The sequence below is a fragment of the Passer montanus genome, unplaced genomic scaffold, assembly GCF_014805655.1.
Source record: "Passer montanus isolate IOZ18808 unplaced genomic scaffold, ASM1480565v1 scaffold31, whole genome shotgun sequence".
In the NCBI taxonomy this organism is placed as follows: domain Eukaryota; kingdom Metazoa; phylum Chordata; class Aves; order Passeriformes; family Passeridae; genus Passer; species Passer montanus.
Window position 1 is genome coordinate 6603789 of NW_024367819.1, and position 566360 is coordinate 7170148.

Here is a 566360-nt window from a genome sequence, read left to right on the forward strand (position 1 = left end):
TTCCCTTGTCTTTCTGTGAGATGCAGCAGAAGAGCTCTGCACTTGACTTCACCACAGCTCAGTGTGCTGGTTCCCCTGCTCACCAGTGATAGGAGAACTCTTGGCTTTCAGCAGCTGCTGGGAAACCCAAACATGACATGGCACAACATCACGCAGCCCTCTGAAATTTGTAAACACAAGACGGCCACCTGAGCTGGTACTGGACCTGGAGGCACTTCCATCTCCATTGCTGAACCCTAGAGCCAACTTCTCACTTTCTTCCTGCTTTCTCTCTATGAAGCAGATTAAGGTTACAGAGACAATGTCCCCAACCTCCAGCTGCATGCAGTCACTTTTGTTCTGCTGTAACAGGTTGTCCTAAGATCTCATCTGCTACCTGGAAGAAAAATCACCCTTTTCAGAACAATTATTATTATTCTTGTTATTGGCAATATATTCTTGTTGCTGACAACTTAGTGCTGCAGCAGGATAGGTGGGGGCAGGAGAGATGCTGTCCTGGGCAGGAGCTTGTTGGTTACTTAGTGGTTCAACAGGTAACATTTTCTTTCTGAAGACTAGTAAAGGGAACAGCATCAATACAATCTATTTTCTGGATTTTGGAAGCATGAAATGCACTGTGAGTGCAGAATTGCCTCCTAGTGCCTGGGCTTGGTCACAGAAAATCAGCTTCCTGGAGAAGAAGAATCCCTATTACAAAATCTGTGATGGACCTTGCTTTTTAACAATTCTTTTAAAATCAAATACTTTTTACTTGGAATAACAGTCCATATTAAGATTTATTTTTATTTAGAAGTCAACATGCAAAGGCTCAGCTGTTTCTCCTTCATGCTGAAAGATGTTACTGTCAAAAGAAGCAACATACAGCCTATTCATGGACACTTTCCTTTTTCTTTTCTTTTTTCTTTTCTTTTCTTTTCTTTTCTTTTCTTTTCTTTTCTTTTCTTTTCTTTTCTTTTCTTTTCTTTTCTTTTCTTTTCTTTTCTTTTCTTTTTCTTTTTCTTTTTCTTTTTCTTTTTTCTTTTTTTTTTGTGTCAAGTGTCAATCCCTGGCTTTGCGACAGTGACTAAATATTTATGTTTCACTGCCAAAAGTGCATAGCAGCAAACCAAAGCTAGCGTTTTAAGACTTGTGTGCTATGAGTGACTCACTGGGATTAAAGATGTGAGCACCCCCTTCCCTGGGGTTCTCCTCTGAAGCAGGAGGAGCAGCTGCTTTTTGCCAATCCCTAAGAACCACTGCAGCCACCAGTGATGGCTTGTTTTGTACTGGAACAGCAAAAAAGGGGCACTGAGGGGAAGAAAGGAGCTCATTCTTTTCAGAGGAAGGAGTCACTCCAACCAAAAACATTGAATGCCAACAGTGAAAAGAGCAAACTTTTTTCAGATGGAGACTTGAAGCAGAAAATAAAATAACGTAAAAAGCATGTAAAAACTAAGACAAAGCAGTAGCCTGTAAAAATAGGAACAACAATGGAAAAGTCATGGAGAGAAAAGGGCTTGAGCATACACATGCTCTCCTTCATAAAGCAGCTTATTGATCTAAATGCTTTTTTATTAACAGCAAAAGCAACAGAAGATGTTCCTTTCTGAAAGACACTTTGTGCAGCTGGTTGCTTATTCAGAATTACAAAGATAAACATCCTAGTTATATTTGTCATATTCTTTTCCCCATCCCCCAACAATCCCCATCCATGCTGACAGCTAAAACTAATATATGTACTTCTTCATTTATCAGAAAAACAACCTACTGTTAACCTAATATAGGCTGTACTTAACTATGTATTTCACAAAACAGAAGGAAGGATGGCATAAATTTCTTTTAATTAGTATACAGGACAGGAATTCAGAGGATGAACATCTATTTTTGCAGTTGCCAGAATCTTACATATCTTCAGCAAATCCTTTTACCACCTGTTAAAAAGGGGGAAGGGAACTAAAAATCTTTCTCCATCTGTAAAGTGAAGCTTGATGATTAAAATTGAGAGCTGCTGAAAATACCATGGTGATGGAGACTCTTCAGCTGAATATACAGCCCCCGCTGTGATAACAAGCAGCACTCTCATCTCCCTCTGCAGTCAGTGACAATAAAGACAGAATTCTACTTGCAAAGGATGTCGGTACCTTCCTGACAAAGGATTCAATGATTTCTCTTTCTGTAATTTTTTTTATGGATCTTACCCTTTTTGACATTTTGCTATTTAGACAGTGACTATTAGGATTTCACTTTTCTGGCAAATAAACGATATATATTTTCTTTTAAAAACTCCCTGTGTTGAGAATGTAACAATGAAATTTCCTGACTGTTCCCATATGGCTTCTTCTCAAATGTATATGTACATGCAAATTTCCCTGGACCTACCTTCCACCACATAAATTTTGTCTCAGTAAAGTTTGCCTCTACATGCTTGTAGGATATCTCTAGAGCCCAGGGCCCTGCAGGAATTGCTCCCTCATCATGTCAGGCATGCAGAGAGATCCCAGATGCCACCCATGGGTGTGCACGGAGTGGAGAGCACAGCGTAGTTCAGGAGGCTGGATACATGCTTGGCATGTTGGAATCCAAGCGTGATCCATGCAGGTGAGAGGAGTCAGGAGTTGGTGCTTCATTTCAGCTTCTTGCATCCATTTACACAAGGAAGATGGGGGTTTTGAGTAGTTCCAGGAGAACAAAGCAGAGGTTTTTCTCCTATGATTAGGAGAACTGTGTCTTGGATTCTGCTTTCATTTCCTCAAAATTACTTCTAGATTTAATCATCTCTTATGAACAATCTGGATTTACATTACAGCAGAAAAATGCTACTTTCTGTGGCAATTCAGGATGACAGTTTGAAGACTCTCGAAGCTTCCAGTAAATTTTTATAGGGAGTTTTACATTTAAAAGGATCATTAACTATACAATATTATAATTGGATCCTTATGTTACAGGTTTTGTTTGAAAGCTCAAATGGTGTCTACGTATGTTAATAAACTTATTTTAGCACTGAGAGCACAAATGTGTGACAAATTGCCTTGGAGGAGAAATGAAAAGGAGATCATCTAAACTTTCATTTTTGTGAGGGAAGGAATCTGACATGTTGGGGGCACAGCAGGAAACCAATGAGGAACAGAATGTACAGCCATGGCTGCTGTTAATTATAGATCCTCAGTTCTGAGGCAGTGCAGAGCCTTGCTCTTAGGGTCTTTTCAGCTAACAGGTGTCTCATGTCCTCAAAACACCTCATATTCAGGACAAAAATTGAATCAGATGAGGGTATTATGCCTTCTTTTTCATCTTCTGTAAGTTGTTCTGGGAAGTGTTGGAACACTTTTCTACAGGAGATACAAGCATAATGTTGCTGGATTTTTTTTTAAGTTTTTTTTGTTTTGTTTTTTTTTTTTAATTAGGTCTAATGTAACTGTGAAATGGCTCCAGTCTGCCATCAATTGTGTATTACATGTGTAAAACTCCCAAGGAGACGATTCTTTGTGTTTTGCTCCATTTGGTTTTTTCCAAGTGAGCGTAGGAACAGTCCTTCCTCCACTGACCTTCAGGTACTACTCTAACACGGAATGTATTAGCATGAGTCAAATAGTGTGACTACAACAGCACCATGGTAAGGTAAATACCATATAGTTATACTTCCTTCCTCTGGCAATATCTCCAGGAGACAGGCTTCATAAAGAGCTACACCCAGTAGTAAAATAATTTGTGCTGAATAAACAAATGCGGAGAGATGTTATAAAGTCCAACACGGAGCTCAGCCAGAGCTGAGCCACTACTTTTAAGTGGCAATATGTCAGCTGCAAATGAGCAATATGAGAGGAGCCGAGATATTTGTATAGCCAAACTAGTAGGAGCCTAAAATGCCAAGGTTAGGGGAGAACTGGTGGTAGTAGTAGGTTTTGCAAACTGAACACACTGGGTCTCCATGCATGGACCTACAGCTTCTGGCTCCTTCCCCTCCCCCTCCCTATGCCTAAATGTAACATTAGATTTGCCATATTTAGGGAATAAATCAAAACATTTTAGAAAAGCAGCCTAAGTGTGCCTGAGGGAATGGCAAGTACATGCTAGACAGGTGCCATACCTTGTATTTTCCTCATCAGAACCAAAGATGGAACTTCACAGTGTAGCCCAAGCAAAGATCTCTGATACCACCCTCCCTCCACTGCCTGACTGCTGTGACAGGTTTGCTCTGCCAAGCACCATTGTCACAAACACCTGAAGCAGTTTTGACTTTTACATAGGACCATAGGGTCAGCTGTCTTGTTGGAAACAGGAAGGTGAGGTGTGTCTGTCACAGTGATGACAGATTTAGGATGAAACTCCTGCTCCTCAAAGGGAGCCCAGGACATACAGTCTGCATCAAAACACTGCAAGGCAACAACTTTGGTACATACAAATTTTTATAGATAACTTAAGTGCTTGATCTCTCATATGTATCTGCATAGATTCTTCCCAACAAAACCCTTTTACACCTGAGCTCTTTGTTTCTAGGACAGAGTACTTTGGGCATAAATCTGTGTCTCCCTGGCATGAGTTTCCATGTGTCCCTCTGGGCCATACACCCCCTCCTGTCTGCTGGATGTTCACCACCATAACTGTGGATAACAAGTCAGCATAAGAGCAGGAATTCCCACACAGCTGTCATGATTTGCCATTTGTAACTCTTCCTTTTTCCCTCTGACACAAGCATTTCTACGCCCCATCTGCCAAGAGCAGCTCAGAAAGACATTTTTAACTGACCCATAATTAACAAAGAGCCCTTTCACCTTCCCTCTCACAAAGTGCTGGATTTAGGAAATCTGTAAGTATGGACAGAAGGGAAGAAGCTGAAGAAGTACAAGACAGCTTGGGAGAGCAGGTTGAGCAGAGCTCCCTAGAGTGGTACAAAGTTCTGGAAATTGTGTTCTCCTGCAGAAACATTAGACCAGCAGCTCCTGATAAAGGTAATATCTTTCAATGTAACACTTCTCTACAATGAAATAACATCATTTTCACTTCCAGTGGCTGGAGAAATGCAGACATGTACAGGAAAAATCCCAAGCCACCTTGTTGACAAGAAATAGCTGCAATAAGGCAGGATGGCAGATGCCATTAAGAATAAAAGAGAAGTACAGCAGTTGTTGTGCATGACAACGGGACTACAAAAGAATAAAAGAGAAGTACAGCAGTTGTTGATAATTAAGACAATCCACCTTTTACTACTTTGTTGTAGATGACCTCCAATATTTGCACAGAGAAGTATTCTTCATCAAATGCCCTTGTATCCAATGGGAAAGCTTTTCCCTTGCACCCCTAAAACACAACAGAGGGGGAGGCTCAAGTAACATGGTAGAAGTTGGTATTCCTCTGACTTGGGCATAAAGTCAGTGTTTGACACCAAGCAAATTTAACCATGGGAAATAAAACCCTGCTTTACACGGGACAGTAATACCAGGGATCTGAAAAACTTTACAACTTTAGCTGCAGCTTCCACACTGTTAGACTCCACAGTATATACATGCAGTTTCAATGCCATTTTTTTTATCACAATGGTTACTTGCTAATATATAGCAACGGATGTGGGATAGAGATTATAAACTACACAAGTGAGATTGTTAGAAAAAAAAATACTCAAGTTATATTTGGGAATAGATTTATGAAGCAGATAAGGAGCTTGTATGGAGCACTTGAGTACAGAAACAATTGACATTTGAACTAATGGAAAAGAGCGTTGCCTCATAATCTTTTTTCAAATCAGCAGATGGAGTTTAGGCCTTGTAAAATGTTACTCTTCTCAACCCTTGCAACTGACTAACAGAGAAAAGTAGATTTCCTGATTATTTGTCAAACCAAACATTACCAACGCAGAGGAAGATTCAACTTTGATCAAGTACTTGCACTACTCACCTAAACACGCAGGACTGGAAAAGTGACAGCATGCAAACAGAAACAGATGTTGGCTTTCACAAACAAACACCATCCTTACCCAGGCATAAATCCTTCGGAGGATGAAAGGGAATTATAGGCTTATCAACCATGTACTGCCTATCCCAAAACATTCTTACTCAAATATACTTATAGTATCTCTATTAAATGCCAAATAAAGATATTTTCCTCTCTCTGAACTTTATCTCTACAGTCTCTTTGGGATAGTATCTTCCAAGACAAGCAGCAGATACTTCTAGGGAAATGATTTTAACTTGCAGCATGTTTTGAAGGGATACCATCTATTTTCAGTAAACTCTTATCTCTCCTCCACTAGAACCATTAGCTTATCAGAAATAACTAGAAATACTTTTTAAGAGTAAAAATATTGATTACTATTTTGCATAATTGAGCAGGTTTCCAAGACAATTCTCTTCTTTCCTATCTCCAGGGATTACCATCCTCTTCAGCATTTCTCCCATCCTGCTCCAAAGATGTTGAAAGTTGTCTGCAATGCAATACGTGTGGCTGAGCTGCTGGACAGTACTGCACTCTCTAAGGGCAGTGGTGACCTTGTAACAAATAACTTACAGCCAGTACAAAGAAGTAGCAAACAGCACTGTGTCGGTGCAGAGAAAAAGACAGTAAGCAAATTAGATATTTACTGCAAAGTTCCATATCAAAAAGCAGACAATGTGCAGGCAGCCATGCCATGATTTCTGTAGGTGCACCGTTCTTCCCCTGGCCAGATTCTGAGGCAGCGGCAGAGAGCAAATGCACAGTTAACATCCAGTGTTGTCCATGCCTACTCCTACTCGTGTACTCACCTCCTTTCTATGTTTGCCTGCTGTCTTTCACTTATTTCTCCCCAGTCTCCATCTGTCTTGGCCTTCTTGAGCACTTTCTGAATTGCCAGATGTTGTGAATTTGAGGTAGCACCCTTGGCTTCTCCAAGGGACCATGCAGAAGCAGCTCATGCTGTTCCCATGTCTTGCTGTTATCACGACTAACTCAGATTGCAGAAAAGCTTTTAATTTCTTTCCCATGAAACACCACATAATTCAACTCTGAGGCAGATCCTAAGAAATAAGGATTTCTTTGTGCTTATAAATAACCACCTATGCCTCTCTTAATCACTGCTATGTATCTACTTACAGAGAAAGCAAAGGAAGGGAAAATTGAATTTTATGCGTGACATTACTTTGCAACCCCTGTGATTCAGAAAAAAGAATCACCAAGAACTGTATGTGCAGTCAACATATCTGGAAGAAATCCTTCTACTTTTCCACATGTATATATCTTTTTAAAGTCTTTGCAGCATGCATGCACTCCACTGCAGCCGCCACCCTTTCTTACACCACATCATTATCCACATGTGCCAAAGTATTTTGGCACTGTGGCCATTACATCCTTTCTTATCTCACATATGGTGATTTGTCAGATGGAGGATGGCTGGAGAAACAGCCACAGATGGTGGACACCTCTCAAAGTGTGAGAGTGAATGACCAGTTTTCTTTTCTCCTGTGGGTGCCCCCATACCTGTCCCACGCTGCGTGACACATCCAGGCAGCACCACACACATTCAGAGAGTAACTCAGAGTGTATCTTGGACTTCTACTGAGCAGCAGCAGACCCATCAGACATGGAAACCAAGGAACACAGCAGTGCCTTTGTGCAAACGCTGCTCCCCAAAGGTGACTTTGCAAATCACGAGCACAAGGACATGTTTCACTGCTGTTGCCTGAGCTGCAGCAAAGAATGCTCTCAGCAAAGGCTGTGCATCTACCTTGGCAATCTTGCTGCAAGGCGTGAAACCACCAGATAACCAGTGAGACTACTTCCCCAGGGTCATGCTATCAGATCATTTAGTTTTGGCAATCACCACGTATCAAGACTGCCCTGAAAGGTTTGATTTTCAGCATAATAACATTTTGTGTGAGTTATGAAGCAAGCCCTCGGCCACAGAAATGTGCTGGATGGAAAACAATTACAGTAATTTCTTGAGTCTTGGCAGACAGAATACACAGCACTGTCCAAACTTAAGCTCTTAAAACCCCCCTGATAAATTACCTGGAAGAAGAAAACATTAGAAGGGACAGTTAATAGACTGGAAGCTCTCTTGCATTCTTTGAAGAAAAAATGTTTGAGAAAAGGTGAAGCTGTTAGAGGTGATGGCCTCATCCATATGATGACTACCAGTGCAATAGGAACTCAGCTAGGATTTTCATACTTAAAAAAATTCCCCAGAGAGTGTGATGAGAGAAAACAGAGCCTCTTACCAGAAGCAGATTACTTCCCCAGTAGAGATGCTGACCCCTACATTGCAACCGTGTACTCTATCACGTATCAAATTACTTATCCTATACCCAGACTTCATTAGAGAATATCATATTTACATTTTAAAAAATAATAGACTACTAAACAGGTAGAGGTCTTGAAAAGGAAATGGATGGCTGGATATTAAATGAAAAATCAGGTCTCCTTACAAAAATCAGAATTTAATGCAAAAAGACAAATAACAGTTAGACTCACTTTAGTCTGGAGAACCATTACCCACCTGAGCTGAGGGATGAAGTGTAGTAACAAGCTTCATGTTCTTTGCAAGCAGGTCTGAAAAGCAATGCACAATTCTGAGCTGTCACTCACAATCAGCAGCCAGGGTAAAGGCAGCAACCACATTTACACCTTGCCTTTCTTTGTGAAGGTTCCTTGGAAGAAAAGAGTTTCAGCCTCCATGAAACTCCATGAGCAATGAGAAATTTTGACATTCAGGCACTTTTGGTGGCAATCAAGTTACCTTCAGGATGCCCCATCCTAAAAGCTTCCCCCTAATGTTTCATGATATATCATGACTTTTTTTTTTTTTTTTTCCATGCAGGAATGAGCCAGGGATGTCCACTAAAACATCTAAAAAACTCCCAACAGCAGCAACAAAATCAGAACACCAATGGCTGCATTAAATGCACTAACTGGGACTAGTACAGATTCCTAGATTTGAGTTTTCCTGGCAAGCAGAGAGTCCAGAATCTGGCAAGGTTCAGGAGAACACTCCATCACCAAAGAAGGAAGCACTCTTTCACCATCAGTCTTGAGAGATGGCAAATTAAATGACATCACTCTGCAAATACTCAGTGGATCTTGGCATCACTGAAGGGAAAGTCTGAGGGCTTGAGGAACCATCCATCTCAAGGGATCACAGGTCTTCAGCGACACACAGGCAAGACATGCAAAAACAGACAGGATACGTCATGAAAATTGACCAGTGATTAGACAGATTCCCAGTGGTACAACAAGGCAAGCTTTCAGCTGCTGCCAGCTCTTCCTCAGCCTTGGGAACAACCCTTGGGAATAATCCCTTGTGAGGGATTGCAAGCCCTCACAGAGACTGAGTTCAGGGTGTGCCAAGTGAATTCCTGGGGCTGACTACTGCTAGTGGAGTCTTCAGGAAACTTAATGTGAAATTTCTGCAAGTAATATTTGTAGATACTCCTGATGTGTGAGTTCACTGGAGAAACAAGCCTCCTGCTTGAGACCCAAATGAATACTTCTGTTGAATTGAGGTGCTAGTGTCACTAAAATCAGTGTTTGACATTTAATGGGAAAGGGGCAGAGTTTCAGACTAATCAAGTCCAAGTCAGGTTGCATTTCCATCTCTCAGGACAAGAAAAAATGGCTTCAGGAGCTGGCAAGAAAAGTCCTGCAAAAGTACTTGGAAAAAGTCAGGGGAGCTAGGTTGGCTATCTGAGTAGTAAAAAGAAAGCTGGCAGTAGTCAGCTCCTATTTGTTTAATATACTCAGTTCCATCAGAACAACGGCTCCCCAAGGCAACTGTAATGCCTCAGCTTTGTCTAGGAAATAAAGTGGCTCAACAAAAGAAAATTACTATTCATGGGGGATGTGCTGAAGGGGTAATTCAAGATTTACACATATGGTCATGGACTCTAAATGAACCATTGAAGCTCAACTTGGCAACATGAACTCAGGATTTATTATTCTACAAAGTATCAGCTCAAAAGAAGTCAAACACTTGGAATTTTTAGAAAAGGAATGGAGAACAAAATGCCATTTTCCAGCTGTGTAAGTTAAGATGCACCGGTATCATAAATATTGTACAAGGTTTGCCTCCTCCCATCATAGAAAATATACAGCTTGGAATTAGGGAAGGTTCAGAAAAGGGCAATTAAGATGAGAAACATATTCCCATGAGGAGTAAACAGACTGGTACTTTTCAGCTTGGTAAACAGATGATCAAATGAAAAGTAGCAGACATAAAAGCAAAGGTAGGACACAAAAGCTGGGAGGATGAACTGTCCATTAAAAGCTTCAGAGATATCAAAGGAAGATGTCAGTGAGTTCTTGGCACAATATATAGCTCAACTTCATAACCTGTTGCTACACAAATTTGTGGCTACCACTGGTTTACTGCTATTCTAAACCAACAATTACGTGTTACGTAAATCTCAGTGGACTTTTCTTCCATGAGATACAAAGTCGTAATTTTGTAGGAAGACCATTGAGTATGACAGATGAGAATACACTGGGGTGGTAATGGACAGAATGTCTTTTGGGAGCTGAAAACTCAGGCTGCAGATACTGAAGTGTTGCTCTGGTGTTAAGATTTCATCCTTTCTATAGCTATGTGTCCTCTTTGGATAGCAGATATTTTCCTTTGGAGAATGTGAACCTTGTGAACCAATATATTACCACAGGCATAATGATGGAATTTGAAGCTTCAGCAGCAGCAGCAGCAAGTGATGCAGTCTGAAGTATCTCATTTTCACATGTCCTTGAGCAACAAAGACAAAAAGTCCCTCCAGCAGTCAAGAAAATGCATATATTAAGATTAAAACTCATTTAAAATGCAGCATTAAGATTACTGCTCATGACAATTAGACAATGAAAGGATCTTTCCAGTACAGAGCTCAAAGAATCTATGTATTAAACCTCAAATGTATCTCTAGCCTGTTTCATCATTTTAACCTACAACCAGTGAAGAAAACTGGAAGCTTGTGCTCCCCTCTCATACTAGAGTTGGTTGATATTGACTTTGTTGTTTATTGGAAGGCACAGATTGGCTGGTGGGAGTTTAGGATTAGCAGTCCTGGTGCTGGCTCTCCTGACATTACCTAGGGGGAGAGCAGACTGCTCTCCTCAATATCCCAAACTGCCCCTCCACACCCATTCCCCCAGACTTCTGGGTAGGGCTAAGGGCAGTGACTTTAGAGGAGATGAGAAGCATTCCTGTTTTGAGGACAACATAATGAGAGAAGTATATTCTCCTGCTCCTAACTTCAGGCTCCCAGTCCCTGTGGCAGGTCACTCAAATGAGAGATGCCATTCCCATGCTGATGCTCAGTGTTACGGTGTGGCACTGAGGATCACTGAGTGCAGTTACCTGGGAAACGCTGAGGTGACCACCAGGCATGTGAAGCAGGGTGTTGGGTATGTACTTGCCAGGAAGGAGATAGAACACAGAGATCATCATGGTCCTGCATTATAATGCACACTGAAAGAGCCTTTTGTCTTTTGCCAGCATGAGGAGATACGAATGTGCAAAAAGGACTGGAAGTAGAAATTCTACACATGGAACACCTGTCTGTTACTCTCCAGTATAACCTTCATCAAAATTTAATTTTAGGAAAGGAAAAAATTCAGAAGTTGTTTGTCTGAGGGATAAAGCAGTGGTTCTGACAAAAGCACCACAATACCTGGAGCTCATTTAAACAAATACAGAAACTCTGTCTTTTGTTTTTCCTACCTCCACCTGCACCTGAATGCCTATAGCAGAGACACTGGTAACAGCTCCACACTGAGTCTGTTCATACATGGAAAAGGTACATGAAGTTTAACTCATTGTCTGGACTGGAGCTGACATGGTAGCACTCCCTACACTAATCCCTAGTGCATGGATACACTGCTGTAGCAGCAAAGATTGCCTGAACAAATACTTCACCAAATACCAACTACTCCAACACTTTACTACCTGCAGCTGGCAGTTCAGTATATTCCTGTCTTTATTTCTCTTAGTATCTTTGGGAACCATGGAGCTTAACCTCAAGCCAGGCATCCTTGGTAACATTCATTTCATACTCCCTTTGAAGTGGAGTCCTACACTGACTCCCTCTGTGGTGGGGTTTTAAAGCTTCCTAGCAACGTCATGCAGTGTGTTACATGCAAAGAACATCCCATTATGTTTTCAGGCATCTTCTACCAGTCAGGTTTGCATGGTTTCTGAAGTATTTTCAAGAAGCCAGATGCTTTTGGTGTGTCATTCTGGAGGATCTCTGTTGCACCCTGGCCTGACCATACTTTTGGATTTGGAGTAAGAAGAAATCAATTATTTTTTCTTCTATCCATCAACACATTAATAGTCCCATGTGAGAATGACTTACAGTCAACAGCAGCATAGGCAGGTGTGTGATAGGCCTTCTCCATTAGGAAGACAATGTAGGTTGCTTCCCTGATCATGCAAATATTATCTAGTCAGGCTTTATGCTTAGCAGTTGCACAATGGCCTTCAAGTTAATCAGTGTTCATCACACATGCAAGAAGAATGGGGCTCCTGAAACTCAACTTTAAAAGTACTATCTCATGCGCTGACTTTAAAGTCTGCCAACCTCTTCTCTTCCTAAATGATCAGTAAGAAGTGATTGGGGTATGTTATGAAGAAGATCTACATGAAACAAGTTTTATTTCCACTTTTTTTATTTTTTTCTTAATTTTGTACACATGTATTTTAAACTACTGGCTAGAATGTCTATTACATTAGAATTTTACTGTTTCAGTCAAAAATTGGTTAATGCCAAACAAAGCATGGCTAATTCCTTATTTGGAGGTCATTTAGAATGGGAACCATGGAGCTTAACCTCAAGCCAGGCATCCTTGGTAACATTCATTTCATACTCACAGCCCCCTTTGGAGTCCTACACTGACTCCCTCTGTGGTGGGGTTTCAAAGCTTCCTAGCAACGTCATGCAGTGTGTTACATGCAAAGAACATCCCATTATGTTTTCAGGCATCTTCTACCAGTCAGGTTTGCATGGTTTCTGAAGTATTTTCAAGAAGCCAGATGCTTTTGGTGTGTCATTCTGGAGGATCTCTGTTGCACCCTGGCCTGACCATACTTTTGGATTTGGAGTAAGAAGAAATCAATTATTTTTTCTTCTATCCATCAACACATTAACAGTCTCATGTGAGAATGACTTACAGTCAACAGCAGCACAGGCAGGTGTGTGATAGGCCTCTCCATTAGGAAGACAATGTAGGTTGCTTCCCTGATCATGCAAATATTATCTAGTCAGGCTTTATGCTTAGCAGTTGCACAATGGCCTTCAAGTTAATCAGTGTTCATCACACATGCAAGAAGAATGGGGCTCCTGAAACTCAACTTTAAAAGTACTATCTCATGCACTGACTTTAAAGCCCGCCAACCTCTTCTCTTCCTAAACGATCAGTAAGAAGTGATTGGGGTATATTATGAAGAAGAAACACTGAAGAGTCTTCTCTTGAATCTCCCTGGCTATTTCACTTCCTTTCAGCTGTGACACTGACTGCCATTCCCTATGTTCTACAATATTCCCACTTCAGGGCCTCACACCAGCTGCTCTGACCCATGTTTTTGGTCTCTGCTCTCTATCAGCCTGCAGTGCTGCTTTGTGGTGTGCAGGACAGTCAACAACAACTGTGCCCAAACAAGTCCACGTGGCATTTGCAGCCTCAACTACACAATCTGGCAAAACAGAAGGACCTTATATTTTCTCTTCCAAGCATTTAAATTCATTAACAAGTATAAGATCTGAAGCTCAAGATCATTCAAGCTTTGTGCAGCTGGAAGCTCTTGCACCAAACTGCAGGTTTTTGTGCAAAACTCCACTCTGTTGAAAGATGTTGGCTGTCTCAAGTAAGGGGCTCATGGAGAAGACCGGAAAGAGCACACTCCTGTTTACATGGGAGCCAAAGAATCCATCCCTGCTACCTGAAACACCTATGAGTGCATTATTCGTCTGTAAAGCACTTGGGTAACTTATCCCTAACTTAGTACATATTCAGACAAGAATCATTCCACAAAGCCATCTTCATCCATGACTTCCCTGTCCTGGAAAAGGTTTCCAGTGGCTCATCCTTGTGAACAGGTCCTTCCTGAATATCCTCTGTCTTTCTATACATAAAACATCTCTCTCAGTTGTCTCTCCCAGTAAGTAATAAAGGGACTGTTTTATCACCTGACAGGGATAGGAAAGGAGCAGGGAAAAAATAATTCTGTATACAATGCAGCCACAAACACAAACACTCTGTATTCTTCCCTGACCTTTAACTTAATTTTGAATTGTAAACGGTTACTGATAGCAGAAAAGGGAGGAAGATAAATATACACAATAAGAAACTTTTCTGCTTTATGAGTTTAGCTGCAAATCCCAAATCTTTATGCTTGAAAGTAACTTTTCGTCATAATGAATCTGGAATGCCTAAAAGTTGTGGGAAATCTGTTCTTCTGAAATACCGTCCTGTGGTCTTTAACTGGGAACATCTGGTAGAAAACTCTACTGGTCAAAATGTACTAGCTAATAAAGACCAGAATACATTTCCACAGTTAGGGAGTTATGCATGTTTTATATAAAAGCATTCATGACATTACAAAGCAATCAACACTTAAAGCAAAGGCAAATATTATTTTGTAAGGCATGAAGGAAAGATACATCATTGCAATTTAAAATGAATTTTATGGCAATAAAATAACATACTTTTTTAAAAAATAACAGAGCCAAATTAAAATATAGCCAAACCTAAACTGTCAAACTTCTTAAAGCAAGAGATCAGACAATTATGTCAAATATGTTTAATTTTTTTCAAAATAACTGATGGCAAAATAAAATATTTACATCATGTCATACTGTGTAAACATGTAACATCACTGTACAAAGAAATATACATGCAAAATAAAGCAAAAAATTTAACTAAAACAATAAAGGAAAATAATACACAAACATAATGATATGAGGTTGGTACGAATAACGAATACACATCCAGTTTCGAAGTCAGTTGTTTTCTTTTAAAAAGTTTCTGTACAACTTTACAAAAAAACCCAAACAAAACAAAACAAAACAAAAAAAAGAATAAATAGGATTCAGTGGAACTCACAAAGCTCAAAACTAACCCAAGCTAGGTTATGGCTTAACACCCATATATCTAACTCTTGTGGGATGTCGGCTTGGTTTCCTTAAACATGGCATTTCACACAAACAAAGATGACAACACACCCACATGAACTCAGTGATGCACAGAAAACCATCTCTGTCTTTTTAAATATCTCACGCTAATATTACTTCAACCTTAAAAACAGTTACTAAGACAATTACATTACATGTCCAATTCTCCTCATCTGACTGCTACTTGCCAAATATATTCTTCACCAAAGACCACAAGATTAATTTGTTCATTTCACAGAAAGAAGTAAAAAAACAGATTTGAAAATTCTAAAAAGTAGTTAAGTGTTGAGACTGATTTGGGGAAAGTCAGACTTTGGCATTTTAAATATAATAGTAATAATTTTAAAAAGTGTCACTCTACTTCTTAACCAGTTTGACATTTGGGATACTAATCTCTCTCTCTCTCTCTCTCTTAATTTTTTTTCTTTTTAACAATCCTTAAAACTGACTAGTCTTGACTAAATTCCATGCTAATCCTCATCTTAAACTAATAATGACAGTGTGGTACAACACACCCGCCCATGCCCACCCAGAACCCCCAATCACACAAACAAAACCATAAAGCTCGCCGTACTATGTGCTTTTTCTATATATTTATTACAGTTACAACAGAGGTCCTCATAAATAGTTGCATAAAATGTTAAAGCCACAACATTGCACATGATATGAAAGAAAACAAAATCCCAAATGAGTGCATTTACAGTATTTCATCCTGCTGTATACTGCTTGACAATTGGGTCAGCAAGCTGGGCACCAACCCAAAGTTCTTTTCTAGGGGGACAGTGACTACTGACCCAAACTGAAGACCCGCACAGTGGTATACCACCATTTAGGAAGGAGGGGGGAAAAAAGGATGAGAAGAGGGAAAAAAAATTACAGACCGAAGGCAGGTAACAGTCTATATACAAGTAAGGCCTACATTTTATCAGAGCAAAACAATTCATTCTATTTGTATGCAAAATCTTTTGAGGTTGGATGCACTTAAAAGCAGAGTCTGATCTCAGTGCACTGCTACGTGAGATACATACAGGCGAGGCAACTGGAAAGCTCTAGGACCAAGTGAAAACCAGATGTTATAAATGGAGGCCGTACCAATGGGCAGCCATTTTAGTGAGTCTTCTCCAGGCATGATCTGATTTTTGTTTAACACCAGTGCTTTAAACATAGGCATTTCTTCCTTGAATAAATCTTGAAAACGGTAGCTAAGTTCACTTGCAAAATTCAACTCTTGTTTATTAAAAAAACTATTTTTTTTGCAGAAACCTGAATAAAATACTGTTGCTGTATCGCTTGTGACTGCTTTTTGCAGAGTACAGTGCTATTGTCCTCCACCCCCGTGAAGTCTGCATCTCCAGTCCCCCGCGCCGCCCTGCGCGGGTCCCTGTGGAATGCATTTGCACACGAACATTCACTAGCAGCTGGTTGGCTTGGGGTTTGCTTTCCTCAAAATTCAAGTCAACAGCTGATTGGCAGGAGGAGTCTATCTCCAGTCTGATTGATTGGCAGGAGGAGTCCATCTCCAGTCTGATTGATTGGCAGGTGAAAGAGAATGAGAGAGAACTTCAAGCAAGGTCAAACTCTTGGCAAGAGCCTGCTCTGTAAGAAGTTTTTAATGCTACGGATGGGTCGAACATCATTCTGGTGTTTTCGCCGCTCAATGAACGAAGTCAGTCTGGATATATCAATGCTGTCAGCACTTTTGCTATTCCCCAGCTGCAGCCATTGCTCCTGGAGGGCCAGTGCAGCCGAGGGACGCTTAGCTGGGTCATCCTGAAGTAGGAAGCATACAAAATCTTTGGCCTTCTGGCTAACTCCTTTGAAGTAGTCATCTGGGAAACTAAAGTCTAAGCGGCAAATATTCAGGCAAGTTTCCTCTACGCTTTCATCCAGGAAAGGAGAGACGCCACTAAGAAGGACATAAGTGAGCACTCCAATGCTCCAAACATCTGAAGTGAGTGAAACAGGATTTCCAAGAATAATTTCAGGAGCTGCAAACTCTGGGTTTCCAAGTAACTGGTGGATATAATACGTGGTATTGAGCTGGACTGCATCTCCAAAGTCAGCCAGTTTTATTGTTGGCTTAGTGGAACTCTGGTCCACCAAAATATTTTCAGGCTAGAAAACATAAAAGCAAAAGTTAAAATGTCTTTTTTCAAGTCAGTCTCACACACATTTAACTGCTTCCCAGCAAGTGTGGTCAGCCCTAGAACATAAACAGCTGCACTCTATAGGGATCACTGCAGAAGGCCAGCTCTGCAAAGCTAAGGCAGTCTTAACAAGGCTTCCCCAGACCAACCAGCAGGTGGACTCTTGCCTATTGCAACATGTAATGAATGTGCTTTAGCTCTTGTAGCTGCTGGCACTATATTTTTTGCAGGAAATATAGCTCTGCCAGTTAATACTTCAGTTGTTCATGACAGCAGCTTTGCAAAGCTTCACAGGAACTGCGTTTCAAAACTTAAGCTTAAGGAACAACAATTATGAATAAAGCAACTGCTCCATTTGTTTTACAACAGAGACAACAAAACCCTTGCATTTAAAGACTGGAAGACTTTGTAAATATTTGCATGATGCTTTCAACAGAATCCAGCTTTATTTAGCAACTCTTTCATGTAATGCAGCTGTACAGATGGAAGACAAACCCTGTTAGGAGACTATGGCAGCAGAAGATTCTGTTGGATGCATATGACTTCAAGAGAACTGTCCCATTATTGGTGAGCTGAAAGTGCACTTATTTCTACAGTTTTATTTCTAAAGCTACTGCTGCTGTAGCTGTAATCTCTGCAAAGTAAGAGCAACTTACCTGCAACTACTTTTTAATTAGTTCATTTGTATGTGAGACTAGAAAAAGTACTGGTGAACTCTCTATAGCACATTAGAAAAAAATTAATGGCATGAAGACCCAAAACTGGTTCTGCTTGGAAAACAGAAGTACATGGAAGAAACAGACTCGGACTTTTTGCTTCTTCTCACCATGACCCCATTTGGCTAAGGAGACCCTGCCTACAAAGATGACTTGTCAATGCTAAAATTATTATTCATATACAGGTGAAAAAAAAGTAAGGAGTAAGTTTTTTAATTAATATTTACATTGAGACCTTCTCACATAGTTTTTTAAACCAGAATGCATAAAACACTTGTGGCTCAAGTAACACCAAAGGGAAGAACAAAGGCCCAAAGAGGCACCATTAATTTAGGTATTACAGCCCTCAAAGTGCAAAGATGAGAAACACTTTTGCATCAAAAAAGGAAAAGCAGTCTCTTTCACAATAAACTCTAGGCTTCTTGAGAAAGAAATAGTCTTCTGGTGCAAATTTATCAGAAATTAAATAAATAAATGAACAAATAAATAAATAATAAAGCAAAACTTCCAGTTAGCAATTATTTCCAGCACAAAGGGCCACACAAGGCAAGCGAGCTATAAGGAGAAAGCATAGGGAATTGAAAATTTCTGCTTTGCTGCCTGTGTTACCTAAAGTATTTAGGAATGGAGCCCGAAGCCATTGGGGAGTCCTTTATGACTCTCAAAGCATTCCACAGCTCTCTGTTCCCAGCTGCAAGTTTTCTTGAAGAGGGAGATTTTTGTGCCCAGAATGATGCACACTGCCCAGAATCCCATTAACACCTCACCTTTAGGTCCAAGTGTGCTATTCTGCAGTTATGAAGATACTGCACAGCTTCCAGAATCTCTCCCAGGTAGAGTCTGATCTTCCCTTCTGTGAGGTTTCCCCATCGCACGACATAGTCCAGAAGGCGACCCTGGTCAGCCCTGTTAGAATTACAAGGATTGTATTTTGGATTAATCCATGCATCAGAACTGAAAAAAAACCTCAAGAGGCTACAGGCTACAGCAGTAACTGTAGCCTGCACAGCTTACAACACAGAGGACTGGGGTATGAAGAGGAGATATCACATCCAGCTACCAGATCTCAATATTCCTAATTCACTTTTGTGGCCATTTGATACAAAAATACTGTTGAACCTTCAGACTAAGATAATCATTCACATGTAAATTTAATATCACTATTTTCTCTCTTCTACTCAACATTTTAGTAACAGCATTAGACAACTGCAGTATTTTACTTAGGTACGTTCAAACTGCTACAAAATTTTAGAGCTCCTTATTAATTAACCACCATAGATACCCCAGAAAGTCATCTGTAGAATTGCATTTTACAGAGAATTTAGAGTCCACACACATTTCTAACACTAGTATGTAGTTGGTGGAGGTCTCAAAGGTATCGAGAAGGCCAATGAGCTGGGGATGCTGGAGATTCTGCATGACTCCAAGTTCATGGGTAACCTGGTCTCGCTTCATCAACTTCTTATTCACAAACTTAGTGGCTACTGCTCGCTTGGTTCCCTTCTGGTCACACCTCTTAACGACAGAAAATCTGCCCCTGGAACACAACAATGAAAAGAAAGATTTCACCAAGAGATGCAATAAGGATATACTGTTACTTGAAAGATATACTCCAAGAGATCTGATTTTAATCTCTAATAAGTTACCCTTACAGAGAAGGTTCTGGGCATGAGAATTTTCAGTGCGTGCATCTACTACAAATTGTGTCTGTAGAAACTTGACAGATATCTGTTATATCATACTTGCAGACAGCCTGTCAGAGTAATAACCAGCTTTCAAAGGTCATCATTAAGTTGGCCCGCTGTATATTCTACAGGAGTTATTTTGCCCATTTTCAGACTACTTCTGTCTGTAGTTTTCATTCCCTAAATAAGAAGGTTGAGGAGAACTTCACTACAGAAGCAGTGTGAGTCACTGTAAGGGATGCTCAAAAAAGATATCCCTTCAGATAAATCCCTACAATACCACTTCAGCCTAATTGCATTCTGTTTCTGTACTGCCATCTAGTGCTGGTAGAAGTTTTGCTTCCTCACTTCTATTAAATCCACACATTAAGTATTTATCAAGGAGAATTTAATTTTCGAAAGAGAAGTCAGTATTTTGACACAGACAGCTTTGGAGATCAGCATACAGAACTCACCTGCCAAGCTCAGCCACTTCACTATAGTGGGAATCAAAGTTGTCTTTCCAGATTACCATGATCCCATCACTTCCAGGACCTAAACAAACAAACAAAAAAGAGAATGACAGTATGTCCAAGATTTAATACACTCAGATCCCTTGGCTATGGGGGGAATCACCCCATCTTATTAAACCCCATATGAGACACAGGGTAACAGCAGGACAAACTGGGTTATACACCAAGGCAGCCCAGCCAATGCAGTGAAACCAATTCTATAGTGGAAACAACTCAGGTTACAGTGGCAACTGTCTGTACAGGAATGAGTAACCTTAGCAAGCTGAGGGAAACAGTAAAAAGAAAAGACATCTTACATTATACCTCATCATCCATAATACACCTGCCACTGGAAAAAGAAGTAGCCAGGCAGTGTAGCAGCTACTTTAGAGAGCAACTCTTATTTTTCAGGAAACACTAGTATAAAAACCAAAATTTCCCTTTCCCTTTCTCTTTTATATATTGCAACACATTCATCCAAGGGCTTAGCTACTGTCTGTCTTGGGTCAGTGAGCAGGAAGTGCCTGAAATAATCACCACCTCAATATCTAGTCAGTAAAGCACTTATTGTGGCTACCAACAGGTAGAGCTCAAAGTGGCACCACTGAATATAAACACCCAAAAATTTCAGATGAGATTTGGAAGGGACACATCTTTCACGGTCTGGTTTAAAATTCCAGGAAAGCAGCAAAGCTCTTTGAAAAAAAAGGGAAGAAAGACTACATTTTGAAGAGGTTTAGGACAAGTCCCCATATTAGCTGAGACACTTCATGTCTTGGGGTGTTTTATGTGAGTCAGTTTGAGACAGAGCCATTGTGCTAAAATCTATTAATTAATTCTCACCAGTGGAAAAATATATAGGCCTCACAACAGACTAAAGCACCCAGATGGCATCAATTGTTATGAGCTGTCTTGTAAGAAAATTTGTGATCCTGCTGGCTATATTTTCCCTGTTTCTAAAAATGGAGAATTATGAACACTGAGGACAACAATAATTGAGTGTACAAACACACCCCAAAACTTACCACTATGTCATCAAACACACAAAAAAAGATCTTTTTTGCCCTTTACTCTCTGCCTGCAGAACACAGGCATTTTTTTATCTTTGCACGTTTCCTTTTCATTCCTCACAAACATTCAGGTTGCCTTACTTCATGTACTGAAATAGTTCAACTGTAGACCAATGATGCAAAGACAAGAACTAGTTGTATATTCTCCTAAAAATTGTGGCTTTACAGTTCAAGCAAAGGAGAAAAATAAATTACAATGTAATGCTACTCTTTTCTTATCTGTACACTTTAGAAATTATGTGAGCACCATAACATTCACTGAGACTAAACTAAGAATGCTGATGATAAAATATGGTTTTATCAGTGTATTTTAACTAGTACTGGTGATATGAATCCATGTTGACAGTACTGTGGAATGTATGCATGAACCTCTAATCCGTTATATCCTAAAACTGCACCTACTCCTGCTGAAACAGGCACTATATTACAGGTAAAAAGGATTGTTGTCAATACTCCTTTAACAAAGGGGTGCCCAGGAGCTGAGCTTTTCTTTTTACTCTTCTGTGGGTACCAGGCACTTCAACTGTACCTGGGCTCTAGAAGGAGGCAGACAGGCCTACCTAAAACTCGTAGACTGGCGGAGGATGAAACCGAACCCATGTCGTTTGCAGCTATGCACGTGTAGATACCATCGTCTTCCGCAGTGACGCCAACGATCTTCAGCGACGCCTCTCCCAAGTCACTGCAAAACACAAGGGCAGCTGTTAACTTTACAGTAACTGCACAGACCTTAAGCTATGAAAATCAGACAAAGTTAGGTTGATATTCTTTATGCTTCTTATTCTCCAGTTCTTATCTCTCTCTGGATAAACACAGTAAAACCCTGCCCTGCCATATCAGAAGTGTCCACCAGAACCCGAGCACTTTGTGTTCATCCAGTATCTTGGAAAGTCCTACAAATCACTAGAAAAACATCCCGACTGACACTCTGTCTCACCATATCTCAGGCTTTACTGTTGGAAAAATCAAGTGCTTCCCCTGTTTCTTCCTGCTTCCTTTACCAAGTTTTTGGAAGCCATATCGAGACAAATATCCATCCTTGCTCTTTCTGAAAGCTTCATTTCCATCCATGACTCCCAGGAGGTGTCAGCTCATCAGTCATTTGTGCTTTCAGAGCATTCAACCCTTTTAAGGGGAGGCTTGCCCTTCAACACAAAAGGCACACTTCACCACAACTCTGGAGACCTCAGAATCTGGGAGAAGGAGGATGGAAAGAAACTAGAGAGGACTTAAGTTTACTCTCTGCTCCAGGGCAGCAACAGCATTAAGCTAGGTAATACCAGAGCAGAAAGGTTACGGAAGAGCCTGCAGAGTCTTTCTCACTGTTCAACCACCCTTTTTGTTTGATTCTTTTGTCTTTAGAGTCTGCTTAAAGTTTCCTCTGTGCAATAAATTTCTAGTAGTCTTTTTACTATCTGCCATGGACATGAACAAGAGATAATTTAATTTGCAAGTCTCTTAAAAATGTGAATACTTGGCAAGTCCTCCCTACACCTTTCACCTCTAGGCTCAAACCAATCCTAACATTGTGTTGTTTTTTCACAATATAATGCATATTTTCAACATCTTTTATCAGACTTTCCTTTGGATTCATCTCAGCTGCTACAAGTCATTTTACTGACTGACCTAGAACCTATTTGCAATGGTCTTTACCACACAAACTCAGGGGGAAAAAAAGGAAGGTAAATTTTAGGAACATAGGAAGATGACGCCCTTCCCCAACTCAAAGAACATTTCAGGATTATTTTTAAATATCTGTTAGCCACAGCCAAGATTATTCACTGCATATAATTCTGTAATGAGTAACAGTGAATTAAACCTAGCAAATTTAACTCTTACACATCTCACAACAGCCCTGGATGCAGTAGTAAAGCTGGCACATTGCCTCTGTCTTCCCATTAAAAACAAACAAAAAACCCAAAGAAAAGGCAGGAGCAGCAAGAAGTAAAGAAGAGTGAAAACATGCCATCAAGTTTGCACAAAAAAGCCCTTCATTCTGAATTAAGAGTGTAATTCATAAATACGACACTTCTTCACACTGAAGTTACTCATTAAACTACATTTTCTGTATGTAAAAGATGCTTTTTCAGAAAAAAATAAATTTAACCTGCAGCTTACTATTCCAAAACAACAAGTTCTCCTGAAAATTTCTCCTGGTGTTTGAGTTACCAGTTATTCTGTTATGTTCTATCATAGTAAAGCTAAAACCAGAGAGAAGTGTTACTATCCACGCTTCAACAATGAAGCGTGATGTTATCACATCAATAGGAAGCAGAGGCTTCTTTGCAAAACACAGTGGTGTGATGTGAAAGTCACTAATGGAAATAAGGGACTGGCAGAGTCTGTCACAGAACTGGCATGTCACAACACACTGGTCTGTTTCAAGGACCAGGTCAGTGTGACAGACCACAATGGTTTCTGCAACAGCTAATGAGAAAGAGCAGATTAATTTTATTTTGTTTTTAAAACAAAAATTGTTTTAAATTTTTGTTACCCTAGCCGTATGCAGAAGTTACACAACATTTCTGGAAAAATCTCAGTGATGACATATTTCTGTCTGAGAGCAACCCTATCCTCATGCCTCAAAGCCAAACGCTGTCCCGCACCAGGGGTGCAAATTAAAAACGTAACAGTTTCAGGAGTTCCTGTTGAGCATGGCACAAATTACCTGTAGGAAATGCTGTGATGACCGTCATTGCTCAGTGTATTATGATCAGGACCTTTCCAAGTAACTGAAGCCTTGGGGCGACCACAGACTTTACACCTAAGCACGATGGTCTCTCCTGTCTCACATGTTACCTCACTCAATGGAATTATAAACTCTGGGGGAACTGGAAAAAGAGAATTAATGGCATTAGGTAAAATGAAGCAAATGCATTTAATTTCTATTCCTTGCACTGTTTTCTATTAGAAGAAGTAGTACTTTAGATTCCCAAGGTGTATATATCCTGTGCCCTTGGAGCACATTCATGGTTAGGCCCCTTGCTGGGACTACAGGGCTACTGAATTTTTCTCCACATGAACTCGGACACAACACTACTGCTGTGCCCCAGATAACTCTGAAGCCTACCATGGTGAACAAAACAACCAGTTTACGGTAAGTGAGAAAAGTCTACACTGAAAAGTATTTAAAGATGTGCTCAGCTAGGCTATCCTTATATCCAGCCAAGTTTGCAAAAACCACTTCATCCACTGAAGACCATAGTGCTTCCCCTTTTCCACAGACTCAAAAACTCAAAACTTTTGTTTCTGTCTATTAAACTAAACCCCAGTTTGGCTCTGACCCCAATGGACCACCATCTTTGTCCTGATCTGCCTCAGCACTGGAGAGGTCCTGAATATTCCCTAGGGTGGAAGATTGAGAATAAAGCAGCTCCAAATCCTGGCCTTGTTACTTTGCAAATTCAGCAAGGTCACACTTCCATACAGAACACATCATATGGTCCTTGTGTTTTATGTTGTTTTGAACTTGTGAACAAAAAAGTGTTTCTTGCATCTTAAAAAAGAAATATGCTGTATTTCATTCTACCTTATCTATAAAGAGCCCATATATATTTTGGTAGAAAGCACTCAGTTCCTGACATAATTCATATCAAGCAAATAATGTTTTAATCAAACTTATTGACTGAAACTTTTAAAAATTAAAGCAACTTACCATCATAAATGTAATTAGGGTTGAGAAGCTGGAAAAGAGAAATTAAAGAATTAATGTCCTGATAATCTAATAATAACTTAAAAAATGGTAGAAAACCAAGCACAGAGATGGATCAAAGTTAGGTGTACCCACAAAATCCAAGAAACACCTGAATACCACAATTCCTGCACCACTCTATTCTTTTTGTGGTATCTTTTTTTTTTTTTTTTTTTTTTTTTTGTATGATGCTTTCAGGTTTGAAGGTTCTCACTTTCTGTTTTCAGATTTGGCAGAAACTGTTCGCTAAAGTCACTGCTGCCTTTGACTCCCTCCTGTGAAGTTCTGACTGAAGCTCCTTTTAAAGAAATCCCAACCCAACTTCTTTTGGAAACGACATCTTTGAACACTTACTTTTACAGAAACCTTGTTGGCAAGTCCTTCTCGGGATTTGCGATAACCATTTTCTAGCTTGCCTTCCCTTTTGCCGTCTTTATCTTTTTTCTCAGATTTCTTCCTTAATCGGAGTGCTGTGTGCCAAGACGTTGACTTCCTGAACACAGAACATGCAACTCTGATCAATTCTTTTCAACTCCCTGTTATGTCCTATATTATCCAGTTTCACATGGCATTGGAAAAGCATGTCAAAATGTTATTTCTATGTATTATAGTACAGTAAAATGAAATGCATTAAGTATTCCATAAAGGATGCCATCCTTGTCTAAAACTGTGAACAAGCTAGTGATGTACTCTGAAGTTCAGTATTCCTTGAAATCATTGCTTGAATGGTAAAACGTGAATACTATAGTTTCTATATGAAAATGCAAACTGTCAATCAAACCGAGCAACAAACAGTATGAAACCCATACCAAGTGCAGCCTTACAAAAGCTTTACACAAAATTCAAACTGAACTTTGATATAATTTCTTCCATCACAGAGACGAGAGAGCTGTTCCTAGCATAGAGTAATTTTAATAGGTCTGCGGCTTAAAGCACATATCTAGGAACTCTGAAATCTTGTTTTATTTGAACAAACATTCCCTGTTTTCCTAGACAAAGATGTCTAGACTGGCAACTCATTCTATTAAATAAACAAGTTAAAATAAATGATTTCTGCTCTTAGATAAGGCATTGTTTTCCCAGAAGACTAGGCTACTGAAACTCTTTAATAAAGAATATGTGCTTCTGGGATCTTTTTCACTAGCTTTATTTTGACGGTTGCTAAGGGACCTCTCTAGTACTTGTTCTGCTTGTTGTTCATTTATTTCTCCATGATCACATCAACTTTTGGCCTTAAAGGTTCAAAGTCTTCTCTAAATTGGAAGTTTTCTTCCTTCCTCCCCTTCTACACACACCCAGGCACTCACTTGATGGTTCCATCAGGGTTGTCAATGATGATTGCACTGGTATGCCCCAAGACATAGCCGGGAATCCAGCCCTCGGCTGCGGGGCACTGATCGGTGGCGGCTCTGAACACCAAAAACATGTTCTGTTGGTTGCTGGCTAGAATCTGCACGACCTCTCCTTGGTAGACATTTATCTCATCCTCCTTCACTGCCGTGTAATCGTGTGTCACCAGCATGGTGGAGATATTGCTACTGCTGCTACTTTCACTCTGCAAGCGTCAATCAGAAGCAGAGAGCAGGAGGAAAAAAAAAGAGAATCAAGTTTAAAACTCATGAAGAAGACAGGCTGTTCTTGGCCTGCTACATTACCTACCTAATCCACTTGGTTTAAACTGTAGTCAAAGAAAAGAGCAATGTTTTCTCTTTTACAGCTGCCTGTGTTGGTTTATCTTGTGCATTAGTCTGATATTTGAACATCTTTATGTAGTGCTGCTGCACAAATTTATACCCAATACAGTTACTCAGTATAATTTCCATTAACTACGAGTCAGTTTATTAATAAATCTCAACTTGTCTTCCTTTCAAGCTCAGACACTGAACCGTACATCTTTATCAGGCATCAAAACTATAGTACAAGCATGTAAGACAGTTTTTCATGGTCTTTTAAGTTCAGTTTCCAAATCATAGTCATTAGATAATAATAACTGGAAACTCCAACAATGAAAAATACATGTAGTCTTTCCTAGCACTACCTGTCAGAACTCAGACACTGCCCTTGTGCACACAAAACGTGACAAACTACAAAAGAACAAAACAGGGTTTTGAGAGCATCTCTCGAAACCACAAGACTTATCTCTGGTTGCATCTGTATGATCAGATTTATTATTTCAAATGCAGAGGATGAAGTAAATTACTGAAATAAGAAATTATTAATTTGACTGTCAAAATAGACCCACTAAACTGTAAGAATCCCTTCTAATTGATCAGTGACTAAGACAGCTGAATGTTTTTACCTGTTTATCATATACTTTCAACTACTCTTCATGATTTTGTTCATTTCCCCAGCAAGCATTTGTGAAAGCTAATTATGGCTGAGAAAGTGTACATTCAAAATCATATCACTTGCAGAACAAAAAGCCTACTCCTGATAACAAACCTATTGGAAATTATTTTTTAAAAGTAAGGCTTACTTTGTCCATTTGCATCTATTCCTTATATATGAGGTTTAATAAATGGAAGTGTGAAAACCATTATCAGATTACACAATCTACTCCCTTAGCAATTATTTATTTCTTGAAACATGTTAAAACCAAGGTGAATGGCCTACTAATGATGTGGCACAAAGTGTGTGTGTGTCTCTGTTTTGTCTCTGTTCTTACTTCAAATTGTTTCAGGTCACTCAGTGCCAGTGAGGGCTCAATGTGGCTCAGCAGAAGCTGAGCTGAAAGAAGGAAATGAGTATCCATGTCCTGAGTACTCCTACTGCTTATAGAGCAGAACCCCCTTAGTACCATCATGTGCTAGTAGCCTGTGGAAAACTCGGCATACAGGATTAAAACAGCAGCATTTTTCTTCCCCTCAAAACTGTCAAATATTTCTCAAATATTGAGGAGATGCAGAGGGGTTCAGTTAACAGCATGGTGCCCTGGGAGCCCTAAACACTGTGTTCTCTTGCAATCTGCTAAAGGCCTCAAACAAGTCACTCCATCCCTCTGTGCCTGTGCTTTCCTGAGGACTCTGGCTGAGAAACCAAGACATTTGGAATGGAACACTCTCAGATTACTAATTTCATAGCATGTTTAACACCCTGATGCTTGGAGTGCCAGTGACTCTGTACATTTTATTCTAGCTGGACTGTTATATTCAAATGAGTGACTCAAATCTTCTTTTTTTGCCACATTAGAATGATTAAACATATGCTACCTCAGTGAGAACGATCTCATTGTGGATTTTAACTCTACTAAAGGATATTTACATTAGTTTAAGATGCTGTCTTTCCAGTGGGAGAACTAATTTTTTCTCATTTAGAGGATGGTCTGCATGGCCTTTTGTATTAGTAAGACCTTTCTATGAGTCAGGCAAACTGGGAACAGCTGAATCAAAGAAATTAAGTCTCATTTTCAGTCATTATTTAAATTAGGATGACAACTTGCTACATTCTTTTACCTAGATGGAAAACTACTCTATTCAAAAAAGCAGCTTTTGTTGACTCATCCTGTTAGACTTACAGGGAAAGATGAAGGAAAGTTGCAATATCAACCTAAGCCTCAAACCTTACCCCACACACTATTCCTGAACACCCTGTTTCTTAGGATGCAGCAGAATTTGTGTAACTGCAAGACTGACCTTTCTATAACATAATGTTTCTTTCTGACATTTAAGTCTTGAAGGATCAAAATAAACTCTGAATATTTCTTATGTTAAACGGGGACAGTTAAATCTGTTAAATAAACAACTGTCTGGTAACTACTAAGTGACAAATGTTCCTGAGAATGTGTTTATACCAGAATTCATTCTCACCACAGAGAATTAGCCTTTCCTTTTGCCTTCCAAGGAAGTAATTATTCTTGCACAGTAATGTTTTCTTACTGAAAGTACTTCTGGTCATCACTGACCTCAACTATGGATTAGAGGAGGATCTACAAACAAAATATAAAAAGTTCCTCCCATATTCCTCAACTAGCAAAACTTACTCTTTTTGTTCTTAGAAGTAATTTTTCCTTAAGTAATCGACCATAGCCATATGTGCATGTGTATATACATACAAAAATAGTTAAATCAAAATAAACCTTCACAACCCATCTTCTCCAACTTGTTCAATGTGGTGTGGAATCCTGATGATTGGTCTAGAAATGAGGTTATAAATGAGGACTTATGGCCCATCTCAATTACCAAATAAAAGAGTTATATAGCTGTAAACACAGAGCTGTGAAGCAGAACACATGCATTCCAACATTATATTTTACAGTGAGATAAAAACAAGCAATGGTGTCTTTGCTGAGATAGTATCAAAATCCAAATGTTTTGGAAACTCAGTGCCATCCCATCTTTCTCCTCTTTTCTTTATGCAGCAACCTGAATTAGTATTGTGCAAGTACCATCATCTTAATTCATATACTATGCAGTAAATGCAAAATACTCAAATTACCCTAGATTTTGCATTACATTACATCACATCACATTTTGCTAGACTGAAGATAAACACAAGACAGCTAAATAAAAAAAAAGCTGAAGGAAGATCAGGATAAAATTACAAAACATGCAAAGCATTAATTTTTTTTTATTCTGAAGCTATTATAAAAGTAAGTATAAGAACTAAGAAATCAAGAAAGCTTTGTGTGTTAAACAGTTCTATAAGGAAACACATGCATTTAAAAAAGGTCCAGCAAGTTAGGTGATTTGCAAAACTGGTATTGTATACCATTTATGAGAGAGTAGAAAAACAAACATTCATGAACACAATGCTTAGTGAGAGAAAAATCAAATGTGAGTTTGAAAAGAAAGGCACCATAACCTGCCTACTGCCTCCATGGCAAATGCCTCAACAGTTCTGCTTTATATGTGCACGTGCCCCAGTGCTGGCTGTGTTGCTTTCCTGGTGGATGTTATTAGGGATAACGTAGATTCTGTTGACAGCCTGGATTTCTGCACAAACACACCAAGTGCACACTAAGAGGCTGAATCTCCAGAAAACCAAAACCAGTTCTTCTTGCAAAGGAGAAAAGACAAGTGGAGCGGGTAATCGTTTCGGTTGTAGTAGAAGTAGGATTATTGTTGCTAGATTTTGTTGGCCTATTTTGAGTGGATTGCAGAAAGGTTCCTTGATCAAACACAGGATTTTAAAAAAGATTGATGTATAACAACTAAGGCTGAAAGGAGGTGGGTGGGGGGGAATACATTAATAAAAAAATAAAACTCAAGCAGCCCAAGGAACGTAGATGTCTCCACGAAGTTAAAACTCAACAGGACAATGGTGGGAAATCTGTGTGTGGAAGGGAAAAAAGCCCCAAGGCAATCTGCCAAAATCCTTAAGTCAGATTTAAGTGCTGGCACAATGCATACCCCAAGGTGCTCTGGCTGCCACGCTTCAGCATGTTAATAATGTGCCTTCAAATTAGAGACGAAAAAAGCAAGGACAGCAAGTTAGTAGGTATCAGCCTAGTGATCTATGTTTTCAGCAGAGGCAGAAATCGCATCTAATGTTAGCAGCTGCTTTTGTGTCTGTATACATAGCTATGTCTGCATGTATACACACACACAGGTAGACACTCTTGGATTTTTAATGCGCAGAAGATACCGGAACAGTTGATTATTTCAGAGCAGTGCAGCACCGGAGAGCCAGAAGTTAGTACGGAGAATGATGGCAACGCACAGAAAAGGAGCATGGAAGGTTTTAGAAGAGCTCGCAGGACAGAGGTGCTCCGCTCTTACCCCATTACTCTGGGTGGAGTGAACTGACTGCTCGCTGGTCGAGGAGCATGTGCTCATGCGGTCTGTGTCCTTGCTGTGTGAAGAGTGGCGGTGGACCTGCCGCTGCAGGGAGTCACTGTCCCCAGGGAAAGTGAAGGAGCCAGGGCGGCTGGCAGGGGATGCTGGGATGGAACTCCAAAAGGAGCCCTTCTGCAGGGGGCTGCTGGGTGGAAAGGTTTCCTTGCCAAAAGGAGAAGGGAAAGTCGTGGACAGAGGAGAGTTCATTGGAGAGATGGCTCCTGGCCTTGGCTTCCCAAGCGTCAGTGATCCTATGCTGTTTCTTGTTCGACTGTCCTCTGAGATTCCACGTGAGTCTTTCTGGGCTCCATCAGCTGAGCCAGAAATGTTTCCTGCTGTCTTCCTGGGACTTTCAATAACTTTCATCTTGGGAATCTGTTCAGCTTCTCTCTGAGGACCATCCAGCTCTGCACTGGGAGGGTGCCTGTCTGGCTGGCTCAGGCCAGCTTCTAAAGAGGTGTTGTAGTGTGGCAGGGAGTGATTGTGAATGGACATACCTGACATCTTGTCTGCCTCTGCTTGGGCCGAGGCTGCAGAGGAGACCAGGACTGGGGAATGGTGTCTGACAGGCTGGGGGATCCGGGATGGCCGGCTACGGCTGGAGCTGGGGATGCCACTACAGCTGCTGGGGCCGCCGCTGTTACCGCTGCTGCTCCCGCCGCCGCCTCCACCACTGCTGTGGTTCCTCTGGTACTCGATCGGGGACGTCAAGGCTGCAGCGGGGGCGAGGGGGGAGGCGGTCAGGGGAAAGGGGGCAGGAAAGGGAACAGGAACAGTTTAAAACAGATATGTCTACTGGCAAAAAGGGGAGTGCTGTTCAAATAAATTTCCTTAGCAGTGGAAAGATGCCACAGACTTCAAGTCACTTTTCTGTATCTAACCTTCATGATCTGCTGCATCTACCTATATTAAAGACTAAAAATCTGAAACTAAGAAGATGTTTTCCTCTAGGATCACACTGTCAGCCAGCAGCCAAGTTGGGGAAAAACAGGTGTCACTCCACATTCTCTGCTTGTTGTTACTCATTACAACCGTTTAAAAAAATCTAGGCTGGGACAACAACTGATGGTTATAAAAATAGAGCAAGAATCTTTTAGTGTCACAGAGGACAATACCACCTTCTACTTTTCTCCTGCAGAATCTGAATGTTGCTGCCACAATAAGATGCAACAACAATGGCCACCAAAATAACAGAAGCAAAACATATTCTGAATAGATGGTTAAAATTCCACTTGGGTTTAGCCTTTAAAGGCTTGCAGTTGCTTAAAAGGGGTACACAAGCTCTCAATGGATGGCACCTATCTTGATTCACTCCTACAAAACATTTGGAAAATTTCACCAAGAGAACACCATGTAAATTCAGACTACCACTCTTATAATAAATGCAAGCATCTGTTCTGAAGCAGAAATGAGGCACATATCACCCAACTGTTCTGTATTAGCTCAGGAGAAAGGCAACTTGCAAAACATTTCAAAGCCAAGAAAAAAGAGATGAGAGAAAAGTCATCCAATTACGAACTTCCAGTAAAAGAAAATAATTTACCATTTAAAAAGTTGCGCTGGTTTTCCAAAATTTGGTTAATTTCATGGATCCATAACTGGCGGACTCCCGGACTGGCAGAATGCAAAATAAAGGTCTCCGTGACATCGCCCGTTCTTGATGTTAGTGCAAATTTACATGGATCGCTGTCCACATTTTCCTCCAGAGAAAGGCAACTCACCTTCATGAAAAAAAACAACATGTATTTTATGGGAAACATATCTTTAAAATCTCTTTCTTAGGAGTTCAGAGTCAGATCTTCAAATGACAACTACACGTTCCTGTAGTAAGATAATACCATAAAATGAAGTTATTTAATTCCAGTAAACAAAGAATTAGTGTACAGCTAACTAACACACTATGCTGGAACAATCTCCAGCAGGTCAGCATGGTCCAATGTTCTCCATCCCTCACTTTCCTTTCAGATTAGTTAAAATGCTGAGCCTGCTATGGAGCTCTCTCTACCACTGGCCCCCAGTAAAGGCTTCAGCTGCACATACAGCAATGCCTTGTACCTGTATATATATATATATATATACACCTGTATATATATATATTACAGCTCTTCAGCCAGGGCTATAAACAGGTTCAGGTGGCAGGCAGAGCACCAAGGTGAATTAGGGGAAGCAGAGTCCACCCAAAACACTTCATGAGTGCTGCTGAGTTCTAATATTATTAGTTTTTTTTCAGGAAAATCTTGAAGTGGGGAAACACTTATTTTGTTTGAGGAATACCTACAAAGGTCACACTACTTGCAAATATTATCTATATATTTGGGTATCAGAAAGGATACAAAAAGAGTTATTATCTCTACTTGCAATGACTTTGCAATGTGGTGTACACACAGCACAGAGCTGAAAACTCTGTGAATACCTGTTCAGCACTTTGTTCAGAAGTCCTGCTTTGATATGCTTCATGCAGGAGGCATCAGAGTACTGGGATCCAAAGATCTCCACTTAACATTGAAGTGAGCACAAATTTGGTAGGAAGTAATTTCAGGAAATGACTGACACCTCATTGTGCTCTATGGCTGCACACCTAGCTGTCACTGGTGACTGCCCACAGAATGAGAAACTGTTACCTTAGCAGAGTTTGTGCAGGGGACACAAAAGACTCACACACAACAGTTACCTTGATACTGTTTTTAAACAAGAATCCGGGCATGGAGAAACCTTTCTTTTTATCTAGCAGCTCACTGAAAATGACAATCTGCTCAAACAGGAAGACCCGTCTTTCCTTGCAGCGTGGCAGAAGTCCTGCATCCTGGTCTGTAACCAAGAATGTGTCCTGGAGCAGGAGCTTACCCTGGGCTACAATTTTACCCTAAACAGAGAGGCAAGAAAAAACACATTTAGTGAAGTTCTTTGTTTCTTTCCCCAATCAACCTTTTTGAGCACATGTTCATGACAAATAGCTTTGTGTATTTCCCACCTTCCAACTGTTATTGACCACTATATATTCACTTCTCCTCCTATACACAAGATATTCTTGTGCTCTTTCTCAAAAAACCACAAACATCAAAAACAAAACAGAACCACACACACAAAAAAAAAAAAAGCCCAAACCAAATCAAAACCAACCAACCAAAAAACCCCCAAACCAACCAAAACAAAAAACCCCAGACCAAATCCCAAAAATCCACACCACCCTTCTCAATTCATCCTGCATTTTGAGGCTTGGAACAGTAAGGCTTTCATTTCTCTATTCTGAATAACTCCAACAATTACTCATATAATCTTCCAGGGTGCTGAGTAGGGGCAGATTTTGAGTTCATGTCTGCATCACAGAATATAAAAATTTTGCAAGTAGAACATGTGACTGTGGCCTGACTGATGCATCCCACTTCAGCATCCAATTTCCATCCCTTCTAGACTTAGCAAAACAAGGAGGGCTACAGCTGCCTCAAGTACATGATGGACCTTATTGTCTCCTCCTTTGTCTGCACTACTGAAGTCAGGTCTGCTCACCTGCTGATAACTAATTATTTCAGTGTGTTGCAATCGTTTAGCTAACAAGGGAACTGTAGTAAGACTGGCCCTTTCTTGATTTTGCAGTTTATCTGGTGTGACTGATACAGCAGGTAATGTTTCCCAGGAAAAAGTCCTTGGCAGGGCTAAGACTTGATTTTTCATTTACTGCATTTTGCACCAGTTAACCATACAGTGAAGAAGCACTGTACACATTTCTCCCCACAATATTAATGATTAATTTCTAGAGAACCTGACAAAATCTCTAAGCAAAACTCCAGCCAACTTACATCAAATCCTTGCAGGCGGCCAACATTCATCATGTCATTACACCGTTTTGGTACTATACACATGACCTCTACAGCTTTCTGTTCAAGACAAATAAAAAGTCAAAGCTTTATTTTCCAAATGAGTTAGCAGCATAAAATTTTATTTAATACGGTTGCTTTAGAACAGAAATGCAAGAAGTAAACACTTATAATCACTTTCTCAGGAAGATCAGAAACGGAAAATGACTCTGCCGGAACAAAAGAAGTTCTGAGTTAAAAGAATTCCTATCACTAAGAGAAAATGTCTCAAGTACCTCTAGTTCTGTTGTGTCAAGATTAGCCTTTTTAGAATACTTGAGGAAGTCCTGAAAAAGAAAAAAAAAATCAAGTAATATTTTTTTTCTCATTAATCATCAACAAGAAATCTTAGAAAATCTGAATTTGATATTCTCTGTCAAAATATGACAGACTGCAGAAGAACCATTTGGATGTAACTCATACAAAAACATATGCTAAGGCAATGACCTCTGTGCTACACAGGGTTGCTCTTCAGTGAACACTTATGTGATATTAAAATGATTGCAGGTGTAGCTGGAAAAGCTGTGATGAGTCCCAACAACTTGTATCACATTTACATCTGAAAACAGTTCAGAGTTCCTTCTCCCATTCCTATGACACTGGTACAAATTTTAAACATTTCCATGGCCTAAACATTTGGTCTTTAACTGTTAAAAGAAAAAAAAACAAATTTCTGCCCAAGCCATCTACTGCAATTTCTGTAACTACCTGAATGTGCTCAGAAAACAATCACATGACATTGCTTACAAAGCTGGGTTCTGTTAGGGAAAGGGGTGGGAAAAACATCAGCATTAAAATTTTCTTAAAAAAGAAAACCTATCTGTTAACACATCTATAACATATCTATTAACACAACTCATTCATCTCAACATCGCTTTACCTTTAGTAACAGCTGGTATTTCATAATTCTCTGCACAGGTTTTATTAGCAAGTCTGTGAGCTGAAGTCTGTGGCCCAGGCGTTGCTTTAGATCCTGAAAGTTGTAAAACAAACATTTTTGTTTGGTTGGTTAGAAAGACCTTTGTTTTGTTGAGTTAGAAACACAGCATATGTATCAATATATGGAGATAAATATATATCTTAGAAACCAAGGTTATATCAGAATTGTTATCACATCAGAAATTGGCAAAAGTCAGAAAATAATCTCATTTCAGTTAGCAAAAGCTAATGACTTTTGCTCCTAAGCTAATCTCTTTTTTGCTTCACCTAATCACTGTTGCTCCCAAGGTATTCCCTTCTGCAAGCATCTTTCACTTCTTTCTTGACAAGGCTTCAGAGTGAACTGTAATTTTTCAGTCACAGGCTGTATACAGCCCATTTTCAAAAGTGATCTCTGCTTATCCAGAACTGCTATTTATTGCTATAAAAAATGCACTGGTAACTGCCTGGGCTAAGGCTACTAAGGCTAAGACTCTACCGATTAATCACTATCTTATACCAAATCTTTAGTTTTCATCTCTAGGCGTCTGTATCCGATTTGAGAAATCAGAACAGAAATGGCAAAAAATTGCAATTTAAAACATTAACAACAATATCTGCTGCATTTTTTTGGTTTTTTTTTTTCTGGTTTGACCAACAGATTTGATAATCCTTCACCTCACATATCCCCTCTCACGAACTTACCTCAAAAAATGTATCAATGTATTCTGAGACAATGTGCTCAGACTTTGGTTTGTTTTGGCAGTAAACTATGTACATGTGCAACCTTCTCTCCTAGAGGAACAAAGACACAAAATGATACATCAATATCAAGAAAAACACATGCCAGATTAAAATGGAGTATTATTTTAAGAAGTATGGCAGTTCATATGTATGCACTTAAAAAGACCCCTTAAAGGAAAAGAAGCAGTTACATATGCAGAAATTACAGACCTGAAAACACATTTATTTGGGAACATCGTTATGATTTCAGAAAGGCAACACAAGTGAAAAAAAATTCCCACAGCTATAAATCCTCCTGAATGATAGGTGTTCAGAGATGATAACTCAGCAGGTCCCACAATAAAGTTAAGCATGAAAATAGTTCTATTTTTCTTTCACCAAGAGCCATGGAAAGTTCGACAAGATGACCCCACAGTGATCCCTTCCAACCTTACCCATTCCATCATTCTGTAATGGAGCCTTTGAAAGACAGTATTTTTTATTCTCTTTTAATAATGTGATTTTTATTGAAATTTATTAGAATAATTACCTCCTCCTGTTTACATGTACAGAACAGTTAGGAGAAAACTTTCATGTCTTTTATTTATTATTGGCTGTCCTACTGGAGTTTGGATGGGGATGTAGGTGATGAAGCCTGGATATGGAGGCACTGGCATTTTTTAACTCTGATCCTTTATCTTGTGCATGTGCTTTTAACACCAAAGCAACAGCAAAAGAGAGAGGAAATAACCTATGCCTTTAAGATTTATTCTTGATTACTGACATCTCTGTTTAAGAAATACAGACATACCTACTCCAAAATCTTTCCTATCATGTTGCTAGGATTTGTTTGGGGTTAGAGGCTTTGCTTCCCAGAGACTTACAGAGTACTGACCAGCGAAGATAAATGGCAAGAAAGAAATGAAAAAATAAGATGGAGATTGGAAAGGACACAGGACACAGATTAAGAACAGGAACTGAATCATTGTGTTCTAGCTGATAGGGTTTTGCTAGAGGATGCTGGAATAGCATCACAGCTTGCCTTTCCATCTGTAGTGGTAAAGGTGCCTTTTAAAGACAACTCAATTACAAATAATACCAGGAGAAAGTAAAACAGCAATCAGAAACAGGGAGAGCTACTTCCTACAGGTTTCTCACTTTGCCAGCAACAAATTCTCAGAAGGGGAAAGGATACAGAACTAGAACACACTCAAACCGGAAGAAGAATGAGGCTCTTTCCTATTTTTATTTCTCATATTCCATGCTATTGCATGGATACCTGGGATTAGAAGGCTGGTGTCATATGAAATGATGATTCCTTTGCACTGAAGTGTAACTGAATAGAGAAAAGGGGCCCACATTCATGTTCCCTCTCCACAGGAAGGTACTGGGGACAAAGACTAGCACATTTACTTCTTTTATTTATCGGCTCTTAAAAGTTATCTCTCCACCTCTTACAAGTGAAGAACATTGTACAGCACTTTCTTAACTGTGCTGTACTTAACAGTCAATCATGTTGGTCAACAGCAGCAATAGTTTGCCAAAAAAGACATTTGTACTTACATGTTTAACAAACAGGGATCCCAGCTTTTCTGGATCTTCAAGGCACTTCTCCAACTCTCCTAAAAAGAAGCTGAACATAAACAGAATAAACAGTGTTTTTTCTGACATCACACATTATAGAAACAGGTCTTACTGCAAGGCAAGACACTTTTGTGTCCCCTATCAGCAGCATTGGATATTAATGTATGTCCAAACTGACAAAGGTAACAGTGTAACATTTCAACACAGCTTTTTAAAAGGACATGCTGAATCCATGCCAAGATGAATAAAAACACCTGGCATTCACTAATACAATTATTAAATTTCATATATATTGATTGAAAACTTTCCCCTTCCTAATCTGAATGCTTGAGATGCTAACGTTGCCCTGCTAACCACACCTAACAAATTCTTATGACTGTATTGTTAAAGAGAAAGCAATGCATAAAGTTCTGTCAATATTAGAGATCCTCAGCTGAAGTACTTGCTATATATATATAAAAAATATATATACACAGGCATCTTTCTTTAAAGCAAATCTTCACACCAACATTTGTAAGCCGAAGTTACATTTTCTACAACTCAAAGCACAAAACCAACTGCATTTGCCTTGTATCTGAATATCTGAGGAAATAATTCCTAAACTCGATCTAATATTTTTAAGGTACAATACGTACTCTCTGTGCCAGTCATAAATCTGGTGAATGTTTCCAAATACAATCTTGTCTTTGCCTTTCATATCATCAGGTACACCATCTTCCTTCATAAGTGCCATATAACCCTGCAACAGTCCAAGTGAAATTCATTGTGAACATTCTTACTTAAAAAAAAGTCAGTTGTCTTCTAGTCCCCCTTTTCCCAGACGATATCCAATGGCAACAACTGTTTGGGACACAAATTCAAACCAGAAAGCACAACATAAAGCACAGACAGAAAGTATCACAAATTGAGGTGAGGCTGTCTACACAACAGTGCTAGAAAAATTAATTCACTGTCTAATTTAGCCCTTGTGAACAGGATCAGAGCATGAAGGAGGGAAACTTCCACAGCCTTTCTCCTTACTGCCTGAAGTGTAAGAGCCACTGAAGTGGCTTCTGTGCTGCTTTGCTTTGTGTCTCTTATTTCACTAACCCCACACCAAACTGCACTGAGGAGGAAACTGCCCATGGGAATGCACTCCATGCACTACTGCTAGCAGTATGAGCAAACCAAACACAAAAAAATTAAAAATAAACTCTGTTAGCAAGCTTTCTTGCTGCAATAAAGTTCCTTTTACATTTTCCCATAGTCCCATCTTAGTTTTGGTGTCTACACAGCTGTCTCACTGAGCAATTCTACCATATAGTTAAATTGGGATTGTTTTCAATTTTGTAATATTCATGTAACTCTATTTCTACTTCTCCCCCCCCCCAGTAGTTCTATTCCTCAATAGCCAGGCCTGGATTTGGTTTGCCAAGTGTATGTTTTGATGTCCAGCATCTTCACCAGAAATTATGTTGTTATTATTTACAAAAGCACATCTATTCAGACTCCTAATGCACCCTTTAAATACTGTAAAAACACTATCACAATGCTGATTGTTCTTTCCCTCCCTGCCTCCAAAATAGAGTTTAAGAATTAAACTTTATTAGGCTAAAATTCATTGTCATGCTCATTCTTTCTACTCTTCCAAATGCATTTTGTTGGTAGCTGAAGACTGAGGGGAGATCTGTGATGTCATCTCATTTTACAGCAGGGGAAGCTAGGAAGTCTAAGAGAAGCCTAGTGGTAGGAGAGGAAGGAGGACCTTCCAAGTCTTGATAGCTGCTCCGTACCTCTGCTGAGGTACATTTTTTTTTTTTTTAATTTATATGTGCTAAATAAACCCACAAGTATTGATAGCCGCTCTGTATGCTGAGGTACAATTTTTGTTTTTAAATTTATATGTGCTAAATAAAGCCACTGTCTACTAGCACAACATCAGGCCAGAGGTAATAAACCCACTGTCTACTAGCACAACATCAGGCCAGAGGTAGGAATTAAAAAAAAAAAAAAGACAAAGAACTACACTCCTTAAAAGAACAAGGTGAACACAGTAACAGAAAAAAGGAGTAAAATGTGATATAGCATTTTTATACATTAAAAGCTTACAGAAGGGAAAACTCAGAATGTAACCTTTCACGTTTTTAGTCTCTTCCTGTGTATCATTTTGAAAAACATAGTGAGGCTCAAGCTACATAGCTGGTTAGTAATACATTTAAAAAAAAATAAGAAATGAAGAGAATTAAAAGCATCATACCTCAACTACGTAGCCCAGATCTCGCACATAATCTCGCTCTGTCTCCACTAATTCCTGTAAGACATAGCTACAGTGGAAGGAAGGTGAACAAATATTAAAAAATGAAACAGATTTTTCAAGAGGATTAATGGCATATGATTTTTTTGACATTTGCAGTCACATATGTTTGATAGAACTGAAATGGAAGAATTAATGTACACTGGTTGTTAGCAAGATACTGCTTTGACTTTGAAACTGGACAAGGCTTGCTTCTGTTTATCCAAAATCAGATGTTTTCTTAAACATGACATTAAAATTAAACATTTAACTATTGTTTAAAATAAAATGCTATTATGTCTCTGGTCTGGAGACTCTTAGCTATACGGACAGTTATTTCCACACACAAGTTTAAAAAATTTGAAACCAGGCATGTTTTTATTCTACCATGGTAACAGTTTACTACTACATAGAGAAATGAAGCATGGGTTGGAATAGAATGAGGGGAATGACCACTTTTTTCAAGCCTAATAGACCTTTGGACATTTAAAGATCAGAATCTTCCCAAATAAATGACAGTGAAATGCAGCACAAGTCAAACACAGGTATGACTAGAATTAAAAATCACAGATTGAATGTCATGGAGAAATGTGACCACATGCTTGACATCTAATACAAGTCCTCCCATTTTCAGACTAACAGCTTCTGCTGCCAGGTCAAAATAAGCTTGTTAAAAAAAAAAAAATAAAGGAAATTGTAATGCCAGTTCAAAATAAGCCTGTTAAAAAAAAAAGGAAATTGTAAAAAACGGGTCTTACTGTCGTCTTTTTAAGGAGCTGGATTTCCTTTCCTCCAAAACTGGTCTTACTGTCGTCTTTTTAAGGAGCTGGATTTCCTTTCCTCCATCTCATCTATGGGTGACGAGGAGGATAGAAGGGAATTATCTGAAGGGTTGAAGGATGGACTGCTGCTGTCACCTTGATCTACCAACAAGGAACTTGGACGGTCCTCCAGAGCCTGAGAAGGTATTCAAGACAGTCAGCAACAATGGTTTATTTCACCTTTATTCACATTCACAGAGACATTATAAGCTGCTGTACAGCAATCTATGGGAGATCAATTACTTTTATGTATCGTGGCAAAGCAAGTCACAAGCCTCCAGGAAACCAGGCAACAACATGGCTTTCCATGACAACTGAGCCTTTGAAGCACATTGGAGAAGCACATTTGAGATGACAGTCTTTCCTTCACAGGAAAATAAAGGAGCTGAACTGGTTTGAGCAGCAGTGGCTAAAAGTTGGACTCTCCTGTTCAGGACGCAAGCACTTCTATGGTGGGAGCGGCACAAATGTGTCCGCATGGCCAGGGATTAAATTATATTTGTCATATTTGACTTCTGGCATATACAAGTTACTTTCAACAATAAATACGACATCTTTAAAGGATATTTTTATGATGTTACATTTTTAACTCAAGAGAAGTGGTGTTCTCTGTCAGACGTTTTGGTTATCTTAATAAAAAGCCAAAGTAGCATCTCAGTGAAGGAAATAATGACTTCTACACTGACAATGTTGTTTATGAGCTTGTTCAGATCGTAGAAAAAAGTCCCTGTATCCTCTTCTAGATACACTATCTCCCTTGCATGGACTCCACAGTGTTCTGTTTGTATAAAAGATGAAGAAGCAATAGGAGGAAATAATATGAATATCTTCTATAAAGTATTCATTGGATTTCTTTAATTCAAGCCCATCATCTTGGATCAAGCCACAGCTATGTTTCACATTTTCCCTGCATGTGATACAGCCTTATTGAAAGACACATTTACTTCACCAGGGTGGGGTTCAGCTATAATCTATTTTCTTTCCTCACAAAAAGTAAAAACCAATAATGATATGACTAGCCCAAAACCCAGGGGAAGCTGAACTTTGGCTAAAACTGTGAAATGAGAACATCTCCCACATGGACTTCATGCATGGATCATTAAGTTATATCCACTGCTAGGCAGCCTGAAAGACACACGGACTACCAAACTTTCCATTTACAAAAGACTGTTGAATTTTGCCACAGATTACTTTGTATTCACCCTGCTGGTGTAAGAGAAGTAGAAAGCAAAGTTAATACCCAAGAGAGTACAGAAATTATTTTTTGCAATAATGCAATTTTCTCTGAATGAGAGAGCACAAAATATAATTTCTAGTTGTGAAAGTTAAAGCTGCTTCAATTTAGAATGAACCTGGAAAATATCAACCTCTGATAACATGGGGCTGCCATGCTTTGCATTGCTTTGCATTGCTTTGCATTTTTCACAAAGGCACTTCCTATTGAGCCCAAGAAGGGCTATGCTGCAAAAGATGTATTTTAAGGTTTTGAGGAAATCCAGAATTGCTGAGGAACCTCTTGAGACTATATAGTCCAATCTCAAACAGGGTCAGCCAGAGAAGTTTTTTCCCAAACTGGGTCAAGCTGGATTTTGAATACAAAGGCCTTCCTGGAATCATGCATATAATGAGAATCTTCAGAAACATAGAAACTTTAAAACATGTCAATGACAATCTTCAGAAACATGGAAAATTTAAAACATAGAAAACTAAAAAAAGTTTACACAAATTCTTCCTACTTAATTTGTTAGCAAGGATGGAGGCACTGACATGCAAAATGCTCCCTTTACTCTCTTACTTATTTCATACCATGTTGCCTAAAGAGCAACCAGATAACATAAATATTTCTGTTTTACTGCTTATTAGGGACACCTGCTTTACTGCTACCCTCATAAGATTTGCAATAAATTTAGTTCCAGGGATTCTTCACATAAAGGTCTACTAGTCTAAGACCCTGGGTCTTTGCATTCTTTTTACTAACAGGACATTTTCTTTTGACTAACAGGACATAGTAAATTTTCTACCATCTCCTCTCTTCCTCCTGTTTATTGCTTTTTTTCTCCTCTACATTGCCATTTACCTATTCAGCAAATGCTTTTTTACAAAATATGACCCTATACATCGACCCACAAAGTGACTTCTGAAACACACAGCAAATTTTACAAGTCAGCGTGAAACATGCAGGTTTTCTCTGAATAGCAAGCTGGGACTTGAAGACACAAGTTCTTCAGACACGTGCCCCTGCTGGTCAGTCTCACCATTTTACTTTTGACGAGCTCCTCAATGGCACTGACGAGTTCTGCAGCACTGGGCGTCTCGGAGCTTGTCGGCCGCACCAACAATCGAGAAGAGGTCTGTGCAAGGACACAAAGAAGGAGAGTCGCAGAGTTAGCCCAGTTCTTGCTCAAGATCAAGAGACTCCCTTCACTTCTCTGTCAGACAAAGGTACCTGACATGTACTCTCAGTGTCATATAACACTAAGATCATCCCTTCCAAACTGAGCAGCTGGAGTTGGAAGTTTCAAGTAAACCCCACAGAAGTTAAATGCTGGGATAAAAATTCCTGTTCCTACATGCAATAGAAGTCGAGGAAATATAATTGCTGATAATTCCTGGCAAATAGCTACGAAAATTGCCTGAGCTGACCCAATGGACAACAGTTTGTTAACCTATTTTATTGCTGCTTAAACAAAGCAACAACTGAGCTGAAGAACACAAAGAGAAATAAAGAAGATATAAAGGAGGAAGCACTATTATGTTAAGAAAATATACACCAATAACTCAGGGGCATTTACTTTTCTAAAAGAGCTGGAGTATATTGCCCAGATTCAGATGGGAAATTGAGCTCACCATTCCTTGTGCCATCCATTTTTCCCAATGGTATGTGTAGAGCACAGAAGATCTCTGGCCTCATAAGCTATAAAATGCCAGTTTATAGATACAACTGAAGGTAAAAGGTGTTCACAGTAAAGGATTCTGGGAGAAGGTCATTAAATTCAGCCTCAGTAATTTGCAAACAGAGTTGTTTGCATATTACATTTATCATTTAGTAACTGTAAAGTGGAAACAGGGTGTAATATGAACTGTACTTCATATTACGAACAGCACAGTGAGCATCATGCAGCACAGGGCAAGCTGTCCTGCAAACGTTTCCAACCAACCAGACAAAGAAACAGCACAAATAATGACTCAACACAAGAGGTTCTGCTCAAACCAAGCATGGGTGTAGCAAGACTCCCCATAAGTAAACACAAAAAAAAAAAAAAAGAATACACAGATTTTAGGTAGTTTGCCTTGTATTTGCCTTATTTGGAAAGGAAAGTAGGGGCTGGGTAAGCAAAGGAAATACAGATAATTTTAAACGGAAAGATACGGGAACTGAGCCAAAGCAGAGACAGAACACAAGTCAACATAATGCTGCATCAGAATTTACAAAAAGAGAAAACAAAAAGCAAAAATAATTAGTTTCATATTAACACAGCTGATCTTGAAACTTTTAATACTGCTTATCCAAAAATTAAATGCAAACAACTTTTAAACTGCCACCAAATGCAAATCCATGACGTGCGCAATGATTCTGCTGAATGAAGGAATGCATATAGTGTGCAGATGAGCTCTTAGGGGAGAAAATGGTTGTGTTATTTAGTGCTATTAGACAAATCAGCATGGTCTAACACATGATGTTTGCATGCACACCAAAAACTGAGCAATCCCACAAGCTGGCCTGTCATTTAGGCAATTTACATGCTCCTGACATCTGACTGTTGACCAGGTTTTCCACAGCTTGTGCCTGCATGTGGGTTTTCACTTTGGGTGCAGAGCTCAGGATAGTCTTAAAAAACACTGTCAGTGTTGAAATCAGGTTCTGGTTATTGCCTCTTTTATTGCTCTGTTGGGGTATGTGCAATGTTAAGTAAAACTTCAGAACTGTGATTTCCAGTGCCTGTGCTTATAGCACGTATAATCTGAAAAAGAAGGAACTGCATAGATAAAAATCCTTGCTGACATTCCTGATGATGCACTCTGGGAACAGAGCACATCCCTTGCACAGAAAAGAAGGAAAAGCTGGAGGGAGCAACTGAGCTCAAGCATGTGTGAGATGCTGCTAAGGACCCACAGCAGGCTGGGAAGGGAAGGAGAAACCCAGCAAACAGGGAGTTTCCAGCACTGAGCAGGAGCTCTGGAGAGGAAGAAATGCTTGCAGGGAGGCAGAGATGAATGCCAAGTTTCTGAGGTCACAGAAAGGAGGAGACATTCCTTGAGATCCGGAGTAGCTGAGCAACCCAAGAAACCACCCAGCATGGCAGGAATGTGAAGAAGGACTCCACCCAGAAGGCAGACAACTGGGAACTTGTTTGCAAGCCTTTATTGATCAGTAACTCTATCAAGAGAGCCAACTACCTTCTCCTGGGTAAAACTTGGCTCTGGCTTCTCACTTCTCACTGCTCCAATAAAGCATTTACTTAAGGTGATAGAAGTTAGTGGTGTGTGGACTTCAGAGAGGCACACACAACCTCCCAGGATGCCCCCATGAGGGGACCTTTTGCCTCCCACCATGAAGGATAAATATTGCATAATAACACATTGCAGAAGAATCACTGCTTACACGCTTTGAAAAATTATGGTATAATATTAACTTTACCAAGTTTTAACTTTTCTGAAGTCTTCTCTAAATGTAGTTTCATCTACTTTAAAGACTGCCCCACCATGCATTTACTGATGTGGGTGCATGTTAGCCTTTTAAGAAGCTGTGCTGGTTTTGGCTGGGGTAGACTTAATTTTCTACATTTTAAGAAGTTGTGCTGGTTTTGGCTGGAGAAACTTAATTTTCTTCACAGTGGCTGGTATGGGGCAGCATTTTGGATTGGTGCTAATAAAAGTGTTGATAACATGGAGATGTTTTTGTTATTGCTGAGCAGGGCTCACACAGAGCCAAGGCCTTTCTTGCTTCTTTGTACTGCCCTGTTGGTGAGGAAGCTGGGGGTGCTTGGGAGGAGACACCAAGGGGTCTCACCAGGCCCGGTGACCCCAACTGAGCAAAGGGACATTCCAGACTATGTGACATCATGCTCAGTGTATAAAGTGGGAGGAAGGAGAAGGAAGGGGAGGACATTTGGAGTGATGGCATTTGTCTTCCCAAGTCACCATTATACCTGATGGAGGCCCTGCTCTCCTGGAGATACCTGAACACCTGCCTGCCCATGGGAAGCAGTGAATTAATTCCTTGTTTAGCTGTGCTTGTGTATATGGCTTTTGCTTAATCTCAATTCACATGTTTTCTGTCTTTTACTTGATCCATTCTCTCCCTGATCCCACTGGCAGGGGAGTAAGCAAGCAGCTGGGTGGTAGTTGGTGGCTGGATGGGTTTAAACCACAACAGTAGTGAAAATAAAATTTACTGGAGATGAAAAGCTACTTAAAGAGTCTTTCTCTACTGTGGTACAGGTCTGACTTTGCACCAGAAATACAGAAGTAAGCAGACACTAGCTGACAAGCATATCCCTTTCTGCAAGTGTTCTTGGTATGTAAAGAAGTCTATAATGAAATAAATCTTTCTGTGGAAAACTTTTTAGAATATTTGTAATCAGTTGTTTTCTGTCAGTGATGAAACACTGAAAAATATGGCAGCTCATCAGCAAGAGCTTAAATATATTTTCACCAACATTATTTTCATCTTATTTCAAAATCTAAAACTGAGATTGTTCTAGTAAGAAAACATTCTCTCAGCTCTGAAGGCTGGCCTATTTTTGCTTGTTTTGTTTCAGGAATATTTCCCAATATATTAACTCTTCAACTCATATATTATACTTTGTCAGTTCAGAAGGCACGTAGGAATTGAATGCACACAGTTCATAAGAATCGGCCATTTTGACCCTACAAACAACAGCTTCAGGAAGGAGTGAGATTCCCACTGAAAGGCAGTGTTTTTAAAAGGAAAAAAAAAAGGAAAAATAAATAAGATCCACTAAAGTTATGAATAACATCTGCACCACTGAGAACAGACAGCAAGCAATCACAAAATTCACTAACAATATTCAGTGCTGTAGATTACAATTCTACAAAATTAAAAATTTTAAGGAGCAAAATGGCAAGAAAACAATGTGCATATTTGCTGCACAAGTCCAGATTATTTCCATTTTAAAACCCCTCTATTTCCAGACTTGATACTTGTCCCTTAAATGTCTGATCCAGGTTCAAAATTGTATTGAAATAAACTCTCTCAATGTCTGATCATCATTAACATTAAAGAAAACCAGATCACATGCAAGTAAGATTTCCATCATGCAGTCACTACCTACATCCAAAGTTTTATTACCGGTGTGAAATTTTTACCATCAATTTTAATGTGCCTTTGTTTGTGAAAAACAGATGGATGATGTGCTGGTTTTGGCTGGGACACTTAAATTTCTTCACAGTAGCTGGTATGGAGCCATGTTTTGGATTTGTGCTGGAAGCAGTGTTGATATCTCATCAGGGTTGTTTCAGCTATTGCTGAGCAGAGCTCACACAGCACCAAGGTGCCTTTTTTGTCTCTCACCCCACCAGCAATGAGAACGGAGGGCACAAAGAGCTGGGAGGGGACACAGACAGGACACCTGACCCCAGCTGAGCACAGGGATATTCCAGACCATATGGCATCATCCTCAGCATATAAAGCTGGGGGGAAGAAAAAGGAAGGGGGGGAGATTTGGAACAATGGTGTTTATCTTCCCCAGTCCCCGCTACACGTGATGGAGCCCTGCTCTCCTGGGGATGGCTGAACACCTGCCTGTCTATGGGAACTGGTGAATGAACTCCTTATTCTGCCTTGCTTGTGTACATGGCTTTTGTTTTACCTATTAAACTATCTTTATTTCAACCCAAGAGTTTTTTCACTCTTCCCCTTCTGATTCTCCCAGGGACAGTGGAACAGTGACTGTGTGGGGCTTAGATGCTGGCTGGAGTTAAACCATGACAATTACTACCCTTATTTGGTAATTCCTTTCTTTTAGGCATCCCCCAAAAAAACCCCAACAAAAACCAAGAAAAACAAAAGGTATGATTATAAAACAATTAGACTCTAATCACTAAATATGGCATCACCCAAAGTGATGTAAATCATCCTGTGAGCACACAAAGCAGTTCATTTCCACATCTAAAGTGCTAGCAGAAAAATTTCTACACTTGTGCTTTTAAAATAGAGAAGGATTTAATTCATGCTCTCAACATAGAACACCCTTTTAAAATTGTCTAGAGGGCAAAAGTGATTACTTCTGTCTACCATGAAGCTGTATTATGTACATTTTTGAGACCTTTGGAAGCAGAAGAAAAAAAACTGTGCAAACAGAAGTTATCTCATCATGTGAAGCCTCCTCCACGTCCTGCTCCTACCTTGTCATCCTGCGAGTCGGGCTGGAGAAGACTGTGTTGCTGAATTGCCATGGGAGGAGGGAGCGGCACAGCATCTGCTCCCTCTTCGCCCTCCTCCTCTCCGCAGCTCTGCATGCCTGAAGAGGATGACTTGGAGAGAGTGCCACTGCTCAGCCCCTCGTTCCGACCTCTCTGTAAGTAACATCAAGATGTTCAAGCTCTGTTATCTCGGAGCATGAAGTTACCAGCATGAAGCTTGTTATCACATGCTCGTTTTAAGACTATCCTGTAGTTTCAGCCCTCTCCCAACAATTCAAGATGCTCCTACAAACACTCCTTAACAGAGGGGAAAAATGCAGATGCCAAAGACAGTTTTCAATGTCTGGTAAAAGCAAAAGAATTCAAATACTAAAAAAAAGACATTCAGCTGAAATTTACTACAGGAAAGTGTTATGAAAGTCATGCTTTCTTTCCAAGTTTGCTTCTGCAAAGAGAAATCTGTATCTCTCTGAAATATGTATCTTGCTCTGTATCACAGCAAGGCTTTTGGAGGACATAAAAAACCCCTATTACAACATGAAGCAGTTAATCAATTATCCTTTCTGTCCCAAACAAGGAACTCTGATTTCAAGTATCCGAAGTTTAATGCACTGATCTCACAGAATAATTTATCTACCTTTACAGGAAGATAGCATAGATGGTTACTTTTTTTTCCTGACTTTAAGGCACTGGCCTTAAATTTTTCCCTTCGCTCACAGAACTGCAGAATAACAGATACTGCCAAAATGATGTTACAACTGCAGCACAGAGGGTCTCTTTCTACAGCCTGACATTCAAGGTCAGAGGCCAGTATTCATTCCTAACCAACATCTCTCAATTCATCATGCTGCCAAGTCTTCCATCTTCCCTTTCCCTAGACGTACTGTGGATCTTCACTAGTGTTCCAAGCATGTAGAAAAATATGTTGGGAAGAAGAAAAAAAAAAGCAGCAATAAATAAAATATTGGGCAACTGAGACCGCTTTTCTGGATGGTTAAGTACCAAAACCAATAGTCAGAGTCAATCTAATAAAAGGGAATAACATACACCCAGCTGTGCCCTTGGAAGCAGTAACATCACATTCATTTCAGCCTGAACTGTAGGCTTGTAACAGAGAATTTGGCTCTTCTCTGCACCTAACTGGAGGCCAGCTTTGTTCATACAAGAGTCCCAGACTTTGAAGGAGAGGGAGATGTTTGTGGGAAGGAGGGGAGCCCTCAGTAGGCATCCTTGGTGGTAAGATTTGGAACATTTCACAATTTCCTTCTCTCCGATGAAAACTTACAGGCATATTATTTGACTGGTGGTAACTGGCCTGCATCGTAGACCCCATAATTTTTCTGTGCTCTGACTCTTATGCAAGGTGCAATTAGAGCTTTAAGCAGTTAAGCAGCTCTCCCTACACTTTCCCTGATCCATCAACAAAAACGCAAAGGAAATACAAAATTACCTGATTATTCCCAGACCTTGAAGTGCCTTTACTCATTAAACCACTTTCCTAATTAGCATAAGAGAGTAATCCAAAGGACAACTTTTTATTCTCCAGTTTCTCTTTTTAAATTATAAGCACTTCACAGAGCTTCACTAACACTCTTAGAGGGCACAAACTGTCCCTGGTGCAGAGTACAGGGATCCAGGATGAGCACTTGGCTCACTAGCACTTTGCTCCTGACTGCTGGACAGTCAGGTGAGGAGACAACCTTCACCTGACAACATACAGTTCCTTGAAAAACAATACACTCTAGTCTTGGGAAGCTGCATTGAGCACTTACCTCTTCAACAGTTTCATCTTGTGGGGTTGCTGCACTGTCGTCGGAGTCCTTCTGAGAGCCTGCATCGGCACTCTTACGCACCTCTCTGCTCTTCTTATGCTTGTGGGCCAGTTTTTTGACGTGCCCATCTGCTTTGCCACTGCTCAGGCGCCTCACAGGACTGGTGAGCCATTTCCTCAAGGTGTTGCCAGGGCGCTTGGGGCCCGGGGAGCTTTGAGCACCGATCATGTGGGGCTGAAGTGACGTTACGGAAGCGGGAGGACTGGCATCATTGCTGGAGACTGAAAGGGAGTCTGGAAAAAAGAACAAGGGGAGCACTTTAAAGCTGAAGCAAGGGAGAAACAAGGCAAATGGATGTATGTAATAATGGAGATGGAATTGAATTTATGGACAAATCAATAGGATTTTTTAGAGGTAACCTGGCCTTTAATGACACCGCAGCTATCAGTGCTCATGCTGCACATGGCCATCCATGTATAAGCACCATTGATGTGTTTAGAACAGTCAAGCTTCATTGAGTTATTCTTGCCTCAACTATAATTCCTACTTCCTACTGCTGATACTTATTTGATAGTGAATTATACTTTCCATATGTCATGTAACTTTATGGAAGGATATGCTTGTTTTATCTTTTAATGTTTATTGCTTTGAGCAAAGATGAAGGGTAACAATAATTGCCTCAGTGAGATAAGCAAATCATTTTTCAAACACCAAATTTAATTACGAATGCTCCAATTACTTCTGTTATTTATATATTTCCCCTACCCTTGGGATGGAGGGAAGAAGAAAACAGAAGACAGTTAAATGTTTTGTCTTTTGCTTAAATTTTCTCTGAGTTTTGTCTTTGTTTTGTTTGTTTCTTAGAAAGGCACAAAGCAATGTTTAAAAGCCCACTTGCTGAAATCTCAGGATCAGCAGTAGTTCTCAGCATGACACGCTTGAAGTTCTGTAATGAAACAAAGGATACACTTTTCTCAAGCCGTAGTTAAATGTGCATGAGGTCAAAAACACTTTCCCACCAAGGTTCCTGTCACTTTACTGGGACTGTATGCTTATGATGAACACCCACTGGTTAGCTGTTGTGAGACTAGATTGCTTTTCTTCCCCATGCAGCACAATGTTGTTTCCCCCAGCAATTCTTTTTTCCTAAAAGTACTCTTTCTTGCGGGGGGTGAAGTGGGGGCCTGGAAATATTCTTGCAACACCACTCTTAGAAATATTGCCTACCACTCATATATTAGCAAGGCTATCCTAGGTTGTTAAATATGGGGTTCTTTTCCTCCCTGTGTATGCACTTTTGCAGACAAATAGTTTAGATAAGGATGACATAAATAATGTTTTGTTGAATGTTTCTACTGCTGGAGTTAAAGGCAGTGCTTGTGCTCCTTCTTGAAGCTTGACACAGATGTTCAGGTCACCTCTTCTGGCAGCTTTTCCCTAAAGGTGTATTGCCAGTCTGACCAGAGATAGTTTGAATTTTGGGGAATAACACGGTCACATTGATGTAGCAATACACTTAATCATAAACATCCAAATGCTTGGATCCACACACAAATATGTGAGGCTGTTCCATTTCCATGGAGCACTAAGAGTAAATGATGGTTTTGAATAGCAATGGGGAAAGAGACATAAAACGTGGCTATAAAAAGATGGGACTTGTTATTTTTCCTTCATGTTCAAGCTGTTTCACAAAGGGCATCCTTTCCTAGGAATCCAAAATGTGATCTATCATGCTGTTTATGAAAATGTTTCCCTGTTCCAATAAAATCCATGGCATGTCACCATTAAGATACATCAGCTCTGGTGCCAAGAACATTTGTAGCTTATACTGTATGAACACACACATAATAATTGCTGTTAACCACCACCTTCTTCATGTTTCCACAAAGCTGAAGATAAACTTTATAGAGCATACTTTCAGCCTAACAAGCTAGCTGCTAACTCTTTAAACCAAGTCATTCCTGCAGAATTATCTTCCAGCACAAGCTGTAGCTGTTGTGAGCATAGGTAAGGAGAGTTCACATGGTGCCATTAACCTGGCTTCAAGGCTTTAAGTAATGGGTATCAGAAAAAAAGCAGATGAAAAGCAACATTAGTTGTCTTTGTCTCTAAATCTTGGGACAGCAGTGCTGAGAACTGCTACATTATTTTCTTGCTGAAGTGGAAAGCATAAGGAAGAAATTAATTATCTATAGCAATGGTTTTCAACTTTCAATCTGAGTATCCCTCAAGACACTGGGATTACTGCTTAAGGGTTCTCAGCATATATGCAAGAAAAGTAAGCCTACTAGCCATCAGCATGCACATCATGACAGATTTTTTACTTCATTAAAAAAACGCAGATCTGCTTATTAAAAAAATTCCAAACAAAACTTGCAACCATCTGCAATCTCTCCACAGGAATCCAAACAATCTCCTATAAAACCTCTGTAAAAATTTAGTTTGACTGCTCTTTCATCAAACTTATCTTTACCTTGACTGCATCATGCATTTTAATCATTATTAATTGCCTTATTTCAGAAATCACAGCAAACATCAGCTGATGAGTATTTCAATAAATAACCTTCTGCTACTCTGCTAGTGGACTACAGAAGATGAGAAAACAGTAAGTTTCTTAAAGCACCAAGTAAATGCCTTGTTTCCAAAGGCATTTACAACAAGCTTGAAGATGTTATAACTACTCAGCCAAATTTTTCTTTCATTTGTATATAATTTTCCTCTCAATAACAGTTCACACAAGGTTCCTTCCCCGCAAATAAAATAGAGAACATTCACTCGTTTACATAAGAAGAAAAAATTAAGCCTTTGCAGAAGTCGACCATGTACTGTTTTGTATTTTTCTATCTGTTGCATTTCTTTCCTTTGCAATTACTTCTTTCTAACAAAAAGGCAGCATGGTGGTGCAGTAACTGATTACATACAATTGACTTTTACATAAATGTGCCTATTCCTAAGCATGCAACATGCCTCCAGTTAATAAACCCCTTCTTTTTATAAAGTGTGTTCCACCTCCTCAAATTTTCACACATCTTTTTGACAAGCTACACTTAGCAACTACTGAATTTCTTGTAAAACCAAGCAGTACAGGACAGAGGCCCTGAAATTGCTGAAGGCAAGTATTTTTGTCTGACTGTACTTCTGTTGTACCACTCCTAACTCTTAACCCAAGTCAGCCACGAGTTTTTGGGCAGGAGGAGGGAAAAGAGCACAGAGAAGTAAGTACACTGTGCTCAAGCAGACAGGATCTAAGAGACAAAACAATGTAAGCCAGACATGTTCTGCAGCACATACTTCAGCCATATCCTCCCACACAACATTAGTTTTCATTTGGCGTGCAGCATGTAACTGCTTCTTATCTTCGCTTCTGCATGACTTAATATGAAATCCTTACTGAAGTATTATTAGGGCTTCAGGGAATCACAACAGTGGACATCTCGTAAGTAGTACACTGAAATGATAGCACTGTTCCACTTTGCTCTTTACAGCTTGAAATCACTCAGAGAGAAGGAAAATCACAAAGGTTGGGGACCTTTGGAGATCAGCTAGACCATGCCCACTGCAGAGTTTACAGGGTTGCCTCCAGGCAGGTTTTAAGTATCTCCTGAGAAGGAGACTCTACAACCTTTCAAGGCAAACTGTTTCAGTGTTCTGCCAGCCTCAAAGTAAAGCAGCTCTTTCTTATATTCAGATGGACCTTTCTATGTGTCAGTTTGTGCCCAATGCCCCCTGTCCTGTCACTGGACACTGAAAAGTGCTTGGGCACATCTTCCTGAAATCTACCCTTAAGATACCTGTATGCATTGAAAACACCTCTTTTGAAAATAAATAAAAATACTTCATTGCTATAAAAGCATCAGCCCAAAGATCAAATTTTATTAAATAGGTCATTAAAAAATAGAGATTTAAAATCATCAGCGTTAACCTGAAAAGAATACCAGCCCACTAGGTCTCTTCAGTGATCAGATCTGACTTTTTGCCCTTCCTTAAATTTGCAGAAAACATCTCTAAAACCTCATAGCTAACACTCACTAGAAATATTCCATGCCAGTGTCTTCCCAGTGAGACCCTATACCATCTATTTTCCCATCCCAGCCAAGAGGCATCCAGATTTTCCACTCATTGGTTCCCATCTGTTTCCTCAGGACCCCAGTAGCAATACTAAAGCACAGTCATGTACAAAACCTGGGTGCCCATGTTCATGTATTTATGTGGAGGCATTGCCAGATTGAAACATTAGGGAATATCAATATCCAGTACAAGAGCACAGAAAGACCTTTCACCTTCATTGTGAGAAGAGCCCCATGGGAGTGTATCATTTCTCCCTGTCCCATCACTATAAACTACTTCTATATAATTAGGGATATAAACTTGGTTTGATTGATTGCCATGCTTGGGATTGTTTACACTAAATCAGCTTTGTTTCCTTTATGACTACATAGAAAATTGTTTTTCTAGCATTGCTCAAGAATATTTTATCTCTAAGATACTTCCTCTCTAAGAGGAAAAAAGGAGTATTCAAAATTGAACTGAGAACAACATGGAATTTTAAAACCAAAACAGATGGAATAAATTTGGGGTATGCTAACCCCAAATGTGTTTCAAGTACAGTAAACTTTCTAGTGAGAATCAGACTCCCTTTTAGAAAAAGATAAAGGAAACAGATGGACATCTTGGAGAGATGAAAAACCCAACACACTATATATAGCAATCACACACAGCAACACCAACCCAACAAGAAACCATCAAATTTAATAAAACCACTACTTGTTCAAGTAGAGAAAGTTCTGCAATTCAATAAAGTCCAATAAAGTAAAGCCCTAATGGATGGGCTTTGCTTTATAATTCATAGCCACAATAAGAAAAGAAGGCATTTAACTGCCATTTCCCTGAAAGTAAAAACCACATATGTTGCTCTGGTAGTGAGGTCAGAGGGTTCACTCAGAGTCCATAAATATATTTTTGAAGCTAAAGGGCAGGCAGCATGGGTTCCTACCCCCTCAAACTAGAAGATAAAGTTACCTCCAACAAACAGGCAAATTTTTGAAACGGGAAGGGAAATGGGAATTCTCATTCTAGTCCCAGCTTTCTTAACACTAGAAACATGCACATCTGTGATTAATAAACTGCTTTTTTCCCTAAAAAATAAATCAGCCATGTTAAGCTAGTTGATGACTTGAAAGACTCTGCTTCATATTAACTATTTCCATATTGCTGGTTTTTTGAGTTTTACTGCAGGGGGCTACAGAACCTGTGGCTCCTTTACCTATGGAATCAAACTAAATCTGCTTGATGCTCTGCACCTCTAAACACAAAACGTTGCAAAATTAAAAATAAGAACATTTCACAGTCTCTGGACTCTAAAACATTGATGGGCAAGGACTGAAAATTGGAGTAAAGCAAACCCAGTAACCCTGACTGGTATGTCATTCTGCCACTGCAGATCTGCCATACACCATGGACTTTAGGGAACAAAATCTCCAACCAACCAATCAGCTGATCAATAATAAGATCTGCTGCAGGTACATTATGTGTGTTTGGGGAAAAGGGCTGTTTGTTGGTAAAAAACACAGAGGGCACAAAACTACGGTGATGCACTTTAAGGTTTAATATGCAAGGTGGAATTGACAAGCATCTAATGACAAAAGCTCATAAAAGCCTGCCTGCATATACAGTGATCACTTGTTATTAGATGAGATGAGGGAGGTGTGGAGAAAAAGAGTGCAAGGATTATTTTAGTCATGGGCACAAGTGCAGTTTCTGCCTGCGAAACTGCTTTTGAATAGGAGGTTACCAATCTGCCATGTACAAGACCATTCAGATAATTTTGTATGGGTCAGGAATTTCACTTCTCTCCTTGCTGGGAATCCTCTTAAAAATATCCTTGCTGCCTATTTTTTGCCAACCAGTAGTGAAATGTACATCAAAAGGCATTAGATGTGTTTCAACTTTTAAAAAGCCCTCATAGCAGCAGTTACCATTTAAAGACAATGCAGCCTTGCAAATAGGGCATTCCCACCATGCCCTTTGGGAAACACAGATATGTCTTGCGAGGTAGACTGATAAAATTTGCATAAAACTAGTTTCTTAAAAAGATAATTTAAAAAAAAATCACAAAATGCAGAAAACTAGTACTCAATACACAGAAGAAAATACATCAATCATAGTTGTGTCTGGAGTGGAACAAACAGAGCCTTCATTTCTGGTCAGCAAACCTTTCTTGTCATTTATTTCAAGTTATGCACTATGCTGAAATACCAGTTAGTAATCTTTTAAGTATCTGAATAGACAAAGAGTTCAACTCCTTAGCACATCTTCCCTGATTAATAAATTACCTATATTAATTTTGACTGACACAGGCACTAGTCTGGAGCACTTTGATTTACATGTATGCAATAATTAAGTCTTCCGCGTCACCAAAAGCTGATTATCTTGACATCAAATAGATGGGAATTCTAAGCTTGAGGCTAGATAGTCTTCAGCTTCTCTTAATGAGATACTAAACTGCCCAACAAGCAATTAAAAAAAACCCAACCCTGCCCCTAAGACTGTCATCTTAATGACTTCCAAAAGCCTTTCTAATATTGAGAAAAGTCAGTCAGCAGACATATTTGCAACTGCTCTACAGAAAAGAATCAAGAAAACCTTTGATTAAGAGCAAAAAGAGCACTGTTCATTTGAATTTAAAAATTAGTGGCATATGCCTCAAAGCTTTAACACACTTATATTATTGTCATGTTATTATTTTTTTCTTAGTATCTTCTCCTGCCTTCCTACCCCACACATTTAAAACCAAGTTTTTGTAAACCAAGGTTTTACATTCAAGCTTTTAACTAGTTTCACATGCATTACAAAGTGTACACAGAGAGAGCTGCAAATACAACTGCTATCTGTGAGCTAAACACCACCAAAAATCAGATGGGAAAAAACCTCCTCTTAGAACTGCTGGACAACTTTGCATCCCACACTTGTGTTGTTGTTTTTTGGGGTTTTTAGGCAGGAAGAAGGCATGATAGTGTGCCAGAAAAAAGCCCTCCCAGGTTAACAAAAGTAGTTCTGTTTGTGCTTCCTGGAATTCAGACTACAGAGAAATAAAACCTCTAATCTAAATCTTGTATACTGCTACAAGCACAAGGCAGCACTACAGAAAGGGAGAGTGGACTTTGTGGGGCATTTCATTCCTTGCAGTAAGTTGCTATTCTCCCCTATATCTGGAGAGAAATACATTTTGTGTCACAAGTAGGAAGTATTAAGATTTAGACTGCTGAAGTTTAGTTTCACTGTTTATGAAAACCACAAGCTTTTAATAGATTAAATCTCAACTTTCCTCTATCCAGCTTATATTTTAATAGGAAGTGTCTGGATTTCAACTCTACTTTTTTGGCCACCTGTTTGTTCAGATTTAAAGACAGCTACATCCATGTGCCTGGCAGGACATGCCACGGACAGATTTATGTAATTTAGCATAAAAATTTCTCAGTCAAGTTCTCACTCTATGTCTGTGTACTGAGCCATCCTCTTTACAGATCAAAGCAAGCAGCCTGATTATTTTAATATGACTGTCTCCCAATAGAAGGGAGGGTGCATTTCCCCTAAACACTAACTGCACAGGCACTTGCATGCTTTTATGTAAGAGCTAATGAACAGAAACATGTTCTAATTTTCAGGCAAAGGTCTCTCCTTTTCATGCACCTCCAGCAAGTTCCCTCAGACCAACTGGGGCCATCATCCAGTTACTGATCTCTTGCACTTGACCTGTGCCTCCCCTTATAGGACATCATTTTACATCAGTGTGAAGGAGCACAGAAGATTATTTGCTCTGCAGACCTATAACAGGCAAGATTTTTGGTGACAGATTTAAGTTAACTCCCTCATAGGCACTGACACATACCACATAATGTAAGAAAATTAAGGTGACACCCTTCTTTGATTAAATAGTTGAGAAAGCTGTTCAGAGTAAACAGTGAAAGAAAATCAGAGAAATACCGATTTTCTATATTAGCAAGCAGGTTTTCCCACAGTACCAATGCATTTTCCCTATTTTGCTTTAAACACAGTAGCTTGTAAGATCAAATTTGTCTAAGTTTCACAAAGACTACTACATTACGCTTTTCCAAAACATAAGCATTTTTGAGCTTTACTACTGAGACTCAAATATTTTAAACTGTCTGCATATGCTATTTGAGCTAGATGCCAGTATCAGGTATATATCCAGCTATTACAGGACGACCAATGTAGAAGATCCAGTGAAGGCAAGGCCCAACCACCCCTCCCTCCAGAAGAATGGATGCACAGGAATGACTGTCCCAGGCCCAGGGCTGCTGCCTCCTCAGTACCCTGAGCTGAAGGAGCTGTGCACAGCTGCTCCCCAGCACTGCTGCTGCTGGAGAGCTGAAGATCTCAGCACAGGAAGCTGTGGAGGGCACAAGGCAGCTACTGAAGCACTGGGAGCTGGCAGCGCTCGCTCCCCTCCAACTGCTCCATGGCACAGAACTGCCCGCCTTTGACAAAAACAAGCAGCCACCCAGTGTGGAGAAATGACATCTGAAGCAAAGAATGGAAAAGAAGGAAGCAGAAACTTTGGGCCTGGGCCTCACAGGCTTAAGACAATAGATAGAGTTTAGCTGGCTGCTGACAATCCATTGGCCTCGTGCTCGCCACGTGCAACCCACCTCCCAAGAGCCATGCTAAGGAATGCCAGCAGCAAAGCTGCAGCTCAGCTCGTGGCAGAGAGCTGTATGTCACACACTACGAATGGGAACCACTCCTGACAAGATTCGTGATGAGCAGTTTCACATTTTAATTGGGGCAACTGCACAATTAATTCTGCTCATCTGTTACTGAGCTGTAGGGGTTTTATCATCTGCTACTCTTATTTTTGCTGTAAATTTTTGCTCAGAAATGGATAAAAATAAACTCCAGTCCTAGAAATACAGCTCTGAAGCAGCAGAGCAGCTCATCTGATATGCCTTGTGCATCAGTCCAGAAGAGGAAGATTATGAACAGACATGAAACAAAAATGTCCATATAACAGAATGTCCATATAACAAAAATGTCCAGATAACAGAACAGCCAACCAAAAGCGGGTGGAAAAGGATGCGTTCAGCAAACCCTCAGCGCTGCTGAAAGCAGAGAAAGCTGTAGAGGAAGGGAGGGAGAGAAGCAAGTCTGCAGAAATTGCATGAGGAAGAATAATGATCTCAGATGTTATTTAAAGCAACACATGCCATGCTTTCCTGTGCAAAAGCTCAGCAATGCAGGGCTTCCCAATGGAAGGAATTTATCCTACGCAGATTTTAAAACAGCCCCCACTACGTCGAGTGAAAGGCTGTATACTGCTAGGATATTGCTAAAGCAAGTTTCAGCAAGTCTGATTTCCAAAGGAAATAGTGAGACACAATTCTGCTGTACTACTGAAATTGAGAATGTCCACACAGATAGGGAGGAAATTAGCTTCCACTGCTTTACGTAGTCAATAGAAACAAGTCCCACAATTATGAAGGCAAAAACTAAGTCCACACAAAATCTGCATAAATTCTGAGCCAAAAGTATTTTTTCCTTTTGTCCAGAAGTTTGAAAAAAATTGGAGCAAGTATAACATCTGCCATGTATTTACAAATGCGTGACCTCTAGAAAATGAAAGTAAATGCATTTTATTCTCTCTTGAAATGCCTTAAAAAATTCCAACACATGAGAAAACCTCCAAAAATTCTCTAGTAAAACTGACAGAATATATGATGAGTCAGCAAACACTTTAAAACACAAAGGGTAGATACTATTAACAATTGCTAAGCATACCTTTGAGTGTACTTGTAAAGTTTATAAAGAGACGGTACACAGTGTTAGTATTAAGTTACAAAAACAAATGAACTTAAAGAAAAATGTCTTTATCAAATTTCATTTGTTTTAAACCCCTAAGTTTAAACTACTTGTACTAAAAAAATACTTGTTTCCTGTTCACCTACTGCAGTTACACATTAACCTAAATACACATAATAATCCAACAGCAATTTTAACAGTCTTTTTTTCTTTTCCTCCCATCCTCTTGATTCAAAGCAGAAGAGCTCATTAGAACAACTAGCAATTGTTTGGAGCCACAGCTTTAGCAACAGCTGTACAAACACATCAATCTCAAGTTAGGAACTCTGCCATAAGCTCAATAATAATAATATACTCATACTGTTTAGCTTTGGGGCTATTACAGTAACTTCGGTCATTTTCTCTTTCCAAATGTTATTCTGTTGTAGCCCACAAAAAACACATTCAGAAAGAAATTTAGGGAACTGGGAGCCAAGATGGAACTGCTAAAATAGTGATAAAAATGGGTCCTCTAAAATTCCTATACATAAAAAATTATGTTTTCTCCTAATCCAATTAAAAATATATTGGTGATAGAGATTCATTATACAATGATGTTTGCTCCTTACCCAATTAATTGATATTAGTGATAGAAATTAATTGTACAAACATTACTTTGCATTGTAAAATGTTGACCTTTTTGGTGCACACACTGAAGCCCTTGTGGCCATGCCACTGCTTTCAGCCTCCCCACTGTGTAATGAGATGACTGTAGGTGATGACAGACAACTTCCTCCCAGCGCAATCCCACCTCAATACCCACATTACCAAGAGCAGACTTAGATGACAGTGATTAGAAACTGAACTGGTTTTATATTTTTTCTCTCAGGTGGGAATGTAACCTGAACAATACAATGAGAGCACATGTGATTTTAATAAAGGTCAGTCACACTGGAAATACAAGGGGTTTTTTTAAACAGACTCACCATCAAGGTTGACTAGCAGAGAGCTGCTGAAAGTCATTATGCCTATCTGCTGCAGAGATGCCTTTTCAGGATGAAGTGTTTTAAGGGATGAGGAAAGGGGAAGATACTGCTTGACAAATTAATCAATTTTGAATACAGACTGAGTTAAAAGGGGAAAGATAGCTCCTTGATATACAGTATTTTAAAACTACATATATAGTTATAAAGTATATAAAAATATATTGTGTATATATAGTATAAAGTATATTATAAAGTATTTTAAAACTATAAATTAATGGAAGATGTGACATTTTATCTCAGTGTGCAATTCAAATACATGGAATATGGAATGAAACACTGAATACCGAAAACAGAATCATTGCCATGTTTGTTAACTTGATTACAGTCTCTTCAAGAATTTCATATGCACTGCTGAATTTTCTTTGGCACGATCAAGCCCATATCACGCACATACAAAAAGCTACATTTTGTCATGCAAATTTTCCATTGTTTTTGTTTCCTTGAATTTTCCCAATAAAGCCTCAGGACGAAGGTGATGCTGTGAACTGCCTTGTTCACCAAGTCATCTAAATTCCAATTCCTCACGTCATTCCCCAGCTCCCATCCATCTAATATTACTTAAGTGGCCACAGGAAAATTATGTGATAAGATCATGGGAGAGCTGTCCAAAATTGGTTTGGATGTAGGAAACAAAAGAAAAAAAAAAGGTTAAAAAAATTTTAAACTTATTTTGAAAGCCAATTAAACGGCAATAAACCAGAACTCTTATTACTTGCTTTAATTAGATACGAAGCAGAGGAAGGGAAGGAAATCTGTAATAATTTCTATAAAACAATAATTACTGCTTTTCTAAGTCATAGACTCAACTGTAAGCCTAAATTTTCGGGGAAAATAAGTTATCTGGTAGAAATTATGAAATTTAATTAGTTTCTATTAATTTTTCTATTGAAAAAAACCACTTCTTTTCATCAAGTCCCCAGCATTTCCTACAGTGCCTCTAGACAGCTGATCTCTATGAAAGTCTTCTTAGGGCAAACTACTCCACATAATCTATAAGTTGGAAGGTGTCTTTTTGTAACCACTCACTCCAGAAGATTGACTGGAGGCGTCCACTCCCATGTCCAAATGCAAGGAAACAAAAAACTAGGTTAAGTGGTTTAGCAAGCATACTTAACTATTCTCTGTGAGGAAAACCAACCTTCACAGGGGAGGACTGTTAATGTTATTGATGTTGTCTTATCAAAGCACGATGGATACACTTTTATCACCCAAATTCTGTTCCTCTCATTATCTCCCCTAAAGGAGAGTCAGTGCAAGCCTAGATGAGGAAATTCAATGGATTGTTACAGCTGCTTGTAGCTCTGCTCAAAAGCAGATTATGAACATATTGCTCATTACTAGTCTTGCAATGAGCACCTAGAGGAAACTTTCATTATGTGAGGTGACAGACCATTCTTATGCTGCTGCTTCACTGAAGTAATTTGTTTGAAAGAGAGCTGTAACACAGCAAGAGGGAAATTAAGCTGAACTACAAGTTGGAACATTTGTTCTTTGCTCAGTTTAAGCCCATCAATTCAATACAGACTTTTGACCATGATCCAAAACCATATGCATCAGATGCTTAGATACAGGTATTCTCTCAGACAGCTGAAAGGAGGTAAAGATGCAAATATATTTCTGGTATGAAATTAAACTCCACTCTTCTTTCCAAAGTTTTCTTAATATTCCTTCTGGTCTCTCTCTGGGAAATACTAAATCTCTTGGTATTGACTGGTCATAGGATGTTCCATCATACTTTTGAAGAAAAATCTAGAAGTTCTTCACTAAGTATTTTGATTATGCTTCAGTAGCAATACACAGGAATACAGACATCTTAGCAAAATAAAAAAAATACTTCTATATAAACATTTTCTTCCTAATACAAAAATGGAGTTAGAAGTCCTTATTACATGAAGATTGTATTTTAAACCTAAAGCATACATTTTCCTTTTATATCTTTAAAATAAAGTTAAAACTCAGAACTGAGTAGCTGGTTTGAGAATGAACTGGGCTAAAAAAACCATTTTAAATTACTCTGTTTTCATGAAGTACTTATACAAAGTCTGAGTGGAAAGTGCAGTGGAGGGAGCAGACTTTTAAGGATTAGAGGCAGAAGGCTGCCTGGGGTTAACTCCATACACAGCTCTGATCCACACTGCTGCTCAGTCTTGGCTTATTTCAAAGAGCAAGTAACCTACCTAAGAGCTACAAAAATGGCCTTTTCAACAGACTGAAAAGTCTGGTCCAATATAGCCAAATTAAAGGAGAAAAAAGTCAGGTGTAGCTGAGACAAAAACGTGGATAGATGTGGATCTTATCTGCTCACTCAGAGCAAAAAACCCGAGTCTCAAATCTTTAGGTTTACAAGCAGAAATGGCAATGATGAAAGGACATCAGTACTTTTCTTGCATGAACTCCTATCCCTCATAACATTTTGCTGTTGTTGTCATTGGTTTTGTTGTTTGTGGTTTTTCAAGGGGAATACTGGAGTGTAGGAGGAGGGAAGGGTGTAGCATTTTCTGCAAGATCTACTCCCAGGTCTGGCTGTCTGTGTGGCTGCTGGTGTCGATGCACAAGAAGCAGCTGGATCATATGTGCAAGCACAAGGTAAATAAACTAGCACTACCTGACATGTAGCTCATTTTTTACTAACCATGAAACAGCACCTCCAGCTAACTCTCTGGCAAGTCCCGCAGCTTAATGATTCGGAAAAGCCAAGAACAAGTGAGTAAGGACACAGAGGTCAGGAGAGCAGCACCTTTGCATGTGTAACTTTATAGCTGCTACATGAGCTCATTTTAAGGAGGATTTTTGTTGCATGCTCTTTGTGGAGATAGAAAGGCACACACAGCACATATTTAACGGCTTCCATCTGTATTCTAAAAGAATAGACTTTCAAAGTGTGTATGTGAATCTATGCCAAGAATTACACCAACCCATTAGTAATAACTGGACTCTCCCACTGCATCCTCTTGAGTTCAGTCCTCAGAGATTCTTATCCTCTCTTGGACACCATTTGCTAACAATTACTTTACAGTAAAAGCATCCTGTTTTATGGATGAATTATTTCTGAGGCTTGATATATCATAAAATGTTATGAAAGAGGAAAAAAGATAGTTTGACTCACATACATTCTTTTAAGCAATCTACTGTACATATATTAAACCTATTTCTTCAAAGCTAATTCTCTATTCTTTCTCTACTCCTACAACCACCTTTCCTCCTTCAAAACCCAGCTCCCAGATGGTTAATAACTTCAGGATAAATTTGGGGGTTGTACATTTATTTCCTGGATTTTATCCATGAGATTTGCCTCTCAAATTTCCCAAGTGAAATATAGACTCACATGATCCACTTAGGGACTAAAACACATACATGCTATTGTTTCTTCCAGCTCATAAGGTAACTGAAAAAATATGTTATTTTCAATATTCAGTTCCAGATTGAAACAATCTCTCCGGCTAGATAACCATAAACAACTTTAGTATTTATCTTGTCTCTCTGGTCTCATATGCAAAGCATTTTTAAGTTACAGAAATGGGTGGAATTACCATGAGAATTGGTTTCCTCCAACAAACACCACTGCTTTCTCCAACTGATGTCAGATAAAGGCAAAAATACAATACTTACACATTAGTTTTAGTAGTTTCTTGCCAATTCATTACTCAAAGCCCTATTTTCTTTCTCCCTATATCTGAACGAGTTTTTCTTCCTTCAGACTTGATGCATAAGTGGGGCAAAACCTCATTTAATTATGCAGGAATACATAATTCTTAATTGTACACGTATTCTAACATTTTAATGAAAAAGGTACCAAACTTTGTAAAACCTTAAAAAAATCTTTAAGCAATGTCAAAGTCTTCTACAAATAAAAACATGCACTAGAGTACATTTGGAATATTAAGCCTAAATCCCACATTACCCGTTTTAAGTTTCAGTGCCCAGTGATACTACAGATACAATTTTCACACAATATTCCAGTTTAAGAGATGGCATAGCTACAGTTATGCTGGAATGCAAGTAAGCTTTGTTCCCCTGTTATGAAAGGCTATTGAGCCTCCTTACGGCATGGTCTGTGTGCATGGACATCTGTTTTTAAGACACAGAAAGGGAACAATGAAGAATGTTTGTGAAACCATGTATGTTTGCCAAGCAAGACTTCATATGTGTCTATGATCTTAATTTATGGTCATAATGGAAAGCATCTCACTGATAGGAACAGACTACACCCAGCACTTTATAAAATGTGTTTTGTAAAAATTATTTGGAAGTAAACTAACCACTGCAACACCAAGAGTTTAAAAGTGAAGCAAGGGAGCTACAGCAAAGACAGGAGAATGCAAATCACCATGAAGGCGAGAAGACTGCTGCTGTGCCATGAACAGACCTCCAGCAGACTAGGCAGTCACAGCTCTGGGTGAGCACTTGCTCTAAAATATTTTGCTGCAGAACATTCTGCCTATCAACTACTATTTATAATTGACTCCTTTCACTCCCACCTTCATGCAAGAAGTACTGTAAACCTGTACTTGCTTACTTCTAAAAACTGGAGTAATTGCTGTTTAAGGAAGCGATTGTGCAGCACTTGGGGGCTACAGAGCAGCCTTCTGAGAACACAGCTCTATTGCTGGATCAGAGATGACAGCCTGTTAACATTAACTCCCACTGGCTGGAACTCCAACACCCCGTTACCTTTTGAGGATCTGCTGAGAGGTACGACCATCCACTGACACACGACCCTATTTCAGAGGTCTCTGATAAAATTAATTCCCATTACATCCTTAATTTCATGCTTGCAATCTTTCTACCAACCTCCTTTTCCTCTCATCCATCCATAACTGCAGTTTGGATATTATCAAACAACACTGATTATAACTTGCCTTTTGCTGCTTTTTTTGAGTTTATGCACACAGCATACAGCAAGAGGTATGTAAGAAGGCATCTCAACAGGTGCATCAGGTTAGCACTGTTTTGTCCTGGAGATATTTGCAATGTTTTAACGTGTATCATACAAACTTGTTCAGAAGCAACAGTGCAAATGCCAAGCAGAAATATTGTTTCCTGTTAAAAATTAAAAAGGAGGAATGGGAGAAGACCCAACAAGAATGAGTTTAACATGAACATCCTTACCCTTACCTCTGTGCTCCTCCAGTCGAGACTGAAAGAGCACAGCTTACCTCCATGTTACATTTCAGAATCAATGCTGTCTCTAAATAAATTTCACAGACCGATTTATTTCCCAAATGCCCTCTCTTTTCAAGCTATACTTCCCCAAAAGCATTACTTCTCAACAACAATTTAACAGAAGTGACACATATTGAATAATCTATGATTTCTTTGGTTTAGCAGCAACATTCTAAGAAAATTTCTGCTCATCTCTTAAAATACTACCATTAATAACATTTCACAGAGTAAGAGTTACCATTTCTCATTTCCCTAGACCAACTAAAAAAAACCCCATAAAGTAGCACATGCCTCTTAAAAGCTTTTTCTGAAAGAGTTTACTGTACAGCATCTCAGTAGTTTACAGAGAAGATTAATTCCAACACTGCTCCCTTTCCCTTATAGGTCCTTTCTGTAATACTCTGCGTTTTCTGGCTGGGTTAGATCAGAAGGAGGGGAGAGTAGAGAAGAAGGAAAAAAGAAAGCATCCTACTAAACTCCCACAATTTGAAAACATCCCACAACCAACCAACCAACCTACCTCCCCCTCCCCACTGTATCTGTATTGTGCATATTTGTACCTAAATCCAGGATCCAGTATTTACAGCCACTGGGCTGCCCGTTGCCGCAGCAGGTAGGATTTACTGAGTGAAGAGATCCCAGAGTATCAATCTGTTTAATCCTGTTCGGCATGGTGAGGAGTCAGCTGCTCCGATACCCACAGCTTCCAAAGAACCTACTCGCCTGCAGCCCGAGATGGGTTACAGCCTCTCCTGAAGTGTTCACCCAGATAACGTTACAGGCAATGCCATCAGCATGAGGATGTCACTCTTATCTTCTCAGGCTGGTTTAGACCCCTGCCTGCCGTCAGAGCAGCTCCTCTCTCCTCAGAGCAGGGATGCTCTCCTCTGACTCACTGAACACAATTCCAGTCTTTAAATTCACATGTGGGAATAGCCAGATGCAGCAGATTACACTCTACCGTAACTACCCTAATTGAGGCTCAGGGTGATCTTACAAAATACGGCAAGCCAGCAATTTCTCCTCTCAGCCTTCAGAAAAGATGCAGTCTAGTACCCCTACAAAGCTCTATAGTAACCAGAATGCACAAAATGAACCTTTAACATCTCTTTTTATTTTACACTGAATAGTTTGTTTTTAATGCTTTAGCTAAAGGCATAAACAGAAAAATAGACGGACATTTTCCGGTCAGCTAAACCGTGCAGTGCTTTCCCTGGAACTTCCAATTTTACTTGACAAACAACAGATTCTGTTCTCACCTTCACCTTCTCTTGAGCTTTGTTTGCGATAATCAGTCAATCAATCAACTAAACCCCACAGTACTGGAAAATCCACACTATTTGATAAATTAAAGATCTTGCTCTGATTTAAACTACATTGCAGATCTGTTTCACCTCTGAGCTCTTACTCTGCAAGATATATTTCTAGCTCATTAAGCTGTCTTCCTGTTCAGTAAACTGAGAGTGCATGTATTTTAGGTTTTGTACATGCATTCTTCACCTAACATGCCACAAAAGCATTTGTCTAGAAATATTAAATTATGGGTTTGTTTGTTTGTTTGTTTTTTTTTCTATGCATACCTAGAGGAGATGTTTGGTTTCTTCTCCTGAACACAGTATCAGCTAATTTTAAAGGAGCTACATAAAGCTACATTCACTAGATAAACAGCCAAAGCCAGCATTTAAATTTTGTAAACACAGAAAGGAAATTATTTCTAATACTATATGATCATTGGAAAAAAAAGCCCCAACATGGGATTGAACAAACAATAAAATATAATATACAAACATCTAGAGAGGGTAAGAAGACAATAAAGCAGTGAAGAGGTGGCCAATGACATTAGCACAAACAAATGCATGTAATGCAAGGATTAATTGGAATTTTATGTGGAACTGACAGTCTATAGGGTCCCAGAGTCAAAGCAAGCTTATCAGTAGCATGTAACACAAGTTGGGTACACACACCTTATTCTGTCTACAGTGTTGAAGAGTTGTGGTCACCCTGCACCTGAGAATAATCTGCTTTTTAAGAACAGCTAATCTAAATTCTGAATCAGTTTTTCCTTCATAGACTCCTGCACTGAAACCATTAATTCTCATTCTTGATCAATTTTCTTTTGACCCAAAGCAACTTTCAAATGACACTGAATTCCTAAGGTGGGGGTGTTGCGAGGGGGGCAGGCAAGGCAGAGGAAAAAAACCTCTCTTTCTCTAGGGTAAGTGATCCTTCTAGTTTACCACCTACAATGAGACTTTCACTAAGGCTAGTTTACTCATCATGAAATTGTGGAATATCTGAAAATCATTCTAGTTTCTACTTGAGTAAGAAAAAATAAATTAAACAATCAATTTCTATTACTCTGCAACCGCTCCCATGCACATTGAGCACTCTCAAGAACATCCAGCCTCTCCTGTTGTGGTAAAAAAGTCTCACACCTTTAACCAACATCTGGTTAGATAGGCTATCAATACAGCTTTGAAGTAGTGATTTCCATATGTAAGAAAACTTCTGACCAAAAGAGAGCTACATTTATACATAAAACTGTTTTTAGATTGGTTTTATTTTGTTTTTAACTGCATGAATACTGCCCTTATAAAACTGATAATATATGCAGGAAGATATTATAAATGCTCTGGGAACCGCATCATTTGCAGCTTGCTATTGCAACAAGTTCTTCCGCTCCTACTGAAAGCAAACACTGTTATTTTTAGGTTTTGCTTTGACCCTTTCTCAGAGAAAAATGTGACAAGCAAATCAAGGTGGTGAAGGAGAGAGAATGACCACATGGACTGTCTCAGAGTCATATTTCACAGGTTAAATGGTTAAGAAGAAAGTATCATGGATACGCAGTTTTCTTGGATGACCTAGTTTTTGTAAAACGCAATTGCTTCCCAGCAACACTGGAGTGGAGACAACAGACTCCACGTGAATGTGGTGCAGAGCCACTGGGCACATTAGGTAAGAATTTGGTTGAAAAACATCTCAATGCATATACTGAAACAATAGCTACAACTTATGGTCCAAGGCAGAAAGCTCAGACTTGTAAATTCTCCTGAATGCAAGCAAAAGGCAGATGGCTTCTATATCACAAACCCAACATTTCTTAATTTAACAGGCAGGAACCATTATGCAGTACCACTGTCACCTGAGATCACACTTAAAACACCTCAAGATGTATCAGAAGTCTCAGTTTCTGAGACAGGGACCTGTATCAATACATGTAATTTTATGCCCAAACAGGCAGCCTATTAATTCTTTCCATGGTTTACTTCAGGCTCTACCACAAAGCTCTCTTTGTCTTTTAGCTCCATCCGGTTTTCTGTATTCCAGTGCCATATCCTGCATTAGCTACCCCTGTCTGCTAGACGGCTCTTCCTGCAATTCCTTGCATCAGCAATTTTTTGTAGCAAAATCTTATCCTTGGTAATAACAAACCAGTCAGGTAATCTTAATTCCTCAGGCAGGAATATGTCTACATGGAAAACATCTTTAGGAAAAACCCAGCTGGGTACAGAGCACAAGCTCAGCACAGAAGAGGTTGGACTGCACGGGGTGCTGCAGAGCGGCAGTGAGTTGCCCCTGCTTCATTTGCTGCTCAGTATTTGAGACCACAGGCCATCAGGAAAACAAACTCTGATGAAATTACTGATGAAAAAAGCTCATATATTGATCTGTGCCAGTTGACAAAAAGTGGAATAGCTGTGGCTTTTTTAAGTAAAATTAACTTTTCATTTTCATCATGTTTCATTTTTTGCCTTACCTGTGTAAATCCAAAATGAGTTTTCTTGGTTATACACTTTATATAATATTCTTTAAAAGAAATCAATAGCTATCTTAATTTCTGAAAGAAATATTTCACAGTTACATAAAATAGGGACAAAATAAATGTCCAGGTGAAAAAGTTGTATATTGAAGACTTTAAAATTCCCAGCCAAAGAGCCCACTCATTTTGTAAGACAGCATTTTGTAAGAAAGACTGCATCACAGTGATTAAACAAAGAAACTAAAAAGAAAAAAAACAGCTAGCAAAGCACTCAGTACACATCCCAAGTAGATCAGGTAGCACATACTTTTTATGATAGACGCCAATGAAGCATCAGATGCCTGTATCTATTACTACAGTGAAGGAACGGGATCAACTTTCTGCAGTTAATCTCAGAGACCACTGATGGACAAAGTCAGCCCCTCAAAACCATTTTAAGGTATTAACATTTTGCCAGCTCACCCCAGCACAGATGCAACAGCTCACCAGTCTCTGCCATTGACAGTCAAGAAATTAGCTCATTACAGCTCCAGCTTCTCACAGGTCCCAGCTCTTCACTGCAGCATCTGCACCCACCATTGCCACTGCATTAACTTCCTTATGGAAGTGCTACCTCGTGCGAGGCTTCTATTAATAGTCTTGCATGTAAGAATGGAAACATTCACCCCTTCTTTCATTTAACAACTGGAGTTAAGCTGACTGCATTTCTCATACTCCTAAGATATTTGCATGGCAATAGAAATATATAATAGAATTATATTCAAACATAGATAAACAGCATTCCAACTTAATCTTTATAAGGCCGCATTACATTTTGCAACATCTTAGTGAAAACAAGCAGAACAAGAGAGGGAAGCTAATAAAATGCAGAAATTCCAAATTTAAATACCTATTCTGAGTTGCCTGACAGCAAGAAGCTAAAGAGCCAACCTTTCTTCCTTAATATCTGTCTTGGCAGGGTGGGGAGGTGTCTGTGTTTGAAAGATTATAGCATGAGAAAACACAGCTTCAATATTGTTCTCAAGCAAAACTAAATCTGTCCTCTCTGGAATCTTGCTCCTCATATTCCTGACATTCCATTTAAAAAAGTAACTAATAGATTTTGGAATGAGTTCTACAAAGTTACTTAAAAAATTCCTGTTCATCTTAGGAGGGGAGAAACTTATACAAGATAACTGAAATTAATAGAAGTAAATTCTTTATTCAGTTTTGCCAGGAGCTAAATGTCCCAACTTCAAAACAATTTTTTGAAGTGATCTATGAGACAAATGCTTCCACAATTTAGTATTGCAGAGTTCTTACGATTTTGGGTCATGTTTCTGCATATGGGAGAGAAAAGATTCAGACTTCTAAAACGGTGCTAGACCACCCAGACCTAGAAGCCAAAGTCAGACATAAATCCATAACTATTAAAATTCTTGAACTAAATAACATTGCACAAATCAATAGGAATTTTATTTACAATATGCATTTTACATTTAAAAAAATAAATCAGGTTGACTTTCCATACAAACCCTATCTTTGGCAGCTTAGGCACTCTGCCCCACACCAGAATACTCTAACACAATCAAGAAATTGGAGACAGCAAAACCACATCAATAAATAAACCTGAGGTTGAAACTTCAAAGGTGAGCTCCCACACTACCATGAAAATTCTGAAAGGAGCCTAACTTTGCCTTTTCCTCAGTGTACAATGTGTGCACAGTTTAACTGCTTGGGGTACAGCTGCACCACTAGGATCTGGTTTCTTTAGCCCCACACACAAAGATCATCCTGTTCCCGAAAAATAGCCTCGCTGCTCCTCAGTCTCTCAGATAAACAACACTGCCAGTCTGCAAGGAGCGGAATCATTACAGCAGCGGCTCTTTGGACTTAACATTCAGAGGGTTGCTTCCTGTTCTTTACTACCCCTGCTGCCAGCTGCCAGAGGCACTTTAAACTCAATCAGTCAGAAATTGTATTGTGCAATGAATTGTGTGAACATTCTTAATTTGAAATTTCCAAGAACTCCCTTCAAAATACTGGTATTTTTCAACAACAAAAAAACCTCAAACAAACAAACAAAAACCCCCAAAAACTTGCAACCAATAGCCACCTCCAACAAAACACACTAGCTATCCCACCAGCTGGCAAACCTGAGAAAAGTATTTTCTGATTGAGGGTGAAGAGATATTTTCATTGGGTGATTTATAGCCTTCCATTCTACATCTTGGGTGAAGCAACTGATAGCAGGACACTGAAGTACTCAGGCTTTAATTAAAAATATTGGGAAATGAATCATGTATCCAACTATTCAGTCATCCAGGCTAGGATCTAAACAAGTCCTTCCTGTCTCCAGCTTTGCAGAACATGCCCTAGCTGTTGCTCCTGACTACAGTAAGAAAGAATACCAAAAAACATATGACACAGTAAATTCTCTTCCATCTTAATGATTTGGCTATTATTTACTTGAATTTTTTAACTCTATTCTGTGCTGTAGCAAAGGTTTGGAGCCTATATACCACTTGCAAGAATGAAGAAGCCTTTCAAAGAAATGGTTAGATGTTCAGTGTCCCTGGTCTTCTGTTTATCTGGAAAAGCTTTGGGAAAATTCTGACTCCTCAACACAGTCACCACTGCAGCATGCCAAACCAGCTTGAAAAATCCCAGCCACTGTCAGCAAAACCACAACAAACCAGCTTTAGATAATTCAAACAAAATCTTTTGGATGAGTGTAAGGAATTTTGTTTCACATACATTCAGTACTTAGCAAGGGGTGGGAGGGGGAGAAGGAATAGGCCATGTGTCGTCTGTACTTTGGAGAAAATACAAGAAGTGTTCCAAGCAAGAAATATTTGCTGTCCTAATGAGACATATTGAAGAAACACTCATTTTTTTCATATTAATTTTATTATACAAGTCACCCTTCATCATTCACTTTTTTCTTTATTTCCACAAGGGGAAACAGTTGCTTGGTGTGAAAAAGAAATCTGGTCAGAACAAGGTTTAATTTTCCAAACCAGTTTTAGCTGCACATGTGGGTTTGGATTCTTTTTAGCATAAATTTCTTAGGTAATTATCTTAACTAAAAATGCATGCAGTGAAAGACAAAAGAATATATTCATCAGAAGTGCTCAGAATATTGAATTGCTCTTGACTTAAAATTAATTTCTTTTAAGTCACTTGAAAGGAGAATGAACAGTTCTACCAGGTCAAACCAGGTCATTAAAAACCCAAAACAACAAAAGCAAAGCTTTTAAAATGGGACACGTACTCCCCGTATGAAGTTCTGATGCTGAAGTTCCACACAATGCATCTGACAAATTACTTCTTTCTGCTGCTTGGTATTATTCACCAAAACACTTTTCTTATTCTACTTCTCCTGAGTTCAAATTGTAAAAATGCTGTTTGGTTTGTTACAAAGATTTACTTCGCTGCCATCTCTCCTCCTCTTGCCTCTGCTCAGTACTGCCTACCACAGGTCCCCCTAAGAGAGCAGGTCAAATCACATGGCCCTCCTAGGTGTGGCAGATGGAGCACAGCCACAATCCAATACCCTGCTGCTTCAGAAAGCAGGAAAAGCACATGGGCTCTGAAAGCACCTGAGTGGATTTCAAAGACAAGCATTTAACACAAAAAACCCTTACACACATTCACAGCTTCCTTTATTATATTAAAAGATACTTGAGCAAAATTAAGCAACCTCCTCAGTTCCTCTGCACTGCATCCAACAGGAAAGCAAAGCCAGAAATGGGTATTTTCTCTCTTGCTCTAAGCCTGGATTTCACATGCCCTGGTTTTGTAAATTATAAACACAGATTCGTTACTAAGTATGTTTAAGTACATTTGGAGGCTAGATTTACCATAGGCACAACAGAAAAGAGGAGCAAAAAAATCCACAGGACTGGGACTTATTACACTTTGCCAATCAGAAGATAAAACACAGAAATACTTGAAATTGTACAGTGTTAAACAATTCCACAAATGTGAGAGTTTCTGGATTGTAATTAACAGGGGTTTTTTTTATATCTACTCTGATTTATAAATGCAGCAAAATTCAGTCCTGAAAAAGGTAAAACATTTCTATTTTGGTTATACAGAACATGTTTTGTACCCATTAGAAAGAAAATTAGCTCTGAACCAAAGAAATTAATGTGATCACACCATTGACAAAATGGAAAAGTGCAAACTTCCTGCAAATTACATCATCACCCCTTAGCAGAACTGTGAATATGCAGTTATGAAACAGCCACTCAAATCCATACTTTAGATATTTCAGTAAGTTACTACACTCAGTTAAGACAACAATGCTCCTTTAGGACAGCAACTAAATTTCAGGTGCCAGAAAACTTTCATTTTCATTTGACACAATTTTTTTCCACATTCTCTTTTTCTAGTTAGTTCCTCTTGAATAAAGCATGCCATCATGGTAGAAGTTTTAGATTGCAAATAATGTTAACAATAACAGAGCAAAGCTTTGTTATTCCACAAACAGCAAAAGACAGTCAAATGCTGCTACTTCTAATTTACTCCAGTTCTGAGGACTGTAACTTCACATGGTCTTATAAAAGTGATGTGAATGTGCACCGGATCCCACTGCCTGGGCTTTTGCTTAAGCAAGCAACCAGGACACAAAGAGAACACACCACACAGCTCCAGGGTACCACCTGCTGTAAACACCAGCTCTTCAGATGTTACTCTGAGACTGTAAACAGAGCTCTGAGCCAGTGCCTTCCAAACTGATTCTGGCATGACTACATGTAGTCCTGCCACATCTTTAGGATGAAAGGATGAACACACCTAAGCCTGTTCTACCATATCAACCAGCATTTAAAATACATGTATTTTGTTACTCCTGAGACAATGAGAGAAGTCAGCATAAAATGCATCAGAACCGGCCAACAACTAAGTCAGGCCATGACAAATAAACTACCTAAAATAGACTGGCTACTGATAAAAAAAGTTTTAAGACGTGGTTAAAATTTGGTGGTTTTCACCACCCATGTTTTTCCTGTTTAATACCGCCTAAAGAATACTTCAATCTAGTCAATCAGTGCCCACCTGTTATGCTGCAGACCAGGGTGCAATTCACCAATGGGGAGGTGATTCTTCCTTCAAGGGATGTGGTTAGTGGTGCACTTGGCAGTGCTGGGTTAACAGGTAGGCTTGATGATCTTAAACCCTAGCAGCTTTCCTACCTTCAGCATATCTGTAGGTTCTTATATGCAGCTAGATTTCCCTGGACTCCATGCTTAAAGCATCTCTGCATCACCAATACTTTGAAGTTTATATTAAAAAATGAACAGAAACCTATTTAGGTTATGACCACACCCAGCATGGTGCAACAAGCACAACTGGAGTTTTTCACAAGGAGAAATACTTTTTTTATTCCTTTCCATTTCTTACATGGAATAAACATATTTGGGGGCAAAAATTTTCAGCATTTCTGATAGGCCCAAAGGCACTAAGAGGAGTCCAAGACTCCAGGAAATACTTAGAACATACCAAGTTTCTGCTAGCAGTTCTAACTTTTAGCATAGGGTCACAGGGTAACTCAAGTTCCAAATGGCCTCAAAAACCCATGAAATCTTCTGCTCAAATGGGATGGGTCAGTTATGACATCAGACCAGCATACCTGGGGTGTTGTCCAGTCTGCTCTTGAAAACCTGACACACTTTTAAGCTCTTCTTGTAACGGAGACTATTTCTGCTGCACTGTACATGGTTAATGAACAGCAGAGGTTGGCCACAGTTGGTTACAACCACAGGAAAAAATTACAAGATTCTGGTTATCAAGAATAATTTGATATCAAGTTTACCTAAGATGATCTTTACTATTTATGCCTGCATGTCAGTTATTCAAATGTCTTCTGTTGCTATAGGGGTTAACCATTATATATGCATCCTAAAAAATGCAGACTGAAAATTTACCTGAAAAGCATTATCAGTATATTTTCCTGGGATCATTAAATGTTTTTATTAACTTAACAGCCTCTTTTACAGAGTTTGCTCTAAGAATTCAGTTTCTTTTTTGCTTCCTTGTTGGACAATAATGAATTTAGTTTCACTAGTTGTTTCAGATAGAGGAAAACATATTACTGTTTGTACTCAGCTCAAAACTAGGTGAAAACACCAGCATGTCGTGCATTGTAATTATACCTATGTCAGTGAATATGCACTCAAAATAGAAGTGTAACATTGCATAATAATGCCATCAATTTAAGACATGTCAAGGGCATCATCAGTAAAAAAATTTCTGATAGTTAGATTAAAACTGGTGTAACATTTCTAGTTTAGCATGCTATTTTACTATTTCCAGGAAAAGCGAAATGAAGTCAATGGAACAAATTCAGCAGCCTCCTCAAGAAAAACCAGAATTGGAGGAAGTCAGTGGAACCCTAAATCCTGCTGGTTCCACCTGCAGGCAGTGATGATGACAGATGATGTGATGTAATGTAATGTGAGGATGTCCCAAAAGGTGCACAAGCTCTAGCCTGCTCCTTAAAAAAAGGAGCAGCAAACAAACTATGGGTAACAAAGGCACCCTCACAAAGTAATTCTCAACACTTCAACATATTTTAGAAGTTTGTTAGAACTGAAGAGGGACAAGTTAAGAAAGGAAACATTACACTTCAGGATGGTTTTCTTCAATTGCAAGACAGAAACAACATTTGCGGGATATGATTTGAGTTTGTACTCTATTCTAACCTTGGTTAGAAAAAGAAACTGCTGTCAAAGGAAGGCTAATTGCAAGCAAAGTAACAACTCTCCTGGGAAACCTAAAGCCATCAGAATTGCTGGTTTATATCCACCCTCTACCTCCCAAAGATCAGCTGTGCAAATACATCTGTTCTAAGCAGATACTTTTTATGCCCCAACTTCCTTTCCAACTACAATATATAAAAGAAATATATTTGGCAGTTCCCTGGGACCAAAAGTAGATTCATGTCAGAATTATAAAAATTTCTTTTTCTCAACTGTAATACTGAGCTCCCAAACAGGGCAAAATCCTTTCATTAGCTGTGTACAAAAACTCCAGAGAGAAATTAACCACATATTTATGCTCACAAATAGAGTCAGCATGGGAAATACTGCCATATCTCACAAGTCTTCCTGGGCTGCATCATAATAAAAGAATAATGCAGGAGTTAGAGGCAGATTTATTCAGAAATCAATCCTATAAGGTTTCAGAGTACATGTGAACTTGATAGCGAGAACTCATCTAGAAATTCAAATTGTGAGATTCACTGAACCTCCCTGTCTAGTTTAAGATTGCACAATGCCAAGGAAGCAAGTCGCAGAGATGTGACTATTTATCAAGGCTCAATTAGAATTTAGCTATTAACTTGACTATCTGGCACAATTTGGCTATAAAACTCAATGCAAAGATTATTATCTAATGGACCACAGTCAATTGATGACATTTTACTTAAGGTTACTTATGCTCAGATGATGTTTTTAACTGCAAACGCAACTAAAACCACAAGGTGGGAAAGTCAGGACAGAGAATTCTTGTTTTACTTTATACTTCAGCTACTTTATTTACCTCGACTAAGGCATGAGAACATGTTTGAAAAATCACACACGTACAACCTAAATTCAAACCATCTTTGCCACTATTAGACTAGCAGTGCTTTTGGGAAAAATATCTGTGACTAAATGAAAATTTATGATTTATTATACTTTCAAAACAAATAGTAATTGTGAAGTTGAACTTCAGCTATTAAAATGCATGCATCTCTGTTCAAGCTCAAGTCTGGCTGATAAATAAGCTGAACTGACACTGCAGCACAGCCTTTACAATTCTTTTCGTAATCAAAACATGTGGACTGTCAAAATCGACTGACTGCTCAGCTTTGCCTCTCATGGACTCCTTGAAAGGCTTTCTATCAGCTGGCTATCTGGACGGGCAACCTGTTACTTGGAAGTTTTATGGGGAAGTAATTGATTCATCAAGCAACAGGATTTTTAGATTAAGGTTTGGGTCTTGTACAACTCCAACACATTCCTCTGTATCACTTTCTGCATGCGATCACATCCGTCTGTGTAGCAGCAGCAGATCCCTCTTGGTTTGGTGCCCTGGAAACTACAGTCCCCACCTTCTGCCACCTGGCCCCCAGGCAGCACAGCAAAGCACGTACCCCACCAGCTCATTGTTAGGAGTTACTTTCCCCTCTGGCCTGGGCTGGAACTCATTTCCTGCAGCTGCAAGCGCTGTCAGGCAGTCTCACAGGCAGCGCTTTGGCTCTGAGCCACGGGTGGGGATCCTTTTTCCTTGCACATGGCCTATGCTTCACTTGCTTGCAGTCTCAAAACAGCAAATCCTCCCTTTCCACAGCCTCCCTCTGCTCCTAAGCAAACAATTGCTGCTGCCCAGTCATCCTTCTTTTCTTCCACTACAAACCAGGAGTTCTTCTTCAGTTATTCAAACTGGATGCCCATTTTGCTGGATCAAATTCTCTTGCTGATACACAGTGCTTCCTCTTGCTGTATTGAACAGTATTTAGACTCAACATGAAACACTCCCTTTGTCAAGCACAGTCTTCATAGATCTCAGTCACACATGAGACTTTTACCTTTACTCTCTCCCTTCTCCTTTCACTGAAAACTGGTATTCTGAACAGGATCCAGTTGTGTGACAGCAATCTTACTTAATGTAACAAATTCAAGACTGTTTTAGCCCATTCTGTGGCCTCAGTCATAAAATATCTCTCTCTTCTTGGGAAATATCTCTAGGTGACCCACACAATTTCTGTCTTCCTTAATTCTTGAACAGAGGGTCCCTAGAGCAATTCAAGAAGAGCTCTGACACCTGCCCTACATCAGTCCTTCCCATCTTGCAGATATAGAAAATGGCTTATTACACAGCTATTTGAACAAACTTGTCAACCTTTGTCTTGCAAAGGCATTTGATCTGCCTTATTATGTTAAGATTCTTTGAGAGACACTACACTTCTGTGTTTATGGCTGCAGTCAGGACAGTATCTTCAGAGTAAAATCAGTATTCAGTATGTAAGTGGTGTGTGGTTTGGCACCGTGTTACTAACACATCACCTACCTCTCAGGTTTGAACAAACTTACACAGATTCCTGGATTATGTGATGGTGTAAAACAGGCAAACACTGTACCTTCAGGTAAACAAGACTTCTGTGGCCAAGTTTTGACACAAACACATAGGAATGTGCATTGGCAATTAGACCTGGTCCCCCCCAAAAATCTTGTCACTTAAAGGAGACATAAATGTAAGCCTCATAAGCAATGGCTTGTTGCAGCCTTTGTATCTCTCCAAACAGTAGCTCCTACAGAATGGATATGATGGACTAGCACAAGTTCTTCAGAAGTAGTCACAGATTCAGAAAAGACAGTAAACTTGTGAGCTAAACAGGCAAGAATTCATAAACAATTTTAAATAGCTGCCAATTTTTCTGAGCTTGCATGTTCATTTTCATTACACTGAACCCTGTCCCCTGCCCTTAACCCAAAGCTCTGTGGTAGTGTAAATGTCCTGCAAAGAAAAGAAAGAGGACTGCACTTATGAAAGAGGATGTACCCTAGAAGGAAAAGAAACCCATGTTAAAAAACAGAGAAGCACCAAATAAAACAACAGGAACAATCTTTCTCCCCCACACCCAAAAACATGTGGGAAATCATTACAAAAAAAAAATGTTGCCTTATGCATTACTTGTGAAAAACATGTTCTTCCAGAGCTAGTGATTTATTTTTGTAGAGTGCACCAACTGTTATTCAGCCTCTTCACTACTCCCTTGTTTCTCTTTTCCCCCTATTATAAAAGGGATTTAAATTTTTTTAAAATGTATTCATCTGTGTACTGCACATCAAATTGACTGAATGACCCAAATAACTTGCAAAAATAGATTTGATGTCCAGCAGAGCAAGCAAGAGGTCAGAAACCCGCAATCAACTCTCCCCCTGAGTTACTATTCCTGTAGTGAACATCTTTTCTGTGCAATGCTTTCCTCATATTCTTAACAAAGTGTTTATTACCTTAACTACCACAAAATTTTACAGATGGAAGATATTATAAATGTACTTTTAATCAATTCATTAAATGATTTGATGCTTTAGATAATACACATTCTTACAGGAGAAGCAATACTTACACTTGTAGGCAATTGATGAGGGTCATTTTTGAGGCAGTCTTTTAACATGAGAATAAAACAACATTACCTTTCATGGTTGACAGATAATGTGTGGACAGACAAGGAATGACCAAGATCAACTGTTAGAACTAGGCTTCACTGAACATATTTGCTTTTTAAATAATCATGTATGTTTTCCTACTTTGGATAATAATTTGCGATTATTTAAGGCATTCAGTATCACCCAACATTTCTGTACTCGGTGATGAAATGTGGTTTGACACACCATAAGAACCAGCTGTCAATTACAAGAAGTTTGCCATTTCAAAACTTTAAAGCTCATTTCACCTCTGATACGCTGCAGCTTTCCTTTTTTTCCCCTTTATTTTTCTTTTCTGTTTTGTTGGCAAAGTGGTGCTACTGATAAACACTGTTGAGAAGATCAAAATTGTAGGGTCCATAGATACTGAAAGGAGTACAAAACTCTTCAGCAAGCCATCTGTATAAGCTAAGCACTCTACACCCAAGTTATCAGCCCACCACTTCTGATGGTGATCACCTCCTCCTTTCCCCTGCAATACATAAACCCTCTCTTTTCCTTCAGCCGCTCCCAAGAGCCTGTCACGAGACATGCAAAAATTCCAGACTCATGTCTTAGTTCATGAACTATACAGAATTACTCAATCCTGATGCTCACACACTGTGAGCCTCACACAGGATGTGTATTTTCAGACCAAAAAATCCTAATTTTTTTACTCTCTCAAAAACTCTGAAAGTTTCACTGAATTAATGTCAAAAAAGGAAAAGAAAATCTCTATTGTAAAGACTGAAGGTACTTTATTAAGTACTAGAAATCTAGGGAGTACATGAAAAATTATCCACCCAAGAACATGGACTGAATTAAAATTATGTTAGTCACTCACTTGTTCTTTGTTAGAGGATTAGTAGTGTTTTTTAGGAATTCATACCTCAATCAATACCCACAATGAACAATTCTGAGATCTTCTAATTGTTTTTCTATTCTTCTGATTAGCATATTCCCTAATGCTTTATTTAATCAAATGCAGCACTTGAGAATGAATAATTGGTTTGTGGGATTGTCTGAGGTACTTTTCACTGAGGGGGGAAATAAAATCAAAGCACTCCACTGGTTTTGCTTAATTTTTATAATCCCTCAGTGAAATGAAGACTATCAACCTCTTTTAAGCAACAGAAAGATGAAGTAGGGACCAAAGTGAAACAAATCCAGTGGTTTCAAGTGCCTTGTCTACCCTTTCTCTTCCCTGTCCAGACTACTTAACATTATATATCAGCTTGCATGTTCAAGGCAGTTCACACTCACTTCAGTCACAGGCAGGGGAAACTTTACAGATGAAACATCCATCTCCTAAAGCTTGACACCCAGCAATGTGGGAATAAACAATTAGCAGCTGCTTCTTATCAGTTGGGATTAGGATGGCATACCATAACATCCCGCAGGAAGCCTGTGGCAGGGACAGAAGGCACTTCTGAGGCTGCATTCAACCCTGCAAATTATGCTCATTCTAGCAATGGCTTTCTCTTCTTCTTCAGTGTGCGTGATTAATATAATTAATGAATGCTCTTTACTTCAAAGCACCATGTTAAACAAAGTAAAGTATCCTTGAAATGCTCTGCCTCATTTTCCCTAAACAAACTCTAAAGAAAAAAAAGCAACACAGGTCATGTCCACTGGTTTGATTAAAGAAGTTACTTTCGTAACTTCTCAAACACAAAACCAGCTCAGTCTGTCCCTCGGGATTCTGACAGGCTCAGGGTATTTCATATTATGTAAATATACATAGATATAGTCCACTACAATTTGCCTCTCCTAATAAAATTCGCTACATTCAAAGGTGAAGTCCCTAAGCTCCAAAGGAAACTGGATTTATCAGGTCTCGTGAGTGTTGTTAAAAAAATAAATCCAGATTTCACCCCCTAGTTCAAGAAGAAAAAAAGTTTTAGTGTTACTCAACTATATTTTCCAATTTTATCTTCAGAACATCTGCAAGCTTTCCCTATCCAAATTATTGTAGGACACAAAATGACAGATGACTACTACAACTATACAGCTCAATCCTTCAAACTCTCCCCCCAGCCCCTAATTGCCCTGCATTCAGGAAGTTCCTGCTGTGCCTGCCCCTAATGTAAGAAACACAGACTCACCCCTGTTTTAGTCAAGCATATTTATAATGACTTCTAAAAAAATGGGGGAAAAAATGTAATAGCTGGAATGGACTGAATAATTCAAAAAATTGTGGTTACATTTATGAAAAACTTTCCAAAAACTAGAATTTTGTGTTTTGGTAGACAAATTTTCCACAATGTCACTTGTCTGCCAACCTTATTACCTGCAATAACAAACTCTTTGAAATGCATCTTTTCCCATAGCATGTGACAAAATGCCTTCTACTACACTATTTTTCTGGTTTTTTCCCCTCCTCCTTTTTTTAAGTTCACATTTCTCTCTTTTCACAGCCTACAAACTCAAGTAGCTGCAAATGAGGCAAGCAGGCATTTTCTCTAATAATAATCTACTATTTGAGCCTGGATAGTTTACAGAGGCAAAAGATTAGAGCACACTAAAATCCTAAAACCTTTCAAAAAATCATCAGATTTTTCTTGCACCCTTCAGGGGAATATTCTTTCACGCATCTGAAAAAAACTCAAAAAACAGAGATGCTCTGGGAAAAAGTGTGCCAGTGCTACTCTGAAAAGCTCAGTTAAGTAAAACACAGAAGTCCAAATGAACAATTCCTGTGCCAGGGCATATGAAGGAGTGTATTTACCTTTTCCATTGCTGAACCTTCATGACTTCTTACTACAGGGTTTCTCAGGAAACATTGATAATCCATGCCAGAGATTTTCTTCCCTCCCCACTTTCAGCACACTTCTCAGGTACAGATTTTCCTATCACTACAGCTTGATCTAATACGATATATAACTCTTCACCAAGATATAATTTGCTTAAACCTCTTCCCTATCTCCAGCCACATTTTCCCTCAATGCTGAGAACTGCCAACTGCTTTTTCTTGGGAAAGACAGAGTGGCTGCTGAAAACAAGGCGGTGCAGAACACCGAAGCTGCCATATGCACGGTACTCTCCACTGCCCAAAACCCAGGCTGCTGCTGTCTAGACTTTGTGCCCATCACTCCTTACCTTTGTGGTTAAAAATGCCCTCCATCTCCATGCTGCTGCGAGAGTGGGCGATGCAGAGGGAGCCGCAGGGGACCAGGCCTTCCGCAGCTGGGGAGCGATCCGTGGTTCGCACCAGACACCAGTCGGGCTTGTCATGGGGCCTCTCCAGGACCTCCACGGTCTGCCCACGGCGGATTGTCAGCTCGTTGCTGTTGCAGGCGGTGAAGTCATGGATCACCACAGTCAGCTCGCACCCACCAGACAACTGCGAGGGGACAAAACAAGGAGAAGCCAGATGAATGCTTGTTATCAAACCATCCGTCACGCACCGGTACCTATTTAGGGCTCCTGGCAGGATTTGTATTTTAGATGAGGTAGCAGGCTTCTGGGACTTTCCACATCAAGAACAGAACATTTCAAAATCAGGCAGTTCTGGCGTTTTAGAACAGATTTCTAACTCTGCTTGTCTCTGCCTATTGTTCAAAGCACACTGGTTGTGACAGTGCTGGGCGGAGGATTTAAGCAGCTTTTCTTGCTAGACTGCTCTGTATCCCAAAAGCTGAAGTAGCAGCTGCTTCTGAATATATTTTATGTGTGATAATTAGCAAAGAAAAGGATGAGATATTACTAAATACAGTCACCCATGTTATCTTTCAAATTCAAGAGAGAAAGAGGTAGTTTTTTCAAATGAACTTGCTGCCTTATTCCCACCCTACTCACAGTTTACACTCACAGGTCACAAAATCATCCAAGACACATCATAGACAATTGTAAAAATCAGCATAAAGTTCTTCACAAAACATTCCCAAATACTCAACTGTTTAATAGAAAATTCACACAGGCTTACAACTTTCACAATTTTGTTGGTTTCCCCAAATAAAACTGCATAAACTTGAATTAAAATCATGCAAGCTTAGGGTTTTCCTCCCCCTCTTCAAAATACTTAATTAGAATAACTTTGCCTAAGCCTTAGTTTCCTCTCTTTGATTGTTTCATCTGCTTTGATGTGAAATGAAAATTATTATCAGAACTTTGCAAAGTTCCCAAGATTGCTCAGTGCCAAAGCACCCATCCAACTTAAGCAAGCAGTCCTAGAATTCCTTCTTCCTTACGGCAACATTAGCATTCCAAGCTACTTCAGTTTTTCATGTGTGAGCATTTCTATAGCTCTGGCTGCTTCAGTGCAACATTCATACCAGATCTCAGCTGGTATTCAACTTCTGTAAATTCAGTGATTTTGAATCAAGCCAGTGAACTCCTTCAGCTCAGTGAGGTAACCTTGCAATGCTCTACACTGACAAAGGAGGACCAATACCCTGTGAGAGTTCCAGCTGCATCACATCTAGAAGCAAGTGCCACACCAACACACTGCACAGATCCTGCCACATTGCTTTTGACTATTTCATGGCTTTTGACTGTTTCATGGCTGCCAGCTACATCCCATGAGCTTCAGAAACAGGAGATAAGAGACTGCATTGTTTCTTATTTATTAGTGTTTGTTACAAGCCTGGAATGGAAACTGTACTGGACAAACTTTTCTAGGAAAATGCTATTTGTTATCAAGCAAGAATTTCAGAGCAAATGACAAAACCAGCAAAATCCCAGTAAGAATCAAAGGACAATTCCAACCTTCTCTTCCTCAAGTCTGCAACAAATGACAGAACATAACTCCTAGCAGATGGGCTGCAGTAACTCCAGAGCTTTCCCATGGTATCAGCCTGCTAACCTCACTGGCTAGCATTGCTTGTGTGTGCTTACAAAGGAGCAGAAGTTTTCTTGAGGGAATGCTGGGGCCAAGAAGGGCAGAAAACCTTCATACATCTAGTGTTTAAGGAAGATAAATCAGGTTGTACCCGTTTAGATACAGGCTAAAAATTGCTTCTACGCTCTCTCTTCGGACAGCCCCAATACACAAATTACAGGGGGGGTACACCTTCAAAACATGTAACCTCCTCCCTCTTTAAAATGTTTCCTGTTCCCTTACACTCCCTTTTTTAGTCCATGCAAAGCTATGCAAAGAGGAAAAAGTAAAGAGCTTTCCCTTGTTTTCTGGTATTGATTTATGTTACAGCCTTTGTCAGACCAACTCAGAAAGAATTGAAACCATCTGTACGCCTGATGGGAACTAACAAAAAGCTGATGAAGTATGACTTCACAAGGTGTCCAGGGCAGACCAAATTTTTCTCAGGAGTCCATATCCCATCCAGTGCAAGCACAGTAACAAGCTGACACTTTGCAGAAACTGCATCTTGTCCTTATATTTCCTCCTAAATACCTCCAGGAGCATATCTTTGGTGCTCTGTTTGCTCTCCTGACCTTTCACTTCCAACAAATAGAGATTAAGGCGTATTTTTTGTGACTGGTGCAATGGCCACATATTTTGGTAATACAGTTCTTTCTTTTCTTTCCCCTAATAAAACAAAAAGTAGGATCTCAGATTTTATGTTTTCTAAGTATTTTATAACATTAATTAATATTATATTAATAATAAATGTTAATATAACGTTAGGCTAAAGGAAAAAGCAAATGAAGGTTGTCAGTGGCCATGTTAGATGGCCAAAGTACACCAAATTCCTAGTTTTTCAGATAATGTCATAATCAGATGCCCTAGCTGGCCAGTATTCCACTGAAATTCAATACTCATTCACACTTCAGTATGGTGTGTAAGACACTTCTTGCCCAGGGCTGTTAGGTCCACACCACCCTCAAACATGCACCTATGCTGTTATATGCAACTTAGTGCAGAACTTTTCCACTACTGCTAGGACACCACAAACAATGATTTCTGTACCCAGCAAACACATGCGACACTTGGGAGAGCTAAGCAAAAAAAAAGCATTTACCAATTTTCCCTTCCTTTGGGTTAACTTCCCTTCTTTCTGCCCACAACAGTAGTGGTTAGGAAACACTTCTTTCCTATTTGTTTTATTGCTCAATCTCTCTCCATAGCACACTTTCTGAAAGCAGTTTCATCTTTCACACTGATTAAATGCAGTTGGACAGCAGGGAGTGTCTGTGATTAAGAGCGTTGCTCAACAGCTGTTGTTGGACAGCTTTGGCAAGGCTCTCCAGGCTAGCTGCAGGGAAGAGTGAGAGGCACAGCACAAACTGGGAGACTGACTTGCACTGAAGGGAAAAGAGTTGCAAACCATCAAAATCCAAATTCAGGCTGAACAAAGGCTTTATATACTTTATCCATCCTTCTCAAGAAAGCTTTTATGTAAACTAAATTAATCATGCATGATAAAAATAAATGATGCTATGTCTGAAACACGGAAACTGGAGAGACAGACGAGATGAGACACAAAAGCCAGACAGAAACAGAACTGCAGATTACAAAAAGGCACAAGGTTTAATTAAACAGCTTATCATGGGACATAGTGCCTTGCAGTTGCTGAAATTAATGTTAACCATCTATGTTCACCTCTCTGGGGCCTTTTACTCACTGCTTCTTGTAGAGAGAAAGAAAAAACCAAATGACACAAACACGTGAACACTGAATGAGTATTCTTAGCATAGGTTTGCTTAAGTCAGAGACACCACACTAAGTCCATCTGCCACCACTACCTGCAAACACCATGAATGTCCAGATATTCAAGAGCCTTTACATCAGGCCATAGAACACCCTCTCAGGACTGCAAATGAAATTTAATTCTCCATGCTAATTTTAGATTAAGATGAAAGGAGAGCTAAGAGAAGCTAACAAGATTTCTCAATTATTTCAAGCATAAAAATCTTTAATCCCTGTTTAAAATGGAAACAAGTGCACTTCGGCAGAAAATAAATGGGACAGTACAAAAGTTCTGCCTCAAATAAAGAGCGATTTGGTTTGACCAGGTAGCTGTGCAGACTTGGTTTCTGACTCTGAAAAGAGGTGTGTACTCAGAGCCATGTCTGTTTTTTTTATTGTCTTTTTTTTTTTTCTACTGATTGGAGCCTTTTCTCTTCCGGAGACTCAGCTGGCAGAACTAAATACTTGGTTGTCTCCTGCTGCTTCAGTCCTTTTTCTGTCTTTCAAAGAACTACACACAAGCTTAAAGAAGCATGACAATTAAATACAACTTCACATAGACAGTAATACAAAGTGTTACCAGCTGGGCACAAAAGACAATTTCTTAACAACAAAATATTGCTCTACTGACCACCCACAGCAGCTAGCATGATTCCTACTATTTAGGACAGCAGTCTACAACAGCTCTTCTTCTGAAAGCCTCTCATGTTCTTAGATACTAGTTTGGATTATTTTATGTTTCTACCAGATCACTGAATAGAAGCATGAAAAAACCTATCAGACCTCCACCGTTTCCTTCAGCCTCCCTATTTAATTTCCTGTGTGCTGGATCAAGTTCAAAAGACAATGTTAAAAATGAGACAAGGCTGAGGAAAGGCCAAATGAGTGGTCCCAAGAATCTCTTTTATCCGTTAGCCACCTAAAATGCTGGCTACACACCTACAGAATGTGAATGGAAGGAATGCTGTGAAAGGTGAAGGGCAAAATATTTACTGAGAAGGGCACAATGAGAGCACTCATGCAGAAAACTGAGATGCTTTGATAGAGTAGAAATCTCTCTCTCAAAAATTCTGTATTTCACGCTGGATTTCATATACCTTCCAATGCTTCAGGATGGGTCAGTGCTATTGATGTAAATATTTAGCATGTCTTGTAATATGAAGATACACCCCATGATAATAAAAAAAGGCCAGAAAGGGATCTTAAATTACCTAGTCCCCTTCATTCCCTTCCTCTAGAGCGTGATCAACCACATCTGTGTGAATCTTTAACATTTATCCAAACTGTTCTCACAGAATTCCAGTTACGGAGATTTCCCAGCCTTCACAATTACTCTGCTCTAGGTTTTCACATTTTCATACCCATAAAAAGTATTATTGCAATATTTTTTAAAAATAAGTAACATTATTTCATCCCATCCACTTAAAATATAGGTAAAAGCCTGTTACTAAATCTGTGCAGTAGCCTTTTTCACCACTTGAAGACGTAAAGTTCTTCCTCCTGCCTTTTTTTTTCCCTTTAGACTTGTTAGCCCCAATTCTTTACCTTGCCCTGTAAGTTAGGTTTAGTAGAATTCTAATCAGTCTTTTTCTTCTTTCCCTCAGAATTCTTCCAATGCACAACTGATTTCCCAAAATTCTGTACTCATACTGGATGCAGTATCTAATGTAAGCCTTATGAGTTCTGAGTAAAGAATGAGAACTTAGTGTCCTCAGCATGCCATTGCTACAAGCCAATATGCTGCAGCTTCCCTTGCCCTCCCAGATGTATCACACAGCTAAATAATAAACATCTTGTGAGACTCTGTTGCTTCTCAATCATCCTCTCAAAAACTGTTTTAGATTCTTGCTGTTTTCATTTGTTAACTATTTCTACCTATTCATATAAGCTCAAATGTGTTCCTATTAAATTGCACAGAATTTTGCCAGTTAATTTTTTCCATTGCCAAGATTATTCTGAATTCTAATTCTGCCTTCCAACACTGTTTTCAGATGACATGAGGCTGGGAAGGATGACAATGTCAGCTTTATAAACATATGGTCTATTGCATCATCCCAGTCATTACTGAAAAGCAGCATTGCAACAATCAAAAGTTGAAATTCTAGCCTAAGAAGCAAGGGTGGAGAAGAAAAACGCTAATCATGAAGTTATTCTCTGTTGTTATGGCAATTACAATTATGTCAGAAAAAGGATGCAAGGAATAAAGTTCATCTGGACAATATTCAACCACTTACTATCAAGGTTAAGGATTTTCAGCGCTTTCAAAGTATATCTCTGAGGAGGTGAGAAAGAATACTGACATTTGGATAAAGGACTTCATTCTTGATATACTCCCTGTATAACAGTTTAGCACTTCTAACCAAAACATTTATTTTACAAGAACGAACTGTCTGAACGTATAATTGGAGGAAGTAAAAGAATGGTTTTACTTGGCTGTTGATTAATATAACGTGTTTGGTATTTTTTGTCTTTTCTCAACTCAATAACGGATACATGTGAACAGAAAAATGTTCAGCAAGAGCTTAATAACTAACATAGCACTAAACACTTCGACTATTTAATTATTACTGGTTTTAATTGCTTGATATTTTTAATGTTTCTTGGTTTGGAATCCCATCTCAGTTAAGTACATGCTCCAAATTTGACCAAGGAGATCCACTGCTTCCTCTGGCTAACCACATCAACAGCACTTTAAATCTGTACAACTGTTTTACTCCATTTCTGTAAGACATTCACACACACTTCAAGCTTCTAGGCTAATAAAGCAGAGTTGATTTTAAACCCCAAATCGACTGCAGCTAATGAATTTTCAACATCCAAAGTGAGAGATTACCTCAGACTCGGTAATGGTGTTAAAACACCCTGCAGATTTCACTGGCCACTTTCCTGTCACTGTTCCTTAATAATTTTTATTTTGTATTTTTAAACAGATTAAAGATTTTCTCAATGTATTCAGCAAACCAAAGCATACAACAGAAACATCAAACAAAGCTACACCGCTAATTCACACACTTTTCAGAAGTGTATAATAGTAAATTCCTTCCTTGGACATACAACACACAGAACAAGTAACTGCCAGATAGTCATCTGCTTGTTTTTCTTGGCAAAGGAAAGTCTAACAAAAATTTTATGCAAAAATGTAAGACAACACTACAGTCACTAATCACACCTAAAACCTGTCAGGAAAATACTGAAAAGTGTTCTCCATTTCTTTTTCCTTCCATTCCTCCTCCTGTTGAACAGGTTGTTGGTAAGAATCCTCCTCATGTCAGACTGGAAAACAATCCTGAGGGCATTCTGCTTGGCCACCTTTCTCAGCAATTCTCACACCATGCATGAAATATGCCTGTGAGGGGCATCAGGAGACAACTGTGCTATGCACTCTAGTGAACAGTGCACAAACAGAAGGGTGTTGGCTCTGCACGGCAGGGGTGGACTGCATCACCTCCAGCCTGCATGTACTCAGCCTGGTGTCTCAGCCAACAACCAGGGGAATCACAGACAGCATGTCTTGCTTCTGGATGTCACAGGTTAACTACACTCTTCTCTTAAGAACTGTTTGCTAGCATACAAAACTCAATGTTTTTAAATCCCTAAATAATGAAGTTAGAATGCTAACAATAAGAGCAAAACAAAAGTCATCAAGAGTTCTTCCTCTAACCAACTGTTCTTCTCACAGGTATCTTTAGAAGAAGCTACTACCAAAACTACAGACCAAGCTCAGTACAAATGCAAAAAGTCAAAACATAGGCTGTTCTTGAAAAATACAAGAGCAACCTAAGCATGTAATATTTCCCTCATCCTGTCTGCTTCTCTATGGAAAAATCAAACCATAGAGTTTGAGCAACATGCGAAAATAGAGAAAACTCACTGAGTTTAGGTGATGATGGGAATGGTCAAAATACTATTCTGAGAACCTATTCATTTATCTACCTTGAAGAATACTGGTTATTTATCTGCATAGTTTGAATGGCTCATCAGAACAATTTTATACAAGGAGGTAATAGACCAGAAATCCCTAACCAAATTTTAAAGTAATTTGCTAGGCATCTTCAGTGTTTTAATTCATTCTTCTGTTTGATAAACTTTTATTATCCATCTCCACCTCCCTCCAGGGTCCTAACACTTCTCACTTGCCAAAAATCTTGTTTCAATTCCAAGTAACACACACATTTCAGAAAAATTTTTATTCTTTTGACAGTTATCTAACTTCCACCCAGGGGAAACTCTGGCTGTGTATCCTTATGGTATAACCCAGCCAGAATCTACAGGGAAAGATGGAGGAAAGGAAACACCAGCACTAGTACAAAATGACAGTTTGGTGGGTTACTTCTGGACAATTCCATCAGCTTTCATGCAGAAAGTGAACACCTACTCCCTAACCCATAAACATTGGAGAGTACTTTTCCTTTACAACAGTAACTCTGTGGTGATCACCAGTCTGAAGCCAGCATGAAAAGCAGATGGTATGCTTTCAGGAAGGCTGAGATGAATATGAAGAAAAATTCTGTGCATCACTATCAAATTTTATGGAAAATAAAACTTTCATTTTAAACTGGGTCAAATCTTTGAGCAAACTCCAGAATAGAGGGGATCAAAATGGTTTCAACTTGTCACAAACAATCTCTTCATGACCTATTTGATTTAAACAATCACTCCTGCTCTCCCATGGTATCAAGATATTTTCTCTATTGCAGACAGCTATTTTTAAGAGACTGAGTATTTCCATGCCTCTTCTCTGACGGTACTAACGATTAATCTTGGGTGCTAACTCACACTAAGGGACAAATCATCTGCTCTCAGCATAAAGCAATGTCTGGGAAACTTACCTTATCACTGTCTAGCGTGTTCTGGGAGGTTCGTGAGGCAATTGAAATAGTATCAGGCTGGCTGCTGCCATCTCCCTGACTGTCCAGGTCCTCGCCATCTCTGCAAAGAATTCAGTTCTCATTACAAGAGTGGCACTGTGTTTGTAACATGCTAGTAAAGGAAGTGAGACACTCCCAGTGTGGCAACAGACACCAAATTCACTGATGCAAGAATCAAATACTCAGTACTTAATACTCTTTTCTCAACTGTAAGAGAAGAGATTAATTTGCAAGGTATACATCATGTAGAATTAAGGCAACAACCAGTGAGCAAGAAATATGCCAACAAACTTGCCCAGTCACTTAGTCAAAGCTAGCAAGGAGGACACTTGGTGACACATTTCAAGCGTCAAAAAATGAAAACAAAGGACCTGTGTAACACATGGAGAACTACAAAATCTAAAATGTACAGCTATTCTGTACTGTAGTTTGAAATCCCTTCTGTAATGCCTCATTTACACAAGCCAGGGACTGTTCAGAGCAGATTCTTTTCTCAACTGTAAGAGATTAATTTGCAAGGTATACATCACGTAGAATTAAGGCAACACCAGTGAGCAAGAAATATGCCAACAAACTTGCCCAGTCACTTAGTCAAAGCTAGCAAGGAGGACACTTGGTGACACATTTCAAGCGTCAAAAAATGAAAACAAAGGACCTGTGTAACACATGGAGAACTACAAAATCTAAAATGTACAGCTATTCTGTACTGTAGTTTGAAATCCCTTCTGTAATGCCTCATTTACACAAGCCAGGGACTGTTCAGAGCAGAAATCTCAACAAATTCAGCACTGCAGGAAACTTTAAATTAATGATAAGATAAAAGTGGACAAAATGACTCTTGCTTTTGTCCAATTCACTTAAAAGCATACAAAATTCAACACTCCAGAGGAAAGAGCACTATTGTACACTTAGAGATCTCTGATTATTTGAAATACTACTTACCTTCTTCCTTTCTGTTTTGTTGTTGGTGCAGTTTTGGGAATGTGGATGGGCTCTTTCAATGCTCCCTTCAGATGAATAGTCCTTTCTTGTATCACTTCCCGGATGTGTTTGATCCAGTCCTGTTTATTCTCTATACTGGATGCCTTTGATATGCAAAAGAAACAAAACCCCCACAAAGGACCGTTGTGACTGAGTAGATCCACACATACAGTCAGCTAATAAACACAAAGAGGAATGCATAAAGAATGACTTTGTGAAAAATTTCTGAAAACCTGAACAGATAAAAGGAAATTCTAGCTGACTGTCTTATTTTGAATTGCCAACACTGCTTTACAACATTATTAATATTAGTAATTTAAAAAAAAACATTTTAACCTTAATTCAGAGTTTACTTTTTTTAACTTGATGACTAAAGCCCTGTACGCATCTCATGAAAATGAGATGAATTCCAGTAATAACTTTGAGAATTCCAGTAATAACACCTTGAATACTGGTATTTTAAACTCACCCTACATTTTAGGTCAATTCTAACTTGAAAGAATAATAATCTGCTATTACTGGCAAAAGAAGTTAACTTTTACTGCAACATATTTCATGTATTACTCTTCCCACATTTTGATACATACCTCCAGGCACAAAGCTAATTTAGGGATTGTATTCTAATTACTGCCTGCAACATATCTATTTTTTTAATACTCCAGAAATTACTTGATATCCACCTGCCCAACTTATAATCTGATTGCTTAGCCCAATTTAACCCTGCACCTGAAATGCTACTAAATATAAATATTATTGCAGATCTGAAGAAATTATTATATATAGTTTCCTTAATTATATACTACTTCTCTTAATTGTTGTCTCCTGAAATAACTTGCTTCAAATATATTATAAATATTTAATACATTATAAATATATAATAACCAGGAATTCTAAAGGGATGAAGAAAATTGTAGGAACACATGGACAGGTAGGAAAAAGAATTTTGTTTTCTTTTACAAACAAAAACATTTAGGAAAAGAAGCTAAACATGAACTTTAAAAAAATCTTTTATTTAGTTTTTCATGGAATTTACTTCTACTATTAATGAGGTAAGGAAGTGCTTGTTTCCAGCCTTCAAAACCAAAGAAACAAACACAGTCCACAAAATTGTGAAAGAGCTTGATGTATCATGGAAGTCTTTAAAATATCCTATGCAATAAGTAAAGTACAGAACAGAAACACCTTAAAGCAATCTTATGTGGAGAACCCTTAATTAAAACCTTTTATTCTGCTCTGCCCTGGGAGGATCATTTCAGGCTGCAAAGCATTGTCTGTGAAATTATGGGAACATTAAAAACTGAAAGAAAATCTAGTATGCATTAATGTTACATTTAATTTCCTTGCATTCCTTGACTGCTGCCAAAAAGCTAATGTAAGCTTTTGTTAGCTTGTAATTCACAAGGAAGAATGTGACATGTGAATTGAAGAGGCCATTTTTAAATGACATTATTCACTATTCACTATGAATATATGTGAAATCACAAACAAGTTTAATAGTAGGTGCATTAATCTATAAATGGGAATATGTACTTTGTTTCAGTTCAACAGAGCTCCTCAAAACATGCCAGATTACCCATTAGCTGCTTATGGTATTATAAAACAGGTTCTTCAGTAGAAGGAGTCCTAGGTTACACACCATAATCACAGAAAACACTGATTTAGTCATTCTTCTAGCTAGGCAAACAGCACTACTGACACCTGTAACTTGCCCAGACACAAAATTTATATACATTACATGCACTTTCTTCTAAAGGCAAGTAGCTTCAGAGAAACTTGCAGCCCACAGAAAGACATAAAAATCTTTTGCAATGTTTGTTTGCTGCATAAAAATATGGGTAATGAAAACCAGCATTGCCAACAAGCAGCGATGACTTGACTGTCAAAGGTAACACTGATGCCATCATTTCTTTGTGACACCAGTTCCCTGCAAGCTAATTGCTGAAGTCTTCAAGCTTAGGGAAGTCCATGGGATCAAACGTCTCCCTACTATGATTTGTGAAAGCAGGTTTGTCTACTTCTTCAGTAGGCTGCAAAGATTCCCCTCTGCTCTCTGGCCACATGAGTTAGATATATATACACCACCACCTCTGCAATCCCAAAGAAAATTATTTGTCAGCAGCTGTCCTTCTCAAAGCAGGTAATCATTCCTTGCTTTCCCAACAAATAACTACAAGACTTGCTATAGAGACTAAAAGCACATCTGCTAAAATTACCTTGAGAACAATTTTGTTGTCTGAAGTTGGCGTCCTTCCAACCCACAGAGCAAACTTGCAGGGGTCTCCTTCTACATGTTCTGTGACACCCAATTCAGAAGTCTGGAATGAAGAAAAAATTGTTAGGACCACACAGCATTTTTTCTCAGAAGCCAACAAAGGCATGCTAATAATCTACAAAATTGAGCACTACTATTTAAAGAGATTTTCAGAAGCTTAAAGCTAGCTCATATGCTAGAGAGAATCCTTTATTCTGGTGGGCAGTATGAGGTCTCTTCAAAAAAAGAAGAACTGCAAGCTTAACAGTCTTTTCTTTAAAGTGACAATAAACAGTAACACTCACAATCTGAATACTGAATTGCTTATTTTAGTTTTTGGACTTGACAGTAAAAGCCTTATTGCTCTAAAGAAGATGCTTGGCAAAAAGTAAGTTTTGGCTTCTCTCCCTGTTAATTTCCATTGGAGAACACTCATTATTTACTGATTTTTATGCTCTCTCACAGATAAGATATGCTTAAGAATTCTCTTGATATCTTCTAAAACTCTGGTTTCTTTTCAGTCAAATGAGACTTTCCTAGTGTGTTTCCTTCCTTCTAAAACAGATGAAATAATTCAGAAATGCAGTTTCCCTGGAGAATTTTGTGAGACAACTACATGAACAATCAGTCTTTGGGAATGTTCTAATGTCAGACCTTAATAGCTAATTATCATCCAAAATGTTTTCACTTTCTGACTGGAACATCTCATTCATGTGAACTGGCTTCCACTTTAAACAATTCATAGAGGCTCTGTTCCAAAAAAATTTACAAAGAAATAGAGCTCAAACTAAAAGAGCCCTCACTCCCCAACAGCTGCCAAGTATTCTCACATGATTAGAAGCTGTATTTTTCCATCATGCATCATCATTAGCATATACACACCTCTACACATGGGATGCTGGATATCCAATACCTGAGTAAAAGTACTTTTTTTCTTGTCTCACTTGGATGCCAACTTGGCTTTTATTTTCTGTGTGTGTGGGTGAAAGCTTTTTAGTTATTTTTTTTCTTCTAAAGTAATCCCATCCCAACATCTAACCTTCCACACACAACTGTCTTTACCCAATAGGCAGTAGAGGAACACGGCTCTCTGCAAAGGACGCCGAGTCTGCATGTGGCTCTCCAGGACAGGCTCACAGAGCAGAAATCATTGTGGGTTACTGGACTGAGGTGAGGAAACTCCCAAACATCCAGTTACTGGTGTGTGTGTATATGTATATGTATCATGCCATTGAGTATCCTTTGCTGGGAAAACCCTGACGGTCATCATGCCCAAAGCAAAGAGAAGGACCTAATTTTTGTAAAGCCACCTTCCAGAAGTCACAGGATAGCATACAAAAAGGATCTTTAGCTCAAATCAACATGCATGCTTTCAACACATGCCTTTTCTAAAGATCAAATTGTAAGAGCTACTATAATAGTAAGCTACACTATAGGATATTTAGCCAGATAGAATATGACAACAAAAAGAATCCTTATATTTCAAAAACTGAGGTACAATGAGAGTCTTCAAGATTTCCAGCAGCTTCTCTAAGACCTAAGGCTACTCCTAAATTCCTGTTGGAGGAACTGATATGACAATTTAACAGGACTGACTTTCCAGTTTTGTCGCCTCTCCCACATAATCCCTTGGCAGCTATTAATATTCTCCAATACACCAGCATTTTTTTTATTTTGGGTTCTTAAGAGCAGCAAAGAAAGGTGTGATCAACAAACAGCTGCAGCTGTGTTACCTGCTAGCTATTTAGTATCAGGAAGGAAAGCAAGTGTTGGAAATGGAGTGACAGAATATGCAAAGAAAGATATGGAAAAAAAGAGTTGGTTTTTTTTTCACCAACCTGTTTTACCAGTTTAGACACAGAAGTGGGAAGTGGGAATGAATGAGGGAAAAACAACAGAAGCACAGAGAAAAGACTCAGTATTTATACCATCTAGACTTAGTCATATATTCCAATAGGATCAATACAAGAATACTGTTTTCTAGAGTGTAGTTCTGAGATGGGAAGTAATTTCAACTACTTGCTCTGAACTATTTGGTATAAATGCTAATCTTGCCTTCAACAGATGCAGAGCAAACCATCGGAGACTGTCTTGCCACTTGGCTACCTAAATTTACAGAGTGTGAATATTGCTCTCACCCAAGTCATCCGAGGATAGGAAGGTAAGGATATGAATTCCAGAGTCACATTTTGTAAAGCATGCATGCTAGAGATAAGGAAAGCAAGAGTGGAAGTTTCGGGGTTGGTTTGGGTTTTGTTTGTTTGGTTTTTTTGTTTGTTTGTTTTAAAAGATGGAAAAAAATGGGGTTGGTTTGGGTTTTGTTTGTTCGGTTTTTTTGTTTGTTTGTTTTAAAAGATGGAAAAAAAATACATTTCCACCTTTACATCCTTTCAGTAGACCATAAGTACTACAATTCTATATGCAAAAGATGGCAAAAAAATACATTTCCACCTTTACATCCTTTCAGTAGACCATAAGTACTACAATTCTATATGCAGAACTTTATTGTAAGACTACTGGTCTCAGCAAACATTCTGGAATGAACTTTTCCAAAACAAAGTTCTTGCCTTCCCCAATCAGTGGGTGTAGAATATCCACTAAAACAAATCCTTAACCCAATAGTGAACAAGAAAGTTGAAGGCAGCTCATCAACTCCTTCCATCCTTCTGCTTTATACATATAAGTGTTAAAGAATCTGCAATCAACACACAATTAAGATAAAACGAGTCTAGCCCAATATTGATTTTCATTTGACCTGACACACCAAGACTGAAATGTACCCTTCAGCAGTTGCTTTGAGCCTATCCTTTCTACTCAAAAGCAAGACAAAGCACCAAATTTTAAAGGTTCGGTCTATACATTCCAAGGCTGTTCTTTCAGTGCTCTGTAACAGTTGTTCAGGTTTTTCAGACACACTTAAATCACCTGAGCTCAGCTGAAGACTAATCTAGACAGTTTTGTAAATATGATCAGTTGTTCTCCCATACTTACAAACAGTTTGCTCTTGTAAATGTACTTGCTCCTTCCGCTCGAGTCCTTCACTTCTTTACTGAAAACCAAGGACATCTCAAAAAGGAAAAGGTGCCTCTCTCTTCCCTTTCGAATCAGAGTTTTTGGGTCCCACACTTGGAAGGATTCTTGAAGGATGAGCTCTCCCTGAGATTCTATATTTTCATCAAAGCCTAAAAACAGAGTGAAAGGAAAGATTCACCATGAAAAGTTGGTAATGCAAGTAGCATAAAAAGTACAGCTTCTGTTCATTAACCTATATGATTTTTTTCTCCCTGACAATTTCCAAAAGATTCCAAGAAAACAATACTAAAAACAAGACTTGATTTTAATGCTGCAATATACTAAATGTAGCTGCAGCTCAAGTGCACTTCCAAATTTGGACACCCAACTGTTAAGAACTTAATCAACTCTTCTGGCACTATTTTACCAACAAATGACAAATCTGTCAGATTCTGGTAACCTCTTCTGTGATGAAAATGATTTCTCTTATGAGCTTTCTGCCACTGTAGAAAGTAAGCAATTTGCAAAGACACAGAGCACATCAGGTTCTTCTGAGAGAGGCAAGCTCCGAAATGCCACCTTTTCTGGAGGTACACCTTGTCTACCATGTGGGCAATGAGCACAGAAATGTGTTCCAACTGGGGATGGAGAAACATGGCAGCTTGGAGCTGTTGGCATACAATCAGCCCGCCATTGGTCATGCCAGAATTGATCCACAGTAAAGTAATTACCAGCTGGACCACTAGTATTGAGACATAATGAAAAAAAAATGAAGATGGAAAACACCAACAATTTTGCTTCCATTATAATGGTACCATGCTCACCCAGTTTAATATACAGCTTTAGAGCTGGAGGATAACAAAAATTGTCTACTATACTCTTTTGAGTGGTATCAAAATGTATTTTAAATAGATACTGCTTGCCAGTTCTCATATTCTGAACAGAGCAAGAGTATGGAGAGGATCAGAGGCAAGTTCCGCCAGGATGTTCATTCAAATTCCTCTGGAGACATAAAGAGGAAATGTGCTCACTCACTATATTTGTCCAACATGGGATGACTCAACAATGCACGCACTATTTGTTGTAAAACCAACTTAGGTAAAAGATTAGGATATTCTCCAGAGTCACATTCCCAGTGTTAAAAGATTATTACCAAAGCTGGTCAGCCTTTATACCAAGACCACCTCCAAGACAAGCATTTGGAAGTGATCCTGTAAACTGACCAACATCCTTACTGCTTAAAATCAAGAAACAGAGGTGATTTGGGGCATTTATACGATCAAGGATCACGTCATACCAAGGCAAATTTTACACTACCTAGTACAATATTGGAAGTTCCACAACAAGCTGCATGCTACTACCAGAAGGCAGAGAGGAAGAAAAGGTGTATTGACTAGAAAAAGCATTTATTCAGCAACTATTGGCTAAGAGGGCCCTGCTTTTTTCTCAAAAAATTTAAACACGCAAGAAAAACATTTTTATCACTAAATGTATGACTGCACCATTATAAATGATAATGTGCCAATTGCAAAACAGATTTTGGCACAAAGTTGTTCTAAGCACATAGATGCATTACATCCAACCTCCACTGTCTGCCATGAACATGATTATACTGGCTTAAGCTTGGGCTAAATTGGCTTATGCTGACATTTGACTGCCAGAAGATAAATTTCAACCAGAAGTCTGTTGTGGAACAGGCAGCAAACAGATGTGAAAAGGACAAACTTCTTGAAGACAATTATTTGATACATAAATCATCAAAATCACCAATAATACACTTATGAACCTCATACAAAGAAGCTAAGGTTGGAGAATGCAGCCAAAGCCAGCATATCTGACCAGTCACCTATTGCATTTTGGCTAAGTAGTGGACTACTTTCATTAGCCTACACATTTTTCACATCTGCAGTGGCACAACTACAGATCAAGGTGAAAGAACAAGTCAAGAATTACTAAAACTCCAGCAGCTGAGTGTAACAATTTATTTTCCTAAATAAATTTTCATCTCCTATAGCCCTGCCAAAATGGTATGAAAAATACAAACCCTGATAAAAGAACATGTTCACAAAACAAAGTTAATCTGCAGCACAAAATGAATTGGAAAGGCAGCTTGAATCCTACCTTCCAGCATGCTGAGATGCATGGCATCATTGGCTCGCTTTGGCACACTAAGCATCACCTCCAGGCCATCCTTAATCTCACCTTTACCTTCTTCACAGCACGTGAGCAGCTCCTGCAAAAGACAAGCCAACAAAATGACTCTCTATCATTTGTTTTTACACTAATAAGACAGACAACCAAAGAGTAGTTATAACAAACCAAAAATCATTTTTGACACATGAAATATTTTTGAACTTCTTACTCTGCCAATGACATGACTGTGTACTTTGTTTCTATCATGATCATCAGTTCTTCAAGGAGCAGCCCAAGCTATCAGCTAATGACTTCTAATTTAAAGATTTCTTATTAAGCAGATAAACCTGTTTAAAAGTTATGTTAAGAACAGAACTTTTTTTGATAAGCACAGAGTTATCAGATGCTGTGCTACATCAAGGCCCAGAACAATGCAGATGCCAAGTCATGAAAATGGGGGAAAGCAGGGCAGCACAAAAGGACCTTCCCACCTCCCTTGTCAGTCATCACTCCACTGCACTAAAAACCTGCTCTGTACAACTGCTGATAAAGAGAATTTATATTGCTTTATTGTAAGTATTCCATTAATGACTATTCTGTGTTCACAAAGTTAAAAGCAACCTACTGACAAAATTTTTCAGTACAAACTAGCATCAACTAATGGACAGAAGTTAGAGAATTTAACATGCTGAAGTGTTGTAGCAGAATTTAGGGCATACAGTTCTCTGTCCATTCAACATCCCACAGATTTAATGGAACAGTGTCTGAGCTGATATTCAAATTTCCCGGCAGCTTTCAACATTTGAACAGTATCAAGATAAAATGTAGGTTACATAACCAAAAGGGCATATTATGTTCCTTCTGTTATTCAAAAAGCCCACTTAATTCATTCCCTCAGGTTAAATTCCTTTTCCCCTTTTTAAAGAGAAAGCCATGTGACTTCTGTTATGATCATTACAATATTTTTATTCAACTGCCAGTACCACCATTACAGCAAAACACTACATGATCCCACCTAAATTTTGCATGACAACTCCACAGAACAGTGAGAGTAACTAAGTATCTCTCAGAGGCACAGAAGAGGAGCAGCTTCAATACCATTTGGAAAAACAAATGAAACTTCCAGAACTGTAAAATGTTTCATTTATCATTCAAGTTTTAGGCTCTTAATCCTATTATGCTATACATCTCTCTCCTATTACAGAAAAAAATAAGAAAAAAAAAAAAGGAAAGACAACCCAAAAACCCAGCAACCACCAGACAAATCCATTTTACTACACAGCAAAGACATCTGGCTCTGCAAACACTGGTAAAACCAATGTATCCCACCACTTCCATAAAGTTGCAGGCTAAAGCATATTAATATTAAAAATAATAATAATTGTTGGAATTAATTCCTCAGAATTTCTGAAACAGCACAGCCCAGACTATTTCTGTAATAATAACTTGACTAAGTTGCAACTCCTTGCAAGTGGAAAACAGACACTAAACTTCAGTCAAAAATGACAGACTTGTTTCCACCCAACGCGACCTGAAATAGCCTCTAATATTTTGCAGAAATGTCAAAAGCAATCACACATGGCTGTTCTCAAGTAAAAAGGGGAGACACAGATCAGTTTCAGTGCTTTTGTAGGCTGCTATAACAAAACAAGCATTGCCACCTAACAGCGACCCAGCACAGTCCAAGAACACTGCTGCTCACTCGAGAAGACATCTGTCCACTGAGTGAAAGTTCTAACTACAAGGTTCCAAAAGCTGTGCTTATTTCGCAGCTACTATTTACCTGACATTTCCAGGCAACATAACAAATAAAAACTCTTTGTGCAACAGCTCTACAGGTACAGTCCCTATGTGTAAATATTTACCGATACACACAGACATTTAAACGCCTTATAGATATTTTGTATAACAATTTTATATATAAATATCTATTTTACAGTATTTAATACCATCAGCATAGCTAATGCCTTGCCAAAATTTGGTGTAGAAACCATTATAAAAATGGTTTTATAGCCATATAGCCATGAATTACTTTTTTACCCTGGAAATGCAAATTATATTTTCTAAGTAAACATCAGTAGACAGGTAATCTTTTTTTGGTTTACAGAAATCTGGACAAAAAGCTGCTTGTTTATGCCTTCTTTCATTTTCAGTTGAAATTTTGCAGCAGTATTTGTGGCTGCCCAGGATGCTGGAGTCTCAGAGAGTAGAGTAGAACAACCCCCCTGATTTTAGCAAGAGCTTTGCCTTCTTATAACAAGCAGAATCAGATGAAGCACTCTGAATTAATACTGACCTTTAAAAGAAGCTGGTATTTTGTTATCCTTTGGACAGGTTTGATAAGGTAAGAGGAGATAGAGTTGGCCAGTCCATGTCGTTGTTGTATCTCCTACATGGAAAAAACAAACATTTGAGGACTGTGAGCACCAACACTCAGATATAAACTGTTTTGAGGGATATGAAATATTCCAGGCACAATAAATCATTATGCTGTGCATCTCACTTGGTACAAACAGACAATTACCTCTGAGAGTACCTGTGAAACCTTTCAACAAACCAAAATACCAAGAGCAATGATTAGGGACACGGAATGTGTGGTAACACCATTTTTAAAAAACATTAAGATCCGTACTTCTTTTGCTACTTGCAAGAGAGGAAAACCCTTCACATTTCAGTGTTTCTGGGAAGAGGCACGAGTACCAGGAAGGCAGAGGTAGAGGTTTCTCAGCACACCCTGCTATTTCAGTGCCAACAGCCACAGACGGCCTCATCCCCCACCAGAGGGAGCAGCAAGTAACAGTTTCTGAGGTTACCAAGCACTTGAAAACAAAACAGCCACTTACAAATAGAAAAAGGAACGACATCCACAAAGCTAAAGGTGGAAAACGGAATTATCTGATAGCTAAATGGGATGGTTACAGACTTCGGGTACTGATTGCGGCTGAACCGCACTGATAGTGTCTGCCATTTATCACAGCATTGGATCTATTTAAATCAAGCAATTTCAAACAGCAAGTTATGCCCCACAGTCTATGTGCCATCAAACCATGATTACAGTATCAGAAATTCCCAAAATGGGATACACACAATATTTTCACATGAAACGGTGTTGTCATCAGTGGAAGCGCTCAAGTTATCTGTGCACAGAATTAAGCCTTCACACTTCTAATATACTTTAGGTGGATTAGGGGATGGAGAACTCTGGATATAGTGGTAAAACAAACGGATCAAAGGAAGTGGTGACAAAAATTTATTTCTAATAGTTTTATCAGAGCCCTGTATTATTTTTTAAATGGTATTTACTAAATTTTTCTTGGTTACATCTACCTGATTTTCTGTAACTCACCTGCTTTTCTTCAAACACTGAAAACTTAACAGAGGCTTCACAGAAAAGCTTTGCCTTACAATGTTCAGAAACCTCATTTCCTCAGTGATTAGATTTTTGACATTAACCTCAAGGGCTTCAGGGATTTCCTCTACTTCCCTCTACTTGTACAAACAATTTAAAAAAATTGTGGTGTCATTACACAGCTAGTGGCTCAGCTGGGAAAAAAAAAATGGAAAAAGACAGCACTCTAATTGAATAATCTATTAATACAAGATACCAAAACTCAGTCACCATGGCCAATATTCTCCCTAAAACTTCTAACACACCTACATTTTTGCTGCTTTTTTATGCAGAATATTACATGTGTAGACCATGCAACCATGGGACTGACTAAGGAGGTTCAGCCCTTCTGAATGACAGCAGTGAAATGAATTACCACTACATGGAATTACAGTTTAAAAGCGCTCCAAAAATTCAACCAACATTTCTATCTCTATTACATACAATGCAAAGTAAGCACATCAAAATGCTAAGATTTGCAGGATGTGCTTGTGTGAGCTGAAGATTCATGTCTCGGTTGTTGTTGCCAGAACCTGCTTCCAGTTCTGAACTGCTCTGATATTTGACAGCGACTTTTCACATCTGATTTGACAGCTCTGTAACACCAACTGAGCAATGGAAGTTAACCATGTGAGATACAGGATTGATTTTCTTGAGCTGACAGCTTAATAAATTGCAGTGTTATTAACAGGAAACTTGCATTTTCTTAAAAAATTAGGCACTCAGCAGAACCACAAATATGAGTCAAACAGCCAAGGTGTTTTAGCTTTTAAGACGGACACGAGGTACTTACATCAAAGTATGCTCCCGCATGTTCTAATATCAGCTGAGTGGAATCTGGCTTATTTTTACAGTAGGTAACGTACATCTGGAATTTGTCTGCCTGCAGAACAAAACGCAAATTTTCAAAGGTTATCAGAGAGCATCATTCCTGTCTCAAAGTTTTTAGGCCATTATCAGAGAGCTTATCTTCCCTATCAAGAAACTGAGCTGTACAGCATTATATTTCCACTCAAACTGGCAGTGTAAAAATACACATCAGGCAAGCAAGACTGAAAACAACAGCAATGTATATAAAACCAGGTTATTCAAAGCTAAGACAAACCAAATCTGCACACAGGTTTAGACAACTTGCATACACTTCAAGAGCAGCTAAGGACTGGCATCTGACAGGAGTGCCCTATTATTGTTTTCTCAGTTAAAGATACACGTTTTACTTAAATTTGCAGGATGAGGTACTTTTACAAATCAAAAAGGGATCTGAGAGCAAGAATTCCTCCCACCATGCATCCTATCCCCCTCTTCTACTTCTAAACATAAGTCTGACTTCATTACCCAAGTAACGAAGCAATGTCCAACATCTTCTGGTAACTGTTCATATTTTTCCAACTCCTTGAGAAATATACTGTGGGTAGAAAAGAAACAAGCAGAACAAGGCATATGAAACATGTTCATTACAGCAACTTGTTTGGATCTATTGTCTGTGGAGAAAGACCATTAGAAAACTTTCTGTAATACCAAATGTATGAGCTAAGGAAATAAAGATAATGAATAGATAAAAATGTGTAATAAAAGTACTAACACAAAACATAATTCAATAAAAATTCTGATGAGAAGATCAGAAATTGAACCAGTGGACATGTAGTTAATATATAAGAATACACAAAAATGTAGTAATTGCTGTTGTTCTCTATCAAGAAGGTTTCCTACTGTTTTCAGTCTCAAGAAAAACCTTAATCTCAATTTAAAAAAAACAAACACAAACCTTACTTTTTGGATACTCAAGTTTTCAAGTTAACACAAAGTATACAAAGAACTGTAAAATCGGGGTCTGAGATATGCGAGGTATATTTTATTATTTCAAAGAATCATAACCCAATACAAATGTGGACACAACCAGGAAATAACAAAGAAGGAAGATTCAGAGCAAGACTTCTGTACACAGATCCCCCCAGGAACCACTTCATTCAGAAGAAAAGGAGTGGACAAGTCTCTTTTATGCTCTGTACTCCAGTAAATGTAAAGATGCTGGAGCATCTCCACACAAGCTAAGAAGAACCAAGAAGAGCTGGGAGCCCTACTCTTTCCCACTAACAGCTGCACTAATGTTTGTGCTATGTTTGTATTTTATTGAGTTCGATAGTTTTCATCTCTTTTGAACAACTGATAAACCTACAACAAAATTTTGGTGTATCCAAAAAAATCTCTTATATGCTGAAATATGCCTGGACTGAAATATATAATTTCTAAGGTGTACATATCTCTCTGCAAAAAGCAACAGCTGAAATAATTTAGCAATGCAAGAGGAAAATCTTGCATTTTTTTTCTAATGGGAAAGCATTTATTATTGAAATACACAGTATTTTCACTAGGAAATCCCGCAGGTCATCATTTGGATTTAGCAGTAGTATGGAAATGGAAGATAAGTCACTCACTTATTGTGGAACTCATAAATTTCCTGCATGTTTCCGAAGATAATGTGTTCTTTGTTTACAATACCAGGTGGGATCTCCTCAACTCCACTTGTCATTTCCCATAGATATGTCTGCCCAGAAAAAAAAAAAAGATGTGTGAAAAGTGATGATAGACTCCCAACAGATGCAGCCAGGTACCTGTAAGTATGCATTCCTGGAGAGAAACCAGGCAAAAATCACACAGCAGCATCATCTCCAATTGTGACAGTGCCTCTTGTGTCAAATATACCTTGTGATTTTGACAGTGAAATACAAGGTCTAAAACTGACAATTTAACATAGTCCCTGAGACTTCATAATTTAAAATGCATAGTGTTCTTGACAACCTCTAATGCTTCAGGATATTCCTTATCAAGGTCATGTCTGCAGTCTAGAAGTTCATGCTTTGTGCAACAGCTACCATTGAACATTAGTTGCTTCAGCATAACAATTACTGGGCACTTTTCCATGGAATCTCACTGAATTTCTATTCAGTGTCAGCTAGTAGCAGAACATGTGATACAGATAATAAGAGAATTAGCACAAGCTCTCCCCTATTGCTAGCAAAGCAAATAAAGTAAACCCCTCCTTTTTCCCTCCTCTCTCTAAAACAAAAGCCCCACACACAATTATGAATTGGAAAAGAAACAAATACTGAAACTCAGTACCAACAAAAGTGAAACATATAGGGTGAATTCTGAAATGGCAGTTATCAGACGTAATTCTACATTTCTTCTTAACAGCAGTAAGATTACTTAAGTTGATCTTGTGATTCCAAACCAATCATGCTCAGCTGTTAAAAGCAGAAAAAAACCACAAAGCAACAGATTGAATCCTGCCTTCAAAGATTAGTGAAAAAAAGAAAACTCACATCCATGCATTCCCGGAGGTCTCTTACGTAAGCCTTTTCTGTCTGAATTAGCTCAGCCATAATGAACCTTAGGTGACAACAGAAAGAATAATCAAATCTCAGTCTGTTAGATCACTGTGAATGCATAATAACCAGAATACATCGTTCTCCTCATCAGCTTTTGCTTTTCCACTGCAGCAAGAAAAATCTAAGAAGTGAAATGTGAAGAGAGACAACAGAGGAAGGAAACATACGAGGTAACATCCCTCCGTTACTAACTAGGACAAAAAGAAATGGGGAAGGAGATGGAATTTTTTCTCTAACACTTTTCACTGCTATAGTCATTTAACTTTTGTCTTGCTTAGCCATTTATTCCACATTATTTCTAAGAACAAAAAAAGCATGATAAAAGAAAAAGAACAGTTTTGAAAGTTTAAGATTCTGTCATGCTGGAATTATCTACGAGAACAAGCATGTGAATAAATGGCAATAAGAGATACTGAGTACTATCATTCTCTTTTTACCATTTATATGATTTCTAAGCTGCCAGACAAGCCATGGCAGTTTTTTCATTATCAGGACTGATTTATGCATTCTCATTGATTAAAAAGAAATAAATATATTACTCTTTCCTGCGGGCAGACTTTCGTTTTTCTTCGTTAAGCTCATGAGCAGCATCACGCAGTTTCACCTCTGACCCAGGGACACTGGCTGGGATTATATCCAGCTGCAAGCTTTTGCTCTTTATTAAAGAAAGGAAGAATTGATTAAGGAAGGAGACAGGAGAAAAAGGTAGCTAAATCAAATGCAAGTAAAGCTTGTTCGTCTGTCATCACACTCAAATTTCTCTTACCGATTTATTGGAATCTGAGGAAATACCCAGAGCTTTCTCTAAAGAGGTCCTGTATTTCTCCATGCGCAGGGAAAAGTCTCTGTACCTCTTATCCACTGCTGTGACACATTTTTTAATCTCTGTTGCATGAGCATGCCCTTTTTCACAAAAGCCATCAGCCAGCTGTATCAACAACTTCACCCTCTCTTTGGTTTGCTATGAAAACAGGAAAATATCAAACAGTTACAAGCTCTACCTGTCATGCAGAGGTTCATTTTGCTTAACTGCTACTAAGTGCAATTGGAGAAGGAATTGAAGAAGCTGCCTTCTTCCCCTCTCTTCCCAGAACGCCTTTAAACAGTCACCTTTTACTTATTAAAAATAGCACAAGATTAATGTAGGTTTCCTTGGGCTTTATTATTACATGACTAGAAGCAGATTATTTTTCTTTGAAAAATGTGCTTCATATCTAACCCAGAGATTAAATTCTGCTAGGTAAGCCTTTCAGCATGGGTACCGTTGCATCAATACAGAGGCATTTTGATGCCAAAGAGGGTACTTTGTTCATTACTACTGAAGCACTGGTATTAGACCTGGTCCCCAGTCTCAAGAATCTACCTCCTTTAGACACCACAGAAATGCTGAGATAGAAATAAGTCTTGTTATATGCTTTACTCTTTAATGGATGAAGACTGAATTCTTTAAATCTCTTCTATATTATGCTTTGTTGGCACAGAGCTGTTTGAGAGAAACTAAGAGAAACAAGTAGTTACCACCAAATCTCTAAATACTTTTCCCAAATGACAAGCTGCCTAAGACTATGCACTTTATTTCATGTAAATCATAAATCATCCACAACAGATGAGTTTATACATCCACCTCTCTCTCTGTCATGAGTGAAGTGTACTGTCAGGGCCCTTGCTAGCAGGGAGTTAAGAAAAAGAGTCAATAAAAACTTGACTCTTACATTATTGAAAAAATCAAGTTTGTCCTATCTTAATTCTTTTTGCTCCCTAATGGTCCCTCATCCAACCATTTCTATTCAGTATGGAATTAGCAAGGGCTAACATATCCTCCCAACAGGTAGCAAAATGCCAAGGGAGTGACACAAATATATCCTTTCAAAAAGGGCACCAATGTCATCTGCAGGCTGAAAAGGAAATAAGGAGGAATAGTGGTGCTCTGCATACTGGAAGGGATCCATGAAATCAAAGTCTGAAGCAAAGATGAAACAGAAGAAAATCCAGCTTTGAACATCAAAAGTGATCTCTGTTCTTTCTGGATTTTCTTTTCTCCCTTCCCACACTCTCTTGGCCACCTCCACCTCCAAGTCTCTTCTGAGGTGATCCTTCAGACAAATGAACACTTGCTTACTTTCCTGGGCTTGATTATTTCTCTGTGAAGGTTGGAGAGCCAGAGGGAGAAATGGGTGACAGTTTGAACAGGTGGCAAAACAAAACAGAGACAGACAAGGCTACAAATTCAGGTAGTTCAGTCATGCAATGGCTGTCAGTCTTTCACATGCGAAAACTGGAAAGCCTCAGGAGCGACAACTTTACAGCCTCAGGCCTGTAAAGGCCTCCAGAGATGCAGAAAAACATTCTGCTGCCTGACTCAAAAAGATTTACAGGAGAAGAACAGAATACCGTAATAAAATGAGTTACCTAACACACAGAGCTTTAATTTTTCTAATATCTTCTAATTAATAATCAGAATAATAATATAGCTTCTTTTATTTTATATCCTAAATGAACATTCAGTAATCCACAGTCATGAAGATATGAAAGTAGAAATCAAAGGCTCTGAAACGTTTGTAGGTATTGAAAACATTTTTAAGCTACCTCACTATGATTTTGTCAGGAGAAGTCAACAGCACATAGGGCTCATGGAGCTCTAGTAACAATGAATATCTGCTCACTATCTTCTGGTTTATTCTATTCTCAGCAGAAATACAGACAGAAAGCCACTGCAAGTAAACAGATCTTGATGGACACATCCTTGGGGGATCTTCTGATGGGCAAAGGGAATTCAGTTGTTTTATTTTGTTTGAAATCTCACATAATTCAACTTGTACTCAACTTGTTTATCGACAGCCTGGAGAAGGAACAGAATGCACCCTCAGCAAGTTTGTTGATGATGTGAAACTGGGGGGACCAGCTGTGCTGCCTCAGTGGGAGCTCAATAGGCCAGGGAGTTGGGCAGAGCAATCCAATGAAGTTCAACAAGGGCTAAGGCAGGGTACTGCAACTTGGGGAAAATAATCCCAGTACCAGCACAGGTTGTTGTTAGGTAACAGCTGTTATTAGGTAACAGCTCTGTGGAGAAGGAGGTGGGAGCCTTGGTGGCCCCAGTACCAGCACAGGTTGTTGGCTGATCTATTAGGTAACAGCTCTGTGGAGAAGGAGCTGGGAGCCTTGGTGGATGAGCATGAGCCTGCAGTGCCCTCGTGGCCAGGAGGGCCAACAGTATCCTGGGATCCATCAGGTGTGGCCACAGGTCAAGGGAGGTGACCCTGACACTCTACTTGACCCTAGTGAGGCCACATCTGGAGTACTGTGTTCAATTCTGGTTTCCACAGTGCAGGAAAGACAAGGAGCTAATGGAGAGGGTCCAGCAGAGCAACACAAAGATGGTTTGGGGTCTGTAGTCTAATGAGGACAGACTGAGGGAGCTGGGCCAGTTTAGTCTGGAGAAGAGCGAGAGGGAATCTCACCAAAATATAAAATACCTCACTGTCAGGGGATGGTGCCAGACTCTTCAGTGATGCCTAATGACAGAACAAGGACTAATGGCCATGAACTACAACACAAGAAGTTCCATCTCAACATGAGGAAGAACTTCTTTACACTGAGGGTGGCAGGGCACTGAACAGGCTGCCCAGGGATGTCATGGAGGCTCCCTCTGTGAAGACATTCAAAACCCACCTGAACATATTCCAGTGAAACCTGCTGTTGGGGACCCTGCCATGGCAGGGCGATTGGACTAACTGATCTCCAGGGGTTCCTTCCAAATCTAAGTACTTTGTGAAAATTTTTAAATTTTATTTTACCTTTGCTGTGATCTGAAACTCCTCATGTTCTTTCAACAACTCTTGAGTGTGCTGGATACTGGAACCAGTGGAAGTATGTGTGGATAAATAAAACTCTCCATTGTCATGAATCCATTCCAGAGCCTAAATAAAGCATTAGTGAAGAAAAGTAAGAGAAAGACAATATATTTTTGCCAACAGAAACTATCTGTAATCAGAATTTCACAGGCACAGTTTGGCCACAGGTGAATTTCACTCTATGTCACTTGTGGCAAACATGTAATACCTCTACAGTACCAAAAAGCTCATAGCTCTCAAATAATTCACATAGACGATGAAGCAATGCTTAGAGAATTAAAAATGACATATGAATCCAAACACTTCAGGGAAGTCCACTACTGCAGGACTACAGCAGTCCACTATTGAAAGGTTCTAACTAGTTGTGTTCACAGTTTTGATAGTATACTCCCCAGCTGAGGAAAAAGAAAAAAAAAGTCACTTCTTTGCTGCCACATGGGACAGCGATACTTAGAAATATGCATGTTCCAATTTGTAAAAATGTATATAAGACTGCCAAGTGTGCAGGCTAAACTTTCCAAGCACGTAAGATTTAACTATCACTTCACTGTTTTGCTGACATGTATTCCAGCCTCACAAAGTGTGGTGGTCTGTGCTCCTAGAAACAAAACCTGCAGCAGAGAAGGAACAGTGTGATGTCTCAGTTAAACCAATTTATGTACGTGTAAGTAGAAAGAAAACAAGAACGAAGAACTGCAAACTAAGATTGTTTCCCTTCCACATCCTGACACTTTATTGGCTCACTATTATGAAAAATGCTGATCTTTTCAATTGTCTGTGCTTTACCTGCTGCCCTTTTAAGCATAACTCAGTGGTCGTGAGGAATCTCTGGCTCCTGGAAAAAGCAAGAGTTGTCTCCAACTGCATAACAGTGAAAATCTAACTGACATCTGTTCTGCAGCTCTCAATACAGGCTTCCTACCGCAGCAGGCAGAGGGATGGAAGCTTAGAAACTTCTCGTTTCTGAAAAAGCCAATAGCAGATGTTCACAGGGTTTTACACAGCTTGCTTAGAACCACCTTATTACTAAATGTGTAGCTTCTGTCTCTTCAGTAAATACACAGAACACTAGACAAAAATGTAATACTCCAAGAGAAAAAGTAGATTGCTGGTGGGTGCTCACTCTTCCCTTGAAAGGATAAACTGAAATTATGAACATTATCTATCCACACTAGCAAGACCAGGAAAATATTTATCTTGGTGGACAGTAGATATGTATGTTTCACACACATCACCTTACAATGAATCACAAAAGGCACTCTCTGTATTATAATTTCACCAATGATTTCAGCTCATCAAAGCTGTGATGCAATAGCGCTGATTCCCTTACTTCCACTTCAAATGCTTTTCCTTCTTGGTGCAAAACCAGAAATGAGTAGAAAGCCTTCAAAATTCAACACTGAATGTGAATGCCAGGATGCCATTTTCTAAGTCACATACTAGTGCAGGTGCAAGCCTGATAAGATGGACCTATACTTTTAGAAGTTGCTGATGGAACAACTGTTGGACTTCTGTCAAAAAGTAACATTTCAACCAACCACCTCTATGTGTGTCCACCACACATGTTATTCTAATGTCAGTCTTTGCAAGTGAAGACTGACATGGACAGGCACAGCATGGCTACCTATTACCAAGAACATTTAATCTCTGCCTTTTTTTAGTGGGTTTATTACATAATGCTGGAATGAATGATAAACAAAAAGCTGCCCAAATCACAGAATGGTTTTGATTGGAAGAGAACTTAAAGATCATGTAGTTCCAACCCCCCACCATGAGAATGAAATGTTGTCTTCTCATAACTTGCTGGCAGCTCTCTAGAGGCACAGTATGAGAGAAAGTTTGACTTGATCTTAATTCCTATGGTTTACATCAGCTTTCATTTCACCTGAGGTATCACTACAAGAACTGGAGGAATCACTTTAGGGATCAGGTAAGCCCTTAACTCTGAAAGGATTTGAGAATCTAACACTGTTCTTACAAACTGGTATGGTATCTTTTCCATCACAAGGGCATCATGTTCTGAAAGCACAAAGAACACGTTCTTCCAAATTCCAGAAAGACATCTAAATAAAGACAGCAACACTTCCATTTTTTTGGCTAATCACTGTGGAGTCCCATATATGGTTTGGTCCGCTTTGCTTTTTGATGACTGAGCTGGTGATTGCTGAAAAATGGGATTTACAGTGAAAATGCTGACAGATCTTTATCTCCAGTGTTTGACTGTTGGTTAGTAATCTCTATACAAAAACAAGTAGATCATGTGCTTGTCAGAGGTTTAAATTAAGGTTATTCAAAAGTAGGGTGGGGAGGCGAGGGCAGGGAAGGAATGGTGGTGTTGTATCAGACTTCAAATTCACTCCAAGATGCATCTTGCATTAATTTCTTTGTGAAAGCATGACAAGCAGACTTGAGAATTCTTTCAAGAGAGCAAACCAGACCAATAGTATTTAAACTTTTGTCTGAATTAGCTGTCAGAAAGAAATAAAAGATTAGGTTTTTGAGCCCTTTAAAGAGGATCTGACTATATTTTACACTATGGGCATTTTCCACAGAACAGGAACAGAGAGCTTCCTTTCTCTGTCTTATAACCAGTTTAAAAAAAGAAAACAAAAAACAAAACAGCAACTAAAAAACTACCACAGATCAATCTACTTACCACTTCTGCCTTGAACCCGGTACTTATTTTTAAGGCATGTGTTTTGATTAGTGAAGGACTTTTTTATTTTTTTGCGTGTCTGGTAGTTACTTAATAGTTCTTTTCAGACTGATAAACTCAACAAAATACCAAGAGGTGGATGTATCATGCAGGAAGCCATGAAACCAAACACAAAGAATTGAAAAACCAAAGTAATTCAGTTATTATTGTTTAATGAGTTATCCAACTTGTCAGATTTCTAGAACTGCCAATCAACTTAATTAGATATTTTTCCTCCAACATCTGAGAAAAATGCTGCTGCCTGTAATTTCCCCAGACAAATTAGGTGTGTGTGTAAAAGTAACAAGCATAACAATTTGTCAAACACAAGCTTGCAGAAATTAGATTTGCCAGTACCAGATGAAGCTGGCAGAAGCAAAACATCATCTTTAAGTTACACAGTTACAGACACACTGCATCACCGAATTTAGTTGTTCTGTATTAAAGGGAAGGCAAAGAATTCAATTTGCTACTTCTATCCTTCTGATGTTTTAACCATTTGAAATACTGAAGTGAATGGCAAATTTGTTACTGTGAGAAGACAGTGTATGTCAAGCCCCGACTACACCAAAGAGGATTTTCATATGAAACCCTCACCTGTTTGGCACTTCTTTCAAACACCACATACTGCTGGCACTGATCAAGACGCCTTTTACGCATGGTCCAATAATGCAGCACACGGTTCTCCCTCTGGAAGAGTTCATTCAAGATATCTGAAGAAATTAAACAGAGCTTTTGACAACCAAATTCAAAATATCACACCAAAATCATGGGAATAAAGTACTTGACATTGTAAAATTTATTGTACACTTACTCTTTCTGTTAGTCCTTGCTTTGCTTTTTTTCCTGATATTAATGAAACACAGAGTGTTCCTTTTTCATCACTTACAGAACTACTGGTTAAAGAAACTAGAGATGCAATTAAAACTTACTACTGATGTGTTTTTTTCCTCTCAAATATTTTTCACAAGAGGACTGCCACTGCTTATAGCATGACTGAAAATGTAGGCTGATACAGATGGCACTTGATGGGGTTTCCTCAGAGAGAATAAGCATGCAAAAGTAATCACAACATGTTTAACATATTATATTTAAGTAAAAATGGGAATTTTTAATATATCCGTCTCCTATAAAGTATTTTAACAATTTAATACAGATAAACAAATATACAACCTCAGGTCACCACAAGATCAAATGCAGCATAAGTAAGCTGACTTGTTAAATATGAATGAGAGTAAGCTGACTTGTTAAATATGAATGTTCACTGAACCTTGACAGAACTTCCAGGTAATCAAATAATTAACTCCACAGTTTGTTATTCCTGAGTGTCAGAAAACTCACATCCAAATCCCACACGTCCAACCTTTTAAATTCTTCCTAGCAAAGACCTTGTGCTTACACTATGCAGAAGACTTTATCTGAATTCTGCTTCTTTAATGGTTATGGTTTTTCCACCAAAAAAAGAAATTCTAGCAGTTTCCTGTGAAGCTCACTTTAACCTCTGCTGCTTCCAGAGCAGCAGCCCTACTTGACTTTGTAGCTATTGCAAACCTGGAGGGCAAGCTGTGCACAGGGGAATGGGGACACGCAATGTCTCCACCAGGTGATTCTGTTGCAATTGCACAGAGCCAAAAGAGAGGTCCAGCAGAAACAGAAGAGACCACAAAAAAGTCTTACTCTCTACACCAACACTACTTGCTTTTCTACTTACACCCAGAGCTGTCTATTTTCCATAATCCATAATTATGAGTGAAGGCTATCAGGTCCTAGGTGTCTTAAGGTCTCTGCATTCTGCTCTCCCACTGTGCAGGTCCACCATGCTTTACATCCCAAAAGCTAACAACTCCAAGAAACAGTATGACAAGAGAAGCTCAAATAACAGGAAGCCTGAAGGGAAATGCATCTTTGTCTACCTCATCAGGGATGTGGGATCAAACACAACCACTTGTCACAGCCTCCGTGAGGATTATGAAACCTGTCTGCATCACTGCCAACATCCTTCTGCTTACAAGCACCATATTCCCACTTGCCACAGGGTGCTGAGAACACCCAGAATTTGCTTTTGGTTGGAATGTGGTCACTGTGGCCAAGGTTTTATTTTTTTCTGGTCAGGCTCCCCTCATATGCCAAGCTATGAGCTGATCTGCTGTGAGCCTCCCCTGCTTTCTCAGTTTAATTTCTGCCTTCTGTCACCTCCAAAACACTTGCTCAGAGTATTTGCCAGATTTCAGGAGGCAGGGAGGTCGAGTGGGTGGGACACAATTATCATTATACAACGCAACACACCCAACTGGACACACCATATAAGAAGAGACATCTTGATAATGACGCAAGCAAAGCAGTTCTGACAAAGAGCAAGCGAGGTGAATTTAGCAAATTGGAACAGCATTTGTTCTGTCAGGACATGATACAGATGGCAAGGCAGTGAGAGATATTTGGCTGGGCACTGTTAGTGTTAGTGCCATTAATTTCTTGGACTGATGAAGAGGAGAAAAAATATTCTATAAACTACTCTAAGGAAGTTATAAAACATCAATATTTAATACTAGGTTTGGAAAAGCATCTCTGTATCTCAAGCCATCTGAACTACAGTCCCTGTTGCTGTCATTTACTTTGATTCCAACATTTGTTAGTATTGTTCCCTATACTTTCAGTTTCTTCTCGAAGCTCAAAGAGCTCTCAGCTGTCTCTATGCAGTCTTCTATCAACCTACCTAAAACTACAAGCACCACTGGACAAGTTCCAGCCAGTACAGCAGAGACAGGTAGCACAGATGCACACAGACTTAGCAGCCAAAACAAAGACAAAGATGCTCTCATTTCTGAGCTTACAGGAATTGTCACCAACTCAATCCACCTGCCACAGCACAGTTTTAGGCCACAGTTCCTTCCTAACTGAGACAATGATTGGGTACCCTTAACTGCATATCGCAGAAATTATTTACACTCGTTTGCAGGGACATAAGGACACCTTCAGAGTTCCTGTTCCCCATGAAGCATATGCTTAGCTAAACTTTGCCGAGATTAAGACACCACTTTTCCAGATAACTTAATCTGCATCTGGGAATAAGGATCAAGTATGCCACTGAATGAGGTTTTTGAAAAATGTTCAGCAGTTCTGCATGAACTCAAGGGTTACTTAAGTTTTTAAGGCATTAATTTATAAACTATATTCTGACTGCAGTCTGCCAGTCTGAAGCATACACTTGAGTTGTAATGCTCTATTAGAACACTCTCACTATTGTAACCTCTCTTTCACTAAAATAAACACTCCATTCTTTTCTTGATTTAGAAAAGAGGTGAAAGGAGATCTCTTTGTTTCTTGACACACATATTTGAACAGGAAGAAGAGAGCAAACTTTTTTATCATTTGGTCAGCTACCACCATACCACTGAGACCTAACAGGAAGGAGTCCCCACTAGATCTATCTTAACTCATGTTTAATTCTCAGAAGTATATACTACATGGTTTATGAAGAGAACAGCTTATTTGTTTCTACTTGGGGTTTTTTGTTGGTTTTTTGTTGCTTTTCAAACATGTATCACTCATCCAGAATTTTAAATGTATGCAGAACATGCATAACACTATGGTTCTGATATGTAATTATTACTCTTAAGGACATTAGTAGAGATCTTTCTATTTTTTCTATTCTTTCCTCATATAAGCACATTTACCTTTCTCAGAATGACTGTTCCTATACATATTTCAAAACTGAATTTAAAAAAATGTCTAATATTCAGTAAGTGTGGTAGCTACAACTTCCTGCTTTCTTCTGCTCTTTGTTTTCTTTGTTTCTTACTGAAAGAAGAACTAAGTGACAAATGCCAGCTTCAGTTACTGATACATTTGTGTTGAGATTTTGTTTTGTACAGTTCTATAAATGTTGGGGACAGAGGAAAAACAATGAGCTGTTTAGCCCTTGTAGTTCAAGTGAACCAGTGAACATGTCCTTTTCTAATAGAATCATCAAGTAAATTAGTGCGGAAGTGACCTCTGCAGGCCATCTGTTTCAATCTCCTCCTCAAAGCACCACTAACTTCAAAGTTTTCCAGAGGCTTGTTCAACTAAGTTAAAAAAATTCGTACAAGTACAGATCCTACTACCTCTCTGGGCTACCTGTTCTAATCCATCTTGCTGTAACACTTTCTCCCATTCAGAATTTTCCTTGCTGCAACTTTTTCTCTGGATTTACCGCCATGTTCCTCTTGAATCTGGCTACATCATATGCATAACTCCCCTCTGGGTAGGAGCAAACAGCATTTAATTAGAAATTAGACTTCACTGATTTTGAGACTGTAGTGTGGCCAGAGTGTTCAGTCACAGCTTCAAAATGCACAGAGCAGAATATGACTGGCAATTAAATTATTAAAATACAATATTTACTTCTGAATCTGATCTCTGTTCTGCTACCACATCCAGCAGTTATGCACACCCTATTAATTTTTGAACTTTTGTCCCTCAAAGCCCTACAGGTCTCTCTCTCTCCATTCCCTAGAGTGCTTATTACCCCTTAAAGCTGTACTACGTATTATTAATCTTAGCAAGAGCCAAGCCTCACCTAGTAGCTCTTTACAGCTTCACCTCAGCTACTACCTGTCTACACATGCAGTTTAAACATGATGTAAGTTACCCCATACTTCATGAAGTTCCTCAACACTGATTCAAACTATCTGAAGAGCTCAAGGGCATTGTACAAGCAATAACCTCATATCACTCTGGCACTCCCAGGGAACTTGCAGAATGCCTGACACCAACACATTGAATAAGCTTACACTGATCAGCTCCCATTTGGCTTCAGACCAAACATTATCATGTGGAAGTTTACTACCTCATTGACTCAATAAAAGCAACACACTTGGGTCTCAAATAGAAAGAAGATTAGGTGTAAGTAGCAGATAAAAGAATTCCAAGCAACTTCATTTGAGTATAAGAGACTTTGAAGACTGTCAGCGCCTTCAAAGTGTGCAGGCAGTTTGTTTCCCGTTAAGCCTGACAGAACTCTTTCCACTTGGGCAGGCTTCACTACCCCATCACCAAACATACCACAGCACATGATGATCACATTCTTGTGAGAAGAAAGAGAACAAGAAGTCCCTTACTTTTTACTTGCTGTTCAGGTGCTTTGATGTGTGTCACCATCCCTGGCATGTTGACACTGTTCCTGTGCAGGTATTTCAGGAACACATCAGCATTCCTCCGAGCCAGTGTGCAGGCCTAAAGAGTCAGAGGTACAATTTTATTTGAAGATGCAAAAATAAACATGCAGAAGAAATTAAAGGTCTTCCTAACTCTCTTTTGTACATTTGTCACCCTCTTCAGTTTTGGAAAGCACTGCATGTTAAATCTTTTCTACAAGTAAGCCAAGCCAACCCAACTATTAAAATAGATATTCCACCAAATAGCAGTTACACCTTACCTGGCAGAGAAAAAACAAAGCAGATAAACAAATACAAATAAAATAAATTAATAAAATGCTATTTCTCTTTTCTGAAGAACCTGAAAAGCAGTTGTATGTTCTATGGCTTTCAGCATGACTCAGAGCTCACAGAGAAGTTTGTTTAGTGTATGTGCCATGTGCCACCTGAAGCTGCTTACTGTGTAAACAGTGCACATTCTTATGTACCCACCTGCATATATCAAAACATCCATTAGTAAAGCGAACGTTTTGCTGAAGTGAAACTGAAAGTGCTAAAATAGTAATACCTGCTCTTCAAATATGAAGGCAAGGCCTTGAGAGCTTTCAGTTGTTGCCATTATATTGCAAGCACTCAGCTCAGTTGTCATCTTCATCTTAAATATCAAATACTACATATTGGTTTTCTGCTTCATTTTTAACATGCAAGTTATAGAATGCTACTTTAAAAGGTTAGATGAAGGTAGAATGGTTTGATACAGTAATGAAGATACTAAATCATTTCTCATACCATTTTAAAACAAAGATTAATAATTCATGCCAGCTGCAGAAGGATCTATTAGGCTGTGTACTTTGAGTTCTGTTAATATGTTTTTGAGTGTTGTAATCCATGTAATGAGAATAAGTTTCTAACAAAAAAATTTTATTCTCTTAGTAGTCTTTCATGGTGATGCTCAAAAATGCCTTTGATAACAAAGTTAGTTATAACTGCTCTGCAAGCACATGCTGCACATTTCATTCAGTATGATCAATAAACTTCTTCAGTAGGACATTAGCTGGAACAAAAATCTTTCATTTATCTGAAGACTATTACACAAAACCCAACTACTTCCAGATGGCTGTCTTGCCATTTCGTCCTGTATTCCTCTGTCGTCCCAGTACATTTGAGAGCTGCTCTGATGCACAGAGCAATGGCACTGTGAGCCTTTCACTTTTCTTCCAAAGCAGCAGCCATTAAGCATTCTTTAGAGTGACAGTTGCTCAAAGCAGTGACTTCCAATTCCTCTTCAGGCACACTGGGAGATCTGACATCTACTCAAGTTCAACAGGAAATGTATTTATAAAACTGGCTACAATTTTATGCACTTGGCAGTATTCTCTTAATCACTGTCAGAAGCAGTTAACATGCCACTTCCCACATCTTTGCAGTTGGGGACATACGTGTAGTTTGGAATGGGCACTGCTGCTTTCCACAGCCACGTCAGCACTGTAAGAGCTGTTTGCCTGCTCTCATGCTTCCCAAGACACAGGAGACCACAAAAAAATCCCCAACCTTACCTTCAGAAACGCTTCCTTCTGCTCCAGGTGTTTGCTTATCATGGGAGTAACGTGATCTGTTTCAGAGTTGGGGCCCAGTTTGTCTGCTCCCCCACACCAATCTTCTTCTCGCTTATATTCTTGTTCCAGGCTTTCCAGCACACTGCACACCTTTCAGGAAAAAGTAGGACAATTCAGTAAGGCAAAAAATCAAAATTCAGGCCTCAAAAAAAGAAAACTCATCTGCCCCTTATATGTACCCCTTAGCTTCTGACACGTTTTGACTGGGACTTAAGGCAACAAACTCTGGCTGTAGGTTTGCAAGCACTGGCCTGCTTATGCGGAAGCACTCAGAGGCTGTCCCTAAAATTGTTCATCTTTCTCTGCCTCTCTGACTGCATAGTTCTGGATGGGCTTAAGTTATGACTACAGAGGAGGCAACCTTGACAACCTCCCCCCCAAACTTTTCTGTGGACAAGCAGATTAAGCTGATTTTTTCTGACTCCCACACAAAAACCAGAACTAGCCATCAAATGAGTAAAAATAACCAAACCTCATCAACCATTTCTTCAAGTAATGCTGTTTTATGCCACACTGAGGAATTAACCAAGGCAGACCTTCTGCATTTCTGTACCTGTTCAGAAGTTTTATAGAAGGCAACAGAGGCATTCACAAGCTTGAGACGATCCTCCATCTTCAGCATCAGCTGTTGCCAGTGCGAAGCGACCTTCTCTGCACACTCCCGGATCATGTCCATATCATAGTGATTGGCCTGCAGCATTGCCTCTGCCTTCTGCTGAACCTGCAGGGCACTTTGATGTGTTTTCTGGCAAAAGGTGAAAAATCAGGAGTTCAGTGGAGCACTTCAGTTCATTTACTCGGAGACCTCAGAGGCTCACACTTCCACTGTGTCGATGACACTTCCATATGTGCACCAACACTCATCAACTAAAAATGACTGTCTAATACTGCGTGACTTCTTCATGCAAATACAAAGGAAATAAATCCTGTAGAGATTTATCATCAAATCAACACTAAATAGCAATACTTAACAAATAGCAACTGTTTGGCATTAAGTTACATGTGATGTATCTATGCTGCATTACATCTTGTTGCAATTATGAATTTCAGTTTGATTTTCTTTCCCTTCACAGTGAAAAAAAGAAGATGACAGAAATCTATCTTATTCTGGCAATTTCTACAGCTTTAACTTCAGTCTTTTGCACATCAGTAGTGAGTAAAGAAAGGTGCAGGTGTGCAGACCAATAAAAAAGACACCTGTCTATTGATTGTAAGCTAATTTTTTTAACCATATTTCTCTGTGCAGAGAAACATTTGCCTAATATAAAAATATTAAGGGGTTAACTACTACTAATTATTATTATATCTGAGTAAAGAATGTGGCCTAGGACACACAGATTTTTAAGCGTCCCCATAATTTATTCTTAAACTGACAAACACCTAGAGGTCTCATAACTTTTATACTTGGGAGTTACCAAAGCTGCTCAAAATGAGGGTGCATATAGTGCAAACTTTAATTTAAAAAAAAAAAGAGAGGGGAAGCATAAAATTCTACCAAACAGGAAAAGAACATTAAAGAGTTACTGCAAGGCAGAATACTTCTGAAAATAGTCTACCAAAACAATCATAATATTGCTAATATTATCACTAAGTTACTCAGTAGTGCATGTAAGTAAATAATACTGTACTTCAATCAATCTTAAGAACCCTGCCTATTTTTTTGCAGCAATATGACCAATCAGATAAGTTTAGCTTGAAGCCATGGCAAGGAGATGGACACACCACAACACAGAAGTTTCACTGAAGCCTACTCTCAATCAAAAATGGAAATATTAAAGGATGACCTCAGAATTCACAAAACCGCTGCTTCCTGGTCCATTTATTCTTGATTTTTTTACATTTAGAATTACAGGTTATGTTCTAGGAAAGGAATAACAAATGAAAACACTATTTTCAGCAAAATTGGTTGAACAGCTACCACTTTAAAAAGATGGAAAAAGGCACTAAGAAGATGTTCCACCTGGAACTGCAGCTTGAAAATAAATAAGAACAAAAACCACCTTCTCAGTAAGTACTTTTGTCTCTTTGCCATAACAGCTTTTCCTAAACTGAAAATACTATAGCATGAATACAAGAGTGGTATTTACAGAGTTGTAAATACAAGGCCATGGTCACTAAAATGGTGCTTTTACCTCTATTGCATGTTGAAACTGCTCATGCTCCCTCTGTAACTGTTCTGCCTCCTGCAAAGAGCTAGCAGTGATGAGCCCAGCATTTAACATTGACTCTCCATTTCGAATCCAGCCCAAAACCTGTAACAAAAGAGAAGACCATGAAACACACAATTCCACTGTCAACCAGCAAGAAAACACCACTGTAGGGGCAAACACATTTAAGGTCACATCAGCACTGGAACGGATAACTAAATAATTTGTTAATTACATACTACAGTGAATTTGGTATTGAGTAAGCACAGTGAGTGCTTACATTCAGTACAATTTCAGTGAGCTAACAACTCACAGCTTGCAGTCAACCACTACATGTCTGTGGCTTCAGTTCATACTCTTAAAAATGGTTGTGCTTCTGAATACTGTTTCTGTCACCTGAAAAGCTGGAACAAGTTAAAAGTAATAGTTGCCTGAAAGCCAGTGTCAGTAATGCAAATGAAAGATATACAGCTTAATAAAAAGTATGCACACAATTTTGAACAGTAATGTTGAGAAAAATGTGGTCATTGAGTGTCCTTCTAACTGCTTGAAGATTTTAATTTTTCAGTATGTGCCTTCTTTGATATGCCCAGTGAAACTGAAAGAATCCATGTCTGGGCAGAAGCCTCAGGAGGCCACCTTATATGTTCCTTATCAATAGCAGGAACGTGCAACTTTTTAGACCCCTCCCAAAAAAAGAAAGAGAAAAAAAAGGACATTTTCTCTCTCTATCAGCTTTGTTTTTTCCTCTCCTTTTCCCATCAGGAACATTATCTGATTCCCTCCTTTAGACTCCTCTTATCTTGTTGACCACAGTCTCTTCAATCTCTTCCATGTGAAGTCAGACACTTTATTTTTCTAGAACACTGCTCTTTTATGAGCTCTCTCCAGTTGATAACCATGACTTGGTCATAATTTTTCAAATGCTGAGTAAAATGGGACATAATTCAGGTTATTCACTGTCATCTGTACAACTCTTCTATGGAACTGCTGCCCAACCAGTAATTATCCCTGTATTTATTCAGCTGATTATTCTTTCTAGTACATCATGCTCCGTATTTTTCACTATTTGAACTTATATCCTTCTTAAAGCATAGTTCTCCCATCAAGATAATTTCAACTGTAATCCACTGTGTTCTGATGAACTCAAACCCCTTTTCCAGCTGCTCCTGCTTTTAACTTCAAATTTAATAGTATAATTGCTAACACGTAGATTATCTGACTAAGAACATGAACTGGTAGTATCCAAATACAGACAATTTTTTTTTTTTTTCATTTTTAAATCTGTTTTCCAATCCACTGAGTCTCTTAGCTTTTGTTACTATGTTTTTTCAACAAGTTATCATTTTTGGTAATTTAGTCTCATATAACATTCTCATCGAGTCTCTTAGCTTTTGTTACTGAGTATGTTTTTTCAACAAGTTATCATTTTTGGTAATTTAGTCTCATATAACATTCTCATAATAAGTTAGGGCCAGGCAGACTGAGTTAAACTATTTTAAAAGCTTTGACACTGCTTTTCCACCCCTCCCAGAAGAGCTGTTGCTTTGTCAGATAAAAAAGGGGGGTTTATCAATGGAAAGCTATGATTAATTGATCTGTGTTAGCCTTTTCTCCATTTGTCACTGTTCAAGTTTAATGATCTACTTGTTTCAATATTTTTCCTGGGGACTGTGTTAAACTAGCTAACCTCCAATCCTCCTTCAGCTAGTCCTTTTCCACTTTTGAGATGTAGATGTCGAATTTCAGGCCTCCAGAATCTCATCTAATCTCCTGATGTTTGGAAACAATGGCAGTTTTCTAAGTATTCCAGAGTGAATTTCTTTAGGCCCAGATGATTTGAACTTCACCAGTTTTTCTAACTTTTTCCTACTAATTGATCTAGACATTTAACCACTGCTAATAAATATATTAACTACCAAATCAGTTAGTTCTTAATACTAAATATTCTCATCTAGGGATCTGCACATGACACTATCAATTATAGCACTAATGCACTAAGTAATCAGGATAATATGACTGCGCTTGCAGACTGGGAACATGGGCAGAACCCAAGAAAATGACCTATTAAAAACACAGTTCCTCACAACCTAAAAGGCACATATGAGTCTACAACCAAAGTACACTCTAACATATCTGACAGCTTGAAGCAACTGAGGTCTAGCCATCCTGACACAACATCCATTCCCTCAAATCTGTACCACAACCTCACCCTCTGACTTACACTTATCCAGATTGTGACATTGTTGTGTTATTAATGCAGGTTTTGCCATTTCTGTCTGCACAATGAATAGCTAACAAGTTTGGGGTTTTTTTCCCATCCTGATAGCATGTATTCGAATTCTCCTGTATAAATTCTGGATGTCTGTAGAAAAGAGTAAGTCTACAATGTGGAAGGGAGGGCATGCCAGATGCGTGACTGGGTGCACATTCTGGTCTCCTGGGGAGAAAGCACTGGGTCAGGTGCAGCCTTGCAAGCAAGGGGAAGACGGCTCCAGCTTTGGAATGATCTCTCCTACTGCAAAGGTGGCACCTGCAGATCACAGCCTGTGGGCACACAAAAGGGACTATGAAAGAAACTGGGAGTTCCTAAGTTGCTAAGGCACCAGGGGATTTTGAACACTCAGAGAGAAAGCCAGGGTAAGCCTCAGGAGCAGGAAAAACAGCAGCTTCTGAGGGAAGCAGATGGGTCCAACAGACTGTAGATAGAAACGTCTCCATATACATGGACAAATATGGACTATATTTGTCCATATACATGGACAAAGAAATTGTCTGCAAGAAAATAGAGGCAGATTATTTTTTAATTCCTTTTTTATTTTTATTTTGTCTTATGCAAGTTATTCTAGGTTCCTTCTCTACCTTAAAAAGTAATTCTTCCAGGTATGGCATAACCAAACACACCTTTTTAGGGTTCTTATACATCTAGCCTTCTTCAGAGAATTTTAATGAAGGAGGTTGCTCAGGCAGCACCAATTGAAAGCTTCTCTTGACTTGGCATCCCATTATTTACAGCAGCAACAGCTAGAACAGAACATGCCATTTCAAACACAAAGACTTGTCCTCCTGCTTGGTGCAGGTCAGGGTGCAAGTACACAAGCTGGTGAAACTCACAGGAGGAAATTTGCCAACAGTACTCTCTCCCCTTCCTTCTGCTCTGACTCAAGGGAAAATATAAGCATTAGGAAATAGGGAGCCTGTTCTCCTTCCAGGGGTGCTGCCTTCAGGGTTTGTTGGCATGTTCATGTTCCCACCACCTCCCTGTCTGAGTGGATCACAACCCCCATCTTTCCCCTCGCAGCCTTCAACAGGCTAGAAAAGCATCAGCAAAGCATCAGCAAAGGCGTGGAAAAGAGACAGAATTCAGGTCACTTGGGACACTTGAAAAGGTCAGATAGGTAGATCTGTAGGTAAATGCTTGATGTAGGACTAGTTTCTTGAACAGATTTTTGACTGTAACTAAACATGATCACAAGACAACCTGCTTCAGTCTGCTGTCTTAGCTATGTTTTCATATCCATATGGCACTACATGGAGTGCCAGGATACCCTTCCTGAGTAGTATTTTGGGATAGTCAGAGCTCAAGCATCAAGCTAAAAGATTTGCCAGTGAAAACACAAAGCAGCTTAAGGTACTCTTGAGGGCTGAGGTATCTGTACACCACTGTACATATATTCATACAGTTATATATCCAAGAATATACACCATGATCAGAACAGCAGAAAACATTGCACTCAAAAGGCTTAATGAGCATACTGAAACCAACTGGATTGGGTTTGAAGCTTGGTAGGGATTTTGACCTTAAACACAGTAAAGCATTCACTCCACACAGTGTAGAGTAGCAGTAAGTAATCCAACAGCTGTATGTTAGGTGATTAATAAAGAAGGTTTGTCTGGCAAACATGCAGCTGGAGTTCTGCATGAGACATACATTCTCATAAATATTACTCTGCCTCCACCTACTCATATGTCCCTGCCCTGTAAGAAAGTGGTCACATTTTCCTTTCCATGTTACTTTCCCCACATAAAGATGTCTCTTTTATTTCAGTCAGCGTTCTCTTCCCGCTGTCTTCCATGTTTTTTCTACACTGTAATTTGCTATCTGCTTCTGCCCGTTCTGCACATATTACACATCAAGTTGACAAGCAAATTATTTGCAGGTTTTATTTAAACCTCTGTTTGTCTTCTGGCTCTTCTGCTTCCTCCTAGTCCTGAGGCTTGAGATACAAAACTTCAATGCCACAAAGCAGAACTGGCACAACAGTTAAGGAAGAAGCAATACTGGGTGGTTTTGTCTACTCCCTGTGCTTATTTGATAAAAATTCATTAAGCACAAGGTTTCACTACCTAGTGAAAGCTATGGAAGAGAATCCTTGCAAATTTTTGTCTTAATTCCTGCAGTGTTCCAGTCTAACTGCTTCACATGACTACAAGCTACATATTTTTATGTATTTTATGTAAATATATAAGTGTGTGTGTGTGCACATGTGTACGCGTGTGAAAATACAACAGCAGTAATGTTGCTTCGGCATGAAGGATTTAAATGGAAATACTGTCAGAATTCCTACTATGGAGGCAGGATCCCCCCTACATAATAAATATGCTTACACCCAGTTCATCAGCAATAAATCTAATAGAAAATCACAGTAACTGAACAGGAAAACCGTATGTTCACTGCTTCAGGCCACAAAACACAAATAAAACAGTCTGAAGATGAGGTTTACCACTTTATTTTACCCTCAAGTAAACCTACTGTGACCTGCTGACCTATGAACTTTTTCCTAGTGCAGAAGAGACATGAGAAGATCATGCTTCCTTAATCATATTTAATAAAAATAAATCAGATGCGGTTCTCTGAAAAGGCAACTGAAATCTCAAAACTAAGAGTTACTAGCCTCAAAGCATTGCAAAGGGCCCAAAAGAAATCCTACGAGACAATGTATTAACATTCAGATTGAGTTCCATTCAATTTTCAGGCCTCAGGCTGGGCAAGTATTGCAGGCAAATCTGTAAAAGTAGAATCTGTAAAAGTAATATAGGAACCTTCTGTCAGCTACATGTTCATGTATGATTGCCTGAAAGTTCACATATATTATGGCATTTAATTCAACATAAAATCCCACTTGATAAAAGGTGTGTTCTAGAAATATGAAACAGAATATGGTTCTTTCTTCCAAATCCCAGTCTACCAAGAAAAGACAGCTGGGTATGTTAATGTACTCCCTATACCTTAATTATAAGACAAATTTTCCAGTACTTTCTTAAGAACCTAAATTTTAGCTTCAGTTTCATTCAGGGATAGTAGTGGTTCAAAAATTAGAAATTTCTTAAAGAGTCATCTACAAAGCACATACAAAATGCACTAAGGGTATTCCACTAAAATCCATGATGTTCATCATCTGCTTGTTTCTGCCAAAATAACACGTGTCATTTTTGTAACATTTAACTTGCACACAAACAAAGTTAGTGGACCAAAGTACTCACTTTATTGTGTAAGCATGCAGTATAAATAACTATTTAGTGTCTTTTAATATATTAAATAACACCAAACTGCTATATTCTGTTCTTTTACTGAATACTATTTCACCATTTCACCATCATGGAAATTAACAATTTTTTTTCCTTACTAACTCATTCCACCCAAACCCACTGACATACCATAAAGGGATGAGAGTGCCTCAGCTGGCATTATTTATTTTAGCTTTTTTCCTTCCTTTGCACATGTCCACTGTCTTCCTTCATCTTTGAGATAAAATGCAACTGAGTACAGAAACTATCCTGATCTGCAACAATTTTATCTCAACCATTACTCATGCGGAAGGAGAAATTTGCAATCTGCACTTACCAACATGTGTAAGTGCTAAGGCAGATAGAGCACAGTTCAGTAGAGTATGCAAAGCCTTGAAATAGAACATCAAGTATTTGATTGACACCTAATGTTGCACTGACAGCAGACAACTATCAGTTTTGTGCATTCCTTTAATTCAAGACCACACAGAAGCTTTGCATCTGTTACTGTAGAGCAACCAACCACTGCCTGAAAATACTTCAGGAACCTTCTGTACACTTCTCCTACTCCTAACTGGACCCCTTTCATATTACTTTGCAATGTGGAGTTGTCATTCAGTCTCATTATGGGCCACAGTAATACAACAGACTATAGCAAACTTCTGTGATGCTGCCAAGTGTGAGCAAGATAAAAAACTCTCAGCTTTTTTAGTGTCTTGTTTCTTTTTTAAACTTTCACCTACTTCAGTGCTTATCACTATTTGTAGATGTTTCAAACAACAGACCCAGAAAGTATCAGGTCAGTGTGCAGGGACTATGACTGAGCATTGTTGTTCATCGCCGTACAGATGGTAAAAGCATACGTTTAACATTAGCTCAAATCACTCTATACTTCAAATACTTGACTTGTATCTACAGAATATCAGAATAACTTGGGTTGGAAAAAACCTCTACAACCACCATGTCTGTTAACCTAGCACTGCCAAGTTCACCACTAAAGCATGTGTCTCATATCATGTGTCTCAGTGTCTCATCTACATGTCTTTTAAATATTTTCAGAGATGGTGCTTCCATCAATCCTGTTCCAGGGCTTAAAAACCCCTTCAGTGAGGAAATGTTTCTTAGTATCTAATCTAAACCTCCTCTGGCACAACTTGAGGACTTTCCTTTTTGTCCTATCACCTGTTACCTGGGTAAATAATCCAGCTCCTACTTTGATACACTCTCCCATCAGGTAGTTGCAGGAGTGATAAGGTCCCCCCTGAGATTCCTTCATTCCAGGCTAAACATCCCCAGCTCTCTCAGCTGCTCCCATAGGATCTGCTCTAGATCTGCGCAGCAAGATCGGTGACGCAAGTTAAAAACATGCACTTAACGTTAACAGAAGATGAAGTTTCTCAGGTGATCACAGTCCTCCCCTGCTCCCAAGGCACGACGGAGGTGCTTTCCCGCGCGTGTTTTCGGGAGCAGAGCCCTCGGCAGGGCACGTACCTGCTTGACCTCTGCCTGCAGGTGGCGCAGCTGCACGCACTGCTCCAGGTGCTTGCGGTGCTGCTCCGCCGCCACGTCCAGCTCCTGCTGCTTCTCGTGCAGGAACTCCAGCAGGTCCTGCACGCGGGTGGCCATGTCCACGTCCCTGTCGCAAAGCAGCTCCACACCTGCAGTCGGGATGGTCGGACAGGAATGACTCGCAAAGCTTCCGAGACAAACTGCCCGCTTCCACTGTTCTACGCTTAATTTCCTACTTCCTTCTCCAAGTTCAACCTAATTCTTGGAGGATTTGCTTACATGAGTATAGGGGTTTGCACTCTTTAAGAAGTGCAATATGGGGGTTCTTTTAAAGTCTGACACTTACCCTATGCGATCATATACAGTGAAAAATATCAAATGAAGGGGAACACGGAACAAAAAAGGAAGATGTTTACTTGAAAGCTGAAAATCTCTGCTTGACTGCGTTGATCTGACTACCTATAAAACTAACATTCCCTTATCTACTCTAATTTTACAGACTTCCTGAGTGAAATCCCTTTCTCTAAAAACTAAACACCTTCAGGTGTTACCAACTGATGACATTTATGTGCCAGCATGTTCTTATGAACACCACTGAATGATTTGAGTATAAAGGAGCCCACATCTCCCCAGTTTACAGTTGACCAGCATCCCTGTTATTTTCACGCATCCCATGAGGAGACAGCTGGATAATTCTTAGAAAGCCACTGCCTGGAATAGCACAAAGGAGCCATCTTACCAGATGCCTGCACTTCATTGACATACTGCAGCAGATCCTGCCCTTGGTGGATGACATCAAAGGTCAAGTTATTCATGGTCAGGGCTTTGTCTGCATGATGCTGGAGCCTCTGCTCTGCTATTGTAAGATCTTCAGTGTCAAAGTCATTCATCTGCTGAGAGAGCTCATCATTCCAAGACTCAAGGTCTGAAATAATCTGGGGGAAAAAGGAAGGAGACCATGTTCAATTACCCATTACACAAAAGAAAACAGCTTCTTTCCAGTGTCGCACTGATGATTGAGGTAGGGAACTCAGTGAATCCAGCAAAATCAAAAAGCATAGTTTATTACAACATTACTGCAATGTCAGAACTAAATTTGCTTGCTGATATTCTTCAGCTACACTTCAGTTTTCACATTTTAATTCTGGATTTTATTATTATTATCTGCAGAATGTCCTAAGAAGTGTATCTAAAAAAGTTTTTGGGGTTTTTAGCACACGTATAAGTAAGTTCTCCTTGTCTGTCCACACAAGCGTATTTTCCAAATCATACTGCAAAGCCTATCTGAAATATAAAATATTCCTTTTAATTACGGTACAAAACTGGTTTTAAGGCTAACATGTAGTGCTTGCAATCCTCATTATCAAAGTGGGCTGAGTTTGTACACATTTGATGCATCAGTTACTTCAGAAAAGTCTAACACACTTATCCCTCAAGCAAATAATCAAAATTTTTCCAGAATTTTCAGCAGTTTTAGCACCAACTACTGCAGTTCATTGGGAAAGCAAAATTATAGGTATCAAGAAACAAGTATGGGTTAGTTCCAGTGTTGTACGATTTCAGGAGTAGGGCAAACCCATGTGAATGGTGCTAAATGAGAAGAAAGTACCTATTTATGCAGCAAGACACAACAAAAAGAGGACCTGACTTAATGGGTATTAGCAATCAAGTATCTAAGTGCATAAATATTTAACCAAAGTCATTTGTTGTCAGCAAAAGAAAGATGTCACTACCCCTTTTCAAGTGGCTGTAATAGTTCCAAAGTTAGTGAGACAGTTAAATGACAAGAAAAATTCCAGGAAAATAGGGCTTCTTGATAAAAAGCAGAACTGAGGAGATTAGAAAAGTTAAATCATTTATATAAAGTTTCTGTAGTTTGCTACAATCTCTCATGAAGGCATTTTTCCATTCCACTCACATGATGCCATAAAAAAATGGACACATCAAGCAATTAATATTGAAATTGTGGCACCAGTGAGTTACTTCCTGTTTTAAAGGTATTCTGCAAAAAAATTCCACTTGAATCACTAGGTATTTGAGTTTTACATCACGTCATGATGGGAGATACCAAACAATTAAGGTAGCTATTTGCAATCCTTAAATCTGCTCCGCTACCTCTGCTGAAGTGAAAACATGCAGAAACTCAAGTGCCAGGGGTAGCACTGAAAACAGAAAAGCTAATGACCAAAGTATTCAGGAAGATAGACAGGACAAGGCTTTTAGCCATTGCTTGAAGCTCCTTTCATCTTCCAGGTGCTCTAAATCAAACAGTCTCTATTTAGGCCTTGTGAGTGGTTTTCTCTCTAAACACACAAAAACAGACCTCCTGTCATACAAAATCCTAAACAAGTTCCCTTAATTTCCTTTTTACTTAGTCCATGCCCAAAATGTCTTATCACCTTCCTCTGCTCTTCCCTTTCTTTTAAGTGATCTGAAATTCTAAAGAAACTTTAGGTTTTCCTGACAGTCCAGCCAGAGAAATTCCTTACTTTCAGCTACCTCTCTTTTCTGCTCTTGTGCATCTCAGCTCTGCTCTTCACATCTTCTCTCTGAAATTCTGTGTTCATTTGTTATTAGAAGCAGTGGAGGTCATCTAATGTTTGTTTCTTCATTCACTGCACTAGGGAAGTTCTAAGAAAATAGATTTATCATCTTATTTTCATCCAGGTCAGTTAACAACATTCAAAAGTTACCCTGAAGAAATAAATATCTGTAGTTGGACTTCGTCAAACAGAAATCTGAGCGTTAAAAAAGGTTGTGAAACTCCACTATTAAAACACCATCTTTCTAAACACCATCGCATGAACCATTAAGATTCAACAAGGCACATTTTATAACACTGTTTTAAAAAGAAAGCCAGTTCATCTCCCTTCAGAACAGATGATAAGCCTTATCTCTTTTACTGGGAATTTAAGTGGGAATAAAGTAAAAACACACCAAGCTCACAGTATGCCACTGCTGTGGCTGTGTCAGTATTGTTATAATAATGAAATAGACTGTAGTCACTAGCTCCTAAGATTCCCTCTACTTGATAGGAAAAACAACTGGTTTCAAAGGGTCATAACTGTGTCTTGCCTCGGCTAAGAGGTTTCACTGATAGTGCCTCCAAAGAACAGCCACAAACAGCCAGTAAGAATTATAGCTTTTCCCATGCTATTTCATACAACCAACCCCATGCTACAGATCATGGCACACATACTGTTTAAAGCAGTTTAAAACACTCTGAACAAGACCAACATATTTCCTTTCCTCTTCAAAAGATCAGGATGCCCATGATTCCAATAAATAACGCCAGCATGTTTTCACACTGATTCAAAAGCTAAGTAGTCAATGACCATCATAGAGAAGTTTCCTAACAACGGCAGTAATCCTCCTATTTTATCATCAGTAATTAGGTGTTGCAGGGTGATCTATTTCAGCCATTGCACCCACTGTGCAAATCTGAAGACAGAGTTAATACAGAAATATAGCATTCACTAAGCCCTCTCTGCCCACACTCATCAGTGCTTCATCTAAAGTTCTGCTTTACAGACAACACTTTCAAAGCAAGCAGGCTCCCATTTTGGTTGTAAAGTTTTGTCAGGACAATCAGCATTAAACAAACAGAACAAATCACCAATAGAATTCTAAAGTAACTGAATCACAAATTCATACTGCTCTCAGGAAATGGACAACCCAGCATAAACACAGGCTAACAATTTACCATAGCATGTGTTCAAGAAGTTCCTGGTGCAGATTCTGAGCTGCCTGACATCACTGCATTCTCTTAAATGTAAAGGAAACATTGACAGGAAACAAAACAGGGTATAATATGGAAGGGATGCTTTCACACCGAGTGGGAAAGAAATAAAGAACCACAGGTCTCTTCTCAGAAGTATCCACCATACATGGTACTAACTGAGTGCTCATCAAGACCCAGTAAATATTGTGTGCTTAGTAGAAAAAAAAATAAGGGAAAATGGGAATGAGAGAGGAGTTAGGTCTCTGTGATACCCCAGCATTTTACATCCTCGTCTTTTCAGCAGTGTGATTTAACAGGCATCTTGTAAGTATGGTCTAAAAATAGAGTTGAGATAAAGCTGGAGCTGAAAAGTGTGTGGTATGCTCTGTGTAGAGCCCCGGCACAGGCCTCAAGGCATGGAAGTTACAGACAGGCAAAAACGCTCAGACACAGATGAAACAAACACATTTTGGACTGTGTACTTTGCCAGCAGTGTTACCATCCCACTGGGCTCACACACACCTTCCTCATGCTTCTAATCACACTAGCAAGGGAATCTTCACCTACATTATTTTGTTCATTCTTGCCTTTAGTTGATACAGGCATTTAAAAGGAGTCCTTCAAACAACTCACCAACGATGGCACTAAGAATCATGCTGAAGATAGAAAAGGTAAAGTTTATATGCCAAGAGCAAGGGGCAAAATAGAGGCAGTACTGCAGTTATACCCATTTCAGAAAAGCATGAGTATCTGAAAAGTTGTAGGAAAAAAATAAAATGAAGCATTTTATCAGCAAATTATAAGGGAAGAGTAAAGAGAAGAAGGGAATTAACCCTGCCTGCAAATCTCACCAGTGTCCCCAGAAGAACAGCTGCATGGCTATAACCCTGCAGTGCTAGGGAGTCCTTTGTCCCATTTTAGCCTGTGTAATTTTGCAATCAGTAAGAGAAGCTAGAAACACTACTTGCCTTCAAGAAAAGCTGTCCTCACAGGATGCTCCCCTGAATTAACTGCCCCTACAGTCAAGTCTTAACTGACTGGACCAGTCACACAAAATTCTGGAGGAAGGAGAAGGTCAAAACAAGGTCTGCAAATTCCTAGCTGGCATCTGGCTCCTCCTCATTATCAAGTTACTTCAGCTGAGCTTCTGCTTTCAAACAACTGACCTGGAACTAGTCCCCACATTTTCTTCCTGGAAGTTTCCGAACAGATGTCTGCCTTCAGGGAGAGGGAAAAGAGAAGCGTATTTTGCTGAGGAAGCAGAGAAGACATGGCACAAAGACAGCAAAACAATCAACATTTTGCTGAAGTCATTGCAGCCAGGGCCATTTTCTTCCTTGAAGGACTCTCCATCAATCAAAAATAGGCATGATTTCCAAGCCATATAGACAAACTCTTTCAACAAGCTAACTGGTGCTTTGCTTTACAATGTATGTAGCAAAATGTGAAGCATGCCAAGTGTCAGGTTTAGAAAAAGCAAGACCTGTCAAGTGTGTGCAGTTTTGGGCACTACAATATAAAAAAGACTAATCTATCAGAGAGAATCCTGAGGAGGGCTACGAAGATGGTGAAGGGTTTGGAGGGGAAGCCATATGAGGAGCAGGTGAGGTCACTTGGTCTGTTCAGCCTGGAGGAGACTGAGGGGAGAGCTCCCTCAGTGGAAGGGCAGGTACCAATGTCTTCACTCTCATGACCAGTGACCAGACTCAAGGAAACATGAAGCAGAGCGAGAGGAGGTTTACGTTGAATATCTGGAAAAGCTTCTTCTCCCAGAGGGTGGTTGGGCACTGGAACAGGCTCTCCAGGGAGTGGTCACAGCACTAAGCCTGACAGAGTTCATGAAGCGTTTGTGCAACACTTCCAGGCACATGGTCTGACTCTTGGGATGTCCTGTGCAGGGTCAGGAGTTCGACTTGATGACCCTTGTGGGTCCCTTCCAGCTCAGTATATTCTCTTCTATGATTCTATGAAGTTAGGATTTGAAGTCTTCTGATGCAAAATCCTATGGGCACCACCAAGTAGCAGTACCGGAAGTACTCCTACCTATACAGGTGCTGTCCTAACTGAAGCACTAGAACAATCTGCAAAGCAGGGCTCCTGCAACCAGCCTTTTGCTACTGAAGAATCCTGGCTTACGTAACTTATAACAGAGAGCAATCAACTTAAAAACAAACTTCACTCAAACCTTTATTCTAATTCCTCCATTAATTTTCCTGGTATGCACTGTCCCACACAGCTGCCATTCCTTCAAAAAAAGTGTTCTGAGAACATCTCACAGACATCAAGCACTGTTGATCACTCCTGCAAAGACTGTAAGCATTGAGATAGCTACTCTCAAGATCAAAGCAGAAAAGCCACTTGCACATAGTCAAAATAGAAAACTCTCTGCAGACTAGTGTGAATTGCAAAATTGGAAAAAAAACCCCCTTCTTTGTCTTCCTTTACAACAGAGTTGTTATTACTGTGGAGCACACACTCTCACTTCCTCTGTGAGTAAGGATCAAGGAACTGTGTCTGCCTATTTCTGCACTGCCCCTAACAGTGTGCTTAGCTAAACCAGACTTCAGCCATGAAGTCAAATCAAATCCTAATTTTCCGAAGGGGAAGAAACACCCAAACCAAAACATTAAAAACCTGGGACGCTATCAGTAAAAACCTGAGAAGCTTTCTGCTGACTGTCTCTTTTACCTTTACATTCATAACCAACAGTGGCAGCTTTTACTACACACAAGCAATGGGGCAAACTTCTCATTTTAACTCATGGTTTTCAGAATTTTGAGGTAAGTCATTATACACTCAAACAAGAACATTTACCAATAAATAACCCTGAACCTCACAAGGCACCAACTTGTCTCAGTCACTGTGTACAGCATTAGTAGTTTCATGAAATCATAGGAACTTAAAGTTTTTAAGTGCAACTCTGCTAACCTAAGTTCCTTGTTGAGTTTCATGTCTGTTTGTGTACACGTTCCTGCACACAAACAGAAACTTTTCAACTGATAAACTGATATGTAACTCCCTTCGAAGTTTGGACAGGCTCAAAACTTCTTGAAGTTTTGCAGGGGTGAAGCACTACAACAGCTATTGAATTATTTGTGGAGGTGGAAAAGAATTTTATTTTTATAAAAATAACAGCCCATAGAACATTCTCAGTGATCAAGACAGAATTTCAAGTACCACTTGCAGCTGCCAATTGAAAACTGCTGATTTGGTAAAGGAAAAGAAGAGGGTTGTTACTACAAAGCATCAGTTTAGAAGGTTTGTATGAAACCATCTTGCAAGTCCTATACAATCAACTTCAGGCATGCTAGTTGTACCAAGGTAGTCTGATATTCAAGCTAAACTTAGCACATGAAGTAACTGATGCACTATAATTTTACCTAACATTTGCTTAAAGATGCACCAAGAGCAAATCAAAAAGCTCAGCTCTGCTGAGCACTGAGCTCTTTGGACACTTTCACACACAGGACAAAAGCCTTAGTTCAGGTAAGAATTAAGTCTACCAGCCATGTGAGGCATTGTAGTTTGCCAATGCAACTACACAATCTCAGCGTAAACATTCCTACACTAGAGGAGAAATGCATGCAGTGCAAGTCTGAGAGCAAACACTCACATCTATTGCATCTCTTTCAAATATGCGGAGCTGCAGAAACAGCTCAAGCTTGATCTTGCGCTCTTGGAAAAGCTCCTCCATCTGAGACTGGGCCTCATCCAGCTGCTGCAGGACCGTCTCTATGTGGTTGATCGAGCTGTTATGGGGGGTCTTGTTACTAGAAATGGCAGAATCCCTATTCAAAGCAGAGAGAGGGGAGGGGGAAGAAAAAAGAGCATTATAGAAAAAAAACCCCATACGATTTGGATGCTATATATATGACCACAAGATATAAGCCTGCTTCGGATAACATTGTTGCAAAACATATTGCACAAAATTAAAGTCTGTACATCTTTGTAAATAAAAAGTCCAACTACGTTCAAGAACTCGGAAAAAAATTAGGAAATTAATTACCTTCATTTTTTTCCCAATTCAACATGTAAAGACATTCTGTTTACAGGAAGGATAAAATTTAAAACCAGAGACAAATGCTGCCACTGTGAAAAGGAAGTAGCATACGATAACTATTTACTTTCCTGAATCTTCCTGGCAAGGAAAGAAAATCAAAATTAGTTCATTAAAAAAATTACCTGATCTTTTATGTGAGTATAAAACCTGCAAATTCAGATTTGTTAATCTCCTATATGAAAGGAGACCAGCTGGGAACGAAATTTATTTATTTGATAATTTTTTTAATGAAATGGACCACAAATTTGGCTTTTACTACAATGAAGTTACTTGTCAGTATGCAAAACAAATTCAAGTGTCTCTTTATAAAAAGGCTGCTATTCAGAATTCAAAATGCAGTGGAGCCCTGCATGTCAGACTACAAAAACACATAACTGCTTCTATCAAAAAGGTAGCTTATGTCAACAAAATCTCCTTCTTGTGGCAGCAGTGTTTATAAGCTGAGCTTCCTGTAAACAGAGGTTTAGAGACCATCAGTACAGCATGAGAGATCCCAGTAGTCCTAATATTTACAAGTTTTATTTATAGGTCATATCTTGTACTCATCATCTCTACCCCCAAAATAGAAATAACCTCACAGAACATCAGGAGAGATTTAAATAAAAATATGTTTTACCTTAGTTGCTGTATGAGATCTTCACCTTCTTTTATGACATTGACTGTAACCTGCAGAGTGGTCTGTTGTTGTTGACCAAAACGTTTAATCAGGTCTTGGACAGCCTCCACAGACTCAGCATAGACATCATCAAGCAGTTCTTTCTGTAGCTCTTCAAGCCACGTCCACAGCTAAAGGAAAGGGGAAAAAGCAAGAAATGTAAGCCCGAGGATCAGGCAGTCAACTATTCTGAATCCATCTCCCTGGACAAGAGAAAACAGACTGAGGTGGCAGGAAGAAAGAGGATTTGTTTTTCTTGATAGAAAAATCCCATCCTCATATTAATGAAGTCAAGCCTTCGTTTCAAAAAAGGTTTTCGCTTCTTGGAAATACCAGGAAAGCTTTATCCGTGTTGCTAAGTCACCCTTTCTTCCCCATTTTGCTTCTACAGAACTGAGCGTATCCGATTGAGCAGCACAGAGTTCATAGTGAGAATCCCATCTGCAGCTCTGCGCGAGAGTCCCTGGGAGAGAAATGCTATGGTAACACTCTCTGAGAGAAGGGAGGAAGGAAGGAAGGAAGGAAGGGAGATGTATTGTAGCCACCATCAAATTTGCACTGCCAGGCTGACACTGCACACAGACAACATAACACGTTTCAGTGGCCTTCAAAAAAAGGAAAAAGAAAGAGCATTTCAGAAAACAAAATACAGAGACAAATCAGATATAAGATGTTATTGTTCTAGCATGATGGTGTTTGCCCTTCTGATTTCAGTTTCACACTATTACAGCAAAAATCATCATAAGCAATTCTACCAGTTAATTTGAAATTCATCCTCCCTGCTTCCCATGTGCACATATCCCTGCTCAAGAACGGCCATGCACCACGGCTTACATAAAAATCCCTAGGTATATGCTGGACAGGTATCACTGCTGGTCACGCGAAGAACCCTACAGTGTTCTTTTCCACAATTTCATGATGGAAACTCTTGCCATTAGCAAACCATTAGCCATCTACTGTGGAACTGAAAAAAAGCAGCAGGAGCATGGCTGTATCCTGCAACACTCCCATGAGCAGCACCAACATCACACTGGAACAGCTGCTCTTACAGGAAGCATTCAAACACCCGGTCTCTCCTGTCTATTCTACTATCCCATCCCAAATGCTGCTATTCCAAGAACAGGAGTTTGCTTTTTATCCCAAAAGAATAACTCTGAACCCATCAAAAGTATTAAGGTCTTTTGAGAACATTTTAATCTCTGCCTTTGAAAATTTTAGAGACATTTGAACCTAATTAAAATGTTAACAGTGTTAAAATACAAAACTAAGCAATCAAAACTGGCTGAAATTCAAAAGAGAGAAACTTGACTGTTTTCTTTATTTCTTCGCTAAACATTTTCTACAGAAATAGCCACTTCATGCTGCTGTTTGTATATGTATGTTTTGATCATAAAGGTTTCCTAACTAATACATTAAAATAGAACTCAGTGAATGATTCCAGGTGTTGATTAATTAGTTCCTTTGAAACTTTGTTTTAAAATCAAATGCCAGTTTTGGTATCTCATAGCTTTATATGCCTCCTGTAGATTTTGAGTAAACCAAGCTATAGGCTAAGTTTTCACAATTGGGATGAACTAATGAGATTTAACCAGACTCTTGTCTACAAATCTCCTACCCCCTCCTCCCCAAACCAGCACTGTCTGTTCATACACAGTGTTATTCTGACTACTCATATGCTTCAAAGACAATGCTTGTCACAAATCTGAATGCAACTCCACAGTTGTAAGCACCACAGCACAGCAGTCTTTCTTACTAAAAGGACCACAAATCAATAGAACTTTACAAGTGGGTCAGAAGCACTCGTCAACATTCATTCCAGCATAACCCAATGCAGCATCCAATTTTGTTTTCCAAATGCATATTTCAGAATGCAACTTTAACTGGGAAACAAATGAAATTTAAGAGCAAGAAGTTAGAAAATACAACCTGAAAATTTTACTCAGTGCCCAGAGCACATACATTCATTCCTCTCTTAGCTTGTGAAGTTTATGCCTGACCCATAAAAATAGGGCATCGAGTCAGAGACCTTCCAAATGAGCTGTACAGTACAGCTTGCAACTGTGCAGATACAGACATTTGAGAGCAATACTTTGTTGTTTTCTGCAATGTGCTTGGTGCTGGCTAGACGACATTGCTGGCTCTACATGCTTACATACACTCCATGCTTACTGTACTGCCTACAAAAGGCCAAATTCACACAGATATTTACTACAGAGAAACTGGGATTAAATATATTTTATTTCTCAGACTGTATCAAGTTTGCCACCTGGGTCCCTTAGAAGTACCTGTACTGCAGTTCGAGACAGGTCTGAGAGCCACTTCACTTCTTAACAACATGCCTTTTGCAGCTGAGCAGTGTCAGTCCTCTACAAAGAACACACCTCACCTCTTCATTTCTTATTCACATACACTTCAGCCACTTCTATAACTGGATGGAGATCTGGCAGAAGCAACAAAACCTGCAAGTGCTGAACTGGTGAGGTATTGTGCATGTGAATAATTCCCTCAGAGCTCAGCCTGGATGCTGGAGACTAAGCCAACAGAGGACATGCAGACCTTTCCCTCTGCACAGCCAGCTCAAGGCAACACCACCTGACTTGAGCAGAAGGACATGGGCACCAGCACAACCAAGTGTGACGCTGACTGGCTAAGTGCCTGGTCAGCACGGCATCACTACAAACATGGTATCTGGCCCCCAAGGTACCAAAGGGCTCAAAAATACATTTGCCTAGCCCATGAGCTGAATTGTACACAGCTTGGGAAGCAAAAACATCTTATGAAGAGTGCAGAAAGAGAAGGAGAGTAATTAGTATGCATTACTTGCCTAGCTGTGATTCATACGCTGTTGAAAGTGGAACAAGTTAAGCCATTTAAGTGACTAAACAGCTCTGTGACACTGCCATAGCAGAAGTTACTCTAATACATTGCCAAATAAACGTTTTACATTTATGCATCAAGTAAGTTGCTGACAAAAATCTTCCCCTCAAAATAATCTAGGTGTTTATAAACAGAAGTTATGATAAAGCCACCACAGATGAATAAAACTGTCAGATTACTAAAGCTGGATAGAAATTCATGTAGAGCATTGAGAGAAGCTTAATTCTTAATGGGTGGCAGTAGCCAGCTGGCTTCTCTGCAGCTTTCAAACCAGAATGAACCCTGGATATACTGGAAATTACATAAATTACCTTGTTTTCAGATACAAAATTAAGGTTGAAGACTGTACAAGGTTGCACAGCAAAGCCAAAAGAAAGCAAACAGTTTACAGCAGGGGGTGAACAGAGACTAGAGCTTACCCATACATGTTCAGCAGTGCAGAATTACAGATTTTACAGTGCAATGACTTTCTGAAGTAACACATTATTCCATAAAAGAGAGCTTGGCAACAAAAATCCAGTGGGGGAAAAAACCACAAACTCATCATTAAAAAACTATTAACTTTCTCTCGGTGTGAACTTTTGAGCAACTTCCAGTCATGTTTTTTTCTATTCTTTGTAGAGAAGTAGCATGAAGATCCCTAAACAAACATCAAATCCTCTGATCTCAGTAAGAACTTTATCCAGCAGCAAGACAGCTCTAACACATGGTGAGAAAAACTGCATACAAAACTCAATCCAGTCACAGAAGGAGGTTCTTCGCCTCTTTTCATCTGCTCTTTGTATCTTATCAGAATTAAAATTAGAGAGGGAAATAAAATTCTGAATCCCTGACAGGCAAATGTTTCACTCAGCAGATTTTTTTCTTGATCTAAATATAGCACAGACTAAGAAACATCTGCTTGAATGAGCCTGCATCCTGTAGTACCTCTTTCCTAAGTTCTTGGGAGCATGCCATTAGTCACTGAGATGGTATTACTTCAATTGTCTGCAACATCCTGGAAGTTTCAGTGTTTCCATCATGGGCCTCTATCCATTTAAGTCCCATCTCTGCAATCTCCTGAAACACTGCAGTTAAATAAGACCCTACTATATTTTGCTGAATTTAAACAGAGAACAATTGTTTCTGAGTAAATACTTCACCCAAGAGCACAGAGTTATTTATTAGGGTAAAATATCCATCATACTCTTTCACAAGTTATTTTTTCATTTTTATAATACTGGCTTTTGGATTTGCAGTCTGCCTTTTCAGTAGGCTCAGGCAAAGAAAGGCACATGGTTTCTGCATGTAAAAACTGCAAATTCCTCTTTCTGCCCCCGTCCCCCAGCACAGTGTTGCAGTATGTGCATTACCACAGGCACAGTTGTTGAAGGACCTATTATTTGTACAGGGTCAAATGTTGTAATGGTGTTCTCTAATAAGTATGTCCAGGCACAGGAAGGGGCTGGTGTGTGTGTGTGTCTGCCTGTAAGCTTTGGCTTTGAGGATATGCAGTGCACAAAAAATGTGACTTTTTAAAAACAAAAACCTTAAGATGTTAAACACCACGGGGTTTGTCTTCCAGGGCCTTTCAGAGGCATTTAAGATGTTAAATGCTTGCATTTTTTTTCATTAGATATAATTATCTTTAAAAGCTTCAAATACCCCTATCTATCCTATGGTTATAAAGGAATTAATTTCTGATTCAGAATAAATTCATCCTTGCAGCAAAACCAAGTTTCCCACATGTTCATAGAATTACATCAACTACTACTACCCTGTTAACATTTGCCCTATTTCTTAACTGAACAAGAGAAAAATGTCTATACATAGCTTAATAGAGCATAAAGGCCTACTTCTGCCTCACTTTTGTCAAGCACTCTGTGCTATTTCAGTTACACTGAGACTTTAATTTCATCCTTTTTCCAAGCAAAGAAGCGACCAGTATTAAAAAACTCAAGAGAGAAGAAAAGCTGTGCTGGCAAACTGAATTCCAGTCCTACCAGCAGTAAGCCACTACACATTTGAGCGTACAGCCACTGAGAGTAATTCTTATTTCTGATTTAAAAGTGTCCTCCACAACTCTCACAAGATGAGCAGTGTATCAAAATACTGACCAGAATGCGCTTCGTATCTTTTACCAGACCTGTTACATTGACCATGGCTGTGCTATAATGACACAATGAAAGTATTAGAGATGCATGAGCCAAATCGATAAAAAGCCTTTACATGTAGATGGGGGCATCCAAGAGATTCTCTGCTGCTGGAAACAGCATGCAGAGGAGAAAGCAGCCTTTTCTGTGACATCCAAATTTAACCTGTACACTGCCAGCACAGAAAGATCAAATACCCAGGAGGGGCATGCAACCAAAGGAGCAGAGCTGTCATCTCAGGGTCTACCTCGAGACAACATTAATGCAAAGCTGTGCTATGGACACCTTCACATACTGGGCAACACAGAGCAAAGTGTATTTCCAGGAGTGAGTTGTAAGACAAAGCAAGACTATTATCAACAAGCTTTTTTGAATCAAAGGCACATGCCTCATAGGCGTGAATGAATGGGCAGCAAAGCAAGGCCTCCCCAGCCCTCCCTTGCACTGGCACCCTCAAAATGATGCCACCTTCCCTCCAATGCTTGCACAGACCACTGTTCCATTACTTTGGTAATGATGGCTTCGTGTCTGAAAACCCAGCCAATTCCACTTCCCTTCTCTTTGTTTCAACCCCAGTCTATTCTGGAGCAAAGTTTAGTTTAAGACAAAAAAAGTAGAGTCATGCCTTCTAGTAACACCATTAAGCATTCTGTGTTTACATGAAAAGCGCTCTGAGCTATTTTATAATCAACTTGTCAGAATACCCACAAAAGGTTATATGCAAAAAAACAACAGGCTCTTAAGAGATCATTCCCTTCCACATACAGTCAGCCTGATCTGCATTCCCACACTTGACTCCAGTTAGGAAAATATCTGTTGCTCTTCTTTGGCACTACAACAAACACCTGGCTTGGACAGGATTTCAGTCTTCCCACTCACAGATGCTGAGGGAGCCATTTTGGAGAGAGTGTGTGTGCACATGTGTATGAATGTGTATGGAAGAATTTGAACTCACACCAAAATGCTGTTCATCTCTAGTCTGTGACACACTTCATAGCAGAGACTATTGAGACTCCTGCTCCTGTGTTCTGCACACAACCTTTTATGATAACATTTGAAGATAACAGGAACAGATAAGCAGTTATCTTTTACCAGGGCAATTTTTTCTCACCTCGTCCCTTGCCATCTTATTAAATGTCCAAAGGCACAAAAGCCATAAGGGTTCCACTGTCTCACAATGGTCTGTGTCAGATGTTCAGCTGTTGTATGCTACCCATCCTCAGGCCAGGAATCTGTCAAGACACTGTACTTCCAATGCAAAGATCCTGACAGGGATATTTATGATCCAAAACATTTCTAAAGCTTGTCGGTGCACAGCTTAACTTCAGTACATCACTTCACTGAAGAGTCTGGCTTACAGATTGAAATTTCGCACTGTAGGCATGGGAGGTAAAAATCAATATTCACAACCTCACAATTTTAAAACTGGTAATAAGATAGCAGTATGTAATCACAATTTACAAAGAGCAGGCAACTGATTTTCTCAGATCACTGCTAAGCAAAATGAGTTATACCATTACATGACACTGTATTTCTGTCATTTCTGAATAGCTCCTTTTTCTCCCCAGTGAAAAATGCTGTCTGTTGAAGTCAGTCTGTGAGGAGTCTGAGAACTTATATGCTGGTTTTTTGGTATTTGTAAGCCACAGGGAGCTCTACCAGCTTGTAACAACCTCACTACAAAACTTCTGGAAAGGCTAAGGACAGACAGTATTTTCCATGTGCATCATAACAGGCTGCTGCACACACAGCACACAGCTGCTCTGTGCATACAAAGAGCAAAAGTCTGTTAGTTTCAGGAAGAGCTTTTCATGGCAAGCACACTGTTGACAGCAAAAACTGCTGATTTACTCAGCATGAACAGAGTGAGAGTACTGGGCAGTCACTGAAGGGCTGCTGCTTCCTAGACAAGCGGAGAAAACATGCAGGCAAATTCTGCATCAGGTATAAAGGTTATGTAAATCTACGGGGGAGAAGTGGTAACAGAATACTCTCATCCAAATGTGAAGCATTCATTCAACATGAAGTATTTCTGGAGGAAAAGAATAAAACATACCTCAGAGAAATCAAGGGATTGGAAGGATTTGGAGCCAGATTTCAAAACCTCAAACAGCCAACAACTCAGACAAACAGCTTTTCTAAGGTCTGCAGCTCCCTCCAAACTCACATACAAACAGGAATTTAAGTCTTCATGTCTATTTTTTTTAACCAGGAAAATACAAAAAACAGATACTAGAGATAGAATTTGCCCTGAATACTTCAAGGGCAAAATGCATTGGTGCGGTTTTGCTTTGTTTGGTTTTTTTGTGTTTTGGGGGTTGACTGGTTGGTGGGTTGGGCTTTTTGGTGCTCTTTTTAAGGTTTTTTTTTTTTTATTTTACAACTACGGCACCTCCTTCTGCTTCAACAACTAACCTATTATCCTACTGCCAGAACTGCTCTCTTCATTTTTTTTAAGGTATTATTTTACAGGTATTTTTTAAGGTATTATTTATAAGGTATTATTTTACAACTACGGCACGTCCTTCTGCTTCAACAACTAACCTATTATCCTACTGCCAGAACTGCTCTCTTCACTAGCTACGTGTGCATGTTAATTTCTTCACAATACAGCAGAAAGGTTATGTTGCTTACAGGTATGCACTAATTTATTCAGCGACTTCCCACATCCTGCAGGAGGAACACAGTTCTCCTGCCAATAAGCACGGATGTCTTTCAGGTTAGGGCATTTTTATCTTCCATCTGCTTTGTGATGCCTTCTCAGCACTCCATACGTATGTTTGATAACAAACAACATGCTCTTGAAAATAGATCAGAATACAGAAAGTACAGGAGAGCTCTGAGCTTGCTGTTTCTTTGCACCTGAACCAAGGACTAGTCTACTAAATATGAACCACCCACCTCACTCCCTCATCTGTATTTTTAAGTAGATTGCAAACATATAAAAATATATTCTTCACAAACAGGTAGTATTAATTTTTTTCTGTGCATTGCTAGGTATAAAGGCCATTCATATCACAAAACAAAATTAAAAAATCAACATCAACCACTATAGTACTTTCCCCCCAAAGTCTGGACTGCAAAGAGGCTTCCATACTAACAGCTGTGTGTGCTTACAGACTCAAAATAATAGCCGTTTTCCCAAAGAAATAAATCAAAATACAGAATATCTATTTTTTTTCTTTTCAATAAAACATTATTATCTAGGGGAGCACTGGCAATGGGCCAGCACATCTGGATCAGCCTCCCAGAATTATTCAACAGTGACTCACATATCAGTCTGCCCTTCAGGGTTTTTTTTCATTTTTGAAAGCAAATCCTTTTACACTCTTGGTCTTTCACCACCACAAACAAGTGTATTTTATTTAAATACCATTCCAGCTGTTGTTTTTAATGCTAAGAGAAACAGGCAATGAAGAAATATAGATGAAGAAAAATGAACACATTTCAGCAGCTGACTGCTCCTGCGCTTCATAACAGATAAGGACCAGTACTATTTGCTTGACAAAGTGAAACAAAAAAGCTGCCCCCTAAGAACAGTTTATGAAACAGCATTTATATTTTGTTTGAACAAGCAGTGTCCTGTGAGAGTATTGGCAAGGAACCATCTAGCAGAAAACTGATGGGGGAGCTATGTACTCATGTCTAAAGCTAAAAAGTAATTCAGTCCTGACCTCCTTCAAAGACCAACTGCCTTGTGCTTTTGTTTCAAGTGTAAAGCAGATGTTTCACTTACAAAAAACTCCCACTCTTATCCTCTAGGAGGTTTTGCTGAAGAAGCTACTTTGAATACTATGCAAAATGGTCTGTTCAGTGGCAAAGCAATGTACAGTGTCAGGAAGGAAGGCACACTGGAACATGCTGTGATCCAGAAGCTTTTCATATTTTCACTGAGTTTGAACAGTGAGGAGACTTAACACGAGCTTAAAACAGAACCCAAGTAACATAAGACTGTCAAAAACCAAAACACCTTGCTGAAGTCCTTATTCTTGTGGTAGCCTGTTCCACCTTCTCCCATGAGCTTATAAATTCACATTCTGTGTTTTGAATTGGAGCAAAAAGCTAATCTTACTGAAAATTAGTATGGCTGAATTTTCTTTTTCCTGGTGACCTTGGAAGAAGACTAAAAATTGCAAACATGAGGCAAACCACTGCCATTATCAGATAAGATCTTTAGGTTGCAAAGAACTGTCAATATACCAGATAAAAATGTGATGTGCAAAACAGAGAAATAAAAAAAGTCTCTCTGGGTGACAAGGTTGCCTTCAGTAGCCTTGCACTTCTGCCATACATTTCATTATCCTGAACCATGTCTGTCCAACCATGGGTCTGGTATGTCAGACAACAGGAGAGCTAGTTGGATAAAAAAACCAAAAGTGCACAGTATCTCCCTGCACAATGCTGACTTTTAGCTATACCAGATCCCTGATACGACCCTTCTCCCTCCCCTGTGACTGAACAAGCATGTGGACTTGTGCAACGAAGGAGGTAAAAGCTGCTTCTGAAAGTAAAAAAATCAAAATAAAATAAAATTTTAAAAATCCTTAAGCAGAACCACACACAGTGGTTCTGCTTAAGGACCACAGCCCACAATCCACAGTGAATTACAAACCAACAATCATCATACAACAGAGGTTTCATGGTGGCCTATGGCAAGGTTCTAACAATGAAAGTAACACTGGATAATACTGGGTTTAGGACTTGAAGTTATCATCACAATTAGTAGAAGTTTTACCTCTTTAACATGAGTGTGAAAGGACACAGACATGTCCAGCAGGATCTTGCGCTGCTCCACACGCCTGACAAAATCCTGTATCCGGTCTTCGAGCTGATGGGCAGCTTGATAAATCTCCTCCGGGTCACACTCCCCAGTCTGAGCAAGCTGCTCTGCTGCTTCTAGGAGCTTATCTGCATTCGTATATGTGTTCTGGAGAGAAATAAGTTAGTTTCACAGTATTAAATGAAAGAAAAGTCAGTCAGTACATTTTAAAGCCACGTCACTAATAAAAACAAAATTACAAAAAGGCCCTTGGAATGTACTTGTCTTTCTTCTTTTCTTAAAGGCAACACAATATAATCTTACTAAAGATTTTGTTACATTTCTATATGATTTTTCACTTAACTGTGAATAAATTCCTTAGCTCCTTATTTATGCCTATTCAAAGGTTTCCTCAACACAAAACATGAACTTAGTATTTTATATACACATCTAGAGTAAAGATCACCCAAAATGCCTAATTCACTACATGAAAACTGGCCTATTTCAATACTGGAAAAATCACTACAGGCAGAGACAGAGGACTTTTCAAATGTGTACTACTAGAGCTAAAGAAATTCTAACTGCTGGTAGAGACACCTAATCAAGGAAGGTGGTAGAGACACTTCCAGCAGGAAGGTGGAAAGTGACCAAGCACAGAAAGAGAACATTTCTCTCCATCCTTAAAGAAGTCAGAGATCCAAAATTCATGCACCAAATGTATCATCATTTGTGAAACAGCAGCAGCATAGGAAGATTTAGAAGTGAGCTATGGCCGAGTATCCTAGTGGAACAGTGTCCCAGTACATCCCAGGATTAAGAAATGCAGATCAGAAGGCATGTAAGAGACTTGAGACTAAGCAGAAAACAATGGAAAAAGTCTGGTCTCTGATGTGCTAGGAGTGCTACGGTGCAGAGAAGAGACAGGTGTTTAACAACTCTTAAAGCTCTGCATTGCAGCCTGCCTCAGTATCTTTCTGTTAATTTGAAACAGGACTGAGTGCAAACCTTTGTTACTCTTTGGGTGCCCTTTTTGACCCTAACCTTGGGTTTTCATGTTTTAGAATGGTTCTCAAAACTCTCATCAAGGAAGGTTAAAAGGATGTTAACCACTGAAGTAAAAAACTGAAGCCAAGTCTAGCCTGATAGGTTGGCATCACAGACTAAGACAAGAAGAAAGCATTCTTGACAATACAAACTACACCTTTTGCTTCTCCTTTCTGCCCTTCTATGTTCTCCCGACCTCTTTTACACCAGGTAAAAACAATCCCTGATAGGGGATGAAGCCTATGCAAATGTGCTCTTCTTTGACATAAATATAGTATCATACATCTAATTAACATTATAATATCCACAAAAATTAAATCCAAGTCCAGCCCTAAAACTGAACTAAGGGGCAGGAAATAAGAGCTCTCCCCCAGGGTATCAAGGTAAATTACCAGACAAGCCCAGGACAGATTACATGACTCAGTGAAGCTTTCACATATTTGGGGGAGCTCCCCCTTAATTTATTATGATCTATTTATGCATGGAATTAAATCCATGCTGTTCCTTGACTTTGACTCTCAAGCTCTTCCTTAACTTTCAGCTTTTTAGTTGTACAAAGAGATAGATGGTTTCCCTGGGAAGCATGCAGAGACAACACGAACTTATGCTATTCAGGGGGGAGCAGGCTACTCCACGCCCCAGACCACTGTCTCAGGCCATGCTGGCCCTGAACACACTCTGAGCTGTGCTTGGGTGTCCTGCCTTCCATGCCTGCAGCTCACATGTGTTCAGGAGCCAAGGACAGAGAGCCTCAAGGCACTCCTCAAACAACAACTACTTCATCAGTCCAGAGCACCACACCCAGCTGCAGATGGCTGAAACAGAAGTTTCCCATTTTAATGAAAACTTTATCTCACATGTGAAGCATTGTTTACGAATTCCAGGAGTATCTTCCGCATTACACAGGCCCAGGCACATCTGACTTCTCTTTTCTGTAAAGGGGATGGTGAGCTGCCTGTATTTAGAAAAGAGCACAGCCTGGATGCTGCTTCAAAAGGGGTTGCAATTCTCAAACCTGGCAGCAGGCACATGCCTCCTTGCTCAAATTTCACTTCCAAGTAGAGCTGGAGTATAATATAAACTGCCCCTTGGATAGAAATCACATTAACTAGGTGTTCAGTACCACCTACTGCCTCCCCCAGCTCGCTGCTTGCTTCTAAACAATGCTCAAAGGGAAAAAAGCAGTAATGTGAAGATTTTTGAAAATGCTTGTCCCAAGGGGCAGCCTCTAGCTGAAAGTCAGGCAAAAAGAGCAAGAGTTCTTCCTTAATGGTGCTTATGCCAATTTCCTAAATTCAAGGAAAGGCAAGGAGCCTTCAGGGTGACAAACTTCTTCAGGATCTCTTCACTGGCACACTCTCCCCAGATCCCAGGGGAAAAGGAGTCCTGTAAGAACTTCAAGATCACCTGTAGTCCATCCTTCTGTGCCCCAAGGTGCAAGTCTTTAATAGGCATTCTTCTCCAAAATGATGAAAAATTCTCCATAATGGAATTTACTACCTCCTCCAACTACAACGTCCATAATTTTTCCCATCTTTCTGTTAAATAATGTTTTCTCAACATTCTTCATAAAGAACAAACACCATATTTTTAGAAAGCATATGAAGTGACGCATCACAGAAAACCCAAAGATTAAATTTCAGACACTAGTGCAGATATGACTACTACTGACAATAAATACAGAAACAGAAGTAAGTGGAGATATGGACTGCACTTCAAACAATCTGGAGTTTACTGTGGTCTGGAAAGGGAAGAGCGACACATGGATGGCCACAGACCAGCAGAGGTATCCAAATCATTAAAGGTATAGAAAACAAGATAGAAGACTCATTAAGTACATAGTGAACACTATCACATTTAAGCATCAGACAATACATTTAAAATGAAAAAGCAAAGTACTTTTCATCTGAGGAGCAATTAAATTGCATAACTCATTGCCACAGGGTCTGGCACACATTCCAAGATCATAAAGGGGTTCAAAAAGTAGCCTAATTAAAGAAAGAAAAGTCCATCAGTGACTGGTTCAGATACATCCTTCAGTTCCAACATCAAACTCAAATAACTGGGAGGGTGAAGGTAACTTTTTAAGCATACAGTCCCTTTTCTTTATGCATCCAGTGAAAACCACAAGTCAGTGTAAGACATGGACCTTTAATTTGATGTATTGCAACCATTTCATGGGTAAAGTTCAGAACCAGTCCGAATTCATAACCCATTTTTATGGGAACATGGGAACAGGTGTTGGTAGTGAAATGAAAGGTGTATTCAGACAAGGTCTGCAATAATCTTTCTTGCACATCTCTTGCGCCAAGAAAACTTACCTGTGGGAAAAAATCCCACTAATTAATTGCTGCCATACACCTTTTGTGTTTCTTGAGCATAGACTACTGTCAAATAGCGGATACAGATTCCATTTGAAACCCAAAATCTGATTTAGAATTTCAGACAAAAATGCACACAGAAGTACAACTATAATATTGACCTGTATCCAGTGTTGTAAGCTGAAAATTCATGCCCATAAGTGAATCAATTATGTCAAAATTTGGACACTTGACACTTTAACCAAACAGTCTGATGGACACAGAGATGAACATGGAGAGAGGGTCAAAAAAGAAAGAAAAATATGGGTGAGTAGAAATGTAACTGGACAGGCTTCACATGAAAAGAAAAACACAATTTTACAATAGTGGGTGCAAGCCAAAGTATGTAATGTGTAGAATTAATTTGTAATCAGAATTTAGGGAGGATTATTAGCTGAGTTTCGACCATCTAGCTTTTGTAGTGGTAAGAAAAAGTGTTAAATAAAGAAAAACAAACCTTCATTTCACATTAATTCAGAAGTGACTAATTTGTGAGACTACAGCCCATTGACTGGAATGTCTATTCCATTTGACACACAGCTTATTTTAACATCTCTTTGTATGCTGTTGAGGAAATGGCACCTCATTCACGTTAGAAAAAGAATGTGGGAAGAAGCAGAAAGGAAGAAAAAAGAAAATACAATTTTCACTCCTCTCACAATCAGGAGTTAGCCTTTGACCAGAAACATGTCAACATAACTGTTGGCTCCCTGGATGTGCCAGAACATTGCCATGCCAGTGACACTTCATTTAGCATTACTTTCAACTTCTGGCTGGAACTGACTGAAGACCCCTAATAAAGCCCAGAGTCCTACTAAAAACAAACAAAACCAAAATCACAACAGAAAGAGCAACAACAACAAAAAAAGCCCAAAATAAAAACCACAACAAAGACGTGGACCAACCAGAAATGTAGGCAGAAAATAAGTCAGCCAAAAGTTACTGGTGCTTTAACAAGGCCTGCAGAATGCTGTTTTATACTCGAACATAATCTTCCTTGTAACAGCAACAACAGGAATGCCTTTTGGGCTGCTTATGTTCATTTTTACAGCAAGTAACAGGAACAACTCAGAGGGTGTGCCTCTCTTGGCAGTAACTTGCTACACATTCAAGAGTTAGAGATGAAAAAAATACTTATTAGATCATTTTGTCCATCCTTCTGTCAGTGGAAGATAGTCCCCTGTAGTATATTTAAGTTCTTTGACCAATCTAAGTTTTCAGTATCTCCAAAAATAGAACTTACACCCATTCCCTGAAGAGAGAATTTCAAACTCCAGTAACATTCAGTCTAAGGAAGTTTTTAGTAAACATTTGCTTTAAAATTTTCTGCTTTAAAGTCTAATGCAAATTAACAAGATGCTTTTTTTAACATCCAAGTAACATTTCTATACATTTCATCCACTTTTGGCTACTCAAAGATTTTCTTCTTCTTTGCCCAAATAATACAGTATTAAGTATGAGATCATTCAGGCTTTGTTAAGTATCTTACAGAAATAGACTCCTGCTTGTCTGACCCAAAAAAATAAGTATTTCCACATGGAAAATACTACTTTTTACTAAAAAATTAAGTAATAGACATGCATATAGGAAATCCAGCATGTATCTACAGAAAAGTAACAAAACTTATTCTTTTCGAAAATTTTACAGGAAATCAATATTGAGAAAGTTTTCTCACGCTATTTCAAGTCCTCAGCCACTGGAGTGCTCTAAGACTGTATTTACAATAAAATTTTACCAAGAGCTAATCCTCCACTAGACAGGCAAACTGTAAACAACGCTTCTGATGCATTCCCCATAGCAGGTGTCACTGCCAAGTTCCTGCATACAATGCCACAATTATCTAATAACTTTGCCTTCTGTTTGAATGAAGCACCCCTATATAAACCTCACCTTCAGAGATTTTTCTTCGTTAACCTTGGAAATAATGTTTTCTCTTACCAATCATTAAGACTGGACAGACAGTGCATGTTACCAATGGGGAGGATTCTAGCATTCAGCTTCCATCACAGGGTTTTTCTTCACCTCACATCCCCTTTTAGAGGCTAACACAGCTACACCAGCTTCTTGTTAACTTTCCTGCATTCCTTTGTATCTCTGTTTTGATTTTTTTCACAGAAGAATGTGTTCTGAAGTTGTAACATCACTTAAGGCTAAACTAAGAGTTATTCAGAAGAGGAGAACATGTACAAACTCAATTGTATTCAAAGAAAAAAAACTCAACCCAGGTTGGCCAGTTTGCTGGCTCACTTGGCTTCTTAGGAGTCCCCTTTCCTCTCCATGAGACTGCAGTGAGAATCTGGGAGCTCCCCAAGCTCAAAGTCAGCAAGCTCCATCCTCTCTTACAGGCTGCAGAAAAGTTTAAATCCTATAATCCCATGGAACTAAGTTACTTTGAAATGAGAGCTTTCATTCTTCTGTAAATCAATATTTGTAAGTATGATTTTGAAGAAACAACAACAACAATAATAATAATAATAGTACTGTATCAATCATGCCAGAGCAGTTCTATTGTACTTTAAGGCTCACACTCTCTAGGACTGTGGAAGTTTTTCTTTTTCATCTCAAAGCTGGAGCATAAAGGAAAAATGAAATAAAAACTTGCAACAGAAACAAAACAGTCCCTTTCTGGAATGGAATGTTTTGTAGTGGAGCTCCCTCTGCACAGCCCTTAAGTGCAAAAGCAGGAATTTTTCACTTATTTCCATGAGGAGCGTACAGTCCTTCAGGTGATTGCTTTTACCTGTGCAACCTCTTCGAAGTCTTCATGGCGTTTCTGCAAAGCTCTGGCCCGATGCAGGGATTTTCCCACTCCAGTGTGTTTGCTAAGAAAAGCTTCTCCATGGTTTTCAATCCAATCCAACACCTGTGGTACAGAAGAGAGACACAAAGAAATCCTGAGTGGCTGTATTGAATGTTACAACAAAAAGACAATTATTCAAGCAATTGAGAAACTGTAAAGGCACTGCTTAAAAAGAACTGAACTGCTGGATTAAAACACAATGTTGCCATTGAAGGACATTAATTACATCTCATTTAACTTTTCTCGAGGCGGTAATTAGCTCAAACTAGCAAAATAGTATGATTCAAGATTATACCTGTATTTTGATGCCTACCAAGGACAACCCCATTCCTCCATATTCATCAATTTGACAGTAATCTGATCCAAGGGTTGAGACCCCTTGTGATGGTCTCTCTAATCTGTTTATGCCTTCAGCTGACAGAAGAAATGCCTTGCATTTTTCTGCAAGGTAACACTAATTTAGCTTGCACATTGCTGGTGAATAACACAGTGAAGTTCTACTTTAGATGATAACTCACTTCACCTTCTACTTTAAGGTATATGATTAAGTCAAGAAGTAAGATTCAATAGTAACTAACTTCAATTAACACAAGAAGAATTAGTTGAAATCATTATGAGATAAATGTCTATATTCAGAGCATATGAAGGAATATGCTCCAGTTCTTAAGAGGCATCTGTCACCTCAAAACATCAGACATAATTGTTTATTGTGAATTTTATAGCTGAAAAAGTGGCGAACAAAACACATTTTAAGGACCTTAATGCTTCTACCACGTCTGGGGTGACAGCTTTACAAATAGTAAAAACTATACATGTAATTAGTTCCTGTCAGTTAACACAAAATATTTCTGCACATATACCAAAATTCTGATGAGTAAATGAAGAAAAACATCTAACCTCTCTTCAAACTAATACTTCCTACACATAACTTAATCTATTAGTTCAGTATGCATATGGCATTCACTTTTTTGGAAGATACTCAAAAGGTTCAAGAATGACATTCAGAATTAAAAACAACAGCATATAAGCAATTTTCTTAAGTCAGCTAACCATATCTACACAGCACTTATGTAGTGGTGCAGAATACCTTACCTAACATTCACCTCCAGTGTTCTTTTTTCTTTAAAACATGAATATTTTAGTTGGTTTTGAAAATAACTTCCAAAAGCCTGTCCTGTGCCTCTTCTTATCTAGTATTGTCCTTTACTCTGATTCCTAAAGTTGGGTGAGGTTTTCTTGACAGTTTTCTTTTACTGAAAGTGTAACTGAGTATAACTAAAGAGACTTTTTTTTTTTCTTCCACATAGATTTGAGAACCATTCCTGCAACACCACTCCCGATCACATTCAATACACATGTAATCCCACACACCATTCCCATGAAAAACATCCATGCTTTCTTTAGCAAAAGAATGAAAACATGGTTTTCTCATTTATCTTGACCGTGCAAATATTGTTCCATTTGCAAGCTCTCTACTACTGGACATCTTCAAAACAACAAACAAATCCCTAATAGCACAAAATACAGCTACTTCAAATCACCAACACTTCATTAAATCTCCATTTTTAACTTCTGCAATACTTGCTTTCCCAGTAAGTATTGCCAAAAGAATATTATTGTGTTTTAGGTCAGCGCAAGTTTTCATTGTTTTCTCTCAAGGTAAAGTATCGATCAGAGAAAGGAGAGTGAGGAGCTAAACATAGCCTCAGTTATTATTACCAATGTTTTTGACTAGTTTCAGGAGACTACTTTTCCCATTATAAAAAGAGCTGAAAAGAGATATGTTTGGATGAAATAATTAGACTGGACTCTGGAGACTACTAACAGTTACAAGCTAACAAATGAAATCAACAGCAAAATCAGCCCCAGAAAGCATGGGATGAAATGCAGAAAGCAGCCCAGGGAGAATGATTTTTGCTCTGAATAATGCTGAATAACTTCTCAGGGGAAGAAATTGTCATAGAAATCCAGTACACAGATCATGACATAAACCACTCAACTAGAGAAACATTACTGCCTCTAAGTGAAATCAGTATGAATACACATCTCATTACTGTACACCCTTCATACCTTGATTCTTAACAAAACTGAGGAAGGACTCTTGGGAATTTTACAGCATGAAGAGGCAGAGTCAAGTTAGGCTCTTCCCATCAGTAAGAGCTTTGCATACCACCTCAATCAAAGGACAATACCACTAGTTGGCACTGATATTAGCCTTTTAGCCACTTACACATTTTCTTCCTCTTCCTCGGAGAAGTAAGAGTTACAGAAATCACCATACTGAGAACACTAAAGGGATCTTCTACCAATACTGAAATCAAATGGAATTCAGTCTGGTACTTAAGGATACATAGGAGTCTAAGAGGTTCAACACCTTTCAGTGAAAGGGTGAATAGTATCACCCTCCACTGCAGCAAGTTGCTTTAATGATGCAATTAAGTTCTATTGCAGTATCAGCAAAACCATCCTTATACCCAATACAGGATCTAGAAAAATGCTTACTTTCCAACTCCCAAAAGAATATACGTCAGAAGAAACTACTATGGAAAAACAGCTTCATTTTAAAAAGTATTGCTCATGGCTGTAAAATATGTGGTATATGCTGCTTGTAGAAGTAAACCTGATCTTTTGCAGATTCATTGTGCTCATTTGCACCAGTCTTTCCCACATTATTATCCACTCCTCAACCCCCCCACCCCTTTACCTACTTTGCATACATTCACTTTTCTGATCTCCACTTACTTGCTGCTGACATAGCATTCAGAAGGGGAAGATGGAAGTATCTGCATTTCTGATCTTCGGACAGTTAAAATGTGGAAATACTCACTCAAAAAAGTCCCATTTTGCACTGGAACCGCCTTCAAAAGCCACATGGGAATCACACAGTGAAATCATGTTGATGCTAGCAAGTAGCAAGCATTCACGGCCCGCCCATCATTAGTCAAGGCTGAAACTAGTGTCTGTAACCTGTCTTGAGGCAGGCAGATCAAGCAAGAAGCAGCACATTTAATCCAAAATGGACAGAGAAGACACCGACTATGATCAAATAAATGTATTTCTGGGGGGGGGAAACCAAGCCAAACCAAATCAAAACACCCCCCCTCCAAACAAGAACAACAAAAATAACTAATCCCCCTCCCACCCCCAAAAAAAACCCTCAAAACATCTCCTACCAGCATGTTTTACTAATTTCTGGCTTGCAAGCTATCAGGAGAGTTTTTCAGGCACCAAAACTCTGATCACATAAGTGTCAGCGGTATCACTCTACCAGAAGCATTATCTTTATGCTCAATTTTGACCTGTCATGGCCTAGAAGAGCAGAACATTTTGCAAGTCTGCTTTATTGCTTCATATCAGAATCAGTCAGCTTCGTTCCTTAGGTGAAAGGCTGACTCTTATTTACTTGTAAGCTTATTAAGTCTTAAAACACAAAATCATACTTTCACTAGCATGCAGAATGACTACACAGACAACTGAGTGCCAGTGGCCAGACTTTGTTAATATACAAAACTAACTGGGAACTAGATCTCCCAGACTGAATTCCATTTCCTTTCAGTATTGGTAGAAGAGCCCTTTAGTGTCTCAGTATGGTGATTTCTGTAACTGAAGTCAAACCTAAAGTCAAACCTTTGACTTTAGGTTTCTGCTACCTAAAGTCAAACTCAGAATTCCATTCAGTTTAAGACTGTCATATGTTTTCACATTTCAAATTTCAGATTTTCTGTAATTCACTTATTATCTACTATTTCCACTATTTCATACACTACTTTCCTTACTACTCGTTTCAAAAGATCAGCTGATGATTCTTGATGTACTCAAGGTATCACCACAATGTTTCTGTTGATTTGGAAGGCTCCACTACAAACACCTTCCCAGTATACAAGAACATGCAAGACAGAAGAAGAAATCCAAAGAGCTTTCTGAGGTGGAAGTAACACAAAGTGTTACCAGCTCAACACGGCCAATTCCTTCCCCCACCTCAGCTCTGTCACTCACTTAACACTTCCATGAACTGAGTTATTTCATTAACCCAGCAGAGGGAGGAGGAGGAAATCAGAGACTCATGCTAAAGGACAGTTATGGATTCACTTACAATGCTCTTGGTTGCTTGCCACTATGTACAAACTAACTATAAACAGTGGAAGAGAGCCACACTTAACTTATTGTGAAATAAATAAAATAAACAAAACACCACATTTAACTTTACTGACAATAATTAAAAGATGCTTTCATATTAATTTCTCAATCAATCCTAACTGAATTTTTTAACATTTGAACAAAGAAAGAATGTACAAACAAAAATGAAAGTATTTTAGAAAGAAAGTTGCTTTGGAGCTCTACATAACCATTCCAGAACCATCTTGGATTTAAATTTAACTAATACCTCAAACTAGAGTAATTTCATGAACTGAATGGTATTAATGATTATTCAAATGAAAAACTACCGTTTCTCACATTAATTAGGATGATCTGATGAAGTTGTTTTGATTTTGTTTTGCAAGAAAAAGGAGTATTTTTATTGAAGATCACTTTTTTCCCCCAGATAAATTTTCAAAGCCAAGGGAGCTACAAACTCTAAGACATCTGCTGTGACTATTAGATTATCTCTCTGGTACGGATGTTGAATGGTCATTGTCTTACAGACTGACCTGCACTGAAATCTTAGTATGAAAAGCTGTCTTATAAAAGGGAACAGTGACCAAAATTCACACTGTGATTCATAATGCAGTGCCAAAAATACCTAATATCTGTAAAGTTAAGTTAAAGCAACATAAGGAGCTATACTTCCACATGCAACATTTCAGTAATTAACAGTCTTTAATAGAGATAAACCAAAGGACAACTCAATCTCTAACAGTGGTAATTACTGGACACTAAGGGAAGGGCTTAGGAATACAGCAAGCAAGGGCTGCTCCTGTAGATCTAGCTTAAAATTTCATGTGGTTGATAAAGATGTGCATTAGCACACAAGGCTGCAGCTTCAAATTTTCAAGAGGATCTCTTGCTATCTTAATTCAGTGTCTGTCTTGCAAAGCATAAAAAGAAACCACAGGCATAAACAGGATGAAAGGAATTTCTCCAACCAGTAGGTAAGCCATGTGCTGAATAATAAGTCAATGTGGACCACCATTCTCGAGACAACTGGTTCATACTGAAAACTTCTGGTGAACTCACAATCCACATCCATGATTTGGGTAGCACATTCCTGATACTGGAAGTTATAAAAATATGTAAATCTGTTCTTTTTTTTTTTTTAAACCTGTGACTACTTCATCTTAAATGCAGCAGTTCCAAAGGCTGATGAGTCTAATACAGAGAAGGAAAATCCAGCATCTTGCTGAAAAACCTGGTGGTGACTGCACAATGCCTTGAGTCTAATGATGGGTTATTTGGCAACTTCAAAGAACAAAGCAGTCTGAGAGCTAACTCCTCCACACCAAGAGCCATGACTTAGGATGGAGCAGAAAATGAAAATTTCCTATAAGCATTTTAGGACTCCCAAGATATTAAGGGCAAAGAGTAGGAGCAATACAGTAAGACTCTCTGCAGAATTTAATGAACACCTTCCCTCAGGAAATGAACTGCTTAAAGCCTGGCCTACAGGCCTGAAACTTGAATTATGCACCAGGCAAATTACCTCAGGAGACCCCTTGGCCTAGATCATCTAAGTAGGTCCTACTTGAAACTGAATTCAAATTAGAGGAGGAAGTTACACCATCCAATCCATACTTGTTGGCACCAGACTGTTGAGAGGAGCTACATTTTTTCCCTGAGAATCAAACTACTGTGTTAAATTCCAGTTTCTGAAGATTCCTTATGAAGCCTTTTCAATTTAAGATGTGATTCATTTGTGTGCTGTGCCTCATCACAGTATCACAGCATATTTTGAGTTGGCCCTTCACTGACTACTCATGCAAGTACCAGCACTGGACCCTCCCCACTAGCAACTACTTGCGTTGTAATCTTCATGGAGAGCCTCAAGGATTTATACAACGGTATAATGAGTCTTGTGTTCTCTGTGCCCTTGCTGACCATTCATAACATTCCCTATGCTTGCTTTTCCCTTTTTTTGTCAGCTAATATTTTTCATACATTTCTACATCCTTTGTCACATCTCAGCATTGACAATCTGGATAACAGCCTATCTTTCAATATATGCTTCTTTTTAGATATTAAAAAAAACCAAAACCAAACCAACAAGTAATAAATAATTTACTGCCTAAGTATTTAAGTTATTTTCTTTAATTACATGAAGAGATAGTCACCAGATGTCAAAGGAAGTTCAGTTATCAAGATTGCTCAGTCTCCCCACCATCTGACTAAATTATCTTTTTCAACCACTGTAAATGACGAAAATTGGTTATTTCCCTCCCAACTGCTCATATCCAGTATCTTCTTCAAACAGAAAAGTACAAGAAATTTAGCTTGAAGTGCAACTAATTCTGATGAAAAAAAGATTAGTTTAACCAGAGATATGGCTATCTATCTAAAAACCCCATTCAGAAGTTGTGATTTCTGGAAACTATTACACTGAAATGAAAGACCATGATCAGCAAATACTGGCCATCTTTACTTTTTTATGAAGATGAGCTCTTAAAGTATAAATTACTAATGTCTCTGTTAACTGAAGTCCAAAGCCAACATTTTATGCTCATTAAAAATCCATCAACCAAGGAATTTTATGTTGTTTAACTTCCAAAACATAAAGCTGTGTCAGAGATACTAATGCTTGTATGTAACTACTAACTTTTACAGATATTGTCATAATAATAAAAAAGAGCAGATAATAACAATTAATTCAAGAACAGTGTTATTATAAGAAAGTCATCTAATCAGTAATTTTTATAATTATAATTATTACAAATTTTAAAAAATTATAATTTTGGTCATTTTTATGATAATAACTACTCTCAGGTTTTAAAGAAACACTATTAAGTCAATTAAGTATGACTGAGGATTTAAAGCCAAAAATTTTACAGAATAATGCTATTAATTTTTTGCATGTTACAACAAGAAGCCTTTTTGACACTTCAAGTCCAGAATTTTACCTAGAATGTGAATGTCAGCTTCCAGCACAAACTGAGAACAGCTGTCCATATTAAAAATCTTTTTATCATATATGACTTAAAGTAAATATTTAATTTAAAACCAGAAAAATATGAAGTACAACTAACTTCCAACTATAATTGTTATCCATAACAGCCAATACCCCAGTTCTAATAATACCCAGAACATGGTATCACTCAGTCAATCTCATGCAACTATTCACTTGTTGTACAAAAAAATATGGGAATTAGTAGTGAAAACTCACCTGTCAGGGCAATCAGGCTGACAGAATAGAAAGGCATTCAGACAAAATGAAACAAAACCCACCTGTTGAACATCCTGCTGAAAAACGCAGAGCTGAAGCCGCTGGTGCAAGCGGACCTTTCGATGCTGCCAGATATTTTCCAGTTGGCGCTGGTGATGTAATACTTCATGGATGACATCCAGGACATGATGAACTGCTTTTGAGTAGTTGGCAGATGCAGTGAGGGAATCAGAACTCCCAGGAGTCAAAGGTCTCTGAAGTTTATCAAGGAGTGATTTCCCATCTTGGCTCACCTGACCACCAGAAAGGATGAAGAATTACATGTCTTGCCAAAAGCTTGTTGGGCTACTACTTTGTACCCCACCCCTTCTCCTAGTTCTAAATGTCTTCAAGAACTCAGGCAGCAATGATAAAGACTCATTTTATTGCAGGAACGATTACCTACATGCAGTTATTACAGGAAAGAAAAAAAATATATATTCTCTTTAGCACTCTTCTCAATAACAGCCTGTCTTTCCATTTCTTCATTACTTTAAGAATGACTTTCCTTCAAAGTGTTGGGATTTTTTGTTTGGTTTGAGTTTTTTGTTGTTGTTGTGAGCTTTTTTTAAAAAAAACTAGTAGAATCTAACTTTGAATCAATATTCTTCATCTCTTTCCCTAGTCAACAAAACACCTAAAATTTGTCCAGAATTATCCTTCCTAAACAATCTCTCTCTTCATTTGCTGTAAAGGTGAACAGGGAGGTTACTTTCTGTAGGTTAATATTTGACAAATACATTTAAACAAACAGATATAAAACTTAGTACATGACTCAATCTGACACGATTTACAATATCTAAATTATTACTGCTACTGGTAAGCCAAGGGAAAACTGCTGTTAGGGCAAACTTAATTCTGATTAAATCACATAAAACTTTTCCATGTAGCACAGTAAGGTACTGTTTTCCAAAATGTGTTTAACTACTGATACTGACAGAAAACATTTGTCATTTCTAACTGTTGTCTTCTCTGATTTATATCACAGCAGAAATATTCAGATTTACCTTGCATGCTAATTAAAAAGCAATAATCCTCTCTTATCTGGTCACTATCAACATTTAGTGTTGAAAACACTTTTCATTGCTGTTTACTCTGTCACTTTTAGCATGAAGCTCAGAGAGCTGTTACAATTCAGTATCGTTATGCTACCTGCAAAGAATTTTTCTAACAGCTCATTTAGCAGGCAGGAACAAACATCATCTGAAACCGAAAGACACAAGTATAAACAATAGCCTGAATCCATCAAATCCACACCATGTCAGAAACAGCACATTTGCCAAGGCCTTCCCCCAGTGGGTCTTTTCAACAATTTTTACTAAGTCTAGGCACATTTTAAATTTGTTATTCAGTAGTCAAATAGATCCAAATGAAAATTGTTTTCTGATAATTAGGTTACAAGGGAGTTTATTTCTCAGTTTCAGTTCAAGCTCTTTCATTTTAGCAATGAGTATCAACACAGAGAATGATGCTCACTTCTGAAATTAGCTCTAGTAAAGTCAGGTCAGCAGAAAAATGAATAGGCAATAGCATAGTTACAATGATATCTTTTTTCTTTTCTGTATCCAGAAGAATTATCTAATAAGTCCTTCAAGTATTTCAACATAATGGACTTCAATTATCCATTCTGAGTCCATAAAATCTAGGTGAAAAAAAGTAATTGTGACAGCCCCTTGATCCAATTAGTTTATTAGCTTTATAAACAAATGACTGCACAGATTTTACTTTGGAGTTAATACACTATAATTTTCTTCCTTCCTAGTGCATGACTGCTTTAAGATTTCAGTGAGATGTGTAACTTTATTTATATATATAACTTCCTTTAAGCATCTGTCGGATTTTCAGGCATATCAGTGGTCTCATCTTGTAAACTAGTAAGCTGATTTACTAGAATTTTCAGTAATTACCCTCAGTAAAATCAGACTGTCTAGTCTTAAAAGCATTTACCAGTTGTCTCATCTTGTAAACTAGTAAGTTGATTTACTAGTAATATACAGTAATTACCCTCAGTAAAATCAGACTGTCTAGTCTTAAAAGCATTTACTTTCTTAAAATTACTGTCTTCTACTTTGCAACCAAGTCGTGTTGTCAAGACATTGCAATCTAAAATGAATGACAGTGTTGTGATTCCCATAGTGTTGCTCTCTCTCTTCCCCCACTGCTCATTCATCATAAAATGAAAGGAGCTCCATACTGTAAGAGAAATGAAGTCATACATCTAATAATGGTAAGCAATAGTGCTGTAATATCCTGACACAAAGATGCCTCCATCAATCTTCAAAAAGGAATGCATGTTTGAAAAATGCAAAATAAAACCTTCTGCCCAGAGAAGGAACACAAGTTGTACATACACATACAGTTATTACTTCTGCACCAATTCTGGTTACTAAAGACGAAACTGTTTTTTTACCAGATGGGGAAAAGTAATGACCAGAAATCAGAAGAAAGGCACTTAGTGCTCTTTTTTCCTTTGAGCAGTACCAGTGAAGATTTTGTTAAAACATCTAGCTAACCCAAAGTCAAAAGCTACAGCTTTGAAATCCTAAATAAATTTTCAAGATATGTCCCAAAGCAATTGTATAATCTACCAGTCTAATTTATTTTCTTTATGCATCAGCAGCAAGCAAACATTATTTAATATGCTAATCCACAGTACTTATTTACACTTACAGCAGGCTCATCCAGTCACATCCCTGACATAAAACAAAGAACCCACACTCAAACCAAACAGAACCAAGTAGAAAAAAAATCAATGTCAGCCCTTTATAATCATTATTCTAGAGAAATCTAACCTTCCTCCTCCTTGCTGTACTCTCATGAAGCATGCATCCCAGAATGCCTCTCCATGTAAATCTGTTACAATCATGCTATGTCTCTGTCCCTCACAATGATGAAAGTTTATCATGAAGACAAGGAACGTTACTACAAAACATGCTTTCAAGAATGAGCTAAAAGAGTTATGTGTAAGTAAAACTGCAAGTATTATCAGGTGTGATAGTATGTCATTAGATCAGTTGACACAGCAGCATGGCATAGAGCGAGAACAGGGATATCAACGTGTATTTTACACAGAAGAACAAGAATTCATGAACCCTGGACATCTGACTCAAGGTCACAAAGTTTATGCAGGCCCTAAGGTGGCAGGTATTCAAAAAAGTCAGTTTTGATACACTAACAATAGGATGGATGATCAGCACTAATCCTTACACCCTTACTGCTAAATGAAATTACTTAGGATTCAGCTTCCTATAATAAAGCTGGTTCATCAGAAAGTAGTTTTAACTTTAATGTAATGTATAAATCACAACCATTAATTTAAACCCACATGATCTCCTTTTAAAGACAGGTGCAAGGTGTGGCCTAAGCTATCCTGTGTCCACTGATCATTTTTACTATGATTTAACCAAACATGGAATTTCAGTACAAAACTACCGTATTTCATCCACAATAACATCACCAATTGAATAGCAGAAACGGTTTTACCCAACAATGAGAACAACCCTAACAGAAGAAGGAAAGGCAAGTAAAGCAGGAAAAGCAGAAAATACCTGTTAGCTAATAATAGTGAATACCAATTTGACTTCTGCTACGTAAAGCACAACAGAAAACTCAACTTTTGAAAGAAAACAAAAATATAGTTGAGTCATCACTTTCTAGACACGTTCAGAATAAGCATTTTATCTTAAGTTGTAATACAACTACTAAGAAATAGTAACAAATACTATGATTCCAGTGTGTGCTGAGCCCAAGCTTAGAGCACCAGCACAGGATATGCTAATCTTACAAATGCTGACTACATAGGCATCCTAGCTCATTTAAGTGTCTTTGAGGCTGATGAGACTAAGTGCATTAGTCTCTGGCTTCTCAAGTAACATCCTTTGATAGTTAAGTTTTTTTTGTGAAGCAATTTCAGAGATGGATTTTCACAACACACTTAGAGAAACCCATGACAACAGAATACCTACCCAAAGAATGCTGAGCTAACTTCAAGTAAACGCCTAAACAAAAGTATCCCACTGCTATTCAAAGGCAGTAACATGCAAAGGCAAATTATAACATATTGAGCACTTTAGCGCTCCAAGGGTTGTTTGTACCGTACATGGTTAAATCTAGCCTTTTAATTTCTTTCCAAAGGTTATGGGAGGACTTTAACCTTCACTTTTGAACAACAATAGCAAAATCCAGTATATAAAATTTAAAAAGAAGTTCAGCAATTGAGTTTCCAACTAATTCCTAATGCAACAATTGCTACTGAATCATGATCCAAACTTAACAAGACACAATTTTATCAAAGGAAACAAACAAAACACTGACCTCAGAGTAAGCCAGAGTAATGTGCTCATATATCCCTTGATGATGATGGATAGCATCTTCTAAATCTTGCAGTTCTGAGGGAAGCTCCACCTCACCACAGGCTTTACACCATGAGTCCACATTGCTCATGTACTGCAACAAAGAAACATTTGGCTTTGATTTCAGCTTCTACCATGACAGTAATTCACAAAAGGACATTCATCTCTGTCACAGACACTGAAAAGACTTCTTTTAAGCAAAAATTCTTTACAGTATTTCTCTCTGAAAGAACCAGAAATTTATATCAGAATAGAAAGAAGTTTTCAACTCTGACTAGTGCTTTTAGGTATCTGAAACTCATTGAGCTGTTAGGTGACAGGCAGGCTTAGTTGTATGTTAGCAGTCTTCAGAACCAATTTAACTCTGGGCAATATTGATGCTTCAAGTGTACTCTTGCTCCTTCTCTTGATTTTACAGCTAAGAAGAATTTTCCTTCATCCTGTGCCTACCATTTCAGAAACACAAAAGCCAACTAAGGTCTTGCTTACACAAGGAAGTAAAACATGCTACAGCTTTCAAGTCCAGACCCTTGGTTTTTACCCATCAGCTCCCTGTGCAGATACTCATGGTATCATGAGGTTTATCACCTCATGTCCTTTTAATCTTCAGAGAAAAACACGTTACTTTGCACATGCACACAAAGAATTACTGCTGAACCATTCACTGAAACACTCCATAGTTGTCTTTTGCTGGAAAGAGGTTATCAAGGAAGTAAAGCAGTGCCAGGGCACAGCGAATTCACACCTCAGTCCCTAAAGAACTTACTTCTACGTGCAGAGAAGCACTAAATCCATTTGGCAAGCTACTACCGCAGCAAGCATGTAAGGGATTTACAACTTAAGTGGAGGTCTCTTAGGACTAGCATTGAACTTTGAGCACACAGCTGTATCAGCATAGCTGCTCGAGTCAGGCCTTTCAGGGGAAATTGAGGATACTGCAACAGAAATCTCTTCTGCAGACAATTTAAGTTATCTCTGAAGTTAAGCTGTCTTGACAGACAAGAAACTGCCATCACAGCTATACGCACAGCAGAAGTTCTGCCAACTTACTTTTTCACAGCTAGGGGGCATGAATTTTATACCCCTGTTATGCTAGGAAGGGAAAGAGGAAAAAACAATGTTCTTCTAGGACTTTTCATAGCTGTTAAACCTAGCACAACCAAGCACATGTGAGCTCTGTAAAGTAAATTTTCTATATTCATGTCAAGTTCAAGACTCAAAAGTTATGAGACCAAGCCTTTTGTTTCATCATACATATCTTAATTCTTGGAGCACAAGTAGTCTTTTGAGAAAAAATGAATTCATAGATCACTTCTGGTACTCTTCTATTGTTTGATAGTGGAGCAGAAAGGTGGTGGAGTATATAGCTCTAAAATACTTCTTTAATTCTCATTAAGGGCCAGTTAAAAAATCTCTAAGGTTAAGCATGAACTTTAACAGAAGCTCCATGTGCACCAGTGAGCAGGCACTGATAGCTGGTACAATCTTCACTGTGCCTGACAGTAGGCAGCAACCCAGCAACACTGACCTGTCCCTTGCAAGAGAACACATGCATTCAAGAAGGGTATGTTTTTTCTTGGGCTGCTTACATTTTAATCTTTTTATGTAGGTCAAGCGTCACCACTCTCTAAAGGGGTCATTCCTCATATTCCAAACCCTCTTTCCTTGAATTTACTCTCCACTGTTAATGAAACAGCTAATATATCACAGGCAGGCATCTTACAAATCAACTGGGGCAATCCATTGCAGCTAATCATAAAATGAAAACTGCAGAATGAGCAATTAAAAGTAAATTAATCCCAGCAGATACTGCACTATTTTCTCTCATTTTTATCTTTCCTCCTGTTCACACTTGTATTTAGTGGTAAAGAAGGTAACACTGACCCTTGCTGTAGTTGCCCAGCACACAATCGCACAAAAAATTTAGTCCTTTGACTTCTGATGAGCTAATTTATAATTTTTCTTATGAAAAATGACAGCATTTGAGTCAAGGTATACCTACCTGTTCACATTTCATTCATCTCTCTCCTACATGTATGGCTCAAAGTGCTTAAATGCAAACCCAAATGACCCGAGTAACTAGAAAAGCATCAACATTGACAAGGTACTGAACTGTGTCTATCAAAAGCTGCAAGCTGACTGCTGACTTTTCTATCATAATTCTTTAATCTCATTTTTATGTAGCTTTTCTGTAAAACCAGCTGAAATGACTTGTTACTGTGGCATCATTTTATTATATTAGTCTGTCTAAGGACATTAAGCCAATGTCACCACTAACATAACGAAAAGGAACATGTATTTGCATCTTAATACACTCTCATTTCTAATGTCTAGGTATTTATTCAAGTTAAATATCCATGTAGTAGAAATCAGGGAAAAAATATCTTAAAATCAAGTGTACTGCCTCTCTCTGTTTCTGAAGTTTCCAGCACTCAAATGCTTCCCTCATTCACTCCAAATTGAAGTCATATCAGACATTAACCTTTCCTTGGATATAATTTAGCAAGGCAAAATGAAAGAAAAGTATCTACATACAGCACATCAAGCCATACCCATCCAAGAACCTCTGCTCTCCCAACACACCAGGGATGCACAGAGCAGTCTACAAGATCAGCGGGTGACTCAACTGCGCACACACAGCAACTCCTTCAGAACTGAACTCCCTTGAGGGTGAAACATGCTTTTGCCATTAAGACTATTAACTTGGGGATATTTATTCCTATTTCCCCTACATATACCTCTTCTCTGGCAGTTACACATGGTTAATGACTTAATTAAAATAATTGGTATAGGCCTAAAGCTAAAATGTTTTTATAGCATAGGAGGAATCTCCTATGGAATACTAAGTAAACATCTCCCACCACAATTTCAGATTCAGAAGGCAGTTAATTAACTTCTCAACTTTCAGGCCAGTTGAACTTATGCTTTCTAGAAGCAATTATCATGAGTTAAATCTTGACACTCAAGGATTGATGGGAGTTGAGTGGTCAGGACAAAAAAGAAGTGACAGCTTCTAGATGTAGAAAGGCATTATATAGATACTTAAAAGCCTTATATACATAAGCATTTCAGTCCACTTCATTTTGGTTCATATAACTAATTTGGTTGTTTTACCTTGCACTGATGTAGGCAAAGCATTCTGTGGACTAAACTGAGGAGAACAAGGTTTTGTTTGTGTATTGAAATTGGCAGAAATAAATATTCTGGTTTTCTTGTCAAACTTTTCAATCACTTTTTGAACTTTTGTCCAAAGCAAAAACAACCTGCACAACTCCCCATTCTAGGACATAAAGTTTTGTTGATGCCCTCCATCATTTACTAACCATTTACTAACCTGTTCAGCTTTTTGATGGAAGATGGAGGACATGTCCAGTAACGTGCTACGTTCTTCCAAGGCTGCAGCAAATGCCTTCCATTCCTGTTCCAACTGACTGGCAATCTGTTTGATTTGCTGTGAAGCGTAATGACCAGACTCGATCAGGCGGTTTGCTACTGACATGATGCGGCTTATGTTTACATACACATTCTGTGGAGAAGGAGGGGAAGATTAGTGCAAGTCAGCAGACCAAATAAATACAGAAGTATACCCCTAAAAAAATTCTACTTTATTACAGTACTGATCAGTAGTCTGGTTTTATTCAGCAAGCTTATGCATGCCAAACTTTGGATTCTAGGTGTATAATGTAGCAGCCTATCCATAATTGACAAGTGAGAATGATTACTTGAAATAATCAGTTTAAAACGCATGTTAACAATCAGCTTAAGCCAATTTATATTACATGAAGACACATTATTACAATAAAGAGGAAGAAATAACCATATTTTACAACAACCTCAATAAAAATGTTTATAGACATTCAAGTCAACAAGATATTCAGACACATACAATATAGGAAAATTGAAGTATCATTACTAAGCCCTTGATCTATCCACAATATGCAAGCGTGCAACATCTGTGAACCTTTACATCAACTTCAGAAGTAACTTTTAAAGAAAGAAAATCAACAACTCTGAGCTACAAGAAGTTTAACAGTTTTACATTTTATTTTCTTGTGGCTATACTGCCTCAGAGCTAGCACTCAAAATTAGACAAATGACATCCAAGATCAGAAGTATTCTCTAGCATACTCGCATTAGTCCTTGATGGCTCTTAGTCAATCTAATTTTCAGTCAAGAGTTTCTGATTCCCACGAAGTAAAACAAGAATGATTTTGCCACCAAAAACTTTCTGAGTAAGTCTTTCAGAGGTACATGCATCTAATACGGAGTTGACACTTTCTTCAAATTAGGCAGACTCTTGTACATCTAGAATGAAGTTTCTAGAATCACAGGATTGTTGAGGTTGGAGATTACCTAGTCCAACCACCAGATATTGAGCAAAACCAGGTGGAACCATGACCTGCTGGCATCCAGCCACTGCCCAGAGCTTGACACTGCCTGGCTGGAGCAAGTGTCACAGCTTCTCCAGGCTTCATTGCTCAAACTCATCTGAGTGGCAATTGGGACAGGTCCCTATTGATGGTAAACTGTATGCATGTATGCAAGCAGGAGTATACCTGACACAGCCTACAGCTCAAGCTGGTCTGCTCAATAAACTGAGCACAGCAGTGTCATGTTGGCTGTCTTCCTTTCTGCCCAATACTATCTCCTACTTTTTTACATTATCCCACACATTTATGCTCTGCTTTTTAAGCACAGCCAAACAACTGGCAGAGTACAAATCTGCTATTTCCAATAAATTTTAGAAGACTGGAGAGCATTCAGGCCTATTAAAAGTGTACGTAGCATAAATGCAAGACTGCTAAATGAATACAGAAAGCCCTTAGATGGTCTTTACAGTTGTGAGAAGAAACAAGTGCCAAAAGGGAAAAGAATAAAGGCTATAGTAGACTGCCATTTGAACTCTTTCTGTAACATAACAAAGCAATTTTAGAAATTCTGAAACAGCAGTTAAAAATTAAGGACATGGCACCATAAACATGAAGAAAAACAAACTGAAACTGAGCTGTGGTTAACATGTATTCATTTTCCCATGGAAATCAGGCTTCACACGTCTGGAGGAATACAGCCTATAGCAGTATGAATATGAATTAAAACGTTGACAGTTGAACACTTTCCAAGCTATGTACAACACATTCCTTTCCTCAAAAAAACAACAAACAAAACCCAAAAAAACAACTTACGAATAATCTAAACCTTTCACCTCACTATGTGATATATCTACCAAAGTTTAAGTGTCAGTATTTTAGAATGTAATGACCCAAATGAAATAGATTTGGTTAAGGAGGAAAAGAATCTCTCATAGCAACTCACTATAATCAGACTATCTTTTATTGACCCTTGAAGGTCAAAAAATTTTGTTCAATTTCCTACCTAGACAGGCAATTCCAGTGTCATTATTATAAGACAACTGCATATTTTGCACACTGCTTGAGAGATGTGAAACACTGTTACAAGTGAGCTGTCTGTCACCCATTTACCAGAGACTGGTATCTTATTCATTGTATGCATTTACAACCTGGTTTTAGTTAAGGAAGCAACAGCTTGGAGGTAATAACTGATACAGTCTTATTTAGTGACCTCATTTACACCACCTGCAGCTTCTACACTTGTATCAACTGTCTCAAAGGTGAAAGAGCAATGTGATATTGCATTTCTTTAATTGTGTTACACACATACCTATGGTAACAAGACTTAAAAGGTAACAATTTAAGTCACTGCATTACAAAGGGTTTAGTAAGGATACAAGTGTACTTAGCATGATTGTTTTCTCTAAAATGCTCTTTAGCGAGAAGCTTACGATATCTGGAAAGCTCCTCATTGCAGATTTCACCTCTTAGGAGAATATACAAATAAAAAAAGGTATTGCTCAGCAAAGCAACACAGATTAGTAGCCTAAGTTTGCTGTGTCATTCTTTGTTGTGTACCTGAAAGGCAAATACACAGAGAAAATAAAGGTGACAGCCTATCAGCTAACTGAACTTATATCACACTCACCCAAAATAAAGCTGGCAAGTGACCTGAAGGTTCCATTTTATTTCCTGATTTTCCCAGACCCACTTATAAAATGTTTGTTTTGCTCCAAGATTTCCAACAGCAGTTTTCTGACACAGAGACTATTGTGAATTCAGTTTTAAATGCCATCAAACTCACTGACATGGTCCATAAGCATCATAAGTGGCACCTCTCTATAGACTGCAGTGAGCTGGAACTATTTTACTGCAATAGAATCAATTTAGCAATGGCATTTTCAAATAATCTGCCACTTCACACACAAATGACTACCAAAACATGGTGTAGTATTAACATATGAATTAACACCTGCTTTAATGATTTACACGTTCTCTAACATTTCTTCTAGTATAATTTTTGAAGCAAGAGTAAAACTATCAGTTTGGGAATACAAACTTCAATAATGAGGGCTGCAGGACAACTAAAGGTAAAACCTGATCTATTCCCTTGAAAAATATAAACTTGACAACATCCAAGCTGCAATTGTTTAACATGTTCTTCAACTACAAGGATCCTCTAAATATTCACAGGCAACCATTTAACCATTTCCACTGCCATCAGCACTAGAACACGTGCAATATAATTTCACTCCAACTTTCTTCAAAAATCTGATTTCTTTCCTACATTTTTCACAGTGGACATGAGGAATCTTACTGCAAGACTATATAGTCCAACACCAGCATTACTTTCCTTCCTTCTTTACTTTTCACTCACCTTTATTTAATCATAGTAAATGCCTATGCCTTCAAACTCTCCCTACAGGCATATCACTTTCATGTATTTGTTTCCCATTACAGCACTAAGTATGGGGCTCTAAACTGGACCTAGTTCTGTAGTAGGACCAACTGAATCAGAGCATTTTCTTTACAAATCTGAAGTTCAGCCAAGAATAAGTACCAAGAGTGAAATAAGATTTGCTTCCTTTCAATAACACCACTGTCTGTTCCCTTAGTTTGTGATTCATTAACATGAACGTACTTGTTGCTGTATTAACACCTCAGTAACTGACTGCTTTTTAAAATCTGTTTACTTGCTTCTTCCCTCTTAAGGACTGCACAGTTAGCCTGTTCTATTTAGTCTTGCTGACTTTGGAGTGCTCCTCAGAAGCTGAAAATAGCCTGAACTCATTTTACCTTTTCAGTCTATTCTCAGGCTGGTGGCACCCAGACATTGTGTCTAAGTGTTAACTGTTCAGGCACCACAAAGATTCTGTTAGGGATGTACACCTGTGGTCTTACTCTCATTTGCCCAAAACCTGAGAGCCAAGGGCAGTCTAGAATGCACATGGTGCTCTAGTCTATCTCAAGAGACAAATCGGCATGGTTACACAAACACATACTTGAAGTAAAAAGAATCCCAGGGGTGAAATATGTCAGTGGTACAAAGGAGGAGGAAAAAATCACACAACCTCTAAGACTAGGTGACTTTACCTCACCTGACTTTCTTCATGTTTTCATTTGTACCAGTCCCTGAGGCTGGATTTGAGCAAGACATCTTTTTAACTTTTAACTCTGCACACCTAGGGATATTCAATCGTTGTGCTTACAATTTTATTTTACCATTCCAAAGCTCTCACCAGTGCTCATCTCTGACACTCTCTTATTGTATAGCATTCAAGATTTGATTACAACCCTGATGAAATGGTTTAGTGTATGCAAACAGCCTGTTCTGAGAACATTAATCAACTTAGCAATACACTGACAATTGAGATAGGAGCTTTTGGATTACAGTTAATAAATGTAACTTCTACTCATGGTCCTATCAACACTGAGACAAGAAGCAGTCATAGCACATCCTTTAATAGTAGCATGTGTCAGCTTTCTACAAACAAAGTTTCATTTTGCCTGCATCACTCTTCAAGCATTTTAACCCTCCCCAGTGCAGGGAGAGGCACAGTTAAACTGTAATAAAAGCAAGGCCATCTAATCTAGCAAAAAGAGCAGAAAATGTTCAAACAGAAAACATCCTCCTCCTTACCCATATTTCACATGACTTCTTGTCTTCCTTGTGTCTCAGCAGATGTAGAGAAAATGGCAGGAAAAGGAGTGGACAGACATATAATCAGTCTTTCCCACTCTTCTATGCAAGATGGACTAATCATATAATCATGGGTACTTTATTCTTGCTGTTTAAAAACTCAATACATAATTTTTGTACTTGCAACTCCTCAGATGACTTATTTGAAAGTTTCTCCCTTAAAAGGTACTAAAAACTTGTTTTGAGAAGTGAAGCATTGATTTAGTCACCCAAATAGGAACGTCAAGCTGAAACTGAGTATTGCTTAACTCAAATAAATCTCAGGACTTGACAACAGCAATTTACTGTTGTTGAAAGCAGGCCTTTAAAATTGTACTGAAAATCCATCCTCATTTTCAGAGAGCGGAATCACTGAAATTTTGTTTTTCCCTACAGTTATGGAACATGGGATCTTGCCCTATAAAGAGACAACCTTGACTTTTATCTGTACACAGCTTCTCAAATTCAGTAACAGGAAGTCACATACCTATCCTTCCTACAGCAGCTCCTTTTGCCACATCAAACTGTGTGTAAATTCATGGTAACCATATATATGTCTCTCTTTAATGCACAGCACTACACCCACCTAGCTTTTCTCTGGGACAGATTTATTGCAGTGAGAACCAGTTTGTGTATTAAGCTTAAGATTTGCATGAACTTATTCCTGTTACCTTGGAAAGTGCAACCACATCAATACATAAGATTCCTAGATATTCCCTTTGCTAATGAAACTGGTGAAAGTAAAGGTAAATCTCCTCCACAGATGTATTCTTTACCTTTTTGTTTTAGAGCATCTGTCTTACACTTCCCACTATTTCGTGTTCTTACTGAAAACCAACATTCTAAAAATGGCACAAAGCCATTACAAGAAACTGAAAATAAAAATTCAGCAAATCCTCTTTGTCCTTGATGTAACTAACTCTTGTTCATGACAGGAAATAAGTAGTTTTCACAATGGTTTACATCCAGGTGGCTTGCTTCAGACTGGAAGACCAAATCAAAATTTTGGCATCTCACCCAAAGGTTGTCACTCTTTCTCAGCCAAGTTTGGCATAAGCAGCTGCAGAAGTTGCCCTCCACCTCTTGGAAACAAACTGCTGCTTAGGAAGGAAGGGGACATGAGAAACCCAGCTACTGACAGAGGGTAGCACCTGCTGTGGAGGGGAGCATGTGCCCTGCAACAACCACAATATGTTGGGAAAAGCAGCTGCAACATCACTTATCAGAGTTAAGCTATGAGCAAGTGCAAGAGGTTGCATGTAGCTGCTTGAGGAGCATTTATTCTTCTAACAGTTTTTTCCCTACCTCAAGTGAGCCTAAAAAAATTGACTAGAAAGCAAGATCTATTAAGGTCCAATTAGGGCCACAATGCAAAGTCTTAAAAATCTGCTGCAATAAATAAAGCTTATACATAGTTGTCTTTCTCCCTCCCTCAACTCCATCCAAATGAATCATTTCACATGGCTGTAGATAGGTTAAAAGTTAAATTTCACTTCTGGTGTTAAGAGTACTCACACAAGACACCTTAAATCCGCTTTGATTACTGAACAGTTACACTGATGGGAAGAGTGAACAAACAGCAACTTGTTAAGCACAGAGCGTAAGTGGAGAGTGGTCAGGGAGAAGCTGAACATTTTTGCAGGAGTTAAAGACTGCCCCACATTTTTCCAGTTGAAAGCTAGTGAAAAATAAGGCCTGCCAAAATTCAATCAGTTCACATCATTTTTTATGTCACGTTCAGTTTAATCTTTGCCCTTAATCTATAAGAAAGGCTTTTGTCATTTAACCAAATAAAACCCAGATAATCTGAGTGCTGCTTAAATGAAAACCAAGGGCCAGTCATACTGAATTTACATTTTCCTATTTCATGGCAGAGAGCCCCTGCTGGGATAGACTATGCAACAGAAAAAAAATGCTTGTTTTTACCCTTTTGAGTGTTCAGATAGCTTAATTTACCCCAAATTTAAGCTGCTCCTTGTAAGTTTTAAGAAAACATTTTGCAGGCTGAGAAAAAATCCCCTGTAATTAATGCATTTGACAACTAAAGGCAATGGAGAGATTAACAGGAAAAGACTAATAGCAAACACAGAGCAGGAAGGATTATGCTGCATCGCTCAAGTGCTTCCTACTGTTGATAGCATCTGAACAGTCTAAAAGAAGGAAAAAGAATAAAAAGTCATCCAGTTTGAAGAAAATACTACAATAGTGACTAATATGAGGACAGGCTTACGGAAGAATTTAACCTTTGGACTGCAACCCCAAGAATTGTGTGGAAGGCCACTCAAAATTACTAAGTTCCAAAAGTCATCTCATGTCAATGACTCCTACTGTCATCCTGTGTTTCTTTCTGCTCTACTTCATATGCAGAGCAGTGAAGAACAACAAGGTGCTCCATTAGGCACCAATTCCCCATCCTGTGACCCAAACCTAATGGTCAAAACTGTATATGATGTTACATAACTTAATTGCCAAGGTCACCAGCATTTGCTTTACTCTTTTCAGAAAGCTCATATTGATTTTAATTCTTTTAAACTTTTGGAAACATAGCTGAGTTGCAAAAGAAGAAAATGTGCCTGTTCTAATTGTGTTTTCTATTGTCTTACCTACAGCTACACCATACACAGGAGCTGCCTTACTAGTCCTTCCATTATTTCTACAACCCAGGTACATTTATTTTGCCACTTTCCTGTTCTACAGAAAAACCCTCTTGCAAGAGTTCATTATTTCAACCATACTTTAATTCAATTCCCATCCTTGGACTGCCAAGAATGTTAATTTGTAACAAGACTGGTAGTGTTCTTCCTTCATTGATCTAACAAACAGGAACTGGACTTAGGCCCAGACTCCCAAGGTTATTTAAACACCTACAATGTGTTAAGGATATAAAATGTAACTTAGAATTTTGTTCCCATGTTCAAACAGCAATTCATGAAACTGAAAGTAAGTAGCTTTCACTCACTGCCAGTTAAAATCCAAAATTTTTTATAGCCTACTGATCATATTTGACCAAAAAAATTGTCTTAGCTCCATTCTGCTGTGCCGAAAATGAGAAGTATCTTCTTGAAACCATGGAGAATTATTACACCAGGCTCAGTTACTTCTCAGAACTTTTTGCCTGAGTTGAAATCTCTTCAGAAGATCCTGAGAGCTATTTCTTTCAGAGTGGAGAGATAAAATTTGTATTACACATGATTCTCTGAAATTTTCTACAAGACCCAAGGTAGTACTCAAAGATACATCCCAGGTTCTAGAAGCTTGGACACTCATATTTGAGAGGTGCTGAGGTCATGTTGAACACTGCCATTTGTCAAAACAATTGTATTGCTTTACCACAGTTCCTCTGTACCTGACCACCCTTTATTTTCCTCCATTGTGTTTTATAACCTCACTGCTCAAAACCAAATTTCCACTACTTTGTAAAGAAGGAACAATCTGTGTTTATGCACTTAAAAATTCTACCTTAACACAGAACAAACAGCCAGCATGTCTGTGCGGGGAGGCCTGTTCTTACCATGCAGTTCATGGCGAAGTGATTGTGCTGTGTCTGAAGTTCCATTGCATGGGGGTGACTGGTTCCAATCTCTGTGTAGCTGTTCAGAAACAGACCTTTGTTGTGTGTGATCCAGTCAAACATCTACATGAAAATGTTAAGGAAAGAAGAAAGTTCAGTAATTTGTTATGGCAGAAATCATGGACAAGTAATGGAAGATACCTATGAACACAGAATACAGAGTATAAGGCCATGAAAATTAACACCGATGCTCCTTCCATTTTAAGTTACTGCATATTTTAACTCAATCATTGCTTTTTGGATCAAACAGTTGAGGCTGTTACTGTTATCTTTACTGTAGGTGTTTATCTTAACAAGCTACAGTAATGTCATAATCATAAACTTCATTATTACAAAGAAGTCATAGTAAACAGACTTGGAGCACAGCCCTGAGTTGCCAAGCTTACACATTCTCTAGTGTCAGCACTTATTGACATCAGCAGCTTAGCAGTTTAGAATGAAAATGGTAACTCATGGAAATTAAATATAAATTCTTTCATGCTGATCAAGTACTTCAGCAGCTAGTTTAATATTTTTAGTTCATAAGTTTACAGCAGACTGGAAAACAAATATTCTATTTCTAGATTAATTATTAAAAGTATATGTGAGCACAGAGTTATCTTCCTCCAGAGAAATTTAAGGATAATCTTTAAATATGCTTGTTTTTAAAAGAAAAAAAGGAATATTTTAATATTTAAAAAAAATTAGGAGAGACCTTATATGACAATGGCCATCAATGAAGGCACACAGGTATATTAACAGTGGGACTGGAAGACAAAGTTTTCAAAGACCAAGCAACACAGCAAAGAGCTGTTGAACACCCCACCTGCTCACAATGGTCTTGAAATCTTTGCTATATCTCAGCAAAAGAGACACCCCACCTGCTCTCTGGATAAGCTGAAATAGACTGTCCAGGAAAAAATGGTAGCAGTAGGCAGGAAGTATTCATTTAAAGATCTTTCCAAATATGCTGGCTAACAAAACAACATTATCAAGCCCAGTATTTGCCCCAAGTCCATGACAAACTAAATCATAAACAAACCACAATATGGTAAGAACTGTAAGCCAAACTTCTGAAGTTTAAATAACAGACAGTTGATCACATACTCCTAAAATTTGAAGCTTCCTATCTAGAACTCAGTGAGAATGTGTTAGAACGTTATTCAAAACAGACACTGGTACTGCTTGTGACCATCCTCCTCTAGGTCACTTGAATTTGTTGCCTTCAGATACTTCAAGGAGCAATTTCAATCAGATTCCTTCCCACCTTGCCCCTTTTTTGCCTTCTCTTCTTCTGAACCAGTCCAAATTCCTTGCACTGAATTGAACAAGTCCTCCAAAAGGAACATGTTTATTTCTCCCCATGCAATACTCTTTTTCTTTCCAACAAAGATCTCCTCCTTTCCTACATTTCAGTAAAATATAGACATACACTGATAAAAAAGTCATGAGCTGTGAAATTTAATCTGACACAAGCAGTAAAAATACAGGCTGAAAATAGATTAAGTGAAGGGTCTTAATCCAAAAGTGAGCTGGGATACTACACAAACCTTCTTTTTAATCCTGTTTACTGGCTAATGAGAGAAAAACTGTCCCAGGTATAATAGCTGCTGTCAGCTTCATTTTGAGGTGCCTAATACTTCCCTTTTGAAAGAAAGAAGTGTTAATTTAATATAGACTTATTCCTGGAATCAGAAACATAGAAAACACTGATAGGAGCTTATGCAACCACATGGCAGGACAAGAGGTCAATTCCACAGGCTCAAGTATTTCGCAAGAAGTTTGTTAAAGCACGAGTTATGTAACCAATTTGATAAAATATGATAAAATTAACAAAATGTATTTTGATGGTGCTCACATGGTACTGAAAGATATTCTATAATGAAGTGGCTGCAAGGTTGCTAAAACGCATTTGGGTCTTAAAGAGCAACACTAGAACAACAGCTTGCATTATTTTCTAAATCATCGTAGAAATAAATAATAATTTCATCTTTTTTCCAACTCTCTATGTATTTCATACATGTAGAGACGTACTACATACTTCTACTATTTCCAGCTATACCATCCAGTAAACATTTGATTTAAATGGTAGTTTAAAAAAATTATTTATTTTTTAAACACAGCAGAAAACATTACAGTAGTGTAAAGAAAGTTCCTCAATTGAAATGATGGGGGTAAGGGAAAGTATGGGCAAAGAATACAAATAAACAAACAAGAAGAAGTTAAGTTTTTATCTGTTTGCTCTGCTTTTACTCTTCCCCATGCATCTACTAGTGACAGCTGCTGGAGAGCAGAATACTGGTTTAACATGGACCGTTGGTTTCATGCAGTTCAGGCAATCTTATGTAAAATACTTCAAGAAATCTGAGTACTTTAAGCTCTGACAAAAAACATACTTACCGCTTGACTGCATAGTCTAGATACTATTACTCCCAGAGAAAAAATCTCCACCCTTCCTTAAAGCTATTTATTCCATGGTAACAAGTCAATAATAAGACATTGCAAAACCATTCTACATGAAAATAGACCTAATTTGAGCTCATCTAAAAGTGATCTGCCTGCCATACTTCCTCTTCAAATTCCATGACAATCAAGGGCTTTCTCATCTGAAGGGACTGGTTAGCCCGAAACATTCTGAAATCACTCAGTTCCCTGTTAATGACATATGCACTGTCAGAAGAGATACATCAGTTTTTAGCCTGGGACTTCAAACCCTGCATCAGTGAAGCAGTTGCAGTTCCCCGTGTCAACCTCTTCAGGCTTTGTTGACTGCCTGTCACTCACTTACCAAAGATCACTCAAAAAAAGACCAATGTAGTCCATAATCATCTGTATTTATAAAGTATACAGCACTCTTCTTTACTTAATGCATACAAAAGCATCTGTCTGGAACAAATGCTTAATAAAATAACCGCTTTGAAGTCATTAGCAGTTACAAATTTCTTTGCTAAGAGCTTCCTGTGCTCCTTACAGCTTAGCAGAACTATCCCATGCCCCTCACTCCAGAAGGCCCCGAGTGCCTCTGAATCAAGAAGTCCCTTATTTCTCATTAAAAGGCTAGTGATTAACTTCAAAGACAAAAATTACTATTTTCAGTTACCCTTGGTACTTCTTTCAAGTCCATCAAGCATCAACCATTTATAGTCTCCTCACTCAATCCTTACCTTTTCAGCATCCTGCTCAAACAGCCTGAGCTGAAAGCATTGGTCCAATTTCAATTTCCGCACATGCCACATCTGATGCAGATGCTGCCGTGTTGAGTGCAGCCTGTCCAGCATGGTGGACACTTTGGGTAAAAGGTTCTGTAAGTCTGCATTCCCTGACCCAGAGTTCTTTTTGGGAAAGCTATCACTGCTCTGTATCCGCTGGAGCAGCTTTTGTCCTTCCACATCAAGGTCCTCGATAGGGGCCTTAATGACTTTCTTTTTTAATTGTGAATGCTCCTCTATCATATTGCGAGCACCTTCCAGGTCCTGAGGCATTTCCTTTTTTGACAATATATCTTGCAGTTCCTCCAGTCTGGACAGCATATGGGTTGCATTGCTAATGTAGTCCTCAAAGGCAACTCTGATTTCTATCCACTCCTCATGGTTGTACTCCAAACAGCCATCAAATTCTGGGGTTAGCTGAGAAGGATCAACTACTTTGGTAAGGCCTTCCAGAGACACCATATTTGTCTAAAAAAATAAAAATGGAACGAAAAAAATGCTGTTACTGAAATGAATTTGAAATTTCCTTCCAAGTTTTTGCTTTTCTTTTTGTAAGAGAAAGTTTTTGCTTTTTCTTTTTGCTCATGAAGTCCACATGACAACTTTTCGTACACATTTCAAGTATCAATTCTGATCAGCAGAAGACAGGAAGTCTTGCAGGTATTTTCCCACATTTCTTTCTTACCTCACTACATTTAAGAACAAAACAGCAACCACTCTTTTGATTACTGTTTTAACTTTGTGTATTGCAAAGCTTCAGGAGGGTAACAGCAAGGTTCATTCAGCTGATTTCCTCTGGATTCTGGAGATATCAATATTACCATAATGCAAACTAAGATAACAAAGAGACAAAACCTAAGTTTTTATCATTAGGGGGAAAAACCTAATTCAGTCTTTCTTGAGCTTATAAAAAGAATATAAACAACAACAAACACAATTACCTAGCCTAAGTACATGAAGAAAACCACATTTCTTCTAGCACCATTGGTCTCAAGTACCTCCCTTTCCAGCCAGAATATAATTTATGTGAGAGATTTCAAGGGGCTGATCATTAGTGAGAACATTTAAAACCACAAAATAAATACACATTTGTATACTATAGGGGAAATTACCTCAAACTCGAACTTAGAGCTGCCAAAGTTAGTCCTCTGTTTCTGCCAGAAATTGTCTGGCTTGATTATCAGTGCAACATGAATACAACATGGAAACGATTCCTGTAAAATCTTCAGCAGAGGCTTTATGGAGTCCCATTTTGACCCACGCATATCTACAATGACGGTGAATCCTCGTTTACATACTTCCTCACTGCAGAAAACAGAAGGAAAGGTTATCAAGCGTTTCAATTTCCAACACAGCACTCTACTGCACCACGCTGCCTAATGAACATGGTGTCCTCAAGTGTCTCACTCCTGACTAGCTGACCATACACAGCAGATCTCACAACTCTCTCAAGATGCTTCTTTCATCCCCAGGACAAACTCCTTCTGAGGGATCGCTCTATATCTGTTGCTGATTTGATATTCTACCAATATCTTCACTTTCATTTTCACTGTTTATATTCACGATTATTCATCGTCCAGTCTTGTTTCTCCCTCACCTTACTAAGGTTTACACAGTAATCCTACCATTTCCTAAAGCAGCAATATCTAATACATTTACAATTTACTCTTCAGAACACACACACTTACTTGACTGATAATAATATTCATGTCTTTCTAATGATTGGGGGGATCCTCTAAGAAGGCAGAAGATGGCAAATTGTTCTTACCTACCACTTCACAACTTTTCCAAACTGTCTCAGATTTAGAACCACTTTATCTGAGAGTTAGTCTGTAGAGGAAAGACACCCATTTATTGACAATTTCTTTTGTAACAGGATTGATTTGTAAATAGTTAAAGGACAACACAGTATTTTATGGTTGTGAAGAAAACGACATGAATCTGTTTCTACAAAATTTAAGCTCAATTTTGCTGTCCAAAAGTTGATAGACCTTATACTCAAATTCTCCCAAACTCCTTCTGAGAATGGAAAATTTAATTTCTTTTCATCAATATCTCCCGTACATTTAGTTCTTGCCACTGATCAAAAGTGACAATCACCACCACCACCAGAAACTCTGGTTTTCTTCCAACAGAATTTGCTACATGACCTTGTAGTATAACCATAGGAAGGAAATCATTTCAAAACCAATGCCTCATAGCCAACAGACTATCAAGAAGTACCAAATGTCCATTGTTTGAGTATGAGTCACTTTCAGGGATGTGACTAATTCAAATGCCATTCTAGAATTCATGTGGTGAGGTTTCTAGAGTGTCCAAGAGGCAGGGAAGCTTCACTGGCATATTTTACTCAGTCTTACTGGCCACATTGCAGAAAGATAGATTATGACTGCTATAGGAGATCTGGAAGAAGTGGTAACATTGGTTCCTCAGAAAGGGAAGGGTTTTTTAACTTTGACAAGTTTAAAGCTAGGGAAAAGAAGAGAGAATAAACATCCCACAACATTTCAAAAAATGAATTTATCATGATAAACACCGGCTCTCCCACCTGCCCATAAGAATGCCAAAAATGGCAATGGCAGAAGCAAAATATATTAAAAGTAACTAGCTTGGCATACATATAGGCTACAACATACAATTTTCTGACCATGGGAAAAATGTTTTCTAAAATCATCACAGAATTCAAGGGAAAAATTAACTACAGTCTTAAAGATAGACCCATCACTGTAAGGTCAAATGGCAATAGGAGTGCTGCTCAGCCCATCACTATCATACCAAACTGAGGATTGCACAGGGAGTGCTTGCCACTAATTCACAAGGCATGTATCTACTGGGGTATCCAAAGTGGTCCCTCATCATGTGCTCCATCATGGAGCCACATCACCTCACACAAGCTGAATGTCTTTTGGCCAAGGATCACAAGATTTGTTCAAGGGAGTCAAAGTCATGTGATGGTAAGCCTGAACTACACTAAAATATCTGGCCCACTCTGTGGTGATGACATAAGTTCAGCCATATTTTTAAATCAGATAAATTGTAAAATCAGTAAAATTGTGAGATTGAGTCAACTTAAGCTTTTGAATCTCTTGCCAAACAACTGATATGTGTGATTCTTCAGCTACGTCATGTAATAGTACTACAACAAATAAAACACAACCCAAAAGTTCGCGGCTATTTGTACCAATTGGGACTTCTAATTAGCTAGAGCTGCATAATCAGTCCCTTAAACATGACTTGTATGGAAATAAGTCTTAGTTTTGATAAAGCTCCCTTTTTTCTCAAAAGATTGCCATGCTTAAAAAGTATAAAACATGCACTAACTTTCTTTTAATTTTAGAACTATTGAGCTAAGCTAACTAATATACACCTTTTGCCAGAGGAACGTAACTTCTTGCCCTGATTATCTCTAAAAAAATTATTGGACATATTTTGATGCATATTTATCTATTAACTTATCTAGCAACTTGAAGCTCTAGATGGCTAAAATACATCTCACCATGCAAATCTGAGACCAAAAATTTCAAGCCTTCTTCCTGTTCTCCTTTCTCTAAGTCCCCTGAGATGCCCAGTTAACTTTACAAAAAGGAGGCCATGTATTCTCTCAGACAGATGCTTTGAAGTTGCTTTTATGAAACCACCTTTCCCAGTCAGAAACTGGTATTTGATTATATCAAGTACAAAGACTCCCAGTAAATTAGCACATTACACAAACATGGAAGATATTGCACTAGGGATGTTGTCCAAGGAATTTTTTTCAATTGTAATGACAACTGCTGCTTGTGGTCATAGACAGACAAACAGAGTCAAGCACAGTCAGCATTGCTCCAGCCTGCAATGCTGGAAGGTTCCAAGATGGACCTAAAGTCAGAGTCTTAGGATCATTTTTGTTCCCAACTTGAATACTACAGAAAGCAAAGTTCTGAATAAAGTATCTCATACATATATACAACTATATATATGTATATGGGAGTGTATATATGCACACACACACACACACTAGCACTGGATTTGACTTCTGTCAATTTATTTAAACAGCTCAATTCATAGGCTGAATTGCTGATAATGCAATGATATCAGTACTTTCACAGATGACTCCACAGGTTTATCTGAGACCTTTACAAACAATTTCTCATACCTTTCTCCTGATTATTTCCGTGCTGTATCAGGACACTATGACTTATCTAACACAAATAACAGTTAGGAGTCCTGTGCTGACTGCACTCCACACAAGGCATATGGTGAAGGATGACCAGCATGCTTCTAATCATTGATATACTGAAAGCCTTTGAGTTGTATTTGCAGTCTTCAACACAGCAAAACCAATGTGGCATGGCAGTGCCATTTCCGAGACACAAACTACTTTTAGCTAAAGCACACCAGCCCTTCTGCCAGCTGCCTTCCTTTTGCAAGGCAGAGTAATTACTTCTCTTCCAGAAAGCCATTTGAAAATAGCAAATGACAAAACTTGGTATTGATGTGCTCATGTTATTAACTCACTCAGTCTGCTAGCTTGTGGGAGTACTGCAACCTAATCCATTTATTTTGTTATACAGCCTTAGAGGTTAACAGACAATCGCTTACCTAGGAATACATGCTAGATATGAAATTAGTCTTCTAAGGTCTTCTTGCCGTATTCTGTCGTGATTACTACGAGCTGGAAATGTTAGAATGGGACCTCCACGCTTATCTCTGCCACCTGAAAAATTAAAAATGTTAGAAAACCCCACAACATAACATAAAATTCTTTTTTGCAGAAATAGTCTTCAGCAGCTACTTTTAAAAAAGTGATTTTAACTTAAATGCCAACATTGTCATTTTGAGACCAACTTAAAGATTGAATTTTGGGAGCACTGATCAGCATATTGCCACAATTCGTACAGTGAGAAAGCATATACCAAAAATTTGAAACAAAGAGTAACCAGAGCATTACACTTAGACATTACAGCCACCTTCAAGTTTGACTGGTAGTGTGATATCTCCAGCAATGGCACTCTGTTATGTATTTAATTTTTGACTCAGCAATTGTACAGATGTAATTTAAATACAGAATTATGCTACTTTGTAGGAAAGTATTTAGATGATAAGGCAGCAGAGATCACAGCTGTGGGAGGTGTGCCCAGGTAGAGAAGATCCTCTGCTCAGTGACAGAGCTCAGGGAGGAGGTGAGTAGGTTGAAGACAGATGGATCATTGTATTGGAGACTCCCTTCTGAAGGGACCAAAGGCCCAGTGCGCCAACTTCTTCAGGAAGCCTGCTGCCTCCCTGGGCCCAAGGTTAAAGATGTGATGAGGAAGCTTCCTACCCTGGGAATGGCCCTTAGGAAAACATATTATTATTATTAACCCCATACTTCAGCAAAAAAAGCAAGATATTGCAATAAGAAGCCCAAGGGCAATCAAGAGAGATGTGACTGAAGTCTCTCCCTGAAAACTTTGGGATGACTGGTTGGAGGATCAGGAACACAGGTAGTGCTTTCTCAGTGCTTTTTGTTGCAGGGAATGAAAAGGGAAGAAATGGGAAGAGCCATCAGATCAATACCTGGCTCTGAGCCTGGTGCCACTGGGAGATTCTTGGGTTTTCTGATCCTGGGTTGGTTTATATGACATTGAGCCTGCTGGTGACAAACAAGTTACACCTGCCTCAAAGAAGGAAAAGGATCTTTGCACAGGAATTACAAGGGCTACTGAAAGAGCTTTAGACTAGATTTGATAAAGCCATGTTCTCCAGAGATTAGCATGGTGGCAGAAGACCAGTGTCTGAGGAATGGTGAACTAGCAAGGTCTTTCAGTCTGCCATCTCACAGGAGGTAGGAACAGAGATCCATGCAGCAGCCAAAATGTAAGAGATATGGATGTGTCAGAAACCATGGAAGCACCTGAGAATGGTCATGTAGGAATTAAGCCTTCTGCCCCAAAAAAGGTGACAGAATTAATAGCCTAACCAAAGTGCATCTATACCAATGAACATGGCTTGGGCAACAAACAGGAGGAGCTGGAAGCCATTGGGCAGCAGGAAAACTGTGATATAGCTGCTATCATGGAAACATGGTGGGATGATTTGCACAGCTGGGGTGCTGCAATGGATGTCTGTAAACCCTTCAGAAGGGATAGGCATGGAAGGAGAGTTGCCAAGGTAGCCTTGAACGTTAGGAGTGTTATGATTGTCTAGAGTTTAATGATGATGACAAGAAAGTTGACTGTTTGTAAGAATAAAGGGGAAGTTTGCAGGTGATGCCAGGTTGGGCAGGAGTGGATTGATGGGCCGAGGTCAGTAATATGAGGGTGAACAAGGCCAAGCGCCAGGACCTGCACAAAAACCCAAAGCATTGCTAACAGATTGGGAGAAGAGAGGTTGGAAATCTGCCAAGTGGAAAAGGACCTGGAAGTGCTGATTGACAGCACCTGAACAGGATCCAGAAGTGTGTCCAGGTGGCCAAGAAGGCAAATGGCTCTCTGGCCTGTATCAGCAATAGTGTGGCCAGCAGGAGCAGGGCACTGTATTTGGCACTAGTGAGGGCACACCTCAAATCCTGTGTCCAGCTCTTGGCCCAGTTACTACAAGAAGGACATTGAGGTACTGGAGTTTGTCCAGGGAAGGAAAGCAGAGCTGGTGAAGGGCTTGGAGGACAAGGCTTATGAGGAGCCTCTGAGGGATTGTTTAGCCTGGAGAAAAGGAGGCTCAGGGGACACCTTATCGCTCTCTACAACTCCCTAAAAGGACGCAGCAGTGGGGCGAGTGCTGGTCACAAGGTAACAAGTGACAAGATGAGAGGAAATTACCTCAAATTGTACCAGGGAATGTTTAAATATCGGGAAAAATTTATTCACCAGAAGAGTTGTCAAGCTGGCAACTGGCTGCCTGGGGAAGTGGTTGAGTCACAAGCCCTGGCGGCATTTAAAAGACATATAGATGCAGCATTTGGGGACGTGGTCAGTGGTGGACGTGGCAGTGCCAGGTAAAGGGCCAGAATGAAAGACCTTTAAGACCTCTTAAAGGTCTTTTCCAATCGTTAATTCAATGATTGAATTAATTACTATGAGAATTTATGTGTATAATATTTCACACTCAATACGTAGATTGAGCGCATGGAAACTATTTAAGCATTTAATTTGTATTTTTATCCTGTCCTGATTTGCATATTCCCAATTGTCAGTTTATAGTTTTTAATTTTGTTAGCAACACAAGAAATTCTGAATCCGCTTAATATATAAGGCAAAAAATCTGACGTAAGTGGTTCCACTTAAATGCATTCATCTCAGCCATAAAATTGCACAGACTTGCTGTAGTCGAATAGTAAAATATAATTTTATATCCAACCCCTTGCTAGTGACAACATAATGTTACTATTGCTAAACACCAAATTCAAGCCCAGTAGGATGTCTTTATCGACACATCTATAATAGCACAGACAGATTCTTGCAAGCTAAACTTCACATATATGTTTTCAACCACAGATGTGTGGACTGTTTTCTCCCGTCCCATGGAAACGCAGAAAAAACACTATCTTCAGCCCAGAATTTCTCATTTCAAATCAGCTTCTCATTGCAACTCCATGTTGCTAAACAAAGTTTTTCAAAAATCACTTAGAAAGGAAGGCCAAGAGAAGATAAAAATAAATATTAAAAAAATAAATAATACCAGTCACTCAAAGATTCATCACTCTACCCTCCAACACAGTTAGTGTGTATTTGCCGAAGATACCAAACCTGGCTGTCAAAGTCTCTAGAGATTGTCTACACTGGACATGCTCCCTATCAGACACTAAATGAAACTCAAAAGAGGCAAAAGCATCTTTGAATCTCCATCAAGCTACAATGCAAGAAAGCAAAACTTAAAAATAAATTAATATCTTTATCTTCCATGACCTCTTAAGTGAGACATAAGATGAAAAATGGAGTTGTTTCATTCTAATGGAGAAAAGCAAGTCTTGACCATCCTGACTCACTTGTCAAGCAGAGAGCTTTGAGGATTTTTACATTGCAAATGAAGGAAAAGAAACCAAGACAGCAGCTGTAAGAGAAAGGAATGATAAATGACAAGACAGAGTCCAACAGCGGCCCTGCTGAGCTCCAGAGCCATCACTGGGCTCCAAGGCTAGCAAGAATAGTTGATAGTCTACTAGAGCCCTTAATGCTCTCTCTCCTCATTGCACCACAGGCCACTACCTTTAGATCTACCACTTTCAACTGGTAAGTGCTACTGACTCCAGCCCCCCGGAAAAAGTAACTCAATTGCTTAGGGTGAATATTCTTTAAAAAGCAGCAGCTAGCAGGCAAAAGCATAAGCTGAATTGTCTTTAACATTCTGTAAGTTTTTTAAGCAAATGCTTTGTTACGTGCAGTCACCTCAGACCAGTCCTCCAGGCCTTTCCCACACTGCAACTCCTGTATCATGCAATTTCTCAGTACGGCACTTTTATGTCATTCTGGATGCCACTTCAGTTGGCTCTAGCTCCACATACGTCACAGAAGAAGCCCATTTTCTAAAATGGTGGTTAAATTTCTGATAAATCGTATCCTGAAACTTTTGTACATCAGAGACAAACTTTGTTGTACAAACTCCACACCTAGATGAGTAATAAATTAATACAGCCTTGATTTTAGATGAAAAGAACTTGACTACCCAGTCTTAAAACAGGTGGCAAAATTGCAAATAATAATACAAAAAAAAGTCCCTAAGACTTGGGGTTTTTTCATCAGCTCTAATGACAGCTTTCTTAGGTCTTTTACAATAACTAACTCTCATTTCCTTTGTTCTTGATGCTCCTGTGTCATAGACAAACGGGAAAGTTAAAAGCAACAATGCATGAGGCATCAGTGGGAATTTCCTGTCTTGCAATAGTCTTCATCCAACTCAACCTCCTATTAATGTTTAACAAAAACATACTACATTACTACTGCTTTCATCAGTAAGACTTCCATTTTAATCCATTTCCTTTGATACACCACCCCACCCCACTATCGAGATATTCTCTTTATGCCAAAGTGTGTCACACAAACATCTATCCGATAACTCATGTGAGTCACCGAACATGCATCATTTCTGTCTAGTGCACATCACTAACAGCAGTATTCTCAATGGCCTCCAAATGGCACTAAAATCCAACAGGCTGAGTAGTGCAGCTTTTTTAAGAAATGCCTTTTAACCTAGTTACAAAGTACTCTGGTAAAGAAAGCTTAACAGTTGGCTTTTATGGCAAGACAAGTTACCAAGGGCTATGTCCTTACATGAAATCAAGGTAACTGCACCTTGTAAGAAAATGCTCTCCTTGTTTAGCTATGTGTAGAGATATTTGTATTTTGACATGTTTCAGTCTAAACACAAAAAAAAATGCACTCAAGACTCTATTTGGACTTCATAGAAAAGCCTAGAGATGTAACTATTTCAGATGGTAAGACATCCAATACTCAAGTTCACTTCTCAGTTAGGTGAAAATCTGCTCAGAAAACCAAATGAATGAAACCAAATGAACAAATATCATTGGTTCCCAGGTATAAAGCTTGACAGTTCTAGTCGCACAGTGGTTAGGTCCTAGTGGTGATGGTACTTTTTTAGGGGAAGGGGGAGAACACACTGAAGAGTATTGTTGTAGGTTGTTGTACTTAAGGGTTTTTTAATTCATTTGCACAATTTATGTATCTCATTCCATTTGAGTTCCACTTGCAATGTAAAAGTGAAACTATGGATTTTGGCAGATCAGTTCTGGCCAGTCATGTTGCCCACAGCTGTTTGCTCCACTCGTCCATTAGGAGTTGCTACCTTCACATAGGCAAGTTGGCAACCGTTTATTTCTGCCAATACCTCCTCTGTTCTGGTTCACAATTTATCATCTCCCCTTAAATTCATCTTCATCTTTCATTTGGCCCATTTCACTTTCACTGAATTAATGCCTTTCAGAATGCCATCTGCTTACAAATTAACATTTAAAAAACTCATCATTTTTCAGGTCCCTTTTAAGTGGTCTAAACTAAGTACTGGACAACTTAAAAATTCAGAGGTTTTGGAGTGACAACATTTTCATTCAATGACATAAGACAAGGTCCAAAAAGTAATGAGGGATTGACATATTGTGCTTAACCTCCTTTTCTCCTCTTCTTTCCCTCTAAAAATAAGAGTTCTAAGCAAGTCTTCACCAGCACTACAATTCCCAAGTTACAATGCTACCAGGAAAACTGGTCTTACTCACTACAGTTGCCAGGATCTTTTAAGAAAAGAGCACAAAAAAAAATCTTCACCCACACATCTTTTTGCTTTGTACCTCTACTTTAGTCAGCAGAGTGGACCGGATAAAGTACTATGTACTACATGCTGTACATGCAGGCATCAGCATCCATGCACAGCAAATCTCTTAAAGAGTACAACTGCAGAAATAATTGTATGTGTTTTAGTATTTACAGACAAGAGCTTTACTTTTGTCATTCTTGAAAAATTATCCAGAAAACCACTTGCAAATATGAGACTGCCCTGTAAATCACTTGACATTAATATTATGGCCGAGAGAATGATGGTGTTTAATCCCAACAGAAAGTCACACCAAAAGGCAGTTTACAAAAATAAGCACCTCAACCCATCATTCCACCAAATAAAGATACTTATGAAGTTATAGACTATGTTATGATACAAACTCATACAAATCCCATCTTTAAATCCTCCTGCTATTGGTTCAGTAACCAATCAAATTCAATGTTCATGTTGGAATTACCTAAAATTACATGTTAAGTCAGTTCACCATGAAAATACTAAGTGTGCTTCAAAAGACAGACAACTGAAGTTCACTTCTGCAATAGACATATTTCTCCAGAATATACTGCAGATGGGTCAATAACAAAGGCATCTCTGTAAAATTCCCCATCAGAAGAACCAGAAATAAGACAAGGAATATGATATCGGTACAGCAGGTTCTAAGTTGCTGTAAATAGTGATGCGTCCAGGGGGAATGCAGGACTTAACATGACCAAGACAAAAACTAGCAATGTTCCACATTCAAGAAAACAAATACCTCCTTCATTATGCCTTTCAAAATGTATATGTTATGTTTAGGATATCCAATAGGAATCAGTGCTGCCCTAGTGTTCCATGAATTTTGTAATGATATTTGAAGTATTTAAAATACCATTTTATATGCTACTAACAACAAAATTGGGTATTCTACAAGAGAAAATAACTGTACCTGAAAGGTATGCAACCTTTTCCTTTAAAATTGGCAATACTTCCATAGCCTTCATTTCATCATTTTTGCGAAACCCTGAAAAAAGAAGAGAAGATGATTAGTGAAAAATTCAGACAAGCCCAGCTTCTACATTTAATGAATGCACTGAAAAATATATACCTTTGGAATACATTCTGAATGTTATGATTACAGGAATTAAGATAATCTTACAATAAAAGTCTGTCAAAAAAAAACCCTAAACTTTAAAGACCTATTAATGGACATCACTTTGACCAGCTTAACACAAATAGCATGTCCTGTTAGCAAGCCTCAGTAGAAAACAAGATTCCAGAATTAGCCTTTTTCATCAGTTAATAAAAAGTGTCATATGAATCCATGGCTTTTATCCATTCCAAATCCCACTTTCTTTTCTTTTTTTAAATTTTTTTTTATTTTTTTCCCAGCAGGGATGAAGAGTATCAAGCTATAAGAAGTTGGTATGCTTAGAACAATTACCATTTAAAAAAACAAATCCCAAACCAAAAACCCCACCCAAAATCCCACAACAACAAAACAAACAAAACAAAACAAACACAACCACCCAAACAAAAAACCCCACCAAAAACACCCCAACCCACCCAAAAAACACAAAAATACCCACCAAAAATCCCCAACACTATTTACATGTAACATTTCTTAAATCATTTCTGTAAGCAGAATTTTTTCTGCTACCTAATAGGAGCAGCATTTTGCAACTGAGAGGACACTTTATCATACTAACTCTGTACATACAGGGAGTATCATACAATGCCCAAGGTGAGTGACCACAGTCAGTGCTGCAAAGCAGCACATCATCAGCTTGTCCCTCCTTTTCTACATCCTATTTCTACTACTCTAATTCTGTGGCTAAATTCTGAAGTTCTTCTTTCTTTGACAAGGAAGATTTAGGAAGCATTTTTTTACATTATATTTCACCTGTGGAATACAGAATTTGTCATATTTAAGCCGATTTTGTTCATCTTACAAGAAGAACTGGGTGACACATCTTCAACTTACTTATGTGTACAACCCTTTCTGGTCTGTTTGGATTTAAGTGTTGTTTAAAACAATCCCGTATCTGAAACTCTGCTGGGCTAAGTGGGAAGCTCATTGCTTCTCTATAACTACTGAACCACAAAAGTGCTGTTAAGACTCTTCCTCCTCAAAAATATCCAGATGCTTCATATCCTTTGGTCTCAGATTCTGAGCTTAAATGAAATAGCCATGCATTTCTAAACTAAAACTTGAAGGTACCAAACTAGTATCATCAAGTAATAAAAGACCTATACTTCAGGGCATCACATATGTAAATTACATATGTGGTTTTCTACTCCAGAGAGCAGTGGTGAGACTTCTGTGCCCCTACAGTATCTTGCTGTGGGGACTACCCTAAAAACAGACCCAGGGTGCACCAAGCACAACACCCAAGGGACAAAGATGTTCAGGTGTTTGCATGTAATCATCTGTGCATCTGTTTTGAGTGAAGAACTGCAGGAAGATGTGGTGGCAGTCCTCAGAACAAAGCCTACTAGTGACAAAAGCCTGCATGTTGTGGACCTGCAGAATTTAAAAGCTTTGAATTACAGCAAGAAATTGTAGACAGCAGGAAATTTTGTAAAGAAAGAACTGTGAACAGCACAGGGGATTTCCTGTGGAAGACAGCCTATCCATGACCAAGGATTTTTAAAACATGTGTTCAGACAAATGTCTGTCAGCAGCAAGTCCCTCAAGTTCACCATAACTCAAGTGTTCAACCAGGGCATTGTCTCAGCACTCACAGAATGCAAACAAAAGAAAACAAAACAAATCAGCTTCCAGCCCGATGGAAGTTCCCTGGCTAGTTCTTTGTTTTTTCCATGGACACCACAGACCAAAAACAATCCCAAAATTCAGCACACATTCTTAGAAAGGCTAGACCAGGAAAACTGGTTCCTTGGGTAACCACAAAGCATGGAGGGTTTCTGCATGATGGACAGTATTTTGCAATTACACAGCAACTCCAGACTGCCAAAGCAGTGCAGGGTTTACTTTCACGTTTGCACCTAGGCTCTCAAGATTCTAAGACACAGCAAAAGGAACTTCATGCATTATTACTCCTCCAGAGAATGGGCTATAGTTATCTGCCTTTTACTGAAATTGCCTACAGTTTTGTTCCGACTACATTTCTGTTTGTTATGGACTAAAACTCTAAATAGCTTTAAGAAAAAGCCTGGGCTTAAATAAATCACCTAAAAAGACAGCAAACACCCTTTTCCACCTTGAAATATTTGGGCTTCAGTTGACTGCTAAGGCATACAGGCACACTTCCAGAGTTAATTTTTTTTCATGTGCTTTGAGCTACCCACCATAAGCTTAATGCCAATTTAGCATGCTCAGCTTCCATATCAACCATGGCAATTCTTTTTCTTTACAGTAAATTCGGAGGTAGCAAACACTTTCTCCTCACCTAAAAAGCATGCAGAAACTAGTGCCGTACTTTGCTGTCTCTCTTAGCTCAAAATTACCCAAGACACTGATGTTACCGCAATTGCTTGCTCAGATTTCTAAGCCCTTAAACTACTTCACCTCGGATGATGCTGCGCAGTAGCTGCACGTTTTACTTTGCCTGTGGCATGTAAGAAGCGAGAAACATTTAGCTAACATTTCTCTGACTATTAAGGGGCCGCTCAAGGTAAACACCCTAGCAAATACGTTAGTGCTTGGCTCATGTTCTGCATCTGCATATCCTTAAGGCTGACTGCCTTGGATTATCATATTCCTGCTGCTCTAAACAGTCTATTTTTATTCCAGTTCTGCAGTGGTAAGGCTTAACTGAAAAGACTGTGGGGATTACAACAGATGAAAGAATGCTGGGGAGCAAAGAGGGTGAATACGGCAGGAAAGTATCGTTTTTATCTCCAACGAAGCAAAAATAAAACAAAAACCAGCAATATAAGCAGGTCTTAAGGGCTTGGGGTGGGTCCTCCCTCCCCCTTTTCAAAGCCTCTTCTCCACAAACCATTCGTGGATCTGAGGATTTGAGGATTTAATTAAAAAAAAAATTAAAAGGCATTTACCACACTCAAATGAAATGCCATAAATATCTGCACCAATCTCTCCCTCCACAGCTCAGCATCCTCCGCGCCAGCCGGCTGCATCACATGTTCCTGGGGGTGATGTCATCCCTGCCGGCCCGGCCGGCTGCAGCTCCCGCCGCCGCGGTGCCGCCGCAGTGCCCGCGGCTCCGCCCCGCGCACACACCGGGGCCGCGGCCATCCCCGAGCCCCACGGACATCCCCGAGCCCCCCGCGGCCATCCCCGAGCCCCAGGGCAGGCACAGGCTCTGCCCGCACGGGATTCCAGCGGGTATCTTTCCCACGGCACACGCTTCTCCTTTGGAAGCACAGTATGCACCTATGGCATGTATTTATGCTCTGCCACCTAAAAAAAAAGGCAATCTGACTTTAAAAGTGTTGCTTTCAATATTAAATCCTACATCTTTTAAAAACCGTTTTACTCTTAAACTGGAAAGCCGACCTTCATATTTTCAATACCTATTAAAGGAATACTCATTTCACAGTTTTGCATTTTCAATAGGTAGTAGATGCCCTTCTGTTGTAACATACAGCGTACACATGCTTTTGCCTAACTACCGGCAAAGAGAGAAGAAGCTCAAATTATGCTAATTAATAATTAACTGCAATATATTCAGTAGAATAAGTAACACACGATTATGTAGTCCATTTCAATATAGGAGGTTCTCCCCAGCCCTCATGAAGAATTACACAATGACACAATCCCTTGAGTTGTCAGATACAGTTTCCTACTAAACAGATCCTTATCAAAAAACAGCTATTTAAATGCTGTATCACACAACTAAAGATCTTTACAAAATGGAATCAAGAAAACGTCACCTAAACATTCCTAAACATTGGAAAATTAAGAAGTCTACCCGACAAACACACCATTTTCTCTTTGCCCCCACAACTTCAGAGTCTGAAGACACCATCAATTAGCCAAATTCAGCAAACCTGACTATATTAACCCTTTTTCTCACGCTGTATGAAGCTAAGATATTTTGCTGCAATATATAGTTTTATCCAAGTTAAAAGACCCATGAAAAGAGAACATTTTGGGATAGAGAGATCACCCTATGAGGTTTCAGAGAGACCCTTATTTGAGCGGCCAGGACAGCCCCTTCTCATCTGGACTGCAAGTGTTCCCAAATCCCATGGTGACAACCTGTCTGCAGAGCTGTCCGTCCATCTGGCCTGGAGGACAGAGTAACCCTGTGTAACATGGCCCCCTTCTGCCTAGAAATCACAGCATTCCGGGAACTCAGCGGCTCCCGATACCCAGCATGCTGAAGCTTCCCAGAGGCACTGAAATACATGGAGAAAGTCACCTTTAGAGGGGTAACCGGAAATAGGTACTCTGTGGCAATTCACACAACCCAGACAAATGCTGGATTAGCCTAATGCCGAGGCTGAAGGAAAGGAGGTAACTGTGCTAATCATCTTGCACTGCAAAGATCAGTAACTACTCAGCCACACAATTCAGGGGAGCAGACAAAATTACCTTACATGCATCTTTTAAGGTAACAACTTGATTACAGAACTGTGATACAAACCAATGTTGAAAACAAGTTTCCCCAAGAAGCACTGCTTCCCCAAGGACAGTGAAGTGTTTGCTTCAGAGGTAGCTTCAGTGATGTGCATCGTTCAGTTACGGCAACAAACAAAACACGGGAATAGAAATTAGGACAACAAAAAGACTCAGAAATTGAGGCTAAGAGCAGCACCTCTTCGCCAAAATGTTGACCAAGCGCTCATCCATTGCTGTCACACACAACCGACTTGAAACTTTTCTGAAGCATGGCTGAAGATAAACAAACGCCAAAAGGAATGCTCTCATCCTAAAAACTCACACTCCTAATAACACAACTGCTTTTCACCTTGCAAACAAAAACAATACCTTTGAACAGGCGTAAACAAAAAATGCCAGACTCAACCCAGATTACTTTGATGCTTTAGGCTCTCTTTGGACTTCAGAATGACTCCCTGTTGTGTCATCAGCAGAAAGCAAGTGCCTCATCTGCCAGGCTGCTAACTCTAGCACCAGACTTCAACCTCCACCTCTTCTTTGAAAGAAATCCCATGCTGAATCGAAGCAACATGTTTCGGTGAGTTGTTTTCCAACAGAGTATTCACTTCAATGGACCTAATCCAATAGACTTTTACTCAAAAATGCACATTATGCTAAGATCTACAGGAAGGAAAAAAGAAAACCCACATAGAAATTGCACTCAGAACTGCTAATTACCTATTACTAGGTAACAACTGGAATGATCTAGGATAGTCTTAAGTGAAAAGAAATATCTGCTAAAAGATGAGAGATAGAACAACTTCCATGGGTGGGAAGGACACACTTTCCCAACCAATGCACCTATGTCCTTCACCCAGACAAGGCAGTCATAACTGCAAACCATTCTACATAACTCCTTGCATCCACTGGTCAGTCCCTTTGTGTTAAGCCTTATCTTGGAACAGAAAATCTCTGAACTGTAACTAATCAACAATTAAGCAAAAAGAATACAAGATGTTAATGTCTTTAGCATTTTTTCTGTTTCACAGCATGACTTACATAAATGATATGACACTGAAATCTGAGCTATTCTCTCTTTATTTGTACAACTATCCTAACTACATTTCATGACAAATTGCTTCTTAGTTAATCAAGCAAGAAGGGGAGGGGGAAGAAAGAGAGGCACAGAGAAGCTCAAATGTAATTAGATTAGTACATTACAGACTGATTAGGGTTTCATTATTTGCCCTTATTCATTCCCCCTATCACAAGATGATGACATCCCAAAAGATTTTAAAGATGATCTTAAATCCTAGAATCCGAAAGGTTTATTCAACTTGGTTATCAATTAACTGTGTATGATAAACCTCAGCTGCACACTATGTCCCACATTTTTCAAGTGTCCAGAAAGAAAGCACAAAGCAGGCTCCTATTCTCCATTTTAATATGGAGAGGCTTTAAAAATCAATCAGTGAGTAGATTTCTAAATAAGGTATTAATCAGTGAGAAATAATTTTAAACAAGATCTGAGGAGATTCACAAGCAGCCATTGTAAGAACTTTTATATTCTTATTCTGAAGTTACCACAGAGAAACCAGTATAATTAAGTCAGCACAACCAGTGGATTCTCTTTTTTTAAATCACGTTCAGAAAAAATGATTGCTGAACTCCCTAAGTCTTCAGGTTTGTAAATGAAATCAGACTATTAAGACAAAGGTGATAAAGAAAACTGAGCTTTCCTAAGCAGCAAATGGCAAAAAACCATCAGTAAGTGAGAATATACCCCAAAGGGGTGGCAAAGGCAAGCAAAAGGTACCTAAAGTTACTGCATGTATGCGATTACTGATAGCTTTCCTTGATTTTAACTCAAGTATTTGAAGTGCCAATTTCAGTTTTATGGTAGGCTTAACTTGTGGATGCAAGTAAAGGATTCATAGAGCAATCAGAGCTGTCAATTCACCAACTGCACTGTTACTGCTTCCCATTATAGACATTGCCTACATTCAGTGCTGCTCAGAAATCTCACACCATCTTTCACATTGCAACAAAGCAAGAGAATTCAGGAAAATTATGGCGAATACTGCAATTCTCCTATATCTTTTCTCAAGCTCCGTGAGCTCACAGATGACCAGTTTCAAAATAATCTCAGGAACACTAACTTTTAGGTACACCTCTTGTGGCATCTTTAAGACTGCAGATCTTTCTTCCTAGGGCTAACAAGGAACTATCAGTAGGTTTTTTCATGGCATACAGATCACTGGACAACATCAGTAACCTTGTCATTCATCATTTATTCATTCATTTTTCTCAGTCCAGATTCTAAAATCACTGGGGGATTTCAACAAGGATACAGTTTAGGGGCATACCATTGAAGCAGCATGATTTCAGAGTTGTGCCAGCAGCCTTAGCCATGAGCTTACGCAAAGTATTCAAAGTAATCATTTAATGTTAAGATCCTAGTACTGAATTCAAAGCAACTACAGGAGTACACCTTTGACTGCCTGCAGCTCTGATCAGGCTCAAGATCCACTCATCAAAAAACATTATATCTTCAAACCCTCACTTTAATCACAACAGCTCACAGAAATGTCCCTGCTATTCCCATTTGGTTTTGCATTCCATGCACTCTCTATACATGCTGTGGGGAACTGCAAGACATCTGTACTGAGCGGGCATGCAGTGGCAACCAGGACCTCACAGAAGCAGACAGCTGAGGAGAAATTGTCTTGAAATAAGAAAATGAGATTCATTAGAAGGTTACTAACTCTAAGTCATTTCCAGGTTTTGGCATATTTGCTAAGTGTTAAAGAGGATCTCTCTTACCATTTTCAACAGCTCTCTGCTTTGTCCTGACAGCAGGACACACCTCCCATCCCCGCAAATTATGGGAGAAGCACAATGTCATGCAGAGAGATGTGGGCCAAGAGAAGACTGCTAGTGTAGTTGACAGCAAATACTCAGATAAGATCAACTTCACAGACTGAATAACCTTGCTTTTCTTGGAAGCTGGCAGACTCAGCTATTCCTCAGGAGCAATTACCAGGAAATTAGCCACCTCAGGTGTATGCTGCAAAACCTGTTGAAGAGCTGTCTTAAGAATCTAAGTTAAGGAAAATACTAAATGCTAAATCATTGCTAAAAATCTGTGATTTCCTTTTAAGTGTGCAAAAAGAAGCTTAAAGGTATCCATGTAGCGAGGTCCTATCCAACCTGAATTACCCTTTGATCCTATGAAACGTGCAAGACAGAAGTACAAGCGTCCATTTTCTAACTGCGACTTAAGATGAGATGATCAAAATATGACCAGTTTTCCCCTTTTAAATGAAAAGAGCTGCATTCCTAAATTTTTCTGTCCCTTAGCAATGTTCAATTTGTTGTTGCTGCCCTGTCGACATTGTTGGAAGTTCATTTGTTTTGGTGGGAACTGCTCATCCATCTCTAAGTGCTGTGATACTTCAATTCACTGCCCTGCTGAGGTAGCAAACCTTTTTGTCAGGGTGTCCATCAGTAGCACACAGCTCACACTGCAGTCAGACACTTGCCCTGTTCACTCATAGCTTAGAGGTCTACACTCTCAGGGCTATCAGGAGGGTACCCAGCCTCCTATAAAAAACTGGTTAACACACAGTTGTTTGAACAACAAGAGCTCTAAGCAATCTTACTTATTTTTTTCTGTTCAAAACACAGATCAAGTGGAAGGCAGTAGCTTCTAAATTCTGTGCAGCAACAGCTGGAACATAACATTTTAGATCATGTCCTTTGGCTCTCGTTCCAAACCACCATCTGGAGAAATCTCTTTCCACAGTGAAATTGATGAAGACTACAGCAAGGGCAGTAAAAATAAGCAACTTAAAACAGCTTGAAAATCATCCTGCATTGTTTCATCCTGAGCAACAATAGGAAGAGCTATTTCCATCAGCCCTGAAATCAATCAAAATACCTAAAACTAGATTGCATATTCTTCAGTAAAAATACCTTTTTATACCATAAAGTACTACTTTTGGGCTTTCTATCATTCACAGATCCCAAGAATAGACATTTATTGGTTATGGTATTTTCCCTGTTCTCCACCCTTTTTTTTCTTTTTAAATATGCACACACTCTTACAACATTTTCATCACCTTATGGAAACACATATGCAAAAATTATACTCTGATAAAGTCATATTTTGAGACATTAGTTGAGACATGAGACATTTAAACAACCTTTTTTGTTGTTGTTGTTGACTATTCCTCCTCCCTCCCCCTTCACTCTTTGCAGGATATTTCATATTCCTTCTGTGGAAAAACTAGCCATTTACAATAAGATGTATGCCAAATAACCTGATTTGTGCAGAGCTTTCATTCTTTCAAATTCCCATTTTATTAGTTTGCAGCTGTAAGTAGCTTGAGCTCCAAATGCCTTGAGACACAGGAAATGTAGGATGAATCCCAGCTTCTCTAGCACATTACAATGCACATACATGAGATCTATGCGAGTAAGAAGGGGGAGATGCTTTTCTTCATCCTGCATTGCAAAAACAGTCAAGTTGCTATTCAGTCAAACGACAGAGAAAAAGCATTGTCCCCAGCTTGTTTTATACCACCCTTGAACTTCAGATGTGTGGCTGTCAGAAGCACGTAGAAGGGGGCAAATAAACTTTTACATCAGAGCATCTCCCTATTCTATCTCTTTACTGAGCTGATTTTACTTAAAACACTGATTAACATATGCTACCCGTTAGAAGGAACCGATTTGTAAGAAAAGAGAGTAGCAATGAGGAGTCCGCAGGGGAATTAAAGCTTGGGTATTTCACTTTCAGTACGTGAGCGGTTGCTAACAGCAACCTGTCTCCCTCCCTCCCTGCCTTCAAGGGAGAGCCAGATTAGCACGGAACGCCAAAAGGGATGTCCAACACACGTCTCGTTTGCTCAAGGATTACGTTAGAAATTCTAGCCTGAATTACTCTGAGCAGGTGTGTGCTCTCACCACACATGCCGCCTTAATGAATAAAAATAAAAATTAAAAAAAAACAAAAGGAAAAAAGCGCGTTTAAGACAATGGACGGCGGAGAAGGCGAAGAGGCGCGGGAGGCCGGCGGGGCAGCGGCGGGGGCGGCGGCAGCGCGGCTCCCCTCGCCGCCGCAGCGCATTACAGCACGCATTACATCACCGCCTTTGTGCAGGGCTCAGCCGCGCGGCTCGGGGAGCGCTGCCAGAGCTGCAGCCCCGCATCCACCCCCCACACCGCACGGAGGCAGGAAAAGAAGCGATCTGGAGTCACGTCAGCCTTCCTCTCCCCTCACTGCCGAAAATCCTCCCCTTCTGATCCCTTTGGGAAATTTCATTAGAAAGAAAAAGACCCTTGGCACGCTTAGCTTTACGAACGGATTTCAGACAAGAATAAACAGAAAGGATTTTGCAGATTGTCACGACTAAGAAAGGGAGATTTCATTCTTCATTTATCAAATTTGTTCTAGCAGATTATCTCCTTCAGATGACAAAGGCGAGCAGCCTGAATCTCATTAGAGCTACATTTAACACAGCTACTGAAGTACACAAATTTAACCTAAATCAAGGCTGGGTTTTCTTCGTGAACTCCAACTTAGTCAGCGCCTACGTTACTGCAATGAGAAAAGATTAACATCTTGCCTTCACTTTCTTCCATTTCTGCAAACAGCTACATGTTACTATAAATGCAGCATGTGCACTTTCACGACTCTGGTCAGAAGCACAGTCCCAAACTCAGCACCCAAATCCAGCATTTCTCAGCAGCTCACCTATCCTCAAGTCATGAGTAAATAAGCTTCAATCTCATTTTTATTAAGGATATGTAGCATATGCAATACCAAGACAGACAAGACAAAGCAAGCAGCTCCCAATGCTATTTAGGACAGAAATCTGCACATATAGTGCTCCAAAGACATTCAGATAACTGTTTCTACAGCTTTAATATTCACATGCAATGTCAAACAATTGGAATCTATTACAATAATGTTTCTTACAATTAATTACGTTTATATTTCTTTGGGAACAACAGTTATTTGAGAGTAGGGGCACTGCATTGTACTCCCGAGTGCACTAATCAAATTCTCCTTCAACTTAAAAAAAGATCATATACGAAATATTGCTCCATTTATAGACCAAACTAGTAAAAAGCTATTTAAACTTAACTGCAATTTTACTACCTCCTGCTACTTGCCAGCACAACAAATGCAGTCTAATAGTTGTGAGCATGCACTAATGCATGCTCAAATTTTTAACATCATAACTATGGACGCTGATCTGGTTGTTCCATTGAAGTAGCAAATATAGTTAGTTTTCTGCTAGCACAGACAGCAAGTATTCACCCATCAGCTTCACCCTTCTACAGCATGGGTAGTACAAAGATGCTATATGCCCAAACTATCCAGCCATTCACCTCCATAACACTACCTGCTAAATATCAACACTAGAAAATGTTTTCCTTATTATTTTATTTCAATAGAGGGCATTCCTCACATGGGCATGTTCAAGCACCTCTGGACCCATGCCTTTAAAGAACATGCTGGGACTTACGAGGCATTATACAGCATCCTACAGATACCATGTGATACCATCTGCAAATCAGGATAATGACAATGATTCAACCACTGGAAGTTACAGTATTTTAATTAAGTTCACAAAACTGGCCTAATTTAAGCTCAATTAAAATGAGTTTGTTGGTCTTCTACTACACTGACTCACGCTACAAAAAATTCTAAATGCATATGATTTCCTGGAAAAGCTCTTCAAGACAACAATAGGAGCTAACATTTTAATTGCATTAAAAAGCAGCTAAGTACTTTGGCATGTGTATGAATCCATTACTTCAGAAGTCTACAATGTATTTTAAAAGCACTAGGTAAGATTTTAACAATGCCTCTGCCTTCATGTCTTCAGTTCCTGACATCATTATAGATTCACAAAGTTGTCTCTGAAGATTTTAAACTCTAAAACCAATTAGCAGTCCATCGGTGTACTTCTAAGTGACCTAGCAAGCTTAATTAGAAATATTAACTTCTGTAGAGTAGAACAGTAACAAAAAGGGAATTACATTTCTCTAAAACTGTTTTCATCTTTGTTATTAACACACCCAACCCTTCTTATCCCATTAAAACACAAGTTTATGGCATCAGTTGCTATATTGTTTAGTTTGGGGTTTTTTTGCACATTATAAATAAGAAGCATTCTTTACTAAAGTGCTTTTGGTACAGAGCCACTTTTGTTGTACACAAGTCATTCTTACGTGTTTTTGAGCTCCAATACCCTGACATGCAATTCAAATTGCCAGCTCTCATATCTACTATTATTTAACAGCAAAATCCTGTGATATTAACTATGTCAGAGGTTTACTGAGTCTTTTTTTTTACCTGGCAGCTATTGTAAGCTTGAATAGGAAGTAGGATCACATAATTTTCCAGCACAAGCCATTTTGATATAGACAGATAATGAATATATTCGGGACTCAACACAGGGGGAAGTGTACTGAGTCCGACATTACATACCGGAGCACAGTTAGACTGCAAGAGCTGGACTGCAACTTCTCCATGACAGACTTCCCAAAAAGTTCTCATAGCTGATACACCTAACAGCCTCCTTTTTATGCTTCCCTAACTCAGCACAAGTGTATACAACCAGCATCACACAATGCATTTGATATTTAAAAACATTCTTCCCAAGTCCTTTCTACATTCAGTTCTCCTGATATACTTTATCCTCACTACCACTGCATCAACCTTGCTGATGCTGACGACAGGTCAGTTCATTGGCAGTACCTGACTATAAGGGTAATAAAAGCAGATGGAGCATTTTATCTACTGTCCATTTACATGCACCAAGAGGACTAGTCCAAAATTTACTGAACAGAGTCTGAAGTATATGTACAGCAGTATGAGATGTCTGGAGACCCTTTCGTCCAGCAGATGCTCTGATTCAGTGTATATCCATTCTCACAAGACATCATCTATTACCACACACAACTCAGTTGTATACAAATTTATCCCAATTAGCTCGAATCAGTAAACTGAGCTCTGAATTCAGCAACTGAAAATCAAGCACAAACTATGTGGCTTCTAACCCTTGAAAGAAGGAGGAGCAAACAAGCTAGCAGGATATGTTAGTCAGAACACTATTACTATCAGCAGCAACAAAAATGCCCTGGTTTCAAAGCAGACCTAAAGTGGTACTATCATCTCAGCATCTGTGCAGAGCTATTATGAAGTAGTTGAGACTGTAAAAAGCAAAACTGAACCAACAGGACTTACTCTGTCACTTGTGCTTGAAATAATGATATGCATGATAACATTAGGAACCTAAGTTACAGCACCACAATCCCGCATCTCTGCTTGCCTTCTTGAGAGCTTTGTTTTGTAAAGGAAGTTCACTTAAGATTCAAAAATCAACAAAGCTCAAGTTTATTTGGATTTATGAGAAAATACCTTGAATGAGTCCAGAAGAGTTCTGAAACAGGGCCAATATCAGAAGTTTAAGTTGCCTACCAAATATGAGCATTGCTGGCAGATGTGAGATAATCCCATCCTTACAGAAGGCCTGCTTTTGACCTCTTTGGGTAATTGACTGCCATTAAAATCACTTTTCAAATGTCCATTCTTACATTCAGATTTTTTTGAAGTGTCATCCGTCAATGACTTGGCTCAATGACTTTCTATGAATATAAGCTCTGACCTTATCAGACTTTTTTTACCTTTCCAATTTAGAGCATACTATTCCACATATTTTTTTGAAGTGTCATCCGTCAGGCTCTTGGCTCAATGACTTTCTATGGATATAAGCTCCCTGACCTTATCAGACTTTTTTTACCTTTCCAATTTAGAGCATACTATTCCACATTAAAAGGCATTGGTATTTAAAAATTTGGTTTCTCATAAAGGCTTCCAATTAAATATGACAGTCAAGTTTATTGTGGCTTCCTAGTTTTTGTTGCTCTTGAACTGTTTGAAATGGCTTATGATTCTGAACAATAGCCCTTTATCTCCACCGAATATTTGCTTTGCTGTATCGAAATAACTGAATCACTCTCAGATTAGTTATAACAAGAAAAAATTGCTTCTAGATAGGAAGTAAAACTTTCTAGTCTGCTTCAATTTCATCAGTTCAGCCCAGTGTTGCTATCTGGTAGTTTATCAGCACCTGCCAAGAGATTACAACTGAATTGAAGGCTTCATTATACCAGACACTGTAACTTCTTCTATCAAACATATACATGCAATATGATACAGATAGGGCAGACAGGAAGTAAATATTGGCAGCTAATGGACAAAGATTTAGAAGAAAGTTACTTGTAGTTTTCTAGAAAGGAGGTAATTAATTATTAGCATTAAGACTCAACCATTAAATGCTAACTCAGAAGTCCACTATGAAACTAAAGTACTTTAATTTTTCTCGTACGAACATCTGTGCAAACAGTTATAGATAGCTCATGAAATAGTTGTGGGGGCAAATGTGTGCACACATGCACTGGCACACACCAAAAGACAAGGAATGGGCTCGGTCAAGTTCCATGCAGTGCACTGTCACAAGCATAATACAGCGAAGATTCCCTTTTGGTGGCAGTGCCAGCTTAAGCCAGAGTTTTACAGTAATTACCAAAAGCAGGTTGGGGATTCTTAGTTTGATTAATCAGTACCACATCAGTAGTCTACTATTACCATGTTAAGTCAAATATCTGTAACTCGCCTTACATATTATATTGTTTCAAAAAATGTAGACTGAATTACTCATCTTTCTGTTCCTTAAGGGACAGACCAAAAGTCACTGGTTAACATCAGGACACTCCATCCACATGAGTATGTGCACCTCCAGCAGGAAGGCACAGGGATATCAACAAAGTGACTGCCTATAATTAACACACATGCCTGTAACAGATCACACAGCAAAAGATACATATAATATGGACTTGTTTTTTAAAGTCCCTTATGCTGAAACTGACAATCAAAAAAACAAGAGAAAATACGGTCTGCTTATTCAACACATGCCTCATATCTCTACACACTGATAAAGTACAGTAGGACAACAGTGTATTATTGAAGAGCTGGTTCTAGTAACTGACCATTGAGCTAATCCAGTTCTGAAATTCCAGCCCATTAAACACACAGGAATTAGTTACTGCACCCATATATTTTTATTCAGGGGTACCACACATTAGCAGCTCAGTTGAGTTTGGATTTATACATACTGTGGCATGCCCAGTATGTTACCTGTAAAGTTAACTTTTTAACTGTCATATGCCAGCTCGAGTCTTCAGCTAGGAAAGATCTTCAGTGGTTGTCTTTGTTTCCAAGAAGATATGCTTATTTCTTTTTAAGGGAAGCATCATGAAACCCTGCATTACAATAATATTAACCTGTAGCAGACAGGAGCACTTGTCGGAAAGCCACAGATCAAATTACAAAGGCCAAAATTACTGCATAATGCCAGTCATCTACAATACCATCCTCTGAATTCTTCACTCTCTAGAATAGCAGCTTTAGAGCAAGAAAACAACTGGCTCAAAGATCATCTTTAAACAAATAGTTGTCAGGTGAGCAATGCTATTTTGACACAAGCAGCCATTTGCTTATCTGTGTACATCCTTTATCTCTACAGTCTTCTTCCTTTACTTGGAAGTGGTATTCGCCCTGAACACACCACAGGCATTCCTTCTTCATAATGAGTTCAGTATCTGCATTTATGCTCCCTTCAGTGGATGACTAATATTACAAGCACGCTATTTTGATTGACACCTAATACCATAGCTGCCATTATCACTTACATCATATTAAAACATGAAGTGTTACCCACATCTATTTGGAGAGTAAAAGAATACAGAATTGCTTTGACACATTGTCAAGCACTGTCAAGATTCACCCACCATAGCTGTGTTTTCTGTTTCTCCATCTTACAAGGTCATTAACTAAGAACTAGAGATGATTTTACCACATTATAGCTACACATTCAATTTCATTTTGAGTATTATATAATAATATGCTAGTACAACACAAAGTTCAAGAAATACTCAAGTGACTTACCATTCAGAAGTATCAGTACACCAGTTTTTTGTTTTGCATCCCATTTATACGAACACATTGTTCATACCCCCAGATACTCAATACGTCTGCAGCCAACAGAATGGATAAGCTAAACAGTGCTTGGGAACAGCAGCAATTTAAACCCTTATGCCTTATCAAGAAAAATTAATCCCTATTTCAAAAAACTCTGATTTGAGTTCAAGACCCCAGTAAATGTGATGCAGTTTCCCTAAATGCTAGGTTTCTATGTTCTATTTCCAAGTCAAAACATTTTTCAATCTTGTCTGAGCAGTCAGATGAAAAAAGGTACAGTACATGTTCCAAATCCAAGTAGTCTTTGTCAATGAGTGTCTTCTGCCCGTACCCTTTGCTTGACTGTCAGTTTGCTTAACAGTTGCTCTGCCTGGATTTACTACCAAATAGGCTTTGACAATGATTGCTATTTAATCCTATGTAATACCCAGATGCAACTGTTCCCTGATCAGAGGACAGTTAAAAAACACAGTCTTCTTCCTGGCTACATACAAGCCTGGAGACACACACTAGAAATTTTGTAACTTCAAAACTCAATAATAGAAAATACCACTACTGTAAATAACAGCTGTTAATCTTTTGTGTATTTATCTGTGGCAAGAAAAATATTATTATTATTATTATCGTTATACATTTCCTTACTCCTTATCTAAAATTTGAGTTTAATAAACTGAGCTTTCTAATGCTTTTACTTTAGGCAATGACACTTCAATAAAACTGAAGACCAGAGTTCACCACCTGAGTGTCTGGACTTAAGCCACCCACCACTAACAGCAAAACATGCCATGTAATTCAAACTCAACAGTCAACCCACTCATCTTACACAAGCTTACTATTTCAGTTGTAGAATCTGTACACTAGCCGGATGTCCACTAACAATTCTCAGTTACTACTGCCACCTTTAGAGCTGTCAACTTCAAGGATCTGCAGGATTTTTTTGTATTTGGATCAGCTGTAAATTTAATCTAATTATTTGTTTTCATGCATTATATGATCTAGATTTGTTACTCAAAATACCTCAGTGTACACGAGCACTTGCTAGCAAGGGGACCCTGCATAAGTCCAAAATTATTTCCTTAATCATTTCATCTCTCCTTATATTTACTTGAAATAGATTACTTCAATTATCCCTGAACATTCTTACCCCAGTTTCTGAAATGCTTATCCTCCTGAAAAAGATACTGCCATGATCTAAGGTCAACATACACACTGCATTATAAAATGAAAACCGAAGTTAAAATATTTTAAGTTTATCTTGATCTCTAAAACACAAAAAATTCCTTTCCAAAGCAAAACCAAAAACCCCTATCAACACCCCAGTATTCGGTCTAGTTACTACTCTAAGTTATAAACCAATAACCTGCACAATTATTAACTGGCTGATAAATTCATCATTTCAACATAAGACATACCTAAGATTTAGATAACACTCTCCATCAACAATTTAATTAAGAACAAACTAAGCATTAGTAGGGTGAGTAACAACTCGTGCCTACAGCACCAGATGATAAAACATAAGATAAAGTACAGTGAAGAACAAAATATTCTGTCTGCCTTCACCTTAAATATAATGTTTTATTCTTTCAACATCTCTAATCAAAATTCAACATACCTGAATAATATAACCTATGGATTTAAACTTCTTAATGCCATCTAGGAGAATGAAGGATTACTGCACTCAGACAAAAGAAATTGGCTCATTTGGGTGGGTTGACAGGGACAAAACATGAAAAACAATGTAAAAATTTCATTCACTTCCCAAGAGCGACTCATGTGCTAGCACAAGAAATATAGGCCATAACTGAAGCATTTCAGGCAAACTGACTCAATGTCTCTACTCCAGGACAGCTCTTGTGAGGTGCCACATCTTATCAGGCTACAGTTTAAGCCCTATTCACAGGCAGGCCACTGTCTTAATGCTTCAGGGAAAGCAGAATTCTGATTTGGCCTCTGCATTACCTAAATTACCCAGCTTACACCACAGAAAAAAGTAATATGCTAATTTATTTTAAATTAGGCACTGACACTTCAGTGCTTCAAGAACTCCAAGACGTTTAAGATGATGACCTCAAATTAAGACCGTCCTTTCTCTCACACTGTTCTGTGGAATACTACTGCAGTACTGTACAGAAGTATTTTGGCAGACAAATACTGCAGCCTCCTGTCAGCACTGGTCTTCCACAGACTTGTTTAACGACTTATACAGCAAAATTAAGAACAAGCCAGATAGTTCCTGCATGCATTTGCCAATACTTTGCAAACCCTGCCTTTGGTTTCCAGGACTTCCAAACAAAGCAGCATGATTTTGTTAAAACACCATATTAGCTCATAAAAAAGAAAATTGATCTAAGAAAAGCCTTTTCTAAGCAAATCAAGACAGAATCTCCTTCTACTATTTTCCTGTGCTCATCATATAGCAGAATGCTTCCTGATGCACGTATCAGAAAGTGTGTCACTGGCAGTCAGCTACACAAAGGGGAAAGCATTTGATCTGTGTCACAGTCAGCGTGTCAATCCACAGCACTAATACCTTTCCCAACTAACCTAGGACACAGCCCGTCCTAGCTGAGGCCACCACAATTCCATGTCAGTCTACACAAAAAGAAAATTAATAAACCCCTCATTCTTCTTCAGGAAATGAGAGTACAAAGGAAACCAACAAGGAATCTCTTTCAGCAGTTTCCAGACAACATGCCTCTAACATGACTCAGGCACTTGAAAGAGTGTTTTACCATGAAACACTGCTCCATACATCAGCAATTACTTCAGTAAGACTATGCCAACTATGCAAGCAATTCAACTTAGAACAGGGTGCCAGGGTTTAATGCTAAACATGAATGCAGCTCACTGTGAGAGGCCAGTAAGTATCTGTGCAGTACTACAGCTGGCCTTGCCAACATCATATGGTCAAACCTATCAAAGAAACTATTTTCCCCCAAAGAAGTGGAAAGAGTCTAATAACACACTACCTAACTCCAAGCTAAACACAGATTATATAGCAAATTCTTTCATTTGCAATGGCAGGCGCATTAGGGCCAGGCCTGCAACTATTCACTTCCACCCAGCAACTGCCTGGCACAGCCTGGGTGCCCACACCATGGGGACAGGGAGGAAGGAGCCCAGCTGTGTCTGCTGGAACCCTGAGAGACCACCATCAGCCACTCACTCGCCCCTCAGCACACACAGACAAGTCTCCAAGGCACAAACCCACATCCTGTTGCAACAGCCTGCATACCTAGCGAAAGCAGCAGCACGCGTGCTGAAGCTATAAACTGACCACTGTCCTCAGTTTCTGTATCCTTTCATGGAGTCTCATCCTCCTGATAGTTTTCTATTTTTTCTTGAAGCATCACTGCAGTATTAAATCATCAAGCTAGAATTTACTCCATTTATCCCAATAAAATTTCTAAATCATTTTTTTTAGTTTACATGAGCATGTAAGAGAGAATTGGATTTGGGGGTAACACGTACACTTTTTACTAGTGATAGAAACAATTCTCATTCTGCAAATCTTTTTTTTTTTTTAATATTAAATCTTATTTGTATTTAATTCTCAGGACATTCTTGCTTAAAAATATTAAATGTCAGTGATTATTCAAATTCCTTCAAATTCACCCTTTAAGTGAAGGGAAGCTTATGACTTTAAACAAGTAGTCCAAAAATAACAAGGGTACCCAGAACATTTTAGGACCCTGAAAGCCAAAGCAGCTCCCACTGACTCTGCGTACCTTAGATCCTGGCTCCAAACACAGAATGGCTCAGATTGGAAGGAACCTTCAGTAGCTCACAGCTCAATCTCCTGCTCAAAGCAAGATCAGTTTGGAGGTCAGGCTAGGTTGCTCAGGGTTTAATGAAGTTGAGTCTTGGAAATCTCCCAGGGCCATATTCTACAGCCTCTCTGGGTGACTTCTTCCAGAGCTCAATTACCCTTGTAGTGAAAACCTGCCACATTTCAGCTCATGAAGGTTTCCTGTTCCTCCCACCACATGTATAAAGAATCTGATTTCTCAGTTCCCTCTTTCTTGGTTAGAAAGTTATCATTAGGTATCCCTGAAGCTGCCTGGTCTCCAGATTGAACTTCAGCCTCTCCTCAAGTGGCAATGTGTCCAATCCAACAATGTTGGTGGCTCACCAGCTGGATTTAACACAATACTCCAGATATTGAATACTGTGTGAAAACTGATAGTCTTAATGTACTAGCTAACTTCCTGTGGACACAGCCAGGACACTTACCCTTCCTCTGCTAGAGCACACTGCTGGCTCATCTTCAGCCTACTGTCCAACAGGACAGCCAGCAATTCCTATAGAGGGCTGCTATCAACCACGCAGTCCAGCACTGTAACAAACCACTACTGGTTGATCCTCTCCTCCCTGAATCTTCTTTGTAGGTACAAACATCTGGTAGATCTTGGTGGTGGAAAAGAAGGCTTTAAGGAACTCAACCTCTGCATCAGTGGAAACTGAACCACCCACGCCACTCAGCAGCAGTGCTTTTTCCATCCTTATTCTCCTTTTGTCAATGTTGGAGCAGCACTACTTGTGACCCTCAATGTTCACCTCTTATTTCAAGTCTAGCTGGACATTTGCTTTCCTTTGCATTGCTACCTGGCATTTTTTTCTGCAGATAAAACTCTCAAACTTTCTTGCACATCCCCTAATTCACTGTCTCAAGAGCTTTCCCCTTGAAGTGACTGCTCCTAAAGTCTATTTTATCTTTGGACCTAGCGAGAAAAATACAACATAACCATTTCATTGCGCATGGAAACATTACTTGTTGCTGCACAGTTTCCACAACCTGTTCCAACAGTCCAAGTCTACAGACCAGCTTTCTACAGCTACCACTGAGCACCTAGAAATATATTTCCTAAATGTATTTCTCATTGTTATAGTCTTATTTGCTTACCCAGAAATGAGCTTATGCTTAAAGCAGGGAACAATTAGAGGAAATGGTGAATCATCCCAGAAAACCCCCTGTATTTATCACACTATTAACCTTCCTGTTAAAAATCCAGGTGATTGCAGCAAATTGTTAAACAGATGTAGATAGATAGATAGATAGATAGGCAATAGACTGGCACAGTTAAATGCCCACAGTATCACAGGCCTATACATTGATGTCTGGAAAAAAAAATGACATGAAACACTAGCATTGTAAGCATATAAGGAAGATCTAAAAATTCTTCTACTGACCATTAAATCACAGCAATTTGTTTTCAACAATTAAATTTTGAGCTAGCCAGTCATCTAGTTCAAAACTGTAAGGTTATAGTAAAACATTATTAACTACTCTAGGATTATTTACTCCTGTCAATGGAGACCCAACAGTTCAGCCACTTGCATGCACTTCCCTTTAGTCATCTTCTGCCAAAGGTTAATAGACAGAAGGGCAGCTCTCCATAATTTTAAACACTCAGTCCAATAAAACCAATCCTAGAGTTTCATGTATGAAATGTTGTTTGTGCCCTTTTTACATATTTAAGTATAACAAGCCAAAAATCCAACAGATACAGTCATAGCCTGTTAGGGGAATTGTAGTGAATTTTCAGACAAATAAGGCATTCTACTTGGGAGGCTGAGAAATACAATAAGCATAATGGATGGTTAGATGAAAAGTGCTATGCTTGCAAACTACAGCCCACAATAAATCATCTTTCCAGGAACACATCTATCTTCCCTGACTGGAAGCAAAGTAAAACAGCTTTTAAAAGGGATTTTGCCAAATAGGTAGGTGAAACTACTTTCTTCTTTAAATAAAGACAACTGAAGTCAGGTGCTGAACTCAGCATTTGTTTTGGTTCTGACCACAGTGTCTCCTACTACTCCTATACGTAAAATAGCAATAGAAGCACAAGAGGAATCAGTTGTGCTACTGCCATTCCTAATTAATCACATGGCAATAATCAGTGCAGGTATCACAGAAAACATCATTTCACAAATGCTTCTGCTTACTATAGCATTTTTAGCTACTATGATTGTGATAGGTTTAGCTGCACTTGATTCAAGTGGTTTGACTTGCCAACACAGGAGAGAAACTTCAGTCTTCCAAATACTGCAATTCAGTGTTGGGAAAATCCTGCCATACTGCAGGTGAGCCAATACCCAATCTAATTTATATCTGGCAGGCTTGATTATCACAGAGAACACATGGTAGCAGACTTTAGGTAGTAAAACCCTTCTAAACACCACCCATGAAAAATTACTTTTATCATTGGAAGTCAGCTAATTGATAACTATTACAGTTCTGAACATTACAAAAATGTAATGTTTCGCATTACATTTTAAAGTAATGCTTCCTTTCACTACTCAACTTTTTGCATCCTCTCAAGAGATCTTAGCCTTAAACTTCTCAGTATAGTTTTTTAAATGACGCTTTTTCCATCATGGGCTAATCCCTACAATCCAGAAACTGTAGGCTCTGGCCCCAAGCAAAGGAAGGGAGTTCATCTCCCTCACTCCAGTGGCTCTGTGGAAGGGTTTTTACACTGTAAACTGCCAGATAACTGATCCATTTCAAGTCTACAGAAGTGTAATGGCAAACCAACAGATTACACTATCCTCACCTACATGTGACTTATGTGACTAAGCAGTTTAGTTGCATTCCTTGAGAACTGACAGCTAACTACTGGGTCAGCTCTGCACAACAATCCTGCCTGTAAAAAACAGTATCTTCGTTTAATGATGAACTTCCTGGTTAAGCACCTCTAACTTCTGTATACTTGAAACCTTCTATTTCAGTAGAAAAGTTTCCACTATCTAGTTTTCATCTTCATCCACTTGCAACTAACTTCATTTCATTTCCTTTCCATTAAAATAACAATGATTCACATTAAGAAGGTCAGTCCACCAAGTCAGTCACAAACACTTATTTTATTTCTTTTTTAAAAATCAATTTCATCTGCCATTGAAATGCATCTCTCTCTGCAAAAGTTATATAACTGGAAATATGATTTCTATCCAGCTAAAATATTTTCAAACAGCAATATCAGACCTGAATTTAAAAAGTGTTGATAATAACTCATTTTCTAAAACTGATCTGTCAACTCTAAGAATGCTATAAATGCTGACCTTGTTTCTCACATTGTTTCTAGCACCCTGAAGCTTCAGCTTTGGTTAATTGCATTTAGATATTATATGATTCTGTAAATACACACATTATTTAGCCATTACAAATATTTTAATTGGACTGAAATAGCCATTTCATTTCTATCCCATTGAGGTGACATATATTTAACATTGAAAATTAACATCAACCACCAGAACATGCTTTAAAGTAATGCTGTAGAATTAAAAAATGCCAAGTTATAATGGCAGCACTTTTTGTAATACTGCAGTTGAATCTCTCAATGATCTCTCTCCCTTTAAAGCTTCCTTTGCTTAATGGTTGAACTATTTTTATTGTAAATTTCAGATCAAATTGCAATGACAGATTGCCTTTGGATGTGTTTCAGGGAAATTAGCAAAGATTTGTTTGTTTGTTTTAAACAGATAAGGAGATAAACTAACAGGAATGTCTTAAAGTTGGCTACCTGTGCCAAGAACAAAGGTGTAGTATAAAAACAATTTATGACTTCTCTTCCCCACCCTGCATCCAAAAAAGCCCCTCTTGGCAAAAGGTATGCTTTGTAACAGAGATGGCATGAAACATAAATTTCTGTGTGAAACTCCAACTCAGAGAAAATGAATTTATGACTAGAGGTAAAAATTACATTAACCAAGTTCTTTAAAGCCTTGAAAAACCTACCATGCAGAACACTTAAAATGAACTTTGAGAGACTAATTTTAGAGCGTGAAATGCCAACCACAACATACAATCTAACATTCAGCTCTGTGTGCCTGATCAGTATGTATCACTAATGCTTAACAATTCTGTGTAGACTTAGAAAGTTCTACACAATTCTTTCCTAGTTTTTCAAAGAAAATGTCTCAAACATGTAAAATTCTCTGCAAACATACCTAGAAATGTTCCACTACACTTAACCAAATCTCAGGTTAAAAAAAAACAAACTTCTAAGATAAAATGGCTTTGGTATCCTCTGCCTTATCAAATATTAGCTCATGTTCAAGACGTAATATTCACAGAATGAAGGCCTGGTTTTGTTTTGGGGTTTTGTTTATTTGTTTGGCTAATGGGTGGAGGGGATATGAGATTTAAGCAGAGAACAAGAATCTATAGTATTTTCCTATGTTTTTATGGCAGTAAAATACTGAACTTTCATGTCCTCTTGGAATAATTTCCTAACCTTTACAAAGGGATCCCTAATTTCCAAGTACACACTCTTCTCTGAACTATCTACTTTAAGGGACTTTTAGTCATCCGGAATGGGGTTGACTTGACAACTGTGTAGACTCATTCCACACTCACCAATTAAGCACAAAGTACAGCCTGCATTGTAAATGCAGTTCTGGTGGTATCAGGTACATCAAGAGCCAAGGGTCAGTTCAGCCTCCATGTGCAGCTCAGCCCTCAGCTGTGCCAGTTGCACCATTGTATTAAATTATGCATGTACTGTAAGCAAGCCTACGTAGAACAAATCTTTTTAGACAGGCCAACAGCAATGCAATCAGACTGACATGAGCTGAAAGATGCTTTCGTTTTTTTCTTATGTGTTGGAGTACCCAACTCATGCCACTGCATCAATGGTTATCCACTTAAAAAAGGACTTCACAGTTCTCCAAAATAACTGTCACTGATTGGACTGGTTGATTTTGTTCTTAATGTCCATTTATCAATTAGTAAACTGGGGTTTTTTTAGCCCACACCCACACTTCATGGAATCCAAGACTGCTTAAGGCAAACAGAGGTTTGAAAAAAATATTTTAACTCCTAGAAGAGAGCTATCAACTCCATATTCCAGCTTTCACCAGTCAACTGACAGACTCAGACCTGATCAAAAGCAATCCACAAAGCTATTTCAACATGACAAATTCTTCCACAAAGATACATCTGAGTAAAAACAAACTCCATTTCAGGAGAAGTTTCATGAGAAACAGGACACAAGGAGAAACCAAACATCTACCTTTAAGCTGCACCCAAATATAATCCACCCCCAATAGTTTCTATTTTAATTATTAGCAATTTTTCTTCCTTGGCTTACCAGCCACTGTATTGCAACTGAACAACTTCTGAAATTCCACCGAGGAAAAAAAACATCATACTATACTAGACCTACAGGAATATTAATTTATAAAGTCTGGAAGATTTGTAAAACAAATGCAATAGTGAATCTGCATTTTTATTTGCCTATAGCCGGAATGCACCTTTCAAGACTGCTCCAAGTCATGAAGATAATCATTGGATAACCTACATAAACTCCCAGATGAATTAAATAGCCAACAATTCCTTTTAACACAATGAATTTCACACAAAATTCTCTGATGTTTGCAAAAATGAAAAGGCGCCTGGTTACAGGACACAATAAAACCTGTTTGAAACCTAAGACTGAATTTATGGATTATGAACAGGTGGAAAGCACACTTATAAACTAGGGATTTTGCACCTCTTGCCTGTATCTGTTCCTTCTTATACATTCTTACACTCAATTGCTAAACAGCATTGCTTTACAAACTTAATTCTAAACTATTCTATTTAAACCCCACTAAGAATTCTGTTTACCATTAACAGCACATATAGAGCATAGAGGAAGAGAGTACATACCCTTTCTGTTTGTGTGAGAGACCTTAGAGCCCAGAAACATAGCAATGAAATAGTCCAGAGAACTCCAGTAAAAACCAGTAAAATTAAAAAAAAATAAAACACCTAAATTTCTGCCAGGGAAAGAGTTGGGGTTTGGATATTTATCTTTTCTTTGTTCAAAGTTTGTCTATAAAACAAGCCAAAAAGCACAGGAAGGGACTTCATTTTTCCAGAGCTGGCCACTTAGCTATCTGACAATGTTACTATTGACTACTCCAGAGAGTTCCAACATCGCAACAGCAGCTCAACAGCAGCTTTGTCACACATGCACCTATCAGCCAGCAAGACCAGCAGCAAGCTTAAGGTTAATCTTGCAAACACAAATCCACTGGGCACAGTGAAGCCCAATCAGAGACTTCAGTCCTTTCCTCCTGTTATATGTCTTTGATATGTCTTTTACACTTGAATACATTCTGAACTGTTAGCATCTTCAACAGGTTTAGCTTATACAGCAACTGTATAATAGCAGCAGCTGCTGTTCAGTTCATCCTATTTCAGTTTAAAACATTTTTATTTAAGACTTAAAAGACCATAAGAACTTCTTTTTACTGTTCCTCTCATGATACAGTCAAATTAGAGTTTGCCAAACTAAGCTATCTAGGCATACAGTGATTCAATCAGCTAAAGCTAGGCTGAAATAAGTAAAACAGGGCCTGCCCTACCAAACTACACATAGGCACTGGAGTGATCAAAGAAGCACCCAAACAATTAAGATCTGGTGTCCCCGGAAGCCTCCTTATCAATTGTCAATCCACTGAGACATCACACCCTTGAGGAAGGGGATGGGAGATTCACATATCTAAGATTCATAGATGTTTGTGGTTAAAAGGAAGGCAAAAGCAGAAGGGCCACAAAAACTTTACAAGTTTTATTAGTAATCACACACTTGGCATGGAAATTGGTGTGTTAGTCCCTGATTTCCTACATAAGCTCATGGCAGTAGATATTGAATAAAGACACTGGGTGAAAGGGAAGAGAGATCAATTAAAAGGAGGGAGGGAGCGACAGAGAAAAGAAGGAAGAAAAAGAAAAAAAAGAAATCACAAGTCCTGGCTTCACTGCTAATCTAGCCAAGATATCTAGGGTCCTGAGGAGCACACTGCATAGATTTCACTCTTTTTACAGTTAGGTTTTCGCCACCCTAGAGATACGTTTCTTGCTTTCTATGCAAATTAGTTATCATCACAGTACATTCTTCTAGATCTTTCTAGAAGTGGGGTGAAGGGCTTTGGGGATGGTCTTGCCTAGTCTTGATCCCTTCTCAACCTCATTCCTGTGCCTGTACTGTGTGTTGTGCTTATCTCCTGAAGCTAGAACAAGGACACTTGTCCTGGAAAAGTGCTGCCCTACCTCCATGGATCCCCCTTCTCCAACTACACCCTGTTCTTTCCCAACAATCCTTGGTTGGCTCCACAGCTATCTGGCTGTTAATGTTGATTTGTACTATACACACTAGATACTTACCCTTCTAGGCTTCTACAACCACCTAGAAGAGACACATTTCTACTATTTGTCTCTGAAGAGACAAATTTCTACTACTGCCAGACAATTTAAAGTACTCAACATTGGTTCCTGTGGCTTTCACCAAGTTCTCCCAGCACTCCTAGATAATTTAATGGGTTGAAGAAAGTTGAGTTCCTCTTAACAGAATCAGAGTTCCCTTCAGAGTAATAGGCTCAAACCTAATGTTGACATAAGCTCCCAAACACAACCGGAATTCTGGAAAATTTTATTTAGGCATCTGATACACATATGCCACCTGATAAAGAACATCTGAAATTGCCAACTCAGCACATCTTGGTGCAGAAGCTAAACATTACAAGCCACAAATTGGTTCAACTTTTCTTCTTGCTTCCCTACCCACACATTTTGTGTACATGGAGTAAATCTTGACATACAGACTACAATTTTTTCAGTTTTCCATACCACTGCATAAGAGTTCAAGAAGTTCAAAGCCAAAATGTCAACAATTCCATGAAGACTATTCTCATTTTGAGGAACTTAAAGAGGCCATGAACTGGAGGTATAACAACTGGGTAGGGAAAACAAGAAATACTCCTTAGCCCCCCCTCCTCACCTCCCCCCACATCCCAATTTCCATTGTCTTGAATAATAAATATCTAATTATCAGCAGGAATCATCTTCTGTCTTACCAGTGTGATTATTATAAAAAGCTATTAACAATTTTTCTTTGATATACAGCCTAAGAAAGCTTAGTCATTTAAAGTGATGTTTAAACTGGTTTCAACATAAAATGAAGTGAGGAAGACACGAAAATATCTTATCAGAGGGAATACAGCTGTCCCAGCTCTCCTTTTTATTAATAAGAACTAGGGTACAGTTCTGGGTCACGAAGTACAGCACCAAAGTCTTCTCCTTTTCTAATTTTGAATTGAAAATAAGGCTTCACAGCCAAAAGAACTGTCTATGAACCATACGCTGGATAGGTCACAGAGCCAAAACTTTGTGTATTTCTCTCCCACAGCATTCAGCAACACGTGAGCTACAAACTGCATCAGCCCAGAGCACAGGAAAATTAAGGCGGCCAGTACTTGGACAGGATGCACACCCAAAACTGCACACAGTGGTAGTTATACTGGTAGCAGCTGGCAGTGGTAGTATTAGTTATGCTTCTCCTTTAATACAAAACATGAAAAACAAAACTGTTTTCCACTTCCACTTCAGCCTGGCAGAAATACAAAATTTGAGCTAAATTTCACAATTAAGCTTAACTGACATCACTTTTTTGTTTCACTGGCTTGAGAGCTTCTGTATTAGTCTGCACAGACTGCATTTACAAGTGGGGTTTTTCAAGTAAAAGACAAATTTTTTTCTTACTTTTCCATGCTTTTTGAATAACAGCCTAATTTCAAAAAACCCTGAAATGTCTTTGGGAAAAAAAAAAAAAACTTCCTAGGAAAAAACCTTGGTTTTCTTCTTTAAGAAGAAATGGAGCCTCAGCCTCAGACAACACCCAACTTTTTGGGTATACATTGTATAAGGAAAAAATTTCTCAGCTATTACCTGTCCCTGCAGACATATTTTCTAACTCTTAATATTATTCAGATCTTCTTCTTTGCAGAATGTTGGCAGAATTTCAAAAGTGAGTCAGTCTCTTAAAATACATCTTGCATCACTGTAGGGATACCGTTCAAGAGTCCACTTAAAATTTACATGGAACATTCCTTCTAAAATCTATTTCCAGAAAGTTAATGCCCTTTGAGAGCAAAGCAAGTAAAAGTGTCACAGCTACTGGCTCTCAAGGAGCTCCTAAGCACCAGCTAAAGAGGTGCAACAATCCAGTCATCAATGAGCAATTAAACATGCCATTTTGAACATCACAAGTGACTTTTTGGAAACAGTTTTTGCAAGATGCCTCTTCATTGGGTACCTGACCAGCCACATTCCTGCCAACTGCACACTACATATTACTTCCACTCAACCTGACGATAGTGAACTGTCAGATGTCCTAGTGCTACTTCCCATTTCTCAGTCTTGTCCTTTCACCTTATCTTCACCATGTTCAGCCCACTGACAAAGCCATGTGTTTTGGTGTTTGCTTCATCCCTTTAAGTATCTCCACTCATTAGTTACTGGAAAAAGACAGAATATGCTAACAGAGAAAGTGTAAAGCCTCCAATAAAAGCCCTACCAGTGTTGAAGGAACACAATGGGAACACACTTGGACACCAACGGTGCAGAAACAAATTAAAGCCAGTTGTCACTGTTAAAGTCATTGGAGACATCAATTATCAAGCAATCTTACCTAAATGCATCATTTGATAGAGTAATGGATTGTGTGTTTAGCTGAACTTATTCTGAAGGATCTCACCCTAACAAGCATGGCTTACAAAGACTTTTACAGCAAGAAGAAATCTGTCCCACTCAATAGTGCTCCAGTCCCACAGTCTCCACTCCCCTCAATGCTCAGACAAGCTAAGCTTTCCACACAATTAACAACTCTGTTTTCACTATGTAAGCAGAATGAAAGCATCCAAATGAAGCCAATGTTCTATCTTCATCTCTTCTATCTACAGAGGAACTAGGAGAACCTGTGGACATTTTGCAGCAGCCAGTCAAGACTGAATCAGAAATACCTTCTGCATGTCACAGAAGGTGACCCTAGGGCTGCAGCAATGCTTACAGAGGGCATCTCAACTATTAGCAAGTCACAGTAAAGTCATCAGCAGAGTATGGCATTTTCAGATGTCCAGCCATCTCCACATAAAATGAGATTCAACTGAAATACATGAGTATCTTAGAAGCCTGTGCAAGGTGAAATCCTTGATACTCACACAGCCCTCTAGACCTGCAAGTCAAGCTTTCACATGAGCCTCACCATGAGACTTCCTTTCCTTAAACAGAGTGAAGATGCAGACTGTGGCTGATGGATCCCTAAGCTGATCCAAAGGGCCCATGTTCCCAGCGACTCATTTCTGCCCCTACACTGCTCCCACTGTTGTGCCAACAGAAGTATTTGTGCAGCTGCATGATGAAAAGCAGCAGGGAACTGATCCAGCCAAAGAGTAATCTGCTGAAAAAATGGGGGTGTGGGGGGAAGGTCTTATACTGACTCAGTTTTGTTCAAATCCAGCATGCATAGGAACCAGCATGAGTGGCCAGGAAGCTCAATCTGGCACTGTTTCTGAATTGCAAACTGCATTACAGCCTAAGGTGAAGATCCTTTTTATCCTCTTTCTCAGCAGGCTCTTTCTGCTGAGTGCCAAATCAGCTTTAAGACTTCTTGCCACCCTAAATTAGGAGAGCTGGTTTAGCTGAGGCTACACTCTTGTCTCCTATGCTAACCAAATCCTTCCAACAGCTTTCCTGCCAGTGTCACAAAAGAAGGCTTTTGGAATGCTTTTCCCTGCAGGTGACTTCAACTAGGATGCTTAACAATAATCCAAAAACAATGCTTAAAATTCACTTACAGCTCTCCCTGGCAAATGACTGCAAGTATTCAACTTATGATAGTTATAGCTTAATTTCTGCAACTATGTTTTGCTGGTACAAAGATATAATAATTACTAGTCAGCACAAACCTTCATAATTTTTATTTAAGCCACTTATATCTCAAATACCAATGGAAAATTGTGGAGATTCTTTTTATTCCTGCAAGTTCAAAAAAAAGTGCTATGAAAGATAAGAGTAGATGACCAGAGGCTACAGAAACTGATCACAGAAACACTGTCTAAATGCAGCCCACCCACGAGTTGAGCAGCATACAACTTTAGGATACCACAATTAATATCAGAAAGTGTTGGGAAGATTTAAGAGTAAGTTTTCACCTCCTGGTAAGAAACTTAATACAAAAAAGAGTAAAGAAGACTCTTTCAACATCTATGGAAAGAGCAGAAAAGGCATAAAATCTAGGGCCACATGCTTTCCCTATTTGTTTCCAGAATTACACCAAGGCTGCACATCACGAGGCCATATCTTGTGCAGTCCCCCTGGAGCACCTCAGAGCCCTCACACCAGCTTGCCTTTAGCAGATCCTTACAGTCCTTTTACCTACCCAGTATCCCCTGTGCCACAATGCAGCCACCCAGTGCTGAATGCTTTGTCACACAGAGAGCAGAGGCAGAGCAGAAGCTGTCCCCTTCAAGATGGAAAGGGAGCCAGGAAGGAGTAAGTGACAGGAGAAGAATGATGGTTCCTCTCCGTGGCCTGTGCAGCACCAGGAAGACAATCAGCAGCAGCCTGCAGGTCCATCCAGGCTCCATCCAGGCAAGAGAAAAAAGTGCAATGGAAGCAGTGGATGTGTGGGGCAGGGCAGGTGAAGTACCTGAGGAGAGGCAAAGAGGTCCAGCATGAAGGGGGTACATAGAAACTGAAGGTGTTGGGGTGAGAGCAGATGGCAAGTGTTGAGCCAGGCCTTGACAGAACCTGCTGCGCAGCAATATCTTGTGTGATGCCAGAGAGAGCTAGGTTGTAAAGTGGTATGGATCGTTTGGGGTATTTCTGAGTGTGGTTTGTTTCTACCACATATTTTAAGCTAGCCTTAGGCTCACAAACCATTATTTTCAGTATTTGACAGGCACTACCATATTTCTCATGTTTGCCTGTATTTATAAGTTACTGTGCAAGATAATACTTGACCTCAGATTTGTATTCTTCTGCTTCACATGTACAATTTCTTATTTCAGAAGGACTGAGTAGCTATATTTCAGAATATATTCTTATTTACATCGAAACTGAAATTCCTTACACATATATTGTGTATATAGACAATTGTACACAATTGTACACAATTTCTTATAAGAAATCTGCAAGAAGACCTCCCCACTGGAAGAAAGGACATATCTTGCTGCAACAGTAAAAAATACTTTTAAGTGCAATAATATGAGTTGCATACCAGGCTTGTTCTACTGATAAAGCACTACTTTCTTCTTCAGACTAAAATAATCTTAATGTAGAAAAAGCTGTCCGCTTTTTAGAAACAACCAATTCTAAAAATACTCTTTGTATAATATATTCAGATTTCCCTTCCATTACAATAAATTATAGTTCTGGTCTTAATTTAATTCACAAATTTCCATTTCAGTTTTGTATTCCAGGAACATAATGTAAAGCCAGAAATTCAAGTGACAATGGTTGTTTGTTTGGGGTTTTATTTATGAGAAATATAAAACTTATCTTGTACTTATTTCTACTGCTGTTTCATCATTCTAAAAGGAATGAGACAACCCTATACTACAATTAACAACTCTCATTTTGTCCTTGCAAGTGTACCTATTTAAACAAAATCTTTCCTTGTAAGAATTTCAGTGTCCTGCCCTGTACAATGCAAAAAAAAAAAAGAAACGTAATTTGTCACAGTAAAAATCCCTATCCTGATTCAATAACACCAAGAACAGAAAGTTTAAAACAAGTCCAAACAGCAGGGGATAAGGAGAAAGCACTCCTACAAACATCTTCAGCTGAAACCCTGCAAGTTCCCCTATCAAGAATAGCAAAATGGAGAGTAATGCATTGAAATTACAAACTGAGGCAACTCATTTAAGGAAGAGTTCCTTGAGGACTCTGTTCTAAGGGTACTCAGCAAATAAAGCAAGCAAATCATTCTGCTGTATGCTCCAAACAGCTAAAAGAATGATATAAAGTTACCTTATCCTAACAATGAAGAACTGATATATGGCTAACTACTTCTTACAGTTGCCTGTAATCAAGTCATTTAAGAAGGGAAGGCTTCTCAAAGCCCTGAAATATAAAAAGTTTTCTCAATCATAATGCCAAATCCTTAGTTCCACTTGAACAAGGAAGGCTGCTAGTAAATGTAAAGCACCTCCAATTAGCCAAACCATCAACAACAAGAAGACAATGCACCTGCTTCCTACACACCTTTAAAACTAAGAGATTAAATCCTTTTTCCTCTTCCAAGGATCTGTCACCCTTTTACAAGAATAAATGCTAAAAATTTAAACCATTTTACCCATTTACTTGCAGTTTTTCTGCTCTGTTACAATTTCAACTGCAAGATTAGAAAAGCTGATTTACTAATTGTCACTGAACCACTGAAAACTACTCCCCACACACTGGTACTGCAGTAGTTTCTAAACTGATAACAGCCCAGACTCATTTTTTACTCCAAATACTCCCCTTTAGCTGTTCAAGTGCTTGGTTGGTTTCCGGGTTTAAGGACACAATGCATCAGGAGGCAGGAGATGCTATCAGAACACCAACAGCTGTGCCTGCACTGTGCCTGCTGCTGACATAAGGATCTCAGCCAGAGGACTCTATCGCAGTTAAGAAATGCATCGCTTCCCCCCTGCCCCCAACACCCAAGTTACGTTTCCATTGTCTAACAAAATTCAGTAAACCTGTTGCTGCTGAATACTGCCTTCTCTTTGGTTTGTAGAAAGCATTTCACTCAGTTCTAACATGCTGTTTGCCATTAAGTCAGACCTGATGTATCTCTATGTACTGTCACCAAACACAAACCCCAAAGTTTGATGAGACAACACTTCTGCGACAAGACATATGCCTCAACTCTACTCAGCCACTTAAATGTAGTATTGTTTCCAAAATCACTTCTGATTTGCACTGTATCTTCACATTACAAATCGCAGTAATTTTAAGATATAAGACTATAATTGAAATTTCCTTCCACAGACTAAGTCACTGAGAATTTTCTGGTTTTTGTCTTCCAAACTACATTCAACTTCTACCTACAAATGCTTCCCAGCTTGTCACTTGGTCAGAGTTCTCGCCAATACCCTTCTAGAAGACCTTCACAGGTTTTGATAACAGCAAACAAGCTTAAAGCCAAAGGAAGACAGCTGCCTTACTCATTCTTGCGCTAAACACTTTTTGTGCCAACCATCAGTTTCTAAATAGCAGCAGTTTACATCACTGTAAATGAGTTACTGGGGATTGCAGGTCAGGTGTGTCACAAGTAAGAGAACCAGCTACAAACCAGCACCATCAAGTTCTGGTGAAGAACGGATGAAATAAACACATCACTGAGGTGGTGCTCAGTTATTTCAATTGTCACCTTAGATCCAGAAATATCAGCCTTTTTAAGTTCTGAAATGCCTATCTGATGGCAGCTTACAGACAGCAGGAGATTCCACTCAAAACCCAGCTTTGCTGTGAATCCTGTGGTCTCAGACCAAGTACCTTGTGTGGTGACACCACACACATGGAAAAAAAACTGTGCTAATTAGTACAGGCTCAGCCTCACCTCTGTTGAGATCTCCATGAGTTTCAAAGTGTCACAGTACCCCTTAAGTCTGTGGTTGCTGAGAAATTTTATAAACAAGAACAAATAAAATTCTGCTAAATATAAAATAGCCACGGTGTTGTGTAAGCACCATACTACACCCACCCAAATCTCCATTTTATAGGGGTTACTTCATCCCCTGCCAAGCCCTTCTAGAGGGTTACTCTGGCATATACTTTTGTTTCATGACCAGACTACTACAATGAGAAGATGTAGGAGGAAAAAAAAAAAAAAAACAACAAGGTTAACATCTACTGAATATCATTAATCAAAACTGGCTAATACCATTTGATTCTACAGGCATTTGACTATGTAATGTAGTAAAGCAATGAGGTGACTGTGTATTTCACAACACAATCCACATATTTCTCCTCCCTTCCTATGAAGCCACAAGCTATGACTACAGCACTCAGCATCTTCAGCTCCAGCGTGTTTCCATCAGACAGGACTCGGGTGTAGCATCACTATTTCCAGTAGCTTGGGCCATAATGCAATCTGCACATGCAGCACTCCACAAGATAAGAACTCTCCCAGTCATACCAAATCCCCTTGGAAAGCATTCATAAGAGCCTTGATAATACTACTGACCGCTCTTGAGTGCAGATTACCACCAATACCAGCAACTTGTATTATTTCAAGAGCAGATTAGAACTACGAGCAAGTTTACTACTAGAGAGAGCTCTAGCAGCTCCCAGCAATAATCTTCAATCTTCTGCTGACACAATCAAAAGCAACAGAATTCAGAGGTGGGCAGAAGACTGTCTCACAACAAGGGATACAGGACCCATGATTTTTAAACCAAAATGCTAGCTAGCTATTTGGCTACCAATAAATTTAACTCCTTACCAACAATCTCTTACCTTTCTAGTTGTAAAAAACTAGCTACTTCCTTTCCACTGCTTATCTTAACACCTTCATACTGACAGTCAAATTATATTTGCATCTCCAATGACAGCTTGGATCATTTGTATCCTAAGCTCACAAGCCCTGTGTCTGTGTTGCTTCTGTGGCATCAGTGGGTACTTGGTGACAATTCCAAAAGCCACTACCATGTCCACCTTGAGTGAATGAGTTAATGTTTGATTCAAGAGACTAAACACTCTGTGTTATTAGTATTCAAAATCATTCCAAAAAGCATTCTTCACAAAACTCACTCCCTCTATATGAAGCAACCTCATGTGTTTTGCACCAAGCATTATGAATTTCTGTATAAGGTGAGGAAGAAAGCACAGCACTTAAAATTTAAGTTGCACCCACCAAGCTAAATGATGGCCTTTGCTTTTTGATTGAACAAATTGTTTAAAAATCATTCTAACGTCCTCTTGTCAGATCTACACTTTCATTACTCCGTGTGCCAAACCGACAATTATTTGTGCTTAAATTTCCCTCCTTTATTTTATATTTAACCAAAGAGACAAAGAAGACCACCTTATTAAACAATAAGAACTCATTATTAGTTTAAGTCAGTTAAAATTTTAATCAAATTATCAGAAACACTTAAAAGCCTGCAAGGTTCCATTTCTTCTTAAACTCCTGAGAATGTGCAAGCTGTCTCTCCACTGCTCCAGTCAAAACACCTCTCTTCTCCACAGCATTGGTCATGCCTACAGATGGAGAGCATCTCATAACAGTAACATTAACAAGAAGCTCTTCCTCAAGCGTCTGAGCAACCAGCAGGTCACCTGTGTATATTACTCTCCACAATCTGTACTCTGTGTACTACTACGATCTCAAAATTAGATTTCAAATCCTAAGGAAGTGTCATATTTTCAAATCCTAAGGAAGTGTCATATTTTCTGGAAAAATCCCTTCACCAGGATTTCTCTCCTGGGAAGCTGAGAAGCCTCTGAGAAAAAGGAAAACAATATTATTTAATTTGACGTTTTTTGTGTTTTACTGGTTTGGAATGTGGTTGGAGATTGTTTCATTGGTTTTATGTGAACTGTTTTTGACTTATTGGCCAATTGGGGCCAAGCTGTGTTGAGACTCTGGAGAGAGTCATGAGTTTCTTTAGTACTTTCTTAGCTTTCTGTTTGTATTTTTTTCTGTATTCTTTAGTATAGTTTAGTATAGTATTCTTTAATATAATATAATACCATAAAATAATAAATTAACTTTCTAAGAACATGGAATCAGATTCATCACTCATTTCTTTGTCTGGGAACCCCGCAAATACAAGAAGGAAGTAAGACAGGTGATTTGAACTGAGTCACCCTCATCAATATTTTCATATTCACTCTGCCACAAAATTGCACACTTAAGCTACAAATTAAAAATCCAGGCAATATATAAGGCAGCATACCTTATACCCATGAGTGGCAAGGAATGCATTCATTTGTATGTCCAAATTTCTCTTGCAGAATTTAACCCTCTTCCTCTACCCATTTCTCCCTTACCCATGTCCTTGTTAGCTCAACAACATCTGACCTATAACTTTCTGAATAAATGAGCAGCTACTCTGTTTCAAAGAAATTACTGGACTTTAAAACAGGAAGAAAAAAACCAAACCAAAACAAACCACTACCAAGCATGGATCCTATGCTCTTATTTTACTAGCACAAGACAAAAACCAGCACCTTGGCAAGGAATGCCTGGACATAGATGTGTGCTTTCCCCAGGTGATACTGGATGGAAAAGAGCTTGCATGCTTGGGAACAGTACACCACTGCCTACTGCTTCACCTCTCATTTTATCTGGCCACAGAGTTACAACATATAAAAAAGAGCTACCAAAATATCCCTATAAGCACTAGTAACTACTCTCTTTGAAGCACCTCATCACCTACTTTCTATAGCCCACAAAATAGCAGGTGACTGACTCAGCCCAACTTGAGAAGCCTTGCAACTCTTGACATTCCCAGTACTTTCATTTCATAGCTCGTACTGTGATCACAGGCCAGGACTGAGCAATTCAAAGGTATCATTAACAAACTGCAGTCACTTTTTTTTTTTTTTTAAGTATATTGTTATTTTTCTCTGGCTATGAACCACCAAGGACTGCTACAAATTTGCACTTATTTCCTTATCCGTCCAACTGCCAATGTTTGACAAGTCAATGACAGGCATTCCTCACTCTAGTACCACAAAGTCCAAATGGTTCAGTTTGAGAAAAGTTGGGGTTTTTTTAAGCAGTCATCAAAATGCTCTCATTTTACCTATAAAACCTCATGTACTAATTCCTAAAAAAAAATCCTTCTAATATGTTTCTTATTCTTTGCTCAAAGATGGACCAAAAGCTCTCACACACAAGTCTGGCTCTTCTTCCCCCTGTCAACTACAGCTGTTCAAATTGACATTTAACATATTAGAATTCTTCCTTAAAAAGTAATCATCACCCTCACTTTCAGTTACATGTAACTTCAATATTGTGGCTGCACTGATCTCAATCCAAATGTTTGTGAATCTGTATTAAAAAAAAACCACAAACAAACAAAAAACCAAACAAAACCAACAAACCAAAAAAACCCAAAAAACAACACTGTACTCATCTCCTCTAAAAGTATGGATTAGATTTTACAAAACTTCTGCACACTTGTTTTTTTTTCAGAGCTGTTAGATCCAAGCACTTGCAAACATGTTTTAAAACTTTACCCAGCAGAATGTCAATATTGTGAACATTTAAGTCTGTCAATGAAAAATACAGGTAAGACATAAAAAATCTGCAGAATTTTCAGTGATGTAAAGAAACCCTCAATCTGTGCTTTAAAGGAATTACTTCTTTTCACTAAGTATTTTGATTCCTAAATTGAATTTTTAATTTTAATTTAACTAAGTCATTTACCATAGAACATCACAAAAAGGTATTCCTGGTGCAGTAAATAACCCTCCATTTGTTTCAAAAGTTTTTACTGTTTAAAGAGAAAAGTATCTTCTGCAGTGTCTTCTAAATGTATCCTGGATTTTGCCTCAACCTTCAAGTGCCCCAAAAGAACAACAAACTCTCTAAAAACAGTGAACACTAATTTTTACCTGCTAACTACTTGTCAGTCAAATCTCACATGGCTAAATACCAGTTGCTGAGGTTTAGTATTTTTCCCATTACATATGGAATAACTGAAGATTAATTAACTCAGCAATCCAAAACATCTAGGTGGATGTTTAAGTAACTTTCATTTCTTAAAGCAGCCTGTCTTAAAATTGAGTATTTGGAAAAGCAATTGAAACTCACATTTATTTATATTCAATTTACTAAAGTTTTTAGTTATGGACAGTTTGCTTTTATTTATGTTAAGTATATATACCCACTTCTTAGTAGAACACATATTTTAGCTAAGCCAACAAGAGGAAATAATTAGAAAGTAAATTTCTTTTTTGGACTGAGATGCAATTTCTCTCATGTGCATATAAGCAATTTCTGGTTTGGATCTTCATGTTTAGGACAGTAATTTTACTGTTGTACATAAAAATAAAATTATCTTAAAAGTAACAGAAACTATTTCTAACATTTTAAACACTGAAGTTATCAAATGTTTTAAAAACTTCATTATAAAACACTTTTTTTTAGGTTTGTGTTTTCAGTAAGAGCAGTTCTTGTTCCAACTACAACAGCTCTAAGAAACCAAAATTTTTGCTACAAATCCAAACCCTAGGGCAAACTTGGGGGATTAAGTCACTTCCATTAAATGAGATCTTATCCACTCAGCAGTGTTATTTGTGTGCTGTACAGCAGTACTATTACCAGACAGACTGCACTAAGCCACTGTGCTATTAATGCAATCGACTGTTACATCCACTGCTAACATCCAGGCAGTAAGATCAAGGACAAATACTTAGAATGTCCTCATTTTTTTTCACATCTGGGAACTTGAAAAAAACTAAGTTAATAACTCCAAGACACAAAACACAGCTTTGTGTTTGTTTGTTCATTTTGTTTTGTTTTTTTTTTTTTCAGTGCGACAATACTACCATGAACCTGTATCAGAAGATGTAAACTAATAAAAACACAATTAAATAATACTAGTGCCTGGCTTTATTTTAAATGATTAAAGCAAAATTAAAATCCATAGAGCAAATTCAGGGGGTCTCACCCTGTAACATGGAACACCTAGTAACAGATCATAAAAATAACACTACTTCATGATTCAAAGAATGTTCAGTAAACAAAGAATGTTTACTTGTTAGTAAAAATAAAGATACGTTCTTACCTAATCATAACTTTTACAAACTTTTGGTATGCCCATGGAATATTCAAGCTAAAAATCCTGTTACATAACTATGCAGGACATCCAATTCTACATTTCTGCAACTTCACGCGAGTGGGTTTTGCTCCTCTCCCCTTTGGGGATCTACATTTTCAATATGCATTTGTTCCTTCAGATCCCAGTTTTAAGGCTGACAACATTGAAAAACTGAGCATTTAGTCCACTTCACTAAACCATCCAACCTCTGGACTTGTTCTGAGACCTCTGCTGTGTTTCCAGTCTCCCCTGCCTGAGCAATTCAAAAGTGATGGTCTTTCCATGACACATGGCAGAACCACGTTTAAGACACTCCCCAGCAATAGACTGTGCTTTATAAACAGTATAGACATTATTCTAATTAAATAGCATTCAAATTGGTCTATATGCACTGCACTCGATCAATAACACCCTTTTAGTTACTTGGAATACTTTTCACCAATTAGAACTAGCAAATTCATTATTACAACACTGCCTATTGCCTCTGGAGAAGACTCAAGCATGTCAACTAACAACTAAATTCATTTGATATTTAGAATTTAATATTTATTTTAAACAAAACTGCTTAAATTTTCACTAAGCGCAGTTAGGGGCAACTAAGAAGTTCAAGTAACAGCTAAAGCCTGACTGAGAGGATGTCAGTGTGCTTTGAGAATAAAGATTTAATCAGTAGTTCTGATACTGAAATAACACCCAAAATAACTGTTTATGTTAACTCCACATATACCAAGTTTCTACTCAACCTTCTCTGAGAAGCTACATACTTGTTTCTGAATAATTTAAAAAATGAAATCACACATACACACACTCACCATCCTCCCTCAATATTGGAAACTGGGGGCTGAGGGTGGTGTATGGCTCCTCCAAACAAACCAACCTTTATGTATGACTTTTATGAACAATTGCTGTACTGCTTAAAAAAGCACCTTCACTTTGGAAGCTCTGGGGACAACTCAGTCTGAAGGCACTTAAAAAGAATGCTTGGTACCATTGATTCTAACTGGACATTTCCTGCACTATTTTGAGTTATTTGGCATATGTAATTAGCTAAACCCCTTCTTATAACAACTTCAGCAAAGGGGATTTGAAATAAAATAACACTGTGTTTATCCTTGCTAAATCCAATTCAGCTACAGATATAATTACAAGCTTGAAGTAAATATTTAACAAAAACACCACAACCAATTAATAAATACAGCAGACTCCTTTGTAACCGTGCTAGTTAATGACACCTGTCTATTTTAAATTCAGAATTCAAGTGCTTTTTAAATAAAGTTAAAATCTTCTCTTTGGGCAGATTCACAGGTATACAGAAGTCTTTTCTAGGATTTATTACTAGGAAGAACATGAAAATCCAACTGGTAGCAGCACCACTTTTTCCTAAGAAAAGAAGCCTCAGGCAAATTAAACCACAAGCCTGGTAAACTAATCCAAACTATGTCCTGACAACTCCCATTTACAGAACCAGTTAGCTTTCCTAACATGCACAGAAGCAAAGACATGGCATTTCCCTTTCTGTAGTTATGTGCATTCACACTCAGTCTTAATCCAAAACCACTCTTCTGCAAACAGAACAGTAGCTTTGGTATTAAGCTTATTTTATGAGGACCACAGTATGATTAAGGATAGTAATGGAATTTTTTAAAGTTCTTTGTGAACAAGTATTTAAAAATAGAAACAGCTAGATATTTGCATCTTCCTCATAAAACATAAGTTACATTATCCTACATTCAGGATAAAAGTATGAAACAATGCAGTACTTTCACGCATGCATTCTGGATTATTTTACTGTATTACAATGCTGGAATTCCATATAACCTGTACACTTTGTTTACTGTGAACTGAAAAAGATCACTCCCCAATTTAAACCCACATTACTACTAGTTTACAAGGTACTTACTGACTTTGTATTGTACAGTTAAAGATGCAGCATTTTCTAAAGCTAGTGACATATTTGACTAAAAAAAGAGACTGAAACCTCAGCTTTGAATTTTAAGTATCTGCAGCTAATTAAGCACTGTCATTTTATCACCAAATGCAGGTGGTATGGATAAAAAAACTTAGATTTGGATGAGAACTTTCAAGAGATTTCTTGGCTTCTCTTCTATGTAAGAACAATAGCATAAAGATTATTCAAACTCAATTTGTTGGTATTTTAAGTCATCATTAGGCTGCACAAGTATCTTTGGAGGACTAAACTGAATATAGGTTGCACTGCCTAGAGGCTATAGTAATTGGAGAAGTCTGGAAGATCACAGGTACCTTTGCTTCTCTCTTATAACTAGCATTTTAAGGGCATTTAGAGGACAATTTATCTTAAAATACATTTACTGATATCAGTACAATTACACTATCATAAACTACTACAAGAATTATAGAATTATGAAATAGTGATAATCTATATTTATCATTATTTAATGTTGTAAATACCAAGTTCCTCAAATAATGACCAGTTAATTCAACTGCTGCAGAGAAAACTTTACTTGGCTAAGACAAATAATACACATAGCATAAGCTCTAATATGATTAGAGATTGTCTCATTTTATTATTCCTTGGAAAGAACTCTATTTTCACATCTCTGCAATACAAAGCATTACCTACAAGTGGAATTTGTGTGCAGCACCAGGTCTTGGTTCTTCCAACAAAACAAACTGTAACTCTCTTAGAACTGCCTCTAGCTGCCAAAGACAGCCAGCACGGCTCCAAGCCTCTGTGTGCTGCTCTCCTCTGCACCATCCCACATACATAAAGCATATTCCTAACCATTCATGGATACTGGTTTCATTTGCTTCACCAAAAAGGTTTGGCATTCAAACTCCTTGCAAGGAGTTATCTCAATTGGAGAAAAATTAAATAAAATGGAAAAATCTTGCAAGCTGAAATGGACTGGACCAAACTATTAATAATAATAATTCTTCAAATATGTCCACATATTTACATATATTTACATGCATAAATGCCAGCCAGTACTCACAAAAGCTCCATTCAGTCTCACCAATCAAATGACCTGAGATACCATGATTTCACAGTACATCTTTCTGGAAGCTGAGGCCATCCACAACAATTTCAACACTGTGTACTGGTATCAGAGCTTAAATACAATGTCCACTTCCAAGGCCTATTTGAATGTCAATATTAATCACACTGTCACATGCACATGTCACCAGGCACAGGGGCTCACTCAAATACAAAGAGAAAATTATGACAGCATCGGTCAACACCAAATTAAACAACAACAGCTGTCTTTGTACATAAGATTTTGTATTTTCCTTCTGTAGTTACAATGAATGAATAAGCTTATTTTAGAATGAAACAACACCTTATATTTCTACAATCACTGACATCATCATTATCTTGTTAATTGACTCCACCAACAGATGCAGTAATATGCACCCCATAAAAGGCATGCTGAACAAGGCAATCAGTCTATGTTAGAGCTAATATGCAAAAGGGATGAGGACCCACACTACCCCTCTGCAAATAAAACCTCATACTCAAAGCCTAAAAGTTTCTCAAGGTCAGTAATTTAGAACTGAAGTTAATGAGAGAGAGGATTTGTAGAGACTAGAAATAAACCATCTTACATTTAAAGATCTGAAACCTAATTTCAAGATGGTCCTAGACCTGAGACTCATTGCCCATTATCAGGCAATTCAAGGTCACAAACACCTTCACTACTTTCATGACAACTGTCTTATCAATATTAACTTTTCCTTACAAGGGGACGTTTTTTAATTCTGCATCTAATTCCTAAACTACATTAGCTCTGACGTGGTAGTGGCATCAGTATGATTTACAAACCAACAAAGTATTTTGGTAACCATATCTTCAAGGATATGCTCAATAAAGACAAAAAACAAAAGCACCCATATATGGAGAAAAGGATATTAAAGAAACAGATTAAATGTTCAGAATTAATTGCGCAGTAAGAGAGAATGACACTCAAAACATTTCACAACTGTTTAAAGTTGCAATATGCTTACTTTTTTAACAGAATCTAATTCCACCTTCTCAAATAGAAGGTAGAAAAACCTAAGAGAGTTCAACAAGAGCAACAGGGATAAATAAAATTCATCAAAGAAATCAAGTGCACCCTCAGCAGATTTCCTGATGACACCAAGCTGAGTGGTGCAGTTGCCACACGTGAAGGATGGGCATCCAGAGGGACCTGGACAAGCTCTGGAAGACCTAGTTACATGCTGAGGTAAGAGAATGGAGAAGCTTCACTGATGTTTATGCATCCTTGTGGGCTGTTTCCTGGGGATTTGGTTTGGTCACTGGTAGAGCTAGGATAGTGGGACAGATAAACATTTGGTTTGGCCTGGAGAGACAATAGCTCTCCATGTTTCTGTACTTGAAGACATTTCAAAGAGGTTTTCAGTCTGGAATTTCAGCTGCTAATAACAAGTTTCATAGTTAGCAGCACCTGTCAGAACACCATCCAAACCCCATACCATGAAATGACGAGTATTCTGTGATAAATCACATCCACAGTTTATCATCTAAAATGAAAGCTGACCAAAAGATGGCTTTAATAATTTTACTATTACCTGGGGAACAGTACTATAGTATTCTAGTTAGAGGAACAACTGCCCCTCTCATTTGAGTGTTCATAACTAAGATCAAAGTAATGTGTGCCCCTTTACACATGCGAACTTGTTAGTCAAATGGATGAGGGGTACTTTTGAAAGGGACAACACTGAATTCTTGAATATCTCTAACTGGAATTACACCTGGGAGAGGCAGAATTGAGCCTAAGCCAACATTCCCATAGGAGCTCTGTATATTCCAGCAAAACCTCTTCTGAGATCTCCTGCTTGACATTGACATACATGTCTGCAGAATTCAGTAGCTCTGTCACCAAGGGACACTGCCCCCATAGTACTGACTGCGAAATGGAGTGCTAGTGTGGGAAAGAGGCTGTACTAGCAGAGAAGAAAATTACCCCACAACAACTCCAAATATAGAAATTCTGACTCTGCAGGGAGTGTTTTCAATCACGCCTGACAATTTTGATTTTACAAGTGGTCTATTATCAGAGTCACGCAAGTGACTACAGCTCCTTACGAGTATCCACTAGAGGAGAGAAGAATGCACCGAAGTTCAGGGCACCAGGAGCCATACAAGGAAGTCAGAATATATTGCAGGCTGAGGTACCCTTTTTAGGCCACAGATTTCTTTCACTTGGAAGCATACCTTAGAAATACTATTTCACTTTCTCTGAACAAAGAGGTGCAGTAGCAGACTGGTTGAGAATGTTCTCTTCTGAAGGACATCCAGGCATGTTTGCCCACACAAGCCACTTGCCTCAAGAGATCACAGCCAGACTGCCAGTCACAACCTTTTCCTCTCCCTGGGAAGGGAAGAGCAAAGATGTGCCTGGATTTCTCTGTCACCTCAAATTGCTGTCAGACAACATACACAAAGTCCAGGCTGAATTCTACAAACAGCTTTATGAAAGCAGCAGGTTAACCTATAAATGCAGCTAAGGGAAGCAAAGTAAAATTGAAACCCCTCCTAAACCAAGATTTGCTGCCTTCCTTTTTACATCTTCCTTCCCAGAATCACTGATTCTGGGATGGCAAACATATGCCACTTAGTTTTTATTCCACAAAATCATTGATAACACTGTTATCAATGTAGCACCTTAAACGTAATAAAGGTTCTTTTCACAAATGCTATTTGGTGGTACTTATATAAAATTCAAATGAATTTACTCATAAAAGTATTTCTCAAATACCCACTAAACCATCTCATTACTTTATCCTCCCTCTCAAGAAATGAAGCTGTATAAGCAGATCTCCTTAGGGCTGGCAGGCTAGGCCTGAAGTCCAGTAGGAAACAGATTGTTGCATCAACAACCAGCAGCCATGTACAAGCACCTAAAGAGTCACTAGAGGACCAAGGCTTACACCATCCTCTAGTAAAATGATGTCACTATTAAGGCGATGAACACAAGGCAGCAAGAGATGCATTACACACAAATTTGAAAGATGCAAATGTATTGCCAAGCAGATATTTAATTCTGAGTGGACGGGCAACCTTACTGACAGTACCAAAGACTTTGACAATTTTTCAAATTCAGTGTTAAGTCTTCTTACACCAGAGCTAAACATGAAGCCTACATCTGGAGTTTGGAGGGACTGGAAGACTTGTTTAAAGTCATCAATTCAAGCCTTAGATACTAGATAAACTTTTTTAAAAGAGTTTTTCTATTTTCGTGTGATAATATCAACTTACAACTCATGACAGATTTAAAAATAAATTGTCTTGCTCATCTGCCAGAGCTCACCATCTCACCAGACAAGCCTGCAAAAAAGCAAATGAAATCACTCGCAGTAGGTCTTCGAAAATCCAAATTTTCGCCTTAGTCTCCCATCCCTGCTCCTGGGCAATGCAAACACTCTCAGCAGCCAAAAGAACAAAAGAATGGAGGGCTTGGAAGGTTTTATTTAAGTTGGCAGCAGCCCTTAAAGAGACAGGATCTCAACAAATCCTTACTGCTAGCAGTGACCTTCACTAAGCCCTTCAACACATCTTCATTAAGTACAAGGGCTCCACAGCAGCATTTTTAATCAAAATTGATCAATGTTGCCTACAATTTCATATTAAATTCAGTTTCCAACATTCTCTCCTGGAGTTATCCTCACATCTTTCTGCTGCAGATGCCACCCACAGAGAAGACAATAGCAAGTGCTAACACCTCCACCAAAGCAAAACCTTTCAAACCCATAAACCAGTAACATTTGCACCCAGCTGAAATGATGCTGCAATCAAGCAGCTGGAACCTCAGAAAATATTCTTCAGATAACTCTGCTACAGAGATGAGAATTTTGGCAGATGGGCAAATAAGTAAACTCTGGCTATCACAAGAAGGCTACTTGAGCTCTAAGCCTTACACTGATGGGTCTTACAGTAGGCCAATCAGTAGCACTCAAAAATTAATCTACAAATTGGGAGTTAATTTATGCTTATCAGAAGAGGGACAGTGAAAGGATAACATTATCCACTGGAAGTTATGCTTCTCCAGTCTGTTACAAAATACTTCAACTAATGATGAATTCTACAACAACATTTCACATATTTTAAGACGTATAACCAGTGCTCAATTATTGATGATTTTGTTTCTGAATTCCTTTCTGAATAAATAACTTTGGAGCAGCTTTTGGATGAGAAGGATTTCTCCAGCCTATCTGCATCGTAGAGTCAGTTCACATGCCTGCTTTCTGACTATCCTCTTCCTACAGCATTTCACTTGTTTCTTGGCTCTAGGTAGCTCTACATCAAAAGAACTTGTAGTTTCCAACACAGAAGTGGGACATGTATGGTTATCATCCCATTCACACCTCAAACATGTTTTTTCTAGGAGTGAATGGGTGGAGGAAGAAAACACTGTCCATCCAGCCACATTTGGTAAAGAGGAACCTCAAATATGTATCCCTCCCTAGAGCATTAGTGATGAACTTGTGCTTTTTAGACAAACAGAATTCTTCAAAAGTTGACAAACAGGTTCCAGGCAAAACTGTGACCTGCATTAGGGTGGTGCTGACAGGTAATTTAAGTGCCTTGCCACAGGAGAAAACAAATGCAACAGCTGCTGTACCACATGAACACCAGCCCCTCATCTCACACCTGTAAGTAAAGCAGCCCTTCAGCTCTCTAAGTCCTTGCAGTCCCAGGACTATTCGGATGCTGAGAAAGGTTTCTGAAGCACAGTCCACTTTTTCTGAGCAATCATTCATTTCACACAGTAAATTAACTCTCTGTCACTGTCGGATCTTTGTTTCTTCATTAGAGCATCTGCTGAGATTCAGGACCTAGCTGCTGACCCTCTTTGGTTAAGTTTACACTTGAGCGTGGTGCACAGTGCAACAGAAGATGGTCAATAATGCAAAATCCTGCTGCAGAATCTTCAATGGCCAAACTGTGTATTTTGAATGAAGTTTTACAGGAAGTTTTACCTTTGGCTGGCTGTTGTCTGGTTCTGTGGACTTATTATTTATTTGTAATTGGTGTATGAAATTCCTTTCAATTTCATCTGAAAGGAATTCTGTTTGTGTGCCTGAGATGCTTCACATCAAACAAAGAACTGTGAAATGAGACAATCAAGACATGCACTCCAAAAGAACACTTTGATCTGAACTAAATTTCTAATGGGAACAGCCATTAAGAGGTTCTAGATAACCAAACATATTCTGCACAGTTCCAGGCCTACAGAATGAGGGATAGAGTCCTCTTTCCTCCTACTTTTTGTCCACTGAAGAAACTTGGTCACCATCACATCATATCACTGAAATACAAAAAATCTGAACACACTTTAAGATTTAGGCAGGTACAGGCATTGCATCTATGTTGAGCTGTGGAGCAATACAGTTTGAAGCCTTGTGCTACCATCCAGTAATGTTAATTGTGGTACCAAAAAGCAGATTTTCAGTGGCATAAACTATGACACCAGGAGTAGTTTTTCATTGGATGACAAAGTCAAGCACTGGAACAAAACAAGTCACCCAGTGACAGGGAGCCCAACTGATTTGGAACAGTGCGAACAGCTCAAGTCTATCTTGCAGTCCTCCAGTGGACTAAGCCACTGACCTGAATAGCAAACAAAGTAAAACAGACAGTTTTTAAAGCTTGCCTTCCCACTACAGAATGCAAATCTAAGACAGCAAACAAATCTCATCCATTAAAACAGATTGGTTTGTCTTTTCCTTACTCTACTGCATAGACAGTTTGTGCATGTACTACTTAACTGTGGTTATTTTTGACAAAGGTCACATCAACATGGCAATCTGAATCAGCTAGAGACTTCCTCAAATTGCAGGCACCTGGAAGTTGTTTGTATCTTCTGAAACTGGCATCTAGAATATTCTCAATTTTAGAAACAGGCTACACAGATCTGAATTTTCATGCCACAGAAATAGAAAGGAAGCCACAATCTCTCTCATGAGAAAGCCACAATTGAAATAGTTCCCAAGGGAAAACTGTAATCATAAAGGTTCTTTTTCCCTCATTTTAATTTTCAATTTCAGTCAGCAAATGCAGAGCAAAATGGACATGTTAAACAAGGCCATTAAAAAGCCAGTCTCTAGTTTATGAAAACTTACCAGGTCAAGCTACATGCAGTGTTCTTCCTCATACTGAGACAAGTGTATATCTCGTTTTTAATAGCCTTCAGACAGTTTACTTATTCTTTTTGTCCCACACGAGCTCCAGGCACTTCATGGTAAACTAGCAAACACCTTTAAGTAAAATAATCATCAAGTCATTCTCACTGCATATAAGCTATTGCCATTTCAATGAAAGCCTTGACAAAAAGTCAAAAATGGAATAAGAGGTTTCAGAGAGGCACAGTTGTAGGATGATTTTGTAAAGGAAGGGCCCCTAAGTTATCTATCCCTGTTAATTATCATGTGGGGACAGGCATCGATTATCTGTGCAAACACAGAAAAGGACAGTGAAGCTTTTGAAAAGGAGCACTGAGGCAAATAAGCAATTATTGATTCATGTGTTTGGCAAACATTTTCACCCACTCACGAGAAGGAGAGTTTAAGAGGATTTTCACTACACAGTAATAACAGAGGCAGCCTCTCCAGCTCATAAAAGGGAAGTCAGACCATAAGCCAGATGCAAAACTCCAACAAACACTGATTCACAGCTCCAGTCACCCTCAAAGTCATGTATGAAATGAGCAATTCAGCCATCCAATAAGCCAAGAAGGGGAAAGAGAGGGCAATTATGTCTCTGTTCAACAGAGCGCCATTTAAAGTATTCCTTCTGATTCAGCATCAACCCTTGTGATCAGTATTCTTGGCCTACCATCAATGAATTTAATTACACAATTATTGAAAAAAAACACAGCGTTCTCCCTTCCCTGCTTGCCCACAACCAGTCCAATATAAGTCACAGGAATTAGTCAGAAAGAATGTATAAAATAGCTACCTCCACTTTTTTTTCTGAAGTTCAAGTCACAGAAATATATGGATACTAGCTCAAGTATTACTGAAAATTATGTGTTCCCTTTAATTGAGCAAAGGGCACTTAATCTTCTCTATTAATTGATACAATGTGAGGGATTATGAAAGGTGCACCAAGTTACTGAACACCCATTGGTTACTTCTTTGAGACTCTGGGATATTTAACTGACAGCTGTATGTTTGGATCCATGTCTTCTGGCATGGTTTTACCCAATTGCTGGATCTTCCTCTCCTGCTGAGCATAGAAAGGCAAGTTGAGTTTCAGCTCCTCCCTACTTCTGCCTTCTTTTACCTCCACAAGCAGCTAGCATGTTTTAGCAGCTCTGCTAACACACTTGCTATACCACAGCCAATGCTTAATAACTCCTTTTTTTTCCTACTTGAAACAGCTGCAGCAACTAATTAATACAGATACTGTAGCAATAAGCACAAAGTTCCTACCATTCAAGCTGATATAAGTGTACTTTAAAGACAATGTTCTTAAACAGGAAGGAATTCAATACAAAGGAAAGAACAGGGCCTTAGCCACGTTAAAACAATACTGTTCTACTGCAGACTGACGCATTAGCGACTGGTTTGGGAATGAGATGCCCTCTTCCCATTATGCCAGGCTTGGGCTTTTTCTTCCTACACTTGGGGGCTGGTGGAGGGGAGGGTGACTACTAGAAGGCAGAAAGTAAGGAAGTTATGGCTCTCCTCTTTCAACTTGTGCCATCTTCCATAGACAAAATATTTATTTGCTTTTATTGTTACAAAGTGACAATGTTAAGCAGGATTCAAGACCCAAATATATTCCTCAACATAATAAGGAATTGCCTCATTTTCAAAGCTGACCATTTCAGAAGGCTTTTGAAAAAGACACTGTTCTTTCAGGTGCCCACATGGCACTATCTATTCCCAAGAGGCAAGTAATTTTGGATCCTGACCGATGCCCTGATGTTCCAACCATATTAGCTACGTATTAAGCAAAGGACTTCATCGAAGGACAGGAATTTAATTGAGTCTATATTCAGGTATGTCTCTGAAAGCTAGAGGGTAAGGCAGACACGCAGGAACTAAAAAAGTTTTAAAGAACACAAGTACGACCTCTTTCTCAGGAATTCAAGTTGTGTAGCCTACATTGAACTCTCTTCAACACACAGGAGCCAGTCAGACCACAGGTTCCCTGTTCTGAGCACAGTAAACTCCATCATACAGCCACTGCTTCAGGAAAAGCTTTCACACCAGCTCTAAAAAGTCAGGGAATAGGAATATAACTACAGATATCCAGAGACAGAAAAAGTGCACTATTATTGGACAGCAAGTCTGATAATATGTTGTTAATAATATGTTACTAACTAATGGTTAGTTAAGTTGTACAACTTAACTAAGCATTTCTAGCCTTAGAAACAGCTACAACTCAGACGTCAGATCAGAACATGTTGACAGGGAGAAGCACTGGGAACAGCAAGGGTGCAAGAGTATTTATTTCCATGTTTGCTGTCTAAGCCCAGACAGAGGCTAGTCTAAATCTAGTCTAATTTTTTCAACTACATAAAAACAAGCCTCTTTTCACTTGTCCCTCCACTCCACTAACCATTTTTTCCACTCCTACCTTTATCAGATGCCATCATGAAGCCTCCCTTTAGCAAGGTCAATTTTAAAGGAAAATACAAAATTACCTTATTACTACACAGCTATCTTTATAAACTCATCCTGTTACTTCAGAACCATTTTCAAGCTATCGGCCAGTTACCATTTTCATACATTTGGATAACTGACAATTTCCTCCACCAGCTTGAAATGTCACAGTACCAATTTTTATTTTAACTCTAGAACGAGGGCCAAAATACTTCCAGTGGACTCAGAACTCTAACCAAACCAACCACAAAAACAAGGCACCCAGTAGTAACACTATGCTTAAATTAAAGGCAATGAGTGAAGCATATAGGTTGTGGTTTGCTTGTTTCTTATGGCAATATATATTCCTAATTTTAGACACTTGAATGCTGTTAACACTAGATAAACTGTATACATAGCAACTACTGAAGTAGATGTCACTTGAAAAAACACTCAACCATACTCACTTTCTACGCTAAACTCAAGGCAGTGTTTTAAATATCACAGGGAATGATAATTCTAATTGCATACTGCAGAATTAAATCAAATATTGCTGTCAAAGCAACATTTCAGAATATGTTAACTTGGAAATGTCTGTTAGCCCAGGGAGTAAACTCAAGTTAGCTCTTTCTTAACTTTGCTTCAGTTTTTCAGCTATATGAACTGCCCTTTTTGGAAACTTATTTTTACATTAATAATGTCAGCTTTTCCTTCAACATATTTTAGTAGGCGGGAACAATCAAAATTTAGATGACTTGGCTGTCTCTCTAAAAGTTTAATACAAAATTTATGCTTCACATCTCTAACTACTTCACCAAGAACAACTTTTGACTACAAAGAAGAAGTACCTGGGAACAAGTCAGCCTGAAATTAGTCACAATTCATTTTCATTCGATAGCATACATTTGCCAGCGCAGGAAGTTTTGATTGAGCTCCTTAAGCAGAGAAAACTGTCAGCAAAATAACCACCATTTCCAAATAGCTTTATTTTCTTATAGCTGTGACATTTCTTTAATTAAAAAGTGTGATTAGTAATCTCATCCGAACACAACAAGACGATTACCTAGAGATAAAGTTCAGCAAATCTCCTGAGATCAATCCGGCCCTGTACACATATCTTCTACAGCAGACCTGGCAGATCAGAGCCTACAGCAATGGGACTAACCACAAACATGGTTATTAGCTGGGGTCCTTGTGGAGCTCAGACTGCCAGTGACCACCTCGCACAACTAAGCTGCTCTTTCCACAAAAACACAGGTAATACATTTTAACTGGGAGTGGCAGGAATTTGAGGAAGAGTGTAAGAAAAAACGTAATTTTAAGGTCAAAATAGTTAACAGTAACTTTTTCTTGAGTTGTGTCATCAAGGTTGTACTTTGCATTACAAAATTAAGGAATTCTATCCAAGTTCCTTTCCATTTTCTTGCTCTTCACTTCACTTGCTCTTCACCATTAGATCTATCTAGGGCAGGGACTGTTAGCAGCTTGTCTTTCTGATTTGAGCACATTATCCCCATAAAGCAAACATCTGAGCAGCATGGTACATAAAAACACAACCCACCTATACATTTCTTTCAAGGGTCAGTTCTCTTTGTGACCTCACTGCACTTCCAATCCCAAGTCTTCTGCATCATATATCCATTATCTCCCTTCCATTCTTCTGCCTAGGCTTGTCCCTCTTGTGCTGTGCTTCAAAACATGAAAGGTTTCCTTTTGGCCTTGAAATTGGTGGTTGCTTCAGGGAAACAGTACATTTTCTGTCAAATGGCCTGTGAAAATTCAGGCCCCCTTGCATCTATTAATCTGCCTATGTATATTAATAGAACTGTTAGTTTTGTTTCAGTATAAGACCTTAACCACAAGAGAAACAGCATCTTTTGCAGTAGGTAGGTAGTATGGTGATTTCCAGTATTTCTGTACACAAAGTGACCCTAACCCTGCGAGTTACTTTCTTTGATTTTCTCTTTCATAATTCATTGTCTCAAATATAGTCCTGCCTGCTCCTAGCCAGCTATTGCTGCTTTCTCAAAGATTACCTCTTGTACCAGTGCCAAACTTGAATATATTGGAGAAGAACCAAGACAAGGTCAGCAAAGCTTATTCTCCAAAACTGTACTTCAACTACTACAAGCTCAGCAATTCACACAGACGTCCCACCTCACTGGTTAGAGACTGCTTGACTGGTCTCCAGAACAAGCAACTGTCTTACTCACTTCTCTCTCCCTTTCCCCTGATATCAACAGTGCAACATGAACAGATATTGACTTGAATCCTGGCTTTATTCTCAAATTTTCTACAAAAGAAATAGATGCCCACATGAGCAATGCAACACTTATATATACTTAATTCATTCTTGGTTTAAATGTGGCTGGTAATACTACCCTTATTTGTCAACGCAGCACACATGCGTTATTTCTCAAACTCCACAGGGCTTTTCCACAGGACCCCCTACTTATCCATGTGCACATAATGGATCTCCTGTAGAGATGAACACTGTGTGCTGTTCAAAAGCTAACCAACCCCCAACACAGCACTTGGAAACCAATAAATATTGACATTTCAAATATAACGCCAACATATTCAGATGTTTGTCACCTTTGACTTTCAACTCCACTAGGGAGATACAAGGTTATTTTGTTTCTGATAATTAGCTCTCTACCAGTCACCTTTCAATAAGGAATACATTTCATTCCATTACAATATTCAGCTTGACATGGAAACAGTTATTCCATATAGTCAATTTCTATTCCACAGAGGAATGCAGCTCGCACACAGCAACATTACAACTAACTCTCTTATACCATGTAAAGAGGCACCCCTTTATCTCCTTTTTGGTCCTTTCTTGGAGGTTACACAACAGCTCAGTTCAGAAAGCTTCTTAATAAAGCAACAATTTTAGTCCACATAACTGGCAAAATAAAGAGTGCAGTTATTTAGGTCACTTATCACTATGAACTTCCAATTAAGTCCTTCAGTGTCATATATACTTCCATTGGTGTTCTGTGTGTGAATCCTAACCTATTATGCTATGGTAAGCTTTCCTCACCTGAGAACATACTTTGTCTTTTCACTCTTAATTACCTATTGCTTGTGAAAGGAAAATATATAATTTGGTTCCTTTTTCCTCCTTGATATTTGATAATTTTTACATCTTGCTTCATTTAACTTTTATTACCATGGCAGAACTAACATGATGCTCAAGTGACAAAAATCAATCCCTAAGAAACTGAACACTAGAGTGTATTTGGGTCTATTAAAAAAAGTTTAAAAAAAAAGAAGTAGTAAAGTACCTAATTTATCCTCAATATATCTATCTAACATAGCAGCTTATACATCTGCCTTCTTTAATATTGCACAGTAAATTAATGCTTTTGTACTCCCAAAATAGCTCTGATGTAACATAGTAACCACTGCCCCCAGATAAAACCAATGCCATCTACTATCATCCACTAAGGCATTTAATGAAAACTTTACATAAACTCTAAACAATGACTCATCTCAACAATGAGACAGAACCAGGTGTGATTGAAGTTGCCACAAAGAGGATTCAAAAACTAGGTAATGCAGCATTAAGGCCTCCTCTGCAACCCTTATTTGTCAACACAGCACACATGCTGTATTTCTCAAACTCCACAGGGCTTTTCCACAGGACCCCCTACTTATCCATGTGCACATAATGGATCTCCTGTAGAGATGAACACTGATGCCTCATGATTGAGCTTATTGTCTGCTGGACCCCTGTCTTATTTACTGAAGAAAAGGAACAAAAGAAGGGATCACAGAAGCAGAGACAACAATTAAGACAGTGAAAAGCCAGTCTGGAAAAAGATGCCTATCCCTCCTCTAACATTCATCTTTCCTGTAGTTAGACAAGTCTCATTAAACTAGCAGATCTCATATCTGAAGATTTTGTATTCCACCTCTCAAGTCAGAACAGGAGCCAGAGCCCAATGTATTAGCAAAGGAGACAAGTTAGAGTGAGATTCCTACCCTAAGTAGTAAAAACACTTCACAAAGAAAAAAAATAAAGCTTAAGATACTATTTTGGCTGCTCAAGACCACAAAAATCCCTGCTCTCATTTGCTGCTGTATCAACATGCAACAAAGCTTCAGCATATGCACAGAAGGAGTCGATCTCTGGCAGCCCAGACAATTTACAGACTGCACTTTAAGTGTGCCACCTAAGTATCAAAGTATATCCATCCTCACTTACCACACTCAAACACTGGGCTCTGCCACTTCTTTTCACTGCCTAGAGGACATAAATCAGCATTATGGAGAGCACCTTCTTGCTCTTTGAAGCCACTCATGTTGCCTCAGTGGACATGAATGCAAGTCACATCCTGCTCATGAACTTGCCTATAAGCAGAAACACCACAGGTTGCACAGCCACCCAAGTTAACCAAGAGCTCTTGCAAAAGGGTTTTACAGCTTTAACTTTCTAACAGTGGGTTAACACAGTGGAGACAGCAACACGGACAAATCCATTCTGAAAGCATATTCTAGAAAAATATGAAATTTTAAACAGAGTAGTTCTCATACTCTATGTAACAAGATCTTCCATAAATACAAAGTTTAAATTGCCACATTGGTATATAACCATAACAGTAGGTAGTCAGGTCCTTTTGCTACAAACTGCTCATTGCTTTAACAGATAAACTGCTGCTTGGAAAAAATACTATTTTTAGTAATCAAAGACTCCAAATTTTTTCAAAACAACCTTGCAAAAGCAAACATTCCCAGGCTCCACTGGAAAACCAAACAAAAACATAAAGCAAATAAAAGCACAACTATTTATACATCTGCCAAGCAAATATTCTACAGCAAGTGATATAGTAAAAAAAGGAAAGGTATTGAGTAAAAAAACTAACCCTCAGTTCTTGTGGGAGTGATGGGTGGAGAGTTACTGCCTGAACTTAATCTAATCAATGCTACTATTTTTACCCTTAATATTCTATTACATTTGCTATATTTGGAAATGGTAACATTTGTTTTTCTGACAAAGTCAGTGAATTAATACATGTATTTCACCTCTCCAATGCAAAGCTTTAGAATTAGGTGTCACATCATGAAAGAGCTGCTCTTCACTAGCCGTTGGCAAATGCTAAACCACAGGGATTCAACTGCACTGTGCCTGCTTCAAGACACTGGAAAAAGCCAGTTTATAGTTAGCAACATTGTGTTGGTTGCAATCAGTTATACAAAAAATGTATTTAACTGTTATGTAACTCAACTGTCACTTAAGGAAAATTTGCTTATCTCCATTTTCATGGCACTACCTCAGTCATCTAATTTACACTCTCAAACAAGCTTACTCTTCTTTAGCTCAAGGAAAGCTGATAGCTTCTAACTTTGATTTGTGTCAAAGCAGAGAGCAAATCCTTTTAGACAGCCAAACATCTATTCTTAAATGTACAGGTTATCATTCCTTTCTATGTACAGATATGAGAGGCAAATTTATTGCTTCTTGAGGAAGTTGGGGGAAAAAATTACACCCCCTCACAGACACTGCTTCTAATTGCTACTGGTTTAAAACTTCTGTTCAGTAGAGTCAAGAGATATCATTTCCACTGAGAAGTTCTTCAAAACAAACAAAAAAACCCCAACACAACCCACAATCCATTTTTCCAAGGAGCTAAACTGTGCTGTAACAATAATTGTCAAGAGAGAATCAGGCTTCTCAGCACTGTCGATTTAAGCACTGCAAAGCAAACTCACAAAGCTTGACACGAGTTTTCCTCCGAAGCCGTCTGCTATAAAGCTGAATGCAAGAAAAAGCAGCAATATCTGAAAGGGGTTACACCACTCAGTTATGTAAGCCACAAAGGTTCAAATTTAGATTTATATTTAGTTCATCAATTCCCACCCAGAGTTCAACTCAGTAAACTAATCTATTTTTAGCTTTTGACTCTTTTGGACATTTCCTTCCTTCATCTGTGTAAATGCGTCAGAGCTTCTAAAATGTTTCCCTTTGGCTAGGGTAGGATGCATCTGATTCCAAGCTTAAAAAAAAGCTAACACACACACGCCGAGTGGTTATTGTTGGCAGAATTACACCCTTGCTCTGAGTTAAGCATAGGCAAATTTGACTCCAATCCCCATGCTGTACTAGAAAATATATTGCTCCTTCTGCACTGACGGGTTAAAGCATGTCATGGCTAAACTCTACAAGGGTCATGAGATAAGCCATATTTTATCAACTTCTCTAAGCAGGCTTGACTTGGCTCTCCTGCCTTGGTAATTCAATAGACAAACAGTAGAATCTTCCCAAAATGGGGACAGAAACAAAGTTCAGTTTTTTAACTTTCTGCTCAGCTGCCAAGGCAAGAAATTCAGTCAAGTACGATTCCTTGTTTTTCTTCCACAGACAGCCTTCTACTACATGGGGAGAAACTGGTATCTTAGTTTTTATTTAATTATTCATTTAATATAAAGTATTACCAAGCCAATTCCTGGATCTGGCCTGGAGGGGACATGATTAGGACCCGCAGTACCATCTCATGTCATTTTCTGGGAACAAGGGGAAGGGCTCACTCCTAAGTCAGGGCTACGTGGCAGAGGGAGCAGTCAATGTCCACAAGGACAATGCTCCACAAGGGGTGAGCAATAACATTACTTTTCTTGTACACTCTGTCATTCGTATATTTACTGTCTGTTTTCTTACCTTATTACTGTTCCCAGTAAACTGCTCTTATCTTCACCCATAATCTTTACCTTTTGTGCCTCCAATTCTCCTCTCCATCTCGCTATAAGGAATATGGAGGGGGAGTGAGCAAGTGGAGTGAGGGGAACACCATTCCTAAACCATGACAACCAACCAACAAGTCATTAGATAAGTCATTATCATCTTTCCATCTGAAAAGGTGTAACTGTCCTAACAAATTGTAATTTGGCTTGCCTCTGTTGTCCTTACAGAAGCCCGGCTCAGATGATACCCTGTCAGTTAAGCAATGCACAGCATTGATTTCTTCTTTGGGCTTTGCAAACTATGGCAAATTCAAGCCCAACAACTATCTTTAAATGCAGAGAACAAGTACTTAAGGGACAGGAAATGTGACTAAGATGTGTAAAGACCATAAGCTACTGCTGTAGCTGTTCCATTTCCATTCTTTTACGACCAACCCTATGTGCAGTATCAACTAAAATGAAGTCGCTAACATTAATAAAGCAAATAAATAAAGACAGGGAAAAAAAGCTTTGAGAGCAACATGTTATTAAAAAAATAAACAATAACAATGGTTATTCAGTTTCTTTAGCAGAGAAATCATAACCTATTTTATTACTCTATAGTGAAAGACAGAAAGAGGCATCTAAAGATGGGGTTTGGCATCTTCTCAAGTCTGATGTTCAACGTACTATGTGCCATCAACTTCTGCGCAAAAGAGGATTATCCAGGCAATTTATATTTCAATTCACCTTGATTTTCTGTCGGCTTTCTATATTTTTTTCCTGTGCTTTCAGATGCATATAGCTGGAATTCAAGGAATAGGAGAATTACAAAGGGTAAGGACACTTTGACCGCGGCCTAAAGTTTTAAGAAGAGGGTGGAGTATTTTTATGATCCCATAAAATGGTATCATCTTTGTACTCAATGCTACTTAACCCAACATGCCCAGAAGTCAGTGGCATGACAAACACTTCAAAATTGAAGAACTTACTACCTTAAGGCCAGTAGAAAATTATATCAAACCAACACTCTACAGCCAAGACTACGTAATGGACACAAAGTCTGCTGCGTAGCATAGGAGGTTAGCCAACAACTATTGGTATTTAAATACTCCATTTACTCTAATTCACTTCTTGGGATATTCCTGATGTATCCTCCCTTTATTATCTAGGATACACTTGAAGAAATGTCATCTGACTTCTTCTCAACAATTAACATCTGTTTGGGCTCTGAAAACAAGTAGTCCCCAAGACTTCAAACACTTCTGCTTTCATTAAATTTCACCAATAACATTCTTCATTGTTTGGGGCCACAAAATCATTAACCAGCTATGTGACCATCATAAACCTTAGTGAATAGCTTTTGACCAAATGCCTTGATAAAGTATGTCATAAGGCTGAAAGTTTCCACAAAATTACCCACAAAAATGCAGAAATTCTGTAAAGTGTAGAAGTTTTGGATTTTGAATTACTCTTTTATGCAATAAGTGAGGTACAGAGTAGACAAAAATAAGTAGGTATTTGCCTGATAGGTCCCTGTGAGCTCTATTTTTCTGTATTATATTTTCTTGTTCATTTTTAGCACTTAGGAAATCTCACTTCACTATAACCCTGGATCCTCAGACTCTAATTGCTAAGCAGTCATCTAACCACAAAAATCACTACTGGCTGTTTACACAGTCTGCAGACACCTCAGGAATAACTATTACTGCTCATACACGCACTAAGACTACAAGAAAACATGAGTAATTAAGCTCTGGGTAGTTTCACAGATGACTAGAACGCGTTGGGATTACTCACAATAGCCCTGTTCAGTGCCTGCTGCCCAGAGTACTTTCTCCAACTTTTTAACAAAGAGATTTGTCATGCAAACTCAAGTTTTTGAAGGCACATGGAATATTTAGTTTGACAGTGTATACATGTACATATGTATCCTCATGCACACTAGTAAAACAAACCTTCCTGAATCTCAGGCTCATGTCAGACTATTACACATACCAATAACATCATCCTGACTCTTGCACAGATTTGTGGGAATTATCCAAGCACACTATACTACACCTATAGTATAAAACATAAAGCAAACCCCTGATATATTTTGAATGCTCGAAGTCCACACTTTTCTCCCTATACTTGCTATCTTGCTTCCTAAACATCTTGGGCCCTGAGAGACAAAAAAAAAATAAAAATTGTCATCTCCCTGTAAAGATTGCTTTCTCTTCCCACCATAATTATAAAACACTAATGCCTATTTCAGTTCTTCAGTAAAGTCCAGATTACAAAACATCACATTCAGATGTACCAGCAAAAGACACAGTTCAGCACTGCTCAGTAGGAAAACCTGCTACATATTTGCAGTTGTGTATATGAAACAGTGCTACTGCCACTTATGCAAGGCAGTAGCACAGGAGATTAAACAAATTTGACTAAATGATTTCAGAAGACTCCACTCAATAGCCTTGAAAAACAACCCTATTTTTTAAACACATGCACAATTAGGCTATTTCAGATGACTTAGAGCAGCTATTTGGCAGAGAAACCACTGGAAAAGGCTTTGTATCTTTAAAGCACAGTCTTGTCACTCAGACTATTTTGTGAAACTTTGTGGACACAACCCATTTATGACCCTCCTCTTTGTGTATCCATACAACAACCTACTCTAGAGGCTGAAAATCAGATGCTTTAATGTACTGTAGTGTCTACTGCTAAAAGCACTTGAGTTGTTCCCTGTCATTTCAATTCCTCCTCCTCACTACTGGGTAAGTGATCTGTTTTCTCAAAACAGCAGTATCCTTCCTGGAGGAATATGACTCAGCTTTGCAGATCATCAGTATTACTTCACCAGTAGTCTACTTTTTGATTTTACTGCACCAAGAAAAATGTTAAGTTAAACAAAGATCCTTCTCCAAATCAGGCAAATTTCTTCATGAAAACAACAAATAGATGTAACCATCTTAGTCATTAAATTAAAATAGTCTCCTGTGACTTTCATGAGGGTTTTTTCACCTCTTTTTTTTAAGATTAAATTTGGTTGTTACCAATATCAAGCAGAAAAAATTGTTTCCCCTGTTCTCTTTAAAATTATCACCCACTTTCCTTCAACCACCACTGCATTTCCAAAATTTCAATGTGTCTTTACTATTTTAACACTTTTGCTGACCATTAACAGGTATTTCAGTGATTTTACTTCCTTCTTCAAGATGCAGACCAAAAATCACTATGCAGTTTCACCCTATTAAACTGACCTAGGAGTCTGCACTAAGTATTTTTTGACACTAGAATTATTTTAGTTTTTATTTTCAATTGAAAAGGAGTAGAAAAACATTAATATTTTCTCTGTATATTTGGGTACGGAAAGTCTTTCCAGTCTTTCTTTAGATTTTGTTTACCTAGACAGTGATTTTACATGCAAAAGCTTTTGGAAGTCATGTGATATTTTAGGTTGAAATTCACACCTGTTTCTGTTAGGTTGTTGTGGGACACATTTAACTGGAGACACACCACTTCTACAACAAACATCATTAACCATCTCCTACACAGTGACTGAGCTCTGCAGCTGATGAAAGCCTCAGCTCTACCAAGTCTCTTCCTACTTGTGTCAGCTCCTTTCTGAGCACATCAGCACTTCATGCTGGCTCGAATGTACTCCTTCCAAGAATGGAACCGGCTTTTCTCTAACTCCCATTCACCTTCCACTCCAAATGTGCATTTAGTTTATCATCTGTCAGCTATCGAAGATGTTACCAGTAACTGCCCTCTGTCCCCTCTTAGAAATATTCATGACTTCTGCCTCCAACTGTTTCAAACACAGCCTAACCTCTAACTTGATCTATCCTTGTCTATCTGCAGAGAAGCTTGGCTGTTTCACACTAAGCCAAATTGCACAACAGCTGCTGCATTTCACACTGAAGCTCTCTATCCTCATCTTCATTGTTCCAGGGAATGTCAATTCAACAATGCTATTTCCCAGCCTAACTTCTCCATTGTAACTTCATTGTTTCTGCTGTTATTTTTGCTCTGCATATGCTCATCAGAAACTATCGAGTTGTGGCATTTTTCTGTGGTATTTTTCAAAATATCATTTACACACACATACACACCATCTTGCTTCAACCATCTTATTAAAATGGATATTTCTGGAATTGGATCAAAACTCCACAAAAGAGCCCACTTCTTCAGCCCAGGTCAACTGGCACTAATGACAGCAATACTGCTGCAACCTTCTCATTTACTACCATGACTCAAAGCTCAAAGTAACAGATTTTTGAAAAGTTTACACAACATTGTGAATTTTTGTTGTGTTTAATTCTTTAATACACATACTGTCATCACTCTAAGTCACATGAAAGAATGGACAACTTGTTTCATACTTTACATCCTCTGCATGCTCACCAATTCCTAAAAGACACCTCAGCTCCTGACAGCCACATGGCCAAGAACCAGTACTTGAGGACAGCAGGGAGCTGTCATGTGAGCTGCCACCAGTGCTGCTTGGCAAAACTTCACTTTTGGCTTCACTATTAGATTATTTCTATTAGACACTCGTAACAACTCTGTAGCTGCTCCAACTGGACTGACTACCTTCTCTCTAAGTTAGGTACTACACATCACAAGGAAATAGTGCCTTCCTAAGAAGATTCGCCTATCCTAACTTTACAAATGCTGTGTTGTGCTTCATGGTATTCAGACGGAAATCTGGCTTGTTTTTCACATTTGATGCCTACCTTGAAAGCCAGTTTGCCCATGATCTAAATGATAGTGTGTTTTTATCAGTAGTATTCTTGAAAAAACCTGCTGCCTTTTAATACACATAATCATTCCCAACCCTCTCTCCTTTCCTTACTATGATAGCATTTTCAATGCTGTCTACTACTTGCAGTCAATTATCCCAGCCACTATCACACAGAACATTAATACAAAACAAGCAAGGCAACTGTATATAAAGCAATATAATCAGGAAGAAATAAAATATAAGTCCTCCTTGTAAACTTGAAATAACACACTCCTAAATGCTGGCTTTTATCTTTATAGTATTAAGTGATTTTCATGAAAACTAAGCAAGCAATAAGATCATTATTTAAAACAAAAAGAAGAAAACCAATCATATTTTTATGACATTCATTAATACTTCTTCTAAGGTCTCAACTACTCATGCAACTACCAGCATAGGTTGCTACAGGCAGACGTAATCGAACCCAGACTAATCAAAGTCTCAAATTACTAGTACTTGCATAAGTCTTCAAATGTCCACAGCCACAATATATCTCAGCATTTTGTTTTCCTAAAATACTCACATGTTCATTTTGGTACCTAAACACAGATATCTCAAACCAAAGTTTTAAATCCTGTTATCATTATGCTTACATTAAGAAACACATGCACAAACAGGATACACTAAATGTACAACATTAGAACCGGATGCTATTTAAAGCTATTCTGGCTACCAGCCTGTTCTCTAACTTCACCTTGAGAGAAATGGCACACTGAACTCTCTAGTTGGAACAACCACTTCCTCCAGACCCACATCCTTCTCCTGAGAAAGCACTGCTGCCACCTGTGTAGATTAGGTTTTAGATGGAAAATCCTCCACTTTTTTGTTTTCCTGTATCAAGGAATGCAACATAATTATGTTCAGATTTGACCTGGCAAAGCCTGGACAGTTATTCACCTTAATGACAAGAGTTTTGGGGGCCCTTGTTTTTCCTTTGTTTTTCAAACACTTTTGTTCCTCCAACCAGTCCCTTCCCATTGCTCAGTATGTAAACTGTGTTCCTTCCAGGCATGTGGCAAGTGTTCACATAAACAGGTGGTGACAACGCTAATCTCCTCAACGGCTTTGAAAACTGTATTGTTTGTCCATATATGAATAAAGTTACTGCAGTTTGTAGAGGCCACTCATAAAAAATGTATCTTACAGGAAATAACTACATCCACTTTCATCTCACAACTGTGAAGAGTTATCAGCTGGTTGGGTTTTTTTCCATGAAGACTTAGCAGAGTAATTTATAAAGGCACTCCCTACGCTGTCTAGCCAAGGGCTGACTGAAGTGCTTACAAGCCTTTTGCTCTGCAACATTTTGTATTCACAGGTATCTCCATCATACCAGAAGGGTAACTTTAATTACCAGAAGTTTGATCAACATATCTTTTACTTGGATGAAAAATGTTTTGCTCTTTATGCCTAAAAACTAAATTCACAAACTTCAGCTAGCAAAAATACTTTAGTTTGAAAAATACTCTTATAATAACACGATTTAAACTTAACAGACAGCCCTCATTCTTGCATCCTGAAAATGTCAGTGGAGTCCCCTTACCAAAGTATTGAGGACTCACAGCTGCAAAGATGAAAATTAAACCACGACAACCAAACAATATCTCTGTATGGTTACTGCCCTATAAGCCATGACTTTATGGCACTCCCTCAAATTCAACTTGGCTCATGTCAGCTGTTTTCAACTACACAGAATTTTAGGTCGAAACTTAGAACACATTTTGAAAAATTTTATCTTAATAAGTATACAAGATCTATTTTTTATGAAAAGTTAACACATGTACTAACACCACTCCACACAACCACTTAGACTCTGTGCTACTGGGTTTTTGTACGGTAACAATCTCTTTTTATAATTCCAAGATATTTTACCAGTCCTTTCAAGTCACAATAGTGAACTTTTTAAATTAAAAAATGGACAATTGTCTATACATTTATAGTTCAAAACATATTCTACTCTCAGTTTACACAGCAATTTCTAATCTCCAACTTATATATAGGACAGAAAGGCACTTCCTACAACCACTGTGTTTTCTCCTTCAAAATATAATCACTTTGCCTGGCCCTTAACTCTGCTTCCTTTACTATTAATCCTGCCACAAAGATGACAAACCTAACAAGGTACTCTGTTCTTTTTAGCTGCAAATAATGAGATTCAGAAAACAAATATGTAACAGAAAGTAAGCTGCCTCAATTTCTTCCAATTCCAATAAAGGGATTCCTCATTTACATTCAAGACACAGAGTCTTTATGTGTTCCTACTACCACCACCTCACTTCCAGTTCAGCTGCTTTCCTCACATTTCAACTGCAACTTTATTTCCCCAACAACTCAAGAGAGTTTAAATTTACATAACCAAAGTGAAAACTGGAAATGTGACATGAACCTAGCTGCTGTTCAATATCCTAACAAAATCTTCCAAATAATGAAACTCCATTTTTCGGGCTACTTTAATTCTACTTCAAGCTCAGTCTTACAAAAGGACAGGAGGAAAGCCAATAACCCCACTTGGCAGCTCAACTGACCAATTTAACCAACCCAAGATTAGAACTGATTGTTTAGGCAGGCTTTTTGTTGTTGTTTGGGGTTTTTTTTCCTCCTCCTAGAAAACACTGCAACATTTTTACTCATTTACTCTTTTAAGTAACAGCTAGAGCTTTGCTAATATTCTCTGCAAGTGACAGGAAAAAGGAAGCATTTGTCATTGTAAATTCCGTAAAGGGAAAATATTTTGTCTGCTCCTGAGTGCACCAAACAAAGTTTTTTCCTTGTTCATTGATCTCTGCGCCCTTTGTGTTCCAGTGAAAAAAAAGTGCCTCTTGTTCAAACAAAGGGAAGCACCGGAGATCTCTTAATAGACCCTCTCCTTATAGAAGAGAGGATCATGCACAGAGTCTGAATTCCAAGAGCTCTTCTCAATGCCAAACACCCACAAGAGATGCCAGAACATTTTCCAGTGTATGTTAGAGCCCAGACTGAACCAGATAACCTTCACATGTAAATATGGAAATAAGAATGCCAGTTGTTGAATATGCTCTAAGAGTTTTTTGACAAGCATGTCCTTCTACTGCTTTAAGATTTTCAGATGTTGCTAGACTGAGCTCAGTGCAACTTCCCTGTTATCAGAAATTATCAGCATCAGAAGTCATCACTGCACCACTTACGAGCTCACCAGCTGTAGCATCCCTCAACCCACACATAAATGTGGAAGTTGATTATTAATCCAGCTGGCAGGGTCTTCCAAAACTGCAAGATTACTACACAAGCACCCATTTGTAACTACACTAGGCAGACTACTGTGTGTAAGCCTACTGTTCTAATTTGTCATTTTGTTTTCATCGGGATTTTTTCCTGGGAACAATAAAACTCAGTCCTTTTTCCACGATAAAACCCACTAAGGCCAGCACCCTGACAAGGAGTTTCACATTCAATGGCTCTCATGTGAAGCAGGTTGCCTCGGGAGCATCAAGCCCTTCGGAGGGGACACAGCCCCCTGTTCGGACCCTCTATCCACGCAAACGCAGCTGCCAGCCCTGCTTCAAGGATGCCTGCTACAAATCACACCTCCTCCTTCACCCCGTGAAACCAAACACACTGAGCAGCACCACCGACCGCAAGCAGCACTGATACGCCGTTTCCCACTTCCCTCGCGGACTTTCCTTAAAAACCCAGTGAACACAGCTTTTACTACTATTATTACTACTGCCATCATTATTTTTCACACACGAAATCGGCCAACCCCCTCATCTTTCCTGCGGTGAGTCTGCATTTCCCTTGCTCGCCGCTCCTTTTTAGGCATCCAAAAGGAGCAAGTGCCCGGCCCGGCCGCTCCGCCCGGAGCGATGGCCGGGGGCTGCCCCGGGGGGCGCGGAGCCGCCGGCGGAGCGCACGGAGGGGAGGAGCCGCCGCCGCTCGGGGGAGGGCAGCCGGCACCGGGGGGAGGCTCTGTAGCCGCCGCCGCCCAGGCTGCCGGCAGGGCTCCGTCCCCGCCGCCGGCGGTCCGTGCGGCCCGGGCAGTCCGGCCTTCCCCCGCTAACCCCCGGGGGAGAGTGTCTCGGCGGCGGGCGCAGCTGCCCTCCCCGCCCGGTTGCGTGCCGAGAGTAAACACCGAGGGAGAAGGCAGCCTCCATTTTTTTTATCCCGGCAGCCTGTCAACAGGCTCCCCCCCTTCCCCTCCCGATCCTCCACGCCGAGCCCGGCTTCCCAGCCCGGCAGCGCCCGAGAGTCGCTGCTTCCCCGCCTCAGCCGAGGCAGCGACACAAATTAACACAGGCTTCGCTTTTTGTCTGCCTCTTTCTGTTCTCCTTAGAACATGCACTTTCCATGCCGCTTCTCCCATCCCTGCCCTGTGCCGCCACCCAGCAGCACAGCACAGCACCGGAGGAGCGCTGCCTTTTATAGCGGTGTCATCCTTGCCTGCTCGCCGGCGTCCCCGGGGGGCCCGGCCGGCGCAACCGGCTCCCCGCAGCCCTGCGGCCCCGCTCACCCTACCCGCCCCTCAGACACCCTGGGCTTCCCGGATCGGAGCAGCTTTCCCACCCGCCTCCCGCCCCGCAACCCCCGGCAGGACATTTTCGGGGGACTCGGGTCCGCCTGGCGCTGGGTGGTGCCGCCCGGCCCCGGTGACGCGCCCGCTACCGGGCCGGCATGGGAGGCAGAATCGCACCTGTCACCGGCGACACCGCCCCGGGGTGGCAGCAGCCCCGCACCCTGCCGGCCGGGCCGCTCCGCCGCCGCCCCCGTTTTCACGCCTCGGTTCTGCCGGCGAGGGTGGCGTCCCGCCCGCGAGTTGCCGTGCCTAAGCCCCGCTGTCCCCAGCACGGGACGAGGGGGCTCGGGTCTGTTCCCCGCCGCCTCCCCGAGGAACGGACGGGCAGTGCCGAGGCGGCCCCAGCGGCGAGAGGCGGGCGAGTCTTCCCCGAGGCCACCTGACAAAGCCGGCTGCCCTCTCCTCCTTTCCCGGCTCCAGGGGAAAGACGTCGCTTGCCCAGGGCCACCTTTCGCCTCTACCTCCAGCCGCGGTCTCGCGGTCCTCTGTTCCCCCAGGACAAGAGCGCACTCACCGGATCGGAAGAACGCCGCGATGTCCGCCGAGTCCTTGGCCGCCTCCTCTGCCCCTTCCCCCGCGCCGCTGCCGGCCGTGGTGGCGGCGGAGGTGGCGGTAGCGGCGCTGCTCATGGCTGCTGCTGCTGCTGCGTGTGCCGGCGGCGGTGGCTCCACCGGGCGAGACCCACCGCCGACCCCGCCGCCCCCTCCGCGGATCCCGGCTTCACCTCCGGGCGGGAGCGGCCGTCAGGGCGGCAGCCGGAGCGGGCGAGCGATGCGGGGCGGCGGCGGGCGGCCGCAGCGAGCGCAGGGACATGAAGGTATGTGCGGAATGGCAGCTCCGGGAGCGCCCACCCCCCGCAGCCACCTAGGAGGCGGCGTGTGCATGCAGGGAGTCCGGGCGGGCGGGCGGGCGGCAGCCGGAGCGCAGACAATCGCAGGAGGAGGAGAAGGAGGAGGAGGAGGGCGACGACGACGACGGCATGGGAAGGGCCAGCGGTCCGCGCAGTGAGCAGCCAGTGGGCGGAGAAAAAAAGGAACGTTTCCAACCTTTTTTTTTCCTCCTTTTCTCCTTTTTTTAATTTTTTTCTTTTGTTTTTTTTTTTTTAAGAAGGAGAGAGGAGCGATCCGGAGGAGCAGCAGCTGCCCTAGCCACCGCGGTGCCAGTGGCCGCAGCAACCGCCGTCCTCCATCTTGACTGGGAGGAGGAGGAGGGTGGGAAGGGGGAGTCGGGAAAGGAAGCGAGTCCCCGCCCGAGGAACAAGGGCGGTGGAGCCGGGAGCCGGGGGAGCTCGGGAGTCTCCGGCAGCGTCCGGCCCCGCTCGGGATGGGGCGGGGCCGGGCGGCGCAGGACGTCAGCGCTCCCGCGGGGCCCGTGCGCCCTGCCTGGGCCGGGGCTTCCCGGCGGCGCCGCCGCCCTCCGGGAGCCGGGGGTGTGCTCTTCGGCTTTGGGGCTTCTTTTTGTTGGGTTGGCGGTTTTTTTGGTGCTTCCGGCTGGCCTTCGCCCTACTCCCAGCTCGCCGGTGTGCGGAGGTCGGAGTGGAGGTCCGGAAAAAAAAACAAAAATAAAACACCAACTAAGCAAATCCAGTCCGTCCGCGCCTCCCCGGGGCGGGGGCGAGCGGCGGGAGCGTGGGAAGCGGCGCGTGCCCCGTGCTCCTCCCTGCCGCCCCCCGGGCGCCGCCGGCCTCTGCGGGGCCGTGCTCGGGAAGGGACCCTGCCCAAGGTCGGAAGGAGCCTGGCTTACCTGTGGAAGGCCCAGGGAAAAAGGGATGCGCAGATTTATCTTAGAAGGCGCCTTTAAAAGGTTTCCGTCACATTGCTGTCTGTATTGTGGATATTTTTTCTTCTGTTATCACGGAGACACTTCAAAAGATCTTATGCTGTAGCTCGGTTCAATTAATATCAAATAAGCAAACAGCTCACGATAAGGAGGTTATAATGTGCCCCTTCACTGTCCTGATCTTCATGCTAAGGCAGTATTTTGTGTCCAGGTGAGGTTGAGGAGTGTGTATCAGAGCAGGAATCACAGCAGTTGCACGGATTGATGAATTTGAGCAACACATCTCAATCGCTTGTGGTAAATGGTAAGTCGTTAGCACACTTGAAATGCAGAAGTACAGCTTCAGGAATTAAACTCCTGAAGCTTTGGTAAGTGTTAGAAGGATGGTAAGTGCAAGAGAAATGTGGTTCGTACAATCATAGAATATCCTGAGTTGGAAGTTAGTTGCAAGGATCATCCTAGGATCCTGCGCAGGACCAGTGCGAGAATCCCATGTGCCTGAGAACATTGTCCAAACACTTCTTCAGCTTCAGCAGGCTGTGGGTTATGAACACTTCCCTGGGAAGCATAGTGCCCAACCAGCCTCTGAGAGAAGAACCTTTTCCTAATGCCCAACCTAAACCTCCCTTGGCAGAGCTTCATGTCCTTCCCTCGGCTCCTGTGGGAATCCTGACAGGTTCTGTTAGGTTATCAGTCAGATGATGAGGAAGTCATCTGCAAGGTTTCCAAGGTTTGTATTTACCTGAAGTTGTATAGCTTGATGAAAAAGCTTTTGTGCAACCATGCCTGCCTTAATTTCTCTTAGAAGACATTTGTTTGACTGAAAAGATTTTTTTTTTAATGTTTTTCTTTCAGACAGCAGGCTCAGGAAAGAGTTCCAAATTAGCATCCCGCTGGCAAAAGTGGTTGCAACATTAATTTCTTTCTAACTGGCACCATCCACTAGCAAAAAGCATTAATGGAAAAAATGCTGATGTTCCCTAGCAAGCAGTGAGTTGACCTAGGGGTAGGAATGGAATACTGTATATCTGCCCAGAAAAAAAAACCAATCTGCGTAAGAATATGATAAAATTGGGTAAGTGCATGGAAGGTGTTAATATAATGAGTAAAGAAAAGAACAGGAATCCATCATTCCAGCTTTCAGTGACTAGAAAGCAAGAAGTGCTTTGAGAGATTACTTTTGTTTGCAAATTTGAAAAAAGACATCATATATGCTGTGCAACTCTGAAAAAAGCTTTAGAAGGCCTTTCATTAGTTGTTGAACACTCTGACTTTCTGTCTCAGTTAGTTGCACACTCTACAAATTCTAAGTGGGCACTAAAAGGCAAGATTGTTTTGAACACTTTTGAAGGATTTGTGACTCAAGTTTGTCCCTTCCTTTGTCCCCTCCATCTGCTGAATTGCAAGAGATGCTGGGTTTGCTTTTTTCTTAGTACATGGATGCCCTGAGCCATGTCCCCTACTACAGGAGCCTTTCATCATTGTGAAAGTGATTGAGAAGAAGCTGTAATCAGCAACGAAGGTGGCCCTTACAGAAAATCCTTCAAGAGCCAAAAATATCCTTCGCACAATTCATAAGATTATAGTAATGCATAGGGTTCATGCTAATGTTCAGAATGCAATATTTATTGAAGGGTAAAGAAAGAGACAAATATAGAAAAATGACATTATGGCAAAGTTACTTAACACACTTATAAAACAAAGATTTAATTCACAGTTATGCATCTTAGGTATAAAATACCAGATTTAATATTTTGACATTAGGAAATTAAGTTTCTGAGTCTGGTTCTTAGTCATTTTAGGCTTCAAACAAAAACAATACAGGTATGAATTGTCTATATGGAGAATGTCCCACATTGGAAATTTGTGTGAATTTGAAAGCCTGTCATTAGGGAATAGCCATATTCTCCTCAACTCCTGCATTGCTTACCTCAGTTTTTGTCAGCCTGCAAGTGTTTTTGCACCAACTGCAATGGTAAATGTAGGAACGGAAAAAATATTCATGGTGTAAAACATACTTTAGCAGTAATGTGACCTGTGAAATACCAATAGTGTTAAGGCACAGAGTCAAGTTAGGGTTTTAGATTGTATACTAGGAGTTTTAAATATTAATGATGTTCAAGTTCTGTGCTTAATTTCTCTATTTTATATATGTATATAAAGCATTTAATTTTATGTAAGCATATTGTTCAAAAATATTTATACCCCAATAAAATAAATGCCCAAAGAGAAGTGTTGTTTCATTTGAATGCCCTTTATTTTTACTTTGTTGTGTCTAACTGTGGTTGAATGGTCACTCCAAAATCAGAATGCCAAATACAAAAACTTTATTCTTGTCAAAGAGGTGTCTTGTGAGGGAAGAAGCTTGCCCAGAGCCTAGCCATGTGTATCCAGGCTGAGAAGTGTCACATGTCACTTCATGTTTCATCCCTAAAGGAATTTGCAGACTTGATATTTCTTGAGTTTTTTTGCTGCAGTACTTGCTGCCCACTTGATCAAGAAAACAAAGAACGAAGATTTCCCCATTTCTCCAAGACGTTAATGAGAGCAGGGCAAGCTTGATTTAAAAATCACTAATATTTACAAACTTTTGAAAAGTAAACTAGAAACTCACTGGTTTGGACAAAGTAGGAGACAGGAGATGGTATTGATCTGGGGCCATCAATTGGAGTTGTCTTCTCACTTAGAAAGAGTCATGGAAAATAGACTTCAATTATGAAAAAAAATCAAAAATGCACAACAACAAAACCCAGCCAACAACTAGCTTTTTACAATGGAGTTCTCTTCTTGTAGCTGTTTTACAAGCTTCACTATTCATTTTGGAAACAAAACCACAGAACACAGGGTAATGTGGGGACAAGGCTTCCACATGGAAAACACTGTAAGGGAAAATGCACATCAACTTCAGGCCAGCCAGCCTCTAAGAACTGTTTCTTGCAACCCTTATTTTTCTGCCAGCAGGCTTTTGGGGGACACAAATCTATAAAACAAGTTATAAACACAGTAAGTAATAGAGAAGGCCATATCAGGTGCTACTGTGCTTTTAAGATGATAAGGCTTCTTTCAAGTTTGCAGCAGTTAAGGAAAGCAATCAAGAGTTATTAATGTGCACCACCTTGGAGTTGCTATCTGGTTTCTGATCTAAATGGTGTTTGCGTTATAGCAACATTCATCAATTTCAAATTGTTCTCAGAGCACATGGTGTATCTCTTCTATCTGTACATGGGCATTGAGGCATTTTCCAGCCGTTATCATTATTATTGCCCTCTTTTCCACAGAAGCATCCAAGTATTTTTAACAAGTTGTCTTGAACAGTATTAAGTTTATGTGTTCCACTTCCTTATCCTATAAAATTCTTGTTTCATTGTATGAGTTCTGGCAGCTTTTGAAACTTTGTTTATTCATAATTTTTTCTATTTTTCTGCAAAACTATTTTTTTTTATGCAGATGATGCACCTATCACCTATGTAAAGTATTCTCAGTTTAACTGAAAATATTTTCTCCATACTTTCCCTGGTACAACCTGACACATGCAAGTTTGAGAAGTGAGCCCATGGTAATCTCATGAGTTTTAGCAAGACCAAGTACAAGGTGCTGCTAGCCAGTATCAACCCAGGCTAGGGAATGAACAGATCCAGAGCAGTCCCAGAAGGACTTGGGGATGCTGGAATGGCTGGACATGACCCAGCCTTGTGCACTCACAGCCCAGAAATCCTGGGCTGCATCCAAAGCAGTGTGGGCAGCAGGGTGAGGGAGGGGATTCTGCCCCTCTGCTCTGCTGAGACCCCACCTGCAGTGCTGCAGCCAGATCTGGGGTCCCAGCATAAGAAGGGCATGGCCTGTACTAGTGAGTCCAGAGGAGGGACACAAAGATTAGAGGGATGGAGCACCTCCCCTATGAGAAAAGGCTAAGAGAGTTGTGCCTGTTCAGACTGGAAAAGAAAAGGCTTCCTGTAACCTAAATGGGGCCTTCCAATGCCTGAAAGAAGCCCACAAGAAAGATGGAGAGAGACTTTTTACAGGAGCACAGAGTGACAGGACAAAGGGGAATGGTTTCAAACTTCAATGAGAATAGATTTAGAATAGATATGAGGGAGGAATTCTTTACCGTAAGAATGGTGAGACACTGGAACAGGCTGCCCACAGAAGTTATTGATACCCTATCCCTGGAAGTGTTTAGGGTCAGCTTGGTGGAGCTCTGAGCAGCATGGTCCAATGGAAGGTGTCCATGCCCATGGGAGGGGATTGGAACTTTAAGGTCCCTTTCAACCCAAACCATTCTGTGATTCTGTAATTCTTGCATTTCCTTATAATCTTAAAGCAGCACTGCCAGTCCTCCCCAGGACAAAATTTCACAAACACTTTGTGCACCTTTAAGGAGAGGTTTAGTACACCTAAGTCCAAAAAATGTAAAGGGACAGTATTGAATGTAACTACAAATAAAGTTTTACTACTTCTGTGGTCATGACTGTCAAATCTTAAGCAAAGAATTGAGCAGGTTTTTAATAGCCTACAGACCAAGATGTGTGTTTTTGCATATTGCTTACCAAAAATACTAACCATCCTGATTTTATTTATAACCAAACTGTTTTTTAAAATTCTCACCATTTCAATGATGTGCTATCTCTATAAAAATCCAGCTCCCAGTTCTGCTATGTGGCATGTACTGACTTGTCAATGTCAAGGACACTTACATGTAGAAATTATACCAGACGCCTGATGTTCTATAGACTATTGGTGGTCTATACACCATCTGTTCACTAACTTCACCTAAGGAAGTGTTGGTTTTACTGTTTATGCTTAGGCACACATAATTCCACATTATTGTGCAATTGATGGTGGCTGAACCACTAAACTGAATCTCAGAAAGGTCATCCCATTGCCATTTCTACCCAGGTTTTCAGAAACGCTTGTTCTCTCCACCAGGAAGTACGCAAACATGTAAATGCACACACATGCACACCTTAATTTCAGATTTTCTATCGCTATCATTAACATTGTCAATCATACTGGACTTTCAAAGAGTACTTTACTTTTTGTCCAAAATTTTCCAGGCAGAAATGAGTGCAGTGCTTCAGAGGCTTTCTGAAAGAATTGAACTTAGTGTGCCAGACTGAAAGCAAGGCACACATGCATTACAAGATCTCAGCCTAGAAGGAAATCCTAACAGTAGGACAATGCATGCTAAAGTCTCTATGGGTGATTCATTCCTCTTGTTTTCAATCAGTTATTCACCAAGTGGCATGACCTCTTAGTCTGCTTTTAAAAGACTTTCCTTTAGACATTCTGCAGTGTGCTCCTCACTCCACAACAGATCAGATTACATATTCTTCATCATTTTACTTTGTCATCCCTGAATTTTTGAAGACTAGGTTTTGATAAGGTATGGTTCCAGGTAAATAAAGAAGAGTGATGTGATTTTATTTTCCCTGGGTAAGGAGGCTGGTGACAAGAGTTGACTTCATCGTAATTGATGACTCGCTCAATACATCTTCTCCATCTTTCTTTAGCCTTAAGAGCATCTCAGGAAAAAACTCAAGAGAAAAATTCAGCATTTTCTTTTTATTGCTGAATTTCACCTTCTACTGTCTCACATGTTCATCTAGTTTGAAGTCTTTGTCAGTTTAAATTAAATTGGGCTCCAACAATCCAGATCAACTGAAAAAATTATGGCTTATCATTGCTAGTTTCAAAGCAAAAGCTGTGACAAAGTTTTTGCTTACACTACAAAAAGTGTAAAGAGCTTAATGTTGTACATATTTCCTTCCTAGCCTTCCAGATTCTTGCTTCCCTAGTTTCAGCTCTTTAAGCTAAGCACCTGATTGGTACAACCTTCTCAGTGGCTTGTGCCATGTCACATTATTCCCATTGTTCTGAATGTACCATATTGCCAAAGTCCTCTGTGTACAAGCCACGTTAATCCCCAAAAGAAAGCTTCTGTATCATGCCTAGCATCCTCCACAATCTGCCTGTTTCCTCCTCCTGTTCAGGGGATGTAATAGCATAAAAGGTTGCCAAAAGCAAGGTGGGCCCCTATCACGCTTATGTTTCAACAATTATGCTATCAACTATATGCGTGTGTGTGAATACTACTGGAGAGTGTTCAAGCTTGAGGACATTTTATGCATTGAAGGCACTAGTGGTATCTTATTTGATCATGATATACAGACAACTTGTGCCAGAACAGTCTCTGCCCTTCATGCCAAAAAAGCAATAGCATGTCCACAGGAAAGAAAATATGTACAGAAAAAATGTACCATATGTATCTTTAAACAAAGACCACTGTTTTGTATCATCCTGATGAAAACTCAGAAAAATAGGTCACCAATTAAGCTAAGCTATTGCACCAGTGATTGCCAATAGATCAGCAGACAGCCTTACATTATGTTGCTTATTTTTATCAAGCCTTTGATTTATGAGAAAACTCTTCACTTAGTATCAAATCAGTGTTAAGTCCAGTTGACAATAACCCTTCTGCCTTAACAGTAATCATCTGTTAATTGTACTGGCTTGCCTACAATTATTTGTCAAAATAGTGCTCAAGAATTGGCATAAGGCAGCACGAAGAGCCATATGTAAATTGGAATATTTTAATTTATGAGCCTAAACAAAGTGAAAAGTCAATCAAAAGTGAAGCTTAAAACAAATAGCACCCTGTTTGAAGACTTGTCTCCCAGAAGAGGGCATTTAAATCAGTTCTACTACTTGTGTACTTTTATGTATATAACTTCATCTGTATGCTGGTTTAGAGTTGCCCAGTTTGGAAAGCATCTTGGATGCCTATGCCTGCATCACTTCTGTCAATCAATATCTTATAACAGGGATTGAATAAAATTGTGTAATTGCTTATGCAACAAACAAATCAGAAATGTGTAGTTTCTTTTCAATACATAGAACTGAATTTAGTTTAGTTTGAGTCATTTAAAAATGACAATTTAAAAAAATATTTATAATACTTTTGCATCCAGTGCTAGGGAGCTAGCTTTATAGCAATCCATGTAATTCATAAGTTTGTTGTTTTTATATGACTTAAGTCTTCATAGGTTGATGATTCCCCAAGAATGCATTCAATCCTTGCTGACTTTTTGCTTTGAAACAGGAGTGTAAGTTTTTTAACCAGGTGTTATTTACAATTGAACCTTGAGTTTTCCAGGTTCACATGAGAGCTCACTAAAGAGACACTTCCAAAAGATACAGAATTTTCAGCCAGGGTACTAGAAAAGGCTGTTCTGCTGCAGTGGATCTAAACTGCATGAGTTCCCAAATGAATTCCCTGGATTATTTTTTTCACTTGGAAAGAACAGATTTGCTCAGAAAAAGGCTTTCCAAATTCACAAGGTGACTTCTTGAAACCCATGGCATGGTTCCCCCATCACCACCTCTTGCTGCAAGAGGTGATCTCAGTTATCAAAGCCACATTTTACAAACATGTTTATTTATCTCTAGGTATACACATTTATAATGATTTCTCCTGTACCTTGGTTTTATCAAGGCATTGTCTCCACTTCAATCTTTTTATCATATCCTTCCTGCAGATATTTCATACTGACTGTGGTCTCTATACATAATACATTATTTATTCTGGTCAGTGCTGCTTAGGGCAGTCAGATTCTAGGTAAGCATTTGTCACTCCTTCGTACCAATTGTCCAATATTGTCATCCTAGTTGATCATGCTATTAGCTAGACACTAGCAGTGGGCGTTATTTCTGACATTTCTCAGTTTTAGAATGAATTTTGTGATGATGCACAGTGATGATTTGCCAGCCTTGCCTTCTTCCAGGAGTTGCTGCAATGGGAAAGAACTGAACAATGTGGAACAAAGTTTCCTAGTGTTTCCATTGCTCATAATCAGGAAGTTAAATTCCTTGCCACGCCTGGGAAGCCACTTGGCTTTCAGCAGCAAAAGAGCAGCAGCTGCAGCATTGCTCTATGGATATGGGGTGGTAAATAAACTGGTTTTTTCTATACTCTCCGATTTTTCAATTGTAAGACAAGTCCTCTTTTATTTCCCTTCATCCTACTTATTCCCATCATACTGGTAAGCTAATTGAGCAAAAAGCAACTGTTGCCTGCATTTCACTCCGTGCGCTTGCCTTCTCCTCTTTTCTATTTAGCAGCTGATTTCACAGGCAGTCCATTTTCTATATTTAATTGAATAGACTACTTGGAGTGGAAGCTTTGGGCATAACAGTGCTAATTTTTGATATTGACCCTGAAAGGTATCCTGCACATACTGTTATTGGCATGTTAACCCCAGCTGGAGCCAGCTGCTTCCTCATATGTTCAGCCATTGGGAAACCATTCAGGACTCACAGAGTCACTTGGTGTTCCACATTCCCTCCAGGGTCTCAGCTGCTGTTTCTAAAGACAGAAATGCAGAAGGACTTCAGCTTCCAAGCCTTTCTAGTTTGTAGCCCCTTTGCCAATACTTGTACACAAGACTGAACACATCATCTGTGCACGCTTTCATTCTGGAATAAAGGGTTGTTCAGTTTGTACATGAAGCAAGTTTACAGATCACATGCTCAGCATGGCTTATGTTGTATCCTTACCTCTCAATCCTCACAGAGGAGGAGCAGATAATGTGGGATAAGAGCTGTATTCAGTTGGCAGGACTCCCAGGAAATGCCTACAAACTTCTGGATCTTAGCATAACTGTAGCATAATTTTTGCATTTCTTTAAAATGATTCTGCCCCTTTTGTTCCAATTAATAACCCCAAAATAATACTTTTCCAAGTAAAAAACTACATCCAGTCATTCCAGCTGTCATTGTTATTATTGTATGGACTTGAAGTTTCACCAGTGGTCTGATTCATGTGAGCCAGAGGTGGGTAATGACTTTTTGACAGTAAATCTCTAGCAATAGTGCAGTCAGATCAGAAGCATGTAGGATGCCATAGAAACCCATGTCAGATCATTTGCTAAATAAATGTATAAAGTTTTTATTGAAGTGATAAAATTTAAATTATCAATACTTAGTGAAAGATTTCTTGTTAGGTCTAAGGAAATACTGACTTGAAGTTTTGCTTTTCTAATGATATGCCTAATTTTCTTTCCTATTTACTTCTTTCACCTAACAGAAGTATTTCTTGCATGGCATCTATCAATTCTATTTTCTCAGGTGTTCTCCTAGACTTAAACTGTTGTCCAATAGATTTGGAAATTTGCATAACTTTTAAGGAGGTTTTGGTTTGTAATGGCTGCAAGGGTTTTACAGAAGGGACTTCCATAGGAATTGCAGCAGGTAGCGCCACTCATGTGACACCTTGTCTCTGCAGCATACACTGATGATTAGGACCAAATTTTGTTCTCTAGCCAAATATGAAATTTTAATATCTTCATCACACAATGGAAATCGCATGACAAACAACCACTTCATTACAAAAGTGTCTTTCCCTTGCCTGGGTGTATTTCAGCTACATGTTGCTTCAATGATCTCTCTGCTCATTTGGAACATTCTTCATAAACTTTGGTGGCTGTGCTGAGCCATAAATGAATACCACTGCTATCCCAACCTGCCCTTACATTTTGTTAGGAATAAACCACTCTTTTTAACTTGCTGAAATACATACAGCATTTAGTCACTTTTCTTGTATTCCATTTGTGTCTGTTGTTGGAATTTGATTACTTTGAATTATTGTCTATTTCTACCAGTGTTTACTAGGACTGACATCTCGCTTCTGTAATAATTAAATGTTAGGCCTAACAGCAATATGGTATAAAAACTGTTGCTGTGTTGCAAGAGAAAAGCCAATCTAGTCAGCCATCTTGTAGGTGGAATTAATTTTATTAAAGTTTTAGTTTACAAAGAACTAATGATTTCTGAGTAAACTGCCCTTTTTAGTAGGGTAAATATCAAAAGATAGTGCACAGGTCTGACAAATCCATCATACCATAAAAATAAATTTTTTCTTATGAATGAAGATAATGTTAGGCTGTAAGAAAGTAGAATTTCAAGACCTTTACAGGAAGATCTACTGTGGTTGTACTTTGACAAGTGTCACTTGGGGACTAACTAGAACTCAGATGAACTTTTATGATAAAATCACAATGCAGTGTACTTTAAGTACATTACTAATTAATTCCTTTCTTTATAAGTCAATGGCTTAACTTTTGTCATATTTCATAGCATGCAAGGAAGTAAGCACGTGGCTTTATCCTTTTGAGGTTAAAAATATGTATGTCAAATCATTTCAGTCTATACTAACATCTACTACATGGATTATAATTTCCCTCATCTGTCAATTTCTGTGCTTCACCATGCATTTTTCACTGTGATATCTTGTGCTGTATTTCATAAAAGTAATGGCTATTAAGAGAACAATTCTGGTTTTGAAGTGTATGTAAATGTTGCATTTAATGATGGAAATACTTATAGCAACACTTCCAAATATCTGTTGAGCTTTTTTAGGGGCTTCCCCTAATTATGATATCAAGACTAGCAATGAAGCATTCAAAATAATTTCCTATCCCTGTTAATGAAGGTTTGTATACAGGTGGTTTTTAAAAAGGGCATTCCTTGGTTTTTTAGTAAAGTAAGAGCAGTCAAGCCTTTGTTCCTTTTATATCAGTATTTTGGTACTAGCTTTGAGCCATCAGTTCTCTCCAACTGTGATTGCTTTGGCAGGACTAAAATCTAGTTTTCTCTCTTTTCATATATGATTAAATTAATTGACTCCTTCATCATCCATCCATGAGGCATATCTGTTCATTGTAGTACATTTAGAAACGTTATTTTTTTGCATTGATTCATCAGCAGGTTTTTTTTGTTTCTAAATTATGTTCAGAAAGCAGTTCTATCCTAAATATTAATATTTTCATGTATCTAAGAATATTAATATTTCAGTGCATCTGAGACTAATATCTTTACTTATCATAAGCTTTTTACATTATATTAGACCACATAATAAACTATCTTGTGATAAAAATGAATATTGCAAACATCCCAAAGAAGGAAATTTTGTTTTTATTAATACTGAGGCCAGTGAACAAGGCCAGTCAGAGCACTATGAATAGACAAAACAAAACTGCTCACAAAGGTGTTGCCAGTGCATGACTTTGGTGGCAGCTAAAACTAAGGACCATCAGCAAAGATGCAGGACTGCCTCAGAAAGGCTTTTCATAACACACCTACTGAGACAATTTATGATGTGTGTGGGAAAACAAGTAGGGAGAGAGGGTAGTTTGTAGAGCTGAGATGAATATGCAATTAACTGATATCCATGTTTTCTATAGAATGAACAGTTTTAAATGATGGAATTGTCTGTGCTTTGTCCATGATCAGTGACCTTCATGTGAAATTGTGAGCAGTATATTTACAATGGAAGGTTTGCTTTCTGTTAGTCAAACACAAGACATGTGCTTTAAAAAGAAAATGCTGATCTGAAGTGTAGTTCCATCTTGTTTCAGAGTGCAGGGGAGGCCAAATGCTACACAGAAACAAAATAATTGTTTTATCTTTATTGGAAGTTTCATTCTGGCCCCATACTGCTACCCTGTACCCTAAACCACAAATATTGCTATCCTTTAACATATTACATGCATTGTGACTATTGTGTCTGCATGTGATAAAAGTTAATTGAAAAACTAAGTAGGAAAAGGTGGTACCTTTGATCAGCTGAGCTGGTACAACTGGAAAAGCCAGGCACGGTTTCAGACACACACATTCCTCAAAGCAGATGGAGTTGTTTTTTGCTAGCAACAGTAGTTGGCTTAAAAAGACTTTCTTCTCATTAGACCTTTACTTTCTCCTACATATTTAGAAAATCATGGCAACAAAATATCATGTAGTCCATGTAGTTCTTTCTTGTGATTGGTTTGAATATACTGCTTTTAATTAAATAGGTTATTTTTTCCCCTTTTGCCTTAGAGAAAATTGTAGAGGTATGAGTTCTTACTCTCCCATGCCATTTACCACAATAAACTTTGACCATAGTTGCAGTTATCATTCTCTGTATATTAAATGGTCTTAAATTTTTACATGCATTCCCTATATGTTCAGTATTAAACTGTGATTTGTGGTCAATCTATCTAAAAAGTTCATGTAACAGAAATACACTTATTGCCAATTTGTAATATCCTTATCTTACAGTTGCACAAAAATGGGGATTTATTACATTCAGCTTGGTGAATAAATAAGTTTTAAATTTTCATATGTTCAGTTTTTGGTGAATTTTTTTTAGTTATGATATGGTAATACCAACAAAGTAAATAAATATAAATAAATAAAACAATAAAAAGAACAAATTTGACTAGAAGTATGGACAAAAATCTGTATTTATATAAACATAAAAAGTTTCAAAAAAGGTTGAATAAGTATGCATAAGCAGTAATACAGATTTAGTTCCTTGGGAGTGTGTCCTACAATGGATGACCTCTGAAGGTACCTTCCAGGCCTGTAATCTTATACAATTAAATGCATCATTAAAATGTTTAGACCTCCCTGCACATGCATTAGTCTACATATGAATATTTACAATTCACTTAACTTTCATTCCAAATTTAAAAGTTGAGTATATACAGTGGTCTTAGTAGCCTTTCCTTCTTCAAATCAGAGTGCAACAGAAGTAGAACAATAACTCCTCTTGCTCTTTCTCTTCTCTTCCTGCTTTTATCTTTTCTAATTGCCCTTTACTCTGTGATGTGCTTCTTCTCTCCTTTAAAGGAATTTATCTGAGAAAATTTTTTTTGCATGGAAAATAATACTGCATGTGCTAACATGTCCATTTATACAGTAATTTTTATATCAGCATGATTCCTTTCACAGAAAATTTTCTTCACTTTATAATACATTGCTTTGTAAGGAATTTTAACTATAGTAAAAGGACTTACTTTAATCTAGAACAATCATGGCTATGGGAAGATTAATGACATTTTAATGTCTGTATATTGATTTGACAATATCACTACAAAATATGCAGTGATATAACTATTCCTATAGAAACAGTCAAATACTTCAACAGAGACAGAATCTTTCTCTGTTATAGAATTTTTTGGATCAGCTAGCTCTAGAAAGCTAGTCATACCTTAGAACCACTATATGACTGAATGTATTTTCATTAATGTTAAATAAATAAATATTTCAGTAGATATTTGTGGGTGCATTTGTCTCCAACAACAACAACAAAGTATTTAAGTATTGAGATAGCTTATGAGAATCATTTATACCATTACAGGAGATCAAAATGAAGCTTTGAAATGTCAAGCTTTGGCTATAGGTAAATTCAGATAATATACATTTGGATGCTGTCAAAGTCCATTTCTAATTTTATTGCTCTTCTAGATCAGTTTCACATGAGCTGTGCTGCTTATTTTTCTTTCTTAATGGTTGAGTAATTTGAGGGGAGCTTTTTTCCATCAACTCTACACGTGCTACCAGACCCTCTGCCTAAATCCTAGGAAGGAAGAAACCTTTAAGCTACATATAAACTTCACCAAAAATCTATCTGTGTGGGTTGTGTATCGATGTCCTCTAGCCCATGGTTTTTGGACCTTTGTAAAGTGAAGGATAATGTTTTGTTTTGTTTTGTTTGTTTTAATCCGAAGACAAGGTTATGAAGATATTATACTGCCTTCACTTACAACCAAATTAAATTAATTTAAAATTTATATTTCACTTCAATACTCTATTTATTATCCATTTTTTCATCTGATTGCCAGGGAATCCAGGCATAGTATATTCAGATTTTTTGTTATTCAAATTGTTTTTTCCCCAGACTACCTTTTGATGATTTGTGATCCTGAAGAATTTGAAAGCCACTAATCTTCAATGACTCTTGTCATCTACAGAGAAGAGAGGCTGAAGAAGGGTCTGTGGTTTGCCTGCTCTTGAGGGGACAATGGGTTGGGAGCCATCATAGTGGCTTCATGGACACTTTTGTCTTTTTCTAGTAAGTTGCCATATTTGAGGACAGTTTGCAAAAGGATGTCTAAAGAAGTCCAAAAATAATCTAAATACCAATATATATGAAAGGATCTTCCTTTGCTGCCTCTTCTGTAGTTCACAAGAGCACCATATAAAGAGTTGGCCTTGTTCACTGATTACTATCAATATTTGAACATTGCTGAGTTAGCAGCTGTCAAAATATGCTCCTTGCTTAGCTTTTAATTAATGATATCTGAATCATAATAGAGGTAGATGACATTTGATAAGGTATAGATCAAATGGGCACATAAAAATTTCAGGCAGAGGCAATTTCTACTGGATAGATAAAGATACCAGAGATGGATCTTGCACTTTTAGTTACCTTTTTATTGACAACATTGAGACCTTGCTGCAGACCACATAAATCAATACTTTCTTTCATGGCCACAGGAGAGCCACTATTAACATAAGAATTGAGAATAAGGGCTTCCTTACATTAGTCTCAAGGGGGTGCAATATCACAAAGCAATTAATGGCAACAGGGAAAAGCTGAGAGAGTCTCATTTTGAAATGGAAACACTCTGACAAGCAGATCCTTATACCTCTTGTGGCAAAGAACTGCTTTCCCAACACAGCTACCTAGATAGCTGACATGGGGGATCCTTCCAGAACTAAAACTCGTCTTCTTTTCACAGTTCCTGGGAAGCACAGCACTGCCCATATGGAAATAAAATGCAGGGGGGTCAAAACTTGGAAGCCACTGTCAAACCCTACAAGCATCTTAATTGTGTGGACTTGATCAAGTATTCATTTCCCAGCTAGGTTCCTATCTTTCTTCAGCTGATCTTCTCCCGGTGTTTTACGAGGCACAGGACACTTTACCTCCATGATGTGGACTAACCTTCTGTTTTCTTCAAGTTTATGGTTTGCGGGGAGGCTCTGCTATGTGACAGCACTTCTGGGCAGATGGAATTCATGGCAGAAGACGTGGCTGCATAGATGCTGCTGTGCTTGGACATGAACTTAAAAGAGACTGTAAGAATTATCTGTTCTTACCTGGCAAGGGAAAAGGAGAAAGAAAAGTGAGCTGCCAGCAACCATTATCCTTTGTAGTCCCAAAAAGGGATAGTCTTGCCATTTTAAAAAGTAGACCCTGGTCTTAAGAAGTGCTCAGTAACTTCTAGCATGAGAGCCAAAATAGGTAATAACATTAAGAATTAATTGTAGCATGCTCCCAATGTTTCTTAAGTTTAATGATGGGACCAGAAGTGGTGATCTGAATTGCAGATGGTAGTGGTTCCTTCCTCTCTGATTTGGCTTTGATAGTTCCTTTGATGTAGAAGAACTGTGAGCTTAATTTGCATAACATTACTCCCACTCTTATCAGTCTGCTGATGAGATATCTTTATTAAATTTTTCACTATTTCAGGATTATTTACATACTTTCTGATTTTATAGTGAGGTTCTGCTTTACTACACAGGGAGCCTACTGATGAACATCTGGTACCTTATGAATTTTGATAGTTTTAGTATGGTATTTTAAATTTTGCTTCTGTTACAAATTACTTCACTCCATCAGAAATTACTACCATTCTTAATTAATTGACATGCAATGTCTTTCCAGGAAATGGCAACTGGAGATGATTAAATGAGTAGTAGAATAAAAATTATGAACAAGTTCAATTGATGAGTTTTCCTTTTATTAATATGAATGTTTTATTAATACGAACATATTTACAAAACAAAACATGAAAAGAAATATTTCTGTTTTTATAAATTCTCCTCTAAGTTATAATGTTCACTTTTATTCTAACTTTTTCTTCCTCTCTTTCTTTTATATAACAGAATATCTCAAAAAAATTTTTCTTTTACTGCTGGGCGAAGAAGAAGAATAAATATATCTTTTGAATGTAAAGAAGAACCAGTTTTTGTCCAGAAAATAAATTAAGTTTTTTGAAACTCAGTTAAACTTGAAATGCATGCAGTTACTATTCTTATTTTCCTTAATTTATACAGTTATACTACAATATGACATCACTCAGTTCTCAGTTACTGACACTTTTTTTCTCTTATCTTCTGGTGTATTGCTCAATTTTGATTTCAGGCAGCACAGTGACAAAGATTAAAAAAAATCCAGATTTGCAAGCATATGAAAGATTTCCTTTAAAAAAATTATTAATTTTTTTTTATCCATTAGAAGCAGTTCAGGAGATGAAGTCTACTTTGTTGCTCAAAACAAAAAAACAATCTTCATAGCTGTTCTAATCTGATTTGCAGAGTTCCCCCATGCACATCCCTGGAACAGGAGAGAGGGAAGGTGCTGATGCACCCATGACCAAGGTCTAATTCTGCTTACATTTTGGAGACTTCCACTGCAATTCAACTAGCAATGAAAGCATTACTTGTTCAATATGCAGCCTATTAAAAACAGTTTCCATGAGGAAGAGCTTATTTGCCTACAGATAAAAACAAGAATTAAAACAAAGATTCTGGAGAACAGCATCAAGGAACTGCAAGGTTGCTTTTTTAGGAGGAGTGAGAAAGACTGACAATGTTATAGACCCCTCTGCAGCTTGCAAATGTTTTTTATTCCACCAGGTAATTTTTGTAACTTTTTATTTCACAGGTTGACAATTTGCCTATCCTTTAAATCAGAGTATCTATCTTGAGGCCTATGAAAGTCCAAGAATGCACTTTAGTAATGAGATTCTTGATAGCAAGAATATACTGGACTCACACTGAAATAAAAAATAAAAAATCGGAAGGCTTTTTTTTAAAAATTCCATTATAAAAAGCAGTACCTTAAAGTAGAATTTATTGAATAATGTAATGTATTCTAGGAATTGCATATGAAGGCTTAAATTAAACATCAAAGAATTACACCATTGGCTTGTTCTTAACATGTGTGCTTTGTAATCTGTAGAACATGTTCAAGTAAAGAGAAAAGCAATTTACATGAATCTCTAAATGGTACGACCATTTAGCCTGTGTGGTTGATTTCGATTGAAAATATATTCTCATTTCCTTCTCCCAAAGTAACCATTGATTTATAATTTGAATTATAATATGTAGCTAAACATTCATATTTCAAATAATTTTTACATATTTGCAATGTCTATATAAGACAGCAGGTTCTCTAATTACCATAAGGCAGTACACTTAATATACTTTAAAATGCAACACTTTTTAGATTATGTTTTTCCTTCTTTTAAAAGAACACTAAGAATTTGGAAGGGTACATGGAGGGGATCACTTTTTTATTTGATGAATTGAGTTTATAATAAAATGGCTCTGAAGACCAAATGAAAAATATCTGAGATGGCAGAAGGCAGGATATTAATGTATTGATATCATCTGGATAATAATACAGTATGTTCCTGAACTTAGAGGTCTTCAGAAACTCTGAGAACTAAAATGACTATGTTTTTCATGTATCAAAAAGTTATGAAGTACATTTAGATTTTAAAAGGTGCACTTAGAAATAGATTATATGTACACACACACACACATGTGACTGCAGTGCTCTGATGAAGCTGCAGAATACATCCATAAGGATCAACTCTCAACAGAATTTGCTCTACAAGGAGTAAGTGGATCTGGAGTACTCCCATGGTAGCTCCATACCTCACGATGCAGGAAGCAACAATGCAAAATATGTGTAAACATCTCAGCTGTCCACAGATGCCAGAACATCCCTTGAGGCATAGGGTAGCTTGTGTTCGTGGCTGCACCAGTACACCAAACAGGGAGGCATGAAGTTTCTCTATGTCACCTTTGCCCTTTTCTTACACCTTCAGGCTAAGCACAAGCCCAAATTTGTTGCTGTGATATGTTTGCATTGTGGCTGAGTTATTTAATACTGAGTGCATTCCAAAAACACCCCTCTTTTCACTGTTCTCAAGGGTTAATTCAATAAACAAAACACAATAAAAACTACTGAAAAGTCTGGAGCAGGAAGGAAGCTGACTTACTGCTCCTTGGTTTCCCATGCTGCCAGTGTAATAAATTGCCATTTTCAACACAGTGGCTGCAGCTGGCTTAGAATTTAACTTTCTTTTGTTATTTTTCAAAATATTCCTATTACTAAGTAATTGAGATTTAGCACATCTTTTAGGCCTAAAAGCGTGAGCTCTTGTTGTGGGAGGAGGAGAGGGCCAGAAGAGTTTCATTGCTAATCCACTCATTGTGGGAGGATTCTCCTTCGAAAGCATCATCTTTTTGGGTGATCACTGGGGTAGAGGAAAACACCTATCCTAGGAAACATTATAAGAAAATTGCCTTTAATGTCTGTAAGGACAGGAATCTGACTTTTTAAAGAAAGCCCAATAGATATTTTTAAAACTGCCAACAACACCTTATACCACTTTTTTTGGTGCATCTCAGTTCCCATGATCTACCTGGCACTTAAGCTTGTGTACAGGAAGAACTTCTACCACTTTCCTCACATGCCTTACTCATCTTAATATGGCTGTGCTTTCCCCCTTTTTATTTTTTCTGTATGCAATTTTTGCTATGTATTGTCCACTTGGTTTGCTAAACAGATAAAATGTTTTTTTTAAATGTGTGTGTTATACTGAAGTATGTTTTTCCATAAGCTTATTTCACTTGTCACTACATATACTGGGTGAAATCTTTGATCATAGCCTAAATTTTAATTGAAAAGACAACAGTTGAAGTACCACTTAATTGTTTTTAGATGGCAGACGTTATTTTTATGTAGATTTTTCTGGGTATGGGTATGAATAAAATGCATGACTGTGAAGAAAATGACACTGATTGTGCTTCAGGTTTTCAGAGCACTGAATAAATACAGCTTGTACGGTGTTTCTTTTCAGGTCTCTACAAACGCACAGACCTGACCTGAGGATGCAAATTCTATAAGGGGATAATTTTTGAAAACAGTATTTTAACTTCTACTCATGCAATTGTCAAATTGTTCACAGGGCATTTAATGCCTTGGGTTTTTTTTTAAGATACAAACTAAATTCACATTCTTTGTACAAAAGGACTTGTTCCTTTATTGAGCAGATTTTTATACCATATGGAAGAGCAGTATCTTCTCGTTACTTGAAAGTTAGGCCTTTGCTTTACCAAATATTATGTGCCTCTGAGACAGGAAGAAAGCCTGTGCAACAGGTTTCTGCACCCTTGCCGGCATGTTCAGACAAATTAACTTGTCATGACGAGTTCTGCTTGGTCTTTCCAAGGGGAGCTAGAGGGGTGTGGAGTTCCATAACACCACCTCACTTTTTCTCAGTGGATGTCTTTGATTTGTAGCTATTTGAATGGATTTTCTTTACACATGTGATACTCCCTCTCCAATCTCTGCACTTGCATAGTCCTCGTGTAACGTAAGCCTACACCCTTCTCCTTGCAGTAGGTAGCTGAAACAGCAGAAAGCTGTTTAAATCTCCCTGGCAAAGGCTCTCCTCAGTCTCACCCACATTGGATGCATATACATGGTCTCCTGGCCGTCAGACCCATCTGTCAGGATGGCATGATGCCCATCCTCAGCCTTGTGAGATAGATTTGCTGCAGCACAGACACAAAGCAAGCATTGGGTTTAGGGCAGGCATTCTATATGGAGTGGCAAATAATGTCTATTATATAGGAAATAACACCTTTGGGCTATTAGCAGCACCATATGTTTATTTAGCCTACATGTGTTATGTAGATACGTGTCATGGGATATGTGGATACGAAAGACAAGAGCCAAAATATTTGCACCTGGAAGCATAAAATTAGATTCCTGTGTATGTATGTCTGTGTAGAGACACATATATACACATATATATGTGTGTGTCTTGTTTTGCAATAAGCAGAATGCCCTGCAGTCTCCTGCATGAAAACTGACACACACTCACACCTTCTAAAAATCAAACCAGTTGCAAATATGCACTTGAGAGACATCCAGAATAGTGGGTTTTTTTAGCAAGAGGCTCTCCTTTAGCCTCACACTTTTGTTGATTATTTCTGCTACTGCTCTGGATGAGACTTCCATATGGAAGTGAGGGTTTGAGGAAACAGGCTCAGTCTCCTGAGTGCAGTGAGGCAATGCACCAATGCCTATGGGGAGTTGGCATTTACTGCTGGGGAATTGCTTCTGGAGCATCACTTCAGGAGCACACAGGCTGATTCATGCTGTCTTTTTCAAATAATGGACTGTGAGGCTCCAGCAAACTTTCTCTTCAGAGTTTTGTGTACAGCTGCTCTCTGTGCACTCTCAGTGTGAGGTCTTCTGACTTCTTGCTCTGTGGGAGGGTGGGTTAGTGTTTGCTGGAAATGTGGGCTCAGTGATGGCAGTGTGCTGGCGGCAGAACAGCAGGAGGTCTTGCATACATCCACTGAGCCAAACAAAGGTCCCTTTGTGGGAGTGCAGCAGCTTCAGAATATACAGTTTGTCATCAGCAATTATCTGGGTGTCATAACTGAAGATCTGCCACAACACCTACAACCCTGAAACACAGCATGCCTCTGGCATATGGTCAATTTTTTTATTATCCATTATTACTCTAGATTCCCTTTGCAGCAATCTGAGTAGGTGAAGGGGTCTGTACACCACCACATATAATGGATGTACACAGTTCCCCAAGCACTATTAAATGTTGGAAAATGTAAGAGCACCAGAATAAATGAAAATGCATCCCATATATCTTTCTTTGTATTCATGGTTAGACCTCATAGAACTGTATGAATTCCTTATTGTTTTAAAGAGTCCTTTTTGAAACACATAGAAGTCCATTTATACCTTCAGGGTTCATTAGGGGCTGCTTCTGAATAGAGGAGAATGGCAGTTGGTCGCTAGTACTATTTTAAAAATTTTCTCTTTTCCAACATTCATTTAAAAGAAGAGGTTTATTCATGGATTCAGTTAAATTCACCGGGGATAGCTACACAGGAGAAGGGACTGAAAGCTCCAATTCACTTTAATTTGTCTATTTGCTTACAATCTGTATTGGAATGCAGTACCAAAGAGACAGACTTTTTTTTATTCATGACCAAACTTTTTGAATTAAGTGCATTTGAAAAGACACATTTAGTTCTGAGACCAGACCATTACAAGTTCTGGTTCTAGTAAAAGACAGGCAGAGTTTTTTGTTATAAAACCACTGCCAAATGAAGTTCTTTGTGGATCTAGTGTGGCAGAAAGTGGAATTATAAAATTCTGTGTTTCACACCACAGGGGCATTGAGTACTCTTTGACATCATCAATGGGCTTCTGCTCAGAGTTTGCTGTTGGACAGAACTGTTCTGATGCAGCTGACATCAAACAAATGTTAAATCTCAGAATTCACTCAGGCCTGGTGCTTGAGTGTTTTACTGATTTGTGCCATGAGAGGGCTAGCAATCCAAAGGAAATGAACACAGACAATTAAGAAAGCAGGGAAGGCAAGCATTCAGCATAAAACTTCAGTAGATACTGCATTCAACAACATCAACTCTACCTATAGCCAAAGGATGACAGTATGGTATAGACTTGGCTGGTTGAAAATTTGATCACAAATTCAACACACAGCCAAAACTCAGGTAAACTCTGGAGTCCAGTTCACACCTTTGGGTTACCACTTGTACTCTCAGCTCTAGTGATCTAGAGAATCTAGGGGTTTTGCAAAGCCCAGGCTGCTACAGCTGCCATATGAAACTTCTCAACTCCATCCTAAGCAATGGATTTGCTGTGTAGTCATCCGTTTACTGGGTCTGGGGCAAAAATGTTCATTCTCAGCTGAGCTGATGCCAAAATGTCCTCATCCTGCCCCCCTAACTATGCAGGGCCTCTGGAGCATTCCTTTACTCCCCAGGAGTTAGGAATTAGTGAAGCCCTTACTGGTTGGGTGATCAATTGGGTCCTTCTTAACCCAGAAAAAAGAGATTGCAAATTGGTCCAACTCTATATTTCTTGGCATACGTCCATGCATGAACCATCAGAATTACAAAGCTTCATCTTTCTTTTTCCCAAATACACGATCTACAAAACAACCACATCTTTACAAAGGAAATTGTGTGTGCCTCTTTTAGAAAGCACTTGTTGTTTGATAGATCTCAAATACTATGTATGTATTTATGCAAATATCTATCTATCTATCTGTTGTCTCAGTTTTAGTTTTGTATTGTTTCATTTTTTGCAAGCAGAGAATAAGTGATATTCGCTGTATAACAAATAAAAGTATGTGATTATAATATTTGATATGTGATTCTCTGAATGATAAATATGTTAAACTAATTAATTATGACCTGAAGTATAGTTACAAACTGATGTGGCAGTTTAAATAAATGAGCACTGCTGTACTCAAATTTTTATTTTATTTTCATATTATCCTTTGGCCAAGGAAACCTTTCTGAAATAAAAATGTGTATCAAATGTATAGCATTTTGTCCAGTTTTTTTCCTCCAAATTATATTATATGTCATATGTTATGTGATATTTGTCCATCTAATTTAACAGCTTAAAGAAATAAGCAAGATTTCTAAGTTGTGCTTATCCCTGCTAACAATATTTTACGGTCTGTGGAATTACTGTCCCATAGGAATTTTTTCTCTGGAGGGTAAAATAAAGATCTTCTTGTATATGAATTAAATATTTGTAGTTGTAAAAGGACATAATAATTTCCTAAATATGCAAATTAAAAGATGGGATAAGATGTGTCTTTGTACCTGTGTGTCCTCACTGATATGTCAGCATCTCAGTACAGAGTTGTTCCTATTAAAAATCTGCATTTCTCTGCAGCCCTTCAAAAGACAGAGCCAGAGAACTGAGTTATGTTCTTCTGAAAATCTCTCACTCTTCCCTTTAAGAGAAATGTCTGTATTTTGAGACCTGAATAAATTAAAGTATTTAATTATTAAAACTTTTTTTGTAAGTAAAACAATTTTTAAAAAGTTTTCCCATATTAACTGAGTACTGACATTGACCACAATCAGATGTATTTGCTACTGGGCTGAATGTGATATTTTGTTTAAGCCTTTGTAGTGATAGTATTTGTTTTGGAAGTTTGTCCCCCTGGTAATGGTGCCAGTTCTCACTCTGTAACCACTGACTTCTCTTCCCTACTGCGTTCCCTGGGCTGTGCCAGCTGTTTGGAGCCACACACTGCACTGGGTGGATGCATAGATGGATAGATGCATGGATGGGTGGATGGATGGACAGATGGACAGATGAAAGAATGACTGAGTGAATGAATAAATGAATGATAGTCTTTTTGTTTCACATTGCCATGTCTACACTGGTGTGGTCCTTGGAAATGAGCAAGGAGAACAGTATAGACATAGACTGTGGGTACCACTTGTAGAAGACAAACTAATAGCATGAATATCCGTGTATCATAAAGTTCAGTACTTTATTTACTGCCTTATCTCTCAAATAGCAAGGTAATTTTGTGTTTATGCAAAATGGTTCTAAATGTAAAATGAGTACAAATTTCTAATTCAATATGTTCCTGAAAGCTTGCATTAGACAAGAAATTTAACTCATAACTTATCCATTCAGAACATGAGTACTCCTAGCCTTTAAATGCTGTCATTTGCACTGCCTTGGTGTCAATTCAGAAGTCATTGTCTTCAAGAAAGCCCAGAAGCATAACCTGAAAATACAATATTTTCTGAGTGTGCACTCCCAAGTCCAGCAGCATCATGCAAAGACAAGAATTAGCCAGCTCAGTCATGCAGAGATTGACATATCTGCTGTGTTCTTTGCCACAGGCAAGGCTAAGTTAATTACATCCATGATAAGGTGAGCTTTTGCTGATATATGAGGGCAGAACACACATGTCTAAACTATCATTAACACAGGTGTGAAAGAGCCATTTCTTGCTGGCAGAGTCTGGCCAAGCAGATAGAATGCATTCCTCCAGAATTAGCTTTGTCACCTTCCCTACAAATTATTGACGCATTTAGAATTTTCACAAAATAAATAATTAAGAAGAATTGCTATGCATTGCAACAGGCATGAAGGTTCCTCAAAGACAGCAGAATAAAAGGTAGCAGAGAAAATCACTGTTTTCTCATTTTTATCCCAGCTTGATAATTGGATGAGAAATAAATCTGGCAAAATATCTGTTCCTTTAGACATTGATACAACCCTTGTGCTGGTAAAAAAGGTGATCTAAATTATGACATTGACAGAAATGAATCAAAGAAGTCATGCTTAAGTGTAAAACCTGCAGGTTATGACTACTAGTAGAGTGCAGTAGTATTAAAAAAGGTAATAGCTGGTACTAGCAGAGGGGGTTAGAAAGGGCAGGGTGAGATTATTACAGTCAGGAGGGGAGGTTGTTGCTGTGTAAAACCAGCATAACAAGGAAAAATGCAAACGGAGGTGCCTTCCTCATTTTCTCATCTTTGGAGAGTCAAATTAAAGAAAAAAAGCTAAAACTTGCAGGTTTCTTTGATACAGCAAGACCTGTTTCAGCTTTGGAAAAAATGTTATGAAGCTGATATATAAGGTATTTTTATGTGTGGCATTCTTACTGTTTGTTGTTATTATTTTAAAAGTGTCATTTGAGTAGCTGTCTCTGCAGCATGGCAGATAAGGATGCCACCCAGATCTGAAGATCACAAAGTTCCTTTTCTTCAGGAACGTGGAGTTGCTTGGGACTTCCAACTGGAACTCAGGGAGGTCACACAGCCTCTGACTATCTGCAGCACTCTGAGCTCCTCACCTTTCCTCTCCCTTCAGTCTTCTCTACTCATTTTAAATAGAGCTAAAAATGACATATTTTGGGGAGGGCTCATCTAGAGACATTTATGAACTATTACTTTGGGGGTTTTTTGGTTGTTTGTTTTTTTTTTTCTTTTCAGTCAATTCACTGAGCTAAGTATGCTATATATATCTAACATACAATCCTGTTATAAAATGAGGAGTTATTAAGGGATTTCAGCAGCTTCCAGAACTGGTATGATGACATGTGAATACTGTAAGGAAAGGCAAAAGGGAAAAAAGGTGTGACTTTTTATCATCCTGCCAGTTAGTGTAAACAGGCTGTAAATGGTCTGGCTCAGCATGTAAGCTGCCAGTGATTTCTTTCCTGTATCACTCCTCTCAGGTGCTTCTGCTCCATCATAAATGCTGTTATGAATGGCCAGGCATTTTTTCTCACTGTATCACAACACTGTTTTAAAGTATGAACTTGAAATGCATGTATGATCATGTGTTCTGTGTTTTCTGTATTTCTCTTCAGTGATCTGTTGTGACAAATTACAGATTGTCTGACGGAAAATTTAATTGTTAGTATTTCAGACAATTCTCTTTTTCCTTACCTCATACCCTTAGGCTCTTCCTAAAGGAATCAGTCTACTGTCAAGGCAAGTATCTGGAATCACAGTGACTAGCGAATCAATTTTTGTGGCAACTTTTGTACTTTAAAACAAGTATTGAAAGTAGTTTGGACTTTTCTCTCATTGTAAAGGAATTTCTTTCTGTTTGTGATTTCCTGCCATGAGAGATTTCATGTAGATAATGGTTTTCAAAGAATGTAACTGCTTGCGCAATTTGAGACGATAACTTACTAGTTTTTGTTTCCTGTCACAGCCAAGAACAATAAGAAAAGCTTAACAGAAACCTAGCAAATTTTGGGCTGCTTTATCATTCTGCTGCTGCAAAACAAAAATGTTAGCATAGTATAACTTACATCAACTCAGTCAAAACAACGTTATTAGTCACTGACCTGCTTTCCTTATCTTGCATGTTACATATTCTCAGAACACTTGAGATCACAGGGTGTAGTGATGGGATTTCTAAGACAATGCTTCTGGTTAGACCAACACACAGAGCCATATGCTAGATGCCAGGCTTCAAGACAGGCTTCTGGTTTACACTATATTTCTGTCAGTCCCAAACAATGGAATCAGATTTTTAACTGTATGGTCAATACATGCATTGTCAGCTTTCTAAATATACTATGGATTATTTTTTCATATGGGTTAACCCTAAGTGTTTTTGTATTCAAAGCCTGTGTTGCCCTCAGTCTAAGATATTGCTGTTCAGTGAATAATTTCACACGTCTGCTCCTGGAAAGTCAAAGAGAATTATGAAAAGGAATTGCTCACGGATTTAAGTTCTGCATTAGGGTTTCATGTGAGTTGTTTGTCAATCCTTCAATGCTTCATTAATATTCAAGAACATTTATACAATAAATTATGGCCTCTAAACATTTTTTATTAAATGTTAATATAATCAAACATCTACACTTTTCCCCCAGGTACTACCCTGCAAATATACTGTTATACTTAGTGGGGAGTTTTATTATGATGATAGTAATTTCCTAAAGGTATGCTGGCATTATTAATGTACATTTGTATTCCAGACATATAGAGAAGATCTTAGTTGGTTAATAATAAGGAATTAATATTAAACTCACCAAGACTCAATTTTTATTTTCAAAGCTGTCTTAGTCTAGGGAATAAAAAATTATTCAAGTAGAAAAACAGAAGTGATGTTAATAGCAGCAACTATAGGACAAATTGAAGGAATAAATTAACAGACAAAATAACAGAGAGAATCACATATTCTTGTAAGCTTTGTTTTGTTATGGTTATGTACTTTGTATCAGCAGTCCTGAGTACTAAAGGCTGGTGAAATGTACACATTAACAGTAGAGTTTCACACTTACTCAGCTTTCTGGTATAAATTCTCTTAGAAATACAAACTGTAAAGAGATTTATACACCATTTTAGCTTTTGAGGCTGTCTTTTTATGCTCTTGTTATAGGAAGAAGGTCTTATGAGTGTAAGAACTACTTATCAGCCAGTGCTTGATTTACAATGTGTTTACAGCTTGATGGTATGGAGCATCTAAGATGTTTTCTTCTCAGTAGAAATCATGAAAGATGTAAGGAAGGAAGTCTTTCCTTCTCCATTTTTGTTTCTGGTTTTGAGTCTTTTATTTCCTTCCCAAATGACTTCCTCCTGTTTTTCACAAAAACATTTTCTATAAATATCCTTTCCCACTAGACATGTGGCAGAGAATCTGCTGCCATTAGCTCATCAACTTTTTCTTTCTGCTGGACTTCACAGTCTCCTTGTCTCCAGGTCATTCCACTGCTGTCTCTACACACTCACTAAAGGGAGAAGCTGTGAGGGAAAATGGGGATGTTCCACTCCCTGCATAGTCCTGAAAGAGGCAGAACAACACATGGAACTGCACAACCAGCCAGAATGGGTTTCTGTTTGAGCCCCAAAATTTTGTACCCAAGGGGAGAAGACAGCAAGAAACTTGAGTCATTTGTTGCAGGACAAAGCCACCTTAGCAGGGGAAATAGCTGCCTTTGGCTGGCTTTCCAGAGGGTACAGCAGAAACAGGGAAGGTGTCAGCCAGGAGTTTGTCCATTCCTGAACAGATTTATTGGCGGGTATGAAAGTTCAGAATTATTAGACAGTCCCAATGGATCTGGACTAATTGTAGCCTGGGTTTATACCAATTACCATACCTGCAACAGAGGCAGGCCTGATGTGCATCCTGCATACTGGGAACTAACAGCTGCCTGCATTCATTTTAGGGCTCTTCCCTAGAGGATTATCCCATCCATCTGTTCAAGAAGACACTAATATGTTATACTCATTATAGGTGAAAAATTTGCTGGTAAGCATAATACAGTGCATGAATCACTGAATATAAAACAAGTTTGCAAACAATGTTTCAGAAATATTTCTACATTAAAAAATTGCGTTCTGAACCCACAACTTCATCTTTGAGATCATCCACATTTACCAAATGGGGATTGGAGTCTTTTCCCAACAGTGTTGACTCTGTTACACTGAGGGAATTCAATGGCTCACATTTATATTATGTGTATGGAGTGAAGATTTCAGAAGCATCTCTTCTGCTCACTGCCCTGCCTATGGCATTGTATTCAGTTTGTGTGCCAGGGTTTTGGTAGCTGAGAAGGGCTACAGGGTGGCTTCTTTGAGAAGTTGTCACAAATGTCCCCCATGTCCTACAGAGCCTGTGCCAGGATGGACCTGCCACTGGCCAGAGCTGAGCACACCAGTGATGGTGGAAGCACCTCTGGGACAATATACCTAAAAAGAGAGAAAAACTGCTGTGCTGCATCAGCTGGAGAGAGAAGTGAGAATATGTGAGACAAACAGCCCTGCAGACACCCAGGTCAGTGCAGAAGGAGCGGGAGGCGGTGCTCCAGGCACTGCAGCAGAGAATTCCTTGTATCCTGTGGTGGGGCAGCTGTGCCCCTGAAGCCCATGGAGGGCCATGGGGGAGCAGAGACCAAGCTGCAGCCCATGGAGGACCCCACATTAGAGCAAGTGGGTGCCTGAGGGAGGGTGTGAGTCCATGAGAAGCCCATGCTGGAGCTGGCTCCTAGTGGGACCTGTGGAGGCCTGGAGACAGGAGCCCACACTGGAGGTGGTTTGCTGACAGGATTTGTGAGCAGCCTGTTCCTGAAGGACTGTACCCTGTGGGATGGACTCTGTGCTGGAGCTGTTCCCAAGGAACTGCAGCCCATGGGAAGAACGCACCTTGGAAGAGTTAGTTGAGGACAGTCTCTTATGCCAGGGACCCATTCCAGAGCAGTGGAGGAGTGTGAGGAGCCCTAACATGGAGGAGAAAGGAGAAGCAGAGACAATGTTTGATGAATTACCTCAGCCCCATTTCCTGTCCCCTTGTGCCAATAATGAAAGGATGAGGAACAAAGTAAAGCTTGGGAATAAGGAGGGAAGGTGCTTTTAATTTGGTTTTATTTTTTATTAGGTTGTTAACAAACTAATTTCTTCCAGTCAAGTCCATTTTGCCTGTGATGGTAACTTGTGAGTGATTTCTCCCTGTCCCTATCTTGACCAACAAGCCTTTGGTTGTTATTTTAGCTCCCCTGTCCAGCTGAGGAGTGATAGTGTGACTTTGATGAACACTTGATGTCCAGCCAGTGCCATCTGCACATCATGGTCTCTGGCTGGCACTCTCTGATGGTGACTACGGCCTCCTGAGGGACCAGTGAGGATGTGGCTCCTGAATCAGGAGGTGCAGAGAGCATTTCTTAGCAGAAGGGATTTTATGTCATCATGGTCAGAAAAAAGGAGCATAGTACAAACTGGCTTGCATTGCACACAAAAAACATTGCAGCCACTGGTGAAGATTAGACTCTATTAATTTTACAATGTGTTAATCCAAAATATGTTAATCCAAACTAATTCCCAGTGTGATGAGACGAGAATTGAATTCCAGTTCCATATCTAGACAAGTGAAGTTGGGAACTGTAGGAAAAGTTTATGCTCACAAATTACACACCACTATTCAAATTAATGCTGCCTACTTTGTAGTTTAGTGTCCTGGTTCCCTCAATACTACAGAATCTCTCTGGGATAGGAATCTTCAGCAACAGCATCTCGGTGACCTCTATCCTGTTGTGCAAGACAGAAAGCTGATTCCTCTTGAGTCTTTTGTAGATTTCTAATGTTTGTGGTGACCAAAATCATGCTATCCCCTTTCCCAAAGGCTCTTGGAAGCTGTCTGGGGGAGGCGAGCTGCATACCTTCCAGGGCCATCAGAGGCAGGGCAGCATTCCTCTGCTCCCAGCCCTCACCCATCTGTCCTCCATCAGCTGGGGGATACTAAAATAAATCGGGAGTGGGCTGATGCACAAGCTGTATTACAGAAGGTATGTCCTCCCCAGGAAATGTGTAAACAAATATTTGAAAGATCTAAAAATATGAACAAAGATGTCTCTGTGACAAACAATGAACCTTCAAAAGTCTGCAGCACATGTTCTACATAGAGTTGTTAGGTAGTGAAGTTAAATTGCTAAATAAAATTTGTTTTAAATAGCCAAAGCTGTAGAATCTTCAGCCTGAATGTAGCATCCTTAATAATAAGTTTTTAGTTTAACATCTTGCTTAATTTTGGTGTGGCCTCATCTGTGTATTGTATTAGATACATGAAAAATAAATATTATTGCAAAGCATCCACTTACTCCTACAAAATGTTCTCCTTCAGTCTGGTATTTGCTATCTGAAAAAAAACCCAAACAGGCTTACATCTGTAATATTGTTCAAAAAGTTGGAAGTGCTGCTGAAGATGACTGTATCTGCCCTGAGTTCTGTCTAGTGCTAAGCACTTGAAAACTTCCTGCTTCAGCTCCAGTAGTTCTCCTCTCTGACTGTGCTTGGTCAGTGAAAAGTCAGTAAGAAGCACAGTGTCAGGGCAGTGCTGTAACGTTTTCATTTGGCTGGTCTCTAATAACAGTGTTTCTCCCAATTCAAGCATGCTAACTCATATCCTGTCCCTCTTGCTCTGTCCAAGACCTTCTGATGTTTATGATTCTTTTCGCTTGTGCTGAACCTCTGCCCAGCTATGTGTCATGAACAGCCTCTGCTCCCTTACAGCCATATTTCCTCCCCCTGGCCAGAGATCAGCATATAAGGAATGAAGTCACTCCCAGCCGTTACTGGTCTCTGTGGCACACAGCTCTTTATGTTTCTCTAGCCCAAATTCTTATTTTACACTAGTGCTTTCTGCCTTTGCTCTCCAAGCTAGTCCATTATCTGTGCAATTAATATGTCCTTACAATATTTAATTACCTGCTCTGTAAAAAGGTCTTTAACAAGCTTTTTAATGTGGTTGTAAGGAAAGAGGTCTCCAAAAGATCAGGCAAAAAAGGAGCACCGTTGCTCAGCTACATTTTCAAAATCAGTCCGATTTATCAAAGATGAACTCCTTTCTGATACTTTCTGTGAATTATCTCCATTTAAAGTCTAACTTTCTGGGGGCTTCTTGAGTTTCACTCTAACCAGTACTTTATCCTCTTTGTCTCATGTGACCTTCCTTAGCAACAAAGAACTGAGATTTTAATGATGTTTTAGGGTTTTGTTTGCATGGTCACAGCCATATAAATGCATAAATACTATTTTCTCTCTGTTAAAATTTGATACGTTTCATTTTTTAAAGGTTTGCTTTAGCAGCTGGAAAGCAATTTCATGCAAACGCTCATATAATATATAACCTTAGTCATTCCAGCTACCAGTTTTCGTAATTAAAAGGATCTCTACCCCTCATGAACAGTACTGTTTGATTTCAGGGCTTCCTCTCATCTTGCTCAGCATGCACAATTCTAGATCAGTCCTCTGCTGCTCCCATTGCTCTACTGCATCTCCTCTCCTCAGCTGTTTGTACCTTATTTGCAGAGAACCTGTGAGGAGGGACAGGAGAATGTGTTCTCACAGCACTGCTGCCTCTCTAAATTTTTATTAATGCTTTGCACTCCTACAGCATCACATTTACTCAGCATAGCCCACACCACCACCAAAGGGCATGGGAAAACCAGACACTTGATCTCCTGCCTTCAGAAAACTGGATAAAGTTTTCATTTGTTACTTTTTAAAAAGAGGTCAGATTGATAACTACAACAACAGCTTAGTTTCTCTTCTCTAAAGTATGTTCCTTGAGCTACTTATCTCCATGTGAGACGAACTTCATGGAAAAATTCCTGTTTCTGTGGCTGACCATTACACCTTCTATTCCAGCTGCCAATTCTTGACCTTTTGATCTATATCACAACGATAACATTTCTTTTTTACTACTGTTTTGACCTCCTGTCTTGGTGTATCATTTTTCTCAATATTGATTTTTCCTCTTCTGAGAAATGAATGTACACCCAAGGGAATATATTTTTATAATTCACATTTATAGCTATATGTGTGTATTATTTAATAATATTAAGCCTTCTGTAAAATACTGGTTTATAACCAGGTAGAACATAGAGTCGTTTCAGCTGCTTACATCACCCAGGCAAAAGTCACAGAAAACCAATTACAACTGTTTGTGGTTCTTCCTGACCACTCCTGAGGGATGCTAAAAGAAACTAAACATTCTTTTATTTCTTCACTTTGGTTGTAATTGCTGTTGTGGTGGATAATCAGTCTCTGCAGGCCTGCCCCTCTGCTACCCCTCTGTGACTGATGGGAGAAGCAAGTGAGATCAGGGAATTCCTGGAGCTGTTACATGGATGTACAGGCCTGTGCTGGGACACATCTTCCTTGGTTTTGCTTGACAGATTAGCTTTTCAGAACTATAATAACATAATGTCTCACATCAGCCTCACAAATTTGCCTAACAAGTCACAATAAAATACAAAGCAATTCTCCTGTAATCAAGTGTCACCGTGGCTGCCACAGATGAGGATTTTATCATAGCTGTATTATGTTTGACAATGTTTAACAATGTTTATTACATCATAGATGTGGATAATTACTATGTTCCTCTCCTATGGAGAACCATAGGTCTTGATTACTTTGTGATACAACACAGTTTAAGTCTTCCTTATCTTGACTCCATGGGCTCCTAACAGCGACAGAGACGCTGATCTGAGTGGAGGTGGAGCAGTCAGGACTGTCACTGTGACCTTAACAAATCACTAGGAATTTTTTTTTATGCTTACAATAGATAGTACAGATTGATTTTCTGTTTGGTTTATAAATTGACATTTGCTCAAAGTGTCATAACCTAACTGCTTGAATATGTAACATATATTCTTATTGTCTCAATAAGGGTACTTGGGCTTGAGCACAACATGCCACAATTTTGTCATCTGTTAGAATTAGTGAGCTGAAGATTGCTGAAGTTACTATGAATTTAAGGTTCCTTAAAGGAAAATTGCTGAACCCTAGAGTCCCAAAATTAAATCACCCTGACTGAGAAAATGTAATTTAAAAATCATCTGTTAATTACTAAATAAATGGACAGAGCCTTCTAAGGAAAGGCCTTAGCTCTGGCAAGGTACTCCTGATTCATCTGCTGGGCCTAATACAAAAATAATAACCCAACAATAATTCAATATGATTAATTGTAACTGAATACCTGTACTGTAAAAAAAATATAAAAAAAATTAGATGTTTCGGTCCTGGTGGTAGAAAGTAGATTCAAATGTATAAATTCTGCCAGCTAGGATTAGAACCATTCAAGTGTTTGGGATTATCTCCCCCTCTAGTGGCTGTTTTATGCAAAAATATGAAAACTGGGATTATCTAGATATACTATAATGTTTGGAGGGTTCATAGAAAGTTTTAGGTCAGATAGAAGTGACCAAAGTGGGCTGTTTATTTTTACTGCACTGGATTTCAGTGAAAGGGTGCTAGCACAAACCAGAATAAGATTTGAAATTCATGATTTTCTTAAAGCTTTGGCAGTGATTTGGATATAATGGAATCACAGAATTTATTAGGTTGAAAAATAGCTCTGAGATCATTGAAACCAACCTTTGAATTAAATATGTCCCAGGCTAACCCATAAAAATATGAAATTTTGCATTTGGATGTGTACAATAATGTATTTCTTTTGTCTCACTGTGATTTTATACGTTTTCTATTTGGTGTTGCTCAGAATTTGTCCTTAATGCTTTCCAATTTCATGGTAGGTGTTGTGGGTTTTATCTGTGCTGGGTGAACAATTATTACTGCTGGTGGTATTGATAAGGGGAAGCTGAATGGATTTCAATACCACCAAGTGAGGCAGTATTGGTACTGTACTTTTTGTTATCATGTCAGAAGTCTTTTTTGTTATCATGTCAGAAGTCTTATCTGCTCTCCAAGATCAGTTCTTAAAAGTATTTAAAACTAAACTGGTCCTAAAACATTATCACTGACCCTGCAGTTACAGTAAAGAACTACACAAAAACCTCCACTTAGTAACCAGTAGCAGTAAGCAAAACAAAGAACACACTACAAATTTTCAGGAAGGAAATAGAAAGCAAAATGGAAAATGTAATTACAACACTGTATAAATTGTTTGCCCACACCTTGAATATCCTGTGCCGTTACAGTTCTTCCATCTCAAAAAGGACACATAGGAGCCAGAAAAAGGAAGAATAGGGCAGCAGGGTGACCAAAGGACTAAAATGGCTTCCATAAGGAGGATGGGTGAATTGGCTGGAGAATAAGTGTTCCTGCAGGGCAAGATACATCAGCAGACTACAAAAATAAGAGTGGCATGGAGAAATGGATAGAGATAGAATGTTCACTGTGTTTTTCACATGTAAATATGGAATGATAGAGTGGGAACCAGGTTCAAAACAAATAGTTGAAAGATAGTCTTCATGCAACAGACAAAAAACCTGGTGGTCCCTTTGCTGAACAATGCTGTAGATTCAACAACTTTGCATGGGGTTAGTGGGAGGCTAGAGAAGGATCTGAAAGGGCTTCCACTGTGATTTCATAAGCAGACAAAGCCTGGTCTTGGCCTATTCCTGCTCCCAGAGAGGTTCCCAGTGCCAGGACTGGGGCTGCCTTGGGGCTCCTTGGCCGCCAAGCTCCTGGCTGAAGCAGCGGGAGCTGCCAGGAGCTGCTATCACCCACCCACCCACAGGGCCCCTGGTGCCCTGGCTGATGTGTCATTGTGGCACCATGACAATAGGCTCTAAAAATTGCCTAAACTAAAGATGATCAGAGCCTGGGAAAATATTAGGCAAAAATATCATGTAAGCTTGCTTTCTTCTCTCCCAAGGTGTCTTGTGACCGCTTCTGGAACCAGAATATTAAACTCTGGAAATATTCCCAAAAGCATTCTCCTAAATTTATTTAGACACACAAATAAGAGCATGACATATGAATAATCCCTTCATTCCACACTCAATTAGTCAAGCAACAACTGCAATGTTGTTTTTGCTGTAACTTAAGTTGCAAACAGAAAACACTTCTATGCTTAAACCACCATATAGCTATTACCTGTAAAAATGTACTTTTTCCTTCAGTTACAGAAACTTGTATTTGTGACTATTTCAATGAAATATTTTCTATTTTTGTAAGTATCAATGGGTTTTTAACAATCTGAAATTCAAAAGAAGCTTTTGTACAAATCACTTTGGACGACTTTTCTGTCATACGCTTTGCCATTAGTGGAGCTGAGGGAGATGCTGGGGCAGCAGGTGACTGCCCAGCAGGTCCACCTGAAGGAGCTGACTAACTTGGGAGTTGTCAGGAGTGAAGTGGCTGACAAAATGAGCTGAGAGGAGCTGATGGAGTGACAGGCAGGCTTGGGTGAGTGATTGAGGTGTGTAGTGTCAAATTAGTGTCAAATAGATAACTGATGTGATTGAAGTCAAAAGTGACACAAGAGAATTGAGGGACCAAGGTGACTGTAGTGACTCAGGTGTGATGCAAACTGAGGCTTTCTGTGTTTGGACATACCTATATAATCCTCTATACACCAAATATAAGCATGGGTTGCATTGCTGAGAAAGGGTTACCTCATGGCATGATTATCAGTTCTGAAAATCTAAAAATTTTGCGTCTTTGTCAAGTTTCAGCATGGATTTAAGAAGGAAAAGTTGTGCTTAACCAGCTTGACAGGTTGGACATAATCTGAAACATAGGAAATTCCACTAAAGCACAAAGAAAATAGAATTATCTTGAGGGTGTTTAAACAGTGGAAAATTTTAAAGGATTTTGTTGGAACCATTAGTAGAAAAACTTCCTTTTCTACTCTGTGGCTTCTAAGGCCACTGGAAGAGTTTCATGTCCAGTTTTCCATGTCAAATTTTGGCAACAGTCCTGACAAACTGGAAAATCATAAGGAACAGAACCTACGAATTCCAAGAGAACAATGAAATAAATAGCTTTTATCTGAAACAATTATCTTATTTCTAGGAGAGAAAAAATTGACCAAGAAAACGCTTCCCACTGGGGGGCAGTGAGCAAGAGGCTGTGTGGCCTTTGTGTCTACCAGAGTTAATCCACAACAAACACATTAAAACTATTGTTATAAAAGTCCTTTTCCTGCCTAGTCTCTGAAGGATAGATGAGAAAAGAAGGGTACTTTGAAGTAATAATAGCAAAAAAAAAAAAAAAAGAAAAAAAAAAAAAGGGCAAATTTAATGGACCATGCCCCTTGGGAGGCTTGTGTATGATTTGCCTTCCAGAGTTTAAAGAATAGGTGGAAAATCCTGTTAGAGGATGATGAGGAAACCTGGGGTTTCTGCAGGCTTTTTGGAGTGCTGTCTATGTATGTTCCATAAAAGATGAGCAGGAGACCCCCTCCCACCCAGAGTTCAAATTACATCAAAAGGATCAGAAGAGAAACACATTCCAAGGTGAATACCTGTCTCAAGTCTGGGCATTGGGTTTCTTACACTACTCTGTAAAGAATTTCAGGTTTTCTGCTCCTGAATTATCTGTGTTTTACTCCTAGTATTTAGTTTTCACATTCTCGAGGAGGGGTTGCCGTAGGTTGTGGGTGAACAAAAGCTGCTGATGCCTCAGTGTCAGGTTGTACATATTTAGTGTGTCCTTCATGTATATTTAATCTTGGTCAGCTTTCAGTACTTTCATGATGCATTGTAACCATTGCCTATAGTGCAATTACTACCCTGATTTGTATCTATCTTTTGTGAGAAGTTAAGGAGGAAGAGATTTTCTTGGGGATGGATTAATTTATGAACACCTTTGGAATTCAATTTATTCATGAATGATCACCATGTCTAACAGAGCGTCAGCAAGCTCTTTATTTTCACTGCTACCTTCTGGGAGCAAGGAGCGCAGGAAACCTGATAACCAGGAGTTTCTCTGCTCGTTTGAGAGGGCAACCCTCACTGCGTTATCCAATTAGTAGAAGGATGTGCACCTGTAGCATCCAGCTGTATTAAATTTCATTGCTCTTTTATCAAGCAGTTAAAGCAGCGGCGTTTGAAGCTTTTAACTCTCCTACCTCCCTCAGACGTGCCAGGCGTGAGGGCTGCACAAACGCAAACATTTGGGAGCTCCTGAGAGCGAGATGTTAAAGGTGAGATCATCTCGCTGTGTCTGAAGTGTCAATGCTGTGCCTGATACAAGTTTTCAGCTTTTAGGGCAGTAATAAGGTGTGACACCGTGGGCAGTCGGACGGTATTTTCGCTGGGGACAACCCGAGCCAGCTGGAGCGCGGCCGCTGGGAGCGGGGAATTCTGCGTGGCTGCAGGCTCTGGCGTGGGTCCCGCTGTGCGCGGAATCTCCCAGCCACCGGCAGCCCGTTTCCATGGGAAGCGGGACTGGCCTCGGGCGGGGAGGGGAAGTTCAGAAGGCGCCCAGCAGGGCAGCCAGGCCGGGCGATGGAGTTGGCGGCGGGGCGGCCGCAGGGCTCGGCCCGGGCGCAGCCCCCCGAGCCGGCGGAGCGCGGCGCGGACTCGCTGCAGGTGCGGGGCGCGCCGGGCCGCGGGAACTGCGCGCAGGGAGACTGGGAGCCAGGGAGGGAGCCGCGGAAAAGTCCCGCGGTCGCAGCCTGCGTGGGAAAGGCAGCTATGCAGCGGCTGCGCCGGTGCCCTATTTTGAAATAAATAGCGTAAAAGATCTTTCTTCTTTATAAACGCCTTTATTAAAAACCAGCTCGAGTGGGGAGAAACGATGGGTCGCTCCCACGCCGTCGCTGTTCTCCAGGAGTGGTACGGGGGAGGAGGAAGAATGCAGCTGTGTCCGCTGGTATGCAGGCAGAGCTGGGGCTTCCGTCCTCTCGAGAGCACCAGCAGATTCAACTTTTTCAGTCTGACATTCGAACTCCTCTTTCTAGTCGACATCCTTAGGTTAGGGTGAAAGGTAAAAAGGATCTTAGCAGACGCTGGATTCAGTTCCTCAACTTTAGACATCACTTACATCTCTTAATTCCACGGTGGCACATGGAATTAAGAGATGTTTTAAGGGTTTTTCTTGCAAGATTTGGTGAGGGGCTTCCTCATCGGCATACCAGCTCTGATGTCACCTCCACCCCTACCTGCAGTCTCAGATGTCATCCTCCAGGAAGCAGCAGGGGGACACTTGAGCTGATTTCTAACCATCAACAGGTGATCACAACATGAAGTTATTAACAAGTGATTACAACATGAAGTTATCAGTCTCAGATGTCATCCTCCAGGAAGCAGCAGGGGGACTTGAGCTGATTTCTAACCATCAAAAGGTGATCACAACATGAAGTTATTAACAACAGCAATTGGTTTAACTTGTTAACTCTGCAACTTAAAAAAAAAAAAAAAAAGGACGACTTTTCTACTCCTAGCACCTTTTGTTCCGAAGGTGTAAGGTGTGCGCGGAGAGGGCGCCCGCGAGGGCGCGGACCCGGGTGTGCGGGGCGCGGTCACCGCCTCTCCCTGTGCCCCGCGGAGCCGTGCGCTCCGAACTGGAGATAGCCAGCCGTAGTTTGCCTCCTCCCCTTCCTCGGAGGCATTTTTATCTGTGATGAAACTCGAAGTTTTGCTGTTCATAAACAAGCTACGCGTTGCTGTGTCTTGAAGGGGGCAGGCGTTTCTAATGGCAATTACTCTTCTTGTGACAAGGCTTCACGTATGAAAACAGTGAAGCAGTGTGTTTTCACGAGTACCAGCGTCATAGGGTGTTCTTAAGTCCTCCAGTAAAGAAAAGGAATCGTGCTAATTCCCTTTTCCTGCATCACACTGGAAGCCTGTTCCTATCAGTTCCACTCTGATAGTTACTTTTTTACTAGCTTTGTTGAATAAAAACACGCATGAGCATTATTTCAAGGATTAACACAGTTAATGAAACTGTTTCTTGCAAACTATTTGTTTTCACTTTGTTTTGGCTGAGTCCTCCTCCTATGGTCTTTCACTACTGATGGGAGCTAACTTGATTGCTTTTTCCTGGAAGGGATGTGTGGTTCATAGATGCTAGGAGTAGTTGGATTCCATATAGATTCCCATAATGCTAAAGCAATACAAGTGCCCTCATTCCTAAATTTTGCAGTAGTTACCAGGACAGGTTCCAGATGCATTTGAGCTGCTATTTCGGTACAATTGCCTACTTAAAAAATAGTTGTGCTTATCTCTTACAAGAGTAACTTGTTTACCAGGGGGGCTGTCCTACCCAAACTTAAAATTTTCAAGCAAAGAGAGTCAGTTCAATGCTGTGTTAATATTAATATAATCTAGAGTACATTAAACTTTAATAAATAGATATTGTTTGGTTTACAAGAGGTTAATTAAAATGTAATTAATTAGGTATTTGATATGTGAAGCTAGGGATGAAAATGAAGCCACTCTTTCTTATTAACCTTCATTTGAATTTTAATCATAGTATTATTCAGTTGAGAATTTGACTCCTACTTTTTCCTTTAGCTTTTGTGGGTATGAGATGATGTACATAGAACTCTCAAAAATGTATAGTTTGACTACATTTATCATTTTACACCTTCATGTGCTAGAAACTTTCTTTTGCGCTACTTAGGAATGAAATCTATATTAGTAAGCAATCTGTATCTTGGGGATTTTTTCTCTTTTATAGAATGTGTCTTGGTGATATAACTTTTTAATAACCAAAAGTGTCCAAATGTCCTCCTACATTTTAACAGCCTATGTTTTGCAGGGAATGGAAAGAAGGAAGACAGAGATGAAAGAGAACTTTTTCTACACTTGAGCAATTCACAGTTCAACCACTAAGGGCAAAAAAGTAGCTGTGTTACTCTTGTGTAGTGTAACACAGCTACTTTTGCCTTAATAGGATTTTTTAATAAACAGACCATTATAATTGTTAACCTTTTAAATTCTGCCTTAAGTCTTGGGATATTCAGGTGCAGTAGCCCATGTGGAAAGGCAGATTCCCTTTCCACTGCCTCCTGAGTGGATATATATTGGATTTTTAAAGTAATAATGGGAAGTATGTAACAAACATCTCTCAGGTATTGGCAGTTTCCCAGGGAAAAAAAATTACGACATTAATAATTGCTCAATACCAGAAGTGCAAACAGGGAAAAACATTTGGTATGTCAGTGAAAATATGTGAAAAGGTTTAAGACTGTGACGTCTGTTTGGCAGTAACTTTACTAAAAGCAATAAAATGTTTTCCTTCCCAATAAAATATTGGGAAGGAAATTTCACTTTCAATTCTAATTCTATACACCATGATTTTGGTGTTGCCCTGATGGAAAACAATTCTTCAATTTTATTAGTGTTTATTTTCTGAAACAATATATAGAAGAGGCCCTACATTCACCTTCTACCAAAGGCAGGTTGTTATAGGTCTCTGAATTCATGTACACACACTGCAGCAGTTACAACTCTGCAAGTCATTGCTAAGAAAAATCCTGCACTCAGCAACATAGATCAAAATGAACAGGAGCTGGAAGCTACATGACGTGTATTTTTCTGAGGATGCATGCCAAGTTGCAAGGAGAGAGCGTTAAGATGTGGGAACTGAAAAGAAAAAGTGGATGAAAAGAAGGAGCTGCTTCTTCAATGCCCAGTGAAGAGATAAATTTTTTGGCTTTTGGGTCTGTAATTTTTTAAAGCAATGATTGGCCATCTTTAATCAGATTTAAAAGTACCCATTTGCTTGCTGCTGGCAGAAGCCACCGAATACTGATTCTGAATGTCACAGCATGCAGTAAATTGCATGAAACAGGCTGTTACTGTAGTGTAAGGTGGCTGAAGTAAGCTTAGCAAAAGCTGATGGTTAACCTGCCTGAAAGATGGAAAAAACTGTCTTTTTTTTCATCACCAGTAAGTTACTACCTAGAAATTAAAGAATGTGCAGCAGTGGAGAGAGGAACTGATGCAGTAGCATGAGAACTATGTGTAGAGTTAATGAATTGTCTAGCAGGCCTTTCTAATCAAAAGAAAAACAGAAGCCCAATGATGCTGTTTTATTTGGAATACAGGAATGAATGAACAATAAATCAATATGGATTTCATTTGCCAAATATGTTTGGATAAAACGTGACATCATATGTTTAAAAGGGAAAGAAGGATTTTTTTTTTTAGGCACAATCAGGCTGTGACTGGTTAAAAGAATGTCATGGGTCCTTACTCGTTTCAGTTTTCAGTAGCCAAATAATGTTTGAAACTGCTTGATAGACACAAGGAACATTTCCAAGGAACTGTGACTGGTAATGAATATTTCATCATTACCATTAACATCCAGAAGATTTACAAATAAGGAAGACCTCTGTCCCTTAAACTAGATCACACCATGTGTCGTACTCCAAACACATCAAAAATGATGACACTTCATGACAAATATCACGTGCCACAGAAGCAGAAGGAGGTTTAACAGGCAGCAGCTACAGGGCATTGTGTCCAACCCCCTCCACTCTGAATGTGCAGGAGGAGATGGTAAGCTGGGGACACAGCAAAAGCACAGCTCTGGTTGCTCAGCAACAACTGCAGCTTTTTACTGTGAGTGTGTGTTAAGCAGGCACTGGCAGTCATGCTTTTTCCAGAAAGGTTTGATTTAGCACCAAGCAGCCAATTCCTCTTTGACATGGTTGGAAGGCACAGGCTGCTCACATATAGTCCAGAAAGGCCAGGATAAATGTATAACTTTGCATTATTGCCACTTCAGTGGAATTGAAAAGGTTTTGGCATTTGTTTATGTAATGTGGAAATTTGCAATCTATACTTCCTCTGTTGCTAAGGTTATGTAAAGGGAAATGCTTGCTTATTGGCAAATAACTGGGTTTACTTTTAGGTTTCTGAGTAGATACTTAAAATACCTGAAAGGGGTTTTGGGGTGGGGACCTGGGGTTGAGCCACAGTGAAAGAGATAAAAATGAACACTTTCTGCCTCTGTGCAGTGGAACTGCTAATGATGAAAGGCTGCAGCTGGTCCAGTTTAACTGCACAACAGAAAGGGACAGAACACCAACAGTTCAGGGAAATAACAGCGTGCCTCCTGTGTTGCTGTGTTCCTGTGACACCCAGTAGACTGCAGGGTGTTGTGGTTTAACCCAGCTGGCAAATAAGGCCCATACAACAGTTCACTTACATCTCTCCTTGCACTGCAATGGGAGAAGACTATTAGAATGAAAGTGAAGATGGGTTGAGATAAAAACTGTTTAATAAGGAAAATAAAGTCCTGTGTGCAAGCAAAGCAGATTAAGGAGTGCATTCACCACTTCTTATAGGCTCCATCATATTTAATGTGACTTGGGACAGCAAGCACCATTTCTCTGAATGTCCCCCCTTCTCCCCCTGCTTTACAAATTGAGAATGATGCCACGTAGTCTGGAATACCCCTTGGGTCAGCTGTTGTGGCTGTGCTCCCTCACAACTTCTCGTGCTCCCCGAGCCTTTTGTTGGTGGGGTAAGAAAGTCTTGGTGCTGGCTGAGCACTGCTCAGCAGTGACTGAAACATCCCTGAATTGTCAGCACTGCTTCCTGCACAAATCCAAAACATGGCCCCATACCAGTTACTAGGGAGAAACTTACCTCATCCAAACCCAGCACACAGGGTATTAGGGGAACTGGATTAAATGTGAACAAAAAGGCTAAGTGCAGAGTGGTACTTGACACTCCTTATACTGTCTAAGATTAAGGAAGGGCAGGCTGAGTTACAGAAGACTTTTTGGAGGCTATTGCAGGACAAAAAACCTCAACCCTCTTTATTTACCCTTTTGAGTACAATTTGCCCTCAAGCATCTCTTCTATTTATACTCAAATCAGGTGTCTTTCCTGCTTGGCTGAGGAAACAGAAAGGAGTTGTCCTCTGTGAGGATGTTTGAAACATTTAGAACTCCCAGAAAAGCTGAAGACGCTGCTATAGTATTATGACAAAAAAGGAGAAATATTAGTATGTTGCATGAAAAGTATTAGAAACTTCAGATTCTTGGAGCAATGAATCCTTCGTGTTGCTGATTTTGTAGCTGTGTCTTCTAATCTGTGAACCAAATCATATTTTCCTATTCCATTTGTGATTCCCATATTGTTGTTGTGACTAGCACATATGAATGTAATTGTTGCTACAGCAGGTTGAAGAATGGTCTAAATTGCAAATTTTAGACTAACTTAAATGATGTCACTTCTATTATCCGAATGAAGGAGAAGCTGGGATTTTTTTACTGAAATATGTGATTCCAGCCTTTGTATTTTAGATAATAGTTTACAAAAGAAAATCTACTAGGTTTTTTTTCCACAGCATGAAACACGTAGTGTTCCACAAACACTAACAATTTAAAGAAAAATCAGATTTTTACTATGGAAAAGAAGTGTTTTCTTTAGCAGATAATAGAGGGTGGAGTATTCAAGCTCCAACTGCGAAGGGATTATGAGATCATAACTTGGATATGTAGTCAGTACCAGAAGTTTGAGTCAGTAGCTTCTGCTTTACCATTTTATTGCTAAAAATCTATATACCAAAAGCATTTTAAATGTCTAACATGGAGAATAATGCATTCTGCCTTTCATGAACTTTATTTGGCATGTTTTGAGGTGCAAAAATGTAATACGTGGAAATTGAGATTTCTCCAATCTATTTCTAATGATCTTTAGTTTAATAAGGAATTAAAACTTCCCTTCTTCCTGCTCTGAATTGTTTTCTCTTTTCAAAGTTTTTGACCTCTTCAAGAAGAATGCTTATTGTATGTGGTGAACTGTTTATTAATATAAATCAGGTCAAGAAGAACAGAACTCCTTTGTATGCAATAATTTCTTTTACTCTTGGTTTTCTATTAAATGCTGTGTGTGTACAAAGGATGTATAAGTAAGAAGATCTTTCTGTGAGGATTTATTAACAGGATTTTTAGCTGATGGCATATGTTGGCTGTGAAGAAGAGAGATTGATTTTTTGAGGGAAATGTAAAAACCAACAGAATGGTGGGGGTGAGAGTGAGAGTGCTCTCCACCAGTGTGGCCAGGTGATGGGTGCCTGCTGAGCTCCCTCTTAGACTGGTCTGTCTATGCTTCCAGTGCAGCAGGTGGCAGTGATAAGGATAAAACTCCCTAGTGTTACTGCTTATTGGAGTATGCCAGTCAAAGGTAAATGTTGCTTACTGGTTTTTAAATCTCTTTGCACCCATGTTATCCAGTAATAGTTATCAAGCATCTCTATGACCATTTTCTACTGTGTTATGCATTATGTTTGTTTTTTGTAAAATAAAATCTTCCAAGACAAAAAGCAAAGAAAGGAGTAAGTGAGGAAGGGTGATCCTTTTGCCAGAGGGAATGACTTTCTATAAACATGGCAACAGCGCTTTAGGGGCTTGCAGGGGCAGGCCACAGAATAACAACATAAGAGTATTAGCGGGAAAAAAAACCCCAAAAAAACCAAACCAAAACAAACTACCCACAGAGACTCTGGAAAACAGCTTGGGTGCAAGACTACAGAACTATAAGCCTTTGGTGTTACTGAGGTGAAAGTACCATGCCGTAAGATGTTTTCAGATTTGTTGGAATTTAAAAGCTGAAGTTGAAATCTACTGAAATACATGAAGGGACTGTAACAATCTCAACAGAACAGTGAGCTTAACCTTCACCTGTGGTGGGGTTATTTTATATCCCTCCCAGATGATATGAACAGGCCTCTGGACAATTATTTAGCTGTAGTAAAGAGGAAATTTCTGCTGAAAGCTGAGAAGCAGACTTTTCAACAGTGTCGGTTTAGCCACATGCAGACAGTGCAGTAACTTTGGGGAAAAGCTTTTGAAATCTTACTTTGTTTTCTCAGGAGCACTGTTACAACAGTATTCAATTACAAATAATCTTAAATATTAAGAAAAATGTGAATAAAGGGGTTTGGATATTATCTTCCCCCTGCCCCAGCTTGCTATATTGCAGTCATGGGATCATGGTTGGGGAAAAAGGCACTGGAAGTACCAAGTGAAAGAGAAGTCTCAATAAAATGGTTTGTTAGGGGAGAGCCTCCAGAGGTCCATTAAAGGTAGTAATCTAAATCATAGGTTAATCAATAAATAAAAAAGTCTCTAAATGCTTAGAGCATAGAGAAAAGTGCCTTGTTAGAGGATGACTGATTTCAGAAAGAATGAAAGACTAAGAAGAGAGAAGAAAAAAAATTACAGCGTGGAAAAGAAATAGAAATCTATGGATTTGCTTATTACCTTTTTATTTCTCCAGAGAAAAAGAACTGGTATGAAAGCCAATGCTACTACCTTGGCTGGTTGGCAAGCAGTGTGTTTTTCATGCCATAGCTGCTACTATTAAAAAATTGCCAAGTGGGTGTTTTTTAGCTATTAGTCAAAGAATTAGGTATCATGAATTAAATGTACTTGGTTGCTGCAGCTTTGTTTAATTAATTTTTTATCAAACTTAAATTTTAAGGAAATTAGTAGGTAAAAGTTGCATTGAATTGAATCCTGTTTGATGGTAAATAAACCCAATAGACTGAAAAATGAGTAAGGCATTCTTAAAGACTACTTGGAAGTAAATATTAATTTAAAATGTCATAACCTTACAAAATAAAAACACTTCCCCCATCACTTTCTACATTTTGAAATCTATGTGTGGAAGAATTTAATTTCCTTTAGTTGTGCGTGTATTAGTAAATTACAGGAGGGAGAGAAGACAAAGAAGGCATTTTACTTTCAATGTTTTCAAACTGAAGACTCCTTGTATGGGCTAGTAACACAGCTGGACAAATATCTCTTCCTCAGTTACTGTGGAAGAAGTGCCATGCAACTTCTATTTTTTGCTAATGCATCTAGCTCTTTTTGAAGACGGTCTGGTAGGCACGCCTCAAACTAAGACTGGTAAGAATGGTCCAAAGGACAGCTGGAGGTTTAAATAACTTCTAAGTGACTGAAAAAAAACCCCAGCAAGCTCAGCATAGCTAGTGAACTGTTTTAATGAATATATTGTGCATAACAGGGTGATACAGTACAATGGAAATACCTTTTTATGAAAATCTGTAATGGCATAGATATGTAGTGCACAGGTTACTTACATCATGCTTGCTATATGGTTAAGCTTTTATGACTGGACTGTATCTTAAAGTGTTTTTCACACTAAATGTTTCTATCACTTACTCAGTATGAGTACATCCTGTCTCACCTGCAGAGCTGGCTTCTTTCTCTGGAGCATAAGAAGTGCTTTTCTTGTGACCTGTAGGTCAGAGGAGTTACTCCTGTGAGCTCAGTGCACCTGTGAATGGAGATTTTAAAAGCTGTAGAGCAGTTTAGTTCAGCTGTGTCTGAACAACTCTAAAAAACAATAAATGAGTGTGGTGAAAAATCCTAAATTCAGCACAGCAATAGACCCCTTCAAATGTTAATATTACTAACAAAAGGAGAAAAAAAGCTTTCATATCTGTTTAGTTGCTTCTGTGTGGATCCAGGTGTTCTTTTGGTGCTGGCAACTAAGGTTAGGGTAGTCTTGGGACATGGAACAAATTGCATGGCCTGAATCAAAGGACTTATCTGACCAGAAAAAAAAAAAGTGAGCTTTTAACTGACAATTTTTTTTGCTATTCCATGGAAAACAAATTATCTAAATAGAAATTTTGTTATTAGTGCTAAGCTACCCAGAAACATCTCAGGCACAACCAAGATTTTAGTTATTGATTTACTTATGTGGTATGAATAGCAGGAAAAAAAAAAATCAGGCATGTGTCTTTAAGGCTTGTGCTGCTGAATCCTCTTCCAACTCAAGTAAATAAAGGGCAGTGGAACAGAAAATACAAACAACTACAAACATCACTACCTTCACTTAAAAGGATAACAAAACAGCTTGTCGAAAGTAGTTAATATTTGGAAAAGTATTTACTACCTGAAAAAGTGATAAATTACATAAATAATGAGTTTGCCCAGTGTCCTATGCTGATCTTGAAAAAGTACAAATAAATTTTTTTACCTTTATAGTGATAGAAGTTGCATTTTATACAAATTTCTATTTCATCATCTAATGTGCCTAAAATGGAAATGTTAAAAACTTGTCTCCAGTAATCTTTTGTATTTTTAAGACTGGGCATTTGTCTTAGGCTTAATGGAAAAGGGAAATTTTAACTAGCAGTGATCATGACCCCTTAAATTAGGATGATTACTAATTTCTGTATGTTAGCCAGTTGTTCACAAAGGTAGAAATAGGCTTTGCGGTAGTAAAGATCAGTTCAGAGACCATAATTTTGATGTGAATTTTGGTCTAGATTTGTTATTTTCCCATTTGCTTACACTGAATTTTCATTTGCCATTCTAATGCATCATAGTTGCTCAGTCTTGGAAGTTTCTGTAATTCATTGTGCTCCTCCTTATTACCTGGAATAACATACTTTTGTCTGCAGGTGTCACTCTTGTAGCTTTTCCTTTTTTCACCTGACTCTGCAGATGCCTGGAGTGTTCCACTTATACCTTAAAACTGTTGCTGTAAGATCTAACTATTCATTTTTTTCCTATCCTCTCCATTCCGACATTTAATCAAGTCTCTATCTTTGAAGGTCATTTCCCTTATGGTTTTCCTAAAAGCACTTGACAATTGATCTTTTTGAAAGCTTTATTTGCAAATCCATATAATTTAGCTCAATCTTCTTTACACTAATGCTTATTAACCTCTTTAGTGAACCTCAGCAGTTCATGACGAGTGTTTCTCTCTTTTCACAAAAATCTTTTTGGGTTTTCCTTTGGAAATTAAATAATTCAAGCTGCCTCTTAATTATATGCTTTAATACAATGCCTGTTACTTTACCTACCAAGGCTGCCTCATCAGGTGTTTCTCACTCAACTAGTCCTGAAGGTGTGCATTTATTTTATTAGCCAGTGCCCAGTCTTCTGATACTCATGCAGAGTACATGTCACATTAAGAAGTTTTACTCTTTTGTCTGAGTTCCTTTGCAATTTTTGGGCATCTAGCCATCTGAGGCATTACTTTCCATTCATTTAGAGAAAAAAAAGAAAAAATTTTTTTTTTCTTGTTTAGCTTATAAACTCATCATCTGGCCCTAATATATTTCCTCCTTAATGGGAGATTTCTGTGAAGAAAATATTGAATTCTGCAGCAAAAATATATACAATTTAGTATTCGTCTATTGCTTTCTTATAGAATCATAGAATGGTTTGGATTGGAAGGGATCTTAACATCTAGTTCCAACCCCTGTGCCATGGGCAGGGACACCATCCAGTAGACTAGGTTGCTCAGAGCCCCATCCAGCCTGGCCTTGAACACCTCCAGGGATGGGGAACCCACAGCCTCTCTGAGCAGTCTGTTCTGTTGTCTCACCTTCCTCACAGTAAAGATTTTCTTCCTAATATCTAATATAAATCTAACCTCTTCCAGTTTGACTGTGTTTCCCCTTGTTTTGTCACTATGTGCTCTTATAAAATATCCCTCTTTGTCTTGTGAACTCCCTTCAGCTGCTGGAAGCCCACAGTTAAATCACCGCAAAGGATTTTCTCTTCCAGGCTGACCAAACACAATTTTCTCAGCCTTTCACCTTAGGACAGGTGCTCCATCCTTCTAATAATCTTGCTGGCTCTCTTCTGGATTCACACCAACAGGTTCATGTTTTTCCTGTGCTGGTTGCAGCACTGCACGTGGGATCTCACCAGAGAAGAGTAGCGGGGCAGAATTCCCTCTGTCCCCTGCTGGCCACACTGCTTTGGATGCAGCCCAGGACACATTTGGCTTTCTGGGCTGCAAGAGCACATTGCTGGGTCATGTCCAGCCTCTCATCCACCACCACTCCCAAGTCTTGCAATGCCATGGTTTTTTTAAGACATTGTGGGAAATTTTCTATTATTGTGGTGCACCATGGCAGGGATCTCATTATCACCATTTTGTATTTCTTATCAGCTATTATTCAATCTGCTTCATCTTGCCTTATTGGATCTTTGTCTAAGCTGTCAGGTTTTAATTTATCTGGATTTTTTCCCTGTCTTTGTTGTTCCAGCTTTTTGGAGGATACCTGCTGGCTTTTGCTCTACTTTTTAGCTATGCTGACTGGCTTACGCTTTTTCTCAAGTTTTTCTGTGGTAGAAGCTGTGCAATTGCACTCTGTTTTCAGTATGTGTTCTTAAATAGTTTTCATGTTGTTTGCAAAGATTTAATCATTTTGGCTGGTTATTTTTATCTTACTTTTAGTGGTTCCCCAGTTTGAAGATGCACTGGCTTTTCTAAAGCTTTTGTTAATGCTGTTGTGATGACCCATCCTTAAGGGGAAGGAAGCATCTAAGATTTGTAAATGCTCTTTGGTCATCAGGAACAAAAAATGTAAGAGCATCTGCAAACAATTAGAAAATTTTATTAGTAAATTACACACTTGGATGGAAATTGGTGTGCAAGTCCCTGACCTACTATATTAACACCCACCAGGGGCTTGGATGAAAGAGCGTGGCGGAAGGCACACTTGGATGGAAATTGGTACAAGTCCCTGACCTACTATATTAACACCCACCAGGGGCTTGGATGAAAGAGCGTGGCGGAAGGGATGAAAAAATTTAAAGAGTGAGAGATTAATTAAAAAAGGGAAATAAAGGAAACCAAAAAGGAAAAACAAGAGAAATTAAAGGGTGAGAGATGAATTACAGAAAGAAAGCAACAGAAAAAGAGAGAAAATTATCATGGCTTCTGGTTCCAGCGTCGATCCAACAGATAAGAATTGATCTAGCTGTGTCAGTCCACCAGTGAGACATCCAGAGTCCTGGGGGACACTGCCCAGGCTTGGCAAAGTACCTTTTTTATGGATAGGTTTCTCTCTTCCTATATAAGTTAGTTATCATGTACAGGCTTTTCTGGAAAGGCATTGGAGGCCTTTGGGGGTCACTGATATCTCAATCCCATGTTATAGTTCATGCCCACTTCCTGCCACTCATTCCTGCACTTGTGCTCTAGTGTGTTGTGGTTCCTTCCCAGGGAAAAGTGCTGCTCTATCTCCAGCCTGGCCTTCCAGCAAAGTCTTGCTCTTTTTTATGATGTGTTAACACCATGAATGGGCACCACTCAGGTTGTTGTGTGGCCTGGGTGGAGTGTGGGGATACATCACAACTATCCATCTTGTCACCAGTCAGGTTCTCTGGGCCTCTAGAGCTGTGAGGTTGCTAAATTTAGTGTTTTATTTGAACTTTAATATTTTGAACCTGATATTGTGCCTTTTTAGGCACTGAGGCCTCATGTGGTTTTGAATTATGAACTTTCTATTATCGATGTCTAAAAAAATTAGTATCAGCATCGCAATCTGAAATCGTATTTCCCAGGTGTATATGAATACAGCTGAAGTTACTTGCTGATTCTGTTCCCTGCCATGGGACCCTCCTTGTCACTGTCAGCATGTCACAGTCAATACTTCAATGCTAATTAGGCAGACAGTAATATAATATGCTGTGCCTATCTTGTTTCTGACTGAAACTTTAAGCTGTTGGGCTCTGGGTGACCCTCTAACTTGTTTGAACACTGAACTCTTAAACCAATGTGCACTTTTCCACATTTCCTATGTAGTAAATACCTTGATGTAGGACACAAAGTACCAGTGGATATCCTCCTTATGCTATTCTGGTAGTTTCTAGTTCTATTGTTACAGCCATTTCTTAGTTTGAAGGTAGTACCTCAGATCCCCTATCTTTGTTCCAAGGACTTTTCCTGCTTATGTAAAAGCAGTTATATACTTGTTTTAGTTTTCTGGTTTCTCCTACTTTGTTCAAAAGAACATTTTACTGTCCAGCCTTTTGCTCTGGCTTGTAGTGTGACAGGTGGAACCCTCTGCTTTCTCATGTCATTAGCTCCCACTTCCTGCCACTAGTGTTTTTCACGCAAGTGGATGTGTATTTTGAGAACAAATGATCTTTAGCTCCTGATAATGTTTCCTCAGGCTAGGTTTAAAACTTCTTCTCTAATATTTAAGAGTAAAAGCCACCAAGTTTATCTAATTGTTTCTTCCAAAACTATTCCTTTAATTTCAGTACTGTTCTCATCTTCCAGGGAATCTGGGCCTTGCTTCTTTCCTGGTTTTCAGTTGCATGCTGAGAATTTATCATTCTCTTTAGTCTGCATTTCTAGGGATATTGGAATATCTGAGTGGTGCTACGGATGCTTGTAGATCCTGAGGTAGGGTATTTCTGCCTTTGATCCTTGTGCTGGGCTAAGTTGATGGGTACAGTGTCCACATAATTTGAAACAGGAAAGAGTGTGTGTAGGTTTGAGGTGTGAGGTTTTGTAGCTCCTTAGAAAATTGGAAAATGTATCACTTACATGGTTACCTGAATGGCAATTTTCTGTCCTCACAATGTCTCTTCATTTGGTAAGACCCACACATCCTGTTTGTCCTGGTAAGCAGAAGGTTGATTATCTGTCAACTATATAATTAAGTGTTTTATTTTTTTATTGGTGGATCAAATAGGCAAGCATAGCCTGGAGAGCAAATGTTTTGCCTAAAACAGAAGAGGGAATTACATTAGGACTTCCTACATGGTAGGCTAGTTCTTTAAACAGTACTGTCTTTCACATAAAGTCCTTGTTGAATAGCAACGTAACGTGGTTAAATTCTTAGTCATATCTGTTACTTCATCAGGCAATTAAGAAGTGTGATTTTCAGCTATGATAGCTTTTCTTGTTCTCTTTTTTCCTTTTTTTATTAAATATCTTTCAGCTGAGGACATTAGGTGGCTGACAAATTGTAGACTTGTTAGACATTTTAAGACAAAAACTATTTTTTGGAATGACAAGTGATCCATATGCCTAGTAGTGAAGGAAATGACTAAATATGTTGAAGTTTAATTGTTCTCAGCAAAGTAGTTAAAATTATTTATTTAAATTATTTATTTAAAAGTTTTGTGTTAATTGTGTTATTAAAAGTGTTATTTGACTTTGAAAGCAGCTCAAGGTAATGTCTACCTTTAGCTCTAGTTATTTGCATTGTAGCTGTATCAAGGGAATGCAGCAGAGTCTAATATCCTTTTCTTGAAGTTCCTTCAGTTACATTCAGTGTAGATTTTAATTTGTGATTTGTCAGTGATCATCTCTGTAAAGAATATTTCAACTGCCAAATTTTATATAGACTATTTTGTGAAAAAAACCTTGTAAGTCATGTACACTTTCAGCTTTTAACCACTAGATGGTAGCTAACTGTTATCTACTACTCCTAATTTCCCACAGTAAAAGAACCCTCGTTGCCAAAACTGTGCAATGTAACACTAACAAAAAAAAAAAAATCATAGAATCATAGAATATACTGTGTTGGAAGAGACCCATCAGGATAATCAAATCCAACTCCTGGTTCTATTCAGAACACCTCAGGAGTCACACTGTGTGCCTGAGAGCCTTGTCCAAATATTTCTTGAACTCTGTCAGGCTGGTGCTGTGGCCACTGCCCTGTGGAGCCTGTTGCAGTGTTTAGTCACCCTCTGGGTGAAAAACCTTTATCTGATATCCAAACAAATCTTCCTTACTCAGCTTCAGGCCATTCCCTTGGGTCCTGTCACTTGCCACCACAGAGGAGAGAGCAGTGTCTGCCTCTCCTCTTCCCATCACACTGTGGGGATGGAGCCCTGCAGAGCCCCACTAGTGACTGGTCTCCAGTCTGATCTTACCCCATTTACTAATTTTGATACTGGAACATGAACAACGTCTTTTGGCATTGTGAAATGAACTTTTATAATTCCTAAAATAGTATGACAACTCAATATTTTAGTTTAAAAAGTGTTTCTCTGACACAGTTGATTGTGTGCTTCATAATCTTTTACTCATCTGCACAACAGTAATTTACCCCAAATCTGACACTTAATGCTTTGCTGGGTGTGGAGGAGAGCCCAGGCTAGCCAGAGACATATGAGAGACTAAAATTACTCTTGGAATTCTCAGTTATAATACAAGATCCTCATTAATGTAGAAATCAAATTATTAAAAATAATCCAACTTCACCATGGATCTTGCACTCCTGAAGCATCTGGAGAGGAAATGTGTTTTTCAAATTACAGATCTGATGGTGTATCACCAGTAAAATAAAGGTAAAAGAGGAGGTTTTTTTCAAGTTGGTTAAAATCTGCAAGAGAACTTTTCTTTACCCACATTATAAAAATGTTTCTATAAGTCAAATTAGGTACTGGGATAGAACAAGGAGTCTTTGTTAAGCTCTGCCTCAGCAAGGACTGTTCTGGTCAAAAATCTGAAAAAAGTCAACCTAGATTATTTATCCTTTTACATAGCCAGTATACGCTACTATCCACTATAATGCTCTAATGGATGTAAAACAAATTCCTAAAGCAGTATTTTTATAGCAGTTTAAGCCAAAAGCAGCTAAACTATATTTAAGGCTAAGCATTATTTGTTTTTGTGGCTTATAAGCCAAAGAAGAGGTAGAGGTTATAAGAGTCTGGCATGTAATTGTTGACCAAAAGTTTTCTTCTCAGCTGTCTGGGTTGGTTGCATTAATTGAACTGGCTTTGCTGGAAGTCTGATTTGGACCCTAGGACAGCAGTGACCAGATGGTGGCAGTTAAGCACTGTCTCAACCACTTCGTTATTTTCCATTTTCTTTTTTATAACTTAATGAGATGGAAGATCACAGGAAGTTAAATTCCATAAACATCAATGATCTTTGAATGACTCTAACCAATGTCAGTGCATAATCTAGTACTGTAAATGCAGGCTGCCCCAAGGGTTCTGAGGATATATTACAGTTGCAAGAAGAGTTCCTGTGTAAAGTAACGATTTGTGGTTATTTGATATCAACACATATATGGGTTCCCTTCCTGGGTTAGATTAATCCTTGTCATGATTGACAGCCATTTTAATTCTAAAAATGTCACATTCCAAGTGACATTAAATTCCAAGTTACTTAAATGACTGAGATTTCTGGAGTTCAAAGACTATTTCTTTTTTCAAATGATAAATGAGCTGACAGAGATGCTCTGTTAGGTTTGCCATTTACAAACAAGAAAACTAGTTGAAGATAGGCAAGTTGAGAGAAGATTAACTGCAGGAATCATGATATTGTGGAGTTTAAAACCCTGAAAGAACCTTAGACTTTATAACATCAGATTTTTGACTTCTTGAGGGAATCTTCTTGGTGGAAACCCATAAAGGACTTCCCTAGTAGGAAACAGGGCTGAAGAAAACTTTGTGACCTGCAAGTATAACATCATTGGAACACACATTCAATGTGTAGAAGGAAGAAGAGACCTTGTAGGAGGCCAGCATGGATCAACACAGAGGGTATGAATGAAAACATGCAAACTTCCTTAGAATTTTGGGATGAAATAGAATCAGGGCCACGCAGGAAGGATATAGACACAATGAGTGTCTGTAGGATATGGACGCTCTGAGTTCACAGAGAAAGGGTTAAGAAGCTGAGCTGGAGTTCAAACTTGTGAGGAGGTCAAAGGGAAATGACAATATAATTTTTAAGTACAGTGACAGCACAAGAAAATGTAGGCCCACTGCTCAGGGGAACAGGAGACTAAGGCTCAAAGAACATAGGAAGCCTGAAGTTTTCAGCGACTTTTTAAATCAGTTTTCATGAGCTGGTTTTGCCCTCTGGCTCTTTTAGACCTTCAAGCCTCCTTGCAATGTGAACAAAAAGAAGAGATTATCTGTGATAGCCAAAGGTAGTGTTAGGGAGCACTTAAGCCAATTGGTTGTATAGAAGTCCATGGGGGCAGATAAAATACACCTGAAGGTCCTGAGAGAGGAAACCAATGTCAGTTTGAGGCCCATCTCTCTTCAAAAGGCCATGATGATCTGGGGAGGTTTCTGATAACTAGAATCAATTGCATTGGAAAAGACCTTTGAGATGGTTAAGTCCAACCTATGACTGAACACTGCTGTGTCAACTAGGTCATGGCACTGAGTACCACACCCAGTCTTTGTTAAACACCTCCAGGGACAGTGACTCCATCACTTCCCTGGGCAGTGCCTCCCAATGTCTAGTCACCCTTTCTGCCAAGAAATTCTTCCTCATGTCCAACCTAAACCTCCCCTAGTGCAGCTAAAGACTGTGTCCTCTTGTTTACAAAGAGGAGAAAAGGGAGGGTCCTGGGAATGACACACCAATCATCTGCTCCTGGTCAGGTTGTGGGGCAAACTGTTGTGGAAGCCATTTCATGGCACACGAAGCCCCAAGAAGCTGATTGTGAACAGCCTTCATAGATTTACAAGTGTCACATTCTTCATGATCAGCCTGATCACCCTCTGTGGTGAGATGGATGGCTGTGTAGAAAAATGGGAAGCAGCAGTGGTGGGTACTGAGAGAACTCTGCTCATTTAGCCACAGGGAGAAAAGGCTAAGGGGAGATCTTATTGCAGCCTATAATTGTCTAATTAGAGGGTAGAGAGACAACAAAGCTGAACCCTTGATTAATGCTTCATTAAGGTTTGTGGTAGTAAGAGCCAACGTTCACAAACTGGAACGTGGCAGATTTCAGCTAGATGGGAACAGTCTTTATGCTGGATGGTGAAGTTACGTTGGGCAGAGTTATATAGCCCCAGAGGGTGCAGAATTTCCACCCTTAGAGATATTAAATCTGCAAATATCTCTGAACAACCCATTCTAATTGGACCTGCTCTGAGCAAAAGATTGGTCTAGATAACTTTTGGAGATTTTTAAAAATTCTTATAATTTTGTCATTTGCTGTGACTTTATAGCATTTTAGGAAAAAGATCCATGATTTTTAGCTGATTTTTCAAGAGATTTAAGTAAGGGGTTTTTTCCTTTTTTTTTTTTTTTTTTTTTTTTTTTTTTAAGAACTTTTATTGCTGGATGGTGAAGTTGAGCCTGTTTGCCTGAGATTTTACTTTAGAAATCGCATACATAATGCAAATAAGTATAGAAGCAGAGAATGGTTTTGGTTGGAAGGAACATGAAAGATCAGTTGGTTCCAGCCCCTCTGCCATGGGCAAAGACACCTTCCACTAGACCAAATTTTTTGGCGCCCCATCCAGCCAGCCTTGAACACGTCCAGGACTGGGGCATCCACAGCTTCCCTGGGCAACCTGTGCCAGTTCTTCACCACTCTCACAGTGAAGAGCCTGCTGTACTGCAGTTTAAGGCCATTCCCTCTTGTCCTACCTCTACTATGCCATTCCAGCCTTCTTTCAGGCCCCTGTTTAGGAAATGGTAGGTGCTGGAAGATCTCCCCAGTGCCTGCTCTTGTCCAGGCACAACCGCTCTGGCCCTCTCAGCCTGTCTTCACAAGAGAGCTGCTCCAGTTCTGTGAGCAACTTAGTGGCTCTCTGAACTCCTTCCAACAGAATGTCAACAATTAATTCCTCAGTAGTTTGAATATATCCATAGGAATTAACTTTATATGTAATATTTAATATTGTGATTAGTTTTAAATGATAACTCTGTAAAGGGTTCAGAAAAATCTGTGGATGTTTACTTTTACCCTAAATGCAATTTTTCAGTCTTTCTCTTTCAAACATGTATGCACAACTGGATTTGATTAGAGTAGGTGGGGAAAATGTAGGTAATGCAGGGGAAACGGTTTTTACTCATGTGCTTTTTCTCAATGCTAAGGTTGTCAAGTGCTTTTAGACATTACTCACATTGATATGAGTGGAAGCAGAAATATTTAGGGACATTTTAAGCCAGAAATAGCTGTAAAATGTCTGTTTTCTTGTTCCTAATACTGGATAATTAGATTGTTTTTCTTGGCATTTTCAAGAGGACATTGGATTATGTTCAGTCACTGAAGGGGAAAAAATCAAAGCTCTTTTAGGAAGGAAAAACCCAACATTTCTTGCTGAAGAAAAATTTCTGTATTAAGCAACCACTGTACAACTGAAAAATAAGTGTAACTGAACGTACTTCTATAAAAGCATTAATAGAAAACTCAGTAATTTACAAGTCTGTAGGTACAAGATATTTGAAAGTTGCTTGACTGTTGCTGTATATTTAAACAGTCACCTGTGACAAGGAAACAAAGATGCCTGTTGACACAAGGATTGCTTCAGAAGGCTAAACACAAATCAGAGAAGCAGTTATAAAATTGACTTCTGCAAATACTTATGGTGCCCTTGTGTGTGATGAATTGTATCCAGCCGTGTTTGTATGTAAACAGTATCACCTTAACAACACTGTGGTTGGTAGCAGTAACTTTCAAGGCCTAATATATAGGCAGTAAATTCTGATGGCTAGAGACCTCTTGTTTCTGTGGTAGTGCAATTTAATTTTCTAGCATTTTGTATGCACACAAGAACTGAATTTTGAATACAGAGATAAGGTTAATAGATACTGGGGTTTTTATGTCCTTACTATATTTCCTGGAGTTATTTTGGCATTCCTACTGAAAGGAAAGAAACAAGTGCAAACAAAAGGTTGGGGGGAGTACAAAATGATGACTGTAGAAGCTTTCCCCATGGACTAGAGATTGTTCCTGAAAAAGAGTGCTTGGTGCTTATATTGAATAGTACAATGTTTAGAGCTGGAAGAAAGCAACTTTGGAAACGAAGCATTGGCAGAGTGATAAAGGTAAGGAAAACTGAATTTTGAACTAGGTTTAGACTAATAAATGCATAATTTGAATAAAAATGTGTATTGAGGGGGGAAGGCATGGAAAAAAGTGTTTTAAAATAGGCGTAAGTGGATGATAGTTGCACAATTTTTTTTGAAAGGCAAATTTGCACTGGGAGCTGTTTATGCATTTGGCTAGTGGTGCTTGTGTCTTGCCCAGATTGTTGCAATGGTCTGGTAATGGTATAATTTCACAAATGCTATATTAGTACACTAAAGAGTTTGATGCGGCAACAAAACATGGGTTGATTCTGCCATGAAGGAAAACAGAAATGTAACATCACTTTCCCCATACTTCTAAGATGGAAATAGAATTTTGAAGGCAATACTTAGCATTGAGAAACCACAACAGACTACAGAAGTCATTAAGATACTTGGACTCATTAAAAGCTGCTTATTTAAGCAAACTGTTCCTGAGTTAATGCAATCTGATAACACATATGCAGAGCTCTGATTTTTGAGATTTAAGAGTTAGATAAGGGATCTGCCCTAATTCTTTAGGGTTTGCATTTTTTTGGAAAGAGGAAATAAAAACATTGAAATTTGAAAATTGAAAACTCAGGGTGCTGGAAAATAAGTGAAATGGTGTGCAGTTTACTTTTGATGGGAAATTCATGAGCAAGGCTTATGTAATATAAAGCATCTTAGGAAGTTAAAGGAGAGACAAAGGAATTCCACTCTGGTTAAATAAATTTTGGATAAGTCAGTAAATTAACAATAAAACATTGTTACTTTTTGACTCTTTCACTATTGAACTTCCCTGTAAAGTCTTGCTCATCAATAAGACTCTGATTTCAGCATGTCTAAATTCAGTGATGCTCAGTATTCTGACAAGAAAATGTCTCATTTGCTGGATAAAGAGTGTTCAGAACAAGTTTTATCTTGTGTGCATATGACTTGCATACTAAACAACATTCTTGCTAGCTCTATTCAGGGTGTCTGCATCAGCAGCTACAGTCTGTAATGGAGAAGCTGGCAATAGTCAATAGCTGGTTTCTAAGCCTCTTGTTTCAAGAAATGAACCCCTTGAATCCCTGACTTGTGCTCTTTTAGTACCTGCTGCTTGAGTATATATCCTTTTTTAGCAGCTAGGAAACTTTTTGAAAATTTTAATTTAATCTCACATTATTTCTTCAGACTGATGGTGAGATGTTTATGGGTTTAGGTATATGAAAGATAGATTTAGGAATATCTCTCTTTTCTTGCTTCAGGAGAAGATGTCTGTTGAAATAGTTTCCTGTGCCAAATTTTTAGTATTTAGGTATTAACAATTTTAAGATTTTTATGAAACATAAATCAAGCTACGTGTTACAAATGGACTAATCATCAGAAAAGGACATATCAGTTAATGAGTTTAGCTTTGGACCTTCGTCTGTTATGGCACTGTGTCATATAACCTTTCTTACCTTCATAACCAAAAGTGGTAAAAGAAAGCCAAAACTAAAAATGACCATGTTACCTGCGTTTTTCTTTACATGAAAAACTGAGCTGAAGGTGTACCATTAAAAACTTGGGCAATCTTTCCTGATATCTGAGACAGTGTTTATCTCTTATAAATACTGCATTCTCTTACATCTTGGGACATTAGGAAGAGGTGTTGATGCACGACCTTGATCAGAGTTGCTGCTAATCCTTTTCTGGATTTGCATATTGGTGTTACTGCATGAAACAGCAATTTCTCTTTTAACTACATAAATGATCCTGTGTGTTTTTCAGCATTCTTCTATCTTCAAATCTTCGTCTTTGTATTCTATGAAATTATGAATTACATAGAGCTGCCTATTCTTGGATAATATTTTTGGTATAGATTCTGTTTAGGCCTATGTACTTCTGTAGTGAATACTGCAAGATGTAAAATTACAGAAACTCTTAGACCATGACCACAGTGCTGATTTGAAGTGAGATGTGAGGGTAGCTAAAAGGGAAAGGGAAGAATGAGAGGTAGAATGCTCAGCATTTTCTTGTAATTAATTCTCTGAAATTCCTAATCCTAAGTAAAGAATATCTTAAAAATTCATTATTTTAGTAGTATGCAAATGGAAGCTCGGAAGATAGACTGGGAGACAGTTTCCAGCATAAAACATAAAAATGCATTTATGCATTTTTAAATGCATAAATTAGTGAACTGCTATTGAAAGCACTGAAGTTAGGTTTCCTCTACTTTTCTGTGTACAACCTAGTCCTAAAAGTGAGGCAGAAGTCTCTTCCAACGATTGCAACAGTTAATGTGCGAGTTTGTGATGAAGCAACACTTCATTTGGTAAGGAAGTTTGTAGAAAGGATAACTCATCAAAATATAGAAGCATGACAGCTTGAATTGTATCAAGTGTTCTTGCATTGCATTGTAGCAACTCTCAGGAAAAAAAATGTGTGGAACTTGCATTAGTAATAGAAATATCCAACACGTCAAAACAAATACCTTCCAGTAGTGATGTGATAAATACAAGTCAAAGTCTTAATCTTCACAAAACTATAGCTTTACCATTTAGTTAATAGTTTCCTGTTTCTCTAGGCATGGTTCATTGAGTAATTTAACTTAGTCTTTTAAAGTTTGGTGGTATATTAATGAATATTCTTGTTGGTGGACTTGGACAACAAATATTACCCAGTGCTTTATGAACAGCTATATACAATAGCTTGTATATTTGTTATAGGGCTTGAGACACAGCAATTAAATTTTTTTAAAAAACAGAAACAAATGTCAGGGCATGATTGTTCAGTTTGAGAAGAAGGTGCTCATGATTTCAGCCTATACAAGCAGCAACTTGTAGAAGAAATGGAGGCTATGAACATGTCAAGAGCAGCTGTATAGGTGGAGCTGGTGACTGAAAAAACAGTGTAAGATGTAGTCTTGTATAGTAATATATCTGGAGCTCTACATTGGAAACACAAGCAGAGTACAAAAGTAGTTTCTCTGTAGTTTAGGTAAAACAAAAGGCTTATTTCTGTATTAAATAGAAACTAATTGATGAGTATTGAGTTGTATTATTATTATTGTTTTTTAAAGATGCCCTATCAGTTGTGTTCAAGTTACTGAAACAATAGTTTTGAGTATTCTATTGTTACCACCTAGTGTTAATGAAGTTAATTCAAACAAAATGGTTGCTTTTTGCATGTCTAATGAGGAGGAAAATTTCTGCTCATGTTTAAAAACATGTAGGAAAAGCCAATCCTGTTATGACACTTAACTTTCAGGAAACTGAAGACCATGTCATAGGGTATGAGAGGGGTAAAGTAGCACAAAGTACATGTACAAATTAATCTGCTACTGTGTTCTTCAGACACATTGGCATAAAGAATAGGATTTGTATGCTTGTCTTTTATATGGAAAAATATTTCAAATGCATTCAGCATTTATGAAGGCATTGTAGTAGTTACAAGTATACCAGGTATTTGAAAATTCCTTCAGAAAGTAGGAAAGATATTTACATAAGGGTATAAAGTATATTATGCAGGTCCTTTTGGCTCTGCAAAAGCTTGTGGATAAATCACTTATGCATACTTTATAAAGTTACTAGTTTTCTCCTAATCACCAGGGAAATAAGGATTGAATTTACCACCAATGAAACATCATTCTAAATTTCTTTTGCAAATGAAATTATATTGAATCTTGTAACTTGCGAGCACAATAATACCAGTAACTATTCCAGAAGGCTATTTTGTCTATAATGTAATGAGGTGTGTTACATATGGGATTTCAATTTAATTAGAAGAGTAGGTTTACTACTTGAAGAATGGTATAATAGCTATAGTTAAGCACATTTGTAAACACTTGTGTACCTTGAGGCTTGTGGTTTGTTTTACTTCTCATTATATTAAAGAGATAATGTATAAAACCCTAGCTTCCTCCAGCAGCATCTGTCTTTATTAGAGAGTGCTTACAATATCTTCCACGAATAACAAAGATCAGTCAGAATCCTGTCTTGACTTGATGGTCATACGTGACTAGACTGAAAAGCTGAGGCAAAGGACTTAGGGTGTTGAAGGTAACCTGCAGAATAATGGAACTGTACATATAAAATACTGGGATTTTTTCACTACAAAACCTTTCAACAAATTAGCTTTCTGTACAACATTATTTACGATAGAAATGTTGTGATAAATCTGAAAATGGAACACCAGAAGCAAACTGTAAAATTGTAACAAAGGCTGCTTCTAAAATTTTCATTTGAGTGCCATAGAAACATAAATCATAAGTATGGATTGAATGTAATAGGCTTTACTTGTAAAAATAAATTTTATAGCTTTCTTTATTTTTGTGTTCAATTAGATAATGAATTTTTCATTGTCCACTTTGTATTTAATAACAGCAAAAGCTCAAGGATGAGAGGGAGGCTAAACGTGCTTGTCTGGATGGCAGACATGATTACTTACTGGATATTGTTGCCTCTTGTGTCAATATGGACAAAGCAGAAGTAGAAGATGCTATTCTTGATGGAAACCAGGTAATCTGATGAATTTGAAAATGAAGCTCATAGTATACTTTGGAACTAATATTACCTACCATTAAATTCTTGGTGAGATAATTTTCAGACTTCACACCTGAGATAACTCAAGTCTTCTGCTTGAAAAAATATTTTTCAGCATTTTAAATTAATTTGAACAAAAGTGTTCTTAATTCTAGGACCTGTTGTAACAATATTGATTTTTAAATTAATAAGAATTTCTCCTTTCCAGTGGTTATAGTTAATATGCTGAAACCTGTGACTGTATTTCATAGTGAAACCACAGTGTGAAATTTCCCAGTCCTTGAGTACACAGCACACAGAAGTTCGAGTCCTGTCCACAGCAGGTTATGTGTTGTTACTGTAAGGCTGCCAGCAGCATTTGTGAGACTGTACTGCAGTTTAGCAAATTAAAATAGGTAGAAACTACTTGACAAAATGGAATGGCTTATGTGATCTGACTGTGACTGCATGACTGCTGATACAAACTCATATATTGAGACATTGAAAAATATCACTTTTTAAAACAGCTAGGTAGATGGAAGTAGATGTTTTACTTCCTGACACTAAAGTACACATGGCTGTGGTTTGGGTTTCTATGATTTGTTTTGCCTTGTATTCTCTTTCCATCTGCATGCCTTCAAATTATGCATTCCCATTTCAGTGCTAATATTGTTGAGAAACTGAAGAAAGTCCAGTGGAAGAACAGTAAGAGTGACACAGGGCACATGAAGTATGAGATGAGGGAGAAGAAGAGGTTGAGTGGCAGTCAAATAATAGCCTGCAGCTGCTTGAAGAGTGGTTGCAAAGATGACAGAGCTGAACTATTCTCAGTGGGTGCAGATGATAACTCCAAAGATAAAGCTACATCTTGCAAAATGGCCACCAAGAGACCCTTCACCAGGAGGGTAATGCATGGGAATAGGTTACTTCAAGTCAGTTGTGGAACTTCTGTCCTCAGGGATTTTGAGACTCAGCCTAGGAAAAGCTCTAGATGATTGGAACTGTTGTTGGTGACACAGGAAGCTGGCCTCAAGACCTCCCAGAGGTCCCTTCCAACATTTCTGTGAGTTCGTGAGATAGCAAATGAGCAGTGCAGAACACTGTCATGCACATTAAAAACCAGAATTTGTTTCAGCCTTTGTGCATTCTATCTCTAAATGGGTTTCCTGGCAAACTATAATGCCTGAGAATAGCTGTCAGATGAGGAAAATATTGGCAGTTTCTACACTTGGAAAGAGAGAAACGTAATAGTTGTTTTGACCTCATCTTGGAGGGCTCAGCCAAGATTTTCTGGAATAGCAGTTCATTATCTTGGTGGAACTGAGGTTTGTTATTAATGGAAGAGGGATAATTGTGGTTTTCTTCCAGCTTCTGGTGATCTTTTAGCCTTTTTTCTGCACTAAAAAGCACAAATGGTACCACCTAATATTTCTGAAGGAGCCTTTTCTGCTAAAGATAGCTATGTAGTTAGGGACTACATAGAAGAGTGACTCAGATCTAGAAAAATAGTGGGTGAGGCCAGACTTTCAAGTGCTAAGACATGGATCAACATATTAGCATAAAGCAACTCAGTTTCTTCCTCAGCCTGTATGGCCTATATATGAGATTTGTGGACTGCACTACCAATACCTGCTTCAGTGATGCTTGATGGCAGCCTTGAATTGATGAACTGTGAAATTATCTTGATGCTTATAAATATGTAAATAAGGAAAGGTTTCCTCTGTTGCTGTGATAAGAATCAAATCAATGACATGCTATGATCTCAACATGTTTTAAACAGATAGAGCGCATGAACAGGTTCCTGGCCCCTGGAGGTCTGCGTCACCTGATCTTCTACTATCAAGATGTGGAAGTAATGGATACAGGTAAAGCAACTTATATCCTCCTGCAACGTGTTACAGTTGTGCTGAGCAAATGTGCAAGGGAAAAAGAAAATAGTCAAGTTTTTATAAACTCGGACTTAAAGCAAGTCAGGTTTGGTCACACCAAGGCATTGATCCCTGCTCATGAAATGATGATTGATGAAATTACTGAAACTTATTAGTGCACTTCTGCATATTGCTACTATGAAGCAGCAAGGTACTTCCTTGTGAGCTTGTGAGCTCAGCAGCTCTTGCCTATGGGAATTAGTTTTCAATAATTAAAAGGTAACTTTGACACATGGTGAGCAGTGAGAGATGCCATTCCTCTCCCCGTCAGTCACACCACCTGTTGGCCCTAGAAGCCATCCACATTTCTTGGTGCATGACCATCCCTCTAGGAGGTCCTGTTATGTGACAAATGCCTTCATGAGACCCACATTATGGGCAGAAGGGTGTCACCTCAGAAGTCCCTTCTGCATGTATCCCTTTACTGAGTGCCCCCATGTTCCCCATTTCTGGGGGAAACCTCCCTTACCCTGGAGGTAGCTCAGGACCCCTGTGACAAGGACATTCTCCTTTGGTCCATGGCTCCTCTCCCAGGGACTCCAGTGCTGCTGCTATGGGGACTAGCCAGGTGCTCTGTGACCTCTCAGAGCCTGTGACTGGCTGGTGGGAGCCCACACCACTTGGTTACCCTGGATGTACATGAACATCCCTGCAAACATACCTATGCTTAGCTGTATAAATGTCTTTATACATAGGTAAACATATACCTACATGAATGTACAAACAGGGATTTATATTTCATGCATTTTCAGTGTATATGTATGTATGCATTTTCTTCAGTGTATCTGTATATATCTAAAAGGGATGAAAAGACTATTTAATATGGTATAAGCAACTTTAATAACAAAAAATTCAATACACATAGAAATACAGTTAAATGAAAACACAACTTTAGAAACCCCTACCACCCAACCACTACTTTAGAAATCTGATAAGCAAGTGTTAACATGCCTGAGATGAAGTGGTGAAAGCATGACAAAGAGAGTTTGAGGCAAGGGTCAAAGCCTAGGAATCTAACGAGTGTTGCCCATGCCCACAAAATCCCAATCAGATTGCTCTACAGTATGGTATGATTTTGGTAGTTTTTTGGCATTTGGTGCTACATATAGACAATATGGAAAGCAGTAGGAAAAAACCACCTAAGCAAAACCCAAATGAATTCACAGCAATGCATGCATTGGGTGAATATACAAAAGTCCCTAGAACATAATGCACAGGAGGAAAAAAAAGTGGAAAAAAGAAAGGGGTAGTGATGAAGAAGACAGTGGGAATTAAGTGAGTGGGCTGGAGACTGACTTTGCCCACAGCTGTAAGTGCAGTCAAGTAAGTGCACTTGTAATACTGTCAGACAGTCAAACTTCTGCTGTACATTTTCCCTTTGTAGGTGGAGCAGAGTTTGTAAAAGAATTATCTGTGTTGATTGTTCAGGGCTGTGCTTCACAGGTTGTCAAAGCAAAAATCTCAGTTGTGGTGGTAGCTATTAACTGGTAAAGCTCAGTGAATTTTTGTGGCATTACATGTACCTTCTTGGCAAGGGCACTTACTATGGGCCACCTCATACACAAGCTGGTTTTTTGACCCTGATGTGAATCAACCATCATTGGTGTTAGGGCAGAAGCTGATCCCCTGAAGGGAGTGTACAAGGAATTTTGTGTTTCTGCAGGGCAGGAGACTGTATCTCTGAGTTCAGAAAGATCTACTTCGGAGTCCTAAGGTGTCATTTAAAAGTTTGATTTCTTGCAGTGTTTTGAAGATCACTATTCATTTTAAAAATGAATTTTAAAAACTTCTAGCATCCTTTTCAGTAAGAGTACATATTTTCTAAAGAGACTGCAGGTTATACTACCTACTTCACCTCCACAGATTGTGGAAAACTCTGACTTTTGCTGGTCTTGCCTCTGTAATTACTTGTGGCACTTTGACCCTGCCTGGATGCCAGGCACCCATGAAAGCTGCTCACTCACCTTTCCCTGCTACAGCTGGACAGAGGAGAGAGAATTTATTGAAGGCTTTGTGAATTGAGATAAGGACTGGGAGAAAACACTCCAAGGGCAAAACAGGCTTGACTTAAAGTGAATTTATTACCAGCTAAATCAGAGCAGGATAATGAGAAGTAAAATAAGCCCTTAAAATATTTTTTCCCCCCCAGCCCTTCCCTCCTTCCCAATGACAGTGCAGGGAGGCAGAGCGTGAGGGTTTTGGTCACTTCATCACCCAAGGTTTTCTTTCACATTTCAGGGAGAGGAGTCCTTTCCCTGTGAGACTGTGGGGCCCCTCTCTCCACTGGGTCCCCCACTGGATCACAGCCTTCTCCAGGCATCCACCCACTCCAGCATGGGCACCTCCCCTTCCCCCAGCCCTTCCCAATGACAGTGCAGGGAGACAGGGCATGGGGATTTTGGTCAGTTCATCACCCGAGGTCTTCTTTCACATCTCAGGGAGAAGAGTCCTTTCCCTGTGAGACTGTGGGGTCCCTCCCACTCCCCATTGGGACCCCACTGGATCACAGCCTCCTCCAGGCATCCACCCACTCCAGCATGGGCACCTCCCCATGTTCTCACCTCCTCCTTTTCTCTGGCTGGATATAAAACTGTGCCCCAAACTTTGTTTAGCTTTTCCTCTCAAACATGTTATCACAGAGGCATTTCCACCCTCTCTAATTGGCTCAGCCTTGGCCAGCAGCATGTCCATCAGGGATTGGCTCTGCCAGACATGGTGGAAGCTTCCAGCAGCTTCTCACAGAAGCACCTCTGTGGCCCCCTCCCTACCAAGAACCATACAAAAGTGAAACATTACTGCAATATAAAGATAGCCCAAGTTTATTAGCATGCAATACATCAAATTAATAGCATTTAAACAGTCAGGTCTTTTGCTGGGACAAAGCCCTTGATGTAATTCTGAGGTATATGAAAAGGAGACTTCAGAGCTGCGGTGAAAAAAGGGAGAGACAAAGATCATGTGAACAGAAGGATGGGGATGGAACTTACTGTGACCACCTGATCCAAAATAGGGATCCATGGTGCAGATGGTCATGTACCTGAAAGAAAAAAATGTGCAGAGGGATCTGTCACTTTTTGGATGTTGTCCTTTAACTGCTGGTATCAACAACTTACTTTTTCATTTTCTTATTGTGGTAGTGCCTCACTGACACGTGTATGCGTGCAATTTTACTCTGAGGTAATACTGAAAAGCTAGTAACAAGGTTGTGTGAGGTATCGTGACCAAAAACATACGAGAAATATTTTACCCACAAAGACACTGCTTCTTTTTAGTGACCCTTTACAAGTGTTGCTCGCAGCCTGAACATGGGAGCAGTATATTCATGTTGGGGGAAGAAGAAAGGACAAGGAACTCCCTTGTAGCTCCCTTATTGGTTTTTGTTTGTTTGCTTTTGCCCCAAAAAATCTACTATGGCCTCTTTCGCCTTGTTTTCAGAAGCACTCTATTTTTTTTTTTCTTATGTTTACGTATTTTTAGGGAAGGACAGTATATAATAGCTCCTCTAAGGTAAAATACATCACTACATTTTCTGATTTTTAATTTTTCTTTTTCAAGCAAGAGAGCATTATCTACAACTGCACGATAGAGCAGATAAAAAGACGTTGAGCCTGAACCATTATTTAAAAAGAATAGAAAAAACAAATAAATGAATCGAAATGAAAGCCTTTTGATGCAAGAATGGCAAAACTAGACAAAATATCCCTTACTGTGCCATGAAGACTCTGCTGCATACTTTCTGTGGATGGTTCCATGAGATGCCTCCAGGAGACCGGGACTCAGGCACAAATAATGACGAACTGTTTGCGTAGAAAATTTTTCTTTGAATAAATGATCAATGGGTCTTAATTGTTTATTTGTTTGAATCTGTAGAGTACTTTGGCCTTCCAGGAATAGGAATGAACTCTGATTTGACCAAGAAGAAGAAACTGAAAGTATTTGTGACAGAGGGAAAAGAAGTTGCTTTAACTGGTGTATGCATTTTCTTCATTAGATCTAGTTTTTCTAAACCAGTCACAACTGAGAATATCTATCAAGTAAGTCAGTGACTGCTCATCTCTGTACATAATCTTGTTTAAAATTTGTATTTACTATGGGGTATTTGCTCTCAGCATATAATTTGACATCTCTTTACATAGAGGAATGAGTGAGTAAAAGGGCACAAATGGGTTAAATGACAGGACAGAAAGGGAGGGGAATGGAAATAAAGATATTATCTTGTGGCAGCAACTTGATGTATATCATTGACATGAAAAAGGATACCAAAGAAGAAAATTTAAGACAATCTGTAATGACAGAGTAATTAGTCAATACCTAAATACTAAGGTGTTAAATTTCAAAAAATCTAGCAAATTAATTTGAAAAGCAAAAATTATTTTACTTTTGAGAGTGTATATGTAAATTGTATATAACTAAGTTTTTACTGGTGAAAAAATCCCTTGTATTATGTCTCTTTTACAGGAAGTCAATTTTAATATGATGGATATAGGTCGAGATGGCTTATTAAAAAGTGTTGAGCAGTTGATATCAGAAATATTCATTCCAGCCTTACAGACTATGGACTGTGGCTGGGTTGAACCTCAGCAAGTTCCCAATATTAAGCAGGACTTCCTTCGTGCCCTTGAAGCATTTGTTAGTGTTCTATCAGGAACTCAGCAAAGTCTGTTGGAAAAGGTAGTGTGTTCATGTGGGGAATAGAAAGTGAGCTAGCTGTAGAGCCTCTAGCTCTGGACCTTTTGAATTAACTGCTGTTGTAGGTTACTCTAAAATTTGCTTTTGTTAAAGTGGACAATAACCCAACGCTTCTGTTTATTGTCACCAGTAACTCATTATACTTTGATCTGTGGTTTTAATAGTTCTGTAGGTGCTTCTGTTCTTGTTTATTCTGGGGCCATTTCTTTAGAGCTATTAACTTCTTGAATTCCCACTGGCTGTGGTCACTCTTAAATGTTAAATGATTAATGTATGACAAACTGCTGTTGGTTTCTACTCAGCTTTTGTGAAGGAAAGGGCATGAGAGCACAGCTGCCTGGTTGAATTCTTCAGATTCTGGATTCTGGAATTTTCCACCTCTGGCTTAAGCCAGTTTAATTTGGACTGAGCTGGGAATAAGAAGTGAGATATCCCAAGCAGGGCAATGAGTTAAAGTTCCTAGATGATTTGCCATGAACATTCAGCATTTAATTTTTTTTTTAAACTTATGTTTTAGGTCAGCCTGAAGAAATGTGAAACATATGACCTGAAAACTCTAAGAGGACCTTCAGATTACTTGATGGTTGCTAACAGCATAGAGGATCTTGAAAAAGTAGAAATCTGCATGAGAGAATGGACCAAACAAATTGAACAGGTGCTACACGGGATAAATGTGAAATATGACAACATCTGCATCTTGGCAGATATGTTTAATCCTGTTGATGTTATAGCTGCCTTTCTATACATTTGTATGAGTTTGTATGTATTTGTATAAATATCTTTATTTTAATGTACTGTTGGTATATTTTTTTTGCTTTTACTTCTCAATGGAAATATTACTGAGAACTTTTTCCATGTGCTTGTTAATATGGGATACACAGGTTGGGAAGCTTAGTCCCCTGTCTTTGATTATTACCTGTTATTAAACTACAAAAAAGTTAATAGTTCCCAGTGGATTTAATGAAAACAAAAATGACACTCTATTTGAGTGAACACCTTTCTCAGTGGTCACATTTGTACTTTTAAACATGCTTTGCAGGTTATTTGCAGAAAATGTAACTGTAACAATTGCTCTTGGAACAGAATCTCTTTAACTAGGAAATAAAAGGATCAAGCAAAATCAAGTTTCTTATATGAGGTGGAGGCTAAGTTAAGTAATTTATCAGGCGAGGTTAATAACACTTGTTAAAAGAAGAATCAATCCATGCTACCTCTGCAAATAAAATATATGAGCATCACTCACATTACTGTGTGATAAAAGGTTCTTGCAGAAAATGACCAATTGAGAAAAGAAGCAGATGACCTTGGACCACGAGTAGAGCTTGATTACTGGAAAAAGAAACTGTCAAAATTCCACTACCTTATGGAGCAGCTGAAGAGCCCGGATGTGAAGGCAGTGCTTGCTGTACTCACTGCTGCTAAATCCAAACTGCTGAAGGTTTTTATTTTAAATTATGACAGATATAAATACTAGAAATGCTCTTAATACTCTGTCTCATTTTGATAATGTATGTAACAATGCTCGTGGGGAAAATGAGCATCGTTCCATACAATTGAAATATCTCTGGTTTTTATTTTCCTTCTCTATTCCTTAGCTTCAGTAGATAGTTTAAATCTAGTTCAATTTATTGAAAAAGACTGGGAATCCCCTCAGTCTAAAGGCTGATAATGTACTTCATCCACATAGCTCAGCAGAAATAAATAATTAAAAATATTTGATTATAATTAAAATAATTTTAAAAAGTTGATTATTAAATCAGATTATTGAATTAATGAACTGGATATTTAATGACAAAAAAAAATCAATCTCCCCATTTTTTAAGCCTCATTTTTTATGTTGTTACAGTGCCTGTCAAAATTGTTTGTGGAATCATAACTTCTTACATTGACATAACAAAGTTAAAGTCCCATCACCAACAGAAAATAAGTAAATAAAACAAAAAATCTCATCTCCTCAAAATGACATGTGGAACAAATACATAATTATATATTCATAACTTATATACTTTACAGCAGCTTGACTACACACCACCACGGACTATTTAGCTGAGTGGTCTATACCAGCTGTCTGTTCACAGTCAAGTTATTGACACAAGACAAGGACCCCATGTTGAGTGAACAAGTATAATTCTGAAGTAAAAGATCAGTGCTTTCAAATGTGTTTAGAAGCTAATGACAAACCAAAGTGATCTCAAAACTTTTTTTTTCTGAAATGCATACTTTTTTTTTTTCAACTTTCTATTCTTAGAGGTGGAGAGCATTGGATATTCGCATCACAGACGCAGCAAATGAAGCTAAAGATAACGTGAAGTATCTGTATTCTCTGGAAAAATATTATGACCCATTATACAACAGTGATCCTGTAAGCAGAGCTTTTAAAAAATGTGTTGAGACAAGCAACATGAATATATTCTGTAGGATGAGTTTGGAAATGAAACAAAAAATTTTACATATGCAACTCCAGTTTGAGATTTTGTGCAGTTGTGGTAAAAGTGGATTAATGGGAATTTCTGGCTACAAAATAAAGTACTTGTTATTTTCACACCATAGTATCTATAAAGCTTTAGTTCTGATGAACAGGCTGGATTCTGTGCTATGGGAGAAAGTAAATTCCTTAATATTAAAAAAAAAGAGAAGTAAACCTAATGCTATGCTAAAGACAAAGTTTGATTTTTTTTTTTTTTTTTGTGTTGGTGGCTGAGTAGTTGTTAGACTAATATTTATAGCACAATTTTCAGCTTCTGGGGTAGGGAAAAGATAAATAGGATTATTTAAATATTAAGACAAAATTATACATCACCTTCTCATACTATAGTATGAGAATACTATAGTATAGTATTCTATTCATATAGTATATTATTATACTATAGTGTAGTATTTTATTCATGGTATAGTGTCATACTATAGTATGAGACTGTGTAAGATGATACAAGCATAACATGCAATAAACAAAACCAGCCACCCTAAAGTACAGGGCTAGAGAAGTCTCCCTGTCCCATTATTGCTAAAATAGGTGGCAAACAATTGCTTTTATTAAAACTGGTTTTCAAACTGACTGCATGTGTCTTGCTAGTCAAAGAAGCATGACTTGTAACCATGAAGACTCAAACCTGACCTGTCCTAGGCTGCTCTCTCTCCTCTGAAACTTCTCCCAAAACCAAATTGTTTCCAAAATATGCTCTGGGCAACCATGTTTGTTTCCATTTACTAGGTGATATTAGAGCAGTGTGTTCTTTCAGTGTTTGCAATCTGCTATTTGAGTTTCTCTATTGAAAGGTTATTGGGTTATGATACCCATAAAAACAGAGTAAAAGCTTGGTGAAGGGGTTATCTTTACATGCAAGCTTACACCAGGCTTTTAGCAACTGAGCATATAAGCTTTTTTTTTTTGTTTTTTGTGAAAAAAGTCGTTCTTTTTAAGAAGCCTTTACTTCTACCAAATTTCACTTGCCGATCTGAATTTTTCCAGCTAAGATTCCAGAGGAATTTTTTCCCCAAAATTAAATTGTAGAGCTTGGGGAATGATGTAGAACAGGCAGCTCTGCATGAGAGGCCCGGGTAGACATGGACAGAACCATTCCATAGACCATGTTCATAATTCTTATGCACTCACTAATAAGGTGTTGTGATAATATGGGATAATAGAAGTACTGAGCAGAGTTCAAACTGTGTATTTCTTTCCAGGTCTCCATGCTGGATGCTATTCCAGGACTCATAAATGCAATTAAAATGATTCAGAGTATCTCTCAGTATTACAACACTTCTGAAAAGATCTCCTCACTGTTTGTGAAGGTTGGTGCTCAGCAGGAAAATAAATGTTCCCAGATTGTTTTCTAACATTTATAGGGTAATTTTGGGAAAAGATAAATAGGATTATGTAAATACTGAGACAAAATTATGTGATATGTATTGTTGCTTGAGTGCAAGAGAAAACACAAAGGAACCAAGCAATTGGGGAGGCAGCACTTCAGTCACTATAATGCTGCTTTTTGAACATATAAAGAATTGGAAATAGTGATAAACTCCTTCAAATTTGGACTTATTTTACTCCTGTAATTTGGAATTATAGGAATATTTTCAGACTTAAATCTCACCTCTGATGTACATAGAGGAACTTTTTGTTACAACTTTTACCTGTTATGAATGGCTCTTCTTGTAGAACCAACTACTTTAAATTCATATTGTCCTTAAACCTCCACATGTTTGTATAAAGAAGGAAATGGATTGGAAGGACAACCTGTTCTTTATCATTTATACTCTCATGGGCTCTTGACTTTACCTTTTGCTTTCAGACCAGACAAAGTCTTATAACTTTGTAGCCCTCAATGCTATTTCAAGGCTGGTACAAGATGTGTAGGTTTAGGAGGAGCATAGTTAACCAACAAGATTTTTGTCATGTCATGTCATGACAGTCCATCGATGTGGCTGCTATTTGGTACTGCTATTTGTCAGGCTTTAGTTCAGTGGAGTCAGAGGAATGGGAGAGTGAGGATGGCAAGACCTGCTTTGTCTTGGAATGCTGTTTTTTTCCTAAAGTTAAAACTGCTTTTAGGTGACCAATCAGATGATTACAGCATGTAAATCTTACATAGCAAACAACGGCACAGCCACCATCTGGAATCAACCGCAGGAAAGAGTTGTGGAAAAGCTACAAGCAGCTATTAGACTTAAACAGGTAGGTGGGAAGAACATCTAGAAAACAGATTACAGGATGATATTTAAAAGGGCAGGAATAGGAAAATTTTATGTGAGAAAGCACTGTAATAGTGAAGAAAAATGAATTAACTGAAAAATATCCACTGGAACTGGAATGTTTATGCTGAAGCTAACAAGGAATTTAGTCTGCTGTCTGCTGATCTTCTGCAAACAGAATTTTGATGCTTAGTCTATCTTTACTATGCTTGTAAGAGAATTGCTTGTTTTTTCATGCCTATGTTTCTCTATGTAGTGTCTTCTCACTTCATGTGGAGAGTTATGAAATAGAAATTAAAACAAGGAGAGTTACTGAACTGAATATATTCCAAAGATGTGTGGAAAAGCTATACGTTTATAAAGTGCAAATTAGTGAACTGAGAAGAATCCAGATGTTCAGTTGACCTAGATTTGTTAGGAAGATAGCCTTTGGGTTTTTTTGAATACGCTTCTGTGATAATTTTTTAATTTTATTTTTCTTTGTTCCTTTTTTCCCCTTAAAGTGTAGTATTATAGGATAATTTGGCTGGAAGGGTCCTCAGCAGGTGTCTAGTTCAAAGTTCTGCTCAAAGCCAAAGCAGGGGCAGTATGAGATCAAACTTGGTTTCCCAATCTTTTATCCAGTCGTGTCTTGAAGTTCTCCAAGGATGGAGAGATTGCAGAGCCTTTTTGGGCATCCTCTCTCACGGTTTGACTGTCCTTGGGATGAAAGATTCTCTCCTTATATCCAGTCAGAACCTCATCCGTTTCAATTTATGCCCTTTGCTTCTTGGCTTTCTGTCCATGTGTTACTGTGAAGAAGAGGCTGACTCTCTCTTTCATAATCTCCCTGTACATATTGGGATCTTCATATAGGCTTTCTGCATTATTTTTTTTTTTCATTCCCAATATGTGCTTGCAGGACTAAAGCTTTATCCTAATACCTCCTGAAGCAAAAAATCTTGCCTAATTCTAGCATAAATTAGTGTAAGTTTGTATGACACCTTACCATCAGCAATGAGCACTAAACTTGTGTTTTACTATCAAATTGTCCAGTTGCTGCATGAAAATATGTAGAAAAAATAGGTATTAATTGGCATCTTACTAGTTCCAGAAACTTTCAGAAATTCAATATATTAAACTTAAAATTTGAATCACGAGCAACATAGCAAAATCTAGACCCTTTGTATTGATATGTCCAAGTGGGGTTAGGAAAACCTGGACCCTTTGTATTGATATCTCCAAGTGAGGTTATTCATACATAAATGTGATAAAGAGAATGAACATTTTGTTATAAAGAGAGTCACTATTGAAAGAAAACATTTTAAGCAAATATGTTGACTATGTACTTTCACTCTGGGAAGAATTTAGCAAGTTTGGAGTAAGGTTTGTGTCTTGTTATGAATTCAGAATGAAAAGTGGATGCTATGGAGCAGCATTAAAACTTCAAGAAGTTATTTGTTCTTGAAAGTGATTTTTGAACCTTGATTACTCAGTAAAACTGCTGTGCATGCAAACATTTTCAATCTCTGGAAACTGGGTTGTCATCTTGGTTATTCAGTAAACATATCAAACCCTGCTATGAAATGGAGGGAGAACAGAATTTCATGCTAGCTAAGGATATGTACAAATACATACCTGTGCAGTTTGGTAATTTGATCAAGTGTGTAATCCCATAATGGCATTGATGGATTAGTTTTCAGATGCAAATTCTGTTACTCTCTTTATAGTGTTCATGATTGTTTACTGATGAAACTTCTACTTGCAATCAGGTTAGGATAATACCTATATGTGTAAATTTTGTTCTAGCTAAAGACAGTGCCTTTTGTTATATGCTTGATATTTTAAAAAATTCTTTGTTTTAAGGAGTATCAAAATTGCTTCCACAAGATAAAAGAGAATTTGGGACAAAACCCAGCTGAAAGACAATTTGATTTTAGTGAGATGTATATATTTGGAAAATTTGAAGCCTTTCATCGTCGTCTGGTAAAGATAATAGATGTTTTCAGTACTATGAGAACCTACTCAGTTCTACAGGAATCTAAGATAGAGGGATTGGAAGGAATGATCGCAAAATATCAGGTACATACTAGATTTTATACATGAGGTCAGTCTAACTTGAACCTTTATGAAACAATCATGAAAATCAGGGAAGTGTTTATTGAGAGAAAAATTAACTCTTTAAATGTGCTAAAATTACTGGGTAATACCAATGTAAATATGTCATTACTGGGAAATGAGCAGACAAGATGAAAGAAAAGGTGGGCATGTGAAAGAAGTATGCTAATATCAAAGCTGATTGAAAAAAGCAACAAAGTGGGGTGACTGTGACAGGAGTAATGGGAGCATGGTTTTGTGCTATGATCATGAGAAAAAATGAGAAGTGCTACATTTCCATCTCTACAAATGTTGGGCTAGCTGTGAGTGTCCCTTGGCTCATTAGTATTACTGTGCAGTTTTCTTTTTTTTTTGTTTTTAAGAGAAGTGTGACTTGAGCAACAAGGAGGTCTTTTAAGAATATAAATATGTTAAGTTGTGCTCTTTTCCTTCCTTCTTTCTTAGATAGCTTTCTTTTCTACCAAATGGAGTCTGTCCTGCTTTTACTGAGCCTGAGTTAGCTTCCTTTTTTCTGTAACTTTATTAGTGCAGTACTATAATTATGGTGCCTGTGAATATTAAAATAAATCAGAAGGTTTCAATGTGTGGACTTTGTAGACAGATTTTTGAGATCACATATGAGTCAGTGGCTGTACAGGCAAATATGTCATTCTAGTTTGCTTTACTCTGTCCTCTGCCTTTTTGTTATGGTCAGAAGTCAATCAGTTTGCTTTAGTGAAATAACTGCAGTGTGAAATGTGTCCATTCCATGGTCCTTCCTGGTTTGATTTACTCCCTCTGTAGTCTGGGTTTTTGATTACTTGAATACATCATTCACAGTAGCCAGTTTTAGACTTTGCTATAGTCTTCTTAGAGCTAGCCAGGGCACAGCTGTAAGGATAGCTTAGTCCAAGACTCTTCCATGTTGGCAGGACAGGTGTGGACTGCTGTAAATTTTGTTTCCAAGAGCTGCTCTCCAAAGCTGTATCACCAGGCTTCTCAGCAACCCAGGTTGCTGAGAATTTTCAGATCATGCCAGTGAAGGCAGTCTTTTGGTAGGCTGGAACACAGGAATCTAATTTGTATGGGGCATTTGTGTCTGAAAAGCTGCCACCAGTGACCATCAGCCCAGGCTGTGATGCAAACTTTAGACAGATATACCTCATTATCCATTGCAGCACCCAAGTCCTCAAACAAGAACTTTGTGTGAGACCCAGCTGCTGTAAAGTCAATTGTGTTTCAGGATGAAGAATGCTTAGGTAAAAAAATGTTACGTGGAAGGTTCGGCATAGGTTGTATAAAGGGCAGAAAAGTTATCACATTTCTTTTTTAGTGACAAAATTCAAGCATTTGACATGGACCATAGCTATATTTAATATGTGATTGAATATACTCTTAATTTTTTTTACAGTAAGAGTTAACTATTTTGCTGTTCTTTATGCTTTAACACTTAGTCCCTGTCTAGGATTTGCTTGTTTGAGGAAAAGATGGAGTTTTTATTCACAGCAATGCAATGAGACAGAATTTCAGTTGACTTACCATTAAATGATGGAAGTCAGCTGAGCTGGAAATATGCTGAGCTTCATACTTATACTGTGGTAAACTACTAGGATGTTGAACAGTAGTTTATCATTAGAAATCCTTTATCTGTGTACACCTCAAGGGAGATGCTGATTAAGATATACTTTCATGTGTGTAGACAGCAGCTGGGTAACAGAAGCCAGGAATACTATGTTGTGGGCTGGTGATGTGCTGCATCTTACTGTGCTTTTTAAATAGTCTATTTATATATGGAATCAGTTGTTTAAAGGACATAGAAGATAAGAATGTGAAAATATTTTTCTCTGTTGAACTTTTTTGAACTCTGTTGAAGTTTTTTATAGAAATGTACTTCTGCATGATAGAATATTTTATGAGTAAAAAATGACTTTGATGAAAAGCAAGTCTGAATTGTCTGTCAGTTCTAATTGACTTAAAGCAGAAATAAATAATACAAATGAAGTTTCAATGGACATTACACCAACTTGATTCCTGCAAATATTTATTTTAAGGGGTTTGCTTATATTGCTCAGTAAGTACTGGGAACTATTAGGAAAGCTAAAATGTGAACATGCACAGCCTGTTGTGCTAAATGTTTGGTGTGGTAAGTATTTTTCATAAGACATTTTTTGGTAATAGTTTTCTTTTTCTGTGAAATTGTTTAGAGCATTGTTGAAAACATGAAGAATAAGCATTATGATTTCTTGGATCAGCGGAATACTGATTTTGACCAAGACTATGAAGAATTTTGCAGAGACATAAATGATCTTCATGTAGGTTGTATTGTACAATTACACAAAATAATTTATTTAGGAATCCTTATTATCCTCTCTGAGTTACCATAAAAATATGCAAATGTCAAAGTTTGTATTCTGAAATTGAAAAATTATTCCAATATATTTCACTTTGAAGCTTTCATTTACTATCTTTCAGACTAGTTTAATGGAATGGGCCACTGAGGGCCTCCAACAAAAGGATTTTTCATTACTGCATGCTGGCAAGAATAACAAAAATGGATGATTTCATTGAGTGAATAGGAGTGTAGTACAAATAAGTCAGATAATTAACTTTCCAGTAGTTCTGAAATCACAAGCTGGGGGAAGGAAAGGGTTTCTGCAGAACAAAAAATAAATAAATGCTTGTCTTGCTTTGGTTGCCAGAGAGGTAAGCAAGCATTCTTTGAGGCCTCTCAACATGGTGAAACATTGGAGGGTACAGAAGCTTTTGCTGGTTGCAGAGCTACACAGGGAACTTAGAAAGAAAATGCCTTGAAATTTGGCTGTGTTTTGTTTAATCATTGTGGGAAGAAATAAAGGGAAATATAATACTTTTTTGAGATTAGTGCCACAGAAACAAATTATTTTCTAATATATTGCTGGTTAATCCCTGTCAAATAATACTTGGCATATGTGATATGTGTTTTAGGGACTTATCTGATGTAGAATTATTTACTCTTCTTCAGGATGAATTAAGGAGGTTCATGGACACTACCTTTGAAAGTATTCTGAACACTGAAAAGGCACTGAGTATGTTGCAGAAATTTGAAAGGTAATTTGTCCTATTTAGATTGCTAAAACTCTGCCAGGCAATGGAAATAAAATGAGGATGGTGGAAAGGGGGGGATGGAAGGAGAGTAGGAGGCATTTTCTTAAATACAAACAAAACCAACTCAACCTCTTTACTCTCAGCTGTTCAGCCCTGTTAAGAGTTGTCTTAGTAGCTTGAATGAATAAAAGCCATATTTTTTGTGTCAGAAACTGCAAAATATAAGTGGACTTTGAACTTCATCTTTCAAAATCAGCTTAAGCACAGGAAAACAGTCTGTTAGCCTATTTGCCTTAGCTTTGTGCTCAAACAATGTTTGTTGAACAATGTGCTCGAAAAAGTTTGTTACCACAATGCCTTTAGAAGAGAGCAAAATGCTTTTATTAAGAAACAGTGAAATTTGTCTTTATAAATTAACATTGTTGCAAAACAGCTTCACTCTTTATTCTGTCAGTTTTTGTATTATAATCTGTTTAATAGAATAGACAGTGAGTGGTGAATTGGTTACAGTTTGCTGCACATAATTTCAGCCTGGTGTTTGAAAACAGTGACAAAACAGAAAATGTGTAGGCTTTCTTGGAAACTTTTATCATCTGGTCTAAATCTTTGTTGCTTGGAATCAGGTTGTGACAGCATTTGTTCAAGCTGAAAACTCTGCTGCCAAAGTAGTTATTTTCTAAAGCATGCAAGGGAATCTGGAACAACTGTTTTCCAACAATGCATTAGAAGGATTTCAGAAGTGTTGAAGGAGTTTTTTCATTATTTTTCCTAAGCAGATTGCAAATTCCAAATCTTGGCATTGATGAAAAGTATCAGAAAATATTTCAAAACTATGGCCATGACATAGAAACCGTCTGTAAGATCTACACTAGGCACAAGAAGGACCCTCCACTGGCTCGTAATCTCCCTCCAATAGCTGGCAAGATCTTGTGGGCACGTCACCTATTCCATAAGATCAAGGAGCCCATGGAGACTTTCCAGAGATATCCAGCAGTTCTTCAAACACCAGATGGCAAGAGCATAATCCGCAATTACAACAAAGTAGCAAAAGTTCTTATGAAATTTGAGGTGATCTACCACAGGGAATGGCTTCAGCAGGTAAACCAGCTGGTTTTGATTAAGATATTCCTTAAAGAAAAAAAAAATTGTGTTATCCCTGGTTAGTAGCAGTAGTCAGGTATGCTTAACCTGACTTATGCTGACTCTCAAATCAGGGGTGGAATAAGAAAAATTATTTTACAAGAAAGTGTTCCTGTTAAAAAAATAGGGCCTGTAGTACCTGTAGCTGATTTTAGGAACAACTGAAAGACCTCTCATTATAACTAAGAAGTTAGACAAAAACCATATAATGAATATCCAGTGGTAGATTTAGCTGCTCCTCTGTCTCTGCCACGTTCTTCTGCCATGTCTGGGGAGAGGAGTTTTGTCAACTGGTTGGCCAAAGTGAAAGCACAGACAGAGGTGCTCTGCTGTGGATAAAATTATCCTCTGCTCTGGATAAAATTAATTTTGAGTGATAATCCATGGGTATACTCTGTAAATACACATGTAAAAAGCATCCAGTCTGAACAGATAATAGCATACTCAGTGCACAAGTGGGCTGTGAGCCACTTGTGGGTTAATCCTAATAGGCAGTTAAGCACTACACAAATGCTCATTCGCTTTCCCCCCATGCATGCCCAGTGAGACAGGGAAGAGGAAAGGAAAAGCAAAAGCAAGAAAACTTGTGGGGCAAGGTAAGTTGTTTAGTTAGTAAAGGAGAAATGGAGAAATAAAGGGGAAAAAAAAGGCTGCAGAGGCAATTCCTCACCATCTCCCATGGGTCAAACAATGTCTAACCAATTCCAGACCCCAGAGGGTGGCTAACCCTTTCAACCCCTGCCTTTCCCTTTTTATTGCTGAGCATGGTGTTATATGGCAAGGAATATCCCTTTGCTTGTTTCATAACATCCTTTTGTTATTTCATGACATCTGCCTGGTTTTGTCCCCTCACAGCCTCTTTTGCACCCTTCATCCCCGCTCCCAACCCCAGTCTAGTCACTGTGTGGATGGAGTGAGAGCAAGAGAAGGCCTTGATGCTGTGCAAGCACTGCTCGACTGAAACATCACTGTGTTATCAGCTTTGCTTTGATAACAAATCTGATGGCACCACATAAGCTGCTATGAAGGAAGTTAAATGCCGACAGAGAAAATGAACCCAATCAGAACCAGTACAAAGTACTTTCGTTTCCTATTGACAATTTTGGGATACATGTGTGTGGGAAAAGGGGGAGGTGGGGCCTTGCCCTGGCGAGGTAGTGCACCTCACCTCTAGAGCAGGTATCCCAGCCCTGCAGTGGCTGCCAATCCCTGGCACACCAGAGCCACTGATCCACATCCACCTTTGGAGCCCCTGACCCAGCTCCTGAGTGGCCAATGACTGGAAGTCCCACCCAGGGGAAGGGCCTAGGAAGGCTGAAGGGTATTTAAAGCTAAATATGAAACTATCTGATGTCTTGACCCTACTTTCTCTTGGAATTCTATCTGAACACTGCTGGAACCCAGGAATTGATGGCTCTATGTATGCTATTCTATGTATTTTCAGTCTTTATCTTTCTTCTTCTAATTCCCTCTTGGAATTTTTGGAGTAACTTTAAATCAAGTGGGCTTAGAGTTTGAGAAGTTGGATGGGCCAAGTTAATACTCTGATAAGTGTTTTATGTTGACTGAATATGGTACTAAGCCTTTTGCCAAAGTTCCATGATTTTCTGAAGTTGTCAGTAAAGTACTTTTTTCCTCTCTTGACAATATCTGGTCGGTGTTTCTCCCATGTGTGCAACTCTGGGTACATGAACAACTCTAAGCCCTTTTTCTGTGTCTTGGTGAATGAGTTGTTTGGTGCCTTACAGGCAGAACACTTTGTAGCCTGAATATTCTTCAGAGAACATGGTTTACCTGAAATTCTAAATCTCATTTGGCTAATTTTACCTTCTTGGGTTTTGTACGTAGAACCTCTGACTACCTTTATATTATCAGATAACTTTTGCAGGGGCTGCTTTAAGTCCTTGAAACCTCTGCAAGTTTCTGCTATTGTTTTGGCATATTTTTGACCTCCAGTTTCTTTGTTGCCTTGTCAAAGAGCATCTTATAGAAAGGTCAACCTCAGCCTTGCAAAGCTGAAAAAGAAGGATCAGAATCTTCAGACTATGGTTTTGAAGGTAGCATGATGCCTGTCAATGCATTTGCCTGTTGTTTTTGGAACTCAGGCCCAGCTTTTGTACACTGTGGAAGTCTCTGGTGCTGATAAACATCAGTCTTCTGTGAATATATAAGGTTTCACCAATCCTTCATTTTTCATACTTGCATTTTACATGCAGTGTGAAACATAGTTTAAAGAGTCACCAGATTTGATTGATACTGTAAGTGGGAATTTTTTGTGTCAACTTGGTATAGTAAGTCAGGAGAAATGATTGCAATATTAGAGTACATAAAATATGCTGTAGTGAGACTTAGTGCTGAATATATATATTATTGATGATTAATCTGGAGTTGAGTGCAAGTTCGAACCAAGGAACCTGATCAGTAGTACCTCAATTGTTGTTTCATTATACATTACTGCTCAGGAACATCATATCAAAAATTGGCACCATTAACTTGCATATAGTTCGTCCTTTTTCCAGGCAGTAATGAAAACTGCTGTTGTACTTAGAAAGGTATTTAATGCTTATTCTGCTAGTATAGGAAGTTCATATGCTTTCCTGTGCTCCTCACAGAGCATATCCCTGGTGAATGTCCCTCATATTTTATGGAATGAATTGTAATGCTTCAGGAAGCCTTCTGCATTTGTTTAGTGCTTCTGTCTTGAACTCATTTTTTTTTAAATTCCAGTACTGAGCTGGATACCTGCATCATTCAAAGTATACTGATGATAGTTTTCACTGCCTTGTCTCATCTACAAAAACTAAGGAGAATGTGTGATTCTTGTTGGGCTACATCTTTGGCTAGATGATCTAGTGATCACATTTTCTGACATGTACCGTGCCTTGATGGAGCAGTCAAGTACATTTGCCTTTCATCTTTTCTGAAATAACTAGAACATCTCAGGCATCTCCCCTGAAGTGGTGCCTTGCTTTATGATCTTCCTTTATCATCTGAGTTCTGATTCTGATCTGTACTAATCTGTACTGATCTGTTGTTACCTGTCTGTTGCCAGGCATCTCCCCTGAAGTGGTGCCTTGATCTTCCTTTATCATCTGAGTTCTGATTCTGATCTGTACTAATCTGTACTGATCTGTTGTTACCTGTCTGTTGTAACAAATCACACTTGCCAGCTATATAAACTTCCTGACCCTGCTCCAACTTTGTACTCATTAGGTGGGAACGAAGAGAGGTGTATTTCAACAAAATTTCCAGTTTGAAACATACACACATGAAATGAAAATACATGAAAGGTATATTCACTTTAACATGCATGCACTAGTCTACCAAGTACGGCAAAAAGAAATGTAACTACTGCTCCGTAGTGTCGTCTTTCAGGCAAGAGTGCACACGGGTGTGGACATGAATGGCACAGAACACAAGGTGGAGCTCCTGCTCTACTCCTGAACCAGAGAAAAACTCGAGAGGGGCAAGTGTCCTGTGGGGAATACAAATGGAACACGAATAGGGCTTCTGCTCCTACTACTTTTTATTCTTCTGTAAAATGTAAATGTTAAGCTTAGTGTCACTTTCTGAGATTTCTGAACATTTTTGCCCCTATTTTTTCTACTTATTATTGGGTGGTTAGTATCTTATTACTCCAGGTTTTTTTAATAACAAAAAAAATTTTTGCTATAGCAAATGATGTTCAACTTAGACATATCAAAAATAATTAACTACAGACATATTAAAAATAATTAACTACCTCGAAGTGTAAAAGTTACTGTAATTATCTGGTAATGTGAGATTTGTGCTTTCAATATACCTCTTATTTCCACTGCCATTTTCTGTTACCTTAACAATGAAGAATGCATGAGAAGAAAACATAAATAAGAGAGGAAGACTTGAGAGTAGGAATAATGAGTATGAAGCTTAAAAATGAGTACAGTAACATTTGCTGTTGAACTTTACAGAAAAAAACCCAGTTTCTCTTTAAAGCTGTTGAGCTTTTTTTTTTGAAGACTGATGATCATGGCTAAAGCATGACATCTTCATTGACAAAAATTGATTAGATTATTTGTTGAAAAATGCTGTGTAAAATGTCTTGATAGTGCATGATATTGCTGAAGCAAGCAGTATGCTCCACTACATTTTAAACATTGAAAGGTGGTGCAAATTTTCTGTTTCATAAAAAAATAAAAAAGTGCACTGAAAGATATCAATGGAAACTGAAACTAATGCATAGAAGTAAACTCCATCTCAATGTAATGTGATACATGAAATTTGAGGAGTGAATACAGAAAAATAACATTATGTCAGCCAAGGACAACTGGAAAATAAGAATAGCAACATTTTTAATATTTTGTAAAAATTTGCCTGCCTAAGGCAGGTTTGCTTTTTGGTGTCAGTCAAATTTTCAGTGTGTGATGGTCTAAGGAATGCTGTCCTTTGTAATCACATAGAGAACAAATGGTCTTCTAATATTTAAATAAGGCAGTTAAACCAATTGTGTGATTATGCTTTGCTTTTAAGAATTAAAAAAAAAATCTATAATAAGCATTAATTTTAGTGTTTTAAAAGAGATGCCCAGATGTTGGATATAATTGACAATACCATTAAGATTGGTATATCTATTAGCTATTGGCAAACAAGTGAAAGAAGAAATGGGGCTAAGTTTATTTAAAAGACGTGTGAAGAGGTTATCCAAGAATAATTCATTGAGGAGGTTATATGCTGCCTTATTGCAGAATATGCAGTAAGTTCTAAGGAGATGAGAGTAAAGATTTAAGATGGTTGAAACAAGAAAATCTATGGCTCTGATTTGGTTTTGGATTATGGAATGCACATTATAGCATCCAAGACCCAACAGAAAAATATCTCTTAAATAAACAGCAGCTTGATTATTAAGCATTTGAATCCATACATATTGTCTTAATAAATTTTGGTTTTAAATTAATATTTATCAATATTTATCAGCAGTACCTGATTTTAGTATCTGCAAAAGTGATATTTATATGCAAACCAAAGTATTTTTTTGTAGTGGCTTGTCTGATCAGGAATGATGACTTTATTTCCTGCAGATTGAATTAACTAAAAGAGGACTTCAAGCAACTCTCTTGGTAAAAGCTCCAGAAACAGGAGAATTATTTGTGAATTTTGACCCTCAAATATTAACTTTAATCAGAGAAACAGATTGCATGGCTCACATGTCCCTTGAAATTCCACCATTTGCAAATGTTATTCAACAGCAGAAAGACTGGTACAAGAAGATTGTCAACAATCTGCACGTGGGTTTACATTAGTTATTTTATGTATGAGTACTGTACATCAGGATTCCTGGGTTCTATACATATAGAAGAGGATAAATGAAGATCAACGATTGTCACTAAGAAAACATTTGCAAATCTATTTTCTCATTTGTATGATTGTCTTGAGCCACTTTTCTTGGCTTTATATTTTCTATGAAATTACTTTGCAGATGCATGGGTTTGGGGAAGCTCTGCAGGATGTGGGGGCAGAGATAAGAATGGGGAGGAAAGGAGGCATACAAAATGCCTTGTGCTGTTGCTTGCTTTCTAAATGATAAGCAATTTATTTCTTGTCCAATGATGAAGTCAACAATGGGCAGCATTTGTTTTGAGAGGATACCTGGGAGGGAGGAACAGGTGGTCTGCTTTTAAAAAGTAAAGCATGCGGCAAGGAGCAGCTTTTGTTTTTTTTTTTTTCTGCCACTGGTGTTTTACACAGACGTCTGTGGAACAGTTTAAAAAGAGAAGGTGAAACTTCCCTTTCTCTTGTCTTTTAAGTCCTTCAGATCATTTTATCTGCCATGAACAGACAAGATTCTCAAGACACAAGATGGGAATTCAAAAATAGATGTCCAGAAACCTATAGGTTTATAGTAGTCAAATGATTTTATAGTAGCCAAAGGACTACTTTGAAATGAAACAAACCCCGTAAGTCACGAAGTCTTTGTGACTTTGTTGTACTGTTATTGCCAAACATGTGAAACTGGATGAGCAGGTTAAAGAGTCATTAGAAAGAAAATAGTATAATATATATCTGGTAAGGCTGATTTTATTAGAATTGCTGGAAAGTTCACCTAGATAGTCTTCCTTAGGCTTTTTGTCTTCTGCAATACTCATCTACCAACTGAAATTTGCAAGATTTTTCTGTTATATGGTCTAAACCCAGTAGGCAACCAAACGTCATACTGTTGTTCCCTTACTCCTCTCCTTGGAATGGGGGAGAGAATCTGAAGGTTAAAATGTAAAACACATGAGTTGAGGTAAAGGCAGTTTAATAGGGAAGGCAAGAGGTGCATGCACAAGAGGAAAAAACAAGGGATTAATCTGGTAAAACTAGGCAGTATCACAGCTACTTGGGAAGACAAACACCATAGCTCTGGGTGTCCCCCTCCCTCCTTCTTCTCCCAACTTTCATTTTTAAGCATGATGTCGTAGGTATGGGATCCCATTAATCAGTTGGGGTGCTGGCTACGTTCCTTCCCAGCATCTTGTGAGTCACCAGCAGAGCAGTGTGAGAAGCAGAAAAGGACTCAATGCGGTATGAGCACTGTTTAGCAATACTCAAAATATCAGTGTGTTAGTAACACAGTTGTGGTCACAAATCTAAAACGTGGCATCATGTGAGCCATTGAGAGAAAATTAACTCTGTCACAGCACCAGTGCAATCAAATATTGATTTCTGTATGAAGTAGTGCTTCATACAGAGCAACAAATACATATAGAGATATAAAGAGCAACAAATAGTGAACTTCTGCCAAAAATAATGAAAACCTTTCCCAAGCAATTAATTATAACTTCTTAATAATTTCATTAATGTGCATACAGATGAATTTTCTTAGTTTAAATAATAAATATGGTTCAAATCAGTGTATACTAGCTAATATTTTCATTATTTATTTCAGGTGATGTTGGCAGAATACAAAAGAATTAAACTGAAAATACAGTACCCTTTTGAACAACTGATGGCTCCTCGATTAGTAAGTGTAGATGATGCTATCCAGCCAGGTCTAATGTTACTGAACTGGACATCCTTGAATATTGAGAAATACATAAATGCAGTTTTTTCTAAGCTAGGTAGGTTACTTGCCTCCTTCCATTAACTTCTGGTTATTTCTTCTATGCATATGCAAATTATATTATAAGATTACAGTTCTTTACATGATTTGCACTTAATTGATTTATATATATAAAAGATGCCAGTATTTTCACCTGTCCTCTATTACATGAAACGCTTGTTTTATAACACCACCTTCCTTTTGTCTTGTATGTTCATCAATTTTTTACTAATGTATGTGTTAGTCAGTTGGGATTACACCAAACATAAAGTGTGGCACAAAAGGCCTAGTGTATTCTGAATTTAAAGAATGATAGCTACTTTTTAAAAGAGCTCCTAGGTTTTGGACTTTTTCTAGTCCTGCTTTTTTGTTTGTATAATGTACAAAACAACTTTTCAAGGAATAAAACACTGACTCAGTTGCCAGTGTAATTGCTCAATAGCATTTCATATTAATTTTTTTAAAATATCAATCTCTTTAAAACTAATGCACACACATCTTGGACAACAGCTTTAGAAAACAGATGAACTTGTAGTTTTTTCAACAGATTGTCACAAGGTTGCACTGAGATGTGTTTTTTTTCTGAAGATACCAAATTCCTTTTTCTTCAGCTTAATTAATACAGCAAACAGATTTTGTTTCTTGAAATTGCATAAGTAGTTATAGTGGAAATTTTCTTCAGTTGAAATGGCAGATTAAAGTGCATTTTGGATGCTAGCTTGACATTATGCTTAATTTAATTTTGAATAATAAAAGTAATTTGAGTCTGGTTCAGGCACCTTGCTGCTATTTCAGCTTCAGCATTGAGAGGAGATTGCTATTAAACTTTTAAAATTATAGTGATTGTTTTCTGTTAACTATTGTTTGGCCTCTAACATTTGTTTGAAGCATAGAGATTTTAATTTTCTCAAAGTTACTGTTTGTAGTAGATTCCTTAAGTTGTAACTTGTTCAAACTGTAGGAGAGGATGAAACATTGTTGGCCCTCAATTAAATGTTAATGTCTTCTTGTTTGAAATACATATTCTTTAAGTTAATCTTATATATATTTATAATAGGTACTATATTTTACATAAAAAGCTTTACAATTTATATTTGTACAATAGTTTATATAGCATTATAGTTATCTTTTAGCATGTAGATAGCATATGCTAGGTAAGTATCTGTTATGTAAGAAGTTAATTTTGGTTCTTGTGGTGAAGCTTGCCATGAAAGTTTAGATGTTTAGAGTAAATTGGTTAAGGTGCAGGAGTCATATACAGTTGAATATCACAGTTTGTTGAGGTAAGATGACACTCTGAGTTGTTTGGTAACACTGGTTTCTTGAGGTAAAAGAACACTGAGGGACTCTGCAAAGGTTATTAATTCAAACTTTTAAGCTTGTCTTGAATCTTCTGTTTTCTTCGAAAGCTGGGCTGGAGTTATTGCTTGATCGAGTGAATGACTTGGTTGAATTTCGTATTGAGGCTGTCCTTCAAGAAATGAATAGAGTGCCTCTCTGTATGTTACCAGATGATGAACCACAGAGCTGTGAGGAATTTCTTCAAAAGACTAAGGTTAGTAGATAAAAATTTCATGAAGAAGGGATTAATGACTTTGAGTTCAGATACTTTTCTTTTTTATGAGATGAAAAATTCTGAATGCAGAATTAATGAAGCATGCATGGGATATGATGGAAATCTCCACTTGCTTGGCTGGGATCTTAAAATGGAACAAAAGTACCAAATGCAAAGAGATCTGAGCTGAGATGTTCTTTTCTATTTGTTATTACTATCAAGCCAGATAGTGTATGATATTTCTTTTATGCTTTCATATCACTCAAAAATTTTACCTCTATGATAGTATCTTCTTTTTTTTTTTCGTTTTTTTGGTCATTATTCATGTTTAAATAAGGACATTTTCCAGCAATTGCCTAAGGAGAGTAAATGCTATGGAAAGGATTGTGTAATGAGTATCACAAACTCTCCCGAGTTGGTAATGGGATGTGGAAAATATATGCAGGAGTATCTGGGTAAAGGTGTTCTGGGAAAACACCCTTCACCCCATCAAAATACTTTTATGTTGAGGGTAATTAACTATAAACATGTTAATTGTTGGTTAGAAAGCTGATTAAGGTCATAATTATGTCAGAATAATTATGTCAGGTAATAGTAAGGTATATAGCATTTTGGGTTGTAATGTCTAATGTGTTTTCTCCTGAAATAAAATTTGGTTTGATAAAGACTGTAGAAAATCAAGTAGATAATCCCCATTCCTTTTCTCTTGTAGCAATAACTATTACAAATGAAAGTTTTGATTATCTTAGTGTTTTTAACTCTTTGGCCTTTTCTATTTTGGCCATTGTAACAACTCACCTTGTTGTTAAATACAGACTAAAATTTAAAGTAATATTATGTGGAATGAGTTGTAGTTTGTGAGCCTCACAATCCATAATTGTTTTTCTTGATCCTGCTGCTGCCTTCCTGATTGGGCAGGCACTAAAATGTATATTCACTAAGGTAAAAATATGTGAGAGTGAGCAAAAAATGTTCTCTGCACACTATGGTAACTTGAAAACTTGAACTGCTACATAGCAATTACACACACAGCAATTACAATGGCCAATTGAGTTGAGTTAGCAGAGTAAGTTGTATAAGAACCCCAGTCATGGGTACAATGAAAACAGTAACAGTTTGTAAGCTTATGGTAATTTTTTAGTCAGAGGGGACTAGAAATAACTTCTGTCACCTAACAGGTGTCTTTAAGTTTCTAAAGAAATTGCTGCAACAAAAATAATTACCTGGTAGAAAAATCCCGGAGTACTTTGTTTATTGTTGCTGTGATATTAGAAGTCTGCCTTCTCTCTCAACTCAACAGAACTATTAGGAAGGCCAAAGATTTTCTTAAAATTGGGAAATGGCTGAGTATTTCCAATTATTGATTTTTATTTAAACAAAGGTAGTCATGTTTGTTTGAGCTGAGTGAAATCTAAGGTACCAAAGAAAAAAAATTTCTTTGGTACCTTATATTATTATACTAAAAAATTAAAAGGCCATTATAGATAAAAATTATAGTTAGCTGAAGCATGCTTGATTGATTTTATTATAAATATTGGAGAAAAAAAATGCACAGTACTGTAATAAATTTCTGAATTTTATTTAATCTCATTCTTTGATTTCATCTCTCTCCAGCTGATAATTTTAGCGTTTTTTTAATAATAAATACACCTTGTGTAGATTTTACCTTTATGTTTTTTAGCTGTAAATGGGAAATAGAATTGGCTAATACTCATTGTGGCACAGCCAATTGATGTAAGCTGGCAATAATTAAAAGAAGTGTTGAATCTCCCATGTCTACATTGGAAAGCTAAGAAAATTAAGAAGCCCTTGCTTTTGGGAGCCTTTTAGTAAAACTAGGCATTATAAGTATTGATTCATTATATTAACTAATAAATCATGTGATTTAGGAAAGAAGCCAAAACAATGATGAAAGGCATTTATGATGCCTTGTCGATCTGTTGCTGTTCTTGTGTTTTGGAAAAAAAATAAATTTAAAACTAATTTTGTATATAAAACTTGTTTTTTCACAAATCTTAAGCCTTGACATTTGTGTTATTAAGGCTTCTGTGACTGTGAAATTGACATGAGAATTATGACAATAAGTGCGTATTGTTTTGGTTTGATAACAGGAGCTCTGCATAAAAGGTGCTCGGACTTTACACTTAAAAAGCTCACTGGTGGAAGCTGCTGCTAATGATGTGATAAACATGTTACTTGACACTGAGGAACAGGGCAGTAAAGAGGATGAGAAGTCAATTGTATCCAGTGGTGACAAAAGGGACAAAAATACAGGTAAGAAGATTGTATTGTATTTCTTGGTGTTTGTTTTTTTTTCATGCTAATCATTTGTGCTGGGGATATTATAGCTTAGGTGACTGAAGTACTGAATATTATCTAATGTCTAAGGACTTTTCTTTATATTTGCCTGGATAATGAATAATCTAACAATCATTTATCGTTTACAAAATTGGTCAGTATTATTTCTCTAACTTGGACGTTGAAAGGTTCATGCCATAGAACTACTTAGTAACCTTGGTTAATTGTGGACTTCTAGAGAAAGAGAATAAGAAATAATATTTAAATTTTGATCATAATCATACCAGTTTGTACTAAATAAGAAGGCAGATAGGAATAGGCTTGTTACACTGGGGTGCAGATTACAAATGAATAATTCTGCCCTTAAAATTATTTCAGACACATGTGGAGGTGTTGCATTATGGTATTTTCAAGTCCCTTATGTATATTTAACTAACTGGATTTATGATGTTTTAGCAACAGAAGAGGAAAGATCAAAAAGCTTGACTTCCTCACAAAATTCCAGTGAAACATGGGCTGGCCTGTCTCCTACAGCAAAGAGGAAGAGAATGGATTTAGAAAAGTTAGAGGAAGAAGCCAATGAACTGCTATCTTACTTCAATGATCGTAACATTGATGCCCTTTTGAAAGTCACTCGACACACTCTGGAGACCATCCGCAAGCGCATTCATGCATCTTCCACCAGCAACTTCTTAGGTGGCTGCATTGTAGTACATTGCTCTTTTAGACTATATAAAGTAAAATGTAACTGTAGTACCCCATAACTGTATAAATAACACTTGCAAGTGTAATAGAGGGGAAAACAAAGGAATTTTGATTAAGCTGTCTCGTTAAGTTACAATTGATAACATTGTGTATTTCCAAAGGCTTTTTTTCTTGTGACAGTAAGAAAGTGTCATTACAATGCTGTTTCTCTTAGGACTCACTGTACTGTTCTGAAGCCAATATTATATTTGGAGCTGGACTTGATAGATAAGTTCCTACAAGACCTGGATAACTTGAGAAGTTATCATTTAAGTTAAAAGTTATCAATTATTAACTTGACAAATTAAGACCTTGATAACTTGACAAGATCCTTGCGTTTTACATAAAACTGTATAAAAAAATAGAAGTGTCTTCTTTCTCTTACTAATTGCTTTCAGATATTTCCATACATGGTGATAGAGCACTGTTTTCAGTGTTTTGTTGTTGCATGCCTTTATGAAATGAAAATAAAGGCAGTTGTCTTCGGTCTCTATAGTTTATAAGGCATACAATACTATGAGAGTTTAAGGAGGAGTACCAGCCAATAACAAAATTCTGTGCAAAACAGAGTTTAGCTTCACAGAGCAAGTTGAAGAGGAGCTTCATGGAGAAAAATAGCTTTGCACTTACTTTTCACTTGTGCTGCTATAAAGTTTAGCAGTACATCTTATAAATTACTCAGGAATTCTTTTTCCCTTCAGAAATTACACTCAATACTCTACATTAAGAGATATATTTATTGGTTTATATCAAAACTATGCCTAGTTTGATGTCTTGAAAAAAATATGAGCAGCCTTTTTGTTTTTTTGTCTTCTGTTTTGTCTTTTATTTAGAAAATCACAGTATGTCTAAGCCGAAGAAAGGTGCTTATCCTATAATTAGGACTAATATCAACCTGTCTATCCCTAATATCATCATGACACCCTCTTTGGATGAGGTACAGCAGACACTTAATAAAGCTGTAGATAGTATTGTGAAAGTAATGAAAGGAGTTCAATGTTGGAGTAAGGAGAGAATATCCAAGGTGGGTGTCTTTAACAGCCTTACTTAAAATTAATGGTGCAAAACTGCTGCAAATAAAAAATAAATGTTATTCTCTCTTCAGGAGAAAGTGTTAGAGAGAAAAGTTATTCTGTTGCGGTGTGGGAGCAGAGACAGCGATTCTGATGATGGAATGAAAGAAACTGGAAGGAAAAACATCCATGGTAATGATAAACTCTGGCATCACTAAATTCAAATGTTAGGTAAATGTGATTTATACAGAATGTATTGGAAGATATTAATTACAAAATACATCAAAACCAGTAGACTTGATAGATTTTAAACAATCTCATAGATTTAAAATTGCCTCAGAGATGAAATCTCTTTCTCATTAAGAAAGCACGTTTTGTCCTTGCAATATTGGTGTAGAGAGGATTGTATAAAAGATTGAATAGACTAGAATTTCTAAAAGGATTTTCATTATTCTGTTTTGTGACCAGGCATTAAGTTATTGAAGTCATTAGTTCAAGGACATTTCAGATGATATCTTTGATTGGGCTTTTCTTCTCTGAAACGGTTTAAAATGAAGCCAAGTTAATTGTTTTACGTTGTACCTGAGATACTTAAAAAATACATTTGAGTCCTTTTAGGCTAACTCTCTCTCATGCACCTAAAAAGTAGGACAGTAATACTTTAACTGGCTAAGAAGTTAAATTAGTCTATCAAAACAAAAAATTTTGCTTGCAAGAGATGAAATTAAAAATTATGATAGTCAAACTTGTGGATATTTGCTAACTGATGGACTTTTTTTTAACCTTTATTCTTTTTTGGGGACTGGTTATGGTCATGTTCTCAGAGTTAATGTTAATTTGTATTTCAAATTGCCAATTGTGGAGTATTTCAGAAAATAAAAATGCTTAGTATTGATATATGAATAAACAAATGTTGATGTGTAAATGAATCACTTAGGTGAAGCATACAGAATAAACCTTGAGGAAGGTTGAGAAGAGAAGAAGAAAGATTCTGTTTGAAAGATTGGTGTGGAACTTGGTCCAAATTTGACAGGGTACCTAGATGGAGCAATTTTACTAAAATGGAGATGTTTATGAATTTGTGTTGACCTTCTTGACTTCTAGTTGCCTTTAAGGACACCCAACTTTAAAATGCATGCTTGTTGAAAAAATATGTCATTCGGTTTTTTCTATAGGAATTTACTTCTCCTAACCCGTATGTCTGTCTTAAGCCTGCTTTATATTTGAATCTTCTTCTATAGATGGCGTATCAGATGCAGCATCACTCAGTTCATCTGATACAGCACAAAGCCAGAACTACTTCAAGAATGTGTCAGAGAACAAAGAAATTATTAAATTAGTATCTATACTCAGCAGTTCCATCAATTCTACAAAAGGGGTAAGACAATTGAGATGTTAATTTAATATCGCTATCTGAGGGATATTAATGTATTACTTTTAATGTCCTTGGGTAATAAGGGTAGGCATTTAAAGCTGTGATTAAATGTTATAATGAAAAAGTTTAGGATGGTGGATGGAAAACATGTGGCGGAAAATTTGCAAATATGCTTTAAAAGCGTAACATGGGTTACACTTGTGCTTTGAACAAGTGTGCTCTGATCCATGATTTGAGGTTTTTAATACTGTGTAAATTAAAACATCATAAAAAAACTCTAAGTGTAGTTGTGTTGTGTGTAGCTAATGAAGCCAGCATGATTTCTACCACATTACAAAGAGGTTATGAAGGTTTTTATTATTTATCTTAAAGGATATGCATAGCTTCTTTGCCTTTTTCTTATTCTATGCACTGTTAAGTAAATTATATTTCTTTAGGGAGCTCTGCATCAGTTTCTTCTGGGGCTTGTCCAGTCTTATAAGAGTCTTGCCATGTGAAAATCTTTGACTCAAGGCCTTATAAATTCAGTGGTACTAAAACATAACTACCAGGCTGCTGCTGAGTACTTGATTATGGTGGACAGTTATCATGGTATTTTAATATTTGGTATTTTGTAATATTGTAAACTTTTATCATTTAGCCAGCTTTAAATGCCTGCATGTACTATATTTATCATAAGTGAATTATCTCTCATAGCACTCATCTCTCATTTACTTGTTTAATTAGATGCAGTGATGATTTACCTTTAACTTTCTCGCATTTTTCTGAACTCCTGAGAACCAGAAGAATAATTATTTTTCACACTCGTTAAATGATATTCAAATCAAAGAGACCTGAATTCAGTGTAGAAATTAATGTCAAAAAATTGTCTCATAGCTTCATTATTTCAAAATAAATTCTTCTTGTTGTATTGGGCCCTGGAACTCAGGTTTCAGTTTCTAGCCCAAGAAAGGAAGGACAAGTGTACTCTATCCTAGTTTTAAACTTTACTTCCCACTGATTCCAATGATTTTATTGACTGAAGAGTCACTTAATTGGCAAATGTTTAAACTAATCTGACAAATTGGATGTGATGAACATAGGGTTTCTGGCACACTGTGTGATCAGTAGTGGAACTTGCTTTAGCATAAATTTACCGGCAAGCTTTTGTTTAGTGAGGTGATTCAACCTGCTGCACTGTGGAGTTTGTAGTGTACTCTATTGAGCAGCTGCTAAGAAATTATATGCATGCTATATACCTGATGCTGAGAATCTTTCTTTGAACCTTGTGAATGTCTTTCAGGAAGTTCTTACAGCTTTGGAGAGTTTTAGTTGTTACCACCATATATGGCAGAGGGACAAGGAGGAAACCATTGATAAATTAATGGTGGGAAACCCATTACTCTATGAGTTTGAATCTGAAATTCTGCATTTCCAAGACCTGGACCTGAAAATCAATTCTGAGCCTGAATTCATCTGCGTGGGAGCTATTGCACTGTACACTGGTAGAGTTCAGCTTCTTTCCAGAGACATGTACTTTATGACTCCAGTAGGAAGAAGAGATGTGACAGTTTTGGGTGGGTTAACTAGATTAAAATGTAAAGGAGAATGGGAGAGAGAAGGGCTGTTTGCTGTTTTAGCTGTAAATTTTGCAAACAAAACACTAACATTAGAATATCTGTGAAGCTCAGCTGGAGTTTATTGCCTCACCTGGATCCGTCTGCTCACTTATGGGGTGGATAGTAGATGTTTGTCCATCCTTATGTCACTGATTCCCAGGGGTACATACTTCATAGGAGTAAGACGATAAGTTTATGTTGCTTTTCTCCTTGCCCAGCTGCATGCACTGAGACAGCTGAATCCCCTTCTATCTAACAATTTCACCAATGCTATGATCAAACTTTGTTTCTTCGGCTTTCATGATTAGACTCCTAATTTCCCCCCCACATTTTTTTTTAAAGATTAATTTTTGGCAAGATTTTAGGCTTAGATGAGAATATTAAGCAATTCATTAGTCATGTACAGAACAGAAATTTGTATAATGGTAAATGAGCAAGATGACAAGTATGGAGGCCAGCCTCATCTTTCAAGTAGGTACATCCTGAAAAAATCTATGATATCTAATATCTATTAATTGTTCAACATTTCAGATGATCTTTTCAGTAGAAAAGATGATAAATTCTGAGAAGAATAGGAGGAAAGCAATCAGGAATTGCAAGCAACTTTATAAACCACTTCAAGGTGTTAATGTGATTTCATCATCTCTGTATGTGAAGGGTTAGACCGAAAAACCACAACTGGGGCACTGGAGAGAACAAATGTAATAAAAAAGATTGAAAGTGCATCTTAACAAATATCTAAAATATCTAATATCTATTAATTGTTCAATATTTTTAGCTGATCTGAAGCTAGCACTGAGATCAGAAACCAAAGCCTGGATGACTTTGCTGGGGTGTCATTGCAATAAGAAGTACAGAACACAGATGGAAGCAATTTTGACTTTTATAGAGGAAACTGGCAAGAAGTTAAATCGCAGCATCACGGACCTGGATGATATCAGAATAGCCATGTCAGCTTTAAAAGAGATCAGAGAACTACAGATCTCTATTGACTCTCAAATTGGCCCCATTGAGGTAGCTAGAGGACGTGTTGCATGTATGGGTACTGTTTCAAGAGAGCAGTTATTTTCTGGGTGAAAGGTTAACAGTGAATTTTGAAAATGTATGATTTAATATGTGTTGAATGTTGAGTGACAGGCTTGTTGTAATTCTGTAAACCTTTTTGTGTGAAATTCTGATTTGGGCAATGTGAACTTGCTGAGGTGAGATGTGGTTTAGTGAACAGTGTAGAAATTGAGTGATGTAGGGCAGAGGAAGATGAGAATACAGGTATTTAATGCAATATATCTTTTCATACTTTGTGGAAGAAGTCTGTGTATGAAAAGGAATGAGATTCCTAATTTTAGTTGGTTTTTTTTTTAGCTAAGCCTTAAGAGGAGTAAAAAGCCAATATTAAGCAGACTACACGAGATTTATTGCTTTTATCAGCTGTACAAGTTAAAATAAACAAAAGCAGCTGATTTCCTTAAAAAAAATAATTTAATGTGATAGAATGCATTTACTGAACATCAGACAAATGGCAGGCTTAAAAACAGATGGTAACTGTTTCTCTGCATTCCTGACCAGAGTATTTATTTAAGAATGCTATAGTATGGCAAAATGCACCTTTGATTTTTCAGTAGAATTCTTTTTTCTAAGACATGCTCCTGATTCCTGACATGTTCATGATCCTGATTGCCCATAAGCTTCCAATTCTGGAACCATGAGCCTTGAGTTCTGAAGCACATGAAGTGATGCCTCCGTTTGGAAAGGGAGGTTGGCATGTTTTCCACACAGTGTTGTAGTAGAGAGATAGTTATGTTTCCATTTTTGCAATTTGCCTACAATTTGATCAAACTGGAAAGCATGAATGGAAATAATTCCATTTCATACAGAAATTTTCAAATGAAACTGCCATGGGTTTACTGCTACTGTACCCTGTGCTAATTTATAGAAAGCGAATGTCAGTTGTGTTTTAGTGAAAATTCACTAAGGGTTTTCAGTATGTAGACTGTTCATATGTTGGTGGCGCAAGCTGAAATCAATGTTCTGAGAAAAAAATGCAATGTTTCTTCCAGTTTGGTATTAGTTTGCTCAATTTTGATAATGGCTATGCAAGAACAACAGAATTTCTTTTTCTAACAAATCATTGTCCGTTCTTAAAAATTTTAAATGTTAGCATTTTGCATATATGTTTTCCATATATGTTTACAAAGTTAACTGAAGTTACCATTTTATATATCTTTATCCAAATTTCTGGCAGGAATCCTATGCTATGTTAAGCAAATATGATCTACTTGTTGCCAAGGAAGAGACAGAGAAGGTGGACACGTTACATTACACTTGGGAAAAACTGCTAATCCGTGCAAATGAAGTGCAGAATGAGCTCGTTGCTTTGCAGCCAAACTTCAGAGGAGAGCTTATTAGTGCTGTGAAGACTTTTACTGAAGACTGTGCACAGTTCTACTCAGATTATGATCAGGCAAGTGTTTTGGCTTAATTTTATTAGAAAAATTCTTTAAGAGCGATGGGAACATAGAAAGGTTTTTGGATTTGACTAATTAATGGGATGGGCATCTACTGTTGAATAGGTTTATCCTTGTTAAGATGGTATTTGGGTTTCAGTTCAGGGCAGGCTTTGTTAATGTTTTGTATATGACTGATATGAGTAATGCTGGTAATCATTTCCTAAAAATTAAGAATGGAGATATTTAAGGTTTTTGAAAAGCATCTAGTTACCATGAACAAATGTAGTGACTAGGATTAATGATAAATTATGTTAGCATCAGACAACGCTTCTTTCTTTCTGATATATGTAGAAGTGACTTAAGCTCTCACATTCTTTTTCATTAGAATGAATGAAGGTGAACTAATCTTGCATCTTCTTTTAAGTAATGCTGTCTTTTACTCAAAAAATGAGCTATGATTTCGTAGCTTTTGTAGTGCAATGAAAAATGTCTGCATCAAAAATACAATTAGTTGCATTATTTGAATTTTTTAAATCTGTTTTAAAAAAATGTTTGTTCTAGTAGGTTAACTGTCATCCCTTGGTTCAGTTGATATCTGATTTGGGGAGGGGATCTGGAAGCTGCAAAAGTGTTTGACGTTAGCATTTAGAAAGTGGGGATTAGAAATAAGTTAATTAGAAATAAGTTGGTAAATCTAAACTGATGTCTTTTTATTTTTTTTCCTTTTAGAATGGGCCAATGGTGGTTGGTTTAACACTTCAGGAAGCCAATGACATGCTTACTATATTCCAGGTGCTGTTAATTTTAAGACATAACTTAATACTTACAAGAAGTGAGCTTATACATAAAGGCTCTGAGAAGAAATCTCAGTTGAATGAACTTTCATTGATAGATCGGGTTACTGATTTGGCAAAGTCTGCTTTGTCTTAGTGAAAGCTATGTTGCAGTTTTTCTATGCATTTGGAAGGAATGCTGTTAAAATCTAAATTTTTTAGGAGTCAACAGAAAGGCTGCATAGATAATGAGTAATGATTGCTAGATACAATATTCTGATGAGGACCTTCCCACAAGTTTAGTGTATTTGACTGTAGGCTGTTCTTGTGTTCATTACTGTGTTTATTTTTTTTTTGGTTGAAGTCTAACTTTCTGTCATTATTAATATCTATTCCTGCAATAACAACTTCTAATGCTTCTGCTTTTGCTCTACTGCTATTCATTTGACTTCCTGCTATGTTCCCTGAGTTATATTGCAATTGACAATTAAATTATGTTTTTCTTTGCTGCTTTAATGGTAGTAATTCTTCCTTCAACAGTCAGTAAGATTTCCACAGCATACTTGGAGAAGTAGAATTTGCTGTATCCACCTTTTTATTTCTTTGTGTGTCATGCTTCACCTCTTTCAAGTGCAGTCTTAGCATTTATTGTTCTGTCACTGTGCCACATGAAGTAAATAGTTTTCCTGTCAGCTTCTAAAGATGTGCCTGCAAGCTAACTAAAAGTTAGTTTTCTCAAGAAAATTGTTGACAAAACTGTTGACAGTGTAAGCTGTTACTATCTCTCCATATCTTTCTATTTCCTAGCTTTTAGTCTAATTCAGCTCTAAACATCATTTCATATCTTGAATATTTAGTAATTTTTATTAACTTTTAATTTATTTATTATTATTTAGCTATTTTATTTAACTTTTTTCTTTTTCTTTCTTAGAATCGATGTGACAATCTCTTTCGGAAATATATTACTTGTGCAGGTGGAGAAGATCTCTTCGGTTTGCCAGTTACTCGGTGTCCTCAACTGCTTGAAATAAAGAAGCAACTGAACCTGTTGCAGAAACTCTATAATCTATATAACTGTGTCATTGATGCAATCAGTGGGTACTATGATATTCTTTGGTCGGAATTAGACATTGAAAAAATTAACAGTGAACTTATGGAATTTCAGAAGAGGTGAGAAACTGCTGCTGTGTTAAAGTTGCCTAAAGTACTTATTGAATATGATTATAATTGGTTAGCACCAATAATCATATATGAGCGTGTACTTATTCTGTGAGGCATGAAAAATGTGAATTTAAATTGAAAAACATATCCTTTAGCAGCATCATAAAGTCAAGGAAAATTTAGATTCTAAATGCTGAGCATTGTTGTTCCTTAGACAGATTCTTGGCTATCTTTTTAAATAAGCTTGAAATATATGTTAAAATTGTTATTTATTTTGTTCATGAAGGAGAGTTTCTCCTTGAAGGAGAGTTTGTTGTTGTATTGTTGTTCATGAGAGACAGATTTATGCTAGATGTTGAAGGCAAGTTAGTGAATTGCTGAATAGTTTTTCTACAAAATGAGTTATATTGCATACATAGGAGCTGAACTTTTCATCAAACCAGTAATCAAAAAATTTAAAGAATTAAGCCCTGGGGAGCAGGATTTTTCTAGAGCTCAGAGTAGTACATATCATCAGTCTCATCAAAAGATGAAATCAAGATGTAGAACATTTCAACTGGTTTTGAAGATCACTTTCACAGAGTTATTAAAATAATGCAGCTACACTCCTTAATGGGAGGCTGTAGCTGCCTACCTAGCATCAGTTATTGAAGCAGACTGGAAACAGATTTTCTCACATGGAGATGCACATACAGAAACTCCAAACTAAAGGTAACCTGAATTTGGAAGGTACATGTTCTGCTGTTAAAACTGCACATGTACTGTGGCTTTAAAGAAAGAGTATTTGAAACTTTTTTGAAAAAGTTTGCTTTATCTTCACGTAGGTGCCGAAAACTCCCTCGTGCTGTAAAGGAATGGCAGCCTTTTCTTGACCTAAAGAAGACTATAGAGGACTTCTGTGAATGTTGCCCATTGCTTGAGCACATGTTAAGTAAAGCAATGATGCCTCGGCACTGGAAGCAGATTATGGATCTCACTGAATGCAGATTTGATGTAGAGAGTGAAACATTCAAACTGAGGAATATAATGGAAGCTCCACTATTAAGATGTAAAGAGGAAATAGAGGTATTGTGAAGGAAGAAATATGGAAGCATGAAACTAACAATTTGCTTGTATAGTATAGGAGTACCAGAAGCAAGAAGGAAATAAAAACATTTCTATAGAAAGAACAGAGATGTGGACTATCACTTCAGGTTTTTGTATAAAATTATGACACAAATATATTGTGGTGTCAACTTTTTTATTTTAAATTATGCCATTTGTGAGGGTGCCTTGCTTTGTGATATTAAACTTCCGAAAAATAATCACTGTCATTATTTTATTTCCCCTCCAGAGTTGATTCAACTGTGATGTGGTATACAGATTATTAGCTATGGTGTTTGTATATCTGTAGACCTTTCCCCTAAATAGTTGCTCATGAGCCTAATGTTACCTAGTGTTAAAGGAAATAACAGCTAGATTCATATAGCAGGGACTTGAGGATTCATATATTGTTTTGACATCCTGTTTATTTAAAAGGATATTTGCATCAGTGCTGTGAAGGAGAGAGACATCGAGCAGAAGTTAAAACAAGTGATAGCTGAATGGGATAACAAGATCTTTAACTTCGCAAACTTTAAAACTCGTGGGGAGCTTCTTTTAAGAGGTGACAGCACATCAGAAACAATTGCTACCCTGGAGGACAGCTTGATGATTCTAGGTTCTCTCATGAGTAACAGGTAACAGGAAAGGGAGGGAGGGAATGGGGAGAGAGATAAAGATATTAGTAAAAGGCTTTGTTTTAGTGAACAAATCTATCACAGAAAAGAAGATAAATAAACATCTAGATAAAACCTAAGAGCATGCTTGTCCTTGAACTGTTTGTGGGCTAGTTCTTTTTATATCTAGTTTATCCCCCCAATAAGTTCTTTTGAAAACATGTAGCTGCAGCTCAGATTTCCTGAATAAACAGCTGAAAAGTTTTCATTGATGCAAGAAAGTGGGGACATAAGAGAGAACACTGCCTGGCTATGACAGGTGTACTACGGGTGTGACAGGCACTGCTACTGTGTCCTCATGATAAGTCATTGCCTCATGCCAAAGGTGCTGAAAATCCCAATTAAAGTGGGCTTCAATTTGTCTGGTTTCATATGCCAAAAGACACAGATAAATAAAGAATGCAGAACCTGATCATCAGGCAGATTCTCAAAAGCAAGAGTTTAGAAGAGTTCAGGAACTCTGAGTTTACAGCTTTCAGGATGTTGAGTAATCTCTTTACCTTAGAGTGAAGTTGAAGTCTTGCTCTCACCCTAGTTCTGTGCTATGCACCATGTGTGCACAGCAGCAAGTTGGAGCTCATTGGATTTACAGCTGCCAACTAGCTGAATTAAATTTTCATACTTTCACTTGTTAAAAGTTTTAAGCATAAAACTAATCCTCATCTTAGCAGACTCATATGCTGCTTTTCAAGAGTCTTGTTTTCTTAAAATAAAGAAATGCCTTTTTTTTTTTTTTTAATTGTAGATTCAATGCACCATTCAAGACACAGATTCAGAAATGGCTGCACTATCTTTCCAGCACAACGGATATAATTGAGAACTGGCTGACTGTGCAGAACTTGTGGATTTATTTAGAAGCTGTTTTTATTGGTGGTGATATAGCAAGGCAGCTTCCAAAGGTTTCTAGACATGCCTTTTTTTCAGTTTTCTTATCAACATTTTAAGAATAAAACTGAACTGTGTTGTCATAATTGATGCAGTAACATAAATTTAATTTCTCTTAGTATTTAACAAAACTGATCTTGCTAGGAAATTAGGTAAGCAGTGCCAATGGAAGACATGGTGTTAGAAAGAATAAGAAAATCATGTGATCTGTTTGACCTTTTGATTTCTAGACTGTAAAGCTGTTAATTAATATGTATTTAAACATTGTGCCTAGTAGTAGCCTTGTGTAGTAGTACCTACCACTAGCATAGTAGTACCTAGGAATCCTTATCTTAAACTTTCCTGTATGGCTTTTCAAATTAAAAATGAACTTTAGTTTTAGAAAAAAAAATCTTCAGCTTTGAAGCTTCAATTCAAGTATAATGAGTTTTCTGTCTTTTTCTTTAGAAATGTAAGAGAAAGTACAAAGGGGGCTTGACAGCCAAGTATAAAATAAGCTCTATTGTGTAAGCAGAAATAATTGTGTCTAAGCTGAAATACTTCTAGAAGATATGCTATTGAGTTTACTGGGTGCTGGTTTTGGAAGCAGGTGCCTTTTCCCTCTTCGCTCTTCCTTCCTCCATTTCTTCCATTCCACATTCACTGTCATGTTTCAACAGGAAGCAAAGCGTTTCTCTAACATTGATAAATCCTGGGTAAGGATCATGACCCGAGCTCATGAAACACCCAATGTTGTTCAGTGCTGTGTTGGAGATGAAATAATGGGGCAGTTACTGCCACATTTACTGGAACAGCTTGAACTCTGTCAGAAATCGCTCACAGGGTAAGATTACCATGAGACCATGTTCTTGGCCAGATGGTTGTGTGTTGTGTAATTAGGGAAAGAGCAATTGCCCGAGTACTGTCCCATGAACTTTAAAAAGATCATGTTCTTATTCTACTATGAAAGCAGTTAACTGAGCAAACAAGTTAGCAGGATAATACAACACTTCCAAAGAAACCAACACCTGGATAATTATTTCATTTGTGGCTAAATGTCACTCACTATCTCTTTTGAAACCAAAGCTGGTTTCAGCCTAGTTTCAATCCAGAAGGCACTCTAGAATTGTGTGTGCCATTCACACTTTTCACAGGTCTGGGAGATATTCAGATTGAGAAATGTAAATAGCAGGTAAAAGAGTTAACATAAAAATATTTTATTTCAGTTTAGTTTCTTTCTCTTTTGTTGGTGTTTAGATTATAGCAAATAATAAAAGTTTTCCATGAAATGATTTCTGATACTAAGAAGCTAGCTTTGAAACAGATGTGTAACATGAATGTATGATGGATAAAAATTGTCATTGCTACAGCTAAAAATTGTGTAATGAATGTGAGAGAAATAATTGTGTAAAATGGTGAGAAATACCACTTTCAAAGAGGAGAGGATGTGTAAATTAACCCATATCACTTATCATCTACTCCGTCCCGGCTTCTCTACCAATTTCTTAAAAATACAGGTATCTGGAGAAAAAGCGCCTGCTATTTCCACGATTCTTCTTCGTGTCAGATCCTGCTCTCTTAGAAATTCTTGGCCAGGCCTCCAACTCTCACAATATACAGGCACATCTGCTGAATGTGTTTGACAACATCAAAACCGTCAGGTTCCATGAAAGGGTATGTACTGCCCACACCTCAGTGTTACATTCCTTCACATTAACAATATGTGATACTTGCTAAATTAGAGAGCTACTTGCTTGAATAAGGCATTCTGCTGTTTTACTTTATTCGCTAACTATTTGGTGCTGTGTAGTCTTTCTTCATTTAAGATTTGTTTCATGTCATCATTTATGATGTAGTAAAACTTCATGTAGAATAGCAAAACAAAAATTTGCACCAGTGCTTAAATTTCAGAAAAATCCACCCATGTACTGAACTTTTTTCTGTGGCTTCCTCTCAAATAAGCTTTCGAGTCTTTACGGGCTGATTTGTATGTTCACATTGCCTGTATTTGTATTTTTCCGTTCATTATTTGATTGTAAGAAAAAGTGTATATACTGTCTCTCCTGTTTCTGACCTGCCCTTACTATACCTTCACACACAGTGTTTGAAGAACACTTTTCTTATACCTTTTAGAAGAACTGACAGCAACATTTTCCCCTTATGTATGCATTTTCTTAGAAACTAATTAGCTCCCCATGCTTTTGAACTTCCTTTGATTGTCCATGTTCCTTAACTTTTCTGTTTTCATTATTTTTGATTCTAAGGCTGTAAATTTTGTTAGACTGTTAACCCACCAATAATGGGCGAAGGCTTCCTTTTTTGTGACTGTAAAGTGGATGTTGTTACAGAATCACAAAATGGGTCAGGTTGGAAGAGACCACAGTGGGTAGTCTGGTCCAGTCTCCCTGCTCAAGCAGGGTCATCCTATGGCACATGGCACAGGATTGCCATTGAAACTTTAGTGAGATTGAGGAATTGTCAGTATATTAGCTTTTGTCTCCTTGTTCATGACAGTGCTTTGTTTAAAGTATTTCTGCGTAGCAAAATAATGATTTAATAGTCTTTACATTTCATTGAACAAGCTGATATAATTTATTAGTTGCTTAAATCAGTGAAATTGAGTTATTGCAGGAAAATACAAATTATTGTAAAGGTAAATAATGTATCTATAAACACAAGATATTTTTTCTTTTATTAGGTATATGATCGTATATTGTCAATTAGTTCACGAGAGGGTGAGACTGTAGAGCTGACTAGACCTGTAATGGCTGAAGGCAATGTGGAAGTTTGGCTCAGCTCTCTGTTGAAGGAATCCCAGCTATCACTGCATCAAGTTATTCGCCAGGCAGCTATGGACATCCAGGAAACAAATTTTGAGATTAATGAATTTCTTTCTACTTATCCAGCCCAGGTACTATCATTGTTAAATGAATGAAGAATTATTCCCAGATTATCTATCAGGTTTTTTTCTTGTCTTTGCATTCAAAGTTGTAGCCAGTGTTAAATACAAAACTACATTTAATTTTATTTGAATCATCTCAGTCTTTTAAGTTTCAGCTTCACATAGCTGAACCCAAATAAGATAACTTGCCCTAAAGCTCCTGTTTAAAAAGGAAGCTGAATGCAATAAATTAATATAATGAAATTAACACTATTTCTGTACAAGCTTAATACTTGACTACTGGAGGAAAAGTAATGAAATTGTGTGTTTGTTCATATATTAAGGATAATGCTCAAGATTGCTAAAGATTTGAAACTGAGGATGGTGTTGAGGGAAAATGACTGTTTTTTAGTAGAAGCTTCACTTATGATCAGGAATGTTGGAGATGGAATAAAGACTTTATGAATTACTAGAAAAATATTTCAAATTGAAGTAATTATTCACTGGCTAGTTATTATTTATATAAAGTATATTTGTTACATATAGTATTTTTATATATACTGTAAATTATATAGAGCAGTTGTATAAGCAATGCACTGTAGGCATTATCTACAAGACCAAAGTACAGGCTTAACTACGCATTTATGAATGCAGCTGAGACACACAAAACATGACCTCTGAATGAATGCCTGGAAAGTAATTTTATATGCATAGTAGGAGAAAAATTTCTTTAGTTTTTGTCTGTGAATGTACATTTTAGGTGAAAGAGAAAAGATTATGAAGCATATACTTCTGTGTTTCCAAAGGTCGGGTTATTGGGGATCCAGATGATTTGGACAAGAGACTCAGAAGAAGCTTTGACTCTTGCCAAGCAGGATAAAAAAGTTATGCATAAGACAAACCAGTTTTTCCTGGATCTTCTGAACATGTTGATAGATATGACAACAAAAGACCTTAGTCCGTTTGAGCGAGTTAAATATGAGACATTAATCACTATTCATGTGCATCAGAGGGACATTTTTGATGGTCTTGTAAGTATTAAAAAATTAACAATTAATTACCAGGGGTTTTCAACATAATACAATGTGAAATTATAAGAAAATATTATGATACCTATGAACTCCTTCCTCATAGGATAAAAATTTAATTTCATGACTGTAATGGTTATGTGTACTGAAATATTATAAAAGTGCTGATGCTGCTTCAACCAAGTCTTAATTTCCTTTTAAGTAATTCAGTAAGTTTTCCTCTCCCCAAGCAGTAGCAGAATTTTGTCATGTTTCATGTTGGTCCACTAAAGTTAATAGTGCCTCTGTAGCCTGATCAGTTAGGGACTTCTTTTTCCTCATACATTTTGTTGCAAGTAATTTTCCCTTTTCTGGACTGCATAATGAATTTCTGCAAGTAAATAAAATGAATATAGACTTATAGTAAAGGGAAAAGGTTGAAGCTGCTATTCTCTCTGTTCTAGTTTCAACAGCATACCTAATTGTTACTTAGGGATTTTTTTATTTGCTTTATGCCTTCTCATGCTGACACAGGATCCTAAAATGAGGAAAATGAAAGCGTTTAGCTTGATCAAACTTAAAGCTAGCCTACTTTTTTACCTATAGGAAGTCCTGGACCTGATTCTGAAATTTAGCTGTCCAAGAAAAGAATTATTGAGTTTTGGCCCATTAATACTAGGCAGGCATTTATCTTTTAGTTGTAGAATCATTTGTTTCTAGTATAATCATTTTATATAAAGTGTAATTTTTAGATACAAACTAAATGATGTTTTTAAAATACTGTTTAATATTCAATAGAGCAAAAGTAACTTATCCTCAGTTCTGTCACATTCCTTAGATATTTCATGGAAGTGTCATGGTGCTGATACTTTCTTCCCAGTATGCATGTGATTTCATACAAGTCTCATAGCAATTTATAAAATCAAATATCACATTATGTGCCTCTCACTCATGTAAAAAGTAAAGTGGTAGAGAGGACTAAAAGGAATGGCAATTTTAAGGTTAAACTGAAATGACTCTTGTTTGAGGCTTATGGACTGTTAATTTGTATTTAGAATTTTTACATACTTGTCTAAAGCCTGAAGTTCCTCTCTCTAAGTATGTGATTGAACAACAATACATTAGCAATTTTTGTGATAAAAATCCAGATAGATTCTCCACTATCCACTAATATTTCACTATGTTTGCAGTGCTGCCTTTGAATCTACTACTTAGGTAACATAATATAAATGTGAAAGTAAATGTTAACCATGAATGCCACAGCCTTGTCTTCCCTCTCTTCTTAGTGCTGCATGCATATCAAGAGCCCTACGGACTTTGAGTGGCTGAAACAATGTAGATTTTATTTTAATGAAGACTCTGATAAAATGGTGATTAAGATCACTGATGTGAGCTTCACATACCAAAATGAATTCTTGGGCTGTACTGACAGGCTTGTCATAACACCTCTTACAGACAGGTGAAAAAGACTAATTTTATTCCTTTATTCTTTGCTGCCAAACCTTGGCTTTTACAAGAGCAATTTTGTCATTCCTATTGGATGCACATTGATCTCTGCAGAGTTTATCCTTCACAGTCCTGTCAAAGTCAGTACTTTCATATGGAATGCTTCAATATTTTTGTTTCTGTGCCCTATAATGTGAATAATTTCCTACTTATTTTCTCCAGCATACTTGCACTGGTCCCCGCATACATAATGTAAATGACCTTCATTCTTATGTACATGAAGCCATCATACCTGAGGATCTGATATATTCAACAGCTAAAATATATAGAGATACAGGACAAAAGTAGGTGTTTACAGACAAGCTAATGAAAAGAGCTAAGAAAGAACAGACAGGAAAAGCAATTTTTATTCAGCTGCAGTAGTTTGGAGATCTTTGATCTAAAAGGATGTTGAAAGAATTCCAATCCTATTTACAGAGAGATCTACCTGTCTAACTCAAATAGCACAAAGAATGCTTTATAACCTATCATTGGCAAAATAAAAGTATTTATTGGTTGTGGTTCTTTTTATTTTTTTTAACTATTCCATACAAACATTTCTAGAGCTAGTCTTGATATATAATTATTAGCTGGTGTTTTGCTGCATTATGCATAGATGTTTCATTTATGAAAAAGAGATGCACTGTGTGATCAAATTTCAAAGATGGACAAGAAAGGAAAGGTTAGATGTCTTTCATTATTGTACTCCACAGTATAATGTGTTTCAAACTACTCCAGATAAAATAACTCAGTATCCAAGCTATTAAAACTAAATTACGCAGCATCTCTGTATCTGCTTTCTTCCCTTTTTGTGATCTTCCAGGTTGCGGATAATTGAGGATTATCTGTTCTTTCACTTTATGCATGATGAAATGAACCTTAATATTCTGGGCATCAGAGACCGAGTGGAAGGGTTTTGTCCTTACTGATATAAATTGTAATTAGTGGGATATAATTTCAGCACTTCCCTTTTATTCTTAAATCAGACCTTGTGTAAGTCCCTCTAGCACTATACAGAAATGTGTCTGCTGCAGCCTGATTGATTGTTGCCTTTTAGATGTTACATCACTTTGGCTCAAGCTTTGGGCATGAACATGGGTGGAGCACCTGTGGGACCTGCAGGAACTGGAAAAACTGAAACCGTGAAAGATATGGGACGATGCCTTGGAAAATATGTAGTGGTCTTCAACTGTTCAGACCAGATGGATTTCCGAGGACTTGGGAGGATCTTCAAAGGTAAGATGTGGACCAAAGATGAGCTGTTGGCCAAACAGTCAGTTGTTTTCTGGGGTGCACAAAGCACAGTATAACTAACTGGGAAGAGAAAGTGTCCCACTGTGCTCAGCTTTGGAGTGGCCACATCTCAAGTACTCTGTAGTTCTGGAATCAACAATATAACAACATATGAAAATACTGGAATGTATCCAAATGACAGTGAAAAAGATGGTGAAAGAGCTAGAGGACATGACTTAAAAGGAAGAGCTCAATATACTGTTTATTTTGCTTTGAGAAAGAGAGAGTGAGGGGTACCCTCATTGCTGTTTATGACTTCCTCATGAGAGGGAGTGGAGATGGAGGTAATGATCTCTCTGGTGTCTGATAATGGGATATGGGGGAATGGCTTAAAGCTGCATGGGGTGAAATCCAAGCTAGGTATTCACCGAGATTGTGGTTTTGCACTGGAACAAGCTCTCCAAGGAAGTCATTTGGGTCTCAAGCCTGTTAGTGTCCAAAGAGTAATTAGAAATTATCTTTATATATAGTTTAACTTTCAGATGTGCCTTTGTGGAGTCAGTAGTTCTATTTGTTGATCCTCCTGAGTCCTTTATAAGTTAGTCCTTTATATTCTGAGATATTTTAGGAACTATATGAAAGTTTCAAAGGATAAGAGGACATCTTCATGAAACAAGGTTGACACGTAACTGGCAGATGATTTCAGCCTTTTAATAAATGCAAGTAATTAATATCTTGTTATGTGTATAAAATACAGTTGCAACACTGTCTTCAGGAAATAGAAATGTCTGAAAACATTTTATGAACAGTTTATGAAAGGATAGATAAAGTCACTTAAAATGACCTAAAGTCAGAAGGATAACTGCTGCCATGAAGAGAAAATGCGATGAAATTTATTGCTGAACTGGTGGCATGTGCTGAATTTTGATTTCAGAATTTTGTCTCAGTCAAATATTGAAGTTTCTATCAGTAGAAGAAAATGCATGAGTAGTTCTAGATATGTTAAAAACAATTGGCAGAGCTCACTGAAGCTAGATGCAGATGACATTTTTAGGCATCTGAAATTGATTCCTGTCAGTCCTGGCAGATGTCAAATTAGAGATCAAATGGAGGTTCTTGATTATGGTATTGCTTCAAGTGACTGTGTCTATGATTTTGTTTTGTTTTTCCCAAAATATCCAAGGAAAAATACAGTTCTGGAATAGACTGACCTCCAGCTTCTTGATGCAACTGTATTGTCCATTTTAATATGTGCAATAAGCTGTTGACAACCTGTCATATTTCCGTAGAATTACTGGAGGAATTTTTCTTTGGGGGGTAAAGAGGGACAGGAAAACATTCAAGATATAAGAAAAAAATGAAAATATAATATGCTAGAAAATCCTAAGGACTTGGTGAATTTGTGTTTTCTTACTTGAAAAGGAATTAAAAGTCTTCTCTTTGTTCCTTTCCCAGCCCTCAAAAATAAACACTTTTCTCCCCTCCCCTTCCTCGAGATAGATTAACATAATTTTTGGCTTGTGAATTGCACCAAAAAAGGTTTAAAAATGTAATGGTTCTATGCTTAGTTGTTTTTCTCTTTGAAGGTCTTGCTCAATCTGGCTCCTGGGGTTGCTTTGATGAATTCAATCGTATTGATTTACCAGTTCTATCAGTAGCTGCACAGCAAATAGCAATTGTGTTGACATGTAAGAAGAAACGTAAAAAAAGGTTTATTTTTACTGATGGAGACAATGTAGAAATGAACCCAGAATTTGGCATTTTTCTTACTATGGTAAGTATTCAGTAAGTTTAAATACCAGTGATGATTGCACAATAACCAAGTCTAACTTGTTATATGAAATGTGCTTGCTAACTCTTATGTCATTCAGTTCTTAGAACTAACTCACTGATAGTTTGAGAACATTGAGCATTGCTGCAAACACAGTTTACAGGGTCTTGTTTTGATAATATCAAGCACATGCAACTAACAAATGCAGGCAGCACCATAAATACAAGTTATCTCAATTTCAGATTGCTTCTACATGCCAAATTCTGGCTCCCAAAGTATGCTTTTTGCTACAATTACAGAAAAATTCCTATAGGGATATAGGTAGGAGTAGCTAGTAAAAATAAGACCTATAAGACCAACTCAGATTTGAAATGCTTAGATGGAACATTTTTCATACCTCGTGGTTATAAAAGAGGCAAAAATTCTGTTGAGATATCATGGTAAGTCTGCATGGCAATTAATTCTGACATGTGACTTAATGCCAATTAATTATTTTTACCTACCAACATGGCATATTCCTTTGCTGACTCTTCTGTTTGTACAAAGTACACTCAACTTCAACACCGTTTTTTCCTCTCCAGAATCCAGGATATGCTGGACGGCAGGAACTTCCTGAAAACTTGAAGATCAATTTCCGTTCAGTGGCTATGATGGTTCCTGATCGTCAAATCATAATTCGTGTTAAATTGGCTAGTTGTGGTTTCATTGCTAATGTTGTGTTGGCAAGAAAATTCTTTACACTGTACAAGCTCTGTGAAGAACAACTGTCAAAGCAGGTGATTATATTCATATGATGCAGCCTGATTATTTTAGGGAAAAACTATCTATGGAGTCACAAAATATTTGTGTGAAGAATAAGGAAATGTTCATGCTCACTAAGTAGGCTAAGAGACACTTGCATTTTAGTAATGCAGTCCTCTGCTGTCCTGGAAGATGAACTCCTACTGCAGGTTGTCAGTGCAAGGATGGGGCTTTCATGCAGAACACTGCTTATTGTTAAGATTTAGCTTTAGTGAATGGTGATGACTGAGACAACTAAAAGCCTTTGTTGGTCTTGCAAAGTGGCTTGAGAGGCATTTGGTTTGTGCTGCTTGTGCTTGTACAGATATTTGTCAGTTTCCAAGGGCCACAGAGAATTCAAAATAATACTGATAAAGTATTTCTCAATAGTCCTTGGGAACCCTGTCTTGATTCAATGACTTATGGTGACATTTTTTTTTCCATCACACCTAGATTTTATAGATGATAGCTGATTTGAAAGTGAAGTCGCCTGTAGTCATACAGCCAAAGTTGATGGGTGTTTGGAGGCATTTGAAACACATGAATTACTTCTCCAACATATCCATCTATGTCTTAAATGGTGAATAAGAACTGTTTAATCCCTATTAACTTGGGGAAAATCTTCCCAAACATCACATATCTTGTAGGTGCATTATGATTTTGGCTTGCGGAATATATTGTCTGTGCTGCGTACGCTGGGAGCAGCAAAAAGAGCAAATCCCACAGATACTGAGTCTACCATCGTCATGCGTGTTCTGAGAGACATGAACCTGTCTAAACTGGTAAGTTCTGAGGACCTGATAAATGATTTAAACTGCACGTTGGAGCTACGTGATCACTAGAAAATTGTATGTGACCTTTACACTGAAGCTACCTTGGAAATGTTTCATTCTGAGTGGAACATTTTTGCCTGGGATGGAGATAAATTTCTTGCAGTACCCTGTGTGGGACTGGGGAGGGAGTGAGCTTTCTGTTGTTTGAGTTTCTACCTAGGTTTAACTTTGAATCATTCAGATTTTTTTTTACATATTTTGCCTGCGACCTTTAGAAGTCAGTAATAAAACAGATGTCGACGCAGAAACTTCTTTAGAAACTTTGTGCTTAAGTATTTAGGCACTCTTGAAAAATCTGTTATTCATAGTAGTGAGTACCATTTCACTTGCCTAAATAGCTAGTAACCCTCTTCTGTTGCTGTGATAGGTAATTTTTTTTTTTTTTTGCACCAAGTAATAGACAGTTTTCTAAATGTTATCGCGAAAATCTACTATAAGAAATTCAGTCTGCAAGTTACTGGTTTATTTTGGCAAATAGAAGCATTGCGTGATCTCTTTCTGCTGTGTACTTCTAATGTTTAGAGCCTAGAGGATTATATAGATGGTTCCTTAGGTTCTCAAGCATTTCTGTAGATTTTCAGGACTTAGGGATTGTTCTTTCTAAAGTTGATAAAATAAATAGAACAGGTTTTAATCTGTGTGGATTTTTGTTTTCCCTGATTTTCACTAGATTGATGAAGATGAACCCTTATTTCTGAGTTTAATTGAAGATCTGTTTCCAGATATCCAGCTTGATAAAGCAGGCTATCCTGAACTTGAAGCTGCCATTGACAAACAGGTGATATTTCTTGTGATTTGTGGTGCTCTGGCATAACTGTCATGAAGTGGCATCTAAGAAAATTCTTCTTGTGGAGTCTATCCAGCTGTCAATGTTATATTTTACTATTTAGAAAAAGTGTAAGCTTTTCTATAAATCTTTACCACTGGCATAGTACTGTTCAGCTTACTCTTCAGGAAGTCACTGAATTGGGATTATAGTGTCCTGTGGTTTTCCTGAGCCATGGTTACTGGGGTCCAACTTGAAAAATGAACGTATATGAGCTTGCCTTATGTGACCCAGGATTTAATCTTTATCTAAAGTCTTGACAATTAGAATATTAATTTGAGAAAATATTTTTTTTTTTAAATTACATTTCTCTTAATTTCCCATTATGTGATTGTAATATTTCAGTAAGGCCAATTTAAGAATATAATGTATATATATAAAAGATATATTATACATATATCCAATAGATAGGTCATAATGTACACAGAGGCTGGTTTACCTTATTTTTCTGAATGCATATTTGAATACCAAATGTATCTTCTTTTTCCAACAGGTTTTTATAATATACACAAAGCCTCTACAAAGAGTATAGTAATCTGTTTATATGTATATTTATCTATCTATATTTTGTGCTCTAAAATAATAGTAATTTGATTTTCTGTCACTGTCTCTTAGGTGGAGGAATCTGGCCTTGTTTGTCATCCTCCTTGGAAACTGAAAGTTATCCAGCTTTTTGAAACCCAGAGAGTAAGGCATGGGTTGATGACACTAGGACCTAGTGGTGCAGGAAAAACTACCTGCATCCACACCTTAATGAAAGCAATGACAGGTATGTTAGTACTTATATTGTAAACTGTTACTGAACTGTTACACTGTAAGCTTTAAACCCCATTGTTTCTTCTCAGTTGCTTGACTGTGAGAACATATTTCTGGAAGAATGAGTTTGTATGTTGAGAAATTAATTATTCTAGTAGCTTAAAAATGTCTGACATTCAAAACCGTATATTTCATGTCCTTTTGCCCATATTATCATACTTTTATAGGAAGTTATTATTCTAGATAGATTAAAAGAGGAATACAGTCTAGGCAGGCAGCTCAGACAAGTGATTAAAGCATCTCCTGGGTTTTGTTGAGGTAATGCTGGAACCTTTTGCTAATCAGAAGTATTTATGTCTTTTTGAACACAATACGTAAGACAGGGTCTTTGCAATATAAAATAACTGGTTTTATAACCATAAATTCCTGCTTTAGACAGTGAAAAAGTCTTCAAGGGTGTTAGTTTTGTGTCCTGGCTGGAGGCTTGAAGACTGTGTCTGGTTTTTTTTGTCATCTCTATTTCTAAACAAAAATATTAGTTGAAGAATGTTGGCTTGATCTTATTAAAATAAAAGGTCATAGCCTGGGGAGAAAAACATCTCTTTTGAGGTAAGCTTGTGTTACCCCATTTCACAAGTTGCTTACATGATTTTCAGAAGTGAATAATTTCTGCAAAAAATAGTTCAGCAAGTCTCATACAGGCAGTAATGTGCTGTGCTTAAGAAACACTGTAAGCTCTACATTGCAGTGGAAATGACTGTTCCATTTAAAAAAAAAAAAAGCATAAATAACAAAGTTGCATTGCACAGTTTTCCTATCTTTTTTTTCTTGCACTGAGATGTGAACTACTACCAAGTTAAAGTCACCTCACTCCTTTTTCCAAAGCTGATTTGCTCACACAGCCTCATGAAATGTTCAACTGATCTGTCAGGTTTCTATCTTACATGTTAGTGAAATCTGATTATAATTAAGTAATTTTAAAATAAGTAATTTTTTCAGCTCTTTCTTTCAACATCTTACTACTGGCTCCTGGTTATATTTTAATATTGGGTTTTTTAAAGATGTCCAGCATTGTAGTTTTTAAGCTGTTGCAAGTGAGATGAAAAATAAAGGTTATATGGTCATTGTATGGGTAGATAGAATTTGTCTGTCTGAGAGAATTCACAAGAATATGCCAATATTGTATATTTTATCTGTTCTAAGATATAGGCAGGAGCACAGAAGGGCAAAATAATCAATAATCTCTCTGGTATTTATTCACTGGGTTTTAAAAATGTGCATCTAAACCAAATGTTTTAAAGCTCTATTGTTTTATAAGCCTTCAAAATGTTAAACTAAACTTTGAATAAATTTAATCTTGCTGCTTTTCTGTTCCCAATGAAGCTATGAAATGTGAATTGAATATTCAGAAGTTTCAGATCTTAATTTTACTTTTTTGATGTCTCCAATTAATGAATTTCATATAGCAAGAGAAGATTTTCAAGTAAATACACATGTTCTTATAATCACTAAAGCATATTAAAGCACATATTTGGGTGTAATGAGTTTGAGTTTGTCAAAGTTCTCTTACTGCTGAAAAGAAATGTAAAAACTAACTGGTGGTCTGCCTTCACAGATTGTGGACAGCCTCATCGTGAAATGAGAATGAATCCTAAAGCTATAACTGCTCCACAAATGTTTGGACGCCTTGATGTGGCAACAAATGATTGGACAGATGGAATATTTTCAGCACTCTGGAGAAAAACTTTAAGAGCAAAGAAAGGTATTGTGGTGGGTTGACCTTGTCTGGACTCCAGGTGCCCACCAAGTTGCACTACAACTCCTTTGCCCAGATGGATAGGGGGAGAGAAAATAAATGGGAAGAAACTCATAGGTTGAGATAAGGCAGTTTACTAAAGTAAAATCAAAAATTTGCTTGAGCACAAGCAAAGAGGAAACAAGCAAAAAGACTTTTTCTTTATTTTGCATGAGCAAGTGATGTTCAGCCACTTCCGAGACAGCAGGGCTTCAGCACACATAGAGGTTGCTGTGGAAAGCAAACACTGTAAACAACAGATGCTCCACCCTCCTCATTTCCGTAGCTTTTTGAGCAGATGTCATGCAGCATGGAATGTCCCTTTGGATATTTTGGGTCAGCTGGCCTGGTTGTGTTCCCTCCCAGGATCTTGCTCACCCCCAGCCCCTGATGTGGGGAATATTGAGAGACAGAGCTGATGCTGTGCCAGTGCTGCTCAGCAACACCCAAAACTCTGGTGTGTTATCAACACCTTTCCAGCCACCAATGCAGTGCACAGCACTGTTTAGGACTGCTGTGGGGAAAGGAGCTCCAGCTCAGCCAGACCCAATACAAATATAATAAAAAAGGTTTCCATTCAAAATAAAACAAGAAAAATATCTCAGAAAAGAAAAAGCTTCAGGAAAACTTTATAAAGCGCAGTAACAGATTTTTTTTTTTTTCTTACATGGAAGCATTGGAAAATTTCTGGAAGAGTTTCCCTTTTTCAGTCTCTGTTCTAAATGCTTTTTGTTCAAATAATGTAGTGTAGCAAATACTACTTCACTGCATTTACTGAATTCTCTCTTTTATATATTAAGCCCCCATATTGAAGAAAAGTGGAAGGTAAAAGTCAGTTGCCCCAGCAGTGGTATCCTATAAAAATTTTAATGCTCTCAGGATTTCTACCTGTTGTCCAGCTGCCATATTAATCTTCTCATACCAGTTGTGTCATAACAGCTAGCCCTTCACATATCCTAGTCCATCTCAAATGGCACTAGATAATTCTATTTAGGCAGCCAATTTCTGCCTAAAATTATGCTGACATATATTCTTAGGCTGCTATTTTAACTAAATGAGTGTCTTTGAGAGCTTGAATATAAATTGTTTCTTTCTTCTTTTTGTCTGAAAATTAGTATGTGATCTTGACATTATGCCTTAGAAGAAAAAATAAAAGAAAATCCTAACACTTGTTGCACTGTTTTGATATAAAAATTCTTATCCTTCAGAAATACAGATACTTTTAAAATAGAAAATATTTTTCAATTTAATTTTGGTAGGCTTGTTTCAAATCTAGAAATGTAACACCCTTGAGAATGTAACATGGCATTCACTATTGATTTTTTTATCTTTTCCTTCAAGATGAAATATATATTAGCACACTCGTAAGACTTCCTCAGATTTACTCTGTAGGAGTTCTGTAATATCTCTTTATGAGTCAGACTCCAGACTATCTCATGCTTGAGATGCCTGAACTGTAGCTATAAAAACCTTAATATAAAAAGTTTATCATGTGTTTCATATCTCCTTGGTTCAACACTAGCAGAGCTCCAAGCCACCTAGGCCTTCGTAATAAACACTGACTCTGAAGGCAGAAGGATCATCTCTGGGTAAAGAGATGTCTAGCAGTGCACGGTGGGGCTGTCTGCTCCCTAAGGGGTGGGCAGCCAGGAGCCAAGGTGGGATCTCTTTCCAGCCAGGGTCTGTTGCTCTGTACCTAAGTGAGGAAAGGAAAACAGACCCAGACCCTTGTAGGAAACAGAAGCAGGCTTTAAAATACTTTTCCATTAGAGAATGGAAAGCAATGGAAAAACTTAAAAGGAAGCTGGATCAAGTTTAGGAACAGAACACATGACAGGAATCTTCCCCTAATGGATCTTTTATTTATGACGGTATGCACGCTATTTGAAAGAGTGATTTTTCAAGAGTTCCTTCCATTAAATTTCTCTACATTTATAGAACTCATTGAAAACAAATGAATGGTGTTTAAATATATCTGTAGCCGTTATCTTCTTTATGTCGTTTCATGTAACTTGAAATAAACCTAATTTATTACTCTCTTGAACACTGGATCCATAAAGATCTTTCGGAGTATTAAAAACTGGTGACTTATGCTGATGGCTCTTTATGTACTGAAGAATGGATAATTATTATGTATAGGTGACAAAATGAAGTACCCAACTGAAATTGAATGATGGAAATGGTAGTTTTATTAAAAAGTTGAGATCGTAGCTGTGTGAATGAATTCAGAGTAAGTTAAAAAATTGTTTGCAGAAATAAGAAACTGATCCTTGAAAGAAACTAGCACTTCATCCATAGGTCTTTTTATGTGGTATGTTGCATTGTAGGTGACCACATCTGGATAGTTCTTGATGGTCCAGTAGATGCTATTTGGATTGAGAACCTTAATTCTGTCCTGGATGACAACAGAACTCTAACACTAGCGAACGGTGATCGGATACCTATGGCACCAAATTGCAAAATAGTCTTTGAGCCTCATAATATTGATAATGCTTCTCCAGCAACAGTTTCAAGAAATGGGATGGTGTTCATGAGCTCATCAGTTCTCACCTGGAGCCCTATCCTTGAGGTAGAGCAGCTAAGTGTCTGTATATGCATTGAAAGTTTTACTGATTACTTCTTCAACTCTTCACTCATTACTGTAGGACCTATTTTTGTGCCTTTTGCTATGAAATCCCTTTTCCTCTGTATAAACTTTAAGTCAGTACTTAAAATAGCAATGTTTCTGGTAGTTTGTACAAGAATGAATAATCTTTTTTAAGGAACTTAGTTAACATATTACACTTTGAAGACTATGGTAATTTAACTTCGGGACAAATTTGTAATTAGAAGTATTTTATGCAATTTAAGGACAACTCAGTTTTTAAAACACTAACTACCTGGCAGCCCATAGTACAGCTTCAGACTAAGGAGGAAAAAAGAATAAAGTTGATTCAGGGAACTTGAAATGCTCAAAAAATTAAAAATTCTCTAAATATTTCTTAAAATTTATTTCATGTACAGAAATAAAGTCAATACAGCGTCAAAACAAATAATTTTTAAATTGACGTTGTTAATTGACATTGTTACTTGGTTGTCTGCTAACATTTCTAGAAGCAAAGTATCTGAAAAACCAGGCAGTAGTTACTGTCTCTCTGGCATGGAATGAATAATTCAGAAAGGCAGAACATATTTCAGGTGTGTTTTAGAGTCAAAACCCACCATATAACATATTGAAATATATCAAAGTGATTTATAAAGTCTTATTTTTTTTTTCTTTTATGTCATCTTCCATCTTCCAAAACCCAGCAAAAATAAATCCTAATCTTGACAGAATGCTTGTAACAATATAGTGAATGACAAATTCTGAGACTTGAGCTGACTATTTTTTTTTGATGTAGCAAAAATCTTGGTGAAGATGAAACATGAGAGTTTCCAAGAATCTACCTAATGCTCTGTAGTAATATATTTAAACAAAGCTTTCAGCATTTAGTTCCAGTTTTCTTTTCTTTTAAGAAAACAATAGAGGTAATAGCAGTTAAAAAAAAGTGGTTTCTCATTTTCTTCCCTTAAGCCCTGTATTGCCTTAGAAATTTATCAGTGAAGTACACTGCTCAGGATTAACACTTTAAAAAAAATTTCTCTGCATTTCTTCTTGTCTAGGCCATCTTATTGTGAATGCTTGTTAACATTATTTTGCTTTGATAAATGTGGTCAGTCTCCTGAATATAAAATATTCAATATAAAATAAAATATAAAAAATGAAAACTTTCTCCTGTATGGCTAAGGTACTGATTGTTGTGATCATACAAATAATTAATTACTTTCCCCTGAAACCCAAGTAATATCTGCTATATTTCACTATAATCCCAAATTAAAATCCTTTATATGGGCTTTAAACTTTAAGATGGAATTATTTCCTGTTTATAAAATGGGAGCACCATCCAGGAGTTTGTAGTGTATTTTTTTCCCTTTTTTTCAGGCTCAAAAAGACAAAAATTTATAGGTTACTATGATCTAACAGACTAAATTTTACTGTCCTCCATTCTAGTATGTAGCACATGAAGAAGTTTTTAAAAATACTTCTTAAGATTAATGTCTCACAGTCCCATTCAGTAATTTCATTTTCCAAATCAAATAGGATACAAGTGGAAAATGCAACTAATCCTCACCTAGTGTTGCTTAACTAGTCCTATGGAAATACAGCTGGCCTCACATTAACTTTCAGATGTCAGCCTTTTGTAGTGATTACTCTATGTTATTCTCAGATTTCTTATTGCTTTAACCCGTAAAGAAATAGCTTGCTGTTTATGACTAGATTCCTTGTCCCTAAATCCCTGATTTATCTGGCAACAGAGGAAAATTGGCTTGTGGCACTGCCTAGAACCAGTGTCCTTAGCAAATTAGAGGTTTCATCCCATGTGGAAATCAAAAGGGACAATATGCTGTAGTTCAAGCCCTGATTGCCAGGCTTGGTGCCTCTCTTTGGGATTGGAGATAGTGGAGATCCTCTGGGAAAAGTGAAGCCAGGGGATGTGTTTTGGTGAGCAGAAATTACCAAGGTGAGGAATGCTGTAAACTTGTGATTTCTTGCAACAGCCACAAGGTTTCTTTTCCATCTGTGGATCTGAAATGGCAGATCAGGCATAATGCCCTGAAAATAGGCAAGGAGCAGCAAGACCCACTAAGGAAGGCACCAGAATCCTGTTTGGCCTTAACCCATTAGGAGGAAAAGGAATGGGATTGTCATCAGATATTCCTTCCTGTCTTGGAAACACCCGTGTCCTGTTGACTTTTTGCAAACTTGGAGGTTTGGTGAGGAATTAAGGGTTGCTGCAGAGGGCTGATACTATATTTTTCTAGTAGTGTCTGAAGCTTTTTCCATTTAGAATTATATTAAATCACATGGTATTTTCTGTTCAGTCACAGGTCTCTGCAACTCTTGAGAATTGTCACTAATTCATTTGAGGAGTTCCTTTGCCAAGTCCAAAATATTTGTAGTCTTGTTATGAAAAAACTGTTTAACAAGTTTCCTAAAAAATTGGCTTGTAAAGCTTCAGTTTTACCAATGCAAATACATGCAGTCAACACAAGTGCCTTATGTATGTTACTGCCAAGTTTTACTTTTTAAATTTTTTTTTTTTTTTAAATGGATACTCAGGAAAGTGTAACTGTAAATTATGCATCTAGGACAGTGGCTCCCCTGCGATTCCACTTGTGTTGTTCCTTTCTGTGCTTGCAACACTGTGTAAGGCCTACTGATGCTAGGTTCTCACAACTCTGCCTCCTTGCGTTGCTTAGTTTGCAGACAACCACTTCTTGAATGTTAAAATTGTGCAAAAAGATTCAGCTGCAAAGGATATAATTTTATTTTGCATTGTCACTCATGATTTACCTCCGCACTTTAAAGTGAGATGCAGGCTAAATTTAGCTGTGTTGAAGAGTTGCATGAAACTAGTTTTTCTTAATCCACAACCTTATGGTTTTTTTGGTGATATATTTTGGTGATAGAAACAGACTAAAGAAAATAAACTGTTTTTAAAATAAAATTTGTATTGCATAAACAAAATTATGTTCATTTCACCATAAAGTAACCTTTCCAACTTCCTTTTTTTTCCCCATTATAAAATTGGCTATGAAATTGCAGCCTATTGTTATTTATAATTTTATCCAATAATATATCTTTGTGGGTTTTTTTGGTTTGGTCTCACATCATAAATAAAATATCTTGATGGCTTTTTCAGTATGCCTCCCTTTAAATCTATTTTGTAATTCAATACACTTCATATTCCAACAGGTCAGGGTAGATGTTAACCTTGCTAATTCTCAGATGCTGAATGAAATGCTGAATTTGTTGATATTTCAGAAGAATTTTAAAACATGATTAAAGACAAATATGGGTAACTCAAGAAGCTGTTATATATATTTTTATTTTCAATCCTTACTATTTGTAAGAAAATAAATATAGCTGCCTACTTGGATGCATTATTATGACATATTCAACTTCCAAGTTCAATGAAATAGTTCTCAGGTTCATTTTGCTGTTCTCATGTAATGGGCTTCTTAAGCAGTTTTTGCAAAGAGATCAAAGGCATTTGATCTATTACTCATCAACCTTCTCCAAAGCAAAAGCATCTTATCAGCTTTTCTACTAACCCCTAATATTTTTTGAACAATCAGTGAATTTTCAATATCGATTTAAGTACTTCTGCCTTTTAATTTTTATCACTTTGTTTTACACCTACCCATTTCTAGAAAGGTTTTTCATATATAACCTTATTTGTAATCAGTCTCAAAGTTTATTTACTTTGGGAAGTAAAAGTAGAATTTCAAATTATTATGAAGGCAGTAGAAAGAATCATAGAAGCACAATACAGGAGAGTTTGGAAAGGACCTCTAGAGATAATACTGAGTACCACATTAGTCAAGTCAACCTAGAGGAGGCTGCAGAAGTGTCCTGTTGAGTTCTGAGATGGAAACTCCAGGAGCTCACTGAGAAGCCTGTTCCAGCTTTAACTACTCTCACAAGAGAAAAGCATCCTATGTTTAAAGTAAATTTATTTGATTTCAATTAATTCCAATTTTGGTTTGAGTTTTGGGGAAGAATCTGCAAGTGTTTTTGCTGGTAATTGTATTTTATGTAGGAAATAAATTTTTGGGAAGTAAATGAAAAATATTCTACCCTGCAGATGAGAGAAAATGTCAAGGTAACTCCAAGAACCATGTTATTACTTTGAATTAAAGGCATCAAAGAATGAATAATATTCTATAATCTTAAGAAATAGGTAGTTTACTTAGGTTTTCTTTATCCATCATTACAGATACCGAGATACACAATAAGAACACTGCACATACCAGCACACCTCCCCTCTGATAGCCTGATTTTTTTGGAAATCTGACAGATCTTCCAGGTTATCCTCTATCTCTGCTAGAAATAACGTGTAGAATAAATCAAATTTGTGTTCAGTACATATTATTTGGTTTCTTTTCAGAGTTTTTGGATACCTGTCACAACAGTTGTGATTAAAAATATTTGAAAAGAATGATTTTTGTGCTGTTGAACACAGTCTTTTCAGTTCTCTTCATCTTTAACATTGAGTAGAAATTAGGTATACTTGGGTAAAATTTGACCTTCTTTTAATTAAACCCTGCCCAATGGACAGGGAAACTTAACTTCCCCCCCCGCGTCTCCCTTCTCCCATTCTGCCCCCAAGAAATCAACATTCCATGCTTCCTGAACGTTTTGAATTTACTGAGATTTGCATTGGGAACGAAATTTATGCTTTACCACAGGGATTTCTGAAAAAATGTTCCTTCCAAGAGGCTGAAATTCTACGTCAGCTGTATTCTTCATCGTTCCCAGACTTGTACCGCTTCAGCATTCAGACTCTGCATTGCAAGACTGAGATGTTGGAAGCCTTTGTGATTATGCAGAGCATTAATATGCTGCAGGGCCTTATCCCACCTAAGGTAGGTAGTGTGAAAGCTTTTACATATACTTAACATATTGTAGATAATTTTAAGTAACAAAGTTTTGTAGAGAGGGATTCTTTGATGACTTGGAATGTCAAAGGAGATGCAGGGTAGTAAGTAATGCCTTCTATTTCTTTAGAAAGTAATAGCTGGGATGCGACCTCTTTCACAATCTCACATTTGGATTTGATGTTAAGCACTGGTTTACGTTAAGCACATGGAGCATGCATTGTCAGTTTTCCTTTTTTTTTTATTTTTGGGTGATTTGTTATCGATTTATATTGATTCTGTCTGATCATTGAAGACATCTCTAAATTTATATATGACCAAAGACTTCTAACCTCATGTTACTAATGATTATCAAGTAGAGTTTTCAGGATGTTGAAAATTAAAATGTAATTCAATCCTCCAGGAGCAAGGTGGGGAACTGACTCCAAAATACTTGGAAAGGCTGTACATCTTCTCACTCATGTGGAGTATAGGAGCATTGTTAGAGCTGGAGGACAGATGCAAAATGGAATACTGGCTTCGAAAACATGCAACAGTAAAGCTTGATCTTCCCTGTATCCCAGAAGGCAGTGAAGATACCATGTTTGATTATTATGTGGCATCTGATGGTTAGTAATTCACAAGGGTGATATGGGGTACAACTTAAAAGTTATTTTATAATTGTGCTATTTTAAGAGAATTAATTCAGAAGTATTTTGTAGCTTACCTTCTTTTGTGTCCCTTAGCAAGTTTTATTTTATGGCTATACTTTACTGATGGTGTTGTGTTTAGCTTTTTCCCTGTTTCCAGTGAAAAGTCGGAATGTGGATATATTGCTAAAAAAGCTGCATGGACTTTGTGGTGATGAATTGTCAAGTGAACATATAACCCTTGTTGTTGTCAGAATTTATGTAGAAAAGAGGAAAAAGAGGAGTAAGCCTCTTAGATACAACTTGAGGGATTCTATGATTGTAAGATTCTATAAGTTTTATTCTGAATACACAGAGAGGGATTGCTGTACGTGAGACAGAAGCATAGACAGATCAGGGAACCGAATGTAAAATAAAGGAAGTGATGGTGCCTAGTATTTCTAAAACATTAACTTAATTTTTTTCTTATTAGGTACATGGATGCACTGGAATACACATGTTGAAGAGTATGTATATCCCAGTAGTGGTAGCCCAGAGTATGACTCAATTCTTGTGCCTAATGTTGACAATGTGAGAATGGATTTCCTTATTGAAACCATAGCAAAACAGGGCAAGGTACTTTTTCTATGGTTCATATCAAAGCACTGCCAACAGAACACATGAAAGTTTTGGATTAGCAGTGAAATATTATGTTACTGAAAAGGAAGAACTTAATGTTTTCTTAGATATAAGATTGTATTTCCAGAAGCTACTTTCATGCAAATATACTTGAACTCTTGAATAGTCACAGTTTCCAGACTTTGTCTTCCCCTCACCTCTTTGTTCTGTAAAGGAAATAACTGTAATTACAGCTGAGATCAGTCAGAATGGAACCAATATTTTCATGTACTGATGCAAGAGGGAGAAGCACATAGGTCAGGAGGCTCGTATCTGACTCTGCTGATTGAACTCTGTCAGCATCGGTCAGTTACAGAATTTATGTAGCTTTAGGCTATTCTTCACCAAAACTGTGTCACATAAGCAATTGAAATTTTACAGATACTGAGTCTCTAGATGATAAAACCCTTTTTCAAACAATTAAATCCTTTCCTTGTTAGTTTAATTGTGCTGGCTGACATGACCATTAACTGCAAATATTTTTAACTTGTCAGACCTGCAAAAATCTATGAGACATTAACTATTTTACTTCTACATGTCTCTTGTTAAGAGTTCACTTTACAAAACTTTTCTAGTTTCTTTTCTGTTTAAAAGCTAAATGGGACTGTTGAGCCTTTGCCAAGACGCACAGCTCTTGTGTTTAATCTTATTTCGATATTTTCTTTGTCTAGGCTGTCCTACTAATTGGTGAGCAAGGAACTGCAAAGACTGTTATAATCAAAGGTTTTATGTCAAAATATAACTCTGAAAGGCACATAACTAAGAGCTTGAATTTTTCATCTGCAACGACCCCATTAATTTTTCAGGTATTGTAGTGATTAATCTTCTCATACAAGATGATTGGATTCAGAGAATATTCTGATAATTTGCCAGGAGGATGCTTCTGAAAGTGGTTCTGAACAATAAAAAAGCACCTGTTCAAATAGTCCAAGTGTTCTAACGTGTGATTTAAGACTTGTGTAAAACATTGTTCATTTCAACGTTTTCAGTAGCTATTGAGCTGTTCTTGAACATATACAATAACATGCCCATCATTATCTTCATCATATTATGTTTTTGTGTCAAATAGATCCGTTCTCATTAACTGGGAAGAGCTGTTAGATTTCACTAAACACCATGGGTAAAATAAGTGCTACCCACAACAATCTGTCATTAAAAGTGTGCTGTCTGCAATTTAACTTTTAGTCATTACAATTACTCATTAAAAATGTAACACATGCAGTGCAGCTGCTCTACATACAATTATGAATGTTTAAATCCTGAACTGTACTGCCTGTCCAAATTTCTACCAATCTAATTTGAATTATTTTAGGTGTGTTTAATCTCCTGGCTGTATATTTGGGGAATATTTTTAATGCAGTTGGTATGCCAGGCCAAAGCACTGTCTGGGCTGTAAGTGCTGTCTATAAGCTTGATGAATCACCTATCATCTGCCTGTATAACATAGTAGAAACTACTAACATGTAATATAATTTACAAACATGTAGTTTTGGTCTAAATTTCCTTAGACTTTTTCTTTGATTTTTTTGGGCTGTAAACAAAAAGTAATATATTTTTATAAAAAAAAAAGTAGATTTGATTTGTGATAGGTGAGATTCTGATGATCAGGACATCCGAAATACATGTGCAAGAGGAAGTCAATTCTCTGTTAACAATCTAGACCAAAACATTCTGTTATGACACATGCTTTAAAATTACTCTAGCTTCTTAAAATCTTGATCTAACTGATGGCACTTATGTGGACTGGAGCCTAGGCATAATGTAAGAATGCAGATATTTAGTTTTATACTGAAGAATAATTATGTATGGTTAAGTGAACTTCGACTTAGGATGGAGTAAATAAAAACTGGACTTTAAGAAAAACAGAGAAATGGAAAAATAGTGAGAAGAACAATAGAGGCAAGTCGTCTATCATTAGGCAAAATTATCTCATTAAGTGTATTTATATATGTGAGTTTAATTATCGATGTATGCTTTTATGAAGTACATTGATACCTGCTGGAAAGGTATTCCAAATTTACATCTTAAATTTAATCTTTATTGCTAGCAATCATCAGTTTTGCTGATAAATGAATAAAATTAAAGAAAAATTTGAAACCCATTCAGATTTATGAAAATGTTAGGCATGGTTGTCTACTGTAGACACCAGCCTAGTGCTGTATATTTTGAGACTTCAGACATTCTAGTTGAACTAGTGCAATTACCTCCAGTAAATGCCTTGTCTAAACCTCACTTAGTAAAATTCTATGTAACAGGAATATCAATATGCTTTAGTGATTGAGTCAGGTATGTAATGAAGTGCTCTTTGTGACCGTGCTGCTAATTGCTTTTTAACAGCGTACAATAGAAAGCTATGTGGATAAGCGCATGGGCACAACTTATGGTCCAGCTGCAGGCAAAAAGATGACTGTCTTCATTGATGATGTGAACATGCCCATAATCAATGAATGGGGAGATCAGGTTAGTTTGTGGAAGAAGAAAAAAAGAAGACAAAAGGTTTTCTTTGTTTTTATGCTACACTGTAAAATTGGCTTCTCAGTCATTCAGAATAGGGTAAATTTGATATGTAGTACTTTAATTTTAACAGTCTTTTAACAGTCTTTTAAAAGAACCCATCTACAATAATTTGTCAGGAATTAATTGAAAATAAATATGCTGACAACAAGAAGCAGTTTGAGTGCTCCTTAGAACATGCCTGTATAATTTTGATAATTTTTTTAACAACACTCATTTTATAATTAAGAATAAGAAGTCTTTGGTACACAAATTGTGATAGCAAACTGACATTGTGGGCAATAAATTAAAATACTGTGAAACCTGAGAGGTAAGAAGTGTCTTCTCTGCTTCAGACAAAATGGAAGTAATCATATATATTGACAAAGTTGTTCTGAAGTACATTGCTTTGGAAATTAATGTTAGAATTTCTATAGAAGTACAGCTATAGGATGTACTCTCTGTGTTTTTTCAGCTTGTCAAACAGAAATGTAGGGTATTGCTTTATAGCTAAAGAAAAGGACCTTGCATGCTTTTTTATGGAAATAGTTATGTTATTTCAGCTTGAAAACCATGCATGTGATTGTTAATACAAATATTTTGCATAATTTGCAACTTGATGCATTAGTTTGAGCTTGATTAGAAAAAACTGGAAATTTTGTTTTTAAAAGAAGTATTTCCAACAGCAACAGAAATCATGCAGCATTCCAGTGAGAGTAAAGTGTCATATGAATGATTAGTTCTAAATGACAGTACCCCTCTACTAACACAGTTTTTATCCTTAGAGTTTACTAAATGTGCTTATTCCTTGCAGTGCAGTTTTATCCTGAAGCAAATAAGCAGAGGGTTAGAGGACAAAATAGTGTTATACTCCTTCTTAGGTATTTCAAACATACAAGTATGTTTTGTATTTCACTCAGTTGTATGTATAATATTGTCTTCTATAAAACCTGGTTATTTTGCAGGTCACTAATGAGCTAGTTAGGCAACTGATGGAACAGAAAGGACTGTATAACCTGGAGAAACCTGGGGAATTTACCAACATTGTGGACATTCAGTTTTTGGCTGCCATGATCCACCCTGGGGGAGGTCGCAATGATATTCCACAGAGGCTGAAGAGGCAATTTTCGGTGTTCAACTGTACTCTGCCTTCCAATTCTTCCATTGACAAAATTTTTGGTAAAGGGAAAATAGCTTTGTATTCATCTCAGTTTTTGAAATAGTAGTTGATTTTTCCTTATCCTTCTATTTATACACATTATTGTTAAAATTGAGGCTTAATTCCCTTCTGATTTGTTTAGCAGCACATTTTTCTTCAGTAGTCACTCTCCACCTGCAACATCATCTATCTGTAAATTTTTCAGGTCCAATCACATGTCTGAAACTCTCGGTATGCTCAGATTTAATAAGAATGACATGAAGGTATTGTTTCAGTGACAATGCTGGACAGTCATTCAGATGACACTGCTGCTAAAAATAAGTGATTAAAGACTAGACTTCCACAAGAAATAGGATCATACTGACTTCAACAGGAAATTAGTTATTCAAGGCCAGTGGAATCTTTTTGTCAGAAAAAGAACATTTTAATGTGCTGTTAATTAAAGCAAAATAGCCATCAAGCCGGTGGCAGAATGGTGTCAAGAATGGCTGAATCAAGATTTGAATATACACTGGAAAGCCATTTTAACAAATTTGAAAATATTTTGGGCATTGGAAAACCAAAAGAAACAGAAGCTTCAGATAATCATTGCTCTTGGTGTTGTGCTAATGTGTCTTTGAGATGGCAATCTTTCTTTCCACAGGTGTAATTGGAGAAGGACACTACTGTAGTGAGAGGGGATTTTCAGACGATGTGAGGAAAACAGTAGCCAAGTTGGTTCCATTGACACGCAGACTGTGGCAGATTACCAAGCTAAAAATGTTACCCACGCCAGCCAAGTTTCATTATGTCTTCAACCTTCGAGACCTCTCAAGGATTTGGCAAGGAATGCTGAACTCTACATCGGAAGTCATCACTGAACCACAGGTAAGTGCAGTGCATCAGTGACCTTGTTATAATTATTGTAGAAAAGGGGATGAGCATTTATCTCAGCATTTGAATTTTCTTTAGAAAAGTGCAACTTTAGTGGGTTTTTTGAGGCAAAGGTGTTTTAGTCCAGCTTTTATAGTACCAACTGAAATGACGAGTTTATTTCAAAACAATGACAAAACCCACTTCTCTTGTCACAACAGTTTGCTTCTATCTGCTTTTCCTATTACTGACAAATGCTAGTTTATTTAAAAGAAGTGAGAAAATAAGTGAGAAGCAATGAACTTATTTTAACCCAATTGAAAAGCTCAACTATTGATTAAAAAATTGAACAGTTGCTTCTCTCCATTACTGTCTTGAGACTTTCAGTCACTGACTGACGTCTGTCTAACATTTGGTTCCTGGCATATGGTTCGAAAGGAAGAAGTAGTAACAAGTATTAGTAATAATTTTTTTCCATAATCCATCTTTCTTCCAGTAAAATATTGTTCCTCTTCTAATTATTTTAAGGAATAGTCATTTAGAGTTTTAAGCTGTGAAAGATACAGTGCTGGAAAAGCAATGTTTATGGTAAGCATGGAAAATTTGTTAAATATTTGGGTTATATAATCGCTTCACATACAATGTGCATCTCTGTCAAATAAGCTCCTGAATTCTACTGCATCTAAAATTTAAACTTCAGAGTGGATTTTAATTTCTGGAGCAAAAACGCGGAGCACTTAGATTTTATATATATATATATATATGTGTGTATATATATATATGTTAATGTCTTTTGAAGTGTAAAAACCAATTGGTCAAAATACTATTGTATAAATGTACATATTAGTTCTGAGACTTGACATAATATGCATCAATTGTACAAAGTGCTCAAAAGGTCTTCAAGGAGTACCTGGAATTTTTTCTACTACTGTATGGTAATAGCATAGGATTAAAACCAGTGCTGCTGGTATTAACAGCCTGACACGTTGTCCTTCTTCATCCTGTGACCAAATGGAGGAACTTTAAAGGTATATTGAATTTGGAAAAGGGATAATATAAACACTTAAACATTTTTCTTTGTTGTTATTCTCTACTTTGGCTGTAGCATTGGGAGTGATATCTGTGTTTGGCATGAAATTCTTCATGCCATGATGCTTATATTCTTACCTATCTTCTACTTAATGCTCAGTTAGAAAAGTGGTTTATCAATACATAAACATGTTAACTGGTATGGATATGGTTTTAGGACTGAGGAAATAAAATCTTCATACAACTCACTTTGGAACACTAGATTAAGGCTTTATCCATAGTTAACTGAATATGATCATAAATTGCTATTGGGCAGAATAAGAAGCTCAAGGTATCTCTTCTGAAGAACCTCCCAATACTATATATTTTCTAATGTGAATGTTATTTTTAAATTAAGAAATGAAGGCAAAGCTTTGAAGTTCCTATAGTTTTTTTTTCAGAAGTCAAATGAGTTCCTCAGTACAAGAGAGACATAGAGCTCCTGAAGCATCTGGCAGAAAGCTACAGAGTGAGTTAAGGGCCTGAAGCACCTCTCATAAGAGGAGAGACTGAGGGAGCTGGGCCTGTTCCACCTCAAAATGAGAAGACTGAGGGGAGAAGTCATCAATGTCTGCCAGTATCTGAAGGGAGAGTGTCAGGAGTACAGAGCCAGGCTCTGCTTCGTGGTGCCAAGCAATGGGGCAACAGGCAGAAACTGATTCACAGGAAGTTCCTCCTGAACATGAGGAAGAACTTCTTTACTGGGTGGGTGATGGAGCCCTGGCACAGGTTGCCTGGAGTCGTTGTGGAGTCTCCTTTGCTGGAGATATTCAAGAACCATCTGGATGCAATTCTGTGCCATGTGCTCTAGGATGACCCTGCTTGAGCAGGGAGGATGACCCCCCTATGGTCCCTTCCAAACTGGCCCATTCTCCTTCTGTGAGTCTGTGAAATGCCCCTTTTTTAATATAATTTTATTTTTTAATGTAGGTGCTGATAAAACTGTGGAAGCATGAATGTAAGTGTGTTATTGCTGATCGTTTCACAACCTCAGAAGATGTTGATTGGTTTCACACAGCTGTGGCAAAACTCATTGAGGAGGAATTTGAAGATCCAAACACTTTGCTGAATCATGAAACAGATGCATTCTTTGTTGACTTCTTAAGGGATGCACCTGCAAGAACTGGTAAAGATTGACTTTAATAATCATGGAAATGACAAGAATAGGCAAGGGGATATTATAACCATAGATACTAAGAAAAATAGGTTGTAAAAATTCATACTAAGTTTATGCATCAAAAGCATCTGTTCTGTCCAGTGGCTTTGAAGGTAGTTTGTTACCAGCTGTGGCAAATTTTTATCTTAATGGGATTTCGAAGTCTGTATTGATATCCAGTTCTCTGTATAGGAGAGCCTTGCTTTCATTTAAATTAGTATGGCATAAAGACAACTGCCAAATAGTGAGCATGAGTCTTTATTATTCCGAAATGATGAAGGAAATTTGTTATGTATGACTTGAAGTGGTGGGGTTGCAGTAGTAAATAAAGGATTGCAATATAGGTAACATGCCCTAGAAATCTGATAAAAAGAATACGGTCTCTCAGCTCTGGGCTAATCCAATACTCTTTAGGAAATAACTGTCACATGATTTTGTAATGAAGGACAATTAATTCAATTTCTCCTGAATGCTAGTTAAAAACCCATATGACTTATGGCAATACCCTTTATGTCTTTATAACTAAAACATGCTGTCACTGACCTCACCTGGTAATATTTATCAATTGTTGCAAAAGAACAGAAAACATATGCTTGTGTTTAGGAGAAGGTCATTAGATGATTCACTTATCTGTGTTGGTGTCACTGCAATGATGGAGGGTGGAGCAATAAGAGACTGGCATGAATGGCCAATGCTATTGGAACGTTTGCTTGAACGATTGAAGTAATCAGAAGGCAGTGACAAAAGGAGAATAAAGGATAGGACATATTTCATTGGAAGGAATCAAATAGAAGTAAAAGTAAACTGGTCTAAGAAAAGAAATAATTACATCCTTAAATAACTTGCTCATCTTTATCAGTATAGAGAAGACTGAAATGTAAGTCAGAATGCATACTGAGAGGGTGAAGAGTGATCTTTAATGTGAAAATTTAAGTCCACACTAGAAACCATCATATTGAACTAAAAAATAAATGTAAAATGATAAATGTATTTCTCAAAATTATTTGCCTTTTTGGTGACAGATTAAATGTACCTGTCCTGTAATGTGCCTTTTAGTATGGAACCTCATCTGAATACAAAGTAGGAGAGTCTTATATAGAAAGGCTGTATTTTGCCCTCAATAGATTTCTGAGTTCTTAAATACATAAAAAATTATGTCTGACATTGACTTCAAAGAACCCTATGCTTAGATTAGTAATATGTTAACTGGTACTATGTAATTCTTTTGTCTCTGTGTTGTAAAAGCACAATATCTTTGTCCCTGAGAGAAATACATGATGACTTAGATCTTAGTCAACTTTTAGATCTTAGCTTCAAAGGAATTGTTAGTGGTCCTAGTGATCTCAAGAACCCTCCACCTATTCAAAGGTGTTTTTATCACCTGGTTTTGTCATTGTTATTTAGTACTTGTGATTATGAATCTTGAGATTGAGCAAGACTTTAAAGTAATACATTTTGCTGGCTGCCTCTCAAAATAATGGAAAAGTCTCCCCTTTATTAGGTTTTGTACTTGATTATACAGTCCTTGGACATTAATAATAAAACTGTAGGAACAGAATTAAGGTGATATAATTATTTTAAATGTTTCAAAACTGTAAAAGCTTAAGTCCTTGATGTATTTCTTATTAGCTTCTTATCAGCTGCTAATTTGTTTAAATGTCTTATTCAACTTGTAAGAAATTGATTTCTGCCTGGAATATTTCTTTAGTTTAACCGTGCTTTTACAGGTTAAAATAAGAAATCAATTGATTTAATTAGATTTTAATCTAGAGGAGTGTTCCTATGCAGAAGCAATATAGAGCCAAAAATTCTGAAACTAAGGTGACTTCAAGCAAACAAAAAGTGCAATATAAAGGACAGCTGAAAGAGAATTAATAGTTTGTGTATTTTGAGAGAGTAAGTTCTGTGGTAATATGTGATTTTCTTAAAATATGTTTTTAAATATGTATTTTTGGGGTTTAGTTTTGTTACTGTTTTTCTGTTGTTTTTTTTTTTTTTCCTTTGAAACTGCATGAACATTGGAAAGGTGCAATGGAAAGGAAATGGAGAAAAAAAATTTGCAACAAGAAAAAATTTACAGAGAGTATTCTAAATACAGCAGAGTTTGGTTGGGGGTTGGAGTTCTTTTCCCCACCTTTTTGTCCCTTACCTTCACATTGGCTTCTAGTGCTTTACTAAGCCTTAGGGAAATATTTATTTTACTGGGATGATTTATTTCATTGATTTTAATTATACCAATTAGAGATAATGTTTTGAATGATATGTTTTTTAAGCAAGTTAGAAGAGGCTTAGCGAAACTGATTGATTTAGGATAACTGGAAAAATATATCCTGTAGTATATATAGATCACAAAATCCTGAAACTTATTGAGCTAAGTGTATGTAAATAAGAGCAAAGTAGTATTGTACTAATATTTTTAAGGAAACACAAACCATCAACCAAAAACCCCCCGATGCCTGCCTGCTGGCACTGTTTCAATGAGATTTGTCAGGTATTTGCTAATGAAATATGGTCTGGATGAGAAGTGAGATGGATTGAAAATTGCTGAATGATTGAGCCCACACAGTGGTGACCAGTGGCTCAAAGTCTAATTGGAGACCAGTAACTAATGATGGATCCCAGGGATCAACACAGGATCCAGTTATCCTCAACATTGTCGTTAGTGGTCTGAGTGATGGGGCAGAGTGCACCCTCAAGCCAGTTCCCAGATGACACAAAACTAGGAGGAGTGGTTGGTATGCCAAAGGTTCTGCTGGCTCCCGTGTAACTTAACTGGAACTCCATAAGGTTCAACAAAGGGAAGTGAAAAGTCTTGGACCTGGGGAGGAAAGGTCCCATGCACCAGAATATGCTGGTGGTCACCCTGTCTGCAAGTCAGCCTTGCAGAAATGGACCTGGAGGTGCTGGTTGGCACCAGCCTGAAGATGAGCCAGCAGTGTACCCTTGAAGGAAGAAAAAACTAGTGACATTCTGAGCTGCATTAGAGGAAATGCAGCCAGCAGGCTAAAGGAGGTGGTCCTTTCCTTTTTTCAGCACTAGTAAGGCCACACCTGGAGCGCTGTGTCCGAGTCTGGGCTCCCCAGTACAAGAAAGACACAGATACACTGGATAAAATCTATTGAAGACCTTGAACATCAGTAATCACTTTTTTCTTTTTCTTACCCCCCCCACTCTGACAGTCTGGTGCAGGTTGTCTAGAGATGTTGTGGAGCCTGTCTTTGGAGGTATTCATAAGTTACCTGAGCATGGTCTTGGGGAACCAGCTCTAGATGACCCATCTTGAGCAAGGGGTTGGACCAGATAACCTTCAGAGGTCCCTGATGATCTCAACTTTTCTGTAATTTTATTTGCTGTAAGAATTCTTATGAATGAAAGCATGTCACCTTTCAGCATAATTAAGGTTATAAATGCATAAATGAGGCAGCAGCACTGTTAACTCCTTTCTTTGAGAGTTGACTTGTGTCTTTTATATCACCTAAGGAAATAAATGTATGCTAATTTACAGTGAATATATTTTTTTGTTGTGGCAGTTATTAATTTCAAGAGTACATTTTTTTCTAGTGCAATTATTTAATAAATGTAGACCATTTTTCTTTTACAGAAAAGGTTATTTGTAATTTCTAACTGCAGTATTTATTTATCTTCATTCTCTGGTGCTACTTTTTTTTGCAAGCACCTAAGCAAGTATAATTTTTCATCATTCCAGTTTCAGATAAAGAAGGCTATTTAGTATTTTTCTCATTTTGTCTTTAAAAATTGTGTTGCTGAAATTACCATTTCTTACAGGCAGGGTGTACTCAGCACTCTCGTATGTACATCTAAAATATAATATTATGTATAATAAACCTGTTTCTGGGTAGTGAAACTTCTGGTTATCTTCACTTACTTACCCCCTCACTGAACCTTTGTCAATTATTTAAACTGCTAACGTTTTATTACTTGCTTTTTGTTCTAGATGAGAAACCAGAGGAAGTTAATTTAGATATTCCCAAAGTCTATGAACCAATCTCCTCATTTCATCAGCTACGGGATCGTTTAAATAAATTTTTGCAAGCATACAATGAGAATGTTCGTGGTAGTGGAATGGACATGGTTTTCTTTGAGGATGCCATGGTTCATTTAGTCAAGGTACAGTCTTGCTGGATTGCCATTTGTTGTTGTTCACTTGCCCACATCTCCTTTGAGTAGAAGTATGCATGAATCAAGGTAAATTACTTCTGAAACTGCAGCAACTAATTTATTGCTATCAAATATTTGATCTGTCACACTGTGACTAGGTATTAAAACCTATTAAAAACTTTTCAGAAAATGCACCAGATGGAACTATTCTTTTATACCTATCTTTTATGTTTGGTGGGATCATGGTGCTAGCTGTTCTAATTCTATTTCAACCTTCCTTCTTAATTCTTCTGGGAGCCCTTCCTGTCTTTGGAATGAGTCAAATGAAATTCAGTTTAAGACATAATTGGTTGCTTCTGAAGGAGTATGCACAGCAGAGGAGGAATTAATATAGTCCAAAATTCTTTTGTAGATCCCCAGTATGCTCACTGCTTTTAAAGTTCTTTTGAATATGGATTGGAACTGACCGTAACTTTTAGCACAGCACAGCTTGAGATGATTGTTCATACAGAATAGGCCTCATACAAAGGAGAGCCTTTTTTTTTTAACACTAGGACCTCTATTGTCTCAGTTGAATACTGATTGTCAATATTTTTTATAATAAAGTATTAAGAATTGAATATGTAATTGTATCATTGTTCCAAATATAATATTAAATATCAAAACAGTTTAAATTAATTATAGTTGACAAAAACATTGCATCTCTAGTTTTCAAAATTTTGGGGGGAATTCTTGTTATTTCACAAAAGCCTCATTCTTTCTAAGGTTCACTGCAAAATTAATGATGTTCTGCTCTGGATTTCTTTAAGACAACTGTAAATAATCATCACACTTACCAATAAGTTTCTCAATTTTTTCTAGGAAAAAACTGTATAAGTTTAGGATGTAATATTTTTTTTTCCACTGAACAGCCACCTGTCATCAGGAATAGCTTATTTGGGTAGCTAGGCAGTAAATACCTGAAATATTTTATTAGTATTTTCTTGGATAAAATGATAATTTTATGCTTTATACAAATGCATAAATGCATTGCTTGGATAAAAAGTGTTTCTGTGATTCTAAATTCTTGAAAACAGGAACAGGAACAACTGTGTAGACCTGAGACAGCTTCTAAGAGAGAAAGTGAGATAGGCTCAGTTGAGGTAATGCCTCATCTGAGCTGACATAATATGACATTGAACAAGTTAAAGCTGAGGGATATTTTAAACAGAGAGCAAAGTTTCCAATTAAACACTTGTGTGCCTCTGTCTGGAACAGATCTAATAGCCATTATTGAAATGATCAGTGATATTGCAAGGGTGTTATGCAAATTAAATTTTCTTTCTCTGGTTAAATAATAAAGCTTAGAGTAAGCCTTCATACTTGTTCTTATCTTTCTTATGAAACTTTAACCTATGGAAAATAAGTACATAACATTCAATACCTAAAATAAATAAGTTTAAAATTGGAGGAAATTGGCATGACTATTTTTAATAGCTTAGAAAGAAGTAACTTAGAGGAAGGGCAAGTAAATAAGTGTCCCAGGTTGTTTACTGACATGATGGAATTCTGGAGTCATCAAAGAACTTTTCAAGATAATAAAGAGAACAGAAGCCAATCCCGTGCATCATTGCTTGTACAGAGGAGACCAGCTGCTCACCAGCTGGCTGGTATTATTGTGTCTTTGAGAGGCATTGGCTCTGTGCTGCTCTGGGTATTGATGTAGGCTCTTCTGGGTACAGTGAGGGTCTGTCCACTTGCAACTGATGGACTGCCATGTTTCATGGCATTGTTTTTTGGCTGTGGGCAGCAGCACAAGTGCTGTATGCAGCTCACAGTTGCTGCTGAGTTTTTTTTGCTCTGAATTCTAAAGGGTCTGTTTGTTTACATTGCACAGTCCTGAATTGAAGGGAAATGTGGAGCAGTAGAAAGCTACTGCCTTTTGATTTAAAAGATAAATAATGAAATTGGAAAGAAATGTTGATCTAATTGGGAGATGTTTCACTGTGATCAAATATTCATACTTGATAACATGCATTTTTACAGTCAAGTAAATGAGAAGTAAAAGCTTTCATTATAAAAGCAGTATTAATACCTGCTGCAGAGAATACTGAAGACTTTGTCCTGAACTGAACATGCTTGGGAAATCCTGTCCTTCAGGTCACAATGAGAAAACCTGGTGAGATGAGTCTTACCAAAGTTATCCAGAGGTCATGGTATTGGGGAAATTATTTCCTTCCCAATTTTGATAATCCCTCATGCTGTGATAGCACATCACTAAGAAATCACAGCTGAGATTTATTTTCACTTTGTGGGAGATGTAATTCTACTGATAACTGAACATATGCAGTGATGGAATCAAATGGTTGCTATGCTATTTGACAGGTCAATAGTAACTATTGTAAAGTACCAATGTCCAGAGAATATATTAATAGCAATATAGACTCCTTTAATTAAACCTTAAAATTTTCATTTGTTCTTAATTTCTAATATAACTTTATTAATGCAGTAGCATAGAATTTTTGAATGTGTGACTCTTACACATTGTAGTAATAAATGACTGGTATATTACACAGATTTCCCGTGTGATTCGCACTCCTCGTGGAAATGCTCTCTTAGTTGGAGTTGGTGGCTCAGGAAAGCAGAGCTTGACAAGACTGGCATCCTTCATAGCTGGCTATGACACGTTCCAGATAATGCTTACGAGGTGAGCATTACCTGAAATTTAACTAAATAAGTACTTTGTGTTTTAAGTCTTCCTATAAATAAAACAGGCTCACATTCTCTGCTTAGAGTAGTCTGATCACTGTCACATAGAGTGGAAGGAAATTACAATCCTTTGGAACTTACTAGATTAGCTTGATTTTCTACAATAATTGTGATTTTTTACTGTCTTTGGAGTAGGAAAATATTTTGTTTCCTTGACAGCAAGAGAGAGAATATTGGTGGTGTCAAGTTATCTTTGCATCTTTACACAGTACATTAAATGGCAGTGAAAATATTTTTAGGTGGTTATCTATCCAAATGACCTTTATGAATTAACCTTGTAATATTTGAAATGCTGTCATCTGAGGAGCTTGAATCTTTATCCCTGACCTCTAATTTGGTAGATCAATCAGTATTTTGACAGGCTTTTCCAAGTACATTTTTGCCTTATTTCGTATTGTTCAACCCAGTGTGGTTTCTTTTGAAATAACTCACAAAAGATTAAAAAAAATTATAAATCCTTCTCTGAATGCCTCAGAATGAATACCATCCCAACTGTCTGTAGGACAGGTTAATTTTGATACTCAAATGTCATTTTAGAGAAGTGAAATTATTCTAAATTTTTGCAGGTGTGTTGGCTGCAGAAGAATTGTAGGCTCACAAGTGGGAATGTCCCTTGGTGTGGGTCCCATCAGAGATGTATCTGAAATAAGCACCTTTTTGCCTTAAGTTTCAAGACGTTGTTTCTAACTTAAATTAGCTTGGGTTTTTTTACCCTTTTGGTCAGAAGATATTTTTCAAAAGAGATGAGTATCTGTTCAATTTTTGTTTTCTTTTTGTAGATCCTACAATGCTTTAAACTTGATGGAAGATCTGAAACTCTTATACAAATCAGCAGGACTGCAAGGCAAAGGCACCTGTTTTCTTTTTACAGACAATGAGATCAAAGATGAGTCTTTCTTGGAGTACTTGAACAATGTTTTGTCATCAGGAGAGGTAAGATGATCAATTTTCTGATTTTTAAAATTCCTAATTCTGCGGTATAATAACAAGATTTATTTGAATATTTTGTTATAAGTCAAAGAGTACACTTCCAAAAACTAGAAATCAAGTGCTTTTTGTTGTTAGAGTATTACTAAAAATGAATGCAGTCTACAAAATCTACAAAATCCTAGGTTAGACTGAGAGAAGCTATCTCAAGGGACATGAGAATAGCTTTAAGAAAATTGAGACTTGAGAAATATTATTGATGTTTTAAAAAGTTGTCTGTTAAATTAACTATTAGTGTGCAGTTAGTTTTTGTATGGTAAATTTATGTCCAGAATTGATGGATTTTATTGCTGTTATTTATTATTTCAGGGCTATGTTTTGGAGTAATTACTACTAGTTGTTAGAAAATAAAGAGAAGGAAAAGAGAAGGAACAAAAGCTATTGGAGGGTGGGGTTTAAAATTTACAGCAAGTTAGACGGCAGTCTATTTAATGGAATAATTTCATTAGAACTTCTTCTTTAAAGGAGTTGGGGAGTACTAATAACTTCAGTGTCTGAGATGTATGACTCTTCCTACAATGCTGTGTGTTAAAAGAGCCTTGTGCAATATGCTCTATTTTGGATCATCTAAAAAAGCATGAAAAATCTTCCTTCTTCCCAAAGGTGTCAAACTTATTTACACGTGATGAGATAGATGAGCTCATTAGTGACCTCATTCCCTTCTTCAAAAAGGAACATCCACGAAGACCTCCAGCCAGTGAAGCTCTGTATGACTATTTCATGGCCAGAGTCCGTCAGAACCTTCATGTAGTTCTTTGCTTTTCACCAGTAGGTGAAAAATTCCGAAATAGGGCCCTGAAGTTCCCTGCTCTCATTTCTGGATGCACTATAGATTGGTTCAGCCGATGGCCTAAGGATGCGCTGGTGGCAGGTACATGTAGGTTTTATCTTTGCAGATACATAATTTTCTGATCAGTGGTCATGTAGCTGTTTTGTTGTGTTGAATTTTGCTAGAAGAAACTTACTTGATTCTAAAATTAGATGTAAATATTTTCTTCTTTAAAGCCTGTTTTATTAAGCTGTTGAAGTATTTCTAACAGAGGAATGGTTTTGAAAACAGTTTAAAGAAAAATTCCCTGTGAAGATGTCTTTGCCTTCTTTGTAAAAAAGGCAAACATGCTATTAAAGAAAGATTATTTGTGACTGTGTTCATGATAAGGCATACAGAGGAAGGCTGTGATTACCCAGTCCCTGGTAGGTAGTAGCTAGATTCAGGGTGAAAAAGCAGTTGCACACTTTGGAGATGAAGAATGACATATCTTTGGCCATAGTTTTTACTGACAGGTGTGGAATAATATTCAGAATCTGATGGTGAAGAGTAAAAAAGACTGGGTTTTCAGAAGCTGGGTGAAAGCCAAGATACTACATGCTGACTTGTTTTATAGTGACTTGTTTATAAGCTAAGATGTTTTTATGAATATTTACTTACGTTGAGGCTTTCTTTCTTTCCTAAGTGTCTGAACACTTTCTGTCCTCATTTGATATGGACTGCACTGCTGATACAAAGAGGGAAATTGTGCAGTGTATGGGCTCATTCCAGGATGGAGTGGCAGAAAAGTGTTCTGATTACTTTCAAAGATACAGACGTTCCACGCATGTGACTCCCAAGTCCTACCTGACTTTTATTCAGGAATATAAAACCACATACAAAGAAAAGCATGCTGAAGTGCAAATATTATCAAACAGGTAAACTACTCAGGTTACTTCTGTTTTTCTTTAGTTCTCTTCCCCAGGTAGGTATATTCTGATAAGCTTCATTTCAATGCATGGCTTGTCTCCTCGCATAGCAAAAAAAAAAGGGTATTTTTAATTCCTAAAATTATGTGAAGGTGTAACTTATTAAAATATTATAGTTGCTTTTGTCATATAAGATCAAGACTATATATATTTGGGTCAGGGGGAAGAGTAGTGGTGCCCTGTTTTCTACCTTCAGATTTACCAAGTTAGTTCACAAAGTCCAATTTCTTCCACTTAAACTTAGTTGCACTGTCTGAATTTGTTAGGGGTTAGTTACACTTTGTCTGTTCTCGTGCATTTGTTCAGCTGTCCAAGTACTGCGTAGCCTTTGCAGTAGCAGTGTTTGTAGAGACTTTTTGAACTTGTCAGAAAAGTCCCAAGTGAAGAATTTTTGGTAGAAAAAAGCACTGTTGAAAGGGCATTTTAATGCTGAATCAGAGAAGTTTTATGTCAATACTATTTTTCTTTTACTCTCTTTTGTTTGGTCTTGGTTTCTTTTCAGTGTCCACTTCAAATAAGAAATATTGTTTGGTTATAATTTTCAGAATTTTGGTGATCAAAAAATGCTTTCTGCTGTACAGAACTCAGTTCTTTGATTAGTGGCTCAAGAGGGACAGTGGCATTTATAGAACATGTAGGATCTTTATGCAATGATAAAGGCATTCTGTTTGATCAGAAGTGGATAAAATTTCAAGTCGCAAACTTTATTACTGTACTTATTTGTCCACTTCATTGATTCTGAAGATATCAGAAAGGTAAAAGTTCTTGTCCGAGTTTTAGTTTTGGTGTAAAACATCATTTGCAATTGTTAATTCTGATTGATTTATTCTATAGATGGAAAGTAGAGTGTAAATTGCATAGTGAATGAGGTGATTTTTATTTTGCTTTTAAACTTCAGAATAAATACTGGTCTGGAAAAATTGAAAGAGGCCTCTGAGTCAGTGGCTGCTTTAAGCAGAGAACTGGAGGTAAAAGAAAAGGAACTTCAAATTGCCAATGAAAAAGCTGACATGGTATGTACAGCCTTCAAAGTGTATTGCTGTTTGATTTTTTTCTCCTTCATTCCTTGTATTTTGAAAAGATTAATCAATTAAAATGAAGTTAAGTGTTGTAAAGAAAGGATCTTGGATAAAATTATGTTGAGTTTTTTTGGAATTGGGTAGATATGATTTTACAAAAAACCCCCTCTTTTAACTGTGGCATGTGGGTTTTCTCACATTCTAGGTATTGAAAGAAGTTACTGTAAAAGCACAGGCTGCTGAGAATGTGAAGGGTGATGTTCAGAAAGTGAAAGACAAAGCCCAAGCTATTGTAGACAGTATCACAGTTGACAAAGCCATTGCTGAAGAGAAGTTGGCGGCTGCCAAGCCTGCTTTGGAAGAGGCAGAGGCAGCCTTACAGGTTAGTGCATGGACCATGTATAACGTTACAACTAAGAAGGTGGATGTCTTTGAAACACGAAATTGCAGGTGCATTGCATAACTCTTCATAACTCTTGACAAAAAAGAAATATATGTATTTTGAGGCTTTTTATGTTCTGTTTTGTTTTTCTTTTTTCACATGAGTACCAACCCCCAAACCGTCAGTTTTCAGAAAAGGGCAAGTTTTAACATTCTTTGGAACTGTAATTGAATACAGCACATGTCACAGGTTGATGTTAGGCTAATAACTGAATATTGATACTATCATTAAACAGCTTGGGTGCAATGAGTGAAGTGCTGTCCATGTAAAATCAGTTGTAATTTAATCCAAATCCAAACCTTCTATTTTAAGTTTTCACAAAGAAATTGCATTTTCATTAAGTTTTCTAGTCCACCATTTTCTGTCTTGAAAAAAAATGTTTTCTTAGGAGTTGTATCATTATCAAGACTTCATTGCCTTCACAATACTTTTCTTGTGAAGCTTTTTTAATAGAATGTCCATATATTTAAGATTACAAAAGATTAATATTAGTTGATCTTGCATAATATTTATCTTTGTCTGCTCAGCTGACTTTATAGGAGGATGTGTCTCAAGACATTTTGCTGTGAGCAGTACTAGTGGAATCTGAAATATACCTGTTAGATGCTAGCAGGGAGCTCACATCTCAAGAAAGAGAAAAGTATGAAGAAAAAACTTGAAGAATAGACAAACCTCAAAGGGTTTTATGTAGATTTTCTGGAAATTATACCTTTCCATTTGAGAGGCTGCCAGCAGTTGTGATGGTTAAAGACTGATTTGAAGGAGTGGCATGATTAGCTTTGAAATCTAGTGTATAAGGATTTTTATGGATCTTCTGAATGTAAGACTTCACTTTGAGTGAATGATGTTTAACAGACTCTGACTGCCATGATGCTTAAAGGACAGAGTGCAAAAGTCTAAATGAAAGTTGATGACCTGACAGCTGGGAAGAGTGAAATATGAGAGAAGGTTTGTATTATAAGACACTGATATATAGCCATGGGAAGAAGGTTAAAAAGCTAGCAACAACAAAACAGCAAACCTGGTAGTGGGCAAGCATTCTGACAGGTGAAAAAATTAGCATTGTTAATTAGTCAGCATCTGCAGTTTAAAGAGGTTGCCAGTATCCTGTGTCTGGACCTGTATCTTATTAAAGGCTACTTTCTGCTTTTGGCTAAAATGACTGAACCAAAACAATACTGCTTTTCTTGAAATGTAGGGTGCTAGTAAATGGAAACCTGAATTCAAGAAAAAGCAATGCTGGCATTATTGTAAAACTTCTCAATGGGAAAAAATATTTGGGCTTAATCTTAAAATTCTTGAATTTTCTATAATAAATTGCTTTGCCTATGTCTAAAGGGGAAAGGCAAACTATCATAAAAAGACACCTAGCAGAATATGCCTATGTATTCTCAGCACTCACTCACTCCCTTAGAAGAATCTTCTCTGTGTGGGTCTGCATCTTTCAAAAAATGAATCTCATAATCATTGCAAATTTGAGCTAGGGAATTCCTATAGTAGAATTCTGCTTGCAGAGTAGATAAATGCCTGTTAAAATATTTGAAAGGTCATTAGCCAGATGAAAAAGAAAAGTGATTAGCTATTTTACTCATTTTTAACATATTTTAAGAATGATAAATGCTACATTAAGAGAAAAGTAGGTACATATTATATAAGCATTTCTAAACATATAGTGAGATTAGTTTTTTAAAGTTTGAGTAAGAATTGTCAAAGTTCAGTAAAATTTTATTGCACTTTGCCCTGTAATAAAAATAGCACATTAAATGCACAACTATAGACAAGTAAATAAATAAATAAAATTTAGATGTAACAATTTTGCCACAATTTGTATGCTAGCAAAAATAAAAAAGGCTGATCTGAATTTCTTAACAGTCACTAAGAAACACTAGGTAAAGTTTCATGCAGATATCAGGAAAATCTCTGGTGAATTATTTGGTGCACACTGAACCCAACAAGCAGCAAAATATTGAAGGGAGATAAAGGGCTGGCAGAGGGAAGGCAGACTGGATAGTCTGCAGTGCTTTTAAGTTCCTTTATTGAAGTATAGACACAAGCAATTAAAATCTGCCTTCAAGAATTCCCAGTGAGGTGTGTGCTAGGCTAGAAGCAAGATGTCATGACACTCACAGTAATCTGTTGCTTGCTGTTTGGGCTGTCGTGTACTTGGACTGATTAAACTGCCTGTAAATAAGCAAAGCTTCTGCTCAGAATTGTGTGTGTTGTAGGAGTGGGTCTGCCCATCAGCTGTTCCCATTGTTCAGTGGTTTTTTTGCTTTGTATGGGGTGCGGTAAACGCTGCTGCTCAAATCAATTCTTCTCTAAGGAGACATCTTCAGCAGACTTCTCTGATAAGTCTTTTCTGATTCATGATGTAGAGTTATGAGTTACAGTGTTAGACTTACACCCTAGGCTTATTTAGCCTTATTTATTAGGGCCTGGGTTTTCATACCTTAATATATTTTTCTTGCAGGCCTGCTTCTACACCAGGAATATTCCTGGTAAGATGTATTAGAAGGTACAAACATATACATATACCAGGCATTGTCACTGGTTTCCTTAATTCACCTTCATTTGCTGGGTGTCAACAAAAAGTATTTCCTTTCTAAACACAGTTTCTGGTCAATATGTTTGCATTTAAAAAACAAGTAAAATTCCAAGATATTTCTGGTTTACTCTTTTTTATTGTCAAAATAGTTCATTGTAGTTTTGAGTTTGAAGGTGCTGATGTGAAGGTGCTGTCCTGAGGTTTCCTTTCCCAGGAGTTGATAGGAGTTAGTAGTGAAAATCTGACTGGGGGGTCCTTCCAGCTTCATGCTTTTTAGAGGTAAAAATAACATATATATTTTCTTCTTTCTCCCATTGATTAATACCATTGGTGAGCTTATGCTCCATGTTTTATTAACTAAACAGCAGCAGTACTTGCTTTGCCCTTTGTTTTCAATTCCTAGACAATAAAGCCTGCAGACATTGCCACCGTGCGCACCCTGGGTCGGCCCCCGCACCTCATCATGCGCATCATGGACTGCGTGCTGCTGCTCTTCCAGCGTAAAGTCAACCAGGTGAAAATTGATCAGGAAAAATGCTGTGCTGTCCCATCGTGGCAAGAATCGCTGAAGCTGATGACAACAGGGAACTTCTTACAGAGCCTACAGGTGCTTGCGCAACCTTTTTCTTTTTTTTTTCTTTTTATTTTTATAATGTAAGAAAATAAGGGACAATGTTTTCTCTGGTGTTCAAAAGAGAACAAATATGCAAGGGAAATCCCATGATAGATCTGAAATGTTAAGAATAAATATGTCAGAATGAAATAAACTTTAATCCTTCTTGCAAAGTCATGTTATAAATCAACTATAATTTTTCCTAAGTAAGGCAATGAAATTGTTTTAGGTGACAAATGACTCGACTCAAAGCTTGAAGAATTTGGTTTGGATAGCCATTACTTATCTGTTTCATTAAAGCTGATAACAAACATATTTTTTTCTGGTATTTAACTTTTCATTAATTTTCAGCATTTTAGGTAGTGTTCTCATTTGGAAAAGCATAGATGGTTATTAGGGTGAACGCAACCAGGACTTCTTAAAATGTGAGATTTTTTTGGTTCACCTGATTTGTCTAGGGAAATTGAAAGACTAACTAACTGGTTAAAAAATCCCTTTTCATAACCTAACTAATAATATTATGATTTACCTAGTTGGAATAAATGGTATGTTTTCCTGCTCCACTGAGTGTTATCATCCCTGATTTCTGCATTCTGAATTTACTTAATTTGTCTCTGGTCTAGTAGGAGGCTTGACCTGCTTTGTGTGGTTGGTAGTGGCATGGATCTTATTTATGTATTATTCACATTGCATCTACTTGTAAAGATTTTTAATTTTCTAAAGGACTTCAACATTTCATTTTGCTCGAGCTTAATTAAACCTATTTGTGCTTCAGGGAACAGCTCTTTTTCAAGTTTGTCTGGGATTGGGTTTCATTATACGTTGTAAATAAATTTGAGGGAGAAAATGGAGAGCTTTTCAGGAGGAAAAAAGGAAAATATACTTCTTCAAGAAAAGAGTAAAATTAAATTATTTAAAAATTAAATACATTCCAGTAATTAGACAAGGTAATGTAAGGGTAAGATAGATGGCTTGATCTTTGAAAGGACTGTCTTGCAGAATGTATGATTTTGAACTAGAGTTTAGCTCTTCATTTTCTTTTTGAAGGTTGTTAAAACTTATTCTGTACTAAGCAAAATAAAATTTCTATCAGGACTAGTGGTATTTTGAAACAATGATTAGCTGTGTAACAGGAATAGTGAGTGTGAGATAGCAAAGATCATAAATGAAAGCAAACTGTTTTCCATTTTGTAAGTACATATAACACTAGAATGACTTTGTAAAGGTCTCAAAGATACATGTGACAAATAATTTCATATTAGTTGTTTGTAAGTAACACTTGTGATCTTTCTAGTGGTCTATGTGTTCTGAAATACATGTATATATCATTTACACTTACTGCATATATTTTGTATCTTGTACTTTCAAAAATTTTTTTCAGCAATTTCAGAAAGACACAATTAATGAAGAAGTGGTAGAACTTTTGAGCCCTTATTTTGAAATGGTGGACTATAACATTGAGACAGCTAAGAGAGTGTGTGGGAATGTTGCTGGCCTTTGCTCATGGACCAAAGCTATGGCAGTATTTTTTTCCATCAACAAGGAAGTATTACCATTGAAGGTATGTCTGTTGGTCAGTCAAAGACACCCTCTGCTCCTTCTCATCCTCACCTGTTTGTACTTGAGGATTTAATCAGTGGGATACTTCATCTGCCTTATTTGAACTGGTGGTTCCCTCTCTTGGAATTTATTGCCTTGAACACTGTACTTGTACAATAAAATATATTTCAATTGTACCTCCCTTGTACATTTGAGTTGTCAAAATTATGAACGAGATGGTGTCATTTTATGCCTCTGGACCCGTACTGGATGGGGTTAAAGCATCTGTCATCTAGTTAAATGCACTACTGGAATTGCTCTGCATTAATTTTGAATTAAGTAGAAAAAATCCTTGAGATTTGGTTCTTTTAATATTCCAGATCTCAGACTCAAAAGATGATTGTACAGCTACTCTTTATCAGTGTTATGCAGAGAAAAAAACAAAAAACTGGCCTAAGTAGTTAGAATGAAAGTCAGGAAAAATGTGGTCAAGCATGTTTAACAGAGAATACCTTGTGTTATAATGGGAATGACTGAGGAGGGAGCAAGATTTGTATTTCAGCCTAACATATTGGTTGGACAAATCAGGTAGACTTCTAGAGGCATCATTCTCTTCTGCAAGCCATGTCAGACTAACTTTTGTGTCACATGAAGAGTGACTGGCATTCCCAGAAGTATTTTTAATTATTTTCTTTCCAACTGACATTAAGCCAAATGTTCAGTTGCAGATATCTGAAATAAGAATTTAGTTTGTTGTAAAAATCAAATAAAAGGTTTTGCTGTGTTATGAAATCTCTACTGAAGAGTTTGATTTGGAAATGTAGTGCAGGAAAACTTTCTGAAATACATTATAGCAAATACTTTGAAATTCTCTGTGTATGAATACACTTCTATGTTTTTATTCTCTGTAGGCTAATTTAGCAATTCAAGAGAAACGCCTAACCAGTGCTATGTTGGATCTGCAGAAAGCTCAAGAAGAGTTGGGTGCCAAGCAAGAAGAATTAGATATTGTGCAGGCAGAGTATGAAAATGCAATGAGAGAAAAACAGGTGAACTGCCTTTCACAGGAAAAGTTTCTACTCTTGCTTTAAGAAACACTTAATATGTTCTTTGAATTTCACTATTGTTCCTTGAAAAGGATGTTGATGGACAGCAGATAAGAGATAATATTTGAATACTGCCTCTTTGCTTTCTACTTCTCTCCTTTTCCTCTGATCCTCTCCCCTGTTTCCTCCTAGCCCCTCAAAACTATTTCATTTGTATCTTTATTCAAGTGCCTACTACTGTAACTTCAAATTTCATGCATGTTATACAAGTAAAATATATTTGAAATTTTGAGTAGAATTCCACAGAATTAATAAGTATAAAGAATTTTGCATACTATTCAACAACTGCACCAAAATAAAAGCTAAAACCAGAAATATTAAAAATAAATATTGAATCATGTTTCTGGGAGATGTTGATAGTTTGTCCTGATATATTTTTTCTATCTCCCTTTCCCTTCTCTGCATGGTGATAGAGATGTTTAAGAATACATTTCTAACCTTCTTTATCTACTGGTTTAATGAGGTGTAGAGATTTTTTCTGGCCTATCAGATGTATGACTGTAAACAATTTCTCTTGGTGCATGGTTTTCTCTAGACTTTGCTGGAAGATGCTGAGCGTTGCCGACATAAAATGCAAACTGCCTCGAGTCTTATCAGTGGTTTAGCAGGTGAAAAAGAGAGGTGGACAGAACAGAGTAAAGAATTTGCCATGCAAACCAAGAGGTTGGTTGGTAAGTTTTTATCCAAACCTTTGAATTTGGAAACAAGTTGTTTGAATTATGAGTAGTGAAACTGAAAACATTTGTGATGTCAAACTTTTCATTTGTATCTTAGATCCCTGTCTCAAAAATGAGGGTGATTGTTTTAATTTCCTTGCTAAAGCCCTGTTAGGTGAAAAGTAAATATAAGGCTAAAGTTCATATTAAAAAAAAAAAACAACGGATGCTGTGAATGTGGTGGCACATATTTGGGACACTAAAATTTTAACTGGACTGATATTTGTAGGTAACAGTCCAAAGAGAGTGGTATGTTGGCAAGCACCAATAAAATGTGTATAACTGAGGATATATATTGAGGTGAGGAATACTGATACTCAGGCACTGACATTTATATGTAGAAATCAGTATTTTTAACTGCAGTTACTAATGTTCATAAGAATTTGCTTCTTAGAAGGTCATTATTACTTTTTAAATTTGCACTTCTAAACTGAAGTACTTTGTAGTAAATAATTGGTTCATTAGTTAGATCAATAAATGAAATTTATCTCATCATTTATTGTGGGCTGAACTTTCTTCTCTGCTTTTTACCTTGAAAGGCTGTAAAATGCAGCCTTGTTATATGGGTTGTACTATAGTAATTCAATTGTGGTTTATTTGATGCTATAATATATACATTTGTACTAACTTATTAAAACTCCAGGATACCTTCCCTGCAGATTTGTCCTATTTCTTTTACAGATAACTTGAAAGTGTCCAAAATGTACTAGGCCACAGTATAAAAATATGACATCTTCTCCAGTTGAAATTTTACATTCTTATTTCAGTGGTACAAAACCCCCTCAGACTATGGTGTCATGAAATTTAGGGGGAAAATTTTGAAACTGATTAAAAGTTGTTACACTTAATACCTCCATAATTATGTTTGTGACAGGTTTTACTACCAGTTCACATCACTGTAATTGATTTACAGTAATTTAATTTAATTAGTACTTATAAGGGGGTTCCACCCTGCCCCCCCCATAACCCCCCCCAACACACACACCCCCTCCCAATTGTTTAAGCCTGTTCTTATGAATGCTCAAGGAAATGATGAAACTAAAAGTTTATGACTAAAGTCCTCTTTGCCATGTCCTGCTTGTTCAGGATCTGGTGTTTGGAATAGCTTTACATGTGTGTTGAGTTGACCTTAACAAGCTGCCAGATGCTGATCTCTTGATTCCTACAATTGCATAGTAAGAACAAAGTAAATGTGGCCTCCACTGAAATGTACCATTGTCATGCTATGCAGTGAGCCTTGGAAAAAAGATTGGTTTGTCTTCTTTATGGGTCAAAGTGTGTTCTTCAGCCAAAACATGCAGCAACTAGTGAAGGAAACAGCTTGTTCATTCATAGAATTGGCAAAGTTATAAATCTTGTTTTTGTTTTGGTTTTTTTCCCCCTCCTTTTTCTCTTTGAGGTGATGTACTCTTGGCTACAGCTTTTCTTTCTTATTCTGGTCCTTTTAACCAAGAGTTCCGCAGTCTGCTGTTAAATGACTGGCAAAAGGAAATGAAAAGCCGAAAAATTCCTTTCCGTAACAACTTGAACCTCATAGAAATGTTGACTGATGCTCCAACTATCAGTGAATGGAACCTGCAAGGATTGCCAAATGACGACTTATCCATACAGAATGGAATCATTGTTACTAAAGCATCTCGTTATCCTTTATTAATTGATCCACAAACACAGGGTAAAATTTGGATTAAAAATAAGGAAGGCAGAAATGACCTTCAGGTAATAGAAATGCTTGTGCTTTCATAATCCCTAGAAATTCTTAGCATACAGGCATTAGAATTCATTGGTTCTCCTAATGCTTAGGAAATGCCATTTATACAAAAAGCCTGATTTGAATATAAAGAATATCTCAGATATATTTGAGATTTGACTAGAGCTGGAAGCATATCCTTTTGCACCAGTGACTCAATTTGTTTAAAGAATTTATTTTAATGGAACATAAACTTTGAAAAATAGACTGGATGAGCCATGTCTGGTAATAAACATGCTTCCAGAACAATGTAAGTGTTAGGAAAAAAACACCAACTAGTTGATTAATACAATTTCATGTAATTGTTTATAAATGAAAAATCCCAGCAAGATATTTTTTCATCTTTTAATCAGAAATTATTGCTAATTTTTGTTGTCTTAGTATGGACATCAGTTGCTAAGTGCTCTGCAAATATACAGGGAAGATGTAGTGCCACAATGTATAGTCTGAGGCAAGATACACAAATTCAGTTCAAACAACAAAACATGAGGAATTCCTGCAATTACGATGACACCAATAAAGCAGCTTTAAAAAAATAATCCCTTAAATCCATAAAAGTAGTTTGAGGTGTGATAATAGAATGGCTCTGTGCATATAACTACCACTTTCATGCTGATTGTTATCTAGGTGTGGAAACCTTTAATCGTTGCTTAGTTATGATAAAAATGGTTGTTAGTTTGTTTCCAGCTTTATTAAAGTCAAATCTGAATGTGCTTTTTGGACATGTTGAAAATCCCAGTTATACTGGGGACTATTTAAAGCAAAGACTTGTTAAGGTCCCGTTCCATGTAAACCTCTAATTTTCAAGGGTGAAAAAAAACCACAGAAAAATACTTATCTTGGAATTGACCCTGCTGCAGTTTCATTTGGAGATGTTATCCAAGATAAAATTGAAGGTGCTAAAAGGTTCCTGTGAATTTTTCCTGTGAAATTCTTGAGTAGTTGCACTCATAGGATCAAAATTGGAAGTGCTCAGTGCTGCTTTGCTTCTACCTTTGCAACTGAAAAATAGGACTTTGCATTCCATGAGATCTGGCAATAGGGTACTGCTGATGTTACCTTTCCTTGAGCTCACAATCTTTGCATTAATACTAGTCTACTCACAGGATCATTGCTTTTGGCAGTACTTTAAAGAAAATGAAATAATTTATGAATATAAAACTAAGAAAAAGATTGGTAAATGAGCATAAGGTATTGCATCTATGTTTTTAGATCACTTCTTTGAATCACAAGTATTTTAGAAACCACTTAGAAGACAGCCTTTCTTTGGGAAGACCTCTTTTAGTAGAAGATGTTGGAGAAGAGCTGGACCCAGCACTTGATAATGTTTTGGAAAGAAACATCATTAAAACAGGTTCAGCCAACAAGGTAAAAATAAAACAAGTGAGCAAACATATGGAAATTCCCCGTTCCTCCCTTCCTCTCTCAACAACCTGTCCTTAGCAAAATAACTCCTAAGAAATGTAGGACTATAAAAATTAAACTCTTGGTTTTCATTAATACTAATGAAAGAAAAAATAAGGATGGGTTTAAGTTCACAAGTGGCTAATATATTTAAGGTATAGAGTCCTTTATTCCTTTGCATATGACAATTTTCAGAAGTTGAAATAATTTTTGGATGGGCCATTTAAGATGGTCCTTAACTTTTCTCAACAGTTTTTTTGCATCAGATGTATGATTTAAAACTGGATTTTTCTGCCTTTAAGCCAAATAATGTAACCTTTTTTTCCTATATGCAGTATCTGAAAAAGTGTGTATTGGCTCTTAATATTTCAAGACTTCTTTTTAACATTTTTCTTAAGGTCAAAGTTGGTGATAAGGAAGTGGATGTTATGAATGGCTTCAGACTTTACATTACTACAAAACTGTCAAATCCACGTTACTCTCCTGAAATTAGTGCTCAAACTTCCATCATTGACTTTACTGTAACCATGAAAGGTCTTGAAAATCAACTCTTAGGCAGAGTCATTCTCACAGAGAAACAGGTAAAAAAATTGTTTGCATCTCTTTTCCTGTCTGTAGTTCTTATATTTACCTGTAGAATGTTTTACTTTAATTTATTACTCTCTATTCCCATGTTGCAAGGTAACTTTCCGGCTCTCTCTATTGTGATTATTCTTACTATAACCTATTTGTAATGGTTTAAAAATTGACACAGAAGCAATTGACTCATTCATGTGGAAGTTTCTCTGTCTTTTTATTGTTGCAACTTTATTAACCTTATTTTTCCTGCCTCAATGAGTTATAACCTCATGAGAATGGTCTGTGGAAAGCAAAAGGGTCTGAAATCAAAACTGATGTTCTTCTGGAGCTCATGACAACATAACCTAATGCAAAGAATTCAGACTTAGTTGCTTCTTTGCTCCAAGGGAAAATGGGCTGTCTACTGACATACCTTTTGACATTGCCGATATATTAGTTGATGAAGTCCAGGTTCAAGATGCCAGTCCCAGTCGACATACCACCTTCAGTTCCAGAGGGAGGCTGACTGGTATCTTTTTAACTATGGAACAGCTAATCCCTGTAGCTATAAGGTCAGGCAATGTTCATGTCATAAGAAACACTATGCAGTTATAGCTGTGTATTTACTGGTGTATTTACTAAGATTTTGGCAATAGTTCCAGTTTACCTTCACTAGAGAGGAATGACAGGAAAATCTTTGTTTCTTTGTTGTGGCATCTTTTGAGGTTCTCCTGTCCTTCCAACACCTCCCTCTGCCTCGCCAGTGTAAGATTTTTCTTGTTAATGGACTCAGTTGTCTTGTTCATATTGAGTAGTTGCATTTCATTCCTAAACAGTGCATGGATCTCGTGAGAGAAATCACACTCAATCTGTTAAGGTCTGTTTTTTGTCAGACAGCTTCATTGCACCATCAGCTTCTCTTCAACCACTGACAGCTTGTCAACCCACTATGTAATGAAATTATCACTGTCTATCTAAAACATGCTGTGATGTGTATATTCACAAAGCCTTATGCCAAACTTCACTTCTTGGGCCTTGAAATACAGTGCATTCCTCCAGGAGACAGCAAGTTTATCAGATTTCTCCAGTCATTGCTGTTGCTGTGTGTTTGCTTGAAGGACACAGAAAAGGGAGGAGCTTATTTCAGGGATGCCGAGACATACATGGAGAAGTAAAGTTGGACTCAGGTTGGAACATGAATAATTTGGATTAGATATTAGGGAAAAAATAATTACATCGAGAGTGGTCAAACCCAGGAGCAGATTAATCAAGTATTTTGTGAAATTTCTCTTCTTGGAAGGGTTCAAGCTTCACCTGGACATTGCCCTGAGCAACTGAGCTGTTTAGCTCTGAGCTAAACTGGGTTGAACTGGTTAATTTCTGTAGGTGCCTTTCAAATTAAAATTATTCTAATATTCAATGGCATCTTTGTCACTAAGTGGGAATGTCTAATAGATTGGCATACAGTACTTCCTCTACCAGCTTCTCAGATGTTATACTCGCTACTGTTTTGTTTGAAACCACCTGGGAATATTTCCTGTAGATAAATGACAAGTGGACCACTTGACAGGCAGGGGAACTTCTACAGAATATGCTTACCTGTTGCAGTTTTCGTGGCCTCTGTTTTTACACCTTGTGGCTCAAGGTTTCCTGAGGAGTCAATTTCAATACATCACACCATCCAAACACTTTCCTATGATGTCTAATGGTGCATCTTTGGGAATTTGGGGGTTTCCCTCTTAAGTGTCTGGATTCTTACTACCTTTTGTAGCTTTTGGTAGGAGAGCAGTGGAATTATTTTACTGTGAGACTGTTTGCCAAATTATTTGAGCAGTATGACTGCTTGCTGATATCCAGTGTTGCAATGTATGTGTGTAATTTCTGCCCCAGAAAGAGAAGAGATTATTTATTTGAAATCAGAGTTCTTCAAGATTTTCATGCACATTTCTATCCTTCTTCCTATTCTACCATCTCTTATATGGTTCTGGTCTTAGAATGAATAAGATTTAGACCTCCAGCAAGAAAAAGGAGTGTTTACAGCATGGTATTTAAAGTTTCTGCAAAGTCTGACACTCTGTTGTCTGCTGTGCCTATTATGATAGTCTTTGTCACACATATCTCACAAAATTAATTGTTTACAGATAGGAACATGGGTACTGATTTCTTATTTTTCACCAGAATGTTAAACCAATGGCAAGATACAAGTGAAGCATAAGGTCAAGGGCAGCTGGTATATCTATATAAATTTGATTCTACTATATTTCTTGGAATAATAGGATTTGAAAGATTTGATATATGTCTAGAGGTAGTATAACATGATATTTTAATGATATTATTTTGATAGATTGGCTGTTATGTAATTTGACAAAAAAACTTGTTTATTTAGTTTCATAGGAAAGTCAGATTAGTAGTGGAGTTACAATATGCAATAACTCTTTATTGCTTTTTTAATTTTTGCGTTCATATATCAAGATTTTTGCTGGAAAAAGGCTCAAGTTTTGTAAGGAATAGTTGATGCAAATTCCTTTACTTGTGAATCATTTTGTGACAGGATGATATAAGCTATGTATCAGATTTCATATTTTGTGAATATTAACAAGAAATAGCATTCTTTGGTACAGTTGGTAAAATGTCATCTGCTTGTGAAAGGAACTACATAAAACTGGATATGAAATAGCCTGTGTTGCAAGTTCCTTGAATTTATGTATATGGTAACTTGGCTTATTTTTTCTGCATCCTTGCTGCTATGACTGGAAATTCTTTAAGATATGAAGAAAGCTTTCAACTGTTTACACTTTCTGATCTGCAAAAACATTTTAAGAGCTTAATAGTTGGATTTTTTTCATTAAGGTTTTCTTCTAGGGTTACTTCACTTTAGCTTGGTAACTGTTGCCAACTTATTTCTTAGGCTCTTCTTGTGAGGAGAATTGCTTTCTGTTTTTATGAAGCATTGAATTCTAAAGTATGTTTAAATTTTTGAACTGAGCTCAGCAAAACATGGAGTTTAATTTGCACAGTATGTTAATTATTATATTTAATTGGATGATAACTTTCTTTCAATACCATTCTTTAAAAAAAAAATTCTGCTTCATCAAACTTGCATGAAAAAAATGTTTCATGAAACTGTTACCTGGAACTTCAGTTCCATGAAGCAGCAGTTGATTGAAATGCAGATAACTGTAGTTTTCTTGTCTATTTTCATCACTTTTTTTCAGAATCTTTTAAATAAGTTATGTTGTATTTGCATTGTTCTAAAATGATTGTCCCACTAAATATTTTAATACCTGGTGATGATTATGATGTTTCAATTTACCAAGGAAAAACTCTAAATCTGATAATAATAAGATGATTCTTCTTAATTTCCTTTTTAAGGTAAAAGGGCATTCTTTAAAACAAAGTGCTTGAATTAGGAATGTAGGAGGAGAACATAGATTGAGAATTCCAGAAGTTTAGAATGTGGAAAAATATAAAAAAAAAAAAATAAAAAAATCAAAAGTTTTAATAGTATTCAAATGCTGTATAAATGAAATGAAGGCTACTCAAATGGGGGAGTAAAACCCTTCCTTAAGCCTTGCTAAGGGCTCAGGTCTATTATGTCTCTAGTGCAATATGAGAGGTTGTGTGTTTCTTAGTGTTGTCCCTATTTCTTTGGAATATTAGCCAGTTAGCAACATGGAAATGGACTTGGCAGTGACAGAGTGAACATGGAACTTCCACGTTTGGAGAGACATTGTTAAAATTATTCACCAGACCTTTGTAACTTTGTGAAGTATTTATCTAGACAGCAAATATTTCTACCAACTGTCTCACTGTTCATTTATAAGATTCATATTAACCTTATCTTCTGAAAAACTCTTAACCCATTCTCTCTCTTTTGTTTCTTTTTACTTCACTGTACTGAAACATTTAGTTTTATTTCAGGAAAGGATTTTTATCTCTAAGGGACTAATTTATGTTAAGTATTTAAAGGTTAATTTTAAGAATGAACTGAAAGGACTGTTATAGCTGAAAACTGTTTTTCTAGAGATTTCAAACAGCTGTTTTTTAATGTAAAACTCTTGATTAACAGTTATCCATCTTCTATATTTCTGCACTGGAAAAGAATCTAGGTACATAAACCACACAGATTATATTACTAAATGTATAAAATAAATCTAGTGAAGTAACTCAAGTACTACATGCTTTCTTAATCAATGAAGCATTTTAGTGAGAGGCTGAAATTATCCCTTTTTGATGGAGGAGTATTGGCACTTCTTGAGATATCTGAGACTTGATTTGATGACTAAGCATGGCTATTGAGACTAAGTTTTCAATATGGCAATTGTAAAGCAAGGTATAAATGAGGATAAGATTACATGGAGGGGAAAAAATCCTATGTATGGAATGGTGTTTGCATTTGTCTTTTCTGAAACAAAAGACAAACAATTGTGAACCTCTTATTCTTTTAGTGCATGATACAAACATCCCCCATAATATTTGTAAAAAATGATTTGTTAATGCCTACTTATCTACCAGATTCAGATTTTGGCGATATATCTTGTGTTAGAAATACCACTGGAATTCTTTTCCCAAATTAATTCAGTTAGTCTTGACCTATACTGATCCTTTAGTAGGATCAGTATTTTTTAAGCTAAATTTTTAAAAAATATTATTTTTGATTGCTCTTCTATTTCCCAAATATTACAATGTAATCCAATAGGAATTAGAGAAAGAAAGAACTGATCTTATTGAAGATGTGACTATGAACAAAAGGAGGATTAAAGACCTAGAAGATAACCTTTTATTTCGACTTACAAGCACTAAGGGTTCTCTGGCAGATGATGAGACTCTACTAATTGTATTGAGTAACACTAAGAAGACTGCTGAAGAAGTAACACAGAAGCTGCAAACTTCTGCTGAAACTGAAGTACAGATCAATTCAGCCCGTGAAGAGTACAGACCAGGTGAGTGAAGGTGGTAATGGAAGACAAATAGTTAGACCATATATTTAAAACATCAATACTTAAGAGAAATTGTAGGATGAGATCAGGAAGACCAAAATTGGTGGGAGAGACCTGTGTTTTCCTGTAAATAAAATGTATCCAGGAGATGTCATATTGAGCTATAATGGCAAAACTAGTAAATTTTATGGCTCATGGGGAATTTATATAATTGAGTGAATTGTTCTTTTTGTAGACTTCTCATTGCTCTCTATCAAACATATCGGTCATTAGGGTGTTTAGGTAAGTATATGTTTGAATTCAAGATGTTGACATTCTTTTACAAAACTTATATAACATAAAGTACTGTATATCTGTTCTGATGAATGCTTCACCATTTATTCTTTGGTTATTATAGTCAACACATTTCATGAAGACTTTTGACTTTTAACTGACAGGCAATAATGTGAAAAAAAACAGTGGAAAAAAATAGCTCTCTGTAATTGTCTGCATTCTTGGAAATGTGTAAGGTGGTACAGTTAGTGTACAAGAAACATTGCAGATATTATAAAACCTTTGCATTTAAAACTGAATGACTACTGAAAAGAAGTTAAATCAGTGCTGGGTAAGTTAAATCAGTATAGTTCATTTGACTTTTATATGAATCTTGTAAAAGTCTGTAAAAAGAAATTTGTTTGGATATTTAAACAGTATTTCAAGCAGCCATAATTTTTATATGTTCTGCTGATGATCTCAATATTGCTGATCTTCAGATATGCTTGTATTTGAAAACTGGGCTTTACATAATTTGCATTAATTACAGAAGAGATTTTTTTCTCCTGATGTATACATGAGGATTAAATGAATGATTGTATTATTTTTCTGGCAGTAAAGAATAGAGAAACTCAAGGATCTTCAGTTGTAATTAGTGTTAAAATCACTGTACATGTTTTGAAGAGTTAAAGTTTTCTGCTCTGCATTTCTGTTTTGAACAAATTTTTCTTTCCCTCTCCAGTTGCAACTCGAGGTAGCATCTTGTACTTCCTTATCACTGAGATGAGCATGGTCAATGTCATGTATCAGACGTCACTTCGACAGTTTTTGGGGCTTTTTGATCGCTCCCTGGCCAGGTAATTTAACTAACAATAAATACAATTTGTATTTACCCAGTCCTGGAGGTGCCTGTAGCACAGTAAAAAATTATTGTAAACTAATATCAGAAAGAAGACTCTTGCTTCTTAAAATCTTGACCAGGAATTTTCAGCTTAAATACCCATAAAACATTGTCAGTTAGCAAGGAAAAGACCCTTCTATTGTACTTATAGTCCTTCAAAGTTTGCCCTTAGGTAATTAAAAACCATTATACTGCATTGATTTTCAGCTGGGCAAAAAGACTTGATTAAAAAGGATTTTTTTGTTGTTGCTGTTCCTTCAGTCTGAAAGTTGTTACCAGCTTGCTGTCTGATATTCTGTTTGTGATCTATTATTTTTCATGTTCGAAAGTACTGAACTATGGCCTTTTTCCTTTTGCATAGTATTCCCTGTTATAGTAATTTATAAGAAAATCCACTTTCAACTGCAGACCTTTCTTCTAACAGGTCTACCAAGAGCCCTATAACCAACAAGAGGGTTACCAATATTATTGAACATATGACGTATGAAGTGTTCAAATATACTGCCCGAGGGCTCTATGAGGAGCACAAATTTCTTTTCACATTACTGCTTACTTTGAAGATTGATATACAAAGAAACAGAGTGAAGCATGAAGAATTTCTGACACTTATTAAAGGTGAGAACTATGAATAAATTATAAGGAGAGCACATTATTATTGTAGAAAATTTATGTATTTGTATCTCCTAGCCAGCATGCTCCTTCCTTTTGCACATGAGAAACCAGTCAATTGTAAGAATACATGTTTATCATTCTGATCTGGTGACAGACAATATTGTATGGCAGTTCTTTTATAGAAGCACATTGAATATTGATGAATATATCTTTGTAATCATGAGAATTTGAAAGGAATATTGCTGTCTGCTGTTCAAATACCATCAGGTATGTGTTTAGCTTAGAAAAATTATTATTGTAGTAAACATGTTATAGTAACTGCAGCAAGTAGGAGCAGAAAATGATGATAATATTTTAAAACATCAGAGTCTCAGCTGCATGTGACATGGTCATGGCTTTGGTCTTAACTGCATACAAGCACTGAGTTAGCTTGAAAGTTTGGATCAATTTTGTATTACCTATTCCAGAGACTTAATTTTCCAGGCAGCATTAGTTTATGGATTATAGGTGTGAATTTTTCCATGTTGAACCTTCAGAATATCTTTTCCCACAAAGCCTTTGTTTCCAGGCACTTTGCACAAAAAAAAAAACCCCAGTAAAGCCTCAGAATATAAATTGGTTAATACTTCTGTTTAAGGTACATAATATGAAAAAAATTATATAAACAAATGAAATTGCAAACTCAGCTTAATCAAATATGGCATGGTTTTGTAAGGTAGAAAACTCCTGTAACATCATGATTTAAAAAGTGACTTATTGTACTTGTTTTTTCCCCTCTTATCTTGTTTATTTTTCTTTGTGTCTCCAACAGTACTAATAACTGATTTCAATTTCTTGCAGGTGGTGCTTCCTTAGACCTTAAAGCTTGTCCTCCTAAGCCAGCTAAATGGATTCTGGATATGACTTGGTTGAACTTGGTGGAGCTCAGTAAGCTTGAACAGTTTTCAGATATTCTTGATCAAGTACGTAAGAGCTTTTGAAAGTTGATCTCTTGTTTAACAAGTAATTGTCTTGTAGCAATCAAGCCATATGGTGGAAACTGGTTTTATTTTATGGAAGAGAAACTGAGACCAGATAGCCACAGTTATGGCCCTGACAGCTTAGCAACCTATGTTGATATAAAAACTCAACCACTCCCAGGAAAATAAGAAGAGTGTAGAGAGTGTTCACACTTTATAAAATTATAATATTTCCAGAGTGGAATTCAGCTTGCCATTATCCAATTAATACATTGCAATTTTTTTTATTCTGGTTATTATATTACCTTGCATCCCTGTTGTGCTTTCTTACACTATGTTTTATGATGCTTGTTCCAATATTTATCTGGTTACATGGAGTAAAAGCTAGAGAGAAGGTGCATTCATGTGAAGAGCAATTATGTACTTGCTGTATTCAAAGCTATGTCTTTGCCTAGCCATCCATATTCTGACACAGCCATGCTATCAGAATATAAAATACTGATTCATACTCCTGTTTTCAGAGTATGAATACTCCAGGGTGCTGATTCTACAATAGTGTACTTATAATTGGAAATTTTATCATTTTTAATAGTCTTATTAAATCTGTGGAAGAATATCTCTAAACAAATGCCTGGGTGTGGATTTCATGTCTCTGACTCTCCTTACAAGTTTGTGACCTAGTGGCAGTGCAAATATGACTTGTCTGTTTAGTGATATTTGTTTTTTTGATGATATAATTGCAGATTTCCAGAGACGAGAAACAGTGGAAAATGTGGTCTGACAGTAAGAATCCCGAAGAAGAATTGGTTCCTAGTGGCTATGGTGAATCTCTGGACTGCTTCAGACACCTTCTTCTCATCAGATCTTGGTGTCCTGACAGGACCATAGCTCAGGTATATTTATATAGCCTGAAGGGTTTAGGTATCACTAGAGTAATAGTGCTCAGATTGCAGGTTTGTACTGTCTTACATAAAGCTAAACACCTTTTGTAATGGACTTTTATGTTGTATTTTCTGAAATTCTTTTCAGACCATTTATGTATTTGTTACAAGGGCAGTGATAAAAAAATTATTCCAATATATTGAACAAATATTATCCCCTGTTGTGGATATAATTTCTGCTGAAAATCAGAAATTATATCTGGATATGATTCCAGCACAATATATGGATATCATTGTCATGGTGATTTCTGCTGGAATCATATCCAGATCAGTGTTTATCCAGATCTGCTTTATTAGTTCAGAAGATACTTTTGGCTATCCTTGCTTACTAACTGGAATTTTAGAAGTGTCCCCATGTTAGGCTGAAGTAAAATATTTTAATGAACTTTACTGGCTGGGAGAAAATTGAAAACTATTTAATTGAGAAACTATTTTTTGCATGGAAGAATTAGAAACACTTTAGAAAAATCTTTCATAAAATCTCCTCAAAACTCTCAATTTAAAGACATCTATTAAAAAAAATACAGAACTGAAGTTTATTAACTAGACCTTTTTAAAGAAAAATCATCTTCTAGGAGCCTATTTTTAACCTTTGTGCTCTTCTCCAGTACAAAATAACAAAAAATTATAAAAGTACTGACAATTCAGAGCAATAAATGATGACTTACTGAAATTGGAATGCATCATTTGAAGTGTGGCATTAATTTTATTGATGCATATCTTGAGACATGATTGGATTCAGAGAAAATCTCACCAGTTATTGGTGTAACTGCAGTCAATAGGGTAATACTGTGTAAAGAATATCTCTATGATGTCTGCTGTGTGTCTGAAACAGATCACACAAGATTAGTTCCTCCCTGCTGTTAATGGGGAAAGGTAAACTTTCATCTTCTGATGGTTTTATGAAAACTGATAGTTTATCAAATGTTTAATGCTGAATGTCTTTTGTCCCTGAGAGGTAACCCAGAGGTATTAAGGGGAAGATTTATCTAGAACAAGAGCTGTGTGGGGGGAAAAACTTCAAGAAAGATCATCTCAGACTGTTTGAAAGAGCCTTTTGTATTTCTTTGTGAAAAAGAACAATAATCTAGAATTTTTAAAGATAAATCAAGGGATAAGAGATAGTTTTCACTTTTCTGGATCATCTAATTTTGTGATAGTTATTTTAATAATTGCTACTGTTAATTAATTGCTTCCCTAACTGTGGAGGTGAGAAAGGCCTAAGAGCTTTGAAGCCCATCTTTAGTCCTTTTCTTCTATTCTTCTAGATTTTGAGGCTAAGAGTTACACTATCTAATGGAGAGATCCTTAAATAATTTAAAATTTTCTGAAGTTTTAGAGAAGCTATTATTTTTATTATACTATAATTGTAGTTATTATATATAAAATACATACAGATATAAGTAATGTAATTATTTAAAAAAATTAACTGGTTGTATAAGGCTATAAGAAATAACACATTCAAAGACAGTGTGATGTGTTGACATATACAAATAAACTTGCTTTGTATTTGTATTTTTGATGGACATTTTTAGCTGCTTTGGTTTTCAGCTAACTTTTTGTTAGTATTTACACTGGAAAGAAAACAGTATAAAATGGTAAGGTCACAAGTTAAATTCACCCCTTTTAATATAGGCAAGAAAATATATCACTGACACCATGGGGGAGAAATACGCAGAGGGAGTCGTCTTGGACTTGGAGAAAACATGGGAAGAGTCAGATCCACGTACTCCCCTCATATGCTTTCTTTCCATGGGCTCTGATCCTACGGACTCCATTATTGCTTTGGGAAAAAGGCTGAAGACAGAAACGTGTTGTGTTTCCATGGGCCAGGGGCAAGGAATCCATGCTCGTAAACTTCTGCAGCAGACAATGGCTCACGTAAGCAAAAAAAATCTGAACTTTTTTCTCTGTGTATTAAACATTTGGAAATAAAAATCCTGCAATGAGATAACGTTGTTTGGTGGGTAGTTAATGCAGATGCAAAACCTTACATTTATTTATATAAGTGTCCTAACCAAGAGAACTGTATTTTCACAGTTCTTCAATTTGCCATAACAAGCTTCTTGATTCTGTGCAGATGTTTTTCATTGAAAATTGAGTGCTTTTCACATAAAATGGAGTTTTAATAGTGGATTGCAGACTGATGAACATAGCTGAATTGATTTCTTAAGGTTTTTTTGTTGTTATATCACCAGTAAATATTCTTCTGTAGGCATTTCAGATTGTATTTTTAGTTTTTTATATTTAGTAATATGGATGTATTTTGTTAACTGAAGAAAATGAATTCCAAATATGCTATTGATAGTTACATAAACTTGAGAAGAACAAGGCAGCATAGCTAGTTATTTCATAGTGCTGTAGTCTGGACTTGTGAGGGAGAGTCTGGTAGCACAGGCATTTTACAGGAAGAGAAATTAAAGAACAAAACTATTTGTATAAGTGAGGTAAGATGTTCCAATTTGACATGCTTTGCAAATCAGGTGATACTACTGCCATGCCTGCTGATGTGAAAACATTGATATTACTCTCCTATGCTATGAGCTTCTTTTTATAACCTGCTTTACTCTGACTTTTACTTCAGATTCTTGTTTGATAACTTCTCATAAGAAATAATAAGATCAAATAAGATAAGAACATAAGATCAAATGAGAATAAACCCATTCAAAAACATGGGAAAACTTTTGTTTAGTTAAGAGAAATGCAGTTACATTCCCTAACTGTATCACAAGCCCTCTTATTGAAGAGATATATGAGATGACTATATGAGAAATATGGTAATTCATATAAGAAAGTTTGACAATTATTGATTGATAGCAATAGATTAATTATGTATGATTATTTGGTTATTTTCTAAGCCTGGAACCCTTGTGAGGAACAAGGTTTAGCAGGTTGCACTATCAAGCTACTCCGGAGCTCCCTTATGTAAGGCAAAATTTATCAGTTTCTATCATGACAAGGTATATTTTAAATGTCTTCAAATGGAAAAGGTAGAGATTATTTGAAAAGACCGGATAAGACAAGTAGGGACCACTTGTTCAGGTGAAAAAAACCAAATACGCTAACAGCATCTTCAGAAGAAGCAGCCCACAGCTTAGCTCCCCTCAAGGAGTGATTTCAGTTTTTGAGCAATGTTGATAACTTATAAATTTCTATTGTTTCTAGGGAGGTTGGGCACTTCTGCAAAACTGCCACCTTGGACTTGACTTTGTAGATGAGTTAATGGACACTGTAATAGAGACAGAGAATGTTCATGAAAGCTTTAGACTGTGGATGACAACTGACATTCACAAACAATTCCCCATCACCCTTCTTCAAATGTCGATTAAGTTTACCAATGAACCACCACAAGGGCTCAGAGCTGGACTAAGGAGAACATACAGTGGTGAGTGCTAGAATGGTAATGATTTACAATTAAATTTTGGACTGTGATGCTATTGTGTGGTCATGTTAAACTGGTAGTAAGTGTAAGCTGGTATGAGGAACTGTTCACAATGTTGCCATGACATATCTTAGTTTTTGTTATGAAAATTAAGAAGATGACTTGCTGACGTTCTGTTGTCAGAATTGGATAGCAAAACAGGGATTGCCTTTTCTCTCCTGTTGGCTTCTAGTATCTCAGTTCAAAGTGTTTGAATTTTTAATATTGTGGTTTTTGGCAGAAAAATGGCATGGTTGGCTATCAAGTGCTCTTTACACTACATAAAATAAAGGACAAAGATTCAGCACAGAAAGCAACTTGATGTGAATTCAGCTATTAGTAAATTGTGGTTTTTTCCCCCCTGAAGTTTACTCTTTTAATTTGAGCAGTTTAATAGCTTGTTATAAATTGTCTTCAGCACAGAACACTTTGTGGGACAATAATTTGCCCTTGGGAGAGGCAAAAAGCCAAGTGAATATCTCTGGAGTGTTATTTTAGTACTGATTTGAAATAGTTTTGAAAAAGACGATTACAGTGATTCTCATAAAGCCCATTTGCAATCAATAGGTGTCAGCCAGGATTTATTAGATGCCAGTAAAATGGTGCAATGGAAACCACTGTTGTATGCTGTAGCCTTTCTGCACTCCACCGTTCAGGAAAGACGCAAGTTTGGGTCTCTGGGTTGGAATATTCCCTATGAGTTTAACCAAGCTGATTTCAATGCTACGGTGCAGTTTGTTCAAAACCACTTGAATCGCATGGATACCAAGAAGGTAATTAATGATTTTGTGGGAAAGATGGATTAAGATGATGGATCTTTCTACTAGTGGAATCTATGTAAATGCTTCCTAATAACTGAACTGCAGGAGTGATTTTAAGGTGTTTTTTTCCCACAAATATTCAATATTTCGAGTATATCTGCATCTACAGCAGCAGACTTAGACTTCTAATCCAGTGCATGTTTAATTTCTGTATTAACCTCTACGTTAAAAAATGCCTTCCCAGCCATCTCAGAAATATAAACCTTAGAAGGTCTAAACTTAGAAGTATAGACCTTTTCAGTTCTAATTAAGTCAATTACTTAAAAAGAGGTATTTCAAATACTCTTTTGTTTAAATCTATTTTGAGTAAAAATAAGATTTGGCCCCCCCACCTAACTTTGTAGCATGAAGAAATCAAAAATTGTTTTAAATGATTATACAAGAATGTCTTCTGCGTTTCTCACTTTCAGTTGTCATACAGAGAGGTCTGTGGCAGAGCAACTTGCAGGTGGCATTTCAAGTGAAAGGAGAATTCAAATATATCTGTTTCCTGCTTGCTATCTTCAAGATGCTCTTGAATTTGTCAGTGAATTCTGTTTTGAGAAATCCTTGCAAGTATTCAGGGAAGGCAAGACTATAATGAAAAAAAGAGTAATAGGAAAGTAACTTTCTTTCAAATGGGACAGACATGGTACATGAGCTGTTTTTATTAAGGCAGGTCTAAGTAAATAAGAAGGGGATTAGCTGAAGTCAGTGCTTTCTGCTTGGTTTTAGGGGATCTCCTGGAATACTGTATGTTACATGATAGGTGAGATCCAGTATGGTGGTCGTGTGACAGATGACTTTGACAAGAGACTCATGAACACGTTTGTAAAGATTTGGTTCAGTGAAAACACATTCAGCCAGGAATTCAGCTTCTACAAAGGATACAGCATACCCAAATGTACTATGGTGGAACAGTACCTTCAGTACATACAGGTTGGTAAATGAAAGCTAATCACTTGCTTCTCATAAGTTCCTGATTCCCTATAATTTTTCTCTTTTTTTCTGAGTACCTGTATTTTGTCTTTCATTCACAGGTTTTTAAACTGATTTCTAGAAATATGCATATCTATTACTAACAACTGATTATTGTTATCAATGTTATGATCTTCGTGGCAGTAATATATATTTTCTTTTTCATGCGTTTTGCTTGTGGGACATACCTAAAGTCACAAAGTTATTTAAGAGGGCAAAGAACAGAGTCCAGACATTGGGTACAACCTCTTTGAAATAAAAGGTCTAGATATATGAGAATAAAAGTATATTATTTAAATAGCATATAGTTGTTAAAACACAATTTTTTGGTATGATTTGAGCTGTGGCCTGACAAATAGACCACAGCAAGTTATTTGGCTTAAGACTATTTGAAGAAGTCTAGCTTGTTACTTAACAGTAATCAAAGCAGTTTTCTTCCTGTTTTTTATTTGGTTTTGTTGTGTGTTGAGTTTTATGTTTTTGGTTTGTTTTTTTTTTGGGGGGGGGATTTTTTTATTTTTTAAAATGATTTATTTCTAAATCTGCAGTTGTACTCCTTTTATATTTTACTATGTAGAGCCTTCCTGCTTATGATACACCAGAGGTGTTTGGTTTGCACCCTAATGCGGATATCACCCACCAAAGTAAAGTTTCCAGAGATGTGTTGGACACCATCCTCAGTATTCAGCCTAAAGATAGCTCTGGTGGAGGAGGTGAAACTCGAGAGGCAGTTGTAGCCAGGCTGGCTGATGATATGCTGGAAAAACTTCCTGCTGATTATGTACCATTTGAAGTGAGTTAATGAAATTCTGGCAAAAACTTGCCTTTTATGGATTAAAGAAAACCAAACAAAAGTAAAAAACTTTTCTAAAAACATGTTTGAATTAATTCATACAGGCAATACCTTGTATTTTAAAGAAGTGTGGCCAAGCTATTAATATTCATAATGAAGTAGCTAAATGTGTGCTGAAGTGCTTTTGTAACAACTTTTTCAGAAATATTAAACCCATTAATGCTTAAGTTGTCATTTGCACTATGGCGGAGGTAGGATCATCAACTTTTGACTGAGGTTGTTGACACTATAAAATTTCTATTTATGTTCATGCAGCTGTTTATTTGTTAATTTTACACTTTTGATTAAACATGTATCAGTGAATTTGGTTAGAATACAAGACTGCCTGGTATTGTGATAGCTCCCAGGCATTGCTGCTATGTTGCAAAGTAGCTGGAGCAATTACTCTTGATTGGTTTGTTCAAAAAGAAACTTGGAACTGCTTGTTGGAGCTAAAGCTGAATTCTTTGAACTAAGGTAAACAGCCTACAAGCTCTTTAAGTGGCATTAGCTTGAAGCCTAAATCATTACTTGGACTGAAAACATTGCCAGTCTCAGCATTACAGATTTCTCTTGGAACAAATCCTGTGTTTTTCTCTTGTAGATAATTCAAGGGAGGTGCCAAACTGTTCATTTAAGCTCATAAATTATGTTATGTCCCAAAGATCATATTGGGGCCTAACACTGACATAAAGCCAATTTTGTTTTTTCACTTCTATTGAAGGATCTTTGGTTTTCTACCAACAGGTAAAAGAAAAACTAAAGAACATGGGACCTTTTCAACCTATGCACATATTTTTGCGACAGGAGATTGAACAAATGCAGAGAGTGATTTCATTAGTGAGAAGCACTCTGACTGATCTAAAACTTGCTATTGACGGGACAATAGTTATGAGTGAAAATCTGAGGGATGCTTTAGACTGCATGTATGATGGAAGGATTCCTGCTAGCTGGAAAAAGGTAGATGTACATCACTTGTTCTGGAAAGAAATAAAAAATCTGTTTCTGAAGATTAGATTAAACTGCTAGACTTAGAGTAAACATTTTTTTTTTCAGACTATGTTTCAGATGTGTTAACTAGAGCTGTGCAACTCCTGGAATAGATTTTGTGCTAAAATGAACATACTCAAAACAAGCCTTCTTTCATTTATAAAAATTGAAATGAATGTGAAGGATGCAGATATGTGCCATTTTAATAACCCATTGTGTATTGTCAGTATAAAAACCTAGAGAGAGGAGAAAAATCTAAGATGTGATGATGGATTTTAAAAATTTGTGACTTATTACCCACATTTGTGACTAAGATGGTGTTATTTATTGGACATATATAATTATTATCCTTTTCTGGGTTAGTTAGAGGTGGTCTGTCCATCTTGGTCAAAATCAGTGCACTTTGAGTTTGAGTAATAGTCACATAATTACAGAATAGTAGATGCTGGAAAGGACCTATGGAGACAGTGTAGTTTAATCACACTTTCTAAAGCAGGGTCAGTTAAATCAGGTTTTCCAGGAGTCTCCAGAGTCAGAGAGGTGCAACGCATTCCACTGTTTGATCACCTTCAAAAACCAACCAATTAACCAACAACCAGCCAAACAAACGAAAAACTCCTTGAGTTGAAACAGAATGTCTGATGTTTCATCTTGTTCCCATTGCCTTCTCTCCAATTGCTGAAAAGGATCAGGCTCCATCTTCTGTCCTCCACATGAGATATATTAAGCCTCCTTTAAGCCTTCTCTTCTCCAAGCTAAACAATCCCAGCTCTCAACCTCTCCCCATAGAAATTGTTTTCAGGGATAATTAGACCTGTTAATGGCAACTGATAGAAAGAAAAATGGGGTTTTTTTGGAAAGAAAAAGGTTTTTTTTAGTCCAAGTTCAGTTTTCCTTAGGTTTTATTCAGAAGAATAAAAATGCAGAACAGTCTTACAGAAATCACATTGTCTTGATATATGGACCTTGGAATTATAAAGACAGGTATACAATTTTTATTTTCAGCTTATACAGCTGTCTAACCTTGCAAAAATGTCATAAAATGGACAATTCCACAGACAGCATTAAACATGTAAATGTAGACATGAATTTGAACAAAGAAAGAAATTCCTTCAGGTTTCAGTGGGATGCAAAGTTTAAGCATCAGATTAAAGTTAAGACATGATAGAGGATCTTCAAATATGCTTTGCTAATATTATATTGTTTATTACCATGGAAGGATGTAGCTTTTCATGACAGCAGTATGGTATTTTAAAACATATTTACCGTTTTTAGGCATCTTGGCCTTCCAGTACACTTGGTTTCTGGTTTACTGAGCTTCTAGAAAGAAACCACCAGTTTTACAAGTGGATTTTTGAAAGTCGACCAAACTGTTTCTGGATGACAGGGTTTTTTAATCCTCAAGGATTTTTAACTGCAGTGAGACAGGTAAACTATGTTTGAAGTATTATTCTACTTATTTTTTCTCATGCTTTTAAAAATAAAATGTATTGTCTGATGAAGGATGAGTTTATACACATGGGAGGATATGTGACTGTCTAACATTTCCTGAGTGAACTGCTCTTCCTTCACACATACTTTTCCAGTATAACAACCACTAATGTGTTAAATTATGTTTCCTATGTTGACCAAGGCCCAGATAAATTGAGACTACCTCACAACATTATTAAGGTCGACTAGAAAAATATTTAGTCTCATGTTTGCATTGAGATATCTCCGAGAATGGCCATTAAGCCCATGAATTTGCCTTTCCCCCCCCTCTCTTTTGTTCTGTATTCAGTACTTACCTGTCTGGAGACTGGGCTGAAAAGCTATTCAGAATTAGTCTTACATTTTACTGCTGCTGTTCAGTAGCTGATTAAGTCTTTCTTCGGGAAGTGGGAAAGACTTTCCTTTATTAATGCAATAGAAGTATGATATGTGATGTGTTTGGTAATGTATATATGTATGTCGATTTGGCGATTGTGTTGTCTACTCAGCAACTTTGTTACTTAAATGGAAGCAATAAATGCCTGTGTTGGTCATGTTGGTCAGCATAAAGGGACATACTGGATACAGTAAGCATCTGGAATGTGTAAAATTAAAAAAGAATACTCGGGTGAAAATAAAATGGGACCTCAGGAAAAAAAAAGCCCAAACTTTTGGAGAAGAGAATGATGATTTGTGGAGTAGGAAAAATATCCCCTCTTACTCAGGTCTGGGTAGTGTAATCTAAAATTTCAAGCATATAGCCTTGGAATTATGTAACAAAATATTTCTTTTGAGTGAACAGTTCTAAAATAGGACTATCCTTTGCATCCAAGCTTGTGGAGAAGGCTTTATAGCAGGATCGAAACTAGTCAGAAACTACAGAATTTCATGGTTCAGTAAAAAGGTACAGTGAATATGTAACAACCTAATATCCCAAGTAAATACCGAAGTGAGTTTCTGAGCTTTGATGTGCGGTAAAATAAAAAGAAATGGAAAACAGGAAGAGCCAGTATGATGACTGAGATATAAATCTTGAGTACTTTTAGATCATTCGTGTAACGGCAATATGGGGCAAATATTTACTCCAATGACTTCAAAGAACGATTTTTGAAGCCATTGGAAGACCAGGATAAAACTTGAGTTTGCCATAACTTATTTGCATGGCATAGTAAATAACTGGGCTACTGAGAGTTGAGTGTTGTCCAGTGCATTAACTAACAGGTTTTTTTGAAGTCTCTTTACATAGCTTTATAGCTGAGCTGAGTGACTCATTAAAAATACAGTTACTGAAGAGTAGAGGTGCAGAAAAGGAAGGTAACCCCAAAAAATATGTTTCACTTACCACATGCAGGTAATGTTTTCTCATCTCATCAAATATGTGAAACTTTTGTGTTCACAAGAGCTGGCTACCATTGACATTCAGTGGTTGTGTTATTTGGTATGGTCTTCATGTAAAATATATAAATATTTTATATAATAGAAAGAAATTAAAATCAAATATAGTGGAAAAAGTACTGAAAGCTTTCTTGGAGTGCCATGCCATAACTCACTTAGAGAAAAGTCAGACTTCTGTGAACACTGATATTGTAAAGGATTGGTGTTTTTTTTATACTAAAGAGGATATTTTATGACCATACAAATTTATTTCTAATAACTGCTGGGAAAAAACGTTCTGTGCTCATGTGAAAATGTAACCACCTAACTTTTGTCTGGTTCGGGCAGGAAATAACAAGAGCTAACAAAGGATGGGCTCTTGACAGTGTAGTGCTGTGCAATGAAGTCACTAAATGGATGAAGGATGATATCACAAGCCCTCCTTCAGAAGGTGTCTACGTGTATGGGCTGTATTTAGAAGGAGCTGGCTGGGACAGAAGAAACATGAGACTGACAGAATCTAAGCCCAAGGTGCTCTTCGAGTTGATGCCGGTTATAAGGATATATGCAGAGAATAACAGTAAGTGACAGTATTGTAAAGGATGTTATTTCCATTTAATTCAACATAACATTTTATTTAACTGTATTGAAATCTTTGCGGCTTGCAGGGATTTCATGAGGCTGCTGCTAATCATTATATACATAACAAATCTCTTTCAATGGGGAAAGCTCTCCAGTCTTCCACTGAAAATTTGTTTTCAGACTTGCTTCATAATTGATAATAGGCACTTTTACTAATATTTAGATAGGTTTCTACACATTGTCTTAATGGTGTTAAGAACTTTGTAACAGGTAAGCTGTACATATTGACAATATATGTCTCACACTTAAAATGCCATTTTTCTTACATGTAAATTCCATGATCTCTGTACCCTCCATAACCTAAATCTAAATAATCTCTTTCACTCATGCCAAAAATGAATGTAATTTTATATATATATATATATATGTATGTATAGATGTATGTATACCACATACAATATACTCATGGATTATATATACACACCCACGTATATATACATATACAGGTATGTATTGTGTTTATAGATAATATGTTTATATATATTCACATATATATATTCACACACACACACACACATATATATAATGTGTATATTTATAATAAAAACCTTTTTTTTCCTCCTGAACAAGTCTGATTTTGAGCTCATGGAAGTAAGCAAGAGATGGAGTGAGGTGGTGGGAGATATTTTGTCTTTGAGGCAGTAAAGAAATATAGGAATGGAAAGGAAACTTATGTGGCTTAAGGACAGTGCTGTGAAAATGTGTAATTTGTCTTAATGTGATGGGTTTTTACATAGAGAATAGGACATGCTGTTGAATAGATATGTAAAACAGAATAGAATAATCCACTGCAGAACATAAAATTGGAAAACTTTGTTGAAAAGCATTCCACCTCTAAAAGCAAATCTTGCTAACATGCTATTTTGCATAGCTAATATTTTGTAAAAGGCATGACCAGCAGCCAAGATATTAAATAATGAATACTGAAGTACTGAGCATGACTAGACTACTGTTCTAATTCTACAGTGAAGTAGTTGATGAGTTGTACTCTCAAATATGGAATGCATTTCAAACCGAAATGTTGAAAGTAGGGAAATTTTATTTTGGCATAATACATGGATAAGAAGTAATGTTCAGTGGGCACGTTGAACTTATGTTCTAATGTTCAGTAAGAACATTAATTACTCTAGAGTGTCCATTTACATGTATTGGTTTGCATCAGTTCCTAGGTGCTCGTGTTAAACCTACAGAAATTTCAAACCATGTATGTCCTTCAGCTGGCAGTAGCAAATAGAGAGCAGTGTACTGTTGAACTTGGATTCAGTTTTCCATTTGCCTTATGATCATTCCTTTAGAGCCTCATTTTTCCAACTTAGTTTAATTGCTCTTTATGTTGCTTCTGTCTTTTCAGCTGCAAAAGATCCACGTCTGTATTCATGTCCTGTCTACAAAAAGAGCAGTCGAACAGATCTTAATTACATTGCTGCTATGGATCTTAAAACCCGTCAGCCTCCAGAGCACTGGGTACTCCGAGGAGTAGCACTTCTGTGTGATGTCAAGTAATGCTAAAAAAAAAAAAAAGGTTTCCAGGAGTTCTTTTCTGATTTTAAATGCAAATATTATTATGTAGTTAGATACACAGTGGAAAACTTCTGAAAATATTGTTTCTAAATCATAGATTCCATTATGGTGTTTTTATAGAATTATTCTCAATAAACCTATACAATAGGCTTATAAATGCTACATCTTATAGTGACATTAACTTTGGTCTTTGACAAATATTTACCGTTCCTATTACTTAACACTTATCACTGTGCATAAGCACTCCTCCTGTGTGCTTAATTTTACCTTGAATAAAAATTTATTGATTTGAACATTGTTACTTTTTGGTAGTAAATATTCTTGTATCAGGACTTACCTTCAAGAGGCTAAATGCAAAGCTGGTGGTTTTGGTTTGTTTTTTTTTTCCTTTGTGTGTATCTATGGAAAACTAAGCCTTATTGCTCATTCATATTAGTTAAAATTCCTCCGGATTATGTTCCAAGATGTATTTCCTAGTTGCTTGCTGTCTAAATAAAGAAGGTAGGCTGGAAAAAGATCACACTTTTTTCACTACTTGGACAACAAATTCATTGTGTTGCATAGGAAAACAAGCATCTGACAGCTGCCAAAATTTCTTACTGTCTGGTTCAGGACTTATAAATATATAATGGATCAGAAGCAATACATAAGAATGAATAACACACTTTTTTTTGTGCCACTATACCAGAGTTGAGTCTCTTATCATCAGTGTTATTAGTAGATGGAGCCCTTCCCCTTCCCTCCCTTTTGTGTTCTTCCTTTTTTTTTTTTTTAAATGTCTCCCTTGTTTTGCTTGTGTGCTGCAGCTTTTTTGGTGTCTCGCATAGAAAACATTTCATGGAGGAATTAATCTTAAAAGAGCAATATTAGCAATATTAGCAGCTCCATTTAATTGGACACTATGGGCCTCACACTTCAAGCACACTTATTTAATCATCAAAAAACCCAGTATATTTTTGTTGCTGAGTTCAGGAGGTCATGTATCTTAGTGGTCCACTAACCATTCCCAAAGATAGCTTGTTCAGAAGAGGAAGCAGAGAGAATCAGTATTCCTGCTGCATTTGCCATTCATAAAGGCTACAATGGAGAAACTGTTCTCAATTTTATGTCAAATCAATACAGGAGACTTCATCATTCATTTCCACAGTCAAATCACTTATAAAACTTAGGTGGACCATTGATTCTGTCAAATTCTGATTGTAGAGGTCCTTGCCTGTTGGAATTAATATTTTTTTTTTCTTTTAACTCACAATGATATGAATGAAATATGTGAAAATGTTTTATAGGAAATACTTTTAATTTAGACGTGGCAATAAATAAAGTTAAAAGGGTTGAAGTGTTCTTTATTGAACCTCGAAGCACCATGTTCCAATTTCTAGGAGATTTTTGGATACTCACTGAAGTTCTAAGTTGCCATGGACTTGTGTCTTTCACCAAGACCTTCCTCTGTGAAGAAGATGAACATACTTCATCCTTGTGCAAGTCATTCATACTAAGAATTTACAAGCCACATGTGCTTTAAATACCACTTTTCAAATGGGCATTTTTTGTACTATCATTGCTGTAGATATGGTGGATACCTCAAACCCAATAGTAATTCAGTGAGGGGACTGTGCACGTTTTTTTGAGTGTGATTTTCTGTGGGAATAGTAAGGCAAAGGATTGTTTCCACATTGGTGATCCTAGTCATTCCAAAGGCTGTTAGGTCAGTGAAACAATTGATATTGGCCATCACTTATTTCTATTGTTTTAGCTTTCTTTCTGTAAAAGGTTTGGCATAGTATCTTTAGGTGTCTGCAAAACCACCATCAGAGATGGAAAAATGAAGCAGGGGAAAGTTCAATGAGCACTTGAAATGCAGTATTATGTCAAGGGCCAGAGTGCATACCCTGCTCTCCCAGAGGTTTTGCTGCCTGGGCTGGGACTTCACTTGGTGCAGCTCGAATCCCACCTGCCTCATTTACTATAACCTTGCCTTGATCTGTGCAGCACTGTCTGGTTATCATCATCTCTTCAGGTCCTGCCTTGCTGACCCATCTTTCTGGCTTGACCTCAGATCTGCCCTGTTATTACAGCCTCATTTGGCAGTCATTAATACATTAGCTGGCCCTGGTTGCTCTCTTTTTTGTTCAGGTGCCATGGGACTGTGTCCTTGTTAGAGAGAGCTTTGCCCTGCCCACCCTGCTGTGGCTCTTGGCTTCCAGCTCCACTGTCCAGTCCAAGCAGCCTGCCTTTGCTGTCCCCTGACATATGCCTTAAACAGGGGAAAAATTAGCTGTTTCTTGTTCATCTTCAGAGCAGAAATGGGTAATAAAATCCTTCAGTGGAAAGGAATATCCATAAAATAACCAAACCTTGTGTATTGTAGAATTGGATGTCTTGACCTCTTTGGCTCTGCTATTGGTACTGAATGGATAAGTCAAGAAATACTCTTCACAGTCTTCAATTATGCTGCTATAAGCATGTAGCACTATGAATTTGAGGGTTTGGAGGAGTTCAGGATTACAGAAGGTATTCTCTATATGAATTTCTCATATTAGGCATGATAAATACATGTATTTCGTAGAATATTTTAACATAAACATTACACAATTTTATCTTGGAAATTAATAGTAAAATAATGTTCTGAACAAGGTTCAGATAGAATTTAATCATAGTGCTTTGAAATCCCTAATAAATTCTAGAGTATTTAAAATAAGCAGCCTAATCTTTCAAATATATACTGTGCTGTGTAGGGTATACTATTACTATATGAGCTTCTCTTAAGAAAAGATTTTTTTTCTTCCAGCTCTGTGCCTACACTCATTCCTCTTAGGTCCTAGGTCACTTTTTTCACAGTTGTTGATATGTTGCCCTTTTGAGATTCTAAGGAAAAAGAAAAATTCAAGTTTCAAACGAAGGAGGCAATACAATTCCAAACTATCTGTAAGTGTGGTTGTCATAATTGAAAAGGACTTTATTGGTAGTACATTTCTGTGGTATATGTACAAAAATTGGATTAATGAGAAGCTGCTTCTTATTTTGAAATATCCTTCATTAAATTATTTTCATAATTAAATCAATATTGGAGAAAATTCCGTTTTTCTTCATTATGTGGGTTCCTTTTTTTCATTCCTTGCTTGAACAGTTATCCTATTTTAATTACCCAGAGCTGGATGTACTAAGTGGTTTCCTAATGAATTTTGAAATAAAGCTTGTTCATATTACCACTTTTTAATTTTTAGCTTTCACATTCACATTACACAGATATTATAAGTGTATACAAATATCTAAAGGCTTTTGGAACACAAAGAACATTTAGAAAACCAACTCTGCAGGTATGCTTCACATGTTTGTGGATCCCAAGATGTACCATTTACTGGAGCTTCTGGCATTTAATTTGCACTAAGCAGCTTTCCCAAGGGCTATACTATTCTATAGCTTTTGCTCTTATGATAAAATTAAAACATCCAGTGTAAGTGATCCTATATTATGAGTATGTATGTTAATATAGGAAAGTGCAATTAAAATCTGAGCTTTTTAAACTAGAAAAGAAATATATGTTGCCAGTCTCACTTTGCCCTTGAAGTCTACACATAAAATTAGAAATTTATTGGTATTTACTTGAACATTCAATCTTTTAAACAAATATCCAAAACAAAGAACAATTGAATCAACACTGGAAAATTTGGCGGAAGAAAAAGGGAAGAAAAGTTAACATATTCTTTAGATAGAGATGTTATTTAAAATAGATAGTGGCCTTTAGCTTTTTAGTAGAGTTATTATTTGCATTGCAATCACTTGGAGAACTGAAGAAGTTATTTTAGCTTTTGCTGTCAGAGGGTATGAGCTATCCTATTTTGGTAAGAAAAACAACAGATGTTTGCTGATGTAAAAACATGATTTTTTTTCCAAAGGTGTTATCTTAGAACAAGAAAATCTACACACAGAAAAAAAAGAGTTAGGAAACTCTGTGAACCGTCTGTGAAAAGAGGTTAACATGATTGAACAGAAGGCAGAGTAACTTGTTAAGACACTGTTTTTACATGAGTTGCCTGCAAATAGCAAAGTTTTCAGTTTCCCCGTTAAACTGCAACAAGAATGGCAGCCAATATATATAGCTCCTCCTGCAATGTGTCTCCCCTGCCACCTTCCATTTCTTGAGTATAAAAGGTGTAATTTTTCCAGAAAAATGTAACCTGGAATCTCTTCTTAACTGACCTATTTAACTTACTATATTTAATATCACATTATGTTTCCTCTCTTTAAGCTGAGTTTGTTTTCCCTCTTTCTCTGCATGAACTGCAATTCCAGCAAAATAATAGTAGCTTAGTTTGGGAAGAGCACTGTAAGTGGTTCATATTATCTTTCAGTATATTTTCTAATCTGATTAATATATACATGGAAAGGAAATGCTAACTGATTATGAAGCTCATAAGCGCTGTAGAAGATTGTGACAAGAGCATGTGCACACTTAGAAATGCTTTGTGAAGTAAGATGTGCTCAATAAAAATCCCTTCTGCAGGCCATCATTTTCACGAATCCCTCTGTGTTAACTTTCAGTAGTTAAAATGGGCTTATAAGAAAGATGGTGAAAAACATTAGTAGGGCTTGCGGTAAGACAAGAGATAACAGTTTTAAACTAGGAGAGAGTAGACTTAGGATACAAGGAAGAAATTTTTTTGTAATAAAAATGGTGAAACACTAAAGCAGATTGCTCAGGTGGGTGGTAGATGCCTTATTCCTGTGAACATTCAAAGCCAGATTGAATGGGGTTCTGGGCAACTTCATCTAGTTTAAGACTACAGACAGGCTGGACTAAATGACCTTTAATGGTCCCTTCCAACCCAGGCCATTCTATGATTTTATTACTTGCATAAATCATTATTGTTTAATTTAAAATACTTTGTTTAAAATGTGCACATGAGATAAAATAATAGTTGCAGCCGGAGCTCAAATGACAGTGCCTTCCAAGACAAAAGGTTTACTGCTTTTTTTGCATGAAATAAGTTGCTTTGTGTTTTTCTTGACACCGCACTATGGCGTAGTAAAACTCAAAAATGCTTGTAGTATGATTTCCTTTTTGCATTTTTGTCTCCAACTTCTACATAGTAATCCTTACTTCTCAAATAAAGCTGTTCTTTATTCTTTCAAAGTAAGTTGTTTCAGGTGAGTTACATTTGACAAACAATGAGTTTGTTACTTGGATAAGATAAGAAACCAATTAAGAAGTGCATGATCTATGCAAAACAGAAGACATTTCACAATGGGAGGGGGTATGTCAGAACATAATGGTACTGAAATCCTTATGAAGAGACATGCTGATTGGTGATCTTTGGATCACAAAAATTTGATCAATTTGTATTAGTGTTAAACAGTGTCATGTCACCACAATAAAAGTTCTACTTGAGCCAAACATATTAAGTGAGAAATTGAATATTGAGTTGGGCTTTGTTTTTAGTCAGATTTCAGTGAATCTCTTCTTGGTTTATCCTTTTAAAAATTAAAGAGGCAATAATGATGCTACTGGAGCTAGCTGTATTCACTGGATGAGCAGTAGTTTCATGTCTCCCTTTTACTAAATTGGTCAGATGGGAAGCCGGGAAGCCAGGAAGCCAGGCTCTGTAAATATTCAACCCATGTGTTTTGTGAATGAAGTTTTATACAGAGATCTCAGTATATTACTTCATGAATAGGAAGTTCTTTTGCACTTGTTGAATGAGTCCTTGACTTTGAAAAGAAGGAAAAACCTGGGGCAAAAGAGAAGTGGGAGGACCATGTATGAAAGCTGGGATGGATCAGAATCCCTTCAATATTTTACTGAATAATCTACTTATTAAAATAATTGTAAGGAAAATGCTCTGTTGGTTTATTACTTGTAAGGGATGTTGTGGTATCACAGAATTGTTGATGTTGGCAGGGAGCTCTGGAGGTCATCTTGTCCAATTCTCTGCTCAAGTAGGGTCTCCTAGAGCAGGCTACCTAGGATTGTGTCCAGGTAGATTTTTAATTTCTCAAGGGGTGGGAACTCCCCAGCTGCTCTGGACAACCTCTGGCAGTGCTCAGTCACCCTCATAGTGAAAATAAGTGTTTCCTGATCTTCATGCAGTACGTTCTGTGTTTCAGTTTGTGCTCTTTGCTTCTTGTTTTGTCACTAGGTGCCACTGAAAAGAGCTTGGCTCTGTGCTCTTTACATCCTCCCTTCATGTATTTACATATTTTAATAAGACTCCCCTTGAGCCTTCTCCAGGTTGAATGGTCCTACTCTCTCAGGCTTACCTTGTGGCAGAGACACTCCAGTCACTTTATTATACTAGTGACCTTTAATTGGAGTCTACCCAGTTTCGCTGTCAATATTATGGCAGATTTCTTTTACAAGAGTTGGCGCATGTCTGGTTCTTAACAATGCATATGTTATAGGAGCAGGTATTATAAGTACAATAGGACAACTGCTTTTCCTATTCCCAGTTTCGTACTGTTGTGCTTTTACCAGAAGCATTAATTCAAGTGAATTTTAAAAAAGTGTATTTTTTGTATGTATAAAGTGTCTATAAAGAGGTGATGGGCCTGCCTCTTTAGTCTGGTTAATGAGCTGTTGTTTGGCTGCATTGTAATGAAAACTGGTAATTTTTAAAATTACTTCCTTTGATATAAAATTAAATTTGATATAAAATTCCACCTGGGTATTGAACTACCAGAGAGTAACTGGGACTCGCAATATGTTATGCAGGTGTGGGAAGTTAGACATTTATAATGTATATTGTGTTTTTCTCACACTAGATAGGAAAATTTCAGGAATACTCTGTGGTTCCAATTACTGTACCAAAGCTTTGAGAATTCCGTTACCATTCCAAATTGTCCTAGCAGCTTGATTGCGTGTTTAGTTTCACGTTGCCTATGACTGTACTGAAAGCAGCAGTACTTGACAGTTTGTGTTCAGGAACTGGACCTGTCTGGAATTTGGATGTTGTCAGCAAATGAAGTCACATCAGGTTCTTTCCTTTTTCTTGTATCAGTGCATTGTATATATGGAAATTAGGTATGTTCCAAGGACTATATTGTTAGTATTTATAAAAGGCTCTGACAGTTAAAAGCATCAAAACACTACAAATGTCTTTATTTTTAGCAGCTCGGGGCTTTGTTGCTGCTACTGTATCTTGTACCTGATGGGTTCACAAGCCAAGCTATGGCAATGAGACAGACGATTAAAACCACCTTCCTGCTTTTTCTCAAGAAGAAATTGTTCCCTGGATTAAGTGGAGAGAGGAGAGATCTGAGGAGGGATCAAGACAATAGAACTAAGAAAAAGAAGTTTCTGCCATTCATCTAAACAAGGTTAAGGCTAAGGAGTGAAAGATTTAGAAATAAAAGCAGCTGTGCTCCTGAACTTGGGTAAAATATCTTGTCTAATTTGTTTTTCTTCTCACTTTTTTTTTTCCTAGTGGGAATATATTATTTCCTTGATTATTATTTAAATTCCATAATTATTGTTGTAAATTATAAATGTAGAAGTAATGATTTTGGATATATCAATTACAATTACTACAGGTCTAGTAAAATACATAGTAAATTATTCACTTTTTTATTAACTAATAATAATCTTTAGCATCTCAGGCCATACCAAATAACTTACGAAAAATACTAAATTAGTATAGTTTAAAAGCATGCTTTTAGTAATAAGAATTTTATTTTTACAGGGTGAAAATTTTAATTTAATTTTTGATGACAGAAAATTTATTTGAACCTTAGCAGCAGAAAAAAAAACACTTAAGAAATTTAAATTAAAGGGGTTTTTTAATTAAAGAAATTTTAAGTAAAGTTTTAAAGTTGTGTAATACTTTGAGTCTGAAATTTCCCATAGAGTTAAAATACATCGAGTGGCAGTCTCTGACCTATATATCCAAAAGTTCAGTTAATCATACTTACATGTAGTTATATAATAAAATGTCTCTTACACTTATAGACAGTTAATTGCAGTTATCAGAAAGCTGCTTAAAGACTCGGGGTTTGATTAAGGTCTCTGTCTGAATGCTTAATTACAGTATTCCTAATAAAGTTGCAAAGCAGAAATATATAAACCCCTGATGTTTCATTGGAACAATCTTATCTTCCCCTGGTAACTTGTAATCTTACATGCATAAAATAAAAATTATAGACATATAAATATAGACATAAAAATTATAGACATATGAATATTATAATCAGCTTTTAGTCTCAAGAGATTCAGCACCTAGAATGTGAGAGTTAAGATGATAATCCCAGAGCATTCTCAAGTGAGATATCCTCTGGTCTATCTGGAAATAATAATTTTTATTATTATGCTGTGGAGAAAGAAAAAAAAGTGACTGAACTTCCATCTAAATTCTGGATTAAGTTCTGACTTAAAGTCAGAAGTCTGTAAGACTGAAGTCTGTAAACCAAGAAAACAGGTTGAAGAGGAAGGAAAGTTGCAATGCCTTTTGGTACCACAGTGAAGAGCTTGAGCATTGTCTGAGTGGAGAAGCCCAGTCACTGTCATGAGCAGCATTGTAAGAAAAGCACACTCAATCAGGCACTAATTTCTTTCACTAACATAATTTTATATTTTCTCCTGTTTTGTGGTCATTTTCAGCTTATGCAATCTTTAGTATCTTGGTTGTGTTTACGATACAAAGAACTACACAGTGTTTGTTTTAGTGACTTCTCTTATATTGCTGAAGTGAAGTTTAGTTACCCTAAATTTATTACACTGCAAGCTTGGAGAAGCTTAAATCTCTTTGTTTAGGTGTTTTAAGCATCCAAGCACCTGTGCATTTTGTAAGACTTTAGTTGGATAAACCATTTCAGAAAGACAGATAGGAAATTCTCAGGGAAACCTAAAAATTCCTGACCAGCAGCTCTCAAGAGACCAACTTAATGACAGTTGGTGGCAGTATGTGTTCTCACATTTCTTATGCAGGAGTAATGACTGGGACCTCTTGGAGCCATTTTTCAGTGAAGTAAAATGTGATCCTATTCATCTTTGTTATCAGAGGCCAGGAATTACATTTTTTTCAATTTCTGCTGAAAAGAGGAAGTTTGATTTTTATTTTAAAATTGCTTTTGTGTCCATTGTAAGTTGCAGAATTCCTTGACATCAAAAAATGCCATCTCATCTAACTGATGCGTGTTTCCCAGGCAATATTAAGCCACTTTAGTGAAGCTGAGAATCTCATGTGAAATTACCACTCTCCCAAACAAATCCAAGGATAAAATGACATGTTTATACTATTGCAATCATAGCATTATACTGCAATTAATTTTAAGACAATTATAAAGAGTTGATTGTAGTTTATGTTTTATATTAAAACCAAACAACAAAGTAGTCATTGACTTGAAGTTACAGGTACTGAGATATCCCAATAAATTATGTGAAACACAGAATGCAAAAGATGAAAGTCACAACTAGTGGCATATTTTATTCACCCTTGTTAAAGGTGCTTATTCTGTTAGGGAAAGACTTCACCTATCACTTCTTTTCTTTATGTTTCTTTTCCCTTTCTCCTCTTTACCATCTTCCTACATTTTCCTCTCATTAGTATTACAGTGTTCTCTGAGTTGATATATGATTCAGCACTCTGCTGAATCACAGACATGGCCATATAAAACATTTTACTGCTAATGGAATAAAAAGAACAGCTGCTCTGACATCACCTCTCTTTTTCTGAAGCTGTTGGCACCGAGGCTCACTAGGTGTCAGCAGAGTAGTCCAGAAAAAAGAAGCCTTTTTCCCCTTGAGAATTAATAAAAGAAATTGCAGGTAACAGTTAAAAGTTCACACATGTAGCAGATATCTTAAAGCATATTAGGTGGTTGTTTTAGTTTATGTTAACCTAACCTAGAAAACCAGTGTTATTGTGCTTCCCATGCCATCAGCTCTGTTTTTATTTCATTGTCAAGCTGCTCTTCATATGTACAAAGTCTCACTGTGTGTCTAGGGAATAGTGTCTACGTGCTGCATTTCAGGCAATAAATGAGAAAGACTGTAAGCTAGAAAAATGATCGCTCAGTGAACTTTTCAAAATATCCAATCTGCTCAGCCATGAGGTCTGCAGACTCTCATGAATATCTTTCTCTTCCATTTCCTGTGTGTTACCCTGCTCTGTTGTTTATTCTGAAGACATGCAGAAATTACTCCTTTTTAATAATTACTTTTATTCTTTAGTCTACTAATTGATAAAAATTTATGTATTTTCTCTGGCTTCCAGCTAGGTCTGACACAGAAGATAGCATCTGCCTTCACACTCAAGGGAGTTATGCTTGCCAGCCATTCAGATGTCATCTTCCACTGGCACACTTCATTCTGGCTAATGCTGGGCTCAGCAGTGGGCGTTTATTGTTTGACAAACCCTAGCTGATAGATCAGCTTCTCAGAAGCTTGCCTTCCTTTCCTACTGCCTTTTAAACATTTTGGCTTACTCTTACAGTGGTTTGCAAAGGCTTGCCTTGCCTCTCAAATAGTGGGGAATCAAACAGCTCAGAAAAGCCTTTTTATAATAAAAAATTAGCTCTACTTGGAACTTCTAGCCATAGCTTGCTCCTGAAGAACAAGTAGCTTCTACTACATGACATGCAATAAAATGTAACTGATACAATCCACACATAGGGTGCATTATTTTATATGTTTCAATATATACACATTTATACAGATCTAAAATATACATTTAGACATTTATACAGATATGAAATATAAGTTTCTAAAATACTTGGTGTATGATGCTCCTTTGAATAGTTTTTTTTTTTTTTAATTTTTCACAATGGATGCTTCGTATCAACATAGAAGTAGTTGCTAAATGTCTTAGGGAACTGTCTGTGGAAAGTGAAGCTTCTTCCTGTATTTTTTTGTGGATAGAATGTAGGAGAATAGAGATAGTGGTGAAGGTAATCTCACCCCTAAGGAGTTACAACTGTGCTAATTATCAAGCATGAAGAACAAGCCTGCCCTTAACAGGCCACAGCTGGATCCAATGAGGAGGGGTATTGTAAAAGAGTAGGTTGGCTGGTCGAGGGGTGAGATGGAGTTTGTTGGCCCTGCAGAGGAGGAGAAGGAGTCAGTGCTGTGAGGAGCTGCCCATGAGAAATCATGAAGCAGGCAGGTATGAAAGTTTTACAACGAGATGGCAACAATCAGTAACCTGACGTGTATGGGAGTGGGCTGTAGGGCGAGGTGCAGCCGGAAATGGAGCCCAGCATAGCATTGAGAGCAGCAGGTTAAGCTGCCTCCTCCAGACCTGACAGATTTCGACACCCGAGGTACAGGTGAGCTGCTGGGGACACAATGAGAAATAACATATGGAGTGCAGAGCAGATTGTTTGATACACATGGAAAGAAGTTAAAAAAGACTGAAATGTAGTGTCAAAAAGGAGGCAAGGCAGCTGCAGATTTGGATGCCATCTGGAAATCACTTTATAAGACTTTAAAAGAATGGAAAACAGAGCAAGAGAAGAGAGGCTTGCAGTGATCAACTAATACAACAAAACTGTAGAAGGAAGAAGAGAAGTATTAAAATAGCAGTCGGAGCTGGGGAAAGAGTAACTCTCTTATTTAGTATGGTGTATTTGTTTGCTAATGAAACATGTACATTTTGTTTGTGAATTGCAGCTATGAATCTTTGATTAAGCATAAGTTTAAAAGTTTATATTCCCTAAGCATAAGTACACTGGACAGATGCTGGATCAATGTTGTTCAAAGTTCTATAGCTGTTGATGAAGTTATGATGAAGGCTGTTGATTTGTTGTTCTCTTAATATATAGCCTTTAACTTATTCTTGTGAGTTACTTTCTAAAGTTGTACAGATGTTGATATTGTCAATATTCTAGAGATACAAATATAAAGGTTTCTGATTATATGTAATGTAAGTTTAGGTAATGAATCAGTATAAGAGTTTCTGATGATATGTAATGTAAGTTTGGGTAATGAATAAAAGTCAGCACAAATGCATTCCAAAGTTAAACAGAAATGACACAAAAGATGATTATGCTGGGTTTACTATCTTCTGCAAAAGGACTTGCAAAAGATAGTAAACACAGCATTAGTTTAATTTATTCTTGTGAGTTAATCTTTGATTAGGCAATTAGGCATAGATCTAAATATTTTGATGATACGTACTCTGTGAATTTAGAGAATGAATCAAGTCTATATTGTGAAAAAGCAAAATTGAATTAAAATTTAGAAACATAGACTTTCACAATGATGTAAAAGTCTAAGTACAAGAGTTTTTGGTGATGAGCCTTAAGTTGATGTTCTAGATTCTGAGAAGCAAAACAAAATCAGAACTTGGAAACATGTTCTTACTGTGATATGTTGCCTGAACATTCATATAACTGTTAGTCCTAAGTAATATATGTGAATATGTTATAATGTCAATTTACTTGAACATAACTTTCTAGAAATACTGCAACTTTGTAGTTAAAAGAAAAGGGGGAATTATGGATAGATAGAAGGTAGGAGAATAGAGGTAGTGGTGAAGGTAATCTCACCCCTAAGGAGTTACAGCTGTGCCAATTATCAAGCATGAAGAACAAGCCCGCTCTTAATAGGCCACAGCTGGATCCGAGGAGGAGGGGTATTGTAAAAGAGTAGGTTGGCTGGTCAAGATGTGAGATGGAGTTTGTTGGCCGTGCGGAGGAAGAGGAGTCAGTGCTGTGAGGAGCTGCCCATGAGAAATCACAAAGCAGGCAGGTATGAAAGCTTTACAATAAGATGGCAACATTTTTTATTTATGGAACTGGTTCAGCCTCAAAGCAGGAAAGCATAGGTATTAGCTTGTTGAGGAGGCTGAAAGTTCATCCTCTGTGTCTGATGAAATTTGTTGAGTTAGAGATGAATGATGCTACAAGGCAAGAAATCATGACCACTGAGGCTCAAGGAAGACTATCAATAAAAATGAGTTGGCCAAATCTAAGGCTATACAGTATTAAATGTGTGAAACTGCTTGTTAATATTTAGCTATTACAAATTTTCATGAAGATGCATCCTCAAAAGGAGTAAAACATTGAACATAATTTTACCTTTATATATTTCCTGGTTTAAAAAGAGTGCTCAACAAGACCACTGCAGCATTTAACATCTGTGTTGGGGAAAGAGCCCTGTGGACCTTAGCTACGGATCACGTAGACCTTTGTGAATGGACTAAGGTACCTAGGACAGAGAACAAGTGTCTTTTGACTTTGCCATATCTGGAACACTTGTCCAGAGACAAAAGAAACCCAAGACCTCAAAATTACTTCAATGGTAATTCAGTAAAGAAGTAGTATGAATTTTCTGTTTACATAAGTTTATAATGATTTAATATTTTTTCACTTCTTTAAATTGAGAAAATAAAGCTTATTATTTCTTTAAAAAAATATCTGTGCTAAAAATAACTGACGTTGTATAAAAATTAGTGAATGTAATTTTTCTGAATGTGAAAAATGGTGTGAGAATTACTGTCAATAGTACAAGGGAGGGGATTTTCTGTATCTTAAACTGTAAATGAATAAGTGCTTGTGAAAGAACTGTCACAATTATTATAAAATCATGTGCATAGCAATACAGAAATAATTGTAGTAATAATAATAATAACAGCAATATTAATATAATCTTCCACCTGTATGTTTTTCAAGAATCTTATATAAATATCCTGAAAGCCACCATAACTGACTGCATCCTTACTTGCTTATTCAGAGGCTTGTGCTAACAAGAGATGTATTTTCATGTTATGCTAGCTTTTGACGAAGTTAATTCTTTTCTCAGATTGGGCTTCACTGCATGGCCACTCCCTGCTCTAAACTTAATGAGTAAGATCAAGTAACTTCATGTAGCATGTTGCATTCTGAGTGGATCCTGCACAGTATGTAAATCAATACAATAAATACTGTCCTGTTTGAGGATCCCTCAAATTATTCTCAGATTTTAATGAGTTGTGCTACAGATAAATGTCACTAACAGTCTTGTTTGTAACTGTTTCAAGTGCTGTATATAGCACAGAATTTCTTGTGGCCTGTAGTAGGGTTTGGATGTATTAGGTAGATTTCAAATCATATTGACACTGGTTATTTTATAACAGAAGGGGTATTTTAAATCCAGCATTGATGCAAGTGCCCTGAATAGCAGTGACACTGCAATTGTTTTATCTTTCCATAGTTAGCCTTGGAACACCAAATGTTCATATGGAACACCATATGAAATTCTTTCTAATATTTTAAGAAAAGTTCTGGGGTTTATTGTAGAAGCCTGAAATTGATTTTGCTGGCAAATGGAAAAAAACCCAACAGACTGCAGGTGTATCATGATAGCTATGTGATGTCTATTTGGCTGTTGATATATAGAAACTATGGTGTCAGAGTTAATGCCATTGCTTATAGGGAAGGTGCAGGAGGTCCCAAGCAAGAGAACAGCTGTCACTGAGATCAGGCATACAAAGCTAGGGAACTTTCTGGGGACCCACAGGTTCATTTCATTGCCACATGCATTCTGTGAACCAGCCTTTCTAGTTTCAGGACTATGATGAGCAGAGGGACATCCTATAGAAAATGTGTTCTGTGTATTTTTTTGTGTGTGTGTGTGTTTTTGGTTGGTTTTTTTTTTTTTTTTTTGTGACACGCTTTCCCTCATGTTTCAGGGACTTTGTGCTTCCATAGGTACCTTGTAATGGTTTCATGAGTGGAACTTTGCAGTACGTAGGCTTTGAAAAAAGAAAAATCTTGCAGCAGATAAACTGACTGCAATTAAAGTCATAAAGTTTTGACTTGTTTTAAATAACCTTGATTTCTTTAACCGGTTCAACTGTAATTTTGTATGGAAAATATGTCTTAAATGCTGCATGTTCTGGCTTTCTGAGGTTTTCAAATTGATTTTGCTTATCTAGTTAGTCATGATGGAGAGCTTCAATAGTAAAATAAAATCTTGGGGTTTGACTTCCAAGTATACATCTGCTCATAAAAGCATTTACTGAGGTGATTGAAGAGCATGGCTCATGCTTCTGCTCCTATTTTTTGCAATTTTTTGTAAGAGTTCTGGAGAAAAAAGAGTGGAAAAGTTTTGTAAAAATAAGCTAGATAATTAGGGCAAAAGTGTCTTAACATTGCAGATTGCTTCTTAGGCATAATAAAAGTTATTGACATAATTTTTATAGACACTCTCCTGAGCCAAAAATGAACACAAAACAAAAGAAGTCAGAAAAATCATGCATAGCACTGAATACAGCATAACTTTCTCTCCAGAAAGTTCTGCTGTATCCAAAGGTATGTTTGCACTGAAGATACTGGCTTGAAAGGTTACATTTTAAAATATTGGCTTTTTAAAACCTTTGGCTATGTTATTTTGTATATTATGCATATTATTTGCATTTTGTCTAGTATCCTGAGTTGGAAGAGATCCACAAGAGTCATTGAAGTCCAACCCCTGGCCCTACACAGAGCAATCCAAGAGCCACACCATGTCCTGAGAGCATTATCCAAACGTTCTTGAACTCTGTCCTGCTTGCTGCTGTGAATATTTCCTTGGGGAGCCTGCTCCAGTGCCCAAACACCCTCTGGATGAAGAAGTTTTTCCTAATATCCAGCCTAAATTGCCCCTGACACAACTTCAGGCCATTCCCTTGGGTCCTGTCACTGGTCACCACAGAGAAGAGATCGGTGACTGCCCCTCCTCTCCTCCTGACTGAGGTCTTCCCACAGTTTCCTCTTCTCCAGGCTGAATTGATCAAGTGACCTCAGCTGCCCCTCATGCAGCTTCTCCTCAAGGCCCTTCACCATCTTTGTTTCCCTCCTTTTGTTCCTCTCTAAGAGCTCAGTGTCTTTTTTATATTGTGGCACCCAGAACTGCCCCCAGCACTCAAGGTGAAGCTGCCTCAGTGCAGAGCAGAGTGGGACAATCCCCTCCCTTGCCCGGCTGGCGATGCTGTGCCTGATGCCCCCCGTACAGGGTTGGCCCTGGCTGCCAGGGCACTGCTGGCTCATGTTTAACCTGCCACTGACCAGGACCCCCAGGTCCCTTTCCATAGCTCTGTTCACCAGCATCTCATTTCCCAGTCTATACATACACCCAGGGTTGCCCTATTTCAGGTGCAGAATCTGACACTTTCCCTTGTTGCCCTTCCTACAGCTGCTGATTGCCCATCTCTAATTTGTTGAGCTCTCTCTGAGGGGCCTCTCAGCCTTTGAGGAAGTCAATAACTGCTCTGAACTTTGTATCATTGGCAAACTTAATATTCCTTTGAGAATGAAATCTAAGTTTTAAGCCAAAGTGTCAGAGTTCTACATTTCTATCCTTTTCCTCTCTTTAGTGACAAGAGCATGAAAGAGTGTGGTAAGAAATATAGTAACAGAAACAGAGATATTCTTAATGATTTTATGACTTCTATGCAAAAAAACCAGAAAAAGGACAACCCCCTTGATATATCCTCTCTTGAATGTGTGCTTAAGGGCACATGCTGAAATGTTTATAAAAATGAAAGTACTTAACTTTGATATGCTTGAAAAAGAATAACTTTTACAGTAAGACAGTATGGAATACATCTTGTGTTTTCTGGGGATACACAAAACCAAGTCCAGCCTCTCTCTTGGGTAGACTCTAATCAAGCAATATGTACTTGAATAAATAAAAAAGTATGGTTTTCAAGTCAGTCTACTACAGCTTAGCTTCAGCTTATCTTTGAGAGGCATATAATGCTACTGTACTGACAGATAGGAAATTTTATAGACACTGGCAATTTAACTACAGAAAACTTGCAAGACAATTATTATTTTACTATTTTTAAAATTAAAAGCAGAGTTAAAAAATGTAATGCAGTTAGTGCAGTACTTAAAATGATTATATCTGGAATGGACATGAGCTAGGAGCTTTATGGTTTAAGCCATAATGTGCTGAATATTATATGCTGAAAATTACTATTAACAGCAGGAAATTTGTATTTTATTAAAAGAAGATGTATGGGTTCCTTAAGCACTGCATAAGATGATAGCACATTGTAAGGGATCAACTGAATACAGCGGACTACACAAGACAGAAGGAATGTTTAAGAGAAAGTTATTTGAGTATATGCAAGCTACACAGCAAGTATTAACCTTGATAGAGAAGATCTTGGAACTACCTTGACTGAGAAAGTAATTAAACACATTTCTTTCTAGCTGGTTTCACTTACAAGGGCAACATAAATCATAATTGATAGTGAAATTTATTTGATACTTCATGCAGATTACAACTTTTGCTATTGGGGATATCTTGGCCAAATTTTTACTGTTGAGATATAATTGTGGTTTACAAATGTTGTGCAGGGTTGTGAGGGCTATTATCAGCATTTACAGATAATTTAGTCTTCAGGTTTCTTCTGACTTTTCTACTATACTGCATGGAGACTCTTTATCCATAATATAAAGTTTCTTGTGACTCCTTGGGGATTGGGGGAGTAAAGCTAAGACTAGCATATGGAAGAGGTTGGGGACAGCATAAGGAAAACACAGGATATGGTTAAAAGCAGGTGATAGTAGTGGAAGAAGGAAGAGGTATGAGCTGATTGGGGAACATAAAAGTTTAAGACTTGAAAACAGGAAAGATAACTAACAGATGAAGCAGGGGGAGAAATGAGGTAACAAAATCAGCACAGAAGCCTAGAAACAAGAATAACCTTTTGCAAGGCATGACTTTGCTCTAGTGAGTCCTGTATCTTGATAAGAATTTATTGGAAGAAGAGTGGAAGTGAAACTTAGCAGTTATAAGCGTATTCCCCCATATGTTGGCATTACTGTGGAATTCCCTGAAGATAATTTCTGGGCAGTTAATTACCCTGAAGTATTTGCTGCTGTTCTGCAGTCTCAATTGGGAGCCAGTAATGAGCTCTGTGCTTCTTTCTCTGAGACAACCTATCCCTGGCCAGTTCCCCAATCTGTTATCAGTGTTAAGCTTTTTAGCATTAAGCTTTATAAAAAAAAGAAATAGTTTTAAACATTTTCATACAAAAAATGTATTTATTCTTTCAGTCAGAACTGAACTGTTTTTTTTTTTTTTTTTTTTTTTTTTTTTTTTTTTTTTTTTTTTCCCCTAGAGCCTCTTTTGCTGAAGTAATAAAAGCCATGGCAGTGAAATGACCAAATGCTGACATTTAAAATGTTTCTGTGGATTTTCTTTTGTTCCTGTTGTTTCTATGGAATAGTCACTGTTGCTATGTATTTGTTCTCTTTGTGTTTGCCAGAACATTACTAGCTGGGTCAACATGCTTATGGTTTTAGTGGGGAGTAACATAATTGCTCCTTGATTAGAGGAAGTATTTTAGAAACAGATTTCTGAGACAGAAAAATTCCTATAATATTTAAATTTCCCTAGCAATGGCATAATCATGAGTAATTAGCTAAACAAGCCATGGTTAATTGTGATCAGGTAACAACCTTTACATTGGCAAAAAAAGGTCAATGAAAAAATGAATGGAAGTAAATCTAAACAATATTTGATATAGAAGTATTCTGAACCTTGCCACTAAGTGTGCACTTATGCATATCAATCTAAAGTCTCTAGCTCAATGGAGCAGTGATCCTTTAATTATTTTAATCGATATTATACAGTCAGACAGGTTAAGTAGCTACCTGCCACAGCTCACTAAACTTGATGAAAAGAACTGCTTTTCAGTCTGTGTTCTCATGGGTGCACTCAGATGGATGCACTTTCACCTAAAAGGCATGCACATGCCTGACAGCAAGCTTTTGGGAAGTGTTTTGAGTAATGAAAATTTTAACAGTTAATGGGCTGTTTTTCAAAGAGGTGAGAGAAATCGAAATGCGCTGCCAGTGAAAACTGGCATGTTATATCTTCTTGTCCCACTTTCTGTGTTATATTTGTCTATTGAATTTTGGCCACATGTGTTGCCTTTTATTTTTCTGAGGAATGTTGAAAGTAATTTAAAACCTAACAGAACAGCAAAATTGTGCTTCTTGGTTTTTTTTTTATTCACATGCTGCAGAATTTCCTAGTCAATCAGATCCCACAGCCTTGCAGTTTAGAATGTGCTTCAATATGAAACTGAATTTTGTCATCTCAAATATCTTGTTGATATTGGAGAAAATGCTTCCAGAAAATTCTTAATGCAACCAAAACAGAGTGTAGTATAGAGCTGAAGCAGTTCAGAGGTGAGAAGAGTTGGTTTGCACCATCAAGTGCCATTGTGGCTGAATTCTGACCCCTGCACTGGCACACTTTCAGCCCAATGAAACCTCATGGATGCCAAGAATTTCCTGCCAGCATAAAAAAATTCACACTTCCAGCATTCATTTTAATGAAGGCTTCTGGTTATACAGATTTGCCTCTGAATTACTAGAGATCCCCTTCTCTGAAGAGAAGACATAAAAATTTAGTACCTCAGTGCAGGAAATAGAGCTTTGAAAGCATGTCCGAGAAGAGTGTTTGTAGCCCAGATTGTTTTAGTTCTACAGCAGGTCCAAAACTCAGCTGTTTGCACAAAGCCAAAGTTTTACAATAGCAATGACTGTGCGTGACCAACTAGGAATAACAGGGCTGAGGAGTGTCAGCAAAGGAGTAGAAAGAAATGCTCACTGCCAGCCTTGCCAGTGTGCCATCCTGTGCCAAATGTATAATGAACTTCTGGCAATACAGTGGCCACAGAGTACCAAGATCATGGGCATCTGAGGTTCTTTATTAAACTGTGAATGCTCCATATCCACTGTTTATTATATGCCATTTGCTTTAGGCTTAGAAGCTCATTAAAAAGCTACAATGTGACCTTTAGAATTTTGAGAAGTATAATTTGCTACATAGCTTCAATATTTTGATAGTTTTTCTCAAATTAGTTCTATGATTGGAAGAAACTGTAATATGGACAAGCTTGTTATGATGCATGTTAAAAAATGTGTTGCCAAAAGCAGGTTTAAGAATGTGTTGTAGTTTTACAGACCCAGTTAACACAGTGTTCCTAGCTCCCATAAACCAAGAGATGCCAGATAATAGTTAGAAAAAATCTGTGAAGACACAGCTTAACTGAAATTCTTTTTGAAGTGAGACTCTCACCATATATTATAACAGGAATAATTGGACACACTAGGAAAAGAAATATATACACTAACCATGAAGGCACCTCAGCATTAGAAAACACATCAGAAAAACTGAAACCACTGTCTAGGCTCAATCATTCTTTGATGAAGTGGGCTTCAGAAAATATTTGAAAAGAATAGAAATTCACAAGCCATGAAAGGAGTTCTGAACTGACAATACAAAAGCTACAGTTAAGCCAGTAAAAGCCTCCTACTGTTACTTGTAATGTTACCTTTTGGAAACAGCAGTGTCCTGGTAAGAGTGAAAATGGCAGTTTGATGTAAATTTGTTCAGAATGATGGTAATTAAAATGGAAACTCACACGCTGTCCTTGATGACAAAAAGATTATTTGCTTTATACAATGTCTCATGGTTAAGATAGCCAGACTAGTTCATGGTACTGTCTTTTAGGGTACTGTCTTTTAGGGTACTACCTTTTAGGGTAGGGTTTACTTCAGTAATACATTTTACTGGCAATATCACTGTTACTGATTTTGTACTGAACATGGGTTCTTTGCTCTATTTTTCCCCAAAATGTCACTAGGCATCATAAAAATGTGATTTCATACTTGCGTTGCCTGCTTCTCCTCTGTGAAGTATGGAAAATTCATGTCCACCTAATGCAAACAGATTTCTGAGATCACCTGAACACTGGTAGAAATCTTGTCTTCATTAAAATGTCTCTTTTGAATGGAAAATAGAAGGAGAATTTGGGGAAAGAACCTGGCATGGAGTTATCATTAGAAGCAGCTTTTAAGGGAAAGAAAATTAGCACCAAATTTCACTTCACAGACATTTAGGCTTTTTGGTGATGTATCCTTACATTGTGAATATCATCAAAGTCATCACTGATGATATTTCATGGTAAGCTGATGAATGATAGAAAGCTGCTGGATGGAGAAAGATTAAAATTAGGTAATAAGTTGGTTCATTTGGATCAGTTCAATTTTGGCCTTTGAGTTGAGAGACAGAAAAGCAAAGGACCTGCAGTGAGTTGAAGATTCAGTACGGTCATACTATCAGTTCAACTCCATCGTTAACCTTAAGAAACACGAGGAACTCCTGAAATGTTGGCAGGGACAATGTTTGGTAGTAAATATTTCACAAAATAAATATCACTTGAGTCTGCCCTTACCTTGGTTTTACAGAGCTACAATTATAGTCAGTACGAATTTAAACCTAAAAATACTTAACTAATCATATAGTTTTGCACTCTGCTCAGGGTCAGAATAAGATAAATAAATTGTCTTGTGAAGACCTTTGTAATGGAAACAACTCAAAGGCATCTTTTGACAAGAAACCTATGGCAGAAGTAAGGTTATGACTAAGAAATGACAGCAAGGAGGGAAGCTGTGCAATGAATTCAGTTTTTGGGTAGATGTGTGACTAGTACATCCTCTTATCTGAATTAAGATGCACGTATTCCTAATGACTACAAAGAGACCTGAGTGTCAAGGCTGCAAGCAAATGAAATTTTAATTTCAACTGATCCTGTAAGTTTATGGATATTCTCTTTTTTATCCTGTCTCGCTGAAATAGAAAGCAAGAGAGACAGGGCAAAAGGTACAAAATGTGAATCTGCTTCTGAAACTACATAGTCTCAGATAACATAAAATTTTCGTTTATTTACATTAGGAAGACTTAACAGACAGAAGCTGTGCCTGAGGAATCAGAAGCACATTGTCTGATGTTCCTGAAAACTTTTCTTTATGAAGCCCTTGTGCAATTTGAAGGCAAGAGGTATGCAGTTAGTCTTGAAGACAATAAAGACATTGTGTGTACATTATATTCTTTATGCCTTAAAATGTCACAAGGAATGAAGTGTGTGGGGAAAACTAATGTTCTAATGCTGCACCTTAGCATTATATGGTGGAACTGTCAGTGTACAACATTCCTCCCTACCGCCCTTCAATTCTTTTAGGATATTTGAAAAGTACAGCTGGCAGATTTTTCCCCATCAACAAGTCTATTTTTTGGAAATGAAACAGTGTGAAAAAAGCATGAATTCTTTTTTAAAGCACACCAGATGATTTTTAGTATAGTTTTTTTCCCCAGTCAGAGTACTTAAAGAATATTAGCATTTCTTTTCCATTGCAGGCGATGTAGACTTGTTTAGCAAGGACTAGGGATAATATGGCAATTTTTAACTTTCTGAAACTTCAGCAATGAACGTGAAAAAGAAAATATCTGTTGGTTCCCTATCCACTTATCCTAGCTGTAATATTACTTTGGAGCTAAGAAATACATCTCTCCCCAGCATTCTTCCCATCTCTAGCCATCTGGAAGATAGAGAAAGAGTGATGGTTGCACTGATAGCCAGAGGGGCTATAGGTTTATAGTGTTGATGTTCCATGCAAAGGCTTTCAGCAATCACTGTTTTGTATTTCCTTACAGAGAGGGAGTAATGTTCTTTTCTGTTTCATTTTGCTAACAATTTTTGGAGCCATTTGAAACCTCTGGAGACAAATATGTTCCTCTCTTAGAAGATGTCACACCGTCTTGAATATGGTAACAGGAATTGAAATGTTGGGAAACTTCCTGCAACATCTATGAGATCAAGTATGTCTGGATCTATGTTACTTGGGATCCCAGTCAGCTTTTATGACATGGAAATGGAATGACCTCTGTTTACCCTAATGAGTCACTGGTAGAAACAAATGCTACATTACATTAACATGATGTATGATAGCAGCTTTGGGAGGTAGGACATTGCTTTTCCTTATTTTCTGAAGGGGGTGGTAAAAGTATTATGGAATTTTCCTCAACTGTGCTTACATCCTGTAAAGCCATAACAACCATATTTTTCATCAGTCTGTAGGTTTGTTTTCAACAGTTTGGAAACTCACTCATTTCTTAGATATTTCTGTATTGATGGAAAACAATGCAATGAATATTTATAGACAATATATGTGATGAACAAGAGTGAGGAAGGAAGAAAAATAAGGCCAGCTTCTATTCTACTTGAATGTGTTTTATCTAACAAATCCAAGACAGAAACAAGTTTTTACTGAAGGTATAAATTAAAATTTTATTTAAACTTACTGGTCAACTCAAAAATATATAGAGACTCTTTTTTTCATATTGATAATGGAAATAATGCTTACCAATACAGTTTTCATAAGTACCTTAAAATAGGAGTTGTAGGCTTGAGATTTCTTTTGCCAAGTTTCTTTCTGGTTTGTTTGTTCTAAAAGGTAGAGAATCTGGCCATTGGAAGTCATTCAGAGCAATCAGTAAATCTCAGGTAAATTTTTCTTGTTTTTCAGGTAGCCTTTGACTGTATAAAGCAAAATATGGATATTACTGTAAGTTTAAAACCAAGCTTGCTTTGACAAAATCCGTACACAGAGATTTACTTTATGGTGAACTGATATATTTAATCTTTCTACACACTATAGCCTTTGCTAAAAGATACACTCCTTTATGGTAAGATTATGGTGGTTGTGACTTACTGAATGTAACATTTCTTCGATTATGACATTTTAATATTAGCTGCTGTGTTGGGTTATCCAGGATTATGTGGGAAGTGCAGAAGTCTTAGTAATGTGCATATAGCGATAAGTACCTTCACTTTCTAGGTGTGGGACTGTCAGAAACTTGTATGTGGATATTTTGTGCTTTGTCTGGGAAAATGCAGCATCCAAAATGGCAATGTCTAGTCTGACATGAACAGTGAACCAGCACTGGTCATTGTTGGGGGCAAGGGGGTTGAGGATCTGGTCCCAGTGCCTGGTGAAGTTTTCCTTCTGTGTGAGGGCTGCAGGCAGGGTTATCTTGTACTATTTGTAAATTTGCACTCTTAAAGTGTCAATTGGTGCCCAAATTCAGTTTGAATTGGGATATGCTGGTTAGTTATCAGACAAAAAACTGTGTATGGCCTGCAGCCAAGTCTAACAAAGGAGTGAAGAAAATTTATTGTATCACTAGTCATTCAATCTATTTAAATTACTAGAGCTTCTATTCCTCCTTTTGTGGACTATGTATTTAAAAGCTTCAAGAAATTCCTTTGATCACCAGACATTAAACATGTCCTCCATCTTCTGAGGAGCATTCTGAAAAAAGGGTGTTGTACATCTTTTGCGTTCAACCTACGCAGCAGCAGGACAATTCAATACTCTCTCACCCCATTTTCTCAGCTTCCTCGACAGTGTGCTGTTGACTTCAAGCCCTAATTCTCTGCTGACAGATGCACAGAACCTGTGCCAAAAGAATATAAAATGACATAATCAGGTTGTGGCATAATGTATGAGGACAAGAGCCTGGAAATACCACTCTTTCAGCCTTAGCTGTTGCTGTTCCTATCTCCTGTAAGTTTCTGATAATGTTAAGTCATGTGCATGCATAAATAGTTTGGCCACAGGAAAAGAGTCAATATTTTAGGAAGCAGATGTTACTTCCCTAAGTCTGTGCTAGAATACATGAAAAGCACGTTACATATTAAAAGCTGCTTCTTTCTGCACCACAAATGTCTTCTTGGTCACTGTCTTTATCCTTCCAAAGCCTATGTGAAGTAATAAAGCATTAATATGATACATGGGAAGACAAAGGAACACTGAAGATGGCACACCTGTGTCTCTGCAGTAAAAGCATGATTAGGATTGTGGATGACCCAAGATCTGAGTCACCATGCAACATGCTTAAACTACAGAGCAAAGTCATGGTGGCTACAGTTTTACCAGGTAAAGTGACATACTGCTGCTTATTTGAAAAAAAAAAAAAATAAATGTTTGTACTTGTCATATATATACATATTTATAAGAATATACAATTTTCTCCCTTGTTTGAGCTCTTTCAAACCAGGATGAAAGCTAGACAGGAGGCGCCCTATTAATATGCATTGGCACATTAATTATAGCAATGGAAGTAGAGGGGAAAAGATTTGGATACAAACACTAAATGTTCTTTGCTGCATATCTCGAGATGTGCTACAGGAAAAATCATTCCAAATTCTAATCAAGCAGAATGATCTACATTGGATGAACCAACAAAATGCCCACTGTGAGTGGTCAAGGGGAAACATAGGCAGTCTGACAGATTTCAAATTAAACATATTTGAGGCTCTGGAAGGGAAAGTAGTGAGAAATTACAAGATTCTTCCCAATTATTGGGATGTTAGTAACAGCCCTGTTTCATAAAATGGCCTAGCAGAAGTATTTCGTACTATGAAAGAAAACTGTGGGAGACATAGAAGTTTTTAAAGAAAGTTGGAGTACTATGCAAGTAAAGAACCTGCAGAGACTCTGAAGTAAAAGATTTCAGTGTTCAGGGCTGTTTCCCACCCAAATAACTTCTCTTGCAGTGAGTGACTCTTGAGAGCATGGAGGAAAGGAGCAAATAAAGCAGACTTTAAGAAATATTATCTGAAGCTTAAGAACCTTTGACTTCTTTTTAACTAAATTTAAAGATACAGAAGTAGTCATTCAGAAGGAATCATCCTCAAGAGGAGTACGCCAGAATGTCAAGCTCAAAGTTAGAATAGTTTGTGTACTACTTCCATAATATTACTTTTTTCTTCTATTCAAACGAAGTGCTTACTTATCTGGAGAAAAATGTCTTATCATTTAGTTAACACAGATACGATGCTTCATAAATCCATTCAAGCAATGTTTTCTGTGGAAGTGAATTAATTATCCTTTTCTTTAGAAAATATTTCCATTATCAAAAAAAACCCGCTAAATATAACTGTTCTTGAAAAAGATATATTTCAACAATAGTAAAGAAGATTAAAATATGATGAATATGAAAGCAATTTGACAAAAAGTTCTCTAAATTGATAAATTTCAAGCTGATGCTGATTCTTTTTCGTTTCCACTTGTCCTTGAAAAATATGAAGTTGCTGTATTAATTCATCAGTGAGTATTTTCAGATTGATTAGGTAATAACAACTTTGGATCCTACTGGTGCATTGTTTAGACTATCTGTAAATAAGTAATTCATCTCACTTGAGGGCTTCTCTCTCTGATTTAGTAAACAAATACTGGCTGAAACAGTGCAGTGTTCCAAAGCACAAGGTTTTAATCAGAACTGTGATGCTGATAATATCTAGAAAGGGTTTAATTGGAGTGTGTTGTGATGATTGCATGTTGCAGAGAAAAAGCAACTCCTTATAAAGTCATAATAAGCAGGATGGTTTAGTTCATCCAGTCAAAGGTTTCACAGCTGTAAGCTTGGGGAAAAAAATAAGAGGTTGAGCATTGCCTTGTTACTCCAATAAGGCTGGATTTAAAAGCTTCTCCATATAGGCACTTATTCCTGTTTCAATATCTTGCTGCTGTCAACCGCATGCATGATACAGCACTTCACAAGGTTCCCCATATTGACAGTAATGTTTTAGCTGTATCTTTTGGACATTTAATGCAAAACAGAAACACAACAGATAAAAAAATAACAGAAATTACACTTAAAAAATTAATAGAGATAGTAACAATAACTGTAGAATGAGACATTTATGTCTGAAGCAATGATATAGTTTAGAAACACACAGGCCTGCCATGATAGCAGAGATCTTAAGAAGGGAAGCAACCAAGTTAGGTGATGATGAGACATGGAGCATAGCCTGGAACTGCTTATGGCTGCAACCAAGTCACCAGTGGTCAGCTAAAGCAATGCAGACTTTTGGTAGGACAAAACAGCTCTCAGCTCTGAGGGGTGACACAGAGAACAAATAAATGGAACCTAAAAAAATGTAAAATGTATTTATTATGACTGTAACATGGAATTGCAGATCAATAAAGGAAAAGAAGTAATAAAAGTATTAATAAACATGTAGAAGAGACTCTAAATGGATTCTAGGTAAGGAAGAAGTAATCATATTTGATTAAGAGATCAAAATTAAATTACCACCTGTGAAGTGTACCAGATGTTGACATCTTGCCCTACAGTCCCCAACCTCCACGAGACTGAAGTGTCCAAATTTAGAACCATGAGAAACAGTGGAAAGGTGAGCATAACACTAGGAAGAGTGGAAACTGTAAGGTCTGTGTGTATAACCTCAAGAAAGTGATTTTTGGAGTTATGAGAGTGTGCTCTTGTATTTCATTGCATGAAACATGATTACATACAAGTCTGAATTGGTATGGCAAACTGCTGGGAGGAAAAACCAGCACAGAGGAAACAAGCAACCCTATTCCTCAAGAAGGCTTCAGCTTGAGCAGGATTCTACATATAGGGGAAAAAATTGCTTTTGCTCTAAGTTTTGGAGCTATTATCTTCTCTACTCTAAATTTTTCAGTGCTGTAACTGACTGCTCTTCCACCTTGGAATGTCTCTGTTAAAATTCATTTTCATTTTTCTTGAGGGCTGGAACCCTTTTTCAGCACTGTTAAGTGCTCTTATGGGAGAAAAAATATCTTGAAGCACTTGTGAAAGGCAGCAGTTTCTAGCTGCTTCTTACTTCCCAACACTGTGGAAACAGTTTGGTAGCTGCACAGTAACAGCAGCCTTACTTTTTGTGAGGCTTCATAAATTCCCATGGTTTACACTAGTGTTATTAAACAGAAGGAAGACTGTAATAATAATTTTTTCAATTTTATTTTTTGAAATGCTTGTATGTTTTGGATTATAACCACCACATTATTTTCTTCATGTAACTTGTTCAGCCAGTGAGTTCCAAGAAGAGTCAAACCTCAGCACCAAACAAAACCAAGGCGAAAAATCATAGTCACTGTAATGTTAGCACATCTTGGTGACAAGTTCTGTTGATGTCCCATCTGGAAAAGTAAGTTATGGCTTGTACCACTAAATGAAATTTCTACTGATTTTGGCTGGGGGACAGTCAAATTTTTTCAGACTGGCTAATGTCAGGCTGTGGTTTGGATTTGTGCTAAACACAGTGATGGTAATAGAGAAGTTTTTGTTGTTGAGCAGGGCTTGCACAGACCCAAGGCATTTTATGCTTTCCATCCTGCCCTGCTGGTGATGGGATGAGGTGCATGGGAAGAGACACAGCCAGGACAGATGATTACAACTGACCAAAGGGATATTCCAGACCATATGATATTATTTTGGAGTGATGGTATTAGTTTTCCCAAATCACCATTAAATCTGATGGACCTCTGCACTCCTGGAGATGGCTGAATACCAGTCTGGTCATGGGAGTTAGTGAATTAATTCCTTGGTTTGCTTTACTTGTGTGTATGGGTTTTGCTTTTCCCATTAATCTGTCTTTATCTCTACTCCTGGCTTTTCTATCTTTTACCCTTTCAATTCTCTCCTTAATCCTGCTGGTGGGGGAGTGGGTCAGTGGTGGCTGCCTGGGGCTTGGCTGCTGCCTGGGGTTAAACCATGACAATGTTTCACTGATGAAATAGACCCATCTGTACACTTGTACATACATGAAGTCACTGTAGCACTGAGTAAGTCAAATTAGGTGAATTAATTCCAAAAATCATACGGGATAATTAGAAAATTTTATGACTCATAAAAGAGCAGCAAGGGGAAAAGCAAGGATCATCTCCTTTGGAGAGCATGGGGAGCATTTTAATTAAAACAATAAACTTTGTAATATAGATTGGAGATAGCACTTTAACATACTAATACCTAAGTGTGAAGGCTGCACAATTATTTAAAGGTGACAGTTTCGATTTAATATAACTCTTTGCACAAAGAGATAGTGAAGAGAGTAATCAATTATCTAGTGCTGGGGGTTACCAAACGAGGCTGAAGTGACAGCAAAAGGCAATGAATGCACAGTGGAATAGGCAAGTTTGCAGATTTAAAGGCTTAGATGCAAGAGTAACAAACTAAGTGAGTAATGGTGCATGCAGTAAGGAAAATCAGATGCTGCTGACATAATGCCTCTTGCTGTTTGTGCCACTGAACATTGATACTGATGCTGAGTGCTTATTTGTAATGAAGGCCTCAACTGCCTCAAGGAGGAAGGGAAGGTTTGGTATAATTACATTGCTCTTTATAATGCCTATTGCATACTTTTATAATGTGTGCATAGGTTATCATGAACATTAGTAATTATTAAATCAGGAGAGAGAGAGGGGTTTAAAAAAGCTGGTGATTATTGCTGTGATTGAGTATCAAATGCAGTTGTTGACTAAGTGCCATGTATGTGAAAGGCTAAGCAAGTTGCTGTATTAAATAATTGGAAATAGTTACAACAAATTCCTTTTTAAGCACAAGGTGTGTGAAAACATGCAATTTTCTTGTAGGCTAATCACAGGAAAACCTTTATTCAAACCACAGCAAAAAATAAAAAGGCTTAATATTGCTTACATTTCTCTGATACAGAAGAAAGCATGTGAAGGGTGAGTGAGAGACTGAAAGATTGTGTGCACTTTAAATCAAGGCATAGTGTGAGGAAATAGTCCTTGCAAGTTGACTTTACTCTTCAGTAGCCAATGCTCTTCCTCACCTATTGATGCTTTGATTTCATCAGAGCTGGCCTGTATTTACTTGTATTTTGAAAGATTTGATCTTTTTGCTTTTCAACATCAGTATATGATGAAGACACTAACATGACTGGGGTAAAAACTGTTGGTTTATATTTATTTCTAAGACAAACATAGTTGCATGATAGAGATTCTGAAGAAGAGAAGCAAGTGTATTTTGCAAGCTTACTGCATCAAGAAGGAGATATATATATATATATATGTAGTTTATATGTGCCTGAGTGTCACCAGTGGCTCCTTTTGTTACCCCAGAAGAAGGGCAGGGGACTGAATGTCTGATGGTTTATGCTATGCAGATTTAGAGACAAAGTACAAGGCTCACATGGTTCTGAGAACTGCACCATTTCTTCAGAGGGACAGAGACACAGTCAGCTAAATTTGGGAAGAGGAACCAACAATGAAGAATAAGCATCTTTGTTCAGAATAATAAAACACACTAAAAAGGAAAAGCTTGCTATGTATTGAAAAAATTGCTTACCCGGCTTTAACAGGCACAGTATTGTCTGCTGAGTCATGTGGAGCTCCATTTCAAGATTCATTAACCTCTGAGCTTACATATATCTAGTTCAACAAGCTAATCTAAGTGGGTGAAATCCCTTTATAAGCATTAAGCTCCTGATTTAACATTTCTGCTCATAGCACAGGTGCGTGTTCACACATCCAGAACACCCAGGCTGCTTTAAATAGCCTATCTTTCAATCAGAAGTTAAAAAATTCTGCCTCTGTCATTTGGCTGTATTGTAGAAGCTATAGAAAAATACTTCTGTCAGTATTAAGGGTGTCACACTTTTGAATGTGTTGGAGATTATCCTCTTGTATTGCTACTACACACTGTTGCAGAAGAAAAGTAGCTTTAGCTGAGGCTTAAGCAAAATACTTTCATTCTCTCAGAGTATATGTTTAGCTAGACCTTTTAAAAGATGACATACTGACTCTTTGTACTTCTCAAGTAGCAGTAAAAATGAAGCACATATATTTTAAAATTAAACCCAAACATTAAACAGAAAAGAAATTGGCAGTAATGAATATTTTAAAATTATGTAGCAAGCAATAAATAGGTAAGGAAAAAGGTCTGTCCTTTGCACTATTTCCTGAAGTTTTGTCAGCTCTTAAGTCTTACTGTCTTTTGTGAAAATGTTGTTTTTTTCATATGCAGATATAGGCATCTTAGAACACGTATCCAACACAAAGAGTTGACTGGATTGATGTTATGTTAGAGAGCTAAATCTAGTGAAGAAATTCCAGTTTGCTGTTATCTGGATGACCATTGCTTAGACCAATGTAGTTTCTGAGGATGAAGAACTTGGTTGAATTTTTTTACCACCACTGATAATGATACCAATAGAGTATAAACTGAAGCCAGGCAGATATATATGGATAATGACTGTTGCTTAAATTTCTGAGGGCAAAGTTCAAGAAGTTTGTCTTATAGTGTGTTAACAGCAAGAAACTTGACTCTTGCTTGGCCCCAAAGAGCAGCTGCCATTCACAGTGTCCAAGTTTAGGTTTCTATGCCGAGATAGCATGAACTGGCACTGTGATCCAGCTATCCAGCTTTTTCATGATGGAAGATCTTGAATCTGTTTTGAAATCATGCTTATTGGTGGATCATTTAAAGCATTTTCAGTGGCTCTGTGCAGCAAAAATAGCTTGTTACCTTACAATTTTTTGCATTCAACTTTGACAAAGTTTCGTTTTCTGAGAAACTGGAAGAGCATCAGTGAATTATCAACACTTAAAACATCCCAGTGGGTTTATGATCCTGGTTTCCAGACCCTGTCATGACCCACCCTGATGAGTCCCTGGCATTCCTAGTCCCAGGGAGCCACAGACGCTGCAGTGCCTTGGCACTGGGAAGTGTAGGATAAGCCTTTGCTAGCACAGCCGTATCCTTGACTAGGAAGGCAATGGTGTGGAGTTCAAGATGCTCAGTAGGAGTGCAGCTTCTGCATCAGGACATCATCTATTCAGTAGATTTAAGGTGTTATTCAGTAGCTTTGGCAGGGTCAAGCCCTTTGATTTCTTTGAGCTTGAATTTTGGTGCTTTTTCCCCAACATGGATAAATCAGTAAGGCGGGTCCCAATCCTCCATTGAGACTCCTCTGCATTTAATTTGAGGATGAGAAATCTCAAATTGTGCTTTTGATAACATAACAATAACAGAGGACACCACCATAATCTCATGAAGATATTTGTTAATCACAGACTCAGGGTAATGAACCATGACTTGCACTATAGCGTTGTGGGCTGGTTTTGAGTACATGCGTTTTAGACTTCACATTATCTTGAATTTATACATTTTATCAGCATAGTTGGATTTTTCATACTATTTAGAAGAAAATACCTGCAGGTTATGAGTAACAAGGATGAGGAAGACTGAATCCATATTATATTCCTCTGAGACTCTGTATCAAGAGAGATTTTGCTGAATGTGAAGAGAAGTCATTTCACATAGTAATGCTGGCACCAAGCCCAGTTTCTTTATGGAGGTAAGATAAATGAAAATCAAGGTAGAGATATATTTATTTGATCATATAGGGTTTTTTCAATTTCCTCCCCCCTCTACATTAGCTTCGAAATAAAGTTATTAAAGATAATTCCAGCCCCTTTACTAAACCAGATTTTATTTGAAGGAGAAGTGGTCTGTGCTCCTGGGAGCAATTTGCTATTCTAAAATGGCTTCCTCTGAAGTGTTTATTGAAATGGAGAAATTATTCCCCATATTCTTTCCATTTGGAATGGAAAGCTACTCTAATACAGTGAATGATCCAAGGAAATGAGGAGTGCAGCTCAAAAGAGTTTTTGATGAAAGCGTGGGAGAGACAGGCTCAGGAAGCAGACAGTAAAATCATTTGAGGAAATAGGAACATGAAGTGAAAGTGTATGAAGAGATGGTGATGACCACATTTTTCATTGGCAGAGTAATGATGACAATCTGAAAGTTATTTCTGCAAGTGCCATGCTGCGCTTTAGACGCTTCTATGTTGACACTTTTGTGGATCAACTTCTTGGGAAGGGTATCAACCTTCTCCACTTCTTACGAAGCATAATGGTAGGGGAGTGACACTTCAATTCTGCTGGGTGAGTTCAGGAGAATTTATAAACAACATATTATTAATGGGACATTTTGAGATCTCTCACATCTTCAGATATCTTCTTTATAAAGGAAAATACCCAATCCTATGTGAGATTCCATTAACTTTCAATTTTCCAGCTTTGATGTTGGGATTATGACTAGGTGAGCAAGGTCTCCTGGAACTGCCGATGTGCAGGATAACAGTGGACGTTGTACCCTAAGATCACCTCTACTCAGCACCTTTTCTCTCCACAGTATTTGTTCTCTGATAAATGTTAATTTCCTGCTTATGGAGTACTTCACATAAGAAAGATATGTAGGGTCAGGAACATTGTAATTTTGGGGATTTCTTTGTATTACCTTTCTTCAGGACTTAACTGGGAGCAACAAAGGATAGGTACTGATTTTGGAGGTCTCTATTAATAAACATTGTTTTGCACTCCTACTCATCGTCCTGGGAAAGCTGGAACATGGTGAGATACTAGTGAGATAATCTCCCTCATCTCCACCTCCAAAAGGAAAATCAAATAACTTGATTGACATCTACTTTCCCAAACCTTTTTTTTCTTTCTTCCCAATACATTTAGCAGGAAGATAAATAATCTAGTGAATATTCTGTTTCCAAATTTTATCTAAAATTTTACTCTGTGGCTCATCTGCAAGGCAAGCACTCAAACTTTGTCTGTCATGCCCCATGTTGTCTGACTGGCCCAGTGTTTTATCCCAGGTATCACTTGTACCAAGAGAGAGCTGGTCACTTGTGCTCATCTTGCTTCTGCTCTTTAAACTCTGTCACCATTGGGCTGTGGCCAAGCCCAGCTACCTGCTTGAACAGCCTTCACAACCCTGCTCCTCTCTTATCCAGTTTTTGTAACACCTGCTGTGATGTACAAGATCAAAATAATATGCCTGTATGGGAGAAAATCCTATCTGAAAGAAGCTTCAGTTCCTCCAAATTGTCTCTTAATCAGGCTGCTTTTCGGTTTGCTCTTTTGTCTTCCATGTCTGCAACATATATTGTAGATTAGGGGAAATATTAATCCTAGGCTTATTTGGGCATACTTAATTGGCTCAGATGTTCATGTAGCTTTACAATTACAAAGGTTAGTGACAATTTCCTTTTAATTTAAGGTGTTAGAACTGAAATTCCCCCAATCTCTATAAACAAAGCTCTAATTACAGTTTCAGATCTGGTCATTAGTCATTCCTTTCCCTTTCATGAGATTTTGAACACCTCAATTGATTTTCTTCTCTGTGACTCTGTATAGGACTTTTTTTACTCTCCTAGGCTGCTGTTAACAGGCTTATAAATAACATTTTTGAAAGTTTTCGGGAAACAAGGCTGTTTCTAGCTTTTAAGAAGACTAATGATGTGGCAATGAATGTTTATAAGATATGATCATTATTTTTAGAACAGGATCATATCCTGTTGGTGTAAAATGTTTAAAAAGAATAACAAAAAATGGAGATAGGCAAGGGCTTCCTTTTAGAAGTAGGTTGATGAACATAAAAGATATTTTAGAAATAAGGCTGAAAAAAATGACATCAGACACTGGCTTTTGTCCTTATGGAAATAAATTTTTTGCAATTTTACAGCACAGGAATTGCTTATCAATTGCTTAATTTCTTTACATTAATTAAAATCTGAGTATTGCTACCTTAACTGATTTTTTGTGTAGCAAATATTACTGAAATATTAGGGTTATATTAGCTTTATATTTTGCATAATGCCGAGTGTAGTAGAAGGAACATGTAAGGCAACTTTTAAATATTGTGCTGCTCTTGGCATGATGCTAATAATAGGTCTGCTTTTTTCATGTTGAAGTTCATATGAAGTTCAATAAATAATTTTTATATCTGGTGAAGGTTACTGCTTTCTTGATTATTTAATTGGTTTAAACATTATATGGGCAATAAATTGTGTTAAAAATTACTTCAGGTGTAGGAAAACAAGCATTGTTCAACTTGAATGGGAAATATGGTTCTGTTGAAATGCAAAATTAACTTTCTTTTTTTTAGTTAAAAAAAAAGCAGCAGCTTTTGATATGAATAAGAATAGTAAGGAAAAGAGTGTGGAAAACTTTGTTGATCATAGTAAGGGAAAAAATAGTAAGGGAAAGATCGTGGAAACCTTTGTTGATCATGGGGGAACAAGCCAGGATTCATAATAGAAGTTATTAAAGACCCCAGTGGTTTAGATTTAGACAGTTTTTAATGACATTTGGACTGCATCAATTGTTTTTATTTGTGACTGCAGCATCAGAAACATGTAGTTGTATACTTTGCCTAAAATATAAAGGGTTAATAAGGTTATTGAGCAAAATCAGGAAAATTTAAGTAACCCCAAGTGTGTTACTGTCTGTGTGTCAAGGCTCAGTGAAAGTTGGCTGAAGACAGCTTTGTCCTCATGCCCTCTCTTTCAGTCAGTATCTTGTTGTTCACTGTCATAGTGACAAATGAAAACATTTCATGGCAGCAACTGTCAAAAGCCCTCCTGTGAGCCCTGCATTTTCTTTCTCTTTCTCAGTCAAGAGCTGCCATGAAATATGACTTCATATCAGTAAGGTACAACTTCATGATCAAATAGGCTAGCTGTTAGTCACTGGCTGGTGGCCATTTAGGTGGTGAATAATAGGTCTTACTTACCCATTTTTCACTGAAAGAGGAAATAAGTCTCTCTTTATAGGGTACCTCATATTACAAACATGGAATATTTATCTATGACATAAGAGCCTATTCAAACAGTGCAGTGCCAAACTTGCTATAAATGAATGTGCTGGGCTGATACATTAAAAGGTTCTTGGCCTGTATCCTGCTGGCTATGAAGGTTCCAGCAACTTTGTCTTTCCTGGCATCCATGTTACTTAGAAATGCAATGTGTGCACATTTATTGTTATATATGTTACAGCTCTTAATAATTAGCAGCTGCTGGCCATCCAAGGGTTTTTCCTTTATTTCTTTCACCTGATCCTCCATCTTTTCTTACCTGGCTGTACAGGACCTTCATTTAATGTAAAATAAGTTACTGTATTTCTGGTCATAACTAAACAATGCTGTTGGATTAGAAGTATATATTTGAAGTGGGGCATAAAATTCTTCAGGGAATGAAAAGATGTGTTAGTACTTTAAAAAAAATCACTGATGAAACTTCCTGTGAAGTAAGTTGGTAGGTTGTCCAGAACAGCAAATAAAAAATTTGTATTTAAACAACATAAAGAAAGAAAAATAAGACATCTGGAAATTGTGCAACATTTTTAAAAAATTAATATCACATTTCTCTTCTAATGAACACCCAATGAAAATCCAAATATGTTGTATTTTCTTTACTCGCAAAAAGTGAGTAAATTATTCTAACGAATGAAGAGTGATTTGATATCAGCTGGTGTTGCTAGGTCATTCTTGATCATCCACTCTCAAGGCAAAGAAGTTTTGAGGCAGAATTCACACTATCAGATTTGTCCTTCTGCTCTCCCTTGTTAGTTCCAGTTTCTAGCCATGCAAAGGTTGAATATTCAGTAGAGGGTGACAAAAATAGTTAAGGAAATGGAGCATCTCTTTTAAGAAGACAAGCTGGGAAGGTTTTGCCTGTTCAAACTCAAGAAAAGATGAGTGAGAGTCATGGAAGTATTTGAAGGGACAATGGCAACAGGATGTAGCTGGGCTCTTCTCGGTATGATATGAAAAGAGGCAGTGAGCAGAAAGTGATTCACAGGAAGTTCCACGTGAACATGAGGAAGAACTTCTTTACTGTGCAGGTGACTGTGCACTGGAGCAGAGAGGTTGCCCAGAGAGATTGTGGAGTCTCCCTCACCAGAGATACTAAGGAACTGTCTGAATGCAATCTTGTTCCATGTGCTCTAGGATGACCCTGCTGGAGCAGGGAGGTTGAACCATATGATCCACTGTGGTCCCTGCCGACCTCACCCATTCTGTGATTCTGTGACTATGATAGCAATATATTTTTAGTTTTAGAAATATAATTATAAAAGGAAGAATGGATGTTTTGATAATCATGCAAAATAAATCTAACAGTTCTCTGTCCTTTAATGTTTGGATTTTTTTATTTGCGTGTAGATTTATTTGCCACTTGCCATTTCTGGGAATGGACCCAACACAATATTGAGTCTGACTTTGTTTCAGTTTTGACTCAAGTCTTGGGAGTTTCAAATCACTATTTACATAGCTTTGATATTTCCTTTTAAGAGCAGCATTAAGACCTTATTTGTACTTATGTCATCCCACAAAGAGGTTCAACATTTTTTTTCATATCCCAATCTGCCTTAATAATGAAAAGGGAATATTCTAGCAAAAGTATGAAACCAAAATTTTATGGCTGGATAATTTTACTCAATTTTCAAATCTTCTTTTCTTATATCCTCTGTATAAACTTAACATTATCTTCTTCCTTCATATCTTCCATTAACCCCAAATGAAAAGCTGCTCATGAATCTCATACAGTACAGCAAGCTAGTTTTAGCCACTTTGAAGTAAATTCAAAATCTGTAGGTTTCAGACTCTATTCCCTGTGAAAAATAAACACAGTATAAATTACCTTTACCCTGGTCATGCCATAATTTGAACTGCTATTATTTCTACAAACCTTTGCCATTCAGAATGCACTGATCTTATGACACTGTGCTAAAGCAATCTCTAATTAACAGTACAGACTCCAAACTGATCAGCAAAGCTAGAATGGCAGCAGGCAAGACAGCAGCAGCTGGAGCTCTGCTGTACATCCTCAGTCTCTGTGAGGGGGGTGGTTACTTCAAACCTGACTAAATCATCAGACCTTGGCTGTCAAGAGCCTCAGTGCCTTCATGGACACTCACCACAAGCTCTAGAGAAAAAAAGACTTGTGTATATATGCAAATTTGTAAAGACAGTGCTTAGTCATTTTGCCAGGTTGAGTCCAGATAACTGAGAAAAGAAGTTTGTGGCGGATAAATCATGGTGGTACTGCAGCATACGAAACCATTCGGTGTTCTTTCAGGCTAGGAATGGGATTTGTGGAGTGAAAAATACAATGCTGACCTTGGTGATAAAGTCAGAAAAGCTTGAAACAGGCCCTGGAGATGTGTGAACTGCTTCTAAACCTTCCTTCTTTCCCCATGTGTCAAAGAGGTAGACTTTAGACTGACTCATGGCACTTGTTGTTTTCCTTCTCAGTGGTTCAAAGAGAGGTATCTTTGCTTCAGAGAAAAAAAAAGCCTTGATATACCTTTTGTTCACATTTAAAGTGAGGAATGGGCACAAAGGAGGAGAAAAAAGGGGGAGGCATCTGAATCAATCTTCACAATTGATAGTAAAAGTTATACATTCAGTAACACTCTGGCATTTCTTTGCTTCAAGCTGTAGTCCAGTTTCTGTGCCTCAGATACGGCATGTTTAAATTCATAAACATGACTGCACATATACAGTTTGAAGAACACATAAAAGTTTTATGTCCTATAGTTGTCTGAACTGATGTGGCACAGAACTTTCACAAGGAGCTTTCACTTACCAGAAATCTTAGGAGGAAGGAGGAGTCTCACATCTGTTGTGTATATGAAGTTTCTCAGACTTTTTGAGTATTGAGCCTGGTGCCTGTTTGTCATGTCCTTAACCGTGTTGTTATTTCATGGATTAATTGCAAGTAACTCATTATAAGTGCAACTGAAACCTTCTTGAGTTAGTGTGTATGAGCATATTCTTAAGGAGTTACACCATTACCCCACAGCTGAGTTTGTTATGCTTTTAACCTGCCTTGCTGATGTGCCTCAGGAAGCATCGGATTTGAACATTTTATTATTGCTTGTCTTTAGACCTTATTATGACTGAAGGTAGAATGTATAATATGAATAAGAAATGAAGTAATTTATTTGTATTATCTGGGTGTATGTAGTACTTAGTGATGCAGATTTAGAAATTTCTGTCCTTATTTGTTTTTACATAAGATATTGAGAATAGCATATTTTGTCATGAAGTGCATTAAAAAAATTTTGGTCTTCAGGGTAAATACATATGAAGGAATTTCTCATATTCCCTGTGCAACATAAGGATATGCATTAATTATGAAGCCATTGTAAATCTCTTTAGCATATGCTATTTGCAACATGACCAAGTCTTTATTCATAATAATTTATATTTATTAGCTTGGAAAAACAAATGACAACATCCCACCTCAAAAATCTTGGCAATTGAAATTAATTCCTTTGATTTTTGGTCAAATCCCCAACCTTTAGTTTCAAGGATTGAAATGCCAGTCTCTGAAAGCAAATAATTTTAAAAATGCCTTTACCAGACATTCAAATTTTTGTAGAGACAGAGATGAAAGGTATTATTTATCTCTGTGGGTAGTCAACTTTTATGCTATAAACAAGATGCAGAGATAGTATGCTAATCTTGTCAGCTACACTTTAGAAATGCAGTTTTACCTGGTAAGGAAATTTCAAAGATTAGCTTAAAAATATTGCAATAGAATATATTACTTAATCTCCAGGGGGATACTTTTCATAGCAGTTTTTTAATCATTGCAGTATTTAACCAAGATGATGATGAATTACAAAAGAATCCTTCTAAGGTTACAAAAAGCAAAAGCAAACTCCAAATACTATTCCACTGTTTCTTAAATACAGGATGTACTGTTGCATAAAGAAAGACTGAGAAGGCTACATTTGACAGAAAGGCTGTTATGTATATGCATTGAAGAGTACACTCTATTTTGAGATATGATGAGCATCTTCAGGTGCTACTGTTGTAAAACTCTGTATAATTATCAGCTTTTAAGTTTTGATTCTCAGTCAGTCCTGCCACAGCTGAAAAATATCTATACAGACTCTCTCACTTAGGCAATGATTTATGCTAGCTTTATCTTCAGTCAGTCAACTTCAAAAATTTGAACTCCAACAACAAGTTCTCATCTTCACCTTCCTTTGATGGAAAGGAGATGGTCAACAAAATGAACTGAAGTAGTCACATTCACAAGGTAGATTCCACACTGTTAAAGATATGTGAAGTTAAGGGCACACTTAGTTAGGCTTAAACTAATAAAAGGAGTGGGTAGGTAGATAAAGTGCTGAAAACAGTTTTATTTTCCATGGTAACAGCAAAATGCAGCTTCTGAGAATATAATGACTAAACAGAAAAGAGAAACTGAACAGTCAGGGTGAAGGTAGTGATATAGTAGTAACTCCTTCAAATTTTTATTAGTCTTGTCAGGTTGAATAATGGAATTAAAATGGTATAATTCTAAAGTGTTAATTTAAAAAAGAATAAAAGGTCTTTTTGTTTGAACTTTGCAAAGATTTGTAGGAATAACAGTGTAATTAAAAAAATCACAGTGAGTTTTCATCTATCAGTTTCACAATATACAGTGGCAGAACATATTTTTTGACAAATACAGAGGATCTTTGTCTAAGAGCCACTCAAATTCTCAAGTCTGATGATGCCATCACACAGTATACTATATTGGGTAAAGAATCAGAAGAATGAAGAAATGTTTCTTCTTCTCACTCTTTTTTATTTTCTCAAATTCAACTAAAATGTCTTCAGAAATGTTTTAATAAATGTAAGTGGTATTAATGTTCCCACAGAGTGGGACAACTGTTTGGTTTCACTAAAGTTTGTTGGCACAAGCAAAGTGCTGAGATTGAAGAGGAGGCTGCGACTCAGGAGGCCCTGGGAACTTATGTCTCCCTTCTTATCTATTTTCTTGTCCCACTAATTTACAGTTGGTTTAAGTCACAATGGAAATCCCATTTTCCCTCATCCCCATCACCTTCAGATTCATGGATATTCCTTCTGTGTTCAATTCCCCTGAACCGTTCACAGAGGTTTAGCACTTTCTGCTTCTTATGGAAGATTTGTATGTGTTATTTTGGCTTCAGCAGTGCAATATTGAGAGGGCCAGGTAACCTAAAATTTATCTGATACAGAGAGAAATTTTGGACTGTGTGTTTTTAACCTTCCACAGGATGTGAAAGTTTGCCAAAACTGCAAGCAACTGAAGACTGACCCTTGTCTTTATAATACTGTATTTTGGTTGTGACCAAAACATTACGAGTTTCTGCACTGTATTTCATCTATAGCCTACGTAAAAATATTGTTAACTATACAGCTGAAACTCACCAACTGGCATCTCTAAAATATTCCCAAATGCTTCCTTAAATGCTTTATTGTACCTGAGAAGTAGACTTCTATTTTTGTGGATATGAGAGGGAGACTTTCCACAGATGAATCAGTCTTTATCATCAAAGAGGAGATCACTGATAATACATAAAAGATCAAAAAGAAAACATGTGGTTAGAGCATTTCTGTCATACTGAAGATGGTGGATATTGCTACTGGTTTTAGTTTCACTGTCAGCAGCACATTTTTTCTTCACCTGTGACACAGTAAATGACCAAGTACCTACTTATAAATTATTAAATCTGTGACCTACAATGAGATAAACCTAATAGCATGTTTGTTAGAAAAGGTCACCCAGTCTGTTATGAGGAGCTGACTGAAAATAATGACTTCCTTAGCTGTGGCCATTTTGACCTTTCAGTTTTTCTCTTCGTAATTATAGTTGCAAACAAATAAAATTTTAGACAAAGGACATTCAGGTGCTAATCACTCTCACGATGAAGCCAATATTCTTAGGAAATATGACACATAGTTTTCCACAGCTGATTTCATTCTAACAGTGCAGGATTTAGGGGGATGAAAGAGTAGCCTGAGGCTTCCTAGAGGAGAAGCTACTGTCCTTTTCTAAGAATTAATACTGCTTTGTAATACTGTGTCCACCAATAGCACATCACTTACAACTTTTTTTCTGGACATGTCTGTGAGGCAGGGAAATACCAGGTGCCTAAGAGTTGCTTCCTGCATGCCTTAGTTCCTTACCTAGTGATCAAACACTGTGCCAGATTTGGAGGTGTTTTCTACAATCATCTGGCAACCTTGAGATGCAGGTTCTGTTAGAAAGGAAACTGAAGGACACATGTTCAAATTTCAATGCATAAATACTTTTGGTGCTGGTCCTACATCTGTGTCTCTGGTCAGTTTTATCTGGGTTCTGTTTATTTTTAGATTACCGCTGACTGAAAAAATAATGTTGCTTCCCTATTTCATAAATGTAACAGCTCATAAGCCTTTTCCTTTTTATCACTGTGGTTATTTGTGTTTTAAATAATTCTATGATGATAGCTTTGTGTCTGATGTGTGGTGTATTTTGAAAAAGTTAAAAGATTAATTGATAAAATGATTTGCAATGGCTAACAGTAGTTTGAAATTTAAAATTGTGAGAAATTGTTACAAATGCTTATAGTAATATCTTCTTATAATGGATACGTTTATGGGTGATGTCTCTGTTATGAGTGTTGAAGAGCATAATAGGTGAATTTATTATCTTTTTCTTCAACATCCAGTATTGTAAGTTAATGTCATTTAATAGAAAAAGATTAAAGACATTACAGCTGCTGGAACTAGTTTGATTTTAAAACTTCAGGACCATTATTTATTTTATTTGTTGTCATTCTTTTTTGGAACCATTCTTTGAAGTAGTCATTCTCTTTTCTTCTTTTTTAAAAATTTTCCCCCCTCATACATTAACCTCCCTTTGAAACAGAAACTATATGAGAAACATATTTTTCTGGCTCTGAAATGGCTTTCTCCACCATGGAAGAAAACTGAATTGGTGCTACCTCAATTGTATTCCCAGCAGTATTTAATCTCAGATGATTCTTTAAGCACTTTGTAAATGTGTAGATTCCTAGGGATGGTGTTCTCAAGTACATTTCAAACTGTGGGGTGTGTAGGGGGAAATAAGTAATTATTTTGCAAAAAAAGAATTATGAAGAAGACTTTTTACAAGCATTGACAGTGAAAGGGATTTATTAGTGATCATTACTGACTCGGCTTGCTGAGATAAAAAGTGTAGAAAACTTTTATTATCTGCTAATTGTCTCCCTTGGTTTTACATTGTAGGAATGGCATTTTCCTTTTACATTGCATAAGATCAAATTCTAGGCATTCAATTGCAAGATGTCCAGGCACTGTGTACATCCACACAGAGGTGTTTAACTTCCAACAGAACAACAGGATTTTATTAAAATTCTCTTCAATATACAGAAATAGCAGAGAAAGGAAAAAAGAAACTAATTTGCCTGGTCAAAAAGAAGGGAAGACTCCCTGAATCAAGAGCTTTATGGTTCTCTGCAATTACTTAATAAGCATTTTATGTTTGAAAATGAGAGGAGCATTTTCTGAATAATGAATTTAACTTCGGGTTGCTATTGAATAGAGTTACATGAAAAAATAATAGATTACTATCTTGTAAGTTTCTATATTTCAAAGTTCAATAAATGCACAGTCCAGTCCTAGTGTATGCAAAAAAGGTATTTTCTACAGGCTTAAAAACACTGATCATATAAACTCAGAAAAATTAAAACTGCTTCTAATCTGTAAATATGTCTGTATAATGCAATGTACAAAACCCATCATGTGCTCTACTTAAGAAGCATGTGCTTGCAAATGTTTTTTAGGCCTTTAGTGGAACCTGTGGGTAAGTACCTAGTTGCAGTGAAGGACAATAGGATGTTTCTGTATAACCCAGTATTTTAATTTGCTTGTTTAATTCTTTGTTTCTGTGTGACATCAAAAAGTTAATGAATTGTCAGTTTATAATTAGAAAATGGAAATTATAAATTTAATAAATTATTTTTAACTAAATTTATTTTAGAAACTTCCTTTTCAGTGATGTCCATTTGAGGGTACTTCAGTGATGTCCATTTGGCTTCCAAGGCCAAAGGTCTCTGTTCCTGTAGTGCTGACTCAGGGTTTAAGACAAAACTTGAATAGCTTATAGCTGGCGACTTCCATGAATTTAATCCAAAATATTAATAGAGAGTTTTTAAGGATAAAAATTTCTTGTTTCTGCCACAGGTCACACTCTGCCTCTTCAGTGAGGCAGCAGTGGGGGTCACATTCGTTGCACAGAAGTGTCTCTACTGCTACTTCTCTGACACCTTTTTCCTATGTTCTGGTGTGAGTTCTTCACAGGGTGCAAAGCTCATGGGCCTGTGCAGCAGAAGGGAGAGAAGAGGGCACACACACACTGTGTGTTGGTGTGTGTCTGTGGTGGTCACCAGTGAGCATCAGTCTAGACTAGCTGATATGTAGGCAACCAGGTGTTGATTTGGCAGTCCTAACAATTTATGGATGCTTTTATGTCTCTTTTTGAACTGTTTTGTTGATCCTTCATGTAACATGGGTAATAGGATCTCAGCCAGTGGTTTCAACATGGCAGGTTCAAGATACAGTAAGGAAGGTATATTTGTAACATCTTTTACATGGTTTAAACACAATTTTTAGAGGTTAATTTTCTTTTTAAAGCATAGTTTATCACACAGTATATCCTGTAAAATACTTGTGCTTTTCTGAGATGTTTATTTCCTTTTAAAAGGGAAGTTTAACACATAGATTATTCTTTCTCAAAATTTGTTAAACATTTCCATGGGCATTTACTCATCTCTGCCCTGATCAGATGTCTGCTTCAAATGTTAAATGCTAGACTTCTTGCATTTTCATTTTGTGAACTTAAAACTGCACTAAACCAATTTTAAGTATCTGTGCAACATCTGTCAAAAGTTAAAGCAATGTAATCACTAGCTGTTGAGGAAAGTGGCTCTCCTCTTAAGTGAGAAAGATAAAAAAATTACTTTCCTCTTTCAAGGTTCTGATAAACAGCTAGGGTGTCATGATTTACCCTTAGCCAGCAACTAAGTACCATATAGATATTGGCTCACTCCCCTGCCCCCCTGGACAGTTGTATGTGTACTAGAATCAAATCAGAACCATGTAGCACCCATGGGTTGAAATAAAAGCAGTTTAAAAATTGTAATAAAATAAATCCTACTACTAACAGCAGCAACAGCAGCAATGTAATTATAATGAAAAGGGACATAACAAAAAGAGGAAGTAATAAAACTCCAAAAAAAGATGAATTATTCACAAAACCATTGCTCACCACCCACTGAATGATACCCACCCTGTCCCTAAGTGGTGATTGATCCCTCTTGGCCAACACCCCAGTTTATAAACTGGGAATGATCTATGGTGTGGAATATTCCTTTGACCACTTTGGGTCAGCTGTCCTAGCCAAGTTCCCTCCTGGCATCTTGTGCACCTGCTCCCTGTCAGAGCATGGAAAACTGAAAATCCTTGACTTAGGGTGAGCACTGCTCAGCAACCGCTGAAATATCAGTGTGCTATCAACATTATTCTCATATCAAATCCAAATCACAGCACTGTACCAGCTACTAGGAAGAAAATTAACTCTATCCCAGCTGAAACCAGGGCACAGGGGAAAAAATTTACTGGTTTAGAGGGAATTTTTGTTTGTAGTTCTTGGTGAGATAAAATTGTTATGGACATAGCCAATATATGACTAAACTGTACAATTAATTGTGCTTAACTGTACAATTTAGAGTTGTGTATGCAGAACTCTAAAAATCAATATCGGGCAAAAGAGCCAGCATGCTTTGTTAATAACACAGATACTTTTCATTGTATTGCTGCCTTTTGCACTCTTTTTCCTAAGGTTGCTAAATACTCTTGTGGCTTAAAGAATTTTACTATGGAGCAGAAATGTCGTGGCTGGGTGATACCTGGGAGTTTTGGCATTATTCTTTAATTACTAGTGGCCATGTAAAGTCAGCAGAAGTGAACTCTGCTGGTGTGCCTTAATTCTTGTTGCCTCTGAGAAATGATATTGTAATGATCATTACTGGGTAGAAAAAAATTATCTGAGTGACTATAATGGGTAGTCCTACAGCTACAAACTCTCGATCATTTATGTGCTTGGAACGAGAATGACAATTGGATTTTACCCTTTCTGTTTTGTAGCTGTTTCACTCTTTTAAATGAGAAATAATTTTGGTTTTGGGTGTGGGTTTTTTCATTGTTGTTGTTGGGATTTTTTTGTTTGTTTGTTTTTTAAGTACCACAGCATATGAGCTTTTGGGATAATTGTACTCTTAATATGCACTTGTGACTGTTGAAAAGAAAAAGTGAATTAAATGCAATTTCTAGTGAAGAAAAACAAAGAATAAGAAATTATATATTAGTCAAGGGGATAGTAGAAATCAAAAAAATTATTTCTTGCAGAATGATATATCTGAATGCACCTTCTGAACAAGTTTGTATAAATCAGAATGAGATTAGAAATCTCTTTTAATTGATGCTCTTTGCATCTAGAATCCACTCCTGAAGCCTAAATGTGCTGAAAAAATCATTGAAGTATCAATCTTTACTGTTAGTTTCTCCTCGACTTTGTAGAGAGTTACAGTGTATTGGGTAAGTTGTATAGAGGATTTTCCTACCTATGTTAAAGCTTATTTGCAGTGTAATTAAAAAATTTTGCTTTAAAGACTGAAATTTTAATTGGCTTTTCTATGGCACTAACTCTAAGTGACCAATGCTTCATAAATATCAACAAACTTATATTTGAAGCACCTAATTTTATGAGGTGATGTCTAATTTTTACCCTTCCTAATTTACTAGGACATTAAATTAAAATTATTGCAATTTCATGGAATACTCAGCAGAAGGGTCTGGAACCTGATTTGGGAAAGTGTCTAGTGTCCTGTGACACTTCACACTGAAAGTACATCCCAAATGCCCTTCTGCAGACTATGCTCTCTAACAAGCATCCAGATCGGCTGCCAGTCATCTGTGAAAAAACTAATTAAAGGCTTGATAGCAAAATTCAGAGCAGCCAAATCCTAACTGCACTGTTTACTGTAAAAAGTGTGTTTGTTCCTCACATGTGCCTGCCTGTCAGGGTGACTGCACTATCCCCCACAGCTGAGGAAACAGAGCTTTTGTTACGGAACAAGTTCTGTCACTATCACCCTCATGTCACATGGGTGAATCCTTTGTCTAAATCAAGTCACTTTTCTAGGAAATCACAGAGGTTACTCTCTTTGCTGAAGTGATGATATTCCTTATTCACTTTACATTTATTTTTTTCCACCTGTCTCTTGCCATTTCTGCAAGATTGCATTTGTCTTGTATTTCTCTCTGATCTATTTTTAAATTGCTTTTGGATCCCAGTCAATTCTGTTCCCTTTTTCTCCCTCTTCATTTTTTGATTAATTTTATTGTCTGTCTACCTTGTTGCAGGATCCTTTCTTTGTCATGTCCTTTCTTTGTGAATTAAGTTAATCCTTTTTTTTTGAAGTGTAATGAACACATTTGGAATAAGAGTTTATGCACACGGAGCTGATCAAAGACAAAATTAACTGTCTCTGAAGGACAATCCTTATTAAAATCCTTAGGAAATACCAATTTTTCAGGTTTTTACGTTTGCATGTAAAACCTGGCTTTAGTTATTTAATGCCAGCTTACCTTCTGGCATGCTTAAAAGTAGCATTATGGTGAACTGCAATATGCTAATTTTTGCAATACTATAACTATTCTTATGGTACATAACCAGTTGGTACATAAGAAAGAAGAAACCTGAAAGTAAACCTCAACAAACAATTCAATATGGAATTCTCCGCAGAGAGGTCTATTCAGCTGTTCTGATACACAAACTGGAAAATTCTATGGCGATATGACGAGAGGAGGTGAGTGAATACTCTGAGCATGAGCTTGTGGTTTGTAATTTTGTCGTGTTCTTTTGGTCAGAAAAGATAGGTGGCAAAGAGTAACACTATGTAGTGGGGAATAAACGAGAAAGGAGCAGTTTATAAGATTTGCCAGAGCATATCTGGCTTATCAGACAGCAAATTTCCTTTAGTCTCTGATAGATATAAACCTTTTGTACAGCAGCATTTTTTCCCAACCCACAGCCCACCTCACTCTGCCAAACCACAACCAAAAGACCAGCTAAAAATTCTATGAGATTACTGTAGTCCCCCAGAGGTTACTTACTCAGTAAATCTAGTAATGAGCAGGTTAAAATCTCTATGTGGCTTAAGAGAAATTGAACAGATCCATTTGTATATAGCTTGAAAGAGCAAAATGACTCCAGAGATGTCATACTCTTCAGGTCTGCTGCTCCTGTATGTCTCATGAAGTTACAGAAAAACTGGGAAGGTGTCAGATAAAGACTACTCTTGCTTCAGCGTCCTCTTAGCTTGGGTGATTATAAAGTTATTTTTGAGTAGAGTTTTTTAAGCGCTTGTCTGGTTTCTGATTTTTGGAGAGCCCCCTTTAATTTTTACCTTGGTTTGTTCCCCATTTAAGACTGTGAATCATAAGAGTAGCATTAATAGACATTGACTTTGATACCTGGAAATTATTAATGCAAAGTGTATGACTTACCTGTCAAGTCTCTAATGGAGCTGTGTAGTTTTAGGCTGTATTTAACAGAATCATAGAATTGCTGTGGTTGGAAGGGACTTGTGGGGATCATTTTGCCCAAACTCCCTGCCAAGGCAAGGCCACCTAGGGCAGGTAACACAGGAGTGTGTGCAGGTGGGTTTTTGGGTGTCTCCAGAGAGGGAGACTCCATGGCCTCCCTGGGCAACCTCTTCCAGTGTTTTGCCACCCTCAGTGTAAAGAAGTTCTTCCTCATGAGATGGAACTTCTTGTATTCTAATTTATGGCCTTTGTTCCTTATCCTGTACATGGGCATCACCAAAAAGAGTCTGGAAACATTCTCTTGGCACCAGTTTTTGGGATATTCATATGTATTAATGGGATATTGTCTCAGTCTTCTCTTCAGACTAAACTGGCCCAGCTCCCTGAGTTTCTCCTCACATGAGAGATGCTCTAGACCCCAACTCACCTTTGTGGCCTCTGCTGGACTGCTCCCTCTCCAGTAACTCCTTGTTTCTCTTGTGCTGAGGAGCCCAGAACTGGACACAGCACTCCTGATGTGCCCTCACCAGGGCTGAGAAGAGGGTCAGGATTTCCTCCCTCCACCTGCTGACCACACTCTTCCCAGGATATTGGCCGCAAGGGCATTGTCAGCTCTTAGTCAGCTTGTCATCCACCAGGATGCCCAGGTCCTTCTCCACAGAGCTGCTCTCCAGTAGGTCAGACACCAGCCTGTGCTGATACTTGGGGTCATTCCTCCCCAGGTACAGGACCCTGCACTCTGCTGTTGAACTTCATTAGGTTTCTCTGTGTCCAGTTGTCCAGACTATTCTGTCTGTCTCCATCCTATTTCTGTCTGTCTGGTTTGTTCAAGGATAGTATCAAAGAGCAGTCTCCCTGGCTTCCAACACAGCTTACACTTCTGGGATTTTCCTCTTTCTTTCAAACAGCTTCATGCTTTAGATTTGCAGAAATTTATAACCTAAGGGAACAATACTTCTAGGTTAATTCAGTCAGCCTTGACAATCCTCCTCCAGAAAAATTGTACATTACCCTATATAGGAACAGCTGTGATATGGCAGAAACATCAAATGTCACAAGTATTTCAGGTGTGGTCTGAAAAAATTGTATTTTTATTTTCTCTCCACCCTCCCACATTCATTGGGAGAACTGGTTCCCTTTGAATTTTTTTTTTAATTAAACACTAAAATTTAGCACATGTAGGTGAATCATGATGGTGTAAAAGCAAATTACTTAACATACCTTAAATCACACACATGCAAGGAGAAATCAAATTCTGTCAAATGACACTGACGGGACCTTGTGGTTTTTTGTTTGGATTTTTTTTTTGCCAAAACTGGAAGAAAAACATTTATGGCTCTTCACCATAAAAAAAGATAAGGGTGAGGTTGTATTTGGCTTGTATCAACTCACAATTTATTGGTTTTCTAGGGGACAGATGGAGAACAAAAATGATGCCAGGTACTGGAGCTAACTCTGCTCCTGGTTCTGGGACTCACTAAATTAACAGAGTTGTAAAGACTTTGGAGTGCAGTGCCCAAAAATACTTTCTTACAGCTATTTTATGACAAGGGTGGAAAAAGAATTAACACAGGTGCCTATTTATGCCTATAAGCATAGAAATCAGATACAAAAAAAAGCCTCAGAATACAGCCTCTTAGGCTCAGGATGTAAAGTCTACTTTCTAACAAATTCTTTCTCCAAGTTATTACATGAAAAACTGGGGTGATTTAGGTATAGGAATTTGCAGCTCTTTGAAATGTGGTAAAAGCAATCTTGTTATTCAGAACAGAAGACACCCACTGAAATGCCAGCAGCATGCAGAGGTAGAATTATATTAATCCTTAAAGTTCTGATTAACATCTCTGCAGCTCTCTACTTGTACAAATGGTAACTAGTGCAGTAGAGAATAAAATGTCTTTAGTCCTTGAACTAAAACATAGCAATTTCTTTGTGTAACCAGTGCTTTTAAAAGAAGACATATTTTGCTTTACATTGCTGCTATAAGCACTCAAAACATGGCAAGATAGTAACAATAATTTTTCAAAACACTGAAATTTTGTATGCGTTCTCATCTGATTATATGCTAAAATCATGCATTAGATGAAACAGATCAATTCTAGCATAAATGTGAATAGACTCACCTTGACATCTACTCTACTTTTCTTTTTGACTGGGTATCTACAGTGGTATTGTACAATGCAATGTATGAATCATTAGAACAGTGTATTATGACAAAAAAAGGGATGCATATTTGTGTGATATTTCTCACCACAGTACTTCAGCCCTTCTTTAGAACTTTTCAGAATCTTGGTTGAGGAAATACATCAGAGATTGCTACAGCTGATGAAGTTCTTATTAGTCAATTACAGTTTCTTTGACCAATTAACATAGATATTAATATGACATTCTTTTTGTCTTTATTCTGTTTTGTATGTGAAATGAAAAAATACCCTTATAATTTTATAAAGTGAATATTTTGTTTTGGTTATGGATAGTTTCCATTAGCCTTATTCTGCATGCAAGATAAATTTGCCTAGGTAAAAAATCTGATTGTGTATGAACATTATCTGCTCAGTGAAGGGGTTGAGCTGTCAGCCAGATGTGTATTTTGGATGGTTCCAGATTCAGTGCTAAAATGGAGAACTAAATAAATCCCATAGGCTTAAAGAACAAAGGTCTGTTAGTGAGATTAAGAACTACTGACCTAACTGAGCATGTAATCAGACATCACAGAGTGCAGTTACAGGGGAATTATGGAAGACAATATTGATTAAGGTGAAATGATGTTAGGCATGGAGATTAAAGTTGGTCAAAAACATTTTAGAATCTCAGAGATTGTGTGATAAGCTGAAATGCAGTTCCTAAGACATGGATGTTCATGCCTCTGAATTCCTGATATTCTGTGACAAGACCTCCCAGACCTGCATTTTCACTACTGCCCATCTAAATTTCATAGCTCAGTCCCACCTACTGAGAGAGCCAGCCCTACAATTCCATCCAATCCACTATTGCAAAAGCTCAGACTGTCAGCCCTATCATATCCCCATAGTTTTTCCTTCTCCTCCCTTGATACATCAGAGAGTGCATAGCTGGATGCTTCAGGCTCTTGATGTCATGTATGTTTTCTACCTTTCATATTTCTGTTTACACAGCTTGTCAGTTTTTTCACCATTTCAGTAAAGCGCAGTCATTGTTGATAGCTTCGGGACTCTCTAGCACACACCCAAATTTTGTGCTTTTTTGGGCTGATATCTGCCTCTGGATGTTGAAACCTTGAACTAACCTGCTTTGCATTCTATGAGGCTATTTTACTCAGGCTGTTGGTAGTTCGAATTTCTAGTGCAATCTGTTTTGGGAATGTGTGACAGGCTTGATGTAATTTAAAGCTTAGAAATAAGTCTCCTACTCATTGAGAGTTCTGTCTGAACTTGAATGTTCATGTGTTCATTTGAAAACTGTTAAAATATTGGGTGAGATTGTCCTCCAGCATGGCTCACTGCTGACTGGGGTTTTGAGCTGGTTCCTCCGCCCTCTTTCCTTCATGTATTGTTCACTTGTTGCAATGGTTGCCCCTGTTGCAGAGGAGCTGTGTTTTTAGATATGATGCCCTCTTGATGTTTCATGCTGAGTCTAAGAAACAGCAGCTGGGATAATTGTAATTTTTCTTTTCCCCCTACTGACTTCTCCTGATCATAAAAAAAATGGTTCTTGGAGGTAGGCCAGTAGTGAAGCTGAAAATCCCAGAAGCCTTTTAGCAATACTCCTTCAATGAATTTCCAGGCGCAGTGACCGCAATGCAGTCGAGCAGATTCTTTAGACAAGGTCAGACTGGTATTCAGCAGAATGCAAATAGAAATTGTAACTCAGCACAGACATATCTCACTCTGTCACATGTGCTGCCTGCTGACAAATTAATAACTCTTTCAGGACTTAAATGCAGATGTTTTTCAAGGCTGTTCACTACTTTGGTGGCAACTATAATGTTCTTGGATATACCTACTGTATACATTTCTTTTTCATTTTGAGGTGAATCACTGAGCAGGGAACAATTACTGCCTAACTGCTCATATCCCACTGAGTATTATATGGGGTTGGTGTTAGTTCACAGTGCTGCCTGCAAGCTGTCCATGTATTAGTGTTTTTTATATCAGTGGTTTGAATGGGAACTCATGAGCTGCTGAATTATGTGGGCAAAAGCTGTGTTTTCTTTCCACCTGTCTTACGAAGATGAGGTCACCATACCAGTGCTTGGACCAGAAGAGTGATACTAAATTGTTCCATTCTGCCATCAGTTGCCACTTCTGTCAGTTTTAGGAAGTCATGCTGGTGTTACTTTTGGCTCTCTCTGCTTCTGTTCTATGAATCACAGTACCACAATACCCCCATGCAATGGGTCATTTATTTTTTTCAGGATGTAGCATGTAAACCCCTGGAATGTATGGGGTGCTGACTTAGAAACACTTAAAATTATTACAATACTTACTGTGTGTGAAAAAAGCTTCTTCAAGCAAATCTGGATGAGGGCTTACAGCTGGAAAAGAGGAAGATTTCCCAGTAGTGCTTGTTCCTCACTTTATTTGTGGCAATGATCTGCTTTCAGGGAGAGACCCAGAGAAGAAAGTGCAAAAATGTGTGTGTTGAGGGGCTTGCCCAAGATCTCTCGAGTGCAAGCATGTGCTCTGCAGCATCCACACATTAATCTCCAACTATGTGTTGTAGCAGAGAGGGTTTTACAATAAAATCTTGTAGTAGGGGACTTTCTAGGACAAAGATTAGAAAGGAGACCCTTCCTGCAGACCCAGTTCTTTCTCTGGTGGTGGTGGTTGGATAGCTACTCAAGAATAATAGGGAAACTAAGGAATAATAAAAGGCCTGACATGTCTGACAAAAACCTTGCTTTGGTGTTTGGCCCAGTGCTGGATTTCGTTTTCCTTAATGTGAAGATTCTTTCAAGGTTTGCAGAGCAAGATGTGAGTAGTTCCTTCATGGTGTTGTCTACTCCACAATTTACCTAGGTTCAAAACAGGGGCCTCCCTCCGACTGAGCACAGTCTGACTGACAAGAGCTTGTTGCAGTGCTCAGGGACAGGGCTATGCACACTTGGTGCTCTAGAGAAGGGAGAATGAGGAAAGATGTTGAGAAGACAAAAGATGTATGAAAATAAGAGAAAGCAGCAAAAGAAAGAAGAAACATCTGAAGAGGAGAAAGATCTGAAAAGGTAAAAATTCCAACTACCCAGTACCATGACAAAAAATGAAATGAAACAGCATAAAGAGGCACATGAGGCTTGGGCTTCGAAGTGTGCTACTGAATCTCATGATTCTTGAGAGTTCTCTTAGTTTCCTTTTACACTAGATAAGGATGGGAAGGTTTTTGCCTGGTACTAGGGGGAAAGGGAATTCAGGCAGGATGGGAAAGCAATGGATTGTCCCAGTCCACTCTCTCACCCTATCTGAGGAAATCTTGGAGTGAAATTTCTTATTTTCCATATGACAGCTTTATCTACAATGGATTTTTTAAAATTTAAATTTCACTTATGTGCCAAGGAGTGATGTAGCATGTGTCAAGTGAGGAAATTCTGAAATCAACCAGGTCCAATAAAAAATTGTAAGGGTAAATACGTGTCTGTTAAACACCTTCTCCAAGAGATGAGACACAAACATACGCCTGTGTCATGAATTTCACGTGTTGCAAATGGGCACAAAATTACTTTGCTGCTTCCAAAAGATCTGAACTGATATTTATACTGTTGCAGTAGTGATGTTTTAATATACTGTTGCATTATATTCCCAGAGAAAATAGAAGAATATTTTAACAAATAGCAATGTATAGTAAATTGATAGACATGTATAGGATAGGTATGACCTGCACTGTTCATCCTCAAGTCAAAAATCATTCAGCTCTGTATTGAGAATATTCATTAATTTGCTTTTATGACTACAGGAGTAATTTTGAATGAGTGAGAAGTCTACGTGTACATGAGATCTCTATACAAGCATTTCTCAAAAGAAAGCACAGAATCTTAGATTATTTTGCTTTGGAAGGTACCCACAAAGATCCTCTAGTCTCACGCTCCTGCAAGGAGCAGGGACATCTTCAACTGGATCAGGTTGTTCAGAGCCCCATCCAACCTGACCTTAAATCTTTACAGGGATGGGACATACATCAGTTCTCAGGGCAACATTTTCCAGTACCTCACCACCCTCAATATAAATGATTTCTTATTTACATCTAGTCTGAAATGACACCAATGTTCTTGCTAGAATTTGACATTTTCAAGAAATGAAAAGTGATTGTAAAAATTATTAACTGTGTAAATATAATACATGATACAAGTTCAATAGGCCAGAATGCACTTCAGTTTTTTCAGCTATGAAAGTAAAAAAACCAACCAAACAAACGCCAAAATGTCTAAAATGTGTTTCTAGTTTTTGAGAAGAATGTTTGCCTTCAAGTCACATTTGGAGTATATTTCACCTTTAAGATGAGCAACACTGAAAAATGGGGAGGTCAATTCTTAGTAAAAAAATATGAAAGTCAGAATGCTCTTCAGTTCTCATGTCAAAAGCATTAGTAATCTAATTGAAATAAGCTTAAATGCACTGGTGTATTTTTCTTGAATTAATACAGAAAAGTAAGCAAGGAAAAATAATTTTCTGTGTCTCCAGGGCATTCTGTTCAGTTTGAAAATGACAATAATAAAATGAAAGTCTACATAAATACCATTTACATAAAAAAGGCACAGTAGTGTCTTTTCTTAAAATGTATGCAATTAAGTGCATTTTTCAGGCAGTAAGTCTTATCTTGCTTCTATTGCTTTAGACTAGCATAGTTATCTAGGCATATCAGTAATAAGTTTTGACAATGAACGTAACTGTTGTCTTCTAAATTTTGAAGAACTGTCAAATCCTTATTTTTTTATTTTAAGAAATTAGGTCTTTATCAGTTAACAGAGAATAGCAAAGATGTTATTTTTTGGGTAGATTTCTTCCACTCCTACAAGTTATATAGATTGAAGAGAAATAACATGATTCACTCTACTGAAGCAACCCATGTGAAAAAATGTATTTTTAAAATTTTTTTCCTCACTCTGTTGTGAAGAAAGGTAGGAGGAAGGTATAACTAACTAACTAACTAACTAAATAATTACACAAAAACCAGAGCCTTGATTGCTACTCACTCTTGTAGTCATTGTAAAAAGCTGCTATATTAAGAAACAGGAAACTTGACAGTGTTGATTAACTCTGTGAATGCAACTAAACACTGTATAATATTTACACTACAAAATCACATAAGCAGTTTACTTTCCATAAATTTAACTTTGCTTTCCAGCTAACTAGTTATACGTATTATTTTGGCATCTTCATAAGAAAGGAAATGGAATATACAATGCTTAAAAAAACTTTACTATTGTGTAATTTTGCGTCAAAACTAAAACGCACAACCATTCTTCTGAAAGTAAATTAGATGTGCTGTAAGAAAAGCAGAACAAAATTTCAGATAGGTCAATAATTATGGTCATATTGTCAGAGATTTTCTGAATTTTCTGGCCTAGAAAAGATATTGAAATCATAGACTCAGTGGGAGGGAATGGGAGTGGATCCTGCTCTTTGCTTGAATAGCAAAACAGATGCTGTGCAAACTTCAAATTAAAATGCATTCCTCATGTTTTGGGGGTGAGAGGTTTAAATGTGAGTGAAGGGAGAGAAAGTAGTAGTCTATAGTCTAACATATTAAAGAATGGGACAGATTTTCATTTCTAAATTGTTTTTGCACTTTGCAATGCTTAGCTAATGTGATGGCAATCAGAAAGGTGTATTTTTTCTGGAATTTGACCACAGTTCCCATAAAGTAAATAATATAAGGTCACATTTAAGCCTGGTTTCTGTAGGCTAAATGAAACCCTTTCCTCACAACACAGCAGGTCAGACAGCATTCCTAGCAGAATATGTTATATGCTGCTTTTCTTCATCTTGCCATCTCTCCCAGTGAGGTGCAGGCTTTTCAGCATGGGTAGTTAGCCTAAATTGTCCTTACTGTATACTTGAAATTCATATAGCAATTCACATTAAACTTAATTGTTTTGTTTTCTTAATAACTGAAAACAGATATTTGAAGGGGACTCTTTGCTATGCATAATGTATACTAGAAAAATATTTGCTTTGTCATGATATACATCTGACATTTGTTGACTATTTAATTTCTATCTTTTTAAAATTTATCCAACTCTTCCAAAACAATAAAAGTCTTCAACAGATTCTATTTGATTCTTGATTCCTCCTCGTGTCCTAGCCATCATGTTTAAAATCGAACTGCTATTAGAGATTTTTAGAATATCTAATCAAAATCAAGACTTTAAATGTTAAATATATTAAATGTTCTTTGACTTCATGTTGTACTACATCGTTCAGTTTTGGGGAGAAAAGAAGATAAGCAACTTTGTACTTCTGTTGGCACTATGACAATAAAAGCTTACCTTATTTGGGTGAGTATTAGTCAGGATATACTGGATATGTCAGAACCATACTGGAAATATATTTGAAACGAGAAATTATTTTATTATGTGGTATATTATATGTGGTAAATTTTTTTGTCTCTTTTCAAATAAATTGATTTTGATGACATGCTAAGTGATTGTGTTAAAATTTCTTATTTTTTCAAGCATTAATATTTATTTTGGTTTCAAAATATTATTATGTGAAGTGGTGTATTTGCAGAAATCTTTTTGTAAGTTATAATTTAATAAAAAAATTATATTAAAAAAGTAGACATTCTTGCAAAAATTTACCACATAAGACTCTTGGCACTATTTTTGGCTGAGTTCTTATATGTTTTTCATTGTTTTGTACTTGTACCTGACAATAACTGTTGGCTTTATTTGCTTCTACCAATTATTTCAAATATTCAGCATCTTTTCTTTCCTTGGAACTAGTGAAGACTAGATAAGGCTCTTCTTGGCCAGGAAAATTCTCCTCTCACAGGACACATATCAGTTGTTCTTGGATTAGATGATATGTTTCAGGCTCAGTTAAACTGTGATAGAAATAAGACTGCAAATGAAGTACTACTGCTTACTCCTTCTTAATACGGTATTAGCATTCCAATACTTAAAAAAAATTAAAAATCACCAGTTTATCATTGTCTGGTTCTGACTTTGAATATTAATGCTATGTTCTTATTGAACCTATGTCTTTTGAGAAAAGCAAAAGCACTTTTTTCTCCTAACAGAAAGGCACCTTTTTCAAAATTGAGAGTAGGTAATGTAAATTCTTTTTTCTTTATTCAGGCCATGAGATGTCATTCTCAAAACCTATACTATCTCTGAGAATTTTGTGTTCAAAACCAATTAAAATTTATGAATCTGTGGTGTGATTCACTATGCAGTCTTTCTTTGACTCCTGTGTGGTAAATGAAAAGAAAAGGTTTTTCACATTTTCTGTAGATTGCAAATTCTCACTGTTGAATCTGACACTGTTGAATTTGTCTCTTTTTTTTTTGTTTGTTTGTTTGGTTTTTTTTTTTTGGTTTTATTGTTGTTGTTGGGTGGTTTTTTTTTTTGGATTTGGGATCTGCTAGCACTTAAAATCTTGTGGTGCTGTGCTGTCTTCCCAGGAAAGAACTTTCAGTTTCTCAATAAGTATCTTTCAACAAGTAGTAATGACCTCTATTCTGGAGCTAGGACTCCCAAAAATCTTTTTTTGTCATGGGTGATTGACTCAAATGCATGTTCAATTTTCCAGTTTTGTCTTTCCATTCATGAACTCATTTCTTTGATCCTGAAATCAGTGAAGGACAGTAGCACTTAATGACTATTAGATTTAAAAGAATTATTATTATTTCATTTTATTTGTTTTTTTCCATGTAGCATGCATATATGCACTGTCTCCAGAATGTTTATCATTCTTTAGCTGGAGAGCCAGCTGGAATGAGTTTCAAGGAAAGCATCACCACTCACTACTAGATTGTTTCTGTATTTTTTTCTTTGTTGAGTGTCTATTTTAATTTCAATACTATATGGTAAATACCTCAGTAACTGGTACCAATCAATTTAGAACTTGACATCCTGATTTCTACCTTGAACACAACCATAGTTTTCCTTTATCTCTTCCTCATCTGCCTTCAAAAGAGTCCCAAGATCTTTATATCTCCTGAGACTTTATTCTGGGAGAAAAAAAACAAAACAAAACAACAAAACAACCAGTCTATTTAGCAGGTGGGATATGTTATTAGAGAGGAAGTGAAGCAGCCTGCTGTCCAATCTGATCTATATTCCTATGAAGAGACTTTTCTCAAAAGTTTGCTTTTCTGGGATTCCTTCACCTCATTCCAGACAACAAAAGTTGATTTATAGTACTTAAAATTTTATTTTCATTTAGAGCTGTAGTTGACGTGCTTTATGGACTCATAAAATAAGCAAGGCCAGGACAATTACTGGAAGTAATGGCAGTTATAAATTGACTTATTTGGGACTGCTGCAATAGTGGATTACATTTATGTCACTGTTTTACAGTTAGGACACCATGATAGACTAAACTGTTTCTAAGCATATGTAGTGAGGCAGAAAGTGAGTACGTACAAGGCTTTATGATACCCATTAAAAGTTATGAGATTTTGCACATTAAATTTGTGACTTCAATAATTCTCTTTGGATTAAACTTGATTGCTGCGTTTCTTGTTGCACAATATAAAGTCCAGGAAACCACTGTAAGGATATTATATTTTGTTTTGTTTTGTTTTTGCTGTGGACAATAGTAAAAATGTACCTAGACATTTTCTTTTAAAAGGTTGGTTTAAATGAAAGTGGTGGAAAAAAATTTCCTCATCAGAATTTTCCAAAACACCAAGTCTAAAAAATTGCCATTGATTTCCCAATTTGCATACTAAAGTGTCAGAAAAAGGATTAAGTCTTTTCAGCCTCATTCAGTTCTAGCCAATATTTTTTGTAATTACATACTTTGATTTGTAATTTTCCTCTGCAAAGAGTTTTTACATTATTATTTTGTATGGTTTTAAAATTATCTGAGGGTGATAAAACATAGAATCTCATCCCCTTGGCACTAGGGTACTTAAATATATATTTTTCTGAAATATGATTGTGCAGTCCAGTTGGTTTTCTAAAAAACCTGAGAAAATTTGTTGCTTAAGCTTCTTTGTGCATATGTAGATATGAATGTATTAGTGCATATAAGATAATATGTTAATAAATGTAACTCTTTGTGTTTTAAAAGTAGTAATAATAAATTGTACTTCTTGTGTCAGACTGAAATAATAATGAATTTAAACATCCAAACAAAATATACTGAATATCACTTACTAGTCACCCATTTGATAGTTTGAGTTTCCATGACAGCTTTGCTGTGGTGTTTTTTTTTTTTTTTTATGCTAAGGAAATAAGTATGATGCCCTCAAGTGAGAGGCTATCCAAGTGAGAGGTGATAAAAGACTCAGCTGCACTGCAATGTGAATATAATTAAACATTGTTAGTAGTTCAAAATATTTCTGTATGCATGTTTCTAATCTTTAGGAAAATATAGCACCTTCTGGAACGGTTTTTACTACAACATTGAAGCAATCCCTTTTCAATTATGTGTAAATATTTGGCTACACATTTATATTGAATTTATAATTAGACAACAAATAAAAGTTGATGCTTATCCTTTGAAGTGTGAGAGATGCTTTTCTTAACACCACAAATATGTAAAACATATTTAATTTTATATATTAGGTGGAAACTGTATAGCATTTATATTTTTTTAAATATATTTTTGGTTATTTGAATTTTACTACCTGCTGAGGGAGAGCAGAAACAAAATAACATACATTTATCTTTGGTGTTTGAAGTGGAATACACTCTATGAAAATTTTAAATAGAAGTATCTGAGAAGGTGCATGTGTTCAGTTAACAAAGGTTTATGAAAAAAAAGGAGCAAGCTTTATTCCAAGATGAAAATGTCTTGGAAGTCTTATCTACCATTATGAAGTGAATGCACTACTGAAAAGTTAAGCACTCACAATACAGTCCTATGAATTAGAAAAGCTGATTACATGACTCTATGGCACGTATTCTGAGATGACAGGTAATCACTTACTTCACAATAAAGCAGATTGGTTTTGAGAATATTCTGTTGTAAACTTACTCTATTCCATGTTACAATGAGTCCCTAGGGGCGCCATGTCTTGAGTGGTGAGTTACTCCTTGGAAAGCTATTTTCCAAGGTCTGTGAGAGTGGCAGTTGTGAAGCCGCTCATTTGCCGTTGTGCCAGGTACAGGTGTCAAGGTTTCTGTAGCACTGGGAGCCTGCAGGAACAGTGCATTGTTTCCTCCTGTTGAATTTCAAGAGATTCTTTTCTCTAACCTGTTGAGCCTGAATGGCTACAAAACCATTTGCTGTGTTAGCAACTTCTCCCAGTTCTGTGCCATCTGCAAAGGTGCTGCTGGTGCGCTCTTCTTTTTACATGGGTCACCAATGGGGTGGTCAAACCATGCTGGCCCCATTAAGGACTCCTGAAGCACAGAACTAGTGATTGGCCTCCAGCTGGATTTTGTGCCGCTGATCATCACCTTCTGGGCCTGGCAGTTCATCCAGTTTCCAATTCATCTCACCATTCACTAATGTAATTAGTATTTCATAATTTTTTCAGTGAGCACTTTGAAAGAGAGAGCACTGCATGCCTTGCTGAAGTCAAGACAAACAATAGAAACTGCTCTTCCCTCAGTCAGCAAGCCAGACCAGCACGTGTTGCATTGAAGAAGACCATGAAATATCCCCTTCAGTTTTATTATTAATCTGTTGTTTCTGCTGGTGTGACTTCCTTCAGTTTCTTTCTTTATTCTTTTGGCTTGTTTTGGTAGAGGTAGGAAGTCTTCATTGAAAAGGTAGGTTTCATTTTAAAAATATTGAACATATAAAGGTCAGCACAATTCTACTTTCCTGAAGCTAAAGGAAATCAATGAAATGATGTAAACACCGCTATACAGAGTCATAAATACCATGTAGTAGAAGCATGAATTAATAGATGTAATGGAAATAAGTGAATGATACTCTCTTGATAAAGGAAGGGATGGAGAGAGAGATGCTTTGAAATCAAGTTTTGTAGTTATTTTGGTGCAATGTAGAGGTTGCAAGACAGTTGCTTTATTTACTCTGTTTTCCAGCTTGTGGCTTCTTTAAAGTAATGTAAAATCACTAAAATTGTGAATGGGTGAATAGCAAAACAAGAGATAATACTGGACTCTTCAGACTAAGATTTACCTAAACTTTAACAAGGAAATTGTTCAGAAAGACATGAAAAAATAATATTCTAATCAATTTAATGATCCAATCATATATTTAAAAAAAGTTTGGCAAGTAAATGTTGCATGTTGTATAAAAATAGAAATATTTCATCATAGCTGAAATATTTAGTTATGATATGAAGTCAGCTTTTCTGCTTCAAAGTTGTTTGCTTATTTCAGAACAAAATGGACTTGAAGTGAATGCAATCAATCTTTCTCCTTCATTGCCTGTGAAAAATAACAAACACAGATAGGAGATAAAGAGTCACTCTTTTAATGTCATCAGTATGCTGGACTTTGTGATTGTTATGTGTCTGATAGAAGTATAGAAAAGCAAACAATTATCAATTCCTGCATTTTCTGTGGTGAACCGTTTTTATTTTGAAAGGTTTTATAATAATATATACAAGTTAAAATTACTTTGAGTATTATTTCCTTCAAAATGATGACAGGTCACTTGAAATAATCAAGTATTAAAAAATATATTGGAGTGTATTGTCCTATTAAGATTACTGCAGACTGGATCAGAAGTTTAGAATAAGAATAAACAGAATCATCTGCTCCAGCAGTGAAATGGCCTTGCAATCAATAAGCTATTTATATTGTCATTTTGCAAGTAATCTTAAGGTGTAGCCGATTTTTGCTTACTATGAACTTGGGCAACCAAAATTATTTTTTAGACTTTTAATTTTTTTTTGTGCAGTGTATGTAGAATTTAGTAAATATATTTGAAAACAGATTCTTCAGATTTGAATTTGTCTATTAGTCATCCTCCCAAATGCTGATGGATAATGTGTTACTTGGAGTTCCGCCAAAAGGGTTTATTCACTGTTATTAGCACAATAACTGAAGTTCCCTCAACTGATCATAATTATATTGTGAAGCTTTTTCAATGAGATGCATCCACCTAATAATGCTTCTTTAATTTTTTTTTGTATCACAGAAAAAACATGTGGCATATATGAAATTAATACATCACAGTATAATACAGTAATCTATGTACAATTAAATTTCAGAGTTGTCTTTCAGCATTCAGACGAGTGTTATAAAATCCAAGGGTCTCACAGATGTCTCTGAAACTTCCAAATTGCCAGTTGAGTATCATGTTTTCCAGCTTTGCCCTTGAAATGATCATTGAATTCCTTCCAGTGGAGATAACAGGTTGTGATGAGGCTGAAGGTAAAATTTGTTTATGATTCTGGGAATAATTTACTCTCGTGAAAGGAAAAGAGGCTATATTAATAAACTAAAATTTCATAGAAAGGAAGTAGATTTTATGAAGTACTGGAATAATAGAAGGAATGGAACTGAACAATATAAAAAAACAAAGTTTGAGCTCTTACAGTGCACATTACCAAGTGTGGAAGCTCATCAATTTTTAATAAAATAAATGACTTGAACTATAGCTGTAATATTAAATCCTATGGTGGTGTTTGATTAGTTTGTGGTGGTGATTCTTTGATCTGCTCACCTGGAATGAGAGGGGACTGAGATAGAAGTGCTTCGAGTATTAGCTGTTTTTTCAAAAATGAGGGATCATTTGATGATTTTGATGGGAGTCTTTCTACTATATCCTGACACTTTAAATTGGTCACCTTAGGAGTACTGAGCTTTTTAAAAATCCAGATAAAATGATTGTGTGTGGTTTTTAATTTTTTTAAATAATTATTTATTTTTATATTTAGATGGCTTTTGAGTCATAAAGTAATTGTTGAGGGGAACTGAAAGATCAATTGACCCTGTGAAAGTGAAAACCACATATAAGAAAGATTCTTGTTCATTCATGCAGCTAACAAAACAAAAAATGGAATACTAAAAGCTCCTACCTAGTAGGATGATAAAGACACATCAGCTACCTCAATGCTTACGACAGAAACTTTCTACTGTGTTTAAAATGCTGTAGCATTTGTAGCCATTTCTGTCTGATACCCAGGAACATTTTTCAGTGTTTCATATACTTTAGAGTTGTTAGTGTGTGTGTGTATATATGTATATTATATATATATATATATATATATATATATATATAAAATTTAATGCAAAACCCTGAAGAGCTAACTTCTAATCTTGACTGTCCATTGTCTTCTTTAGTAAAAGAGATATTATACAATTTTTTGGCTTTTTTGATAGTTTAAAAATTCTGAATTTTTTCTTACGTTCCATCTTTTCCATATAATGAGCAGAGTTGAACATGGTGCTTCAGCTGGAAACTTACTAAGCGTAAGCCGTATATAAGATTATGCAAGAACTTAAGCATTCATACTATTCCTCAGTAGATTTTTCATTAAAAGTATAGTACTCTGTGTAGGTTTCAAACATGTTTGTTTAAGGGAAAACCATCTTTAAAGTGTCATTTATGAAAGTGTTATGTGTAAAAATTAGACAGTTCAGTGTTAAAAAATACCAAACCACTTTTCAGAAGTTCCTGTTATATGAGCTTTAAGAATTATGGGTTTTTAGTTACTAGGAAAAAAATGTCTTGTAGAAATGAAGAAAAGTAGAAATGAGACTAAAGAACCTACATGTACAATTTTAAAAGTTCTAATTATTAAGTAACAATTATATCTTGTGCTGGTCTACCTGATGACTGTAGTCTCTAAAGAGGAGTAGGCGTGTTGATTTTGTTAGCTTAAGCAGTAATGTTTTTTCCTGATGGCCTAGTATAAGAATAGAGGATTAAAAAACCCAGATTGTGTCATTCATACTTGTCATGAAATTGAAAGCCTAGGAAATCCTTAACCTGTGATTAAAAAGCATTTTTTCCAAATGAATGCACAAGTCCTTTGTAAACATTGTTATCATCACAATTTAATTTTTAATGGTAATTTCTGTTATCTTTCTGATTTCCCAGTGTAATTTGGAGTCACAGCTAAAGGTAACAAATGTAAATGTCTAACTCTTGTCAGACTAGCAATTGATAAAAGGTGTTTTATTCTTGACTGATCAGTACTTTAGTCAGATGGTAGAATGTACATAATTTCATGTTTCTCTTCTTCACAAGGAACTGCAGCGTACAGCTCTTTACTGGAGACTTTTTACCAACAAACAATGAAGCTTTCCTGTTCCCCCTCTACACTTTCACTTAGACTTTTATTTATTTTCTTGTCTTTAGAAAGAACACAAATATTTGAAAGGTCTTTTCCAAATCAGGACCAATTTTTTTTTCCTCAAAACTTTTTAATCACATCTTACTTGAGTTTCATTTGTCATTCTTCATCTCTCTGCTCTTCTTACACCTCTTTATTTTCTTTCTCTGACGCTTTGTTCACAGGAACATTTTGTAGCATCACTATGACTGGAATGCCAAAGATTAGCTCAGTGAAACTATATGTTTAAATACTTAGAGATGATGATTAGAAAAATGAATCAGTCTTGATTTCTTAAAAAAATCTCCACCTCAAATGATCACTTTTTGACAAGTACAACTTCCCTCTTAAATGAGTATAAACCTGGAAGCTAAAGGTTATGAAGTGATATATTTTAATACATTTTAGAAGGTAAAATGAACAAATTATTCTGGAATACAATATTTTCCTGCTTCCCTAAATTCCCAGCATCTGCTTTGTAAAGTTTTCTTTTAGTGCTAGGAATTTCTTCCATCAAAAATTTTCTCATGATTTCTCTCCTTTGCTAACCAAGAAAAAAAATCTGTAATTCTTAAAATTATTCAGGAAAACTATAGGAAAAACCAAGGAACCTTCATAAGGCCTTTACTGTCTAATGTTACAAAATGTCCTCCTGACAGTATGCTGCTGTTCTGCTGCTGTTTCTACTGTTATGTGTGTCTTGACCTGGTTGGCCTTGTCATATAGTCACTTGAACTCATATTGCTTACCCCTGAAGATTTAGGGATTTTAACTCTGCTAAAGGTTTGATGTATGATTGTTCTCTTCCACATGTACTCACTGTGTGGTGAATTTCATTATTTTGTAATGAGAAAAATATATCCTTTATTTCAATAGTTTTGTTTTCCTGTAGAAAAGGCAAGCATCAGTTTTCCCTTCATAAGGCCTTTACCATCTAATGTTACAAAATGTCCTTCTGACAGTGTGCTGCTGTTCTGCTACTGTTTCTACTGTTATATGTGTTTTGAAATGGTTGGCCTTGCCATATAGTCACTTGAACTCATATTGCTTATCCCTGAAGATTTAGGGATTTTTTAGGGAAACTGCTAAAGGTTTGATGTGTGATTGTTCTCTTCCACATCTACTCACTGTGTGGCGAATTTCGTTAATTTGTAATGAGAAAAATATGTCCTTTATTTCAATAGTTTTGTTTTCCTGTAGAAAAGGCAAGCATCAGTTTTGTATCAATGCAGTTTTCCTGCACTACAGTCTTTTGTTCTATTCTTTTTCACTTTGCTTCATGTTTCTGTTCTGAAAGCTGTCGTTCTTACTCCAAAATGATCACCCCAAATTTTGCCCAATCCTATCACTTAACAGGACTTTAACTCCTCTTCAGGTGCCAGAGAGTTATACCAGGGTTGTGTAGTGAAGTGTGTACATAACCAAAATAATAGCTAAATTATTGGTAAAATAACTCATAACTGCAATTATGAGGGAGATTGCCTTGTTCTATGATATAACACTGGCTATATGAGTCTCACTTACGGAGTACTGCAAAAAATGAAGATAATTCAGGTGAAATCAGGTGAAATGCTTCATTGTGAAATCAGAGTAAAATTTCTGGAATGGTCTATGGAGTTGCATAAGTGAGCAAGTTTTGTCTTCATAGTCAGGAAGCTTAGTAAAGCTGTACTTGAACACCTGCCTTCTGATTGTTGCTCATTATCTTCACTGATGTAGGATGAATGGTAGCCTTGCCAGACAGACCATCTAGTTTAAGATGAAAATAGATTTTAATGGAGAAGAATATGAATACAATCATGTGACACAACTTGATCTGAGACTGACAGATATGTAGTTTAAAAAAAAATAATTCCTTCCATACAGCTGTATGTGTGAAACTTGATTTTAAAAGAGAGTTTTAGGTTGAGAAGAATCATTTGAGCTTATAATTAATGCTAGTAGTAAATGGTTCTGGTTCTAAGATGAGTGATGGAGTCAGCATGAGTAAGTGTCTGTGTTAGCAAATGCTCTTCTTTCTTGTAACTGAGCTATGAGTCATTAGAATTATGGTGTGCTATAAAACTTAATTAGCATTAAAGTATTCTCTCAGGTGATATAGATTTTAACAATCCGGTATTAATAGTCACATCCCACAAGTCCATTACACATTTCATGGTTTAATTATCTCTTCTCAGTGTTCAGAACTTGTCTGGATTTGTCCATTCTTTGGCAATGAGTGGCAAATTTGTCCAAGTTTTAGTAAGTTTCTGCATGAAGTAATTTTGCATCCTGTTAATATCTGTCTAAATTTTGGCTGTCTGGGCAAACAGATAGTAAAGAATAGCCAACATGGACTTATGAAGGCTAAATCATGCTTGACGTAATTACTTTCTGCATTGAAATGAGGAAGCTGAAAGAGTGGTGCATGCCATATACCTTAATTTCAGTTAAATTTCTTACGCCATCTGCCACAGTATTTTCACTTGGAAGCTCATGAAGTATGTACTGGAAATAAGGACAATTAAGTGGACTGAACATTGGCTGAATCTTTATATATAAAATGTGACGATCATTGGTTGAACATCTCTTTGGTTCCTGGTAAGAAGTAGAGTGCTCTGAAGCCCAGGTAATTGAATGTCTGTATCACTGGCCTGTGTCATGACACAGACTGCCCTTTTATCAGACCTGTTGACGACCACAAATGACTGACGTACTAAACTCTAAAACTTCAGTCGAGAGAGAACTTGGGAAACTTGAGGCTTGGAAAAACAGAAACATATTAATTTCAGCACAAAAGAAAGGCAAAGGTCTGTACTTGCAGTAGAATAATCCATGCATTAGAGGCTGATGACTGTTGGAGAAACAGGGTTGTTGGAAATTAATTGGATGTTCTTGTAGGTGGCTGGCTGAATATGAGTCAGCAAGGTATTCTCATCCTAAAAAAGGCAAACCATGCACTCCAGCTCCTTAGGGTGAGCATGGCTAGTGCCTTTGAAGGAGGTTACTCTCTGCTTGATACTGACAAAGGGACACACTGTGTCCAGATATGGCTCCCTGCTTGAAGCACAGTGTTGAGTAGCTGGAGAGAGTCCATTGGAGGGCTGCTGCTGTAATTTGGAATACAAATGTTCCATGAGGAGAGGTTGAGTGGACTTGTTTATTGTACTGAAGCGGACCCTACAAGTGTGGCCTGTAGCTACTTGAAAGTGTAGCAAAGCTGGTGGACGCAAACTCTCCTTTTCAGAGGCAAATGGTAATCAAGAAACAATACTCTCAGGCTGCTCCTTGGGAGGTTCATGTTGGACATCAGAAGAAAACATTTACATAGGAGACTAGTGCTGCAATGGAACAGGTAGTAGTATCTTGATTCTAGAACTTTTCAAGTCTTTGATAGATAAAGCACCAATTGACTTGAATTGTTGATGGACTAACTGAGCAGGAGAATGGACTAAAGATGCCTTTGAAAATGATACTTTTATGATTACGGGAATATTATTCCCATTACTGCTAATACAACAATGACAAAAACACTTTTACAATTTATGATCAGAAGTAATTCTGCTCACAGTATTGCTAGGCAAAGCTGTCTCTGTTAATATGCTGTTGATTCAACAAATGAAGAAGTCTGGAAATGTTGATCATAGTTATAATTTGAGAGCTCCTACATCAGCTATGTTATTAAAGACTTTTTCAAAACCAGGGTTGTTATTAGTAGAACATAGTTCTGCAGCTGAAATCAGTGGAATCCCTTCCAATTTTACCTTTTTTCCCTCCTGCTACCTCTATCAGTTTTAGGTCACATTAAATCTGAAACACTAATGCCATAATTTTGGCAGAAGCTCTTCAAAGTATAAGGAAAAAAAAAAGTAAAACATTTAAAAGGTTGTATATGTTTAATTTTAATTGAAAAATTTGATGCAGAGAATGAAATATTAAAAACTGACATAAAATACAAAATCATTCTACATGAATAGAGATGATTTTACCCGACATGCCCAATGAAAAGAAAAGAAAGAGAAATAAACATCCTGCAGACTGCTTCAAGGAGGTTTCAATGCATGAGGGGGAAAGGTGGCGAGCTAGGTGACAATCTCAGGGCAACGTAAAAATTCTCTCATTGAGCTCTACTGCTGCTCCTCAATGTACAGCTCATACCTTCCCCAGGTCCCCAACACTAGAGTTAACAGAGATAAGACTGTAGCTGGACTACAATAGTTTCTTAGGACATTTCTTCAACGTAGAATGAGGCCTCTGCTTGTCCAAATAAACAGCTGCTAAATTTCATTGCCCTATGCTATTTTCTCTGTATCAAAGTTTTCCAATGAACCTCCTTTTGGTCAGTCAGCAGAAGAATGGAGTGACACCTTTTGAACTTGACATTCACTTTCTTACTCTAATATGCAGAGCATGTGAAAGTAAGTGCTCTTTGTTCCTGGGTTGCTTGGAAAGACTATGTGCTGAAAAAACTCCTACTTTACTATTTGTATCAATCATAACACCTATGAGTATGAGATAGCTGCGGTATTGATCAGTTCAGACTACTTCCATCAATACAGTATTAAAATGTATGGCAAGCACTCAATATAATATTAATGAAAATCAACCATAAACAAGTTTCAGATTGCATTTGAAAACTTTTTCTGAGCTGTAATCACTGCTTTTGCTTGTCCAGCCACTGGAGGATATGGAAGAGATCTTTGGAAGGACTTTAGGTATCTTTTTGCATGTGGAAATCTTCTAGTAATATGAGATACACATTACAACTGTTGTGTACTTTCTGTCCGACAGTGATTGCTAATTACTTTCCACTGCAAAATACAGTTATAAAATGATTTTCCGCTAAATATCATATTTACTTTATTCTAATTTTCAGTTTTCTTCAAGATTCGGTAGCTTCTACAATTCAAGTAATGGTTCCTATGACAAACATAATTTTCAGCTTCAGAAATCTTATTTTTGCATTCACAGAAACAGTTCATTCATATATTAACCTACATCAGAATGGATATGGGTAGAATGAAGAAAAAAAATGCATTAAATAGTGATAGCCAAATATCCTCATTTAACAGACATTATCAAAAAAAAGAAAAATCCAGTTTTCTTCAGAACCATTATTTCCACTTTAAATCCATTCTCATCACTAAACAGAAATAACTAGAATTAGCTACTTTGGTGGAAATAAAATATTATTTTTGTTCTAGTCATGTTATGTACACTGCTGTTTAGAGGTGGAAGTTATGAGAGGTGAAGAATAGGGATAATATATTTCTTCAAAATCTCAGTAGTCCAAATACTTTTTTCTTCAAAATAACTTGCCTTGATTTTTTTTTTTCACTGTTGTTCTTCATGATGTTCATTCCATTCAGTTATGCAGTATCCAAGGTGGTCAATCATACGAGAAAAAGAGGTGAAAATATAGATTTGCAGTAGGAATAGGTGTTTCATGAATACTGTGGCTTATTTTGCTTATTTTTCTGATAGGCTTAAATCTGTCGAAACCTTCAAAAAATTATGGGTTAAACTTCCTTCAATGTAGGAGGAAATGAAACCTACAGAGACAATTTTTGAATTTCATCAATTATTCATTTGTTTAGATTGAATGAATTTTATTAATTTCGCATATTTGTGTGCTGTAAAGCAGAGAAAGCAAGGGTTTTTTTCCTTCAAGAACTTTAATAGCCATTGAGGCAGGCAGCTTGGTAGACCTTAATGAATGGAAACTGCTGTGTGAGCTTGAAATGTGTCTTAGAACATGTACTGTTAAAAATGTTGAATGAGAACTGTGTTATATGGTCATCAGTATTGTGAGAGATAACGTGATTGGACATGAAAAACCACATTGACCACAGTGTCATGTGATACAAAGTAAATTATACTGCTGCTAAGACAAAAGTTTTCTGTCATTCTGAATCTAAATGTAAACTGAGACTGAATTTTCCAAAGAATCTGGGTTTTTAGAGACATTGTGCTACCGCTCACTTAAATTCTCAGAATTTTAAGCATTAATTCCACAATACAGGAGTTTTTATTTCAAGGTCATTATCTTTCTTTAGGTAGTATACCTCACTTTAAAGGACTATCCCAGTTATTCTTGACTTTGTATCCATTGGTTATGCAATGGAATTCTCTCAACCTGTGTCATTAGATTTCTGCCTCATCTCATAAAGTGCTTATATCTGAGCAGTAAAAATGAGTATGATCTAGTTTCATGGCTAGGGGATCATGTAGGGAAGTAGAAGACTTGTAGATTCTGTTACTTATTGATTAGACACTCATAGAAAATTGAATGATATCAGTCGGAAAGATGAGATGAACAGTTTCCTGAGACGGAGAAAATGAAGATGTTTAATAATTTTTTGGCAGTGGGAGAAACCAGTGTGTGTGTGTCTATTTTATTGACCCTGTTCTATTAAGCTTTTATGTGAAACAGCCTTTCACTACCTTCTAAAAAATGTTGAATACTCCGAAAAAATCCCAAAACCAAATGAACTAACCCCCCCTCAAAAAAAACCCCAAAACTCAAAAAAACCCCAAAATCAAACTCACTTGACCTTTTCTTTAGTTCCAACCTATTTTCTAGAGAACTGAAGTAAAATTAAAATTAATCCAGTTCCATCAGGAAAGTTAAGGATGTACTTGATATCGGGGGAGTTCTTCTTAATTCTGATTTCTGAACTTTTTCAATCTAAATCTAGCTTTCTGTAAAACTGATATTTGTTAGTATGTGTAAAAGTGGTCAGAGTCCATTCTGCCTCTTTCCTACAAATTCTTATGTGTAAAAATTAACCATGCTTGAGCCAAGAGAGACTCCTACCTTGTGCAGATATATATACAAAATCTGTATCAAGTAGATCTTTTCTGCACACCACGTATGGCATGCAGCTTCTGTTGCCATGTCTGCAGAGCAGAGGAAAACAGCAAACAAAGAGCCCTATCCCATGGAGGGTTGGCTAGTGTTTGTTCTGCTTAATAACTTAGAGCTGTTTTCAGAAACCGTTCTGTCAAAGGGTTGTCAAACAACTCTTCTCAAAAGAGCAATTATCCAGATGTAGTGCTGCAGATCCTCTCTAGGCATCTTCAGGCTTGTTTCCAGTCTAATAATTTGACATCAATATGTCCTACTCTGTCATTTAGTGTAATACTGCCACTAAACTAACTACCAATCTGGGGAAACAAATAAACTGTAAGTTACCCACACATACTATGTATTTGAAAGCTTTGTGGAAAAGTGAAGAGCACATAAGAAATCAGCCACTAGGAAATATTGTTGTAAAACATAGAAAATATTTATAGAACCATAAAATAGTTCTTAATGCTATGAAAATGCTGTCAGGAAAAATTTAATTTAAGTAAAAATTACTGGCATTCATACAGAGGTAAAACTAAGTCTTTAATATCTTGGATGACAAAAACTTTGGTTCATAGTTTAAGACAGAGACTATGAATAAGACAAATGAATAAATGTTTGAACAGCTTTGTTGTGTACAGTACTCATGTATTCATTTAGTTATTCCTCCAATTCTGTTGAATATTCAGATTTCAGGTTTGCTTACTATATCAGTGACACTAAAAAATCAAATTAGTACAAAAACCCTCATTGAAATTATTTTGCTGGAAAGAATGAATAGGCAAATCCTTGCAACAGTGACACGGGAGAGAAGGTCTTGTTTATTTGTCATGAGTTAAAGCAGTTGAAATATCAGAGTTCATGGTCCCACTCATCTTTTTGTTGAATGAAAGCCCTTTCTTCCTACAGAGGTTTGTTGAGATGGTAAATTGTTTAGCTCTGGGATATATGTATATATGTAATATACCTATTTATAAAATATTTATGGAAGAAATGATTTTATTTCTGTACCAGACTTTTGTACTATGTTGTCATTGAAATAATTTTGAGTGAAACAGAGGTTAATAAGTAAAGCATTTCAGTGTACTAGAATGAAATACAGCCATTAATATCTTTAATAACAAAAAATATTTTGACCAGCTGGTAGACATTTGGATATCTATGCAAATAAATTCTCTAGTTTATTTGGAAAATGGTCTGTGCTTAATTTCTGAGAGTTCTTTACACTGCTTTTTATCTGGTCTAGGAGGTGGAAACTGAAATATGCATGTTTATATTAGAATCAGTAAATGGCCAGGTGTAGTGTTTCACAAAGGAAAAGAAGGAAAAGCCACTTTTTTGTGACTTTTAATTTTGAGAAGAAAGATCACTTGGGTATCAATAGGGGACTAGATACCATTTTTTTAAATAAGGTTCAAAGACTTTTAGATACAACAAAGTTCTTTGAATTGCTCCATTAACTTCTTGCTTTTGGTTTCTCATTATCTTTGTGTTGGTTATTTTATGTTATTCTTCATTACTGAAGAATGTTTTAGAGCATAAGCATGCAGGAATTCACAGTTTTTTATTGTGAAAGTAGCAAAATACAGTTGTATTTTTTTGTTTCATTTTTTCCCCTGTTGTGGTTTCAATGCATATTTTATTTTTTTTCCTTCTAGTTTTGTTGCCTCTCTCTTTGGGGAGGATGACTATTGGACTGCCTCAAACTAGGTACCTGAGAGGGATTTAAGGTTCCAGATGTTATTTTATATTTTGCTTCTGCCAGTGTAGATGCTATTCTTGTTTCTTTAGAAATGATGTCTGCAACAGTTGAAGCTATGGTACAGATGAAGCTTTATTAAAATGGTAAGAGAAAGACATACTCTTGGCTTTCTAATATAGTTCCTCACTTTTTTTCAGGGTTGTGTGCAGCTGGATTGAAGCTTGTAGTCCCTTTTCTCCCACATCAGATGGCAGTTACAGCTCATTGTTCCATGAAAAATGTCTTCTGTTTATTTCAATGAAAAAACCCACTGTTTCATTATCTTTGGATTTAGCATTTTTTTATAAGGTTGCACTGAAATCAGCATGCACAGTGATGAACTACAAAATAAATCAGTTGGTCATCTAATTCCCTTCCCTAGGGATGGGATGCTACTGAACCCCTAAAATCACTTATTTAGACAGTGATACACATTGTGTGTTGTCATTTGCAGTATTTGAAGCAAAAATAATGACAGAGAAAAAGAATTCACCTCTACCGACCCTTGTGTAATTGTGCAGTGCAGTTCTTTCTACCTTGATTAATAATCTTGACAGCAACAATTTGGCCAGATAGTAAAATCTAGTCATAATGGAAGAATTTTTAAATTTACCATCTGCATTCTTAAAAAAAAAGATGACATTTCAGGCTTTAACAGGATGGAGTATGTAGGTTCTTTTAAAATATTCTATTACTTATATTTAACATTTAAAATGTGTAATGAAAGCTGGTTTGTCTCTATAAGACTTGGGAAATGCTGATCAACAGAGTAGGTGAATTAATATGACTCTCTTCCATGGTGGCAGAATATGTGCAAAACAATACAAATATTAAATTTCATACAAAGTGTGAAATGCAAAGTTGAATGCAATGTCAGAGGCTATAGTTTTGTGAATGGTGTGATGATGTTTACTAGCTTAGAAGTGCTTGCCCTAATTATGGATCTTCACTGAACCACAAGCAATGTCATTTTGAACTAGAAGACCCCAAAAATTTATAGAAGTTGGTAGTTGCCAGACATGCCTCCATGCTTTTTTTTAATGAAACCATAAAGCAAAACTCCATCTAGCATGATGAATTTTCCAAAATGAAAAGCCTTGAGAAGGTTTCCATATGCACTTCAAAGATAAAAATTTTAAAAGGTAGGCACAGGAGAAAACTCTACAGACACTATGGGTGATTGTATGAATGCCCAGACTGATGTTTTAGGCTTCCTTTTAGATAGTCATCTACCTGGATAAAAATTTCCAGAATTAATCTAGCCCTTTCTCAAGGACTAGGCATGCTGCTAACTCATAGATCTTATACCATTAGATTGGAAAACTGAAGAAAGAGTTGCCTACTCAGTCACTTTAGCATCTTTGGAATCAATTTTTCTGTAAATTTTCTGTCAAGGTATGCATAGGTAGCAAAAATATGTCTCTGATGTGTGACCAACTGAATCCTAGGGGTGTAAAAATATCTAAGTATCTACAAGAACCTGGTTGGAAAAAGTTGGACTATGATGGCAAGTGAAGGTAGAGGGGAAAGCATCTAATTAATAAAGCTGTACAAAAATATGAAGCCACAAAAAAAGCCCATTAGAAGAGTCATTTGGCGTCCTGAGCTGCACTTTTCCAACATGAATAAATAAGCAGATATTTTCCACCTTTTATGCATGTATATTTTAAAAAATTGTATTCAGTAATATGAATGTTCTAGATTTGGTATTTTTGGTAACTAAGATCTCAGATATTGTCCCTTTGAGAATTTAAGAACTTAATGATTTAATTAGATGTCTGTAACACCAAAGTTCTTTGTAGATGTCTCTTTGGTGGACTTCACTTTCTTCACCTTCAGTCTTCCTGAATATGAAGAATTAGAGTGATTTGCCAAAGTTGAGGACCTCATGTTAACCCACGTCTCAGACCTTGAAACTTAAACAAAATGTATCTTGAAGGAACTAAAGATACACTTCAAAAGAAGAAATTCACCTATTCAGTTTCTGCAACAATAGTAGCTGTTATGACAGCTTGCATAGGATTTGACAGTTATGGTGTATGTATGCAGATTTCTTCTTTTCTTCTTCTTCTTCGTCTTCATCTTCTTCGTTGTCTTCTTCGTCGTTGTCTTCGTTGTCGTCTTCTTCGTTGTCGTCTTCTTCGTCTTCTTCATCTTCTGCCCCTCTCACCAGTGACAACAGCAGTTGACTGATATGTCCTGCCATGTCCATTGATTTTATTTTGGTTGTTTGTTACCAAATATTTTTAATGTGTTAATTCTAAATTCAGTTGAGGTTTTGTCCACATGTTGGTCGAGAGTGAGGATGGATGATTAAAACGGTGATTAAAAAGCAGCTATGAAAATCAAAACTGTAGTTAAACTCTGCTCTCTAAATAATGAGAAGACTTTCTCAGCTTGTAATAAAAAATGTTATTAGCAGTTCAATGAAATGAGTTGAAGAAATTCTAAAGCAGGCAGACTGCAGATTGCAGTCACCAAAACATTAGAAACCACCCCTAAATTAAAATGCAAAGCCTGCAAAACAGCATTGCTTGTTTGGCATGTTCCATACTCAGAATGATGTGAATAGATCTTTGCATTAGATGGATCTTTGCACTTGGTACAACTAAAGGAAGTTGTATTTAAGAAGGAAAGTGGATAGCATTTTTTTGCAGGACCAAGTAAGACAAATCTGCTGGAAAAACAAACAATTGTAGGAATGACTACAATGAGGTGTTGAATTTTTGATATTGCCTGCATAAGGCTACTAATTATCAGAAAAGTCATTAAAAAGTATGCATTTGTCACTAATAATTCATCCATTGCTAACCCTAAAGTCCCAATTTTCAGTGTACACATACAAAGCTTGACTTTATTTGCTTCTAAAATCCAGGAACTTGTTTAAGTTATGGATTGGGGTTTGCATGCAGATGGCTAACCGTGACCTGTGGCACAACTAACAAGGTAACAACATGAGGAGTTTCAGGTTGCTGCAGAATAAAAAGGCAGACTCATGTTTGTGCAGATGACCCACCTTCACCTCTGGCATCACTAACAAGATGGTGACATGAAAAGGTCAGGATACTGTAGACAACAAAAGGTGAGGGATGGGGGGCAGTTATCTAAGCAGAATTAATGTCCAGGACAGAAATTCATAGGGTAATATTTATATCCAGCACATTAAATTAATATCATAAATAGCATATCATGACAGAAAATCAACCAAACTATTGCCACTGGAAAAAGGAGAAATGGGTGTGTCCTGTATTTGGGAAGGGATGGAGGTGATACAGTGAAATTATTTGAGAGCTGAGATGAAAAGTACTATAGGTTGAAAGTCTTATATCAGATAAACGTATTCTGAAGCAGGATCATACATCTGGTTTTTTTTTTTTCCAACCACAGTCATGTATGACTTCCAAGTTTGGAGTGGCCTGGGATGATTTCCCCAGTGCTGGCAAGAGAACATCTAGAGGGTATTTCTTGCCATCCTAACACTTATTCATTTTATAATACCTTGTAGTTTTCCTGAACTTCAGCTTAGACTTCAGTGTTCCCCAGGCAAATGTGTGCCCATCTGCCTAATGTGCCAAGAATCTCAAATATTCCCTTACTAGTACTCCTCTTGCTCCTTCCTGCTGGTAAAAAGAAATATTTTCTCTCAGCTTAATGAATAGAATCAAATTAATCTCTGAGCAGTTCTTTGCAATGTATACATTGATATATTGATATATATATTTATATACGTGATAAAAACATTACATTAAATATAAATAGATGTTGTAGTAACATAAGTTTATATAGTATAAATAATAATATATAAATATAATATAAACCATGTGTATTAATATATTCAGTGTTAGATGTCCCTGGTTTTATTTGAGACTTTCAAAGGTTTGCGTATTGAAGAGTAATCTTTAAAAAATTTTTGCTCTTAAAGAGTATCTCTTTTTATGTGTCTAGAGACATGTATCCCAATTTATACATAATATTTGAACTATTCATATACTCAGCCCAAGCTGATTGAACTTTGTGATTTAATCCCAGCTAGCAAATATGTGCTGTGCAGTTGCATGGTCACAATTACTGCCACCTATATATATTACATATATTAAAATTATATTTAATAATAATAATAACAGCAACAGTAACCACAACAAGAACAACAATGTAATAAAAAAAGATATAACAAAAATAGAGAGTAATAAAACTCCAGAGAGATGCTTGATGCAAAACATCACTGCTCAGCACCTAGCAACAAATACCCTTTCAGCCTTTCCCTGAGCAGTGATTGAGCCTTCCCAGTTTATGTACTGGGCATGATGTTCTGTGGTGTGGAACATCCCTTTGGCCAGTTCAGGTCAGCTGTCCTGGCCATGCTTCCTCCTGGCTTCTCGTGCATCTCCTGGTTGGCAGAGCATGGAAAACTGGAAAGTGCTTGACTTGGGCTAAGCACTGCTCAGCATCAACGGAAACATCAGTTTGTTATCAACATCATGATCATACTAATCCAAAACACAGCACTGTACCAGTTGCTAGGAAGAAAATTAACTTTATCCCAGCTGAAATGAGGACAGTGAACTATTTTCTTCCTTTTAAATTGCTTAATGTGTTAAGACAACATAACAGTCATCCTGTTCCTTAAGGGGATTCCTATTAAGAATCTTTTTTTTCCTCCTTTCAAGTTTGCCTACACTTCTGGGCAGTATAGTTGAGAACTGGGATTTAAAAAGATGGGAAATAAAGAACAGAGGTGTTAAATTTTTACTGCTGATTGAATTTGTGTTTTCATATCTTATGAAGTGTTATGTAAGTGCCATGCATATAAGAGGGCTCAGTGTGAGAGGCTACAAATTTTTGGGTCAGGCTTGCCTAGAAAATTTGATTTAGCTGCTTTTCCTCCCACATTGATATGAGTTACACTGCTCTGTGAAACAAATTCTGGAGGTTCAAATCTTGAGAATGTACAGCAAAGTTTGGTGCATAATTTGAAGCACTCAAATTTTCAGAACATTCATTCTCTTGTAAAAAAATTGCATTTTTACTTGTTTCTATTAGCATTGATGTGTAGTCTGTATAATGGGAAGCTATATTTCTCATTGTAAGTCCTTAATTTGTATTTGTGACCACAGATAGAAAAACTACTTGATATCCACCTTCAGGTAGATAAACTTTGGGCTTTGTGTGCCAGGCTCCACTTGTTACATGGAAAGAAGACCAGTATTCAGTTTCAGTGTGTGCCATCAAGTAGACTGGTAAGTGGAAATTTACCCAGTACTGATGGTTAAAGTTTGAATGCATTTCCTACTCTGAAAAGTAAATTTACAGAGTGAAAATTTCTCTGAAATTTTCAGTCAGTCTGAGCATGAAAGTAGGTGAAAACTCGAGGGTAAGCTATTACTTGAGTAAAATTCCAAGTCATGTTAAATCATGGTATAAATCTATGAGGATTTTTGTCGGGGAGGGTTGGGGTGAGTGGTCATCTTTTCATTTCGGTAGAGTGCATTGAAGACTGTGTATGTTAGAAAACCTGCTGCTAAAATTTCACAGGCACTATCATAAATATTTTTTAGCCTCAGTTTTCAAAAACTCTTAGTAAACTGCTATAAATTGGACTAAAAGAAGTAAAAAGAAATGAAAAAGCAAACCTAAATGGTTTTTAGGGGTATTACTCTTTACAAGATGGTTTCTTTGGATAATTCTGGTTATATATTCAAAAACTTACTGCACATCTCTCAACATTATAAACGACAACATAAAGGTGTTCAGAGAGTAGCAGAACACATTTAGTAGGGAAAGGAGTAATACTGAAATAATTTTTCCATTCATTTTTCTTATGAAAGAAAATTAAATGTTCTTGGAAGCAACCAATCAACCCACAAGCCCTTCAAAAATTGTTTTGTTCACAAAAGTCATTAATTATTATAAACTTAATTATGATAACAAATCAAATAACTTCAGCTGATCTAATGAAGGATTGTCTGATTGAGTCAATTATGTTGAATACACGTGTTGAAAACTCACTTCTCAGACAGACTAGTCACAGCCTAGCTGAACTAGTTTCCCTGTAGATGTTGGGCTGAACAAAATAACCCTGCTGGTGTGACAGCATCCATAAAAAGTCATTTGCATATAGCAAACACTGAGTATTTGCAGAGAAGACATTAGGGAATAAAAGCATCCTGCTGCAGTAATTTCCTCCATCTAAGCCAGCTGAGTTGTTGCTTCGTTCATGTTGAGAGTAAAATAAAATTTTACAGGAAATGAATTTTTTTTTGCACCTGTTTTTCTTGGAAATAGCCAACAGAAATGCCTGCTCTTTCCTGATCACCATCTAATGTGCAATATTTACTCCTTTCTCTGGCTTACAGATTGCTTTAACAGAAAAGATTGCTTACAATCTCCTTAACAAAATAGTCCATTAACCCATGTTAGCACAAAACAGGAGAGCATCTGCACTGGTTTTCTTACAGATGTTGCTCCTGTCAAGGTAAGTAGGGAAAAGGCTGGATGCTTAATCAGGGTATGAATACTGGTGTCCTCAGATATTCTGGGTGGTCCATGGCAATGAACAACAGAAGACTCATTTTCATCACTGTGCAAAATTAGCTATGTAATGTCTATTGTTTCCTAATTTCTCACTCATCACTCTAGAAATGTAATCCCAGGTGTCTCATTCCTATGCAAGCAGATGTGGAAGCTCATAATCAGAATTGCAACCTGAAGGAATGGGTTCTCAGATCTTTTGGTTGCCAGGGAAACTACATTCTCAGTCTGTGTATGTTTACAATAGCTTCCTTTCCAAAGCTGTCTAAATTTCATGTTGTGTCACTTGGGACCAGACTATGATAGAGAAGTAGTAATATATGTCTACTAAATGTTATCATTGATTTTTTAAATAGTATTTACAAAAATAGGCTGTACATTCTGTCTCCAAGTATGTATGATTTTAGGAGCTATGTGACAAATCTAGGAAGTATTTGATATATATTTTGATCCATCTGGCTACTTGTCTCTGCTCCACTTATAAATCAGTCTCTATTGGAGTACAGTTAGGTATGGTCTGCATGTTTAAAGACTACTTCTCAACAAATGTTCTTCCAGCAGAAACTATGTTTTTTCTCCTCCAAACATAAGATGTTTTTCCTGATTACTTTGTGGCACAAAAACTGGATGGGGGCTATTGAATCATGCTACATTAATGGGGACTATTTAGACCTGGGGAACTGTCTTTTATGTGAGAGAATTCAGCAATTTCTTTATAATAATGAAATCTTGGTGGCATTCCTAAATTAATGTGCTCTGACTAGCATTTAGCATTTCTTTAATGTACTCACCATAATGTCCTGTTTTTCCCTTCAGGATAACAAAGCCAGATTTCAGAGAGTGAGAAAGTCCAATTTCCAGATAAAAGTATCGGACACATTTTTTTTGTTTTAATTAATCAGTGAATTAATTTTCAAAATCTTATCTCTAAAATGCATATGGACAGTGACATAGTATTAAATCTGTGCTTGTTCTCCATGGTGGCAGCTTGTGTGATCCACTGCCTTTCTTCTGCACCACTTATGAATCAATACTGTTCTCCAGATTCAATACAGCAAAAGCACCTGTCCTGTACTGGTACATGGTGTGCATGAAGCCTATTTCTAACTCATTTACTTCACAGCGGAAGCAATCATATTCACATTATTTCCTCCTGGGCTATGAAATACAGAAACATTTGCTTTTTCATGTTCTGTGAAGGCCTGTCATCACTAATATTTATTTTTTTAGATTTGATAATTTTAAAAAATCACTAACATTTATTATTTTTTTAGGTTTGATGATTAAAAAAAAATAAAATGGGCATTTTATCTATAAAGGCAGCTGTAGGAAGCTATCTGGAAGATTCCATTGTGCAGAAGTTCAAAATGAGCAGTGAAATCCAGACAGCGTAGAAGATCCATCAGATTTCTCTTCTCTGAATTATTTCTCAACAGAACGTACTATCAATAACAACCTAAATGAAGTAACTAGCTTAAGGAAAACAATATAATTTTTAGAAGTCCCACAGGAACATTCGTTCTCTTTAATAGTGAATCAAAACTGACGTAAGGTTTAAAACCAACAGGTGCCAGCGGGAAGGAAAATAGTTATCATGTGAATGAGTGACAAGAGCCAGGGTTTGGAGCACTTCAGTTTGAAGAATGTTCATGCAGCTCAGTAAGAGAAACTATTACTCAACTGAAGGTGATTGCTATAGGCATTGCAAAAATGTAACATGTATTCCATGCTTGTAAAATTAATATAAAAAATTATGTTATATATATTAAAAGACTGAAAACTGAAGGATTTTAACAGCCTGGATGCCAAATGGAGTTCAAGTTATTTTAGCCTCTTCTGTAAAATTCTGAGGACACTGAAAGAACATAATTAATTATTGAAAAAATAAGTGAAATTTCTAATAGCTGGTTTTCCATTAGTAAAGTAAATCCAAAATGTTACAATAAAATATTATCAAATCAGATTCAAAGCAAAATACAGCAGTTCAGAGTCTGGATGAAAAGGCAGTATGTGGAGTTGTATATGGTGTTTTTCATTTTTTATGGGAAAAGAAAAAAAAAGCAAAATTTCATTATTCTTCAAGAACTTATTGAGGTGGACAGTATTTGTACTGCATGAGCTGGCATAACTGTGTGCTGCTCTGTTAGCACAGAGGAAGATCTTGGGTGAATGAATCAATAGACCTGCATCCAGAAATGAATGAATTACAACCTTATCAAGTGATCTGGATCTGCCATTTGTTCATTTGAATTTGGAACCCAGTAGCCAGAAATGTGATTTATTTGAAAAAGAAATCCATCATTAGATGAATAATTATTATGGCTGGATCATAATAAAGCTGATTCTTTCCTATTTTTTTTTATTAAACTGACAGAACATATAAATAATTAGCTCAAAGAATCCTTTGGTACAGAGGCCTCAGAATTTGCAATGTGTGCCCAAGTCAGTGACCCTGGAGGACTATTAAACAAGTGCATCTTTTCAGAAACTGAAACAGTTTATGGAGCAGTTCTGTACTGTCAGAAGTATGTTAATACATATTTAAAGCTTTGTGTTATGTGAATATTGGCTTGAATGGGTGAAAGGCTCACACAGGAGCTGAGAGCAGCAGCTGGGATGCCGTGCAGAAGCTGCTGACAGAGTCAGATCTGTGCTGTTAGACTGGCTCTGTGCTGGCTATGAAGAATCCCACAGTGAGTCATAGATAAATGAAACATTACTGTTTACTTTAGCTCATATTTTAAGGGCATTAACAAGGTGATTTGAGAGAAGAAAAACATAGATTGGTTGATATCGGAATTATAAACTTGCTCTTGTGACTTGTGCTGAGGAAAGGAGAGGGTATTCATATTTCTGTAATCTAATTAATAGTGGGAAAGAAAATGTTCATGCACCAAATGGTGGATACTGAGCAATATTCAGTACCTTGACCATTGAGTAGTTGAGTCCATGTCACTGCCTACTTTTGTGCCCTGTGTTGCAGTCTGTGTGTCCAGATAAGAGACTTAATTTTCTGAATTTCAACTTGACTAACTCCCTGAATATCTGGCCTGTTTGAAGTAAAAAACCCTAAAGTTGAATTTGACTTTATATTTATCCATCTTTTAAAGACTCGTATTCAGAAATTCATTTTCACTTCTCAATAGTGTCTCCCTACAACACCCCTCAAAACCAAAAGGTGTAGTACGCCAATAAATTTGCTGCCCTTTCTTGAAAATTATCTTTTCAAATCAATTGTGTTGCCTTTCCTCCATCCCCTTTTTCTCTTTCAAAGTGGTCGTGATACAGTTATTTGAGATAAGTAAAGCTCCTTACTAAATGGAACATTTATTTTGAGTCCCACCCTGTAAAGAGCATGATGCATTAGCAGCTTAAAATCTGTCATAGGTACACCTCTGCCATTCTGTTTTCAGTCACCATGTAAGTTTTCTTGAACTGCTTCATGTATTCTACACAGGAGATGAGTGATGAGAGCTTGAAAGAAGAAAGAGGGAGAAATGCCTTTGGGAATACAGATTCAGTAAAAAAAAAATAATTATTTCAAGTTCACAGCACTTGAGTGTATCTAGTTCCTAGCTAAAATATACACTTTTATTTGGAGAGAAATTGCACAGACCAGCTGTTGGTTTGTCTCAGCAATTCTTCTACTTAAATGAAATATATCCCTTATATGTATTGTGCTGCTGGCAACATAGATACCAGTGACTCTACCATACTCATTAATGAACCTCCTTGGATTCATTCTTTAGTGTCTTTGACTGAGGCTAGGGTGGTATTTCTGTTGTTTGGGGTTTTTTTAAAGTAAATAGTCATTATTTTAGAGTGACTACTTCCTTGCAGTAAGAAAATTACTGTACAGTACACTGGTCTATGCCATTGAGGCCTCTTGAGACAGAACTTCCTATGGCCTCTATTATTTGGCAAACAAGTCTTATTTATTTCAGATTAATCTTCTTCTCAAATCCTGTTTTATTAGAAACAATCTGAGTTTGTTACCAGAGAGCCCCCATTAGTTCAATGTTCCCGCACCTGAAACTCAAAAGGCTTTTGAGTCCTATTAGTTCTTGATTCCTGGATATGGACTTTGGAAAAGAAAATACTTTTCCAGAGAAAATGAGAGTGCAAAGGACAATGAACAAAGTTTGTCGTAAATTCTAATGGAATATTAGAAACAACGTGTTTCTAATATTATGTTCTGTCCCTTAGATATAGTGTAGCACTGCCTTTGTGGATTTTTTCTAACATTCAGTAACTGCAAGACCATTTGCCTTTCAAATTAATAACAGATAAGCTGCTGCACGCTTTCAGCAGGACAAGTGTGCCCCAATGTTAAATCACCACTTAAAGGCTAAAACCATTAACTATCAAACCAATCTTTCCCTTCAGAGCTGCAGTTGGCAATAAGTATAAAATTATTGAGACACTGGTCATGTTTCTGAGAACACCATCTTCTGCACTATTATTGTCTGCTTCTTCAATAGTAGATTTTGTAATGTTTGCCATTATTAGCAGAGTCAGTCCTAGATATCTTGGTTTTGATTTGATCATATGAATCAAATATTTTCAAATAAGGTTTTATATAAAAATATTGCTTTAGGTAAATAAGATGCAAAAAAATGGCTCTATCTGCTCTCTGATTACAAAAGTTTTAACCTTTAAAAGTGTGAGAAGTTATTAGTTCTTCTTAGCACTGCAGAATATTCTTCTGTGGAAAGGCTACAGATATATATGGGCATTATAAAATCGATTTCAGTGGGATGCTGAATGATGTTTTCTGTTGAGTCAGACAGAAAAATGTTGACAGTGAAAATGCCCTTTGCAATGCAAGGACTCTTTATATTAATACTTCATTCTTTATGGAAACTGCATTGCAAGGTCATGGATTGAAAAAAGGAAAATAGAGTAAGACATTGCCTTGTTGCAATGTCAATGAATTGTGATCATAAAGCAAATGTACATTTTTAAATATTTTTTTTTCTGTCTTTGTTTTGCTGCATTTGAGTAAAAGAGGACTATGGAGATACTGCATGAATAGAAAACAGAAAAATAGAAAGTTTTTGTAGTAGAGCAACTCAAAGATGCATGGAGAGCTCCAAAATTTTACTGGTTCAGAGTGATTCTAAAGCTAAACCTAAAACTATTATGGGAGTGTTTCTGCTTGAGGTGATTTCTTGTGTAAAGTTTTTTTTCTTTTATTTTCTTTTTTTTTTTCCCTATTCAATTCTATTTCTTCTGGCATATTGTCAGGAATAAGAAGAATATGTCCAGCTTTGGTAACAATCCTACTGGTCACCTTATGGACAAAGAATTCAGCTCTAGTAGACTTGTCAGAATGAAATTGGAACCAAGAGCTTCCTCCCTGAAATCCTTCTAGATTGAGATGGCCTAAGTAACCTGATCGTTTCAATGTTCATCAAACATTCAATACAGGAAAAAAACCCTACATTAAAATCATTATCATTGTTTCTATAAGAGAGAACTGTATTTTTCTCAAATCTCAAAATTCTAACAAAATGAAATTACTGGTTCTTATGTTCAGAATGCTGAATAAAGTTTGTGTTCTTACCTTTTGTGTAGGTTAGCTTAAGCACAGAAAGACATCCAGTTCAAATAGGCTATTTTCCTCCATGTGTTTATTTATTCTCTTAACCTGCTGGATTATTTAGGTGGATAGGTATTAAGTATCCCAGAAGTGGCAGAACTGGAACTGCCATCATAAAATGATGTTGGGAGTGACTTTGTTTTCTATTATATTCTGTGGGAATAAGATGGAAAATATACACTTCTATCTTGGGATGTTTTCCAATGTACATTTTAAAGGCCAACATCAGCATTGCCTGAGAACAGTGGGAATTTGACATAGACTTGGACTGGATGGTTTTGGAAGTCAGTTTGAATTCAGTTAGATAATAAAAATCCTTGGTACATTTGGGGTCATAAAAGTAATGGAAGGCAAGGTGCTAGGAGCAACAGTCTTTGTAGCTGCTGACATAGGAACATTTACATTGAGGACTAATTATTCCTAATTTTGTCTGCATAATTCCAATTTCTTCTATGAATAATAAAAAGTACTATATGCAAAATGCATATAGTCCTTGCATGTTAGGTCCAAGCTGTTGTATTTTCAAATACATGGAACTTCTATAGTCAGAAGAAACCATTAAAAAATGCCTTATCTCAAGGTCATCCCTATTCCATCATCCTATTCTCAGGTCAGATTAACAGCTTGTGCAGTTGAATTAACTGATTTGAGTTGAGATAACCTGACTTGAACTGACTACATTTGTAGTCTCCCCATATATCAGATTTTAACAGATGAAAAAGGATTTTATAAGATTACTTTGCAATGCTGAAATTGCTGAAAGATAATTTTTAAATTTGGAAAACTAACAAGCAAACAAACCAACTATGTAAGCGTGAACCTTTCCCTCAGTATCCTCTCTTTTGTTTGGAAAACAATGTAAGACATTGCAGTCACATTTAAGATTTGAAAATGTAGTTTAGGAAAGAAAAAATGGAGTCTGATCTTAGTGGAAACGCAAACTATAAACATAGCATGTGCTGTTGCAGAGCAACTGGATTTTCAGCCTGAATGCTTGAGAGTTGTCTGTTTACAGTAGCATAACAGGCTGCCAGTTGTCCTTATGTTATTTTTTCTTTAAAATCATCCATGCATTTCTTTCTCTTTGGCTATTTTTTTTTCTTTTTTTCCCATTTCTGCCATGTAGGCTAATATCACATCTTCTTCACCCTTCCCTGTCTTACAGTATTTTCTGTCAGCAAACAATGACATTGTAAATCTTGGGTGGATATTCCTGCCAGAAATACTTCTTACTTTCTGGTCTAGAAATTAATATCATGCCACGTATAAATAGGAGAGTTTCCTAGATGATCTTCATTCACTACTGAGGCAAACTGTAGAAACAGACCTCTTTCAGGATGACTCTGTCTGATGTGCCATACTCTTTCTTCTCCAGCTGTGTATTCTCTGCAATTGATTTCCCAATGCAAACAGGGTTTTGTGTGTGGCAATGTAAATAGAGCATAATGCTCTATGTACAGTAACAAAAAGATGACTCCTCTATAGGACTGAAGTATTATTCTGAGGATGACAAGAGTGAGTATTTGCTAACTGTAGCTAGGACCTGGCATGATGGATCAGAATTTGAGTGAGAATAGTGTTTAATGAGTAAAAAAAATCTTGTGGTTTAGCTCTTTTCCTTTACTACTGAAGATTTATAAAATAACATTATTAATGAAGTAAATGAAAATGGAATGTTGTATTTCTTCCTCTGCTTTCTTCTATGGGCTTTCTGGTACTGCTTTTCTTTTCCAGAATATTGGTAAATATTTTCTTCTGATTGACTGCATAAAAAGGGGTATAAGTCCACTACATAATAGGTTTTTTTTATGGAAATGTGTGGTAGTCCCTGCCAAATACACTTTCAGTATTTTCCTGACTACTGGACATCACTATTTCTTCATGAGCATCTATGTAAAAATTTCGGTTCTCTTAGCAAAAAAAATGCATCTTGGTGGAAGAGACCATTTTTCCTGGTATAAGTTTTCATGCTGCATTAAAAAACTGCAAAGACAACACATTTTGACATTATTTTATTATTGCTACAATACTTATGAAAATTAATTTTAATTTTAACAACTTATAATAATAATGTAATTAAATAATTTAATTTCCCATAAAATAGATCCTTCTCTAAGCAGTCATTAACTGTGCTCTCTTTCCTCATGTATTTCCTCTGATTAATATTTATGAATCATTTTATACAGAGTGGTGTTCAACTTCAAGATCCAGGAAGGGAGGGTAAAAACAGAAGGAAAGAAGGGAATAACTACAATAAAGGCTTTTTGGAACTTATTTTTTTGGTGAAAACAGTGAGGGAACATGACAAATTTAATGGCCTGGCATTGCATGAAGAACCACTGAAAACCTTCTATAGGAAAAACACTTTCTGATTCTGAGGAAATGTTTTGATGGGAACACATTGATTTTTTCTCTGCTCTTGGGAGATACTGGCCAGCCTGCTTGTTTGTCAGTTTTCATGCCATGCTGCTCCCTTGCGCTGTCAGGGGAGAAGGAGGGTCCTGCCAATTCTCTCTGTTTCTGTTTGAACCTAACTACACAGTGATCCAGTTCCTGACTTCTAGGCACCTTTCTCTCCAGCCTGCTCAGTTTCCCAAAGAAATGTCTCCTTAATGAGTTGGAGAATCCTGAGCAGCTATGTCCATCATTCAGTCACCCCATAAATCACTTGTTTCCCATTATATCTGGTCTCACTGAGAAACCAGCAGTTAGCTGAGTTTCATTTCACCAGCGTGTTTGTATAAATACTTCTAGAGTTTTATGACATGAAAAATATATGTATTGAGACTCATAAACTCAGAGGTGATTAATGTCTCCTTTTCTCACCAGATTGTCCAGAAGGAATATATCTGCCCCATAAGTGCCCTGACAAGCTAACTCATAAATGAGGCCTGTTCCTGAGGCAGTCAGCACTTCAAAAATGTTTCTGCATCTCACCAGTATTTTGTAAGATGGCCTTACACTAGCAGGAGACTCATGAGTCAATATCCTGATCATGTTGATCAAGGGTGCTCTGGTTTACAGGAAATGTGGAGGGAAGAATTCCAGCACAGATTCTTTAAGTTAGATGTTGAAATCTGGCAAGCAGTTCCAGAGGGATGTATGCTTTCTGATGAATGAGACTTCAGATCTAAGAAACACACAATCCCTCTCATCTGCTAAATGAAACACATAAAAAACTTCAGAAATTAACCCCAAAGTGGCTAATGATGTGTGTTCTTTCTTGACTATTTCATGTCCAATTTTTCAAATTAAGAGAATTATTTTTTTAAATTTTATGTTTTAGAGAGTAAAAACACCTTTGTGATTTTATTTTGCATCTTCTCCAACATGACAGTAATTCCTAGAAAATTGTGAAATAACACAGAATTCATGTCCTGGCAAAATGATGAGAAGCACAAGTCCTGTCCTTGGTGAAGTGAAGATTTCTTGTGCTTTCAATGTGTAGCTGCAAGGAGATCCTGACTGTGTAGTCATCTGCACTTCCCTGGGTACCTGAAGAGAGCAGGTAGCTGAGAAAGCCTCCTTGATCTGTCTTCTCCAGACTGATCTAAACCAGCTCTGTAAGTGTCTCCCCATGGGTTCTGTGCTCGACCTGCCCACGTAGCTGGGCACTCATTGCAGCTTGGTAATGCCCTTGCTGCCATGGGGAGCTCCAGCAGGGACCTGGGCCAAGGACCCTGGCTGCCTCTGTGCTGTGGTGTGGGGGTTAAGGTGCTCATCTCCACAGGGCTGCTGTGTTGGTCCTGAGCCCTTCATCCTCCCTGGTGCTCCACAGCCTGCTCACTTACTCCTGCAGCTCCATACTGAGGGTTTTGCCCTGTTGAGCAGGAGATACTGGCCAGGCCCTCTCTTCTATTGACCCTCTTTTGTTCTTCATTTGCAGGGACTCCCCTGCCTCTTCTTCATCCAATTTTTTCCACTTGAAAGGTGAGCTGTGTCCAAACAGAGGCAATTGTCTCTAATCAGGCTCTTTTAGATGTTCTACAAAGAGGCTTTAGTGTTTACTGTAAAATTTTCAAATGTGATATATTTTGCATGACATGAAATTTTTATTTAGCAGAGACATACAGCAATGAAGACCATAATACAGCAATCACAATAAATAATTTAATGATGATAAGAATGTGACTCCTGTTCTCAATCTCTGTGTCCTGATGCTGGGTGTCTCCAGTCACAGGCAAGAAGTATGTGGTTGAAGTCAGCACAAATTTAATTGTTTTTAAAGACTGTTTTGTTAGTTGTCCAGTTTTATATTTTATGCTGGGCTGAGCCATAAACACACTTTCCCTGCACGCACCAGGTTGGTCACACACTAGAAGGACATTGCTCTCTACCCATTATCTCATTATTTCAGGAAAGGCAGTTTATAGAAACTGATGACTCATTGGAACAGTCAAATATCCAAAACAAAGGCGACCCTTCAGTTCCCCCTTTTTGATGTAAGTTCACCCAGCTTTGTAATTCATGGCCATTCTTGACATTCTTCATTTTGCACATAAAAATGGATTTGAGCCTATCACTCAGCAGAAGCATAACTGCTAGGAAGCAGTGGGGGCGGGAGTATTTTACTCTTTTGCCTGTGTTTAACTTCCACCCAGTCCCACCCACAAAACACTATGTTAGTTTGCTATAGATTTGGCATATCTTTAACAAATAGTGGTGCAAAATACATTCTTTCTTTCTCTTTCTAAGAACCTTTTCTTTACATGTTTTGGACTTTTTTTTTTCCATTTTATTTGGGGATTTTGTGTGCAATATTCAATGTGTACTTTTTACTGTTCCAGCAGTTATAGTGAGTAGTGAAGTAGTGAGGACTTCATGAATTATAGATGACTGTTACATCCAAGAATCTTAGATGAATAACAGTATTATTGGATAAAATTCAAGTCAGAAATGTGTTCTAATAAATGAACTTAAGTCTTGTATCTGCCAAGAATGTGAAATACCATCCAAATACCAACTGAAATAATGTTAAGAAATCAGTCTACAAGAGTTTGTAAAAAGGAAGGTTCACTAACTAGAGGGAAGATGTTTTGTAGCTGCTATATTGTCCATTACTTTTGAAAGTGGTGGCAGTGCAGTTTAAATGATTGCAATTAGTATAGTTACATAATTGTTATTCCTGTGTTTCTCAGCCTGACATGAGGCAGTTCACTGCCCTAGAAGTATATAGTACCCATGGCTCCAGTGTAAGGCCTATTCTCATACATATTCTCACAAACTAATAGCTCTGTTGAGATATATATTACAGAGCTGACTGAGTTTAGGACTGTTTGTGTTTGTTTTACTCAAATCCTAGCCATGAACAACTAGTAATTAGATGTAGATTACTACTGTGAATTTTAGCTGCACAATTTGTGCAGGATTAAAAAAATGTGCAAGTTGTGATGGGCTGTTGATTGTGTGGGAGCATGAGAAGAGGGGAATGTTTGAATGAATCTGTGGCTCAAATGAGACATAATACGTGTGACCTATTATTAGTGATTTCTGAGTAAAATTGCAAACAACAATATACTAACATGAAAACAAAGACAGACTGACTAAGTGATTTCTTTCCCACTGGATATTCATAGGAAAAACTGTAATCAAATCTGAAAATGTTATATTATGTTATATATGTTCCTTTTATTTATTAATCTCTACAAATTTAACCGTGATTTTGAAAGAAGCAGAACAGAATTAAAAAATTAAAACCAAAGATATTTACAAGGAAATTAGAAAAATCTCAAAACAATGTATGTTATACAACCACACGTAGGACAGTTACTAAGGAACTAGATAGATTGAAATGAATGAATGAATGAATGAATGAATGAATAAATGAATGAATGTAAGCTTTTCTGGATTCTGTTACTGCTGGTCTGACCCCATATTTAATACTTTCATGAATTTTTAATGTTTTCTGTGGGAGGATTTGCCTTAAGGCTGGTTCACTCACCAAAGTGGCAACTTGGTGTGCAAAATGACCTCTTGCCCATGGCTGGTTGCAGGAACAGCAGCACTTTGAAATTATGCTTCTGGGGAAGCATAATTACAATGGTTATAATGGTTTTTCAGAGGATTTGTAGAAGAAACTCGTACTCATCTTCTTGGCCTGACCATCCTCAGGTGGTATTCAATCCACTTTATTTTAAACTGGTCTGCTGGAAGCCCACACACGTATCATTTACTCAGTTTTTGTTCTACTACCCAGGTTATCTGGGAGTTCCATGCAGAAGGCTAAGCTGGGGGAATTTTTTCCATGTTATAGCTTGTGTTTGTATAGCTGAGAAATTAGCCACACCTCTCAGCTGCACCAGCTGTTAGCTGGCTGTAAAAGCTTAAATGTATCTTGCTGTATTGGAATCTTAACGTGGAAATCCATGATTGCAGCTGCCAACGGAGTGCTGTGCAATAATGGCAGCACAGACAGCTTGTTCCAAAATGCCCTCTTGACTGTAGACTTTTTTCCAACATAAGCTGCCTTCTATGCTTCTCCCATTCTTGGGCATCTTGGAAGTTCGTAAAATATTGCATCTGAACTGTCCTCTGTGAGCATTTTTGCAACTTCCTGCTGTATCACCAATTTCCTGGTGGTTTCAAACTCTTGGTGCAAATTCATTGTCATAATCATAAAATAATTGGCCCACCCTAGATGAAATGATGTTTGGTGTTTGAAGCATAACCCTGTGCTAAACAGTCTGGCTTCATGTACATTTTGATGTTATCAGTAATTTTTGACATTGTTTTTGGGAGAGAGGCGAGTTGCCTTGGTAGAAGTGGAATGCCATGAGAATCTGAGTACACCTGCATTTGTTGAAGTCTCTGCAGTCAGAATCATTTGATTGGCATTTTCCCAAATCTGTTCTCAGAAGTTTTTTCCTTTTTATATTTAAAACATTGTAGTAATAAAACATTGAAACAAGTATTATAAAAACTTTCAGTTGGCTGATTACTTAGATGTTGGATGGAATATTTATTTTGAAAGTTCATTTTTAAACTGTGGCACTGGTTCTGTTTTTTTATAGGAAATAAAAAAATTCATTACAAAGTTTCAAGTGTGTCTTCGACAGCATTAGTGAAGTCTATACTGGAATGCAAGATCTCTCTCTTTTTTATACACACATATTTTATTTTTGGTGAGGAAAACTACTACATATAGACAAGAAAAAGGATGACCTAAAAAAAAATTGAAAAGAGGAAGTACAGAGATTAAATTTTAATTCTTAATTACATGCAAATTCAAACAACTGTTTTTGAAAAGTGTAGCTGTATATGTCAACTCAAGCATTACTCCCATGCAGAATGACCATTTATAATGTTATTTTATAGGCAAAAATAACTGTGAACAAAAGGGAGTGTCTGGTTTGTTTGGAAAAAGAGGTTTTGAGTGACCTGTATTTATAACACAGATCTCAATACAAAGCTAGACCCTGACATTGGTGCCTTTCAGAGCTTTACTTTTTTCTTTTTCTTTCTCCCTCCAGCACCCCCTGCCAAACTGGGAAATTTTATGATCTTAAAATTATTATTAAGATACCATTGCATTTTTAAGATATTTTCTGAAGGTCTGTACAATGTGATTACACAGCATTTTATTTAAAAGAATCATAAGTTTTATATGTAATTCTAACCATGGCTATTTAATTTTTTTTGTTGAGGTGTTAAATACTGAAACCCTAATTTATAGCACTTAATCTTATTTTTATAACACTAATTTTTAAATAACCATAATGAAATAAAACTATGTAAAATAAATAGTTAATTTGCTTTTGCAGATTCATTTTAAAAATCTATTTTCAAGCCAGAATACCTGTCTGCACAAGATAGATACAGCAGTAATTTATTCCAGGATGTGTTAATGAAAATGAATGTAAAAGACCTTCTCACAATGTCTTTTCAACCTTGGAATAAGTTAAATAAAGTCCCTTAGTTGATCATAAACCATATAGTTGTGTAGATTTGGTGATATATGTTCTGTCGATGAGTCAGTCTCCTCAGCAATGAAATAATTATCTCAATCAATAAAGTAAATTAGGAATTAAAGGCAGAGTGTAAGAGGAAGATGCTGGGAAGGACAGTGAATTGGGTGTTGGTATTTCACTTGTTTGACCTTGTTTTATAAAAACCCTCAAAATACCAAAAATAAAAATGCCGAGATTAGCTTCTGTTGAACAAATTTTATTCCTAATCTTAAATAAATAGTCATGGTCAGTCAAACCAGAAAGGTTGCACTCAGAAGGCCTCCTGAAGTTTAATGGGACTTAATGTTCTGGTTCTGAAATGCTGCAGCCAGCACTGACAGCCTTTGCAAGCTCCTCCCAAACTTAGAGTGCTGTGGTGTGTCAGGGATGTCAGAGGTGAGGAGCCTGCGCTGGAGGACTCATATGGATTGGTGTGGGGATTCTTTCTGCTCAATATCTGATCATTAGAATTAAGGAGCCTAGAAAAGGAAAAAAAAAATCTCTTGAGTAATTTGCACCCACTGTAACAACAGCACGTGAAGGACGAAGGGCTGTATCTCAGTCTACAGCAAGCTGGTCCACCAGCTGCAAGGTGTACATAATTGCATTTAAAGCTGATGATTATCTGGAAAAAGCTGTGCAGTTTAGTAGCAGGAGGATATTTACAATTATTTGACCATTTACTAAGCAAATTAGATACAAGGCACAGTATCAAAGGCACAGTATCACCTTACTAGAGGGAATAAAAAATGCTCAGTTGGCTCCTCCTACAGCCAGCCAAAGAGAGCAAGAGGTGTGAAATCCCCCAGGATGACATAAGGACAGAAATGCTTTCCTTAGAGAACTGTTTAAACTGACAGCTTAGAGACAAATAGGATTTGCCAGGGGATGCAAGGGAAAAAAACCCCAATTTTCAATTGGTCAGCCATAAATGTGGGGATTTTATGGAAGGGGATTTTGGTGTGTGTAGAGTATTATGGGAGGCTTAGAGGAAAGAGCAAATGGTTGGAAGACGAGGGATCCAAGCGGGTTTGGATGAACAGGCATGGGACAAGAGAAGGGCAAGGGCTAAATAGGTCTGGTCATGTTTGAACAGCTTGCTGCTTGGTAAACTTGTGTCACAGCTCTTGTGCCTAAACTGTTTGTCCTATGTTCTCATTTAACCCTAATTTTGTGACTTTCTCAAGGGGAGCAGTGAATGGGGAAGAACTGATCTCTGCTTTCAGGTGACAAGCATCAGAACACAAAGAAATAAAACCAAGTTGTGTCAGGGAAAGTTCAGACTGGATATTAAGAAAAATTCTTCACTGAAAGGGTGGTTGGTCACCGGAACAGGCTTCCCAGGGAAGTGTCATGGCATTGAAGTTACCAGAATTCAAGGAGTGTCTGGATGATGTTCTTGGTTATATTGTTTATCTTTAGGTGGTCCTGCAAGGAACAGGGACTTGAACCAATGATCTGTATGTGCCCCTTCCAACTTGTGCTATTCTGTGAATTTATTACTCTAATTAATAAATAATTCAAATTAATTTAAGAAAATAACAGAGATTACCTTGCAAATTAATGTTAAACTATTATAATAAGGAAGGATTTCAAAATTGTCTCTGATGACTTATTGTGAAAATGTTTTCATTATGACCTATTATAAATTTAGAAATCTTCAGGCTGAGGCTCCTACTTTATCCTGTGGAGAAAGCAGCACTTTGAAAGTGATCCATTCCATCCTAAAATTAATCTCCATCTCGAAGTGTGTTTCTCTCTAGCAGACAGTGGTGTATGAATGACTGATATTAGGAAATTAATCTCACTCAACTAAAAGTAGGTAAAATGAATCCCATCTAAATGACAACTTGAATCTGTTATAATTTAGGACAGGACAGGAAATATTAACATTTCAATGGAAAACAGACTTGCTGTCCACATCATAGAGAAAAAAATCTTAATGGGATATTGATATTAAATGAAGAATTTCGAGGGCAGATTGTGTTTACTTTATTGTTTCAGATCAGTTCACAACCATGCAGTTGAAACAAATCTTTTGATTTGTCCCCGCTTTCTGTGCCTTGGAGCACTTTCTGTGCTTTACTAGGGAGCAGCATTTCTTTCTCATGGGGCTGAACCAGAAGATGCAGTCCAATTTGGACTGCAGACCAGACTAGAGTTAGTCTCTAGACTAACCCTTAATGCATATGTGTGGGTTTCCAGTCTTCAGCTTCTTTGTTTTATTAAGCATCCTTTGATTTACTTTATAAATGTACTGCAATAAAGACGTATTGATGGTAAAGAATGTCTCTGCAACTCAGCCTGAAGGCAGGGGGTTGTCACAAGTTGCAGAGATACAAAAAAGTCCATGGGGCTGCATTCACTTTTTGTATAGCAGACATATTAATATCAAAAGTGACAAGACACCTTAACAGTACAAAAGGAAAATCCATCAAAATGTTTACTTCAACTGTCTCATACATTACTCATGCCTAAGAAACAAGACATAGAAATGCTTCCATCTGCTCTTACCCCTCTTTTTTCCACTAACATAAACTTTTCTATATGGCAAGAAAGCATTAAGTCATTATGAATAAGTTGTTTTGTTCAAAGCAGATTTTAAGACCTAAAATTTTCACTCTACAACACTATACTTAGGAAGTTAATTTACTTTTCACACTGTTAAAAATGGTTCAATTGACAAATCTATACTCCATACTTAATATTTAATGCCACTTTATAATATATTCCTCAATCAACATTCAGAAGTTTTGGAAAAAGTATTTGTTATTCATGTTTCTGAATACAATAGAAAGAATTAGATGAAATGAAACATAGACACATTTTAAAGTAACTGTAAAAACCTCATGTATTTAGAAGCAGGTGTTTTTCTACATATTTGGCCAAGTATTTGAGCACTGATTTTCTACATATTAATATATGCCTCAGGATGACTCCTGATCCACACACTCAGCCCAATCTCTCTCTGACTTCTGTTCCTATCATATTTTAAAAGCCTTTTCAAGATGCAAGTTGATATGCTGTAAGGAATGACATTGTTATGCAGCTATTTTGGGTCAATGAAGATTTTTTTCACTGCCAGTAGTATGCAAGATGAATCTGCTTAGCTGCAAATGCATTTCCAAATTTTAGCAATGTTGTCATAGAATGGCTCTTGTCATAGAACGTTGTCATAGAACTCTTCTATAGAATATATTTAATCATGACTCCATTCATCTCTATATTCTACCTTTTTTTCTCATGTGTCTTATATTCTATTAGAGGTAACTATGCCCACAGGTGTCTGGGCTTGGGGTATTCCTTGTGTATCAACGAGGTGGTTGCAGTGCTGTCTCTCCAGGCTGTAGTGAGGCAAACACCCCCTCCCCTGCCTAAACTGTGCCTATGACCGGGCACACAGACTGAAACCGACAGAGAACAGTGCTTTTATCCGCACCCTCATAAACATGGGGCTCACATAAACATGCATCCATGTTAGATGAGTTTGTCAGAGGAGCTTTTCAATTCCATCTGAGCAAGAATGGAGTCTGCCAGCTGCAACCTGTACACACATACACATCATGCCTCTCAGGTAGCTAGTGTCACACACAGCCAAACCAGTGGCTGGTAGCATCCAGGAGCTGTTCTCCCCTAGACCCTCAAATCCCTCAGAGCCATGATCCAAATTTTGAGAGCACTTTGATGGTACTCAAAACTCTCACTGTACTTCTCTGCTGTCCAACTGGGTGTTAGCTGGTGTTCACACAGACCTACAGAGGAAAGAGAGTGCAGTGTCACTGTTAGAGGACCCTGTAATCCTTCTTTTCTCTAGGCTGAGTAAGCCAAGAGACCTCAAGCACTTCTCATAAGTCTTGTCCTTGAGACCACCTTGTCTCTGCTGCCTTGGACACACTCTGATACTTTAATGTCCTTCTTAAATTGATGCACTCAAAATTGCAGATAGTCTTCATGGGTTTAGGAGCAGGTTCAAGGTACAGCTGCAATTCCTTGGATCACAAACAGACATTGCTGAATGGTGAAGGTGCTTCCTAGTCATCCATCCCCATCCTAACCCCACAACTACCATTGCTGTAGGGGTTTCTTGCATGTTGCTGGAATCAGTCTCTTCAGAAAAATGCATTGTAGTACATTAATTTTCTTCCATAGCAGCTTTGTCTGGTTTGGAATATGCTTGCTTAGTGAGGGAATTTGAGTGTCTCCCACTTATGCTCATATAGTGTATCTTGTTCATACTAAGTACTTATCTAAAAACAATATATAAGCCCATTAAATACAACCTATGATAAAAGATGAATTATCTTAAAGGTAGAGCCTTTTTTCTGTTATTTCAACAATACACCTCCTGTCCTCTTTTGTTATCTGCAGCTCTTAAATGTGAAACTGCTGCTACTGTCCACAAAAACAAAAAAGAAAGCTATGACTTTGCAAAATGCAGAGGAGTACTATGGGAGTGACTATTAAATGACTTGAATGATAGGAGGAAAGTCACATATTTACTATTTGTCTGTGTAGTTAGGTAGGGAACTATTGTGGAATTGCAATGTTCCAGTTGCATGGGTGACTGTATAGGGGGAGGAAGGGTGTGAAAAAAAATCGCTATAGAATCTAAAACATCTGCAGAATCCATTAATTACAGATCACATAACTAGAATGGACATTCCAGAGGAATTAGTAGACTCAGCACATGTGGTAAAAATTATTAGAATATTTTAAAACTGAGTTTAGTTAGTGATTATAGCTTTAATAAGGTTTTACGTTATAAATAATCTGCACATTATATCCTTGAATATTTAATCTAACTCCTTCCTTTCTTTTTTTTTTAAAAATAATGTATATTAACCATTTTGACCTTTTTTTTTTCTTCCTTGTGTTGAAGTGTTTCTGAGAATGCCTCACTTCAGAAGCCTAATGGTGATGCTTTTACGTTCCTTCCAGAGACATAACACATAGAACATGCAGGATACAAGCACCTTTGAGCTATATGCAATCTCAACAAAATTACAAGATTTTCATCTGTGATGAAAATGACCTAATTAAACATGTTAGCAGTCACAGGGGGTTTGAATGGCTAGTAAAACAGCTTTATGCTCATCTCCAGTGATTTAGTTGGAATAATTATTTTAATGCACCCATGGAGGGAAAGTAAATGTCAAGTGTTGTTCTACTTTTTCCATATATTTCCACAGTTGAAGTATGCTGCATTTTTGAAAACATCTTTGGCTTTATTGCAATAAGCAGGCAGATAGAAGCTGGTCCATGTTAACTTGAGAGGGGAGCAGCAGAGGTCAGATTTCAGTGACTAAAATCTTCCTTTCTGAGTAAAAAGAAAAAAAGGGAGGGAGGGAGGGAGGGGGAAGGAAGGAAGGAAGGAAGGAAGGAAGGAAGGAAGGAAGGAAGGAAGGAAGGAAGGAAGGAAGGAAGGAAGGAAGGAAGGAAGGAAGGAAGGAAGGAAGGAAGGAGCTTGTACTATGGGAATCATGACATGCAAATTAACTTTGCCATTGTGCCAGATTTTCTAAAGAATTGTGGAGAATATAGATTTTTGATTGCAGTTTCAAACAAAAGTTTTAGAAAAAAGGTTCACATAGAAGTTCATTAAGGGCATGTTCATAAAATCATCATTTTATGTCAGGGAAAGAGAAACAGTAATGTACTTCTTTTTGTTTTCTCACTATTGATACTTTTCTCTTGAGCAGTAGGAGATATCTCTTTTTCTTTCCTGAGTGACTTCTAAGTCTCTCCTACATATTGGTTGCACATTGCTTTTAAAGACATGATTGTCTTTCCTGGGGAGCTTAGTCATAGTAGCTGAACCTGAAATGGGGGAATCTATGGATTTGTACAGTTCAATTACAATTACTGCTGAAATTTGTACAGGACAAGCTCTTTCTAATGTAGAGTGTATGACCTGTTAATTTACTGGTGCCAAATCTCTCATTCATAGTTATTGTACTCTTTGTCATTCATTAATGATAGAGAGGCTTTTTAGAGTAGTCAGAGCAAAGTTAACACTATGCTTATTTACATATATATGTGTGTATGAGTGCCTGTGTGTCTGACAAACTCTTCCTGTCTTATTTTGTCCTTGCTTTGTTGATAGTTCTGCTATAAACAGCGTATTTACCCTGTGCTTGGTAATTGATACAGTCATTTCAGGACTGAGATGCACAAATGAGCTTTTTTCTAAGTGAAGAAGTGGGACACATAATCAGTTTGGGTGCTATTTCATTTTTTTTCCCCTCAGTGTTGTATTTAAGTAGCAAACTTATCTTGTTACATAGTACAATACAGCAATAACCTGGAATTTTCTTTATGCCTGGTATGAGGTAGCTATTAAAAGTATAACTGACAAAACCCCATTTTTTTCCCCAGACTTCTTTGAAATCTCTGTACTAGCTAATATTTTCTTGCCTTGGCTTGCTGATGTTCCCAGTGTGAACATCTTCCATAAACAGAACCAGGCATCCCACTGCCACTCAGTTTGATAGGAGAACAAATTGATCAGCTCATGACAGCAGTCATTCCCAGAAAAATGAAGCAAGCAGACATGGCTTCTTGGCTGGTACAACCTTGCAATTTCATCTCTTGTCAAGAGCTTACTGCACTGTGTCAGCTTTAGATTTGAACCTTAATAAGGTACAGAAACAGATATTCTCTCTACAGCTGCTGTCATTTAATTCCTGAAATGGCAGCAAATGTCCTGAATTTCATGTCCTTACTGAGGGGATTGCATGTTAAGAAAGCTACTGAAGTTTCGTAAAATGAAAACCTTGGTTTTGTCAGTTACCCACAAGTGTAATTCATGTAGGCTTTTTCATCATTCTTTCTAAATGTGGAAAGGTCACTGAAATTAACCATTTTGATGTGAAATGCTGCTTTTTAATCTATCAACATCTAGGGAAGGCTGAATGCCACTTTTCATATTTCACAAGGCACAACATAGCTGTCCTATCTTATGCAGGAACACACCTTTCCTTACTTTTTACAAAAATGATCAGAATATCTTGGAAGGAGTTTAGTGGTTTTCATTTTGCTTTTTTGGTGTGTGTTTTTAATATGATATAATTGGACTTACTTTTGAATCTCTTTAATGAAGAGGTTTAGGAACTCATTGTCCTTGAGAAATCATGTCCAGTATAGGCCATGCATATGTATTGCTTTGGCTTTGGTGATTCTGGATGGGAAACAGTGAATAAAAACTAGAACTTGCTGTTACATGAATGATTCATCCACTTGAAATGTGGGAGCCTTCTTTCACAAGGCAGGAATGCCACAAGGCAAGATGGCAGGCAAAAAAGCTAGAGACAATACTCTGATCCTCTTAATTTGGAGAGATAAGTGTGCACTTACTCTATGAAGTGTTGATGAGGCAGTGGATGGCACTTGTTGCATTTGAGATTTTAATTTCCCAAGCATTTCATAGAAACACCAGAAAAGTATAGTGCATATGGATAATCATATAGCACTATGTATCCAGAAAGGCTCACTTGAAAAGACTTTTTTCTCAGAAAGGTACCTAGTTTCTAACTATTCTAGAATCTGCAGAACTCAAAAACTTTGTGCATGTATCTGACTGGAAATTACTTCATTTGGTATATTTGATGTCAAAAAAGGGAGAAGTTTCTGTTAGCTTCTTCCATCTTTGAAGTAAAGTCACATACATCTGCTTGTTAGATGAATCTCCTTATACAGTTTTTACTCTTTTGTTACCTTCTACCAAAGTTGGAGAAGAGAAGAGAAGAGGAGAGGAGAGGAGAGGAGAGGAGAGGAGAGGAGAGAAGAGAAGAGAAGAGAAGAGAGAAGGATAGACAACTGACTTGTAAATGCAGTTGCAAATCATCCCGGGTTTCCTTCACATGTACATACATGCAGAAACTTGCATATAATGAAAACGTATTTCTTAAAGATGCATAGTCATTCTCAATTTTTGTTCCTCTACTGACAAACAATGATTTATTATTCTCCCAGACCTGTTTTTAACTCTTTTTTTTCCCACTTGACTAACAGCCTTGCAGTAATATAAATATTGCAAGACTGCTTCATAACTACCAAGCTTTTGAATGAACAGATTTTGACAAGATTTTAATTTCTGAGGACTAAATGGTAGACTGGTAATCTTGAATAAAATTTTATTCTAGTGGTTCCCAAGGAAGTTTGTGCATGAAAACTTTTGTCTATCTGCTTAGAGAGAATAAAAAGAACTAGGCAAAGTGTTCTAATATTCCAAAGTGGTGGAATACCAAAGGTGGCACCTTAATATCAGGGGATTGTGTAGATGCCCTTTGCACAGATTTTGACATGAGTAGAGGCTTGGGGTTTTTTGTTTGTTTCCTTCTGTCTTGTGCCATACTATTGTAAAATGTCTAGTTTAGGAGGCAGTTTAGGAGGTAACTAAATGTTTAATCTTAGTCTTCTATCTAAAACCCTATTTTTTTACTACTGTAGAAGCCATTGGCATGTAAAGATACAGCTTATTATATGGAGACAAGCATGTTCCTTCCATTGGCAGAAGAAAGGTGTATTATCACAGGAAATTGTTTTTCAGTAATATTGCTGTAGTTCTTTAATGACTCAGACATGAACCATATTCAATAAGATTATAATGTTTATATCTGTGTATTATGAAAACACTGACACTTAAAAGTAATTTCTTTTAGGAAAATATAAGGGACTATGTATTGCACAGTAGTTTCCCTGAAGTGTGAGGAATATTAAGTACAATTTAATGGATGAAATTTAGTTATTTTCTTACATGGATTATTCTATCTAAGACAGACATAGTTAAAGCAATTTCTGTTCTTTCCCATGTCCTCCTGTTTTTCTCTGCACTACACTGGAGACAATATTTTTCAATATTTTTGGTTTTCCAATATTTAACCTTTGTCTACCAGTTCTCAGCTTCATTTCTCTGAAATAAACTGATTGGAAGAAAAAAAAACCCAAACAAAACAGAGCCCTCTGTCAAGAGTGTGGTGAAACAGATATGATGGAGCAACCATCACCAGTGTTGTGAAGAGATAGCCAGGGTGATAATAGTTTAACACAGATTTCCTGTAAACACAGTCCAGGCAACCATGCCCTTGGGCAGGATTATCCATTTAGTTTAAAGTGGCTGGAAGGTAGCTTTCCAGAGATTCTTCAGCAGCATTACTCTTGCTGTGAGGCCCTTTGCTCCCCGGTGGCATCATCTGCCTCCTAAATGTCAGTGCAGTGTTTGATTGCTGCCTGTACTTTGATACTGTACAGCATTACTCTAAAAAAGCTAAAGGTTACTGTTCTACTGGTGGAAAGTGTGGGAATGATTTGCAAGAGCAAAGCTGTAATCATAAAAGGAAGGAACTCAATAGATCAGGGCATGCCCGAAGACATGCTGGTATAAAATTAATCAAAAAAGCTATTCCAGTCCCTGCTCCCTCTCTCCATCAACTTAAATGTTGGAAAAATAGAGGAAACAATAAAGAAGCCATTTCTGTAGGAGACAGATGGCATCTTAAGTGTTTTCAAGATAGAATTAAACTGTCTTATGGCAGAATATCACTTTCTGAACTCTTCCAAGTCTTATATTTAAATTACTGAATATTAGGTTTGTGTAGATAGATGAAGTTTTGGGGTGTGTGTGAGTGTTTATTAGAATGAATCATTTAGGTTATTGCACAGGAAATGTAAGTCCTTTGTATCTGGTCAACTAGCTATTTATGGAACTGAACAGCAAACTTTATAGCAAAAATTTGCTGAGGCACTGAAAACAATTTTAACAGTAATTTTAGTGCATGCATGTCTGATTATGGAACAAGCAACCATATGGAATAATAGCTGTAGGGGTCTGCAAGAGAAATGGTGATACATATCTGAAGATTTCTTTTAAGCTTCTCAACTCATTTAAGCTGTAATTCCTTGAGGAGTTGAGAACTAGAGCAGGGATGTCTGGTGTGGAACTGAGGCAAAGTTGCTGGAAGCCTCAGGGAAGAGCAGTTGTTCCTTGTGAAAGGTAGTCAAGTATCAATATTGAATATTCAAATTTCAATATTGGATGAATAAAAAGAAGTTAGCTTCCTTGCCTCTGGTCATCTGTGTCAGTAGCAGTTAAGATATTATACTAACTTGTACTAATATATCCATAAATACTGCCTTAAAAGTATTACTAGAGAGCCATTTTTAACCACCAAATTGTTGAAAGAAGAATAAAATAAATCCTTTAACTACTCGAGTTTAGCATAATTTAATTGGCAGCTTCAAACATGAGATATTTTCTGTATATACTCTTGCGATTAAATACTAGAAGAGATAAAATAGTGATATCCTTTGGACTAGTCCATTACCTTCCATTGATTTAATTTGTAGGGAAATGTTTATAGCATACAAAAGTACTATATCACCTTTCATTCTGTAAATGTATAAATGGGTGTGGACTGTCAGGCACTGGGATCACTAATACAAGAAATTATGTATAAGCAGCAATTTTTATTGCAAGTTCTGTATTCTACTGAGGATTTAGGTGGCATTTTTTTCAGGTAATGTGTGCAGATTGTCTGTCCGACTGAGTTTCCTTCTACCAAGTCCCCCCACATACTTTAATGAATACTTAATAAGGCAAATCATCCCGTGTCTGACAGGCTATGAGTGCTGTGGTAATCTGTGCAAGCCAGTTCCATGTTTCCCTTCTTTTGCTCATTTATTATTCTGTCTCAGTGACTGAGCAGAAACCTCTTCTATCACTGCAGCTTAGATGTACCCAGTTGCTTTGACAATCTGAGTAATGCTCAGGTTCAACAAACATGAAGATAAACATCTTCTGCAAGAGAATCTCCATCAGCAGCTATTGTGCAGGGATGTAGACTAAGCAGGAGCTGATTTCTCTGTTGCCCAGCACCCTGTGCCAGGAGAATCATGCTTGTGACAGTTAATGTGCACCCTATAACTTTTAGTGCCATGCTAAAATCAGAGGCAAGACCATTTAGACTAACCAATACCTGATTATCACAGTCTTCGCTTATTTTAAGATGGTTTCACCCTTTCCCTTCCTTTTGAATTGTAGACTTTCTAGAAATATCTTTGCAGCAGAAACAGTACCAGTACTAGGCTGACAGCCAAAGAAGTAATGTAGTGTTTGATTTCTCCCAACATCTGACATTCTGTGCAAATGTCAGTGTGTCTGTTTGAGTTCACTTCAGAATGTACATTCTCTTTTCCCCTTCCCCCACAAAATATGCAGGATGATATTTAAGAAAGCATAGTTCTGATATTAAATGAAGTATAGGTGATTAAGAGCAAACAGAATGTCAAGAAAAGGTTACGAGTTAAAATGTTCCTCATTGCAATTCCAAATCTTTTCAGTGAACTCATCCACCATACTCTAATAAAAACAGCTTACTGCATAAAACTTGGTTTCTGAAAATCTTTGTGGCAGATCTTTCCTGAAAACAATAAAAATATTTATTCTTGGTTAATCTGGAGCCTGCTATTATTCTTTTAGATAAATTAATAGCATTTTGCCCTAGATCTTGAACATCAGCATCAGTCAGAGCAACGTGTGTCAGCTTCAGCTTCTGTCACCAGGCTGAAAATCTCTACTAGAGACATAGAATATCTTGTCTTGCCTTGTATTGGAAGGCACACACAAGGATTCTTGAACTCAACTTGTGGCCCTGCACAGGTCATCCCCAAGAGTCACATCATGTCCCTAAGAGCATTGTCCAAATTCTTCTTGAACTCTGTCAGGCTTGGTGCTGTGACCACTTTCCTGGTGAGCCTGTTCAAGTGCCCAGCCACCCTCTGGGAGAAGTCTCATTCCTAACGCTCATCGTAAATTTCCCCTAACACAGCTGTTCCCTCAGGTCCTGTCACTGGTCACTACAGAGGAGAGATCAGTGCCTGGCCCTCCTCATCACCTCATGAGGAAGTTGTGACTGTAATGAGGTCTCCCTTCAGCCTCCTGTTCTCCAGGCTGAAGAGACTGTGTGCCCTCAGACACTCCTCATGCAGCTTCCCCTCAAGGCCCTTCACCATCTTTGTTGCCCTCCTTTGGTTGCTCTCTAAGAGCTTAAAGTAATTTTTATATTGTGGCCCCCAAAACTTCACTCAGCACTCGAGGTGAGGCTGCCCCAGTGCAGAGCAGAGCAGGACAATCCCCTCCCTTGCCCGGCTGGTGATGCTGTGCCTGATGCCCCCAGGACAGGGTTGGCCCTCCTGGCTGCCAGGGCACTGCTGGCTCATGTTCAACCTGACATCGACCAGGATTGCCCAGGTCCGTCTCTGCAGTGCTGCTGTCCAGCTTCTTGTTCTCCAGTCTTTCATGTATCCAGGGCTGCTCCATTCCAGGTGCAGGATCTGGCACTTTAATTAATTAATATTAAATTTCATACAGTTGGTGATTGCCCATCTCTGATTTGTTGAGGTCTCTCTGCAGGGCTTCTCTGCCCGCAAGGGAATCAAGAGCTCCACCCAAATTCATATTCTTGGCAAATTCGGTATTGTGAACAAACATTGTGTTTACATTCAGGTGTTTTTCAATGATTCCCAGAATAATCTTCTCCCCAGTCTTACCATGCACTGAACTGAGACTGACACAGGCTTGTATTTTTCAAGGTCATCTTTCTTGCTTCTCTTGAAAAAAACTGGAGCATTTTCTTCCAGTCAACTGGGGCCTGTCTGTATTCCATTGAAAAATCATGTGATCACCTGGAACAATCTTTCCAGAAGTTACAAAGGCAATATGTAGAATGTAACCATTATTTTCTGAAGAGATTGTTTCTCATATTTTCTTTTTCATTTTGTTTGGATTTTTTTTTCTTGTTATTTGTTTGTTTTTTTTCTCTTAAGATCAGTTTTTCATAATTTAGTTCACAGGATTGTCTTGCCATACAATCAATTGATACCTATGCAAGTATGAGGAAAATGGGGTGATCTCCTGGTGGGAATGTGGGACAGTGAGGGGGCAGAACCACCACTTTACACAGCAGCTGCCTGCTAGATTTGTTTTATTGTCCTGTGAAACAACACCTCCACGTAGAGCCTTTCTCCTGATCTTTTTGATGACTATAACTTTCAGCATAAATTTAATTTTATTAATCCACAAATTCTGGGGTTTTTTTTTTTTTTTTTTTTTTTTCTCTCAACATTTTGCTATTGCTGTACTCATAAGTTGTTAATTTAATGTGGATCAGTCAATGGAGTTATCTGGGTTGATACATGAAGATGTTTCCTCAACAGTGAAACATAAGAATTTACATCTCCTGAAGTTAATCAAAATACTAAGCAGAAGAGTAGAACCATTTATATTTCTTTTTCTTCTCTAGTTAAATGAACATAACTAGAGATTTATTTTAAAATTAAAAGATATCCTTTTAGCAGTGGTACTGTATCTTGTCTGCCTCACTTTTAGAAATTCAAACTGATGAGACTAATATCCTGGCAGAAAAAAACAACAAACACATGAAACCACAGAGTAATACTATGGAAAATTGTGAATTTTAATAAACCTTATTTGGAGACTAAAAATAAACCATTTGCTACTTATTGCCAGAAAAGAATAATAGATTTAAAGATAACACTGGAGAGGGAATGTAATTGCCTGATGATCCCACATTGAAGGGGATCATCAGGCAATTAGAGGGGAATTTGAATGAGTATCACAATAGGTGACATGGAAATAACAGGATGCACAGGCTTAGTGATTGTGATGAACTCCTCTGCCATGTTCATAGACCTAAAATCCCATGTATTGTGCTGCTGACATTAGAGCACACTGTATTTTTCTGTTTGGTGCTCTACCAATGGTTGTTTTGTAACATATTTGGAAGGGACTGCCCAGGGAAGTGCTTGAGTCACCATCCCTGGGGGTATTTAAAAGACGTGTAGATAAATTAGAGTCATAGTTTAGCGTTATACTTGGCAGAATTAGGTTTGCGGTAGGACTTGATGATCTTAGCAGTTCCTTCCAACGTAAATAATTCTATGATCTGCATCAACTTTGTTGTCTCTGCTCTCAGAGCAGTGAATCTCTTCTATATTTGTATAACTTTTGCCATGTGTTAAACTCTGAATTAAAAGGCAGAGATCCTTATACATCTAGGAAGTAACCGGTCTTTAAGGGGTTTAGGTATGGAACTGGATTCTTGGACTTTCACAAGAGTCCTATTGTTAAGTCCTATTGTTATGATGATTCTGGGAACATCATAACAAGAAAAACTGTAGGCAGTTGTCCAGACCTTGATGTCTGCACAGATTATATGTGTCATCACATACTGGTTTTATCCAACGGCTTCTTGGATAGCCAGCTCAGAAAAAGATCTTTCTAGAACCTCAATAAAGTGAAATAAACATAGCTTTTTAATTTGTTAGATACAAAAATACTTGTTAAAGCTTCACATATGATACTAGATTTTTGTTTTATTGAAAAATCTCAGCACTTATTCCTTCTTCCCTATTTTGCCAGATAGCTAGCTTACTTCTTGCAAACAATAATTACTCAAGCAAAAATGCTATGTGCTACTCCAAAGAAAAAGGAAGCCATAACAATCCCCCTCAAATATCAGCTTCTAATTAACCACAAATCACAGAAATTTTTGTCTCTTGCTCCTTGTTCTTAAAATAATTAAAACTTGTATTTGCTTACTTAAATGTTTACTTTAAATTTTGTTTCAATAATCAAGGTAAAGGTAACAAGTCTCTTTATTCTTTTATTTGGATCAAACGTTTGACTTAATTGCTTGCTGAGTTGACTGATATGACACTGCAATTTAAAAGGAAAATTAGAAATGTGGCTTTGCCTGGCGTCTTCTGGAAAATAGTCTGAAAAAATAAGCCTGAAAAAATAGTCTGAAAAATAATTTGTGTCAAATGTTAACGATTTGTTTTTAATAGCAACTTTTGTGAAGCCCTGTGATTAAAGTAGGACTAGATAGAGGCAATGCTGCTAATAGAGACCAGCTGGGCTTGCTATAAATGTGTTTTTTTTTTCTTGTGGATTGGTTAAAAACTTTGCCCTGTGGCTGGTTCTGCTCCAGTACACGTAGATACTTCAGTTAGAAATGAAGTTTTCATCTTCTCTTTAGATACCAGCTGAAGCCCATATATTCTGATGAGAGAAGAAACTTGTTTTGTTGCTGTATGTTGCATAAAACAGTTGGAGTTTTATGCAAAAGATAATGGTAAATTTTCCCAAGAGAAGAGCGGGAAGAAGAGGTATGGGGAAGGAGAGGAAATGCTCCTTTATGACCGTCTGGCATTGCACGGTTTGCTCAATGATGTAATTATTCCATCCTGTACTCTTTTCCAATATTGCAGGTGCACGATGTCTCAACATCCTGTGACACGCGTGCTGCAATAAAATTTTGTGTCCCCAATGCTTTGTTCAGCACTTGTTGGCTCTCAAACTTTTTATGGCAGCATATGGCTGTCTGATGTTAGCATTTCACTGTGGACAACATAATGAAGTTCCAGCAGTCTATTGCTCCCCTAAGCCTCGTGCCAGCTAAGTGGTGGTGAACTTGTCTGGCAGATGTAGTGCTGCTTCAGAAGAGCTTGACATGAATGTCTGGAATGTGAACAGACACCCTCTCTACCTTCCCATCCCTAATTAAAATTCCAGAGTCTTAGGCTTTGCTCCAACTCTACTTAGGTTCTGGCTTCTTTTGATTTTAAAATACCATTATTTTTAAATATGTAGACTTTGATTGTTTTGTTGTTCCTTCATAACATTTCCATGGTTTTGGTTTCTATTAGCTCGGTTGGTAAGGAATTGGATCAAAAATGAAAATTTTGAAGTTGTGGTTCAATGCCTTAATAATAACTAGTCTTATTATCTTTTAATTTTGTTTTAGCCCTATGTTATTACAAATTTTACTAGCGTTTGTGGGAAATGTTAAACTGTTCTTAACTTTTTCTCTTCTTCTTCCTCAATTTCCAACATTTATAATCTAAATATTTTAACAAATTGATAGTGTTTAAAATTGTTGACAGATGCAGGCAAACACTAAATATTTTGAAGATGTAATAAAATACTGTGCAACCTGCACAGATACAGGGGAAAAATACTTCATTGTCTAGGAGCATAATTTTTGAACTTCATCATCTATTCTTGCCAAAAGGAACAGAAAATTCAATGGAGGAATGGAGATATATCTAAGTGGAAATGTTCATATAGGTTTTGTAAAAATGTATATATTTATGCAAATAGACTGGAACATACACATTGGTTATCTCATATGAGCAACTGGTGATTTGGAGGAAGGTTATTATGTACAGCCTGGATTAGGAAAGTGGCGTGAAATTTTCTTTTATTCAGAGTTGCTGTCATACTTTGAAGCCAATAGTGCTGTGGTGATGTGTGTTTTGATAGTATTAGAGTCAAGGGTAAATCACAGTTGCTTTCACATTGAGTTACAACTTTCAGCCATCTCTTTAAAACTATAGAAATTTTTAAATGAGACTATTAGAAGTATTCTAATGCATGCAAGAGATACCATCACCATTAGCCACTTAGATGAAATATTTAGAGGACAAACCCCCTCACTCCTTGCTTGGAATTTTCTTAGGACTCAATCCTCCAGCACAATTGTCAGAAATTGAGAACAGTGTTATGTGATGTTTTAGTCAGACAGGACCCAAAAGATTCACCTGTCAGTTAAGCATTTATTATGCAGTCATCAGATTTTATATTTGTTTAAATAAATTAATTTATGATCTTCTGAAAAGCTATGGGGTATTTTTGTTTTGCCTCTTCCCCTACAAGTTTGTTCTGATACCTGAGTGTTCTGATGGAGTATGACATGTTCTATATTAAATTAATTCTTGTTTGGTTTTGCTTGTTTGTTTGTTGTTCAATGGAGTAGCTTAATTTCTAGATGCATTTAGAGACAATATATACCTCCTATTTAATTTCGTCATTAGTAGTGCTTATAAAGCTTACATTGAGGCATTGAGGTTTCTACTGTGGCACAAATTTAAACTCAGGAAAAAAAATAGTCTATTCAGACTCTAAAGATTGAATAAATCAAATCCTTGATAGTTGGTTTCAGCTGTATAACTCTGAATTCATGAAAATCACTAACTGCCATATGAATGCTGGGGGGAAGTCTAAGGCTGCACAGTGTTGTCAAAATTTTAAAGCATAACAGCCTGAGTAGTGGATATGAAAAGGTCAAAGAGCTGCAAGCAGTATGAGTGAATAGATTATGAGTGGACCACTCTGGACAATTTATACTGTGTAGGTAATAAAGAGACAGTGGAGACTACTGCTTGTGAGGAGCTTCTTATGTGGACAGAATCCCTGCTCACGGGACATCATTAATATTGATTCCAGTGGCAGAAGAAAAAGAATCAAAGTGTTTTGTCATCATCTTGCTATCTTGTGGTATGTATGAGCTTAAGGGAGTGATTTCTACTGTAATAAAAATTATTTGCCTTTATGTTATTTACATGCTAATATTGACTATTAGTAGTGCTAGTCTGAGGAACAATTGGGAAACCATAGTTGCTAGTCTTGCTTTCTAGTGTCTTGAAGTGTTGAATAGAACATTTGAACTAACTGAAGCCTGCAGAGCTGTTATGTTTCTTGTTTCTGTTAGGCAAACAGTCATTGGAATGACTAGGAAATACTGTGTTCTGCCCAATATACAGCATGTGTTTCTCAGCAGATAGTCTACAATTTTTTAGGAAAGATCAGAGTGATGGAAATGCTTTGTTGTCACTTCTGCCCTATAGCAAAATCAGTTTATAAAAGACAAAAATATTTTAAATGGGTAGTGTAGTATAGTTTTTAGACTGTTGTCATAGTTTGTTTACATTAAAAGACAGACAACTGGGAAAATAACCTCACTATGTTATTCTTAACTGTACCTGTCAGGACAGTGAACACCCTTCTTCCACATCCTTCTGTTCTGACTGCCAGATCTACAGAAAAAAATTAATGTACCATCCAGCCTTGAGTTAGCTACAAGTCTGAGCAAGAGGTTTCCAAAGCTTTGTGCCCCTTTCACTTGTGTGATTCTTTTAAAATCAGGCTCTCCCTACTGGGATCTATCTGAGCAATGCTGCAGATGTGCCTTTGTCTGGCCTTGGTCTTGCTGCACCTTGGTTTCCTGGCTGGACTTAGACTTGCCTCATCACCATGGACTTCACTGGTCTTCAGCTGAGCTTTGTCACCATCCTCAGGCTCATTCTGCTTAGCTTTTTTAGGTACCATACGGTATAATTTTTCTGTGCCTGTGCCAGTGAGGGTACTGTCCTTTCAGGCATCTGTCACATTAAGATGCCAGGTCACCTCTCTTTACAGAGCAACCCACTCCTGCTACTCCCTTCTGATAGCTGCCAATATACATTTTAGCATAAAAATTCCCAGTTTGTGAGCATGTTGGGGTGATCTGCAAAACAAACTATTTTTTTATAGCATAGGTTTTTTCAGTGTCTTACAGTTCCATAACATAATTTTATGATAAAATAAATCCATTCCATCCCCTGATATTCAAGGTCAAAGTGTGTGGTGTTTGATTCCCTTCCAGTTTTTGAATCAAGCTGCTTGATGGATACAGCACTGTTCTTTTTTTCTTAAATGTTCTGAAGAATATTTCTATAGTGCAGGAATGCACTCTAGAATATGAATGTGTTTCCAATTATCCTGATGGACTACAGTGCTCCACAGAATCATTAAGGTAATCATGCATGCTGATGACTGTGCCCTTGAAATGGACACAGCAAAACATGCATCTGATTAGGAATAACCTGGAGATAGCCAGCACTCAATTTATACACCGGCCTTTGTGAAATAGATTGTATAGAGATCCATAATTGTAGCTGGACCACAGAGGGTTAAAGGCACCTGCAGATTAGCCCATTTTTTCAACACCTTATTCAGTACTACCCTCTCAAATAAGGAGTTGGCAAATCCAGACCCAGTGCCCTTTTAGTTAACACTCAGACAAAATTTGGACTCGGTGCTAGCTGAAAATAGTTCCTCAGGGTGCCAATATTGCCTTTGGTGTTGATGGATATCTGTGGCTTCTGGTTTTGTTTAGATGCATGCTGTCTTGCTGTTTTATGTGTAAGGTGGCAAGGTATGATCTGTAACAATAACATTTTGGAGTGCTGCAGGATTCTCAGGACCGAAATACTGACAGTCACGGGGTATTTTTGTTGAGGAACAAATGTATTGGGAATAAAAGACATGAAAGTCCTGAAGCAACTTTTCTCATGCTGACATTGAAATATTGCACTGAGTAGCATGAGACTGGAATCAATAGCTGGGAAACTATAGACAGCAAAGGAACACACAGTAATTTTGGTAAGTGGGCTCAGCTGAGGAAGTATAAGCTGGGTAAGGTTATACTATGGAAATCAGAATTTTCTGTGTATGGGATTAGGATCAGCGATTTCATGTTTAGTTGCTAAAATCTCTCCTTTACCTGTTTGTAAACTGAATATGAGATTGGGTTAATCACATTTCTTGTATGAAAGATAGAGTGTTTTGAGTCAGTTATTTCTGATTAATGAAATGCTACAGCAACAATTTCTACACTAACTGGTGCAGAGACAGTAAAACATAAGACTGGTTACAGGCCTGCAGAGAGCCTCTGATGGCAGTGATAATAGTACAGCCCTGTAACCCACTGCATTGTTCTGAGCCTGTTTTAATTAGACTTAATTCATGGCTTTCTCTAGTATTCAACCTCACAACATCTTGATATATTGACTTCCCTCTGTTTTGGCATGTATAATAGTTACTTGCCTTTGCTTATAGGCAAACCTTGTCGCTTTGTACTACCTCCATGTCTTGTTTCACATCCTTGTACAAAACACTGTTCTAGTGCAGAAGATACGTGTAGAAAAGAATGCTATAGCATTGTAAGTCAGTGTGCCATATCAAATCACAGACTTTGAGTTCAAAAAGCCTAGGAAAACTTCATGGCATCTGACAACATACCTGGAATGCGTATTTAAAGATTATGTGTCAAACCTGAGATGTCACCAGAATGAGAGATGTTACCAAAGCTTGCTTAGTGTTGTTCAGTACTATTTTCAGGTGTCACTAAGAAGCTTATGGATATGTAGAACACAAGGCACATGTAGATACTTGGAAAGTAAGGATATCTTGTTTATGGGCATATATGATTAACAGATAATCAAGATTAAAAAAAAAAAGACCTGAGACAGGAGTAATTAACCCAACCTAGATACACAAACACTAAGGCACAGGAGATAAGGGAGACTAAGGAGCATATCTCAGATGAGGGATTGAATAAACACAACTGAGGGAGCAAATCAAAGTCTTGGAGATGAGTATTTTGTAAATGATAAGTGGGGGAAGTTTATATTTGAGAAGCCTTGTGGGATTATGTGAAATTTATAGTGGGAGGTTATAGGGGCAATGTGAGAATGTACAAAATTACTCTTCTTTGGGTGGAGCCAAAGCCAGGAACTGGCGAGATCAAGGTGGGTTGGGGGAGGAACAAACATGAGAAAATGGAAATAAGGAGTACAAATGTGGAATTCACATTCTCTGAGCAGAGAGAGACAATTGTCTCTCTCAGTTTTTTTCCTGGAGAAGCAGAGAAAAGAATGATCAAAACAATTCTTATCTCATTTGCTGCTCCTGTGTTTGTGCACAAGTGAAATGCATTATGGAAGATTTACCTGAAGGGATTTTGTAATTGGATTCTGGTGTTAGTGTTTTGTTTTCCTGACCAATCTCTGCAAGCTGTGTCCTGATGGTCAGTCAGGACACAGTCGTAAGATTTTGGACTGTTGACTTGTTCAGTTTCACTTTAGAAGTAGTGTAATATTGTAATTATAGTATAGAATAATATAGTATAATAAAGTAATTAATTAGTCTTCTGATATCATGGAGCCCTGCTCATCATTCTTCCCGCCTGCCAGGCAAAATTTCACCAATAGACAAAAGTACACAGTCCCATTTTAACTTGCTTGCTGGTTGCCATGTAGATTAGTCTGAGCTCTGTTCATGATCACTGCAGTCTGTCCTGTGTTCTTAAACTCTGTTCCTAACTCTCTTCTGTGTGATCTTGCTGTGTGGTGGTGCCTCACTAGCATGCCTTGAAGTGGACTAGCTGATAAGTGGGAGAAGACCAGAACCTTGAAAGACCCAAAGTTAGACTTGTCAAGGACCAGGTCTGTGACCAAATTTAAACGAGGCTGTGGGCTTGGGCTCAGACTATGACTGTACTCTTTTCCCAAAGTTTCCATTGGTCTTCAATACACCAGAAACTTCAAAGGGGAGAGGAAACCTCTAAGGCCCAGAAAGCGCCTTTAAAAGATACAGATATATGGTCTGAGGTACAAATGGCTCCAAACATTCAGGATTGATGGTAACACACTATCAAATGCCTTCAAAAGTAAGGAAAACTCACTAATAGTGCAGCTGTAACTATTCAGGATTGATGGTAACACACAAGGGAGCTATCAAATGCCTTCAAAAGTAAGGAAAACTCACTAATAGTGCAGCTGTAACAGGCTGTTACAATATCATTAACAGGTAGCACTTGTTGTTAGCACTGGTCATTGGCAGTGGTCTTAAGCATTGGCTGCCTTTACAAACTTAGGCATAGAAAAAGAAACATCCACTTTCCTCCCCCACCCAATAATCATCAAGAGAGAAAATATAGATTTGAATTTATCTCTCCAGTCTCTTAGCTTTCTCTTTGTTAATGTAGGCACATTCAAGGAATTAAAAAGCTTTGTAAACTAGTCAAGGCTTCCTGGGGATCAACTAGCATTTAATGAGCTCCACAAAATTTTGCAGTTATTATCTTCTTTCTAAAGAAAGGTAATTAGTCCATTTTTCTTGTACTGTAAGTGATACAAGACAGTGGAGGTTCCATATTTTCTCATTTATACTGTCAAAACATAACTTGTGCCAATAGCTTCTGTCATTTTGTGTTTACTAGTAGATTCTCATGCCATGAACCATCAGCAGACTCATGTTAATTACTAAGCCTCTTCTTCTGATCTCTCTTATATATTCAAGCTTTGTGGACATAATTTTTGTTCTGAGAGCAATGTGCTTTCTTTCCACTATTGAAGACGTGGAAGAAAAGCATCTTCTACATGAATTGGATAGCAGAAGCAGGGATAAAAAAAAAAAGAAATCACTTGAACTGTCAAGGACCTCTGTGCCTCCTGACCCCTAAGTAAGTAAAGCTTTTTTGGTGCCTTGCTGTGTTGAGAATCAAAGTCCTTTTCCTTTCTGTAAATTGAAGTGCTGTAGCTCTCTGTTGCTAAATGATCCATGTCAATTACATTTTGCTCAGTTCAATTGCAGGATAGTGTAGCTCATATGGTTTTCAAAATTCAGCTTTTGACTGGGCAAATAAGTCTGACTTACTTGCAGTCAATATTGTCAATAAGTTACAGCTATCTACCTTGCCGTACTTGACAGAGTTTTCTTCATTATTTCCCTTTCATGAAGCATTCTTCATGAATAAAACTGTTAGACGAAGAAGACATAAATATGTCAACCTCTCCTGAAGGCTGAACAGTATTGTATTTCTGTATGACAATAGTTAAAGAGAGGAGGAATGCCCAAGACATCAGAAGTTAGTCTCTCTCAACAAAGTACTTGTTCTTGGTCCTATGATATGCATTATATGTGGAGTCAAAAGAGCTGCATGCAGCTTCTTGCAGCATCTGACATTACTGTGGACGTTAAGGACTAGAAGAATCTATGTGTAGTTTATAACTTCATAGAAAGTTTGTATAAAACATACAATCATAAGTCTTGAGAAGGATTGTTAACACACAGAATTTCAGACTTGAGAAAAGTTGGAAAATATGTATTTAATTGCTTGTGGCAATGAAAACCATTGTGGAAAAAGAAGGAGAATTAAGCACCAAAATTTGAGCAATAGACTATTGTAGGTGAGGTGTCTTCACCTGTTTTTGGTCTACAGCTCTGTGTATCTGATTGTCAAGGTGTTTAAGACCAGTGGCCTACCACAGTAAAGTATGGACATTTCAAATGGCTGTGTCCTGAGAGTGACCTGGAGAGAATAAGCTCCAGGGTGTTTCAGAGAAAGTGGGTGGACTGTAAAGAGTCATGTTACCTTACTTTTTCTCCCTGTTAATCTGGTTTTAATAACAACTCTTTTAAGGAGCTGTTTGCAAAAACCTGCCTTGTTATGCTCATTTGTAGTCCTGAAGGAGGAAAAGAATGAAGAACTGAAGCAGTGATTTTCATAATAGGAGGCATCATTCACAAATCATGGTCTGCTCAGCCTCTTCTCTCCTTGCCACTGTGTGTTATTTCACAGTAATTTGAGAATACCATAATAATAGCTCCAAGATAGGCAGTCTTCACTAACTTGTTATTGTAATATGACAAGGCATGGACATTACATGGACAATCTTATGAGTACATAATCAGTGGATGCTGGGTTTGGGGAGTGAACAAGCAAATCTGTGGGACTTAGTGGCTCTCTAACATTAAACACTGACAGAGGGTTAGTTAAAATAAACATATTTCCTTGCTTGGAATAAAATAATTTAGTATTAGTTTCATTAAAGTGTTATTTCATGGCAGTCACTGCTTGAATACTGTGTGGATCTTTTTGAGTTAAGATGATGAGTTTGGACAGTCAAAGGAATACATGGATAACAAAGCAAATGTTCTCCTCAGAATTCCCTCAGTTCCTGGAATATATTTATGCAAGTACTTCCCTTGTATAAGCCTGGGAAGAGTTGGAGTTGTGGTGCAGCTAGTTTCAGAAGATGACTATGTATCCAAGATGCATCTAACATGTAAAGTTTGTGTCCAATATAATTCAAAAGGCTGGCCACAATATTACCATACTAGAACTTGAGTACAACTATTTCTGTTAAAGACTATTTCAAATGAATAATGATTAATAATAGCAGTTCCTCTGTTTTGTAAGAGGCTACTTCATATTTTTTCACTTAATGCACAGCATCAGATGGTGAAAAATGACAGCTGAAAGCAGTAACTACAATTCTTTATATGTTTGCTTCATTTTGCTTTCAGCTCACCTCCTGAAAGAGGGAAAAAATGCAATTTTTTCCTCCAAGATTATGTTTCAAGCAGAAAATTCATGACTTGCTAAAAAGGCTTTGGTTAGATCACCATTTCTGTGGATTCATGTCAACATTTGATCTATCAAATTTATTTGAACAAAGGATGATGAAAGTAAACTCTGAACTTGCAAAACCATGTTATTAGGAAGTGATTATATTAATTAGACCATCAGATGTCATGTTTTTCTGCTTCACTTATAATGGATAAATTAGATCAGATTTGAAGCTAATAGAAGACTCTACAATGTGAAAGAAGACTCCTGCTTTCTTTCTTAGCTAAACTTGAAATGTACATATCATGGGAAAGCACAAGGTTTTAGAGAGAGAAAGGACCTTCATGTTATTCAGAGGGCCATGTGCTGTCCAGAATAGCAGGATTTATTCCTAATTTTTCCGTAGGTAATGGTCCTGTTTGGGTTAGATTTATGACATGAAATGCAGCTATACTGGCTGAACTGAATGCCTAAAATTGTAATCAAATATACAGCCAGTGAAAATAAGACATACAAAAAACAGAGAAAACAAAATATCAAGGCCTAGCTCTTCATCCTGGCAACCACCTAAGAGAGATAGTTGTTCTGCAAACACTAGCCTAAAATATCTATGCTTTGTTCCCCATTTGAGAATTGTTTTTTAGTTTTGCCTGTCTGTACTTTGGAGGCAGAAAATAAAAAATCCCAAAGAATAATTCCTTAACACGTGTATGCATTACAGGTATGGTAAGAGAAAAAAAAATTGAAACATCCAAACCCCATAAACTCCAAAATAAAACCACTCTCCTTAGATTTAATGCAATATTCAGTATGTATAATGAAGAGGACAATACTGCAAAAGAGTAGAAAATCACCTAATTATTTTCTCAGTGTGGGGGTTATTCTGAGTAAAAGCAATACATGATAATCTTACTACTGGATTGTGAGGGTTTTTTAAAAGTTCTAATAAAAAGCCATTCTTATTTTACCTCTGTAATTATAAATCTCAGGAAAGAGTTTAATATTCCTATTCCAAATTATGAAATCATAACCATAGCAAACTTGCTAATTGGTAACAATCAACTCATGGCTTAAGAGATGTTTAGTCATGAATGTCTTAGGAATGTTCAAGATTATTACAATAACCTGCATCTGGTAATAAAGCCTTAATAAGGTTATATACATTAAAGAAGTGGATGCACTTGATCAGATTTCTTTTTCACATACAGCATAAATTTTTGCTGAATCTATAGGCCAAGTCTAAGTATACATAAAAATTTATTAGATCAAGTCACCTGGAACACAGCTATTGCCTTGAGCATAGCATACGTCAGATGAATTAAATAACACGTGCCACACAACCAAGCTGGCCTAAATATCTTTTCAGCCTCGTTCTGCAGCTAGGTATGGATAGCCTGGGAAAGCAAAGTGTAGATGGAAGGTGCTGATGCATACTAAAGGGGATAGGGCTGGGTTACACGTGCACTGCAAGCAAAAATATATGCTACATTTATCAAGAGACAGAGAGATGTCCTAATATGTAGTTAGAATAAGTGCTAGCTAGCTCCCTTCAAGAGCAGGTATTCATGCATACTCTTGTTGGCTGATATTGATATCTATCTCTTTTTTAATTTCTGTTTATTTTCTGTCCTCTTCTGGTCAGGCACTGTGTCAGCTGATGCTCAGCATTGTGGTGAGTTGATGAAGAGAAGCTTGGTACTGGTCTTTCAGCAAATGCGCTGACCCTTCTGGAAAAATTGTGAAAAAGAAATCTTTGAGTAACAGAGAAAACAGAAAGTCCAAGCTGGTTTTTTTTTTTCTTATATAATTCATCATTTTCCTCCCACAATTTATTTAAATTTCATATTTTTCCCAGTTTGATGTAGTCCATGGTATTCTTTGTATTTTTTACTTCAATGAAATGTAATTTTTTAAAGTGAAGTGTTACCTTTGGCCTTAATTCTGTTCATGTTTTTGTCACATATATTAATTAAATTTTCATGTTTTCATTCACAAGCTTAGTTCTATAAAGCAGTTTATAGCATATGTGCATATTCCTCCATTCACCTATTGCAGAAATATATGTTCAGTTAAATTTACTTTTTTTCTTCATATATTGAATAGGAATGGATTTCTGAATTCTTGCTCTTTCATGATCACCATTTCAACTTTTGCAGTAGTACATACACTTCTTTTCTGTTTGTAGCTATTCAAACTTCTGTTTCAGACATAGCTGTTAACAGTGAGGTTATTTTTTGGCATTAAAACACACTATTTCCATTGGAAATTAGGAATGAAAATTTTTGCTTTGCACACATACCTACGTCTTCATATACAGTCTATTTCTTCAATATATTGTTCTCTTTTATTTTAAAACTTGTTCAGTATTTTTCACTAGAAAAATAGATCATAGGACTCATAGTAAGAAAAAAGTTGAATGAGATCTCAGCAGGTCATCTTTACCAATCCTCTCCTCAATCCAGGGCTAGCTTCACACTCAGATCAATCATGCAAGGTGTCATCCTGTTGAGCACTGAAAATCCTCCTGGGCAGAGGTTTCACAGTCTCTCTCAGCAACCTATGTCAATGTGAAGAATTATATTCTACTGGAATTCTACTGATGCCCTTTTTAAAAATATTTTTTGTTAAAACTAGTTGCTATTCTTTGAGGAGATTAGTGAATCACCATTATTTATGATCATTATCTTCTGCATGTCCAGGAACTTCCTTGTGTCTCAGAATCAGTAGAGATACAGGAAATCTTTTGAGCAAATGCATGGTTCAAGGGCTTGCTAGATCAGTAACCGGAATTCATATTAATTTGACTTTTCTTTAGAAAGTCCTTAGCAGTTTTATGTAAGTAAATTTAACATTTGTCAAATTTCTAATGTGGTATACACAAAGCCTGTGCATTTATAGGTTGGTTTTTTTTAATGTTATTGTGCAGATATTAATGTCAGTGAGAAGATGAAGATGTGATACGAATGAATGAATTCTGAATGATAGAGGGCTGTCATTTGCACATGAATCAAGACTGATCAAAGAGACTCCAAGTTTTCCCCAGTCTTAAGGGAATCAAAAAGGGAAAAGTGCTGCATATAACCACCCACTCTCATGCTAAATAGTCTCCCAACAGAGTTGTAATAGGAGAAAACATCAGTGTAGAACAGCATGAATGAGTTACTGAGGCAGAGTCCTCACTAGGGAAGGTTTAAGAATGGCTTCCTTTTTTTTTATTTTAATTTATTCCTCTTTTTATTTCTTATTACCAGCAAACCTACTATTCAAAGACAAATTTGTCAATTTTGCCTTTAACTTTCTATTGGAACAGATAGATAATAAATTCAATTGTAGTTATTAGTAAGAAAATTATTTTTTGAATGTTTGATATTTAATTTTTTACATGCACATCTATTTTTATTTGCTTTTTAAATGTAAATAGCTTATTAGGTAATCTAATATATAGTTTAGCAAATAACTCAAGTAAACACAATTTATATGAGCTTGTGATTACTGCTGCAGTTGCTGTGACTAAAATGACAACTTTCTGTAACAGGGCAACGTAATTGGTGCAATTTTTGCCATCTTCATGATGCTATATTCTACTGTTGAAGAGGTCATTACTCTTGTTGGGAGGTTATTGTGCTTTTTGTTCTTTGCAGAAAAGGATTGTGTCTGAGCAAATGCTACCTCAGACTGCTTCACAAAGCCAACACCAATGGGGCTCTGAGTCACAGAATTTTCTTTAATGTTTTTATAAAATCTCTAATGATGATGGCACAACAGGTTTCCAGCTAATGGAGCTTTAATTGCTAGCTCTATTTTGGGCTCATTTCTCCATTTGGAAACTCTGCCCCACTTACTGCTGCATTCTTCTCTGTGAAAAATCATCTCCAGAAATCCACACTAATTTGGGGATCACAATTGATATTTGTGGCTTCAGCACTGATGCACACTAACTCCAGAAATGAAATTGAATACACCATTTCTTTCAGATATCTGCAGTTCTGAAAATACAATTAAAGGTGAAATCAGAACACTAAAAGTAATTTTACAGGTAACATATCCATTCTATTAGTCCATGAGATTTATTTCTTAAAAGACAAAAAATGAAGTTTAATATAAATGTATATATATGTGTGCTTATGAAACATGGTTATTGAGTGGTGGTTAATTAACATGCATGAAAAAAATAAAGTATTTATATATAAAATTAAACAGTATGAAGAGCTTTAACTCAAATTATTTGTGTATTATTTTTAAGTAGATAGGCTAAACAACTAATTCATGGGTGGATGCTTTTAAGAAAAATTAAAGATGTTAAAATTTTATCTGCACCAAGTGACATTGTATGTAATTAAAGCTAAGCACCATTTTAACTCTTAGTGGTAGTTCAAAAAAGATTTTAATGCAGTTGAAAGTTCAGTGGTATTTTTTTCTATGTATCTGCAGTCTTTGAGTGTTTGGTTTCCTGTACTTGGCTAAATTTACTGGAGCTATGGGATTAAATCTTTGAAAAATTATGAAAATCCAGCCTCAGAATGGAAGAATTTTACATCACAATTTGCTTGTACTATAAGCATAAATGTTCAGGTGCGGTATAAGGTTTTACAGATGTGTTTGTGTGATGCCATACTAGTACAACTTGAAGAAAAGGAGCTGGGTTTTTTGATGGGTGATCATGAATTGCCTGTAAATGTGATGATATTTGGGTTAGCCTGAGCCAAGGGTCATAGTTCTTCAACTTGAATTCAGTCATAAAATATTTATGCACATTGCATCTTTCTATGCCTTTAGAAATGGACACCAAAAATTGCTGTGAAAGCACCAGAATGAAACTGAGTTCATTATTTCCTAGAAATGCTGTAAAGAAGGCAGTAAGAGCTCCCTGTGGCATGGACCTGATAAGCCAGTAGAATTTTCTGGAGCATTTTGAATGCCAACTGACTTAATAACTGTACTCTCATCATCAGTTGTCAAAGGGGTGACAGCTCCCAGTAGACATCTTGGCTGTAATGAGCTCTTGGCTAAAATTTGATTTTTGAATTGGGAGTATAACTGTGCAGCTTGCTGCTCTGTTGCTTGGACAACTTTTCGTTTCTTCTTTCATGCATTTTTCCCTCCACAACCATTTGCTCACAAGCCAGCAAAGTCTTCTCTCTCAGTTCTTCTTTTCTGTGTTTTATTTTAGATCCACACCTCTTTCAACATTTGTGCTGTCAGTCACAGCAAGTTGTGCTGCTTTTGGTCATTCCTCTATGGTAACAAGGAGAAGGACAGAATGATGACATCCAGGTTAGTGCCAAGCAAGGGACTCTGCCACAGTACATCATTGGCAGGAGGCTACAGGTACTAAATATTAGTAGGTACATTTTTATGCTGCTGCGACTATTTTGCTTTTGGTTTGAGGTTTCATAATTTGGACTTCTCCACACTGCAAGGAACTAAAGATTTAAGATTCATCTTATCTCCTGCTAAGCTTACAATTTTTCTAAATAACTATTTTATTAAATGAATTATAATAATTTATTTTGCTCAGCAAAAAAGAGGGATTGTGTAGTAGGTTACAGTGGCCAAAGTAGAGTTCTGCAAGGAACTCACATCTTGTTACCTACCTAAGCTCTGCTTTCAGTAAGGTCAAACATTCTGGGAACACAAAATTAATATTACAAAATTATTAGCTTTTCAGTTTTACTCCAAAGCTTTTAAATAATGGATAAACCAGGTTTTTTTTTCCATGAATTTAGATTACTGATTTATGAAAGTGACAATAGCTGGAGTTAAGTAATAAAATTCTGTTAAACTCTTCATAATATATGGGAAGGATATTATATACCTTCATGCATCTCATCCTTTGAAAGGAAACAATTTTTACTTTGTGAAGTCTCTGTTTTCATTCAGACAGAAGATAAAGGTGTTCCTTCCTTTTCCATGACTTAATCATTCATTATATTTTTGGACTTACATGGCAATATTAAACACAGCCACTAATAGCTTATGAGGGTTATTGCTGTTTCCTAGATAAAACAGGTTAATTAATTCCCTGAGGGGACTAATGAGGCTGTGCTTTTGGTATAATCATGTTAATTTTCTGATTTTAAAGGTACAAACAAGTGAAAAAATAAAATAATAGATCCTCTTAAAAAGCTGATTGATTCTGTAAAGTGCTATGTTTCTTAATTATATGGTCAATTTCATGCTGGCAGCCTCTGTTCAGAAGATACAAACTAAAATTAGGGTGAATTCATATCAGTAGTGACTCCTATTGAAAAGAATCTGTTGACACTCCTTAATGACAAATGAATCCTCTATTTTCATGGAAAGTTTGAATCAATCCATTTTGTTTCCTTGTACTATTAAACTATATTTTTTTGATGGACTAATAGGAGCCATAGCAGAAATTCATTAAGTCACACTGACAGACCTAAGAAAATATATCCTGATTGGTTTTACCTTCTACTGTTGTCTTACAAACTTAACTGAAATTTAGTGGTATTGAATAAAAGTTCTCTAACATTTAAATTTTTATGCATCTATGACAATCAACCAAGTTAAATTTTTCTTCAGAAGAACTAAATCCTGTCTAACACCAGTCTTAGGCTTGGAATACATCTTCTAAGTTTCTTCTCAGACTGTCTAGATCTTTAGGTACTTTGAGTGCTTTGATGAGGAACTTAATTTAAAGCAGCCTCCAATATTTTAAATGCTACCTGACTTGAGAAGCACACTACTACACTTTCAATTCTTCTGATTTTGAGCAAGACCATAGTTTGCCTTTATTCACATAGCAAAGAATAAAGAAATAAAACATCTATGTTAAAATCAATGCTGCAGCACAATTCATTTCCTAAAGTCAGCTTGTACTATATAACACATAAACATTTAAATTAAATATATTCTGACTAAAATTCATGTTCTGTCCTGTAGAGAACAGAGGTTTACAAATTAGTTTTGCTCCTAAGATATTCCTCAAAAGCAGGAGGATATTTTAGCATTTAAATTAAGATATAATTGCTGTCTATATAATTGCTTATGTTTTGTTACCCCTCTAGCCTCAGTTTCTTGCTTCTCGTGGAACTTTTTGAACTGCAAAGATCAGTTTAACACTATTGCATTTGCTACTCTGATTTAAATGAAAAAAAGTGAACATATCATAGTTTAAGAAGTACTCTAGTCTTTTAAAAGAAAGGGGTATTTCTATCTGGACAACCGTAATCCTGCTTAAAGCTAATATAAGTTTAAATTAGAAAAAAATCTTGAAACCCCAACTAAAATAACATATCATTTTAAAGCACAAGTTTTATAATAGTTTTTTTCCTATTGTTTAAAGAACAAAACATTTTTTGGTTTTCAAGTTGCCTTACTCTGACATAGCTCCTTGCAAGGTGCATCACTTAATATTATAAGGTTTTCCAATAGCTGGTATTTGTATGCATTCTGCTGGTATCATTAACACTCTCACATTCTCATTCTAAATGCTCTCTGTTTGCAAAATTGAACACAGTTCAGAGGCTGTGTTCTTTGTATTTTCTTGGAATGCAATTACCCAAGACAAGATTTTGCTTCTTCTTTTCATTTGTTTAGTGAGACATCAGTTTCACTAAAATCTAGTAGGATTAACTAAAAATCTAGTAGGATTTTTTTGATTGAAAAAAAAGTAGTTGCACTATCTGAATTTTAAATAGAAATTCAGTGAAATCTCAGAGTAAATATTGTGAAAGTATGATAAAATAGTACCCTACTGGTTTAGGGAGGTGAAAAATTAAATGGCTCCTAGGGAAATCTCAAGAGGCAGAACTATGCAAGAAGTATTTGTCCATACCTACAAAAGCCTCTGTTAATATAGTCAGGAGAAAGTTAAAGAAAAAGAAGGCACTTCTTCTAAGACAGTTGCTTGCACTTCTACAAGGAAGGGCTCTGAAAGAGCTGGCTGGGCTCCTACTCGGGGGAGAGACAAAGTTTTGCCTCTCTGAGTCAGGGGGGGAGACAAAGCTTCGCACCCTCTGCAGGTGACATCTTAAAAGCTCAACCAGCTTTGGCTCATCAGGGTGAATACCAAGCTTCTCTATGAAGCTGAAGCTCTTCAAATTGCCTTTTTTTCTGTCTTTTTGTGATTCATGGCTGTCTCTTTCAGTTCAGTGTGAAATTCACATTTATTAAGCTTTGTTTACTTAGTGTCTCCAAAAAAGAATATTTAATTTTCTTAATATGGGGATGATAGAATAGTGTACGAGTGTTCGTCTATGCTCAACTTTTGATTCTTCCCCATATAAACTAAGGCATATAACATTCTGAATTCTTCAAATTTAACATACCTTAACCTACTGCTCTGTTAATGTTTTAAATTTTCTATTGTTCTTTCAAGTGAAAAATAAGAATCTGAACTTCTGGTATCACTTGTGTTGCAAAGTCCTTTTGGCTTCTTATTGTACTGTACTATTGTCCACTGCATCAATATTTCCCACAGCAATCAATTTTCATTTCCATATTTATTCTTTTAAAATATTCTAATATGTGTCTGGAATTAATTTTTATAAATAGGTATCTTCTGTTTGAATATTTAATATTTTATGTATATTACATTCATTAAATTGATTCCTGAGTAAATTTCTGAATTTTGAATATAATGCAAGTTTATTATGCTTTATTCCAACGTTGTTGTAGCTAAATACCCTTATAGCAAGTTAAATCTTCTCTTATTTGAAATGACAGATTATTCTCATATTGAACAACTTAACAGGACATGTATGGTATAAGTAGACTCATGTAAGTTTTTGCTTATGGAAAATATTCACACATTATTAGCTGTTTTTCTTATTGGTGCATATCTTTACCTGGTTATTCTCACAGTAAATTTTAGATACTCTTGGAAATCCTGAAGCAAATATCTTTATGTCTGACAACAGCAAATTTTGTTAGATTACATTTGGATATGTAAGATTGTGATTTCACAATACTATTCCATGTCATTTCGGCATTACTTGCCTGTTAGTTTCCTAATAAGTAATAGGTTTCCTGTAAAAGGATAGAGAAAAAGAGACCAGGAGGGATCTCAGTTTTAACCTGTATACTTTTCAGCATGCTATTTAATAAGTTTTCATTCTAACCTCATTTCATTCATGTTAACCTCTTGGAATATAACTTTTATAGTTGTATCTCATGATAGAGAAGAAAACTTTGGCATAACCTCTTGAATTTTAATGGCAGATAAATAAATTCTGGAATAAAAAGATAAGTCAAATTGGAAATGTCAACACTCTAGGCTATGTCTTTAAGTTTGATGTTTCCAGCAAAGCTTCTTCAATTCCTTAGCAAAGAGAAAAGCTGCATATTTACACCAAAAAGAAAATAAAAGCAGCAACGATTTCCACCCTCAAGAAGCAATATATTATCTTGTAACAATTTAATTAGGCTCTTGGCAATTCCTGTTAAAGTGCAACAGAAGTGTTGTGAGGTTTTTGAGATATCAAAATGGGTTTGAACTTTCCAGCTGATTTTTCTATGTAAAATAATATTTCTTTTCTTGCATGGATCACTTTATTCAACTTACCATTGGAGTGCTGTGAAATAAACTATTCTTTATTGTTTGCATGGATCTTTAATTACTTGCTTCTTTCACTATAGCAATACACACTATTTGTTCCTGGAAAAACAGGAAATCAGCAAATCCCAGAAAAACATGAAGCCTTGAAGCAAAACCCAGACTTACATTATGTAAGGTCAATAATGTCTCAGTGTGGAATTACCCAGAGTGGTGACAAGAGTTACTCCAAGAACCAGACAAAAGAGCAATATTAGATTTGTATCCTTGTTTCATGGGCAAAGGAATTTATGCTTTCCTAAGTTTCTTTTGAAGATTGATTATGTAAGTGCAAAACTAAGTCTTGATGCTGAAATTTATCAACTAGAATTACGTGATTGTGTCAATACAAAGCTTCCTAAGTACAATTTGAACTTACAGGCTTTCATTAGTCAAGTGGAAGAATGTTGATACCTGATGTTCTATAAATCAATGGCAATTTTTCTGTTAAATGTCGTAGATTTAATTACAAATTCTGCATTTCTAGTACAACTTCAGATTTTCTAATATTCACAAAAGTATGGAATATCATGGCTTCTCTTCTTCTTGAATCATTTTGGAAAAATAGTGATATTGGTTAATAAAGTGGAAAGATACTTTGTTCTCAGGGGGAAACCTTTTTTGGCTCACCAAAGATAATTGCAAGTCATACTCTCAGGATTTATTGACTTGAAGTCCACAAAAAATACAGGTTTGAATTATCTCTGCTGAGAATTGCTTTAAAGGGATATTATTGTTATTAAAAGTTGACAGATTTAGTCTGAGAACTGTACCCAAACAGAACATTGTGAAATTACATTGTTCAGACCTGCTGAGGGCTATTCAATTGTGATGACACTGATTATTAGATCTGCCTGCTCCTTTTTCTATGGTAAACTGCACACACTAAATTGTACTGCAGGAAATTTATGTTTTTCAAGATATCCAAAGTACTGTTAAAATTATATATAATTTGCTGTATGTATTGTGGAGTTATCTTCCAAGATTACTTGTTTCTACTGCAGAATGGAAGTGTCTTGCTCACTTTTACTCCTGAAATCCTAAGTTTTAAATATTTTATTTTTTAGTATAAAATTGCAGGCCTAAATCAATTAAATTTTTTTAGAAAAGGAGACTAGATACAGTAACTAGTGGATGTATTTTGTTCTCGATGTTAAATTCAGTTGAAAGCAATATATTTTTATGAAAAAGACAAAAATTAAAAAAATAAATCCATCCGACTCCATCAGTATGTTCTATTATACTACAACAATACTACATCAAATTGCTTTGCAGACAAATGGAAAATAAGTATATTTGAAAAGTGCTTCAAAAATGTTTAGCCTACAGAATTGCAAATACAGGCACTCCAGTTATTACTAATGAAAAATATGTCCAATTTCAAAGATAATAATTTATATAAAACTCAGGCTTCATTAAAAAAATACAAGGATTGAGGATTTAGACTATTTTTTCAGTAATTAAGAGGGATACAATTATAACTACTACAGTGTTTCAAAAGTATCAGCACTTAGAGATATTTCTCAGTTGATTGTAGTAATGTAGAAAGAGAGCAAAAATGAAATTATTCCAAAAAGGAAAAAAAAATTGTTGTTGCTAAGAAATGATAAAACCCCCTGCAACACCCTACAAGATTAAAAATTATGGAAGGGGTCTTACTAAAAGATTTTTCACTTATACTGTGAAATTACTCCTAGTTTTTCATATAGACCATCTGATCATAACAGCAAATGAAGTAGTGTTTTGTGAGATTATTTGATGAGTAATTGATAGAATGTGTTTTGTCAGAGAAATGTTATCTTCTCCTGCAGCTTAGGAAATGAAATTTTGGATGAAAATGGTGTGTCTGAGGCCTCCAATCACCACAGAAGAACCAATGAAATAGAAGAATTTAGTGCCTCAATGTCCAGGAGCAGATCAGTCACAAGTGCTGTCCCTCAGAGGTCCATGCTGGGGCCAGTACTGTTTAATGTCTTCATTAGTGACATAGGCAATGAGAGCAAGTGCATCCTCAGCAAATTTGGAGGTGACACCAAGCTGAGTGGTTCAGCTGACACACCTGACACATCCAAAGAGACCTTGGCAAGTCCTAGAAATAGCCTGTGTGCAATTCATGGGGTTTAACAACCCCATGACCCACAGCCTTTACTCACAAGAGAGGTGCTCCAGAGCTCTGATCATCTTCATGGTCTTCCTCTGGACTCACTCCAACAGGTCCATGTCCTTCTCATGTTGGGGCACACACAGCTGGATGCAGCACTGCAGGTGGGGTCTCACCAAAGCAGAGGGACAGAATCCCCTCCTCCCCTGCTGTCCACACTGCTTTGGATGCAGCCCACTCTCTGGGCTGTGAGTGCACATGGCTGGGTCATGTCCAGCCTGTCATCCACCAGCACCCCTAAGTCATTCTCAGTAGGGCTGTTCTTGATGTTTTACTCCCCCATCCCCTCTTGATACCAGGGGTTTTCCCAACCCAGGTAGCACCTTGCACTTGGTCTGGTTAAACCTCATAAGATTCCCATGGACTCACTGATCAAGCTTGTTGAGATGTGGTTAGTAAGAAGTAGGAAAAGGAGAACAAAACATGCCCTATTAAGGGAAATGATGTATCTCTGGGAAATACTTAAAATTAAAAATACCACACAGGTCCTTTTTGACATAAGTGTTGCATATGCTGGGGCTTTGCCTGAGGCACAGAAGAATCATTGATATATTAAATGAAAAATAATTCCAGTATATTTCATATTAAAAAAAAATCAAGATCACAGGTAATGCTCATGTTTCCCTTTGCTTGTCTGCTACTTATGTCATGGATTCAGGATAGAATTTGAAGAGAACCTACAAGACCATGCTCTGGCCCTGTGCTTGCTCTTAGTAGTCTGTTTATGATTCATTAACATCATGTATTGAAATCACTTAAGAAAGAATCACAAGCACTGGAAATTGCAAAAAAATCCCCATCTGACATATTTACTATCATAAAACTGGACACTATCTTCAACAACTGACTCATGAACATCCCCCTGGATTTACCCTTGCTACTACTCTTCAAGCAAGTAAGCATGCTAAAACTCCTGAACTCCTGAAGCATGTGTTTCAAAAAGCACATAACCCAGAAAGAGTAGCAATTTTTGTCTTTGTTCAGAAGGAGCTGGTTATAATATTTATTTGTTGTACTTCACATAAGGCTCATTAGCAACATCAAATTCCTGTAAGAGCAAGACGAAAGGACCAGACAAGAATTTTTCATTTTTCTGTGACAATCTGGTATTTAACTTTATGTACCAAATCTTTATTGGTTAGAAATCAGCAGAGTCCTATTATAGTCTGTTGAACTACATGCCTTTCAGCAATTATAGTTTTGAGACCATAACCCATAACTCTGAAATAAATGTTTTTGTCTTTCTCTCTTTAATTTCAGTTTCTTTTCAATTAATATTTTCTTCCGGATGGAAAGTGTGCCGCTCTACAATCAGTTTTCTTTTAAATCTTCACCTTCATTTTAATCTTGTATACCTTGCTAGAAACTTATTTATTACATTGTATAAATGAAATAGCATCTTCAGGAATTCACTTCCTCTAACTTTTAAATGTACCAATAAAGCAAGTTTCTTATCCTGTGGATAGACATTTGTATGTTTACTACTTAGAATTAAACATATGTATGTTTACTATTTAGAACACTATTGCACTCCCAAAATGTGATGTACACATATTCTTCTCTTAGTAGTAATCTACTTTTCTGTTACTACATTCCTTGTCGTATTCACTCATATAGTACTTTTTTTTTGAGCATTGCCAAACCCAGAAAAATGTGCGAGCTAAAATCACTAAGCAATACATTAAGTTATCATAGTTGTCTTTATTTATCTTTTTCAGCACTTTGGTGAGCTACTTAACAGTAAAACTCTAAGCAATTCTACATGCATGTGACAGTTGTCTGATTTAAAATCTTAACACAGCACCTTAAAATCAATTGTCTGCCATGCTCAGATTTTAAAGGTTTTTTAGAGGACTGGATAAGGGCTCAATAGATGTAGGATGATGGTGAGTGTTTAGTAATCACCGTAACAGCAAGATGCTGGAGAGCCAAAATATGTTTTTATCACCTGCAGCTTGTTTATTCCAGAGTCTCTTGTTACATGTACGTTAAGGAGGGTCTTGTAAAGACGGGATGTTTTCCTCTGGATTTTTTTTTCCTGTCTGTATCTCAAGCATAACTGATAGTCAGCTGTGGCATTTATTAAAAGAAATTCTTATTCTTATCTCTTAAGAAGAATAATTTCCATTCCTGGAATTTTGTGCATCTACCTACAGGCTTGGTGATTTTTCTTTTCCTTACATAGAACCTTTAAAATAAAGATTGAGTTATAAAATTAAAATAGATTTTGTGGCTATGTACAGGAGTGGAAAAAAAAACCCAAAGAAAACCCAACACCTGCAGGATATCTAATTTACTTATCCTTTTGCTGATGTCTATTTTCATTTCTGTGTCTCATGCAAAAAATACACATGGTGTGTAACTAAATATTTTCTCTTAATCTAGAGATGGAACTTGAAACTTTTTGACTTCTCATATAAGAGTAATTGCAGGAAAAAGGTCCTTGTACTCAACTGAATTCAGAAGACAGCTGAAACCTGAATTCATCTGAAGTGAAAATCACTGAGTTAATGTCACTTCAGTTTTAATGCTGAATACATCTCTGTCTGCCTACCTGTTTTGTTTACTTCTGTTCTACTCTAAGATTAGTGGATGTAGGGAAGGAAAGGGGCAGAGGACCCACCTAAACTCATTGGTCACATAGTAACAAATGCACTTGTGACTCAAGAAACTTATACAGTAGTATGCCACTGCAGCAGCTGGTAATCGTGGTATCCCTGGGTGATGTGTACACTTGGAATGGGAATAGCATTGTACTGATGCCATTTTGTGCTCTGACTCGAAGAAAGCAGCAAGGATTTGTCCTGTGTGTCTTGAAGTGTTGTCCCATTCAGAATTGAATTCTCCGTCTAAACACTGATTTCATGTACCTACTGTGAGAAATAAAAATGTTTGGGTTTTTTTGTTTAGTTTGTATTTTTTTGAGGTAGGAAATATTGATATGATTTAAAGAAAAAAGTAGTCCACAAATAACTATTACATGATATCTGAAAAAATCTTGGAAAATAATATGATCAACTTGTCTATCTTGTGTCTAAAGACAGCATTGAGCCAGTAAAACCTAATCTTAAGAGAATTTAAAAAGGCACAGTAATGGTATGTATACTTTTACCTGTGATTTTCAAGATTTGAACTTTGTATTTATGTATGAGAAGTAATCGGTTGTTCTATATTTTAATTGTTATTCCTTGCAACAATGAAGTAGATCTAAGCATACTAGCAAAGAAACGCAATTGATTTAGGAATTTTAAACCCAGAGAAAAAGCACTGCAACAATGTTCCTCTCTTCAGATGGTTCTTGTGAATGCAATCAGGGAATAATGCTAAGTTTTCACACCATGCTTCGTGTCCTTTTTATCAGCCATTTTCCCACCTTTGAAAAAAAACCCAACCAAATACCAATTATGCAACAGAAGTATCCATTTACATTCACAAGCTTCAACTACTCCTGATTCATTGCTGGCTGATGTTTTTAACAAGCAGGCCAAAATTGCAAATAATTTTCATTCTTGCGGTATTATTTCCTTAAAAATTTTGTTTTCAGTACAGTATTGCCCCAATATATAAATTTTATATATAATCTCCAACAGATTACAAGACTGTGATCCCAAATGGAATTTAAATATGAATATTTGAAACAGAAAGTCTGGTCAGGAATGTGTTTGTTTCAAAATATTCTACACAGGGATAAAAGAAATTCATTTTCCCAGACATATGCAAAATGTCAGTATTGCAATCACTGATGTTTGAACATTTATGCTTTATACTTCCTTATATAAGGTGATTGTGAATAAATGAGTTGTAAAATGGGAGTAAATGAGCACATGGAGAATCAATATTCTTAGCAACATGAGCCTAAAGTAAAAGTCAGGCTCCTTAAAATTCTTATTCAAATAATTTCAATTACTCAAATAAAAATAAAAAAAATTCTCTTATGTAGCATTTGAATCTTAAGTTTAATTAAAAGAAATACTGTTACATTTTTGAAACTGATGCCTTGTGAAGGCTGACCTAGAACAGGGGCTAGACAGAGTTAAAGAATAAAGTAGGTATTTATTAAATGACCTCAATGGATACACCTTGGACAGCACAAGAGCCCAGCCAGGGCTACACCCAAGATGAACCCAAAATGGTCACAAAATGGACAACTGTTCACAGGGTCTCACAATTTTATACATTCTACTCCATTTGCATACTGGAGTTAATTGTCCAATTATATCTTTAGGTTATGAAGTCCCATCCTTGTTTTTCTCTCTTCAGTCCACTGTTGTTTAGGCTCTTGAGGCTGAGGTTTGGATCATTTGTGCTCGGTCCCCAGCTAGCGAAGGAATTTTTTTGCCTACCTACTCTGTGAAGAGAGCTTACTATCCCCTAATGTGAAGCTCAGAATTACACACAGAAAAAGGATACACAGCAGCACAGAATCTGAAAAATATAAAAGCTAAAACCTGAGGCATCACCACCACTACAAAGAAAGAAGAGCATTTTCAGAGTAACTTAGAATAGAAATTCTCTGATGAATCTTTTTCATAAAGCATGAGATTGTGCTTTCTGAAGCAGGGAGTCCTTTATAATGCATTATTTTCAACAACCCTTTGAAATGACAGAGTGCTCAGTCATTTTATTTTGGCTGTTTTGCAGGTGATTTTATAGGGCAAAAATATTGACCTTTAATTGATGTTAACACTTCCAATTATTGATGGAGGGTCTTAAATTGTTCACTTACAGTGTTTCTTCCTCAGCTCATACAGCTGAAGGTAGAAAATTGTAGTAATCACATATCCTCTGAACAGAGAGAGACATAATTCTCTCCCAGGATTTTCCTGGGAAGCTGTGAGAAAGCTCAGAGAAAAGAATGAGAAACAATTCTTATCTCCACTTGCTGCACCTGTTGTTGTGCATATGTGGAATGCGTTATGGAGATTGTTTACCAAAGGGTGGTTTCTTAATTGGACACTGGATGGTGTTTGGATCCATTGACCAATTGGATCCATGTGTGTCGTGACTGTCTGGCAAGGGCGATGGGGTTTTTTTAATAGTGTAGTATAATGTAGTAACAATAAAGTGATTAATCAGCCTTCTGCAGTCGTGGAGCCAATGCTCATCATTCCCCATAGAAGAGCTCACTGCTACGATAGAAAATTGCCTGGTTTGCCAATTGAAGATGTTAATACAACAAAAAAAGATGGACAGAGTGAAGACACTATAAATGTGATTATAGGTGGCGGATTACAGTGCCTGCAAATAAGGCTGTGAAATGCCTTCAAGTGTAGCCAAAATGGTTTGCTGCTTTAAGGCTAAGTATACAAAAAATTGTTCTCCTATTGTGAAAGTGCTGTCTTTTTTTATGCACTGTTGCAGTCCAAGGAGAAACTTGAGACCCTGCCAGGAGCTGGCCTTTGCATCTTTTGCTAACCTTGTTAAAACACCATCATCATTAATCAAATTTGCAATGCTAAACAGATCACCATTATTAATGTCTTCCTGGACCTTAACAGCTTAAATATTGGACTTCTGTGTCCATACTGACCCCATGAAAGATTTCGTAGTTCACCATGGTAAAAACAGAGAGTCCAGCGTTCTCTACTGTTCTGTGAGGTGACAGCAGAAAAACATTTCCCAAAAGGAAAACCAGCAAGTTCTGAACCTCGGTGTTCAGCTTGGGTTAATTGATCCCAATTAACCAGAAGCCAGATACTTCACGTGAGTTAGTGCTCCCAAACTGTGCAGTCACTAAAGTTGCAGAAGGTGCTTCCTAAAATGATTTGTA

The 566360-nt window shown here is 37.5% G+C and overlaps 2 protein-coding genes across 3 annotated transcripts; one reads left to right on the top strand and one right to left on the bottom strand.

Annotated features, from left to right (window-relative positions):
- Positions 1–14476: 14476 nt before the first annotated feature.
- Positions 14477–258953, bottom strand: TRIO (trio Rho guanine nucleotide exchange factor). Of its 2 annotated transcripts, XM_039714755.1 has the most exons (57): positions 258370–258484; positions 191064–191138; positions 184475–184589; positions 181006–181198; positions 179849–180361; positions 176646–176768; positions 168441–168632; positions 165069–165200; positions 160778–161008; positions 153344–153466; positions 147176–147367; positions 137393–137562; positions 136330–136504; positions 129735–129930; positions 128978–129144; positions 121964–122083; positions 120385–120576; positions 119772–119921; positions 118180–118294; positions 113678–113793; positions 110329–110451; positions 107301–107495; positions 107074–107189; positions 106469–106535; positions 105581–105690; positions 104481–104550; positions 103939–104028; positions 102054–102146; positions 99746–99857; positions 97604–97794; positions 94575–94676; positions 92323–92465; positions 91342–91441; positions 83023–83266; positions 50000–50292; positions 48210–48380; positions 43097–43192; positions 40829–40977; positions 39985–40051; positions 38384–38487; positions 37728–37797; positions 36147–36236; positions 35404–35496; positions 34760–34810; positions 34467–34544; positions 33341–33532; positions 32213–32390; positions 30613–31382; positions 26203–26450; positions 25250–25388; positions 24860–24887; positions 23873–24035; positions 21765–21886; positions 20099–20177; positions 19295–19495; positions 18726–18864; positions 14477–17210 (listed from the first exon to the last, which is right to left on the bottom strand). In XM_039714755.1, exons 1-57 carry the CDS (start codon positions 258482–258484, stop codon positions 16668–16670), a joined length of 9225 nt encoding a protein of 3074 aa, XP_039570689.1. In that variant the 3' UTR covers positions 14477–16667. The 2 variants fall into 2 exon arrangements, with proteins under 2 accessions (XP_039570689.1, XP_039570690.1); XM_039714756.1 differs by lacking the exons at positions 14477–17210; positions 18726–18864; positions 19295–19495; ... (3 more) ...; positions 24860–24887; positions 25250–25388 and having other exon boundaries at positions 26315–26450; positions 31167–31382; positions 258370–258953.
- Positions 258954–316393: 57440 nt separating this feature from the next.
- DNAH5 (dynein axonemal heavy chain 5) lies at positions 316394–432752 on the top strand. Its single transcript, XM_039714905.1, has 79 exons — positions 316394–316522; positions 320875–321009; positions 322793–322877; positions 326811–326974; positions 327399–327611; positions 328147–328284; positions 328891–329067; positions 329878–329991; positions 331314–331421; positions 332182–332304; positions 334167–334382; positions 336602–336709; positions 337399–337484; positions 338258–338579; positions 343679–343885; positions 345529–345700; positions 347091–347236; positions 349348–349510; positions 349991–350230; positions 351112–351302; positions 351384–351483; positions 352533–352669; positions 353949–354150; positions 355043–355278; positions 356507–356725; positions 357441–357503; positions 358416–358654; positions 359470–359710; positions 360164–360363; positions 361148–361301; positions 361947–362110; positions 362784–362940; positions 363965–364177; positions 364954–365178; positions 366441–366613; positions 367697–367875; positions 369459–369646; positions 370225–370419; positions 371071–371205; positions 371927–372034; positions 372698–372851; positions 374454–374600; positions 376961–377202; positions 381906–382082; positions 382498–382702; positions 383196–383338; positions 384052–384186; positions 385718–385840; positions 386839–387052; positions 387676–387899; positions 389883–390078; positions 394064–394236; positions 396783–396913; positions 397755–397908; positions 398566–398833; positions 399417–399648; positions 400598–400712; positions 400924–401100; positions 404109–404312; positions 405700–405879; positions 406769–406906; positions 407499–407634; positions 409079–409395; positions 410639–410794; positions 411229–411411; positions 416088–416331; positions 417323–417437; positions 417906–418096; positions 418934–419055; positions 419796–419945; positions 421629–421874; positions 423159–423378; positions 423982–424187; positions 424950–425153; positions 425770–425985; positions 426772–426984; positions 428290–428442; positions 430207–430438; positions 431852–432752. The coding sequence occupies exons 1-79, from the start codon at positions 316466–316468 to the stop codon at positions 432001–432003; spliced, it is 13881 nt and encodes a 4626-aa protein (XP_039570839.1). The 5' UTR covers positions 316394–316465; the 3' UTR covers positions 432004–432752.
- The last annotated feature ends 133608 nt before the right edge of the window (positions 432753–566360 follow it).

Excerpts from the sequence above, each read along its gene's own strand:
- TRIO (XM_039714755.1), bottom strand. The coding sequence starts at position 258,484 with ATGAGCAGCGCCGCTACCGCCACCTCCGCCGCCACCACGGCCGGCAGC. Across the intron at positions 92,466-94,574 it reads ACAACAAAATTGTTCTCAAG|GCATCCAGTATAGAGAATAA; the intron begins GTAATTTTAGCA and ends TGCATATCAAAG. Across the intron at positions 36,237-37,727 it reads GATCCCTGTTTGTTAAACAT|GAGAGAAGGTTGCACATGTA; the intron begins GTAAGTACAAAT and ends TTGTTCCTCTAG.
- DNAH5 (XM_039714905.1), top strand. The coding sequence starts at position 316,466 with ATGTTTAGAGCTGGAAGAAAGCAACTTTGGAAACGAAGCATTGGCAGA. Across the intron at positions 347,237-349,347 it reads AATTTCTTCAAAAGACTAAG|GAGCTCTGCATAAAAGGTGC; the intron begins GTTAGTAGATAA and ends GTTTGATAACAG. Across the intron at positions 367,876-369,458 it reads ACTTGGGAGGATCTTCAAAG|GTCTTGCTCAATCTGGCTCC; the intron begins GTAAGATGTGGA and ends TTCTCTTTGAAG.